Source organism: Chiloscyllium punctatum, chromosome 39 (assembly GCF_047496795.1).
Source record: "Chiloscyllium punctatum isolate Juve2018m chromosome 39, sChiPun1.3, whole genome shotgun sequence".
Lineage (NCBI taxonomy): Eukaryota > Metazoa > Chordata > Chondrichthyes > Orectolobiformes > Hemiscylliidae > Chiloscyllium > Chiloscyllium punctatum.
The window spans coordinates 28,985,213-29,499,675 of record NC_092777.1 but is presented as its reverse complement, the minus strand read 5'-3'; the positions used below and the strand labels follow the sequence as shown (position 1 = coordinate 29,499,675).

The window sequence follows — 514,463 nt, the reverse complement described above, 5'->3', positions numbered from 1 at the left end:
GATTCAGCACTACAACAGCAACTTAGAGTGATAGCTGCATATCCACTCAGCTCTCATCCTTGTTAGAAATATCTTTTTTCTAAATTGCAGTTTTAAAGATTTTCTATTTAACTGTAATGGAAAAATAAACCACATCATTAACAGAAGCTCACATTTCAGACAGCAGCTGGTTGTGTCTGGGGAACTACTAAAGACAAATTTGAAATTATTTTGTGTCCAGAGCTATCACCTTGATCTGCAGAACAAAATTGAACATCATTTATTATTGATGAAGTACAATGTTACGGCCTGCAGCCTTATTTTAAGCTTTTCAAATTACACTTTTCTCTTTAACTGTATGTGTTTTGGGAATCATAAAGCAATCAATATCAGTGAATGACAGTACCCCACCCCCAGACAAATGAAGAAGTTATCAACAAGATTTCAGTTTGCTGTAACTTTTACATTAACACAAATCAGAACAAACTTAAATTAATGTGTATTCACAGTTAAATGAAACATCAAATAAAAAAGTAAATTCACTTGAAGTACAACAAGGATACATCTTTAAAAACAACCAGCAGCCACATCAATCCCTGTACATATGATGCCACATGCAGCTGCCAAAGTTTTTTCACTTGTTTTCTAGTCTGTGGTATGTCTCACCTTCTCACTCAGTCAATGCACTTATTGAGCAGTTGCATTCCATTCAAGACTGAGGGTATGGTGAGCACCAATAGGTTTTTACATTCACAAATCCTTCCTTGCTCTGAACATGCAGCTTTCTGGAGTTCCTTTTCCACCAACCAACCAACCCAATTCACACCATGATGCTCTGATAGAGTTGTTCAGCACTTTCGCATGCTTAAGCTATTTGTAGGATTCAATTCCTTCCAGCTCATTCATATATTTCTTCTCAAGAGTTTCTGGAATCACATGTTTTCCTTAATGCCAGAATGGAAAACTGATCTTTTATAAAGAGGTTTGCTGGCTTTTCATCATGAAGCCTGAGTTCTTCTTTCTGCTTTCTCTTTGTGCTTGCTTCTGTGCATTGATCACCTACTGTCTCTAACTCTCTACTCCTGCATCTGTACCCACTCCTGCATCTATTCATTGATCACCTACTGTCTCTAACTCTCCTTTGTGTCCAAGTCAAATGAGAATCATGCTTGCGGCGTTTTAACTGAATTGACACTCTTTAAGCTACCAGTAAAATAAATACCAAATACTGTTAAATTAATATTATATACTGTTCAAAATAATATGTGGAAATTCTTTAAAAATGTAAGTTAAATAAATTTACCCATTTGGAACTAAATATAAAGAAAATGGAAATGAATGTTTTGACTAAATCAAGCCTTAATCTAAAGTTTAAAAATTTCCAGCAGTGAAGCACATTTCACCGTACCATAAAAGCAGAAGTAGGCCATTCAGCCCACCGAGTCTAACCCACTATTCAAGCAGATCATGACTGAACTGATAATCCTCAACTCCACTTTTGTGCCTTTTCCCTGTACTGATTCCCTTACTGATTAAAAATCTATCACAGCCTTGAGTATACTTAATGACCCAGCCTCAACAGCCCTCTGTGGTAAAACATTCACTACCCACTAAAAGAAGAAACTCCTCCTCATCTCTGTCTTAAGTGTGTGAGCCTTTACACTAAGATTACACCCTCTGGTTGTAAATTCTCCCACGAGGGGAAACAACCTTCCTCCATCTCACAAGTCAAATCCTCTAAGAATTTTATACATTTCAAAGAGGTGGTGTCTCAGTCTTCTAACTTTCAATAAGCAAGGGACTAAAGTATGTCTAATTAAAACCTGGGCCTGAGCATCAGAGTTCAATCTACTTTAAAGATTAACCCAGGCATCCTAGTCCACCAGAACACTACCACTGCACTGACAAGACAGCTAGCTTTTGCTGCTGTTATTGAGCGAAACTATTGCCAATTTCTGGAGTCTTCACTTGTGCATTTAAACACAGAAACCCCAAAGTTATATCCTGTTCCTCCTATGGCAGCACTGTTGCAGTCTTCACCAATCAAATTCTCATGATCATGGTATTAATTAAGGAAAATTTCCTGTTATAATTACACCAAAGAATGATTGCGAGTTTAAACCTTGGCTAGTCAGGAGTAACATAGTTTTCGTGGCACAGTAAGTTATAAATAAACAACTTACTTGGCCCTTCAAAATTAATTTATAAGTGTGGAGTGTCATTAATATTTTGTACCTTGTTAAGAAAAAACTTTTATATTATAGTTTTTCTCCCCTCTTCTTTTGACCAATCCCACATTTGCTATCAATAAAAATTCTTCAAATTCATTGGTTGAACAGCTTCCCTATCTGTCAGGCTCTCACTAATTCCACAGATTTGCTGTGGGGCACTGAATTCAACAGATCAACAGGAGACTGAAAATCTGCACTGACAAGTCTGAGGAAAATCTGTGGGTAGATACACATGATGTAATTAACATGAGCGGTTCCGTTTACAGCTCAAAGCAAAATGTTGAGCTACTAGGAAATGGCTAATTATAGGAGGAGAGTGGATCATTCTCCTCTTCCACTCTTCCTTATGTAAATCATGTTAAAACTACTAAGTGACTGAATCAGACTCCACTTAGAACAAAGATCTTCTGAAACACACAAAAACAGATCCATCTGCTCTCTTCAGTCAGCTTCGCACTATTCAGTATGGAGGGAGCTCAGTCCAGCGGCGCTCTGGCTCCCACTGTGGAGAGAAGCAGCTGCTGACTGGAAACAGAGGATAGTGAATAAGGAATGATGTTATGCTCTGAATGTCAGCTGATTCCTAAACAGCAAGGTTACAAGAAGGCACAATTGTCTCAAAGGCAAATACAAATAAAATCAATACATGATGGCATAAACTTAAGCATTTGGAACAAATTCATTTTAATAGTTTCTATAATTTTTACAAGTTGGTGCTTTGGTACTTTTCACAATGACGCATGATGTTGTGCTTAGCATAGTTGACTGGTTGCTCTTTTGAAAACTCACATCAATAAGAATGTTATTAAAGTCTTGGCCCTCTCTGCTCCAGTAATAATCTGATCCAGTTGTGAGCTAAGGGGCTGGATTTTACCAACTGGGAGCAAGTTATGACATCTGGGTCAAACATAGGCCACTCCAGTGCACAGTCACACGGCTATACTTAGCATTTTGGGTGTACCTACATTGGAAGGGTAGCAGTGATCCTGGAAGGCAGCTTACCACTGCTTCCTCATGAGTAAATCGAAATGGATGACAAACTCTGGCCTAACCATTGAGACCCACATCCCATGAAAGTATGTAGATTTTTATTCCAATCAGTTAAAAAGCATGTTCCTCTATAGACCATACTCAGCCTATGCTTGCAAAATCCCATATAGAATGTCTACTGTGAGTTGTTATTTTGTAATTGGGCAACACATTCAACAAGTCTGAGTGTACTAATAGCAATACTAGTTTAAGACAATCAGTCCAGCTTGTAACATATTCATTTATGTTTCCTAGACGGGACATACATTTAAGCACAACCACTTTTTCACTGCAAACAAAAGGAATATTTTCAAATCTTGTGCCTTTTATAAATTACTGAGAACTTGAGGAATCATTGGTTTCTCGTTGCTTTCTCCATAGCAACACCTCAGTCGATTTGTCAAATAATCAACACTACTTCCTCCTACAGTATTAATTTTAACTGATTGTTTGAAATTTACTAATCTAGCATTTGTTCTGATGAGAGGAAGTTGAAAAGCTTTGTCATTATCTTTACTTAGATTTTGAATTAGTCATAAAGTGAGACCTTATAAATGTCTGGTTCCACTTTCTATGACCCACCTCCAATGTGGAGAGTGTATCTTTATCTTGTAACAGTCATTATCCAATGAATGGCCAAAATCAGAATGGTTCAGCACAGAAAGAGATCATTCTGCCATTGTATTTGAGTTGTCTGTCTGAAGGAACAATTTACCAAGGGCTGCTCCCTAGTTGTCTTCCTGTAATCCTGAACATTCTTCTTTTTCAGATAATAAATTCTTTGACAAATATATAGAGGTCTGGGAAGGGATTTGCTTAAATTTGACCAGGCTTGGAAGGTCATTAAACTCTTGAGTCATAAATTTGCAATTCTAACATTAATTTATACAATTGATGTGAACAATGGGTTGGAAAGCCAGGAGCAGTGCAACAGGGAATCCCAACCCCTTCTCTCCCTTCTGTTTTTTTAAATCCCTGGCCCCTGGCCAGCATCCTTCTCCTGCAAGCTCCATAACATTCAGCTGAACAAGGGAAACTGTGTATGAATAGTTCAATTCAGAGATATATTCAGAGACAGAATAGTTCCACAACTCAGTGGTGCTTCATGAGGAGCTCCTGCATTATGATAAGAAGCCCTGTTCCCAATGGATGGCAGGACAAAAACAGCATAGCTAGAAATGGAGGGGGGAATCAACAGCCCCTTTGTGGTTGCACAATATTGGGTGCAGTGTAATCTTATGAGATGACTAGTCATAGAGACTTAGAGTCATAGAGGATAGCAGCTCAGAAAGGGTGCCTTCAAATTGTCAAGTCTATGTCTGTCAGCGAGAACCTAACTACACTAATCTCATTTCCTGGTAGCATTCACAATAACAAATTTGCAGTCCTGTATTAGAAAGTATAGGCACATTGGCTCAGTGGTTAGCACTGTTGCCTCACAGCACCAGGGGCCTACTTCGATGTTACCCTCAGGCGACTATCTGGGTGGAGTTTGCACATCCTCGATCAGTGCAGATAATCTCAGGCCAACCATTGGCTTTGAAAGAGTGGCACCAGCTGGTGAGAATGCCATAGGCACAGACTGGCAGGTAGTGGAGAAACTGACAGTTGTGACCACTCTTCAACAGAGTACTGAAGGAAGGCCAATCTCAGCCATGAGTTGTATTGACAGATAGCTCAGTGAGCTGGCCCTGAGACCCTGGGAACTCTGCCAAAGTAATCAAAGATCCCAGGTATACAGGGCAGAGCAGCTGGCCTTTGAAAGGGTGAGAAGTGGCTGGCTGGAGCCAATGGAGGATCTGTTCCATGTGCACAACTTTGATAGCTGATCCTTAGACTCTTTGACTGTGACACAAATGCACCATTATAATATACAAGGCCTCCAGAGGCTAATAATCTTCTAAATGATAGCTCTTGTCATCACATGACAGCAGTTATTGATGTTACATGGCTCAGTGGAGATGGTCCCACTCAGGCGTTAACTGCGATGTCTATGGTGCATCCCCAAATCACCCAGTATCTACCCACTAAGATGTTTGCATGGCTCAAAGTGCTCTGAAACCTGGGACTGACCTACAAGTCATGACAGCTTCCCAGGAACAATAAACACACCGTCAGCTAGTGGAACTCCTACCTGTTCACAACAAGTTCCTGGAAAGTTCCTGGAATAATAAACAGGAGAACATTAAGCTCCTTAAGTGTCCCTTCAACATGCTTGAGGATCCCTCAGCTTCAGATAATTAGACTTAGTCTCTCTGGACTTGAGTAAATGATCATTGTTTCATCAGAATGTGGAAGATTGTACAACAGGAATTAGGAGTGAGACTAGTTAGGCTGGAGACATGATGATGGATTCTGATCCCTGGTAGGAAATGCCCAGTAATATTGTTAGGTTGATCTCAGAGTCCAAAACTTGCTGCATTCAGCTTTCAATTATAGTTGGCCACTTGGGAAAGGCACTGTACCTCAGCAAGATTTAGAAGATGTGAAGAGAAAGCTGAAAATTAAAATATAATCATTAGAGATAAACAAATACTTGAAACATTTTGCAAAACAATCGGGTGAAATGGAACAACAGGGTTGAAGTGTTTTGTTACAGCATCAGTTGTAACTGAGGAGAGACGTGTAGACAACAAGAGCTAATCTTCCATCTCAGCAACTAGTCTGTCTCTGATGTACAATAATTTGTCAGCTCTCCTTGTGGTATAGTCCATTTTCACACTGCTTCTTGATGCTGTAATCACTTTGGGGATATGATAACACAGCAGCAGAAAAAACAACACTAAAATCGGTGGGAAAGTTAGTTGCAATGAAGAAAAGAAAGTTACATGTGGACTTGAATAGGTTAGGTGAATGAGCCAAAATTTGGCAGATGGACTTTGACCTGGATAAATGGGAGGTTATTCATTTTGGGGGGAAGGATAGAAGGGCAATTCATCATTTAAATGGAGAGAAACCTCTGGGTATTTCAGTGGAGAAGGATCTGGGTGCCCTCATGCATGAATTGCAGAAAAACTAGCATTCAGGTACTGAAGGTAAAGAAGTTCAATGGAATGTTGGCATTTATAGCTAAACGAATAGAACATGAAAGTAGGCAAGTATTGCTGTAACTGTATAAGGCATTAATGAGACCATAGCTGAAGAATTATGTTTACTGGGTCCACTTACATGAGGACGAATATAGTTGCATTGGAGGCAGTTCACAGGAGATTCACTAGATTGATTCCAGATATGAAGGGTTTATCTTATGATAAGGTATTGACAAGTTTAGGCCTGTACTCTCAACAATTTAGAAGAATGAGAGGAGATCTAATTGAGGTACATGGAAGATTAATAAAGTAGGTGTGAAACAGATGTTTTCACTTGTCGGGGAATCTAGAATGAGAGCTCATTCTTTTGGGCTACAAGGTGGCAAATTCAAAACACAGATGAGGACGAATTCCTTCTCTCAAAGGGATCTGTGGATTCACTAACGCAAAGTGCAATGAATTTTGGGCACTGTGTAAATTTATGGAGGAGGAAGAGTGTTTTAAATAGCCATGTGCTGAATGGTTATGGAGAGTGGGCAGGAGAATGGAATTGAGACCGAGATGAAATCAGCCATGATTGTACCGAATGTTGGAGCAGGCTCAAGGGACTGAATTACCCCCTCCTGCTCCTCATTTCTATGCTCTTATAAGGGCAGTTAACCAGAGTATGACATAGTACTGACAGTAAATAGCAACACCTTCCATTTATATAGCCTGTAGAATACCATCAGACAATAAAGAAAGTAACATTTTATCACTTTTTGTATTCATTTATGGGACGGGGTTTTGCTGGCTGGCCAGTGTTTATTGTCCATCCCAAGTTGCCCTTTAGAAGGTAGTGGTGAGCTGCCTTCTTGAATCTCTGCAACCCATCTGCTATAGATTGATCCAGAATGCCCTTAATTGCACTGTCCCTGAAAGGCCTAGATACAAACAAATACAAGAGCATTGTTGCAAGTTGTCCTCATCTTTAACCCTTTGAGGCCTGGTAAATCTGCACTGCACCTCCTTCAATGCCATTCTGTCATTTTTCAGATGGGCATCCAAAGTTGAACACCGTTCCCCAGATGAGATCAAACTGATACTCCAGCCTACTAAAGTGTAACATCCTCTCCACTGTATCGCAACCTGGTTGATTTAAAGACCATTCTTTACAATTACTGTCTGTATCTATTAGCTTTATTTCATGAAATGTACTTCTGCGGATGCAATCCTTTCCTTCTCACATTTCCTAGCCTCTGGCCTTAAGAAAATATTCCAAATAGCTTTTCTCAGATCTAAAATACTATTTTTACCAAAGAATTCAGCATCAGGCATAGAGCTCTTAATATCATACTTAAGCATGACCAGCTGTATTTTGTACAACCTCGGGGATGTCTATTGAATACCTAATCCTAACCCATTGTGGGATTAGGTTCTGTTCTGGCATGGAGGGTCATGCTATTGAATTTGATTTTGTGGCACCCATTTCATGCCGGAAAACTTGAGAAATATATACCTTAATAAATTTGTTAAATAAATAACTTGCTTTCATACATGTTCGTATCAGGAATCAGGAATGCTCCTATGAGGAATTCACATAAAAATACTGAAGTTGAACTTTTCCATATAAAGATATGAGCTGCTTCATGGCAATTAATTTCAGATTCATTTTGGTCAATGCTAGAAATAAACGTTGTCAGGTAAATGCTGTATGATAAAAATCAAAACTTGGGTAAACTCATGGTCAACTAACAGAACAGCTCCAAATAATCCTAGCACTAGGTATAAACATGATGAACTTCAGCTTTTAATTTATATTCAAATAGCATCAATATGGAAGAAACAACTGTTATGAAATATGATATTACATTTTAATGCAAAATTACATTTTCATTTGGAAATAATTAAAACAAAATCATCTTTAGTCAGCCATTAATGTTCTATTCTGTTCCACCTGCAGATGGCAAACATGTATCACAGTCTGGCAGCAGCTGTTTCTTATTAAATTTATTTCAGTAAATATAACAAATTATTTTATAAACCTGGAAGCAAAAGCGTAAGTCCTAAATGGTGCTCCCGGTTATAATGTTCATGCATGAATGGGCCTCCTTGTTATGCCTCGCATTTTGTGAGTTGGGTTACCAGAGTGGCTTCATGAGCTGGGGGCAGAAAGCAGACATCCAAGAGATTAAGATGCATTATAACTAACTGAGTTCTACTTCCAACGTGTGATGAAAATACTCTTCATATTTCATATTGCAGGTAAAGTCAAATTGATCCAGATACTCCAATGACCACCGGGACAGATTACACCAACAGTAATTATCTTTAAACTGCCCACTAAACTATTGAAAATTTTTCTGGCTAAGTTTCAGAGTTCAGGCCTATTTATCTCTCTACCCCAAGGCTCCCAGCTTCATTGCTGATGAAGGGCTTTTGCCCGAAATGTCGATTTTCCTGCTCCTCGGATGTTGCCTGACCTGCTGTGCTTTTCCAACACCACACTCTTGACTCTAATCTCCAGCATCTGCAGTCCTCACTCTCCCCTGTTCGAAATATGTCTATTAGAGGAAACCAGGGAGAAACACATTCAGTACAAGAGTAGCAACCCAGGCCAATACATGCACCTTTTCTATTACACTAAGTCCCCAGTATTTCAGGAATTAAAAATGCCTTAAGGCATCTTGATAGTCACTGGGGGAAAGCTGAGAGCAGGGTAGTGTGGGTAGGTGGGTATTAATGGAGTAGGGTACCAGGTGGGTGAAGTGAATAGGGTGCCAGTTGGATAGGGTGAATGGGGTGTAGGATGCCTCTCAGTGAGGGTGATTAATGTGTTAGGTAGGTGGTTGGGTTTTGGGCAAGTTATGCTGGTCAGTTCCAGCAGGGTTGGGCTGGGCTAGGGATGTCAGATCCATTAGGGCCGGGTCAGATCAGGCTACAGGTTGTGGGGCTGGGTCCAGCAATGTGGTGTTTGGGTCAGGGGTGTGGGCTGGTGGTGACACATCAGGGGTTATCAAGAAGTATTATTGGGAGAGGAGTCAATTGGGGGTGTCAGTTCAGTAATTACCTAGAGCAGTCTTTTAATCTTCTAACATTTCTTGAGTAACTATTCAGCTGAAATGAGTTGTTACTCCCAGAATTCTCTGACAATACTGGACTCCTTTGGCGATTCCAAACACGTGGAATTGTTCATCAGAAAATTCCTGGGCAATTCACATGCAGTTAATTGTGTTATGGATTCTGTCTAGTCCTGATCCAGTCAATGTTTCATCAGCATCATTAGCCATTGGAATATCTAGGTCAATTGTTTAGTCAATCAAATACATGGTCTCCATTTTGTAAATACTGCTACTATAATGAATGATGTCAGCTACCTACCTCCCTAGTTTGGGATACGATATGAGATCTGAATTTCTGAAGTCTTTGGGGTGTCGACTTTATTTTGTGCAATAATACTAAATTAGTAATAGTAAATTGACAACCAAATTTACATTTTTCCACTTATTAATTTCAATCAATGGCTAATTCAGTGCTAGACATGGGAAGATGATTGCATTGTGGTAATATCATTAAATTTATAATGATATTGCTTTGGTGTCATGGGTTCAAATCCCACTAAAGCAATTGTTGAAATTTGAATCAATGTATACACTTGGACTTGAAAGCTGTTTTCAGAAATGCTGATTGTGAAAAATGATCAATTGTTGTAAAAACTTATCTAGTTCATGAATGTCCTTTAGAGTTTTGCTAACCTTACCTGATCTGGCCTACATGTCACTTGAAAGCCACAGCAAAGTGGTTGATTCTTAACTGCCCTCTGAAATGGCATAGCAAGCCTTACTAGTGATGCCCACATCCCATGAAAGAATACTAGATAAAAATATTTTACAATGTCACTGTGCTAATACCGTGATTGCCACTACTGGCATTGCATTATAACTTCCACATCTGAGGTAGCTCACTGCCTTGTCTCAGGCCTACTAAATGATCAGTGGTTGAAGATACACCACTGTCAGATCTTTACAGAACAGAAATTGTTTTTGATAATAAGATGATTTATTCCATGATAGGAATAAGTACACATAAGTAATTAAAAGTCAGGGATAATTACTGAATACAGGTAGGGTATCCTTTACCCATACGTTTGAAAACAAAAATACCTTATTACCAAGCCTTTTTTTGAAAGGGGACTTGAACAGACCTATAAGCACACTGAAGTCAGACTGTTTGGAAACAAATGTCATGTGGCTCGAACAGAATCAAAAACAAAGTTTTTTTTTCCAAAGACCCGAACTCTATGTGCCTGTCCAAGCACACTCAGATTTCTTGGGGAAAAGAATTTCACATTTCGAACCATTTGGACCAAAAAGCATTTTTTTCAAAGGGCCTGAATGGACCTAAACAGACCCGAACAGGTCTCAGTGGTAGATGTAGCAACAAATGGAGACAAAGAATAATAAGTACAGAGAAAATAAAAAATGTTTACAGATATTAGGTTTTTGATAAAGATAATGTGAACCCATTCCCTAACAGACTAGGGTATGATTAGTTCGAGTGAAATAAATATTTTGCTTTAGGTTGTGAAATGAGGTTTTATATTAAATGACCTTAGGTGGTAGACACATTTGTCCAAAAACCAAAAATATCCTTCATCTGAAAAACAGATGGCCCTGAGGATTTCAGACAAAGAATTGTGAAGGCTAGTGGAGAACTCATTTCCTGCACCTTTATGCAGACTGTGTAGTGAGCACAATATAGCAAGAATATAAACTTCTTCAGACCCTTTACCATATAGAACAATCACAAAATGTCAAAATATGCTGTACCTAATTTGGACAAACTGCAAACATGAGAAACAATCTACAAAAAAGTTTTGTGTGAAACGCTTTGAAAGAGATGAATTCAAAGACATTAAAACAGCAAGGGAGGTGAATGCACACATGGAAGCAAATGCTGGAGAAAAAAGAAAGTACAGTAGCCAAATAACTTTTGCTTGTGTTTACCCCCAGGGTCAACGGTGCTGATGTATGTAAGTGTACCCTTGACCCAACAGAGGACAGACACCCGCCATGTACACTTGCATAGTTATAATTAATTTTTAGCAGTCATGTGTGCTCTTTTAGAGTTTATATGTAAGGTTTAAAATATGCATTTGGACTGTGCTACTTTCCACATGCCAGAAACATAGTTTAATGTTTATAGAATCAATTGGAAGTATATGTAACTATGAAGAGAAGATTCCACCACATTCGTTTTATTACCATTTCTGGTATTTAATAAAAGTGCAAAAGATGACTTGTGCAAAATCCAGGTTAAGATGCTTTATTTAAGCTCTTGGTCTGCCCAGTTTGATAGAATCGATGGTTTGTTTCCTGTACAAGTTGCACCTCACTCGAATCAAATCAGTTCAATAATGTTAGAGATGATATTAATTTACCAGGGAGAAAACCCAAAGTACAAACCTGGCGCTTCAATCAAGACAAAAGCAAAGTTTATTTTTCCAAATGCCAAAACTCAAGGCATCTACATGCCTGATGATATCAACAAGCAAAGTTTCAATTCTTATGTTTCAAAGGTAAGCTTCCCTTCAACTTTTATTTGAATTTCAGGATTATACCTATCAGAATTCTTCAAACATTTGCTTGAACAATAGATACATTTTGGGTTCAAATTTCTCATCTGGGGTTGTTGGAGGCTTCCTGCCTCCATTGTGCATGAGTAAATTCCCCTGTGAGACATCAAAAGGTGTGCAGAAAATAAATCACCCACAATCAAATACCAAGGAGAATTTTCAGCTAGTTTTGTGTGTGTTGGAGTTCCCGAATTGCCCATCAGATTTCAATGAACAGAAGTGTAACTTGGATCCATTGCGTAGCATCAACGTTGCAGAAATCTTTCCAGATCATGGGCAAACTCAGAACCAAAGTCCAAAGTCCAAAGTAAATAATCATTCAGAGCCAAACAGATACCTGCCTTTCATTTCCCACAAGCAAAACACTCAGTCTCAACTGGATTACCAGCAAGTGCACATGACAAAAGTACTTGAAAACACCACCTTTTACTAGTTTTGCATATTTCAGATACTACTGCAATGCCATATTGGGTTGTTCACTACCATCAAATCTCCTTTTAATTAGCCTGTTCAAATACGTTGTGATCCACCTCTAGAACAGGTGGGACTTGAACCTTGGCCAGGGTAGAGACACTGCTACTATATTTCAAAATCCTGCACCTTTCTGCATCTTGAATTTGGGGCCCATCCAATTATCAATGGCAAAGGATAAACCACTGGTCAGTCTAAACAGAACAGGCACTTGCATTACAAAACAAATTTAATTATTGCATGATAGTAATGGATACAATTTATATTTACTTGTTAGGCAGGATCACTAAAGAGGTAAAAACAATGACTGCAGATGCTGGAAACCAGAGTTTAGATTAGAGTGGTGCTGGAAAAGCACAGCAGTTCAGGCAGCATCTGAGGAGCAGTAAAATCGACGTTTCAGGCAAAAGCCCTTCATCAGCTGTATTCCTGCCTGAACTACTGTGCTTTTCCAGGATCACTAAAGAGTCTTGTGAGCTGTACTGAAACATCTGTTTCCTTCAAGTACTTGTGCAGAACATGACAATCTTCCTCCAAAGACTGTATGACACCATCAGATTATCATAGAATCCCTACAGTATGGAAACAGGACCTTCAGCCCAACAAGTCCACACCAACCCTTCGGAGAGTATCCCACCCAAACCCATTCCCTATATATATATTGACTAACACACCTACCCTACACATCCCTGAACACTATGTGCAATTCACCTAAACTGCACATCTTTGGATTGTGGGAGGAAACCGGAGCACCCAGAGGAAACCCACACAGACACGGGGAGAATGTGAAAACTCCACATAGATTGTCACCCAAGGCTGGAATCGAACTCGGGTCCCTGACGCTGTGAGACAGCAGTGCTAACTACTGAGCCATCATGCCAACCCAGCAGTGGAGCCCAACAATAGCTCCTTCAGAATCATTACCTCATACAGCATCCCTATTGTTAACATATCGTTGAATTGCTCAATGTTATGGATGGGTCTAAAGTTTGAAGCATATATTTGCCACATCTCTGGCAGCGATATCACAGGCTTTGCAACTGTTTGGGCACTGACTATCGCTGTGTCAGCAGCAGCCTAAATAAACTCAAAAACTTAAGTTAGAAAATGCTAAGGTAGGCAACAAATCAATGGTTACCAGTAACTCACAAAATCTGAAAATAGTATAATCAGACTAATGGGAGAAAAGTTTCCTTTCAGTGGCATGTTTAAAGATTTCATGTCTATTCATTCTGAAATTGGGGAACCAAAATGTTTTAGTTTTGCCCTGACTACATTAAAGTGGCTGGCATACAAATTGACTTAAGGCAGTAGGACGTACACTTCTGAAGGCGGTGTTATGGCATGTTGTTGTGACTGAGAACAGGAGCTTTATCCAATGTCTGGTCCTTGTTCTACTGTACTTCACTTTGCTCTTTACTTCAATTATTTTCAATTATTGTTCTCAATTATACACCTGAGAGCAATGGGCAAACCTGTCCTTGTCAAGAGGGCTGCTCTTCACTGTCCGTCAAGCTGCACAGGCTGCAAGCTTCAAAGTGGGGGTGACTTGAAAGTAAAAACTGTTGGAAATCAGTGGGTGTCCCAGAGGTGTTCCCTGAAACATTCCGCAAGTAGGCGGCCTGTCTCCCCAATGTAGAGGAGGCCACATCGGGTGCAGCGGATACAGTAAATGATGTGTGTGGAGGTACAAGTGAATTTGAGATGGATATAGAAGGATCCATTGGGGCCTTGGAGGGAGGTGAGGGGGGAGGTGTGGGTGCAAGTTTTTCACTTCTTGCGGTTGCAGGAGAAGGTGCCAGGAGTGGAGGTTGGGTTGGTGGGGGGTGTGGACCTGATGAGGGAGTCGCAGAGGGAGTGGTCTCTCCTGAATGCTGATAGGGGTGGAGAGGGAAATATATCCCTGGTCGTGGGGTCTGTCTGGAGGTGGTGGAAATGATGGAGGATGATATGATGTATCTGGAGGTTGGTGGGGTGGAAGGTGAGGACCAGTGGGGTTCTGTCCTGGTGGCGATTGGAAGGGCGGGGTTCAAGGGCGGAGTTCAAGGGCGGAGGTGCAGGAAATGGAGGAGATGCAGTGGAGAGCATCATCGACCACGTCGGAGGGGAAATTGCGGTCTTTGAAGAGGGAAGTCATTTGAGTTGCTTGGTAGTGGAATTGGTCCTCCTGGGAGCAGATGCGGCAGAGGCGGAGGAATTGGGAATATGGGATGGCGTTTTTACAGGGGGCAGGGTGGGAGGAGGTGTAATCTAGGTAGCTGTGGGAATCGTTCGGTTTGTAGTAAATGTCTGTGTTGAGTCGGTCGCCCGAGATAGAAATGGAGAGGTCTAGGAAGGGGAGGGAGGAGTCTGAGACAGTCCAGGTAAATTTGAGCTCGGGGTGGAAGGTGTTAGTAAAGTGGATGAACTGTTCAACTTCCTCGTGGGAGCGTGAGGTAGCGCCAAAACAATCATCGATGTAGCGGAGGAAAAGGTGGGAGGTGGTGCCAGTGTAGCTGCGGAAGATGGACTGTTCCACATATCCGATGAAGAGGCAGGCATAGCTGGGGCCCATGTGGGTGCCCATCTACTTCCTGGAGGACCAATTCCACTACAATAGACAATAGACAATAGGTGCAGGAGTAGGCCATTCTGCCCTTCAAGCCTGCACCACCATTCAATATGATCATGGCTGATCATCCTTAATCAGTATCCTGTTCCTGCCTTATCTCCATAACCCTTGATTCCACAATCCTTGAGAGCTCTATCCAACTCTTTCTTAAATGAATCCAGAGACTGGGCCTCCACTGCCCTCTGGGGCAGAGCATTCCACACAGTCACCACTCTCTGGGTGAAGATGTTTCTCCTCATCTCTGTCCTAAATGGTCTACCCCGTATTTTTAAGCTGTGTCCTCTGGTTCGGCACTCACCCATCAGCAGAACATGTTTCCTCCCTTCAGAGTGTCCAATCTTTTGATAATCTTATATGTCTCAATCAGATCCCCTCTCAGTCTTCTAAACTCAAGGGTATACAAGCCCAGTCGCTCCAGTCTTTCAGTGTAAGGTAATCCCGCCATTCCAGGAATTGACCTCGTGAACCTACGCTGCACTCCCTCAATAGCCAGAATGTCTTTCCTCAAATTTGGAGACCAGAACTGCCCACAATACTCCAGGTGTGGTCTCACCAGGGCCCTGTACAGCTGCAGAAGAACCTCTTTGCTTCTATAGTCAATCCCTCTTGTTATGAAGGCCAGCATGCTATTAGCCTTCTTCACTACCTGCTGTACATGCATGCTTACCTTCATTGACTGGTGTACAAGAACACCCAGATCTCTCTGTACTGCCCCTTTACCTAAATTGACTCCATTTAGGTAGTAATCTGCCTTCCTGTTCTTGCCACCAAAGTGGATAACCATACATTTATCCACATTAAACTGCATCTACCATGCATCTGACCACTCACCTAACTTGTCCAGGTCACCCTGTAATCTCCGACCATCCTCATCACATTTCACCCTGCCACCCAGCTTAGTATCATCAGCAAATTTGATAATGTTATTGCTAATACCATCTTCTATATCATTAACATACATTGTAAAAAGCTGCGGCCCCAGCACTGATCCCTGTGGTACCTCACTGGTCACTGCCTGCCATTCTGAAACGGAGCTGTTTATCACTACTCTTTGTTTTCTATCAGCCAACCAACTTTCAATCCAAGTTAGTACTTTGCCCCCAATACCATGCACCCTAACTTTGCTCACTAACCTCCTATGTGGGACTTTATCAAAAGCTTTCTAAAAGTCCAGGTACACTACATCTACTGGATCTCCCTCATCCATCTTCAGAGTTACATCCTCAAAAAATTCCAGAAGATTAGTCAAGCATGATTTCCCCTTCATAAATCCATGCTGCCTTTGACCTATCCTGTTACTACTATCCAGATGTGTCATAATTTCATCCTTTATAATAGACTCCAGCATCTTTCCCACCACTGAGGTCAGACTAACTGGTCTATAATTTCCTGCTTTCTCTCTCCCACCTTTCTTAAAAAGTGTTGCAACATTAGCCACCCTCCAATCCGCAGGAACTGATCCTGAATCTATCGAACTCTGGAAAATAATCATCAACGCATCCATAATTTCTCGAGCCACCTCCTTCAGTACCCTGGGATGTAGACCATCAGGCCCCAGGGACATATCAACCTTCAGACCTAACAGTCTCTCCAACACCAATTCCTGGCAAATATAAATTCCCTTCAGTTCAGGTCCTTCAGTGACTGTTACCTCAGAGAGATTGCTTGTGTCTTCCCGAGTGAACACAGATCTGAAGTACCAATTCAAGTCTTCTGCCATTTCTTTGTTGCCCATAATATATTCCCCTGTTTCTGTCTTCAAGGGCCCAATTTTAGTCTTAACCATTTTTTTGCCTTTCACATACCTAAAAAAACGTTTACTATCCTCCTTTATATTATTGGCCAGTTTACCTTCGGACCTAATTTTTTCTCTGTGTATTTCCTTCTTAGTAATCATCTTGTTGTTCTTTAAAAGCTTCCCAGTCCTCCGTTTTCCCACTTATCTTTGCTATGTTATACTGAACAACTCAAATGGCCTTCTTCTTCAAAAACCACAATTTCCCCTCCGACATGGTCGACGATGCTCTCCACCACATCTCCTCCACTTCCTGCATCTCCGCCCTTGAACCCCGCCCCTCCAATCGCCCCCAGGACAGAACCCCACTGGTCCTCACCTTCCACCCCACCAACTTCTGGATACATTGTATCATCCTCCGTCATTTCCGCCACCTCCAGACAGACCCCACCACCAGGGATATATTTCCCTCTCCATCCTATCAACATTCAGGAAAGACCACTCCCTTCACGACTCCCTTGTCCGGTCCACACCCCCCACCAACCCAACCTCCACTCCTGGCACCTTCCCCTGCAACCGCAAGAAGTGCAAAACTTGTGCCCCACCTCCCCCCTCACCTGCCTCCAAGGCCCCAATGGTTCCTTCAATATCCGTCGCAAGTTCACCTGCATCTCCACACGCATCATTTACTGTATCCGCTGCACCCGATGTGGTCTCCTCTGCATTGGGGAGACAGGCTGCCTTCTTGCGGAATGTTTCAGGGAACACCTCTGGGACACCTGCACCAACCAACCCAACCGCCTTGTGGCTGAACACTTTAACTCCCCCTCCCACTCCGCCAATGACGTGCAGGTCCTTGGCCTCCTCCATCGCTAAACCCTGGCCACACGACACCTGGACGAAAAGCACCTCATCTTCCGCCTAGGAACTCTCCAACCACACGGGATGAATGAAGATTTCTCCAGCTTCCTCATTTCCCCTCCCCTCACCTTATCTCAGTCCCAACCCTCAGATTCAGCACTGCCCTCTTGACCTGCAATCTTCTTCCCGACCTCTCCGCCCCCACCCCCTCTCTGGCCTATCACCCTCACCCTCACCCTCACCTCCTTCCACCTATTGTATTCCCAGCGCCCCTCCCCCAAATTCCCTCCCCCCTACCTTTTATCTCAGCCCGCTTGGCAAACCAGCCTCATTCCTGAAGAAGGGCTTATGCCCGAAACGTCGATTCTCCTGCTCCTCGGATGCTGCCTGGCCTGCTGTGTTTTTCCAGCAACACATTTTTCAACTCTGGTACTCCAGCATCTGCAGTCCTCACTTTCTCCTAGGAGATCACAGTGGGTCAGGCAGCATCCGTGGAGAGAGAGACAGCTAATGCTTCGAGTTTAGATGACTCTTCATCACTGCAAAGTGACTGACAGCTTCTGCTCCACAAATGATTGAGTCAAGTTGCTCAGTTACAAATGGGATACTTGGGACCATAGGATCAGGGACTGGCACTGTGCAACCACCTGTAGACTGCATTTGACTGTCAAAAACATAACTAGTCATTTTGTTGTTTCAACATGAAATGTCAAAATTTAATTTAACTTGATTTTAATTTAATGGAACTTAATTTACCACCAATATACCCTCATGTATAACTGAAACAAAAACCTCCAGGTGTCTTATTTAAAGAACAGAGTCCAATTAATGCAAGAGTAAAGTGAAAAAGAGGATAGGAACAATGTAGAAGCACATGAAAAGTCACAGGAAAACACCAACTAATCCATCTATCTCATTCCAGCAAGACAAAAGTGTGCAGGTTAGATGAATTGGCCATGCTAAATTGCCCATAGTGTTAGGTGAAGGGGTAAATGTGGGAGAATGGGTCTGGGTGGGTTGCTCTTCGGAGGGTCAGTGTGGACTTGTTGGGCCGAAGGGCCTGTTTCCATACTGTAAGTAATGTAATAACTTCCTGACTGTAACACCAAAAATAATGAATAACCACACTGAGCACTGACATATGTGCATGAATGAACACAAGATGACACACTTAGAAGTGCACAAAGAGATTAGATTTTTACCTGCAATATAGGTAAAGAAGAAATGATGGCTTGGCTGGAGCTGGGTGAAGACATCTTCGGTCAGTCAGTAATAACAGAAAAGATGGATTACACAGCAGATGATGCTCTTGTTGTAAGTTTTTACAGTAATTGAGTTAAAAAATTCATTTAATCTCTAGTTCTAATGACTTTGGTCATGTAAAGGATGAAGAGATGAGGGTGGTTAACGCAAGTGAAGTCATTTCAGAGAGACAAGGGGAACATGTTATGTCAATTGATATGGCTCGTATGGGGGGATTTTGAATTCACTAATATCATAAAGAAATCGCAGACATATGCTTAAGCTACAAATTATCTTATCAACAGTCCCCTTGGGGAGTGATGCAGCTGCATGTTCATTCTGTATGTTTCTTGCTGCAAGACAAAATGAAACGTATCTAGCTCTCTCAGATTGCAGAGTCCCAGTCGCTTTCTCAATGCAGCATGAGAGGTTGCAAATATCACTTGCTCCAACTAGGAAGGAACAAGATGTTTAAAGTTTTGTGGCCAAAGTCTGGAAGCACATTATTCTCAGTCTTTCCTGAGGTTGCAATTGCACTGCAACAGATTTCAGTGTGGACAGCCAAGTAAAGCAGAGACATCTAATACACTGACTGGGAATTTATGGGGCAATAACAGCCCCATTCCCAACCAGAAAGGTCAGGCAAACCTATCTGGGCTGATAATGGAAGTCCAATTGGGATTTTAGGATCCTCTGGACAACCTGTGCCTAAGAGCTGTCAATCAGTATAACTGCAGCTCCCCAGTCCCAATAGCACTACCAGAACAGGTGGCCACTGCAGGAACTGCAGGACGTTCTGTCTAGCTACAATGGATAATTCCTTGGAATTGAGCAGAGTTTGTGGCCATAGGCAGATCCCACCAAGAGAAAATCAGAGGAAATGAAATAGGTTAATGGGAGTCGTTTAGGGGAAGTTGAGTGGACTTTAATGCCGAGGTGGCTCTTTGTAAGGCACAGGATGTCACCGAGGGAGAACTGTCTCCCACCTTCCTCCTTGAGCCCAAAAGGAGGCTGCCAGAGGTATTTCTGGTGCCTAACAATCTCCTCAAATGATGGTACCTGGCTCTGAGAGTAACTTAATGGTCAGAATTGGCCTCAGTGCAGTTGGTCTATCTGCCTTTTTCACTATTGCTGTTAGAATGCAAGCACCAACTTTTGTTTCTTCCTAATTTTATTGGTCTCTGGAAGCCTGTAAAATATTTGCTCACTGCTGTTCAAGGTGGAGAATTGCTCTGAGTAGTCAATAGATTCAGTTGCATGCTAAGAGCCTAATCTACCTCTTCCTTCTTCCAAAAGCTCGACCTGCTCTATGTCATCTCTGCTCATTCTCCCTAACACATTGTGGTCCATGGGGGTTACAAGCTATTGCACTGGTGTCTAGGAGCAAGTGAAGTGTGCAGACTCCTCCTTCAAGTCAAGACAAAGTACGTTGACACAAACAGCACCATTCCTTGGTGATGTCACGAACTTTTAACAATTCTGGGAACTTACAGATTTTCCCTAATCACAGAAACATCCACATGAAGTTTTCAACACCTTACCAGAAAATTATTGAAGATTTAATAGATTAGGTGGATTATCCTTCCTACTGCTGAAGGCATGGTCAGTTGTGCATGTTTAAGAGAGGCCATTATCTGAAGCCTACTCTGCATATTTCTGATGGACATTCCCTGCACACGTACCATTGCCCTCAATAAAACGATGCCTGCATATTAAGCACCATATGTGTGTATGTGTATCACATATACCACTTTAGAAACACAATTGGACTGGTAGAGCTGTATGATCACATTTGAGTTTTATGAGCAGTGTTCATAATCCTTGGACAATACATATTTATATAAAAATTAAAGCCCTTGTAGGGACAATGTCTTACCCTCTATCACATTATGTCACACTATCACATGCTAAATGGGACAGACTTTGAACAGATATAGCAAATCAAGACTGGACATCCATGAGGCGCTGTAAGCCATCAACAACAGTAGAATTGTACTCCAGCACAATCTGTAATTTCATGGCCTGGCATACCTCCCAACCATTACTATCAAGCCAGGGGATCAATCCCACGCAATGGACAGTGGAGGAGGTCACGCCAGCAACAGCACCAGGGATACTTAAAAATGACATGTCAAACTGGTGAAGTCACCAAACAGGACTACTTGCATGCCAAACAGCATAAGCAGCAAGTGAAAGACAGAACTAAGTGATCCCACAACCAATGGATCAGATCTAACCTCTGCAGTCCTGCCACATCCAGCTCATGAATGGTGGTGGACAATTAAACAATTCACTGGAGAAAGAGGCTCTACAAATAGCTCCATAGTTAATAATGGAAAAGCCCAGCTTATCAGGGCAAAGATACAAGGCTGAAGCATTCGCAGCAATCTTCAGCCAGACATATCAAGTGGATGATCCATCTTTACCTCCTCCAAGTGGTCCCCAACATCATAGATTGCCAGTCTTCACCCAATTCAATTCATTCCATGTGATATCAATAAATGGTTGGAGGCACTGGATAACTGCAAAGGCTATGAACCCTGACAACATTCCAGTCATAGTACTGAAGACTTGTGCTCTAGAACTTGCCGCTCCCCTAGCCAAATCTCTTCCCACACAGTTACAACACTGGCATCTACCCAACGATGTGGAAAATTGCCCAGGTATAATGGGTACACAAAAAGCTGGACAAATTCAACCCAACCAATTACCATACATCAGTAATGTGATAGGTGTCATCATGAGTGCTATCAGGCAGCACCCGCTCAGCAATAACCTGTCTGGTGATGGCCAGTTTGGATTCCGCCAGGGCCATTCAGCTCCTGACCTCATTATAGCCTTGCTTCAAACATGGACAAAAGAACTGAATTCCAAAGACAAATGAGTGCCTTTGATATCAAGGCCACATTCAACTGAGTGTGGCATCAAAGAGCCCTAGCAAAGCTGGAATCTATGGGTATCGGGGGGAAACTCTATGTGTTCGAGTCATACCCACCACACAAGAAGATGGTTGTGGTTGTTGGAGGTCAGTCATCTCAGCTCCAGGACATCTCTGCAAGTGTTTCTCAGGGTGGTGTCCTAGACTCAACCATCTTAAACTGTTTCATCAATGACCTTCCCTCCATCATAGGGTCAGAGTTAGGAATGTTTGCTGATGATTGCACAATGTTCATCACCATTTGCAACTCCTCAGATACTGAAGCAGTCCATGTTCAAATGCAACAAGATTTGGACAATATCCAAGCTTGGACTGACACGTGGTAAGCTGGAAAAGTGCAGCAGGCCAGGCAGCATCCAAGGAACAGGAGAATCGACGTTTCGAGCATGAGCCATTCTTCAGGAATGAGGCCTCATTCCTGAAGAAGGGCTTATGCCCAGAACGTCGATTCTCCTGCTCCTTGGATGCTGCCTGGCCTGCTGCGCTTTTCCAGCAAGATATTTTTCAGCTCTGATCTCCAGCATCTGCAGTCCTCACTCTCTCCTGACATGTGGTAAGTAACACTCATGCCACACAAATGCCAGGCACTGACTATCTCCTATAGAAACAATCTAACTACATCCCTTTGACATTCAGTGGTGTTGCCATCATTGAATCCCCCACTGTCAGCATCCTTGGGATTACCATTGACCAGAAACTGAACTAGACTCACCACAAAAACACAGTGGCTACAAGAGCAGATTTGAGGGTAGGAATACTGTGAATACCTGACTCCCCAAAGCCTATCCATCTTCTACAAGGCATGAATCAGGAGTGTGATGGAATGCTCCCTACTTGTCTGTATGGGTGCAGCTCCAACAACACTCAAGAAGCTTGTCAATCATCTAGGACAAAGCAGCCCGCTTAACTGACACCACATCTGCAAACTCTATCCGGTTGCCATGGTTGGAGGATTTGAGCTATAGGGAGAGGCTGAACAGGTTGGGGCTGTTTTCCCTGGAGCGTCAGAGGCTGAGGGGTGACCTTATAGAGGTTTACAAAATTATGAGGGTCATGGATAGGATAAATAGGCAAAGTCTTTTCCCTGGGGTCAGGCAGTCCAGAACTAGAGGGCATAGGTTTAGGGTGAGAGGGGAAAGATATAAAAGAGACCTACGGGGCAACTTTTTCAGGTAGAGGGTGGTGCATGTATGGAATGAGCTGCCAGAGGAGCTGTGGTGGAGGCTGGTACAATTGCAACATTTAAGTGGCATTTGGATGGGTATATGAATAGGGAGGGTTTGGAGGGATATGGACCGGGTGCTGGCAGGTGGGACTAGATTGGGTTGGCACATCTAGTCGGCATGGACAGGTTGGACCGAAGGGTCTGTTTCCATGCTGTACATCTCTATGACTCTATGACTCTATGACGCTCAGTAGCAGTAGTCTGTGCTATCTACAAGTTGCACTGCAGAAACTTAACAAAGGTTCTTAGACAGCACCTTCCAAACCCATGACTTCAGCAGATACATAGGAATACCACCATCTGCAAGTTCTCCACCAAGCCACTCACCATCCTGACTTATAACACTGCTCCTTCATTGTTTCTGAGTCAAAAGTCTGGAATTCCCTCCCTAATGGCATCATGGGTCAATCTCCAGCATGTGGACTGCAGCGGTCCAAGAAGGCAGCTCATCACCACCTTTTCAAGGCCAATTCGGTATGGGCAATAAACGTTGAAAAGCTAGTGATGGCCACATTTCATGAATGAATAAATAAAGCAGGCATTGCCATGTTTTACTGTCATCATGAGGGAACAACTTCCAGGCATCTTTATGATGCATGCATTTTTTTTTATAGGGCAAGAATGGCAAATTCAAAAATATTGCCATAAATGGTCTTAAAGCAGAATTCAAAATTGGAAGTCAGGATTCTGGAGATTTTAAGCACATTGGATTGTCAGTTTGCATCTGTGATTTTATTTATAAAACGTTAGCTGCATTGCCATTATTCACAATAGGGCCTCGCAGAAAGATACAGTGGCTTCAAGATTGAAGTGGAGAAATTGCAAAGTCTAATTGAACAGCTATATTGACTGGGCACCCAAGTGAGGCCAGATGCCACTTCTGAAGTATTAGAGTCAAGTGCACCGATGAAAAAACTCAAAGTCAAGATTTTATTTAGGTGAACAAAACATTGAAAAAAATTTAAAATGGAGCATTGTGTTTTGAAATTTCCCTCATAGAGAGATGCCAGAAATGCAATGGCACCAGGTTGATCATCAATAAAACCTGGCAGCCCACATACTGCAGCTTCTTAAGTTTAACAAAGAAAGAACTGTTACAAAAACCTATGGTCTCATTTTGCAAGTAAGACATGTAGAAGACATCCTCAAAAACTGCAATGTAATGGGTGGGGAATTCCATGCATATCATGCCTCAAGGAAACACTTCAAAATAGAAATTACAAAATAGAGCTCCCATTGTGCTGTTTAAATCCTTAAAGGTGCAGGGAATGTTCAAAGTGGGCACATACTGAATGGGCTGGTGCTCGTTTTACAGCAATCTCCATTTCATTTCCTGAAACTAAGTGCTGGAGTTTGCTCCCAAAAAACAACATTTCAAATAAAATGCTATATTAATGTGTAGTCAGGATGGAATACAGTGGCACATTAAAACTGCAGAAACACGTCCTTTCACTACTTATATTCACCACCTGTGGCCCAGAGTTAACTTTGGCCTTTGTTAGTATCCCAGCTTGTTGTCCTTGATGATCCCTGTCCTTCAGTTAGGCACAATTACATTTCTCAGCTGTTATCCACAGTGGTGTTCCAATGGTATTTTACCTGCTGAAATGGTAGTACTTAAATCTTTATAACCTTGAGTAGGAATTTGAATTCAGACTTTAAAAAAAAATCATACTTCATAAATTTGGAGCCATTGTCTACTCCTGTAAGGCAAGCCTCAGTTACTTGTTGTTAAGCAGGTTGGTCCCACCTATTGAACAACATTTTTTGCAGCATCTGACCGCACATTCCAGTCACTATGTTACCACATTTTGTGTCGTGCATGGTTCCAGACAACTGCTTTTTGTACCAAACAAAATGTTTGTACCAAACAGGACTGCAGCCTCCATTCATGCTGCCAGGTGCTACTGTGTTAGCAGGTATCTGTGCAGTTGATCAAATGAAGTACTAATTGCTTGCTGTAATATTTCACACAATTATGTAGATTTCCTTTCAGTTGTATTATCAATACTTCTAAACAGTTTCTTTCAAAAGTTGTTCTCCATAAACTTGGAATCAGTTTCTACTTCCTTTATATTCCTTTACATGGTACAATCTGGTAATTTAGTCCAACAGGACTGATCCATCTTAACAGTTGTTAAGTCACACACCCATTCTTTCTGCTGACTTCTTGTACGTCCTATAAGTAAATCTTTCTACATTTAATGCCTCCATTATTTCCTGCAATACTTATAGCCTGTTACACATCTACATATTTCAGAATTATGAACTATGTCCTGTCCAGTAGCAACACGAATTGTTTTCATTTGACATGCCTGGTCGCTATGATTGACCATCTGCAGCACAGAAAGGGCAACAAGATCAGGAACTGGTTGTTTTTAGGTCTGATTTGATTTGATTTGATTAATTATTGTCACATGTACCTGGGTACAGTGAAACGTTCTGTTTTGCGTGCAGTACAGGCAGATCGTAACATACAAAAATCATAGAGTGATTGAACAGAGTGAAGAATACAAAGTTACACCTGCAAAGAGGGTGCACAAAAAGCAAGATCAACACCAGATTTGAAATTTGAGAGATCTGCTCAGATGTCTGATAACAACCTGTAAGAAGCTGTTCTTGAACCTGGCACATGTGATTAGGCCTTTGTATCTTCTGCCTGACGTAAGAGGTTGGAAGAGATTATAACCAGGGTGGGAGGGGCTTTGAAGACATTGGCTGCCTTTCCGAGTAAGCGAGAAGTGTAGATGGAGTCAATAGATGGGAAGTTGGCTTGAGCAATGGATTGGGCTGTGTTCACAACTCTCTGGGCAGAGCAGTTGCCACATCAATCTGCGATGAATCTAGATAGAATGTTTTCTATGGTGCATCTATAAAAGTTGTTGAGAGTCCTTATGGACATGCCGAATTTCCTTAGCCTCCTTCGGAAGAAGAGGCCTTGTTGTGCCTTCTTGACCATCACTTCAACGTGGATGTTCCAAGACAGAATTTTGGTGATTGTCACTCCGAGGAACTTGACACTCTTGACCATCTCCACCTCAGCTCCATTGAGGTAGATAGGGGTGTACACTCCTCCTTGCTTCCTGAAGTTGATGGTCAGCTCTTTAGATTGATTAGATTAGATTACTTACAGTGTGGAAACAGGCCCTTCGGCCCAACAAGTCCACACTGACCCGCCGAAGCGCAACCCACCCAGACCCATTCTCCTTCATTTACCCCTTCACCTAACACTACGGGCAATTTAGCGTGGCCAATTCACCTAACCTGCACATTTTTGGATTGTGGGAGGAAACCGGAGCACCCGGAGGAAACCCACACAGACACAGGGAGAATGTGCAAACTCCACACAGAGAGTTGCCTGAGGCGGGAATTTAGTTTTGCTGGCTTCAAGGGAGAGATTGTTATCTTTCCATTACCCCTTCAATCACTGTCTCTTTCCAGTATTCATCTCATCATTGTTTGATATTTGGCCTACAGCAGTGGTGTGGTCAACAAACCTGTAAATGAAGTTCAGATGAAATTTGGCTACGCAGTCATGACTGCACAAGGAGTACAGTAAGGGGCAGAGCATTTTTCTGGGTGCTGGTGTTAAGGATTGTTGTGGAGGAGGTGCTGTGTCCAACTTCCACTGATTGCGTTCTGTGGGTCAGCAAGTCAAAGATCCAGTAGCAGAGGGTGGAGCAGAGACCTTGGTCTCAGACATTGGAGATTAGTTTAATTGGGATTATAGTGCTGAAATTGGAGGTATAGTCAATACATGGAAGCCTGTCATAAATATCCTTATTATCCAGATGTTCCAAAGATGAGTGTATGGCCAGGGAGATGGCTGGTGGGCAAAATGCAAGGACTTGAGGCATGACTAACCTCTCAAAGCACTTCATAATTATGGAGGTCAGAGGCACTGGGTGGTAGTCATTGAGGCATGCTGCATGAGTTTTCTTTGACTCTGGAATGATGGTGGTCTTCTTGAAGTAAATGGGGACTTCAGATTGCAGCAAGGAGTGGGTAAAGATGTTAGTGAATATTCCTGCCAGCTGCTCCTGCCAGGATCTGAGTGCACAGCTAGGGTCTCCATCTGGGCCAGTCTCTCGGTGGTCTGACGTCTGCAGCAGTGACTGAGGGAAAAGGTGCATCTGAGGTTGTTGGGGCAGGTGCCACCATTTCACTGATCTTCTGTCTGAAGTGAGCAAAAATGCATTGACTGCATCAGGGAAGGATGTATTTTTGTCTGCTATTCTGTTCTGCTTTATTTTGTAGCCCATTGTGTCATATAGGCCTTGCCACAGATAGTGGGTGAGGTCTGGTGAACATTATCAAGATTACATATACTCCTTGAAATACAAACTAGGAAAAATGGAAGGCTGGATATTGCTGTGTTCCAGATAATATACCCAATGAGTTCTTTCTTTATAAGGTCAAAAGTGAAATTGATATTCATTTATTGGTTACACAAGGTCATGTAACTTTTTCAGAAGCTGGGCATGATACATTTGTGAGACAACTGGTACAATGTTCATTTGGTTTGAAGTCTGTGAAGTAGTAGTTAATAATCAACTTTGTTAGTTGTTAAAGTATAAAAGTTTGTCTATAATAAAAAGTGCTTTTTTTATTGGATTGTTGATGAAAACAGATGAGAATTTCTTTAGTCTTAGATAGCAATAAGTGTCAGGCAAATTAATCATCTTAGTGATTCAATTATTCATCTTGTATTTGAGATGGCTCGTGGAATTGTAAGCTTTAATTACTAACTAACACTTCCTATCAGGGTTGTGACAAATATTTAGGGAGTTTCAGTGTAATTTTTGAACATGGAGAACATAAAATTGGATGTGGAGTAAGTGCAATTGGTGATGGATAAAAAAAAACCAAGTTTCTTATATTAAAAATCAACACGGCATTGGAAGCAACTGAAACCATTCTGCAGATGAAGGATACAATCTGACTGATTTAACAAATCTTAAGCTAAAGTGACGGTAGTAGAATTGGCAAAGAAGTTAAAAATGGCATTTCCAGCAAAAGCAAAGAAAACAGAGATAATTAGCATATTGGCACAGTATTTAGCACAGGTTGAAATACAAGATGCACTAGGTACACCAAGTGATGAGTCACTTGATTTAATGAGAATTCAATTGCAGCCAAAACAGCTTGAACATGAGAAAGAACCAAAACAAGTTGAAAAGGGAATGGGACTTTCAATATTTAAAATATAGTCCAGTGAAGAGATAAAGAAATTTGTACAGGCCTTACCATCATTTGAGGAAAAGAATGAGTCATTCTTCATGCAAGCGGTTTGCAAGCGAGCAATGCTCACAGTGTTAAAGTTGGTCCTTGTCTCAGGGTGGCATGTTGGCTCAGCGGTTAGCACTGCTGCCTCACAGCACCAGGGACCCAGGTTTGATTCCAGCCTCGGGCAACTGTCTGTGTGGTGTTTGCACATTCTCCCTGTGTCTGCATGGGTTTCCTCCCACAATCCAAAATGTGCAGGTTAGCTGATTTGGCCATGCTAAATTGCCAATAGTGTGAGGTGCATTAGTCAGGGGTAAATATAGGGAATGGGTCTGGGTAGTCACTCTTTGGAGGGTTGGTGTGGACTTGTTGGGCGAAAGGGCCTGTTTCCATACTGTAGGGAATCTAATCTTGGCCCATTGGTACCACTGTCAATTCTTTAGTTAAGGGCCATGGATATCTCTCTGGAAAGACTGTACTAGTGCTGACTCTTGGATATAATTTTGCACAGGGACATTTTCTGCTCATTCACATTGTCCCATGAAATCTTTTGCATCTATTTTGAGAAAATCAAAGAAATTCCATTGATGTTCTTGCCAATATTTATCCTTCAATTAGAGTATCTCGTTATTGAGGCTGTTTTCACTGGAGCATTGAAGGCTGAGGGGTGACCTCACAGAGGTTTATTAACTCATGAGGGGCGTGGATAGGATATATAGACAAAGTCTTTTCCCTGGGGTGGGGGAGTCGAGAATTAGAGGGCATAGGTTTAGGGTGAAAGGGGAAAGATATAAAAGGGACCTCAGAGGCATGTTATTTTCATGCAGAGGGCGATACATGTATGGAATGAGCTGCCAGAGGAAGTGGTGGAGGCTGATACAATTTAAAAGGCATCTGGATGGGTATATGAATAGAAAGGGTTTAGAGGGATATGGGCCAATAGCTGGCAAATGAGATTAGATTTGGTTGGGATAACTGGTTGGCATGGAGGAGTTGGACCAAAGGGTCTGTTTCCATGATGAACATCTCTATGACTCAAATCATGTCGTGACAATAAATATAATGCTGAAGAAAAATTGGATATTGCCCATGCAGAGGAGCTTGACCGGGACAGCTCACAAGATTTATGCATCTCTGTCAGAAGAAGTTTTGGTTATGACACAGTAAAAAAGGTCATTCCAGGTGTGTATGTGTTAGTTCCTGAAGCATACAGTCATAGTGTCATAGGGAAACAGACCTTTCAGTTCAACTCATCCATGCTGACCAGATGTCCTAAACTAATCTACTCCCATTTGCCAGCAGTTGACCCATATCCTGCTGAAATTCTGAAAGATGGATACAGGTTAATGGAGTAAATACCATCCATGAAGCTCCCAGAGAAAGTATTTGCTTAGAAGAGTTCAAAACTCACCACCATTTGTAATGAGAACCCATGTTCAAGACAATTTCAACATCTCTTCATTGGACTAGATTTTAAATATTGAAAGTCCCATTTCCCTTTCAACTTATTTTAGTTCTTTCTTGTGTTCAAGCTGCCTTGGCTGCAATTAAATTCTCATTAAATCAAGTGACTCATCACTTGGTGGACCCAGTGCAGCTTGTATTTCTACCTGTGATAAATGCTGTGCCAATATGTCAATTATCTTTGTCTTTTTAATTTTTGCGGAAAATTCCACCTTCTTTGCCAATTCTACTGCTGTCGTCTTAGGTTAAGGCTTGTAAAATAAGTCAGGGTTACATTCTCCATCTGCAGAATGGTTTTTGTTGCTTCCAGTACCACCTTTTTTTGGAGTATGTTTGCTACTATGAGACAGGCAGCAGAAATGATTGACAATTACAAATTGGTCCATAAAACTAAACCTGTTTTTAAAGTAATCTTTATAAAACCCAACCAGATAGAAAGTTGGAGAATGAAAGGAAGGCAACTAGCCAGGGCAAAGAAGGGACAACTGGGAATGTTGTCACAAACTGGAGCAGAAGGTACTGTGGGTAGAAGTGAGAGTTGTTGGCATAAGTGTCCCAAAGTGGGACACCTTCGCTCAGCATGCTGCAAGTTGCATGGAAAGTCCTGGGGCATCTGGGTTCATAAGAGTGAGCCTGACAAAGGAACTCAGAAAGCAAACACATTGATCAAAGCATAGCTTTTACCACAACTAGGAGAATGTTTTAAGTTCCAAAGTGATTAAGATAGGTGAGAGATAGAAAGGGTTATTTTTGTCAAAAGGAAAGATAAACGTGTTTCTTCAAACATTACATCTAAGCCCATAACTATGTTAAAGAACACAGGAGATGTTGAAGCACTTTTGCTGGAGAAGAACATAGCTTTCTCCCACTGAGTGGACTGAAAGACCATGTTTTAGTAGACAGGATAAGTATAGAGTACAAGCTCATTCCTTTGTTCAGCGTGCACTTAGAATGTAACTTATTGTCTGGTGCAGTGGTAGTAGGAGTTGTTCAGAAATTACCCATGGATGAAGTTAACTTACTTCCAGGTGATTATTTAACTTGAGCAAAAGTTATAGTCTTGCCTATAATCACAGAAAGTCCAAGTGACTGTGCAGTGACAGGAAGAAACTTCAGGTATTTTTCCATTGTATTCAGTGACCAGAACAATGGTTGAATGAAATTCATCACCAGAATGTTCTTTAAAGATGAGGGTAATTTAAAAGATATGTTTAGTATGTCTTCATAAATTCAGGCTCAGAAAGCAGATTTTGAGCTACTAAGTTAATACAATTAGCGTACACTGAAATCAATTTTAAAGGAGTTCCAAAGTGTTATAGTTTAAAATGGAGGTCTGATGAGGAAATGGAAACATCCTCACAGACCTGCAGACAAAGGTGGATGGTTGAACATCAAATTGTGAGACCACCCAGATATTGGAAGGAGATATTGCGAGTAGTACATAAAATTCCTATGGTAGTGCAAGTAGACACACAGAAACGCAAGCATCGATAACAGTTATTTTACTTGGACATGACTTTGTGAAGATGTAGGATAGTTCTGTTAAAAAAAACATGCAAATCTGGTTGTGGGTAAATCTCAATATGTAATTAGACCAGCACCTTTAATACTCAGGCCAGCTTTTGAAGAACCATGAGGTAGAGTGTTAGAAGACTCTGCAGAACCATTACAGAAACCAAATACAGGACACCAGTATATCCTGATAGGTATGGATATGCCAACCCAATTAGTAGAAGCTATTCCTTTGAGAACATTTATAGCTAAAGGAATAGTGGAAAAATCATCTATTTTTTAAAACTCATTAGAGGCTATCAACAGAAATACATTTGGATCAAGGTTTCAAACTTTTGTTCAGTTTTTTCTAAGACATAAGTTATAAGATATTCCCCTGCACATCATCATAGGGAGCTTTCAGAGATACATAGATCGTCTCAAGACAATGATTCAGCCATATTGCCACAAACATCTGCAGGAATGGAAAAAAAACATTGGATTTTTGTTTGTTACTAGCTACCATGGATTTTTCAAATGAAACTGTTGTGTTTTGTCCACTGAAACTGATCTTCGTTGTAAGATATGAGGTCCATTAAAATTGAACCTAGAGAAGTTTCTAAGAGAGAAAAACAAATCTCCAATGTTGAAATACATGTCCATGGCTCGAGAGAGACTCACGGGAGCATGCAAAGTAGCATTGGAGAATTTAAAAGTCTTCACAGGCAAAGGTAAAACAATAGGTAGACAGACATAAACAGAAATTGCTGAAAAATCTCATCAGGTCTGGAGTCACCTGTGGAGAGAAATCAGACTTAATGTTTTGGGGCCGGTGACTCTTCTTCAGAACTGGACCCAAAATGTTAACTCTGATTTGTCTCCACACATACCATCAGACCTGCTGAGATTTCCCAGCAATTTCTGTTTTTATTTCTGATTTCCAGCATCTGCAGTTTTACTGGTGTTTTGTCTAGGTAAACAAACATGTTGCAACTAGAACATTTCAAACAGGAAATTAAATGTTAGTGTTATTACCTTTACAAGATGAACCTCTGATGAAAAAGGACCTTTACTCTCTCTCTACAGATGTTGTCAGAGTGGCTGAGTTTTCTCAGCAATTTCTGCTTTTGTTTCTGATTTGCAGCATCTGCAGTTTTTTGTTTTTTTTAATGAAACCTTCAGGTTATGTTATCCTGCTCAAAGTCTTAGCTTTATTCCAGCTGGACAGTAAGGATTGGAAGCACAGCATTGTTGGAGTTACCAAGCTGCTCAGTACAGATGGTAGGAATTTTAATTCTAAAGCAGGTCAATGTATTGCGGTTGGATGTTGTACTGTGATTTGAAACAGTTGTATGTTTTGAATAAGTAGATAGTACTTTAAGGAGAAACCTGCACTGCAGACATACCTCTCCTAATAAGCACACTGTGTGAGGTGGGTAAAATGAATGGAGAAAAAGATAAAGCAGAGTTAAGCGTTTGATTGGGGATAACAATAAAACTTCAGCAATATTAAAGGCACAGGTATATTTCATGTAATCTGTTGGACCTGTAGCACATTTTCAAACCAAGAAATAACAAATTAAATGAGCCATTTTATAACAATAAATCAAGAACCAAATTAAATATTTTTCTAATTATTACACCTATTTTCACAGTTTGAACAAATCTGTAATTGCAGTTGTCACACCATACTCCCAGCATCAACACTACCAACCTACCCCATCCCCAATCTACCTCTCCCATTCTTTGGAGCAGGCACACCTCCTATGAAGAATATCTGTCCTCTCCCTCCCAGTCACTGACCTAGATTAGGAGGCTAGCCCTGTTCCTACTGTTGAGGTTGTTGCCCACTTAGTCTTTGTGAACCGACTAAAACCAATCCCTTTCAGATTGTTTATGGCCAAGATTACTTGCCAGCCTTCTCTGCCAGCTGATAATTTCCCTTCATTTGCTCTTCTTTACACTCCCACTTTTCCATTCTATCTCATTTACCATCACTTTTCTCTTGGTTTCCTCCTTCTTTCTTTTGTCCTTCTGCACTTTCACTATGTTCCTCTCTCCCTTCCCTACCTCGGTTTGATCTGGTTCTGCTATGCCCTTCAATACTGCTAAAGATAAACTCAATGCTCTGAACAACTTCTAATTAACATTTGATATGTTATCTAATGTATTTCCCAACAAAAAATACATATTAATAATTTAATCTACAAATAGGAATAGATTTCAATATAATTGCTTTTGGTTAAAACTAAGAAGTTATTTACAACTGCATAGAAATTGTTTGCATTTTTTATGGATAGCTAAAGGAAAAGTATGCTGTTTAATAAAAAGTAGCTCTTTTAATTTTGGGGTTTCATAAAATGTGTAGCTTAAATTTGTGTTTTATTTATTTGTATTTTAGATTTATAGAGTCACAGAGTCATAGAGATGTACAACATGGAAATAGACCCTTCGGTCCAACCCATCCATGCTGACCAGATATCCCAACCCAATCTAGTCCCACCTGCCAGCACCCGGCCCATATCCCTCCAAACTCTTCCTATTCATATACCCATCCAAATGCCTTTTAAAATGTTGCAATTGTACCAGCCTCCACTGCTTACTAAGTTTTCCATGTATCAATGTAAATCCTGCTAAGAGGCAGACATTAAACATGGAGAACTCCTGAGTTCTGTCTAACTCTGGGCAGCAGGAAATGCAGTTCAACAAATCAGTTCTCCTGCGGGAGTAAACATTATTCTTCATAGCAGGTAGAAACCAGATTGTGACAGGGGCTAGACATAAAAAAGGAGTAGCCTACTTTAAAATCTGGGTCTCATGTAAAATGTGCATTGTTGAAAGACTGCAAAGAAACCTTTTACACTTAAATTCACTAAAAGAACTTACTTTGTTGATTTATTTATTTTTTAGGGCCACTACCGCTGAAAGCTGACTTTGACAATAATGCTTTGTAGCAAATATTAACACCTTTCTGAGGTGCTGAGGTCATACAGTCATAGAGGCATACAGCACAGAGACAGGCCCTTCTACCCAACTTATTCATGCTAATCAGGTTTCCTTCTGATCACCTGAATATAGGAAGGATTTTATTAAGCTAGAGAGGGTTCAGAAGAGTTTTACCAAGATCTTGCTGGATATTGAAAGTTTGAATTATAAAGAAAGGCTGGGTAGACTGGGACTTTTTTCACCGAAGCATAGGAGGTTGAGAGGTGACCTTATAGAGGCTTATGAAATCATGAGGGGTATAGGTAGGGTTATTGGGAGATGTCTTTTCCCTAAGATGGGGGATTTCAAGACCGAGCATATATTTTTAAGATGAGAGGAAAGAGATTTAAAAAAAGGCATGGGGGCAAATGTTTTTACACATAGGGTGGTTCACATGTGAAATGAACTTCCCAAGGAAGTGGTGGCTGAGGGCATAGTTCAATGATTAAAAGACGCTTAGATAAGTACATGAAGAGGAAAGGTTTGGAGTGATATGGGCCAGGAGCAAGCAGGTTTTTTTTTAGATTACTTACAGTGTGGAAACAGGCCCTTCGGCCCAACAAGTCCACACCGACCCGCCGAAGCGCAACCCACCCATACCCCTACATTTACCCCTTACCTAACACTATGGGCAATTTAGCATGGCCAATTCACCTGGCCTGCACATTTTTGGACTAGTTCAGTTTGGGATTATGTTTGGCATGGACAGGTTGGACTCAAGGGTCTATTTCCATGCTGTACGATGACTCTAACTTGCGTGCATTTGGCTGGTATCCCTTTAAACCTTTTCTATCCATATTCCTGCACAATTGTCTTTAAATGTTGCAATTGTATTCAATTTTACCACTTCCTCTGGCAGCTCATTCCATATATGCATCATCCTCTGCGTGAAAAAGGTGCCCCCTAAGGTCCCTTTTAAATCTTTCTTCTCTCAACTTAAATCTATACCCTCTAGTTTTGAACTCCGCTACCCTGGAGAAAAGACCTTGACTATTCACCTTATCCAAGCACCTCATGATTTTCTAAACCTCTATAAAATCACCTCTCAGCCTTCTACACCCCAAGCAAGAAAATTATAGACCTAAGAAGCATTTATAATCTTCTTCAGAAAGCTTCCTATGTTCTGCAATAAATTCCAAACATCAGAAGTACTGGGGACCCCACCCCTGAGTTATCCTTCAATTATATCTACTTGCTGGCAAGGATTACTAGATAGCAAACTGTGATTTGGATTTGTTATTTATTATCATCCTACTTAAGTCAGGGTTCCAGTTCAGGGCAGAATAGTTGCAAGTTTCAACAGGTGGTTGATTTATTTGTCAGTCATTCAGGAGGGATTAATGATTTCACTTTTCCCTCTTTCATTGCACATGATTTGTGACGGAATTATCAAGGGAATCGTTACAAGTAACAATGCGACTCAGAATGCTGCGATGCACGATTTGAAGAACCACAGTAATTCATTCGGGTTGTCCTGGAGGCTGTGGTGCCAGACAGCAATTGGACATACAGCAAACAGGATCATGGGCAGTCGGAGTGCTCACTGTTCTTGCATACACTAATTTTTGTGTTATTTCCAATAACCTGTGTGGATATTTTCCAGCCACTGAGGAAACATTTTCCAATTGAAGGAGAAGCAAGCACTGAGACCATGGCTCAGAATCAAAAAATACCATTTTGAATATGGGTCCATATCCTTTTCTGGATAACCATTTGTTGCTACTCAGAAGATTTTCCTGACATTGCACATCTACAAGATATCGGTGAAGTGAGGGCAATTTGTTGCTGGGACAATGTGTGAATATATTTAGGCTGAAGATCAAGAGTCGTGTCTGTTTCACAATTTCACTGGAAATTGGTGGAGTGTTATTTTTATCAAGTTTGTGAGTTTTCTCACGTGTCGTCATCCCATATAAACTGCATGCTTTGTCTCTATGATGCCCACTTGTCCTATTCTCTCCCTCGTTGTATGTGGAAACACTTGCCACAGTCAGGATTTCCTGGAATTCCTGGCAATGGCTTCAAATTGAGAAAGCTGCTGTCCATCTGTTGTCAGTGTGGAACTGACCTGCATGTTTCCTGTGAATTATCCCTAGATGGCACATAAGGGTGACCTAGTGCCCTGCTTTGCGAACAGGGACCTGCAGTTCCTAGAGAATGGAGTGGTGCACATGAGCACTGTCCTCTTTCCCCGGGCCCAGCAGAGGTGGCCACAAGACTGAACCCTGCCTGACCTTCATGGTTGCCACTCCCTCAGTGAGGTCTCAATGGTCCAGGGCAATGCCCTGCATGGGAAGGTCAGTGGATTTCTCCACACTGCTGCAGCAAGTGCCAATCTCTTCTCCTTAACACCTCACATTCACTCTATTTTTGCCACTGCTATCAACTCTACAAAAGCTCATGTTCTACCACTTTCACTATTGCATGCAACATCTCTCTCACTCGCTCATAACTACTCCCCATACCCCTAACCCAGTACGGTCTTTGCACTCTCCACGCACTCAATTAACACCCCCTCACCACCTTTCCCCAACCGCTCCATCACTATCAGCCATGCCACTCACTTTCATCTCACTCGACCTTTCCCTTTCTCTCATTCCAGGAAAAACTAGCTTATAATAGAGTCATAGAGATGTACAGCATGGAAACAGACCCTTTGGTCCAACCCGTCCATGCCGACCAGATATCCCAACCAATCTAGTCCCACCTGCCAGCACCCGGCCCATATCCCTCCAAACCCTTCCTATTCATATACCCATCCAAATACCTCTTAAATGTTGCAATTGTATCAGCCTCCACCACATCCTCTGGCAGCTCATTCCATACACGTACCACCCTCTGCATGAAAACGTTGTCCCTTAGGTCTCTTTTATATCTTTCCCCTCTCACCCTAAACCTATGCCCTCTAGTTCTGGACTCCCCCACCCCAGGGAAAAAGAATTTGTCTATTTATCCTGTCCATGCCCCTCATAATTTTGTAAACCTGTATAAGGCCACTCCTCAGCCTCCGATGATCCAGGGAAAACAGCCCCAGCCTGTTCAAGTTTCAGAACATCTTTCCGATAAGAAGGAGACCAGAATTGCACGCAATATTCCAACAGTGGCCTAACCAATGTCCTGTACAGCCGCAACATGACCTCCCAATTCCTGTACTCAATACTCTGACCAATAAAAGAAAGCATACCAAATGCCTTCTTCACTATCCTATCTACCTGCGACTCCACTTTCAAGGAGCTATGAACCTGCACTCCAAGGTCTCTTTGTTCAGCAACACTTCCTTGGACATTACCATTATGTGTATAAGTCCTGCTAAGATTTGCTTTCCCAAAATGCAGCACCTCACATTTATCTGAATTAAACTCCATCTGCCACTTCTCAGCCCATTGGTCCATCTGGTCCAGATCCTGTTGTAATCTGAGATAGCCCTCTTCTCTGTCCACTACCCCTCCAATTTTGGTGTCATCTCTTATGCTCACATCCAAATCATTTATGTAAATGACAAAAAGTAGAGGGCCCAGCACCGACCCTTGTGGCACTCCACTGGTCACAGGCCTCCAATCTGAAAAACAACCCTCCACCACCACCCTCTGTCTTCTATCTTTGAGTCAGTTCTGTATCCAAATGGCTAGTTCTCCCTGTATTCCATGAGATCTTACCTTGATAATCAGTCTCCCATGGGGAACCTTGTTGAATGCCTTACTGAAGTCCATATAGATCTCATCTACTGCTCTTCCCTCATCAATCTTCTTTGTTACATCTTCAAGTTTGTGAGACATGATTTCCCACACATAAAGCCATGTTGACTATCCCTAATCAGTCCTTGCCTTTCCAAATACATGTACATCCTGTCCTTCAGGATTCCCTCCAACAACTTACTTGGAAAGATGCAAGAGAGGCAATGGGACTTCTGACATTAGCCTCCTCAGCTCCTACAAGATGAAGACCCTTGCCCTATTTGCCAAGAGCCACGACTGTTCATGTGATGGTGCTGAATCTTCCAAATCCTGGCAACCAAGTAAGAATCATTGTGCAATCTTGTGTTACTCTCCCATTTCCACCACACCTTCTCTCTTCTGTCTTGATTGGCATCTATATGGTGCCTGCAGCCAGAAGGCTTGCCCTGTGAGACTTCCCTTCCTCCACCTTTGAGGAAGAGAGCATAGATACCACAGGGGCAGCACTGGCAAGTCTGCCCCCTGCCAGCTCAGATACCTTGATGGGAACATTGTCTAGATTAGAGTTGGAAGCACAAGCTGGTGAGTACTTCACTGTCACGTCTCCACAGCTGGCTGAGGAAGAAGCATCTGAGATGCCTGGCATTTGGAGGATTGCCAGACACCAGGTACTTGTTCATTTCCATACAGGCGAGGATGCCATGCCATTGGCCATTTGTAACTTCATTGAAATGTACAAGAATACCCAGAAGCAGGTTCATCAAGGGGCACTGTGCAGCTTGACCCAAAGTTTGTAGGACTGCACCCACGGTGCTGCGACTCTGCTGCATATGGCTTGCAATCATCTCATTGGATAGGTTGCTGGCTGCTGTTGAGATCCGGGCCCAGTACACTCAGAGTCTGCTGTACATACGCACAAACTTACACTCCATCACTCTTGCCATTGGTGCTCAGCACGAACAAGTAGGCAGCAGGGAGTTGAGGGACGTTGAGCTAATGTTTGGTGCCCTTCCTCAGAAGGAGACAGAGCATTGGCAGTAGGCACCCAGCAGGAGGAAGAGCCACATACAGTCCTCTCTCAGGACACACCTGAGGTGACTGGGCCTTCCATCTGCCCTCTTAGCCCTGTGGGTGTTCAAGCTGAGGAGGTTGCACTAACCTCTGGGCAGGACACACTCAGCATGTTTGGCCCCTTTAAACAAAACGCTCCCAAATTTACCCAACCCCAAGCCTTGAAGTCCAATGGAATCCACTGTAGGGCAGAAATCCTCTAACCCAGCTGGAGACTGCACTGACACTTAGTGAGAGGGAAAGACAGAAGACCATCTGAGGGTATGTCGGTGACACATGGGATACACCATTACAAAAGTTATATGTGTTGGTATATGCTTACTTTTTATCCACAGCTATGTGAGAGAATGTCCCTTTAGCTGCAGCTGCAACACTGGAAATACACAGCCCAGCCATCCTTAGCACTATGTGAGGTTCTATTGTCAAGGAGGAGATCCTGTACTATGTGAGGCTTTGTTATCTTGGCAGGTACTTGCCGTTTTGTCAATCTTTCCAGGCTCCAAATATTGCTTGTGCATCAGAGCCGTTACTGGCCTTGATTCCTGATGCTGCACATTGTGGTCAAAAGTTCTTGGGGAAAGGCTCTGGACTCCATACTGTAGGCCAATATCTAATGTTCATGTATAGCATGTCATGCTCCCAGGTGTCTTTTCCCTGTAATGTGTGGGTGTCTGAGTAATGGTGTTACCCTTTAAAGGGCCTCACATCACGCAAAAGTGGAGCCCTTCCCTTCTAGAAGGAAATGCTTCCTCTGCCTACTCTGGCTGTGATAGCAGCCATTTTCATCTCCATTGTGCACTTGTTATTTACAGCTTGATGGAAGGAGACAGCATTTGCTCCTCTAGCAGTGAATCTCAGACTCAGCCTTTTTCCCTTGATGAACTTCCAGATGTATACATTCCCTTACTGGTAGCCCTCTGAGTCAACCATGTCAGCTTTGAAATTCTCCGCGTTCCTATACAATGTATGTATCTAAATGTTGTTCTCCCGAGCTTACCTTTTGCACCCAAGGTATGTTTACTGAACATGACAGATGTGGTAGTGCACTGTCCCCTGATCAATGCTGCTGACTGTCAGTGTACCCGCCCCCCAATCCCGCTCCCCTCCCACCCCCCACCACTCCATTCTCCTGCATTACTCATTTCCCTTCAATACTCTGAAGTCTGCCCTCACTTACATATTGAATTTCCCCCACTTCATAATTCCTATTCCCTCTGCATGCTGTCTTTAATTCCCACAATCGAGATTCAGCAACATCCCCCCCCTTCCCAATCAAGATCCACCCCACCCACCCCCACCCCGGCTTCCCTCCCACAGCAAGGGCCCCTGAAAACATCTTCTTCACATTTGGTTGGTGGACCCCTGTATTGACCATGACCATCTCCCATGACTGACTTAGCCAGACAGCCTCAAACGATGAGTGAGCAGACACCGGACTGATTTCTGTACAGTCCACGATGGATTTCCTCTGATTCCCCAGATTGGATGCACAGGGCTGACCAGAGACACTCCCAAGATGGTACTGAAGTCCACAGTCTACTCGACCCTGGCTACCCCATGTGACTGATTGACTGAGTCCAATAAGTTATATGTGTTAATAAATGCTCACTTTTATCAGCAGATGTGTGAGAGAATGACTCTTTAGCTGGAACTACAACACTGAAAGTACACAGCCCAGATATCCTTTGCATATGTGAGGTGATATGCTTCCTTTGATATTGGAGGCTTCCTTTGACTCAGTATACTGGAACACTCTGACTGAAGAATATGTCCCTTGACTTGACCAATGACTAATCCCGTTCGGCTTTGAGACATGGCCGTTTGTTACAGCCCCATGCAGTGTGCCTGCTGCATATGCAGCTGCTACGTGGTGCAGGTATGACATTGATGTAGGATGGTGCTGTGTAACCATCCCTTGAATGGTCACTGTTAACAACCATGACAAATTGCTTACCTTTATGTCAGCACCAAAGGAAGTCAAAACAAAACTACTGTGAACCCTTAAGCTCTGGCTGAAGGGTCAAAGTGGGAAAAAACAAAGCAACACAGAGACGTTTTGAGCATTGAAGATGGCACAAAATGAGTGAGCAATAAGAAAGTGAGGAGCAGCAATGAGATACACCCTGGTCAAATCATATCAATGAATGGGTGCCTATCCCTGCATGCAAAATCATCTGTCAGCAGCATTCCAATGAAAGGTGCTAGTGTGGCCCCAAAGTGCAGCATCAAAGAGCAGAACCATGCTGTAAGCAGATTGGATATGTGCCCTGATGATGCAGTGAGGCAAATGGCATGTATTAGTGTCTGTGGGTGTGGTATGTGTGTAATTGTTACCCATGGCGGGTGCCTGAGATACTGGGGCTGGGTGGCCAATATGAAAGTCTAATGGAGCATTGAGCTGGAGTCTAAGTGTTGAGCTGGAGTCACACTGAGCTGATTTTCATGTCAGGAAGTGTCACTGTCTAGTTTCTATCAATATGTTGGAGATCGGGAAACTGCAAAATAATGGGGCGAGATTAGGTAATAAGGAGATGTTAACTGGTGTAAGTAGGCCTCTCGCCTCTCACGACAAGAATCAAGTCTTTGTTCAACAATTGGTTGGAAAATGGGACTTTTTGCTTTCGACTTCACGGAGCTGGCCATCATGTGATTTTCCATAACATTTTCACCAACGCCCATGTCATTCTGAGGCTGGGAAAATTCTGCTCACAGTTTTAAACAATGGATAATTGTGTGCTGGAATGGGGAAAGAGTATGATCCAATAAAGCTATCACTGGTTCAGATTTACGTTTTTGAAATTAAAACCTTATGGGGATTTTCTCGAATTAATTTTGATTGTCTTGGTGTTTCAGGAAGATACGTAAATGAGGAAGAACATTTAAAACATCTTTGAATAATTCTCATAACTCTCTGTTTCTATTTTTACCTTAACTGTTGTTGCTGTATTCATTTCCTCATAGCAAACTGGAAGGCATGTCATTAAGCCAAGAATGCAGGTGTAGAAGCATACATAAAACTTAATCAGTGCAGCGTTTTGGAAGAAAATGTTGAAGCAGTGACAGCAGGATAGAGGTGAGAAAAAAAACAACAGGGCCAATTTTAACTGTGTCTTTTCTGGTCTAAAGGAATGGTAATTTCCCCATTTACAGTTTAGAGCACACCTACACATTTACAATGGCAGTGTGGTCATTTCCATTTAGGAGACTGTCTTAAGGTGGGAATCAGGATGGTGGCTTCTTTTAGTTGGCCATCACTTGTAACATAAGAATTAGAATGCTATACCTGCGCTCCCATTGTCATTTTGAGTCACAAATGTATGGAGTATGATTCATACACCACTCCGCCCATCTTGACCAGGTGGTGAGTGGCCCAGCCATGTCTGCTGCTTCTTTGCTCACAAAGATAAACCTTGGGTCCACTGCTAGCCTACTCAATCTTTGATTACTGGGAGCATTCATCTCCCCCTCTCCACCTCCAAGATTCCAAACAACTCCCAATTTAGCGAGGGTTGATTTCCTATCCTGTGATGCTGCAGTGTGCAATCCTCTGTGTACCATTGCCTGCTCACTAATGGTGTGAGAATGAGGCCTGGTCCTTAAAGTCGCTCAGTCCTCAGTCCAACAAGAAGCAGACAATAGGCACACACCATCTGCTCCCAGCCCATTTTCCTCCTGTGATCAACATCTACACCATGATGTTCAAATCTGCTGTTATATGTTTGATGTTTTATCTCAGTGCAACATACACTAATCTCACCAAGATGGCAAAATACCTTGTGTATTTTTCCAAATACGTTTTGTATGTTTAATCCATGTGGCACAGATCAGACTTGATGGGCTGTATGCTCCTCTTCCATTAGATTAAAGGAAGACATACTCAGCACAAGGCTTGCTTTTTGCAGGACTCACAAAGTGTGAAGTAATTAGAAATAGGTTTCTTTCTGTTACACTGCTTAACTGCATTGTGTTAACCTTGGCTGCTCTGGTCTATTGAAATGATGGTGAGGACTAGGATACAGGGAAGTGGCTGATTTTCCTTCCTGCGAATCTGAAGAACTGACGATGGGCATGAGAAGGGTGCACCACTTGAGATGGCAATGGTGGAAGGTCCATTAACTGGTAGAAGAGTCAGGAATTCTCAAACTCCTTTGTCCTTTATCTGCTCAAAAAGAAACCAAGACTCATGAATGGCCTTCCTTTTAAATTTCTGAAATAGCTTCGGGGCATTTTAATGGAGAGCTCTTTTGCATTCCAGCTGAGATTTGTTCCTGTGATGTGATGAATCCCTTGTAGTTTAATTTAATTCTGATGCTTCCTAATCTGAAGGTATAAGGCAGAAGCAATCATTGAAATGCCCTGATGTGGTTCGCTTTTTGCTATGGTACATGATATGCATTTTACTTATCTTTTAGGGAGAGTGAAAACACACTGGGACTTAGGAACCGAGTGTACTGTGAGAGCAGTTCAAAACATGCCATGTCTAAATTACTTTGATTTTAAAAACAAGCAAAAGTCATGAAGTGAAAAGAAACCACTTCATCAACATTTTGTTGAAAATGCTGGTATAGGTGAACTGGTTTAGCTGCATTCTTTACATCTTGGAATATAGATATTCATTGGCACACATGAGCAACTTCCAAGACAACATTTTTCAAGGACAGAATATTATAAACAATTTTGAAATTCTGATTTAATGGCCCATAAAATGCCCAGGTCTTTTGATCTGAAAGGCAAACATTTCTGGTAATTTTCCAACAAGATGCATGATTTTGTTTCATATATTCCTCCACTTAAATAAAGAATTCACACTCACTGAAGCATTCCCTGAGATTGGAGGTGCTTGAAGTCATAATTTTATTTGTCTGGGGAGCACAAGCCAAAGATGAATTGGAAACCTGCTATTTTTCATTCTGGGAACTGAAAAACTAATTCCAAAGATAGAGTCACAAGAGTCATAGAATCATACAGCATGGAAACAGACCCTTCAGTCCAACCAGTCCATGCTGAACATAATCACAAACTAAACTAGTCCCACCTGCCTGATCCTGGCCCATATCTCTCCAAACCTTTCCTATTCATGTACTTACCTAACTGTCTTTTAAATATTATTATTGTACCCAGATGCTGCACCATTTCTGTTGTAAGATTCCACCACATGATAAGTCGCTGATCAGGCTGTGTCTTTCAAATAGTATTTCATTTATACAGTTAAATGACTAAACTCTAAAGATTCAGCTCATAATGTCAGTGCATAAAAGAGCAAGACAGGCATTAGGTCCAAAATTTGTAAGGAGTAAAGTGTGACAAAGGGGGAGTTCAACTACTGCTTTTGTAAGTCATTGAACCTATCCCAAGACCTGAAGGCTGGATTATATTTATCTCCAGGATGGACAGGCAGCTGATGCCCATAAATGTGTTACACAGACATTTGCCCCACACTGCAAATAGCAAGTGGCAGCACACTCTTCCAATTCAAATCTCCATTTACCAAATACTCCAATGGTAAAAGACTGTGTTTTTCTGCTAGTAAAGGTACAATAGTTTCCAAAACATCACAGATCTAATTTTTGTTCTTACATTCTAATATCAGCCCTGGCTCACTGCTGGCCTGTTTGTCTCAAGTGAGAAGTTGTGGGTTTATGTCCCATTCCAGCCCTGGCATTTCATTGCAACACAGAGAGAAAGCTGCACTTTTGGGCGCTCAGTTCTTCGGATGAGACATTAAACATAAGCTCTGTTTGCCTCATGTTCTACTTCTATGTTCTAAGAGATTCCATGCATTATTTCAATAACAGCAGGAAAGTTCTAGTTAATATTTATCCTTTAAACATCACTAAAACAAATTACTTGAACACTAACCTCATTCTGGTTTATGGTGGCTATGCTTCTTACATTGCAATAGCGACTGCACTTCAAAAGCAATTCATTGGCTATTGTGAAATTTGATATGTTCTGACGTTGTAAAAAGTGTTGTACAAATGCTGACTTTCTTTTCACTGTTAAAAATCACACAACAGCAGGTCATAGTCCAACAGGTTTAATTGGAAGCACACTAGCTTTCGGAGAGCCACTCCTTTATCAGAGCGACACTCCGAAAGCTAGTGTGTTCCAATTAAACCTATTGGCGTATAACCTGGTGTTGTGTGATTTTTAACTTTGTCCACCCCAGTCCAACACCAGCATCTCCAAATCATTTCTTTTCACTGTTTTTGGATCCTTCAGCCAGCTCATAGGCATGAGCTTAGTGGATGCAGATGAAGTCAGTGCTTTCTAGAGAAAAATAAGCACAATTAAGAGAAATGAATCTATAAATTAGCCTCCTGCAATGTTCATTTCTTTAATTTTCCATTTTATGTCATTGTTACTCATTCATCAAAATGCCTCAGAATTTTGACTGTACAAGGAGAGACTTTCCTAGCTCTGTATTTGGGCATAATGGATCAGTGTACCTATCTGTAAAGGAATCCACACAGTTTTCCTCTTTAGGCTTTAAGATATGTTAAACACACACGAGATGTTACACATATTCGCCTTTAATTCCAAACTTGACCCAGTGCACTCATGGTAATCTGCTTGATGTTCCTTAAAAAACAAATCATAGATAATGTAGTTAGATTAAAACACATTAAATGTTTATACAGTATATCTCACAAGTTATTTCCAAGCTTACATCTTATCCACTCAAGCTTAGCGGCCCAGCATTAGTAATTCTAACGTTCATTTTCACAGAACCATTCGATTTTCTACACTTTAAACATGCTGCATATTGAACTTTGTATCTTGATGGAAAACAATGCTGAAGCACTGTCAAAGTTACTGATTAACATAATTAGCTCTCTTTCTTAGGAATATGACTGTTAACTTAATTACAAGAGGTAAAAGACTTTAACTTGCCCGAATTGTTGCAGATAACTTCAAAGAGCCGACCTAGTCACTGGTCCATTGTAAACTTCCCAGGGGCAAAGGTTTGTCTGTCTCTCTCTGTGAGTATGATGTATATACAGCCATGATTATCATGTTAATACAGAAGTGGTCGGGGAATGCTCAAGCAGTCTCCAACTAGCTTCTTTGGCATTAGAGCCAAAGAGGTCATGGAAAAGTAATTGGTACTCTCAACCTTTTTGTTATAAGTTCAGTAGCACACATTATGAAATTGGTGCAGTTCAAATACTTCAATAGATGAACTGGAACGAAACAGCTTCGATTGGAAGACCAAATAGAGACAAATATTTCTAACATTTAATCCCTAAAATCAGCCAGTTGTGGCAAGTTCAACCTCAAAAAAATTTCAAAATGTTATAAAATATATATAGTGACACTGCAAAAATTAAAGTTTAGGGAATTTGCATTGAATAAACCCAAGACTCTGGCAGATATTGATCCTGAAAACTTCCTATGTGCTAATGTTGGCTGTTCAAAGTACTTTCAATTATTATGATGGACATAGGGCCATTGATTATTATTTTAAGACAGAACTGGTCTCCATCTTCAAGACAGGCAGCAACGCAAAGTGGATTAGTGGTGCTGGAAGAGCACAGCAGTTCAAGCAGCATCCAACGAGCAGCGAAATCGACGTTTCGGGCAAAAGCCCTTCATCAGGAATAAAGGCAGTGAGCCTGAAGCATGGAGAGATACGCTAGAGGAGGGTGGGGGTGGAGAGAGAGTAGCATAGAGTACAATGGGTGAGTGGGGGAGGAGATGAAGGTGATAGGTCAAGGAGGAGAGGGTGGAGTGGATAGGTGGAAAAGAAGATAGGCAGGTCGGACAAGTCAAGGAGACAGTAACTGAGCTGGAAGTTTGAAACTAGGATGAGGTGGGGGAAGGGGAAATGAGGAAGCTGTTGAAGTCCACATTGATGCCCTGGGGTTGAAGTGTTCCGAGGCGGAAGATGAGGCGTTCTTCCTCCAGGCATCTGGTGGTGAGGGAGCGGCGGTGAAGGAGGCCCAGGACCTCCATGTCCTTGGCAGAGTGGGAGGGGGAGTTGAAATGTTGGGCCACGGTGCGGTTTGGTTGATTGGTGCGGGTGTCTCGGAGATGTTCCCTAAAGCGCTCTGCTAGGAAGCGCCCAGTCTCCCCAATGTAGAGGAGACCACATCGGGAGCAACGGATACAATAAATGATATTGGTGGATGTGCAGATGAAACTTTGATGGATGTGGAAGGCTCCTTTAGGGCCTTGGATAGAGGTGAGGGAGGAGGTGTGGGCACAGGTTTTACAGTTCCTGCGGTGGCAGGGGAAAATGCCAGAATGGGAGGGTGGGTCGTAGGGGTGTGTGGACCTGACCAGGTAGTCACGGAGGGAACGGTCTTTGCGGAAGGCGGAAAGGGGTGGGGAGGGAAATATATCCCTGGTGGTGGGGTCTTTTTGGAGGTGGCGGAAATGTCGGTGGATGATTTGGTTGATGCGAAGGTTTGTAGGGTGGAAGGTGAGCACCAGGGGCGTTCTGTCCTTGTTACGGTTGGAGGGGTGGGGTCTGAGGGCGGAGGTGCGGGATGTGGACGAGATGCGTTGGAGGGCATCTTTAACCATGTGGGAAGGGAAATTGCGGCCTCTAAAGAAGGAGGCCATCTGGTGTGTCCTATGGTGGAACTGGTCCTCCTGGGAGCAGATACAGTGGAGGTGGAGAAATTGGGAATACGGGATGGCATTTTTGCAAGAGATAGGGTGGGAAGAGGTGTAATCCAGGTAGCTATGGGAGTCGGTGGGTTTGTAAAAAATGTCAGTGTCAAATCGGTCGTCACTAATGGAGATGGAGAGGTCCAGGAAGGGGAGCGAGGTGTCAGAGATAGTCCAGGTAAATTTAAGGTCAGGGTGGAATGTGTTGGTGAAGTTGATGAATTGCTCAACCTCCTCGCGGGAGCACGCGGTGGCGCCAATGCAGTCATCAATGTAGCGGAGGAAGAGGTGGGGAGTGGTGCCGGTGTAATTACGGAAGATCAACTGTTCTACATAGCCAACAAAGAGACAGGCATAGCTGGGGCCCATACGTGTGCCTATGGCTACGCCTTTGGTCTGGAGGAAGTGGGAGGATTCAAAGGAGAAATTGTTAAGGCTGAGGACCAGTTCGGCCAAACGAATGAGAGTGTCAGTGGAAGGGTACTGTTGGGGACGTCTGGAGAGGAAAAAACGGAGGGCTTGGAGGCCCTGGTCATGGCGAATGGAGGTGTAGAGGGATTGGATATCCATAGCCCAAGCAGAGGCCGATAGCCAAGTTCGGTGCCCATAGGGATGGCCTCAACTGGCACCTTGGGTTCATGTCACATTACAGGTGACCCAAATGCACTGCACACTCTCTCTCTCACACACACGCACTCCTACAAACCCATACACTCATGCAGACCCTCTCTCATACACAAGCTCTCTCTCATACACTCACACATACACACACCCACACTCATGTCCACACATGCATCCTGTCACAGACATAGACCCCTTTACACTCACACACACTCTCTCACAGACACTCATACACCTCCCCCCCACCCAACACACACCCACATGCACACACATAGATATAAAGTTTGTGGGGTGAATTTGTACTTGCAGAATTACATTTTATATTGCTTAAAAACTGCATGAATCCATGTAAAATTCTGTAAATCCCTTTTTAAGAAATAGCATCAGTCTGAACACTGGGACACAGACAGACTTTAACCTTACATCTTCAATGCATTATCTGAGCTGACATGGCACCTACTATTAAAGTTCACTTGTGAATGCAACTTTTGAAAAGTTCTGGGATTTAGGTATGAAAGAACTGAAACCAACATGTTCATTCTAAAAGTTGAGAGGCTGAACAAACAATCCAGGTCTTTTTCAATATATCATCTCAGTTCTATCACACTGTAAGCTTTGGCTATAAATTCTGTATTTACGAACTTATACACCTGATGAAGGAGCAGTGCTCCGAAAGCTCGTGCTTCCAAATAAATCTGTTGGACTATAACTTGGTGTTGTGTGATTTTTAACAGAGAAAAACCAATGAGTCTGATTTCAGTGGTGGGCAAATTGTTGGAGGACATTCTGACAGACATGGATTTATATGTATTCAGAAGGGCAAGGACTATTTAGGGATAGTCAGCATGGCTTTGTGCATGGGCTATCATGTCTCACTAACTTGACTGAGTTTTTTGAAGAGGTGCTAAAGATTGATGAAGGCAAAGATGTTGATGTTGTCTACATGGACTTCAGTAAAGTGTTCAACAGGGTTCCACATGGTAGACTGTTTCGTAAAGTTAGATCACCTCCAGGCCTCCGGGGAGAGCGAGCCATTTGGATACAAAATTGGCTTGAAGGTAGGGTGGTGGTAGAGCGTTGCTTTTCAAGACTGGAATCCTGTGACTAGTGGTGTGCTACAAGGATCAGTGCTGGGTCCACTGCTTTTCATCATTTACATAAATGATTTGAACGTGAATATAGAAGGCATGGTTATCCAGTTTGCAGATGCACCAAAATTGGTCATTTAGAGGACAGAGAAGAAGATTATCTCAGAGTACAATGGGACCTTGATCAGATGAAACAATAGGCCGAAGGGTGGCAGGTGGAGTTTAATTCACACAAATATGAGGTGTTGTATTTTGGTAAGGCAAACCAGGGCAGGACTTGTACAGTTAATGGTAAGGTCCTAGGGATTGTTGCCAAACAAAGAGAACTAGGAGTGCAGGGTGCACAGTTCCTTGAAACTGGAGTCACAGATAGATAGGGCAGTGAAGAAAGCATTTTGCATTCTTGCCTTCATTGGTCAGAAAATTGAGTATAGGTGTTGAAATGTCAAGTTGCAGCTTTACAGGACATCGGTGAGGCCACTTTTAGAATACTGCATATAATTCTGGTTGCCCTTCTGTAGGAAGGATGTTGCTAAACTTGAGAGGGTGTAGAAAAGATTTACAAGGATGTTGCCGGTTCTAGAGAGTTTGAGTTATAGGGAGAGGCTGAATGGGCTGGGGCTTTTTTTCCTGGAGTGTTGGATCTGAGGATTGATCTTATAGAAGTTAATAAAATTATGAGGGGCATGGATAAGGTGGCTAACCAAGGGTGGGGGAGTCCAAAACTAGAGGACATAGGTTTAAGGTGAGAGGGGAAAGATTTAAAAAGGACTTGAGGGGTAAATGTTTCATGCGGAGGGTAGTGCGTGTGTGGCTCAAGCTGCCAGAGGAAGTGGTGGAGACTGGGACAATTACAACACTTAAAAGGCATCTGGATGTGTACATGAATTGGAAGGGATTAGAGGTATATGGGCCAAATGCTGGCAAATGGGACTAGGGCAGACTGGGATGTCTGGTCAGTATGGGTGTGTTGGACTGAAGCGTCCATTTCTATGTTGTTGAATTCTATGGCTATGAAATGACAGAGAGAATTAAGAGGCCTGAACAGATTACAGGTACGTAATCCTATGCTGGGACCTCACTCCTGCTATTTTGCCTAAACTACAGACATTTGCTCACACAACCTCTTTCCAAGTTTATTTTCATTGCTTCAGAGGTGATTTTGACTATTTTTGGAGTACATTTCCTTTGATCTACATTTCTCAGCATTGCAGAGCAACAGCACCTGTCCAACCATCTGTTGCTCTGCAGGAGAGAGGAGAGGAGCACAGAACTCCAGCTTGCAGGAAATGATACTCTCAACACAGGGTCTATAGGCAGAGGATAAGATTCTGGAACAAGGAGCAAGCTGCAGAGCCTTGGGAAGCTCAGCATTCCATATCAGGTGGTCTTGGCAGTTTCTAAAAGAACACCTTCTGGTAAGAGGATTTGTGGGAGGGGTGGCTGGGTGGGGGGTGGGGTGGACAAACATTGCAAGTGCTATTCAAAGTCACCACAGCCCTTAATTTTTTCATCTCTGGGACCTGTGGCTGATACTTTCAGATTCTTCCAATCTGATGCTCATAAATGCATCTCACAGAAAACCAGAACTATGGTTGCTGGGCTGGGAATTATCTACACTTCTCAGCCAATCAGAAAGAGTGACATTCCACGAAGTAACCAATATGCCATAGACCAGCCTTGTCTCCTTGTCATCAGGAAGAAATTCCACTGACTTGATATTCAGCCCATTGGCAGACATGAAAAGATTGTCGCGTATATATGTGCAGGATTCCCTCCTATGTCAGTCAAGCCATTCTGAGATCTCATACTATGAAGTACTAGTGTAATTCTCTGAAGGAATAGGTAATGGTGTTGTTGGAGTCCAGATAATGACACGGAAGAAAGATACAAGAGAAACACCTGACCATCAGAGCTATGGTACAATCAGCAGTTGGGATTCTGAAGTTGAGCTTTAGTTCCAGAGCACACCTCATTATCCAGGATGACTATGGTTTCCCTCTATCTCCATGCACATATCTTCCTTGAAGTCTCCTTCTCTGCTACAACCCACCTAGAAGCCTCTTTCTCCCTCTACCCTCACCCACTTCACCTTCAAATGGCAGATGGAGCTCTCAGCCTTTTGACTAAATGGGGACTGTAAGCCGCCCAACCCCATGGTAAAGGCTTCATGTTACCATCTCACTGTTATCACTTACTTTCTTAACTGCTCACTGCCCCTCCATTCACACACTGCTTCTCTCTTGTTCATCCTACCATGGGATGCTGAATTATAGCCTCCTGCCCAATTAGGCTCACCTACCGCTCCCAAGTACAGCAAAAGATATGAAATCACTTTAATTGTTTTGAAAGGTAACTTCCGCCACTGATTCAAATAAATTCAAAAAACTTGCTTTGTTTTGTAAAGTGTTTGCACAGGCTCAGCTTAGTTTCATTCTCATTTTCTCTTTTCAGATGCTGTTGGACAATCAATGTCTGCTCTCAATCATTGAAACTGGAGGATACCATATTCCAACTGATGTGTAACATATGGCAACAATTTAAAATTGATGCAACTGAGTGCTTTACCTCTTTCAAAGGGCAACCAGCTGACCAGGCATTATAGAATCAAATACGTCAATGCGCCCATTTTGGATTTTGAGTATATATTCTCAGCATGCATTTTCACACTTGGGAGCAGCCAAGCAAGTTTTATTCATGCAGCTTCTTACACGAATGAGAAGGTTAGTAGGTAAAATGAACTTGATACAAATCAGAGGAAGATGACTGAAGTAAAATCAGTGGAACAATTGAACTCTGGCACGATAATGGAAAACTGACAAATAGTTTCAAAATATGCTAAAGCACAGGAATAAATATCAATCAAATGGAATGATTAAAACCTTGTAACAACTCCTTTTTTTAAAAAAAAGTATTTAAGACTATATACACGTACACAATTCTTCATCTGAAATTCTGAAATCCGAAAAACTCTGAAATCCGAAGTTATTTCGTGCAGTTATTTTCTGCATAGCAAGGTTGTTTGGCGTGCGAACAGATGATCCAACTCCACACCCACTCAAACCACATCACTCAGATTTGACACGGCGGTGTGGCCCAGCACTGACAGGCATCAATTGTGTCTCAGTGCTTGTACTAGTCACGCGTGGGTCTGATGTTCAGTAAGATTTTAAAAAAAATTCACTGTGCAAATGTCATTATTCTGAAATCTGAAAAATTCTGAAATCTGAAAAACAATTAGCCCCAAGATGTCTGATAAAGGATTGTGTACCTGTACCCCAAAACTGTGAGATGAAATTGACAGTGATGTGTGTTGCTTGAAGGAATTAAGGGAAGAAAATAACTCATATTGATGAATCTCTTTATTCGCATCCTCCTTGATTCATTCACCTGTGCATTTGTTAAGCAACAGTCTGCATCAAGGTTGGAGTCTATCAACAATAGACACCACACATACACACAAGTCATGAGTTTTTTTAAAGAAATAATTTAACAATCCTACATTTCCAAACATGTGCAAAATGGGAGGGGGACATTCTGTCTCTGATTGCCCAGCTTGTGATTTTTGTGAGTGTTCCCCATATATAGATGGAAATATTGCTCTTTGGCAGTTTTGATCTTCACAAATAAGCATCAATGATGATTTATTTTCACAATGACAGATAACAGTTGGAACTACAGATTTATTAATTAATTAAATACTCCCAATTTTAATCATTGTACCATACTATTGATAGTTATTAGGCACTTACATTGTGGAATCTCTCTGACTCTCCAACAATCTTCTTTCCTTAAGAAAGTTGAGGAAACTTCTCCTCTAAACTTATCTCTATGACCAACCCTTTAGCCGAATTTCCTGATATAACTTAATTTCAAATTCCAATTGATAATGTTTGTAAAGTGAAATAACTTGACAGAGGCTGGTATCCCGTAACCAATTCACCTTTTAATCATACTTGGAGAGTCCTTGACAGTGCTCCAGCTGTCTCAGAACCAGCTCTCAGAGTGATCAGGATGTCTGACAGTCCCGGTCTTTTTTTTTGGCTTACCCCAACTCAAAGATGACTGTCATGAGCATATTTCTTCAGAAGTGTCCTCCCATTGAAATAACTGCACAGAGGCTGGTATCCTGTCCCCAGGACCCCCTTTATTTACACGCAGATAGTGATCCAGCTCCCTCAGAGCCAGCTCTCAGAGTGAACAGAACCTCTGACCCTCCTGTTTATTTTTTTTCTTTTTTTTTTCTGAGGCACAGTCCCGGTCTTACCTGTCAACCAGGGCTCCCTGATTGGACCAGATTAACAGCCCAAACAGTGAACTCATATTCTATGAGGTCCACCTGGCTGACCTCGAAGCAATCATTACATCCCTCCCCTTCTGAGTCCGAGGACACAGGGCAGGTTCCTTTTATTGTAGCTCCTCCTGGGTGCTTTAGCACCGTGTTAGGGTCCTCCAACGCTGCCTCTGATATAGGTGGTGTGTAACACACAATAGCTTGTCTCTTGTATCTGCAGCACCTCAGAGGAAATTCATTCTCTTCTTCGGGTTGCAAAAGCATTGAGGCAGTGACATCTGCCGTATCTATTTCGGATTCCAAGGATCTTTAACAGTTCTGATTTGGATGCTGTGAAGCAATTTAACTGTTCTAAGCCGGGTATAGGTGGACTTTCCAGAATGTGCACTCTCCTAGATACTGGCCTCTGAGTTCTCTTAATCAATTTAGGTTTAGTAGGCCTCTTGCTGTCTCAAATCCGTATACTGGCGGCAACTACAATGGCTTGTTATCCCAGAAGAAATTTTTAACCGTTTAGCCGAGGCTTTGTTTTATTTTGGGGTCTTGCTGTGGGCTAGCCGAGAGTCCATCTGGTCAAGATATGTCCTGAGTGAGGTTATGCAATTGCCTTCACTCAAGATTTGGAGATGCCAGTATTGGACTGGGGTGTACAAAGTTAAAAATCACACATCACCGACAGATTTGTTTGGAAGCACTAGCTTTTAGAGCGCTGCTCCTTCTTCTGGTGGTTGTGGAGTATAAGATTATAAGACACAGAATTTATAACAAAAGTTTAGAAACTTGATATGTGTGTCTATATGTGTGGTCCTCTTGGAGATCCTCTCCACTCAGTTAGTGGTGACGATGGTAGCCATGATTGGGAGGTGCCAGTGTTGGACTGGGGTGTACAAAGTTAAAAACCACACACTTCACTCAAAGTGTTGTTCCCCAAGCTCAGTTGGACTGGCAAAGGTGTTCATTTCCATTGGAAAATACTGCATTTGTACCATTTGCCGCATTTTCCAATGATAAAGCCAGTTGTAGTGCCTGTTTGAAGTCCAATTGGGCTTCAGCTAGTAGGTGCTTTTGCATGGTTGCATTATTAGTGCCACATACCAAATGGTTTCTCAGCATTTCATTAAGGGTTATGCCAAAGTCACATGCCTCTGTCAGTTGTCTTAACCTAGTCAAAAATCCTGATACAGATTCCCCTGGTTTTCAAATTGCCAAGTAAAATTGCTAGCATCTCAGAATTAGAGAAGGCGTAGTGTTGTAATATTCCTTAACTAAATCTGTCAACTCTTGAATAGTTTTAGTATCTGGTGCTGCAGGGAAAGTCACGCTCTGAATAACCAAAAATGCTGCGGATCCACAGGCTGTCAAGAGAATGATTAAATTGCTTTGCTTTTCATCTGCCCCAATGTCATTAACCAGAAAAACTAATGTATCCTTTCCACATACTGGGACAAGTCTTCAAAGACAGAATCAAAAGGGTCAAGCTTCCCAAATAACGATATGATGCCAGAAGTGCTTACTCCAACTTAAGGACGACTGTTGTGAGCGAATTTCTTCAGGAGTGTACTTTTCTCTCATTCCCACTGAGATAACCTGATAGAGGCCAGTATCCTATCACTAACTTACCCTTTACTTACACATGGAGAGTCCTTGACATTGATACAGTTCCCTCAGAGGCAGCTTTCAGAATGTCTGATATTCCCGTTCTTATCTATCAGCCAACGCTCCCTGATTGGGTTACATTAACAGCACCAATCAGGGAACTCATATTTTATGAAGCCCACCTGGCTGACCTGATTACAAACACTACCTAAACTATTTTAGGATGTTTTGTGATGTTCAAAGTAATATGTGAATGCATGTTTTTGTTCAAAAATCATTACAGTGGTTTTGTGTAATTGGTTGCTATTTCAAGTACATTAACCAAGTTAAAGAACGTTTCATCAGCTAAGCTGACAGCTAAAGTGAATGGTGCAGTTGCAGCATCACTTTTAAAATTAAAAAAATCCTCTCCAAAGGCTCGGTTGACTTTTAAAGAAATGAGAGACAAATTCAAAATAATCTCAGGTCCATAACTAATGGGATACCAGCCTGGGTCGGGTTACATTCCGGTGACTGACAACATTTAAATAAGCCTTGTGTTAAAAATAAGCAAGCCATTTTTCCTGTTCAATTAATACACCCAATAGGTTTGATTTTATCGTGTGTTTCTCCTCAAAATGAAACAATGCTTCAATGGTTGTTTTGTTTATTTTCAATTATATATTAATGAAGTGGTTGTTTCTTCCTTAACAAAAACATAAATTAGATAAAACAATACAGGCTTGTCAGTATTGAAAGAAAATAAATCCTTTGACTGTATTAAGGACAAAAGGGTAACTAGGGAGAGAATAGGGCCACTCAAAGATCAGCAAGGCGGCCTTTGTGTGGAGCCACAGAAAATGGGGGAGATACTAAACGAGTATTTTGAATCAGTATTTACTGTGGAAAAGGATATGGAAGATATAGACTAAAGGGAAATAGATGGTGACACCTTGCAAAATGTCCATATTACAGAGGTGGAAGTGCTGGATGCCTTGGGACGCAAAAAGGTGGATAAATCTCCAGGACCTGATCAGGTGTACCCTAGAACTCTATGGGAAGCTAGGGAAGTGATTGCTGGGCCTCTTGCTGAGATATTTGTATCATTGATAGTCACAGGTGAGGTGCTGGAAGACTGGAGGTTGGCTAACGTGGTGCCACTGTTTAAGAAGGGTGGTAAGGACAGACCAGTGAGCCTGACGTTGGTGGTGGGCAAGTTGTGGGAGGGAATCCTGAGAGACAAGATGTACATGTATTTGGAAAGGCAAGGACTGATAAGGGATAGTCACCATGGCTTTGTGCGTGAGACATCATGTCTGACAAACTTAATTGAGTTTTTTGAAGAAGTAACAAAGAGGATTGATGAGGGCAGTGCAGTAGATGTAATCTATATGGACTTCAGTAATGCGTTTGACAAGGTTCCCCATGGGAGATTAATTAGTAAGGTTAGATCTCACAGAATATAGGGAGAACTAGCCTTTTGGATACAGAACTGGCTCAAAGGTAGAAGACAGAGGGTGGTGGTGGAGGGTTGTTTTTCAGACTGGAGGCCTGTGACCAGTGGAGTACCACAAGGATCAGTGCTGGTTCCTCTACTTTTTGTCATTTACATAAATGATTTGGATGCGAGCATTAGAGGTACAATTAGTAAGTTTGCAGATGACACCAAAATTGGAGGTGTAGTGGACAGCGAAGAGGGTTATCTCAGATTACAACAGGAGATGTGGCAGATGGAGTTTAATTCAGATAAATGCGAGATGCTGCATTTTGGGAAAGCAAATCTTAGCAGGACTTATACACTTAATGGTAAGGTCCTAGGGAGTGTTGCTGAACAAAGAGACCTTGGAGTGCAGGTTCATAGCTCCTTGAAAGTGGAGTCGCAGGTAGATAGGATAGTGAAGAAGGCGTTTGGTATGCTTTCTTTTATTGGTCAGAGTATTGAGTACAGAAGTTGGGAGGTCATGTTGTGGCTGTACAGGACATTGGTTAGGCCACTGTTGGAATATTGCGTGCAATTCTGGTCTCCTTCCCATCGGAAAGATGTGGTGAAACTTGAAAGGATTCAGAAAAGATTTACAAGGATGTTGCCAGGTTTGGAGGATTTGAGCTATAGGGAGAGGCTGAACAGGCTGGGGTTGTTTTCCCTGGAGCATCGGAGGCTGAGGGGTGACCTTGTAGAGGTTTACAAAATTATGAGGGGCATAGTTAGGGAAAATAGAGAAAATCTTTTCCCTGTGGTCGGGAGTCCAGAACTAGAGGGCATAAGTTTAGGGTGAGTGGGGAAAGATATAAAAGAGACCTAAGGGGCAATGTTTTCACACAGAAGGTGGTACATGTATGGAATGAGCTGCCAAAGGAAGTGGTGGAGGCTGGTACAATTGCAACATTTAAGAGGCATTTGGATGGTTATATGAATAGGAAGGGTTTGCAGGTATACGGGCCGGGTGCTGGCAGGTGGGACTAGATTAGGTTGGGATATCTGGTTGGCATGGACAGGTTGGACCGAAGGGTCTGTTTCCATGCTGTACATCTCTATGACTCTAGTAAGTTTTGTCAGCTAAATAAACCTTGTTAGCTGTGGATGGATTTGTGAAAGACTGAAAATACAATTGCCTTTATGTATTGTCAGTCTACTATATATGTCATAATAAGTAATGTGAGTCCAATAGAATTATTTCTCAATAATCTTAATAATTGGCAGGGTTTCTTATCACAGTCTAAAAATAAACTCCAGACTGTTCAGGAGAGATGTTAAGAAGCACTTATACACATAAAGGTTAGTAGAGCTTTGGAGTGCAGTTCCACAAATGGCAATTGATGCTGGATTGGTTGTTAATTTTAAATCTGAAATAGATTTTTTTTATTCAGCCAAGGTATTATGGGATAAACCTAAGACAGATATATGCAGTTATACCACAGATCAGCCGTTGAATAGTGGAACAGGCTAGAGGGGCTGAATGGCCTATTCCAATTTCTATGTTCCTTTCTTATGATTATCGAATTTAGAAAATCCAGTCAACAATGGACAAATGCAATTTATTTGAACAAAAACTGTTTGTCTCTATGCATCAAAATTGCTGGATAAAATTCTATGCCCCAGTGCACACAAAAAGTATTTTTCTCTGTCACAATGTAAATAAACATGGTAACCAGCTTGCACTTAGGAAGGGTTCACAAATAGCAATAATACAACAGCCATATACATGGACATTATGGTGGCATGGGATGGACTAACAAATGCTGACTTTGGGAAATCTTTCTTGATCTTGTCTGTGTCATAAAATTCTTATGTCCACTTACCTGATGAGTCAATTACAATGTTATTCAAACATCAGCATATTAAATAGTGCCAAATTGTCTTGATATTGTGCAGATGATTAAGTGCCTGACTCTCTATTTTGGGGGCCTGAATGCATGACACTTTGGCTCTGAGGCAAGGCAGCTACCACTGAGCCAAGGGCTGACATTCCATTACGCACATAGGCAAAAGGTTATTCATACTGTTGTGTATATTACATTGAATATCATACGTACAAGAGGTTTGCTTTGAATTATAATATTAGCTTTGTTTCCCCCCTCTCACCCTAAATGGGATTGATGAGAATGGGCTGCAGCTGGAATCAGAATGGGGCTTGGCCAGAAGAAGGATACAGGTACAATCTTTTAGTTTGTGCTGGACTTTTGGCAAAAAATGTTGTTCGAATTTGATGGTGTGCATATAAATTGCCCTGTAGAAAATAAAGACATTATGATGTGGTGAATGCAGCATTCATTTGTGGCCACAAAGGGAACACATTGTGTAAACTGGAGCACATATCCAGTGAAACCAAAAAAATTCACTCTCAGATGAACACTCAGTATGATCACATTGCAGAAATAAGCTCCTTCAATAGAAACTGAAGTGCAAATGCTTAGGATCTGCAAAAATGCAAAAACATTGAAAAATAATTCCAGATTATGAAATGCACAATTCTTACAAAGATTACACATAGCAAAATTTTGATGAGAGTGAACAAAGACAAATTTCTGTCAGTTCTTATTCTTGAAAGAGACAAACATCAATTTCTTAAAAAAGATTAGTTCCCCCACCCTTCAGTAATCTTTTCACCCCCAGAATCCATTAAAGGTGGGTGTTACATATGCAAATGGATGAAGTAGGGAGAGACAATAGAATTTTATCCATTATTTTATAATCCATTGAGACAATCAGTTTTGTTGAAATAATTAGCTCCTATCCAATGCTGACTGGATCTTCTAGATCGATAATCATGAGAAACTGCTTGAAATTTATTAACATTTTAGGTAATATCATGAACACTGATCATAACCCAGATCACCTACTGAATATTTAATTACAACATGAAACTTTTAAGGACTTACATAGAACAAAGATCAATACAGCACAGGAACAGGCCATTTACCCCATCATTTCTGTGCCGACCATAATGCCATTTTAAACTAATTTGATCTGCCTGCATATGGTTCATACCCCTCTATTCCCTGTCAATTCGTGCATCTGTCTAAATGCCTCTTACACTTTGCTAATGTATCTGCTTTTACCACCTCCCGCGGCAGGATGTTCTGGGCTCCTACCACCCTTTGTATAAAACAGTTTCCTTGAACATGTCCTTTAAACTTTCTCTCTCCCATCTTAAACTTAAGCCTCCTAGTATTTGACATTTCTAACTTGGAAAAAAGACTCCAGCTATATACCCTATCCATGCCTGTCATAATTTTATTTACTTCTAAGAGATGGCCTGTCAGCCTCTGGTGCTCTAATGAAAACAATCCAAGTTTGTTCACCCTCTCCTTTTAGCTAATAAATTCAATCCAGGCAACATCCTGGTAAACCTCTTTTGCAACCTCTCCAAAGCCTCCCTATATTGTGGCAACCAGACCTATACACAATACTCCAATTGTGTCCTAACAAATGTCTTATACAGCTGCAACATGATTTCCAACTTTTGTACTCAAAGCCTCAACCAATGAAGCTGAAAATGTGTTGCTGGAAAAGCGCAGCAGGTCAGACAGCATCCAAGGAGCAGGAGAATTGACATTTCGGGCATGAGCCCTTCTTCAGGAATGAGGAAAGTGTGATCAGCAGGCTAAGGTAAAAGGTAGGGAGTAGGCTTCCGCGGGGTCCACGGCTATCGGGAATAACACCGTTTCCAGCAACACATTTTCAGCTCTGATCTCCAGCATCTGCAGTCCTCACTTTCTCCTCAACCAATGAAGGCAAGCATGCTGTATGTCTTATTTACCACCTTATCCACTTCTGTTGCCACTTTCCTGGAGCTATGGACTTGCACCCCAAGATAACTCTGCATATCAATGCTCCTAAGGATCCTGCCATTTACTGTACACTTTTCTTTTGCATTTGACCTTCCAAAATGCATCACTCACACTTGGATTGATTAAACTCTTTTTTCCATTTCTCTACCCAACGTTCCAACCAATCAGTATCCTGTTGTGTCCTTCTTCACTACTTATTTTCACGTTGTCTGCAAACTTACTAAGCAGACCACCTACATTTTCATCCAAATCATTTATATATGTTACAAACAACAGAAGTCCCAGCACTGATTCTTGAGGAACATTACAGGTCACAGAGCTCCAGTCAGAAAAGCACCCTGTCGCAGCTACCCTGTTTTCTGTAACCAAGCCAATCTTGTAACCAACTTGCTAACTCACCATGGATTCCTACTGTGAGTGATCTTGTCAATTGCTTTAGTAAAACCCATGTAGAAAATATCCACTGCCCTACCCTTATCAATCATCTTCATCATTTCCTCAAAAAAACTCAATCAGGATTGTAAACCAAAATCTCCCCCACATAAAGCCAAACTAACTATCCCGATCAAGCTCATTCTTTTCCAAATGCAAGTAAATCCTGTCCCGAAGAATCTTTTTGAATAATTTCCCCAACACTGATGTAAGGTTCACTGGCCTAAACTTTTGTGGATTATCTGCCCTTCTTAAACATTGGCTATTTTCCAGTTTTCTAGGTCCTCCAACGTAGCTATAGAGAATGCAAAGATTTTTGCCAAGACCCCAGCAATCTCCTCCATTGCCTCCCTCAGTACCCAGGGATGATCCCATGAGGCCCTAGAGATTTATCTACCATAATATTTTTTCAAGACATCCAATACTTGCTCCTTCTTAATATTGACATGCCCAAAATATCAACATACCCCTCCCTAATCTTACCATCATTCATGACCTTCTCCTTGGTGAAAACATATGTGAAGTACTCATTAAGGACTTCATTTACTTCCTTTTGCTCTATGCATAAATTCCATCCTTTGCCCTTCAGTGGATATTTCCCTAGTTACTCTAATGCAGAAAAGTGTGGGGTGATTCACTTTGAAAGGAGTAACTAGGAGTAACTGCAGAGTACTAGGATAATGGTAAGATTCTTGGTAGTGTAGATGAGCAGAGAGGTCTCGGTGTCCATGTCCATAGATCCCTGAAAGTTGCCACCCAGGTTGATAAGGTTAAGAAGACATATGGTGTGTTAGCTTTTTATTGGTAGAGGGACTGAGTTTCAGAACTATGAGTTGGCTTGTGGTGCAACGGTAGTGCATCTGACTCCAGATCAGAAGGTTGGGTGTTCAAATCACATCAGGCTCACTGAAGCACAATTTCCTGCATTTCAAATCAAGAAAGGAGTTCATCTACTCCAGAATATCTGTTGAGCTGAGTCTTCTTTCTGGAAGCTATCGATCTCACATGAAGCTTTGCTTTCAGCTTTATTTGTGAACACTATGTCAGGGGTGCCCTTTGGTTGGGTAAATGCTCAGCTCCCCCAGTGTGAGAAGTAAAACCCAAACTGTTCGTTACGGGATTTAAACACATGGCCGTTTCATTCAGTTGGTGACAGCGTGGTGTGAATAACATTATGGGGCAGCACGGTGGCTCAGTGGTTAGCACTGCAGCCTCACAGTGTCAGGGACCTGGGTTTGATTCCTGCCTCGGGAAACTGTCTGTGTGGAGTTTGCACATTCTCCTTGTGTCTGATTTGGTTTTCTCTGGGTGCTCTGGTTTCCTCCCAAAGTCCAAGATGTGCAGGTTAGGTGAATTGGCCATGCTACATTGCCCATAGTGTTAGGTGCGTTAGTCAGGGGTAAATATAGGATAGGGGAATGGATCTGGATGGGTTACTCTTCGGAGGGTTGGTGTCCACTTGTTGGGCCAAATGGCCTGTTTCTGCACTATAGCAAATCTAATCTAATCTGGCACATTTACAGCACTTAAAGGCATCTGGCTGGGTGTTGAATAGGAAGGGTTCAGAGGGCTATAGGCCAAGTGCTGACAAATGGGATTAGATTGCTTTTGGGTATCTGGTTGGCACAGAAGAGATTGACCGAAGTGCCTGTTTCTGTGCTGTATATCTCTGGGTGGCACAGTGACTCAGTGATTAGCACTGTACCTCACAGTGCCAGGGACACGGGTTCGATTCCATTGTTGGGCGACTGTCTGTGTGGAGTTTGCACACTCTCCCTGTGTCTGCGTGGGTTTCCTCCGGGTGCTCTGGTTTCCTCCCACAGTCCAAAGATGTGCAGGTCAGGTGAATTGGCCATGCTAAATTGCCCATAGTGTTAGGTGCATTAGTCAGAGAGAAATGGGTCTGGGTTGATTACTCGTCGGAGGGTCAATGTGGACTTGTTGGAGTGAAGGGCCTGTTTCCACACTGTAGGGAATCTAATCTAATCATACTGCATCTCTACAAAACTCTAGTGTGGCCACATGTGGAGTATTGCATACAGTTCTGGTCATTGCATTATAAGAAGGATGTGGAAGCTTTGGAAAGGGTTCAAAGGAGATTTACTAGGATGTTGCCTGGAACGAAGGGAAGGTCTCATGAGAAAAGGCTGAGGGACTTGAGGCTCTTTTCGTTGAAGAGAAGAAGGTTGAGAGATGACTTAATTGAAACATATAAGATAATCAGAGGGTTAGATAGGGCAGACAGTGAGAGCCTTTTTCCTCGGATGGTGATGGCTAGCATGAGGGGACATAGCTTTAAATTGAGGGGTGATAGATTTAGGACAGATGTCAGAGGTAGTTTCTTTACTTAGCGAGTAGCAGGGGCATGGAACGCACTGCCTGCAACAGTAGTAGACTCGGCAATTTTAAGGGCATTTAAATGATCATTGGATAGATATATGGATGAAAACAGAATAGTGTAGGTTAGGTGGGCTTCAGATTGGTTTTACAAGTCAGTGCAACATCGAGGGCCCGAAGGTCTGTACTGTGCTGTAATGTTCTATGTTCTATGCTCCGAACATATTTATGGAATAGAACATAGAACATAGAACATAGAACAATACAGCACAGAACAGGCCCTTCGGCCCACGATGTTGTGCCGAACTTCTATCCTAGATTAAGCACCCATCCATGTACCTATCCAAATGCCGCTTAAAGGTCGCCAATGAATCTGACTCTACCACTCCCACGGGCAGCGCATTCCATGCCCCCACCACTCTCTGGGTGAAGAACCCACCCCTGACATCTCCCCTATACCTTCCACCCTTCACCTTAAATTTATGTCCCCTTGTAACACTCTGTTGTACCCGGGGAAAAAGTTTCTGACTGTCTACTCTATCTATTCCTCTGATCATCTTATAAACCTCTATCAAGTCACCCCTCATCCTTCGCCGTTCCAACGAGAAAAGGCCGAGAACTCTCAACCTATCCTCGTATGACCTACTCTCCATTCCAGGCAACATCCTGGTAAATCTTCTCTGCACCCTCTCCAAAGCTTCCACATCTTTCCTAAAGTGAGGCGACCAGAACTGCACACAGTACTCCAAATGTGGCCTAACCAAAGTCCTGTACAGCTGCAACATCACCTCACGACTCTTGAATTCAATCCCTCTGCTAATGAACGATAATACTCCATAGGCCTTCTTACAAACTCTATCCACCTGAGTGGCAACCTTCAAAGATCTATGTACATAGACCCCAAGATCCCTCTGTTCCTCCACCTGACCAAGAACCCTACCATTAACCCTGTATTCCGCATTCTTATTTGTTCTTCCAAAATGGACAACTTCACACTTGGCAGGGTTGAACTCCATCTGCCACTCCTCAGCCCAGCTCTGCATCATATCTAAGTCCCTCTGCAGCCGACAACAGCCCTCCTCACTGTCCACAACTCCACCTATCTTTGTATCATCTGCAAATCTGGAATGTTTTGGGATTCACTGTAATCCTATTTGCCAGGGATATTTCATGACCCATTTGATCCCTCCTAATTTCTTGTTTAAGTTCTTTTCTGCTTCCTTTATATTTCTCACGTGCCTTGTTTGATTTCAGTTTACTTTTTCTCTTTTTGACTAAACTTTCAACATCCCGAATCTTGCCACCTTCATCTTCCATCCTCAAAGGAATATGCTGGTCCTGAATTCTGATCAAGTTGTTTTTAAAAGACTCCCACACGTCAGATGTGAATTTGCCCTCAAACAGCAACCCCTAACTTAATTTTCTCCAGCCAAAAAAAACCCAAGAATGTGTATAGTGAGCAACATGACTCAGTGATGACTGAAAGACCTCTGTGGATTATTCTCAGCCTCAGTGGAGACCCTGGAATGTCACACCTGAAGAGTCTTGGGGAAGCTTCAAAGGAGAGGACTTCAACAAGGGGAATGCACTGATGCCAAAGGAGTTCCTGGGTAAACCCCCAGAATGATGCACCCTGTAGGGTGTTAAGGAGCCTTCAAAGAGCAAGACTTCAAAAGTAACCAAGCTGTCGAGATCTCAGAAATCTGGTGCAGGCCAGCAGCTTCCAGAAGCAGAAGGCATTCATTCTGCACTGACCTGACCACCCAGTATAGAGGGCATGTTATTCAAAAGACAGAAGTGCAAGACAGTCCTATAACCTCCTCTCAGCAGGAAAACATCTCCTGTGGATTAGATACCAGACTGGGGGCATGAGTTGAAAGACATGCTTATATTTTCAATCTTCCAGAAACACACGAAACAGGGAGTAAAAATCAAACTGCAACACCATGTATGTGTGTTTTAATGGTCTGACATGTTAGTGTTAGAGAACTAATGTGTTGTGAAGGTCAACCATTAAATATTTATGTGCTCTGAGTCAAAAGGAAAATATATCCTGAGTGCTGCAGGCCAGGCACCGTCAGAAGGAAACAGGGCAAAAGAATTTCAGGTAACCGGCGGCACGGTGGCACAGTGGTTAGCACTACTGCCTCACAGCGCCGGAGACCCGGGTTCAATTCCCGCCTCAGGCGACTGACTGTGTGGAGTTTGCACGTTCTCCCTGTGTCTGCGTGGGTTTCCTCCGGGTGCTCCGGTTTCCTCCCACAGTCCAAAGATGTGCAGGTTAGGTGAATTGGCCAAGCTAAATTGCCCATAGTGTTAGGTAAGGGGTAGATGTAGATGTAGGGGTATGGGTGGGTACGCTTCGGCGGGGCGGTGTGGACTTGTTGGGCCGAAGGGCCTGTTTCCACACTGTAAGTAATCTAATCTAATCTAACTCTGAAGAAGGGTTATTGGACCCAAAATGTTAACCCTGCTTTTTCTCCACAGTTGCTGCTGGACTTGTAACAACAAATAATTTTAGTGACATGGAACTACGTACAGGTACTACAATATGAGCCCAGAACTCAGAACCAGCCAAGAATATAAACACCAATCAGGATACAATTGTCTGTCTAAGGAGATACCACAGTTTGATACAATCTAAATCCTTATTTCTTTTAGTTTTAGTACAGCATTGTCATTAAGTCAATCTCAATGTAATCTGTTTTAGGCTGTGGTTACATATGAAACTAATTCTTTGACATTCCCAAGGATCTTCTGACTTTTGCTTCCAAACATTTAAAGTGGAACATATTTTCTGACAAAAGTCTATTTCCTTAAGCATAGCAATTTAAGAAAGACACCAGCTTTCCTCAATTGCATAAACTAAGAAAAAAAAACAAAATAAATATAACTAAATAGAATAGCCAGTTTATAATCAACTAAAATAAATGCAACAATCTCTGACTGCAATGGGGCAAACTAAACTTTAGGAATTCCTTACCTTCTATTTGCATTACATGTTCTTATTTTCTGAAATATTTAAAAATGCAAACACAATGAGGATCATGTTTTTTACATGTAGAATTATATTTATTTCCTACACACTTGCATGATTTACTGCAGAGAGTAGTAGTAACAATCTTGTTGATTTAAGTCAAATTTGGAAATGATCTCAAGATTCTGGGAATCAGGGAAGATACATCCATTATCCATACATTCATCTCTTAATTTTTTGGTTTTGATAAAAGGATTTATCCCTTTGACACTTCTTACTCCATCCCAAACTGTGTTTCCTCTTTTTCTTTTCTTTTTTTATTAATGGGATGCAGCCATTGCATGTGAAGCTAGCATTTACTGCCTATCCTTAATTGCCATGGAGAAGGTGGTGATGAGCTGCCTTCTTTAAGCTCTGCAGGCCTTGAGATGTAGGAGCACCCACAGTGCTGTTAGGGAGGGACTTTCAGCTTTTTGTCCCAATGAGAGTGAAGGAACAGTGATATAGTTCCAAGTCAGGATAGTGTGTGGCTTAGAGGGGAGCTGGCAGTTGGTGGTGCTCTCCTGCATCTCCAATTCCAAGTTATTTTTCTTTATCCTTTCTAATCACAGTTGAGAAGACATTACAAGGTCCATATGACAAGTTCAGAGTGGCGCACTGTCTAAATTTGCAAAGGATTTGGTTTCTGCTGGACACTCCAGAATGAGAGTGTCATTGAAAAAGAATCCTAGGGTTGAATCTTATGTTTGTTTTGGCTAAACTCAAGTTGGATCAAGATTTTTGGAGGCATTCTGCCATGAGACATGCAAGTTTTCTTGCCATCCCTTACAAATTCACTGCATTAATTACTAGCTCCACCCATATGGTGTTCCTCAGGTCCAATTCGAGCCCAATCTACTGGGCATCATTCCCAGAGTAACTCGCCACTCAGTGGAAATCTTGGCAATGTGCCAGGCTTCTTTGCAACTCTGTTGTGCACCTGGATAAATGTTGGCAGTCTGGAATTTACTCTCATTGGCAATATTCTGTCACAACAGCCACAAAGTCATGTTGCCCATGGCACACAGTGGACACGGGTGACAGTTCCACATGAGTACAAGTCCATTGTCTCATGCTTCTCACTGTTAGATGAGATTCCCTACAGTATGGAAACAGGCCATTTGGCGCAACAAGTCCACACCGACCCTGCGAAGACAACCCAGCCAGACCCCTTTCCCTCTAGCACTATGGGCAATTTAGCATGACCAATTCACCTGACCTGCACATCTTTGGATTGTGGGAAGAAACCAGAGCACCTGGAGGAAACCTACACAGACACAGGGAGAATGTGCAAGCTCCACACAGTCACCCGAGGCTGGAATTGAACCCGGGTCCCGGGCACTGTGAGGCATTAGTGCTAACCACTGAGCCACTGTGCTGCTCCAGAACCACCACAGCATACACTTCACCCATCTGTAACTACGTCCCATCTAAACACCCTCTACGTCAGTACTACCCTGTTCCCAATGCCCACTGTAGACTCATCGTTCTCATTGTCCAGTAAGGGAAGATCACACACCAGCAGGCATTTGGATAAATGAAAACACAAATATCAGCTTTTATTTATAGACAGCAAAAGTGAATGTAAACAAAACCAATAGAGGCTGAAGGAGCTGCAAGTGACCAGTTCTGAGATGAAGGCTGATCCAATCTGTAGGCGCCTGCCTGTACACACATAGGTGTAGACTTTCACTGCTAATTGCCAGTGTGACTGGAAATGCTGTGCTTCCTAAGCAGCTGATCAGTGCATTGGAGAAATGCCAGGATGGTTGTGAGGCATTGGCAAACGCCAGATGCCAATACCCATAGATGAGGGGTACATGTAGTTGGTGCCCATAGATCGTGTCCTGAAATGCAATTTGATCATGAGCAACATGGAGATTCTATGAAGCAAATGGTGAACTGAATCTGCCAAGTACCCATTCTGGTTTCCATGTCAAATTTTCCTGACATCTACCTTGCTCACCTTTGATGCTTGTCAAAAGTATAGATGGAGCAAGACCCTTGCAATATTGAAACAGATTCTTGACAGACTTATTGCAGAATCCTGCCAAAAAATCTCAACACAGCCCACATCACTCAGACCTCAATAAGATTCCATCTTGTGTCTTTTTTGCATAGCAAGTTGTGAAAGTGTAAGCTGATAATACCACATTGAAGAAAACCTGGCATCTGCGTGAACAGGGTATCTCGTTAGCTAACCAGATTGAAGGACTCTGATTTAGTATAAGAACAAAGAAGGAAGTGTAACTTAAAACTGGCGATTGCAAAGTCAAATCAGGTTCAGAAAGGGAAATAGAGAGAGATTGGATTAAGGGAGAAAAATGCAAAACGGAAAAGAACAAAAGCTAATTTTAAATGTGGCATTCATAAAATCTTCGGCAACAATTAAAATCTTTAGGAATGAGACTCCACACCTGTAACAGTTAATTTTCAACACTAGAGAAGTTGATTAACAATGATTTTTCACTTTTTACCTCATTAAACAAATTCTCATGTCTGAGGGAAAATGCTTAGCTTTCTGTGATCAGTTTGGTTTCTATCTACCATGTAAAAACAGCAGCTTCATGTCACTCACTGTGTTTCAGTCAGGAAGCAGGTGAGAAATGCTGGATGACTAGAGAAATTGAGGGTTTGGTTAAGAAAAAGAAGGAAGCATATGTCATGTATAGACAGGAGAAATCAAGTGAGTCCTTAGAAGATTATAAAGGCAGTAAGAGTATACTTAAGAGAGAAATCAGGAGGGCAAAAAGAGGACATGAGATAGCTTTGGCAAATAGGGTTAAGGAGAATCCAAAGAGTTTTTACAAATAAATTAAGGACAAAAGGGCAACTAGGGAGCAAATAGAGCCCCTCAAAGATCAGCAAGGCAGCCTTTGTGTGGAGCCGCAGGAGCTGGGGAAATACTAAACGTGTATTTTGCATCAGCGTTTCCTGTGGAGAAGGACATGGAAGGTATAGAATGTGGAGAAATAGATGATGACATCTTGAAAATGTCCATATTACAGAAGAGGAAGTGCTGGATGTCTTGAAAAGCATAAAGGTGGATAAATCCCCAGGACCTGCTCACGTGTACTCTAACGCTCTGTGGGAAGCTAGGGAAGTGATTGCAGAGCCCCTTGCTGAGATATTTGTATCATTGATAGTCACAGGTGAGATGCCAGAAGATTGGAAGTTGGCGAACATGGTACCATTATATAAGAAAGGTGGTAAAGACAAGCCAGGGAACTATAGATCAATGAGCCTGACATTGATCCATCTGTGGTGGACAAGTTGTTGGGAGGGAATTCTGAGGGACAGGATGTACATGTATTTGGAAAGGCAAGGACTGATTTGGAATAGTCAACATGACTTTGTGCGTGAGAAATCATGTCTCACAAACTTGATTGAGTTTTTTGAAGAAGTAACAAAGAAGATTGACAAGGGAAGAGCAATTGACATGATCTATATGGATTTCAGTAAGGCGTTCAACAAGGTTACCCATGGGAGACTGGTTAGCAAGGTTAGATCTCATAGAATACAGGGAGAATGAACTATTTGAATACAGAACTTGTTTGAAGGTAGAAGACAGGGGGTGGTGGTGGAGGGTTGTTTTTGAGATTGGAGGCCTGTGAGCAGTGGAGTACCAATAAGGATCTGTCCACCTCTTTTCGTCATTTATATAAATGATTTGGATATGAACATAGGAAGAATAGTTGGTAAGTTTGCAGATGACACCAAAATTGGAGATGTAGTGGACAGCGAAGAGAGTTACCTCAGATTACAAGGCCAGTGGGCTGAGAAGTGGCAGATGGAGTTTAATTTAGATAAATGCGAGGTGCTGCATTTTGGGAAAGCAAATGTTAGCAGGACTTATACACTTAATGGTATGGTTCTAGGTAGTGTTGCTGAACAAAGAGACCTTGGAATGCAGGTTCATAGTTCCTTAAAAGTAGAGTCGCAAGTAGATAGGATAGTGAAGAAGGCGTTTGGTGTGCTTTCCTTTATTGGTCAGAGTATTGAGTACTGGAGTTGGGAAGTCATGTTGTAGCTATACAGGACATTGGTTAGGCCACTTTTGGAATATTTTGTGCAATTCTGATCCCTATCGGAAGGATGTTGTGAAACTTGAAAGGTTTCAGAAAAGATTTACAAGGATGTTGCCAGGTTTGGAGGATTTGAACTATAGGGAGAGGTTGAAAAGGCTGGAGTTGTTATCCCTGGAGTGTTGGAGGCTGAGGGGTGACCTTATAGAGGTTTATAAAATCATGAGCGGCATGGATAAGATAAATAGACAAATTATCTTCCCTGGGGTGGTGGTGGTGGTGGTGGTGGTGGCGGTGGGGGGGGGGGGGGGGGGGGGGGGGGGGTCCATAACTAGAGGACATTGGTTTAGGGTGAGAGGGGAAAGATATAAAAGATACCTGAGGGGCAACTTTTTCACACAGAGGATGGTATGTGTATGGAATGAGCTGTGGTGGAGGCTAGTACGATTGCATTATTTAAGAGGCATCTGGATGGCTATATGAATTGGAAGGGTTTGGAGGGATATGGGCCAAGTGCTGGCAAATGGGACGAGATTAGGTTGGCATGAATGCGTTGGACCGAAGGGTCTGTTTCCATGTTTTACATCTCTATGACTTGATGATATCATTTTTGCAAAGCTATCAGCAGTGCAGCACAGTTGAAACAGCAACTTTTGCGCTTATCCCCACATCTGCTGCTTGGCTGAAGTTGCTGTATCCTTTGATACCACCATGCAGCCTTTAATTTTCTAAATCTGTGTAAACAATTTACATCACTTGGAGTAGATTTTATGTATATGCACTCTTAGTGCAGAGCTTGGAGCATGGTGGAGATTGCATTCAGAATTCTGGTTCAGAGATCATTGGGCTCTGACTGATGTTTTATAAATGTGAATTAGTTAAATGTATCATACAGTCTTTTTATTGATACAATGTTGGTAAATAGAGTATCTTGTACACAGATGTGATTTATAATCAGAATTTTATGGCAGTATTTAAGTTTAAACATTAATCTCAAGCCTTCATCATGTTAAATGAATTGCTTGGCTAAGCAGTTCTCCATAGATTGAATGAAGTGATTATGATTTCAAGCCATAAAAGACTCTTTTTAATTCAGAAAGTTTATCTACTTTTATTGTCCAATTGCAGTCACATTCTGAGAGAGAGAGAGACAGCAACTCACCTAATATAAAAATTATTCCTGTGCAGTAGGGTAGCTGCTCTTTTTGTGACGTCTCAGATTCCAAAAGAGATTTGAGACTTTTATTTTACACCTAACATTCCTGGTCCAATAAATGTACCGTAACAACTTAAAATATCAGTCAGCAACATAGCAGTAATTCAGTTAGACTCCTGTAAACTCACGGTTTAGTTTCTATGTCAGATGAACATTGTATATATTATAAAGATATTTCCAGTATCTGGCTATGCCAGTACTTGTTTTGCTTTGCAGTCTTTTCAGTACAGGACTCTGTAACAGAGGCCATTGAATCCTTTGAAAGAAGAGTAGATATAATTTTGAAACAGACGATGTTAATGGGCTATTAGAAAAAAATGCAGCGCAGTGAGAATAGTTTTGGATTGTGCTGGCAGAGTCAGCAGATTGATTTGACTAATGACCTCTGAATGTGTTGTAATTTTAAAAATATAATTCTAACAGCTAAACCTTGGATTAAATTTACTGAAACTGAGTCATTTGGAAGCATATCTTAACTATCAGAGCCAACCTTCAGTTGTCCATGTCTGGTGTATAAATGTGCAACCCGCTCGCAGTTGAAGATATTATGTAACTTTAGCAGAACAGCATTAGAGTACTCTTGAAGTGCTGCAGTTAGATTTGAATGGACACATTTTCACTACTACATGTTCTTGAGGTGGGAGATGCACCAGCAACAGAGTCTTCATTGCCCGTCCGTACTTGGGAGCTTTCAGAGTCAAACCTACAGTCCACTGCTAGAGTCTCGCCTAAACTAGATTAGGTCCCCTTTCTAAAGAGCATTGGAAAGCCGGCTAGCTTTGTACAATAACTTGGTGGGTTTTTTTGTGGTTACGTTGACTAGCGCCAAACCACATATCAGACGAGTTCAGTTTCACAATTTATATAGATGTTTTGCATCATGTAGTTGTGGTATTTGAATGCACATCCCTCAGGGCTGCTACGGCATAACAACTAGTGTACTATACCCTTTCATAATTTGGAATGAAATAAAATTGATATCTACAGCCCACTTTAGATTACTGACTAAAATTTTTTTCTGACAATGTAACACGAGAATTTCAACCAACTTTCAGTTCTGGGTGGTTTCGGATCTCAAAATGTTAGCCCACTTTTCAGAGTTTAGAACTTTTCCTTAATAAGGTATCAGTCCTGTTAGGCTAACTTTAAAATGATCAAACAAATCGACTGAAATTTCCCCAGCAGCCGGAGCGATGGTGCTGTCTGTGTGTTTAGTCATGAGGGCTCTATTTTCCCGCAGAGAACCTGGTGTGTAAAACGGTCAGCAAATCACTGCTGCTTTTCAGTTGTTGTAAAGACCGTGACAACTTTTAGGCTGTTCCCACAGACCCGAGATGGGAAGATTTCCTTCTGTCAGATAACCGACAGGGAGTGCCAAAGTTCGCTTCCCTCCCAACCATTGTGGACAAGAAACAAAACTAACATCGTCAAAGCCTCATTCCGCACCCGGCTGGGTTTGTGATTATTTTGAACTCCGTACTGAATGAGACACCGAGTCGGAATTTGAATCTCCTCTGCGCGGGTCACATCTGTGACTCCCTCCCCACGAGTTTGATCTGGGTTCGCCCTCGCTCGGTCCTGGTGGCACCTCAGGCTCCTCAGACAGAGTACGGTATGTGAACGATTTCTCGTGCACTTCCTGACAAGCCGCAGGTTAAACACCACCCCCTTCCCCCCCACCCCCGCTCTGGGAGAGAGAGAGAGAAAAAAAAGATGGGCTGGTTGCTGAACAAGTTCATCAAGACTGGAGCTCTGATCAGCTGCCAGCGAAGACACCAGCCAGCCCCTCGGCGACCTTGTTGTGGAATCCGGAGGGCAGGATGCGGCAGTGAATCAGGTGTTTCAGGAGGAGTGCAGTCCTGACCTGGAGCCCCCTCAACCAGCTGGACTTGGACTCTGTGTGTGGGGTGTGTGTGTTACACTGGAGTTGGAGGGAGGGGGGGGGGGTTGTCCCCCTTTATCCCCCCTCTGTCTCTCTCTCTCTCTGGGTAGGACCAGCCACTGTTAGTGGGTCTCCAGAGGGAGACTTCCCAACGACTGCAGGAGGAGGGGGTGGTCTGGGGAGTTTTTGTTCTATTGTTTTATTATTTTCTGTTCTCTGAAGCATGTCGGAGGAGGGCAGCTCCGAGTGCCCGGTGTGTTACGAGAAGGTTTCGCGCCAGAACCAGTCCCTCCGGACGCTGAGCTGCAACCACGTCTTCTGCCACGACTGCCTGGTCAAGACGGTCATCAACCAGGAGCGGCAGCCCCGGAAGGTGGTCTGCCCCGTCTGCCGGCACGTCACCTTCCTCAGCAAGAAGAGCTCCCGCTGGAGCGCCGGGGGCAAGGACGCCAAGCAGACCCTGGAGATCCCCCTGGCGCCCAGCGCCACCCGCGACCTCCGGCCGCTGGGGGCGCCGCCGCCGCCGCCTCCGCGGTCGCTGCTGCGCCGCTGGATGAGCAGTTGGCGCCGGACACTCGCCGCCGCCCGCCGCCCGGCCGCGGGCACCAGCCAGATTTTCGTGATCAGCGGCAGGGGCAGGCCCATGAGCGAGGAGGAGCTGAGGGCCCCCGCTGACGGACTGGTGTTGGAGCACCGGCGCTGCAGGCTCCGCTGGGTGTTGGTGCTGCTCTGCTTCATCATCATCGGCGCTGTGGTGGCCGCCATCCTGCCCTGGGTCACCTCCTTCAAATGACAGTCCCACCCCTGGGGTCGGGGGGAGCGGGGGAGGTCAAACCCCCCCCCCCCCCCCCCCCCACCACCACCACCAAGTCTGAACTCGAGGAGGGGTGACAAAAGCACTTTAAGTTGTACGAAAAAAAAAGTAGCGAAACAAAAACCCAGCCTCACTTCACAAAGGAGTTTATCTGGAGCTGTGCTCACCTGCTGCATCCTTTTGCTCAACTTTCCAGGAATGTACTTTGGCAACTCCTGAGAGGGACCAGCCGAATGGAGAAAATACCAATTGCACTTGTACAGAAATTCTTTTTTGCATTAAAATTATGATCAGTTGTCAACTTACTTCCTCAAGACAAATAACTAATGTTGTTGGCTATAAATATTTGGGAAAATTTTTTTGCAACATTGTTATAAATTGTTATACAGTAGGCCAGTGGCCTGGTGGATGAATTGTACTAAGTAGATTTATCAAATTGTTATTTAACACTGTTAAATTAATCAAAACTGCATTCCTACATACTGTGCGGGACTTGTTATTTCTCATATATCATAATGTGTGTACACAGAATACATCTTAAATGTTATAAGTGCAGTTTAGTTAGAGCAACTGGTAGGCTAGCCAATTGCATTCTCGTAGTTGACTCAGAAATCTAGGTTTAAGTAATATATCAGAACCTGAGCCCAGTCTAAGCACCTAATCTTGTGGTTTAACTGCAGGAATGCTACATACGCCAATGGTTGCTTTTTTTGGGTACAACCCAAGATTGTATCTACCTGCTCCAGTCATTCAGATTTGAGGTATTCTTGATATTTGAAGAGTTGGAAGTTGTAATACTTTCTTGGCTAACATTCCTCACTCGAACAAAAGCACTAAACATTCTCAATTTTGTCTTTCTGCTGTCTGTGGAACAAGATTGTTGCAGAGTGGATCCTCCAGTTAGCTGCACTGTTATCTTCACTACTTCAAAATAATTAACCATATGTGAGAATTTCTTGTAGTTTTGAGATGTCATGAGATATTTGATATATGAGTGCAATATTAACCATTGTAGGAAGCGGTAGGAAAATATTGCAGTAATGTATTTAATATTGTGACATCCATCAAAAGGGACATTTTGATCAAAAGGATGATCTCAAAGGTTCTTTAAAAAAATCATCTTGGCATGTGGATATTGCACAAGGACTGTAACTACTACGTATGCCTAGGTATTCTTGAGAAGATGTTTTTAAGCTGCATTCTGGTACTGGCGGATTTGGCACTCTGTGAAGATGCTCTGATGATACTATTCAGTAAGGAGTTCCAGGGTTTTTACACAATGACCATGAAGGAGCGGTAATATCCCTCAAAATGGTGTGTGATTTGGAGAGTAATTATTCGATTCTAGAGCAACTACTTGATTCTGGTGCCCTTTATCCTCGTCAGTGATTGAGGATGTGAGCCTGACAATGCTTAGCAAGTTGCAATAGTGTATCTGATACTGCTGCCACTATGCACCAGTGGTTGACAGCCTGGATATTTTAACTGGTAGGTGGGATGCTGATGTAATAGACTGTTTTATCCTGGATAGTAAAGAGCTTTTTGAATGTTGTTGCTGCTGCACCAATCCAGGTAAACGTTGCGGAGGGGAAGGCTATCCATCTTGCTTATGACTTGTATGGAGAGGTGTTAGAGAAACAGAGGTTGAGCCTGCTGCCATAGAAAACTCAGTCTCTGAGTTGCACCAAAAGACACTGTTCTGATATGGCTGATTTGTTTGATGTTGTGGACAGTGATGACCCCAGGATGGTCAGGGAAGCAGCAATGGTAGTACCTTTAAATGTCAAATGAAGGTGATTATACTCCCTTGTGAGAGATGGTTAATTGCCTGACATTATATGATAGGAATGTTACTTGTTGCTTATCAGCCTAAACCTGGATGTTGTCCAGTTTTTGCTGTATATGTACTTGGACAGCTTCATTATCTAAGCAGTTGTGAATGTAGCTGAACACCATGCAGTTATGAGTGTATTGCTTCAGTTCTGACCTTAGGATGGAAGAAGGTCATTGCTGAAGTAGCTAAAAATTGCCAGGCCTTTGACATTACACTAAGAAACTCCAATTGTGACTTCATTGACCTAGAACAACTGATTTTCAATAATCACAACCACTTTGCTTCATGCAAGATTTAATCTAACCCCCACCCCTATTTCTCACTGCCTTCAAGTTCAATTGGACTCCTGGGAATGATACTCAGATATTGCCTTCGAAACAAAGGTGGTAGCCCTCAGCTCACCTCTAAAATCGAGCTCTAAGTCTATGTTTGGGACAAAGGTTTGATGAGAAAATGAGCTGTGAGCTTCTGGCGGAAGCCATAATGAATATCACTGAGCTGGTTATTGTTGTACACAACACCGATGATGACTGGTTACATCACTTTGCTGATGAACGAGTGCAGACTGAAAGGTTATTAATCGGCTGGGTTGAATTTTACTTGTTTATTCAGGATATGACAATATGGACACCTTGTCAGATAGATATTAGTGTTATAGTTGTACTGGAGCAACGGGGCATGGCTAGATCTGGAACACAAATCTTTAGCGCTGTAACAGGAATGTTGTCATGCCAATAGTTTTTGTTGTATCCTATAAACTTGAACATTATCTGATATTACGTGGGGTGAGCAGGATTTGCTGAAGACTGGTATCTGTGTAGGGTACTACAAAAGGAGGCCAAGATGGATGATTTGTTTGGTATTTCTGCTTGAGAGGAAATTTGTGAGTGATATTACACTTGGCCATCATTTGCTGATGAGGAATTTCATAGAAAATCCCTGAACAACTAGTTGTTCAACTGTTTGCCACTATGTGTTTCATGGAGGCACTGATGTGCTGGCACTGATAGTAAACTATTTGTTTTTACTGAAATGTGATATAATCTTGCAATAATTTGATGACGTGAAAAGTGTTGATCCACCATTCAGGAGAGTGATGTCTTCAGGTTGTCGAGTGAATAACTGAAGAATACTGGTGAAAAAGTGAAGAGGTAAATGAGGGTAGGACTTAAATAGTTAATGGTAGGGCCTTGGGGAGTATAGTCGAACAGAGGGACCTAGGGGTGCAGGTTCATAGTTTCTTGAAAGTGGCGTTGCATGTAGACAAGGTGGTGAAGAAAGTGTTTGACGTGTTTGCTTTTATTGGTCAGAACATTGAGTATGGGAGTTGGGGCGTCGTATTACAGGTGTACAGGACATTGGTTTGGCCACTTCTAGAATACTGTGTACAATTCTGATCGTTCTGCGATACGATTGCTGTTGTTAAACTCAAAAGGATACAGAAAACAATTTACAAGAATGTTGCCATTCTTGAGGGTTTGACTTATAAGGAGAGGCTGGATGGGCTGGGACATTTTTCCCTAAAGCATCAGAGGCTGAGGCCCAATAGAGGTTTACAAAATTATGATGGGCATTGATAATGTGAATAGCCAAGGCCTTTTTCCAAGGGATGGGGAGTTGAAAACTAGAGGGCATAGGTTTAAGGTGAGAGGGGAAAGATTTAAAAGGGACCTATGAAGCAACTTTTTCACAGTGAGGGTGCATGGAATGAGCTGCCAGAGGAAGTGGGTACAATCACAATGTTTAGAAGACATTTGGATATGTACATGAATAGGAAAGGTTTGAAGGGATATGGGCCAAATGCAAGCAAAGGGACTAGTTAAGTTCAGCAAACCTGGTTGGCATGATAGTCTGTTTCTGTGCTGTATGAGACACCAAGGTTTATCAGGAATTTGTCTTCAATTTAAAACTGCATTACAATTTCTCTTTCCTATCAGATATACATCAGATATGCACAATCTTAACTCAATTCTCAGAAGTTCTCCAAGCACAGAACTGAATAATTCACTTAACTGGTAGATAATCTAGTCGTTTACTGACTTTGAATAATATCACAATGATGCAGTGGTTTCAATACTCAACACATGTCACAGGTGAAGAAGTATCTTATTAAGAAAAAGGATGTTTGCATTAGAAAAATTCCTGAGGAGGTGGCTTTCAAGGGTGTGTCCCACTGCAGGATATTCGAAAATATATCACTGCCTGTGACAGAAAATTACAACATTTTGAGCCTGACTGCTAACAAGCTGACCTCGAGCTCTCCAATAATCCTGTCGGAAACTTCTCTTGACATCAAACAACATTCTGACCATTCACTGAGAAGGCATAAGATTTACAAATATTTGTTTAGATTAGAGTCATAATCCAGGTTTCAGAGTAACTCTTGAGTACATAAAACTCACAGATGTTGTTATCTGTTGTTGCTCAAATTGTCCTATAAATAGAGCATACTCTGCAATAAGGAAACAGTTCTGGAATACATATGATGTTTGAGCTAATGTACAGAGGTCACCTATTCTGTATCTTAACGCACCTATGGACATTGATATTAAAGTGAAGGAGATTGGAAATAGGACAGGATCACTTGATCTAATAAATGCATTTCTCAATCCAACCTCTCCACAGTGCTCTCTCTCCTTTCTGTCTGAATTAACAGACTCTTTGGGGAGGAAAGTTTATGTTGCATAATTAAAGCATTGTAAAACAATTTCCACTTCACTAAAGCTCTGTATAGTGCAAGTTGGCAGTCAGAGTATCTGTGGAACTCAGCACTTAGATTGCTTATAGAAGACTACTATACTACTTGGGTTTGTTACTGCAAGACTTATAACAATAACACAGTGTCAGTCTTTTTAAATCAGTCAGAGAGTCTCTTGAACTGAGCACATTTTAGAGGCTTATGTTGAGTTGATTTAAATGTTTAGGACATGGGAGAATTGTACACTTGCTCTCCAAACACTAAAATTTTGATGACTAGGATAGAACTCTTGCAGGAGGGACAAATCCCTACTGATTGGAACTCCAATTGGAGATAAAAAAAATTAAATCAGAAACTGTCTGGAATGGAACAATATCAGGTGAGTTGCTATAGTATAAATGAACTGTTGAATTGATCATCTTAGCAATAGAATTTTTCAAAAATATAGAATTGCATGGAGAACTATAGAATAACACAGTCACATCATTGTTATAGTACCGAAAGAAACCACTTGGCCTGTTGTTTTTGCAAATAAGCAACACACCTGATGCCCAACCCATGCCTTCTCCCTGTAACTCTGCACATTCTTTTTTTAGATCATAATTCAAATCCCCTATGAATGCCTCAATCAAAACTACCTCCAAAACAGGCTCAGGCAGTGCATTCCAAACTTTAATGCCTTGCTGCATGAAAACGTTTGTTAATTTCATTTCCCACTTTTCTCTAAAATCTTTTGGAAGTAATTCTGATCAATGTTGTGGTTCTGTTCACTGAGCTGGGAATTTGTGTTGCAGACGTTTCGTCCCCTGTCTAGGTGACATCCTCAGTGCTTGGGAGCCTCCTGTGAAGCGCTTCTGTGATGTTTCCTCTGGCATTTATAGTGGTTTGTCTCTGCCGCTTCCGGTTGTCAGTTCCAGCTGTCCGTTGCAGTGGTTGGTATATTGGGTCCAGGTTGATGTGCTTATTGATTGAATCTGTGGATGAGTGCCATGCCTCTAGGAATTTCCTGGCTGTTCTCTGTTTGACTTGTCCCATAATAGTAGTGTTTTCTCAGTCGAACTCATGTTGCTTGTCATCTGCGTGTGTGGCTACTAAGGATAGCTGGTCGGGTCGTTTCGTGGATAGTTGATGTTCATGGATATGGATAGTTAGCTGTCTTCCTGTTTGTCCTATGTAGTGTCTTGTGCAGGTCTTGTATGGGATTTTGTACAAAAATGACATGACCAGCTACCCTTAGTAGCCACACATGCAGATGACAAGCAACGTGAGTTTGACTGGGACAACACTACTATTATAGGACAAGCACCTGAGCTACAAATCTTCTCACAAACTTTGAATTCTGATCAAGTTTTAGTAATTCTTTGACTTTTCTTTGTCCTTTTTGGGAGAGAATATTTAAGCAGTGACTGGCTGTGACATTATTAAGAAGAACTGAAAACTAGATTGGGAACCCATATGCTCTTTTAACATAGGAACATTGTTGGTCACCATCACCAATTACTGGAGGAAATGGAGCACTGCATGTACTTCTGAGTTCAATACTTCAGGAAGGATCAGTGTTCAGTGTTTTCTGAGCTAGTCAATCAGAATTACATTGGCCTTAGTGCTTCAGAGATAAGGAAAGGGATAAAACACTCAAGGTTCTGAAACCTGATGATTATCCTGTGATTTCAACATGATTACTTGAATGTGCAGACATCAGATGAGAGCAGGTTGAACCATGCTATGATCCATAGTAAATTATATTTACTTTTTAGACTCAGGCATGGAGGTCATTGGAAAACAATGATGTAATTATATATGACTCATTAAGAACAAAGGACAGCCTTTAGATGTCAGATGGGGACCAATAACAAGGATTCTTACAGCCCAAGGGGCAATAGACTTAAGATAATCAATTGATAATGGTACTGGTGTGAAAGGGTAGGCAATAGCCTTGTAGTATTGTTGCTAAACTATTAATCTAGGGACACAGACAATGCTCTGGGGACCTGGATAATAATCTGGAAATAAGAATCGAATGATGACTTTTTTTAGATTAGATTACTTACAGTGTGGAAACAGGCCCTTCGGCCCAACAAGTCCACACCGCCCCGCCGAAGCGCAACCCACCCATACCCCTACATCTACCCCTTACCTAACACTAGGGGCAATTTAGCATGGCCAATTCACCTGACCTGCACATCTTTGGACTGTGGGAGGAAACCGGAGCACCCGGAGGAAACCCACACAGACACGGGGAGAATGTGCAAACTCCACACAGTCAGTCGCCTGAGGCGGGAATTGAGCCCAGGTCTCTGGCGCTGTGCGGCAGCAGTGCTAACCACTGTGCCACCGTGCCGCCCACAAACCATTGCTGATTGTCTGGGAAATATTCATCTGGTTCATTAATGTCCTTCAGGGAGGGAAGCTGCTGTTCTATCTGCTCTAGCTTACATGGGACTCCAGATCAACGCAATGCCATTGACTCTTAACAGCCCTTCAGGCAATTAGGGATGGGCAATAAATGCTGGTCCAGCCAATGTGCGCATATGCATAAATAAAGCAAATGACAAAAAAAGGTTTTATCGAGAAATAACATACTTTTTGTCACATTTCTAAAATGTATTGTATGTTCAGGATACCTATTGAATTTGTCTAAGTTAACAATTCAGACTTTATCATTTCTAAAATGTAGAATTATACATTAATGGAAAATAGGGCCCAGATTCCTGATGAAGGGCTTATGTACAAAATGTCGATTCTCCTGCTCCTCAGATGCTGCCTGACCTGCTGTGCTTTTCCAGCACCACACTCTTGACCCAGAAGTGAGAGTGTAGAGAATGCTCAAATATTACAATAATCTCAATCTTGACCACAATCAATAACTAAAATACATTTAGCTCGTTTGGGTGGAGAATTCTAAAGTATCACCAACATTTGAGTGAAAACAATTCTCATCTTGTTCCTAAATGGGTAGCCCTTTATTCTGAAACAGGCTCCTGATTCTAGCCCTCCCATTTCTCCTGTGCCAGGCAGCAGAAACATTTTCCCAGCATCTATCCTGACAAGCCTTTAAAAAAAACATTTCAATTAGATCAGCTCTCATTTTCTAAACCTTAGGGAATATAAAACCCAGATTACTCAATCGCTTCATACAAGTAATCCCCTCTTCTCAGCAATCAGTCTTCTGAACCTTTGTTGCACTCTCTTTAAGACAAGTATATCCTTTCTTTGGTAAGAACACCAAAACCATACACAATACTCCAGGTATAGTATTACCGAGGCTCTATACATTTGCAGCAGGAATTCTTTACACTTATTTTTCAGTCTCTTTGTAATGAAACCTAACATACATAACATCTCTTTTCTTGATTGCTTGCTGTTGCTGCATGTTAACTGCCTGTGTTACATGCACAAGGACAACCAGATCATTCTGAGTGTTAATATTTCTTAGACTCTCCTCGTTATTATGCTCTTCTATTTTTCTGACCAAAGCAGAAAACCTAGCATTTTTACACATTTTTTTCCATCTGCCAACTTCTTGCCCATTCTTCTTCCCTGCCTCAATCCCTTTGCAGCCTCTTTGTACCTTCTTCACAATTACTTGATATTGCGAAAAATTTGGAAACATTACTTGTCACCTCATTATAGGAAGGATGTTGAAGCTTTAGAAAGGTTGCAGGGCCACATTTACCAGGATGCTGCCTGGACTGGAGGGCATGTCTTATGAAGAAAGGTTGAGAGAGCTAGGGCTTTTCTCATTGGAACGAAGAAGGGTGAGAGGTGACGACAGAGGTGTACAAGATGATGAGAGTCATAGATAGAGTGGTTAGCCAGAGACTTCTTTCCAGGGTGGAAATGGCTATTGTGAGGGGGCTTAATTTTAAGGTGACTGGAGGAAGGCTTGGGGAGATTTCAGAGGTAGGTTCTATTCACAGAGAGTGGTGAGTGTGTGCAATGCATTGCCAACAGTGGAGGTAGAGTCAGATACATTAGGGGCATTTAAGTGACTCTTGGATAGGCACATGGATGATAGAAAAATGAAGGGTATGTAGGTTAGTTTGATCTTAGGGCAAGATAAAAGGTCAGCACAACATCAGGGGCTGAAGGGCCTGTACTGTGGGAAAAAAAAGATTACACTCAGTCCTCTTATTTAAGTCATTGATATTGATTGTAAAGATCTGAGACTCAAACATTGACATATGCAGTACTGCACTATTTACAACTTGCCAATGTGAAAATGACTCATTTATTCCTACTCTTTGCTTCCCATCCATTAATCAATCCTCAATCCATAGTGTTTAGATGAAATGTGAAATTGAGCCCCATCTTCCTGTTCAGATCAATGTAAAATATCCCAAGAAATTGTTTTTTAAGAACAGGGCAGTTATCCCTAATAACCAAGCCAATATTTATCCCCTAAACAAAATCCCACAAATCATCTTTCCATAATCGTATTGCTGCTTATGCAAGTTTTCTGAGTGAAAAATAATATCTATGCTTCCTATATTCCAAAAGTGATTACACTTCAAAGGTACTTTGATCACTGTGAAGCACTTTGTGCTGGGGTGGTTATGAAAAGTGCTATAGAAATCAAGTCTACCTTTCCCTCAAAACAGCCCCATCCTTTTGTATGGTACCTTATTGAATGTTTTTGGAAATCTAAATACATTAGATCAACTGGTTTCCTCTTATCAGCTCTATTAGTTAAACCTTCATAAAACTAGCAGAATTGTTAAACACAATCTCCCTTTTGTAAATATGCTGGCTTTGTACAATTATTTTATGATTATTTAATTGTTCTGTACCAAATTCTGTAATAAGAGGGATGCAGTAACTGTGTATATTTCCCTTCTAGGTAATATTAAGTTATTAAATAGGTTCAAAGGTTGACCACAAACTTTAATTCCAGTACAAAGCATTTAGTCATCTAGATTGGTTCAACCAGCTGGATCTCTGTAACTTCAAGTACAGGTCAAATTATGATTTGTTTGATGTATTTAAGACGCAGGGACTCTGTTACTGTGATTAGTGGTGCTGGAAGAGCACAGCAGTTCAGGCAGCATCCAACGAGCAGCGAAATCGACGTTTCGGGCAAAAGCCCTTCATCAGGAATAAAGGCAGTGAGCCTGAAGCGTGGAGAGATACGCTAGAGGAGGGTGGGGGTGGGGAGAGAGTAGCATAGAGTACAATGGGTGAGTGGGGGAGGAGGTGAAGGTGATAGGTCAAGGAGGAGAGGGTGGAGTGGATAGGTGGAAAAGGAGATAGGCAGGTAGGACAAGTCTGGACAAGTCAAGGAGACAGTGCTGAGCTGGAAGTTTGAAACTAGGATGAGGTGGGGGAAGGGGAAATGAGGAAGCTGTTGAAGTCCACATTGATGCCCTGGGGTTGAAGTGTTCCGAGGCGGAAGATGAGGCGTTCTTCCTCCAGGCGTCTGGTGGTGAGGGAGCGGCGGTGAAGGAGGCCCAGGACCGCCATGTCCTCGGCAGAGTGGGAGGGGGAGTTGAAATGTTGGGCCACGGGGCGGTTTGGTTGATTGGTGCGGGTGTCTCGGAGATGTTCCCTAAAGCGCTCTGCTAGGAGGCGCCCAGTCTCCCCAATGTAGAGGAGACCACATCGGGAGCAATGGATACAATAAATAATATTAGTGGATGTGCAGGTGAAACTTTGATGGATGTGGAAGGCTCCTTTAGGGCCTTGGATAGAGGTGAGGGAGGAGGTGTGGGCACAGGTTTTACAGTTCCTGCGGTGGCAGGGGAAAGTGCCAGAATGGGAGGGTGGGTCGTAGGGGGGTGTGGACCTGACCAGGTAGTCAAGGAGACCGTTCCCTTGACCAATCAACCAAACTGTCCCGTGGCCCAACATTTCAACTCCCCCTCCCACTCTGCCGAGGACATGGAGGTCCTGGGCCTCCTTCACCACCGCTCCCTCACCACCAGACGCCTGGAGGAAGAACGCCTCATCTTCCGCCTCGGAACACTTCAACCCCAGGGCATCAATGTGGACTTCAACAGCTTCCTCATTTCCCCTTCCCCCACCTCATCCTAGTTTCAAACTTCCAGCTCAGCACTGTCTCCTTGACTTGTCCGGACTTGTCTGACCTGCCGATCTCCTTTTCCACCTATCCACTCCACCCTCCCCTCCTTGACCTATCACCTTCATCTCCTCCCCCACTCACCCATTGTGCTCTATGCTACTCTCTCCCCACCCCCACCATTCTCTAGCGTATCTCTCCACGCTTCAGGCTCACTGCCTTTATTCCTGATGAAGGGTTTTTGCCTGAAACGTCGATTTCGCTGCTCGTTGGATGCTGCCTGAACTGCTGTGCTCTTCCAGCACCACTAATCCAGTATTTGGTTTTCAGCATCTTCAGTCATTGTTTTTACTCTGTTACTGTGAGCCAATTGTTTCAATCTAATAGAATAGGTAGGACAAGGTGATCACTATTATATCTTAGGTTCTATCAGACAAAACCAGGTTAGATGTTAAGAATTTATTCTTTTCCCAGATTACAATGAACCTGAGGAGCTGATTTCCAGTATTCACATGGGATTTACTTTGTACAAGAAGTAGTTTGTAATGTGAGTTGGTGGTGTCCTGGACTAGGTCACCAAAGGGAAGATAGGAACAAAAGGTTTTATAAAGCACTTCTCCTGAGTACTAGATATCTCAAATCCCTTGATGGACAATGGATTATTGTAGTTTTTGCAGTATGCTCAGTATTGTAACTTTGGAAACAACACCACATTTGCACACAGCAAGTTTCCAGATACAGCAGTGTTAATGGCCAGGAAATTTGTTTTCATGATGCTGATTTTGGGAATAATATTGGCCAGTCCCCTCAGGAAAACTCCCTGTTGTTCTTTGAAAATAGTATTATGGGATCTTTTACCTCAACCTGGGCAAGTGGTTGGGGTGCTGGCACAGTTTAACATCTCATCTGAAAGACAGCATTGCTGGTAGGGCAGACTTTATTTTTTGTGACCAGCTGCAGAGAGGAATTTTGGAGATTTATTTTCACATTTATCAGGAGGTCTTATGGCTCATTGTAGGGTGGTAAGAGGATGTCTCTGATGTATGCATATGCTCAAGCTGAATACTGTCCTTACGTTTTTGGGTACTAGGTTTGTGAAAAGACAAACAAGTGATTAAAAAAATTGGAAACTAACAAAATAGCCTAAGGACGAGACAAAATTTCACAACAGAATACACAAACTAAATTGATGCTTTCTGAGTAAACCAACATTTACAATATTCCTGACTTTAGAGATTTTAATTAAATTGTTGCTTAATCAAGGCAATCTCCAGCAATTCCCATTGTAAAATAAAGGTTATTAAATTTCAATACAGATGGTGTAAGAATTCAACCAATTGGTTTTATGCATTGCAAGTTCCCTAATTTGGCCAAATATTGAAACAAATCCAACAATCTGTTGAATAAAAACATTGATTCATCAAACAAAATAGTACAAATGTGTTATGTATCCAATTACACTGATATATTTGTATTGATACACATCCTGGCAAATTGTTCATGGCATAACAAAATTTTAGAAATCACCAGAGATTGTTGAAAACTCAGTAGATATCTTAGGAGACATTAAATATCAAAATGTGAGTTTCTATTTCTGTAGGCATTTGTCAAGCTGCATCATTCATGAGATTTGTAAGTTTCTAATTATTATTTGTAAAGGTCAGATTGAATTACGTGTAGTCACTGAAAGCTAAAATTAGTAAAATATTACACAATAGGAATTATAGGAATGTCTTAAATGTCAAAGACACATTTTGAGTATCTAGAAGAAAGGGAATGTGTTAGAGAGGCCAAATAATAACCGGGGGACAGAAAGGAGCAATCCTATCATCCAGTTGAATTCAACAAATTGTCGGATTAATTTTTAACATTAAAGTGTGTAGAATAACCTTTGTAACTAAATACTTCATCCATTTTCATTTGACCTTCGAAAAGATAGTAGGCATAATAGACTTGGTGAACTCTCATTAAAGCTATAAGTTGCTTTGGCCTTTTGTTATTTTTGACCTTAACAGCACAGCTCAAAACAGGTGAGTAATGGTAGTGTGAGAGTAAGGCTGCAGGAAACATTCTTGACAGAATAACCAATATTCAGTAATGATTACACACTACAATATTTATCTATTTTGCAGGATATAATGGACAATCTTTCAGTCAGCTGGAGAGCAGGTGTAAAACTCTCATCGTAACCATCAGAAATTTGCAAGAGCCAGCTTCTCATTCATGTTTCACTGATCTGCAGGTTTGCAGTCTGTTGTATTTTGTGTAACGATATACTCACATTTCTGGAAACAAATGTCAGAAAGTTAATGAAATACGTTCCATAAAATTATCCAGCCACTAATTTTAATTGACATAGAAACCCATAGGCTGCTCCCGAACTCCTGATGTGCATTCCCCATGTATAAAGTTCAGTGCGGAGAAATCTTGAACACTTAAATGAACATCTTGTATTTCAACATGAAGCTCCAAGATGCAAAACAATTTACGTGATAAAACATTTTAAATCAAAAAAGTGAACTATTTTGTAACTTTTATACTTTGTTTTTGTTTCCTTCTCTGAGAAGGGTGCCTTGGGCATTGTGTGTCCTTATATTTTACAGTGCTTACAGTACCTTTTGCTACAAGTTTTCTGAATATTCTATCCAGTATTTTCAGAATGATTTATAATAGATGCAATATTGCATGTCGAATATAATATTTTGTGGTTGAATTTGTACAAGGTAACAAAGTTTTGAAGAATGAAATCTCATTAAACATGTGAAACATCAAAAAGAATAGATGAAGGTAAGATATTTCCCTTGGTGGTGGAGTTTAGAACCGGGGAAATGATTTCAAAGTAAGGGGAAAGCCACTTACGACTGAGATTAGATAAGACATTGACAGATTTTTAAATACCAGTGATATAAAGAGATAGCCATTGAAGTGGATATCAGCCATGAATGATGAAAGGTGAAGCAGGATCGATGGGCTTAATGGCTTACTTCTGCTTCTCTGTTCCTAAGGCACTTCAATGACTATTAGAAAATTGTATTTGTTTGCTCTGGCTGGATCATTAGAGAACCATTTGGAGAGCAAAACCCCCAAAATTTTAATCATAAAAATGGTGAAAGTGCTTGGCAAAGTTAGAAGTACCATCATATGGCCCTTAGGCTTTTGAAATATTGTCCATGCTCGAATGGATGCACCTTTTAAGTCCTTTTAGCTACATAATATCACCACAATGATGCCTTTCCCAAAGTGCAGGTGGGTCACTGATGGCAGCCATAATCTTAAACTGAAGCTGATACCAAATGTCTATTAACGACCATGATTGCATTATGATGGTTTGATATATGAAGCCCTTGAAAGCTGTGAATAAAGACTTTCAAATCTCAACTTTCAAGGCTTTCATCTCATCTAAATATCCAATGATTTTTGAATGAGATACAGTGGGGTAGATGTAAGGTTGTATGTGAGTTTGGCATGTGAAGCACAATGTAGTGTTTATCAAGTGCTTGATATCTGTGGATAATACTGGTAACCAGACAATGCTGTCTCCCCTATACTGGGAGGACCAAATATTGAAAAAGTGACCACTTTGTGGAAATCACTAATCTGGAAATTTTTATCTTGAGCTTTAATTTTTCATTGTTATGGAAACCATTAAAATTTTTAAATTGTGGAAAACCTCTACTCAGTCCACAAGCATGTCCTTAAGCTTCTCCTTTAATTCACCACCTTATTCGCATGCTCACGTTTCTGTCCGCGCCCAGATGCAATGCTTCAATGAAACCTAACGCAAACTTAAGGAACACCACCACATCTTCCAGTTAGGCATGATATACTTTTCTGGATTTCTGGATTTAATATCAAATTCTATAACTGCAGACCACGAGTTCTGTCCTCTGTTTCACTGTCTCCCTAGTTTGTATATTGTTCTCATGTTTTCAGACAGAGCTGACCTTTAACACACAAAAGAGAAACTGCCAGAGAAATTCAGAAGTTCTTCAGTTCTTAAGAGTCATAACAGACTCAAAACATTAATTCTGTTTCTCTCTCCACAGATGCTGCCAGACATACTGAATACCTCCAGTTTTCTCTGTGGTTCTTTCAGATTTCCAGCATCTGCAGTATTTTGCTTCTTTCCAGCAGCACAGTCACTTCAATAACTATCAAACCTACCATCCCTCTGTATTAGAGTGTAAAGCAATATAGGTGTTGCATATCCAATAGTTTTTATCTTAGCAGTGTTGGCCTTAGAATGAGCAACAGATGAGCCTGACATTAGAAAAATTGCTATTTTGTTTATTTCAGAAAGCTCATTATCATAACTGTTACATTATCCAGTTTAGCGATATTTCCAATTTTTAGATTTCTGGCAAACATCAGTCAATAATTTAATAAGACTCATCAAAGAAACAGGAAGTATCTGCCAAGACTGATTTCCGTGATATCAACAAAGATAAAATCCTTTCGTTGAAGCAGAAGCACCGAAGAGCGATTGTGACTATTTACAACAGCTTTGGATTGAAAGCAAGATCTTTCCAAATCTATAGTTTGCAAAGTATAGATCTTCCATTTTGTAAATGAACAAGGGGTGGGGGGGGGGGGGTTGCATATCTTTCATTTTGTAAAGGAAAGGTGGGGGGGGGGTTGCAATGTGTGACAAGCTTTAATGTTTACATTTTAATGTATAAGATAATCATGAAAAATTGAAGCTAGAAATATAAATTTCCAGATTAGTGATTTCCAATATATATTGCAATGCCTTTTTCCATATTTTATCTTCAGGCCTTTTGCACATTAAATACCGATATTCAGGCATATTTATTACAGATAAATCCAAGATAATTATCTCATCATTAAATTATCTTTTAATTTTAAACCTCCTTGAATGGTTGCTGCTGAACAAATGTTACCCTAAATGGTTTATTTTCTTGAACATGTCATAACCTGTACTAAAATATTTTGAAAGTACTGAACATTTTCAGTCAGGGACCGGATAACATTTATGGACTTTGATGTTGCTACTTAAGAATCAGTAATCTATTTGTAACTAAATTATAATCCTTAGTGTACCTCACATTCTATACAAGGAAATAGACCATGGCTCTTGTTTCTGTTTTTATCATTTCCTCCCTGAAATACATCCTGTGACAAAAAAAATGCAAGGAGAAAGTGAGGACTGCAGATGCTGGAGATCAGAGCTGAAAATGTGTTGCTGGAAAAGCGCAGCAGATCAGGCAGCATCCAAGGAGCAGGAGAATCAACGTGAAGGACTCATGCCCGAAACATCAATTCTCCTGCTCCTTGGATGATGCCTGATCTGCTGCGCTTTTCCAGCAATACATTTTCAACAAAAAAATGCAATCATGGAAAATAATGATTGGGAGCAAAATCTAGTCTTAATGTGAATTCTGAAAAGATGTTTAGTAAAAGAAATGTCACTGGTAAAAAGTCCAGAGAGTTAATGAAACTGGAAGATTAAATTAGCTTTCTTGTTCCTTTGCATGGTCAAAAGTATCTTTGTACACATGAATCCTTGATATAGGTATTCAGTACTTTTTTTCCTAAAATTTATTACTTTGATGTTCAAAAGCACAGAAAAACAGGTGGGATAAATTACACAGTTGCTAACAGTGAGGCAATTGGATTAATACAATTTAGTTACTTATCCTTCAGCCAATCAGTATTTCAGCACCTTCCCACAGTCTAACTTTCAGTAATGATAATCCTGATATGTGTATCAATGAAAATGCATATCTTCCCCTTTATTGTACTACAATCACCAGTATGCAATGTTTTGACATTTTTTTGACTTCTTTTTAAAATGTGTTCATTCATGGGATGTGGGCAAGATCACCATTTGTTGCCCATTCACACTTGACCTTGGCTTACGAGTCAGAGGGCTATTGAGAGATAATTAACCACATTGCTTTGAGTCTGGAGGCTCACATGAGCCAGACAAAGTAATAATTACAAATTTCCAGTGCTAAAATAAGGGCATAATAAAGTAGAGTTTTTATGTGAACAGCAGTCATTGATGGTTTAATGGTCACTAATGTGGAGACTAATTTCCATATGCTGTGGTGGGATTCCTAGGATTACTAGATCACTACACCACCTTCTCCCCTGTTCTGCCATCTGAATTCTAGTATTTTCAGGATGAATGAAGCATTATGAATAGCTTAATATGTGAATTGGATCTCCTCAAGATTTGTTTCTGGTAATGATAGGATGATCTTGGAGCAGCTTTATGTCAAAATTCATCATCTGTTCCATTGCCACAATCATTTGTCTATCCCCAAATGGAAATAACACCCATTTCCCAAATTCCTCAATGTGTACTGTGCAATGTGGTACTCGGCCATAGAAAATAAGATATTATTATGTGACGGCCAATATGCCCACATCAACAAAATAAGTAGCAAAACGATGGGACACATTTTGGGGGCGAACTGGAATGGAAAGTTCATACCCTTGTTTCACTGCTGACCACAACTCTTTGACATTATCTGAGGGATGAATGTTGGCCTGGATACTAGGAGAACTACCCTAATCTTCTCAAATTATGCCACTATGTGTCAATGTCTATGGTCACCAGTGACGGCAAACAGGGCTTTGATTTAATAATCAAACATGGACACCTGCAAGTACAGTGATCCCATTAATGAGCTGATAAGACCATAGAACACAGGACAGAAGAGTAGAAGAAGACAATTCGGCCCATTGAGTCTTCTCTGTTATTCATTGAGATTATGGTTGATCTGATAATCCTCAACTCCACTTTTCTGCCTTATCCCAATAATCATTGATTCTCTTACAGATTAAAAATTGGTCCATCTTAGCTTTGAAAACAGTAAATGATCCAACTTCAACAGCACTCTGCAGTAAATAATTCTGCAGTAGAAGTCCAACCTACTCAACTGCTCCTCAAAGAAAATTCCTCCATATCTGGAAACAGCCTAGTGTAGTGAACGTTCTCTAAATTGCCTACAGTGCCAGTATATCTTTCTTTAGATAAGTACCAAATTGTTCACAGTGGACAGTTCACAATAAGGAGAAAGTGAGGACTCCAGATGCTGAAGATCAGAGTTGAGAGTATGGTGCTGGAAAAGCACAGCAGGTCAGGCAGCATCCAAAAAGCAGGAGGATCGACATTTCTGGCAAAAAGCCTTTCACTCCTGATGAAGGGCTTTTGCCTGAAATGTTGATTCTCCTGCTCCTCGGATGTTGCCTGACCTGCTGTGCTTTTCCAGCACACACTCTCGACACAGTTCACAATAAGACCTCCCGAATTTTATACACCATTCCCTTATAAGTAAATAGCTATTCTTCATTTGCCTTCCTATTATCTGCTGAACTTCGATGCTATCTTTTTGTGATTCATGCACTGGGATCTCCAAATCCTTGGGTTTGAGCTTTTTGCAGTGCCCCCCCCATTTAAATAGCATTCAGCTCTCCTTCCTACCAAAGAGCATAACCTCACATTTTCCCATGTTATATTCCATTTCCCACTCAACTTGGCTATATCCCTCTACATACACACTTTGTATCATCCTCACTGCTATGTGGTTGAAATGCTGGGCTGGGGCAATGAAACCACAACATTTATTTGTAAGATGTTTGTGCAATCACAAGCTAAAGCTCATTCAGTTGAGCCACACTGGTTCTAACTTTAATTACTGCTGAAGCATTTAGCTGTGTTCTCTGTGTCACTAGGTCAAAATCCTGAAATTTCCCCCTACACCTGATAGCTTTGTGGATGCAGTTACACAAAATGGACTGCAGCAGTGCAAGAAGGTAACTCACCACCACCTTCTCAAGGGCAATGAGAACAAAGAAGAACAAAGAACAATACAGCACAAGAACAGGCCCCTCAGCCATCCAAGTCTGTGCCAACACATTTTGCCCTTCCGTACTAAAAGTTTCTTAACTTACAGGATCCATATCCCACTATTCCCTTCCTATTCATGTATTCGTCCAGGTGTATCTTGAATGCTGCTATTGTGTCTGCTTCTACCACCTCCTCTGGCAGCACTTTCCAGGCACTTACCACCCTTTGTTATAAAAAAAACCTTTCTCCACACCTTGAATCTGTGTGCTCTAGTAATTGACCACAAAACCCTGGAAAAAGCCTCATACTTCCCACTCTATCATGCCATTCATAAACTTATAAACATCTATCAGGTTGCCCCTCAACCTCTTGCGTTCCAGTGAAAACAAACCCAGTCTATCCAACCTTTCTTCATAGCTAAAACCCCTGTATCAGTCAACCCTCTTCAAAGTATCCACCTCCTTCTGGTAGTGTGCTGACCAGAACGATATGCAATATTCCAAGGGTGGCCAAACTAAAGTTCTACAATGCTGTGGCATAACTTGTCTATCCTTATACTCAATGCCCCTTCCAACGAAGGCAAGCATACCATAAACCTTTTTTACTGTTTTTTTCTGTAATGGGCAATAAATACTTTCACAGTCAATGATGCCTATATCCCATGATTGATACCAAATCCACAAACAGTCAGTCAGCCCAGCACTGATGCTCAGTAGCAGCAGTGTTTACTATCTACACGATGCACTGCAGAAATTTGCCAAAGATCTTTAGGCAGCACCTTCCAAACCCAGGACCACTTCCATCTAGATGTACAAGGGCACACTTGCAAGTTACTCTCCAAGCCACTCACAATCCTGATTTGGAATGATATCTCTGCCCCTGGGTAAGGGCATTGTGGGTCAATCACATGGACTGGTGCATGGACTCAAGAAGGCAGCTAGCCACCACTTTCATAAGGGCAGCTAGGGAAACCCATGCCCCACGAGTGAATAAAAACAAACCATGGGATTAATCCTCCTCACTAATCTGTGTCTGTTCCTGAAACGTGTATGCTGAGGGACTGTATGAAGAGAGCTCAGTTGTGATGTCCTTTAATCTAGCTATGCTCATGTGAGGGTAAACCCAGAGAACTGCTCCCCACCCCCAGCAGAGGGTACTAATGTGTGGGGGGTGGGGGGCATAATATGCATTAAAAATGCTGAAAACTGGATACTGAAACGTTGTGTGTGGTAACAGATGGGAGCAGTTTGTCTGCAGCCTCCTGTTAATAAACTCAGCTGGTTACGGACTAGCAGCTTGTTTGCCAGCAGCACAGTTGCCGGGTAACAGAGCCAAACACTGTCAATCATGGGGAAGAAGAGCCAGCGGCGGGTAGGAAGCCTCCGGCTTGAAATCGACGATGTGACCTCGGAAACTCGAATGTCTATGTTAATGCATAAACAAGTGCAGCAAAGAAGAGCGCGGAAGGTTTGTCAGCTTGCTTTTCACTCAACTTCAATAAACTAGGCTGCACCTATTGCGCTGTCTAGGCCGATCACGCCCATCCTTCTCTCACTAAATGCAAACTGTGCGCTAAAGACTGCGCCGAATCAGTTTCACCTCGAGAGTGCAGCAGCGAAAGGAACCCAGGTACAGGAAAGGAGGAGCCCAGGTCTCAATATCCTGCAAGATTCCTGACAGAGCACTCTTCCCCAATAGGGGTTTAGCCTCTCCAGGTGGGGAGGGGGAAGGGGGTTGGGGGGTAAGGGCAAAATGCCACCAACATGAGAAACCTGCAGGGAGATGTAACCCCGTGCAGCAGCAGGAGCAGCGACAACGCTGTCTATCCAAACCGTGACCTTCCAAGTGTGTACTGTCCTGAAGGAGGGGCCAGGTTCCCATCATCTCCGGACCGAAGCCAACACTTTGAGCTGTCAGAGGTAACTATCCCCTCTCCTCCTGAAACAGGCTGACTCCTGACCCAGCACCTGCCTGGACGTATCCAGAAATAAGGCGCGGCCCCAGTACAGTCCCCTCCTGTAAATATTCTCACTGCTTTCTTGCCCACTTTTTTAAAGAGCATCAATTTATTGATAAGTGTTAGACACTTTAACTCGTGCTTTATTTTCTGCACGGTTCAGGCAAAACAGACGAGGTAACATTGTTAGTTCCCAAACTCATTGAAGTGTACAGTCATAAGCATTAACACGTTAACAAAAGAAACCTCGGATACTTACAAAAGGCAAATGCCCTGTGTACAGGGGTCAGGTGGCTTGTAATGGGGCGGGGGCACGACTCACCGGGACAGAATCCTCACAAAGAGGGCACTTTCTCGGATTGCCTGTAGATTGGACTGTCAGTCAGAATGCAGGCAAAAGGCAACACTGAACAGAGGAGGGGGAGGGAGAGAAACTACAGTGAATCCGTCACCCGAGTAACCGACTGCTTCGTAAAAACTATCAACAGAAAATCCAGGATGCCAAAACATATAGAGACAAAAAGAGCTGTTAAGAAGTGAGTGAATGGAAAGGGATGGGAGGCAGAACCCAACCTCCTTGCTGCCTGGACACCAGCACGAAGCGTAAACGAAAGAAAGAGTTTTCTGTTACATTTCCCCAGCTCGGGGGTTGGATTTTTAAATTAAAGGCTGGCCGATTGCATCAACCCTGGGTTTATTGTTTTGTTGGTGGGTGGGGGCAGTTAGTATATCGGATTTGAGCGGGTTTGTATTCACCCAGAGAGAGGGAGAGACCCCTCACATCAAACGGAGATGTCTACCACAGGGGAAGTTGGTGGAAAAATGCAACGTTCAAAAGGCTTGTCAGGAAACGATAGGATCAGTATGTTCCATCGCGTGCTGGAGAGGAGAATGAATGCAAATCTTAAAGAGGAAACGGTCAGTTTCTTTTTGCACAGAAATGAGCGGCTGGTTTGAATGGTGACAGAATAACTAATTTACCATTTCTACCGCCCCTTTAGAAATCACTACTGCACAGACTATTCTTTCTGGCTAAAACCTCCCCCGAGCTGCTTAACAAAAGAGACCTGGGAGGTAAGAGTCACTTTATTGAAAGGAAGAAGAAGCAGATTGTAAGAAATGGTTGACACAGTGTTGGTTCGAGAGTAGATTGATGGAGGATGGATGACTCGAAGTAAATAGTGGGGATTTCAGTAACAAGCAGGGGAATGTGGTCTGAACGCTTTCCCATAAATATCTGACCTTAAAAAGGTTCGGAAAGATCGAGGATAGTATTTCACGGGTGTTTCTTTCCTAAATGCAAATGACTTACTATTCTGTATTTTCGTGTGTATTATAATCCTTTCCTCATAAAAGACAGCGGTGGCCTGTACAAACAATAAGATGATTAGAAGGCTAAAACAAATTAATCATCCAATCTGACATTAGTGTACAGCTGCAGAAATGTGTGAGTGAATTCCCACTGGCCATCAGGATTGTGACTGGATTACCCCCCAAATAGCTGCATTGTTCTCCAGAACGCGCCAAAATTTGGGGAATTCGAGCTCAGGAAATTCAACCAACATCATGCCTGTCACTGCTTCCCTCCGTCGCCACCTATTCTGAAGGATGGTGCGGGGAAGCCGGAGCTGCTGCTGTTGGGGCCTGAAGAGGAGTCACACAACTGAAAGAAAAACAGGAAATGCTGGAAAAAAGCAGCAGGTCCGACACCATCAGTAGAGAGAGAAAAACAGAGTTAACACTTGTTGCGGACAAGGTCAGACCCCGTCAAAACATTTCAAGAAAGTGGCCCAGACCTTAACTTTGCTTGTTGTTTAAGCAGGTGCAACATGGATATTCCAGGAGGGATGCAGCTGGGCAAACCACTTCGTTTTAAACAAAATAGGATTTATTTACAAGATTACTGAACGAAACACAAACAAAAGAGAACATAATACAAAATAACTTGACCTACCTGAAACCCCAACAGATTATACCAACATAATGATGCTGTTTCAAATACTTGCAACAATCCCCATAAATACCCCTTGGAACAAAAAGTAAAATCATTCACAGGGTCTTACAGGAGAGATGTTGGAGGGAAAGGAGGATCAGCTGGACCTGCTTCTGTGGGTACAGCAACTTTTACAGCAGTACTGCTTGTGAACCAAACCAAACCAGAGAAAAGCTGAGCTGGCAGAACAGGCCACTCCCCTTTCATTCTCCAAGTGTTTTTTTAAACTTAAAAGCCTTTTCCTGAGGCAGTATCTGTTAGCTATAATCAAATTGGCCTAAAATCCTCCAACCGCAGACTTTTCAGAATCTGTGTTTTTAAGACCTACTGAAAAAAAAACCCCAAGGACAACATAACTTTGTTAAAGGAGCAACATCGTCACAACTCCCCTCTTAAAAAAAGAACCATCAATATTGAAAGATGGCTTCATTTTAAAACCCCTTAATCTTATACTGTTAATACTCTAAACTGCACATATATGTTACATTGACTAAACATGCAGCTACATTTTTTTCAGCTACTACATTTTTCTACTGCCACTGAACACCTCCGCTTCTCACTCAAGTCTTGACGATGCATCAGCAATCATGTTTTCTCATCCTGCCACATGCACAATTTTCAAACCTAATGGCTGTAACAACAAGCTCCATCTAAACAGTCTGGCATTGTGGTCCTTAAATTTCTCCACAAATGTCAATGGGTTAGGGTCACTATATATGATTGTCTCAGATACGTTATTGGTAACATAAACATTGAAATGTTGCAATGCAAACATCAAGCTCCAAGTCTCCTTCTCAACTGTTTCTGCTGATGAATGTTCAATTTCCTGCAGAAATACCCAGTAGGTCTTTCTATCTTCTCATCATCTTCCTGCAAGAGCACAGCACCAACAGCCACTTCCACCGATAGCCACCTTGAATGGCTTTGCATAATTAATACTGGAGAAGTGGTTAACACAGTTTTCATGCTGTCAAATGCCTCCTGACTGTCCACTGTCCACTGAAACTTTTTGCCTTTCTTTAGCAATTCAGTACATGGGGTGGCCACACTGCTAAAACGTGGTACAATTTTTTGATAAAATCCACTCAATCCCAGGAACCGTAATATTGTGCTTTTTGTCAATGGTAAGGGAAACTCCCCAAATACCTTTGTTTTTTCATTCCATGGTGCCATTTGTCCATGTCCAATAGCATGGCCCAGGAAGCTGACTTGGGCTTTGGCAAATTCACTTTTAGCCAGGTTTATCACCAAGCCTGCCTTCCAAAGTCAATCGTACAGTTCTGATAATTCTTGCAAATGTTCCTTCTATGTATGGCTAAAAATCACCAGGTCATCTATATTTACAATACAATTAGATTAATCCTGCAATGACCTGATTGGTTAGTCTCTGAAATGTGGCTGGCACATTTTTCAAACCAAATGGCATGACTTTAAACAGATACAGTCCATTCGGCATTACAAATTGCCTTTGCGTTTTCTGACAAAAGTATCCTCTGAGCAAGTCAACTCAGAAATATAATTTGTTGTCACACCTTTTCAATACAGTCTTCCAAATGCAGAATCGGTCTTTGTAACTGCATTGACTTTGTGATAGTCCACACCTAATCCTTGGGTACCATCTGGTTTTGGCGCCATTACTATGGGTGAGCTCCAGTCACTCTAACTCACTTTGATTTTGTTGTCTTGGAGCATGCATTCAATATCCTTTTGAACATGTGCCAACTTTAGAGGATTATGCCAATAAGGATATTGCTTAATCGGAACAGGATCTCCTATATCTTTGTCATGCATAATTAGGTTAGTATTTCCCAGCTTAATTCCACATATTTCACCAGGTAATAGTAATAACTCTTTCAGGTCATTTCAATTTTCCTCTGAAAGATAACTCAGTAATTTTTCACAACTTCTTAATTGTCCAATTTAATTTGAGTGATGTCCAATCCAGAATCTCTGAACTTTGTTCTTCCCTCTGTGTTGAGACCAAACTTACAGTCTCCTTGGCTTTCCTTCCGTGTCAAAATATCTTTTGAGCATATTCACATGACACACTCTGAGAGATTTCTTTCTGTCTGGAGTTCTTATCAAATATTTCACCTCACTCAATTTCCTTTCGGCTTGATAAGGTCCACTAAACCTTGCTTTTAAAGGTTCACCTGTCACTGGAAGTAATACTAACACTTTGTCCCCGATAGCGAAATTGCGAGTTTTAGTTTCTTGTTTGCTTTCTGTTTCATTGTATGCTGTGATAATTTTAAATGCTGTCTAGCCAACTCCCCCATCCTATTTAGTCATTCCCTAAAATTTGATACGTAGTCCAAATATGTGGTCTCTGAATTTTGACTTACCAATTTCTCCTTAATCAAATTTAGTGGTCCTCTTGTTTCATGCCCCAAAACTAACTCAAATGGACTGAATTTGGTTGATTCATTTGGTGTATTCTCTGATCACAAGAAATACAAATGGAATTCCCTTATCCCAATCATCTGGATAGCCTTGACTATAAGCCCTCAACATGGTCTTTAATGTCTGATGCCACCTTTCTAGTGCTCCCTGCAATGCTGGATGATATGCAGTAGATTTGAATTATTTTATTCCTAAGCTGTCCGGAACTTCCTGGAATATTTTAGATGTAAAGGTTGACCCCTGATCTAATTGCTTCTCGGTGGGAGGCCAAATCTGATGAAAAATTTGAGTAATTCCTCTAGAATCATTTAATCTGAAATGATGGACCGGCCTCTGGAAATCTTGTGGACACATCCCCAAATACTGATCCCCACCTTTTGTTTGAGATAGGGGTCCTACACAATCAATTAAGACTCTTGTGAAAAGTTCCACAAATGCAGTAACAGGTATTAAAGGTGCAGGTTTTATTACTGCCTGCGGTTTTCTAATTACCTGACACGTATGACATGTCTGGCAAAATTCAACTCCATCCTTGTGCCAGGCCAGTAAAAGTGTTTTTGTATTTTAGCTTGTGTTTTTCTTACCCCTAAATGACCCCCTCCTGGTAGCTCATGCACCACTGGCAACATCTCCTTTCTCTAACCTACTGGCAATACAACTTGATGAACTTCTGCCCATTTCTCATCTGCCTGAATATGCAATGGTGTCCATTTCTTCATTAAGACATCATTTTTAAGATAATAACATTCAGGTATACATTTGGATTCTTTTGCTGTGCATGCCTTTAGATACAGTTGCTTTAAATTTTCATCTGTCTGCTGTAACTCAGTTAATTTATCCGAGCTAAAGACATCTGCTTTGTTATTTATCTGCTCCTGGTTTGTTTCAACCATCGGATCAAACAGGGTGTCTGTTAATTCCACTTCAGCTTTCTTATCTGCACAATTTGATCTCTCCTGTTTCAACTGGTGTCTTTGTGACCTCATTACCACACAGACCGGAAAAATCCCAGGATATGCTTCCTACAATAGTTAAGTTGCCTGAGTTTCCACTGGCTTATCAACCACAGTAGGCAGCACTCCTACCTGTGAACCAGCTATATCGTTAGCAAGGGCAAATTGTATTCTTGGAGCTGAGAGTGTGTCCAGTACTTCTACCATGACTTCTCCATTCTTCACTGGAGACTCTAACCTCATTTGACATTACTGAGCGTTTCTTGTCTCACTGTGAATTCCCATTACTAACACCTTTTCTGACAATAATCTTTCCGAGGTGCATATCTCCTCATCAATCACAGATCGAGACAATCATGTATCTCTCAAAATTGTAACCTTTTTACCTGCTGCTCCTGGCCTATGTGAGTCAACTTTACCTTTGCAGGTGTATGCTTTTGATTTGTAAATGTTTTTATTGAGAAAAAAGATTTTAAATTTTTTACAAAATTACAAAATCACTACAAAATAGTATAACAATCTTATAGTGTAACTACAATAAAAGTGAACAAACTGCCACTCTACTCCACAATCCACTGAGGAGAGAGAGAAAAAAAACTACAATTCAATAAATAACTAAGAAAAAACTAAATTAAACCAAATTAAACCAAGGTACATTAAATTACATTCAGTTAAGTTACTGCACTCAGTGCAATCACACCAAAGCTCCCACCACCGGGAGCATCAGTAGGCAAACCGGTATTTGTTCAGGTTTCTTCCTCCCAGGGTCCCCTGGACTGTCAGACATAGCCCTCATGACTACACAAAGGCCTTAACCAATATAGTTGATAAGTCTGCACCTATATAATTCAGAAAGGGCCACCATGTTCTGTAAAAGAGTTTCATTTTCTGGTGCACCAGGCTTGTAAGGAAGTCCTGGGGGATGTGCTCCATAACTAATCCACGCCACCCCGAGAGACCCGGGGAAGTCTCTGACACCCAGCTCATTAGAATGTTCTTCCTCGCACAGAATAAAAGAATATTAAATAGTTTCTTCCCATGCACATCCAAAGAAGGGAGATTTGGCAAACCCAAGAGGAGGGACACCGGATTCACCTTGACCTCAGTTCCTAAGACTCCTTCCAAAACACTCGCTATGGCACCCCAATACCTCTGAAGTTTGTGGCATGACCACAAGCAACGAGTAAGAATGCCAACATCTGTTTTACATTTGGGACACATTGGGGTTGCTCCTGTCTTAAATTCTGCAAGCCGCTCTGGTGCCAAATGAGCCCTTTGGAGTACCTTCAATTGTACAGCCTACGTACTGTTACAAATTGAATTCTTCCTTACATTCTCCCAAATATCTTCCCACACCTCTGATGAGATTTCCACCCTGAAGTCTTGAGTCCAGATTCTGCATAGCCGCTCAATGTCCTCCGTAACATTACCTCCTAACAAGTGATAGAGATACTGACCGGGAAAGCGCCCGTAGGCCGAAGCACTCTCCTCTCCATATCCAACTTACAGGGACTAACCATCAATGTCATCATTTTCTGTATAAAGTCCCTAACCTGGAAGTAATGAAAGAGGTCCTTCCTAGATAGCTCATATTTCTGACTCAGCTGCTCGAAAGACATCATGACCTCCCTGTCAAACAAATGTCGAAGAATGTCATCCACATAAACGGTGATCTTATTGCCTGCCTGACCCTATCTCCAGGGCAATTATGTTGGGATCCCTCCAGATGGCCTCCGCTAGTGGCTCAATCATCAATGTAAATAATAGAGGCGAGAGAGGGCACCCTTGTCAGCTGCCTCTGCTGATACTAAAATTATCCAACCTTATGCCATTAATGAAAACTGCTGCTATATAACACTGTCACTATATACACTGTCACCCACCTGGCAAAAAACCCTCCATGACCAAACCGTTCCAGGACATAAAAGAGGTACAGCCACTCCACCCAGTCAAATGCTTTCACTGCATCCAGGGAAACTACCAAGCCAGGAATTGACCCTTGCTGGCATACCCAAACCATTTTTAATACTCTTCCAATATTATTAGTAGACCTACGACCCTTAATGAAACCTGTCTGGTCCTCCTTTGCAATGAAAGGCAAAACCCTCTCCAACCTTAACACCAACATTTTCAACAGAATTTTAAAATCCACGTTCAGTAATGATATGGGTCTGTACAAAGTGCAATCCTCTGGGGCTTTCCCTTCCTTGAGAATAAGAGAAATATTTGCTTCTCTCAGAGAGGATGGGAGACAGTCCTGATTGTACGAGTAGTTGTACATATCCAACAGTGGCCTGGCCAGCATGTCTATATGCTCCCTATAAAACACTCTTTGAAATCCATCTGGGCCAGGTGCTTTACCACTCTGGAGTTGCCTCACTGTCTCCAGTATTTCTTGGATTGCCAAGAGGGCATTCGAAAAAGATGCCTGCTCTGAAGATACACCTGGAAGGTCCAGGTTCTTAAAAAAGGACTTCATCTTCGCCAGTCTGTCCTCACAGCCCTCCTACCGGTAATGCTCAGAGTTGAACTTCCTAAATGCTACATTAATCTTTGGGCATTGCACATAAGAGTACTAGCACTCTCTGATGGATGTGATAGATTGGGGGCATGTTTCTTTCTGCTGAGGTATGCTAGATACCTACCCAGTTTATCACCATACTCAAATAACCTCTGTTTTGCAGAAGATATTTCTCCCTTTGCTGTCTGGATGAGCGCAGTATTCAAAGTAGCCCTGAGGGCTGTAATCTGCTGCAACTTGGTTACAGACAGTCTGTCAATATAAGCTGTCTCAGCTACCTTCAGGTGAGTCTCAAGCAAACGTTGCTGTACTCCCCTCTGTCGCTTCTGGGTCGCTGGATAAGAAATAGTCAAACCCCGTGCATAGGCCTTGGCAGTTACCAGAGCACCGACGGTTTACTGGCCGTACCCCGAATTAATGTCTAAAAGATTTTAAATTCCCACAAAAAATGCTGTATAAACTTGCTATCCTTCAAGAAGAAAGGATCCATGCGCCAGTGCCACGAGCCTCTCCCGTTACCACCAGACTTGACCTCCATGTACGCCGCCACATGATTGGAAATGGCTATGTTCCCGATTCTGCAAGACAGCACTGAATTCAAAAAGGTCAATGGGACAAAAACCATGTGAATTCTAGTATCGCATTTATGTGGGTTAGAGAAAAAGGTGAAATCCCTACCATTGGAGTGAAGACATCTCCACACTTTCACCAACCCCAACTCTCTGTTCAGGTCCACCAACTGCCTGGATTGCGGGGAAATAACTGCTAGGCCCCTAGGCATCCTGTCCACTTCAGGGTCAATAAGTTGATTAAAGTCTCCCCCTATAATTGTATGATGCGCTCCAAGGGCCATCAACCTGGAAAGCGCATCTGTTAAAAATTAAAAATATGTGCCAGGGACAATATACATTCAAAATCCCATGCTGCTCTCCATATATTAAAGCTTTAAGAATCATGAACCGCTCATATTCATCCTTAATTTGGTCTAACAGTTGAAATGGGAGATTCTTCTGGATGAGTACAGCAACTCCTCTACTTTCCAAATTAAAGGATGAGAAAAACACATGAAACCTCTCTGTTGTAACTTCAAGTGCTCCTTATTGGTTAAATGTAAGGCTTGAAAATATGTTTTTTCCTTTAATTGGTGAATGACTCCCCTTAACATGCCAGGTGCATCATTTAAATGAATGGCTAGCCATAACCGTCTGAAACAGTCCGTGACCCTTTGGGAGGAAGAACCCCTCTCATAGCACTCTGAGTGAAAACAGTAAACAGTTCATATAAATTTTAAAATACAAATACCAAAACTACCAAATCAAAACTTCTAACAGCTATTTCTACAATGGACCAACATATAACACCTATGAAAGGAAACTTTCCCCCTTGCCCACAGGGGGCACTCATACTCCCCGCTAATCCCTCCATGGCTCCTTCTAGCACTCGCCATGCCCCTGCCCCAGACAACACAAAGAAAAAATTACACACATCTTATAACAAGAAAGTTAAAAGAGGGCACTCAACCCATCCCATCCATAATGTAACCCTAGGGGCTCCTGGTAGAACAGAAATATGTAGCACCAACTCCCCCCCCGCCCCCCCCCCCCACCTCTCCTAACCACAGCCACTCCCCCATCTCATACTATTAGAGAAAAACAAAAGGAAATGATAAGAAAAAAGAACAAAGGATAATGGGAGGGGAGAGAGAAGGGAGAAGAATGAGGAAAAGAAAAAAACACAGTTATAATCCCCACATGGATGAAGAAAAACCCTGACAACCAGGTAAACCAGGCAAATTAGACAAAAACAAAGTAAACATTATTGTCCATATTATTCGAGCCAGTCAGTCTATTTTAAAGCATCCAGGAAGTCCTTTGCCTTTTCTGGTTAAACACGGAATACTGGATATTCAACAAGGCATTTAATAAGGTTCCCTATGGTAGGCTCATTCAGAAGGTCAGGAGGAATGGGATACAGGGGAACTTAGCTGTCTGGACACAGAATTGGCTGGTCAACAGAAGACAGCGAGTGGTAGTAGAAGGAAAATATTCTGCCTGGAAGTCAGTGGTGAGTAGTGTTCCACAGGGCTCTGTCCTTGGGCCTCTACTGTTTGTAATTTTTATTAATGACTTGGATGAGGGGATTGAAGGATGGGTCAGCGAGTTTGCAGACGACACAAAGGTTGGAGGTGTCGTTGATAGTATTGTAGGCTGCAGCGGGACATTGACAGGATGCAGAGATGGGCTGAAAGGTGGCAGATGGAGTTCAACCTGGATAAATGCGAGGTGATGCATTTTGGAAGGTCGAATTTGAAAGCTGAGTACAGGATTAAGGATAGGATTCTTGGCAGTGTGGAGGAACAGAGGGATCTTGGTGTGCAGGTACATAGATCCTTAAGATGGCCACCCAAGTGGACAGGGTTGTTAAGAAAGCATATGGTGTTTTGGCTTTCATTAACAGGGGGATTGAGTTTAAGAGTTATGCGATCTTGTTGCAGCTCCATAAAATTTTGGTTAGACCACACTTGGAATACCGCATCCCGTTCTGGTCGCCCTATTATAGGAAAGATGTGGATGCTTTGGATACAGTTCAGAGGAGGTTTAACAGGATGCTGCCTGGACTGGAGGGCTTATCTTATGAAGAGAGGTTGACTGAGCTCGGACTTTTTTCATTGGAGAAAAGGAGGAGAAGAGGGGACCTGATTGAGGTATACAAGATAATGAGAGGCATAGATAGAGTCGATAGCCAGAGACTATTTCCCAGGGCAGAAATGGCTAACACAAGGGGTCATAGTTTTAAGCTGGTTGGAGGAAAGTATAGAGGGGATGTCAGAGGTGGGTTCTTTACACAGAGAGTTGTGAGAGTATGGAATGCGTTGCCAGCAGCAGTTGTGGAAGCAAGGTCATTGGGGACATTTAAGAGACTGCTGGACATGCATATGGTCACAGAAATCTGAGGGTGCATACATGAGGATCAGTGGTCGGCACAACATCGTGGGCCGAAGGGCCTGTTCTGTGCTGTACTGTTCTTTGTTCTATTCAAGTCCCTCAGCCGACTTTTTGCTTCATCAAAGGCCTTCCTCTTATGAATCACGACCGCAGAAAAGTCTTGGAAGAGCAGAATTTGAGATCCTTTGTATATCAGAGCCTGTAGATCCTTCCCCAGTGTTCTAGAGGCTTCCAGCATCATTTGCTTATCTCTGTAATGCTGGAATCACACTAGGACTGGGCGGGGACGCTGGTCCAATCCGGGTCTGCGCACTGCGACCCGGTGGGCCTGCTCGACCTGCCTCACCTTCCAGCTTCAAAAACCGCAGGAGCCATTGCTCCAAGAAGCTGATGAGCTGGCCTTCCTCCTCCCATTCTGGAGGCCCCACCAGGTGGATGTTCTTCTGACAGACTCGATTTTTGAGGTTGTCGACTTGTTCCTCCAAGGCCCATACCTGCTGTTCCAGGGCCAGGACCCGACCTGCTAAGGATTCCGCTGCGGTTTTGGAGGCCGAGGTCCATTGCTCCACCTCCATGACACGCTGCCTGAAACGCTGAATCTCCTGGTCATTCTTCTGCAGCATGACCGAGATCAGTTCCAGCCTGGTCTGTGTCTCTTCCATCGTGAAACGATCTTCTCTTGGAGTTTCACAAACTCCTAGACCAGGCTCTGTTCCACAGGTGAGTCTCCTGGGGTGATCGTGGAGGCTGACACTGCGGCCGTGGGCATGCCTATTGTTGCAGGGGGTACCCTGCTTGCTGCGATCCTCGCAGTCCCTTCCCTTTAGTTATTTTAAACTAACACTGAACAATTCCGGCAGTCAAAAAAAACTATTTCTACCACATTTGGTAATAAAGGGAGGGTGAGTGCACCACTTTGGGTTCTGGTGCAGAGCTCAGCAGGGTAGATCTACTGGGTCGCCGCCATCTTGAATCCTCCTGCAGGTATATGCTTTAAGAAGATCCAGCACTTCCTCCTTAACCAACCTCCAATCAACTTGTACATTCTGGGGCAGTTTTCTAGCCTCCATTGTGCTTTCTGTTACCACTCCAACAAAATTCACTGGCTTATCCTGTTTTCCTACATCCGGCTCCCAGTGCTTTTCCCACCCCACCAACACTATGATTTCATGTGGCTTATTTTATTGAAGTGAAAACACCAGAGCTTTTGAACTTCTCTTTCCCCTTCAAGAGTTTCCTTTTTACCCTGTAGTAAGTTATCCTTATGATCTTCACCGAGATCTACCTTTCTCTTTCCACGAAAGGATTTCTCCTCTCCCCAGTTTCTATCCTTCATGGACTGAATCTGATTTTGGAAGCCAAACTGATTTATGGACCAACTCATAATCATCAGCCATTTCAGCTGTTCATCTTACCATTTTAACTCTGCTCTTCCACATGAATTCTCACTACTTCAGAAAATGAATTTTTGAACTCCTGTCTCAGTGCCAATTTCTGAAGTTCAAACTCTCTCTTTCTTCCTTACCTCCTCTCCTTTTCTCTCTCTTCTCCTTTTTATTCTGCTAAAGCAATTTGTTCTTTTTCTTGTTCCTCTGCTTTTAATCTTAATTCCTTGTCTTTTGCATCTAACTCAAGCTGCCTTCACTTTCAATTGACTTTTGGCCATCTCCAAAAGATTCTGATGGCATTTCCAGTGAATGTAAATGCTGAGCTATTGCTGTCATTATCTCTCCTTTCCTCACTGAAGGAGGCAGCTCCAAATCCAGTTTGTCTGGTAATCCCAGAAGCTTGGCCTTAATTACCTTTTGTAAAACCCCACAAGTCACTTCTTTCACCTTCCAGAAAACTCTTGGTGACTGAAAGAGTCATCTCTATTCCAAAAACTGTTTAAACCAACCAACGTCAACTCCTGAAACAAAAGACACTAACACCTACCACTCGCTGCCTTTGAGTTCAGCAACCCTAATCTCAATTTGGAACTATCAAACAAATCCTGGATGAGCCCCCAGTCTGTTGTGGACCAGGCCAGACCCCTTCAATGCACTTCAAGAAAGTGGCCCAGACCCTAAATTTGCTAGTTGTTTTAAGCAGGTGCAACATTGATATTCCAGGAGGGATGCAGTTGGTAAAACCACTTAGTTTTAAACAAAATAGGATTTATTTAAAAGATTACGAAATAAAACACAAACAAAAGAGAACAGAATACAAAATAACAACCTATCCGAAAACCGAACAGATAATACCGAGTTAATGATGCTGTTCCGAAATACTTACAACAATCCCCATAAACACCCCTTAGCACAAAAGGTAAAATCATTCACAGGGTCTTATAGGAGAGATGTCGGAGGGAGAGGAGGATCAGCTGGACCTGCTTCTTTGGGTCCAGAAGCTTTAACAACACTACTGCTTTCGAATGAAACTAATCCAGAGAAAAGCTGAGCTGGGAGTGCAGGCCACTCCCCTTTCATTGTACAAGTGTTTTTTAAAAAACTTGAAAGCCTTTTTACCTGAGGCAGTATCTGTTAGCTAGAATCAAATAGCTAAATTCCTTCAACCCCAGACTTTTCAGAACCTGTGCTTTTAAGACCTCATGGAAAAAACCCAAGGACAGTGTAACTTTGTTCAAGGAGTAACATCATCACGCATTTCATAGCAGGTCTGATTTCTTCAGAATTGAACTGGCCAAGAGTCATACCAGATTCAAAATGTTTAAGTGGTTGCTCTTTCCACACATGGTACCAAGCCTGCTGAGTTTCTCCAGTATTTCTTTCATATTTCTAGCATTTACAGGAATTTCCTTTTATTTGAGTAATACAACTGCTTGGTTTAAAACCAGATTCACAAAACTGGCCACAATGCACATATTCTAAGAAAAGAGGTTACAATCCAGTAGTTCTAACCAAGATCAAACCATGTTTCAAATGGGAATTGACTGTGTATCTCCCCCCCTCAACACTCACCAAACAGATGGTGGCTCAGTGATTAGCATTGCTGCCTCACAGTGTCAGGGACCTGGGTTCGATTCCAGCCTCGGGTGACTGTCAATGTGGAGTTTGCACATTCTCCTGGTGTCTGCGTGGGTTTTCTCCGGGTGCTCTGGTTTCCTCCCACAATCCAAAGGTGTGCAGTTTAAGTGAATTGGCCATGCTATATTGTCCATTGTGTTCAGGGATGTGTAGGTAAGGTAAAATGTAGAGTAATTGGGCGTGGGTTACTCTTCAGAGGTTCAGTGTGAACTTGCTGGGCCAAATGGCCTGTTTGCACACTGTAGGGATTCCATGAAGTAGTGGCCTGGATTCTGTAGCCCTTGACAACGAACTGTGCTCATCACTGACCTCACAGAAGGCTGCATACAACAGATCAAACGATCTCTGTCGTATCGATTTTACTTTTCCTGATGTCCTCAAATTTGGCGACATTAGGAAAAGCTTGCAGCAGCTATGATATGCTCAAGTAAGTGATGCAGCAAATCACACTGATCTATTCTCACAGACAACAATACAGGAAGTAAATACACTGAACCTTTCACTTTTAGGAATATAATATGTTTTTTTTAAAGTCAGTCACGGGATGTGAGCGTTGCTGGCTGGTCAGCATTTATTGCTTGTTCCGAATTGTCCACACCGCATTTGGGAGTCAACCATTACTGTGAGTAAGGAGTCACATGCTGGTCCAGCCAAGTAGGTATACTTCCCTGAGGTACATTAGTAAAACAGATGATTGCAACAATTGACCATGATCACATGGTTATCATTAAACTAGATTTATATTCAGATTTTTATTACATTCAAGCTTTCTCATATATCATGTAATCCCATGTTCCCAGAACATGAACCTGCTGTTCTGGATTACTGATGCAAAGATCTTACCACTACACATTGCCTCTCCTCAGTTTGACAGTCCAAAGGATAAAATTAGTTTTTCATTACTGTAAAATTATCCAAAAGTATTTATCATATTTTTGAATAGGGCTTAACTTTGCAAATGGTTTTGTTTATGTGTGAGATTTGTAATGGACATGCGAAAGACAGTGATGTTACTGATGTTATTTCTCGGACATTGGTAGAAGAGATCAGAGTAGAAAGATGAGAAGGAGCATTTAAAGAGCAATGTCTTGTACATGACACTATCATGATGAATAGAGTAATCTGTAATAAATAAATATGAACAAATAGTGTTACAGTACTGAAAAGAATGAAAGAGCAATCTTCTAAGGCAAAGATGGATTAAGGATACTAAAGGCCAAATAGAGTGGTAACCAGTATGTGTGTTTGTGTGTGTGTATGTGTTTCTGTGTGTGTATGTGTGTGTGTGTGTGTGTGTATCTGTGTGTGTTTTCATACATCCACAGCCCAGAGATATCAAGAAGAAGTATTGAAGAATTCTAGGCATGGTGACAGCATTGGGATAGTTCAAGAACTAAGGATTAAGTCAGATCACAGTTTATGAGGTGCAGTGGAAAAACAGGAAGACTCTGAATACTGCAGCACGGAAAGTGTCAAGCACAATACAGTAAAAGTAGACAGACTGAAAAGAAACCCAGAAAATTTGAATACAAAGCAGGAAGATGCTGAAGGGCAAGAAGAAGCCTTGGAAGACTTTGAAGACAAATCAACTCATTGGGAAGACTCTGGAGATCAAAAACACAGTGAAGCAGAAATTATTGAGTAAAATAAGAAGGAAAGATTATAAGCACATACCCAGGTCAACTATTGTTGATCAGCATGACAGCTCTATTTGAGAGGTTAAGTTTGCCATTTCCAGAGCCATTCAAAAATACTAAGGGCCAACAACAAGCCAGAAGTGAAATCACATTTCCAGAACAAACAATTACATCAGACTTGCATGCAAAGGAACTAGGACATCAAGTCAAAATATTTTCATATGCTATCAGTCGTTTCACAGATGATGTTCTGTAAGTGTGAAAATTCCAGTGCATGTAATTAACATAGAAATCAGATTCCAGTCTAAAAGCTGACTTGATATATCATATTTTGATTTATTTTGATTTTAACAAAATGGTAGAAGCATGCAATATTGCAGATGTTGCTTTAACAATAAAATAGAAGTTTATTAACAAAATAAAGATATCATAGAATAGACCAAGCTACTATAACAAATTCAAAACGTCTTTTTTAAACACAGTGAAAATACGATTCCATTAATTTCTGAAAACGCCTGTATAAATTGAAAAAGAGAAACAAAAAGTTTTGTATAATTCCCAGAACACCTCTGTAAGTACTCAAAAACACACTTGGTATTGTACTCAAAAACACTGCTTATACAGTCCTCACAGCAGAATCTGTGTCCCTAACATCTCAGGTTGAAGTCACTGGTGACTTTAATGTATAGATTAGAACTGCAGATAGCTTCTTCCAGGAGCAATTATACAACAAAGCTTAAATATACTCAGCTTTAAGTAACCTTTTCAGGGTTTTATCCCAAAATTCTGATCTGGGGCTAACTAATTTTACCTGGCCAATGTTATGTCACTTTTTGTGGGAGCTTGTTGTGTACAATTTGCTTTATTTCCTACTTTACAATTTCTGAGATACTTTATTGGCTGTTAAGAAATTTAGAACATCCTGAGGTCATGAAAAGTGATGTATAAATGCAAGTCTTTTTTATCTTTTCCCCAAATGTATAGAATATTATTTTGGTGACCTGACCAATATTTCTCCATCATCCCTCAGCGACTAAAACATTCCGTATTTACTCAATTTATATTTGTGTGAATTTATTGAGCATCAACTGGTAGCTACATTTGGCTTCTTAACCACAATAATAATGCCTCAAAAAGTAACCAATTGATCAAAGTTTGGGAGAAGATTTGTAGCTTGGGTGCTTGTTGTTGTGGTTCTGTTCACTAAGCTGGGAATTTGTGTTGAGTTTGATTGGGACAATACTACTATTATAAGACAAGCCAAACAGAGAACAGCCAGGGAATTCCTAGAGGCTTGGCACTCATCCACAGATTCTATCAATAAGCACATCGACTTGGACCCAATATACCGACCACTGAAGCGGACAGCTGGAACTGACAACCGGAAGCAGCAGATACAAATCACTATAAATGCTGGAGGAAACATCACAGAAGCGCTTCACAGGAGGCTCCCAAGCACTGAGGATGTCACCTAGACAGGGGACGAAACATCTGCAACACAAATTCCCAGCTCAGCGAACAGAACCACAACAGTAACCAATTGATGTTAAAGCATTTTGGACTCTAGGGTCCAATCAGATGCCACATAAATGTGACATCTCTTTACTACTCTAATATCAATTGCAGCCAGTTTGATGTGAATGACATAGGATGAACCAAGCTACTATATTCAAAACGTCTTTTTTAAACACAGTGATAATAAGATTCCATTAATTTCATAGGATGGTATTGTTGTTATGCTACACAATACCACTGTGGGTCATGATTTCTTCCTCTTTGCTGCAATGTTCTAACTACTTCATCTGGCAATGAATTCTGTGCAAAATTTAATTTAAAAATATTATTATGTTGCTTGGATCTTGGTCTACATTCAGCTCAGAATGATGAGATGGACATGACCTCACTCTCTTATGATTTCAGGAATGCTCATTCTATCAAGCTTAATACAACCTAATCAGTAGGTGATGGCTGCAGAACCACAGAACAACGTTACCACCAAATTGGTGGTTAAAGCAATGTGAAAAATGGAAATGTCATTAAAGTGCTATGGAATACTGGCTTGAAGTCGAATTAAAGTTCTGTAAATGAAATAGCTACATCTGAATTTATTCACATTGAGGGTGGGATTGCATATTGCTGACAGCAACTGTAAAAAGAGGAAAATGTTGATGTTTTATCCACAAACATCAACCTTACATACCCTCAACAAAATTTACCAATAATGTTTTGAAATGGATTGTCCAATTCAAGTGCATTTTTGCCCATCATCCTTTCTAATGGCATAATATTGTTTGTAATGTGCCTTTTCATTTATTTTGTGAAGATTTTAAGAAGTATCATTACTCTAGCCTTGCCAGTTTAAAGCATATTCAATAAGATTAAACATTATTATAATAACTGTGAGTGGTTTTTTGTGTGTGTGCAGACATGTGTGTGCATGGGCGTGTGTGTATGTGCATGCCATTCTATCTAAAGATAGGGGAATGCTTATCTGCTCATCTCTGGTGTGTCTTACGTTTCACCACTATCTACTGTAATTACCATCAGATGAACATTAAACACAAAAAGTATGTGAGCTGTCAATATTTGTTTGATATGTTTTGATTTGTTTGAAATGACCACAAATATATGAGTAACATAATCTACTGTCCAAATTGGGAAGGCAAGACAAAAGAACCTGCACCAAAAAGAGAATGCAGGGATAGGGACATCAAAACAATCAATCCCGGTAAGTATCGTATCATTAAATTTGCTTCTTCCATCACAGCAAATCTGAAAATTTGAAATACCAACAGAAAATGTTGGAATGAATGCTCAGCACATCAGGCAACATCAGTGGAGGAAGGAACAATTAACATTTTGCCAGTAGAATCATAGAGATGTACAGCATGGAAACAGACCCTTCAGTCCAACCCGTCCATGCCGACCAGATATCTCAACCCAATTTAGTCCCACCTGCCAGCACCCAGCCCATATCCCTCCAAACCCTTCCTATTCATATATCCATCCCCCAAATGCCTCTTAAATGTTGCAATTGTACCAGCCTCCACCACTTCCTCTGGCAGCTCATTCCATACACGCACCACCCTGTGTGTGAAAAAGTTGCCCCTTAGGTCTCTTTTATATCTTTCCCCTCTCACCCTAAACCTATGCCCTCTAGTTCTGGACTCCCCCACCCCAGGGAAAAGACTTTGTCTATTTATCCTATTCATGCCCCTCATAATTTTGTAAACCTCTATATGGTCACCCCTCAGCCTCTGACGCTCCAGGGAAAACAGCCCCAGCCTGTTCATCCTCTCCATATAGCTTAAATCCTCCAACCCTGGCAACATCCAAGGTCTCTTTGTTCAGCAACACTCCCTGGGACCTTACCATTAAATGTATAAGTCCTGCTAAGATTTGCTTTCCCAAAGTGCAGCACCTCACATTTATCTGAATTAAACTCCATTTGCCATTTCCCAGCCCATTGGCCCATTTGGTCAAGATCCTGTTGTAATCTGAGGTAACCCTCTTCGCTGTCCACTACACCTCCAATTTTGGTTTCATCTGCAAACATACTAACTACCTCTTATGCTCGCACTGATCCTATACTTCTTCCATATATTAGTTGATGTGAAGCAAGCTACAGAAAAGACACGTTTCTGTCTAGGTCTATATTGTGCAACATTCATGTTTGTTAATGCATTTATGAATTATTTGTTCCATAACTATTAAAAATCTGTTAATATTTCCTTCATATCTTCATCACACTCTGCCACAGTGCTGTCTGGTGATATCATGTAACTCATATAAGTTGGAGCAGAGTGAGTCTTTTCAGTGCTGAAAAAACACGGAAATAGATTTAAGAAGTGCATAGGCCTGGAGCTCTGAGGAATAGCAGATGTGCTGTTGGATTGCCATGTCATTTGCACTTTTCTGCACCCAGGTGCTGCTCTGCATCTCTGACTAGGTCTTCTGAGCTGCGCTTCTACAGAAATGTGAAGCTTACAGTCCCCCAAAGAAATTCATTGCAGTACTGGAGCATCAGAGGAAGACACCTATGCCTCCTGTTTATAGCACAAGCTGGGTGAGGTGGTGGCTGGTTGGTTGTTGCATAGGGTGGCAGATGGGTGAGGTGTCAGATGTGTGTTTGGTGGGTGGTCAGGATAGTTGATTGGTAGGTGGCTGAATGAGTGGATAGATAAGTCCGGGTATCTGGGTAAGGAAATTAGTTACATAAGGTGTAATCAGGTCTGGTTGGTGTGAGCATGTCAGTGAGGTAGGGAGAGGTTGTTGACTTGGTTTGAGAGGGGGTTCATGTTGTGTAGTAGGGGAGATTGTTAAGGGTGGGTCAATGTGAGTGATTGGGAACTAGTTCTGTGAATAGCCAGATATTAGACAAGGTTTTAATCAGTCTAACATTTCATGGGTAACTACCCAGGTATGTCCTGCAGAACTGTCCAAAGTCTCCAATTATAATGAGACATTCACATCGTGTCAAGGGACAGAGTGATTGCCAGTCGGATGTTTGAATTTTCTGGGAAGTTCTCACAGAGGTTAATGCACTGGGACTTCCACAGAATCCTGATGTATATCATACGTCCAGTTTCCAACAGTCAGAAGACTGAAAGACAAATTTCCAAACACCGTGCCATTTCCTCTGAGTCAGTGTTTCCAAACATAACAAAAAAACGTCAAATTAACACTCACCAGAAGGACATGAAAAAGACATTCGAGGATCCTATAGTTTATACAGCACAATTGTTCCACATTTTGGTTTGTGCAATAGGCCATGAAGTTTGTGCTTATGATTCCTGTGCAATGTGTTTCTATAGTGTGCCTGACTCAGGAAAGAAATAGTCAGGCAAACAAAAAGGAGCCATTTAACATCTGTTGCTTTTGTGTTTGTTTCTTCTTTGCTGTGTGGAAACAACTGGTTATACTTTAGTTATAAGCTAATTTGTAAGTATGTAAGCATAGTGATCAATTTTACACTTTGCTTTCTTATGAAAGTGAGAAAGCCTGTCTAAAATTCAGAACCAGTGTCTAGGTTTAAGCATTTTGTATTTACATGTAACTTCCTGCACTTCTTTGCTCCTTGTATTGTGTTCTTATTGTGTTGCATTATAGTTTCTCAGCCTTTCTTCCAGCTTGGTCTTATTTTCTCCCCTCCCTCTTGCATCTTGTTACTTTAGTTGACTCAATTGTGTCCCATAATCAGTAGAGTGCCATTACCTTTCATCCAGTCTAAACTTATTGGAATAGTAATAATAATAGAAAAGGGTTATATTAACTACTTACTGATTTTCATAACTGAGAAGCACAGCAATCCCTTGCTGATTTGTTTGCGAACACATTTTGTAATGATCTACATGAAGGTATGTAGTTGTGTTAGTTGTAAGCTGTGACAGAATTGTTAAGCTAATGTGATTTGTTTTTCTTCCGAGCAGTCAAGGGTTTGCCAAGCACATTATTTTCCCGTGGAGGCTGGACCCCTATAAACAAACACTTTACATCACTTAGGCCCATATAAACGCTGTTCATGCAGGTCACCTACACCTTGGCACACAAGCAGCTTTACTTGTTAATCTTATGTGCAGTTAATGGGTTTATGACATTGGCGTATCTGGGGAAGTTCTTATGATCTGCTGAATTGAGTTTTACAAAGTTCAAGTCATAAAATCACTTCAGGCATTGAAGGAGGCCGTTTGGCCCACTAGGTTCATGCCAGGCCCTGCAGCAGCTCCCTGAAGAATGATCCAGTTGATCATATTCCCTGCTCGATCCCTGTAGCTCAACAAGTTTGTTTTCCTAAAATGCTCTAATATTTTCTTCTGCTACCAGCTAACAGGAAGAGATTTTGTCTTGTCAGCCTCGTCTGTAATAATTTTGTATTTATCAGTTGTGCCCGCAATCTCCATTGCTTTACGAGGATAAACTCCATCCTTTCCAAACTAATCTTGTAATGAAAATCTTCCACCTCTGAGAACATTCTGGCAAATCAGTGAATCCTGTCACATACCTTTCCTAAATTAGGCAAAATACTGTAGTTGGATCTAAACCAGACAATTATCCTGTTGCAGTCAATTTGTAGCAAAATCACTGTTTGCCATTCTCCAAGTTTGGTATCATGGGCCAGCTTTGAAACTGTCCTTCTAGCCACAGTTATTAAATTAAAGGATTTCCCTCAAAACGTTATTGTTCATTGTTTACAAAAAAAATCAATTCCTGTAACCAGGCACCTCCAATGAAAGAAAAACTTGTATGGGAATGATATGTGGAATTGATTGATTCCTTCCCAATACACATAAAGTTTATGGGGGTGCATTTACAGAGAACGTCACAAACAGTGATTTTTACAAGCAACACAGCAAAGCCATTAGGGAATTTGCTTACAGGCAAGAATTTTACTCGTGGTGGGCTGGGCAAGTTCAGTATGTAAAGAATGCCTGGTGCACACTTTTACTCCAGGAAGTGGATTGCTGGAGAAACTCTGCAGGTCTGGCAGCATCTGTGGAGATTAAACAGAGTTAATGTTTCAAGTCTGGTCTGAACGCCCTTCGGTTCTGACCATAATGGACTTGAAATGTTATTCACGGGGGATGCTGCCAAACCTGCTGAGCTTTCTCCAGCATTTTTTGCTTTTCTCTCAGATCTCAGGTATCTGCAGTATTTTGCTTTATTTTTGTTAGAAATGCAATTAAGTGAACAATCGATTCTCAGTCAGTGAAAAAGAGTACAGCAACTATCGTGTGAATGAGCAAGTTTGCAAAAGACAGACTTACGCATGTGTTTGACTGTATTGGAACATATTTGTTTGAATGGGATAGTGTCAGTGCCCTACAAAAAGCAGTCTCTAGCATTTTCTGGTTTACCTTCCCTCGAAAGGTACTCTTGAACATTTAAGGCAATGACACATTAAACTGGAGGTAAAGAGAAGAAGACCACAATTTAGATAATCCTGAAAAAAAGCAAAATGAAAGCACATTTTGTGCCATAGTCTTGTTCTTTCTTTTTTCAAAAGTGCTTCTTACCATTATTGCCTATGGCTGAATGATCTGACAGAAACCACTTGCAAGAACCCACTGTATTTGAATAGCTCCTTTAAAATCCTATGGTGTGTTAGTGGAACGTAATCAGATAAAACATACACCATGTCAAAGGAGGCATTAAGTGATAGATTTGGAAGTGCATTTTAAAGGAGGAAAACTAGAGGTTGTTTGGGAGGGACTTCCTGAGCGTAGGGTCAAGACAGTTGAAGCAAGGATCACCTACAATCACCCCAAATGAGGTTCGGGATGCATGAGCATCAGACATTGAGGAACTCAGAATTCTGAAAGGGTTGAAGATTACTGTAAATGGAGATTACAAGTATACGGCAAAACCATTAGGGGATTTGCTGAAAGGCAAGAATTTTAAAATCAAAGCAGGACAGCTTAGCTCAGGAATTTCCTCCCCATCTCGATCTATCTGGATTTAGTTAAAAATCGCACCACACCAGGTTATGGTCCAACAGGTTCATTTGAAAGCACAAGCTTTCACAGCACTGCTGCTTCATTAGAAAGCTTATATAAATTGCTCTGAATATTTGTGGCCAAGTGTCAAATTTTATTTAAGAATCATACCTTGGGGTGTTACACTGTTATAAAAAGGATCAGAAACATACGTTTTTATGCAGGTGATAATTTTTCAGATTGATTTGTTTTTCTTTTAGTCTTTAATGAATACTTTGCAACAGTATTTACTGTGGAAAATGATATGGAAGATATAGACTGTAGGGAAATAGATGGTGACATCTTGCAAAATGTCCAGATTACAGAGGAGGAAGTGCTGGATGTCTTGAAATGGTTAAAGGTGGATAAATCCCCAGGACCTGATCAGGTGTACCCGAGAACTCTGTGGGAAGCTAGAGAAGTGATTGCTGGGCCTCTTGCTGAGATATTTGTATCATCGATAGTCACAGGTGAGGTGCCGGAAGACTGGAGGTTGGCAAACGTGGTGCCAGTGCTTAAGAAGGGCGGTAAAGACAATCCAGGGAACTATAGACCGGTGAGCCTGACCTCAGTGGTGGGCAATTTGTTGGAGGGAATCCTGAGGGAGAGGATGTACATGTATTTGGAAAGGCAAGGACTGATTATGGATAAGGTAAAAACAATGACTGCAGATGCTGGAAACCAGATTCTGGATTAGTGGCGCTGGAAGAGCACAGCAGTTCAGGCAGCATCCAAGTAGCTTCGAAATCGACGTTCATCAGGAATAAAGGCAGTGAGCCTGAAGCGTGGAGAGATAAGCTAGAGGAAGGTGGGGGTGGGGAGAAAATAGCATAGAGTACAACGGGTGAGTGGGGGAGGAGGTGAAGGTGATAGGTCAAGGAGGAGAGGGAGGAGTGGATAGGTGGGAAAGATGATAGGCAGGTAGGACAAGTCCGGACAAGTCAAGGGGACAGTTACTGAGCTGGAAGTTTAGAACTAGGGTGAGGTGGGGGAAGGGGAAAAGAGGAAACTGTTGAAGTCCACATTGATGCCTTGGGGTTGAAGTGATTATGGATAGCCAACATGGCATTGTGCTTGGGAAATCATGTCTCACAAACTTGATTGAGTTTTTAGAAGAAGTAACAAAGAAGATTGATGAGGGCAGAGCAGTAGATGTGATCTATATGGACTTCAGTAAGGTGTTCGACAAAGTTCCCCATGGGAGACTGATTAGCAAGGTTAGATCTCATGGGATATAGGGAGAACTAGCCACTTGGATACAGAACTGGCTCAAAGGTAGAAGACAGAGGGTGGTGGTGGAGGGTTGTTTTTCAGACTGGAGGCCTGTGACCAGTGGAGTGCAACAACGATCGGTGCTGGGTCCTCTACGTTTTGTCATTTACATAAATGATTTGTATGCGAGCATAAGAGATACTGTTAGTAAGTTTGCATTTGACACCAAAATTGGAGGGGTAGTGGACAGCGAAGAGGGTTCCCTCAGATTACAACTGGATCTGGGCCAGCTGGGCCAATGGGCTGAGAAGTGGCAGATGGAGTTTAATTCAGATAAATGTGAGGTGCTGCATTTTGGGAAAGCAAATCTTAGCAGGACTTAGACACTTAATGGTAAGGTCCTAGGGAGTGTTGCTGAACAAAGAGACCTTGGGGTACAGGTTCATAGCTCCTTGAAAGTGGGGTCACAGGTAGATAGGATAGTGAAGAAAGTATTTGGTATGCTTTCCTTTATTGGTCAGAGTATTGAGTACAGAAGTTGGGAGGTCATGTTGCGGTTGTACAGGACATTGGTTAGGCCACTGTTGGAATATTGCATGCAATTCCGGTCTCCTTCCCATCAGAAAGATGTTGTGAAACTTGAAAGGGTTCAGAAAAGATTTACAAGGATGTGGCCAGGGTTGGAGGATTTGAGCTATAGGGAGAGGCTGAACAGGCTGGGGCTGTTTTCCCTGGAGCATCGGAGGCTGAGGGGTGACCTTATAGAGGTTTACAAAATTATGAGGGCCATGGACAGGACGGGGTGAGGGAGTCCAGAACTAGAGGGCATAGGTTTAGGGTGAGAGGGGAAAGCTATAAAAGAGACCTATGGGGCAACTTTTTCACGCAGAAGGTGGTACGTGTATGGAATGAGCTGCCAGAGGATGTGGTGGAGGCTTGTACAATTGCAATATTTAAGAGGCGTTTGGATGGGTATATGAATAGGAAGGGCTTGGAGGTGCTGGCAGGTGGGACTAGATTGGGTTGAGATATCTGGTCGGCTTCACAAGTTGGACTAAAGGGTCTGTTTCCATGCTGTACATCTCTATGACTCTATGACTCTAAATCTTACAATTTGTTAATAAATTATTTCTGGCAATGGGAAACCAAATGTTTTGTAAAACATCGCCATCCTCAGCTTTTTATAGAAAACAAACAAGTTTAATTGAAACAAATAGAAGCTGAACCAATACTTGAGTAATTATTTCCATGGAATGAGTATTTATATCAGAGCAGTTAGATAATGTGATATATTGGATTGTGTGTTTATTGGATAGGTGACTTTACAAGACTGTTACATCATCAATTGATATCTATAATTTACTTTCTGTGAGAGGAAATTAAAAACATAAAAAACATCATTGGTATTGGCTTGAAAATAAATAACTTCACGTTACATTATGTGTTCCACTGCAGGTTACTATGAAAACTTGTTCCAGAAACTCCAGCGCTCTCATCAAGGAGAAGGAATCACAGGTCTCCTATTGCTGTATTCTAGCCATATTATTCATGTGCTAGAGGTAAGATTAACAACCTCTGAGACTTAATAAAATGGGAAAATGAAAGAGCCTTCCAAATTGAAAGCTTGAGCAAGAATAAAGCGCAACAGTTTTTTGAAGAATGGTAGAGGGTAATTTAATGTGGAGAAACCTTTGGGATAAACAAAATGAAATAACATAAAGATGAAAGGAAGTGCTCTCACAACACTTAGCACTCCTTTCATTCATTTACAACAAAATGTCACTTCATATGTGTGGAGGACAGAACGGAGCATAGTCAAAGCTCTTGGTTAGCCATGTTATGATACCTGAAAAACATATTTGCTGTTTGAATCCAGATAAGCTTAATAACACTTTAAAAAATACAATATCTATGAATAAATTAAATTGATTGTATTGGTAACTGAAATTAATTCAAAACTCAGAATTCTAATAAAAAGCCAATACATTAATTTGTAAAAAAAATCTAAAGCTGGCATCATATGAAAATGGAAAAGCATAAATTGTTGATTGTTGATCATGTTAAAATTGGTACAAGGTTGGCATGTATTTGAAATTACAAAGTAAATTCACAGTGGAGTAGCAAGGAATATAAATGAGTAAAGGACAAAGTAAACAGATTAATGGGAATGTTTATGAATATGTTTCATGTCAATAGTAGATAACAAAGCGAAAATACATTGCTTTCCACAGTTCTAGGAAGTATTTGCTAGGTAGCAAAGCACACCATTCCAAAATTATAAAAACAGATATAAAAAGATAAAAGAAAAAACAGCATTGGATAGAAGCAGTCTGTGCCTGAAATAGAATAATACTTCCCTTCCAGCCTGAACCTAAACAAAAAATCAACTTGTGCCTTTCTCTAATTTTATTTTGTCTTAATGGAGCTCCTACACAGCTGCAAACCTTGTCATCAATTGCTGTCCTGGTCAGTTATTGGCCTCTTTGCCTGCTATGAATTCTAGCTTGCTCCAAAGATGTGTTCTTGACTCTGTTCAGATATTCTGTGGCCTGCATGTCTGATTTTTATGGAATTGTCCCACTCTGTCCTTTATCTGCTTTTCTGATTGCATAACCCGATATAGGAGTAATATAGCGCTTAATTACTTGGACCGGATAACCATGGAGGGTGGACCTATTAATGTAAAGGTGGATTGTGTTCATATTAGATAGGGTGAAATTTGGTTTGAAACATTAAACCACGGGCTGAATTTTATGCTTTTCAGGGAGGCAGACCAGAAACTGAGAGTTGCCCTCCTTCAAAACCCTGCTGTCTCTGTGCATCCAATCCAACGTCAGATGACTTATTACAGGCTATCCATGAGAAGGAGGCCAGTCATAGGTGCAAATGAAATTTCTTTTCAACCACAAAGCCTTCTGACCTTCCCGTCATTATCAGGGCCAATTTCTCTTGCCAGTTTTTAGATTCCTAATATTGTCACACAACTCAACAAATTGATAGGAGATTCAAAAAGTGGTGATGATTGTTTATTTTCATGCGTACACGATGAGTGTTATTCTTATCAGCATAAACCAACTCTGCAGGTTTACAGATCCTTCCCCGAACTTTAAACGTAATACCACAATGTTAAGTATTGTACTTCCCGTGGCACAATGTTTGGGGTTTGATGTAACATACTGTTTTCCCACTTGGATGTTTTCTGCATTTCACCCAAGGCTGACACTATCCTTGCTAATAGCGAGACTCTTGCATTCCTTTCTTACCTTTGTACATCTATTGTCCTCATTTGCTTTCACTATTATTGACAATTCCTGACTTAAGATTTTCACTGACTACAGCTGATTCAATCCTTCAACAAAATAGTCAGTTCTTGTGATTTTGAGTTAACATAAAAATTATATTGTGATTTTTTTTTGTTGCGGCTATATTCATAGTGTACAATGAATTATACCCTGGAGTATAATTCTGAGAAGTAATGCTGTAGACTGGGACAACATGCAGCTATGGGGTAATGTGCAGTCATGACTAAAACTGTAAAGGCCCCCTATTTTCAGAATCAGACCCTATTATTCATTGAAATTGCAAAAAAGATGAAAATGTTTTTTTTTAAGAAACTGGCACCTTAACTGGCAGGAATCTCCTGGCACTTTCAACCTTGGTCTCAGAGGCAGATCTTTTCTGCTGCCTTGGTGCTACCTTGGTCAAACTGGAGTGAAGGACACTTTTTGTGTCCACACCTGAAAAGTGCAGCAGGCAATGGAAAATTTTGAGCAATTCTTAACAAGAGTAATGGGTTATTAGGTAAAGATTTCAAAATATTGGATGGGAGTACTAACAGAGATTAGCAGGTTGTGGGTCAATCTGATATCATCATGTCATGATTTTCACGAGTGGGGGAGGTGCAACATATCTGATTCGGGAATGTAAATTCCAGCCCATTGCAAAGTGAAGCACGCTAAACATATGATCACAGTCACATAGTTCAATTTGTGTAATAATATGAAAAGTGCTCTCTCAAAACCCCCTCTATTCCATCAAAGAAACGTATTTCCCCCTCTCCGTGATGCAAGACCACATTTTTGACCCTGACTTGGCTTTTCCATTTCTAACATGAGCCAGCCACTTTGTACTGAGTGAGATGTAATCAATACTTGGTCAATCATTCTTTCGATTGTATTTTGTTATGCTTGGCTGACCAGTCATTGCACAACACAGCAAAAAGTGAGTTACAGTGGATAAATTACTTCATAAAGTTGTGCTTGGAAAGATATCATCATAGAAATGAGTCCAGAGTAGATGAATGCTTTTAAACAAAGTCTGCTTTAAGCTAACTCACGTTTGAAGGGTCAAAATGTTGGTGTCTATTAATGAACCCCACAACAATGTAGCTGAATGTATTTAATATATTGTACAGTGCAATTATTTTAACACTGTGACTGACTGTTTACACACAACAGAAGTTGTATGGGATGCTTGCTTTGGGTTATCCTGATAACAAAGGTTTTATGTGGTCAAACTATAAAAAATTCATTTCTACTTACCTATACATTTTGCCAAAATCAACTGGTATACATGTTTTTTAAATATTGGTCAGCATTTTCCCTACATCTCATTAGGATTGACTGCTCATTGTAAAGTCTCCTGATTTCTTTTACAGTTACCTGCCCTATAATTCAGTGTTATCATGAAATTTGACTATTCATATTTTTATCTCCTTATCCAAATTATTATGTATGTAGAGAATAAAAGAAGTCTTAGCCCAAATCCCTGGTACACCTCATCTTGCCAATCAGATAAGCATTCATTTGCTCTTAATTAGTGTGTTCTATGCTTTTATATATCTTTAATCCAGGACACTTTTAACATTTGTACACACTAAGTGTGAGTATAATATATTGCACTTTTAACATTTTTACATGCTAAGTATGTGATTAGATGCTGTTAATACTGAAATATTTAAGCTGGATAAATGGAATGGGGAACATGAAGATGTGGAAGATACTTAAAAGCTGAGTTAGGAACATCCATAAAGGATCAATGCAAACAGAACATCGAACACAGATGATGAAGAAATTCCATCACACATTGGTTAAGTACAAATTGGAGCATTGAGTGTTGTCCTAGAGTATGTGACAGGCAGAGGGGTATTGGAAACCTGGAAATGGTGTAACATATGCTAATAAGCATGTTACCAACAATGAAACAATGCAGTTGAAAAAGGCAAGGTCAGACAATCTGCTTTAGGTGCAATTCAGGCTACAAATTGCACTAACATTTCTGCTGGCTTTCAAAAGTAATTTTCCATGCCAAGTTTCTGCCTAAACATAATTCCATATTGGATACCCTGTTGTCAGAGTTGGAGGATTTTAGCTAGAGGGAGAGGCTGAATAGGTTGGGGCTATTTACCTTGCAGCATTGGAGGCTGAGGGGTGACCTTACAGAGGTTTATAAAATAATGAAGGGCATCGATAGGGTGAATAGCAAAGGTCCTTTCCCCAGGGACCTATGGGGCAACTTTTTCAGGCAGGGGATGATGTGTGTATGTTATGAGCTGCCAGAGGAGATGGTGAAATTACAACTTTTAATAGACATCTGGGTTGATACATGAATAGGAAAGGTTTAAGAGGGATATGGGCCAAATGCTGGCAAATGAAACTAGATTAACTTAGGGTGGATGCATTGGATGAGTTGGAAAGGGTCTGTTTGCATATTGTACAACTCCATGAATCTACATATCACCAAAACATAAAATCTGCGGTGGATCATTGAAATTGTTTAGCATTTTAGAAAATACTTTTAAAAAGCCAAGTGTTTTAACAACATTTTCATAGCTATGATTGGTAACGTGATGACACTGGTAATTATGAAAGATATAGCTGTACAGTATATGGGTTTCTCACAGGAAATTATGATTTTCAGCCAGTGTGGCCAGTCTCCAGCTGTGATTAGAGTCATAGAGTCATAGAGATGTACAGCATGGAAACAGACCCTTCGGTCCAACCTTTCCATGCCGACCAGATATCCCAACCCAATCTAGTCTCACCTGCCAGCACCCAGCCCATATCCCTCCAAACACTTCCTATTCATATAGCCATCCAAATGCCTCTTAAATGTTGCAATTGTACCAGCCTCCACCACTTCATCTGTCAGCTCAATCCATACACGTACCACCCTCTGCGTGAAAAAGTTGCCCCTTAGGTCTCTTTTATATCTTTCCCCTCTCACCCTAAACCTATGCCCTCTAGTTCTGGACTCCCCCACCCCAGGGAAAAGACTTTGTCTATTTATCCTATCCATGCCTCTCATAATTTTGTAAACCTCTATAAGGTCACCCCTCAGCCTCCGATGCTCCAGGGAAAACAGCCCCAGCCTGTTCATCCTCTCCCTATAGCTAAAATCCTCCAACCCTAGCAACATCCTTGTAAATTTTTTTCTGAGCCCTTTCAAGTTCCACAACATCTTTCCGATAGGAAGGAGACTAGAAGTGCACGCAATATCCCAACAGTGGCCTAACCAATGTTCTATACAGCCGCAACATGACCTCCCAACTCCTGTAGTCAATAATCTGACCAATAAAGGAAAGCATATCAAACACCTTCTTCATTATCCTATCTACCTGCGACTCCACTTTCAAGGAACTATGAACCTGCACTCCAAGGTCTCTTTGTTCAGCAACATTTCCTAGGACATTACCATTAAGTGTATAAGTTCTTCTAAGATTTGCTTTCCCAAAATGCAGCACCTTGCATTTATCTGAATTAAATTCCATCTGCCACTTCTCAGCCCATTGGCCCATCTGGTCCAGATCCTGTTGTAATCTGTCCACTTCGCTGTCCACTACCCCTCCAATTTTGGTGTCATCTGCAAACTTACTAACTGTACCTCTTATGCTCGCATCCAAATCATTTATGTAAATGACAAAAAGTAGAGGACCCAGCACCGATCCTTGTGGTACTCCACTGGTCACGGGCCTCCAGTCTGAAAAGCAACCCTCCATCACCACCCTCTGTCTTCTACCTTTGAGCAAGTACTGTATCCAAATGGCTAGTTGTCCCTATATCCCATGAGATCCAACCTTGCTTGTCAGTCTCCCATTGGGAACCTTGTCGAACGCCTTACTGAAGTCCATATAGATCACATCTACTGCTCTGCCCTCATCAATCCTCTGTTGCTTCTTCAAAAAATTCATTTGTTGTGTGTCAGAATGATGCCAAGTTACAGTTGCATTTATTCAACACCAACTGGTCTAGACATGAGCTGAGGTACTCATATTGGGTGAACTTCACTGTTTGCTGATGACAACCAGTTGAACCAGGTACCATTACCCCAGGAAAGCTAGCCTTTTTTTTCCCCAAAGCAGGTATAGGCATTCTTCATGTAATTTGGTTGACAAAGAAACATCTGCAGAACATGCCTTCATGAAAACAAAATCAGTGCGCTTGAAAACAATATCTATTTCATTGATCATTTTCTTTTACCCACAGTCTTCCAGTGATGTGTTATATTCAGTGATCGGGGATCTAAAAGATATGCAGCAACAAGAAGAAAGGTATAGCTACAATGGCAATAATCCAGATGTTTAATGTGTGAGGCATATCTCTCCTTCCTCTTCTCTCACCACCCTCCTGCCTGCTCTCCTTCCTCAGCACCTTCCAATGCAACATTTCCTGTTTCCATTCCATTAGAGTCTCAAACATGTTTTCCAGCTGATTCAGTAAAGTGTACTTGTGTTAGCCGAGTGTACTGTATTACCAACTAATCATTTCCAGATTGAAATACCAAGGTAGACGAGATGACTGTTACGCTGAGCACCTCTGTCGTCTCCACAGCTACAGTTCCAAGATACCTGTAACTTGCCATTTCAATTCCTCATACCGCACTCACGCTGAGCCCTATTTCTATAGTCTTACGCACTTTTCTAGATATCCTGAAAGCGAGCTTGAAGAACAACACCCTAAGTTTCTACTGAATACTTTGTAGCCTTTTGCCTTCTTTGCTATTGTTCTAATAGTAACTCACAGTTTCTCTTCAGCAGGAAGTGCTGGCATGATTGGGTGGTATGGGCTGTGTGTGCTAGCTAAGGGGGCAGGTAGAATGGATTCACATTAACTTTGTCAAGCAGCAGGTGGTTGAGATCTGAAATGCCAGAGAATGTAGTGGAAGCAAGTTCAATCGAGGCATTCCAGAAGGAATTTGATCATTATAGAGAAAGGAAGGATTCACACGATTCAAGGGAGAAAGCATCTACTCCTATTGTATTAACCATGTCCTCATTTACATAATTTTGAATCCTGAAAATTGCTTTGTTTTCTCTAATTTGTACCTCCTTTGGTCTAATGTTGATTAATATAGTTTCTGTCATTTCCTGTAATTTACTCAAGTAACTTGTTGGAGGGAATCCTGAGGGACAGGATATACATGTATTTGGAAAAGCAAGGACTGATTATGGATAGTCAACATGGCTTTGTGCGTGGGAAATCATGTCTCACAAACTTGATTGAGATTTTTGAAGACGTAACAAAGGGGACTGATGAGGGCAGAGCAGTAGACGTCATCTATATGGACTCCAGTAAGGCATTTGACAAGGTTCCCCATGGGAGACTGGTCAGCAAGGTTAGATCTCATGGAATACAGGGAGAACTAGCCATTTGGATACAGAACTGGCTCAAAGGTAGAAGACATAGGGTGCTGGTAGAGAATTGTTTTCCAGACTGGAGGCCTGTGACCAGTGGAGTGCCACAAGGATTGGTGCTGGATCTAATACTTTTTGTCATTTATATAAATGATTTGGATGTGAGCATAAGAGGTATACTTAGTAAGTTTGCAGATGACACCAAAAACAGCGAAGAAGGTTACCTCGGATTATAATGGGATCTTGGTCAGATGAGCCAATAGGTTGAGAAGTGGCAGATGAAATTTAATTTACATAAATGCGAGGTGCTGCATTTTGGGAAAGCAAATCTTAGCAGGACTTATACACTTAATGGTAAGGTCCTAGGGGGCATTGCTGAACAAAGAGACCTTGGAGTGCAGGTTCATAGCTCCTTGAAAGTGGAGTCGTAGGTAGATAGGATAGTGAAGGCAGCGTTTGGTATGCTTTTCTTTATTGGTCAGAGTATTGAGAACAGGAGTTGGGAGGTCATGTTGCGGCTATACAGGACATTGGTTAGGGCACTTTTGGAATATTGCGTGCAATTCTGGTTTCCTTCCTATTGGAAGGTTGTTATGAAACTTGAAAGGGTTGAGAGTGTGTTGCTGGAAAAGCACAGCAGGTCAGGCAGCATCTGAGGAGCAGGAAAATTGATGTTGTGGGAAAATTGTGGGACACCTACACCAACCAATCCCACCGCCCCATAGCTGAACATTTCAATCCCCCCCCCCCCCACTCTGCTGAGGACATGCAGGTCGTGGGCCTCCTCCATCGCCACTCTCTCACCACCTGACGACTGGAGGAAGAACGCCTCATTTTCCACCTTGGAACTCTTCAACCCCAGAGTATCAATGTGGACTTCACCAGTTTCCTCATTTCCCCTTCCCCCAATCTGACCCCAGTTCCAACCTTCCAGCTCAGCACTATCCTCATGGCCTGTCCCACCTGCCAATCTTCCTTTTCACCAATCTGCTCCACCCTGCCCCCGACCTATCACCTTTACCCCCACCTATTGCACTCTCAGCTACTTTCTCCCCAGCATCACCCCCCCCCCCCCCCCCTCACCTCTCCACCTCCGAGGCTCCCAGCCTCATTCCTGATTAAGGGTTCTGGCCCGAAATGACGATTTTCCTGCTCCTCGGATGCTGCCTGACCTGCTGTGCTTTTCCAGCACCACATTCTCAACTCTGATCTCCAGCATCTGCAGACCTCACTGTCTCCTCCCTGAAACTTGAAAGGGTTCGGAAAAGATTTACAAAGATGTTGCCAGAGTTGGAAGATTTGAGCTATAGAGAGAGGTGGAATAGTCTAGGGCTGTTTTCCCTGGAGCGTTGGAGGCTGGGGTGTGATCTTATAGAGGTTTATAAAATCATGAGGGGCATGGATAGGACAAATAAAGTCTCTTCCCTGGGGTGAGAGAGTCCAGAACTAGAGGACGTAGACTTAGTGTGAGAGGGGAAAGATATAAAAGAGAACTAAGGGGCAACTTTTTCACACAGATGGTGGTATGTGTATGGAATGAGCTGCCAGAGGAAGTGGTGGAGGCTTGTATGATCGCACCATTTAAACGGCATCTGGATGGGTACATGAATAGGAAGGGTTTGGAGGGATATGGGCCGGGTGCTGGCAGGGACTAGATTGGGTTGGGATATCTGGTCGGCATGGATGAGTTGGACCAAAGGATCTGTTTCTGTGCTGTACATCTCTGTGACGCTATGACTCCATTTTCATATTATTCTGTTTCTTTTCTGTGTCAATGTGAGATTTTGCCCTCCTTATTGTTACAGTGAAGGCAGCCAGTAGCAGGAGCACTGCAGCTAATCTTTGATACCGTCTCAGGTTTATTTAGATAGCTATCAACATTAGCAAACACTCCTACCTCAAACATGTCACCAGTTTCAATCAGTGGTTCTTTATACTGTTTTGAAAACAAACCACGTTATAAGGCGACAGCCCATTAAAGTGAGATTGTAACAAAAGGATGTGAAAAATGGAACTTAACAAATAGAAGTGTCACTGTAGGAAGTAAATTAGATTAGATTCCCTTCAGTGTGAAAACAGGCCCTTCAGCCCAACAAGTCCACACTGACCCTCTGAAGAGCCTCTGTTTCCTCCGGATGCTCCGGTTTCCTCCCACAGTCCAAAGATGTGCAGGTCAGGTGAATTGGCCATGCTAAATTGCCCATAGTGTTAGGTAAGGGGCAAATGTAGGGGAATGGGTGGGTTGCGCTTTGGCGGGGCGGTGTGGACTTGTTGGGCCGAAGAGCCTGTTTCCACACTGTAAGTAATCTAATCTAATCTAAAAAGCAACCCACCCAGACTCATCTCCCTCTGACTAATGCACCTAACACTATGGGCAATTTAGCATGGTCAATCCACATGACCTGCACATCTTTGGATTGTGGGAGGAAACCCATGCAGACACAGGGAGAATGTGCAAACTCCACACAGACAGTCACCCAAGGCTGGAATTGAACCTGGGTCCCTGGTGCTGTGAGGCTGCAGTGCTAACCACTGAGCCACTGTGCTGCCATCTAATGTAATCTATCCCCTGTGGTGTCCTCCAATTGTAGACAACTCAATGTGGGCCAGTAGACACTACTCATTCCCTCTCCAGGACCACCTAGGCACAGACACAGTCTCAGCTGGGAAGCAGACAGTAGGGTCTAATAACCTCCTCTATAAACCTGCTGCTTGGACCTGTGAATGGCCACCTAGTATCACCTTAAAGATATTGTTAATCACCTGGTCAGATGTGCATGAAACACTTCTGAAACAGGTGGGACTTGAACCAAAATCTCCTGGCTCAGAGGTAGGGTCACTGTCAATGTGCCACAAAAACACTATAATATCTCCTTGATGGTGTCTTCCCATCAACCTGTTCAGAGACATTATCGTGCACCTCTGGAGCAGGTGGAACGTGAACCCAGGACTCCTGGCCCAAAGGCTACCACTGCAAAAGAGCACAATAATATCTTCTCATACTCTTTTGAAAAAGAACATTTGAATTGAACTTCTTAAACCAAATTTTAAAAGGTAGCAGATCCTTACAGGGCAGTGTAACAGAAATCAAACCTTCAAACTAAAATGTGCGGACATAATGCTGTCACAGTACCCACTGGTTGCAGAAATCTTGAGAGTACCAGTGGGCACCACATGCTGCCTCACCAGGGACATCAGGTGGCTTGACTGAACCATAGGACAGAGGCTGGCAGTTGGATCTAAAGACAGCTATCTCCCACTGTCAAGTCCGGTCGATGGCCACCTAAGTATCATGATAAAAATCAACTACTTACAGCAAATTTAAACTGAATTTAAAGTGTGGTCTAATGGATTCTGGATTAGTGGTGCTGGAAGAGCACAGCAGTTCAGGCAGCATCCAACGAGCAGCGAAATCGACGTTTCGGGCAAAAGCCCTTCATCAGGAATAAAGGCAGTGAGCCTGAAGCATGGAGAGATAAGCTAGAGGAGGGTGGGGGTGGGGAGAGAGTAGCATAGAGTACAATGGGTGAGTGGGGGAGGAGGTGAAGGTGATAGGTCAAGGAGGAGAGGGTGGAGTGGATAGGTGGAAAAGGAGATAGGCAGGTCGGACAAGTCCGGACAAGTCAAGGAGACAGTGCTGAGCTGGAAGTTTGAAACTAGGGTGAGGTGGGGGAAGGGGAAATGAGGAAGCTGTTGAAGTCCACATTGATGCCCTGGGGTTGACGTGTTCCGAGGCGGAAGATGAGGCGTTCTTCCTCCAGGCGTCTGGTGGTGAGGGAGCGGCGGTGAAGGAGTCCCAGACCTCCATGTCCTCGGCAGAGTGGGAGGGGGAGTTGAAATGTTGGGCCACGGGGCGGTTTGGTTGATTGGTGCGGGTGTCTCGGAGATGTTCCCTAAAGCGTTCTGCTAGGAGGCGCCCAGTCTCCCCAATGTAGAGGAGACCGCATCGGGAGCAACGGATACAATAAATGATATTAGTGGATGTGCAGGTAAAACTTTGATGGATGTGGAAGGCTCCTTTAGGGCCTTGGATAGAGGTGAGGGAGGAGGTGTGGGCACAGCTTTTACAGTTCCTGCGGTGGCAGGGGAAAGTGCCAGAATGGGAGGGTGGGTCGTAGGGGGGTGTGGACCTGACCAGGTAGTCACGGAGTGAACGGTCTTTGCGGAAGGCGGAAAGGGGTGGGGAGGGAAATATATCCCTGGTGGTGGGGTCTTTTTGGAGGTGGTGGAAATGTCGGCGGATAATTTGGTTTATGCGAAGGTTTGTAGGATGGAAGGTGAGCACCAGGGACGTTCTGTCCTTGTTACGGTTGGAGGGGTGGGGTTTGAGGGCAGAGATGCGGGATGTGGACGAGATGCGTTGGAGGGCATCTCTAACCATGTGGGAAGGGAAATTGCGGTCTCTAAAGAAGGAGGCCATCTGGTGTGTTCTATGGTGGAACTGGTCTTCCTGGGAGCAGATACGGCGGAGGCGGAGAAATTGGGAATACGGGATGGCATTTTTGCAAGAGATAGAGTGGGAAGAGGTGTAATCCAGGTAGCTGTGGGAGTCGGTGGGTTTGTAAAAAATGTCAGTGTCAAGTCGGTCGTCACTAATGGAGATGGAGAGGTCCAGGAAGGGCAGGGAGATGTCAGAGATGGTCCAGGTAAATTTAAGGTCAGGGTGGAATGTGTTGGTGAAGTTGATGAATTGCTCAACCTCCTCGCGGGAGCACGAGGTGGCGCCAATGCAGTCATCAATGTAGCGGAGGAAGAGGTGGGGAGTGGTGCCGGTGTAATTACGGAAGATCAACTGTTCTACATAGCCAACAAAGAGACAGGCATAAGTGGGGCCCATACGTGTGCCCATGGCTACGCCTTTGGTCTGGAGGAAGTAGGAGGATTCAAAGGTGAAATTGTGAAGGGTGAGGACCAGTTTGGCCAAATGAATGAGAGTGTCAGTGGAAGGGTACTGTTGGGGACGTCTGGAGAGGAAAAAACGGAGGGCTTGGAGGCCCTGGTCATGGCGGATGGAGGTGTAGAGGGATTGGATATCCATGGTGAAGATGAGGCGTTGGGTGCCGGGAAAACGGAAGTCTTGGAGGAGGTGGAGGTCGTGGGTGGTGTCTCAAATGTATGTGGGGAGTTTCTGGACTAGGGGGGATAGGACAGTGTCGAGGTAGGTAGAGATGAGTTCAGTGGGGCAGGAGCATGCTGAGACAATGGGTCGACCAGGGTGGTCAGGCTTGTGGATCTTGGGAAGGAGGTAGAACCGGGCAGTGCGGGGTTCCCGGACTATGAGGTTTGAAGCTGTGGGTAGGAGATCTCCTGAGGTGATGAGGTTCTGTATGGTCTGGGAGATGATGGTTTGGTGATGGGGGGGTGGGGTCATGGTCGAGGGGGCAGTAGGAAGAGGTATCCTCGAGTTGGCGTTTGGCTTCAGCGGTGTAGAGGTCAGTGCGCCAGACTACCACTGCGCCCCCTTTATCCGCTGGCTTGATGGTTAGGTTGGGAGTAGAGCAGAGGGATTGGAGGACTGCGCGTTGTGAGGGTGAGAGGTTGGAGTGGGGGAGGGGGGTCGACAGGTTGAGGCGGTTAATGTCCCGGCGGCAGTTGGAAATGAAGAGGTCGAGGGCAGGTAATTGGCCAGCGCAGGGTGTTCAGGTGGATGCAGTGTGTTGGAGGTGGGCGAAGGGGTCCTCAGAAGGTGGGCGGGAGTCCTGATTGTGAAAGTTATCTCGGAGGTGGAGGCGACGGAAGAATTGTTCGACGTCACGTCGTGTATTAAATTCATTGATGCGTGGACGGAGGGGGATGAAGGTGAGTCCTTTGCTGAGGACTAATCGTTCGTCCTCAGTGAGTGGAAGGTCTGGGGGATGGTGAAAACTCGGCAGGGCTGGGAGCTGGGATCTGGTGTGGGTGTGGAGCTGGGAGTGGGGTCGGAGCCAGTACCTGGAGTGGGTGTGATGGTGGGGGGAATGGGGGTGGAGGCATGAGCAGGGGTAATGTTCCCTCGGGGTTCTGGGGGGTGGGGATAGTGACAGTGGGGTCTGTGGGGGGCATGTCAGCAGAATGCAGGTGAGTGGCATTGGTGGGGGCAGAAGTGGTGGTGACCACGGCAGTAGGGGTGGCGGGAGTCACTGAGCGTGTGGCATCAGCGATGATGTGAGGGCCGGAAGTGGCTGTGGGAGTGGCCATGATGGGGGCAGAAGTGACATCATCACTCAGCGTGGGGGTGGTAGCTGCATCAGCCGCATGGCTAATGGCGTTTCTGAGGCCAGGGGAAGCTTCTGGAATGTTTGAGGAGCGCTGGTTATGGAGGTGGGTGGAGAAAAGTTTGTTGTACTTACAGTTTTTGATGTTTGAGATGGAGTCCTCCATTTTTTCCTCTCCAGACGTCCCCAACAGTACCCTTCCACTGACACTCTCATTTGTTTGGCCGAACTGGTCCTCAGCCTTAACAATTTCTCCTTCAAATCCTCCCACTTCCTCCAGACCAAAGGCGTAGCCATGGGGACACGTATGGGCCCCACTTATGCCTGTCTCTTTGTTGGCTATGTAGAACAGTTGATCTTCCGTAATTACACCGGCACCACTCCCCACCTCTTCCTCCGCTACATTGATGACTGCATTGGCGCCACCTCGTGCTCCCGCGAGGATGTTGAGCAATTCATCAACTTCACCAACACATTCCACCCTGACCTTAAATTTACCTGGACCATCTCTGACACCTCCCTGCCCTTCCTGGACCTCTCCATCTCCATGAGTGACGACCGACTTGACACTGACATTTTTTACAAACCCACCGACTCCCACAGCTACCTGGATTACACCTCTTCCCACCCTATCTCTTGCAAAAATGCCATCCCCTATTCCCAATTTCTCCGCCACCGCCGTATCTGCTCCCAGGAGGACCAGTTCCACCATAGAACACACCAGATGGCCTCCTTCTTTAGAGACCGCAATTTCCCTTCCCACATGGTTAAAGATGCCCTCCAACGCATCTCGTCCACATCCCACACCTCTGCCCTCAAACCCCACCCCTCCAACCGTAACAAGGACAGAACGTCCCTGGTGCTCACCTTCCACCCTACAAACCTTCGCATAAACCAAATCATCCGCCGACATTTCCGCCACCTCCAAAAAGACCCCACCACCAGGGATATATTTCCCTCCCCACCCCTTTCCGCCTTCCGCAAAGACCGTTCCCTCTGTGACTACCTGGTCTGGTCCACACCCCCCTACGACCCACCCTCCCATTCTGGCACTTTCCCCTGCCACCGCAGGAACTGTAAAAGCTGTGCCCACACCTCCTCCCTCACCTCTATCCAAGGCCCTAAAGGAGCTTTCCACATCCAATAAAGTTTTACTTGCACATCTACTAATATCATTTATTGTATCCGTTGCTCCCGATGTGGTCTCCTCTACATTGGGGAGACTGGGCGCCTCCTAGCAGAACGCTTTAGGGAACATCTCCGAGACACCCGCACCAATCAACCAAACCGCCCCGTGGCCCAACATTTCAACTCCCCCTCCCACTCTGCCGAGGACATGGAGGTCTGGGCCTCCTTCACCGCCGCTCCCTCACCACCAGACACCTGGAGGAAGAACGCCTCATCTTCCACCTCGGAACACGTCAACCCCAGGGCATCAATGTGGACTTCAACAGCTTCCTCATTTCCCCTTCCCCCACCTCATCCTAGTTTCAAACTTCCTGTCTCCTTGACTTGTCCGGACTTGTCCGACCTGCCTATCTCCTTTTCCACCTATCCACTCCACCCTCTCCTCCCTGACCTATCACCTTCATCTCCTCCCCCACTCACCCATTGTACTCTATGCTACTCTCTCCCCACCCCCACCCTCCTCTAGCTTATCTCTCCATGCTTCAGGCTCACTGCCTTTATTCCTGATGAAGGGCTTTTGCCCGAAACGTCGATTTCGCTGCTCGTTGGATGCTGCCTGAACTGCTGTGCTCTTCCAGCACCACTAACCCAGTATTTGCTTTCCAGCATCTGCAGTCATTGTTTTTACCTAATGGATTCTGGCCCCTACGGAACGCGCGATGCAAGGCCTCAAGTGTACCAGTGGGCAATGTGTGCTCCCTCACCCAGGGGCATCCAGGTGCAGATGTAACCATGGAGAAGAGGCTGGATCAGTTGATGGCCATGTACTGGTAAACATCATCTGGTGAAACTCAGGAGCCCCGCTCTGACATAACCATCTCTACCACATTTTCTGGAAAGGACTTCAGGTGGGCTGAGAAGGTGCATGACTTGCTGGCCCTTGCTTTCTCTGAGCCTTCCTATTGGCCGGCTGAGTTTTTCATTTTAGCTTGGTTCCTCAGCTGGCCTTCCATACAGTCAACCTCAAACCTGTCACCACTGTCACCGCTGTCCTGCTGCTATTAACACCAGCTTCTCAACTTGCTCGCAGATGTCCTAGAAGCAGAAACACAGATATGCAGGGGGTCATTTTCCAGTGGCCAGGTCACTGTTCAGAATTGAGTCAGCAGCTATATTCAGAGATTGTTGATACAATCAGAATTCATGTGTGCAGATCTATTAATGTCTATGAAAAGAGAATAATCCCAAATTACGGGAATTTGGAATAATACGTACAATTGGAAAATATACCAGAGATGTATTTATGTCAATTAGACTTCATGGATGGATTTTTTTGCAGGGTGCATGTGGTCTGATTTTTAGGGCATGTGGGCATTTAAATCTCTTAAAGGTGACATTGGGTTGGGATGTTGACGTCATTCCACACTCTGCAAGGTTTCCAAGGGTGTGTCTGGAGCTGTGTGGGAACCCCTGTGCAGCTGGTGGATAAGGTTTTTAAAAAACACAAGCAGCTCATTAAACTCCATTTTAGTGACAAATTCTGGATTTAACAGCCAGAGCAATGTGTTTCCCAGGTGTTAGCAACTCCCTGGAGTCACTGAGGTAAGTGCACAGTAGGAATGGAACTGTCAGACCTCTGGGCATTGGATCAATGAAGGTGAAGAAGCTGCAGTCACAGGTAGGTGAGAAGCAGCTGCTGACTCCTTGGAAGTGGTTTTTAACCTTGTCCAACACTTTACTCACCTTCAGCTCCTGCCAGGTTTCATCACAGCATGGGGGCAACTGAAGCAGCTGCAGCTTCCACCCCAGAGGAGGGCATAGGAGAGAAGAAACAGCTCCAGCACCCAGTGGCAGTACAAACAACACCAGTAGCAGCATCAGCTTCCTGCTCCTCAGCCACACTCACAGGGCAACCAGTATCAAGAAGGTGCCATCATACAGACAACAGGTGGACAGTCTTGCCATGTCCAAGCACCAGTCCATCAGGATGCTCAGGTTTTCCGTGCTGGTCACTACCTGTAACTGCAGTCTCCTAGACATGACCTTTTTCCTGCTGAACCAGGTTGGTTTGCATTGCCAATGGGCACAAAGGGCACCTGACACTGGAGGAGTACCATCTCCCCCACCACACCATCTCCTCTCCTCTTGGTTGCATCCTCTCTCTCACTGAAAGTAGAGAAAGGAAAGCATTGCAAGTGAGTAATGATTATTTTGGATGGTTGGGAAAGTTACTATTTTTTGAGAGTGATTGTAAGGCACGGATGTAAAGGGCAAGTTCCTCGTCCAAACTCATTGACCATTATCTCTGGGGATTTCTTTGCAGATTCTTCCAATACCTTTATTTTGCCACACGCTTGTAAAACAGATTAGTTTGCCTCTTTGTTTCTTTTGCACACACACACTTCCATCTGAATGCAATAGTGGAGGGGGTGAATTCTCTGATGGTTTTCCTATTTCATTTGCTGTAGCTTAATGTGTGCTATTTTTCTGGAATTTTCACCACAATCAAGAAATGCCCTTGGAAATTTAACCCCTGAGTGTGAAAAATTGCTTGGGCTAATCTTTGTTCCTGAACTGAACGGTGTAGGGAACAGTATGGATAGAGAGCCGATCATGATGTTCAAAGGATGTTCATTGTGCATGAATCAATGCAAAGGTTTATGGGAGTTTTCCGTCAGTTGTAGTTTCCCACAGGTTTCAATAAATTTTACAGGTGCCCTCAGTTTGGATTCTAAGTGGAAGTGGGAAAAAAGAACACATTCAATTTGATTCCAGAAACAATGTAGAATTTTCCTGCTGCTCAGTTCAAAATAACCCAAGAGGAGCATGTAAAGTTCCAAATGTGGTTTGTTTAATGATAGTCCTGCTATCAGTGTTATCCATAAGGCAGTTATACTGTGCATGTAGCATACAAATGGAGCAGTTTATGAAGTAGCAGTTGGGAGGAATTTGCATATGAGCACACTTGACTGATTGCTGAAGAATTGGGCAAAAGTCAATCTCAAAGCAAATCTGACAGCATACATATATTCAGAAGGATATTTTTTAAGGAGATTAAAATATTAAGGAGGCACACAATTTGAGAACTCCTTAGGTGGCAGTTTATAATGTTTCTGTGCTGATTGTTATCATCTATTTAATCAAGTCAACACTGCTGCTTATTCCCAAGGATTGGTTCAAATTGCTCACTGTGACTGATAAGTAACTAAGATGATGCTGCCTTTATGCTGTTTGTTCAGGATTTCAGTAAAGGCATGGGTGGACAATGGGAATGGGAGAGGAAGAGGGACAACCTCTGTGCAAACCTAGAGGTGTTGAATTTTAAAATATTTGTCTAGTTCCAAATTGCTGAGCGATGGCTAAAATTCCAGGACTTCCTGTTGTACTTTGTTTCAGAGCTTTACTTTTGGAACCCAAAATTCTGTTGATATCTCATAACATTCCATGCAGACTCTTCCAGCAATGGGAATATAATGTCCTGAATATCACTGCAAAACGTCTGGATGATACTTTACAGGGGGAACCAATTGAAAAGGTCATCAGTGAATGCCTAACTCTACTTATTAAGCTGGGAATACACATGCAGAAAACATATAAGGTAGCTAGTAGTTTTCTTAACATAACTAATTTTTGTCTATTAAGATCCTGCTTCATTTAGCTCTCTTTTGATAACAATCTGTTTTCCTACCTCCTTTCTTTAATTTGCTGGAGTTTTGTAATATTCTCAGCCAAGAGGGACAGCATGTTATATGGTTTTGCTAATCCTGTACTTTTATCAGCTATCGTGAGGCTCAAGGAAGCATTCTTCCACCTGTGTACCATCACCTTTAGCTTCTAGACAGTATGCATACACAGTATTGCAAAGGTTCCATCTGGCATAGCATAGTAAAACTCTATTTATCATTTACCTATTCTGTTTCAGAAAATGAAATTAATTGACAAATTATACCATGCTACATTTTATTATACAATATAATAGTTAACACTATTCAAAGTTTGTTAGAAGATTTGTAGCTCGGGTGCTCGTTGTTGTGGTTCTGTTCACCGAGCTGTGAATTTGTGTTGCAGACGTTTCGTCCCCTGTCTAGGTGACACCTCAGTGCTTGGGAGCCTCATGTGAAGCCCTTCTGTGATCTTTCCTCCGGCATTTATAGCGGTGACACTATAGTGGTTAACACTATGTATTGATTTAGCAAAGGCAGTAAATAACCCTTATGCACTAGGTTAGTTTAACAGTGATACTTTTAATTCTAAGTCAGGAAGTTGTGAGTTTAATCTCCACTGTAGGCTGACAGCTCAGTGCGGGATTGGGGAAATGCTTCCTTGTGGAAGGTGCCATGTTTGGATGAGAGGCCAAAATCCTACTCCATGGTTAGGTAGGTAAAGGATTCATGATTTGAAGAGCAGGAAGATGTGCCTCCTCATGTCCAATCCAACATTTATCCCTCAACCAATCCGAGCAAGATCAAATTTACTGACCATTTGCCTCATTCTTGCTTGTAATATCTTGCTGCATGTAAATTGTTTGTCTACATATTAATGGCTACACTTAAAAATGCAAGCAATTTGCTACAAAGTTATTTGGTCATGAAAATGTGAATCATGTTATATAAATGCAAGCTTTGTTTTTAAATATACTGAATGATTAAGAAGACAACATACCTTCAGGATCAAAGTGGATTCTAAGCATCAGCATTTTTAAAAAGTCTTTATAAGACAAAATAGAAAATTAGGTTGCTCTGTTCCACTTGAAATGACGAAACACCAACTCCTTTGCAGGGAAAGATTCAATAGGACAAGCAGATGCAAACTTTGATGTAGAACAGCTAAGTCCAGAAAATTAAAAACATAAACCTGTGGAATCTTCATCCAGGTTTTGCATTCACACACTGACATGAAGTTGCTGTATAGGAAGTGGGAAACAATGGGCCACTGTTTCTAAATGGTCTAATAAAAACAGGTCTGTTTCGTTAACCAGTAGGAACACAGACATTAGGTTCATTCAAAATGTGGACTTTGACTAACAATAAACAAATCAGAAAGAGAAGGTTGCGCAACAGAATGAACAACTCAAACACAAACGTGGATTGTCCAACTAAACTAAACTCACTTGGTGGGTACCCACAGGAGAAAGCAAATTGTTGTTTATATATCTCATTAAATATTACTCATTGACTTGTAGAGATAATAACGTTGGTAAATGTAGAGCCAACATTGCACCCAATCCCTTTAATTTGTTGACTGCTGAGATTGATTAAAATTGTCTCATTGGATATGATATAAAAACAATTTTCCATCTGAAACTGTTGGTTTCCCACTTGGCAAATTAGATTAACTTTGGCTCCTATGCTTCCCAAATTAAAAACAACAGATAGATATATCATAAATCACGAGTAGAAGTATATTTTAGATAATTATCATGAACAACTTGAAATTCAAGAGAATATGTGAGATAGTTGACAAGGGAAATTCAGATGAATTCAGTTTTGAAAATATTGGCAAGTTTTGCCAAGCGTGTATTTATTAGATTAGATTACTTACAGTGTGGCAACAGGCCCTTCGGCCCAACAAGTCCACACCGACCCAGACCCATTCCCTTACATTTACCCCTTCACCCAACACTACGGGCAACTTAGCATGGCCAACTCACCTAAACTGCACATTTTCTTTTAGACTGTGGGAGGAAACCCATGCAGACATGGGGAGAACGTGCAAACTCCACACAGTCAGTCAGTCACCTGAGGTGGGAATTGAACCTGAGTCTCTGGTGCTGTGAGCCAGCAGTGCTAACCACTGTGCCACCATGCCACCCACTAATTGTCTCTATAATATCTCCAATTGTGATAATAGATGGATGTATCACACACAACTTCCCCTTTCCTCTTCATCTAAAATCTTCAGAGTTGCACAGGAACCTGTAGCTACAAACTCTTATGTATCTATTTCAACATTTTAATATAAAAGATGACACCAAGCCACAAAAAGAAATATTAGGTCAGATGACCAAACGTTTGGCCAAAGAGGTAAATCTTAAAGGAATGGCCTTAAAGGTGAAAATGATCTAGAGAGATAGAGAAGTTTAGGAAGGGAATTCCAGAACCTGGGGGCTGGGTAACTGAAGCCACAATGGACTGTGACATTTTTAAAAGACTCCTGATGAGCAAATCTCCAGGTCAAGGTATAAGTTATTTTCCTACCTCTGTAAAGACCTTCAGAAATATTCACATATTAAAAAATCCTGCATAAATTGGAGTCATTGTTGTCTAATGTAGATTATTAGCTGCAGACTCAATAATTGATTAACTGCTTATCATTGGAAACCCTATAGTATGGAAGCAGGCCATTCGGCCCATCAGGTCCACACCGACCCTCTGAAGAGCATCCCACCTAGATTCACATCGCTACCCTATCCCTGTAAGCTGCTTTTCCCATGCCTAACTCACCTAGGCTTGCATGTGCCTGGACACAATGGGTAACTTAGCATGGCCAATCCACCTAACCCACGCATTTTTGAATTGTGGGAGGAAACTGGAGCATCCGGAGTAGACCCACACAAACACAGGAAGAATGTGCAAACTCCACATAGGGTGGAATTGAACCTGTTCTGCCCACAATGGCTCACTAAATTAATTTCATTGACATTGTGCAACTAAGTGTACATTTACAAAGCTGGATAACATCATGTAAGGTCAAATTTATACGATTAAATAAATATTTAGATATTAAAAGTTGCAAGTTAATCAAGCACTGCACAATTGCTTGTTAAGGCTAAACAAGTCAACAGACAAACCAAATTTTAGTGGAATTGAACCTCATAGTTTGAGTAGATTTTTTCTGTTTGATAATAAACTGAACCAGTTTAATTCCGCATCATAATATGGGTGTATGGACATTGACATATAACTCTGTTCCTATTTTCCTAGGAATTTCCCAATAAGCCAATCAGTTATGTGCTGGACAATGTGCCCGAACTGATTGTCCCCCAAGAGCTGATTCAACGTCTCTTGAAATCAAATGAACTTTTAACTTCTCACCAATTCTTGGACATTTACAATGCTCCCTTAAGTGTGATTATAGATTCAGGTAAGTCATGCTGAAAAATTGTAAATTAGCAAAACGCTTTTGGAACTATTCATTCATCCAGTAAGAAAGGATTTTTATGTTATAATTTTTCACAGCATAACTTTTCAATTACACATGAAATGTTTTTCAATAGATTTGATTTCAATTAGATTTGAATAAAAGTGAATATATTTGGAGAAAGTGATCCAATGGCACTTTAGCGATACCTTTTAACCAGTGAAACAACTCGCTGTTCTAACGTACTAGTCATAAAACATTCTTGTGATTTTCCTGTTCTGACATCTTTCCAACTTATTTTTTTCCCTGGACCCTCTGTCATTCAGAATTCTACCAACTTGAAATTATCTGCTTCGCCCAGTTCACTCTGAAAATTCACCTTGACTTACCACTTTAAGAACTGAGTTACAGTGTCGATGCTGTTTGCACAAACTCAAGATAGCCCTTCTATAACAGAGGTGTTAGACTCTTCCAATACTTGCAACTTCCAGCTTCCAATTTGATGTCAAGACATCATTGTTATCGAAGTGCTATGCTGAGTGGTATAGTTCTGAACTCCACTGTGTTCTCTGTTCTTCCAGCCTCATTCAGTATATTTGTTCTTAGGCTTATCCTTGGGATCCTTCCAAAGCAGTGTACTTCAAAGTTGTTGATTTTCTTTTCTTGTATCCCAGTGTTCCCAGCTTCATATCTGTTATTCATTGCTGACCAGACATAACATTTGAGTACACAGACTCTTGTTCCAAGACTCAAACTTCAACTAACTTAATTTTGCAAAATTACTTTCAGTTTGCTAGAGTTGATTGACGTGGTCTGTCTTATTTCCATCGATTAATGTGATGGTCCATACTGGAAGTTCCTCTTTCTTTGTCATTACCATAATGCTTAATTGTAGCTGAGTGTAAACCCACATCTTCTACTTTATGACTGTATCGCCTATTTTTTAAGGATTTAGATTAGATTACTTACAGTGTGGAAACAGGCCCTTCGGCCCAACAAGTCCACACCAACCCTCCGAAGAACAACCCACCCACACCCATTCCCCTTCATTTACCCCTTCACCTAACACTATGGGCAATTTAGCATGGCCAATTCACCTAACCTGCACATTTTTGGACTGTGGGAGGAAACCGGAGCACCCGGAGGAAACCCACACAGACACAGGGAGAATGTGCAAACTCCACACAGACAGTCACCTGAAGCAGGAATTGAACCCAGGTCTCTGGTGCTGTGAGGCAGCAGTGCTAACCACCGAGCCATAATGCCGCCCACTGTAGATACACATCAAAACCTCTTGCAGTTATTTATCAGCATAATCAAAGCTATTGTCTTCAGTTCTTGTAGTATCTGTGAAGATCTGATCTGAAGTGTAATGTTTTCCTCACTGGCCTTCTTAGGCAAATACCGGGGAGGGGGGTGTGTGTCATGATTGGAGTCTTTTCACCAAAACCATTCCAGTCTGGTTTCTGCTTTTTCAAAGAAACTACTTTTGTATAGCTTTCCCCTCTGATGCCAACCAATTATCTTGCACTTTTTTAACCCAGAGGCTGGATATTTTAAATGTTGTCTTTGGCATTAATTCAGAGTGTCCTTATCTAGCCTAGCCTTGCATGTGACTCCAGACCCACAGCAATACGGTTGACTCTTAATTAGCCTCTGAGTAATTTAGAAGGGGTAATAAATGCTGGCCTATCAGTGAAGCCCACATCCTGTGAATGAATAATATGAATTAAAGTCTTCACACTTTCACCATCCAATAATAACAAGTGCCACGATTCGCTCCTTGTCTGCAGTTCCATCATACCTAGTAATCTACAGTATCATCATTCTTAGTTTTCTATCTACTGTTCATTACATCCTGGAGAAGTGACTTCTAGATGCTTACACTGATACTCAGGTTCCCTCCATGGCATCCTCACTCTAAGATCTTCCCTGTAACACTGTCCATCTCTGGCTTTGCATTCTCTTCCGACCATAGAGTCCTTAATACATTCTGTATCCCTCTTCTTTCCCATTCCCTGGACCTCCATTACCCAGAGGGAAAAACCAGTAAAGAAATCCGTAATACGTGCAAACAAATGTAGTGGTCATATTGGAGCACTGTTATCAGTTATGCAAAACAAGTCACACCAGTTTGCATCATTCATAAGTTTGATGGCTTTTCCCTTGAGCACCAATACTCTGAGATTCCCTCCTTCATCACTTTCACTTGCTCATTTCCCTCACTATTTTCATAAGCCTTGTAGGGACTAAGAGCTTCAACTGTGCTTCACTCCTTCTTCACCTCTTTTTCTACCTTTGCCACGCTTATTAGTTTTCTGATTGTTGCCCATCATCATATAAATATACCTGTGGTAAAAGTGTTTCGAAGTTGTACCTCTGTTATCCAGTGGCTCCAGGAGCAGGCCTTCAGTGGAACAGAGAATTTGTCAGACCACAGGAAGTCAACTTGTTCCAAGGCCTAACTCTCCCAGCCTGAGCTCAGCAGCTCTGGCCCCTAGACCCTATCCCAAGACCAGAGCATTTATTTAATAATCAATCTGTGAAAGGGGGGAACTATTCAGTTTTCATTAATCGGGAAAAAAAAACTTGTCCTGTATCGAGTATCGAATTCGACAGCTCAACCTGTACATTCACTGGCAGCGAATCCAAAATACTTACCATTGTACTGTTCTGTACTTTTGTTTTATTACATGCTTGCTTCTTTGTATTGGTTAAAGGACATGTTTTTGGAAGCACCAACATGACAACTGTTTAGAGTGTTCTCTGACAGAAGGTATGCTATGGCCATCCATCATTACCATACATACTGCCCATCCACACATTTAAAATGACTAGCGTTTTTGTATGCTTACTTCATTCAAACTATGATGCATTAATTTGCATGAGACATATTACATTATTAACTGCACGCTAGTCTTTACCTTATCTTAAATGCAGCATCAAGTAGATAGATCATTTCAGTGTGCTAACAAAGTGTCCACATTTATTTGTACTGACTGAGCTCTGTAAACCTCAGTAAGAGTATAAAACATTGCACTTGAAAGTTAAGTGTTGTGATATTTGTCTGCTAGAAATTCAAAAAACTCATGAAAGGGTTTGTTTTTGCTTTTATTGGAACAACTTAGTCTATTAGTGGGAATAATAGGCTTTTGCAAAAATACCGGTGAGAAAAATAACTAGAGTTAGCATTTTTGATTTATTCAGAGATTTACATCCAATCTAAATTAAGTATGTGTTGTGTGTATTGGTAGGGTTGCACTAGATTTTGACAAACACCCCATTCAGTTTTCCAAAAGCTGAAAACTGAGCTTAGCCACTCTGTCAAACATTTCAGTATTTCTGTGACAACAGTCTCACGATGGTGGAGTACTCCATAGTTTGGGAAGGAAAAAAAAACTGGGCAAAAGCCCCAACACTTGCAGCTGGTGTGCCTCCATCTGCAGAGAGACAACAGTATTGATGGCAGCCAAGGTATAATCAACAGCCCAGAATGTCCCAGCAGGAAGAGAACAGAGCAAATGGAGGGTGACTAGGAAACAGGGATAATAGTGATTTGCTTTAAAGGTTTAATAGAAGATTCACAGTTGCCTACTTACCAGGCAGCTGCCACAAGCCAGAGGCCCTCATTTAGCACATTACAATACAAGAACTCTAATGTTTAGCTATAATAATGTGAGGACTCATTGAATGCTAGTGATTACAGAGTAGGAGAGAGTAGTCTTTATTCAATGCCTTGGGGTTTCCTTTCAGAATTAGCTCTTTATAATGGCTGTTTTCTTACAGAGCTGAGACCTTATTGTGAGACACAGCTGACAACATTTACTGATTGCAATTATTTATTCCCTTTCATTTTCAGCTGCCCCATATTTTTTGAGAATTTATTTCTCTCTGTCAAAAAGGGCATTTTGCCACAATTTTCTGCAGCATCCAATCAAAACACTGCCTTGTATAAAATTAATTCTAATCTAATAGAGTTAATCCATTTGAGCAAAGAAACACATTTTGGCAGTGTTAGTATTTAAAGCCGGATTGGCATTCCATGGTGTGTGCATTTATATCAATATCAGCAAATTTGGGCTGGAGCCTTTTAAAATACACGATTATTATAAAAAGATTTGATAATTTAAATCATAAAACAATTGCACAAGAAATTATGTAGAAGGTTTTCTTTAAGATTCTTGATATAAGTAAGAGATATTATAGATCTCAGTATGAATGAAGTGAATGTTCTGCTGATTTAAAGTGCATTCCAGACACTGTTTGCTGTTTTGGAGCTGTTTCCTCAACTAAAGGCACACCATCTGCTGTCAACCTTCTTTCAATGTAACCTTATAAGTTGCAATCAACAGTGGCAGAGGCTAATTCACCTCCAGATTTCTCTTTCCTGCCAGGATGTGGCATACAGCCAGATGGCATTGGTTTTGTCTCTTTCGCTCCCCCTACCAAGTCTTGGAACGTGAGCAGTTGAGCACTACAATTATGTTTAGAAATGGGACAGAGCTGGGTGATGGTTAAATCTGTACAGCCTTGGCAACACTATCGCTTCCTTTCCAATTATCAACATGGTTACATTTCTAAGAGCCAGTGGGGGTGTTCTTTAAGGTAAAGCTGGAGGAACCTATTTGCACCTGTGGAGGGGTACACCAATCAGCTATAACACAACAATGTCTATAGCCCAGTCTGTCTCATTCTCCAAACTGAAGGGAATCCTTTAGAAGTGTTTGCTGTGTTAGTTTTTGGATAGCCACTATGTCTGGTGCTCTACATATCAGATTCACTCAGCATCCAGTAGGATGAGGCAGGGTAGAAATTTATTTCCAGAATTAGCTGTACCATACATAGGTATGTGATATATTTTGTTTGATTTCTAATGTAAATATTCTCTTTTTCAGAACTTGTATGGCCCAAGCCGGAACGTTTACTGCCAGAGAGCAGAAAATGAAAGTTAAACGTGTTTGGTTTGGATATATACTGCAGTTTCATCAGTGATGGATGTTGTGCAGTTTTGTTCAGAGAGTGCATGGTTTAGCAAGAACTGTTAATGTAAGAAACTAGAACGTGGATCACACTCCAAAACAATAAATGAATGCTGCTGTCAATCCATTTTACAATTATGAAATATATTTGTTTTATGTTCAATAGATCACCAAGACCTCAAAAGGTCCAAGAAGATACTCTGGGAATGAAGTCCTCTTATTACTATTTACGGTTTATTTGGAGTAACTGATTTAATTATCAAACTGATTGAGTCATTACTGTGAACAAGGTAATGTACATCTAGCTTTAAATCTAGTTCAGGCAGACGGAATGACTTCTGGCTGTGAAAGCTCACAATGAACTGTATCCGGGTGATCTCGGCCATTGTTTTCTGTAAACTCTGAGGTTTGTGAGTACTCAGCGCCCTAGGATGCTCACAAGTTGTCCCATTTAGGATGCTGCACAATTGCGCCCAGGCCAACACAATATATGGCCCGAATCTTGCAATCTGAGCTGGAACCCATAATTCTGATCTAGAACCAGGCAAAATATCACTCCCCTGTAACTTTGCAGGAGTTATCAGGTTTTGATTCAGAATCCATTGCAGTAGAAGCAGTTCAGCTAAACACACAGGCACAGCACTGGGGTGGTCTATTGTGGAAAGCATGCCTCCTTTCTTACAGTAGTAGATGTCATATTCCAATACGTAAAGTGCCTAAAGCTCCCAAAGCCACGTTGACACCCACTAAGAAAAGTTAAGTGGAGAAGTACCAGGTGGGTAGTCAGCATAGTCCTACTCTCGCATTAGAGAGAGACAACTGGTGGTGTTTTAACCTGAGGGTCACAATACCTCAAGCTTTGAGAAGGCGAGTCCATCATAGATACCCCCAGACAGTGTGGGAATTGAACCCACAATATTGACAACACTCAACACTGCAAACCAGCTGTCCAGGCAACTAAGCTGAGGTGACAGGAGTGGGTCAGTTTGGAGTCTATGTGTTGGGGTATCAGGCAGTTGGGTCAGTTTTGTCAGATGGGCTCAGTGTGAGTGATCCGAGGTTCCAATGGTAGGTCCGGACATCGTTTTATGTACTGAGGAGTTAGAGGTTGTTTTAATCCTCTAACCTTTCCTGCTTAACTATGATGTTCGATCCCTCCAAATTCTCTGACTCTAGATCAGAGCTGGTGACTTTCCAGAATGTCCCAGATTCCAAGTCGTTGCCCATTTGAAGTAGAAATTCCTGCAGAATGACCATGATTTGGGGTATGAGGGTCTCTGAAAGGTCTTTCGCCACGCATCTCCCAGGGGATGTCAATCTTGGACTCTCGAGAGACAGGGAGATCTGGGCCGTAAAAGGTCACGCCCATCCAAATGAACAGGCTGCAGGCTCAGTAAAAAATGTAGGGGGACTTTGATCTCAGCCCGTGTCTTAATAAATCTGAGTTTCCTGTGTGAAACTGACCGAAGCGTGCGTGAATTTGGAGATCCCACCTTGAAATAGCACACACACCTAGAAGTATGACTTGAAGGCACAACGTGAAAGTGAAATTGAAAGAGATGGTCACAGGTTTTATGTTCAAACTTTTCTCCCTGCCAGAGAAACCATGGCAGCACATTTCCAACAGAGTCCCTGCGCAAATGGTCATGCCATTTTCAGGGCAGAAAGCTGAATGGTGATGGAGTAGATTCAGCTGAGCTTTTTACATGGAGAATGGCTTTAGTGATCCTTTGCTGTGCTCCCTGGCTGACGGGGGAGGAGGAGTCAGGTGCTGTGTCAAAGGAAAGGTTTCAGGTGAACAAGGGCTCACCAGGACCTTTTGAAGGCACAGCAGCCACTGGAATGGGCTTCCCCTCCAACCCCTAGCTGCCCTCACCCGACTCCACCCTTACCCACACCCTCACCCAAACCAAGTCTCTTCCTCCTCCCTAGGCATCTTCTCATGGGATCTAGGGACAGCAATTTGGATGAAGAGGGCAGCCTCTACAACCAAGCCATAGAGTCATACAACACAGATACAAATTTTTCGGTCCAACCCATCCATGCCGACCAAGTTTTCCAAACTAAACTAGTCCCACTTGCGTGCATTTGGCCCATGACTAACTGAGGACGTGAGCAGCAGGTATATGTTCCCTCTGACTTGGAGACAGTGTGTTAAGAGAATCCAGAACCTCAGAAGGCCATGGCAGATGAGTGGCACAATGTCTGTTGGTGCTGACTTCCCAGCATTCTCCTGAACAGCACACCGCAGGACAATGTGCAGCTTCACTCTTTCCCAATTCCCTCCAAACTTCTCAGACCTCCAGCTGAACAGCCCACGTTCACACTCACACTTTCACACCTGAACCTCACAGTCATAAACATACTGTCCAACTTCACATTCCCACCTATCCCTAGTAACCTTTGACTCCTTTGTTAGTTAAGAATCTATCTCCTCTGCCTTGAAAGTATTCATTGACCCACCTCCAATGCTTTCTAGAGCTGGGATTTAACAATTATTACAGTGCAGAAGGAGGCTGTTCAGCCCATCGTGTCTGTACCAGTTCTGAAGACTCTCAATCCCTTGGAAGGAAATATCCTCCTTCTCTGACTGAAATGGCCGACCTGTTCTGTTTAAACTGTGTCCCTTAAGTCTAGTCTACCCCCACAAGGGGGATACACACTTTCACCATCTGTCTGTCAAACCGCCCCAGGACCTGAAATGGTTTAATAAGACCCCAGCTCATTTTAATAAACTCTAAAAGATACAGCCTGGGCCTGTCCATTCTTTCCTCATGAGGTAACCCCTCTGTGACATTATTGTGATGCTAATGACATGATTGAGCTCAGAGAGAACTCCTCCAATGGAAGACATGCAAAAATGATGATGTAACTTGGATGGAGTATAGGCACAAGCCATAAGGTCATAAAGTGAGGCAAGTGAGACTGGGGCTCACCCAAAACATGGCTTGTAAATCAAAATCACAGATGTTTGAATCTACACTGTACAAATTTTGAAGACATCTTTTAAAAAAAGCTGTATCAAATTGTGCATTTCACACCGTTACAACATCCCAATGAAGCTCAGTTATCCTTGTAGTGTCAGTGATTACAGAACCAGATCCATACACATCAAAGTCCTATAACCAGTAAAGTAACAAATAGTAGAATAATTTGTTTTAATGGTGTTGGCAGAGGGACAAATGTTGACCATCTTTGCTTCAACTAACACAAGGGGAGAGCTGAGGGATCAGTGTAAAAACAGAGAACGTAGGACAGTACATGACAGCCCTCAGGCCCACCATGTCTGTTCTAAACTAATCTGAACTGCCTGCACACTATCTGTAAACCTTTATTTCCTGTCTTTTCATGTGTCTGTCTAAATGCCTTTTGTATTATCACTGAGTTAATTCCAAGATATCACAAAGAGTGAGATTTGAGAAAGTGCAACAATTTACAGAAGTAATTAAAAGTAGACAAGCATTATGAAGATTGAATTGGTTCCTACCAAATAAATTAACACCACAACATTGAATTAATGAACTTTTGCACTGTCTGCAGAACAAACAATACCACCACCTTGTGGCTACTTTGGTTATAGCAGGCCAAACCAGTATACTCCACAGGATCACAAATTTGACAATGCAAAAGGAGGCCATTTGGCCCATTGTACTTGCACCTATCAATACGCAGTATCTTGCATTTAATTAACTCATCAGAGTTCTCCTTCATTTTAAAAAAAGGCCTGAGTCATTAATTGCTTAATTAGGAAGAAAGGGTAAAGTTACCAGTGTTCCTTACTCGTGAGAAAGAGCTGATTGGTGATTAGATTAGTTCCTGATGAAGGGCTTTTGCCCGAAATGTCGATTCTCCTGCTCCTCGGATGCTGTCTTGCCTGCTATGCTTTTCTAGCACCATACTCTCGATTCTGATCTCCAGCCCTCACTTTCTGCTGGTGATGAGTTAATCCTGAGGCTCACTGTGTGGTGAGGTGTTATAAGAGAAGATGGGATCTTTTCAGCAAGGACAGGAATTGAACCTGTGCTATTAGTGTCTTTGTGTTTTAGTTAAACCAGCTAACCAGCCCCTTTTAGAGCAGTAATGAAAGCAGTAACATTTGGACATGTGAGTGCTGCTGTAAACTGGACAGGAGATTCTGGGCTGGAATCTTGCTGTAGCTTCAGGCAATTTGCATTCACTGGCCTGAGGAGCCTTGAACCTGCTGCTGGCTGTGTAAGAGAGGCTCACTGGGAGAGGTGAGTATTGTTGAACCAGGCTGGATACCGTCAACTAAATGTGACCAAAGACAAATAGCTTTCATTTCAGGGAGTTTTACACTGGGTTTCTTTCCTTGAGTCTGAGCTCACGGCTTATCGCACATTTCTCATTTCTCTGCTGCTCATCCTGTGTGCCCCCACCCCTCTCCAATGCCACTCTCATGTGTTCACCACCAGTAAGGGTACTCACCATTCCCTGGCTCTCCCTATATTCATGCCACGGGCATCATACTTCAATTTCAGCTGTGCAGCTGGGCAATCAGTGCCAACCAGGAGCTGCCAATCACCCTGCATGGCCATGCAATTTTAAAAAGGACATGGCTCTGAAAGGGGAGCTGGTGTCTTACTTTGCCAAGAGGGACACGGAGGTTATCCTGGATGGAATGGTGCATGGGAGCGAAGTCCCCTTGCCCCAGGACCACCAGAACAGTCCAGAGCAACAGAAGTTACCAGGAGTGGTGAGTACCCCCACTGGTGGTGAACACATGAGAGTGGCATCGGAGAGGGGTGGGAGGGGGCACACAGGGCAAATGTCAGGGAAGTGAGAAATGTGCAATAAGCCACGAGCTCGAACGCAAGGAGAGAGACCCAGCGTAGAACTCTAGGCTGGTCATGGTCAGATGGGTGTCCCTGATCTGGAAGCTTAATGACCTCCTGCACTCTGCCATGGTCAGTGCCACCATCTTCTCTCTGATACCTTCATCCTCACTCTAACTCTGCCACTGCACCCACTGTCCACCAAGACTCATGCTCTGCCACACTCACTGTTGAATGCAGCGTCTTGCTTCAATTACTCTCACTGTCCCCATTGCCTTGACAACACCAGTCCGGCACTGCCTACTCGGGACATCCTGCCACCTTTCCCCCGTGTCGGGGAATTAATGGTATTAGCTGAGCCACCCCCTTCAGTCTCACTCAACTCTCGCTTTGTCTTATTGCAGGATAAAATAGGGCTAAAAAAGAGACGTGAGGTACTACCATTAATTTCCTCATCTCCTACAAGGAGAAACCTGTTGCCTTAGTGAGAGAAGACTGTGACTGCTCCTGTGGTGTTGCCGAGTTCTGCATCTCTTGGTAACCAAGTAAGATTCATTGTCAAGAGCTATGTAACTCTCATTCCTGCCCCTATGAATGCATCCTTAACATGCCCAAGCTGCTACCAGGACTTCCCAACTCATTTTCTCCTGCAGGTATTCACTGGCTTTCACCCACGTTGTGCCTGAAAGAGAGTGGACCCTCAGGACAATGTTCCCTCCTCCACATTGAGGAAGAAACCACAGAGCCATCAGAAAACAGAAAAGGACTGGCAAAGCAGTTTCCTGCACCCTCCATCAGCTCCGACACTGACAGGGGGGTCGGTGTGTTCGGTGGATTTGACTCTGGTGGGCACAGCAGTGGCACAGCTCTGCAGCCAGCTGAGGGTGAAATGGTCCAGGTCACTGGCACTTAGAGGATTGTTGGAGACGAGGCACCAGCCCAAACAAGAGCAAACCTCCATAATAGCAGCCATTCAGAACTTCATTCAAAATGCACAAACAGACAGAGGCAACAGGCAGCTTCATTGAAGGTACTCAGCTAAATGTGTCGAAGTTAGGAGGAAAGAACCAACATAATGTGTACCATCCTGGAGCTAGCATCTGTGGCAGGGTAGGCAGCTGCCATTGGGAGCCAGGTCCAGCACCCTCAGTATCTGCTGGGTATACCTGCACTCCCTCACTCTAGCCACTGGCTTACAGCATCAATGACAAGGCAAAAGGGGATGAGAGGGCTTGACTTCTCTTACTCCAAGCACCCCTTTCTCACAACTAAACAGGGTGGTGTCTACAGACATCCAGCCAAAGGAGGGACCGCGTACGCACACCGTCCAGAAGTTTACCTCAGCACTTCCATCTGCGCCCTGCCCTACCCACAATCCTCAACCCGATGGGAGGGGGGAGAGGGGATGGGTGTCGTGGGTGAATATAAATCTGGCTAGGACACTCTCAACGTGTCTCAGCCCTCTAGCCACAATGGCCCTGGGATGGCTCCCCCAAAACACTGAGGCCAACTGGCCCTGCTATTGGGCAGGTTTCCTCTGTCAGTGTGGACTCCACCTTTGTGGAGAAGAAAGTAAAGGATAAAGAAAACATCCATTTTCCCTCTGAAGGTTTTTGCCCTTCAGAGGGTAAATGGATGAAATATATAATCATCCTTTTAAATAGATGTTCAGTTTTTATCCACTGTGTGAGCTGCAGTGACAATAATGAAGCTCGAAAGGCTACCCATTCCTAATGTCGCACCATATTCTAGCTCTGTCTGAACGTTAGCTGTCGTTTCAACAGGAAGATGCATTGAAGTGGTGGGAAAGTTAAAAAGAATGGAAGTTTAACTGTTCTTATATTACTAGGTGTGTTAAAGATCAGGGTTTAGTTACAGGTAGGATTCATTAAGGGAGAATCCCTTCATGTGGCTGGCCTGAATTTCGAAGGATAGGCTCTTTAGTGTGTGGCATTACTCAGGTTCTGCAGAAACTGCCTTTTCCTGTCCGTCTGCCTGCACAATATCCATGTGATGGACTGTTCTTATTGAATGGAATTCAGTGGAGAGCAGGCAGATAGATCAATATTGTGCAACACTGCTATCATTCTCCTCTCTCCCTGAAACAATTACACTGAGGCATGTGATCATTTAAACCAATAATAACAGGCCTAACAATTTTATTTTGCAAACTTCGGCAGCATATCTGCACAAATCCGGAACAGACTTTAAAAAAAATCTTTTAATATGTGTAAATTATTCATAAATTGAGTAAAAAAGATTGCCTGAACAGGATGGTGTCAGAGTCAGGTTCTTGAGCAGAGCTCACCTGCTCCGATTGCTTTGCTTTTTTTTTCTCTCTTGTTTATCTTCTCTCTATACCTTTACTTACCACTTGTCCTGAGCTTGAATATCCCAGCGTGGACCTAAAGTGAGCCCAGTGCAGACTTCGAGTGGGCCCAGTGTGGAGAAGAGTGGGCCCAACACAGAGGAGAGTGGGCCCAGCATGGAGGAGAGTGAGCCCAGCGTGGAGGAGAGTGGGCCCAATGCACAAGAGAGTGGGCCCAGCACAGGGGAAAGTGGGCCCAGCGTGGAGGAGAGTGGGCCCATCACAGAGGAGAGTGGGACCAGTGTGGAGGAGAGTGGGCCTAGTTGAAGGAGAGTAGGCCCAGCGCAGACCTTGAGTGAGCCCTGACTTATTTTTCCAGGGTGAGCACAGGATCTGGCATCGGAATTGGCAGCTGCTACATTGGCGGAGACGAGCTTGGTGAGGTAAGCCCAGCAACGAAAGATGGCGCCTGAGGAACAGCGACTTGGTCATTGGTTGGGACCAGCACTGGAGGAAGGGCATCACAGAGGCATCAATGAGGTGAACCTGGTGGTGAGAGACAGACTCCAAATTTGGTTGGTCCAGTGCAGGTGGTGTCGAGGCAGTGGTAGAGAAGTATAAGCCCAGCAGCGAAAGATGGTGCCTGAGGATCGGCAACTTGAATGTTGGTTGGGTCCGGTGTAGTTGGCGGTGCAATGGTGGTGGAGGGATAGCAGCACAGGCATCATGGATGGTGATGGACCAGCTTAAGACTGATGGACTTTCTTTAAGCTATATCTTTCTTTTTGTTCTCCTTATTCTTAAATTATTCAAAACGGCACTCAATCATGGTGACAAATGAACATTTCACTACATTCTTACTGTAAAATACGTGACAAAAATCATTCATTCATAAAATAACTGTGCATGTTCAATACAAATTGTCGGTGCATTTACAGAACCATTCCAAAGGATTAAGAGTGTTACTCCTGTTTGAAGTGTAGGAAGCAGCACTGCAATCATTTCTGAGCCCAACCATTTCGCCTCCGTGCTCATGTGCCTCTACAGCAGCTTTCAAAGACAGTTTGTGGATGCTGGTCCAGCCAGAAGGTTTGTCTTTTACAAGCACGTGTCACTGGGCTGCACAGTTCACCCACTTACCCGACAAGAAGGTTTTGGCCCTAAATCTTTAAAATATAAGTGTTCCAGCAGTAATGGCAGTGAGGCTGGAGAACATCGAGCACAGCAGGTGGAGTAGTTGAACTTCTTTCTGAAGGAAAGGCTGTCTAATGAAGAGAAAGATCCGACGGAAGCATTTCCTTGACCAGATACAAACTACAGGACTTGCTCTTTCATGTTTAAACTTAATTTCACTTCATGCTTGTAATGGCCCTTATGCCAATTGAATAAAGGATCCTGGCTTCGTGATCTTTGTACCATCCCCTGTGTTTGAATCTCATGTTACACTGGGAAGCCCAGTCTTCAGTTACTAATTGCCTCCCAGGGAAGTTAAAATCAAATGGCTAGGTTGAGGGAATTGCTGCATCAATGAGGATGGTCCACACACCAGACTCTGACCCACAACAAAATGTTGGAGTGTGAAACTAGCCTGCAGTCGGAACTGAAATTTGCAGTGCTTCACGAGAGGTTTAGAGATGCCCCCCTGGAGTGCTTGGAGTGTTGGGCAAAGTGAGCTGGCATTTTGTGCACAGGAGAGGCACACAATAGTTGACTCTGCCACAAATCTCAGAATGGCTGCCTGCAAATGCAATGCTCCTTGGTTTCCTTGTTAGACTAGTGGAAAGTAAGTCTAGAGCTTGACTCATCCCTGAACAATTCAGCACGGGTAGATGAAGGTGGCATTTGGGATAATTGCCTCCATTAGCTGAGGCATAGAATATAGGAGCAAGGAAGTCTTGTTGCAACTTTATCAAACATTGGTTAGGCCACAATTAGAATACTATATGCAACTCTGGTTGGAAGGACACACTTGTACTGGACATTCACCAAATGTTGCCTGAGATGAAAAGTCTCTGTTACGAAGAGAGATTGGATATGCTGTGTTTGTTTTCCCCGGAGCAGAGGAGGCTGAGGGGGGTGGGATCCAATTGAGGCATTCAAAATGATGAGAGGCGTGGACAGAGTAGATCATGAGAATCTTTCCCCCATGGTAGATGAGCCTAAGACCAGGGGGCACAGGTTTAAGGTGAGGAGTAAGTGATATATTGAAGATCTGAGGAAAAACATTTTCACTCAGGTGGTTGTAGATATATGGAATGTGCTGCTTGGGAGAGTGTTGCAGGCAGGTCCTCTCGCAACATTTAAGAAGTATCTGTACGAGTACTCATGCTAGGGGATGGTATGCGATGGACCAAGTGCTGGCAAATGGGAAAGTGTAGTTTGATGTTTGTTGGTTTGCATAGACATGGTACCTGGTCAGGTCCACACCCCCCTACGACCCACCCTCCCATTCTGGCACTTTCCCCTGCCACCGCAGGAACTGTAAAACCTGTGCCCACACCTCCTCCCTCACCTCTATCCAAGGCCCTAAAGGAGCCTTCCACATCCATCAAAGTTTCACCTGCACATCCACCAATATCATTTATTGTATCCGTTGCTCCCGATGTGGTCTCCTCTACATTGGGGAGACTGGGCGCCTCCTAGCAGAGCGCTTTAGGGATCATCTCCGAGACACCTGCACCAATCAACCAAACTGCCCCGTGGCCCAACATTTCAACTCCCCCTCCCACTCTGCCGAGGACATGGAGGTCCTGGGCCTCCTTCACCGCCGCTCCCTCACCACCAGACGCCTGGAGGAAGAACGCCTCATCTTCCGCCTCGGAACACTTCAACCCCAGGGCATCAATGTGGACTTCAACAGCTTCCTCATTTCCCCTTCCCCCACCTCATCCTAGTTTCAAACTTCCAGCTCAGTTACTGTCTCCTTGACTTGTCCGACCTGCCTATCTTCTTTTCCACCTATCCACTCCACCCTCTCCTCCTTGACCTATCACCTTCATCTCCTCCCCCACTCACCCATTGTACTCTATGCTACTCTCTCCCCACCCCCACCCTCCTCTAGCTTATCTCTCCATACTTCAGGCTCACTGCCTTTATTCCTGAAGGGCTTTTGCCCGAAACGTCGATTTCGCTGCTCGTTGGATGCTGCCTGAACTGCTGTGCTCTTCCAGCACCACTAATCCAGTAAGTGGTAGGCTGAAAGGTCTTTTTCTGTGCTGTATGACTATCAGACAAAACTGCCTTGTCAACAGAGTTCCGCTAAAGAACAGGCCTCTGTATTGTAATTTTTTAAAATTCCCTTAGGATCAGTAAGGCAGCAGCTTGATTTCATTATTTCTTTTGCAAATGACAAGGACAAAGGCCATCTCATAATTCAGAAATACTAACACTTCGTTAAGAAGGAAGTATTAGTCATCAAACAATGTAATAGACACCCATCAACCTGAAAGATCACTACTGTGTTGATTTTTTTATGTGGCATTCTTCCTTATCTTATTGACTTTAACAGATTTGTAACATCTACAAAGACGGAATATACATAGTACCATTATAGTTTACACAGCAATATGACATCTGTCTCTGCTTCCATCTAGGATTATGCTAGGCAGAACCCCCACCAATGTTCAGACCTACAAAGGGGTTCACAATGATTAATCTCTGCAAACTCCCCACCCTAGGACCAAATGGAGTCATATTTATTTCTTTTTATGTATATTTAGGAAAGCCTGTATCCATTATCATCATCCATACCACAGAACCACACATCTCTGTAATGACTGGAATGTTTAATATTTTGTCAAAATGTGTACATTTTTTTTTGTTGTTGATATGAAACTGCAACATCTTTCCAGGACACATCAAGTCTGCTCTACATTTCGTAATATTTCCGTTTTTATTATTTTCTGTTCAGTTTTCTCCAGGTTTTAGATGAGAGACCACAGATGAGGGAGTCAGCACAACTTTATTTCTCAGACATTGCCACTAAACCCTCTATTTCAACAAGTGTTTATTTTAAAGCACTATACTTATATATATTTTCAAGTGAAACATAATGCATGAAACAAGTGTTTATATAACAGATATATTATGTTCTCTCATAGCTCTACACTGTATGATCATTTAAAATAAATCACTGCATGGAGCAATGTTTTAGGTCCTGTACATTACAAAGGTAATAGCCACATAATCAGTCACCAGTCTAGCCCCTCTCCCTTAAATACACAGTATATTTTTAATACAACATTTACATAGACATTAATTAAATTCTATTCATACAAGGTATTCTGGCATGATAACAAGTAAAGTTTTACTGCCACAACAGTCCATTGTAATAGTCACCATCCATGTACAGACTTTTTTTTGTTTAAAAAGTACAATACTGACAGCTTTCTTCCTCTTTTCAGGCTGAAGTTACTCTCAGAATGATTGGCAAATGCCATGTGTTATACAAATTTAAACTATACCACAGCATTAAGCACATTTCTGCTTTGAACTGTATAAACAGACAAATACCAGGGTGTACAATGGGACGTAGAATTATATTTTCAATGATGATTCATATCACAATGATAAGAAATAAAGTCTCACTTTTATTCTGTGTGAACAGCTACTTTTGGAAGTGGATTTTGATTACGATTCTGTAATACTCAAAGTGGACAAAATCTTTGACTGGCTGTTGTTATACGTACGCATTGAAAAGGTTTTTCCCTCACTCAACAGTGCCTGTTGACTTAGTCCTGAGTGTAGCTTCTTCACTTGTTGGACAATGAAGATTTCTTTTGATAATTTTTGTATTGTACATTAATCTATGGTTTGAGGCCCGCCTTTCTGTCTGCGCTAAGGACGGGCTCATTGCATTATACAACAGAAAGGGGTTTCTTCTGAAGATGGAAGATTTCTAAACGCAAGATTCTGACCTTCTATTTGTGGTAAGCCATTCTCTCCAAAGAATCAGAAGTTTCGCCAAATCTAGAAACTCAAACTACCATCTCATAAAAGACAATTCCTTTCTATGTAGGAGACATACATGTTTATTTCTATGTGGGTATGAAAGCATTCTTTTGTATGGTGCTATTGGGTTATCACACACTATGAAAATATATAAATCAAATTAAATGGCAGGTTCAAAGGCCAAGTTTTTTTATTGAAAAAGTCATTTCAGTAAGGCTAAATAAAAAGTAAATTTGATCACAGACAACAGAACAGTGTTTTTAAGGGCTGACTGACCATAATCAAACCGAAGCAAATTTTTTTATCTTAAAGAATTCCATTCCCATAGTTAATGGAAGCAGTTTTTCTTGCAATTACATGTGAAGTGATGCCCACCGATCTACCATCCTGTTGATGTAATATATGTACAGCTTGAGTCACACAAATGGAGTGTTCTTATGTCATAGGACAGTACTTTCTGACTCCTCATCAGAATCTGCTCTTATTCCAGAGTCTGCCACAGAGTTTGTGCAAATTTGGTCTGAAGATTCTGTGTAGAGTGCATCATGAAGCTCTACTGACTGTATAAACGAGGGATCTGGATTGTCAATATCTGCAAGCAGTCAAAATAGGTCATTGATTAGCAATAATACAAATTAATCCAATGAAAGACATACATATATAGATACTTCAAAATAAGTCATTCCATTAAACATTCTTGTTAGTGCCATTAGCTTCTGACAAATAATAGGGATGTCACAATATGGTCATCTGACAAGATCAGAAGGGATGCTGGATTGTTTAAATATTTTGTCCCTATCTCTAGATCCTGCCAATTTCATCCCTTGTTGCTCCAAGTCTGAGAATACTTCACACAGAGTAATGTTATTTTGTTCCTCTCTGTCTGTCCATTTACTGTGCAATGTCTCAGCTATGTACAGTTCCATTGTGTGTACAGCTTTGATGTTAAGTTAGTCTGTGACCTGTGCAGTGATCTGAAAGCAATCACAATTAAATCATGCCATCTAACAACAGACTGACACTCACTGGTTCTTGCTCACTCCCATTAAAATCTGTTAATAGGTCCTTTGAACAGATCTAGTGAAAAGTAGAAATTCTTGCTATAGTTTTCACTTGTGATCTTAAATTGTTTCCAAAAATGCTAGATATGTCGAATCATAATATTTTCAATACTAAAGGAGGTATGCAGCACATTGGGCTGCCAACTTGTGTGAGTTATCCAATAACCCTGTAAACATTTCCTTTATAACTTATTATTATATTATGTTTTGAATAATAGTATTTCGTATAGTACATCAACCCACATGTAACGTTATTTTGTCACATCTCATCTCTGACACTATTGTTAATTACCTTAAGTCTGTGTCCTATAATTACCAACTAATTGGCCAGTAGAAGCAGTTTCTCCTTGAACTACCAAAATCTTTCATGACTGAACAGCTCAATGACATTTCTGCTTATTGTTCTCTATTCTAAGGTTATCACCCTCAGCTTCTCCTGTGCTCTCTCTTCATGGCTTTGAAATCCTTATAAACATGTTGTGGCCAGAAAAGGACACAATGCTCTAGCTTGGGGCTAAGCAGTGATTTATGGAGGTTTCACAAGTTTCCTTGTTTTGCCATATAATTCCCTTATTTCTGAATATATGGATCTGTATTCTTAGTGAACAGGGGAACTAAAGACATTGAGACCTGGAAGTGTCAAACTGATTGCTCAGTAACTGAAAGCAAGTAACAGGTTGACATTCAGAGTTGATCTTTTCTCCAAATTAAGAAATTCTGATCATGTATCACATTTGAAATAGTCAACCATCTCTCAGAATCTGATCAACCTTCTGTACACCTCTGCCTCTTTCTGGATTTATTTCAGATTTTTAGCTTTTGCATATTTTCTTGCCAATTCTGCATACTTCCATATACTGCTCCTCTACATGAGCAACATCCCACATTTCACTGCATGACCTGGTTTATCTGGTCTTGTGAAATTCCTTCCAGATCTCCTGTGCAATGCCCCACTCTGCAAACAGAGAAAGGGACTGGGCAATGACCCATTGTTCTCTTTTCTGTACTCATTGCTTTGCTGTAAATTTCTAGAAATATTTTACTTGTTTCAAAAGTTGTAGTCAAACACACAATAAAAATTACAAACACTCTCATTAGCAATGAACTAAAATAAAAGCTAAATTTATTACATAAATTGTGGTATTGGATTTTAAAAGATCTGTGGTATAATTTGTATTTTGCACATTGCCAGCCAAACCACAACTGTAGTCATTGGCACCATCTTAAATTAGTGAAAGACTCATCATCTCTGTATCTTTGATGTGCAATAATATTGCATCAGTGAAAAGATGAAAATATATAGAGTGAAATTGGCAGCTCAGGGGCTTAGTGGTTAGTACCGCTGCCTCACAGCGTCAGGGAACTGGGTTTGATTCCAGCCTCAGGTGACTGTCTGTGTGGTTCGTACATTCTCCCGGTGTCTGTGTGGATTTCCTTCCAGAGTCCAAAGATGTGCAGATCAGGTGAATTGGCCATGCTAAATTCCCCATAGTGTTAGGTGCATTAGTCAGGGGGGAAATGGGTCTGGGTGGGTTACTCTTCAGAATATTGGTGTGGACTTGTTGGGCCAAATGCCTGTTTCCACAATGTAGGGAATCTAATCTAAATATCATGTTGTGATGTCTTATAAAATGATCAAATATGCACAATATAATACAAGATTTATTTCATGTACTTATTAAATGAATTATTTCAACACAGATGTGTGTGCGCCAAATTGGAAGCTTATCTTTAAACTACATCCATGGGAGTGTATCTAATGATGTAATTGAGATGGTAGAGAGACTCGATCAAAGCTCCCTGCAAGCAGTCTCCAATGTCAGTGTAGGTCAAGGTTTCCATCCTGTGCTCAGTTGCTTGCTTCTCGCCACTCACTTAGTTTAAGAGCTGACAAGTTTACAAACATAAAACTCTGACCACAGTATCTAACTCTGACCTTAAACAAAAGACAAAATGTTTAGTCAGACATTTCCTTCTTATAACGCATTTCCTTCTTGTGTTAACATTAAACACTTTTACATCTTATGTTTCAATTAAAATAGAATCATATGAAGGTTTAAATTCTTCTGTGGATAAGCCGTCAGTTCTGGCAATCTTGAAATTCAGTGCGTTGATTCAGAATGTGGAAAATGCACAATGTAACAGTAGCTAGCTAGATAGTGTGGGATTATATCCTCACACTGTAATATCATGACATCCCTTAGAAATGATAGTAATGAAATGAAACAGGGCAAAATATTTCATACAAATAAAGCAAGTTACATTTAATTGCTAAAGCCATGGGATCAAAAGATTCATTCAAGTACATTACATGGTTGTAAGGGGCAGAAAATAAGAACACTTAAAAAAGAGCAAGAATCACTCATTAAACATTTGTGAATTCTGTGACAACATCAAGCCATGCAACTCTGCTTCATTCTCATGCAAAGGCCAATTCAGATGAGTTAGTGATGACATACAAATAGCAACTGGAGGAGTTGCAAAGTTAGCTGAAGTGCCAGAGGGGAGGTTGTTGCTCTGCCTTACCCTAAATTCCCCCTCACACTTAGCCAATACAGACTCATTCTGGTCAAACAGCTGCAAGAATGAAACATAGGCACCCAAAAAGGGAAAAAAGAACATAATAGAAAAATTGTTCAGAATTTCAGAAACGATAATCAGAGAGATTCCACTAAAAAGTAAATTTATATCAATCACACAAAATTGAAATGTAACACACGCGAGAAATTAACTGTCCATTTAGGTAAGAAACATATAAACTACAGTCAAATTAAAATGGAATAATGAAATGTAATAACTTGAAAAACATACTATACATGTACAAGCTTGTATGAAATGCTAACTATTAAAGATTCATATTTCTCAAATCATCTTTTGATTTTAAAGATCATATGCAAATATTTCTGATTAATTTGATGTTCTCAACTGAAAGAGCTGGCTCTTGGTGGTTATGATCATAAGGGCTTTCTGGTGTCATACCCAAATGACTACTCTTGTATAAGAAAAGGCAGTTAATGCTGGTAGCCTCCAAAGCCATGGAGATTTATTCAGTTATTGCCTGGAATTAAGGCCAGCAGCAATTTTAGAGAGAAACATGTCCTGCATGTTTAGTAATATTTTTGTGATGCATTTAACATAGTGATGACAGTATCGTCATCGATTTCAAATCATTGTAACACTATGCTGTCTGCTTCCCCTGCACTTCTCCAATTCCATTGCCTTCTCATTCACAATGACATCCATATTATGACACTTGAAGATGATGGAACTTAAAATTAATGCTTATTTGTGTTTAAAGTCTAATAGCAACACTCCTACAAACTCCAAAGAGTATGCTAAAGCATTTTATACTAACATAAAGTCACATAGTGTGAAAGCAACTATTTTGATATCAGGCATAAATTGGTCTTACTTTAGTTTGAACCTTCACTCTCTCGGCCTATTATTATGGTTTAACTATGTCAAGAATCCCAGTTCATACATCACCTTTATCTACCACATCACATGACACATTCTGTGGTTCACTCTGAAGTCTATATTAAATCAGATTAAGCCAAAAATGACACAACACTAGGTTATAGTCCAAAAGGTTTAATTGGAAGCACTAGCTTTCAAGGTGCTGCTCCTTCATCAGGTGGTTGTGTTGGACTATAACCTGGTGTTGTGTGATTTTTAACTTTGTACACTCCAGTCCAACACTGGCACCTCCAAATCATTAAATCAGACTGGTAGTACATGCAGACTCATTTAATCATCAGGGACCATAAGACACTGGAGCAAAAGTAGGCCATTTATTCTGTCAACAAAAACCATTAACTTATGCCAATGGATTATTAAAATAGCAATTTATTTTGCAACCACATGTTTGAACAGCCTAGATGTTATACTAAAATCTAACAGCTCCTTCAGTTTTTTGGAGGAAGTGGTTAAAGGAAATTGTAAATATCTAGAGAAGCTTTACAATAGATTATTAACAAACTCACTACAGAACACTATGTTTCTTCTCAATAACACAATGGAGGGAGAAAATTGGATTATGGACACTTATTAATATGGCTCAGCTTCTTGAATTTAATAAAAGTCAACGTGCCAATAACAAAAATACAGCCACTTTGAACTGGGCAATTCTGATGAAGGGTTATCGACATGAAACATTATTTCTCTCTTCAGAAGATGCCTGACTTTCTGCGTATATCCAGCATTTTTGCTCTTATTTGAAAAGCAAGATGTTTATTGACATGAAAAGCTACAACTTTCTGGCTAATAGAATTTGATTTTTTAAAAATTATTTTATTCTTTGATAACTCAGTTTGGATTGATCAGTTAAGGGGTGCGAAAATTGCTGAACCACAGAAGTGGGAAACATCAGCTTGTCCTGAGAATTACTAATCAGCTGGGAACATTATTTGGCAGCTGGTGAAGAGCAGGTTGAATTCACTGCATAAAACAGACTGGGCAGCACTGGTCAGTCAGAAAGCATTGCTGGTCAGTCAAGGTGCTGTATTGGTCAGACAGATACCACTGCTAGCAAGTGAGACAGCATTGCTGGTCAGAGGCCTGTACAGACCCATCAGAGAATTGCACTGACCCATCAGAGAGCTGCACTGATCAGTCAGGATGCTGCACTGGTCAGTCAGAGAGCAACTAACTGGTGGCCTAACCTGTTGATGTTGAAATAGTGTATGTAAACAGGTAAGATAATTCATTTTAAAATACATTAATTGGACAAGAGGTAGAACAATTTGAGACAAGTTCTTGTTGCAAAACTGTTTAAAACAAATTCAATTAATGAAAATAATAGTGTAAAATGCATCTTATCTCAAAAGCCTCAAGGCCATTTTGTATCCTCTACTGTCTCTTTGTTTTGGTACAATGATCAAAAGTAACTATAAACTGGGTATAAGAGAGAAATAAATGAAGCAAGATGAAATAATCTAAAATGATTAGGACCTTTGCATATGATCTTGGATGTTATACTGAACTTAATCTTTAAAATTTAGTTGATTATGATAATACATAACACTTCAACAGAAATAAAATACCACAAGATCAGTGAATGAGTGTTTGGTTAAAAGGATGATTATTAGAAGCTTTACCAATACCTTTGTGCATCTATATCAATTGATGAGACTGAACTCAGTGAACAAGCAGATTTTCAAACTAGCTAAATTCATTTTTCAGATTTCATATTTTGTAGAATACTTGTCTAGTTGTGGGAGATGACTCAACATTTTATATTTGGCATGCATTTTTCTAACAGTGAAATGGATAGAAATCTACTAAGTCCAGACCGAAACAAACTTTTTGCACTGCTCTCATTTTGACATAGCAAGTGTAACCAACTAGTTGTAATAATTAGTAAAACTCATTAAATTATTTAGCTTTTAAGTGACCATCAGGAGGTAACAGATCTTGCAAAACACTAGAATTCCTTCCCTTTCCAGCAGGAAGAAAAAGGTTTACTTTATCTATAAATATTGATTCTAGTATGTCCATTATCTTCCAATCTCAATAAACTGCTAAATCAGATCCTGATTTAGAAAGTGCTTTAAATCTGTATCGGACTGTGCACCTCCTCCAAAATACAGTTCACATCTTTTGGACACTGAAAGTAAAGGACCTCATGTAAACATTGTGTTAAAGTGTTACTTCTGGTATTTTTTTTCAAATCTTTTAGCCTTTCATAATTTATTCCAACTGAATTTCAAAGAATGATAATCGAGAAGCTATATATCATCATATTCCTGCAGTGCTGAGGGTTGTGTCTTTGCGATGAGTTGGGCTGGTCTCATTGACTGTTTAGCCACATTGACTGTTTAGTCCCAAGAGCTGAGTATTGTTAAGTACTTCATTCTGTATTGTATGTCTTTCATTCAGCATTCCAATTTATCTGAAAAGCACCTTTACTGGTGATTAGCAAAGGTTATTTTCAGTCGGGAGAAGAAGCATTCTTCCCGAAAATCAACGAACAGTGAAATGTGGACGAGCTGCTTAATCTTCCAGCTGAATTTTCACCGGTTTCAGAATATTTTAGATCAATTGTTTCTCAAAAGCGGAACACCAGAAGTTGAAAAGGGTTCGTTGCTAGGATTTCAGATATCAGCAATGTATCAGCCAATTAAAGAAAGACTCTGCCTAGCAACACATCCTGAAGGCCTTATACCTTTGCACAAGGTTTCTCCTTCGCTGGAAAAATTTCCTGAAATTAACAGTGTTCATTATTGCACATTTACATTATTTACTTAGTCATTGATAAACCGTAACTATTACACAGCAGTACAGCAGTGAATTTACTAGATAGAGGTTGTCTTAAGAGGCTGCATTTAATGTGAGTAAGGTGATCTCTATAATTGTCCATGGAGATAATGTTACTCTTTCTAATGGTGGGATGAAGAGAAACTGGGATTGCTTTTGGAAGTGGTCATATTTACGAAGTGTTTTCATTGTCTCACATAAATCACTGTGTTGGATGTTGGGTCATTGGTTTTTACATATTTCAGCTACTGAGGAGTGGACAGTAACGAGAACACTGGGGCTAATGAATAAATCTGTGCATGCGCAGCTATTCCTGTTAACTACCCTCCAAACAGGATAGTTTCCCAATCATCTTGGGCATGAATTGGAATTGTTGACTACTATTCAAAGTAGTTATTAACAGAGCAAAGAACACATTTGGAAATAAAAGTAAGTGTGGGAAATTCACTATGTGGATGTGCAATCGAAAATGTTGCATGTCTCAAGGACAATATTATTTCCTGCCATGAACATTGCTTTCTTTGAAATAAATATTTTAAGATTTCATGGCAAAATGACCATGGTTCAAATCATGTATTTGAATTCTTGTTTCATTTTTTTTACAACAAAATAGATGTCAGCAGCAAAAACTGGTAGGGATATGCTCTCAGGAAATTGGTTTAATCTGTTTAAAGTTGAACATATTTAAATTCATATTTTCTTCCAAGTTCTCTCATGAAAAAAAAAAGGAATTTTCTCCAGTGGGGAGTCACACAGCATGGAAACAGACCTTTCAGTCCAACCAGTCCATGCTGAACATAAGCCCAAACTAAACTAGTTCCACCTGCCCACTCCTGGCCCATATCCCTCCTTTTCATGTTTTTTAAATGTTGTAATTGTACCCACATCCACCACTTCCTCAGGACATTCATTACACATGGGAACTGTCCTTTGTGTAAAAAAATTGTCCCTCATGTTTTTTTAAATCTCTTTCCTCCCACCTTAAAAATGCATTCCCAGTCTTGAAATCCCCCATCCTAGAGAAAAAGACAACTACCATTAACTCCTTCTATATCCCTCATTATTTTATAAACTACTATCATGTTGCTCTCAACTCATATGCTCCAGTGAAGGAAATCCCAGCCTTTCTTTATAACACAAACTTTCCATACCCGGAAACATCCTGGTAAATCTCTTCGAACCCTTTCCAGTTTAATCATCCATCCTTCAACACAGTATTCCAGAAGAGGTCTCACCAATGTCTTGTACAACCTCAACATAATTTCCCAACTAGACATTGCCGACAACTGTCAGTAATGCTCCAGGCAGTCAGTACAGATTCCAGTGGAGGAACAGAGTCATCTTCTCAAATTAAACTATCTTGCACCTTTTGTTCAATATATGGTTTAGATATGGTATGTTGTTGTTGCGTTGCCATAGTCTTACCAGACCACAGGAGCTGTTCTCTTATTAGAGAGAAGTGACTGGTGATCACTTCACCTGAGAACCACCAGACCTCAGCCGAGGGAAGAGGTTGAGGAGAGTCCCTCATGGTAACTTCAAACCGGTAATGGGAAATGAACCCACACTGTTGGTATCACACTGCTCTGCAAACCAACGATCCAGCCAACTGAGCAAAGCTGATTCCCAGAAATGGTATGTATATTTGGCTATCATGAGAGGCTTTGCCTGGCAATCCATCTGAGAATACAGACTGATGGACATTACTATCAGGGACTTCACCACACATTTAACTATCAGCTATGTTAGTGTCATGGTTATGTTACAGACAAATAACTCTGACAAACTGCATTCAACACACTAGAAAAATTTAAGAAATATAAATCCAATTTAAAACAATATGGAGAGAAACAAAAACTCAATATGACTATGACTATAATTGCCATAGCAATCTCCAATGCCCTTTCGGGAATGAACCCTTACATAGTTGGATACCTTTGTAACTCCAACAGCATACTGATGTGGTTGGCTCTTTAGTGCCCTCACAAGTGGCTTCGCAAGTAAAATGTGTCAGTCCAAAAAGGTGATTGAATGTCAACTTCTCAAGTGGGGAGTAATAAATGCCTATAGTGCCCACACTTTTAGAATGAATTAAAGAAAGATATTATTGCTTTCATTTTGAAATAATATAAATGTTTTAAGATTTTGAATCATTAGAACTTTTTTAAAAAAACATATAAAACAAGAATTCAAATTCATTTCACTGATCTTATTATTCCAAACTGAATAATTTAAAAATACTTAAATCCATTAATTTACAATGCAATGTAACATGTTAGCATGATTCGGTGTCCTCTGCAAAGACTGGTAAATTAAGGTAAACTCATACCTGTAGACATGCTTTCTCCAGCTGACAGGTTGTCTAAAATTGTATGGTCCAAAGGCTGTGGGCTAGACCCTGTTGTAGGAGGCTGTGGAGGTGGAAGGGTGGGTCTTTGTCTAGGTTTGAGTGTGGGTCGAGATTTAGTTAAAGTGCTTGTTTGGGATGGAGGTGAAGACAGGGATGGAGCAGCTGGGGGTGTTTGGCTTGATGGTAAGGTATAGGCTTGAGGATAGTTTGCAGCATATGGTGATGGAGTGCTTGGGGGAGTAGGAGATAGGCTTGCAGGGGAAGGCTGGCCTGCTGCCTGGTCAAAGGGGATTTTAGGTGCTATGGGGGCCACCTTCTTTGCAGCTGTAAAGGAAAGAAACAAAATTTTTAGCTTGCGTGTGTATGTTTTTAAATGCACATTTGGTACAACAAAATATCATTTAAAAAAAAACAGCCGATTAGAAAATTTCGGAAGATCAAAACAATATATTTTAATGCAAAAGCACTCCCTTTCAACAATGCAGCAGTGCAGTCCAGAGGCCAGTCTGAGCACTGTACCATAGAGGAGACACCTTGTGCACCACAGCACATTGGAGAAGAAAAAGGAAGGCTGACAAGTGGGAGAAACGGAGCAGTGTATCCAGGAAGGGATGTGTTCGGAATGGAGACAAGAAGAGGTTCAGCTATGGCGGGTACCTGTTGAAACCATTAGTACATGCAACTGAACTATCTCATACAGAAGCAAAGTATCATAGATGCTGGAATAATCAGAAACCAAAAGCTGGAAGTACTCAGCGTGTCAGGCAGCATCTGGAGAAAACACCATTTCAGGTCGGAGACCTGCCTTCAGGTTCTGAAATACTGGCTGTTTCTTTCTCTCTCTCTCTCTCTCTCTGTCTACCTGCTGAGCATTGCTATTGGCTTTTTTGCTCTTATTTCAACTATTTAATAAGTGCCCATCAGCACTCTGAAGACTTCACCTCAAATACCAAATCAGAAATACAGGACAGACTCACTCTGGTCCATTGCATGTTTGGCGGTTGGAAGCAATGTAATTCCTTGTCAGGAGAGTGATGGGGGAGACCCACACCTTTCTGCTTCCTACAGAAAGTACTGTGGAACTTCACTAGATTGATGCCAGGGATTCCTGATGAAGGGCTTATGCCGAAATGCCAACTCTTCTGCTCCTTGAAGCTGCCTGACCAGCTGTGCTTTTCCAGCACCACACCTTTTGAGTCTGATCTCCAGCATCTGCAGTCCTCACTTTCTCCTGATACCAGGGATGGGAAGACTGTCCTGTGAGGAAAGACTGGACCTCCATTCACCAGAGTTTAGAAAGATGAGAGGGATCTGATTGAAACGTATAACATTCGAACAGGGTTGGATAAACTAGATACAGGGAGGCAGCTTTCTCAAGTTGAGGAGTTCAGAACCGGGGGGGGCCACAGTCTCAGGATACACGGTAGACCATTCAGTACTGAGACGAGTAAACACTTCTTTGCTCTAAGGGGAGTGAACCTGTGGAAGTCTCTACCACAGAATGCTGTGGAGGCCAAGTCACTGAATATATTCATGAAAGAGACAGATACATTTTTAGATTTTAAAGACATCAAGGATATGGGGAGAAAGTGGGGAAATAGCATTGAGATAGAGCTTCTGCCATGGTCATATTGAATGGTGGAGCAGCAGGGTTGAATCGCCTAATTCTGCTTCTAGTTTCGATGTTTCACCATGTTTGTGGGGCAGGAAGGTCTGTGTACAGCCCTGATGCCAACTGAGCATTTAATGCCCATTTAAGAGATTTAGCCTGTCACTGCTGGCATTCACACTACTGCGGGTATGAGGTCTACTATCTTGTGAGAGCAACAAGCAGACTCAGACCTGTTTGCTTACAGGTTCACAGAACTGGTGGGATGGGGGAGAGATCCTTCATTTAGCTGAAATGGGAAGGAGAAGGTGGTACAAAAAAAAATTCTGCCCTCCTTACCTATCTCCCATTCCTTCCTCTGACCCCACCCTGCCAACATTGGTCACCTCCACCTGAACCTCTTCCCCATTGGAGGCTTTGATCGAGTGTAATACTGAAATCAGCCACTTCCTCATAATGCTGCTGAGTACAGAAGAGTTTCCAGCCTTTAGCTAATAGAACCTTCTCAGCACCATGTCCTGCCCTGGCCCCATCCCTGGGCTCTTGATGCTACTGGCTTGTTAAGTACTTGAGTTGGACAAGATGTTGCAAAAAGAGGTGACACAGAGGCAGTTTTGCTGGAGACTGAGACCTCCATCAGATTCACACAGTGTATTGTTAGACTTGCCATGGGAACCAATGACGTGGTCTAGGTTGTCAGGCAAATCCACGAAACATGCCAAGAATGACAGCAGGTCATCAACCTGACTGAATTAGTAAATCATGGGACTCTGTGGATTGAGCTGCAGAGATATGGATGTTGCAGGAACTGCATCTTAATCCTGCAATAGCTATAGGATGACGAGAAAACTGAAACAGATGTCTTCAAAATCTTAACCGGGGTTAAGCGAGGCTGCATGACAATCTTCTTATTTAACTCAGAGATCCAGGTAATCTGGTGTCAGTATTAAATACCATCTGGATGTAGAACATGGTGCCAGAACCTAAACTGGCCACTACAGACTTACAAGACCCACAGGGTGCTGATGACTCCAGAGAGATGGCCTATTCTATAACAGAGTTGGAAGCCATTCTCGAGATCTTCAACTCTGCAAACAAAAAACTTGACTGATCCTTCAATGTTGCTAAAGCAAACCCTACACATAAACCTACAACTTCAAAACATGTTGAAGGAGAGACTCTAGAAAATGTAGAACACTTCCAGAACTTGGTCACCTCCTCTCTCAAAAGGCCATTGATAAGGAAGTCTAAAACCAGATTAGCTCAGCCTTCTACAAACTACGGTGCTAAGTGTTTTCCAACAATGACCTCCACAAGTCAACAAACAGCCATAAGTACAGAGCAGGAGGTATCAACACACTCTGATGCTGCACTGTCCATCAGGGGCACGTGAGAATGCTGGTGAAATTTCATTAGCAACACCCCTGCCATGTCTCCCAGTGTCAATGGGAGGACCATTTATGTCCTTCCTCAAGCCACCTCCACCAGTACTCAGGCAAAGCCCCTGCTAACGCAGCTACAGTGTACTGTACACTGTGTCCTGCTGGTCAGAAAATGTCTCCCCTGCCACGGCCTGATTTCTCAGCTCTCAAATGGCCAGCATTCCAGGGGAGAATAAAGAAAATGATTCAAGGACACACTGAAGATCTCTCTGAAGTGCTGAGGCATTAACATTAGTGACTGTGAGGAACTTGCAAAGATTAAAAATGGCAAGAATGTACCCTTTAAACCACATCATGCTCTCACACAACATTTTAGCATAAGATCGAGCAGCAGCAGAGAAGTTAAAATCCTTCACTCTGGATCCAAGTAAATTGTGGACATCCTGCTCCATGAACTGAAAGATTAATGGGTCAAGAACTGGGCTGTTAAGTTCCATAATGACCCATGGCAGAGACCTGCCAACCTGCTAAGATGTCATCTATGAATTAAGGAACAGTCATTGTATGGTCAACCTTCTGTAATTTTGGGCCAGTTTCTCTTTCTCTATATATAAACAGCTGAACATTTTCAGCATATTCTGCTTTTAATTCTATTGTTTAAAAGGTGCTCCCCAGTGTTCAGAAGAATCAAGCATAAAAGGTCAAACCAGTACCTCAGAAAATCATCTCCTGATAATGGCAATCATTCTGATGATCAGAAAACCTGCCTAAAATATTGGCTTTAAATGCCAAGTCCTGTACTGTAATGGATATCAGCATGGCTGAGACTCGTTGTGTCACTCAGGTTGTATTGATTTAGTGTGCTGTCTCAGCTTCCTTTGAACTTCAAAGTTCCAACTTACGCACAGTAAAAATGGGCCTGTCAAATACAGAATGACGAAACTGTACAATCCATGTGTCCAGACCACTTCACTTATCCTTACACTTTTAAATCTGTTTCCCAGTCAATCTGCAAGAGTCGTACTGCTGTTCATAGGGAAGTTTCAACATACACTATAATCCTGTTCCCTTATGTTGTTTCTCTATTATATTATGAGGGGACACAAAATGAACTACAGTCAGTTCACTGTCTGGCTGCAGTGGTGTTAGGATGTCCACTTTTCAATTATGCTGGGATATCAGGAAGTTTGGTCACATTGCACTGAATGTTGGGTGTGTGTTTGTCTTCAATTTGCAGCGTCAAACCTTACAAGGATTCAATCTGTGAATGTGTAGGAGAACGCTGTCAACTGTGCATGGAGTCAGGCTCTCAATATCAATTTCCTGCCATCTGTGTCGCGAACATCCAACAAGGCACACTGTTCAACAAGTACTGTTTAAGAAAAAAACAAGTGCCCACCTTTCCTCAGTGTATGGGGGCTTTGCTCACTTGGCAGTTGACTGATGGCAATGCTTTGCTGGAGGCTGCTTGAGGAAGTCACATGGTCGGAAACAGGTCTCCCTTTTTGTCCAATCACAGGTGAAAGTTCTTTGCCTTTCATAGCACTGAAGAGAAAAGAAGAGGATTACTTGCATCCGCATATTCCTTCAACGTACAAAGCTTAATACACAACAGTGTTATGATCTTACAAAACCTTTTCTATCAAACATGGTAAGCTAACTTAATAATAAAAAATACATGTCACACATTTACATAAGCCCTACAAGCACTTTTTTTTAAACTTAATCCTCTACAAGTTACAACATTATCTCAATAGAAGACCTAACAGTTTTCACATAAATGTTAATAACTCATTCAGAAAAACTCATAGCATTGAGGCAGGAATTCTAAATATTTACCTAGTCAGCCTGGTTCCTTTGTCTCTGGCACAGGCACAGCTGACCCATGGGGGAGAGGCTGACACAGGAGGGTTAAAGGGGGTACCACAAGGGTCGTGCTTGGTTAGGAGCAGAGGGGTTTTGATGTAGACAGGTGAGATATTAGTTTCAGATACATGCGAGTCAGTGAGGGGGCTTTGCTTAGAAAGGTGCAGGGAACACGGCTTGGGGTTGGAGTTGATGTCAAGCTGCTGTGGGGAGGGGGGCTGAGTGACAAAGGTTGGGTTGTACCCTGACCACTTTTGAGGGGAGGAAGCTTGAGGGAGACCCTCGGGCCTAGCAGATGGCTGAGCCTGAAGGTGGAAATGGTGGGCATGCTGGTAACAAGAAGAAGGGGAAGGTCTTTTACTCTCTGGGGAAGGGTAAGAGTAACTGGAATCCGACCAATTGGAAGACAACTCGTCTGTGCTGTAAACGTTAAAAAGAGCAACAACATTTGTTTGGGGAGGTACAAAAGAAAACAGGAAGGAGGGGAGAAATCAACAGAGATAAAAAATACAAGGTTTAGTAACTCAGACACAGCATGACAACACACAACAGACATTCGCTGTAAAGCAACAAAGCAGTGGTAATAAGGTGGCTGGGTGACGATACAACACACAGTAGACATGAAGAATTGAGCAGTGCCATGCTGAACTTGAAATCTAGGCAAAACATTGTGTCTCTACACATTAAAAGCTAAAATACAAAACGCACATGCATTCACTGCACTTCAAAGTATCAGTGACATCTCAATGGCTTCTGAAACTGTTCTAATTTACTGCATGTCTTTTGTCATTCTGCAGGGTGTCAACAGCTCAGGTCTGTATAAGAAATTAGAGAAATAAGTGTTGTTTTAAGAGGTTTACTGGAACAAATTAACTCTGGATTCTCAGGTGCATTCGGGCAAGGTTTGACCTGCTTGTGACTGTCATGAATATTAAATAGTTTTTTTTGATGCTCAATAGTTACCCACCAACTTCTCAGGGAATCAGGATAGTTCAAAATGAGGGAAGGAAACCTTGGTTTTGCGTGGTATTGAAAAACATGTAATACTAATTTAGTAGCATGTTTTAAATCTCTGGAGGGGCTTTTGTGGAACAGTAGCAATATCCTAACTTTTGAGCAAGGAGTCTCGGCTTCAAGTCATACCTGCCCCAGAGTGTAATAACTTCTCTGACCAAATTGATTGCAAGGTATCTGAGCATCACTGGACTCTCTTGTAGCATATTGGTAGTGCCCCTATCTTCAGCCAGAATGCTTGGGCTGAACAGTTTTTTTTAAATAAAGAATAAGCCTCTCTGGGTTAAGTAAAACTTGACAGAGATATCTAATGACCAACTTTGCCCAATTTACACTATTGTTCAAAGTCAAAATTACAAGCCTCTATGGAATTGCCAGCATCAACAATACACCAAGAACAATCTTATAAATGCTGCATTAGCAGATCTTTTTCTGCATCTTTTTAAATTTACATCTAAAGTAGAATGTCATCTTTGATCAGTAAATACAAAGTGCTGATACAGGATTTATATAACTCATTATTTTGGCAAATATTTTTGACTTGTAATTTGTAAGATTTTTTTTAGAATTATTGGCAATGTGATTGGGGACAAATGTAGTAGTAAAAGTGAACTGCAGTCAGGTAACTGGATTCTTCGATTCTGAAAACAATTAAGCAAGGAACCTGTTATTCAGCCTCTTTCTCTGGCACTATTATCAGTGAGGACAAGACAGGTTTCTTTATCTCAATCATGCCTGAATCAGTTATGGAACAGGACTTCAGACATAGTTGATGAAGGAATTTTGTTCTTTGTAAAATTAATTTACATTCAAATTAAGTAGAAGTCTCATACATGAAATGCAATGTGGATAATAAATACAATGGGATGAAATGAACTGGGTCAGCATTGGAGTTCAAGCTGCTACAGTATATAGTGAAATGACCACCTTCCCATTCTGAGAAATTAATGTTTCCAATATCTGATGAAAAATAAAGATTTTCTTCAAAGTTTATCAGTTTGTGAAAGGAGAAATTATTAGTTTTGGACTAAATCAATTGCTGAATAATAAGACACATTGAAACAATAACAATATCAGGGATATACCATGTAAATAAAATAAATGGACCGATTTGACAAAATCCATGCAGAAAATTAGAAGTTAATTGAATTTTTTTTTCTAAAGAAAAATGTTATTGAAGGAAGGTAATTTAATTTGACTGCTCATGAACACTTAACTTCAGATTGTTAGTATTTACTATTTAATTAAACAGAGGTACAGGATAAAAGTCTTCCAAAATTAGTGATATTTAAGTCAATAACAATGAATATAAATGAATAGCTAACCAGCTTAGTTTCACACTAATAAGGGTTTGAATTTGGAGTGATTTAATTTAAAGTCTTGTGGATTTTTCTGATCATTTATGTTTTGATTTAATTTGTTGGGTGAGTTAATCCACTTGAAAACTTTGGTTAAAAAATACCCGATTTGAAAAGAATCATAATTGTTTCAAATAAATGGCTCATGTGTGTGACTGCTCAAATAAACTTCTGAATGAAATAAAGCAACTTTGTGCCTTTCTCCTTAATGATTTGACAAGTGCTTTCCTGTAAGTCCAGTAATTATCCAAATGCATCACTTACTTTATTTTGAAATGCAGTACAGTATACTAGCTCATTGTAAACAACACTAAAGTAACAAACACTGGTTTCCGTATGGAGTCATTATACCCCAGGTATTCAATCTTGAAAGCAACTATCTATTAGCTGAATTATCTGATTGTCATTTTAAAAACATGCCAACATGTTTAAAGATTGACCTCTAGTGGTAACTAAATTAAATCACACAAAAAAATGCACAGAGCATCTATACCATTATTTTGTATCCGTGTCTTAATTAGATTGAAGTTAATTATCATTAGCCCAAGGGTATAATGGACTAAATGGCGACTGCTTGTTATTTGGCAGAAGAACTGGAATGCCTGCACATCCCCCACCCCAACAGATGTGGTTTCTACTGTACAATGACAGTCGGCATATTAGGAACCTAAGAACAGGAATAAGCACTTCATTATTTTTTGCCTGTTCTCATCATGGCTGATTTGTATTTTGTTGTCCAGTCCCTAGCCTCTGTCCCACATTATTTAATATTCTTAAAGTCTAGACATTTCCAAGTTTTGTAATGTTTAATTAATCCAGCTCAAAAACATTTAAGAAAGAAAGGTTCAGATTTCCACTATCTTTTTTTATGAAGAAATGCTTTCTACTTTTACCCCTGAACAGTATATTTTTAATTTTAAGCTTATTTCCCCTTGTTCTGGACTTCTCAAACAGAGAAATAATTTCTTCTTATCCACCCTACCAAATACCTTAAATGTTGCAAACATAATAATTCCATCGCCCCTTAATCTTCTATTTATATGGGAAAATAGATCTATTCTGAAAAACCTGATTATATAATTTAACCCTTTTATTCTCAGATCCATTCAGTGACTCTGCATTGCAGTTCCTCCGAGGTCTGTATGCTCTTGCTGAGGCAGTGACAAAAACTGAAAACAGCAGGATGGCACGATAGCTTAGTGGTTGGTACTCCAGCTCCAGAGTTCTGGGTTCAATTCTAAACTCTGAGGACTATCTGTATGGAGTTTGCACATTCTCCCTGTGTCTGTGTGGGTTTTGTCTGGGTGCTTTGGCTTCCTTCCATAGTCCAAAAGATTAGGTGGATTGTCCATAGTGTGCAGGCTAGGTGAATTAGCCACTGGAAATTCAAGGTTATTGGGGGGTCTGGGTGGGACATTTTTTGGAGAGTTGGTATGGGCTGAATGGCCTGCTTCCAAGTTGTAGGGGATCTATGATTCAAAGGTCCAATCCCAGCCCTTTGTAATCCTGCTCCCATAAAATGAAAGTCAACACTTCATTCACCTCTTTAATTACTTTTCTACCTGTCCACTGGTTTATAGCAGCTCCTGTCAATCTCTCTGCTCCTCCACAGTTTTAATTTCTCACCAGTTAGAACATTCTCTGATTTTTCCCAGCTTTGCAGTGGTTGAACTCACAGTTCCTCACCATCGGCTAGAATCTTGCTCCACTATTTATCAGTGTCACTTTACAACATGCAGCTCCCATCTACAGTATACTGTTCTGTAACATCTAACCTTAATGCCAGCATTGGATAGACAACCCTCTAATTACCCTTGTCAAACATTACATCACTACAGGGTTTTCTTTGTGGTCCTCAAAGCTGTGCAATATTTTCATACCACTGCCCTAGAGCTGTCACCATTTGTCTGATGGTATTTTTTAACGTGCTGCCCAAACAAACACATTATGCACAACTTCGTAATGCACAACTTTAGGTGCAGTAGGGTCGGTCACTTCTCATACCAAAACGCATTGACTAATTTGTGTTTTGTACTGATGTGCACCAATTCCTGATTCAGCTCGCTCCATGTGCCAGAAGCTCAGGTAACAGTCAAACAGAACGACAGGAGTGCGAGGAGAGGAAAGGAAAGCTCCAGAAGCTTGCTGACACAGACACAGCAGCTGCGACACACTCTTACCTTGCACGTTCAGCCCCGGGTGGTGGGCCACTAGGAGGAGGAGTGGGGGAGGGAGAAGAGGAATTTTCTACAGACTGCTCAGGGATTGGCGACTGACCCGAAGCGGCAGGTTCGGCGGGCGGAGGAGGGGGCTGCGTGCCGGGTGGGGTGGAGGATGTTTTTCGGACTCCGGAGGAGCCTCTGCGGGCCACCCAGGATGTGTCCATCACCCTCACACCCATGCTACAGGAACACAGAGACACCATCAACACTTCAAAGAAAAGCATGCTCAGCTTTAACAAAAAAAGTAGCTTCAGAGGTATAGAGACAGAAGTGAATTTTTTACAAAATACATTTAATTACAGTTACGAAAAGGACAGATTGAACAGTAATTATTGGTACTCCTGAGTTACAGTATAATTACCCAGGTTAAAAAATGTCAGATTAATAAAATTTTTGGAACACATTACTTGTGAATACTAAACCTAAAGCCTGACCATCAGAATTTTTGTTGCGTTTTAATGTGGCTTCTATACTTTTACGAATCATACTGATATTTTGCTAAACTGCTATATTGGTTTACAAGTTGTGCACCTTTTGTGGATAGTTTTTTAATTCCTGGAAATACTAGGCTGGTACCTGCACATTAGAATGACGTAGTGGAATTGGAACAACAAATGAACTGTGGACATTAGATGAGTGACGCACACAGCACACTATTAACCACTGACCTCATGAAGTTTCATTAAGTTTGTTTGAACAGCAGAATAGTATAATCAGATAATCAGAAGCTTGAAATAAGATGGTTTGCTGAAAAGGAACTTTATTGAATTTTTAAAATAACTAACATAAGATAATCTTTCAATGCCCCTCCCCCACCCTACGTCTCTTTGCCAGAATTCTGTTGAGAAAAAAAGAGGACACTCTTTTCTAATAGGCCTGGAACATCATTTTACACATAATTCTATTCCTAATGTTTTGATAAGCATCTCATTAAGCATATAAAGTGCAACTGCTCTGCCTTTTTGAAATCTCTGATGTATTGAATTTTTTTGTAGTAGATTCTCAGTTCAGCAGATTAAGTTGCCACTCCATTCTTTAAACAAAATTATTTCAAATGCAGATGAGAAAGTAAATAAAAAGCTATAGTTATTCTGACATCCAGGGTCAATAAAGCATTTATTGTTGTCAAGGAATTTTCAAGTCAAACAGATTATAGTGTAATGATTGTTTAGTGAACTGTGAAGCGTACAAAATGCATGTGTTGTTAAATGACCAGGCTTATTTTCTCCTGGATTTAAAAGGATTACATCTGTGGCATCTGTTGTGCAATGATTTAAGTCAAAGTGCATATGTGGCACACCCACTGTCACACAGAAATCTTATAATGGTCCAGACATACATATCCATACATTGTACACACATTCAAGCCAACGTACATACATGCATATATATATAAGCACACACATAAACACACACATTGGTAATAATATCTACTTAAATAGAGCATTTTTTTTGTCTGTGAGAAATAAGGGTGTACTGTTACATTTTAAATTTCTCGTTGTCTAGTGGTCTGTGTTAAGATAGAATTTAGGTCCAATAGGATTTCAGTATAAGTGATTTTAAAAGTGTTCCTTAACATAAAAATATGTTAGATAAGGAAGTATCTCTAAGCGCATAAGTAATATGTCAAAATTTGCAGATGACATGAAACTGCATGGATGAGCTCTGAGGAGGACGCAGCGATGTTGCAGTGTGATTTGGACAGGCTGGCTGAGTGGGCAAATGTATGGCAGATGCAGTATAATGTGAGTAAATGGGAGGTGTTCAACTTTGCTAACAAAAATAGGAAGGCAGATTATTATTTGAATGGCTGTACATTGAGAAAGGGGAATGTTTAATGAGAGCTTGGTGACCTTGTGCATCAGTTGCTGAAAGTAAGCGTGCAGGTGCAGCAGGCAGTAAAGACAAACTGTACATTGGCCTTCATAGCGAGAGGATTCGGGTACAGGAACAAGAAAGTCTTGCTGCAATTGGAGAGACACACCTGGAATATTTGTGAGGAAGGATGCTCTTGCTAGAGAGGGAGTGCAGCGAAGGTTCACCAGATTGATCCCTGGGATGGCAGGACTGACGTATGAGGAGAGATTGAGTCAGTTGGGATAGTATTCCCTGTAGTTTAGAAGAATGAGGGGGAATCTCTTAGAAACATAGCAAATTTTAAGGGGACAAGACAGGTTAGATGAGGGAAGGTTTTCCCGATGGTGGGAGAATCCAGAACCAGGGATCATACTTTATGGATTGGGGTAAACCTTTTAGGACTGAGATGAGGAAACATTTCTTTACTCAGAGAGTTGTGAGCATGAGGAATTCACTGCCACAGAAAGTGGTTGAGATCAAACATTATTTGTTTAAAAAAGTGGTAGATATAGTTTTTGAAGCTAAAGGGATATAGCGAGGTGGGGGCAATTAGGTTATTGAGCTCGAAGATCGCCATGATCATATTGAATGATAGAGCAATTCCACTCAAGGGGTCAAATGACCTACTCCTGCTCCTGTCTTTGATGTTTCTAAGAAAGTTCAGCATAGACGTATCTCACATGAATCTAATGACAATTTCATGATTTTTATCCAAGAGGGTTTACTTACCACTATTAAAATAAAATGTTAGCTTTGAACCCAATGTTTATGGAAATCTCACTCTCTGGCATCCAGCGTTTAGAATAACAAATGATCAGTTACAAGAACTAATTGTCACAGTGGCTCAGTGGTTAGCTTTACTGACTCACAATGTCAGGCGATTGTCTGTGTGAAGTTTGCACATTCTCCCTGTGTCTGTGTGGGTTTCCTCCGGGTACTCTGGTTTCCTCCCACAATCCAAAGGTGTGCAGGTTAAGTGAATTGGCCACGCTAAATTGCCCATAGTGTTCAGGCATGTGTGGGTTAGGGGCATTAATCAGGGGTAACTGTAGAGTAATAGGGTGGGAGAATGGGTCTGGGTGGGTTACTCTTTGAAGAGTCAGTGTGGACTTGTTGGGCCGAATGGCCTGTTTCCACACTCTAGGGATTCTATGAACAACTCACGAAACAGCTAAAGTAATAATATGCAAATGCAGTAATTCTAATTCTAGAGCTATAAATTGAAATGCTATAATCTTGACTGTCACCAGCTGAAATGTTGTGCTATTTCTACCCACGCATGTGGGCTTTGTTTACAGAGAAGCTACATTTTGCATTGAGTGATGAATATTTTCTAATTTAAAGTTAAAACTAACCACACTTTTCAGTGCCACCCATGATACAAAGTACTGTAGACGTTAGATATCTGAACTAAAAACACAAAACACTGGAAATCTTCACCAGGCCAGGCAGCATCCATGGAGAGGAAAGCAGCATTAATGTTTCAGGTCGACAATCTGCACTAACTCTGAGGAAGAGTCAGTGACTTACATTTCTCACTGCACAATGCTACCAGAGCTGCTCAGCATTTGCAACACTTCCCATTTCTATTGGATCAAAAATAATCACTTTTTATTGCCCTCCAAAAAGTAAACCAGATTGCTCATCAGCTTTTCATTCCCTTTCAGCAAGAAACCCAACAGCAGCTGTCTGACATTTGGTTTTGGTACAACATTAAACATGAATTTTAAAAGAGTTACGGTATGGAGAAAACAAGTTTAACTTTGCAGAGCTGGGAGGAGATTGAAGCCCAGGAGTTAGATCCACTGAATTTGTGGTAGTGAAGTCACTCTTGAGGTGGAGTCTGGTCACTTGCAACAATTTCTTTACAGGGGAACATGAGGGGATTTAGGACGCCTGCTTAAAGACAACTTTCATCAACCTTATTTGCGCTCCAGCAGTCCCGAGAACCAGTCAGGAGGAAGAAGAGTGAAGATTAAGGAAGCCACATTTAATGATGTCAAGACTTAAATAGATATTTACAAGGCAGGCATGAAATGAGAGGAATGTGGCCTGTTCTGCTACAATGATAGCTGTCGGGCTGAACAAGTTTCCTGTCAATTGGGATGTTCAATGTATCAGATTGGCAGCTTTGGCCGCTGACCATCCAGACTGATGGAGTATTTGGCCAATGAGCTGGGGCCTCCTCTAGAAGCACTGTCTGCTCCCTCCTTTCCTGGGCCTTGATTTCTGTACTTTTAAAATAGAGCTGTTAAATAATCACAGCTGTCTGCAATATGTTGCTCAATGAAAGTTTTTGTTCAAATACTGAATGCTGACAATGTCATTATCAAAACAGTTACTTTGAAGCTGCACATTGAAATGTTCATGGGTTCATGATTATATCAGAAATTAACTCAACTACCTAATATGGTTGGGCATATTGCGCTGTAAGTGTTACTGGTCTTGAAGAGAGTTCATTTTTTAGGGCTACATGTGCTGTGCTTTATGATATTACAATTATTAGAGTCATAGAGTCATAGAGATGTACAGCATGGAAACAAACCCTTTGGTCCAACCCATCCATGCCGACCAGATATCCCAACCCAGTCTAATCCCACCTGCCAGCGCCCGGCCCATATCCCTCCAAACCCTTCCTAATCATGTACCCATCCAAATGCCTCTTAAATGTTGCAAGTGTAACCAGCCTCCAACACTTCCTCTGGCAGCTCATTCCATACACGTACCACCCTCTGTGTGGAAAAAGTTGCCCCATGGGTCTCTTTTATATCTTTCCCCTCTCACCCTAAACCTATGCCCTCTAGTTCTGGACTCCCCAACCTCAGGGAAAAGACTTTGTCTGTTTACCCTATCCATGCCCCTCATAATTTTGTAAACCTCTATGAGGTCACCCCTCAGCCTCCAATGCTCCAGAGAAAACAGCCCCAGCTTATTCAGCCTCTCCCTATAGCTCAAATCCTCCAACCCTGGCAACATCCTTGTAAATCTTTTCTGAACTCTTTCATCTTTCGCAACATCTTTCCGATAGGAAGGAAACCAGAATTGCATGCAATATTCCAACAGTGGTCTAACCAATGTCCTGTACAGCCGCAACATGACCTCCCAACTCCTGTACTCAATACTCTGACCAATAAAGGAAAACACACCAAACGCCTTCTTCACTCTCCTATCTACTTGCGACTCCACTTTCAAGGAGCTATAAACCTGCACTTCAAGGTCTTTTTGTTCAGCAACACTCCCTAGGACCTTACCATTAAGTGTATAAGTCCTGCTAAGATTTGCTTTCCCAAAATGCAGCACCTTGCATTTATCTGAATTAAACTCCATCTGTCACTTCTCAGCCCATTAGAATATGGGCCTCACTGGCTAGGTTAGCATTTATTGCTGAGAGCAGTCAAGAGTCAACCACATTGCTATGGATCTGGAGTCACATGTTTGCCAGACCAGGCAGGAATGGCAGTCTCCTTCCCTAAAGGACATCAGTGAGATGTCAATCGAAATGGATTTATGGTCATCATTATATTCTTAATTCTAGATTTTTATTAAATTCAGTTTCCTCCATCAGCCACAAGAGGATTCAAACCTGGGTTCCCAGAACATTACCTGGGTGTCTGGATTAACAGTCCAGTGGTAATACCACTAGGTCATCAGCTTCAATCTGCTGTGGCCCTTCAAGCTGCACACACACAAATCAGTTAAATTTGCTGCAATGGTTGCTTCATAATTTATAATGTATTTTACTGTTTTAAATGGGCGAATCCACGGAGCTTATCAATGCCTGAGTGACTGATTTTAAACCATATCAAATGGTGGCAGTGGTGAAAAGTTAGTGGTGTTTACATGTCATGATCAACAAACCAGAATTTGACCATGTAAGAATTGAGGCCAGGAGGCAGTTTCATGGTAAACATTGATGGAATCATACTGTCTGACGTGTTTACAAAATGCAAATTAGCAATCCTCAGAAAATTGTTGACTATTCATTCGTGGCTAATATTGACATGGAATAAATGCCAATATACCGCTCCTGTGAATTCCAAAAGACATGTTCCTCCAGACATGGAGAGCCACGACGGAACCTACGACTGCAAAGGTTTCAGCATATAAAGGGTTCACCAATTCCATAGGCAGGATTGATGGTGCTGGTGTACAAGTACAATCAATCCACCTGGGCATCTCAAATGTTGTCTGGATAGAGTCAAACTCCAATGTTTGTTTGTTTCCCTGACATGTTACTATACAGAACCAAACTGTGTTTGTGACTAATGTGTATTTATAAAGATCATTTTTATGAATAAAGTGTTTTTTGAAATTGAAAAATATCTCAAATGTTGTCTATCTTGGACACTGATGGACCAGCAATTGCAAATATAGTAGTATACCATGAACTTGCACCAGTCACATTCCATGGAATAAGTAAAGTACCAGAGACACAACAGAAACAGCAACAGGCTGTTTAAGAAACAGTTACAGGACTGCATATGAAAGACTGGGTGGGGCAAAAGAATCATCTCTCTGTTGAGCAGAGAAAATTGAAAGTCAAGAATCAAAGGCTGAATTCTTAGCTCAGGATAAATCCAAACTTGAGAATACCATCTCACATGCAGTCTTTAGATAATATCTCAGTTTATATTACAGAGATGAATGAAAAGATGAAAGAGAAAGAAAGGGAGCAATATGAACTACAGGCTCTGTATCATCAGATCAATGAAATGATTGGAGGCTTACAGCAAGATCTTGAACAACTCACATGCAAAACAGCACAGGCTTAGCGAGAGCAGTCACAGAAATATTGGCTTGAGCTCAAAGGACTGCTTGAGAAAATGATAGATCTGCAAAAACTGGTGGAAGGCCAAAATGAACGAGGAGCTGCAAATCACTAATGAGACAATTCTTTCAGAGGTAAATGCTGTCAATGATGCTCTGGCGCAAGAACTCAAGGATGTAAAAAAGAAACAAAGGTCCATTGAAGCAGCATGAGGAAGAAGCCTGTGCTTTAAAGAAAATTTAAAAAACCTTACAAATTTGGAGAGGCTGAGGAGTTGTTCAGCAGGATTTGAAGGAGAAACTATACTGGACTAACACAGGGCAAAAACTTTGTTAGAATGATAAGAATCCAAAATGTAAAACTAGAAGCTTAAACATGAGTTGGGAGTCTTAAGGAACTTAGTAAATGCCAAGAAAATATGAACTATCAAAACAACTCCAGGAATGAGATCAATTAGTGACTAATCTGGAACAAAACTTGGCTGCAGTACATCAGAATAAGCAAATTGTGGGACAGCAACTGCAATCCATAAAATAAAAAAAATGACAGCACTAACAGGAATAAGAAGCAACATCAGCAATGACTGTACAAATGAACAGTGCCTTTGGACACAGTCACCATTGTGAGATTTGGACATACAGGTTGTTCTGCTATAATGTGCGTTTTGTTAACGTGAATTCACTGTAACACAATTGATAAATGAGGGACACTCTAAAGCGTGAACTTTGAAAGCATGTATTAGTTATAATGTGATTCTGGCCCCATTTGTTTGAATAGTGCTGCCGATACATGATTTTATTATAACTCAGGATTGCATGAGAACGGAACTATCGTGTTATAGCAGAACCAACTCTATCAGCAAATTATTGGTATGCTATGGAGACTCATTTATTATGATAAATGTTTAGCCTTCTTTTGAAAAGGAAGGATTTCTTGCATATGTATCTTGCCTTTACAGAGTTCACCTTTAAGGAGGCCAAATGCTGTGTGTATAAAATGATGAGACTCTGCTGGACAGTTACTCTGCTGTGAGTCTACAAGCTAATACATAGATATCAGCTGATATCTGGTACGATGTGTTTTAATAAACTAACCCACAGAGACCTTGCCTATCCCTCAGAAACATGCCATAAATGCTGTTCTTTTATCCACTTCTCACATTCATGGATTATTATATTTTTCTTTTTGCAGAAATAATAAGAGTAATTAGCAAGTACTTGGACACTGCAGACTTATACATGAGATGGGTATTCCAGGCTGTCACAGAGGAATGTAATCCAAAGGATTAAAATTGCTGAGGCAATTGCCTGGTTTTGTTGTATAACATCTATATACCTAATAAACTGAACTGAGACATACAACTTACAGACTCTACTTACAACTGGAATAGTTGCTAACTTCAAAAATATTACATTATCTAACAGCAGCTACGCTGTAAACAAATATAGCTTTGGCTTTGCAGTTTTCAACCAATTATGGGTGGGGGAAGGGTTTGAAGGGGGCCAGCTTTCATTCTATTTGGCTACTGACTTCACTGTGAACGTGTTTTCTCCATAAATTCTGTTCTAATTTGCCCATATTTTGCATCACACCTGGGCTGTACAATTAAACCACAGATAACATAACGAACGGCTTTATCCTGGTTTTGGCAACCCACCTAAAGGACTGACTCATGCCAAGTGTCCAGTCTGGCAGTTTTCAAAGGTGGCAGGCAAGGAAAAGTGTGTGTGTGTGTATATGTACCCAGCTAAGGGTGGAAGTCTCATCCTAAATCAATTAACTGCCTAAGGGCACTCCATCTCCCTGATTAATGCATCTGCCAATCTCCTACTGAAGTGCTGGGATATAAACTCCTAATATATTGTTAATTTTATATTTTGGTATATTTTATGTAAATTATCTGTAGCTCATTTCTGTGTGCAAAAAATAGTAGGAAACCCATTCCCACTTTGTCAGAGGTGTGTTTATTTCCTGTCTACATTCCAGATTTTTTTGAATGCTGTGGGAGTAAATTGGATAAACAAATCCCTTGGATATTACAGTTCAGGGCCTGAATGTAATGTGATTGAGATTTTGTAAATTTCCATTGGTTTTTGCCCAGGTTCCACTGCAGTTCATTGACCTAACTCTAAACATCAGGGAATTTTAACTGTAACTTGACTTACGCCCAAATCCAATATTTTTTCTGCTCTAGAACATCCGTTATGCTACTTCAGGCTGTAGTTCACACTTATTGAAGCCCATCCACAAACAATGGCCACTTCGCCAGTCAAAACTGTGAGAATCTGCCTCTTGTATTGGTTTAGAAAAGCTCTCACATTCTTAGATGCACAGGCACTTGTAAGCATCTTGTAAAAGGTTTTTCATATCAATTATATTAATTTGTTCAGTAAAAAAAAACTAACATATATCAATGAAACTATTAAATACTGAAGAATAAATCTTTCTCAATTCATTTTCATGAACCTTAAATCTTAACCCACAGTTAACTCTTGTTAAAAATGCTCATTTTAGGTGTTGTATTCTTTCTCAGCTGTTTGAATAAATACCAGTTTACCAAAGTTAAATATATCAAGGAATACATCATCATAGAATGAAATAAAACAGCTGAGTTACAAAAAAACATAAGAAACAGGGGCAGGAGGCCATTCAGCTCTTTCAGCCTACGACATCTACTGGATTGTGGCTGATTTCTCAATGCCATTTTCCTGCAGTATTCCTGATATCTTCAATATCTAGATGTCTATTAATCTCTGTCTTGAATATACTCAATGATTGACCCTCTACAGCCTTGTGGGCAGACAGATCCAAAGATTCACCACCCTCTGAGTTAATAATTACTCCTCATCTAAGTCCTAAATGTTCTACCTCTTATTCTGAGACTGTGTAGAGCTCTAGGCTCAACCTGCCAGGAAATACTCTTCCAGTAACTGCCCTGTCAAACCCAGTGAGAATATTGTATGCTTCAATGAGAACATCGCTCTTTCTTCTAAACGCAAGAGAATATAGACTCAGTCTATTCAAGTTCTCCTAATAAGAAAATTCCTCCATCCAAGAATTCATTGAGTTTACCGTTGCTGTACCTCTTCTGTGTTCATTAGATAAGAGGCCAAACTACACACAATACTCAAGGTTCAGACTCACCAAGGCTCTTCACAGAGGTTACAGCAAGGTTGTAATAAACTGCCCAATTGTCCTATTTGATTATCCAAATTAATTTTAACAAATTTGAGCAACAATCTATTGCAACAATTTCAAACACATTACAAGTTCATTGTGCCCAAAGCAAAAAATTCAACCCCCACAACATGAAATTCTTCTCAAAGTTCTTAATTGAGAAGGCGAGACACATCACAACTGAACTCATTGTTCTTCTTTACCAGGCAACAATAAGCCCAGTATTGCATTTGTAGCTTTAATTTTTGAAAAGATCTTCTGAGAAATGGTTCTCACAAAGACAGGTATAAATCACCAAAAATCAAAGATAATTTCAGTGGAAATTGGAAAACTAAAACATCAACCTAAAGTATTATGTTGTAGCTCCTCATCTTAATGGAATATGTGGCACAAGAGATTCAGGGGCACTTTTAGCAGTTTAAATACAAGTAAAGCAAACGAGAGGATCAGGGAGGAGTGTGTGCAAATTGGAAAACAATAAATAACCTGAGATCAAATAAAGTGCGGATTTTATAGTCATAGAGATGTTCAGCATGGAAACAGAACCTTCTAACCCGTCCGTGCCGACCAGATATCCCAACCCAATCTAGTCCCACCTGCCAGCACCCGGCCATATCCCTCCAAACCCTTCCTATTCATATACCCATTCAGATGCCTCTTTAATGTTGCAATTGTACCAGCCTCCACCACTTCCTCTAGCATCTCATTCCATACACGTACCACCCTATGTGAAAATGTTGCCCCTTAGATCTCTTTTATATTTTTCCCTTCTCACCCTAAACCTATGCCCTCTATTTCTGGACTCTCTGATCCCAAGGAAAAGACTTTGCCTATTTATCCTATCCATGCCCCTCATAATTTTGTAAACCTCTATAAGGTCACCCCTCAGCCTCCGATGCTCCAGGGAAAAAATCCTCCAACCCTAGCAACATACTTGTAAATCTTTTCTGAACCCTTTCAAGTTTCACAACATCTTTCCAATCGGAAGGAGACCAGAATTACACGCAAATATTTCAATATTTTGATAGATAAAAGTTCAGAACCTTTTCAGAGTATTAAGGGGATCAGCATCTGCCTCTCCCCTTAAATACAGCAACTCAGAATCATGTTGAATTGTCTTGTAATCAGCAAATTGTTTGGTTTCTAATTCTCCCCTCTCATTCAAGATAACAGGTACAATTCACCACTGTTGGCACAAATCTATCAGAGCAGCCATTGCCAAATGCATATGTATATTTCTATATATTTGATGAGAATTTGCTATCTTGATTAGGCCAAAAAGATCTCTGTTCTCTTATATCTTTGCATTCAATAAATGACTTGCAAGGTGAAAACATGGAGAGTTCAAACCAATGTCAATGTCACAATAGAACTACAATAAAACCAATCAGTATGTGATAAGTTAGTCAGGGCAGTTCGGCTTCCTGTAGCTGACCAGTGTCCCGAACTGAAGGCGGAGGTCGGATCAGCTTGTGTTCCTGCTCCTGATCCATATCCAGTATTCCTGACTGAAAGTCTATGAGCAAGTGCTGGAACAGGATAGGATCTAACTTCATGTCAGCCTCACCAGTGTGTCGATATTCATGATGTAGGTTTATGTATGGAGAGTACAGATTGGGGATAAGTGACTGACAAAGCTAGGCGACTGTGTAGCTATACATTAACAAGAAATATACAAATTCATGGAAGGAGAGGAAAGGGGAAAAGAAACAGACAGGAAACACAAATAGGGCTGTGAGCTGTGAATTTATATAACCTGTTCCACATTAAGTCAGGGACTGTCTACAGGATAATTATACTATTTCCAAGTGCATTGAACCATGCCACAAAGTCAATTTTATGATCAGAGCTTAAGCAACTTATTTCAATTTTAACATGGGGTTATTTCTGCCTACCCAACCATACTAACATAGAAACATCGAAGACAGGAACAGGAGGAGGCCATTTGACCCTTGAGCCTACTCTATCATTCAATATGATCATGGCTGATCAATACCTTAATCCCACCCTCCCACTATATCCCTTTAGCCATAGGAGCTACATCCTTCTTGAAAACATAATATTTTGGCTTCAACCAATATCTGTGGTAATTGATCCCACAGGCTTTGGTGAAGAAATTTCTTAGTCCTAAAAGGTTTACTCCTTATCCTTAAACTATGACCCTTGGTTCTGGACTCCCCCACCATTGGGAACATCTTTTCTGCTTCTAACCTGTCCAGCCCTGTTAGAATTTTATAGGTTTTTATGAGATCCCTCCTAATTCTTCTAAACTCCAATAACTACAATCCAACTGACTTAACTTCTCCTCAAAGGTCAGACCTACCATCCCAGGAATCAATTTGGTGAATCTTTGCTGCACTCCCTCTATAGCACGAACACCCTTCCTCAGATAAGGAGACCAAAACTGCACACATTCTGGGTGTGGCCTCACCAATGCCCTGTATAATTGCTGCAAGACATTCTTGTCTCTGTACTGAAATCTCGTTATTAAGGCCAACATACAGTTTTCCTCCTTTATTGCCTGCTGTACCTGTGTGCTTGCTTTCAGCGACTGGTGCACAAGGCACCCAGGTCTCATTAAACATTCCCCACTCTCAATTTACAGCCATTCAAATAACATACCTTCCTGTTTTTGCTGTGGATATGTGGATAACCTCACATTTATCCACATTGTACTGCATCTGCCATGCATATTTAATGCAGCATGCATCTTCATTGCTCCAAATCATAAACAACAACTATAACTCACTAACGGTTGAGCTCAGATAACAACTACAGGAGAGATTTGCATGATTGTGGGAAATAGCAGAGGAGTATGACTAACTGAAGAGATTGGTATAACTGCAATTGCAGGCGCCATGGGACAAGTGCACCCAAACATCCCTGAATCCTCTGCTGTATTTTATACAGATGTAATGTACTTTACAACACTCCCAGAATGACTGCAGAACTCTATTTCTATTTCTCGGTGGGGCTGCTTTCCAACTTGGTGAGGTGCCAAGTCATGTTCCTTCTAAGCTGTGTGAAGGTTCTGCATACAGTCATCGGTGTCAGTTCCAGAAGTGGCTTCAGAGGCCTGCGCAAGTTTGAGGAAGAAAGTTTGAGGGAATGCTGGTTCCAAGAGACCTTCCCATTGTCTGTGCTGGAGGGAACATGTTGCTGTGATTTTTGGATGTATTATGATGATATATAAGCTTCCCATTACTCAGACTCAGACAATTAGCTCCCTCAAAACAACATACAATCTCAGTGTAGTTTTCAACATGTGATTTCACATATCCCTTTATTTAAGCTCCAATCACATTCAAGTCACCCATTGTTTCCTGAGGCAGGAGGTGAGCAGTGACTGGCATCAAGGCTAACAAGTACTGCCAGTCTTAATTTGCCAATCAGGTGATGTCACAGAACAGCCCTGAACAACTCAGCACAACAGATTCTCCTCACTGGGAAATACAGGATCTAATCACTGGAGAGAATTTGTAATGGAATGACAGACAGGTTAGAAGCAGGTTAAAAACTCTCCAACTCACTAACATTTAAATTCTGTGTTCATCCACATTACAGATACGCCAAACAAACACCCTCAAAGCTGCCTACCCTTAAGACATGATTGTGAGTCTGAAATCCTTGGTCAAACCATTTTCCAACCACTTACTTCAGTAAATTGCACTCCTAGTTTTGGAATATTTACCAGCTTATTCCAAGCTTTTCAATATGATATCAAATCTTAAAATATATCTACAAACATCTCAAATTGGCACGTATAAAAGGGTGCCTATTTTCACATGTGAATTATGGTAATTCCTATATTTTGTATTTATTACTTGTGTGATGCTCCCTATCTCAGTGTCCTCCTCTCATGTTATTATCAACAACCAGTCACACAGATGTATCGAATACAGTACCTTTGGATTTTCCTAAGGCTGCATTAGCAGAAACAAAACAATACTATTTAGAACATAACATAAAGGATTAAGTGAATCAAACAGCAGTTTTTGCAAAGGTAGCCGATTCCTGTTAAGTAAAACAAGTGAGTTTGACAATGAAAATATTGATGCAGCAGGAACTTTTAACAGAAGTTCACACTGAAGTGCCTGTAACACTTGTACCAAGTAGTGAGAGTCACAAAACACATACTTAGATCAAGGCTACTTGCTGTACAGTAAACTTCCATTCCTGGTTCCTGATGGCTAGACAATTAACGAGGAGAAGTTTATAATAGCATGTTATGCAGCAACCAGAGGGATGATGTCATGCTGCAGCAGTCAGTGTTCTGACAGGGAGTGCCATGGGCTCAAACAGCCTGGGTCAGGAGCAAAGTGGCACAAACGTGCCGGCAAGCTGACTTTTCCACTATCTTATTGAGAAGCACAGGGAAGGATCTTGAAAGCAATTTATAAAAGGGACATCACAAATAGGGAAAAGGACTTGAATTCATTATGTATGACTTTATTACTTTCTCAGAATGGGCCAATTACCTACTATAGCTGTGCAGTCACTGTTGTGGTGCACAGCAAGATTCCATAGGCAGTGGCTAATCTACTTCTGGTGGCCATTGAAGGAAGAAGTGCTGAGGGAGGATACTGGGAAAATTCCCTAACTTTTGAATGTCATAAGATCAAGCAGAGATTCAGTTTAGTGTCATCTGTCAAAGATCGCTCTCCCAGTACTACAATGAAGTGTCACTCTAGGTTATGTATGTAAGCCCTGGAGTGGGACTTTAACCCAGGACTGACTCAGATGCAAACAACTGAGGTGACGTGACATTCAAAGTTACAAGTAAGATAAAATTATGGTGCACAGAATATTGTCAGTTTTTCTTTCATCACCCACAGTCCATCAATAACTAAAGACATTTTAAAACTGAAAAATACACCAACAATGCAAATTCAAAAACATCTTTAGCATTTTTACCACTTGTTACATGCTCAGTTGGAGTAAATATACTAAGACACATATCGAACAAAAGCTATTATTCCTTTAGATACATTTAATAAGCTTCATGGCAACCTCCAAAGTCTAACCAGAGATATCTAAATATGCAAGGATGACAAATTCACTATGTACAAACAGCAAAACTCAAACTATGGCACATAATTCACTGGAATGAAAAGATTTACAAAATACTAAAAGCTCATTTTACACTGATCATTTTAACGTGCTGTACTTTGGTGGAAAGTCAAAAAATTGCTTACCGCAGTAGCCATGTTGGACAAGATGCAGAACGTGATCTCATGTAATTTGGGCTGTAAACATGGTAAAATGTGTAGTCTGGGCAAGAGTACTCAACTGACATGAATTTACAGCTAAAAGTATTCAGTTAACATGAATGGGAACAAAAATGTGACAGCAAGAATGAGGTAGCAACACAACTGCAGCATTCCCAGGTGGGCAAAAGGTAAAAGAAAAATGAAGAAAATTAAGGAGAAGCTGGTATGAAATGCCTGAACAATACACACCACAACACAATAAGGAGCATCACGGATTTTCCCACATTAGCACACAGAAGCCTTAGTGTATGTACGCAGTACAAGTTATAAAATGTGGATAACTGGTACAGTAAACACTTACAACAAAATACTGAGGCAAGAAAGTGAGAATATACAAAGCACACCATTTTCTTTCACCAGTTGTGCTTTTCCCTTCTCCCCTTGGAAAGTACAGTTCTAATGGGAAATGGTTCCTCTGGGATCAGACAACCTCTAGCAATTGCCCAGTGTTCATAACTCATATGTGATCCTTCGTAGGCTATTCAGGTGAGGAGACCCAGCAGAAACAAACCCAATTAGGTCCCATAGTAAGGGACTACACACACACACACACACACACACACACACACACTTAGATATGCACACGTACAGGACTACGAACCTTTGAATAATTCCCCTGTCACCCCCACACACAAAGCTAGGAGCACTGGCACTATCTGAGTGCCCCCTATTGTTGCCCCGGTGGAGACCAGGAATTAACCCTGGCAAATTTCCTGGTGTATCTGGCTCAGTGACTTACTGATTAAAGCCACCGAGCCAACCGGAGAACCATTTTACATCCACGCCGCAGGCATAAGATACAGACACCCACAATGCTACTTAATGGCAGGACATGTGTCAATATTCAACATTCATAAGAATTGTTGATGAGCTAATCCCAAGTGAACCAAACTGGACTGATGTAGCATAAAATGGAACATCAAAGTTTTACTTCGAGAAACTGGTTAATTTATAACCTCCCCATTCTCCTTGGGCAGACCCATGGCCTAAATTTTCAATAGCTTGTTCAGTTCCATTCACTGCAAGGTTCACTCAAGCCCATTCTAAATACTTTGTAAATACATTTTTCCACAGTAATAAGCATCAGCAAATTGTCTTTTGAATGTACTGAAACTTGGTGACACTCTGATGGAGGATTACATCCTTATGAAGGCTTTGCACTGCAGTTGAAATGCCATAAAAAATTATGGACCAAAGAAACACAGTAATTGATCCATTTACAAACTATCCAAAAGCTTAGATCTTTATTCATTGAAGGTTATATAGCCGGATGGGAATAATTCCATATAACTGGCCAACAGACGAAACATGCATGGCTGGTGGTGAGATAGAACCTTTTACCTATTAATGCTATGAGTGATAACACAGGAATATCATTCTTCCTGCTCACTCAAAAGGTAAAATTATTTCATACATACCATCACCACATCCTATTACCACAAATAACCTCTCCCATCAAGTATCCAGGAAATACACAATTGAATCCACACATACCTCATCACACGTGTTTCTAACTGGTTTGAAATACACACACTCAGATTGGTGCAGATGCCTGAGATAGTAAAACCTACACTGTTGAATCTGCAACAATGCAAAAACTATGTGACACTGATACTTTTAGCAGAGGCTAAAGTGATACTTACATTGACATTCGAGCCATTCAAGCAGAGAATTTAAAGTTTTATATATAAAGTTTTTAAATACAAGTCCTCTTGAATATTGTGCTGAGAATGTAGATAAAAGTAAATTACATTCATGCAAATTTTAATTATTTTCCAACAAATTAAAATAAGAAGTCACTATCCCTGAAATATATTTACATTAATCTCAATTCAAAATATTGTTATAATGTAGATTTGTACACCGTCCCCATGTATATCGTTTCACTCCAGTTTCTCTCTTCTTTAGCATGCGGTTTTATTCATTTGAAACAAAATTGCTCTGTACAGAGTACTGATGAAAGCAGGACAATAACTAGTACCTACCCATCCTTTTTGTAAAACTCCAGCATCATGTTGTCAGTTGCAACGCTGAGTGGTCGCCTGCCTTGGTCGTGCTGCTTGCGGTCAGAATGATCGATGTCTGGAGATGGCATGGAGTTATAGTTTGCATTATGGTTGGTGTGGACTGGGCTGCCATAACTTCCAGTGACATTAAATTCAATATCTGTTTTTAAAAGAAATATAGCTCACAGTCCATTACTGCAGTAATCCAATATCTACAAATTTTCTTCCACTCCAAGTCACAGCATCTTTTATTATCTCCCATTTACATCATTGTCCCCATTTCCTCAAATAGACTTGCCTCTCTGGTTTCTGCAAAAAAGTAGTGATGTTCCCTTGTCAAACATACTTTCACCATGTACAGTGTTCCTTTCCCCGAATCCCCACTTTGCTGAAAGCAAGACACTCTCAAAACCGTGGAGTTTATTACCTCTTGATCTCCCTTCTCACAATGTTCTTACAAGCTTTATACAATCTAATCACTGGTCCTTGCTTTACATCATCACTTTAAAAAATAAATCTTGTTTGTGTAATTCTTGGGATGTTGGCAGTGCTGGCAAAGATGCAGTTTTATTTGTTATTACTTGTTAATTTCTGTGGTCTTGTTCGAGTTGGAACAATCTAATATAACCAATCATTTACAACAACATTAGTTTACTTGGTCCCCAGAATTTTCCAAAAATAGCAGTTATTCTAGAAATGGAAGGCAGGGAGAAACACGGGAAAAATACAATCACAAGGGGAAGTAGTACTGAGCAAATCATTGGAACTGTGTGCTAATAGTTTCCTGCTTTCATAAATACATCCAAGGGTCTTAAAAGAAGTGGCTAGTGGGACACTTTATGTATTGATTTTAATTTTCCAAGATTTGGAAAAGTTCCATTAGATTGATAAATAGTGAATGTAACTCCTTTATTCAAAATGTGTGGGATATAGAAATTAGGAAACTACAGGTTAGTTAGTTCAAGACAAGATGATAGAAGCTATTATTAAAGACATTATAGCAGGGCACTTGGAAGGTTCAAGGTAATTAGGAAAAGTCAGCATGGTTTGTGAAAGGTAAATCATGTTTAACCAATTTATGACATTTATTTGAGTACGTAATATGTGCTCTGGATAATGGGGAATCAGTGGTTGTCCTGTACTTAGATTTACAGAAGGCATTTGAGAAGGTGCCATGTTAACGGTTATTCTGAAAAGTAAGAACTCACAGTTTAGGAGGTAGCATATGAGCATAAGTAGAAGATTGACTAGCTAACAGACAGAAGGCACAAATGCACTTTTTTGGGTTGATAAGATACAATGAGTGGTGTGCCACAGGAGTAGTGCCTGGCTTAGGACCTTTTATAACTTTTATAAATGGCTCGGAGAGACTGATGGTGATTGCTAACTTTTGTTTTGAAAGATAGGTAGGAAAGTACTTTGGGAAGAGGACATAAGGAACCTCCCGTAGGATATAACTAGGTAAACTGAGTGGGCATAGATCTGGAAAATGTAAATCTGGAATATATAAAAATATGAAGTTGTTCAATTTGGGTGTATTAGGAATGAGATGTAAATGGTGAGAGATTGTACAGTTCTGAAATACTGAGGGATACATACAAAGTATGAGCAGTGTAGACCTGTGGCTCCTTAAGTCTGCTCCGCATTCAATACGATCATGTCTGATCTGCTTATGCTTTAAATCCCACATTTACATCTACCCCAAAGAACATTGATTCCCTTGGCTAACAAGAGTCTAACCGCCTCTGACTTAAAAATATTCAATGACCCCATCTTTGCTACTTGGAGCTGGACATCCTAGTTCATAAATTGCAAAACTTAATGTGCAGGTACAACAAGTGATTTGGAAAGCTAATAGAATGTTACTTGACATTGCAAATGGAAATGAATTCAAAAGTGGGGAGGTCATACTTCAGTAATATGGGCAATAGTAAAACCATACCAGGAGTATGGTGTACAGTATTGGTCTCCTTACTTAAGGAAGGATGTAAATGTACTGGAGGCAGTTCAGAGAAGGTTTATTAGATTAATACCTGGGATGAATGTCTTGTCTTATGAAGAAGGGTTGGAGAGGCTAGACTTGTATCTGCTAGAGTTTAGAAGAGTACGAAGTGGCTTGGTGGAAACCAAGATGGTCCTGGGTGGTTGTATCAGGCTGGATATGGTGAGGATATTTCCTTTTGTGGAAGAATCTCGAACTAAAAGTCCTACTAGACACTCGGGCTGCTCTCTCATTAGAGAGAGAGAGAGAGAGAGCGAGTATAACCTGAGGTGAAGGGTGAGATTGAGAAGAGCAATCCTTTGTGGTAGCCTAAACAGACATTGAACCCACATTGTTGGTATCATTCTGCTTTACAAACCAGCCAACCAGCCAACTAAACTAACCAAACCCCTTAGCTAGAACAATGGGGTCATTATTAAAACAAAAAGGGTTGCCCTATTCAGACAGAAATGAGAATTTTTTTCTTATTCAAGGTCATGAGTCTTTGGAACTCTCTTCCTCTCTCCCTCATCCCTCTTAGATCATCTCAACACCTTCTATGCTCCCTTTGAGCAGAATTTTGGCTGAGAGATAACACCTATTCCGACAAGTCCTGACAAACCTATCCCAACAGTCACTGCATCAGAGGTCAGATCAGCTTTCCTTCGTGTGAATCCAAGGAAAGCTATGGGACCAGATGGAGTACCAGGCCATGCACTCAGAGCATGCGCAGATCAACTGGCAGAGGTCTTTTCGGACATCTTCAACCTCTCCCTGTAGCAGGCCACTGTCGCTGCCTGTTTCAAGAGGGCCAACATCATCCCTAGGCCTAAGAAGGCTCATGCAGCATGTCTCAATGAGTGATCCTAACTTCGGTGGTCATGAAGTGCTTTGAAAGGCTGGTCATGTCATTAATCAACCCGCTAATCTTGACCCACTCCAATTTGCCTATTGGACCAACAGATCCACGTCAGATGCCATATCACTTACCCTTCACTCTTCCCTAGAACATCTTGACACTAACAAAAGCTACATAAGAATCCTACTCATTGACGACAGTTCACCTTCAACACTATTATCCTTTTAAGACTGATTACTAAACTTAGTGATCTCGGACTAAGCCCCACTCTCTGCAATGGGATCCTCAGTTTCCTGACCCACAGGCCACAATCAGTGAAGATTGGGGACAATATTTCATCTTCCTAACACTCAACACTGGAGCTCCCCCCAGGGATGCATACTCAGCCTCCTACTATACACACTGTATGCCCGTGACTGCATCACCAAATACCAGACTAATGCCATTTACAAGTTTGCTGATGGCACCACCATAGTCAGTCGAATCTCAGATGGTGACAAAACAGACTACAGACAGGAGATAGAAGACCTGGAAAAATGGTGCACTGAGAACAACCTAGCTCTCAATGCCAGCAAAGCCAAGGAACCCATTATTGACTTTCGGCGGGATGTTACTCATGCCCCCCTACACATTGACAGCACAGAGGTGGAATGAATGGACAGTGTCAAACTCCTGGGAGAGGTCATCCACAACAAGCTTTCTTGGACTCTTCATGTGGAACAAAGGTCGAACAATGTCTCTTCTTCCTCAGGCAGCTGAGGAAATTTGGCATGACGGCAAATACCCTTGAGAGCATTCTGTCTGGATGTATCACTACCTGGTATGGCAACTGTACCATTCAAGATCGGAGACGGTTACAGAGAGTGGTGAACTTGGCCCAGACAATCGCAAAGGCTAACCTCCCATTTATAGAATCCATCTACAGAATCCATCTACCAGGCTCTCTGTCAACGAAAGGAAGCCAGCATTCTCAAAGATCCATCCCACCCTGCCAATGTTTTTCTACAACCTCTACCATCGGGGAGAAGGTACAAAAACCTGAACACACAAACCAGCCAGTTTCGAAACAGTTTCTACCCTACTGAATGGGCTCACAAACTCTTAACATTCGCCTGTAACTGTGTTTTAGTTTTTGCTCTGTTTATCTATTATTTTCTTACCTATTCTACTGAACAATGTGATCTGCCTGTATTGCTCGCAAGACAAAGCTTTTCACTGTGCCTCGGTACACGTGACAATAAATTCAATTCAAATTCAAATTCCTCAAAAGGCGGTGGAAGCAGAATCTTTGACTATATTTAAGGCAAAGATAGATAGATTATTGTTAAGCATGGGGCATTAAAGGTTATCTGGAAAGGCAGCAATGTGGTGAGCAGATTAGCCAAGATAATACTAAATGGTAGAACAGCAGGCTTGCATGGCTGTGTAACAGTCCTCCGCTCCTAATTTATGTGTTTATGTGAGAGCGCCCTGCATCATGCACTGAACACCATCATTTTTTCTATCTCCAGCACGATTTCCTTCAGGTAATGAGCTACCAACTTTAACTACTTGTCTGTCAATCAGAGCAATGGGAAGTAACAGCAAAGTGCTGTCCTGTCACTTGGCAGAGAACAGAAAGTGATTGTTTGAGAAAGGAATGAGGTACTGCATTGACAGTAGCAAATCTTAGTGCCATTCGTGTCACTAACTGTGTGCAGTGCACATTTCAAAGTCACTCACTAATATTCAAACAAGAAAATAAATGTGGGCAGTTAGCACTGAACCCAACATAGTCAAAACTAACAGCTTGATGTAAACAGTTTATTATGCTTTTGCTGAATTTCAAAATTCCCCGGAGGGATTGTCATTATTGGGAATAGAATGTTTACATTCAGCGTGCAGTGTCATTATACTTAGAAGTAGCATAATATGAAGATTACAGCAATATCCCGAACATTAGGGTGTGCAAAGATTAGCATACAAACATGAGTGCCTCCATATACATTTTTTCTGGGCACTATTTAAACTGGGGTGTTTAACAGCATAGGGAATATAACCCAAACACCCAGCTACTGACTTTAGCTATCTGTTTCAATCACTGATCAAAAGGCTCTTGCTGCATCTTCCACTGCTCAAACAACATCAAGGCCTGGATTTGTCATATCTCACAACTACACTTTGTTACAAATTAAGCCACCTTGTTACGTTTTACTGAAACCTAGTGCCTCTGGCCTTGCCTCTTCTACAGACTAAAGCTAGAAGTACAGAAGCTGGAAGTCTGGGCTCCTTACTATTGAATGGAGATTAAATGCATGACAGAATGCCACATGGATTCACTAAGATTCACTGCTTGGAATGAGGAAATACTAATATACAGAAAGATATGGAAAATTGGCGCTTCTTCCCATGACAGTAATGCAGGTTACAGACCTTTCAAATAGAAGCATGGAAAATCATGAAATATGGGGAGGGCAAATAGAAGTAAACAACTTCCAGCAGTTACAAAATGTAGAAAACAAGGTAAAATGTAAGGGATGCTGAACAGAGGGCAGGAACACATCCCCACCTTGATGGCTGCAAGTCTGCAGAAATGACCTGAAGGTTTTTGGTCAGGCATATTTAATGTGATTGAGGTTGAGATTGGATTGGATCAGTGGATAAAAGAGAAGTGTTGAGATATTTGGGAACCAGTAGATAAACATGATTATAATGAGTTCCTTGTATGGAGGGACTGGTGGGGCCTAGAGGCCTGCTTCCATGTGGGAAAGTCTACTATTGCTCAAAAAGTCTCTTATTGTTCCAAGTGTTTTTCACACAAGTAGAGTTTCAATTGTTTGACCAAACGTTATTGGCCTGAAAATGAGGGTCAGATACTTAAGAAGTGAGATAGAGTGCTCTGGCCCCAGGTCTGTCAATGAGAGGGTGCATCCTTTCACTGACCTTACTAGGTCTCTTAACTAGCTCAGGTATGTCCTTCCCTCTGGGGACAGGTCGCTGTTTCACCTCCCACCTGGAAAATAACCTCAGAAGTGGCATTACTACAAAAAAACAACAAGGTGACCAGTTGTCGGGAATTCTAATCTCACCTTAGTTGCTTAATAACTCTCCCCACAGTTACTACTGATCATCACCAGAATCTGCAAAGTTTTGCTTTTATAATAGAATGTAACTTCAAGGCTACATTTGTGGGCGGCACAGTGGCACAGTGGTTAGCACTGCTGCTTCACAGCGCCAGAGACCCGGGTTCAATTCCCGCCTCAGGCGACTGACTGTGTGGAGTTTGCACGTTCTCCCCGTGTCTGTGTGGGTTTCCTCCGGGTGCTCCGGTTTCCTCCCACAATCCAAAAAAGAAAATGTGCAGGTCAGGTAAATTGGCCACGCTAAATTGCCCGTACTGTTAGGTAAAGGTTAGATGTAGGGGTATGGGTGGGTTGCGCTTCGGCAGGTGCGGTGTGGACTTGTTGGGCCGAAGGGCCTGTTTCCACACTGTAAGTAATCTAATCTAATCTAACACACTCTAACATGAAATCAACAATCACCATCTTGTGCACCAGTAGAAAATTATTAGTTATTGCCATGAAGTCCTTGTCATTGAGACCTCTCGAGCCGAGAAACCTCAGCTTGATCAAGTCTCTGATTATTTCATAAGCGCTATTGAGGGAGAGCAGACTTCCAACACCTCAATAAGTGCTAGATTTGAATAATGTTTTAATGTTAAGTTGGGGCTAGAGAGTGTAGCCATTTTGGGAAGACACAGGTTAGGCACTGATTTCCATTTTCAGTCTCATATGTCAGTGTGACGTGCCCTCAGACAGGAGCCAAAAAGCAAGTTTTAATTGCTTTTTGAGGAGCCAGGAGGGGCACACCTATTACTCTGTTCTGAGTTACTGCCATACTGGGCTCCCTCCTGTCCTAAGGAACAGGCCTCGTTCCCCACCATCAACGCCAACCAACCCTCCATGGGAAATTAGAGGGAGCAGGGCTGGTCAAAAGCTGCACAAAAGGGAAAGCTACCTTAAAGGGTTTACAAGACCATTTCAGTATTTACCTCCTGGGAAGAACCAATCAGCATGTTGAATTATGGGTTCAATGATCCCTACAATCTGTATTGAGACTGTTGTCATCATTTCAGTCATAGACCTATGGATAAAAAGGGAGTGAACAGGTTAACTTTATTTTAGCAAACAAATTACCCATAAAATGTTTGCACTTTGCAAGAAACCATTTTATAATTCCTCAGTGGTAAGTAGGGTTATACAAAAGCAGATTATAGGTTCAGTCAATCTGTAATTTAACTGATTCCTGTCACATGGTAATCACAGTACAGGCTTGGTAGTACAAATCTTGAATATTACTGAAAAGAAAAACATGTTACTGAAACTTCTCACCCTGCAGTCTTCAGGACAAATAAAAAGGGCCAAATTTCAAACAATCACAACAATTTATACTATAGGAGAAAAGCGTGCAAATTTATTGGCATGTTAACTCTGAATTTCCAAAGCTTTGTCATGGAAGGAGCAACAGGATCACATGCTTCTAAAACTCCTGGGTGACTCCAAAGTGTCACAGGCTCAAATATATTCATTTCGTTTGCAGAGAACAGTTCATTACGTATGCAAGTATATCCATTCCTTTCAGCAAACAGAAATGAGCCACATTACAAGCTTGACTGATTATCTTCAACTGGTTGTTAGCATTGTTATTGGCACCCTCAGGATTATTCAGCAAGTGCTGCCCAATTATGGAATCCAATCTAACACTAGACATTTTGATTTGGGTTTTATAAGTATAGTTATTTGAGGACTGTTTTTACCTCTTATGAACAAACAAAGCAACATTCTATTTAATTTGAGCAGCCAAGGGCCTATGCCTGAAACCTTGACTGTCCTGCTCCTTGCATGCTGCCTGACCTGCTGTGCTTTTTCAGCACCACACTTTTCAACTCTGACTCTCTAGCATCTGCCCTCCTCACTTTTTCTCAACTTTCACAATGTACAACCTAGCCTGGCATTGCACCAACGGTCTTTTTGTCTGACAGCATCCTGTTAGTGGAAAATACCAAATACTAACACAACCACCACTTAATAGCAGCACGAGACAGCTCACTTAACCTGTCGTTTAAATGTTTGCGGTGGCTTGCTTTTCCAGGTTAAGTCACAGTAGACTGAACAAGTTTCAGGCCCTAAAGTGGCCCTTATCGCCTGTAATATAAGTTGTGTGATTGCTTGAAATTTGACATTCTTGCATTTGACCTCAGGTGGAAAACTTAGTAACATGTTTCTCTTTTCAGTAATCAGAGGAAGTGTGTTGATTTTGTGTACCAGGCTACAAGAACCATAAACTATTTCCAAATTATAAGATACTCCAAGGATCTACATGGACCTAAATGTCTTTTTGTTGGACCAATTTAAAGTCATAAGTTTTCCAAAATTGGGCTAACAGAGTTTCACAGTAATTTACAATATAACATAATAAACCCTTACCCTTCATTGACTGTCCAGAGCAAGTTGGGTCCAAGAACAATTGCCATGTTACCAGGTGTCATTTTGTTAGCATCTTGATATTCTGTCAGCTTGGCTAGAAATTTTATTAAGTATCTGTAGATTGAAGATACATTGTATTATGTAAATCACGACATTCTATAAAATGCTGGAGATTCTGACTATTGTTTCAATAACTGGCAATTGTCTACTCATCTTAACATTAAAGCACCTTGCTTTTAGAGAGATTAATCAGACAAAAATACACTGTGAGCCAAAAATGTGGATTGTAGAAGGGGAGACCAAAAGATGACGAGGACAGTGGGTTTTAAGCAGAGTCATAAAGGGGAAACAAGAAGTGGCAAAGCAAAGAGGATTCTTTAGGGATTTCACTGTTTGGGTCACTTGTGGCTGAAAGCATGACTGCTAATGGTTGAGCTTAAAAAGAAGGCACACTCACAAAACCCAAAAGTTGGAGGTCAGGAAAGTGTGTAGGGTAGGAAGGATTGGGTTGGGCAGAGCTGGAGGGGGTTACTGAGACAGAGGGACCTGAGGCCACGAAAGAATTTGAACCCAAAGGGTTGACTTTTCACACCTGAGTCAGGAGTATAGAGACAGACATTTTCAGCTCCACAAACCTGGATCAAAAAATAAGACACTGAGAGGTTGGATTTTCATTTGGGGTGGGGAAGCAAATGTTCGTGGCTGTCTGCTGCCTGGGAAACTGTTTGCAGATAGTGACAGGAATTATTGTATAATAGGGAAGGCACATTGTTGAAAAGGTCAGTCTTGATATTCTGGGACTTTATTCATGTTGTAAAGAAGGCAGTAAATCCAAAACCAACACTCAAATCTCCTTCCATGCCCACACACACATTCTCAATGCACCATCCATGCCGACTTATGCCATGTCATGCTCCCACCCTCACTCCATGGCATCTCATACTCTTCATGTCAACTGATGCTTCTGTACTCACACCACACCCTTCATGCCAACTTAGTTCCAATGCATACCAACCCATTCTACACAATTCACTCTCATAGTTCTTCATACTTCTATGCCAACAGTGACTCTGCACTCATCCCAATAGCCCTTTATTGTCACTATGCCAACTTAGTGCCAGATAATGCCAAACCATGCTCTTATTCCCACTCTTTCCATTTATGTCCTAAATGCCAACGTATCTAGCATCAACCATGGACGTACAACAGGGACAATGTTGTAATGAAATAGAATGATATTCTAAGCATCTATTAGACCTTATCATATTGAGAAAACATTCTAATGGAAAAGTAAGTAATAAATGCTGGCCAATCAGTGATGATTACATTCCATGATTGAATTAAAAAAATACTCTTCAATCCATTTAAATAGATCAATTACTTAATTACTTATTAAAAAATTGTATTAATTGACTCACACTAAAGACAGCTAATCTCTTTACAATAACTTACAACAGTCAATTAAACTGTGATCTAGAAGATCACTCACTATGATGATGATTGATTATGGATCTAGTCAAGCTGAACTAATCCTTGTGTCAATAAAACAGTGAAAGAACAAGCTTTACATTTTTGCCTTCAGGCTAGATGTTAATTTCAAATGATTAAAGGATCTGCTGATTTAAATTATTTTACAATGTGACAGTTACACAGAACTTCTCCATTTTTAATATACATTCACATCAGCTTCTAATACATATAACACTTCCCCAAAGAACTCTGATAGGTTCAAACCTTCTCTTCAAATGTTTAATGTCATGTTTTATACATCTCAATAACCAAAATTACTTCTGGTAGAAAGCAATTTACTTTTGAATTGGCGAGGGAATTGCATATTCATTAGGAATTCTCCTGTAACTGGAACTCTTTGAAAGTATTCATTTCAATCCAAGAATTCTGAAGGTTTCACTCGGCCTTCTGATGCCCTTTCGCCTCCATTGCTGGACCTGACAGCAGCCCTCCCCAATGAGATCCAAACCCTCACCTCTTCCCTCCATCTGCCAACACGGGACGCAATCCAATCCTACCCCTCTGCTGGAAATGACAGTTTGTGGATTGATAGCCCCCCTTTCTTGCCAGTCACAACACCCACCTCCTCTCCCTCTCTACTTGATAACTCTGACCTACCTCAACCTGCCCTGAACACACCATCATTTATCTGGCACTCTTTATAGCTTGCATTCTGGCACCCCATCCACCTGGCACACTAACCTCACACCTATCTAACACACTTACCCTTGCGCAGGAACTGTCAAAGTGAGTCTCTGTGCTGCTGAACTTTTTAATTACAGAACTTCTGCTATGAAGACATTTGATTTGACTTGATTTATTATTGTCACATGTATCTAAGTATAGTGGAATGTTTTGCTTTGTGTGCAGTACAGATAGATCCTACCGTACAAAATGCATTAGGGTAATAGAACAGAGCAAAGAATACAATATTAGTAAGTGCAATCAACATCTGTCCCCTCCCTCCTCTTCCCCAACTACCCCGACTATCTCGCTCTCAAGGGACAGTTAGATTTAAGGTATGTTCTGCATTTCTGAAGGAGCCATGAACAGAATGTCTTACAGTGTCCTGAACAGGGGTCTCTTTCTTAACTCGAGAGTGTGGTGCTGGAAAAGCACAGAAGGTCAGGCAGCATCCAAGGAGCAGGAGAATCAACATTTCAGGCATAAGCCCTTCATTAGGACAGCAAAAATTCCTGATGAAGGGCTTATGCCCGATACTTTGATTCTCCTACGCCTTGGATGCTGCCTGACCTGCTGCGCTTTTCCAGCATCACACCCTCGACTCTGATCTCCAGCATCGGCAGTCCTCACTTTCTCCTAGGCTCTTTCTTAACACAAGAAACTAGGAGCAGAACGGCAATCTGACTGAGATTGCTACTCCTCAGACAATCCAGCCTATTGCGTCACAGGAGAATTTAACTAATTAAAATTTGAGATGTGAAGGTCAAGTAAAAAAAATTAACCTTTTACCAAACGTGAAGTGTTAAAATAAAAATGTAGAACTGACTGCAGATTCAGATCAAGAATTCCACTGCATACTTCTCTGATGCCCACAGTTTTTCTCAATGGTATAATGAAAACATCAATAAATACCATGTTTTTTGACAGGCTCCACAGTAGATTTCGTAGGCTCATTCTATAGACTGTTTTGGTAATCCATACAACCAGTGTAATTATTCCTTTTGCAGCACCAGTGCTAATGATAAAATAAGTAGAACGCGACTGTTTAATTACATACAATTACACAATCGAGGCTGGTATTTAGTTACCTGAAATTGTTGTAATTTGCTTTTGGTAGTTTCTCACATGCATTCCATAAAGCTTGGAGCCGCTTCTCTTGCTCTTGAATGCTGGTCATTTTAAATACAGAATGTTACTTATGCATTTTGCAAATAATTTACTCATTATTCTGATTCGCAATTCATAAATGAGAATTTCTTAAATGCATGTCAAAAGAACTTGATTTTCTGGAAATGAAAATTTGACCATTTCAAATAATATTTGCATCTGCTAGTCTTCACCTGCCTGTGACTAAAATTAGACTGTCATGTAATTTCAGCTATTGTTTTCTTCCAAGCTCAGTTTTGATTTCCATTGCTCTGGAGCTCATTTCTATTGATTTTTATAGCCTCACTGTGCTTTTGCTTTTCCTTCTATTCTCTCTTCTTCATATCCTGCTTGATTGCTTGAGCAAGCAACGACCCAGACTTTTTGCCTAGATCATGCTTCAACTAACCATTGGAAAGTGAATCAAATTAAGCCATAGAGACAAATGCAGTATGTGATTTTCTGCTAGTCCTTGTATAACTATGTAATTGATTTCTATCAGATAGAGAAATAGAGCTGGAATTACAGACCAAAAGCCAGTGAAAGCTATAACTAGCTTGATTGGCCAGTGGGCCAGTTTCCCTTTCTGCAGCAACTCCCCTCACCCCCCAAGCTCTTTTAGCCAAGGCAATATTGGAGACCTGCAGAGCTTCTGTCCTGTATTAGGCAAGTCAGCTTATCAAAATCAGGAAGCACGTAATTGAGGCCAATTAAAGGGGGCCGACTGGAAAATTGCTGATTCTGCAGTTGGCGGGGCCAGTTTAAACACTTGGAGGTGGCAAACTGAGAACTCATAGCCCTGCACAGGTCAAGATGCCATCTCTACCGATGTGGTTACAGGAGTATCCATTGACTATCCTGTAGAGGGGCCCCCAGCACAGAAACGAAATGCCAGCAAGATTCACTCTCTAACTAAAAGACATTGGAACGACTGAAGCATCCTTTTGCTTACTTACCTTCCTTTGCAGCCTGCTGCTTCATTTCAAGCTGAAAGGCCTCTGATTGGCTCTTCAGATTCTGGACTTTGCCCACTATCCTTACTTGGATGGAAAATCTGTCTCCAGGCCATTTTAGGGCCTCGCCATTAAAACAACCTTGACCTCTGTTTCCCACTCGCAGAGGGCAAGTCTAACTCCAAAACCTGCTATTTGTCAGGATGAGCAAACAACTTACTCCTATCTCTGTAAAGGGAACGATGTGGGGAAATTGCAGGGTAACCAAGTTGCTTACTTTTCTTCATGTGGGAAAGTCTCTACTTTCTGTGTGGGAGCTTCATGTCACAATATGAATGCTACAAGGAAGTTATGTGAAAAATATGGACATGAACCTGGATAGTAAGGTATGAAATGAGAAAGGGCCAATCAAACAGCCTGTGTCTTTCAAGCACAATGTAAAACTATCTTTTCATGGACTCAACGCTATCGTTTAATTTCACAAAATAAATTCCCGCATAATTTATTCAACAATCCTACTGTATAACTCTGTCTTACTGCCCTCTTCTATCCTAAACACCCAAACACCTTCATCTCCTGTCAAGTATTTGATATTTCAGATTGTACTTTTCTATATAACCTTCAATCAAATTCCCAACTGGATATTTATTCAATTTCTTTTTGAATAAGTAAATTAAATACTTCAATTGATTTCCCATTACTAGGTTTCTAAGGAAATAACAATTTTTGATTATTACATTACCTGACACAACACATCAGGGTAAAATATACTATACCATTGCTTGTTTTACGTAATTATCAGTGTGAATTCTTGTTTTCTTTTTTGTCTAGCTCAATGTAATCCAGGATTATAATAAAAGGGATGAACTTTAAATCATAGATGGAGACAGCATGCAATTGAAAGAACTCATTATTAAGTACTTACTTTGATGCTTGTATCCATTCATCATACAATTCAAACGTCATCAAGGGTTCTGGTAACTCTCGAAGATACGATTTAAGAGCCCCTTATAAAGGAAGGCAATGCATTTTCATCTTGTTAATGCAGTAAAAGGATTACTGTAAATACTGTCATAATATCCTGAACCAAATCTTCAAAGATTGACTGGATTACAGATTTCTGGTATATCTTTTTAAATAGAGCTTTCAAAGTTAAAAGAAATATTCTGGGCTATAAAACCCAAGCAAGCTTTTAAAAATAGCCACTTGCAAAATTTTCAGTATTTTCTGAAGAAGTGGAATACAGAGTAACCAATATGAAATGATTTTAAAAAAGGATTTTAAATTTTCCAATACTGATTTCAGGAGTTAAAAGTTCCAAAGGCTCTATGATAGTGACTGAGAAAAGGTGAGTGTATAAGGTAAGTGAGGGGTATGTTGGCTGATGGATGAAGTGAGGAAGCTCTCACATAGGTAAAGTGGAACAAGGATCAGGAGGGTAGATTCCCAGTTAGGAATTGAGCCAGGTGGGTGAGGGGTATAGGGTGTAGGTAAGCAGATGAGTGGCGAATGTATGTGAGGGTTTGGGTCTGGTTGGGCTGGATTGTTGTGTGGAGAGCGGAGGAGAATATCAGAAGAGTGTCAGTGGGATTGGGCAGGGCTGAGGATGGCACGTCAGGGGTGGTGGGGATGACTGCTTGATGTTGAAGGGTGAGTGGTGAGTTTGAAATTCAGTTTAATAGGAGGGAGAGTAGGCTTTTAATGCTGCAATTTCCCTGAGTCGGAACCATCCAAATTCTCAATGGACTTTCTCGGAGGGCTCCAGGCACATGGGAACTGCTCATCAGAAAAATCAATGTCCTGGGCCACAGCTGTGTCAGCGATTCCATACAGTCCTGATCCAGTCTACGTTGTTCCTACAACCCCCTGGTCATCACAATATCTGGGCCAATTAGCTTACCCACTGAGGTCCTTTTCCAGGAATTCTGATGGGAGCAAAACTTAGTTGGAATTTGGCGTAACACTAGATCTGGCCCCAAACCCTACACCCACTTAGAACCTTGCTGTCTGGCTCTAAGGCTGCTGAGCTTTAACTCTGAGCTCCAGGTACCAACTTAAGGAAATTCACCACTGCCCTCATTGCTTTCTCAGGTTCATTTCCAGGTAAATTAACAAATTCACATTTTTGCACACCCAAGCAAACTGCCCATAAATTGCCTTGGCTTTCCCAGCACACAATATCAAAACTCACAGACTGTAATGGAAGAGTGATGCTATCATAGATTACTGACTCAAGCCAATCACTGACAGGGAGTGCTCCACTTCAGGGCTTGATAGAGAATAAAAATTCTCTCAGACTTCAGACAGCTAAGGTTTACACATAAAATAGTGTAGATGCTAGAAATCTACTAAAAACAGAAAACGCTGGAAATACTCATCAAGTTTGGCAGCATCTGTGAAGAAAAACATGCATTAACAGCCTCTATTTTCAATACTAAGGCATTTAGCAGGAGCTGGCAATTGAAAATTGAGACTTTGCATATTCACCAAAATGATCAGAAATGTAGTGTTTTGTAGAAATATGACAGAAGCCTATTATACCAGTGTGCATGTTACATTTTAAAAACTCATATTGTAAATTGGTAAACTGAGACATTTAGAAGAACTGCATACAACTTGTATCTCCAGAATTTAATGAGATAAAAAAATGAATTTTTAAATGAATATACCCCAAATTTAGATTACACTTTCTTGAAAAGATCGGTTTAATTCTCTTCTACACTTATATTCTACTACTGCACAGGCCCAACCACAATCTGAAGCAACACAGATCAGGTGAAACCTTGTATGAGGTTAAAATTGATCAGATTAAACATAACTCAAACGTAATCAAGATCAAAACTATCGGCTGCTGTCGTGGAAGATCCAATACCTATTTAAATGCAGTCAGTGTAATAAAGAATATGAATCAATTAAGGGTATCTTACGATTACACCTTTCAAAACCACAGCAGTTCATGCTGTGCATCGTACCTGCCACAGCATGAGGGTCAACAGAATATTCTTGCACGTCCAGCACACCACAGTCAAGAGAAGCTTTCAGCTTTTTAAGTTTGGAGGCAGAAGCAGCTACTCTGAAGAGGCCCTGGGGAACAAACTCTGATCAACGACATCGGCAAAGAATAACATCTAACCATCTCAATAAGGGACACAAAGGGTCACTTTCATTTTCAATGATCAAAAATGTTGCCGATAGCAATGATTTTCTTGTCAAGTTAGATTGCTTGAGAAGTATGTTGACCACGAGCCATAATATTTTGCTCAAACCCTGCAGCATAAGCACAGTTGGAGACTAATATCGGGGACGTGAATGCTCAGCTAAACATGCAATATACACAGATAGCCATTATATATTTGATATTACGCAAATAAGACAAAGGTTATATCTGGTGTGCAGGAAGAATAATTTTACTGATTCGAGTATATAAAAGAATACTTAAACTGCAACTTGTGTCACATTCACTCGTGTATTCTGTGTCTGCAAGTAATAAGTCTGCAATGTAACAGTATTATTTTAGAATAGACTTGACATTGCGCAGAGAACCAATGTGATTCAATTTGAAAGCCAAGTACTTGATTCATGAGTGCTATTCTCACATCATGAACTGATCACAAACTCCTCATATGTGAAATTCAGGGACCCGATTTTACACTCTCCCAGTTTAAAGAAGTATTTTCCTCAATTCCGGACAGTTCCGCTGCTGGCAAAGGATTCTACTGGAAGAAGAAGCAAAAGGTTACCTTCTGCAGTTCTCTGTCTACCCTTTTCTTCAGTACTGATATGCCAGTGGTTTGAAATAAGGATGTGGAAAAATTTACACAAAACCAATTATTTTTTCTTCTATTATGTTGAAAATGCTCTTGTCCTGAAAGCAATGGCAAAACTGTCAGCTTTCATAGTCACTGCTCCATTGAAACTGATAGTAACCTCTCGATTCTGCACATGTGCAGAGTAACAGGGAAATGCTAAAGTTGCTGGCAATTATACTAAACTTCTCCAGAGGATGTGCTGTTGGGAGAACCATCAAAGTGCAATTAATGGGAACTTATCACTCTTACACTTTTAATCTCATTGTAAAAACCCCTGAAAAAGTTCATCCTTGTTAAACAAAATATATACAATACACCAATTTCATTCTTATCATAACACTTTGAGCTGAAAAGCTAATCATATATTTGTGGAATGTCAAAATTTCCCTATTATGAGAAAATAATTCCACACATTTTTCACATTCTTTGAACATTTATCACTATTTTAGCTTCTACCTTAAATAAATCATAACCATTTCCTTCAGTACTGGAAAGAATAAGAGGTGCTTTAAATTCACAGTTAGTTCCTTCGAATCCCTACAGTATTGGAACAGGACATTCCACACCAACCCTCTGAACAGCATCACACACAGATCCATCCCCCTACCCAATAAGTCCTAAGGCTAACTCATCTAACCCACACATCCCTGGACACTATGGGGCAATTTAGCATGGCCAATCTACCTATGCATACCTTTAGACTATGGGAGGGCACAGGGACAATGTACAAACTCCACACAAATAGTTGGCTAAAGGTGGAATTGAACCAGGGTCCCTGGCACTATGAGGCAGCACGGTTAACCACTGAGCCACCGTGCCATTAATTATTGTAAATACTGCAACGTACTCAGTGCCCCCACTACTACACCATTTCACACAGTGACAGATTTACACCAATGTCAAAAAAGTTGTAATGCAGGTCCCAGAGATAGCTAAGCCTTTGTGCACAGCATTCCTTAAGATCAGCAATGAGTACCGTCACTTCACCGCAAAATCCATCTCAAGTTGGCTGAGGTCCCAAATGACCAGCAGTGATTACAATCAGGTCAAAGAGCAGTTTTCTTATGACAGGAAAAATTTAGTTCTGCTGACACTCAATTTTTATTTTCAAATGCATCTGTTAATCCTTTGATGTGGGTCAGTAGAATATATTGTTAGCATTGTTCCACAAATACTCTCCGAAACAAAATCAACCTATAGCAGATACAGCAGAAGCGGATGTTAGTGAACTGATAGATTAAAGAAAGAGAAAGGTTACCTCTTCCTGCATGCCACACTCCAGCAGCATCGTCACACAGGCCTCAATAGGAAACGCAATTTCCCTTCCACTTATCGTGAGGTGTTCTCCCAGTGGCTTACCAAAAGAAGGTTTTTCTATCCAAGCCTCTTTAGCAGGAAGCAAAAATGAAAGTATTTCCAGCCATTATGAAATGCTCAGCACGATGCACCCTAATGAGCTGCTGTAAATGGATGAGCTATCTATCTAATGTGACATCTCTCAGAGATGTTACATTAACCCTTGGAACTCTGAGCCACCACATTTTCATTCAACAGAAAACAAAAACAAGTAAACTTTTACATAGCAATGTTTATTTTGGATCAGAGCAGGGTTTTTTGTCTTTTCAAGAACAGTCATGCTTATTAACTGATAGAGTCTGCAGTACAATCCTCTTGAAAGAAGATGAGTGATGAGATATTTCCAAATTGCTTTAAAATGGATGAATAATTACAAATTATGAAAGCAATGAATTTTTGTTTTTTTAATACTTCTGTTTCCATGTCTATTTTTTAAGAATTTGTTTCGTTCCCTTTATTTTTTTTCTTGAAGGCCTTAGCTCCACCCTAGTTAGGTATGAATTATGTTGCAAAGTAGATTATTAATTAGAGTCATTGAGTCACACAGATGTACAGCACAGAAACAAGCCCTTCAGTCGAACTCATTCATGATGACCAGATATCCCAACCTAATCTAATCCCACTTGCCAGCACTCGACTCATATCCCTCCAAACCCTTCCGATTCATATACCCATCCAGATGCCATGTAAGTGTTGCAATTGTACCAGCCTCCACCACTTCCTCTGGCAACGCATTCCATACACACAGCATCCTCTGTGTGAAAAGTTGCCGCTTAGGTCTCTTTTGTATCTTTCCTCTCTCACCCTAAACCTGTGCCCTCCAGTTCTGGACTCCCCCACCGCAGGAAAAAGACTATGTCTATTTACCCTATCCATACCTCTCGTGATTTTAAATACCTTTATAAGGTCACCCATCAGCCTCCGACACTCCAGGGAAAACAGCCCCAGCCTATTCAACCTCTCCCTATACCTCAATTCTTTCATGATTAAGTTGCAATCACCATGTAATTGTCAATCGCTGTATATCTCTTTAGGATTGGACTGAGCTCTGCATTTTTGGCCCCGACTTCCTAGCTGGGCCTCTTTAGAAACACAGAGTGTAACTATTTCCAGATTCCTTCTTCATAAAGGACGATTGTCAGGGGAATCCAAGATATGCCCCTTTTATATTGGGTGCTAGCTGCCTTATTCTGGTAAGTAGATTCATTCACTAACTCACTGAAAAATTATGGAACATTCAAGCAATTTTTCCATGTGTCAGTGTTATGATCCATGCTGATGGATCCGAGAATGAAGCCTGACTTGATAGACCATATGTTTAATTTTTGGAGTTGTTTAACATGGTGGTTAGTCACTGAAGCATATCCTCGTGAGGCTGCAGATTTTTTTTGTAGAATCTCAACAGTGAGGAAGCAGGTCGTTTGGCCTATCGGGTGACCCCACCAAAGATTATCTTGCCCACACCTACCTATCTCTGCATTTCCCATGGCTAACCCACATAGACTGTGCATTTCTGGACATTATGGGCAATTTAGCATGGCCAATCCATCTAACCTGCACATCGTTGGAGTAAGGGAAGAAACTGGAGCATCCAGAGGAAACCCACGCAGAGACAGGGAGAAAGTACAAACTCCACACAAACAGTTGCCTAAGGGTGGAAATTAACTCAGGTCCCCGGTGCTGTGAGGTAGCAGTGCTAACCACTGAACCACCCTGTGCTGGAATAAACATTCGTTTAGATTAGATTACTTACAGTGTGGAAACAGGCCCTTTGGCCCAACAAGTCCACACCGACCCTCTGAAGAGCAACCCACCCAGACCCATTCCCCTACATTTACCCCTTCTACTAATTACCCAAGAGAAAATAATCAACTGACACAAATTTAGAAGAGGGTTTAGAAAAATCTCAGCACAAAATGCAAAACAACTTTCTAACCTGTTCACAATATATCGCCCTTACAAAGACTCACGTCCAGAGAAATTATACTCCAACCTCAAACTGACACTTGCCAGGTACTTCTCCATGGTCTTGGCAGACATTTTTGTAATTCCTCTGGAGTCTTTGGAATTGTGGATTCCTCTGGAATCTTTCACAATTCTCAGGCCTAAACTTCCTCAGTTATGACTACTTTAAGACTATTCGACAAACTCTCTTGCCATTGAAACTTCAGAGACCAGAAAACCCTTCTGCTGAGATCTCCCACTCTAATCCAGATTGGCAGACCTTTTGGAAGGTTTTAAATGAAAAGTGACCCCAACTAGAATGTTAAACTTCCTGAGCAATTCCTATACAGTCACTGCACAAGGACTTTTGAGGGGTCCAGATGTTATCATTGGGAGCATGGTCAGTATCTGACTGTCCAGAGAGCAGAAAGAGTTTTGCGAAGCCATCATCTGAGTTTATGAACAGCAGACTTCTTTGTACTAGTATGGTCAACATGTTTACAGCAGCCCTAATCTCAGCTAATATTTTTAATTGTTCAAATAAAATGTCTAAAATTAGATCATAGATCAGTCATGATTTCACTGAATGGTGGAATAGGTTTGAGGGGCTAAATGGGCCATTTCTGTTCCTAAGGCTCTCTGTTATGCTGAAACTGGGAAGGGCACTTTTATTAAGACTGACTCAATGGGAACATTGGAACATGAATGGACTGGCAAAGCTCACGAGATAATTAAAATATCAGTGTCAAGATTAGGTCAGGCAGCATCTGAGGAGCAGGAAAATCAATGTTTCGGGTAAAAACCTTCATCATTCCTCTTGTCTTTGGTGGTGTATTTTAGCATTTAATATAGACCTTGTTTACATTGTAGCATAGCGCATCAACATGAATAAAACTTTCTGATTAAGTTCACGTATGTTTAAGAAATATGACCAATTTGTGTATTTTCTACTCCATATTTTAAAAAGAACTAAAAGCTTTCGCTAAGCTTTTACTATAAGAACATGAGAACTTTAATTATCTTACAGAAACAGATCAAAATATTCTTACCTTGTTGTGCTTTAATTTGAGGCAATATGTTCTGTAAAAGTACTAATGACTTCCTGTGATATTCTGCTTGCACTTCTATTAACTGGTGAAGAAAAAAAATGATTTAAAATCAATAAAAGAACAGAAGGTAATGAAATATCCCCTAATTTAAGTTCATTACACAATGCAATAATTGACAAACTAAAGTAGACAGAAAGGAATTTGTTCAGAAATGTCAACCAATTGAAAAGACAGACTGTGCTTCTCCTGCCTTTGAAGGTGCCTTCGAATGGAGATGCCCTCTACTCCTGCAACCTCAGCAGGGGCCAGCTGCATTGACAGTGTTGCCAAGGTTACCACACTGTTTGCCCTCAGAATGGGGCTGGGAGCTCTGAGAGGAGGGCCGCTGTCCGCTATTGGATAGCAGTCCTGCCAGCTGTGTCCTAATAGGCCACCATGAGTAAAGTGATCTCTGGTGTCCTGATGTCCACCCACTCAAGACTCACTCCCAGTCCTGGCAGCATGGTGTCCTACCTTCCAGTCAAATACAGTGTAACAAGGTCAGCCAGTGGCCTACATAGAATATGAGTTCCCTGATGAAGGCTGTTAACCTGGTCCAATCGGGTGGCCTGGCTGACAGATATAAACAGGAATGTCAAACATCCTGTTCGCTTTGAGAGCTGGCTCTGAGGAAGCTGGATCAGGGTCAAGGATTTTCCAAATGTAAATAAAGGGTGACTTAGTGATGGGCTACTGGCCTGTGTGGAGTTATTTCATGCAGTTTTTAATGTCACTACTGCACACCAGGATGCCATTCGGCCTATTAGGTCCATGTCCGCTCTGTACTGACCTATCCAGTCAGTCTCAGGTCACCATTCTATCCTGCAACCCTGCAAATTTCTTTCTCCAAATTTCCTTTGGAGACCCTTCAATGTCTAGGCTTTCCCAACCCCTATCACCATATTACCTTCCCCCTCCCCCATCACCCTACACGTTCCGTCTCCTCCATCACCGTATCACCTTCCCCCTCCCCCATCACCCTACACTTTCCGTCTCCTCCATCACCGTATCACCTTCCGCCTTCCCATCACCATATCAGCTTCCCCCTCACACATCCCCATATCACCTTCGCCACCCCCATCCCCATATTAACTTCCACTTCCCCCATCACCATATCAGCTTCCCCCACCCCCAGCTTCCTATCACCTTCCCCCAAACCCATCACCATATCACCTTCCACCTCTCCCATTCCCATATTACCTTCCGCCTCCCCCATCATCATATCAGCTTCCCCCACCCCCATATCACCTTTCCCCACCCCCATCACCATATCAGCTTCCCCCACCCCCATATCACCTTTCCCCACCCCCATCACCATATCAGCTTCCCCCACCCCCATATCACCTTTCCCCACCCCCATCACCATATCAGCTTCCCCCACCCCCATATCACCTTTCCCCACCCCATCACTGTATCAGCTTCCCCACCCCATCACCATATCACTTTCCACCTCCCCCATTCCCATATTACCTTCCACCTCCCCCATCACCATATCACCTTTCCCCACCCCATCAACATCTCAGCCTCCACTTCCCCCAACATCATATCAGCTTTCCCCATACCATCCCCATATCAGCTTCCCCCACCCCATCACCATAGCAGCTTTCCCCACCCCCATCACCATATCACCTTTCCCCACCCCCATCACCATATCAGCTTCCCCCACCCCATCACTATAACAGCTTCCCCCACCCCCCGTCAACATATCACCTTCTGTCTTCCCCACCACCATATCAGCTTACCCCACCCCTTTCACCATATCACCTTTCCCCACCCCCATCACCATATCATCTTTCCCCACCCCATCACTATAACAGCTTCCCCCACCCCCCGTCAACATATCACCTTCTGTCTTCCCCACCACCATATCAGCTTACCCCACCCCTTTCACCATATCAGCCTCCGCCTCCCCATTACCATATCACCTTTCCGCTCCCCATCACCATATCACTTTCCCCCCATCACCATATCAGCCTCCGCCGCCCCCAAGATCATATCAGCTCCCCCGCCCCCATCTCCATATCGGCTTCCTCCACCCCCATCACAATACCACCTTTCCCCACCCCACCACCATATAACCTTACGCCTCCCCTATCACCATCTCACCTTCCCCCACCTCACCACTGTCCCAGTTCCTCCACCCCCATCACCATCTCACCTTCCCCCACTCTAACCACTGTTCCAGCTTCCCACACCCATACCACCCTCATCTACCCTCATCACTGTATCAGCTTCCCCCAACCTCATCACTGTCTGACCTGCCCACCTTCATCAATGTATCAGCTTCCTTTAGCCTCACCATTATCTCATCTTCTCCCACCCTCATCACCCTCTCTACTTCCTCCAGCCTCATCACCATCCCCACATCCCCCTCTCTCAAAGGCAGCAAGTTCCGGGCCATTACAACTCACTGCACAATAGACTCTTCCTCCCATCTCCTCCACATCTCTTGTCCAGAATTTTAAATCTGTGTCCCCCGGCCCTTGTAAAATTCACTAAAGGGAACTTGTTTATCTTATCTCAACACAGTCTTGAACATGACAATCAAATCTCCCTTCAACTTGCTTTGTGAAAGAGGAAAAACTCTCTCATTCTAAAATAATTACATATTAATTTGTGTGTTATACCATGTGGACTTAGATGAACATGGTATAACACACATTAATATGTAAAGCCCACTGTTTCAAACTGATGAAGCAATGGGAAACATGAATAAATACTTCTTCTGAATTATAGTCTACACTCCCAAAGCTTCAGTGTATGCACTTAACAGAATTACAGATATGTTCAGGGCATCTTCCTAAACCAAAATTGTTTGTCGTCTACACGGACAGATAGCTTGAACGGGGCACCTCCAGTTCCCGGCATGAACAGAAGGGTACCAAATTTTCCCTTGTCTGATATGTCCAGTGTGAATGTTAGGAACCAAACGGGGTAGCTCTGGACATATAGTGCTTGTCTGAATATGCAAAGGCCTTTAAAGATGATGCAAGGTTGGTCCATTCTGCTGATTTGTTCTGGGTGTGGGTGAATGGGAGAGTATAGCTAGAATTGGAAGAGAATTGAAATAAAAGTGGGTTCAGTTTGTATTTTGTTTTCGGTGTCTCAGGGTGACGTATCAGCTGAAGAAAAGCATCAGGTGAATGTGCAAGAATTAGCCTTAATCTCGAGATAGTCAAATATCCTCATAAGGCTTTATTGTTTGCAGGGATATTGTTGGGGTGAAAGAAATAGTGAAAGTGAATCCTTTTAATGATGTTTGCAATTAATACTTTCCACGTTTTGTCTAGTGTAATATAATTCATGTTATTTCCTTGTCTAATAATCCTTTGTGTTAAAAATACACCTGATGACTCTTGTGAATGTTTTCAGTGACTGATCTCTATCTGTTTAAAAATAGACAAAGCTAGGTTCTATCATACCAGGTTTTAGCCCGGGATTTGATTTATCCAGTATTAACATGCGCTGGGATTATAACACTACTTATGTGGCCTTTACTCAATTAATAGAAAATACTGACAATGGATTAAAAGCACAAATTTGTCAGAGGTTCACTAAGTCCAGGTGTAATTACATTTACTTCCTTGCAGGAGGAAGGTTGATGTTTAAATCAACATTGTGGGTTAATCAGTATTTCCTGTCTATCAACAGGCATGGAGAAATTTGTGGGAATAGTATTATGCTAGTTTCTTATTGAATCATAAACAGAAATTATTTGTTAATAGGAAATTTTACTGGTGTGTCGTCATCTCTGAAAGATTTACAGGAAATTAGGTGGACTTACTCAAAATTAAAATTTCTTAATGACTATTCCAGAAGCTAGAAAGCGGTCAGAAAATGAGAGGAAATGTGACAGAATAACCATCCAAGTGCTGACAGATATTTATCAAGCTGTGCTGATAACAGGTCCTGCCTGCAAATGTAGATGTTCTCTACACCTTCACAGTAACAGAAAGCAGGCTTAAATAAAACCACAAGCTTTTCTTGGGCTACTAAATTAGTTCTACGTATTCTACATAACAATGACCATGATATATTGGCCTTCTGCTCCTGATTATAAGGCAGCTACGTTATCAAGAGCAAACAACCATGTCAAGCTATAAATGTTTCAACAATCAATTGAACCGCGAGTTAAGATTGCAGACTAAATTCAAACTACTTAATACTGTGTCAGAATACTTAATGCCATAAATCCAAACTCTACATATTTCACAGAGTAGTTATATTTAGTCATGCGTCTATTTTACTTCTATTGCCTGGTTGATGGAAGGGCAAAAATGTTTGTTTTGCTGATATTCAGTGGTGACAACAACATGAGATTAATGACCGCAATTAAATCACTACAAATTGTTTTGTAGAAAAGTAAATTGCCAGGGATTAATATAACAACACGTAAAGATTTTAATGCAAACACTAACGAGCATGCAAGATAGTAGGTAACACCTTTGAAGCCATTAAGAAACAAATGCTGTGATTGTAGCTTTCTCTAAATAGAACATAGAATCGTAGGCCTCAACAGCATACTCTTCACACTGCAACCACAGCACCCATCCCACTGGCACAGACCTGGCGGGGAGGATGCTAAAGTTCACAAGAAAGCACCTAAAACAACGCCATGTTCCTTCTGTACAATGTGTGGTGGAGGAGGTTCCCTTTTGGTCAATATACCTGTACTGGCCAGGCTACAAGCTGGAGTTATACTATTAGTTCTCTCTCACTACAAAGCTGGGAATGCTGCTGGTCTTTGACTAGAGAGGATCAGTGGTATAACTGAAGCTTGTAGCCTGACCACTGCAGGTATGTTGAGCAAATGGGAGCTTCCTGCACCACACATTCTACAGGTAGAACATGGCATTGATTTAGGGGCTTTCTTGTGAACTTTAGCATCTTTCCCTCCACGTTTGTGCCAGTGGAGTGGGGTTCTCTAAATAGGTAAGAAAAGATAAGTTGTCGTCTTCCTGTTCTTTTGAACTTGTGATAAAATTTTATCTTCCTGTACCTAAATAGGAACTAGCTAATCTGTAACAACTTTTTATGTGCTTTTACATGAGTACCAAAGACACACAAAGGGCTTTCTCACAAACAGAAGACCATCTGGAACACATAGACACAGGTACGATATTTGGCTTATTCGGGCAGGTGCCTGATCTCCTGAGGAATACGAACATGCAGTGCAGCCCAATGTATTTCTGCTGCTAGCCTAGAAGTAATCATTCACTGGACATTATTTACACCTCACTGAACCAAATAATCTTCAAGTGAAACTGACATTATTCACACAGAATAAAATGAATAAAAATAAAACATTTAAATTTGTAACAACAGTTTCTCAAGTACCCAGTGTTCTGTTTGAAGGGGTAATTAGATCCGAAGGTGATCAGAGGATGTTATAATCAAATGCAGCATTTCAGTCAATTCACTGAGGAGACTGATTTTGATCAGTTTTATGTTTTAACATCATTTTTGGTTATTTTTATTGCAATAATCCTTATATTTCTATTGTACTCACTGTCTGAAAATAATTTGCATAGTCTATTTCTTTGGCCACAAAACTGTACATGTCCGCTGCCAGTTGATCCTGCATTTGACAGAAAAATGGAAATATGTTAGTGAATTACACACAATTAAGATATTCTAGATTAGATTTGGCTTGTTTTTGGAATGATAGTGAATTATTCTGAGTCAATTTTGAGAACGTGTGAGTGAGATGTAGTCACCCCTTTTTTAATATGCTTTTATATGCCATCCAAGGTATTGCATACTGTACTATGATATCAGAGGGCATTTTTCCATATAAATGATCTTCTATTTTAGATAGTAATCAAATGTAAATGATCTACAGGAATATTCCTAATTGCTTGCTCATTCTCTGAAAGTGGTTTAGTTTCCAGAATGTAACATCACTAGGCAACAGAAAAGAGGAAAGCTGGCTATATTATTATGAAAACAATCAATTTTGCACCTATTAGTGAATTGGAAATGGTGCAGCTGGAGTTCAACTCTGGTACATAACTCTAACTAAAAGAAATTAAAAATAAATTACAGTTTAAGTATTGATCCCTCTTTTATTTCTGTCACCACAGGTGACCAGCCAATTTCAACCATTATCAAAGATTTTCCATCAAAAGTGATCAATCTGTTGGTACTTGTATAGTTAGTTTAATCTTGGTGCATTTGGAAATGCTGAAGATTAACTAAAGGGACATTTCAATAAAGCGTGTGCATCTTTATATCTTATACAGCTACCTTTGAAATATTAATCTAAAGGCTGGTTTGGTGTTCTCACATGTATTCTTTGAGATTTTGGGCTTTTTGAAGAAATTACAATTTGCAAACTGGAAAGCTTTTGCAAATACTAGTGCTATGTGCTTTTGGAGTACAGTGAGCAGTGGATTTGTATTGTGCTTTGGAATACGGACGGGTAATTCTAAAAACCTCTATAATTTACTTGGTACTTAATGATGCAAAAATGGGTTTCATATAAGCCTTACTAACATTTAAATTCTCATAATCACAATGTTCCTCATAATGCAATAAGTTCTCAGTAATAAAAATAACATACTGCAGATGCTGGAAATCTGAGATTAACAGAGAGAGTGCTACAGAAGCTCAGCAGGATTGGCAGCATCCGTGGAACGAGAAACAGAGTTAATGTTTTGAGTCTGATACAACTCTTCAGGTCTGAAGAAAAGTCATAATGTTACTCAAAACATTTTTCTCAAGGCATTTTCTCTGATGAAGTTCTCAGCAATGTTTGAAATCTGAATACTGATCAGGATGTTTTACATTAAAGCTCTTCTTTAGCCTTGCTGTCAAATGTTTATGATTTTATCTATTAATTGAATTTATTGATACAGGATAAACCAGTTAAGCTCAAAGTCTAGTTACAGTGGGTTCTTGACCAAATGTGGCTAACAGACACAAAACAGTACAGGAGCCAAACTAGACATAACACAGTACACACGAGAACCTTCAACACTTCTAACTTCAGCTGTTACTCCTTTATAGCTTGCAGGTGGTTCTTGACCACACATAAATGAGGAACTTGTATTAAACTGCCAGTATCTGCCTGCAAGTTAAATAAATCTTATGATATTATTAGTGGTTTACTTTGTGGAATATTACCTTGAGAACTTTTCTTTAACAAATCGACTTTTAATGAACAGGTATTGGTAGTGTCTCTTCAAGGGACATTTTCAGCCACTGAGTGGTCAAACAATTTTTAATTTAATAGAATGATAGAAATGACACAATAGAGGAGGATATCCAGCTAATTTGATACTCTTGAACTACAATTAAGCAGAACCCAAATTACTGAACTTTGTCATATTTGTTGTTTTAGTAACAACTGACTGATTACAATAGTATAATGCAGAGACAGAGATCAGAATATGCAGAGGTAATACAACTGACCAACATAGATTTGAGATTTTAAAAATTCTCTTTTTCCTGCAATGCTGTTGGGGTAAAAGCTGTGTCAAATTCATATTTCAACATCACAGCAAGAATATTTCAGCATTTACGTATACTTTTCAAAGTGAAAAGAACTCCTCTTGCTTCCGTCCGTTGTAATATCGGGCATTCATGAAAATTTACCTTTTATTGAAACAACAGATGGTTTAACAAAAAGACCACAGCATTTATTTTCGTGCACCATTCTGTTTGAATCTGGAGCATACTGGCATCATTACCTGAACACCTCTTGACATTGTTAAAATTTGGACATTGTCTTTAAAGTGCACATGATATTATTAGAGTCTTATAGACACAATCATTCCACAGTCAAACCCTCTTCCTGTCAACTGATCCCATTCAAGCACTGACTAATTTAACATATCATTTTTTGAGCATATGAATCAGGGCTAAAACAAAAAAAGAACTTAATGGAAAAACAGAAAATAGAAGCCAGCATTGAACAGTAAAACTAACATGGCAGACAATACCATATTAGTCTGAATAATATTGTGAATAAGCACTAATTTGTAACATTTGAAAAATTTAAGTAATACCTGCACTCACTCGTGCTACAATTTATGATGTCAATCTATGCCTTCTGTTCTGTCAAAGCCTCTGGACTACACTCCTCGATTTAATTTGATCCAGATAGTTATGAAAACAGCTAAACACATTAGCCAGATAGTACAATACTGAGCTTTAAAAAGGTAGTAATCTTTTTCATTGTTTTTTAAAATTTGATCATCACCCAATGATTCTTGCTGGAAAGCAGACACATGTAGTCAGGTGATACACAGTGTGCACTGCATTATGATGGTTTGCATTGTTGAACTGCCTAATGTTCCCTATCCAGGCGATTGCAAAGCAGCCAAATGGGTGGGGTTCCACAGCACTGCCTATATTTGTGAAGTATGAATGTAGAACTTGTATAACTTGCTGAGGATTGTTGCACTGTGGCTCACACACTGCACATGGTTAGCAGGACATGATTGTACAATACTCCAGTTTTAGCCTGTACCCTGCAGATCTCCACTCGATTCGCTGCTTCCTCCATTTCTTCCCTGAGTGCATCAGCCTTGGCGCCAGACGACTGCAGATTGCTCGACAACCCTGATGACTTTGAAGATTGCTGCCACCTAGATTGGAGAAGAGAAGAAGCTGTCAGCAGAAATGTTTCCAATGGGCAAAACAAATGGAAGATATCCTGAAAAGATCTTTTGCTTCAGTTATATCAAAGTGAGGAAAACTATGAAAACAGACCTGCTAATGTAGTCAACTCAGCCACATTGGGGAGATCTAAACAATCCTTCGATAAGCACATGGATCATGATAGGATAGTGTAGGGGGATGAGCTGAGAATAGTTCACAGGTCGGCGCAACATTGAAGGCCGAATGGCCTGTTCCGCGCTGTATTGTTCTATGTTCTATGTTCTATATTCTATGTTCTATATTGGTTATTTTGCATCAGTTTCTTACTGATCTCATATACCAAATATGCACTGATATTTTTCACTGTATACATGCTATCTGTCCAAACACAATGTAATTTGTTATTGACAGCCAGTGCAGCTTTGGTAGTTAATGTATGACAATACCCATTATTAATGGATTGAAATGTTAGGTTTATTGTGTGATGACCCAGTTTACCGGTCAATATATATGTCCATCTAATAGAATACATCTATCAGCCTTTAAAATAGTCTTGAACTATTCTCAAACAGACAATGAATCACATGTACCTTTACAGAATGTTTTCTTACTATACATTTTTGCCATTAATACTTTCCAGCCAATTTATTATCGAGTTATCTTCCTTGGTAACCATAAAGGCATAATCTGTACAAACCAGTTTCTTTATTCAGGTTCTTTGGGATGCTTCCTATTGTTAGGAAGCTGGATGACACTTACAGTGATGCAGTGATAAGTGATTGATATTCCTTGTCCCAATTGGTACACAGAGTGCAGAGGTCAGAAGCCTCCTCATCACACTGCTCCTGAGTTTGAGAATCAAATCCCATCATGCAATGGCCTTGGAAATGTTCATATGAATATGGTTCTCCACTCATTGGTGCCAAATGTAAAATCTCTCAACTTTGTGTCACCAGGCAGCAGATGTTCATGCAATTTATGACACAGTGTTTAACGTGAGGAAAGTTTAAACTCAGAGATGAGAGGATATTATCCTTTCAAGTGATTGTACCATTCCATCTTCAGCTTTTTTTTTAACTGGGTTAAAAACAAATCAGCATTCTAAACAATGTCCTGAGCCAGAGTCTCAAGGTATTTCAGTCACATTTTACATGTTTAAAGCTGATTCATTTGACTCTGGGATAACACCAAATGGTGTATTGTGACTTGATGCTAACAGTGTGGATAAACAAGCAATAATGACTGACACACTCTTCATATGAAACACAGCATTCCACACACTGTAACATCACAGACTTTTCAGAATAATCACATGCAATAGCAACAAATAAAGTGAATGGTCAAGTAATACATTGAGTATATTTTGTACAGCCCACAAGAGTTGGAATGGAATGCAACTCTCAATCCTTTCCAATGGAAATCATAAGTAGCCAAAGTGAAAATGTAACTATATATAATTTTCATCTGAATGTTAAAAAAAACCTTCTAACTGTTGTCAATAATTAACTGTAGATTCCAATAGAGTCATACAGCATAGAATCAGGCCCTTTGGCCCACCATGTCTATGCCAACCAAACTACACAATTCAATTTAGCCGTACTTGGTCCATAGTCCCTATGTCACCAGGTACTTTAAATGCTCATCCAGATGCTTCCTCAATGTTGCAAGAGTACTATCCTACACCATCCTCTCAGATAGCATCTTCATTATTTCTACCACCATCTAGGTGAGAAAATCTTTTTCAAATCTCCTCTAAACCACTTGCCTCCTCACCTTAAACTAATGCCCTCTGGTCTTTGACAGGTCTGCCATGAGGATTCTCATGATCTACTCCATCTATACCTTTCATACTTTTGGTATATCTCAATCAGATACTTACCTCAGCTTCCCCTGCTCCAAGGAAAACAAACCCAGTCTATCCAGTCTCTCCTCATAACTGAAACTTTTCATATGAGGCAACATTTTGATGAATCTCCTCTGCATCATCTTCAATGCAATCACATCCTTCTAATTGTGTGGTGACTAGAACTGAATACAGTACTCTATCTGAGGCCTAACCAATGTTTTATAAAGTTGTTTCATAAAGTGACCATGGCATTGATGAGTTAAGGATGGGGGTAGAGACGAAAGAAAAGAGACAATGTTCATGTTCTAAGATTGTTAAATTCAATGTTGAGATCTGAAAGGTGTAAGGTACCTAGGTGAAGGATGTGGTGTTGTTCCTCAGCTTGTGTGGAGCCTGATTGGAGCACTGCAGCAGGTGTGAGACAGAAATATTGGCATGGGAACACAGTGGTGTGTTGAAGAGGCAAGCAACTGGAAGCTCCCAACTAGCTGTTACCTCTCCAAAACCCTAATGGGTTTGCTCCAAAACTACTGCATTAGCTGCAAAGTGCTTTGAAGCATATGGTGATGGTGAATTGTGCCTTATAAATGCAAGTTTATTTTCACCAGTGTTTGAATTTGTCTGTAAACCTTGAACTTTGTATTTAATCAATTGCTTCCTAAAAATCATTATTTCACATTCACACATCTACTGAAGGGAAAGTAAATTTAATTATTTTATTATCACTTAAGTGCATTAATTTTACTTTCATGCCTCCAAGTAATGCAAACATCATTTCAATGAATTAACTAGGCTCCATCTCGCTTGCCATTTTAATGGTAGCTAGGTTCAGTAGGCGCATACTTGTCTTTGGATCAAAAGATTGTCAGATCAACCCACACTCTAACGGAAGATGGCATTTCAATGTAGGTTTGAGCAATTACAATTATGTGAGGTGTCAGCTGTCAGAGGAAAGTGTGGACTTATCTGCTTATTCAATTGCATGCTAAAGAAGAACTGGAGCTTCTCCCAAATCCTAGGCAATGTCTTCACTCAAACCCACCTTCACAAAAAGGTTATCTGCATATTTATTTCACTGCTCTTAGCATAAGCTCGCTCTGCAAAATGGCTGTTATGTTTGTTGATATAGCAACCTTGGCTGTACCTTAACCAAATTAATTGAATGTAAATGCTTTGTAACATCCCAAAGGGCATAATTTGGCATTTATATGAATGCAAACTCTCCTCTGATGGTCAGATTGTGTTTTCATTAACTCTGAAATCCAGTGGAACTAGATCTACACTATACATCTGAGCACCATTCAACATTCCTTAAATAATGGGCTACTTAAAGATAATAAATATCCTCCAATGTTCTGGTTTGAAGTGTTGCTACTTGAACCTCCAACTGATGTCCTTATTTCATCTCTTTTCATATGACAAGATCCAGCTGGATCTTATTAAGTTCCTTTTATGAACATATACCTTGGAATCATCACCAAATTTGATCATATTGCAAAATGTTTTCTGATAGTCAAAGCATTGCATATTTAACATTACTTTAGAGCTTTGCATTTGCAAATCAATTTTCAGCCCAGTTAAGACTTTATAGGATGTCCTTTTCTATATTCTCTGCTTTTTATTTCTATGTGGTATTATTTCACATATATATTCACAGAATTCCTTTGGTACGTTAGTAAATCATGTTATTTAATTTATTGTTTTGTTAAGCTGTACAAATTATTCAGGTTGAAGAAAGAAATTACCCACAAAACCTATTGGATTGTGGCAAATATCCAATAGGCTCACTGATCTTTATGGCAAGTTTGAGTCTCAGTGGCGTCGGAAATCGAGTGCACCTGCCAGCTGTACAACTCGAACTAAAAGGACAACAACACATGAAGCCTTTCTAGCATTCTTCTTCTGCTTGAGTTCTCAACCCAAAGACAAGTCTGCGGTGTAATCTCCACCGCAAGTAGTGCAAGGAGGCAAGTCCTAAATCTTCTCTAGCCAGAGCAGGAACTGTTAGCACCATTCTATTGACATTGGCCATTCAACCAACTGAGCCAACCACTCCCCACTGAGGCCAGGTTGCTGTGGTACCATATACTTTATATACATGTTGTAAATTGGATCTGTGGATAGGACTAGAAAGACTCCAATTTTCTTTCCATCATACTGTTGACCAAGAATTTCTCCTGCTCATACTTACTGCCATTGGCATGAGCAGAAGGATTTACAAGTTGATATGTAACCTGTCTGTTGCATTTGGAACTTACTTTCCTTGGTCGTCAAGACCTGGGTTGGGATTTGAACCTGCAGCTGCTGGCTCACATGTTACCACTGCAACTCCACTTTCTAACATTAATTGTACCCAGACACCAAAATGACATTGTAAATGAGATTCAACAATAAAAAGCTTCTTCCTGTGCCATTTAGACTTGTGAATTTACAGTAATCAATATAGGTTATGTCAGGAAAAGTGGAACCGATTTCTTAATGATTCTGATTATGTTGCTAGCACACAAATGACTTAATTGACTGAATCAATTCCACTTACTCGAGAGGGATTTGAATTATATTCTCTGGACTGGTCCGATAGCATAAACACAAGTATTAAGCTTTCCGAGATCACAATAAACTTATTAAGATGCACCAAAACAATTCAAAAAGCTGATTATACATTAAAACATACATCATCCAGAGTAAATCTTCACTTCATGAAGTCCTACATTTTATGAGACACTCACTTCCACAGCTACATTTCAACATGTCACAGCACAGGGCTAAGGGCAGGATGAATCCAACTCAATTTCTGAAGTAATATTAGAAGAGGTGAAGATACTCATGGTGTCCAGAATGGGGAGCTCGGTTAAGTCTGAGTTTAACACCAGGAATGGCCTAAAGAGAAGTACGATTCTAATAATCAAAAGTTCTCACTCTCCACAAGGCCCAGCTTCTGGTGTGTTGTATAAGGCATTAGGACAATGGTAACACACAATCCTCAAAAGAATTTCCATTCTTATTAGCATTTCAATTTTTTTCAGATTTTGAAGTAGCCTTATGAGCACAAAATTGGATTATTGTTAAAGTTCAAATATGAACTTTTGGCCAGGTGTCTGTCCTCTTTCTAAATAGTCTACAGGTTGTTTCTATTAGAAAAATGAAAAAAACATTTGGTGGAAAAATTCTTAAGATTTCATTAAATCCAGTGATAATCATACTGTGATAATGAGTGAAGCTCAAGTCTTCATTTCTGCAATTCAGGGAAAGCCTACAACATTTGCTATTAATTGGACATGTTTGTTAATGTAACTGTTTCTAATCTGGATTGCAAATGGAGTGAAATCATCTTATTTATAAACTTTGTCTTCTGCATGCTGTGCAAAATCTGATTGAAGTTATCAGTTTATCAAAGATTTTGCTGAACATGGGGTGAGTTTACAACATACACATTAATTCCAACTGTGTCCTCTCACCCAGAGTGATCACATACCTACCAACATTTCAATTGTCATGTTCAAGCGAAATGTTTGGATTAACAACTGTACTTGGGAAATTGCCCAAACCATCAACAATTGTTTTTGTTGGAACCACTTAACCAATACTGATTTTAGCTCAGCAAACCTAACCGTGCCAGGTTGAATGAACTAAAACTGCATGGCCCAACAGCACTGCCAAGTAAAACTTAACCGTGTGTCAAGTATTTAATCAGACATAGGTTTGCATTTTTTGTAACATGTAGCTTTGCACACAAATTGTATTGAGATGATTAAAAGTTGATCCAATCGGTTTGAAACACCACTTTTAGGAAAATGTAACATACTGTTCAAATGCCACAGACAACCCAAGAATCCAAATAAAATGTTAGTATGAGGCTGGTAGAAATGTCAGCAATTTGGGGGAGTCCTTTGGGGAAGTTTTTGCCATTTAACTGTCACTCACTCTTTGCAGCTTACTGAAACTGATGCAAATATAAGTACAGCGGGACATACCTGCAGACTGTGAACTTCCAAACCCTAACACAGCTCAGGTCTCCCTCAACCCTTGGCCAAAAATTCAGCCAATTCAGAGTTCTGAGAGGAAAGTATGAGTTTGAGGTCAACATTAACATTACAGGCACTTGAGAAAGAGCTGCTGTTGTTCTTTACTTTTCTTTCTCTTTGGCAAGAAAACAGATTGAAAATAAATTGAATTGAAAACTTATTTACATAAATGCTATGGGATCCTTTAAGTCCGACCAAGACCAATAGGCCAATTTGACGGGGCTGCTATATCAGAACACTTTGGGCTAACACTTACTTCTTTTACCCATTTGTCAGGTCATGAAGTTACTCGAAATATAAACATTGGTGGGTTTGTTGACTAATCAGAAGTGTCTTTAGTTTCATGTGAACATTCAGTGCAACTATACATGGGTGTGTGGAATGCAGTATGATGGGCATAACCAAAGAAAACCATTACTCTTACCAAGCCAAAACTCTCCTAAAATATCAGACAACAAGCCATATTCAATTAACCAAATCTTTTTGGTCAGGAAAAGGATGATTTTTTTGTTTCCAGCTAGAATAAAATTAAACACTTCAAATATCAAATTATGGCTCTCATCAATTATGCCCACCAGCATCTTGTGTCAAATCAACTGACTGTAACTCCCCCAGTGTGAATACAAATACCATTCACTGTCTACTGTAATGACATCTGGAGTTATGTTAATGCTGTCATCTCTGCCTTGACAATCGGTTGAAATATCAGCACTCAAAACAAGGAAAAAAAAGATTTTAGAACACAAGCTTCCTTCCGATTTACACTGGCATTGACCTACCCTGCTGTTCTTTGGATGCTTAAGTACTATGCACAAAATCACTTACTTTTATGTAAGTGGGTTATTCTTCAGATAGCAGGTCAGAAAGCATTCAGAGCCATCATCTCGATTAAAAAAAACTCGCTCCAGAGAGCTGTAAGCACTTATCTGCTATTTATATGACACAGGCTGATCACAATATTCTGATTCCAATATTAAGTTTACATGTTTCACTATTTGAGGGTTTTTATTAAATAAATTTACTTATAAGGAAAACATGTGCCTGAACACTGTCTAGAATAAAAGATGACTCAGATGTTCAGGTTCACTGGTGCCTTCTTGCCTGGACTTCCTGCTGAGATCCCCATCGGCTGCTCCATCCCACCCCCACCACCATCCATCAAGAAGGATGTGAAGGCACTGGAGGTAGTGAAGAAACAATGCACAGACTGGGGAGATTGGGCCTGTTTTCCTTGGAGTAGAAAAGGCTGAGAGGAGATTTATCAGGTGTATGCAGAGGGAGGTTTGTATACAGAACAAGCTGCCAGAGGGGAACGGGCTGTCAGAGGGCATGGTGGAGGCTGGTATAATTACAACATTTAAAAGACATGGGTACATGAATAGGAAAGGTTAAGAGCGATACGGGCTAAATGCTGGGAAATGGGACTAGAATAATTTAGGATCTCTGGTCAGCATGGGCATGGACTGACTGGTCTGTTTCTGTGCTGTACAGCTCTATGACTGCATGAGGTATGCTAAACCATGTGGGCTCTGGACAGAGTAGATTAGGACAAACAGATCTCATTAGTGGAAGGGTTGAGCGTGAGGGAATAAATTTAAAGCAATTGGCCAAAGAAGCAAAAGTGACTTGAGGTAAATCTTTTTTTACAAAGCGAGTAAGTAAAGTTCTGGAATGTTCTGCCTGAGAATGTGGTGGGGGCAGGTTCAATTGAGGCGTTCAAAACGAATTAGACTGCAACCTGAACAGAAACAATTTGCATTGTGAGAGGCACGAAGGCAGGAGAATACCCCACAAAGTAAATTGTTCACTTGGAGATCCAGTGACCACACAATGGGCGGAAATTGTCTTCTTCTATACCATACAAATGTGGTGGTTCCATGAAATGGCAGAGCAGGATAAAGAGGAGTAGGCATTGGATAGCCTGTAACTTCCCCCTGCCTATTTCCTTTACTTTTTTTCCCCAGGGCTGAGGCTCACTATGGTCAATGACTCTTAAAGGACTGGCAAATGTTTCCTCTGTGGAAGAACAGAGTCATGAATGGTCCACTACATTCTAACTCGGGCCCAGCACTGACATGCTAAAAGCCTTGATCTAACAAATTCACCCTGAACCTTAGTGCAATCTGTGGCATACTTCTGCCCCTTCAGGTCTCCTTGTTACCCCTACTGGTGCAGCAATGTTTGCTGTTCCCACTGGTAGACTTCCATTTGCTAGTGAGAAACCAGCTGCACAAAATCAATGGAGCCTTAATCAAGGAAATAGTTAGGTTTATATGGAAGTTCCTGCCCTGCTCTTAGGAGGAGAATTGGAGGCCCTTATCAAATAAACATAATGTCACCCAAACCTAATAACTTCGAGAGAGTCATTGACAGTCATGCAGCACGAAATCAGACCCTTTAGTCTATGTCGACCATAATCCCAAACTCAACTCATCCGATCTGCCTGCTCCTGGCCCGTATCCTTCCAAACTTTTTGTATTCATATACTTATTCAAATGTTTTTCAAATGTTGCGATTGTACCTGCATCTACCACTTCCTCTGGAAGTTCATTCCACACATGAACCACCCTCTGTGTAAAATATTTGCCTTTCATGTCTTTTTCAAATCTCTCTCCTCTCACCTTAAAAATGTGCCCCTAGTCGTCATAAAAAGGATCAATCAGTAGTGAATACAGCAAAGAACCAGATAGAAAATTAATTTAAGAGATAAAATTCCTTTTGCACACAGTTCTCATTTCAAGAAATGTGATGTATTAGAAATAAACATGAACCATATTGTTTCTTGCAAAATAAGAAGGATAAAACTGTCATTTGTATATTGGAGTTTTAAATTTACATTACACCACCTACGTCTATTTGCTTGTCTGGCTACCTGTATTGAAAGTGTTCCAATTGATGAACATTTTCTCTACATGTTACCCTCACCTTCTGTCTCATGTGTTTTGTGTAAACATTTCAGCTTGTCAGTATTTCTCAAGGTGAACAATGTGCCAACAGCTGACTACACTTCAGGATGTTTGAAGTCCTCTTTACACTAGATGGCAGTGTTATATATTCCAACCACACCCTGTGGCTTTGGCACCCCACAGAACCACAGGCCAGCTCACACAGTTCAGGGAACACCAATTCCACCTTTTAAAACAAATGGAATGGCTTTAGATTTCCCACAGCATTCCTGCGTGCAGCCTCAACACTGACTCAGCTCGGTTTTGCACATCCATTTAGTCTTCATGGTTTTGCTGTGTTGGTGCTGGCCATCATTATTCACTTGTATTAGGCTGACTGACTCTGTGTGCTTCTGGCTCTCGATCTGCTTTCACAGAATACCTGCCAACACCTTTCTCACTATTTGTATCTACTGACCGAGGCAGCAAGCACTTGCTCTCTCATATTTTTTTCGATGATCCATTATTTTGCCTGCAGACGTTTTTTCAAAGTAGCCTTGTTCTGTTACTTTGATTTTCATCTGGTGCTCTTTCTTTCATTTTTAATGATCTAATTCTCCTCGGTTTATTTCCAGGCTTGTTCTGTCTAATGGCCTATTTCTGCTGTATGCTTTTTTTTTGATTGACCTCTCTTTAATTTTTAATGGATCTTGCTCTCCTCTATTTTTCTGGCTCTCCCTCTTTTAAAAAGGATGAGATCTAATATTGATGTCTGTGCTTTTTTCCTTTGATCTCTGACGGCCGCAACTGCCTCTTACCTTTTGCTTATTTCTTCCCAGCATTGTTAATAAAAGGCTGTCATGTATCGTACACTTCAGACAAAATCAAATGGGATATCTTCAAACTTGCATTGAAGATCTGCCAGATTGGGTCAAAAACCTATCCCACAGATGACTTTTACAAGGAAATCAGGTTTGGCATAAAAATATTAACATGAAGGAGGAAACATTTGTTTGCGTGTTCCACAGATATATTTTCTATTCCAGTGGATGGGTGGTGTGGGTGGGGGTGGGGGGGAAGGTGGGATGGAAACATTTGGGAATAGGCCACATGGTTCAGGCAACCTTTTTCAAAAATATCACAGAATCTCTACAGTGTGGAAAGAGGCCATTCAGCCCATTGAGATGCACCTACCCACTAAACAGCATCCCACCCAGACCCCGTAGTCCCACATTAACAATGTAATCCAGCTAGTTTCCACATCCCTGGACAGTATGGGCAATTTAGCATGGTTAATCCACCTAACCTGCACATTAATGAACTGTGGGAAGAAACCGGAGGACTCGGAGGAAACCCATGCGGATACGGGGAGAATGTGCAAACTCCACACTGTCACCCTAGGATGGAATCGAACCCGGCTCCCTACCACTGTGAAGCAACAGTGCTGACCATGAGGAAAAGTAATGATGAAGGAGAGTGGGACTAATTTTTAAAGAGTCTCAATGACTTGATGGGCAGAATAGCCTTTGTACTGTTGCATAATTCTCAGAATTAACCTCTTGTTGATGGAATAATGATGAGACTATTTGTTTGGAATTAAAAATGTGTTCTGATTTATTCTCTCAACTTCAGTATGTCCTATATTAGTTTATGTATCTAATCAATTCAATACATGTATACCTAAAGTGATTCAAAAGTTCTACTTCAAAGTAGATGCATCATCCTTACTACTTCAAGTTGTAAATTTGACTTCATCATTTTCAGAAGGGCTTGAGGCCAGCTGCAGCAACTTTATAAAAGAAAACTGAAATAAACCAACGCACACAATAAACTTACCGTTCAAAACCACACTCAGATGTTCCATATGGATTTCATTACACAAGAAAATATCTCTGATTTTCACTTTCCACGGATAGTAACATCACTTATCATGTGTTTTATTAAAACCATCGCTTGATTTAAATACCATCCACTGCTTCACTGAAGAATGGGCTCCATTATGAATAGCTGACTGTTGACTGTGCACTGCAATATTACAGTCTCTGCAGCAGCATTGCAAACATGCTGATCTGCGTTGTAAAGATGAAAGCAGCACAGCTGCTTGCCTTTATAAATATAAGTGACTGAGATCTTAGTTCCATGATGAGAACGCTACAAGTGCATTACAGAAAACCAAAGCCAGTCAGTTACCTTACCACATCTAGTGTCGTTTTTGGTTTCTTTTGAATGTGGCGTACATAACATTGAATTTATTAGGTACTTAAGTTGATACCAGAGAAAACTATAAAAACAAATTACACCAACATATCTCTTTAATTATGAGCAACTGGTCAAATGAGCACTCCACCATCAAAAGTTTTCTTTGTGGACTCTTGAAATAGTACAGCACAAATGGGGTAATTCAAAGACATGTTTAAGTATTTGCCCAATTTTATTTAAAAGTCATGACTGATCCTGTATCCACCACCCTCTCAGGCAGTGTACCCCAAATCTGAACCACTTGTAAAAAGAAACATTTCCTCATGTTGCCTTTGGTTGTTTTGCCTTAAATGCCTTAAATGTGTCCTCTGGTTAATGAATCATCAACTATAAGGAAGGATTTTGTATAACTGCACAATGATGAGAGACCGTTCATTTCTTGGGCCAGAATATAAAGAACAACTTAGAATGACTACAAGGTTAATCAGGTGGAAGACATTACAGTGAGAGGGCACTAGCTAGGAATATAGCTAGAGAAAGGATAGTTGGAGTTTTGTCGGGTATTCTAAGACAAAAAGAATCAGTAAAATAAGGGTTGGTCGTTTAGAATGGGGAGTTAATGGCAGGCAATGAGGAAACAGTGGATGAAAATTAACAAATATTTTATTCTGTCTTCATTATAGAGGATAAAACAAGCGTTCCAGTGATAAGAAAGGAGGCAGACACAAAACAGAATATTTTATGCCAGTTGGACTGCAGTGGGTCAAAAAGGTAGCACACCACACACATCTCAAGGGCTACAGGGATCGACAATATGTGCTGGCCCAGTCCGTGAAACTCATGTCCCAAGAATGAGTTACAAAAGAGTTAGCATGAAGTCTGTTGTGCGAAAGGTGTTAGAATTAATTACCAACAGGTCACAGCTGGGCACTTAGGAAATCTCAAGGCAAAAAGAAAGAGTCAGCGTGGGTTGTTAAATGGAAATCATGTTTAATTAAATTATTAGACTTCTATGAAGATGGAACATGCCCTGTAGATACAGGGGAGCCTGTACACATACTGTACTTCCAGAAGGCACTTGATAATGTGCCACAACAAAGGTTATTGCAGAAAATGAAAGCTCATGGTGTCAAGGTTATATTAGGATGGATTGAAGATTTGTTAGCTGAGAAGATTAGTTAGAGAGTGTGCATAAATGGGTCTTTGATTTTCAGGATGTGACTAATAGGGTCCCACAGAGGGATGTACTGGGCTCTCAATTTTTTACAATTTACATCAACAACTTAGATGAGGGGAACAAAGACATGGCATTTAAATTTGCCAAAAGACCATAGATAGTTGTGACGATAACATGAGGCAATCGAAGATAGATATAGTGAGATATAAAAGTAGTCAAAAATCTGACAGATGAAGTATAATGTGGAAAATGTGAAGATGTTCATCTTGACAGGAATAATGAAAAATCAGGGAACAACCTAAACAGACAATGACTGCAGATTTCCAAAGTGCAGAGAGAGTGCATGAGTCACAAAACGTTAGTGTGCAGGTAAAACAGGAAATCGAGAAGCGAATGAGATGCTATCCCTTAGGAAGTGAAGGAAGTGAACATTAACATTAAAAGTAATTTTAAAAATTAAAAGTAACAATGTTATGCTTCAGTTATACAGGGTAATGGTATGATCACATTGCAAATACTGTGTGTAGTTTTGGTCTCCTTATTTAAGGATGTAAATACAATGCAGATTGTTAAGAGGAAGTTTACAGGATTGAAACCTGGAATGAGTGGACTGTCTTATGAGGGAAAGTTTGACAGACAAGATTTGTTTGCTCAGGAGTTTAAAAGAGGGAGGGTGACTTGACTGAAATGTATAAGATCCTGAAAGGGTGGAAGCGAAAAATAAGGTTTGTTCTTGTGAATGAGTCTAGAACTCAGGGATACAGTTTTCAAATCAGGGTACACACTTTTAGAACTGAGATGAGAAGAATTTTCTTTCTCTCAGGGAGTTGTGTGGCTTTTGAACTCCATGCCTTAGAAGGTGGAGGAGGTAGGGTCACTGAATAAGTTTAAAGCAGGGCAGAGAATTCTTATTCGCAAAAGACTCAAAGGTTACCGGGGGAAATAGTAATGTGGAATTCGAAACACCAACTGATCAGCCTTGATCTCATTAAATAGTGGAGCAGCCTGAGGGGCTGAATGTACTCCTACTGTCCCTATTTTGTATGTTCCTATATTCTTAGTCGAAACCTCCTCATGCTTTTAAGCATCTGTATCAATTTCCTATTCATTTTCTCTCCTTTAAAAGGATCAACTCCAGCTTTTTCAGTCTATCCACCCAAGGGTAATTTCCCATTCATGAAACAGTGTTTTTGTTTTTTAAAAGTTATTCATTTTTTAGTGGAATGTAGGTATTGTTAGCTGGCCAGCATTTATTGAGGTAAATACAGTGACTGCAGATGCTGGAAACCAGATTCTGGATTAGTGGTGCTGGAAGAGCACAGCAGTTCAGGCAGCATCCAAGGAGCTTCAAAATCGACGTTTCGGGCAAAAGCCCTTCATCAGGAATAAAGGCAGTGAGCCTGAAGCGTGGAGAGATAAGCTAGAGGAGGGTGGGGTTGGGGAGAAAGTAGCATAGAGTACAATGGGTGAGTGGGGGAGGGGATGAAGGTGATAGGTCAGGGAGGAGAGGGTGGAGTGGATAGGTGGAAAAGGAGATAGGCAGGTCGGACAAGTCCGGACAAAGTCATGGGGTCAGTGCTGAGCTGGAAGTTTGGAACTAGGGTGAGGTGGGGGAAGGGGAAATGAGGAAACTGTTGAAGTCCACATTGATGCCCTGGGGTTGAAGTGTTCTGAGGCGGGAACACTTCAGGCCAGCATTTATTGCCTGTCCCTAGTTGCTCTTGAGAAGGTGGTAGTGAGCTGCCTTCTTGAACCGTTGTAGTCCACCAGCTGTTGTGGGTTGACCCACAATGCCAAGGAGGGAATTCAGGATTTTGACCCAGTAACAGTGAAGGAATGGTGATATATTTCCAAGTCAGGATAGTGAGTGGCCTGGAAGGGAACTTGAAGGTAGCGATGTTCCCATATATCTGCCGACCTTGTCCTTTGAGATGGAAGTGGTTATGGGTTTGGAATGTGCTGTATTTGGTGAATTTTTGCAGTGCTTGTAGATAGTACATACTGCTGTTACTCAGTGTCAGTGATGGAGGAAGTGGATGCTTGTGGATGTGGTGCCAATCAAGCGGGCTGCTTTGTTCAGGATGGTGTCAAGCTTGTTGAGTGTTGTTGGAGGTGAACCTATCCAGCCAAGTGGGGGATATTCCAACACACTCCTGACTTGTGCCTTGTTGATGGTGAACAGGCGTTTTGCAGTCAGGAGGTGAGTTACTCACTGCCGTATTCCCAGCCCCTGACCTGCTCTTGTAGTCACTGCATTTATGTGGTGAGTCCAGTTAAGTTTCTGATTAAAGATAACTCCCAACAAGTTGATAGTGGGGGATTCAGTGATGGTAACACTACTGAGTGTCAAGGGGCAGTGGTTAAATTACCTCTTGTTGGTGATGGACAAAGCCTGGTATTTGTGTGGCACGAATGTTACTTGCCGGTTATCAGCCCAAGCCTGGATATTATCCAGATCTTGTTGCATTTGGACATGGACTGCTTCAATGTCTGAGGAGATGTGAATGTTGCTGAATATTGTGCAATCATCAGTGAACATCCCACTTCCTGATCTTATGATGGTGGATAAGTCATTGCTGAAGCAGCCGAAGATGGTTAGGCCTAGGACACTACCCTGAGGAACACCTGCAGCAATATCCTCGAGCCTGAGATGTCTGATCTCCAACAAACAAGACCATTTTGCTGTGTGTCAGGTATGACTCTATCCACCAAAGAGTTTGCCCTCTGATTCCCATTGATTCCAGTTTTGCCAGGGCTCTTTGAGACCACACTCAGTCGAATGCAGCCTTGATGTCAAGGGCTGTCACTCTCACCTCGCCTCTAGAATTCAGCTGTTTTGTCCGTGTTTGAACCAATGCTGTAATGAAGTCAGGAGCTGAGTGGCCCTGGTGGAATCTAAATATTTTAGTAAACTTCTTTGCTGCCTCCAAGGTATCACATCCCTCCTAAGGTATGACAATCAACATCTTCACCGTCAGCTTCCCCTTGAATCAAGAATGGCGTCAACTCAGGGTTGTACATTTCAAGCGCGTGTCTTTCCATGACTGAACAGACTGATTCTCGACCCACAGATCTCTGGCTACATGGAGCAGGATATCCCATGAGGTACTGGGCTCTGGAGTGAAATATTGCCTTTTTTCCCTTTTCTTTTGCTAATCATCATTAAGGTGTTTGGACTGAAAACGTGCTGCAGCTTGATGGACAAGTCAGTGCCATTTTGAGCAAATAGTTTAGAGTCCCATTTCCATCATTAACTGCACTTTATAGAATCCCTACAGTGTGAAACAGGCCCTTTGGCCCAACAAGTCCACGCTGACCGTCCAAAGAGTATCCCACCCAGACCCATTCCCCTATCCTACTACTCTACATTTCCCCTTGCTAATGCACATAGCCTACACATCCCTGAACACTATGGGCAATTTCGCCTGGTCAATTCACTTAATCTGCACATCTTTGAACTGTGGGAGGAAACCAGAGCACCCGGAGGAAACCCGTACAGACACAGGGAGAATATGCAAACTCCACACAGTCAGCTGCCCAAGGCTGGAATTGAAACTGGGTCCCTGGCGCTGTGAGACAGCAGTGCTAATCACTGAGTCACCATGCTGCTTATCCTGCCATCTTCAAAGATTTATGGGCACACAGCACAGGGTCTGATAATTCTTCCGTTCCCTTTAAAATTGGATCATTTAGTGAAGGGCTTCCCAACCTATGGATCATAGACCCACGTGAGATTCTGGGGTCGTAATCTCCAAGGCAGCAATGATTGGCATGTGGCTCGGACTGAAATACTAACAGCTGCTAGGTCCTTTTAAATCCTTTTTTAAAAAAATTTATGTGCGTGGCCTAATGAACCTATGCCTGATTTGATGCCTAAAAAAAGGGGGCTTTGAAAAGGTAAATGGTCAAGACAAAGGTAAAGACAAACCATTTGAAAAGGTAAAGACAAACCATTTTATAAAGTGTGCAGTTGAGAGGATTTATGCAGAGCTGCTGCCTGTGAGTAATTTAGATTTCAAATAAGCAGCTGCAGAATTCTAATTGCTGTGGCAAGCACAGATCAGACTTCTGGATTGTAACCAAGCATTACAAAAAAACATACTGCAAAACTGTAAAATAGGATAACTATAATCTCTCATTCCGAAAGTAAATAGATCTGATTGTACTGCATGTAAAACCAAGTCTTCTCCTCCAAATTAAGTGAGGACCATCACCTATTACCCCTGAAGACTTAAATCTCTAATAGCTCCCACATATCCCCCACCATCCCAAAAGAAGCAGAGACATACGAGTAAAAACAGACAGACATTTTCAAACAAGGTCCAGCATACAACGACACACAGTGATAATTCCATATCTGATTGAGACAAGGGCATGGCCCTTGAGTTTTGGAATAAATTCAAGGTGCATTGGAACACCAACAGCCTTCGTCATTGAGGTTAATTGTTATTGTGTGGAACTCCTCCTTCAGCATTTTGTAAATTGGAGCATTCCCAATTTGGAAAGGCCATTTCAAATGCTTCGTCATTCCGTAATTGGGGTGAGGAGATGGAGGCCTGAACATTTTGAGTGCACCCTGGCTAATATCCCTGATGCAGGTCTTGATTCAGAACGCTGCAAAAACAAATGCAAACTAATTGATTTCAAATGCCAGAAATCTCACTTTCGATGATATCACTCGTGACTCAGGGTCAGCTGGGTCTATACTTTTGGCACCAAATGTACACCAAATTCCTGCAATATCCGGGAAATTCATGTGTGTGGGGCTTATAAACTGGGCAAGTTATAAGTGAGCAGGGGCTTTCTGGCAACAGAATCTTAACAATACTGCAAATGGATTGAGAATGGGGGAGAGAAGGTTGAATGTAAAATTGGCTTGAAGCAATTGTGTGCATCATCTCTTAGGGAAGAAAAGGCACAATATTGCCCTTATGATGGAGAAATGCTGAAATATTTCAGAACATTTGGGGTTATTATGGAAAATAGGAGAAAGTGAGGACTGCAGATGCTGGAGATCAGAGTCGAGAGTGTGGTGCTGGAAAAGCACACCGGGTCAGGTAGCTTCCGAGGGGCAGGAGAGTTGACGTTTCGGGCATAAACCCTTCATCAGGAATTTCATCATGAAGGGTTTATGCCTGAAACATTGACTCTTCTGCTCCTCAGATGCTGCCTGACCTGCTATGCTTTTCCAGCACCACACTCTTGACTTATTATGGAACATCCCTTAGAACCTCCTCTATTATTCGGAGAACACATTGTGGACCAACTGAACATGATGCTTATCCAATAATTCAATATAGTTATAGCAACAGACATGCTTAATATTTTCTTGTGTGTATTTCCATTGTCAGTTTGAGTAAGTATATCATTATCAATGTCATTAGATGATAACAGATCTCAGTTGTGAATGTCAAGATTTATTCCCCACGGACCAGTTAGTCTACAGCCCCCATCCTCCTGCACCCATTCCCCAGCTATCAGCTCCAGACTGTAGTTCTGGGATCCTGCCTTACTGTTTGGTCGCAGCAGGTCTGCCAACCCTGAGCTTTATCATGGTTGTGTCCAGATGCCAGATTTCATGAAAACTGTAGATGCATGAAGAGTTTTGGCTACAACATAAATATAGATTGAAGCTCCGATAACAGTGCTACTAAAAGTGATTCCCTTTTCAAAACTAATAGATTGAAGCTAATTGTAGTATGAGCTGTGCTGAGATTTGTGGCAGAATCATGTAAGAAGTCCACTGAGTCCAATCCCAACAGCAGAACAAATTACACTATCTTTTATGGTTCTCATGAGTAGTTTAGCCAGTTTCCAGTTGAACAAGTTGCCAAATAAGAGGGACTATTGCTTGTTAAAAACCTTGTTGATGGAGCGACATGTCTCATTAATATTTAGCCCTCTCTTATCAACGAGGGAGATATTGAGAATTTTTGGCACGGACACCAGAGTGGGTACCTGACAAATTCAGCATGCTGTTTGCTCCAAAGGATCTCCATATGGGCACTGGGCTCCAACATCTTAGGGCAGGCTCCATGAGCACTGTCCACATGCACTCCACAACCACAGACATTGGCTTCCAATACATGCCGCCCTCTAAGGATCCTCATGGCGCATCTCCAATACACTTATAGGACACCTCTGCACTTCAGTGCTGCACTGTCACTGTAATGCTGCAGTAAGGACACTGTGTGCTCAGGGACACACACCTAGCTCACAGACTGACCAGACTGCATCTCCTGGCTCTTCACTCACGGTCATAGCATGCACTCACTCTGAGCCGAGCCGGACACTCACAGCATTCCTGTCTTAAATTGCATTTTTGTGCTTTGCCCTTTCAGCCAGAGATACCAGGCTTGTATTTCCAACTTGCCTTGCCGCTGAGGGAGATGAAAGTGGGTGCCACAGCTGTTATTTTTGGTGTAGGTGAGGAGGTGTCCTGAACAAATGAGAAGGCAGTGCAAAGGGCAAGGATGTTAAGTGGCCAGGGTAGGGATGGGTAAGAGCAAATGAGGGAAGATGTTTCCTGGAATAGTAAGAAGGATTGAGCTCAGCGTGAGTTGGGTGTGGTAGTAGAGCAGAATGAGTGTTAGGTATTGGAGGGAAGATGGTGGCGCTAATGACAGCAGACTGGAGAAGGCCATTAAACTTCTTTCTATGGTACAGTCCATTTCTCCAAATGGCTGAGATTACTTTAACCTAGGTGGAACCTCAGAACAGGCTGGCATTGTTTGGTGTCATGGTCTCCACTAGTAGTCTTGAGACAAGAGGAAATCCTGCCTGGGCACCAAAGTATCTGGCAGGACTTCCAGGTCTCTGTGCACAGATTTGTCATGTCTGAGGTAAATGTCAAGAACCATGCAGGGCAGCTCCAGACTGAGAGCTAGTCCGGGTGTGCAACAGGAATTTAAAGATGGCATGGATGCAAGGGACACTGGTGAATTGTGGGATACTGGCTGAGTGGTGACTTGTTCTCAGAATAGCATGATCCAAGAAGGGGTCGGAATTGGTCATAAGGGACACCATGGGGTCAGGTAGGTAGTTAATGCACAGTTTTAGTAACACATGATAAGACAACTCACTATGCCTCATGGCACCAATCCCCCAAAACACTCATTGCAACTTGGACTTAGTCAGTAAAAAAAAATAAGATTCAGCCTTTTGTCTTTCCACCATGTCTGACTTGTTGGTAGCTGTGATTTCTAAAGAAAATTACAACTGGAATATTTGCAACAGTAGCAATATTGGCCTTTTCTCCAAGTTTAAGTGATTTTATTCTTGCATGGAATGGTGTGGCTGTTGTTGACAAGGCCAAGTTTTGTTGCTCATCTCCAAACTCCCTTAAACTGAGTGACTTGCTGGGCCATTTCAGAGGGTTGTTAAGAGCCAATCACATTGCTGTGGGTTTGGAGTCACATGTAGGTCAGACCAGGTACGGACAGCAGATTTTCTTCCCTAAAAGGATATTAATGAACAAGATGCGTTTTTATACTGCCTGACAATGGTCAATGTAGTCACCACCACCGATGTATCAGGTTTATTAAATGAATTTAAATTCCAACAATTACTATGGGGAGGTTTAAACTGACGACTCTGGAACATTAGCTTCATCCTCTAAATTATGAGCTGTGTGTCATTTCCACCAGACAACCACCTCTCATTTATTAGAAATGATTGTATTTCATTGCCATTTTCAAGCCTCCTGCTTCATTATTATGATCTGGGCCTAACTACCCCAGCTTTAGCGTCCTTGCTCATTCCAGCCACCCACTTTCTGGCAGTCTGACAGAGTCCCCCTGTCCCAGCCTTAGATATCCGAGGCTATTACCGTCATTTGCATTCTGCACACTCACTGTTTTTCGCTTCGTGCACTCACTACCTTGTGGCCTGGAGCAGGACAAAGGATCTCACCACTTGATTGGTTTTTCACCTCCAACCCTCCTCTTGTCACGACACTCTCTCATTCAACCCCATCCAGAAGAGGAATCCATGTGTAAGACTCTGCATTGAAATGCAGTGATGAAGGGCTTTTGCCCGAAACATTGATTTTCCTGCTCCTCGGATGCTGCCTGACCTACTGTGCTTTTCCAGCACCACTCCAATCTAGAGACTGAGATGCAGTGGCCTTGTTCAGGTAAACACAGCAAAATGACACTCACACCTTGATGTCTGCTATGATAGGATCAAGGTCTCGAGATATGCCTGGAGATAGTGAGTTTTAGGTTCCACATATAGAAAGAAAGGGACAATGTGAGAGAAACAGGAGTGGGAAAGTGGAACAAGAAAAGACATGATGGAAGGAGCAAAGTAAAAAGAGAAGCAGGTGAAAAATTAGGAAAATTATTGATGGGATTAGAAGTACTGGAAGAGAGCTTATAGACAATGGGAGAGTCTGAACAATAATCAGAGACAATCAGATACACAGGAAAAATATATGAACATATGATGATGATTGAAAGGAATAAGATCCTTTGTCCATCCACCCCCACAACATAAACTCTGATGTTTTATACATTTCCCACCACACTCTCCTGATAATAGAGGTGACAAACTAAATAGAAACTCCAGCCAACAGCAGGAAATGGACATTTGGAAAATTCCTTTTCAGGTGATTATAACTTGCCCAGAAGATTCCTCTAGTTACGATAATTTGCTGCAGTTTCCAGATTTTCAAAGAGCTGATCTCTGGCCAGAAACAGACCCTGCTCTAGTTTGAAGGAATTTAGAGAATCAGAAATTATAGGCTCCCTATTCCCTGGCAGCAGAATCTCTTCTAGCATCTAACCTGGTTCCATTACTGTGACTGAGAGCCCTGGGCCTTCCTAATCCATACAGTTTACACATGAGGGAATGTCGAGAGGAACCAATTTGTAATATAACAGGGCTCAATACATACAGACAGACATGGAAGGAGAAACACAAAGAATGGGAATGCAGGGAGAGAGAGTTTGATTTATTCCCAAATGTTATGTGTTACTGACAAGGCCAGTATTTATGGACGACTCCCAAATACCCTTGAGAATACAACAGTGAGTTGTCTTCTTCAGTTGCTAGATTACTTCACAGGGCAGTGACATTAATGTGGGTTATATATGGATTAGTGGTGCTGGAAGAGCACAGCAGTTCAGGCAGCATCCGAGGAGCAGCAAAATTGATGTTTCGGGCAAAAGCCCTTCATCAGGAATATGATGTGGGTTTGCAACTATTGCTCAAAATATGCAAACTCAACAAATTTCTTTCCCTGAAAGACATTACCAGTTTGGGTTTTACAACAACCTGTTGCGTTGTCACCATTATCGATACTAATGGTTTATTCCAGATTTACTTGATTAACTCATTTCAACCTGAACATCTGCTGTGGTGCAATTGTGAACTCACAACTCTGCTTGATACTGCAGGCTTCTGTAATATTACTAACCGTGCTATCATTCCCATTTTATATTTTTTATTATTCAAATTAAGATTCCCATCATATTAGACCATAAGACCATAAGACATAGGAGTGGAAGTAAGGCCATTCGGCCCATCGAGTCCACTCCGCCATTCAATCATGGCTGATGCGCATTTCAGCTCCACTTGCCAGCGTTCTCCCCGTAGCCCTTAATTCCTCTAGACAACAAGAACCTATCAATCTCGGTGGAAGTCAAGCAACTCTCTAGCTAAATCCTTTATATCGGAATTGTTTTAAGGCTCCATTGAATAATGACATGGGGAAAAAGAAAGTAAAGTAGTTTAGCTCTCATAAATTCAACTTTCAAACAGAAAGATAAAGTAAAAATCCTGATTACCGTGTTCGAGCTGAATCCATGTCCAATACAAGTTTTGCTAAATGTTTTCTCTGTTTTTGAATATTAGGAATGTCCACCTAAAGGAGAAAAACAGTGCAATTCATCCTTTTTATTTGATTGAAAATAATAACTTACTTTTGATAGCATATTTTGAATTTTTCAAACTAAGATTCCCATCAGTGGAACACAAGGAAACTCAACAATTAAAACATTGAGATAAGAAATCTGTATTTAGAAGCTTTGGACACCTCTCTCAAATCTCATCTAAAAATTTCCTATTCTAAAGGAGAGCAGTCCAGATTACAGAATGATTGAGTCAGTGAACTAAATTCCGGCAGATGGAGTGCAATTTGGAAAAATGCAAAGTTGTCCACTTTAGCTAGAAGAACAAAAAAATCATAATATCACTTAAATGGAGAATAATTGTGGAAATCCAAGATGCAGAGAAATTAAGTGTTCTGGTGTCTGAGTGACAAAAGGTTAGTATGCAGGTACAACATGTAATCAAATAGGCTAATGGAATGCTATCCTTTATTATGAGATGAACTGAACATCAAAGTAAGGTTGTTATTTCAATTTTACAGGATAGCAGTGGGACTGCATCTTGAATTGTGTGCAATTTTTGTCTCCTTATTTCAGGAAGGATGTGAAGGCATTGGAGGTGGTTTGCAGGGGGTTTATTCGATTGAGAGCTGGAATGTATGGATTGTCTTGTGATGAAAGATTGAACAGACTGGGCATGTTTCCATTGGAGTTTAGAAGAATGAATGGTGACATTACAGAAGTGTATAAGACTCTGAATGGTCTTGACAAAGTGGATGTGGAAAGGATATTTCCTCCTGTGGGTGACTCCAGCAAGTAGGAGGCATTGTTTTAAAATTAAGGTCGCTCTTTTAGGATGGAAATGGGCGTGATATCTTTTCCTTTCAGAGGGTTTTGTTTCAGTACTTTCTGCCTCAGATGGCAGGGGTTATTGAATATTTTTAAGACAGAGGTGAATACATTCATGTTTGGCAAGGGAATTAAAGTTATTGGGGATGAATGGGAATGTGGAATATGAAACATAAATGGATCAGCTGTGATCTTATTGAATGACAGAGCAGGTTCGAGTGGCTGTATTGCCCACTTCTGTTCCTATTTCATACGTTTGTATACAGCTTGTCCAAGTAATTGAAATCCCTCAGTACTTGGGACCATCCTTGAGAATCTGCTCTGTGTCATCTCCAAAGCAATGTTTCCTACAGTATTTTCCAGTGTGGCCTCATTTCAATACATGAAAGTGAATGGAGACCTGACTCCAATAAATGCATTTTAGAGAACCATTGACAAAACAAAAATCTGTGTTTTGAAAGTTCTTTGTCAAATTGTTCTAATTTAATTTCCTTTTGTAGGTTTGTGTCAAGCTATCAGAATTCTATGATAATTGAAATTCAGTGAAAGTCCTTTCCTCTTGTTGACTGTACTGCACATTATCCTCTATAATGATGGCAGCCATTCACCTTAGCTTGCCAGCATGAGAAGCTCCTCAGCTGACATCTCACTTGGTGTGAATGCTGGACTGGTAGCTTCTTTATTTTTGGGGTCCAGCCCACACATGAATCCTCTCCAGCCAGCCATAAATCTGTTGTTCTCCTCAACCACAGCTCATTGAGCAAGTGAGACAGGAGCTGGACAAGGCAGGACTTGCTGCCACTAGGACCTCACTGCAGGGCACAGTCTTGGAGGAAGGGAAGCTTGTGATCTCACTTATACTTCAAGGACACTGCAAGGGGAACTCATGACCCAGCGTTTGGGAAGCACTCTTCTAAAACCCGCACACCTTCCCTAATGTATGGTGCCGAGGATAACCTGGCTATAACCTCCTTTATGGGAAGGAATTTTGTGTACAGAAAAGTGGTTGATGGAACATGATCATGTTGATTACACATCAGAAAATGTTGTGGTTCCTTTCATGTGGTTGCAGTCTGTCATCTCGGCTTTATTGACTACCTCTGGGTGATTTTCTTCTTGGAGTTTTTGATCTCAACTAAACTTACATAAAATGCTTTTAGTTTTCTTTGGAACCACAGAGAATCACTAATCTAGGGTCGAGCACTGAAGAATCCAATGTCACCAGCTGCAATAAAAAAGTACCTTTCTGCAGCCAACTGACATTTCAAAATGCAAGGGCATATAATGAATACTGGAAATAATCAGCACTAAAAATAATTCTGGCCACAGGCATTAAATTGTGATAAAATCATCGAAGGCAACATGTGCACAAGAACAGTATGATAGAAAGTAATCACAACACAATTAGATAAAACAGAGTATGAAAGGAAAACATAGAAAAGGCAAAGGACAGAACTAACTAAATATGTGTTTCTTCTGAGTAAGAAGTGAGGACTATTTTTAAGCATCACCCGGTCATAGTTCCAGGACCTATAAATGGATACGTAAATGTGATAAGTACTCAAGGAGTGGCATATTGAGCACAGATTCCCCAGGAACTGAGGGAGGAAGGGGGGCAATTAGATTGAGGCAACTGTTTGAGGGTAAATCCACACTGGAAATCAGGGAGCCTTAAAAAGCTAGTTGATCAGAGTTCAGGACCAGCATGTACCTGTAGGATGAAAAGTAAAGGTGGCAAGATTTGGGAAATCTTGAATGACAAGGGATATTGCAAGTTTAATCAAAAAGAATAAGGAAGCATATGGAAGCTTTAGGAAATTGAAATCAGACAAAATCTTTGATGAATATAAAGAAAGTCGGAAAAAGTACTTAAACGAAGAATTAGGAGGGCTTAAAGGGCCCTTAAACGTCCTAGGCAAGTAGGATTAAGGAGAATCCAAGGCATTGAACAGGAAGACAAGGAGCAGAAGGGTAGCTAGGGAAAGGATAGATCCACTCAAGGATAAAGGAGGGAATTCATGCATGGAGCCAGAGGAAGTGGGTGAAATCCTTCATAAGTACTTTGCATCAGTATTCACCAGGGGAAAGGACATGGATGGTATGGATGACGATATGGATTATATGGATGATGGTAAGATTGGGGAGAAGTATGTTGATATTCTAAGGCATGTTAATATTAAAAAGGGGATAATGTTGGGTGTCTTGAAAACATTAAGGTAGGTAAGTCCCCAGCACCTGATGAGGTTTTCCCAAGATACTGAGGGAGGAGAGGGAAGAGATTGCTAGAGTCTTGACAGAGACCTTTGTATACCCTTTAGCTACAGGCGAGGTCCCAGATGACCAGAGAATAGCCTAAGTAAATTCTATCTCAATCTGTCTTTGATCTTCAAGAATGTGATCTGACCTATTATCTTCTTCAACTGTTATTTTTATTTCAGATGCTTTGTTTTTATTATATAGGAAGAGCTCCTGGCTATCCAGGGAAATCTCAACACAATTCTTACCTCAGCTAACACAAACAGTGGCTCTATCACATCTCGTTCTATCTGTAGCTCGAAGAGGATAAGTTCCTGGGCTAGCCTGTCTTCTGTGTCACCGCACATCTTCAGCATCTTCCTGTAAAGAAGCAGGACATGAGCCACATTATATTGAACTCTTTCTGCAGAAGCTATCATTATAAATGAACCGTAATATTCCTTTTGAGGTTTAATTTTCATTTTCGAAAAGGCAACAGCAATCCCAATTACATAATTTGGAATTTGCAGAAACAACATAAATATTTTCGAAGCAAAATGTGTAAGTTTCCATTTCTGTACAAAGTCAGCTACAGTCACTGGGAGATCTTTGGTTCGATTTTTTTTGGAAACCTGGCATAAACAAAGTCTCAACCTCATCAAAAAGGTTGTTTCTTGACAATATGTTGCCATTTGGCATGTTGTGTAACTTTTAAACTTGCCTGTGAAGCACTCACCCTGTACATTACCTGGAAGGTAGATTTTAGATTATTTGTTGGCCATGTATTTAAAGGAATAAAATCATTGCACAAGATTGTAACTATTTTATCTGCATTACATTTCCCAAATTACTCTAATGTATCAATACATTAAGCTGAGATATCCTAACTATATAATTTCTTTGTAACAAATAAGTGAAACACTTCTGTTCTGATAGTCATAACAGAGCCCATAGTCTATCGATTAGTTTTCACAATTCTGTGGTACTCAGTATTTCTCTCAGTCCAATTGCTGTTCCTTCCTTTACAACCAGAGCAATTCAGAGCTTCCTGTCCATCAAAATCAGATTTAGTTGCCCATTTCTCTCATTTGTTATCCACGGCTCTTTGCCATGTGCACGTTGACTGTCATGCATTCCCATGTAACTCCACCTCAGAATGTGGTTTTATGTGTCTGAAATTTATTGAAACACCATAAGAAATAGGATTATGAGTAGGCCATTTGGCCCCTCAAGTCTGCTCTGTCATTCCAGAGCATCATGGCTAATCCAAATTCCTCACATCCATTTTCCTGTCCTTTCCCCATAATCCTCAAGGATTTATCTATCTCACCTTAAATGTACACAAGGACTCTGCCCCCGTAGCTCTTGGCAGCAAAGAACTCCAAAGACTCACAATCCTCTGAGAGAAGAAGTTCCTTCTCATCTCTGTCTTAAATTGATGCCCCTTTATTCTGAGACTACACCCTCTGGTCCTAGACTCTCCCATGAGGGGAAACATCATCTCAGCATTTACCCTGTCAGGCCCCTTAGGAATCCTATAGGTTTCAATGAGATCACCTCTCAACCTTCTAAATTCCAGTTAGTAGGATGCCAATTTGTTTAATCTTTGCTCATAAGACAATCCCTCCCTACCTCATGAACCTTCTGTGAACTACCTCCAATGACATGATATCTTTCCTTAAATAAAGGCACAAAACTACATGCAGTACTCTAGATTGAACAGCTGCAGTAAGACTTCCCTACACTTCTACTCCAACTCCCTTGAGATAAAGGCCAGCATTCCATTTGCTTTCCTGATTACTTGCTGCATCTGTGTTTTAGCTTTCTGTGTTTTGTGTACAAGTCCCCCCAAGTCCTTTAGTGTTGCAGTTTTCTGCAACTTTTTTTTCATTCAAATAACACTTTGTTCTTTTTCTCTCTCTTTTAAAATGAACAACATTACATTTTGAAGAAAGTGATATTTTGCAACTGTTATTTGCACTCCAATGTTACAAAGTGCTGCTCATGGAGAGTGGGATGCTGTATTATTCCACATGGCAAAGTCTACATTGAATATAATTAAATATCAGCCTAACTTTTCAAGGTTTTACTGCATACTGCAAATGGGACAGCATCACTCAATTGTGACAGTGTGGCAACCCAGAAGGCACAGCCCTTAATGCTTTGGGGACAAGGGTTCAAATCTTACCATTATATAGAGCTGGAATATAGAGCTAGTCTCAGTGATCATGACCATGACAACCATCATTAATTTTTCTAAAAACTTATCTGGATCATGAATGTCCTTTAAGGAAGGAAACCCTCATCTGCTCTTGTCTCCATGTGACTCCAGATCAACAGCAATGTGGTTGACTCTTAACTGCCCTCTGAAATGGCTTAGCAAACTACTCAGTTCGAGGGTAATTAGAGCTGACCAATATGTGCTAGACTTGCACATGAAAATAAGAAAGCACTTCTTTTAGGCACTAGCAGAAAATTCTTCAGCAAGCTAATTCCAGGATGATAAAGTTATAGGCTTCTTCATGCATACTTGGGGTTAAATGTTTGGGAGCCCCTGGAACTTTCCATATGATGAAAACAGGCCCTTACCACAAGGCTGAAAGCAATAGGGGCTAGGACCATTTCTTCTTGGCTTGGCATCATTCTGCACATATAGTATAAATATTAACAATGGGGTATTCAGCCACTCCAAGCTGCAGTTAACAGTCTGTCCAAAATTATCAATATATATCATGCTGGGTGAGTCCTGCTGAAAGCTGCCCTGCAAACTGTGCAACTGGTTTGGTTTTTAATTATTAAGCTTAATTTTTAGACATCTCAACCCAAAATGTATTTTGGCACTTTAAGATATTTTAGCAATTTAATACTGACCTGGATCTTATGTTTAAATGATAGTAGATCACCTGAGACAGGTAGTTGTGCAGTGAGGCTGACAATCACGGTCACCAGGTTTATTTTGTGTGCTGCAAATGCTGATGGGACATTTGGGAGGAGATTCAGGTTTGGCTTGGTCAATTCTAATTTGTTTTTAGGCACAAAATGGAGTTTTCAAAATACAATGATACCACTTTCCCTCAGCTTGCAACTTACTAGGTTAAATAGATCTCTGTATCCACCAACTTGTTAAACCCAGGCTGACAAAACACAGTAGTGTAAAATTCAAAGACAAGGGATCTCACAGCACTGTTTTCTGAAAGCTACATCACAGCAGTTCCAATGTAATAGGTTGTGATGTTTCTTCTGGTATCCGAGGAAAGAGCGGCTAACCTCCTTAGAAAAACAATGTGATTGCAGTTTTACTAATCACCCAACACAACACCACTAACTGAACAAAATACTATACCTCATACAATATATCAAGTTGGTTTTCAAAATCTTACTGATGATAATTTACTTTGCCACTGACTGAAATTTGGAAAATCAAGGCTAAGATATAAATATATCTAATTGTAAAACATTAAGGGTGAATTTGTATATTTATTTTAATGTAACTGAAACTGCCAAGAAGTATTTAATAAATTTGTATGTGCAAACAAATCAAAAGTCTTCATGGATAATTCATTCAGTTACATGTAGGGAGTATCTCCAGGCCCCCACACTAGCAGAGAAAGATAGCACTGCTGATGCAATCACTGTGTGCCTGGAGTTAGAAGGGGCAGTTGACTTGGTTCACATTCACTGAGTGTTGTCACTGATGCTCAAGAATCCCTTTCCATCCTCAGCTCTGTGTTTTCAATGCTCACCTTTCCTCCCGGCTTCATTCAGCCCCAAGATCTCTCACTTGCCACTTCACTCGGCATCCCGATGGCCTGTGCAATGGTGGTCACTCTGCTCCTGACCCCTCACTGCCTCCCTCCCACTCACACTGAGCGAGATGGAGACAGTGAGGCATCAGGTGTGGTGAGGATTAGTGCTTGGAGTGGGGCAATGAGCAAATCGCAATCCGAAGACTTGAATTAATTTTAAACATTCAGGAAACGCCTTCTGTTTTGTTTCTATTCTTTATTGCTGGCACCTGGCTGCTGCGTTGCTAGTAGTGACAACACAGGTACTGTGACTGGATGGGCAGTGAGTGTGTCCCATCCAGTTGTGGTGACAACAAACACAATCAGATCTGATTAGAATCAAAGAACATAAGGAACAGGAGCAGGAGTAGGCCACTCAGCCCTTGATATTGTGCCACCAATCAATAAGATTATGGCCTTAGCTCCACTTTTCTTCCTGTCCCTCATAACCCTTGCTGCCAAAGATCTGCCCAACACAATTAAGTATATTCAAAGATCTAGCTTCCACTGGGAGTCAGTGAAAAAAAATTCTTTGTCATCACCATCTTTGTTGAAACAACGTCCCGAATTCTAGATTCTCCTCCTGAGGTGGAACTATCTCTCAGCAGTAATATATGTTCTGTGATATACTGCACAACTTTGGACAGGTGTCACCTTTGCCATACACTGTGCACTATTCATAAAATAACTTCAAAACTTAAATTAGTTCATGTCATAGAGATGTACAGCATGGAAACAGACACTTTGGTCCAACTTGTCAACCAGATATCCTAAATTAATCTAGTCCCATTTGCCAGTATTTGGCCCATATCCCCCTCAACCCATCCAGATGCCTTTTAAATGTTGTAATTGTACCATTCTCCTCCATTTCCTCTGGCAGCTCATTCCACCAAGCACTACTCTCTGTGGGAAAAAGTTGCCCCTTTAGGTCCCCTTTTACATCTTTCCCATCTCACTTTAACCTGTGCTTTTTAGTTCTGGACCCTCTCACCCAAGGGAAAAGACCTTGGCTATTTACCCTATCCATGCCCCTCAAGATTTTATTTTGAAGCAATTTGGCAAGACAGTATTTCCAGTAATGAGGAACAGAGTTTTATTCTTTCATGAGTTGTGGGTATCACTGACAAGGGCAGCATTAGCTACCCATTCCAAATTGCCCCTCAAAAGGTGATGGTGAGATAAAGATTGATACAGAAATGTCCCATTTTCCTTCATTAGAATATAATTATCACCTACAATTTGTTGTATATCAGGTTGTGATAGAGTCTCATACAGATCTGTGTGGGGACAAGCCAAACAGAGAGATGCATGAGAATTCCTAGAAGCATGGCATTCCAACCAGAACTCTGTCAACAAACACAGTGACTTGGATCCCATTTTCCACCCCCGAGAGAAAAACACAGGAAATGACATCATCGTGGGAAATGACGTCACCAACCCAAGGAAACCCAAACATATAAATAGGAAGTGGGCTACACCACCAGTGCTTCATCCAGAGGTTCAGTGAAGATGTTACCTAGTATGGTGATGAAACATCTAAAATCGAACCTTCCAACACAGCCAGCAAACCTACATCCAGATAGTTAGGACTGTTTGCTGTGAAAGAGGCATTGGGGGTTTGAAGACATATGTATACACAGATTGAGTGAGTCAGCAAAAATCTAGCACATGGACTGTGCTGTGGAAAAACATAAAGTTGTTCACTTTCATAGAATCCCTATAGGGTGGCAACAGGACATTTGGCCCAACAAGTCCACAGCGACTCTCCAAAGAATAACTCACCCTGACCCATCCCCCTACCCTACATTTACCCCTGACCAATGCACCTAACTTGCACATCCCTGAACACTATAGGCAATTTAGCATGGCCAGTTCACCCAACCTGTATATCTTTGGATTGTGGAAGGAAGCCAGAAGCACCTGAAGGAAACCCACGCAGACACAGTGATAATGTGCAAACTCCACACAGACACTTGCCCAAGGCTGGAATCGAACCCGGGTCCCTGGTGCTGTGAGGCAACAGTGCTAACCACTGAGCCACCGTAGTAGGAAGAATGAAAAAGCAGAGCATTACTGAAATAGCGAATGCCAGTTTCTAGTACATGAATCTCAAAATTTTAGTGTGCATGTACAGTTTATAGTCATAAGCCTAATCAGACATTATTCTTTATTATGAGAGGAATTAAATACTAAAGTAAGGTTTTGATGCTTCATTTACGCAGGGCATTAGTGAGACTGCAACTCAAATATTGTGTGCAGTTTTGGTACTCCTTCTTTAAGCAAGGATGTAAATGCATTGGAGGTGATTGAGAGGAGTTTCACTTGACTGATATGTGGAGTGAGTAGGTTGTCTTGTAAGGATCGGGTAAACAGACTGGATTTGTTTCCACTTCAGTTCAGAAGAGTGAGGGACAATTTTACTGAAGTGTAAAGGTTCCTGAATGACCTTGACAAGTTTGAAGGGTAAAGGATGTTTCTTCTTGCAGCTGAGTGTAGTACTTGCTGCATGAAAAATATTTTTCTCTCATTACATTTCCTTTTTTTTGGCAAAATGGCTCACATCTATGCCTTCTCAGTCTTAATCCTTTTATGAGGGAACAACTTCTCAGTTCAACCCATTATGAGTTTGAAAATCTCTATCAATTGTCCTCTTAATCTTTTGCACTTGAGGTAAACACTAACAATTTCTCTAATTTATCTTGATAGTTTAAATTTCTCCTTCTTGCAATTACTGTTGTTAACTTCCATTAAACCCTCTCCAATGTGTTCACATCCTTCTTGATGTGTGGTACCCAGAACAGTACACAATATTCCAGCTGAGGTCTTACTAATGCCTTATATAAGTTCAACATATCACCCTTATTCCTTTACTCAATGTCCCTGTTAATAAAGCCAAGGATACTTTATCCATTAATTTTTCATTATCTGTCCTTTATTGACAAATGCACATATACCTGGGTCTCACTGCTTCTGCACACCTTTTAGGGTCGCACCCTTTATCTTATACTATATCACTAAGTTCTATCTGCCAAAATGTATCACCTCACACTTCGTTGCATTCATCTCCATCTGCCAATTGTCCACCCACTCAATCAAATTGAAAATGGTCTTTTGTTGTTTTTCATTGTCCTTCTCCAATTTACATGCTTCCAAATTGTGTATCATATCACACATAAATTTAAAAGTTGACCCTGCACTCCAAGATCTAGATCATTAATATAAAGCAGGAACAGAAAAAGGCCTAAAATTGGAGTTTGTACTAAACTCAAATAGGCTGCTGTCAGCTTCCAGCAAAAGGCAAGTTCATTTTATATAAAAATATGCATGAATGGAGAGCTGAATATTACAGGAACTACTGTTCTAGATCAGAGGTTGTTTCCAGCCAATAGGACCCTTGTCTACTTTGCCTCTTTCTCTCCTGACTACAAACACCCTTCATTCCTGAAGAAGGGCTTATGCCCTAAACGTCGATTCTCCTGGTCCTTGGATGCTGCCTGACCTGCTGCACTTTTCCAGCAACACATTTTCAGCTCTGATCTCCAGCATCTGGCAGTCCTCACTTTCTCCTACAAACACCCTTACTCTTAGGATGCTCCCTTCCCCTGCGACTGTCTTCCTACTCATGGATGCATACACCTCTTCTGATTCCTTCAATTTCTGGACTCTCCAGTTTTCCTAATCTATCAAGTCCTGAATTCATTCCGCCCTCTTTGGATCACATCCCTTTCATCACAGTCAAATAAAGTCTGCATCGCCCCCTTGATTGGATCCATATCGACTGTGTCACTGGAATTTCTCTTTCTTTAAGAAGCTACTTGAGGATAGTGCTTGAAGTTCAAATCCTCTATGCTACTACAGGTTTCCCAACTAGTGGCTGTAATGATTGTAACAAGGTCAGCCAGATGGATCTTATAGAGTATGAGTTTCTGATTGGGGCTGTTAATCTGGCTGACAGGTATAAACAGGAGTGTCAGAGTCTCTGTTCACTCTGAGAGCTGCATCAGTGTGGAGGAGTGTCCACATGTAAAGAAAGGGTGATTTGGTGATGGGACACCAGTCTCTGTGGAGTTATTTCACTGCCCACAGCTCATTATTGCAATGCTTGTGAATTGTAGGTTAGGTGTTTTTTAAGATATTGAAAGGCCTTCCCTTATTCCTTTTAAAACATTAGATATGCACATGGGCTTTTGTTTAAAGTTTCATCAGAAATCTTTGACAGTGCAATACTCAGTCACCAATCTGTAAAAGTATGTAACGAAAGCTGGGCATTTCTTCAAACAGATTGTTGAATTTTCTTTCATTTCATTTTTGTAAATTATCTTATACATTGTTAATAATTTTGGCATGTTTATTGTAAGGGTGTTACATTAAATACATGATTGATTTTGTTTTGTTCTTTAATTGTAGATGTATAACAGAGGCAATTAATATGGAAAGCTCTGCATAACACTGATTACAAAAATAGAAATTGCTGGAAAAGCTCAGCAGCTCTATGAAGAGAAATCAGAGTTTCAATCCACTGACCCTTCCTCAGAATTCAGAACTACATGAAATTAGCTGTCTAATATGTGTAAATTTTGTTAGACGCCAAATGGGGCAGCACGGTGGTTCAGTGGTTAGCACTGCTGCCTCACAGCACCAGGGATCCAGGTTTGATTCCAGCCTGAGCAACTGTCTATGTGGAGTTTGCACATTCTCCCAGTGTCTGCATGGGTTTTCCTCCAGGTGCTCCAGTTTCCTCCTACAGTCCAAAGATATGCAGGTTAGGTGAATTGGCCAAGCTAAATTGCCCATAGTGTAAGGTGCATTGGTCAGAGGGAAATAGATCTGGGTGGGTTACTCTTCGGAGGGTCGGTGTGGACCTGTTGGGCCGAAGGGCCTGTTTCTACACTGTAGGGAATCTAAATAAAGAACCTGACTATATTTATGTTTAGTCAATAGGTGGGCAATTTGATAGATACAGATGTGTACATAATTTAATAATTCACTGAATGCACTCATAACTGTCTGTGATAGTTTAAGGTGGCAGGTACTATCCTTTCTTTTGTTCAACCATATCGTGAGGTTAGGATATATCAAGGGAAAATAAAACTAAATCGAGATAATTTATTTGCTGACACCCAATGAATCAGTGTCGCCCTTCAGTAGGGGAACAGGCAAATCAAATATCAAGCAATATTGGAAAGTTGAAAGCAACAATATACTTTAATATGGAAAAATGCAGAGTAATTAGACTAAACAAGGAAAATAATGCACGGGAATCTAAATTAAACAACCTTGGCTGCATGTCACATGGAGCAAGCTGAGAATATTCATGAAAGGTGCACTGAGTTCAACAACACATTGAATGACAGTAGTGCAACAAAACTAACCAAAGAGGTACACCGCATATCGAAAGATAAAAGAAAGTAATTTTAAAATTTTACAGCCATTCAGTAATCCATTTTCTTTTGCATATGCGGTCAAGTGATAATTCAACTGGGTTGGAATATCTGGTCGGCGTGGACGGGTTGGATCAAAGGGTCTGTTTCCATGCTGTACATCTCTATGACTCGATGACTCTATGCCTGGTGTTTCCAATGGTCACTGAATCATTTCTGCAGGATGCCAAACATTGCGGATATGGAAGGGATTTCTTGGGAAATTGAAAGATTTGTGGGGGTAATTCCCCTGGAATCCTCCAAAGTCACCATTTAAATTGCAGAATTTGGAGGGCTATGCTGAAGTTGTAAATAATTACTCAGGAAAAGAGTTAGACATTATCCATTCAACTATTCAACTGAGCCCACACTTGCTACACTGTCCCCCCACCTCAAATATACCTCCCCCAGAGACCTTATACCTCCTCAACCCTGCCCCGATAGCCCCTCTCATCCTAGAACCTGAGGTCCCCAGCCTCTGCATGTGACACCCCCTCACCCTAGGGACTCCATACCACCAACCACTGTATCTGGCACCCCCCACCACTGGCCCAGTAACATCCTGTCATCACTCAGAACCTCACAACTCACACACCCCTCCTGAACCCAACACCAAGCTGCTGAAGCTGACATTAACCGTCAACAACTAGTACTTAAGGCTAGCTCACTCCAGCAGCACCATCAGAAACTTACATCAGCTAACCACTCCGACCAACACAAAACACTACCCTTACCTGGCACCCTACCCACATGGCAAGATACCCCCTACACTGGGCACCATACCACTCTGGCATTATACTTATTTGGCACTAACCCACCTGGCAGCCTACCCCCAACCCACCAGACACTTTACCCACCAAGAGCCCTGCATAACATGCAAACTATCTCTCCTAACTTGGCACATTACTGCTCTGGCCCTAGTCCTACCCGTTTGGCACCTTGCCAACCTAGTACCCGACCTGGCCTCTGGCCCTCTCTGCACTTCTGTACTTACCTTTTGACAGCAGCTCTCCAACTAGCTATCTGTCATGCTGAACCATTAAATTTAACAATATGGCAACTGATGGTTGTGAGAAAGAGGGCGTGGTTTGCTGACTATTCCATGCTGTGGGGGAGCTGTCAGAATGGAGGTACAACTCCGTGTTCCTGATGTTGTCCTGATCATAATCTGTGTCAGAAGTGCAGAATTGTTTCATAAAAATGAAAGAGCAAAGTGGTAATCCTCGGAAAATCTGGCCTTTTGATTAAGTGCATCTCGAACTATTAAGAATCCAGTGAAGACTAAAAACCTTTCTCTCAATGGTCTTGCATTTTCCTTGATGCATATTAGATTCAACATAGATGCTTTCACATTTGTATTGTCATCTTGAAGCAGCACCAAGCACTCACATTTTGCGAAGTTTATAACATAATTAACTTTGGCCAGTCTAATCAAACAGAGCTGTCCCACAAAGATGGGAGGGTTTCTTCCCCAGAGATAGCAGCAAGACATGGGCAGCCTGAGCTAAGGGTCACAGTGCAGATCAGCACCTATGGTTCTCACAAATGGATTCATATCCTGTGCAGGAAGAAGATGAAAAGTCTCGGTGGCACCACCTCCTTACTCTAAGCTGCCAATCATGGGTATCGCTCAGGCTAAATGTCCTACTGCACTGGCATACCATAGGAGGCAAGCCTCTGCATCACATAGATGGTGGAAACTGAAAGACGGACAGTCATCTCATGCTGTCAGTGCTGAAATACTTCCTGGGCACTGTGTCTCCCAATCACATACTGGGTAAAGCCTCAGGACCTGGTATGGTGATGCATGCTCATATAACGCACATAAATCCATTCCCATCATATTCAATCCTCTGCTTCTCAGATAGGATCATATCATGCTCTCCCAGCTATTACTGTATCATCAGAAAACTGGGTTACGTTACACTCTAGCCCCTCTTCCAAGTCCTTCATAGACACAGTAAAAATATTGAGAGCATGGCAATCCACTAGTTACAGCTTTCCAACCTGCAAAAGCCTCCTTAATTCCAAATATCTATCTCCTGTGTATTAGCTGAATCCATCCTAATACATTACCCGCAATAAAGTGCAATAACCAGTGATGTGGCACTGTATTGAAGGCCTCTTGGAAATTTCCTTACATGCATCCATCATTTCCCAATCTATACTTTGCTGGAAAAGCGCAGCAGGTCAGGCAGCATCCAAGGAACAGGAGAATCGACGTTTCTCATTCTTGAAGAAGGGCTGATGCCCGAAACGTCGATTCTCCTGCTCCTTGGATGCTGCCTGACCTACTGCGCTTTTCCAGCAACACATTTTCAGCTCTGATCTCCAGCATCTGCAGTCCTCACTTTCTCCCCAATCTATACTTTGTCTGACACTGAGACCTGTCCCCATCTTTCACTTATGACTTGTCTCTTTTACTTATTTCCACCCAAACTGTTTCCCCATCACAATCTATTTCCCCTATATTAATATTCACTCCCACAATGATGTCTTCCTTTATTAACAAAGCTAGTCTACCTCTTTTTCCTTTTGGCCCATTCTTCTAGCACCTTGAGTACCCTTGAATATTGAGCTCCCCCCTTGGTCAACCTACAACTGTGTCTCTCTATAAAATCAATTATATCACATTTACGTATTTCTATTTTGCCATCAACTCATCTATCATGATAGAAATGCCACATGCATTCAGGAAAGAGCTTTAACCGTTGATATTTGGCCATTTTTACTTAACTCGGGTTCAAATTTTACTGCACTCTTCTATGTATATTTTCCACCTATTGTCACATTTAAATAATCATTTACCTCTTCACTAACATGCATCTCTGCTCTCTGGTATTTTTTATTGACATTTTTTAGAACTTGTTACTTTTAGAACTTTTGAATGAATCCTCCCTCCCATGAATTTGTTTAAAGTCTTACCTACAAACCTAGTTATTTGGTTTGTCAGGACACTGGTTTCAGCATGGTTCAAATAAAGCCAGTTCCAATAGCACAGCTCTAGCTTTCTCTAGTATTGATACCAGTGACCCATGAATCAGAACCACAACGGGTGGATCCTTCACCTCTCACTTCACGTTATTCTCCATCTCAGAACTGAGGTCCTAAAACTTGGTATCAGGTAGGTAACACAGCCTTCAAGACTTACTTGCCTTTGCTGCAGAGAACAATATGTACCCCTAACAATTTTATTCCTGATTACTGCTACATTTCTCTTTTCTCCCTCTTTCTTGAATGGCATTCTGGACCACAGTGCTCTGATCATCCCTGCCATATGTGGCCTTATACATAGAAGGTGCGAGATAACAAGAGTCCAGAGAAAGTATATTCCTGTCAGGGTGAAAGGGAAGGCTGGTAGTATAGGGAATGCTGGATGACTAAAGAAATTGACAGTTTGGTTAAGAAAAAGAAGGAAGCATATGTCAGGTATAGACAGAATATATCAAGTGAATCCTTAGAAGAGTATAAAGGAAGTAGGAGTATACTTAAGAGGGAAATCAGGAGGGCAAAAAGGGGATATGAGATAGCTTTGGCAAATAGAATTAAAGAGAATCCAAAGGGTTTTTACAAATACAAAAGGGTAACTAGGGAGAGAATAGGGCCCCTCGAAGATCAGCAAGGTGGCCTTTATGTGGAGCCACAGAAAATGGGGGAGATACTAAACAAATATTTTGCAACAGTACTTACTGTGGAAAAGGATATGGAAGATATAGACTGGAGGGAAATAGATGGTGACATCTTGCAAAATGTCCAGATTACAGAGGAGGAAGTGCTGGATGTCTTGAAATGGTTAAAGGTGGATAAATCCCCAGGACCTGATCAGGTGTACCCGAGAACTCTGTGGGAAGCTAGAGAAGTGATTGCTGGGCCTCTTGCGGAGATATTTGTATCATCGATAGTCAGAGGTGAGGTGCCGGAAGACTGGAGGTTGGTAAATGTGGTGCCACTATTTAAGAACAGCGGTAAAGACAAACCAGGGAACTATAGTCCGGTGAGCCTGACCTCAGTGGTGGGCAAGTTGTTGGAGGGAATCCTGAGGAACAGGATGTACATGTATTTGGAAAGGCAAGGACTGATTCGGGATAGTCAATATGGCTTTGTGCGTGGGAAATCATGTCTCACAAACTTGATTGAGTTTTTTGAAGAAGTAACAAAGAAGATTGATGAGGGCAGAGCAGTAGATGTGATCTATATGGACTTCAGTAAGGCATTCGACAAGGTTCCCCATGGGAGACTGATTAGCAAGGTTAGATCTCATGGAATACAGGGAGAACTAGCCATTTGGATACAAAGCTGGCTCAAAGGTAGAAGACAGAGTGTGGTGGTGGAGGGTTGTTTTTCAGACTGGAGGCCTGTGACCAGTGGAGTGCCACAAGGATCGGTGCTGGGTCCTCTACTTTTTGTCATTTATATAAATGATTTGGATATGAGCGTAAGAGGTACAGTTAGTAAGTTTGCAGATGACACCAAAATTGGAGATGTAGTGGACAGCGAAGAGGGTTACTTCAGATTACAACAAGATCTGGACCAGATGGGCTAATGGGCTGAGAAGTGGCAGATGGAGTTTAATTCAGATAAATGCGAGGTGCTGCATTTTGGGAAAGCAAATCTTAGCAGGACGTATACACTTAATGGTAAGGTCCTAGGGAGTGTTGCTGAACAAAGAGACCTTGGAGTGTAGGTTCATAGCTCCTTGAAAATGGAGTCGCAGGTAGGTAGGATAGTGAAGAAGGCATTTGGTATGCTTTCCTTTATTGGTCAGAGTATTGAGTACAGGAGTTAGGAGGTCATGTTGCGGCTGTACAGGACATTGGTTAGTCCACTATTGGAATATTGCATGCAATTCTAGTCTCCTTCCTATCGGAAATATGTTGTGAAACTTGAAAGGGTTCAGAAAGGATTTACAAGGATGTTGCCAGGATTGGAGGATTTGAGCTATAGGGAGAGGCTGAACAGGCTGAGGCTGTTTTCCCTGGAGTGTCGGAGGCTGAGGGGTGACCTTATAGAGGTTTACAAAATTATGAGGGGCATGGATATGATAAATAGACAAAGTCTTTTCCCTGGGGTCGGGGAGTCCAGAACTAGAGGGCATAGGTTTAGGGTGAGAGGGGAAAGATATATAAAAGACCTAACGGGCAACATTTTCACGTTGAGCTGCCAAAGGATGTGGTGGAGGCTGGTACAATTGCAACATTTAAGAGGCATTTGGATGGATATATGAATAGGAAGCATTTGGAGGGAAATAGGCCGGGTGCTAGCAGGTAGGACTCGATTAGGTTGGGATATCTGGTCGGCATGGACAGGTTGGACCCAAGGGTCTGGTTCCATGCTGTTCATCTCTATGACTCTAACCCCATACCAATTGGATAAAGGCACTGGTTGCGACTCCTCCAAAGTTAAATTCTTGATCTCCATGTCTGCCTCACATGGAGTCACAAAATCCTCTCCCAGACTTTCCAATTCTGAAGAAGGGTCAGTGAATCCTAAACATTGATTTTGCTTTTTCTCCTCAGATACTGCCAGATCTTGTGAATTTCCCCAGCAACTTCACTTTTCATTTCTTAATTCCAATTAGTTGCAGTTAATTATACGTCTATGCTAATGCAAGCATTATCTTGGCATAATCGTCAAAGTAAGACAAGTCCAGGAAAAATGCAGACAGCAGCAACTCTCAGATCACAGTGCCTTATTTAACCTCACAGAGGGCTCTTAATCTATCGACCAGGATAGATTATGGCGGACCCTCCTTATCTGCACACAGATATTCATCAGTCTCCTCTACCTGCTACATGATCCAATGCAAGCTATGGATCTCACCAATGATCCACTACTGGTTCATTACAACTGCAAATTGGGGTCAAGCAAGGCTGCATCACTGCATCAATGCACTTCTCCATCTAACTCACCACCATACTCCACTCCATAAAGTTCTCTGAAGCTTCACTACAGAATGAAAGTTGCGCTGTATGACCTATGTTGCCTCCAGAACCAGAATCAAGACCATTCCAACTTCTGTCTTCGACCTGCATTGTGCAGCCAAGGCTTGCCTGTGTGCACAATCAGAGACTGAGCTACAAACCATTACTCCAAACCTTCACAGAGGCCCATGAGACAATAGGCCTTAGGCTAAACATCCAGAAGACAAAGGTTTCCCATTCCTAACCTACTCAACACTGTCCCAACTATCAAAATCAACACCAAATCACTGAACAATGTGGACTGGAGGATGGTGTGTTGCCTCTCTGGTGCCAGGGTCAAGTATGTTTATGAGCGGGCAAGGGATTAGGACATTTTCAAAAGGGAAGGCGAGGAACCAGAGGTGGTGGTCCATACTGGTACTAACAACATAGGCAGAAAGAGAAACAATGTCCTGTAAAGGAAGTTCGGTGAGTTAGGTAGGAAGTTGAAAAGCAGTACCTCTAGGATTGTAATACTAGGATTACTCCCTCTGCCACATGGCAGTAAGGCTAGAAATAGGAAGATAGTACAGTTAAATATCTGGCTAAAGAGTTGGTGTAGGAGAGAGGGCTTCAGGGAGATGGATATTGGAATCAGCGCAGGTGGGACCTATACGAGGTGGGTTGCGCTTAAGCTGGAGGAGCACCAATATCCTGGCAGGGAGATTTGCGAGTGCCACTTGGGGAAGTTTAGATTAGTAAGGCAGGGGGGTGGGACCCAAAGCAGGATGTCAAAAATGAGATCTGTGACAACATTAGGCAGGAACTGGAGAATGTAGATCGGGGGCAGATTTTTGAGGGTAAATCTACATCTATCATGTGGGAATCTTTTAAAAGCCAGTCGGTTGGTTAAAGGTCAGGACAAGCATGTTCCTGTGAGAATGAAGGATAAGGATGGCAGGATTCAGAAACTTTGGATGTCAAGAGAAATTGGGAGCTTAGTCAGCAAGAAATAGGAAGCATAAATAAGGAGGAATATAAAGAAAGCAGGACAGAACTTTAAACAAGAAGTTGGGAGGGCTAAAGAGGCTCTGAAATTACCCTGACAAACAGATTAAGAAAATCCCAAGGCTTTTTATAGGTATATAAGGAGCAAGAGGGTAGCAATGGAAAGGGTAGGTCCATTCAAGGACATGGGAATATATTTATGGTTGAAGTCTGTGATGATGATGCTCCTGTCAATATAAAAAAGATATTGAGTGTTCTGAAAAGCATTAATTTAGACAGGGCCTGATGGGATCTAGCTCAGAATGTTGAGGGAGGCAATGGAGGAAATTTCTGGGGCCTTGTACAAAATCATTGTGTCCTCTTTATTCACAGCTGAGGTCCCAGAGGTCTGGAGATTATGCAAGGTTGTTACTCTGTTTAAGAAGGGCAATAGGGATAATCTGAGAAATTATAGGCAGGAGTGCCTTTTGTCAGTGATAGGGAAATTATTGGACAAGATGCTTAGGAACAGGATTTACTCACATTTTGTAAAATATGGACCTATTAGTGACAGGCAGCATGGCTTTATGCCAGGAAGGTCATGTCCAATAAAGTTAATAAAGTTTTTTTTGAGGAAGTGACAAAGCTGATTGATGAGGGCAGAGTGGTCGATGTTGTCTATATGGATTTTAGAATGGCCTTAGATAAGTTCTGCCATGGCAGGCTGAAGGTGAAGTCACATGGAATCTGTGGTGAGCTGGTCAGATTCACACAGGACTGGCTTGGCTTCAGAAGACAGAGATTGGCAGTGGAAGGGTGTTTTTCTGACTGGAGACCTGGGGCCAGTGGTATTCCACAGGGTTCAGTGCTGTTTGTAATATATTAAAATGATTTTGATGAGAATGTAGATGGCCTGATTAGTAAGTCTATGGATGACACAAAGACTTGGGGAGCTGTGGACAGTGAGGAGGATTGCCTGAGATACAGCAGGACATTGATATGCTGGAGACTTGGGTGGAGAAATGGCAGATGGAATTTAGTCTGGACAAATGCAAGGTACTGCATTTTGGAAGGCCTTGTACAGGACATAAGTGTACATTAAATGGTAGAACACTTAGCAGCATTAAAATACAGAGGGATTTAGATGTGCAGGTGCACAACTCCCTGAAATTGCCAACACAAATGGATAAGGTGATCAAAAAGGTAAATGTTTGCTTGCCTTCATTGTTGGGGGGAGATAGTATAAAAATTGGAAAGTCATGTTGCAGCTATATAGAACTTTAGTTCAGCCAAATTTAGAATATTGCATATAATTCTGGTCATCACACTATCAGAAGGATGTGGAGGCTTTGGAGAAGGTACAGAAAAGATTACCCAGGATGGTTTGGAAGGGATTAGCTATGAGGAGGGATGTGATGAACTCAGTTTTAATTCACTTGAACAGTGGAGCTGAGGAGTGGTCTGATAGGTGTCTACACAATTAGGAGAGGCATGGACAGAATGGATGATTGCAATCTTTTTTCCAGGGTAGAGATGACAATTACATGGGGACATAATTCTAAGGTAAAAGGTGGAAAATTTAAAGTAGATGTCAGAGACTTTTTTTTAATGCAGAGGTTGGTAAGTGGGTGGAACGTGCTCCAGAGGAGATGCTAGAAACAGACATAATAGCAACGTTTAAAAGGTGAGTTGATTAATACATAAACAGGCAAGGAATAGAGGGATACAGACTGCATAGGAGGTTTTTATTTTAGAAAGGTGTCATGTGTCAGCACAGGCTTGGTGGGCTGAAGGGCTTGCTCTTGTACAATATTGTTCTTTATTCTTAACTAGGGGTCACTGTTTCAAAGGTTGGGGTCAGTCTTCTAGAACCGAGATGAGGAGAATTTATTTCTCTGAAAGGGTTGTGCAACTTCAGAAATCTCTACCTCAGAAGGTGATGAAGATCGGGTTTGTGAATATTTTCAAAGTAGAGACAGACAGATTCTTTTTAGGCAAGTGAATCAAGGTTACCCAGATTAGATGGGAACATGAAATTCAAACACAGAGAGACAAGATGTGCTCTTATTGAATGACTGAGTGGGTTTGAGGAGCGAATGGTCAACTTCTCCTTTTTGTACGTTCATTCTTATTAACTGATGTATGCAATAGGATTAAGCACATGAAACCTGTGATGCATTATATCGAAGCTATCACACCAAAGAAAGAACTGTATAGCCTTACCCGAGCAAAGTATCTTCACCCAGGATGGCAGAGCCTTCCACTAAACACTGGGCTAACGTTGTTAACGGTAGCTTTTTCTGTGGAGAAGACCAACATCATTTACAGTGAGATCTTAGACATGACATCTATTAAACACCCAAGCAACATGTTCAACAAGCTGACTGATTCCCCATGCTTTTCTCATACGGAGATTTCACATGGAAAGGACATAATTCTACCAGTTTTCCAGCTGAAACAACAGATGAAACAGGTTCAGTGAAACATTGGTGGTTCTATTAGAGGAAAAAAATGTTCACTGGCTTGCTATTGTACTGAAATGCTGAACATATTCTTCAACCAGATACTTATAATCTTGCCAAAAATACATACAAGAAAAATACCTTGTCCTGAATGAATGGGCTACAAATTGCTTATTAAATATGATCATTTATTGCAAACAGTCAAATATTGACTTTAAATGACAATGAAAAATATTGCTAGAAAATGGATACTGAAAAGGTTACCAACAGTCCAATGTAAATGTAGAGAACGCAGCAACTCATTGTTTCAAGCAATACCCTTCTTCAAAACATCTTTGAAGATGTCTTAGACATTTGCTCATTGTTCAATCAACACTCAATGGTTAATTTTAAATTTTGATGATAGTGTAGTGACCCTCAAGTTAAACCCACCACCAGTCATTTCTCTCTATGGGAGGGCCCTATAGTCCTCTGGGATGATGGTGACTTTACATAAAGCAAGGCTGTCTAATATACAGCTTACAGAGCACAGTGTGGACTGCAAAGATATGTATCTGGCTCACTAATCAGCAAGGGAATCCCTTTATAAAAATGGAAGGCACCTTTAAAGTTTGAATATCTCCAAGACTTTGTAATTTCCCCACCATCTTTTCCCGATGTCGAAATTTAAAAATGGCGATTGAGTACAGGGATTAGGACCAGGTTAGGGACTAGGAGAGTGATCAGGAACTGAGGGTGGAAATGTCTGGAAAATTGCCACCACCATGAAGGAGTATGGGTGAAAAAGAGAGAAAGGAGATGAGAGAGAAAGTGGGAGAAAGAGAAAGAAGGGGGAAGAAGAGAGACAGAGAGAGAAATGGATGAGCGAGAACAGGCAAGAAGATCAAGGGAGTCATCATAAACCCCAACTCATATGATCAATAAGTAGAATCAAAGAACCCCTACTGTGTCAAAGCAGGCCATTCCGCCCATAAAGTCTATTCCGACCCACTGAAGAGCATCCCATCCAATCCCTGTAACCTGACATTTCCCATAGCTAATCCACCTAGCCTGCACATCCCTGGACACTATGGGCAATTTAGCACAGCCAATCCAGTTAACCTGCATATTTTGGACTGTGGGAGGAAACCAGAACACCCAGAGGAAACCCACACAGACATGGGGAGCATGTGCAAACTCCACACAGACAATCACCTGAGGGTTGAATTGAACCCACATCCATAGTGCTGTGGGGCAGCAGTGCTAACCACTGAGCCACCTTGCCATCCCCCAGTCCACCACTTCCCCTTTCCCAGCACCGTCCACACTCTACCCGCATTGACCCCAATAGAAAACAATCATCAGGCATGTGTTTGTTACACAATATTCACAATTTTCCCTCCTGTTGCCTTCCATAGAAAAGAAAATCAGTGGAGGTTTACAATGGACTGCTCATCCACTGTTCCCAAAAGCTATCCCAACTGGGTTACACCAACACAACTCTTAAAATACTGAAGAAACCTGGGACTATAAACGTTAACTCTCCACAGGTGCTGCGAGACCAGCAATTCCTGATTTCATTTCTCAAAAGGGGACAGACTTCACCTAGAATCTTTTTTCCTTTGGGAATTGGAAACTTGCACAAATGATGTGACAGCATGCAGTATTTCAGACATTCCATTTCAGATGTCGAAATAAATGAAAGAAGTTTTGCTAAAGTCAATACACATTAAACCAATGCCCCTTTGATACATTTCCACTCGATTTCTCGAATGATGCTTCAGACTGACTATAATCAGTGAACAGTAATTGAAGATAACGTACGGATCGTTTGTCGGCGTCCACACCTTGTTGTCCTTGGAGACATGCTGTTAGTTTTTTGTGGGTGCTGTGGGAGACTTGTTTTACCAGCTCCAGTCGTTTCTCTACCTGTTTGGTGCAACAATATTATTATATTGGGGTTACTGTAAATATACTTTAAATTAACTTTGATATACTATTCTTCAAAGTAAAATCATGGCATATTCTTAAAAGGTAAATAAGATTTAATCTTTGATGTGGTTGATTATAAATCCAAAGAACATTAGATTGAAAAAATGTTATTATTGGAGGGTTTTACAGTTTAAAGTTGGCAGTATTTTGTAACAATAGATCCAAACAGATTCCCTGTAGTTAAGAGTGAAGGTCATTACTTGTGGCTGTAATGTGATTAGATTACTTACAGCGTGGAAACAGGCCCTTCAGCCCAACAAGTCCACACCAACCCTCCAAAGAGCAACCCACCCAGACCCATTCCCCTACAGCTAACACTATGGGCAATTTAGCATGGCCAATTCACCTGACCTGCACATTTTTGGACTGTAGGAGGAAACCGGAGCACCCGGAGGAAACCCACGCAGACACGGGGAGAATGTGCAACCTCCACACAGACAGTTGCCTGAGGCGGGAATTGAACCCGGGTTTCTGACATTGTGAGGCAGCAATGCTAACCATTGTGCCACCATGCCGCAAATCCAGCAGTAGGTCGCTCAAGAAACAGTTAACCCTTTCTGATTATAATGATGAAATAAATTAAAACAGCTTAACAAAATTGATGCACCTCCAGACATTATTCTTCATTGAATGAACAGCTCTTCAATTTTAACTGTCTTTCAGTTATGTTTTAATTGATATTTATTTATACAGTAAGTTGGTACATCAGATTTAAGTGTCCCTCCTAACTTTCCACTTGGAGTTAATAGCAGCTAGATTTCATGTGCAGTTAACTTGGCACCTTTGTCTCGTTAAAGTTCCAGTATCTGCCATAATGTCAGCAAACAAGCTCAGAATGCATTGGACACTGTTGGTTTTGCTGTGACAATACTAAGCTCAAGTTTTCACACATGCTTAAAATTAGGTTGGACATAAAATTTCCTAAGTGCTACGAAGCAGCATAACGGATTCTAATCAATTGGTAATTGAAACAGGGCATTCCCCAGAATTACAAAGGAGAGTGAGGCTCACTGGACTAATGCATTTTCTTAATTTTTAATTGGCTTCAGTTGACTGCTTTGATGTGTCTTAATGCATAAGGTCTGTGATCAGAAAGCTATGTAATTGACTGAATATGTATAGATACACCAGCATAAAGTGAACATAGGGGTTTTTGTGGTAATAATCCCACCTTTGGTTAAGAAGGTCTGGATTCAAGTATCATCTGCTCCTGAGTTGTACCACAATAGGTGATCAAAAATATCAAAAGAGACCATGGACGTATCTCACTGTCCTTTAAGATTCCACAAACTGGTCTACTTCATTCATTCCCAAACATGTTAAATGGTTATCTGAGTTTGGGAACTCCAGGTTGATGCTGGGTACAGTAAATAAACAGACTAGAAGGTACATTTCAAATCTTTACATTGCTTTACCACATTGGGATATGCAGCTTGTTAACTCCGGCCTGTTAAATGTTCAGAACAGTAGGACATCAGGAAATCTGGTTGAATGAAGATTTCTGTAAAACCAATTAAGGAAGGAACTGACATTGAACGTCACATTTATGTCCTTCATTTTATTAGTAATGCCTTAACTATGTGGTTTTCCAGAGACTCCAAAGCAGTTTAGTAGATGGAGGATGAGAAATGCATGCAAACTATTAAACTGGAAAATAATAGAAATTGGATCATAGATGTCATCTGAAATATTTCAGGTTCAGTACTTGTGTTATACCCAATAATAACAAATTGATTGAAGAGAATGTCAATGAACAAATTCTGCAATGGTTTGTCTGATTACATGCAACATTTTTTGGCACCTAATTGTTGACATGGCAAGAAATCTTAGAGGTAGGGAGATGTCACTTATTTAGTATGGAGTGCTATTCTCTCCCCTTAAGGAATGCCTTACCTATGCAGACAGCTTCAATGCAGGCAAGTGATAGTCAAGGTTTAGTGGATCCCATCTATGCTCAGAATATGTCTTGAGTTAAATAAGATAAAGCTGCAAGTGAACTGCCTATTGTCTATTGAGTAGAACTACACTACACATTGGGTTGCTCGATTACAGAAATACCTAGGGTTGAGGAGGAAGAAATTTAACTCGAGTGTTAGCTGTTGCTGTCACTGTGATTGAACCAGAGTCACCAGTCAGTCATCAATAAATGGTCCTGGAGTATTGCTGCTCTACTTGGCTCTCACATCTGACAGTCTGCTGCAGATCTCACAAATTGTTATTGTAAGACATACATTTGTTGTTGTGAATAACAGGGTTATTTGTTATTCTTTTTCAAGTCTGAAGATGAAATCCATTAGAAATCAAGATAAAACTCAAGAGAAAGTAAATAGCAGACTAAGATCAGAGTGTTCCAAGTGAAGACTTGAGAAGGGATATTGTGGGAGGGGGATTTGAAGCCTAATGAGTGCAAATTAGTTTTTGAGATGAAATTTCAGCTTCATAGTGAAAGAGAATGATCCAAACTTTGACACTCTTGCACTGTGTTGTAGTATTTGGCTCCAGTAGTTATCTTTTTTCAAAACTACATACATAAAATGTGAAATTCATTAAGAAATAAATTTTGTAAGTTCAGGAATAAACAGAACAAGAAAAGAATTATACCTCCTTCAACAATGTGGAGAAGAAATTATTACCTGAAGCAGATCTTCAGTTAACACTTCTGTCTTTTCAGCTCTAGAACAGAGAACGAATAGTGTCAAACTACATTCTGGTCCCCAGAACAAGCATTAAAGCAATTAAAACATTAAAAAAACCTTGGCACAACTCAAACCACTTTGTAAACATAGTGGTGAAATGACATTCACATTGTATCGACATGAAACATCAGTAACATGCACCTACCATGACAGTTCTATCTGATAATAACTGCACTGATTGTGAAAATAAAAATAGAGTTTCCTGATCAGAATAAATCTTGTAACCCCAAAGAACCAGTTTCACTATTAAAATTACCTTGAAAAGCTAAGCATTTACAGTGGATTTTGTTTAACACTAATGATGCTTTATTTTGAGATGCCATTTATACCTTCTTCAAAACAAAACTGCTTGAGTGGTGCTGATGAAGCATTCATAGTCACGAAAGATTACAAATTTGACATTGTAATGCATATGAACTACTACGTATACTGGATGCTGAATCATTCTAGGTTGATGGCTGTATTCCCAATTAAAATTCAGCTTTCTCACCAAAGTGTCAATATTTCTTTTAAGCCAGTAGTCCCTGATAATGCCATCTGTGTCTAAAGCTTTAATGAAAAGCATCAGTAAAAATAAAAAGGAGCTCAGTGTTCATTTTAATTATTTAGGATGGTTTTTCATTTCACTGATTCTGATGGTTGAGGTCTATTTTAAGACACGTCATAAGATTTAAATCATTCTATTCATTGACATTCTATTGTTCTATTGAACCAAATATGTCACAGCCATAACACTACATTTAATTTTCATCATACTTTATGATCACAAACTAACAAACACAAAATTGCAATATTTCCGAAAAGGAAGCCGTCGGACTTTGTTGAATAGACCCTCCTACATTCCACATTCTTTTTGAATAATTTATTTTAGAAAACACTGATTTAAACGTATTTTGACCATTATGTTTTATGCACAATTTTACAATGCACTGCAAAACAAGGTTAGCATCAGTGTGCTGAACACAAAATAGCTACCTTTGCCAATTCTATAACATCTGCTCAGGGTATTGCCCTTGAATGAACTGACCTGTGGCAATGCAGCATTATTAACTCTACCTACTGAGGTATGTTGTAATGCGAATGCACACAGTCCCATACATGGAACAAGATTTTGATGTTTACATCAATTAAGTCAAATTACAAAATTTCCAGACTATTTATCTACATCCTGTATCCGTGAGCTACATAATATGACAAACAGATTCTCAGGACTTTGCAGTTTCCGAAAAGCGAAGAGGTTCAACACCTCAGTTTTTTCTTCATCATCTTGTAGATGCTTCCTAAATAATGAATAAATTCAAGGAACCGGATGAGATACTGGATCTTTGAAAGGTCAGCCGACAGAAACTCATCACTTGGCCAGCTGAGACGAGAATATGGCACATTGCTGCTGTCACCACTGAATAACTGCATCTTGAAACCAGACATTATCTCCTGGAGCGACTTATAGGTTCAGATTGAAGAACTACTTAAAACATAAGCTCTCTTCCCCCGGATTTTGGAGACTGCTCCTTAGGCAGAACAGAAAGAAAACGGACTCAGCTCGTCTGCAGAGTGACCAGGTCGCTGAGTCAGCAACTTGCTGCAGTCTTTCTCAACGTGCAAAGCCTGATTGAATCACAGTTCCATCCCATAATACCCTGTAATATGCAGAACATCTTTTGGTCAAATGCCATTCGATAGTTGTGCCAAGAAAGAGAAACTGGATCGACTATATATACATGAACACTGAAATGACTGCACAAAACAGTATTAGTCCATGGCTAAATCTCTTCATGATTTCCCTCACAGCATGCATGTGTGGAATACTGGCAAATATTTTGCATATACTTATCAACAAACCTGTCTGTGTGGTGACAAAATATCATCATAAAAGTGGCAAAGCAATAATCACCTATAAGTGTAGCAGTTAACCTTCAAAGTGTGCTATATCTATAGTTACCCTCAGACTCCCAATCATAGGAAAGCATTCTGTCCTCTGCCGATCCTTTCAGCATGACACGTGATATAAGTTCTTCACTGCATCATCCCCTTGCTAACCAGTTAGCATCATTTTAACCAGGTTTCAGACATTTTAGCAGCAGATTCTGTAAAATTACTCAGTCCCTCAGAAAAGAGCTAAAAATCATTCTCTGTGTGCTGAAGGCTCCTGTTGGATTAACTATTGAAGTAACAGCTGTCTCTTGTAAAATAAGGATACTGGGAACATGTTAAATGAAAGGTATTATATTTTCTAAAGATCACATCACTCTACAAGGACCAAGTTAAAATTACTGTCACCTTTCCTTTAAGCCCTCCCTTACATGGTCTCATCTCACCACTCTTTGATGTTTTTGTCCTGCAGCCTTACAATTGCCCAAATGATCTATTCTGCTGGTTTAGACCTCTAGTACCCAACGAGTTGACATTCTGGCAGCCACTTGGTCCCAACCTTTTGATTTCTCCAAAAGATCCAGCTCCCTGCCTCTCGATCAAGATATTCTTTAAACTTTGCCCAAGTCTTTTGTCACTTATTCTGCTTTCCCTGCATTGATTTGACATTTATTTCCCATTTAACCTTGTGAAGCAGGGATATTGTTCTACATTAGTGGCAGTATAATGATCTAAATTATCAGCATTACAAACTATCTCAACAATATATAAGTATATCAAAAAATAAGCTCATGCATAAAATATACAAGAAGGCTGAATGTTTTTAGTTTCATAGTCCTACACAACCAGGTATTTGTGACTTTTTTTTTCAATCAAGATGGGACTAAAATGCAAACAACTTCCTGTTAAAAATGAATGTTTATCATGATCTTATACACTTCAATGTGTTCTCACTCAAATCTAACACATTGACTTGTAGGGCTCTGAATATTTGCCCCTGAGTATGGGAATAGGAAGGTCAGGATTAGAGGAATGTGTGGCTAAAAGGATGGTGTAGGAGAGAAGGATTCAACTTTTTGCATCATTGGGACATCTTCTGGAGTAGGTGGGATCTATACATTTTAGACCAGTTGTACCTGAACTGGGGTAGGTCGAACATCTTTCCTAGGAGGTTTGTTTGTGCTGTTGGGGAGGTTTTAAACTGATCTGGCAGTGGGATAGGGGTGCAGAGTAGATGAAAAATAAGAGCTAGGTCCAATCAGATATAGAAGGAATACTGGGATAGTCCAGTAGGTGGAGAAGACATGGGCAGGATAAGGCACTTGGGATGGTCTATTTTAATGCAAGGAGTTTGACTGGTAAGGCAGATGAACTTAAATCATTGATCAGCAAATGGGAATATGATATATTGCAATCACTGAGACATGGTTAAAGGAAGGACAGGGCTGGCAGCTCAACATTCCATGGTATAGAATGAGAGAGGGCTTTGGAAACCATCACTGAAGTAATGACAAAGGATGTCCCAGAAGGGCTGTCAAATGAGACCATCTGGATAGAGCTTAGAAATAAAAAAGGGTGAGTACTTTGCTGTGATTATACAACAGGCCTCCCAACAGTCAGAGGGAGATAGAACAGCAGATATGCACGCAAATCGCAAAGATGTAAGGGGAATAGGGTTATAGTTGTATGCAATTTCAACTTTGCTAACATTAACTAGGGTTGCCTTAAATATTAAAAATGCATCCAGGAGTGATTTTTGTGTCAGTATGTAGATGGTCCGACTAGAGATAGGGCAGTGCCAGACCTAATCCTAGGGAATGAAGTGAGTCAAGTGGTTGAAGATTCAGTGGGTGAACATTTAGGGATAGTGACTATAATTCTAAAGTTTCAAAGTCATTTTATAAAGAGATAAAGATCGTGCAGAAGTTAAGTGTCTAAACTGGGAGAGGGACCATTTCAATATCATTAGACAGGAACTGACAAACACACTTGGACATGCTACATGCAGGTAAGACTACATTTGGAAAGTGGGAGTCTTTCAAAGTTAATGTAGTGAGAGTTCAGGGCTAGCATTTTCCTCTCAGAGTGAAGGGCAAGGGCAGGAAGTCCAGGAAATATTGGGATAGAGAATTTGATAAAGGAAAAGAAGGAAGCATAGACAGGTTTGGCACATTAAAAACAGGGAGGCCCTTCAAAAGTATAGACAGTGCAGGACATTACTTTAAGGAAATGAGAAGGGCAAACAGGGCCATGAAGTATCTTTGGCAGAAAGATCGAGAACCCTTCCCTCCATCCCTCCACCCCTAAGGCCATTATTGATTATATTCAGGGTAAGAAGATTATCAGGGAAATAGTGGGGCCTATTAGAAACTAAAAGGGCAATTAATGTGTGGAGCCACCAGAGAATATGGGAAAGGTCTTAAATGAATACTTCGCATCTGTATTCACAGAGAAGAAAGATGTTCTGGTTGGGGATTTCAGTTGGGGATGGTGAGGTTCTAAAAAATGTTAAGATTAATAAGAAGGAAATATTAGATATTTCAGCAGGCAGACAGGTGCATAAATCCCAAGAGCCTGATGAGATGTATCCCAGGCTGCTATGGGAGGAAAGGGAGGAGATTGCTGGGGCCCTGACAGAAAAAGGACATTGTACAGGATGGTGGTGGGCCTCTTCTGGTGTACTGCGGCCAGTTCTGGTCTCCCTGTTATAGGAAGGATATTATTAAGATAGAGAGGGTTCAGAAATAGAGGGTTTGAATTATAAGGAGAGGCTGGATAGGCTGGGACCTTTTTCACTGGAACGTTGGATGTTGAGAGGTGACCTTATAAAGGTTCATAAAATCATGAGGGGTATAGATAATGGCAGGCATCTTTTCCCTAATGTTGGGGATTTCAAGACTAGAGGCATATATTTAAGGTGAGAGAAGAAAAACTTTAAAAAGAACATGAGGGACAATTTTTTTTTACACAGAGAATGGTTTGCAGAGGAAGTGGTGGATGCAGGTACAGTTACCATGTTTGAAAGGCATTTGGATAAGTACATGAATAAGAAATGTTTGGAGAGATATATACCCAAGAGCAGGCAGGTGGTACTAGTTTAGTTTGAGATTATGGCTGGCATGGACTGGTTAGACAGAAGGGTCTGTTTCTGTGTTGTATGACTCTACTATGACTCTATATATTTAATATTTCACTGGCCACAGATGAAGTGTCAGACGACTGGAGGATAGCTAATGTGGTTCCTTTGTTCAGGAAGGGTGGCAAGGATAGGCCAGGTAATTACCACTATTCTTCTTCTAAGACGTGAAAACAAAGGGTGAGGATGATACAAAGAGTATTCAGAGGGAGAGAGACAGGTGAAACAGCTAAGGAGCAAGTCTGAAGATTAACTATAATTTGGGAAAATGTGAGATTATGCACTTTGGCAGGAAGAATAAAGGACCTGAATATTATTTAAATAGAGAATGATAGCAGAAAGCTGCTACACAGAGGGTTCAAGAAGTCCTTGTACAAAAAAATCACAAAACACTATTACCCAAGTTCAGCAAACAATAGGGAAGGTAAATGAAATGCTGCCCTTTATTTCAAAGGGAACACAGTATACCAATTGAGACATTTTGCTAAAACAAAAAACAAATTTTGGGGAGACATAGTGGCTCAGTGGTTAACACTGCTGCCTCACAGCACCAGGGTCCCAGGTTTGATTCCGGTCTCGGATGACTGTCTGTGTGGAGTATGCACATTCTCCCCGTGTCTCTGTGGGTTTCCTCCGAGTGCTCTAGTTTCCTCCCACAGTCCAAAGATGTGCAGGTCAGGTGAATTGGCCATGCTAAATTGCCCGTAGTGTTAGGTGCATTGGTTAGAGTGAAATGGGTCTGGGTGGGTTACTCTTCGGAGGGTTGGTGTGGACTGGTTGGGCCGAAAGGCCGGTTTCCACACTGTAGGAAATCTAATCCAATCTAATAACAAGAATGAATGACTAGTTAGATCATAACTAATGTACTACAGACAGAGCTGAGGAGGAAGTTCCTCTCTCAGAGGTTAGTGAATTTGTGGAATTCTTTACCATAGAGTGCTGTTAAAGTTGGGTCATTAAGCACATTGTAGGCTGCGATAGACAGATTTTTAATCAGGATGGGAATGAAGGATTATAGTAAGAAGGCAGGATCGTGCAGCTGAGGATGATCAGATAAGGCATGATTTCAATGAATGGCAGAGCAAATGCATTGGGCCAAATGGCCTCCTTCTGCTCCCACATTGTTTGGATTTATGGACCATGAAGAATGCCCACTTGCTCACCCACCTGTTTCCTGAGCTGAATCCCAAAACAGTCTGGATTGCATTTTGCATTGCAGCACATAAACATGGAAACATGTTTGACTGCATTGACAACATTGCAGGCCTGTCTAAACAGAAGAAGGTTATGAGTTAACTACCAATATTTTTCATTGCCTCTTACAAAATCTGGACATTGTAAGTGTTTGCAAGTTGAGTAAAGGCACATTTTCTGCTCTACAATGTTTTCCTTTGGCATTTGTTTGACATCGACTGTGATTGTAGCCAAGTCAGGTTACAAAGCTATCTCGAAGCCCTGTTTACAACAAATTTGTGGGTGGATCCCTTGGGATCCATCTCATCAGGATTTTACTATATCAAGGTTTATGTTCCTTGAGGATGACTTGTTATCCAATCCCTCCCTGGAATATTGTTCAGAGGTTTATCCCTAAGAGAGGACAGCTGATCTCTAAACAATGAATGCCTCTGAGTCTTCTCTCCGTTCATCTGTGTTTCTTTCCTGTTTTGTATTAACTGTATAAACCCTTTGGAGCTTATGTTCTTTAACAGCTATTCAGAGCAAAGGGAAGCACTGTGGAATGGAATCCTGTAAAGAATTTAGCTTCTGCAGAATTCAAAGTGGTATATCAGACAGGTGTATGTGTATTGCTAACTTCCATCTTGCGATATCAGATGATATTGTGACAATACAACAGACTGAAGGGGATGTTGCAAAAGGAGGATAAAGAAGATTTTAAATAGGGTAGAAACTTATCTGTCTTCAGTGTATGGTATCATAGCAATTACATGTGGCAGAGAACGTAATAAGTGATTTTCTTTATATTAATTTTAATTTTTACATAAGGTTAAACAGTGATGATATACTAAAGAAGCAAATGTATTTACAACAATTTATGGTGCTTAACTTAAAATATGAATTCTCTTAACAGGTTAGTTCAAGTGAGGGAAGCTGGAGGGAAATATTTCACTGCAAAGAATGTACACATTTCACGCAGTTAGGTAAAAAGAGCACCCTGAGATAGTTAAGGCCTATCAAGAATTTGACGAAAATATTGCTTTTGCTTTAGATCAGTAACATTTTTCCCAATGAATGGTGTTTCTCAGAAACATTCAATTTTGTGATGCCAATAAGTTAATGCCTAATTTTTCATGTCATTTTGAATGGGTGTTATTAAACGGAATAGAGAATACAAAATTCTTAATGAGGAATTGGGTGTGGGGTGGATTGGTATTTCCTCTACCTATTACAGTGGAACCTTGATTATCCAGCATTCGATTATCCGAATTTCGGATTACCGGCAAGATTGCAAGGTCCGATGCTTGGCTAGACTGTGTTATTCAGCATTCGATTATCCAAACATTCAATTATCTGAAAAAATAATCCCCGCCCGTGTCATTCGTACAAACAAGATTCCTCTGTACATGCTCATGACATTGCAAGATGGTGGGAAGACCTCCAGTGATAAGTCTAATAATGTTGCAGATGGAAACTACTGGAATAATTGCAGAAATTCCTGTAAAGACCAAATATGAAAAATCTCACTATGTTCACTATGAAGACTTAGCAGCCAGAGGGAATCATGTTATTTATTTTCATTTCCAAATTTTATTTCGGCTGCTGCATATATTCAAACAACAAAAGAGGAATATATGAATAGAAAGTGTTTCGAGGGATATGGGCCAGGTGCTGGCAGGTGGGACTAGATTAGGTTGGGATATCAGGTCGGCATGGATGAATTGGACTGAAGGGTCTGTTTACATGCTGTACACCTCTATGACTCTATGATTTCACAGGATATTCCCAGCATATGTTAATAATCCTGCAAATTCAGTAATTGTTTAGGCACAATTTCAATGCATTAAACGTCTGTTTCTAATGTACTACTACAGACTAGAGTAGCATCAACCTGTCATGTCACTGCATACATTATTTAATGTGAGTCATAATACAAATACTGCCATGGACTTTAGAGTGTAATGAGAAGTCCAAATCCATGTTTTCAATATTAAATCGCCATTTTGGGATTAACACATGCTCGACTCATATTCATTTACTTTCTTTACAAACACAATTAATGTCAATGTATTTACAGGAAGAATCTTCTTTTCAGTAAAATCTTAGAGGTGCCTGTCTCAAAGCCTATGATGGAAAATATTAAGTGTGCTTTCGAGTAGGCCTACTTTAGTCCATTAAAATCTCTTCAGAATACCAGCTCAGTATTCCACTAAATGTACAGTTTTTCTAAATTTAACTGGAACAAATTATGTACTGAAGGAAGTCTCCGTTTTGATGGACAATTTTGCAACTTGCCCCAGGTTCAAACTGTAGAACATCAGATGACTTGATCACCTCTGAGTGAAACAAGCTGAGAACCTGAAATGCTCACTAACACAGCACTATTTGACAATGAATATCAATGGTCAGCTTCAATCAAAGCTCTGAGAGATACGATTTCAAGTCTTGATGACATTAACAGATCCCGACAACCATGCTCCATAACGCTGTACAAAAATCACTGTCACTTTCCAAATAAATACCTTGATTATTAATTGGACTGGAGTTGGGTGTTCTGAAAAATCAATGCTGGAATAAACTAAGACAAAATTTGCAGAAAAGTATTTACTTTGTCCATATATCATTCATACTGAGTGATATTTTATCAATTTTATTCCATGTGCAGTTACTGGAATGAATGCATTTCCTCACAAATTGTCCATCAAAACGGAGACTTCGTTAATAAATTCTGTATTCTTATAAATCATCAAGATGCTGGCCTGTCAAGTGACTTTCAATCTGCCAAAGTCTTTCTCTACAACACACCAACTTCAAACTGCTCATTGGTTCACCATACACTTATTTCTCCATTTGTTACACTGCTCTAAAAAGAGATTTTTTTTATTTGAAGTTATTATGGACTGGAGGAGACCCCCTCAAAACATTTTAAGAAAGCAGCCTGGACCCTCACATTGCTCGTTGTCTTAAGCAGGTGGATGTTGATATTCCAGGAGGGATGTAGCTGGCCCAACCACTTAGTTTTAAACGAAATAGAATTTACTTGCAAGATTACCGAATGAAACACAAACAAAAGAGAACAGAATATAGAATAACAACCCATTTGAAAACCCAAATCAATGATGCTGTTCCAAATTTGTGCAACAATCCCCATAAACACCCCTTGGCAAAAAAAAGATAAAATCAAACTCAGGGTCTTACAGGAGAGAGAGAGAAAGAGAGAGAGAGATAACAGAGCGATTCAGCATGGAACACCTTCCTCCATGGAGCTATTTCTTGGACCAGCAGGCTCAAAACTGCCTGCTTTCAGTGAACAGCCAGATTGCTAAAGCTAAACCAAACCAGAGACAAGCTGAACTGGGAGAACTGGCTGCTCCCCTTTCATTGTACAAGTGTTTTTTTTAAACTTGAAAGCCTTTTTTCCTGAGGCAGCATATGTTAGCTATAATCAAATTGATCCTAAATTCCTTCAAACCTAGACTTTTCAGAATCGCTGCTTTTACGAACTCTCTGAAGAAAAAGGCCAAGGACAGTATAACCTTGTTAAAGAAGCAGCATCATCACAAAATCGTTTGCCCAGCATTTATTGCCCATCTCACATTGCCCATGAGAAGGTGGTGGAGAATTGCCTCTTGAACTGGTGCAGCCCATTTGATGTTTGAATACCCAGATACTGTTGAGGATTTCTAGGCATTTGACCCAGTGATGCTGAAGGAATGGCAATATGACTCTGCCCAAGTCAGGGTGGTGAGTGGATTGGATGAGAGATTGCAGGTGGTGGTATTCCAAGGTATCTCCTGCCATTGTCCTTTAACTTAGAAGTGGCCATGGGTTTGGAAGGCACTATCTAAGGAGCCTTGATGAATTTCTGTAGTGCATCTTGTAGACAGTACACATTGCCGCTACTGTGCATAGATAGGGGAAAGAGTGAATGTTTGTGGATGTGGTGCCAATTAATCTTTGTTCGGGATGGTGTTAAGCATTTTAAGTATTTATGGAGTAGCACTCATTGAGGCAAGTGGGAATATTCCATCACACTCATGACTTGTGCCTTGGACTTTGGAATGTCAGGAGCTGAGTTACTTGCTGGAAAAATCCTAGCCTCCACCTGCTCTTCAAGCCACAGTACTTACCTGACTAGCCCAATTTAATTTCTCGAGAATGGTAACACTCAGGGTGTTGATAGTGGGGGATTCAGTGATGCTAATACTCTAATACCATTGAAAGTCGAGCAGAAGATATAGTTGCATTATTGGGGTGGCATGGTGCCTCATGGTTAGCACTGCTGCCTCACAGCACCAGGGACCCGGGTTCAATTCCCCCATTGGGTGACTGTCTGTATGGAGTTTGCACATTCACCCCGTGTCTGCGTGTGTTTTCTCTGGATGCTCCAGTTTCCTCCCACGATCCAAAGATGTGCTGGTCAGGTGAATTGGCCATGCTAAATTGCTCATTGTATTATGTGCATTAGTCAGGAGTACGTATAGAGTAGGGGAATGGGTCTGGGTGGGTTATTCTCTGGACGGTCAGTGTAGACTTGTTGGGCCGAAGAGCCTGTTTCCATACAGTAGGGAAATAATCTAATTACATATTAATGTAGAATAAGACTATTAGAATGCAAATTATTCAGTTACTAATATATTGAACTCAAATTTTAAATCAACGTATAACATGCAGTTAATGAACATTTTCACATACTGCCATGCTTGATAACAAATGAGAATCTGGCAATACTTTCAATACCATAAATTTCATTCTCCAAGATTTCTAAGCACTAGCGGAGGCCTTGGCTAAACATTGGCAACTATACTTCAAAACAGAAAATCATAGACAACACAGCTCATGAAGAAGCTATTTGGTCCATCATATCAGAGCTAGCTCTTGATCGATTAATTAGTTCTAATAATCGGCAGCAATGCAGAGCTTTGGAAAACTTCTACTGTAAGGACAGAGGCAGAAATTGTATAATTTGCTGAAACAGGGCTGTTTCCTTCAACCCCCTGAAAAGGTTAAATATTCATCTCCAGTGAATTATGGTAACCCCAAATACATACAAATCTTAAGGACTACATATGTTCGGATACTCAATTGTCATTAATTTGTGGAAGTTTCAAACTGTTCCAGGGTGAAATTGTCTCTTTTTCTTCTTGTAAATGGATGGTGGGGTAGCAAGCAATCTACAAATACAACAGCGATAAAAAAAAGCAAGGAAGTTTTCTTGAAAAGTTCTTTGTAAATTATATAATGCTTATTCTACTTTTAATACAGCAAATCCATGTGCAAAATGCTCATTTGCAAAAATAAGTATGTTAGGTTTCAAGACAGGATCTTATGGTCTTAGAAGAATTCATCTCTGCAAATCCTATTCAGATTTCAAACAGTACTTTTTCCATGGAGTATAATTTACTTTCCTCTGAGTATAGACCTTTCCCAGTGCCTGTGCTATACTGTGAGAACCTAAACAAAGAAACACAAAACTCCCTTTTCCCCCAGGTACAACAGAGTGTTACAAGGGGACATAAATTTAAGGTGAAGGGTGGAAGGTATAGGGGAGATGTCAGGGGTGGGTTCTTTACCCAGAGAGTGGTGGGGGCATGGAATGCGCTGCCCGTGGGAGTGGTAGAGTCAGAATCATTGGTGACCTTTAAGCGGCATTTGGATGGGTACATGGATGGGTGCTTAATCTAGGATAGAAGTTCGGCACAACATCGTGGGCCGAAGGGCCTGTTCTGTGCTGTATTGTTCTATGTTCTATTTCTATTGTTCTAAAACACTATGGACCCATAAGGTAGACAAATCATTAGCATGAGCAACAAGTTATTTTTAAATGGTATCTCATGTTACATTTTTCTCCTCAATGTACACATACCAAACATACACAAGGATTGGTGAGACAGCAATGTGAGTTTTTGAGGATAAAACTACGTAGGGAGGTACAGGGAGAGCACTACATACACATCTTACTCCCAGTCCTGCTACTTATAGGTTGACAACTAGTAATGGGATTAGAACATCACATCCAGCCAAGCTGGCACTGATTGATGTTAGTTTAAGATAGACTCCCTTGAAATACATGTACGTCATATCGCAACACCTCCCTTTTGTAATTAAAAGCTTGCCCTTAAAGAATTAAACTTGTTGCAGGAAAACAAAACAAAATAATTCTGTGATGGATCATTTTGCAATAAGTTTATCAGTCACTGAAATATATCTGTTATTTGCTTATCCATCCGGACTGAGTCATGGTGACCTTTGCTGTTGTACTACTCTAGTATATTTTCGGAATTCGGGTTCGGGATATTTTGTTTGACCTGCAGTTTGAACTGTGTTCTAGTTGCACTAGAACTGCTTGGTATTTCTGGTTATACCTTCTTCTAATTTATTATCAGTTTTATCTCACTCTCACACTGACATGCTATTTGGTGCTTGTACTCAATAGGATCTTTGTTCTGGGTATATGCTGATGAGATTTCTGCAGGATTTCAGATACCATCATTTGTGTGCTCTATTCAGGCTTTATCAAATGCTCAGGTTGGGTAACAAATTACCCATACACCAGGCAACTTCCACCTTCCTCTATTTTTTGAGTGATACATCACATACTCCTGAGAGTATCAAAGAGTGAATGATAGACTATTTGCCTGCTGCATAGTAACACAGAATGGGTTTCACAGTGCAAAGAAATGTGCACATTCAGAAAGGCATACACATTCATTCAAATAGCATTAACTGATGTTCTACATCACAGAATGAGCTGGTCTGCTCTCAGTGTAAGCACAGGGCTTCCAATAGTATCCCTTGTCATCTGTAGTCCTCATCATTGTCCTGACACTTATGATAGAGACCAGGGACAGAGCTTTGCGTGGACTGCCATGATTGTAGGGTCCACATCATGAAACATCCAGGGTGACCAGGTTGAGTTTTAAGAGCAACACACAAGTAGAATGGATTCGCTGAGTCATTGTACATGATGAATTTGCCAGTGGTTGTTTGAACCATCACTTGCTATGTCTGTGAAAACAAACATTTCAGTGTGGGAAGTGGAAGTAATTTACACATGCACTAGTACCCAATCTTTGCATCTAGATTATGTTTACCCTTCATCTACAGGCATATATTCTGTACAATGGCAAAGGACACTTGATATTCTGATGCTAATACATTATTCGATGTTCACACGCTGAACATCTGCTCCATTTTTTGTGCCAATGTACTGGTCATCCCATAATTTGACTGGACATTTCACAGATGTTGTCTTAGCACTGTTTGGTATGTGCTCTTTGTTAGTTGGTGTATCAATCTAGCCTCTGCTAGATTGGTACAACAGAGGTCTGATGCCTGTAATCTCTGAGCTCTTCATCATCTAAAGCAATTTCAATTTTAACGATGTTTATCTGAGTTGGACATATTGAAGTTCAGAAAGCACAGTATGATGTGTTATTTGAACAAGGCAAATTAAGATAGGAGATCCATACCTATTCCATGAGTGTGGGAAATTTAATGGTCTTTCTTTGTAGGATTTTAAATGTTTTTTGGAGCTTCTGCTAGCCAAACAGTGTTCCTTCCAGTGTTAATTTAACTCTCAGTTGCAGTCCCTTTAGTGGCCACTGCTGCAGCTGGCCATAGCTATTACTTGGCTGCAATGGCGGTGCTGTTGAGCTCTGTCTGAATTTTCTGAGGGCGAAGTCTTCAGGGAATCTGAATGACTTGGCCAATGGCGAGATTTGTGGCAGAATCTCAAGTGAAGTCAAGCAAGGTCTATCTCAACATCGAGAACAACCCACTTCATCTTGTATGCATTGGCTAAGCGTGAGGCAAAGTTGTCACTAGGCAGCAGCTAGTTGCCAATTAAAGGGGATTACAGCTTGCTAAACACTGTATTAATGTCATAACTTGCCTCAATTATATTCAATTTCCTACCCTACCAAACCCACAAGACAACTTAGATGTCGGGAAATCTTGACATGGGGATCAGAGTGTAGACCTGGAGACATCAGCTCACTGCTGACTGTGAGGAATCTTGATGTTGCTCAGCAACAAACTGCATCTCAGGGCACCATCCCTGGGCAGCAGCCACATGCAGCACTCATCCATGGACACTGGCATCTGACAATTGCCAACCCCTCATGACCATGACAGCACCTCTCCAAGCAATCTGCAGAACACTTAGGAAGCACAGGCTGCATTGTAAAGGGCACAACAGCAACTAGCACAGAAAGGCTGTTGCAGCAAAACTTTGTATGCTCTCACAGGTGCCCATGGTTATGGACATGGCCAGACTGCATCTCAGGGCTGCTTGCTTGTTCTCTTAGCACCTAGCTGCATGCTTACAACTTGTCCAGCTTGTTGGGGGGTTGCAGCTGACTGTATGACATTGATATCTCCAGCATGTACCATCTGCTTGTGTGGCAAACACTTTGCATGTTTAATCAACCAAATGGCCATGTCTGAAAGGGGCTTGAGTCTTGTCCTTACTCCAGTTAAGGAGGGGGAAGGGGTTGCTATCAGTCACAGTGCCCCTGCAGCATCTGTCACAGGCACACAGTCCACACACAGCCCAGAAGCTTGGCAACAGTCAGTTGTCTACTCAGGTCATTCACTGCCAGGGGGTGTCCCTTTGTTTGGGAGGTGGGTAACCATCAATCCTGTTCAGTCCTCACAGGCAGTAAGGGAAATCTGTTTGGAAGCTTCAAACATAGTCAGATGTCTGGCCCATCATGTCTAGGGTCACCTCATCAAAGTCAGTCAGAGGTCTCGGGGGAGTACAGTCATGGGGGGGATTGTGGAGGAGGATGCAAGGGTTCCTGGAGGATCATTGCCTTGTGGACTTGGAGACAAATAAGAGCAATATGAAGCAGCAGGGAGACAGGAGGAACCACTGGTGTATTGGGGATAGAGAGGAATAGAATTGGGTAGTCCATGAAATGGCTAAGATTTTGGCACTGACCTCCAGCTGGCTTTCACAGGGGGAGTATGGAGGACCAGGGTGTGTATCGTTCAGAAGTAGTGTTGAGGTACAACGGGCAGGGAGGAGAGTTTGAGGCAAAATTCAAACTGATGAGTCACCATATGGGTGGTGGAAATAAGCTGCCAGGGTCACGTGAGACAATAGGGGTCATGGAGGATTGTGATTGTTACCTGGTACCCGGGCGGAGCTGACAGAGTTCACCATGAGCAGTATTCCCTGGCAACACTTGTCATTCTCCAGATGTGAATTTCAGTGGCTGGGACATGCCCAGAATGGGCACAGTCCGATGAACAAAAGTATGGGACCTACGTCTACCGAGCATTAGGACAGCGAAGGGACAAATACATGAGGCATTCATTTGCAAGCTGAAGCTAAATTTAATTTGCAGTAACTCCATCCATTTGCAATGCACACAGAGTGAAGGTGATGAGGGGTCAAGTGCTGCTTAATAGCGATTTGCAAATTGAATACTAGCATCTCAATGATGCAAAAGTTAGCAGTAATGACAAACAGAGATGAATGCTGGTCATAGGCAATAGATTACTTAGCAATTTCTGTGGGTGCAGTGGGTGCTGGAGACCAGTGCTTCATCATCTGTTATGTCACTGAGTAAATGGAATTAGGAAGGGGGTTGGAGCCCAACAGACAATCCCTCTATGTTTGAATGTGTGAGCCCTCAGTGGGAGTGACACCTTCACCAAGTTGGTGCACATAGTGAAGCTGAAGCGCTAGGAGAGATGGAGTCATGGTCCTTGTTATCAGGGTGCTGCATGTCTGACTGTATCTTGGTTATGCTCAGCCCTCACCTGCAGGTATGCCACCACTGACTATTCTGAGATCCTCTTTCACTCCTGATGTTCCTCATGCAGGTAATTTCCAGTGAGTGGAAGGGGTCCTGCCTCGCGGGAGATGCTAGTCACTGTGGCTGTCTTCCTGACAAGACGAAGGTAGATACAGGAAGACCAGTGCCAAGGGAAAGCCCAGGAGCAGGAGCAGGCTGGCACCGATGAAGCAGATGTAGAGGTCACAGCTGCAAGGCCCCTAAGGGACATCAGGGTTTTACGCTCTGACTCCATTTCCTCAGGATGTGTGAGGCACAGCATTATTGCAACTCTGTATGTCCCAGGACACTGTGAGAGAACCGTGCCAGCTACTGAACCTGAAGGCTTGGGGAGGGGTGGGGGGGCACCCACTCTCAGTGGCATCTGCTTTGAACTTCAAATAAGCTGGCAAGGACCGATGTGCGATCTGTGTGGGATCTCTCAGTTGTGCACTCAGAAGTGGATCAGGACAGTGACCGATGACATCTGGGCGAGATTACAATGGCTTATTTCATTTCCCCGGGACAAGGTCAGGGCTATAGCCCAAGCAGTGGGAATTGGAAATATAGCAGCATTACTCCCTGGACAGGGCGCCATCGACTGCACCTACTCGGCACTTCGAGGGTTATATCACAATGCTGCAGAATTCATCAATACGAAAGGATTTCATTCCAGCAATGTGATCTGTGGTCATCGATACCACTTCTAGAGGTGTGGGCCACAAAAATGGGGTTGCATATGAGGGACAAAGTTTAAAAATCACACAACACTAGGTTAGATAGAATCCCTACAGCATTGTTACAAGCCCTTCAGCCCAACAGGCCCACACTGGTCCTCCGAAGAGTAAACGACCTGGATGCATTCTCCTACTACTCAACATTTCCACAGACTAATGCCCCGAACCTACACATCCCTAAACACTATGGGACAATTCTACCCACCTCCATAACCAGCGTTCCTCAAAATTCCAGAAGATTCCCCTGGCCTCGGAAACTACACAGACGCCATTCGCCATGCGGCTGATGCAGCTGCCACCCCCACGCTGATTGATGATGTCACTTCCTCCCCCATTATGGCCACGCCCATAACCACTTCCGCCCCTCACAATTCCTCATGCATCACACATGACATCACTTCCGCCCCTCACATCATAGCTGATGCCACACGCTCAGTGACTTCCACCACCCCTACTGCCGTGGTCACCACCACTTCCGCCCCCACCAGCGCCACTCACCTGCATTCTGCTGACATGCCCCCCACAGACCCCATGTCACTATCCCCACCCCCCAGAACCCCGAGGGGAACACTACCCCTGCTCATGACTCCACCCCCATTCCCCCCACCACCACACCCACTCCAGTTACAGGTTCCACCCCCACTCCCAGCTCCACACCCACACCAGATCCCAGCTCCCAGCTCCCAGCCCTGCCGAGTTTTCACCATCCCTCCAGACCTTCCCCTCACTGAGGACGAACGATCAGTCCTCAGCAAAGGACTCACCTTCATCCCCCTCCGTCCACGCATCAATGAATTTAATACACGCCGTGACATCGAACAATTCTTCCATCACCTCCGCCTCTGAGATAACCTTCACAATCAGGATTCCCGCCCACCTTCCCAGGACCCCTTTGCCCACCTCCACCTGGACACCCCGCGCTGGCCTATTACCTGCCCTCGACCTCTTCATTTCCAACTGCCGCCGGGACATTAACCGCCTCAACCTGTCTACGTCCCTCCCCCACTCCAACCTCTCACCCTCACAACGCGCAGCCCTCCAATCCCTCTACTCCAATCCCAACCTCACCATCAAGCCAGCGGATAAAGGGGGCGCAGTGGTAGTCTGGCGCACTGACCTCTACACCACTGAAGCCAAACACCAACTCGAGGACACCTCTTCCTACTGCCCCCTCGACCATGACCCCAACCCCCATCACCAAACCATCATCTCCCAGACCATACAGAACCTCATCATCTTAGGAGATCTCCCACCCACAGCTTCCAACCTCATGGTCCGGGAACCCTGCACTGCCCGGTTCTACCTCCTTCCCAAGATCCACAAGCCTGACCACCCTGGCCGACCCATTGTCTCAGCATGCTCCTGCCCCACTGAACTCATCTCTACCTACCTCGACACTGTCCTATCCCCCCTAGTCCAGGAACTCTCCAAGTACGTTCGAGACACCACCCACGCCCTCCACCTCCTCCAAGACTTCCGTTTCCCCGACCCCCAATGCCTCATCTTCACCATGGATATCCAATCCCTCTACACCTCCATGACCAGGGCCTCCAAGTCCTCTGTTTTTCCCTCTCCCGACGTCCCCAACAGTACCCTTCCACCGACACTCTCATTCATTTGGCTGAACTGGTCCTCACCCTTAACAATTTCTCCTTTGAATCCTCCCACTTTCTCCAGACCAAAGGGGTAGCCATGGGCACACGTATGGGCCCCAGCTATGCCTGTCTCTTTGTTGGCTACGTAGAACAGTCCATCTTCCGTCATTACACTGGCACCTCTCCCCACCTCTCCCTCCGCTACATTGATGACTGCATTGGCACCACCTTGTGCTCCCGCAAGGAGGTTGAACAATTCATCAACTTCACCAACACATTCCACTCTGACTTTAAATTTACCTGGGAGAAAGTGAGGACTGCAGATGCTGGAGATCAGAGCTTAAAAATGTGTTGCTGGAAAAGCGCCGCAGGTCAGGCAGCATCCAAGGAGCAGGAGAATCGACGTTTCGGGCATAAGCCCTTCTTCAGGAATGCCCGAAACGTCAATTCTCCTTCTCCTTGGATGCTGCAGGACCTGCTGCGCTTTTCCAGCAACACATTTTTAAGCTTAAATTTACCTGGACCATCTTTGACACCTCCCTCCCCTTCCTGGACCTCTCCATCTCCATTAATGACGACCGACTTGACACTGACATAATTTACAAACTGACCGACTCCCACAGCTACCTGGATTACACCTCTTCCCATCCTGCCTCTTGCAAAAATGCCATCCCATATTCCCAATTCCTTCGCCTCCGCCGTATCTGCTCCCAGGAGGATCAGTTCCACCACAGAACACACCAGATGGCCTCCTTCTTTAGAGACCGCAATTTCCCTTCCCACGTGGTTAAAGATGCCCTCCAACGCATCTCGTCCACATCCCGCACCTCCGCCCTCAGACCCCATCCCTCCAACCGTAACAAGGACAGAACGCCCCTGGTGCTCACCTTCCACCCTACCAACCTTCGCATAAACCAAATCATCTGCCGACATTTCCGCCACCTCCAAAATGACCCCACCACCAGGGATATATTTCCCTCCCCATCCCTTTCCGCCTTCCGCAAAGACCGTTCCCTCCATGACTACTTGGTCAGGTCCACGCCCCCCAACAACCCACCCTCCCATCCTGGCACCTTCCCCTGCCACCACAGGAACTGTAAAACCTGCGCCCTACATCTTACCTCACCTCTATCCAAGGCCCTAAAGGAGCCTTCCACATTCATCAAAGTTTTACCTGCACATCCACTAATATCATTTATTGTGTCCATTGCTCCCGACGCGGTCGCCTCTACATTGGGGAGACTGGGCACCTCCTAGCAGAGCGCTTTAGGGAACATGTCCAGGACACCCGCACCATTCAACCACACCGCCCCATGGTCCAACATTTCAACTCCCCCTCTCACTCTGCCAAGGACATGGAGGTCCTGGGCCTCCTTCACCGCCGCTCCCTCACCAACAGACGCCTGGAGGAAGAACACCTCATCTTCCACCTTGGAACCCTTCAACCCCAGGGCATCAATGTGGACTTCAACAGTTTCCTCATTTCCCCTTCCTCCACCTCACCCCAGTTCCAAACTTCCAGCTCAGCACTGTCTCCTTGACTTGTCTGGACTTGTCCTACCTGCCTATCTTCTTTTCCACCTATCCACTCCACCCTCCTCCCTGACCTATCACCTTCATCCCCTCCCCCACTCACCCATTGTACTCTATGCTACTTTCTCCCCACCCCCACCCTCCTCTAGCGTATCTCTCCATGCTTCAGGCTCACTGCCTTTATTCCTGATGAAGGGCTTTTGCCCGAAACGTCGATTTCACTGCTCCTTGGATGCTGCCTGAACTGCTGTGCTCTTCCAGCACCACTAATCCAGAATCTGGTTTCCAGCATCTGCAGTCATTGTTTATACAATTTTGCATGGCCAATTCACCTAACCTGCACATCTTTGGGTTGTGGAAGGAAACTGGAGCATCCGGAGGAAACACACGCAGACATGCGGAGAATATGCAAACTCCACACAGACAGTTGCCCGAGGTTGGAATTGAACCTGGTTCCCTGGCGCTGTGAGGCAGCAGTGCTAACCACTGAGCCACCGTGCCTTCCCCAGTTTATCCTCCACAACCACCTGATGAAGGAGCAGCGCTCTGAAAGCTAGTGCTTCTAAATAAACCTGTTGGAATATAACCTGGTGTTGTGTGATTTTTAACTTTGTCTACCCAGTCCAACACAAGCATCTCCAAGTCATATGAGGGACAATTAGTGATGCCAGCTAAGTGCCATGAGCAACATGATTTTTGTGGCTGCTGATCAATTATGTTGCTGGTGATAGGCAAAACTGGAGTGCCAAAGCTTGCCCAGTGCACTCTGGTCTTACAGTTGTAACCGACACTGGTCTTCCAGTGGATATCTGGTGAGTGGCATTATTCTGCAAACATCAAAAAATTTCATTAACACTCACAGTGCGAACCCTCCAAAAAACTCAACTCAACTTGTACTTAGACAAAAAAAATTGAAGATTGAACTTCTAGGTTTAGCTCTGATATCAAACCACAAAGCAATCATTTGAACAGAAAATAGCTGCAGCCTTCAACAAGCAAAAGCAAAGTGTGAAATTTTTTTTAACAAATTTCTTCTTGCTGTCAGGTGCTGTTACTGGATAAATTCTTCAGTTTGCAGTATCTAGCTTTAGCAGAAATGAATTCTCTCTGTGAATTTCTAGTAGTGAAACCCACTGCAGTTTACTGTTTAATTTCTGTCCTACTTAAGGTCTATAGCAGTTAGGCTTTTACTAATTAAAAAGTTCTCCCAGTTCGAACTATCTACAATGACCTGATGCCAGCTGTCTGGAGTGTAATTGCAATCCTAGAACTGATGTATTGTGTGGAATTCCTACAGAGCTGGGGAATAGTTTACACATGATAAAGCTTGCTGCATTTTCACACCAATCATTTCCTTCTACTGCATGTGAAGTATTCAGCTGTGTATTCTGCTCAGACAAATTGTCAAAAATGCTGCTTCCACCCTGCTAATATGTTGATGAGGTATTTAAAATCAGAAATCTTCAGCAAGTATGAACTTCCACCATGTTATGTTCTTCGATATAAGCGTACCAAACCGACATAAAGATAGAGTTAAGTGAAAAGTGATTATACATACACCTTACTCCTAGTCCTGCTACTGATCACAGGATTAATACATCGCATTCTACAATAATAGAAACCCTACAGAGTGGAAGCAGGCCATTTAGCCTATTGAGTCTACACCGACCGTCCAAACAGCATCCCATCCCCCCATCCACCTTGTCTGCACATTCGTGGATACTATGGGCAATTTAGCATGGCCAATCCATCTCCCACAATCCATGGAGTGAAGGAAAGAACCAGAACAGCCACAGGAAACACACACAGACACAAGGAGAATGTGCAAATTTCACATTGACTATCGCCGAAGGGTGGAATCGAATCTGGCTCCCTGACGCTTTCAGGCAGCAAAGCTAACCACTGAGTCACCATGCCAACCATTGAGCCATGGCCCCACTGAACCACCATACCACCATGTCTCCCGTTGAGATAGTAATGACTGACTGTAGTTTAAGACGCACTGTCTTAAAGTTATATGCACATTTCACAGACATCTCAAACACAAAACAAAATTGCAAAATCCCCCATAAACCTTCAATCCATTACTAATTAGATGTCTGTCTTTCTCTTCCTTAGATTTTCTGAATGTCCCAGCATCCACTGCACTCTTGGTAGTGAATGTCACAGATTTATGACCCTTTGAGGGAAATAATTTCTCCTCATCTCTATTTTAAATTTGCTACCACTTACCCTAAAACATTGATCTCTCCGGATTGTCTCAACAAGAGAAAACATTCTCTCTATGTCTACTATGTTAATCTAATTTAGCATCTTATATATCACAATTAGATCTCCACTCATTCTTCTAAACTTGAGAGAGTGTAGGCTAAACTGCCGAATTTCTCTTCATAAGCCAAATCCCTCACCTCTGGAATCAATCTAGTTTAGTCCAGGCAAGTATAATGTATGATTTTCACAGCTAAGGCTTCATTATGTTAATTAGATGACTGTAACTGTTTGCTCAGCGGTATTGAGTACTTAAGAATCAAACAGCATGGAAGGAGGTCATTAATTCAATCATGCTCATGTCTTTGAGTTAGTCCCATTCTTTCTGCAGCCCACAATAACATTTTACTTTGCAACGAAATACCTAATTCACTTTTTAACTTGACTATGGAATAAATTTCAACCACTTTGTTTTCAAACAAGTTCATTATTTTTCCCATTGCTGAGTTCCTTGGTCTCGCATGCGCCCAGGCCATGTGCACTTGCAGTTAACGCAGCTTTTTGTTTCTATACAAAATAGGTCAAACTGCATTCCAAGCTGTGACTTACCTGGAAGGCCATCAATTTCCCTGATGAATTGCAAACATACCAATTCAGAAGAATGTTGGTTAACACCCAGAAGCTGGTTGGCAGAATAGAAAGAAGCAACAGCATAAAGCCAGCAAACCAAAGGCTGATTAATTGAGTCACACCTTAAAGGGAGAGTGAGAGCAACACTGAATGATCCTGTTTTTCAATTCTGGCAATGATGAACTCATTTATCTTTATTATACGCTAACATTATTCCCTTTAAAATTAAGGGATGTTTTCGTTGACACATATGTGTTTCAAAATTGTTTTCTAATCCCTAGTATTTTTCCTAAGTGATCACAGCTGTGGACTCTTGGCTTCACAGAAATAAATGAACTTACAACGTTCCCTCATTAGACTGTTCTTATTGGCACCCAAACGCCAAAGCATGAAGAAATATTTCCAGAGGCAAGATTCTCTCATGTGCATCACGCCACACAAGGGACCTAACATTAACCCATTCACGGTAGCAGTAACTGTCAACATAAAACGGCAGCAAATTAGATGATGCTCTTAATTTATTCTACAACTGTAGCTAGTAATTTCACAGCCTGCACGATGTGCGAAAATCCCAAATGCAGTCTCACACTTGTCAGTTTAGCAGGCAACATGATGTTCTGGAGCTTAAGGAAAGATACGAAAGCCTCCAGCATTACGCACATATCTCATGTTAGAGGACCAATCCAATCTGTGCAAAGTGTTTAACATTGACGCACAGAAGGATAATAGGGTTTCGATGATCACAACAATATTCTAATCAAACTTCCATTAATATTTCAAAATCTGCCTAAATGCAAGAAACCTTTTATTGACATCTTCCCCAAACTGTCACTACTTTGTAACCATACCTTCAGGAGGATTTACCCCACACAGCCATATGAAGTTGAAAATACAATATCATTCATATTGATGATTTGGAGATGCTGGTGTTGGACTGGGGTGTACAAAGTTACAAATCACACGACACTAGGTTATATGACTACAAACAATGGCATGATTGCTGTCAAATAAGAATTTACAAATCACACAACACCAGGTTATAGTCCAACAGGTTTAATTGGAAGCACCAGCTTTTGGAGCGCCACTCCTTCATCAGGTGGTTGTGGAGGACAAAGTTGTAAGACACAGAATTTATAGCAAAATGCTGTGTCTTACAATTGTGTCCTCCACAACCACCTATGAAGGAGTGGCGCTCCAAACGCTAGTGCTTCCAATTAAACCTGTTGGACTATAACCTGGTGTTGTGTGATTTGTAAATTCATATTTGATGGCAATCATGCCATTGTTTATAGTCATATGATCAATGGGAGTGATATAGTTTCAGAAGCACTTTTACTTCTGTAGAAGTCCTTGTGTATGCAGCACAGTGGAATGATGGATCTTGGTAATTGAATTACAAACAACCATTATTTTTAAATGGTTTGAAATATAATTAATTTATGTAAAAAAGTAAACACAATTACATATGTCAAGCAAAGGGATCAATGAATTAGTTCTGATTATAATTTTTGTTCAACCAAGGTTGGAGCATGTGATTTTGAAAATATCTTTCAGCCAGGATTTAATGAGAAGTGTGGTGTATAGTAAAGAAATAAAGACCAAAAAATTAGAAATACTCAGCGGGTTTAGTCACATCTGAGGACAGAAAAAAAGGAGTTAACATTGCTTTGGATCAAGGATCTTTGGCAACGTTCCAAACTCAGAAGTTAGCAGAACAAGGGTAAGAAAACCAATCGAAATACCACCACCTCCAACTTCCACTCCAAATCACACAGATTGATCATGTCTTACCTTTTTTTTTATTCATTGGTGAGGGTGCTGCTGGCTAGACCAGCATTTATTGCCCATCCCTAATTACTCAGAGGCAATTAAGCATCAGTTAAGAGCCAACCACATTGCTGTGGGTCTGGAGTCACATGTAGGCCAGACCAGGTAAGGTTGGCAGTTTCCTTCCCAAAAGAGAATAGCAAACCAGATGGGTTTTCCCTGACGATTGGCAATGGTTTCATGGTTATTATCAGACTCCTAATTCCAGATTTTTATCTAATTCAAATTCCACCATTTGCTGGATCCCAGAATAGAACAGGGTCTTTGGAAAATACCTCTGGACTATCACCTCCCCATTCCTTCACCGCTAATGGAGTAAAATCCAGGCACTCACTGCCTGACACCATGGTGGGAATACCTTCACTGTTTAATATGCAGCATTTCAAAAAATAGGCCTTTCTCACCTTTCCGAGACCAATTAGGAAGGGGCAATATTTTCTAAGGCATCATTACCTGAATTTGTGCTCTGCCTATAATAGAGCTGCATGTCCATTTTGCCAGGCATCAAGCAACGACTGGGTATTGTAACACTATCATCTGTCCTTGGAATCTGTTTTACTTGTCCAAGCTCAGTTTCCTCTGCTTCATTATATACACCTTTGTTTTCGATCCCTTAGAACAGTTTGGCAAAGTCTGACAAATGTCAGAGTGAATTGCATAAGCTTTAAATTTGCCCTTAAATATAGTAAGCTTTAAAGATGCCCTTGCCTTTTAATTTTGATCAGCTGACCAGATTTCCTATATCTGCCATTAGACTATTCCTCTGTACAGCACCAAGGTTGTGTTAGCAGCTGTACATAATTATTTCAAAAGGCCAGTCCACTGCAAATTGTGGCCAGTTAATTCACTGTGCTACTGGATAGCTCTGTGTTAGTAGTTAAGTTGCATGAGTAATAGGAAGTCTGCCTTTCAGTGTTCGTCAGCTGTTTGACTACTCAAGTATGAGGCATCACAACCAAAGCAATTTCTTTCTAACCGCACCCATGGTTCCCAGGGAGGTAACTAGACTGAAATATTCTGTGATGGAAAGAAGTGATATAGTATGTTTACACATACAGCAATGCAAAGATTTCATTTAAAATCTTGTCTAACTCACCCAGTGACTAAGTAAGCAATGGCATTATTGGGAGCAACATCTAGCCATGGAAACCGAGTCCCAAGATACTTCATTCAGCCAAGTTTGCAGTGACGTCAATTATCTAGCATCAGTGCCTAAGTTTGGGAGTGGGAAAATAACAAGATTTTCCACTTCTGATTGTAATCCATAGACTAGTGAATGTTGCTCAGGGATGAGTTTAGTCATGATTCTGCCCAATATCCAAGTTTTACCAACTTTTACTTTCTAGTAGTCCTTGGATGAAATACTAGACATCTGATATTGCTGTAGAACACACATTGAGGAAAAAGTTGAAGAACAATGGAGGAAAATAATCAAACAGACCATCAAAAAGGCATATACTTTATTAAAATGTTAAAGAGCAATCCTAGAAGAAAAACAAAACAACGATGATGCTAATGTTGCTAATGCTGTGCTCATTGAGTGTGCATAAGGACAGGCTCCCATTCTGTTTAAGAGCAGCTGATAATAATTTGTGAAAAAGTATTGCTGAAAATAAGATTTTTCTTTCAAAACTCTTCATCTTGAACTCATCAGGACAATACACAAGAAATATCAAGCTTTGCAGCAATACTCAAATTCTATACTACCAAATAACAACTGGGAAAGCTGAGGGTACATTCACAAAAATTAAATTCCCCGAGTGAGAGCTGGTCTGTGGAAGGGCACAGCAGTCTGCAATTATGTTATACTGGGCATTGTGAATTAACCGAACAAAGATCCACGGGTCCCCATTCCTTCTTTTGCTGGATTAATAGAGGGCACCCTAAAATGTGATTCATTTAAAGTCTCCAGCCCCAAATCTGGATGTCATTAAACAGACTCAACCCAAGAAATGACACTAAGTGACCAGATACTTTTATTAAACAATAATTGGGACTGATTTCATTTTTTAACATTCTTTTCTGCTGCAATAGCAACTTACTGCGCAATCCTTACACAGCCCCGGGAACCGAAAGGAGGCCTGATAACATTTTCTTCTGGATGATAAAAGGCCAAATCCTGACATTTATCATCTATATCTTTGCACCACACAGTGGCAAGCAAGTTGTGAAACATGTCAATAGTCTCATGTGAAGCAGTTGAGAACAATCTGAGTGTTAGAACACATGGGAAGCAACATGGCACAGACTCTGCACAGTTCCCTGTGTTTCCCGTCGAATAACTGTGCTCAGAATTGCTGTGATTTGATCATTCTACAGCTGCAGTGGAAGCTGTCCTGTTTCAAAGGCTGCATGCCATGATCTGAGTAAAATTTATATTTCCAGCTCCATTAAAAAAGGAAAAATACCACCATAGAAATGGTCATAGTATATGGCACTAGTTGTTACAAGCTGCAACAACATGCAATATCTAATTTCATAAGCCACCCCCCAACCTGACATTAAACTTCATTTGCTATTCACCCTACTTCTCATCATCACCGTTATTTGTACCTTCCTTATCTTCAACAGGTTATTTAAAGATATAACTTGCACTAATATTCCCACTCTCAATAATGGGAGCTCCCAGAACATCAGGACTAAAGACAAGGTTGAAGCATTTGCAGCTATCTTCTGCCAAAAGTGCCATGTGGATGATCCTTCTTGGCCTCCTTCGAGGTTCCAAGCATCTCAGATGTCAGTCACCAACAATTCAATTCACTCCATATGATGTCAAGAAACAGCTGAAAGCAATGGTTACTTCAAAGGCTGTGGATCCTGACGACATTCTGGCAATATCACTGAAGACTTGTGCTCCAAAACTAGCTGTCCCCAAGCCAAGCTGCTCCAGTACTGGCATCTACTCAACAACTTGGAAATTTAACCAGGTATGTCCTATACAATAATAAGCAGGACAAATCCAACCTGACCAATTACCAACAACAAAAACATAAGTTCCTGAAAAAGCTCAGCAGGTCTGGCAGCATCTGTTCAGAGAAATCAGAGTTAATGTTTCCGATCCAGTGACCCTTCCTCAGGTGGGAGGAGTTCTGAGAAAGGGTCACTGGACCTGAAACATTAAGTCTGATTTCTCTTCACAGATGCTACCAGATCTGCTGAGCTTTTCCAGCAATGTCTGTTTTTGTTTCTGATTCGCAGCACCTGCAGTTCTTTTGGATTTTACTGACCAATTACCACCCCACCAATCTACTCTCAATGAAATGAGTCATTGACTATGCTATCAAGAGGCACTTGCAGAGGTATAACCTGCTCACTGACACTCAGTTTGGATTCTACCAGTGTCACTCAGCCCCTGACCTCATTACGGCCTTGGTTCAAACATGGACAAAAGAATTGAATTCCTGATATGAGGTGAGAGTGACTGTCCTCAACATCAAAGCTGCATTTGACGGAATATGGCATAAAGGAGTCTGAACAAAAATAGAGTCAAGGGATTCTGGGGTAAATAATCTGCTGGTTGGAGTCGTACCTGACACATAGGAAAATGATTGTGATTGTAAGAGATCAATCACTTCAGTATTGAAAATATCTGCAGAAGTTCCTCAGGGTAGTGTCTGAGGCCCAATTATCTTCAGCTGCTTCATAAATGACGTTCTCCCATCATAAGGTCAGAAGTGGGAGTTGTTAGCTGTTGATTACACACTGTTGAGCACCATTCTTAACACTTCAAATACTGAAGCGGTCTGTGTCTATATCAGCAACTCCAGAACAATGTTCAGGCTTGGCCTGATAAGTGGCAAGTAACATTTATGACACACAAATGTCAGGTAATGACCATCTCCAAAAACAGAGCATACCACCATATACCCTTGATGTTCAATGGCACTATCATAGCTGAGTTCCCTACTTCAACATCCTGGCAGATACCACTGACCAGAAGCAAAACTTGACTAACGATATAAATACTGTGGTGACAAGAGCAGATCAGTGGTTTGGAATTCTGCAACAAGCCTGTTTCCATGCTGTACATCTCTATGACTCTATGACCACTGAGTTCTTGTTACCCCATTGCCTTTTCAAATCAGGCCACTTTAGATTTGGTACTGGATAATGAACCTGGCCAGATGTTAGATTTGGAGGCTGGTGAGCACTTTGGTAATAGTGACCACAATTCAGTTATGTTTACTTTAATGGTGGAAAGGGATAGGTAGAGAGGCAAAAGTTATAGTGGGGGAGAAGCGATTATGATGCGATTAGGCAAGATTTAGGATGCATAGGATGGGGAAGGAAACTGTAGAGGATGGGCACAATTGAGATGTGGAGCTTATTCAAGGACCAACTACTTTGGGTCCATGAATAGTATGTACTAATCAGGCAGGGAAGAAACAGTCGAGCCTGGGAGCCATGATTTACTCAGGAAGTTGAATCTCTTGTCAAAAGGATGAAGAAGGCTTATGTTAGGGTGAGATGTAATGGCTCAGTTAGGGTGCTTGAGAGTTACAAGTTAGCCAGGAAAGACCTAAAGAGAGAGCTAAGAAGAGTCAAGAGGGGACATGAGACGTCATTGGTGGATAGGATTAAGGAAAACCCTAAGGCTTTCTGTAGTATATCAGGAATAAAAGAATAACTAGAGTAAGATTAGGGCCAATCAAGCATAGTAGTGGGAAGTTATGTGTAGAGTCAGAGGACATATGGGGAAGCACTTAATGAGTACTTTTCATCAGTATTCGCACTAGAAAAAGACAACGTGATTGAGGAGAATACTGAGATACAGGCTACTTGACCTTGAGATGCTTCGCATGGATTGTCCAAATCCTTCAAGTACACTGAAACTCAAGATGACTGCCACCAAGTCAACTATGATGTTACTCTCAGCTTTCACATCTTGGTTTTCCAATTCTTGTTTCCTCAGTTGGTCAAAAGCTGAGCCGGCACTTTGGAGGCAATGGTGTATTCTGGAGAACTTGTATCACTGTGTTATTCACTGTTCCTTCCAGAAAGTTCAAGGTAAGGACTTACAGGAAGGATTTGGGTTGACTTCAGTGGAGGTGATGGGGTGGATCTGGGACCTGGCTGCCTCCTGTGGTGAAGATGGAGGTATTAAGGGTTCGCTCAGTCTTCCAGCAAAGAACAGAAGAAGCAGAGGCTGGCCTTCTTTGGGATCAAGATCACACCTGGGGTATTGGAGGTAGGGGTTTCCACCTGAATGGAACCAAAGGACGACCAGCTGATCAGCAGCCACAGTTTCTAATGAACAACAGCACCACTGCAAGATAGTGGCTGTTGCCGGTATGACACCCACTCAAGGCCGAGGTTTGTCATTGTGCCAGGCAGTGAGTGATTGCAGGAGCAGAGTTATAAAGGAGATCAGTTGAGGTTTGGCAGCTCTGAAGCACAGTAGTTCTCAGTGGGCATATCCACTCCCGATGCAACGTCGCTTAATCAGACACCAAGTGCCTTTGAATGAAGGACCCCCATCTGGGAATCTGCAAGCAATTCCGCAAGGGTCTGATGGTTACACTTCCCACATGGAGAGCAGCCCCACCCCTCCTGATGGAGACTGGAAGGTGAAGAAAGTTTAATACTCAGACCACCAAAAGTACCATGGGGAAAGAGCATTATAATTCCACCCACTGTTTATTTTTCCTGTAAATGATGAAATTGTAAAAGATCAAAAAGAGAAACCTATGGCCTAATTTTTGTGAATTCAGCGCGTCAGTGAATCTAAGCACAACATCTAAGCACAACTCAGGCCTCTAAGTATAGCACACGAGTGACATGCTTATCAAAAACAGGCTACAATTGTTACACTGAAATAATCATTTCAGCCAAGAGCCCAACCATATAATTATCCTCCATAAAAGTGACTGTGGCTCCTTCCTGAAATTTGATTATTCTGTAGGAAACTAGACATTTCTATTCTGAGAAGCTATACAAGCAATCGCTCCCCAAACTGAGCTGCTTTCTGCAGTATTTTGGTTAAATGGTTTCCTCTTTCACAATCACCAAAAACAACAAAGGTGCCTTGAATTCTCAAAGCAAATCATAGTCCCTCTCAGGTGTTGTGAAAGAGCCTAAAGGTTCATTACCAAATGAAGAACATCACTTCAGATAATGAAGATCTTGTTAATGCACAGCTGAAACACCCAGCACTTCTTCCCTTCCTGCCATGGGATGTTGGTACTTTAGCCATGAGTTAAACACCATCTAGATACTTTCAATCAACCTCATAGAGTCTTAGAGATGTACAGCACGAAAACAGACTCTTTGATCCAATTTGTCCATGCCAACCAGATATCCCAACCCAGTCTAGCCCCACCTGCCAGCACTCAGCCCATATTCCCTCCAAACCCTTCCTATTCATATACCCATCCAGATGCCTTTTAAATGTTGCATCTGTACTAGCCTCCACCAACTTGCCTGGCAGCTCATCCCATACACGTACCACCCTCTGCTTAAAAAAGTTGCCCCTTAGGTCACTTTTATATATTCCTACTGCCTTTATACTCTTATAAGGATTCACTCGATCTACCCTGTCTTCCTTCCTTCATGCGCTTCCTTCTTTTTCTTAACCAAAACCTCAATTTCTTTTATCATCTGATATTCCTTATACCTACCAGCCTTCCCTTTCTCCCTATCAGGAATATACTTTCTCTGGACTCTCATTATCTCATTTCTGAAGGCTGCCCATTTTCCAGCCGTCCCTTTACCTGCGAACATCTGCCCCCAATCAGCTTTCGAAAGTTCTTGCCTAATACTGTCAAAATTGGCCTTCCTCCAATTTAGAACTTCAACTTTTAGATCTGGTCTATCCTTTTCCATCACTATTTTAAAACTGATAGAATTATGGTCGCTGACCCCAAAATGCTCCCCCACTGACACCTCAGTCACCTGTCCTGCCTTATTTCCCAAGAGTAGGTCAAGTTTTGCACCTTCTCTAGTAGTTACATCCACATACTGAATCAGAAAATTTCCTTGTATACACTTAACAAATTCCTTTCCATCTAAACCCTTATACTATGGCAGTCCCAGTCTATGTTTGGAAAGGTAAAATCCCCTACCATAACCACCCTATTATTCTTACAGATAACTGAGATCTCCTGACAAATTTATTTCTCAATTTCCCTCTGACTATTAGGGGATCTATAATATAATCCCAATAAGGTGATCATCCCTTTCTTATTTCTCAGTTCCACCGAAATAACTTCCCTGGATATATTTAGATTAGATTAGATTACTTACAGTGTGGAAACAGGCCCTTCGGCCCAACAAGTCCACACCGACCCGCTGAAGCACAACCCACCCAGACTCATTCCCCTACATTTCTGGGAAATCCTCCCTCAATACACCTGTCATGCTAGCCCTTATCAAAAACACCAATTCCCCTCCTCTCTTGCCTCCCTTTCTATCCTTCCTGTAGCATTTGTATCCTGGAACATTAAGCTGCCAATCCTGTCCATCCCTGAGCCAGTTTTCTGCAATTGCTATGATATCCCAGTCCCATGTTCCTAACTATGCCCTGAGTTCATGTGCCTTCCCTGTTAGGCCCCTTGCATTGAAATAAATGCAGCTTAATTTATTAGTCCTACCTTGTCCCTGCCTGCCCTGACTGTTTGAATTGCCTTTGTTCTCAACTGTACCAGTCTCAGATTGAAATCTTTCCTCAGTATCTCCCTGGGTCCCACCACCCCCTCCTCACTGCTCCCCTCCCTCCTCAGCCCATCCCCACCCCCCAACTTAGTAGTTCACATCCTCCCAAGCAGCTCTAGCAAATTTCCCTGCCAGTATATTAGTCCCCTTCCAATTTAGGTGCAATCCGTCCTTCTTGTACAGGTCACTTCCACCCCAAAACAGCTTCCAATGATCCAAAAATGTGAATCCTTCTCCCATACACCAGCTCCTCAGCCATGTATTCATCTGATCTACCCTCCTATTCCTGCCCTCACTAGCTCGCAGCACTGGGAGTAATCCAGATATTACTACTCTCAAGGATGTCCTTTTTAAATTCCTACCAAACTCCCTGTAATCTTCCTGCAGAAACTCAACCTTTTCCCTTCCTATGTCATTGGTTCCAATGTGGACAATAACCTCTTGCTGGCCCCTCTCCCCGTAAGAACATTCTGCACCCTCTCTGAGACACCCTTGATCCTAGCACCAGGGAGGCAACACACCATTCTGATTTTTCGCTACTGGCCACAGAAACGTCTGTCTGTACCTCAGACTAGAGAGTCTCCAAAGACAATCGATCTCTTGGAACCTGATGTGCCCCTCATTACATTAGAGCCAGTATCAATACCAGAAATTTGGCTGCTCGTACTACGTTCCCCTGAGAATCCATGACCCCCTACAATTTCCAATACAGCATACTTGTTTGAAATGGGGATAGCCACAGAAGACTCCTGCACTAATTGCCTACCTCTCTTACCTTTCCTGGAATTAACCCATCTATGTGACTGTATCTGAGACTTTCCTCCCTTCCTATAACTGCCAGCCATCACATCCCCTTGCTGTTAAAAAATCCTTATTGCCTCTAAGTGCCTCTCCAGCCAATCCATTCGATCTGATAGGATTTGCAACCAATGGTATTTATTGCAGATATAATCCTCAGTAATCCGTAAACTGTCCCTAAACTGCCACATCTGACAAGAAGAGCAGATCACTCTACTAAAGGCCATTTTTGCTTCTTTCAATCTGCAGACCCAGAAAATAAGTAACCCGCCCTCGACCTCTTCACTTCCAACTGCTGCCGGGACATTAACCGCCTCAACCTGTCTACCCCCCTCCCCCACTCCAACTTCTCACCCTCACAACACGCAGCCCTCCAATCCCTCTGCTCCGATCCCGACCTTACCATCAAACTAACAGATAAAGGGGGCGCAGTGAGAGTCTGGCGCACTGACCTCTACACCGCTAAAGCCAGATGCCAACTCGAGGATACCTCTTCCTACCGCCCCCGTGACCATGACCTCACCCCCCATCACCAAACCATCATCTCCCAGACCATACAGAACACCATCCCCTCAGGAGATCTCAGGAGAGCTTCCAACCTCATAGTTCGGGAACCCCGCACCGCCTGATTCTACCTCCTTCCCAAGATCCACAAGCCTGACCACCCTGACCGACCCATTGTCTCAGCATGCTCATGCCCCACTGAACTCATTTCTACCTACCTCAACACTGTCCTCTCCCCCCTAGTCCAGGAACTCCCCACACATGCTTGAGATACCACTCACGCCCTCCACCTCCTCCAAGACTTCCGTTTCCCCGGCCCCCAACGCCTCATCTTCACCACGGATATCCAGTCCGTCTACACTTCCATCCGCCATGACCAGGGCCTCCAAGCCATCCGTTTCTTCCTCTCCAGACGTCCCCAACAGTACCCTTCCACTGACACTGTCATTCGTTTGGCCGAACTGGTCCTCAGCCTTAACAATTTCTCCTTTGAATCCTCCCACTTCCTCCAGACCAAAGGGGTAGCCATGGGCACACGTATGGGCCCCAGCTATGCCTGTCTCTTTGTTGGCTATGTAGAACAGTCCATCTTCCGTCATTACACCGGCACCACTCCCCACCTCTTCCTCTGCTACATTGATGACTGCATTGGCTCCACCTCGTGCTCCCATGAGGAGGTTGAGCAATTCATCAACTTCATCAACACGTTCCACCCTGACCTTAAATTTACCTGGACCATCTCTGACACCTCCCTCCCCTTCCTGGACCTCTCCATCTCCATTAATGACGACCGACTTGACACTGACATTTTTTACAAACCCACCGACTCCCACAGCTACCTGGATTACACCTCTTCCCATCCTACTTCCTGCAAAAATGCCTTCCTGTATTCCCAATTCCTCCGCCTCCACCGTATCTGCTCCCAGGAGGACCAGTTCCACCACAGAACACACCAGGTGGCCTCCTTCTTTAGAGACCACAATTTCCCTTCCCACATGGTTAAAGATGCCCTCCAACACATCTCGTCCACATCCTGCACCTCCGCCCACAGATCCCACCTCTCCAACCGTAACAAGGACAGAACGACCCTAGTGCTCACCTTCCACCCTATCAACCTTCGCATAAACCAAATCATCCACTGACATTTCTGCCACCTCCAAACGGGCCCCACCACCAGGGATATATTTCCCTCCCCACCCCATTCCCCCTTCCGCAAAGACCTTTCCCTCCGTGACTACCTGGTCAGGTCCACGCCCCCCCCAACAACCCACCCTCCCCTGCCACCACAGGAATTGCAAAACCTGTGCCCACACCTCCTCCCTCACCTCCATCCAAGGCCCTAAAGGAGCCTTCCACATCCATCAAAGTTTTACCTGCACATTCACCAATATCATTTATTGTATCCGTTGCTCCAGATGCAGTCCCCTCTACATTGGGGAGACTGGACGCCTCCTAGCAGAGCGCTTTAGGGAACACCTCTGGGACACCTGCACCAATCAACCACACCGCCCTGTGGCCCAACCTTTCAACTCCCCCTCCCACTCTGCCGAGGACATGGAGGTCCTGGGCCTCCTTCACCGCTGCTCCCTCACCACCAGATGCATGGAGGGAGAATGCCTCATCTTCTGCCTCGGAACCCTTCAACCCCAGGGCATCAATGTGGACTTCAACAGTTTCCTCATTTCCCCTTCCCCCACCTCACCCCAGTTCCAAACTTCAGCACTATCCCCATGACTTATCCTACCTGCCTATTTTCTTTTCCACCTATCCACTCCACCCTCTCCTCCCTGACCTATCACCTTCATCCCCTCCCCCACTCACCTATTGTACTCTATGCTACTTTCTCCCCACCCCACCCTCCTCTCATTTATCTTTCCACCCTTCAGGCACTCTGCCTGTATTCCTGATGAAGGGCTTTTGCCCAAAATGTCGATTTTACTGCTCCTTGGATGCTGCCTGAACTGCTGTGCTTTTCCAGCACCACTAATCCAGACCCAGAAATTTGCACTAACTTATTCCTCCACAAAACACTGCTACAGGTTAAATTTATACTTATGGCTTACATTTTAAGTTTAATCAAGAGACATAGCTCAATAAAACATATAATCAAGAAAGAACTCACTCTACTCACTACTGCAGACTTATTTTAAGGCCACGCTTAAAACATCCCCTTATCTGTCTCTGTGCTGTGACCTCTCCCAACAGGTTCCTCCAAGATCAGTTGTGAATTTCATTGTTTGTTAATTTTCCTAGACACACTCTGATGTCCACTGATACATGAATTCAACAGCAAAGGCAGTAACTGGTAACTCTGTCAGTTAGCAATGTGGGTTTCTCTCTCTCTCTCCTGCAATGACCTCACCATGTGCTTGCTTTGTCTATTCTTCTCCCTTTGAAAACTTCTGTTGTTTTGACATTTTTTCTCCAAAGTTCCAAAACAATGCAACAACATATAAACCATTAATTGCTGCTCCTGGAATTCGAGGAAATCACCTCCAACACCTACAATACCTCAAAAAAGGAGCAGCTGTTACAGCCAGAAACTTTTCCATGAGCCTGACGTCGGTGGTGGGCAAGTTGTTGGAGGGAATCCTAATGGCACAGGTTTAGGGTGAGAGGGGAAAGATATAAAAGAGACCTAAGGGGCAACTTTTTCACGCAGAGGGTGGTACATGTCTGGAATGAGCTGCCAGAGGAAGTGGTGGAGGCTGGTACAATTACAACATTTATAAAGGCATCTGGATGGATATATGAATAGGAAGGGTTTGGAGGGATATGGGCCGGGTGCTGGCGGGTGGGACTAGATTGGGTTGGGATATCTGGTCGTCATGGCCGAATTGGACCGAGGGGTCTGTTTCCGTGCTGTACATCTCTATGACTATATCTTTCCCCTCTCAACCTAAACCTATGCCCTCTAGTTCTGGACACACCCACCCCAGGGAAGAGACTTTGTCTACTTATGCTATCCACGCCCCTCGTGATTTTATAAACCTCTATAAGGTCACCTCTCAGCCTCCGAAGCTCCAGGGAAAACAGCCCCAGCCTGTTCAGCCTCTCCCTATAGCTCAAATCCTCCAACCCTGGCAACATCCTTGTAAATCTTTTCTGAACCTGTTCAGACATATTATGATGCACTTCTGGAGTAGGTAGGATATGAACTAAACATTTTCTATTCCATGTATCGACCATTTCATTCTACACTGGTGATGTTAGTATTTGAAAATTCTCAAACACCATAGGTTTAGATTTATTTACTTTTCCGTCTCACCTGTGGCGAACACATCTGCATAAAATTTGACTGATGATTTCAAGGCTGCCATTAATACATTCAAAATGGACTGCTCACATACATTATAGGAACAGAAAGTGCAGGAAAAGCTCAAAAGGTCAGATATATCTTTTGTCGAGAAAGAAACAGAGTTAATGACCAAAATTTAATGTGGGCCAAAGCCGGCTCATCCATCAGTTGAATTGCCATGATGTTTTTCTCCAGGAGGCCCAATGCTTTTCCGAGGAACACTGTCAAACCTTCCATCAGGTTAAACTCCCAACAGGGCAGAAATCTCTCCCGAGCAACTAATTAAGAAGCCTGGTGGCTTTTATTGCAAGGGGAATGGAGTCCAAAATGCAGGGAAGCCTTGCAACTCTACAGGGCATTGGTGAGACCAGACCCAGAGTATAGTATGCAATTCTGATCTCCTTATTTAAAGATAAAGTCATGGTAGTAGTCATGGGCGATTTCAACTTCCCAAATATTGATTGGAAGCTCTTTAGATCAAGTAGATTAGATGGGGCGGTGTTTGTGCAGTGTGTCCAGGAAGCTTTTCTAACTCAGTATGTAGATTGCCCGACCAGAGGGGAGGCCATATTGGATTTAGTACTTGGTAAAGAACCGGGACAAGTGATGGGCTTGTTAGTGGGTGAACATTTTGGTGATGGTGACCACAATTCTGTGACTTTCACCTTGGTTATGGAGAAAGATAGGTGCATGCAACAGGGTAGGTTTTACAATTGGGGGAAGGGTAAATACGATGCTGCAAGACAGGATCTGAGGAGCATAAGTTGGGAGCATAGGCTGTCAGGGAAGGATGTTGTGGAAATGTGGAACTTTTTGAAGTAACAGATACGACGTGTCCTTGATATGTATGTACCTGTCAGGCAGGAATGAGATGGTCGTGTGAGGGAACCTTGGTTGACGAGGGAGGTTGAAGGTCTACCAAAGAGGAAGAAGGAGGCTTACATAAGGTTGAGGAAACAAGGTTCAGACAGAGCAGTGGAGGGATACAGGATAGCCAGAAGGGAGCTGAAGAAAGGGATTAGGAGAGCTAAGAGAGGGCATGAAAAATCTTTGGCGGGTAGGATCAAGGATAACCCCAAAGCATTTTATGCGTATGTGAGAAACATGCGAATGACGAGAACGAGGGTAAGTCCGATCAAGGACAGTAGTGGGAGACTGTGTATTGAGTCGGAAGAGATAGGAGAGGTCTTGAATGAGTATTTTTCTTCAATATTTACAAATAAGAGGGACCGTATTGTTGAAGAGGAGAGTGTGAAATGGACTGGTAAGCTAGAAGAGATACTTGTTAGGAAGGAAGATGTGTTGGGCATTTTGAAAAACTTGAGGATAGACAAGCCCCCCGGGCCTGACGGGATATATCCTAGGATTATGTGGGAAGCAAGAGAGGAAATTGCAGTACTGTTGGCAATGATCTTTTCGTCTTCACTGTCAACGGGGGTGGTACCAGGGGACTGGAGAGTGGCGAATGTTGTGCCCCTATTCAAAAAAGGGAATAGGGATAACCCCGGGAATTACAGGCCAGTTAGTCTTACTTTGGTGGTAAGCAAAGTAATGGAAAGGGTACTGAGGGATAGGATTTATGAGTATCTGGAAAGACACTGTTTGATTAGGGACAGCCAGCACGGATTTGTGAGGGGTAGGTCTTGCCTTACAAGTCTTATTGAATTCTTTGAGGAGGTGACCAAGCATGTGGATGAGGGTAGAGCAGTGGAAGTAGTGTACATGGATTTTAGTAAGGCATTTGATAAGGTTCCCCATGGTAGGCTTATGCGGAAAGTCAGGAGACATGGGATAGAGGGAAATTTGGCCAGTTGGATAGAAAACTGGCTAACCGGTCAAAGTCAGAGAGTGGTGGTAGATGGTAAATATTCAGCCTGGAGCCCAGTTACAAGTGGAGTTCCGCAGGGATCAGTTCTGGGTCCTCTGCTGTTTGTAATTTTTATTAATGACTTGGAAGAGGGAGTCGAAGGGTGGGTCAGTAAATTTGCAGATGATACGAAGATAGGTGGAGTTGTGGATAGTGAGGGCTGTTGTCAGCTTGCAAAGGGACTTAGATATGATGCAGAGCTGGGCTGAGGAGTGGCAGATGGAGTTCAACCCTGTCAAGTGTGAGGTTGTCCATTTTGGAAGGACAAATAAGAATGCGGAATACAGGGTTAACGGTAGGGTTCTTAGTAAGGTGGAGGAGCAGAGGGATCTTGAGGTCTATGTTCATATATCTTTGAAAGTTGCCACTCAGGTGGATAGAGCTTGTAAGAAGGCCTATAGTGTATTAGCGTTCATTAGCAGAGGGATTGAATTCAAGAGTCGTGATGTGATGTTGCAGCTGTACAGGACCTTGGTAAGGCCACATTTGGAGTACTGTGTGCAGTTCTGGTCACCTCATTTTAGGAAAGATGTGGAAGCTTTGGAGAGGGTGCAGAGAAGATTTACCAGGATGTTGCCTGGAATGGAGAATAGGTCGTACGAGGATAGGTTGAGAGTGCTTGGTCTTTTCTCATTGGAACGGCGAAGGATGAGGGGTGACTTGATAGAGGTTTATAAGATGATCAGAGGAATAGATAGAGTAGACAGTCAGAAACTTTTTCCCCGGGTACAACAGAGTGTTACAAGGGGACATAAATTAAGGTGAAGGGTGGAAGGTATAGGGTGGGGATGTCAGGGGTAGGTTCTTTACCCAGAGAGTGGTGGGGGCATGGAATGCGCTGCCTGTGGGAGTGGCAGAGTCAGAATCATTGGTGACCTTTAAGCGGCAATTGGATAGGTACATGGATGGGTGCTTAAGCTAGGACAAATGTTCGGCACAACATCGTGGGCCAAAGGGCCTGTTCTGTGCTGTATTGTTCTATGTTCTATGTTGTATGAAGTAATTTGATTTGGAGTAGTTGAGAAAAAGTTTATGAGGTTGATTCCTGATATGAAAGTTAAAAGGAAAGGTTGAGCACTCTGGGTTCATTCTCATTGGAGTTTAAAAGAATGAGAGGTGATGTCATTGAAAGATTTAAAATTCTGGGTGGCTTGATAGTTTGCAGTATCAGGACGTTTCCCGTTGTTGAAAATCTCAAACTGAGGACACTGTTTCCAAATCAAATGTTTCCCAATTAAGATGGAGATGAAGATGCATTTCTCTATGAGAGCATCATTATTTGAATTCTCTCTAATGCAGAAGAGTAGAGGCTGGATTATTGAATACATTCAAGGCTGAGTCCAGGAGGACAGGCAGGAAAGTGGAGTTAAGGGCACATCCGATCAGCCAGGACCTTACTGGACCAAACGGTCTACAGCTGCTCCTGTTCCTTATTTTCGAATCGGAGCTGCTAGCCAAACAAAGGCTGGGCGCTCTCCAGTACCAGCAGCACCACGCACTTCAGTCCCACGCTCTTGATCTTCAGGCACCCGGTATGGAGGAGGGAGGACAGGTCCGAGGACCTCCTCGTGGGTCTGCTCCTGGGCCTGGCCAAACTGGCCATCAACAGGTCCAGGCAGTGGGCCGTGGAGGGGGTCGTTATGGCAGACTGCCTGCCCCTCTTCCGGGGTTACGTTAGAGCCCGGGTGTCCTTGGAGAAGGAGCATGCGGTGTCCACCAACACCCTGGAGTTGTTCAGGGAGAGGTGGGCGCCGCAGGGAGTGGAGTGTATTATTTCTCCCTCCAACTCTATTTTGATTTAGTCCCTACCCTCCCCTTCACTGTTTTGATCACACAGCATTGCCCTTTGATGTGAAGGGCAGTGCTTGTCACTGGCCACTCGGGTGTTTTCCTATCTTCCTGGTGGTGGAAATCGAATAAAGATTCGTGCACCTTGTGTTTCTCAAAAAAAATACAAAACAAAATAAAAGAAAAAAAACCAGCAGCACCACCAGGTGCTGTGGCCACTGCCGGTATTACAGTGGCTAAGGTGGGTGTGGGGAAAGGAGGGCTGACAGCAATGGCAGGGGGTAGGCACAGGTTTCCTGTCCAGACTAGATTGAAGGAGGATGGGAGGAAATCCTCACAGGAAGCATCCATTCATCTGATCACGTGATTACGTCTCCTCCTTCTATGGGGAGGGGATAACATTAAATTCTACCAAACGCTTCAGGTCAGTGAATTTCAAAAGAAATTTGTGATAGAAAGATCACAGATGTAAAATTTAACTCTCTTTCTCTTCACAGATATTGCCTGGCCTGCTGAATACTTTGAATTTTTCCCTGTTTTAAAATCAGATTTCCAGCATCCACAATATTTTCACTTTGCTAGAATGTATACCAATTTGTCAGCTGACGTGTGGGGCATTCACAACAGAAAACTCTGTACAATACTGAATATTGGAGAGCAGGTATTGGAGTTCAATTCAAGCTTAATAATTTTGATTAGAAAAATATCATTTTCCCACATAGCAGCAATTATACTTCAGAAATTGTTAATCAGTTGTGAGGTAGTGAAGAGACATTGTGAGGACATAAAGGGACAGAAATTTAAGTTCATACTTTGCCTTGAAACATTATTTAACCTGCACTTGAACAACAGCTTCATAACAACATTCCAGACAGTCCTCCCTTTGCATCCAGTATCTCACAACTTCAGCCTTTCCTAAATCAAACTCCTGAGCACAGCCAAAGGTACGATGATGATGAAGGAAGGAAGGAAAGAACAAATAGGGTCACCATGGACAGAGATTGCTAAGTAGATCATGCTACAATAAATGCATATGTAATGAAGAAGCAAGTGAAGCTTTGTGTGACCATTAATCTACAGGGCAAGTCAAAAGAGGCAGAGAAAACAAAATGTGGAGCAGAAAAGCCGTCAAAATGTCTTTGTATGGTGAAACACAGACAGTAAAAGAAATACACTTATCCTAATATTTCTTACACTGCACTGTGGTTGCATTACAATAAGAGGTTCTCATCTTAAACAAGTAGCAGTTCACTGCATGCTAACAACTAAGTACAAGTTATATTCAGGTGATAGACACTGTCAGTGAAACTATGTGAAAATCATTGATGTTGAGTTAATCATTCAAGATCCAAACTGTTCTTGCTCAAGTGCTTGTGATAATTGGGTGACAGGAAATGCACTCTTCAGTATCAACCCTTTCAGCTGCTTGCATCCTTATACAACAATGTTAACCTCCAAATCCATCAAATTAATATCAGGCAGGAAGAGCAAAAGAGATCCTTGTGATGTAAATGATGATGAAAGTTCTAATATCACTGTCTGCAACACGCACATGCATGCTACTGTTAGCAACGTGGAATCCCTGAGTGCGAGTTTAACACAACAGGTTCAGAGCTTGCACTGAAAAGTGCAAAATTGTAAGCTGCACTTGCTGAGCTGGAAAGGAAATCAATGGCATGAAGTAAATTATAGTATTATGATCTCTCTTCTGTCTGAAGTATCAGTAAAATGTCATTTAGGCCAAGTTCATAATGTAACAATGGTGGGAAATAAAACTTATCACAGTCGCTCCATCATCAGCAGTTACCTCAGCAACAGCACTGTGTTCCCATGAGCAAACCTGTACAAGACATGAAGAGGTCACTGATTGTATTTCCATCTTCTGAGGCAGATTACACTAGCAGTCACTTGTACAGAAACAAAGTGCTAATAGCAACTCCTTTTTTAAACCAGCTGCTTTTAAGGAACTAATTTTTTTTATATGCTAGAAGTATTTTCTCTCTATTCACTGCTGAAACAGAATTGGGGACAGGGCAGCAATAGTGAAAGTAATCCTTCCATTTTATAGAATTCTCTCTGAGGTGGGAGGCAGTTCACACACTTGAATCCTCCTCATTTTACAGTCCTCATTAACCGTCATTGAACAAAATGTAAGTTAAACATAACATTACTGCTCAAAGTAATTCCATCTTCTAGGTCACAGTAGAAATTTTGTGGCAAGTGCAGGAATGGGCCAGTGAAAATTTATTTCCCAAAATTATCTAAATATTCCTATGAAATGCCTACAGTGCATAAAGAGGCCATTTGGTCCATCATGTCTGCATCAACCCTCTGAAGAGCATCCCACCCACCCACCATAACCCTATATTTCCCATAGCTAATCCACCTAACCTGCATGTCTTTGGACTATGGGAGGGAAACCAGATGAAATCCATGTAAACACAGGGAGGATGTGCAAATTCCAGTCCACACAGTCACCCAAGGTTGGAGTTGAACCTGGAGTTGCTCTGAGTCAGCAGTGCTGAGTACTGAGCCACTGTGCCACCTTGTGTCTGACAGCTATTCTTCAGCTACTTGTCTCAGAGTGAGAAGGTTCTGGGTTTGAATTCCACTTCGGAGCATAAAATATAGATTGATGAGGAACTGCTGCACTGTTGGAGGTTTCACCTTTTGACTGAAACATTTATCCAAGGTCCATTTCGGCCCCTCAGACAGATACAAAAATTCTGGTGGTATTCTCTCAAGGAAGAACAAGGAACCACTTCCTGATGACACATCAAATACTTACCTCTTAACCATCATCATTAAATCAGAATATTTGCCCAAAATCACAATGCTGCTTGTGGTATCTTGCTGTGTTCAAATTGGTGACTGCATTCCTAGAGTATAAGAGTGGCTAGACTTCCAAAGTACTACAATAGGTGTGTCTTGGAGTCATGGAAAGCTTTGAATATATGTGCCTTTTTTTGTTTAAAAGTGTTAATTGAATTGCCATCAAAAACCCATTTTGATTGCCCACATTTTACCAATGGTATGTTTTAGGCCTATAGAAGGCACTATGATTGGCAGCTCAAACAGTGAATGTTCCTTATGATTAAGCTATGGTGGTAGCTTATCACGATGCTATATTTCCAAATTAAATGCTGGAAGGTAGGTTTCCTCTGGCCGATTACCAATCTAACACTGTGGTCAGATGCATTTCACTCCAATTTCTGACTATGAAACACACTCCAAAGTCATTGGGCACCCTGTATTAATGTTCCCAATGCTCATCCCACCAAGAATCTTTTTAAAGATTCATACACGTTCTGAGCCTTGTGTTCCCATGGAAACAGCAGAGCGAGTCAGCTCCAGTGCCACACTCTCAGCTTGTCTGTGGCAGCATGTGACAAAGTGTGGCATGTTGTTCAAAACAAGCCAATGCTACTCCACCTTTGACTGTCATAGAGACACTGAGGCCCCTCCTCCTCTGAGCGACAATACCTTCTCACCGAGTCCCTGAATCCTCCAATAATCCAAACACTTACAGGTTTATTGTCCCTCTGCTCCTCTTCCCCTTCCTCCATCACAATGAGTTCCTCTCTCTTCCCCACTGCATTTTGAGGTTTGCTCTCATCTCCCTCTCCAACTCTTTTCCATCCCCTTTTCCCTCTTCTTTCCCATTTTCTTCCCAGAAAAATGTAAACTTGCTCTTTAAATAAATTGTCCTTTTGGGATGCTGCTGCTCATGGTGACTAGAAAAAGACTTAACTTCAGTTTGGTGCATTCACACAGGAATATATGTGGCTTAGAATTCATCTGTGCCTTTGACTGAATTTTCACAATAGAAAGACTCAGCCAACGTTGTTACAGCAATAAAAACAAAGGAAGTTAATCCTCTATATACTGATGCTTCATTTATGGGTTACAGTAACATAATAGTGCCACACAAGGGTTACACTTGTGCCACAGTGTTGTGCCTGAAGTTTCTCTCACTGCATATTCATATACATCATGGGCAGCATCTATTCTGCACATTAGCTCCTTTTACAGCATTGTTTAAATTTAGGTGGGGAAGGAAAGAAACAAATAATTGCATTTATACAGCACCTTTCACAACCTCAAGATATCCAAAATGTTTTACAGCTAATTAAAGACTTTTGAACTGCAACCCAGTGAGGTCAAATGAGGAAAATATGATCCTCATTATTTGTTTATTTTGATATTGCTTAAGAGTTAAAGTATTGGCCACGACATCAGGGAGTTCTCCCCTACTCTCTTTCACAACAGAACATTACAGTCATATTTCACCAAATGTCGATCTAGTTAATGTTTTGCCAATTCAATAGGATATCCCTTTTGTGAGATTGACTATAATATTACTGCTGACCCTCACAACAAGCAGATCACTGTCCCACTTCCAGTCTCCATAATGCTCATCTTCTACCTCACTCACTGCCCATTCTGCTCTCCACCTTAAGTCCCCTTGTGATCTTGGTGCTCTCACTGGTTCTGCTGTTCTCCAGCTTGGAGGTAGTGAGGACTGCAGATACTGGAAGGTCAGAGGCGACAATGTGTGGAGCTGGAAAAAGCAAAGTGGGTCAAGGAGCATCAGAGGAGCAGGGCTTTCAGGTCTCACCCTTCTGTTCCTGTCCTGCTCACACTCACCTCCAAATACTGCCACGCTCACACTCACCTCTCTGCTCCTGCCCTTGCTCACACTCACCTATCTGCTCCTGCGCCGCTCACACTCACCTCTCTGCTCCTGCCCTTGCTCACACTCACCTCTCTGCTCCTGCCCCACTCACACTCACCTCTCTGCTCCTGCCCCGCACACACTCACCTCTCTGCTCCTGCCCCGCTCACACTCACCTCTCTGCTCCTGCCCTGCTCACATCTCTGCTCCTGCCCTTGCTCACACTCACCTCTCTGCTCCTGCGCCGCTCACACTCACCTCTCTGCTCCTGCCCTCCTCACACTCACCTCTCTGCTCCTGCCCTGCTCACACTCACCTCTCTGCTCCTACCCTTGCTCACACTCACCTCTCTGCTGCTGCCCCACTCACACTCACCTCTCTGCTGCTGCCCTGCTCACACTCACCTCTCTGCTCCTGCCCCGCTCACACTCACCTCTCTGCTCCTGCCCTGCTCACACTCACCTCTCTGCTCCTGCCCCGCTCACACTCACCTCTCTGCTCCTGCCCTCCTCACACTCACCTCTCTGCTCCTGCCCCGCTCACACTCACCTCTCTGCTCCTGCCCCGCTCACACTCACCTCTCTACTCCTGCCCCACTCACACTCACCTCTCTACTCCTGCCCCACTCACACTCACCTCTCTGCTCCTGCCCCACTCACACTCACCTCTCTACTCCTGCCCTGCTCACACTCACCTCTCTGCTCCTACCCTTGCTCACACTCACCTCTCTGCTCCTGCCCTGCTCACACTCACCTCTCTACTTCTGCCCCGCTCACACGCACCCCTCTGCTCCTGCCCCACTCACACTCACCCCTCTGCTCCTGCCCTGCTCACACTCACCTCTCTGCTCCTACCCTTGCTCACACTCACCTCTCTGCTGCTGCCCCACTCACACTCACCTCTCTGCTGCTGCCCTGCTCACACTCACCTCTCTGCTCCTGCCCCGCTCACACTCACCTCTCTGCTCCTGCCCTGCTCACACTCACCTCTCTGCTCCTGCCCCGCTCACACTCACCTCTCTGCTCCTGCCCTCCTCACACTCACCTCTCTGCTCCTGCCCCGCTCACACTCACCTCTCTGCTCCTGCCCCGCTCACACTCACCTCTCTACTCCTGCCCCACTCATACTCACCTCTCTACTCCTGCCCCACTCACACTCACCTCTCTGCTCCTGCCCCACTCACACTCACCTCTCTACTCCTGCCCTGCTCACACTCACCTCTCTGCTCCTACCCTTGCTCACACTCACCTCTCTGCTCCTGCCCTGCTCACACTCACCTCTCTACTTCTGCCCCGCTCACACGCACCCCTCTGCTCCTGCCCCACTCACACTCACCCCTCTGCTCCTGCCCTGCTCACACTCACCTCTCTGCTCCTACCCTTGCTCACACTCACCTCTCTGCTCCTACCCCGCTCACACTCACCTCTCTGCTCCTACCCCGCTCACACTCACCTCTCTGCTCCTGCCTTGCTCACACTCACCTCTCTACTCCTGCCCTTGCTCACACTCACCCCTCTGCTCCTGCCCTGCTCACACTCACCTCTTGCTCCTGCCCCGCTCACACTCACCTCTGCTCCTGTCTTGCTCACACTCACCCTTCTGCTCCTGCCCTGCTCACATTCACCTCTCTGCTCCTGCCCTGCTCACACTCACCTCTCTGCTCCTGCCTTGCTCACACTCACCCCTCTGCTCCTGTCCTGCTCACACTCACCCCTCTGCTCCTGTCCTGCTCACATTCACATCTCTACTCCTGCCCTGCTCACACTCACCTCTCTGCTCCTACCCTTGCTCACACTCACCTCTCTGCTCCTGCCCTGCTCACACTCACCTCTCTACTTCTGCCCCGCTCACACGCACCCCTCTGCTCCTGCCCCACTCACACTCACCCCTCTGCTCCTGCCCTGCTCACACTCACCTCTCTGCTCCTACCCCGCTCACACTCACCTCTCTGCTCCTACCCCGCTCACACTCACCTCTCTGCTCCTACCCCGCTCACATTCACCTCTCTGCTCCTGCCTTGCTCACACTCACCTCTCTGCTTCTGCCCCGCTCACACTCACCTCTCTGCTCCTGCCTTGCTCACACTCACCCTTCTGCTCCTGCCCTGCTCACATTCACCTCTCTGCTCCTGCCCTGCTCACACTCACCTCTCTGCTCCTGCCTTGCTCACACTCACCCCTCTGCTCCTGTCCTGCTCACACTCACCCCTCTGCTCCTGTCCTGCTCACATTCACCTCTCTGCTCCTGCCCTGCTCACATTCACCTCTCTGCTCCTGCCCTGCTCACACCCACCTCTCTGCTTCTGCCCCGCTCACACTCACCTCTCTGCTCCTGCCTTGCTCACACTCACCTCTCTGCTCCTGCCCTGCTCACACTCACCTCTCTGCTCCAGCCCTGCTCACACTCACCTCTCTACTTCTGCCCCACTCACACTCACCCCTCTGCTCCTGCCCTGCTCACACTCACCTCTCTGCTCCTACCCCGCTCACACTCACCTCTCTGCTCCTACCCTGCTCACACTCACCTCTCTGCTCCTGCCTTGCTCACACTCACCTCTCTACTCCTGCCCTTGCTCACACTCACCCCTCTGCTCCTGCCCTGCTCACATTCACCTCTCTACTCCTGCCCTGCTCACACTCACCTCTCTGCTCCTGCCCTGCTCACACTCACCTCTCTGCTCCTGCCCTGCTCACACTCACCTCTCTGCTCCTGCCTTGCTCACATTCACCTCTCTGCTCCTGCCCTGCTCACACTCACCCCTCTGCTCCTGCCCTGCTCACACTCACCTCTCTGCTCCTGCCTTGCTCACACTCACCCCTCTGCTCCTGCCCTGCTCACACTCACCTCTTGCTCCTGCCCCGCTCACACTCACCTCTCTGCTCCTGCCCCGCTCTCACTCACCTCTCTGCTCCTGTCCTGCTCACACTCACCTCTCTGCTCCTGTCCTGCTCACACTCACCTCTCTGCTCCTGCCCCGCTCACACTCACCTCTCTGCTCCTGTCCTGCTCACACTCACCTCTCTGCTCCTGCCCTGCTCACATTCACCTCTCTGCTCCTGCCCTGCTCACACCAACCTCTCTGCTTCTGCCCCGCTCACACTCACCTCTCTGCTCCTGCCTTGCTCACACTCACCTCTCTGCTCCTGCCCTGCTCACACTCACCTCTCTGCTCCTGCCCCGCTCACACTCACCTCTCTACTCCTGCCCCACTCACACTCGGCCCTCTGCGCCTGCCCTGCTCACACTCACCTCTCTGCTCCTGCCCCACTCACACTCACCTCTCGCTCCTGCCCTTGCTCACACTCACCTCTCTGCTCCTACCCCGCTCACACTCACCTCTCTACTTCTGCCCCACTCACACTCACCCCTCTGCTCCTGCCCTGCTCACACTCACCTCTCTACTCCTACCCCGCTCACACTCACCTCTCTGTTCCTGCCCTGCTCACACTCACCTCTCTGCTCCTGCCCTGCTCACACTCACCTCTTGCTCCTGCCCCGCTCACACTCACCTCTCTGCTCCTGTCCCACTCACACTCACCTCTCGCTCCTGCCCCGCTCACACTCACCTCTCTGCTCCTACCCCGCTCACACTCACCTCTCTGCTCCTGCCTTGCTCACACTCACCTCTCTACTCCTGCCCTTGCTCACACTCACCCCTCTGCTCCTGCCCCGCTCACACTCACCTCTCTGCTCCTGCCCCGCTCACACTCACCTCTCTGCTCCTGCCCCGCTCACACTCACCTCTGCTCCTGCCCTGCTCACATTCACCTCTCTGCTCCTGCCCTGCTCACACCCACCTCTCTGCTTCTGCCCCGCTCACACTCACCTCTCTGCTCCTGCCTTGCTCACACTCACCTCTCTGCTCCTGCCCTGCTCACACTCACCTCTCTGCTCCTGCCCCGCTCACACTCACCTCTCTACTCCTGCCCCACTCACACTCGGCCCTCTGCGCCTGCCCTGCTCACACTCCCCTCTCTGCTCCTACCCCGCTCACACTCACCTCTCTGCTCCTGCCCCGCTCTCACTCACCTCTCTACTCCTGCCCCACTCACACTCACCCCTCTGCTCCTGCCCCAGTCACACTCACCTATCGCTCCTGCCCTTGCTCACTCTCACCTCTCTGCTCCTACCCCGCTCACACTCACCTCTCTACTTCTGCCCCACTCACACGCACCCCTCTGCTTCTGCCCCACTCACACTCACCCCTCTGCTCCTGCCCTGCTCACACTCACCTCTCTACTCCTACCCCGCTCACACTCACCTCTCTGTTCCTGCCCTGCTCACACTCACCTCTCTACTCCTGCCCCACTCACTCACCTCTCTGCTCCTGCCTTGCTCACACTCAGCTCTCTGCTCCTGCCCCGCTCACACTCACCTCTCTGCTCCTGCCTTGCTCACACTCACCTCTCTGCTCCTGCCATGCTCACACTCACCTCTCTGCTCCTGCCATGCTCACACTTACCTCTCTGCTCCTGCCCTGCTCACACTCATCCCTTCACTCCCGCCCTGCTCCAACTCTCCTTCTGTCAGAGTCACTGTTTTACACTTGCCCCATTCCAGCCTTGCTCCACCCCTCTGCCCTCCCCAGCTTCCTGTTCTGTTTACTGCCTCACTCCTAATACCCTATGGAGCACTGATTTGCAGTTTTCACATCAGCTAACATAGATTTGGGAGAAAGTCACTGCCGATTGGAGATGTGGGAATTTTCTGGGGACTGGGGGAGGTGGAAGACTCAGGGGTTGCAGCAGAAGAAACAGATTGGGAATAAGGGGTGTGAGGGCAGATTCACTGGTGAAGGGGTGGGGCAGAGGGAAATACTGGGGATTGCAGGAGAAGGAGACACTCACTGAGCATCAGAAGGTCGGAACAGGCTGAGGATAGGAAGGGAGAGAGATTGGGAAATCTCATTTTCACTTTCATAGTCATGGAAATAATCTGTTTCATTTAACATGGTCGTGTTCAAAGTTCCACTCTTAAAGAACACAGTTCAGGAGTTTGATGAAGGATAAGTGCAGTGAATGAAGTATCGGCCTAGATTTTGTGATCCAGCATGGGACTTGAACCTGAAAGCTTCTGACTGGAAGGTGAGGGTGCTGAAGCACAACTTGCACACAGTTCAAAGAAAATTAGCATTTTAATGAAAAGTTTCCAGCAATCCCACTTCCTGGCTGCATCAATTTTATCTGCTTCGGAGGATGAGTGACATAATAAATGGTCGTTCACTCTGCATCTTCCTTCATTAAGCACAAAAACAAATAATCAGATGTCTATCGATTTAGGCAGGGAATTAGTTTTATTCAGAAAGCTGTAAAACAGGAAGGAATATGCTGGTTCTCTATGACCTTCAAAATCTTTTTAGGTAGAAACACAAACATTTGTTTAAAAAAGAAACCCTGACTTCAATGGCTGACAGAGGCTTGAAAATTAACATTGCCCCATAAACATAACTTCATTTATTTTCTGAAACATTCATTAAAATAATAGAATGTATTTGTTGTTATAAGGTAATGGCTCTCAAAGAGTTAATGTTTTAAAATGGTTGATCCACTTTTCTCAAAAATTAGTTTTCTTCAGGACTAAATGGAATTTAAATCCGCATTGCTGCTCACCATGTTGTGTTGGCCTTTGGTACCAACCGCCGCCACCTTCTGGTTGGGAACATTCACTGTCACCAAACCTCCTTTTTACTTGTTGCTTGAAAGGTCTTGCCATGTTGATATTTTAATCAAGCTGTTCAGAGACATTATTACACAGTCCTGGAGCAGTTAAGACATGAACCCAGGCCTCCTGGCTCAGAAGTATGGACACCACCACTATACAACAAGAACCTTCAAACTTCCTTTTCATGCTGAGTTTAAGGACCTGGTTACTATTAGTGGTAGTGAATGGACCACTACGAAAACTTTATAAAAAGAGATGCCACCTTATATAACAATTTACAGTTCATACAGTACAATTACAGTACAATTAACATTAACTAGTTAAGTACAATTATAATTTTAGGAACCATTGAGACTATGTTCTCAATTAACTGCACCGCCTTTCAAAGATTGCGTGACATGTCATATTGGGTAAAGCTACTTCAAGATTAACTCTTTCAGAATCCTTTCAAGTAACAATATAAAGACTAAGTTTGATATACAAGAGTTTAAAATAATATTGCGATTAAGACCATTAACAATGCATTCCTTCCTCTGTTACTTGCTTGTCCTATGTGGATGAAAGAACTGAAAACAAGTGGGTTTTTTAACTCACCGTGTACCCGATGGGCACTTCACCCATTTGGGAGTATTTTTCAAGGCCGACAAATAGTGTTGCTAATCACTAATACCTAGGAAAAGTGACTGTTCCAAAACAAAAATGAATGTTAACAACACTGTATCATAATAATTCTGAGGTGACTTATCCTGCACTGATTTACAAGAGCCTTTGCTGACTCACTAATTGATCTGAATGAAAGACTGAAAGTGCTGGAGAAACTCAGCAGGTCTGGCAGCATCTATGGAGAGAGTAAAACAGAGTTAACATTTCAAGTCCGGTATGATGCTGCTTTCGAACTGAATGCTAGGAACAGAAGGTTAGCAACTCCAGCAAAAACATGGTGAGAAGTGGAATTTGATAGGATGGGGGGGTAGGGGGGGGTCGAAGGGAAGGAAAGGGTAGGAAAGATCCTGAGAGACCTTGGTACCTGTGAGTCTTTGGAGTTTTCTTAACAGTTGAAAGGACATCAGATGAGATGATGAACAAAGTGGAATTGGGGACCTGGAAAGCTTTGATATAGTATGAGTCAGTGCTGATGGAGAGAGGCAGTGAGACCATGACATGAAGTGTGGATCTCGGGATGTGATGCGAACAGCAGTCTGAGGGACAATGTATGTCCTGGAAATAGCTGTAATCCTGAGTGGATTTGAAACAGGAAGGATGGAACATCAACTGGAATCCACATGAGGTAATAGGAACTGGAGATTGTTACTGAGGCAAGAGAGGTGGCTAGAAAAGGAGGTTTTAGTAAACATCGTATCATACAGCAGGAAGGAAGTGGAAAGCAATGAAAGTGAGCAAGCTGAAAGGAGAAATGGAAATCCCAATTGGTAATTTTAGAGTGGCATGGTGGCTCAGTGGTTAGTGTTGCCTCACAGTACCAGGGACCCTGGTTCAGTTCCAGCCTTGCGTAACTGTGTGGAGTTTGCATGTTCTCCCTGTGTCTGTGTGGGTTTCTGCCAAGTGCTCTGGTTTCCTCCCACAGTCTTAAGATGGGTAGGTTGGGTGAATTGGCCATGCCCAATTGCCCATAGTGTCCAGAGATTTGCAGGCTAGCTGGATTAGCCATGGTAAATGGGGATTACAGTGAAGTGGGGGCAGCGGGGGTTGTTGGATGCAGACTCATTGGGCTGAATGATCTGTATCTGCACTGAAGGGCTTCTATGATTGTAGAGAAGAACAGAACATCTTTAAGGTACACATTCTTGAACAGAATTGGCAATGAGCTAAACAGTAAAAGAAAAGGAGTGTAGACTCTTGTGGAACATTGATAACACCCTCTGGGCTGGAAGATCTGGGTTTGAGTTATCTGAAAAGTTAAAGGATTTTTAAAAAAATGTCAGGGCAGCACAGTGGCTCAGTGTTTAGCAGTGCTGCCTCACATCACCAGGGACCCAGGTTCAATTCCCTAACGGGACTGTCTGTATGGAGTTTGAACATTCTCCCTGTGTCTGCATGGGTTTCCTCACAGTCCAAAGATACACAGGTTAGGTGGATTGGTTATGGTAAATTGCCCATAGCGTCCAGAGATGTGACAGATAGGTGGAATAGCCATGAGAAATGCAGGGTTACATAGTAGGGAGTTGGTCTGAGTGGAGTTGCTCTTTGGAGGGTTGATGTGGACCTGTTGGGCCAAATGGCCTGCTTCCACACTGTAGGGATCCTTTGAAGTCCCACCTGCACCATATACATGTCATAACATCTCTAAAGGATGAGGAACATTTCTAAAGGAAAAAGCAGAATACTGCCGATTTGGGAGACCTGAACTAGACAGTGCTAGAGAAACACAGCAGGTCTGGCAGAAACAGAGTAAATATTTTGAATCCAATATGATTCTTTATTGGTCCATATTATTTGTGTAATACATATACATATGCACAGATAAAGGCAGGTGCTAATTATGTCCATGAAATGTCTTTGTATTGTGTTCATATTTAAACATTATAAATTGTTTCAGTTTACGATTACACCTTGTACACATAATGATGCTCTCACTATCACTGGCTCGTGTTAAACTGTGACAAAGTTTTGTAAACTAGTGTATTACTTGAGCTTTGAACATTATTTAAAATTAGATTCAATACAGCCCCATTTATTCTTTTCCCTTCACATAGTTTCAAAACATAAATGAATGTTTCACATCAATAATTTAAACTTGTAATATATATTAAAGAAAACACTTTGCCTGGAGACATACTCAAATTTTCAAACACTTTGGGTCACATGAGACTGACTGAAGCACATGTTGGACATGACTCTCAGATGCTGCTATTGGAATTGACTTGAGAGAAGGAATGAAGAAGAGTGAAACTCAGCACATAACCTATTTCAATTGAACAATCTTGTGATGATTTACAGGAGCAACAGATGACAAAATGGAACAAGACTTCTTGAAAGAATAGAATTAGTAACTTTGGTCTTTTAACAATTTTACATTAACACATTAGCTAGATTGTAAATTCAACCACAGGATACCTCAAAGTCCTTTGCCACCAATGATGTTAATTCTGATGTTTAGTCACTTTTAATACTACAAGGAACACGATAAACAATTTACAAACAGCAAGGTGCCAGAAGACCAAGATGATAATGACGAGATAATCTGATTAATTAATGTTGGTTGAGGGATAAATCTGACCTGCATTGGAAATGTTTCCAGTAAAGCATGTCACATTAAAAATAATACAAAGATATGATGAATAAACTGAAGACATAGTTCAACGTTGGCTAATTGAAGGTGCATTAAAGGGGGTTACTACAATATGGGACATTTCCTTACTTACAGCTCTCTACAGACACCTGGTCGATAAGCTATTGGTTCAGTTAACTTTCCATTCTTGTGTCGGAAAATTTCTTAAGCACCAGAAATAGTTACAGTTTTTTTCTATTTTATTTTAATCCTTCAGTGAAAGGAAAATGACTCTGGTTTGTCTGCCAGAAACCCATTATTGTCACAATAATTTTAATGTAACGCAACTTTTCAAACCCATTTGTTGAATTACTTCACTCTAACCTCATTTGTTCAGCAGCTTTTAACTACTGAAGCATGTACTTTTTAAATGAACAAATGTTTTGTTGATTGAACAACAGCCAAGTGTTAGTAATAGATAAACAAATCCTTTCACTGCAGAGCTGAGAATAAGATGGAAATACCAGTGTAGACTGCAGTAAGCATACTAGTAATTAGGACCAACATTATTCACAATACACAATTTACTCTAGAAATAAAACAAAGATCAGTTTTATGTTCTGGATTGCAGCAGTTTTTGTGAGATCTCATGCAAAGCTATTATATATTGGACACATTCTTCTGTTTCCTGTGGTTTTTGGCACACACGCACTGACTGAGATCTGAAGGAACAATTTTCTCATTCCTACCAACAAAAGGTCTAAGCCTAAACGACCAATTAGTGAGTCTTAAAAAAACATCTTTTTTTTGTCAGCCTATTTAATGTTCACCACTCCTTGTAACATTCTTTTTGCTAAAATATGAATCAATGTATAAACACAATATTCTTTACTTTATTTACAAGCTTTCCCCTGAATCATTTAACATACTTGTAGCAAAATGGCAGTTTCAATGAACACATCAACACCATCCATGAACTGAAATGTTGATTTTTTTAAGTACAGTTGTCTATGAGGTTGTGCCACAGGAACTCATTTCCTTTCCTTCACCTTTTTTTTGAACTGGAGAATAATAAGCTACCCACCATGATGCACAAAGTTAGGTAGGAATGTGAGGGGAATGCAAAGAGACTGCAAGGGACATAGACAGATTGAGTGAGTTGGTAAGAATACGGCAAATGGAAGATAATGCAGTGAAATTCAAACTTATCCACTTTGGTAGGAAAAATAGAAAGGCAAAATATTACTAAACAGAGAGAGACAGGGACATGTTGATTTTCATAGGGACTTGGTTCTTGGAAGCAAATCTTCAAACCAACATGCAAGTACAGAAAGGAATTAGAAAACAAATAATACAATAGGTTTCCTTGCAAGGAGATTGGAATATAAGATCATATGGCATTTTAAAAATTCATTTGCGCAATGTGGGTGTCACAGGCTGGCCAGTATTTATTGCCTGTCCCTAGTTCTCCTTGAGAAGGTGTAGTGAGCTGCCATCTTGTACAGCTGTGGTCCACCCGCTGTGAGTTGGCCCACAATGCCATTAGGGAGGGGATTCCAGGATTTTAACCCCGCAACAGTGAAGGAACGGTGATATATTTCCAAGTCAGGACGGTGAGCAGCTTGGAAGGGAACTTGAAGGTGGTGATGTTTCCATATATCTGCTGACCTTGTCCTTCGAGATGGAAGTGGTTAGAACATAGAACATAGAAGAATACAGCGCAGTACAGGCCCTTCGGCCCTCGATGTTGCGCCGATCAAAGCCCACCTAACCTACACTAACCCACTATCCTCCATATACCTATCCAATGCCCGCTTAAATACCCATAAAGAGGGAGAGTCCACTACTGCTACTGGCAGGGCATTCCATGAACTTACGACTCGCTGAGTGAAGAACCTACCGCTAACATCAGTCCTATATCTACCCCCCCTTAATTTAAAGCTATGCCCCCTTGTAATAGCTGACTCCATACGTGGAAAAAGGTTCTCACTGTCAACCCTATCTAACCCTCTAATCATCTTGTACACCTCTATCAAGTCACCCCTAAACCTTCTTTTCTCCAATGAAAACAACCCCAAGTGCCTCAGCCTACCATACCAGGCAACATCCTGGTAAACTTCCTCTGCACCCGTTCCAGTGCCTCCACATCCTTCCTATAGTATGGCGACCAAAACTGCACACAATATTCCAGATGCGGCCGCACCAGAGTCTTATACAACTGCAGCATGACCTCAGGACTCCGGAACTCAATTCCTCTACCAATAAAAGCCAGTACGCCATATGCCTTCTTCACTGCACTATTTACCTGGGTGGCAACTTTCAGAGATCTGTGTACATGGACACCAAGATCCCTCTGCTCTTCCACACTACCAAGTATCCGACCATTAGCCCAGTACCCCATCTTTTTATTACTCTTACCAAAGTGAATCACCTCACACTTAGCTACATTGAACTCCATTTGCCACCTTTCTGCCCAGCTCTGCAGCTTCTCTATATCCCGCTGTAACCTGCCACATCCTTCCTCACTGTCTACAACTCCTCCGACTTTCGTATCATCCGCAAACTTGCTCACCCAACCTTCTAACCCTTCCTCCAGGTCATTTATAAAAATGACAAACAGCAATGGTCCCAAAACAGATCCTTGCGGAACACCGCTAGTGACGGCACTCCAAGATGAACCTTTGCCATCAACTACTACCCTCTGTCTTCTTCCAGCCAGCCAATTCCTAATCCAAACCTCCAACTCACCCTCAATGCCATATCTCTGTATTTTCTGCAGTAGCCTACCATGGGGGACCTTATCAAACGCCTTACTAAAATCCATATATACCACATCTACCGCTTTCCCCTCATCTACCTCCTTAGTCACCTTCTCAAAGAATTCAATAAGGTTTGTGAGGCACGACCTGCCCTTCACAAAACCATGCTGACTATCCTTGATCACATTATTCTTATCCAGATGTGCATAAATCCTATCCCTTACAATTCTCTCTAAGACTTTGCCCACAACAGAAGTGAGACTCACTGGCCTATAGTTACTAGGATTATCCCTACTCCCCTTCTTGAACAAGGGAACCACGTTTGCTAGGCTCCAGTCCTCTGGCACTACTCCTGTAGACAAAGAGGACACAAAAATCAAGGCCAATGGCTCTGCAATCTCCTCCCTTGCTTCCCAGAGAATCCTAGGATAAATGCCATCAGGCCCAGGGGACTTATCTATTTTCACCCTTGCCAGAATTTCCAACACCTCTTCTCTACATATCTCAAAGCTATCCATTCTACTTATTCGTGCCTCAGTATTCATATCGACAACAATGTCCTGTTCCTGAGTGAATACTGACGAAAAGTATTCATTCAGTGCCTCCCCAATCTCTTCAGCCTCCACACGCAACTTCCCATTACTATCCTTGATTGGACCTATTCCTACCCTAGTCATTCTTTTATTCCTAACATACCTATAGAAAGCCTTAGGGTTTTCCCTAATCCTACCAACTAAGGACCTTTCATGTCCCCTCCTTGCTGCTCTTAGCTCTCTCTTCAGGTCCTTCCAGGCTACCTTATAACTCTCAATCGCCCCTATTGAACCTTCACGCCTCATCTTTACAAAGGCCGCCCTCTTCCACTTAACAAGGGATTCCAATTCCTTATTAAACCACGGCTCCATCACACGACCCTTTCCTCCCTGCCTGATAGGTACGTACTTATCAAGGACACTCAATAGTTGCTCCTTGAACAAGTTCCATATATCAATTACGCTCTTGCCTTGGAATCTACTTTTCCAATCCACACATCCTAAGTCATGCCTCAACGCATCATAATTTCCCTGCCCCCAGCTATAACTCTTGCCCTGTAGTACACACTTATCCCTCTCCATCACTAGAGTAAAAATCACCGAATTGTGGTCACTGTCCCCAAAGTGCTCACCTACCTCTAGTTCTAATACCTGGCCTGGTTCGTTACCCAGAACCAAATCCAGTATGGCCTCACCTCTTGTTGGCTTATCTACATATTGTGTCAGGAAACTCTCCTGCACACATTGCACAAACACTGACCCATCTAACGAACTTGAGCTATAGCTTTCCCAATCAATATCAGGAAAGTTAAAGTCTCCCATAACAATCACCCTATTACTGTCACTCTTCTCCTGAATCATCTTCGCAATCCTTTCTTCAACGATTCTAGGACTATTAGGAGGCCTGTAAAAGACTCCTAACAGGGTGACCTCACCTCTCCTATTCCTAACCTCAACCCAAACTACCTCAGATGGCAAATCTTCGTCCATCTTCCTTTCCACCGCTGTAATACTATCTTTGACAAGCAAAGCCACACCCCCCCCCCTTTTACCCCCACCTCTGACCCTACTAAAACATTTAAACCCTGGAACCTGCAACAGCCAATCCTGTCCCTGATCTAGCCATGTCTCCGTAATGGCCACAACATCGAAGTCCCAGGTACCAACCCACGCTGCAAGTTCACCTACCTTATTTCGTATACTTCTGGCATTAAAGTACACACACTTCAAGCCACTCTTCTGTTTACAGGCACCCTCCTTTAAGATTGATGCCATATTCCTAACCTCCCTACACTCCAGGTCCTGCACCCTAAAGCTACAGTCTGGGTTCCCATGCCCCTGCAGAGTTAGTTTAAACCCCCCCAAGAGCACTAGCAAACCTCCCCCCAAGGATACTGGTGCCCCTCAGGTTCAGGTGCAGACCATCCTGTTTATAGAGGTCCCACCTTCCCCAGAAAGAACCCCAGTTATCCAAGTACCGAAATCCCTCCCTCCTGCACCATCCCTGTAGCCACGCATTTAACTGTTCTCTCTCCCTATTCCTCGACTCTCTATCACGTGGCACGGGTAACAAACCAGAGACAACAATTCTGTTCATTCTAACTCTGAGCTTCCAACCTAGCTCCCTAAAAGCCTGTCTAACATCCTCAGCACTCCTCCTACCTATGTCATTGGTGCCAATATGGACCACGACTTCAGGCTGCTCCCCCTCCCCCTTAAGGACCCGGAAAACACGATCAGAGATATCACGTACCCTTGCACCTGGGAGGCAACATACCAAACGTGAGTCTCTCTCGTTCCCTATCTGTGTGCGTTTGTTGTGGGTTTGGGTTAAGGTGATATCTGTTGTGGGTTTGGAAGGTGCTGTCTGAGGATCTTTGGTGAATTTCTACAGTGTATCTTGTAGATAGTACATAGTGCTGCTACTGAGCATTGCTGGCAGAGGCAGTGGATGCTTATGGATGGAGTGCCAATCAAGCGGCTGCTTTGTTCTAGATGGTGTCAAGCTTCTTGAGTGTTGTTGGGGCTGCACTCATCCAGGTAAGTGGGGAGTATTCAATCACACTCTTGACTTGTGCCTTGTTACTTGTCACCAGCCACTTGTCAGCCCAGGCCTGGATACTGTCCAGATCTTGTTGCATTTCAACATGGACTGCTTCAATGTCTGAGGAGTTGCGAATGGTGCTGAACATTGTGCAACCATTGACGAACTTCCCCACTTCTGACCAATTGTAAAGATTATACCTGGAGGATGGTCAGCAGAATCTTACATGGGTGTGTGTAATGTGAGCCATGGTGGGATTTGTGGAGAGTTGGATGACAAGTCTGGTGAGGTCTATCTCAATATTGGGAGCATCTCACTGCGACTTTTATGCTATCCCTGAACAACGAGCCTAGTTTCTCACGAGGCAGCAGTAAGTTGCCTATTAAGGGTGATTGTATCTTGTTCAACATGTTATTAGTGGCCCAACTCGTCACATTAATATTCAGCATCTTAACTTATCAAGCGTGCCAAACAAGCTAGATGCTGAGATTTGTGACATTGAGCAGGGACCTGGAGACTTCATCTTACAGCTGAATGTTAAGAGCCCCCATGTTGATTTGCACCAAACAACATCTCCAAGCATGATCCAAAGGCACCAGCCACACCTACTGTTCATTCATGGACAATGGTATCTGGCATTTGCCGATTCCTCAGGAAGATCATGACCTCTCCAATCCACTAGCAGGCTTCTTAGGAAGCACAGACTTACATTGCTGCATGCAACAGCAACTAGCATTGAAAGGCTGCAGCAAAGACACTTTGTTCACAGGGACTGGCACCAAGTTCATGGATTGGACCAGGCTGCGTCTCAGGGCTGCTCACTTGCTCTCTAAGGACTTGCTCACACTACCCATGCCTTGTCACGTCAGGCCTGTTACTGCACTAGCACTTCAGCAGAACCAAAGGCTATCAGTACTGCTGCATTGATGAGCTCTTTTCAACAGACTCACACAGACAAGCTGCTCGCCAGTAGGGCCTTGTCCAACAGGGGTTGGTGGGGGAAGCATCTCAATGAACAGTGGACTGAAACGTCAACCTGAAACAGACAGCATGTGTCAGCTAGCTGTGCAGCAAATACTCTGTGTGTTCATTCAACCAAGTGCAACCAAGTGGCTATGTCTCAAAGCTTGTTGGGGCTAGTCTTCAATCCAGTCAAGGAAGTGCTGTCAGTCAGTGGGTCCTGGTACTGTCAGTCACAGGCACTCCACACAGCATTCAGAGATTGGTCACAGTCAATTATCTGCTTGGGATGCTCCCCTTCAGTGAAGCGGTCTGACAGCAGTCTGGGGAGTGGGCACTAGTCAGTCAGGGAGCTGCACAGACAGTGGTCAGAGGTACAGTCAGTCAGGGAGTTGCACACAGACAGTGGTCAGAGGTACAGTGAGTCAGGGAGTTGCACACAGACAGTGGTCAGAGGTACAGTCAGTCAGGGAGCTACACAGACAGTGGTCAGAGTACAGTCAGTCAGGGAGCTACACAGACAGTGGTCAGAGGTACAGTCAGTCAGGGAGCTGCACACAGACAGTGGTCAGAAGTACAGTCAGTCAGGGAGCTGCACAGACAGTGGTCAGAGTACAGTCAGTCAGGGAGCTGCACAGACAGTGGTCAGAGGTACAGTCAGTCAGGGAGCTACACAGACAGTGGTCAGAGTACAGTCAGTCAGGGAGCTGCACAGACAGTGGTCAGAGGTACAGTCAGTCAGGGAGCTGCACAGACAGTGGTCAGAGGTACAGTCAGTCAGGGAGCTACACAGACAGTGGTCAGAGTACAGTCAGTCAGGGAGCTACACAGACAGTGTTCAGAGGTACAGTCAGTCAGGGAGCTACACAGACAGTGGTCAGAGTACAGTCAGTCAGGGAGCTACACAGACAGTGGTCAGAGGTACAGTCAGTCAGGGAGCTGCACAGACAGTGGTCAGAGGTACAGTCAGTCAGGGAGCTACACAGACAGTGGTCAGAGGTACAGTCAGTCAGGGAGCTGCACAGACAGTGTTCAGAGGTACAGTCAGTCAGGGAGCTACACAGACAGTGGTCAGAGTACAGTCAGTCAGGGAGCTACACAGACAATGGTCAGAGGTACAGTCAGGGAGCTGCACAGACAGTGGTCAGAGGTACAGTCAGGGAGCTGCACAGACAGTGGTCAGAGTACAGTCAGTCAGGGAGCTGCACAGACAGTGGTCAGAGGTACAGTCAGTCAGCAGTCAGGGAGCTGCACAGACAGTGGTCAGAGGTACAGTCAGTCAGGGAGCTACACAGACAGTGGTCAGAGTACAGTCAGTCGAGGAGCTGCACACAGACAGTGGTCAGAGTACAGTCAGGGAGCTGCACAGACAGTGGTCAGAGGTACAGTCAGTCATGGAACTGCACAGACAGTGGTCAGAGTACAGTCAGTCAGAGAGCTGCTCCTCGAAGTTGGTCAGAGCTCTGGAGCAAACATGGTCCTGGCAGTCTGTCCATTGATCGTTAAGGAGGGTGCAAGTGTGCACAGAGGGATCGCAGCCAAAAGGAGTGTAAGGGTCAACACAGGGAGGGGAGGCAGAGACATTTATGGAGGTGGGAACATGATGGGGAAACCTCAAGATACAGGGGGGTGGGGGAGTGTGTGGAGCAGCATCGGAGAATGTGATAGGTTATGGGAGGGGGAGGTTATTGGCAATGACCACCATAGTGGCCAACACTTGGACAGCATAAAACATCAGGATGGGTCACATTAGGTGTATTTTTGAGGGTCAGGCACAGACAGGATAGTTGTTAGCAAAGTTCAATGTGGTGGAAGTCCATAAGGGATGATGGGTGGAAATGGAATGTCAGGGTACAACAAAATGAAAAGATGGAGGCCTTGGGCTATGGGGCATGGACAGGGTACCTGGAGACCAGGCAGAGCCTGGTGCTGACCGTGTCCACCATGATTTGCATTCCCTGCAATCACGTTCCATTCTCTAGATGTGAAATGTTACTAGAAAATGGCTAGGACATATCCAGAATGGATGGGATCACTGTCACAGTGATCACACAGATCCACAGTCTGCTTTCTGTTCGGACATTGAAGAGGCTAGTACATGAAGAATGTGCTTCTAAGCACCAGCTCAATTTCACCAGCAATCATTCCTTCACAAATTCAGAATGCATACAGAGTGGAGGTGATTAGATGTCAAATACTAGTCAAAGGTGGATTGCATCATACCATTGGTGCTTGCAATTCTGACATTATTTGGAGACGCTGGTGTTGGACTGGGGTGTATAAGTTAAAAATCACACAACACCAGGTTACAGTCCAACAAGTTTATTTGGAAGCACTAGCTTTCGGAGCGCTGCTCCTTCATCAGGTGTGATCAATCACCTAATGAAGGAGCAGTGCTCTGAAAGCTAGTGCTTCCAAATAAATCTGTTGGAGTATAACCTGGTGCTGTGTGATTTTTAACTCTGACATTGTCATCGCAGAAAGTGAATGCTGGTCAACAGCATCCCATCCCTTGTGGAACGTCCAGGGGCGCTGGTGGGCCAGGGAACTGCCTCATGTCATTTCGATGTGGCAATGGACAGTACTGACTGCAATGACAGGTTCCATGGTTAATGTGGGTCTGGGATAAGGAGGAGGTTAGAGTGCAGCGGGCATTCCTTTTTTAATGTATTATTTTTGTCATTCAGATGGTGTGGCACCTTCACCATGGTGTACACAGGCTGTGAACAGGGCTGGGCTGGAGCAGACGATTGTGCTGCTGAAGATCAGGTTTTGTAACATGGTGCGGTCTGGTGGGCCCCTCAGCATAGCCAGAGAGATTGTGCTGCACCATCCTGTTGAGTGCTGAGCTCTGTACAGCTGGAGCAGGCAACAATGTGATGTGATAGACGCTGAGGAACCAGGAAATGGGAGCACTCCGCCAAGGAGAAGGCTGAGGACATTGAGCAGGAAGAAACTCTCCTCGTGGGTGAGAGAGCTTGGCTGTATCAAGCTGTCCAAGGTAGGCAGGACCTGAGTGAGACCAGTCTCCAGCAGCTGTGAGCTGGGTGCAGAGGGTCATTGTGGACTGTCAAGGACGAGAGGCCAGCATTTGGTTCACATTGTGGGTGTAAACTGCAGCCTGGATTCTGTCGCTTTGTGTTCCCTTTCGCTGGCTGACAGTAAAAGCTCATCTCTGGAATTGTTCGATTTCCTGCCTGTGTGTGATATTCCCTTACTAAACAATGACAAGCTGTGCATCTTCAATGGGCGCTGGGGCAAGAGTTGCAACAACCTCAAGAGGGTTTAGATGGGATGTCTGTAAGGACAGGTGAACATTCTAGTCTGCCGGCTAAACAGTGTCTAGGGTGAGAGAATGGGGCTTCGTATATGATTGAATGTCAGCATATGTACCATGATCACTATGGTTTTGTGACTGCTGTACCCTTACCTTGCTGTTTCACGGTATCACTGATTGTACAGCTGCTTTTTAAAGGTGGTGTGGGAGCAAGGGATGCTGACTCTTTAGCAGATATCCATTGAATGGAAAGTTGTTCAGGGAACAATGCGTGTTAAGATAGGGATAGAATCGGGTGAGATGGATGCCATAATGGTGGGGTAGATAATTAATGAGGCATGTTTGGAAATATTCACTGACAGTTCCTCCAAAAAAAAATGCAACCTGCACTTGGCCAAAAAAGTGTAAGATTTAATCCTGTGTGTGTAAATGGGTCTGAAAGATTTAACATGTGATCGACTGCAATAGACACTATCCTCTGCAATAATGTGATACAGACTTGGTTAGAGTAAAGAAGGAGCTTGTGGGAGTTAGACCTGGTGCAGGTATGATCCTAACAGTTACTGTAGTAACACAGGTCATATTCATGAAGTACTGCAATAAGCTTGTTTACTTAATGAGACTCTCTAGTTAAACCAAAACGGTAGATATCATGAGATCAATTTAATCTCGCAGGAATGCACACATATTTAATAGAATTTTGGTCTCTTCATCTAAGGAAGGATATACCTGCCATAGAGAGAATGTAGGAGAAGGTGAGGACTGATGAAAGGCTTATGCCTGAAAGGTTGACTCTCCTGCTACTCAGATGCTGTCTGACCTGCTGTGCTTTTCCAGCACCACATTTTTCGATAGAGAGAATAAGGTAGCCCTTCATCTGTCCTCACTTTCTTCTACATTCTCTCTACGGCAAGTATATCTTTCCTTATATGAAGAGACAAAAATTGTACTAAATGTGTGTGGATTTCTTCCAGATCAAATTGATCTCATGATATCTACCATTCTGGTTTAACTAGAGAGTCTCATTAAATAAACAAGTTTATTGCAGTACTGTACTAATTTAAAAGTTGCATGAATAAGACCTAGGTTACGACAGTAACTATTAGGATCATAGGTTCACAATACTGATTTCTAGGATGACAAAATTGATAAAACAGTATGATGTGTGATGGAGTTCTTTGGGGCAAAGACTTATGAATGTTCTTAGATTTCAATGTTTTTACTATCTTGTGAGAAATAAATAACTTTGGCCAAAGTACTTTGCAACGTTTATAAGAGACTTAAATTAGTCAATGTTTCCAACTCACTTCAATTCTGGTTTACTTTCTGGACAAGTTCAAGATATTAGCAAAATTAGTATAGTACAGCCAAAACAAAAAGGGGCCATAACTTAAGAGCTCGGGGAGAATCTGTGCATCCACTTCCCATGATTGGCAAGCAAAGTGAAAACTAATGATGGGGAAGTTCCCGGATACAATACTTCATGATGGAGGTGGTGCCAAATGAAAGAAGGCACATCAGGCACGAAGGACTGACTGTCCCCATCTGTTATTATGGCACTAACCATAGAAATAGATTTTGACACAATTTCTTGGCGAAGACTGCTCACATTTTCCCTGAAAGATTTCTAAATCCACAGAGACTATAGTAATTTACATACATACAAGTTAGAACCAGTTAAAGTACTATATGCAGTTTTTGGTAGCCCTATGCAGAAAGGACTTTAAATTCATTGACATTGCACAGCACAGATTCATCCGGAAGATATCAAGAATGAAAAATTATCGCTAGGACACAAAGATCTGTTCACCACCCTTTAAACCATTCAAATCTAAATATGCCAATTGTTTAAATACAGCTGAAAAAGAATCAACCATTTTGCCAATCGTTTTGCTAAATGTTTGTGGAAGTAGCATTTTAAAACTGTTTAACATTTATTTGGAAGTAAAATAATAATGCATTTGTTTCAATATTTAACTACTAGTGACAAACTACTTACACTCCAGTTGTAGGTTGTAATGCCAGCTCCTCTACATAACGACTGTGAAGAGCTCAATGACAATAGCAGGGGAGCTGACATTTAGCAAGAAATTAACCAGACTCTATATTCAATGGTCTTCCTTCCTGCAGCATAATGGGTAAATAGCTCAACCAGATAAGTTATGTATGTTTCATGTCTCACTTAATTTCCTGATTTTGGATGTCGTCTGTTTTGCATCTCTCTCATTTATGGAAATAAATAGCTCCATCGTAAGTGCAAATAGGTTTACATTTCAAAAAAATGTAATTCTATTTCTAGGCCTTCAACAGTCTGCCTCTTTCTCCTTCAATAATCACTTAAAACAGTTACACAGCAGATTACTGTTACTAAAATATGATGTGTAGAAAATAAATATCTAATGGTCCAAAGTTGTGCAGGTTAAGTGGATTGCCCCATAGTGTCCAGGGATGTGCAGACTAGGTTGATTAACAATGGGAAATGCAGGATTATGGGGATAGGGTGCGTAGCTGGATCTTGGGGGGGGGGCGATGTGTTTTGGAGGATCAGTGCAGATTCAATGGTCCGAATGGCCTCTTTCTTCACCGGAGAGATTCTATTATTAGATTACATTCCCTACAGTGTGGAAACAGGCCCGTCGGCCCAACCAGTCCACACCGATCCTCTGAAGAGTAACCCACTCAGACCCATTCCCCTCTGACTAATGCACCTAACACTATGGACAATTTAGCATGGCCAATTCACCTGGCCTGTGGGAAGAAACCAGAGCACGCGGAGGAAACCCACACAGACACAGGGAGAATGTGCAAACTCCACACAGTCACCCAAGGCTGGACTCGAACCTGGGACCCTGGTGCTGTGAGGCAGCAGTGCTAATCACTGAGCCACCATGCCATCAGTGAAGACATGGATTTGGCCAGGAATAAAACCCAGGCCTCCCGTGTGGCAGGTGAGAATTCTACCACTGAACCACCAATGCAATATGCACACATCATTCTATGAATGAAGGACATCATGGGATGATGAAAACTCTGACATGATTAACGTCACTTAAAACTTGTTCCTGTTTGCTTGATTGTGCAATCACTTTATTAAACAATTTTATCTTAGCTTTGTTAACACTTGAAATGCAATATGAACTCAAGAATGATATTGGAGAAACCTTTACTATTAGTGAAAAAAGGCATGAATGTTAATTTAAGACTCGATTTTATTTGTTAAAACAAGCTTGAGCTGTTCGCGAATGTAAAATATTAAAGATACGCTGCCAATCTCTTAATTTTGTAAAGTCCCATGACATTTATCCAGTTGGGATTGATGCACAAGAAGTTGATGCCTAGATTGGTGAATGGCAATAATTGTACCCGCCTTCTGCAAAGCAAAACTACAGATCATTTTGAGAGGAACTTTCAATAGAAAGATCACAAGTGGTTTTCTGAATTCAAAGGCTGCACACACAAGTCAAATTTAAAAAGAATAAATCGGAACCGTTTAAAACTTTTTAAAGTAGTAATGCTGCACATACATAGCAGGTGCTTCCATAAATGTAAAGAGGAAGGACAGGTTCATGCATTGAGTTCAGAAGTTGCATCTTTACAAAATGTGTGTTGTGTTTATTTCAACATCTCCTGCTAAGTTTTTGCATAGACAGTTGAGGCCAGTATTGATGTAAATCCAAAAACAAATCCTGAAAACATTGCACACCACTAGCATGTGAAATAGATATCAGACAGCCTGAACTGGTATCAGAACAGTAATCTAACATTCTGGATTTAAAATAGTATCTAAATCCTGAAATTAGATTATAATCTTGTTATCGTGCCCAGAGATCCAGTATTTTGTATTTAATTTCCTAGGATGAGAGCTGAACCAACACTCAAGTTCAAACTGAGCAGACTTTTACTGATTGGTTAAATACCCAACTGCACAACTGGCTAGACATTAAACAAAAGCAGTCAGCATTTTCCAGTTCCCGATATACTAGGGGAAGAATACCAGGTACAAGTTCAGACAGAACATATATACCACAAAAACAGACAAACACGAATATATCCTTGTATAAGCCTTCTCACTATGCTTGGATTGATCGTGCCAAGAATAAGCAGCTGCAGTAACCTCATCATCCATATATATAAGATTGATCCATGGAAGATCGATTTAACCTAAAATAACAGGGTAGCAACCCCTAAAGGTGTACTGAGGTATTGCAAGTTAATGCTTAATAATTTAGTGAAGGTGGAGATACTAAAGCAATTCAGTTCTGTACAATAGTATATGAAGGAAAACAAAGAAATATCAGAGTTTGACTCTAAACAATAAACAAACCAAGGCATCTCTTACTTGTATAAGTTTATATTTAGAGTTGAAAAATGTGGTGCTGGTAAACACAGCAGGCCAGGCAGCATCTGAGGAACAGGAGAATCGATGTTTCGGGCATAAGCCCTTCTTCAGGAATGGGAACTCACTGAGATCCTTGTAGAGGGAGGAGGAAAGCTTCTTCAAGGTAGGCATCCTTGTAAGACGATCCGCAGTAAGGTTAAGATCAATTAGGAGAAAGTGAGGACTGCAGATGCTATTTAGATTATATTTACACATAATTGAGACACCGAACCTATGGCGATACTGCATAATGACAGTATCTGGAATGTTTTTGTTAATTACATATCAATGAAGCTTGCAGTGACTAGGTTTGGTTACACATACTTAGTTTGTATTATGTGACTCTGCTCCATGCGTTGCTTTGCACTAGACTCATCATCATGCTAAGTTTTCTTTGCTGTCATAGTTCATAGAAATGCTCTTTCAATAGAATTTGTTTGCTTTGCTGTTTGTTCGGGAAAGACTCTAAATCCTGCTGGTCGTCCTGCCTCAAACCCAACCCATGATTCAATGCTCACAGTGGCTCTTTTGAATTAACTATCTGTTATTAGTTATGATTGTCCTGACACAGTTCGGTTCTTACACTTTTTTGGCATGGCAAGTTGCTGAAAGAGCAAGCTAACAATGGAACTGAAGTAAAGCAACTGTGTACCTTCCAAACGAATCAAAATTGAAAGAAGGAGATGAAGGAGTGAGCCAGAAGGTGTGATTGAGAGCACTGAAATTCAGCATCAAATCAGGCCCAGAAAAAGAGAAAAAGGCCAAAAGAAAAAAAGCGTAGAAAGGCAAAGTTGAAAATAAATTAAATATTTACATTTAATTTAATTAAAATTAAATTTAATGAAAACTTTACACATTTAGAAAGGGAACCGCACTTACAATAGTTAATTTTCATTGTCAGGGTGGCTGAATGACAGTAATTAACATGTATTAGGTCATAGAAAGGGCACTAAAGACTTGAGTCAACTTCTGCTGATGTGTTTAGTCAATATCTACTGTGTAAATGAAGCTACGTCACGCCAGTGAATGCATTTGAACTGGTGAGGCAGACAATAAGACGCTGTTTTTGTAAATTAATTGGCAGGATCGCACATCTTGGACAGGAAATTTTGGATTTCAGCTTTTAATTGTACATGCCCCTTGCCAGAGGGTGCCACAGCTTCTGTTTGTAAATAACATTAACCTTCATCAGTATTTTGACAACAAGGTATAGTCCACTTACTTTACAGCATTACATTGTCTGACATCATTCGGGGTGGAGCATTCCGAAATAACAACTTTGTTGCTTGCAAACAGTAAAAGTAAAGCCAGACAAGCAGCTAAAAAATTAAAAAGCTAAGATTTAATTCAAAATCTGTGAAGATTTTCAAGTTCTGACAGACAGTGCATCTTGACAAGTGTTAAGCTGTTTTTAATATCAAGACACGGTCTTTTTACAGGAACAATTTTTGATGTACTCAAAATGTGTTGCACAAACTGAGTTCTTGCTAGTATCGAACTGTCAAAATGATCTCATAGGACGTCGTGCATTGGGTTTAAAATAACCTCAGCATTTCTTTGATTGAGTTAACAGCAGATATGTCCTGTCTATGGAGCTATATTAGAACATATCCATTCACAAGAACTTATACATTGTCAGTGAGTCCCCATGGTTATGCTGCACACACTGCACATTCTATCTGTGCTGCATAAAATGAAACATTTATGATGCCACAAATGAACAGCTATGATAAATAATATTTATGGGACTGAACATTCATCTGCCTCAGTTTTAGGGTGGATCCAAGTGTCACAATTTGTGACAGGTATGGGGTAGTTCTGTTGGAGCTGGGAAGAACACAAATGTTCCTACCTCATTTCCACTATCCTCGTGTGAAACCAAGGGGTTTCTCACTGTTGAGCTATCAGTTGCCTATGTGTTCAGCAGGGAGTCATACAACATTGCATTCAAAGCCCATTTGCTTATATCAAAGGCAGCCTGTCCCTCTGAAAGGGAAACTGAATAATGAGGCTAGTTTTTAAAATATGGAAAATGGAGCACCAAGGCAAAGTGAAGATATTGAGAATGATAGATCCTGCTTTCTGCCTGTTCCCAACTCACTATTCACCCTCAGGATGGCACGATGGCTCAGTGGTTAGCATTGTTGCCTTACAGCACAAGGGACCTACGTTTGATTCCACCCTCAAGCTACTGTTTATGTAGAGTTTGCACATTCTTCACATGTCTGCTGCATTGGTTTCCTCCCACAATCCAAAGATGTGTGGGTTAGGCGGATTGACCGTGCTAAATTGCCCATAAAGCCTGGGGATATGTAAATTAGGTGGATTAGCCTTAAGAAATGCAGGGTTACAGAGGTGGAGGAGTGGCTGGATGTGGGTGGGATGCTCTTTAGAGGGTAGGTATGGACTCAGTGGGCTGAATGGCCTGCTTCCACACCTTAGGAATTCTATGATTTTGCTACCTAATAGGATGAGCAAGCTGCTGATAGTCTGACCATGGACCATCCCATGTTCAAGTTGATGACACCCTCCATAGTGGTGTGAGACAATATCATTGCTCCAAGTGATATAGATTTCAAACAGATCTGGCAGCTCAAAACTGGGTATGCAAGAAGTACTATGGGCCATCAACAGCAGCAGAATTGCATTCAACTACACTCCGTTATCTTATGGCCTTGTATATCACCCACTCCACCATTAACTTTCAGCAGCTCCAGGCATAAAAATGATGTGTCAACCTGAAAGAGCTACAAAACAAGACTACCTGCATACCAAATGACAGAAGCAGCATGTGATAGACAGAGCTAAGCAATCCAACATCCAATGGATTGGAACTGAGCTCTGCAGTCTTCCCAGAACTGGAATCGATAGCAATCAGGGAAAGCTCCTTTTTGTGAGACAGTTTGTGCTTTCTCTCTCTAGCTAAAAGGAAGCTGGTTGAGGTTGTTGGACGTCAATCACGTCAGACCCAGGACATTTCTGCAGGTGTTTCTTAGGGTAATGTCCTAGGCCCAACCATGTTCAGCTACTTCATCAGTGACCTTCCCTCCACCATAAGGTCAGAAGTGGGGATATCTTCTGACAATTGCAAAATATCTAGAACCATTCATGATTCTTCAGATACTAAAGTAGCCTGGTCATTATGCAGCAACATGGATGTGATCTACATGGACTTCAGTAAGGCATTCAACAAGGTTCTCCATGGGACACTGGTTAGCAAGGATAGATCACATGGAATACAAAGAGAACTAGCCATTTGGATACAGAATCGGCTGAAAGTAGAAGACTTTCTACTTCAAGTAGAAGTAGAGGATAGCGGTGGAGGGTTACTTTTCAGACTGGAGGCCTGTGACCAGCGGTGTGCCACAAGGATCAGTGCTGGGTCCACTGCTTTTTGTCATTTATATAAATGAGTTGGATGTGAACATTGGAGGTGTAGTTAATAAGTTTGCAGATGACACCAAAATTGGAGGTGTAATAGACAGAGAAGAAGTACCTCAGAATACAATGGGATCTTGATCAGATGGGCCCATGGGCCAAGGAATGGCAAATGAAGTTTAAATAAGGTAAATGTGAGGTTCTGCATTTTAGAAAAGCAAATGTGGGCAAGACTTATACACTTTATGGTGAGGTCCTGGGGAATTTGCTGAACAAAGAGACCTTGGAGTGCAAGTTCATAGCTCCTTGAAAGTAGAGTCACAGGTAGATAGGATAGTGAAGAAGGCTTTTAGTATGCTTTCCTTTATTGGTCATGTGCATTGAGTATAGGAATTGGGAGGTCATGTTGCTGCTGTACAGGACATTGGTTTGGCCACTTTTAGAATATTGTGTACAGTTCTGTTCTCCTTCATATCAGAAGGATGTTGTGAAACTTGAAAGGGTTCAGAAAGGATTTATAAGGATGTTACCAGTTTTGGAGGGTTTTAGCTATAGGGAGAGGCTGGGGCTATTTTCCCTGGAGCACTGAAGGCTGAGGGGTGACCTTATAGAAGTTCATAAAATCATGATGGGCATGGATAGGATAAATAAGCAAGGTCTTTTTCCTGGGCTGGAGGAGTCCAAAATTAGAGGGCATAGGTTTAGGGTGAGAGGGGAAAGATATAAAAGGGACTTAAGGAGGAACTTTTTCATGCAGAGGGTGGTCCGTGTATGAAATGAGCTGCCAGAGGATGTGGTGGAAGCTGGTACAATTACAACATTTAAAAGGCATCTGGATGGGTATATGAATAGGAAGGGTTGAGAAGGATATGGGCCAAATGCTGGCAAATTGAACTAAACTAGTTTAGGATATCTGGTAAGCATGGATAAGTTGGATCGAATGCGTCTGTTTCCGTGCTGTACATCTCTCCAACTCTATGGCCCAAACAATCTCCAGGCTTGGGCTAATAAGTAACAAATTACATTCATGCCACATAAGTGCCAGGCAATGACCATCTCCAGCAAGAGACCTACTCCCGTTCTCCATTCTCACCTTGGAATTCAATGGTAACGTTTATCTTGGAAGGTCATAGGGGCTGGCACAGGTGACAGTGACAGGGACAGTTTTAGGGGCTGGAGGAGCTTAGAGAGATAGGGAGGATTGTAGGGGCTAGAGGAGATGACAGAGATAGGGAAGGTATTGGGGACTAGAGGTGATGACAGGGAAAGGGACAGTTGTACGGGGTGGAGATGACAGAGATAGAGAGGGTTGTAGGTGCTAGAGGAGGAGACAGAGATAGGGAGGATTGTAGGGGCTAGAAGAGGTAAGAGATATAGAGAGGGCTGTAGGGGCTAGAGGAGGTGACAGAGATCAGGGCAGTTCTAGAGATTGGAGGAAGTTAGAGATATAGGGATGGTTGTCGGGGTTGATGGTGGTTACAGAGCTAAGGAGGGAAAGTGGAGGCTGAGAATATCAAAATTGAGGTGTTAATAATGTGGATGACAGTATTGTGGATCACAGTGGGTGATGTGTGAATGCAACACACAGTGGGTTAGGACAGGGCAGCTGCTGAGCTGGAATTGTGCTGAGGTTTGCAGAAGATAGGAGACTGGCTGGGTGCCCATTGAGAAGGTCAGGCCTGGGGAAGACAGAACGGGTGAGAGTTTCAACAGCAAATGAGCAGAGACAGTGGATGGAAGTTAGGAGATGTTAAGGAGGTGGAAATGGGGGGTCTCAGTGATGACAAGGATATGAAATTGGAAGCACTTCTTGGGGTCATCTACAACACTGAGGTTGTGGGCAGACTGGATCAGTGTCAGATAGTGTCACAGAAGAGGGATTGAGTTGGTCAATAGTGACATGATTCCCAATATTTAACAGAGGAAACAAGAGCAAGGAGGTTATGATGAAACTGTATAAGACATTAGTTAGACCACAGCTGTGTTATTCCCTGCGAACCAAAGGAAGAATGGAATTTCTCTAGAAAAGGTGCAGATGAGATTCACCAGGCTGTTAACTGGGCTGGAGCAATTCAGCTATGAAGAGAAACTGGGATTGGTTACCTTAGAGCAGAGAAACCGAATTGAGGTATACAAAATTATGAGGGGCATAGATAGGGTAGATGGGGTGAAACCTTTCCCCTGAGTAGTGGAATCAGTAATGCGAGGTCACAAATTTAAGTTAAAGGGCAAAAGGTTAAGGAATATTTGTGTGTTGAGTATTTGGAACTCTGCCTGAAACATCACAATATTTAAGAAGTGTTTAAATGATTACTTTAAGCACCACATCTTACAAGGTTATGGGCCAAGTGCTGAATAAAGGGACCAGAGTAGATAGATGCTTGATGACTGATGTGAACATGATGGACCAAATGCTGTAAAGCTCTCTGATTCTCTTATCACTAAAGCCTCCAGCCTCAACATCTCAGGGGTTATCATTAACTGGAAACTGAGCTGCTCCAGCCATACAAATACTAAAGCTACAACAGCAGGTCAGAGGCTAGGAATACTGCAGCAGGAGACTCACCTCTGGATTCCCCTAAGACCACCCACCATCCACAAGGCACATGTTAGGTATGTTAGGTGTGTGATGGAATACTCCCTACTTGTCAGGATGAACGCAGCTCCAACAATCATTCAAGGGAAAGCAGCCTGCTCAATTGCCACACCATCTAATATCTTCAACATTGACACATTGCACCACGAAGAGACAATGACAGCAAGATGCATTGCTGCAATCTGCCAAGCCTCCTTCACAAGCAGCTCCCAAACTCGTGACCTCTATCTCCTAGAATGACAAAGGGCAGCAGAAACGCGGAACATCATCACCCGCCAGTTCCCCACCACGTCACTCAACATTCTGATGTGGAAATATATCAATGTTGCCTCATTGTTCTTGGATCAAAATCCTGGAGCTTACTTCCTAATAGCACAGTGGATCTCCCTCTACATCACTTTGACAACATTGGCTTACAAAGGCAGCTCGCCACCATCTTCTCTCGGGCAGTTAGGGATGGCCTAGCCAGCGATGTCAACATCATGTGAGTAAAACAAAAACTTTTCTCGTGGTATTCAGCAGCTGGACTATGAATCACAGCCACCTCATCAGGCACCTATTTGAGTGATTCTGGTCGGAGACTGAGCAGCTGTTTCAGATTTCAATTTATCCTAGACTGTGATTTTTTTGCTGACCCATTACAGGTGCAAGTCTGTATAAAGTTAGAGTGTGACATGGATTTTATTGGCAACTCTGTCATTCCCAATTGTGACATGACTCTTATGTTTGTTAATTACCAATAAAATTATGAATGCAAGATTTGCTTTTATTAATGATGTTTGAGGTACTTTTTTTAGCAAGTAAAAATTACAGCAGCATCAAGTTTACTTGAGTAAAAGGTGCAAATGGATGACATTCTACATTTCCAGAGTAACATCTTCATTTTCTTTTTTAAAACATTCCCATTTACATCACTAACATTTGAGAAATAAGATTCTGGTGCTAGCTGTCACAAGGCAGCAAATGGTCAATAAAAGGGCTGCCGCAGAGCTGGTTCTGGAGAGTATCGATGTTAGGTCAATACAAACGTCACTAGATTATTATGGAAAAATATCAATTAAGATTTCAGAACAGATCTACAAACATTAGCGTTTTACTGATGCAAGGCTGATTAGGACAAGGAATAAAAGTGCCAAAGAACACACTGCAGTATTTTTTCCTGTTGGGCACATGTAATTAATAGCAAATGATTGAAGACGGTTAGGTTAAATGATATGCCGCCAACAACACATTAAACATTGCAGCAAGTAGTCTGATGTTCCCCAGACAGTATCAGCTTCAGAAATGCAAAATACTGCAATTTAAATTCCAACATCCAGCATACAGGCATTGTCAATGAAACAAAAGCTAGTTGGATCTATATTCATTACCTGTATTCATTTTTAAAAACTGATCACTGAAGAATCTGAGCAATGTGAAAAGTGTCATTCTAAGAACAAAACTAAAAAGTTTTTTTTTATTATTCATATATAAGATGAGTTTAGGTCAGCATTTATTGCCCATCCCTAGTTGTCTTTGAAGTGAGTGGCTTGCTAGGCCATTTCAGAGGACGGTTAAGAATCAATCACATTGTTGTGGCTCTGGAATCATGTGTAGGTCAATCTTCTTCCCTAAAGAACAGTTTTGAATAAAGTGGGCCTTTGGAACAATCAACAGTGGTTGTCATTACACTAGCTTTTAAATCCAGATTTTTACTGAATTCAAACTTCACTATTTGTCTTGGGTGGGATTTAAACCTGGCTTTTTGATTACCAGTCCACTGACATTTTCCAAACTAATATGTAAGATTCAAATCCACCGTTCAGAAGGAAAGGAACAACCTAACTCTTTGTAAAATAAAAACTCTGATTTAAAGCAACTTAAGGTTCGAATATTGACACAGCATTTAACATGGACACTCTGAAATTATCACAATTGCTTAAGGTTCCAGTATGTGTTTTCCTCACACCTTAATGTGCTCCACCCCTATTACAACAAAAAACTTAATGATATATTCCTATGTCATAGACAATTAACAAAAGGTTGGGTATATTACAGAGACAGGAGCAAAATACTGTGGATGCTGAAATTTGAAATAAATATAAAAATATTGGAACTACTCAGCAGGTCAACTAGCATCTGAGGAGAGAGCAAAACAGTTAACATTTCAGATCTGTAACTTTCAGCAGAACAGTAGCCTTGCAAGTTCACGGATCCTGAAACGTTAAGTGTCTGCAGTCAGATGTTTGCATATTTCCAGCATTTTCAGTTTTTATTTCATCAGGGAGGAATACCTATTGCCACTGTCACCATGGCAATAATTGATAGGGGAGTGTATGTGACAGTTTAGTGTCTGACAGCACAGTGTGGGTGTAAGACAGTATAGTTTATTTCTGCGAATGTATAAAATGATTAAAGAAAAATTCATGGTGAGAGAATATTTAATTCATTTTTGTAGCCTCGGTTTTCTTGTCCTCCTTGAAGGTTGTACCTTTTGCTCAGGTCCAGTTTCATGAGTGGTGTTGACAATCCTGCTAACTTCAGGAACATTGTTGAACTTCATGTGTGAACTTTGTCTGCAAGAGTTGACAATCTAATCCATGTTAGGGGTACTGTAATTAAGCCTGATCCTGTCCTCATAGGCACACTTTAAGACACTGGTCACCATGTATGGATTGGGAAATTCACCTGATTTGCTGTTATCAAAATTTATGAACACAGAGCCCCATTACTGTCTTTTGTAAATCTAACAAATCAATGGATTAAATGTTGAGACCTCCCTGAATTATACAGCACAGTATGACTCTCTATAGCATGTTTAGCCATTGTGTTTACTTAATGGGAAATAGTGGAGCAGTGGTACTATCGTCAGACTAGATTCAGCCTAATACCTCAGGTACATGGGTTTACATTTAATAAGGCTACTCAGTGGAATTTAAATTCAATTAATTATTTTACAAAAATCTGGAGTTGAAAGGTAATCTCAGTTAAGTCAACAAAGGAACTAACTCTGATAGTATTTAAAACCCATCTGGTTCACATGCGTCCTTTTAGGGAAGGGAGTCTGCTGTCCTTAGCCAGTCAGTCCTACACGTGACTCCACAGCCACAGAAATGTGACTGCCTCTGAATTCATGCCTAAATGGGCAAGACACTCAGTCCAAGGGCAGTTAGGGGTAAGACGTCTTGCCCCTTCTTGTGAGAGAATAAATTAAAAATCATCTCAAGATCAAAGTAAGAGTTAGTTTGTCACGTACCATTTTCGAAGGAAACAATCTGTCTGGATCTAGAATCCTATAAAATATCAAGCGCTGGTTTCTCATTACAAAGCAAATTCCTGTTATTTTATTAAGACCGTTGTTTATACAATGGCCATATAATCAGTTATGGAATAATTCCAATTTCCCAATTTGTAATGACTGTAAAATTGAAGTGTTTGATGTTCCACCTTTTTGGAAATGCAACTTTAAACAGAATTTGTACAGGGATATAAAAAGGAAATTATAAGATTATAAGCTAAAAGGTTTACGTAAAATAGTAAAATGGATATTATTTCATTTTTATTATCCGTAGAAACCGCGTGATAGCTTTGTGCTTTATACAGGAAATTACAAGCTACATTTCTAAAGATATGAGTAGCTGATGAGGGTTTAACTAAAAACAGAGAACTTCAACAATAACTGCTCTTTGTTACAGATCTTAGTTATATGCTTTTAATAATAAATTGTGTTTGTTGATTGCACCGAACTCTGGTATTATTTACCAAGAGCGAACTAATTTAATGCAAAAATATATATCTACAACAGCAAGAATCTCAAATTGGCAGGCAAGCACTGAGCTGTTTTATAAGAGGCACTTTTAAAATAAGGAATGTAACAGTTTATGTAACGAGTGTGACAAAAAAAAGGCTTCATTGAACAGTTAAACTCTGCAGATAACTTCACAGAAAATATATGGGAGTCACTAAGGACATACTTTAAGTAAAAAGGTATGGTAAAATGCACCAGGAAATTCAAGGAAATTTTGACTAAAAAAACCCTTCTCATCTCTTCGCTATTCTTTTAATTCATGTCATAAAAACACAGCCAACGTTCCAGCAACCTAATTTCATGCCTCTTTCAGTATGTGTTCTCAATCAGTTGTTTGGGGGTTGCCATGTGATCATCTTGGACGGGCTCTTTATCCTGAAGGAAGTGTCTTATTTGCTGTGTGCTATCTTATTTCTGACAGAAATCTGGATGCATCCAACTGTGAACCAAAAGCATGCGGTGCCACTCTTTAGAGCAAACTAGCCAGCACGATGGCTCAGTGGTTAGCACTGCTGCTTCACAGCGCCAGGGATCCAGGTTTGATTCCCACATCGGGTGACTGTCAGTGTGGAGTTTGCACTTTCTCCCCATCCTGCAAGGGTTTGCTCCGGTTTGCTCCCACAGTCCAAAGATGTGCTGGCCAGGTGAATTGGCCATGCTAAATTGCCCAAAGCGTTAGGTGCATTAATCAGGGGTAAATATAAGGTAGGGGAATGGGTCTGGGTGGGTTACTCTTCAGAGGGTCAGTGTGGACTTGTTGGGCCAAAGGGCCTGTTTCCAATCTAATCAACCTGGCCATTTGACACTAAATACAAAGGGACTGCAAGAAACAAGTGCTGGGTCTAGTTGACTTCTTACAAAATCATAAACAAAAGACAATGCTGGAAGCACTTAGTAGATCCACAAGGTATTTATTGCCTGGCACTAACTCATTGTGAAGGAAATCTGTTTGTACGCTGCACAGACCGAAATGAAGTGTTGCAGTATTTTCTAAATTTGTGTCAGAGTTGCAGCATCCGCAATTATTTATTTTTGTTAATTCTCTCAGAAATCATTCTTTTACAAGTTAAAAGATCACTGTTGCAGGAAAAGTAATGGAATTAGATGGTAACTTTATCTAATTGAATAAAAACACAAGAAAGCAGCCATTGGATTCAAAGAGCTTGTGCAATCTCTTGTGAACAACACCGATTCTTCACCATATATTTCTATTTTCCCATCTGTATTCCACCTGATAAAGAAGCAGCATTTTGAAAGCCAGCGCTTCCAAATAAACCTGTTGAACTATAACCTAGTGTTGTATGATTTTTAACCTTATAATATTAAAAGAATGCCTTCACTATTACCCTTGGGGGATATCAGAACTGAAACTGATCTAGCTTTCAAATCTCACCTCCCCCCCCGCCACCCCAGTTCTGTGTTATAGACCAGATCCTATTCCTGGACAACCTATCCACATTTGTTCCAAAGGATGCTGAATTCAACTGCAGTCTCCTGGCTTTGCCTCCACCCCCAACTTAATCCAGATACTGCCGAACTGACCGAGCCTGGGACTTACAGAATCTGAATAGATCATTCATTAAACTGAATCTGAGCAATCAGTGTTTTCCTGAAATTTGAATAAGTCAAACTAAAGGGGTGTTATTCCAAACTATTAAACTAACAACTTAGATTGGCTGAGAATATACAGTCCAGTATTTAAACAGCTATCCTATTAAGTGCTATCTCAAAATGCATGAAAATGTAACTCTGATTGGCTGATTATTGTCAACAAGAAAGTCTGTCTAGTCACTGTCAGTTGTCATAACAGATTAATTTTTAACATTTATGGCCTCCTCATTATTGAACTATTTTTGAATAATGTATATTAGACAGATAAAAGAGATTCTGGGCAAGATTTTCACTTTGCACACATGACTTGCTTATTTGCATAAATTGACCCTCTCTCTTTCTCTCTTTGCTGTTTTATGCTATATATCTGATCCAATCGTTTCTCAACTAACAATGAACTAAATGAACTTAATTCTTGAGGGTTCTCTGTTGCATTCTCAATAGCAACTCAGGGAGCCTGAACCTAGCTTTGTTCAAAGTACGTGCTAACTTCAGAATATTTGTCTGGGCAGTAGTTCATCAGTCATGAATTTCTCTTGTCGATTCTCTAAATGAAATAAAGACTCACATTGAGATTGTGCCATCTCAAAGAGGTTTACAACCAAAGGAGTAGCTTGAACTGTTGTAGTCTAGGACACGGCAAACAATGTTGTCAAGGTCTCACAAAGAACACCCCAGCTCAAAACATTTCAGGCAGATATTTCAGAAATGAAATTAGGGAACATTTCTCCACAGTCAGGGTTTTAGAAATTTGAATTTCTCTTCCACAAATGATCATTCATGATAAGTCATGTTTTAATTTTAAAACTGAGATTGATGGACTTTGGTTAAGGAATTATTAAGGGATTGGGGAAACATGGAATTAGGTGACAGATTAGCCATACCCTTACTGAACAGTGCAACAGACCTATGGGCCTGCTCCTCTTCCTTTGTCCTTGTTCAAAGCAATGTCAAGGGATCTTTCTCATTCACCAGAGAGGGAAGACAAGACTTTGGTTTGTCCAAAAGATGACCAATGTTGCTCCCTTGCTATTGTAATGATGTCATTGTAATACAGGTCTACAGCATGCTGAAAGGCCCTTTGGCCCATCAAGTTTGTGCCAGTCAAAAACAACCACCTAACATTTCTAATCCCATTGTCCAGCACTTGGCCATAGCCTTGGCAGTGCAAGTGACATCAAAATACTTCTTGAATATTCTGAGGGTTTCTGAATCTACCACCCTTACAGGTAGTGAGTTGCAGATTCCTACCACTCATTGACTGAAAAATGTCTTCTAAGCCTCCTGCCCCTTACCCTGAATCTATACCCCAACTCATTGATCCCTCCACCATGTGGCAGCTTCAATGATGTGCTCAGTTTCTGGAACAGGACATGAGTCCACAGCAGTGGTGCTATTACTGACCATAGCAGCTACACCAGTGTTGTCTCTGTTTTCTTTATCTCAGATCTTTGATTATTCTCAACCAAGATGACAGGAGGGTGACTTTCTAATTTGCCTATACAAAAATTCTATATAATACTGTTGTAAGACAGCCTACAGCTTGCAAACTCATCCCTGGAGCATTCACACACACCTTGTGGATCTACAGCGTCGCTGGGGGGAGAGTGAAAAACAGCTCACCCATCTTACTGTTAACAAACTAGAAAATGACATGGAGTAAAGAATACAGAAATAATTTAAAAACAAATACTGCTAAAATCCTGGCATGGGCGGCAGGGTTGCACAGTGGTTAGCACTGCTGCCTCACAGCGCCAGAGACCCGGATTCAATTCCCGCCTCAGGCAACTGTCTATGTGGAGTTTGCACATTCTCCCTGTGGGTTTCCTCCGGATGCCCCGGTTTCCTCCCACAGTCCAAAAATGTGCAGGTTAGGTGAATTGGCCATGTTAAATTGCCTGTAGTGTTAGGTGAAGGGGTATATGTAGGGGAATAGGTGTGGGTGAGTTGCTCTTCGGAGGGTCGGTGTGGACTTATTGAGCCGAAGGACCTGGTTCCAGCCTGTAAGTAATCTAATCTAATCTAAATACCGCAATCTCAGCCAGCACATTGTTCCTGGCATGGAAATAGTCTTCCAGTCCCATGGATGTTATATGACAAGGTGTTGAATACAATGTGTGTAGAATTTGGAAAATAATCAGCAAGTATTTAGAAAATGGATAAACATTTCAGGTTGCCATTGCCGACCTACTTTCCAGAACACAGATGTTGCAACCTGATGCAGTTTGTTCTAATTAACATCTGTCACATTCAAGTCAATTTTAAAAATAAAAATGTGTATCTCAAGCAGCAACGGAAGAACAGGGCCTGACATATTCTTACAAAACTATAATTTCCAAAATTCTGTGAATCATCTTTCAGCAAAAGGACACTTGCTAGCTGTTTCTATCACCATTTTTTTGGTGTGAAATCAGATTTCATGGGACATGTAAATGTTGCTGGACTCTTCATGAATAGCAACAAGTTATGATATCCAGTTTTAACTTCAAATCCATGTTGTCTAGGTTAAGGTCAATCATTGTCTTTATTGAAAATAATCTAATGAGTTGCCAAGATCACTACAGACATTCCCATTGCATGCTGGAGCTGCAAATACTAAATAGGAAAGCATGATAAAAGTGATCAAAGCTACATCTAATATGTATGTGAATTGAATGATTAAAATTCAGTCTTTATTCATAAAGAAAGCAATAATGTCATGTTTTCCACTCAGTTTTGTACACAAATCCAGTGATTGATGAACAGTGGTCCCAGCAATCAAACATGTGTCTTACTTTCATTCTCAAAAAAACAATATAAAATCATTTTGCTCAAGTACTGAATAGGTTTTGTGTAATTCATTCCCTGTGGTTTGGTTAACTGATTTTATTCTGCAACATCAAACCCAAAGTTGGACAGAACAGTCTGTTTCTCTGTTGTAGACTCAATGTACTGAAATTTAGTTGCTTCTCAGATGTTCAGCATAGGTTTTGAGCAAATACTGATTAGAAGATAGAGTATTAACATGCTCACCATCATGTTTCTTTTCCACAGGCAAAATTAATAATTCACTTGCTAGTTGGCACTGAACTTTCCCTCGTGCAAAATCTTGCATTCCTTTCGCAAATCCAGATGTTAGACATTGGACTTTCTTGACTCTGAATATTTATCACTATTGTCATTATATATAACTCTCCTGATGCCCTCTGGCAATAGTAGAACATGGAGTAGCCACCCACAATAAGCCATTTGTTTCCAAGAGAACAGGCTAGATATCAAAGTTAACCACCAGGCACAATTTCAGCAGATGGGTTTGGGAAGGGAAGAACAAAAGAAAGTTCGCCAACTTCCTAATTAGGTGCCAAAATTCGTAACCTGGCTGACATTTTAAATAAATAATTAAGGGACTATTAACCTTGTTGAAAGCTCTGCTGATAGCTAACAGCACTCATTAATCAGATTGGCTGGCAGCTGTTGAGGGCGGGACTTCCACCCACTGAGGGCCAAAGTCTCATTTCCAACACTTTAATGTCCCCTACAGCATCTTATTGTTAGGGTGGGTGGAGAAGGGGTGTGGGGGTGTGGGGAGGTGGGGAGGTGGGGAGGTGGGGAGGTGGGGAGGAGTGATGAATATTTCTTCAACTGTCGGTTTCTAGCCAGCTTTTGCATTGGGACAGTGGGGCAAGCAGTACACCACCCCAAAAAATCCTGTTTGGTTTATCAACAGTCTTTCTGAAGAAGTTTTTCACGCAGAGGGTGGTACGTGTATGGAATGAGCTGCCAGAGGATGTGGTGGAGGCTGGTACAATTGCAACATTTAAGAGGCATTTGGATGGGTATATGAATAGGAAGGGTTTGGAGGGATATGGGCCGGGTGCTGGCAGGTGGGACTAGATTGGGTTGGGATATCTGGTTGGCATGGATGGGTTGGACCGAAGGGTCTGTTTCCATGCTGTACATCTCTATGATTCTATGACTCTAAGTAGTGGGTGTGGGCACAGTTACGGCATTTAAAAGACACTTTGATACGTACATGAACAGAAAAGGTTTGGAGAATATGGGTCAGGAACAGGCAGGTGGGACTAATTCAGTTTGGGATTAAGTTTGACATGGACTGGTTGGATTAAAGAGTCTGTTTCTGTCCTGCATGACTCTACAACTTTATGTCAATACCACAATGGGACAAGCTGCCTAGAGAAATAATGCCTCATCACTTGAAATTGTCAAGACCTATCTTTAGGTTATTTCCATTTAATAGTTTTCATTATCAGGACTACCAACTGACCAAGTCTTGTTTGGTTATTAGGACAGTCTGTATGAATATTGGTGGAGTATTGAAATGACTCTGTTATGCTGACACAACTAAAGCAGCAGCAGAAGGTAGAAACTGTGGTATTAATAACAAAAAAATTTGCATTCACATGAAATTCCTCCCACCTCTATCTCATCCCATTTACAGTCAAACTCTTGGCACTTTTGATAAGATGGTGTACAGACACATCAGTCAGAAAATATTTGCATCTAATGTTACAGGGCACAGTTACAATTAAAGAAAAGAAGATCAACAGCAGGAGGTTGATCTCAAATAGTTTTTGCTTCTTACAAATATAGATTGAACATTTTTGGGAAAAAAATATTAATCAAAACCACATTTTTGGCAGTACTTTCCTTGGGAAGATTGTGAGTAGAGAATTACTTCTTGACAGCTTACTTAATATTCAGGTTCAAGTTGTTCCCTTTATGTGTGAGTGTTAAAATAGCACTTATAGGTCGCACATTATTTGCAAGACATTCAAAAATTATCATTTATTAACATTTGCTTTTTGGAAAAGTAAAAATAGGAATCCAGTTTTGAAAGAAAAACTTCTTACAGAAGACTGAGGGCTGGTTCAGTGGATGGGATTCATTCGACATATGTCTGTGATTCACCTGCTCAAACTAACCTAGTATTCTGCATCCTTCACCTTCATCAGCATTAAAACCGCACTCAAAAGAAAGACACATGGAAACTATTACATCTCACAACCAGCAGAAAAGTTCAAATCCATTTTGCTGATACACATACACAGACTCTTCAAAAGGAAAACTGAGAAGAAAACTTCATTAGTCACGATCATGCATAGTAAATGGATGCAAAGGGAAATGCTGAAGGCAGGGATTACCATGATGACCACTTAGCTATGCTGCCTGATAAATGTAGCAAAGAGCCAGTTGAAAATGTAGCAAGGATAATTATTTTGAGACAAAGGAAGGAAACAAAGAAAGAAAAGAACGATGATGATAACTACACATATTGACACAGCACTGAAAAGCAATCCAAAGTGCTTTACAATGAAAGTTGTAAAATGACAAGGAAAAATGAAAAGAAATTCGGACATTTGATAATCTCCTGGATAGATAATTGAGTCATTTGCAGTACCAGGCTTAATTTAAGGTTAATCATGCTTTGATCTTGAAGCATTCTAGACATGAAAAGATATTGAAATCATACAAACATGTGAATCAGAAGCAAGAAGAGGCTGTTCTGCCCCTTAAGTCTGCTCTGCCATTTGAGAAGATTATGGTTGATCTGATTATTGTCTCACTCCACATACCCATCTGCAATGTACACTTTCTGACTCTCTTGTCAATAAATAATTTATTTCATCCTTAATTTTGCAAAATCAATCAATATTTTAATCATCCGTTATTTTTTCTTTCCCTCTCTCAACAGTGAAGATTAAACCTTTTAATAAATGAACGAGAAAGGAGGTTGCTAAGCCACTGATGAAGATCTTTGCTTCCTCACTCTCCATGGGAGTCGTACCGGAGGATTGGAGGGAGGCGAATGTTGTTCCTCTTCTCAAGAAGGGGAATAGGGAAATCCCTGGCAATTACAGACCAGTGAGTCTTATGTCTGTGGTCAGCAAGGGTTTGGAAAGAATTCTGAGGGATAGGATTTATGACTATTTGCAAAAGCATAGTATGATTATAGGCAGTCAGCATGGCTTTGCCAGCGGCAGGTCTGGCCTCAAATTTTATTGAGTTCTTTGAGGAGGTGACAAGACAAGTCAATGAAGGTTGAGCAGTGGATGTTGTGTAAATGGACTTCAGCAAGGCATTTGATAAGGTTCCCCATGGTAAGCTCATTCATAAAGTCAGGAGGTATGGGATACAGGGAGATTTAGCTATCTGGATTCAGAATTGGTTGGCCAACAGAAGGCAGAGAGTGGTTGTAGATGGAAAGTATTCTGCCCGGAGGTCAGTGGTGAGTGGTGTCCCGGAGGGCTCTGTTCTTGGGCGTCTGCTCTTTATAGTTTTAATAAATGACTTGGATGAGGAGGTTGAGGGGTGGATTAGTAAATTTGCCTATGACACAAAGGTATCGAGGGCTACTGCAGGCTGCAGCACGATATAGACAGGATGCAGAGCTGCGCTGAGAAATGGCAGATGGAGTTCAACCTGGATAAGTGCGAAGTGATGCATTTTGGAAAGTCACACTTGAATGCTGAATATAGGATTAAAGACAGGATTCTTGGCAGTGTGGCAGAACAGAGGGATCTTGGTGTTCAAATGCATAGATCCCTCAAAGTTGCCACCCAAGTGGTTTTTGGCTTTCATTAACAGGGGGATCAAGTTTAAGAGCTGTGAGGTTTTGCTACAGCTCTACAAGACCCTGGTGAGACCACACTTGGAATATTGTGTCCAGTTCTGGTTGCCCTACAATTGGAAAGATACAGAGGCTTTGGAGAGGGTGCAAAGAAGGTTTGTCAGGATGCTGCCTGGACTGGAGGGCTTGTCTTACAAAGAGAGGTTGACTAAGCTCGGACTTTTCTCTCTGGAGAGAAGGAGGAAGAGAGGTGACCTGATCAAGGTATACAAGGTAATGACAGGCATGGATAGAGTCAATAGCCAGAGACTTTTCCCCAGGGCGGGATTGACTGGCACGCAGGGTCATAGTTTTAAGGTGTTCGGAAGAAGTTATAAAGGAGACATCAGAGGTAGGTTCTTTACGCAGAGAGTTGTGAATAAATGGAATGCATTGCCAGAGGTGGCGGCGGAAGCAGAGTCATTAGGGACATTTAAGTGACTGCTGGACATACACATGGACAGCAGTGAATTGAGGAGTGTGTAGGCTAGGTTATTTTATTTTAGATTAGGAATAATCCTCGGCACAACATCGTGGAAGGGGCTGTTCTGTGCTGTACTTTTCTATGTTCTTTGTTCTAAATACAGACTTAATGGTATGGCCACGTTAGCTGTATTATTTTACAGCTGAAATGTTTTTCACATAACTTGAAGACGTGTGTTTTGAGATATACCCATTGCTATTACCACCTCGGATTCATTGACTTTGGCTAGTTGCTGCTCTAACTTCAAACATCGACTATCCTGAAGGACAGACTACAAAAGCAGCTGAAAGCCACTGGCTCATCAGTATCAAAGCTTAAACTTGTCTGTTTAATTGATGAGCAGACTGCTGCTATGCTTTAAGTCTAATATCAAAGAAATATGCTTGTTGGGTCCAGTATTAGGTCAGCGTGTGATAAAATATGAAGAGAAGAAGGTGAAAATTACAAGGAAATTACTTAACTAATTAAGGTTCAATGGTTCAGAATGAAGTATTGAGTAATTAGAATTATGCACTGATGTAACTGAAGTATTAATGTGCACACTATTGGACATTGTGAAAGTAGCCTGGTGTGCATTGGGTCCACAGAGTTTATGGAGGTGCCAGGGTCTCGGAGAGCTGGTGAGACACTCTTGTTGCTCAATGAAGGCCTGGTGTCAGGTAAATTAGTGGGCCTTACCTGGATCAAAAATCCCTGGGGGTAGATACCCTGCCTCCCCAGAGAGCTGCTGGCTAATCAGAGACTGGTGGGTTGTAAGTTCATCAGTGTTATGGTGAGATAGTGGCTTTTGATAAAGGTCCTGGATCAACCATTAAGTCATATAGCATTTTGGCACATTTTGCAGGTGGGACATTGATGTAGGACCGTGCTGGACAGGTACATGTCCACCCCTTCAGACTGATCATTGCTGACAAGCTGCCTGGTTTCCTGTATGCATTAAAAAACAATGCAAGATGGAAGTATGGTGAGCCTGAATGGGAGGGGAAAGCACATAAAGACAAGACAGAGATGCTGTAGCACCCAAGTAAATACAAGGTGAATGCATACTAAGAAAGCAAGCTAAGAATCCAGAGATGCACTCTTTTTTGATCCATGGCAGTGGCCTTACAATGCATGGTGTCAGCGTTCATCACAATGCAGCACTGAAGTGGAGAACTGCATTCTAAGTGAATGAGAGATGTGTCATGAGGTTATGGGGAGGCTGCTGTGTGTCCAACCTCCATGGTCAAAAGATGCAGGTGGTCACTACCACTGGAATGTACCCTGTAATGTTAGGAACTGCTATCCAAGATGGTGGCCTTGAGGAGCATGCAGTGAGCTGGAACTGTCAGCTATATGCTCAGATTTCCATGTACGGAATCTTTGATATCTAGTTTCCTTCTGCTACTTCTGAGAATAGCAAACAGCATACAAATGAGGTGAGATTAGGACATAATAGAATATTAATGTATGCAAAAACATCTAGTCACTCACTTGTCAGATTCTTGTCTCACCATTCAAGTCTTGGCTTCTTTTTCTCGATATCGAGAATCTCATTCTTCTGGTCTCACCATGGTCCATATCATTTGGGTTCCCGAAAAGCTTTTTAAGTTTAGTCTCATTTTACTTGTCAAATCAGATGAAATGTTTTACTTGGTTTTACTTGGGTTTATTGCTCATACATTTTCAGCCCCTTTTCTAAGTGAGATGGTCAAATATTTAGTTGTTACACTTTGGCCTTTTAAGAACTTTTCCCCACATGTATTTGTGTAATATTCAAATTTGGTGAGGTGTTTTGGTCCTGCTAGCTTTAGGGAGGGAGTTGGAGGGTGGTGCTCATTGTGACCAGTAACCCCGGCCATGTGGAAAATTGCTGAATTTAAAGACAGCATCTCATTTGCATTTGCCAACTCTGGAGCCTAACTGGTAGCCAGCCAAGTTTAGAAAAGGACTAGCTGCCAGTTTACCATGTCTGTGGGAGAGGATGGACTGCGTAGGGCAAACAGGGAAAACAGGGATTTTGGGCTATGGAGGAGATAGGGACATCCAAGAGTGGGGAAGGGTTAATGCAAGACCTGTCCCTTTAGCTCCTCTCTTCTCACCATCCACGTTCTTGTGCATTCTTTACACAATGTACTTGTATCTTTATCAACTTACCAGCCTGTATTCACTGTTCACAACCTGGTCTCTATATCACTGAGGGGCTGAATAGCCTACTTACATTGCTGTTTGCTCTTCTCCTGAACTGTACACCACTGTAAGGTTGACAGCTGTGACCTAAATTTCCTGTTGCTTGTCATTTCTATTCTCTACCTTGCTCTGTCTCTGGCCTCTCTGTCCTTGACCTGCTATTAGTGTTCCAATGAAACTCAACACAAGCTCAAGGAAAGCTTTCTCATATTTCAACTAAGCACTCTACAGACAGCTGAATTTAGCACTGAGTGCAACAATTGCAAATCACAGGTCTTAGTCTTCCAAGGTCAAGTGCAGTAAATCAGGACTTAATTCAGTGTTGTTGCAGTGTACCCATGTGCACTACAGTTAGGAAGCTTAAACTTTGGCTGATTTGTGCTGCCTGTGAAAATACCTCTTTCGCTGATCAGATATCAGGGACTTAGTTACATATTCAGACTACCCCAGACATTGGCTGGGAAGTCTCACTCACTGCTACAACCCATAACCCCACCTCACTCTTCTCACTGAGTCTACATATATGACCCAACTGTTCATTCATTTCCTTTCTCTCACTCACTTGCTCACTTGTTTTGGGATCTTTAAACATTTACTTGAATAAAGCAGTTGCTGTTGTGAAAAGGGGTTTGTCCTCTACATGGATGGTCTCTCATGGATTCCAGCACGGAAGGATTTCTGCTGGAAACTTGGCCTTACAAAAAGTGAGTCAGTGAGTTGCGAGTTTTCTGTCACGTTAGAGCTCTTGATGGAGATGGAAGATCTGGGCTGTAACTTCTACATCCACCTTGTTCTACATTTTTTTTGCTGGTTCAGTCTTGTCTCATTTCTTTCTTTCTCCCCTCCTATCTCATTCAGACACTGCTAACCAATCACTTACAACTTATATGAACACTTCTTTTATTTCTTTACTCATCCCATTTCTTCCCCCTTTGGCTTTGTACCATGAAACCCTTTGTTATTAAATTTTTTAAAAAATTATTTATTTAGGCTGGGGCTGTTTCCCCAGGAGCGTCGGAGGCTGAAGGGTGACCTTATAGAGGTTTACAAAATTATGAGGGGCATGGATAGGATAGACAAAGTCTCTTCCCTGGGGTCGGGGAGTCCAGAACTAGAGGGCATAGGTTTAGGATGAGAGGGGAAAGATATAAAAAATATAAGGGGCAACTTTTTCACGCAGAGGGTGGTACATGTATGGAATGAGCTGCCAGAGGATGTAGTGGAGGCTAGTACAATTGCAACATTTAAGAGGCATTTGGATGGGTATATGAATAGGAAGGGTTTGGAGGGATATGGGCCGGGTGCTGGCAGGTGAGACTAGATTCTGTTGGGATATCTGGTTGGCATGGACGGGTTGGACCGAAGGGTCTGTTTCCATGCTGTACATCTTTATGACTCTATGACTCTCCCACCCTTCACCTTCCCTTGCCTTCCTTTTCATTCTTTCCCTATCCCCACACTACATAGAGTTCAATAGATTCGGGATCAGTTTCTGCGGATTGGAGGGTGGCTAATGTTGTACCACTTTTTAAGAAAGGTGGGAGAGAGAAAGCAGGAAATTATAGACCAGTTAGTCTGACCTCAGTGGTGGGAAAGATGCTGGAGTCTATTATAAAGGATAAAATTACGACACATCTGGATAGTAGTAACAGGATAGGTCAGAGTCAGCATGGATTTATGAAGGGGAAGTCATGCTTGACTAATCTTCTGGAATTTTTTGAGGATGTAACTCTGAAGATGGACAAGGGAGATCCAGTAGATGTAGTGTACCTGGACTTTCAGAAAGCTTTTGATAAAGTCCCACATAGGAGGTTAGTGGGCAAAATTAGGGTGCATGGTATTGGGGGCAAAGTACTAACTTGGATTGAAAGTTGGTTGGCTGACAGGAAACAAAGAGTAGAGATAAATGGCTCCATTTCAGAATGGCAGGCAGTGACCAGTGAGGTACCACAGGGATCAGTGCTGGGGCCGCAGCTTTTTACAATATATATTAATGATATAGAAGACGGTATTAGCAATAACATTAGCAAATTTGCTGATGATATTAAGCTAGGTGGCAGAGTGAAATGTGAGGAGGATGTTAGGAGATTACAGGGTGACCTGGACAGGTTAGGTGAGTGGTCAGATGCATGGCAGATGCAGTTTAATGTGGATAAATGTATGGTTACCCACTTTGGTGGCAAGAACAGGAAGGTAGATTACTACCTAAATGGAATCAATTTAGGTAAAGGGGCAGTACAAAGAGATCTGGGTGTTCTTGTACACCAGTCAATGAAGGTAAGCATGCAGGTACAGCAGGTAGGGAAGAAGGCTAATAGCATACTGGCCTTCATAACAAGAGGGATTGAGTATAGAAGCAAAGAGGTTCTTCTGCAGCTGTACAGGGCCCTGGAGTATTGGGTGCAGTTCTGGTCTCCAAATTTGAGGAAAGACATTCTGGCTATTGAGGGAGTGCAGCGTAGATTCACGAGGTCAATTCCTGGAATGGCGGGACTACCTTACACTGAAAGACTGGAGTGACTGGGCTTGTATACCCTTGAGTTTAGAAGACTGAGAGGGGATCTGATTGAAGCATATAAGATTATTAAAGGATTGGACACTCTGGAGGCAGGAAACATGTTACCGCTGATGGATGAGTGCCGAACCAGAGGACACAGCTTAAAAATACGGGGTAGACCATTTAGGACAGAGATGAGGAGAAACATCTTCACTCAGAGAGTGGTGGCTGTGTGGAATGCTCTGCCCCAGAGGGCAGTGGAGGCCCAGTATCTTGATTCATTTAAGAAAGTGTTGGATAGAGCTCTTAAGGATAGTGCAATCAAGGGTTATGGAGATAAGGCAGGAACAGGATATTGATTAAGGATGATCAGCCATGGTCATATTGAATGGTGGTGCAGGCTTGAAGGGCAGAATGGCCTACTCCTGTTTCTACTGTCTATTGTCTATTTCCACTGGCTCAAAACCAGCTAGATTTCTATCCTCCTTCAGATTTAACAACCAATCATATATCTGAAAATTTAGTATGGTTTCTCTTTCCACATATTATGTCTAACCTGCTGAGTATTTTCAGCAGTTTACATTTTAATATCTAATATTTGTTGGCAAAGTTTATCAGTTGGCTCTTCATGGTTTTAAAAAAGACAGGTACACCTTGTTATCAGCAGAAAAAAACAATTCTGACCCCCTTAAAATCATTATATTCCACATATCAATTCAAGGTGAGCATTCTCAGCAATTCTGAGAGGGATTGTTCCATGTGTGCATGTAACGTGGATTTCTTCAGCAGCCCTTGACTAGGCCACAGTGCGATATTCCATTAGAAAACCTTGATCTTACACATTGTGGTTACTTTTAATTCCACATGCTTGAAATGTTTCCAGGAAAGCATGTGTTGTGATCAAACTTGTATGGCAGTATTAATTCTTCAATACTTTCCACCTGTACTTGAAACAAGGTTGTAACAATGTGCTGCACAATGCTAGTAATTACTCTGATTGCAGAATTTAGCACTTTGCATCTTTTCAACTCGAGTGGCTCGGGATAGTTCGCAAAACAAAAGATGTAGCCTTAAGTGAGTCACAAAAAATCAAAGGGACAATAAAACTCAGAAAGGGCAGAGAAACTAATGCTCAATGTACTTTTTCTTAAACATCAGATATTCTCAGTGTTCTACAGCATGATTTTAAATGGAAGTAAACTCTGCATTTTGGGAGGAAAAATAATTATGCATAGTCCATTAAAAAGGCAAATATTACCAACTGATACGAGAATGAAAGTTGCTCTGTTCTTGTCGTACTACTTTCATAGTTGGAGGAGTAATTACACATAGTATTCATGACCTTTGTCAGCTAGACATAAAGAAAATCCACAAAGACTAAATCAACACAGCTTTTCTACATGAAACTGCATGTGCAAACTAAGCAAAACTTTACATTGCAGTCCAATGTCATCATAATGAGTTGGACATGGTTTTGTTCAGATTGTCTAATATACACCAAACCCAAGGTAACAGTCAGTTTTTGGAGATAAAGTAATGTTGAAGTTAATAGTTTTTGCTATTATTCAGACATTCTGTGCAGCAACTCCATGCAGTTAAATGCCAACATCAAAACGTTATCTGAGATATGCAGTTAGGTTCACACAGATGGCATTTGGCTGCTCCCTCATCATTGACATACGATGGGCATTGTTAGATTTGCATGGTGGATATAAAGTAGTGATTGTGAATATTTGGAGTTAATTATAAACCTAATTTGCCCTTTTCACTTAGATCCTAAATATCCTGCTCCCACTTCATCTCATTGTCAGCGACCTAGTAAGCAAGAATATCATAAATTGAAACTCCAAGGCTAGTCTAACCCCTGCTATACCAAAAATTGGCCTAATATGTAAATCTACCTTACAAGCTCTTGCACCTTATCTCTAGCAAACAATAAGATCCAGAGGAGAGAACTCACCACCACAGAATGGATGAAGCAAATCACATTGATGCATGTAAAGGGAAGCTAGATGAGCTTATGAGGGAGAAGGAATGAGAAGGTTACCATGGCTGATTTAAAGTAGGAGAGATGAGAGGAGTCTTGAGTGCAACATAAATGCCAACATGGACAGGTTGGGTCAAACAGCCTGTTTCTGTGCTGTATACATGAAGCAATCCTCTGTGAATATTCCACAGAACTTTCACAGGCTTTCCAAAGGAGCATGTTACAAAGTTTTCACTTGAATAATTGCTGATAAGTCCATCTCGCTGCACCACACCCTTTTTCTCAGGAACTGACAACCAGGATGGCAGCAATTTAGTATGTTTGGGTGCATGCACTATCTCATGTGCCCATTTGTTCTATTATTAAGTATATTCAAGGCTGAGATAGATTTTTAATCAGTAAGTAAGTCAAGTAGTATGGAGAAAAAGCAGGAAAGTGAAATTGAGGATTATCAGATTAGACATGATCTCACTGAATGGCGAAGCAGGCTTGATGGGCTGAATGGTCTACTGGGTCTTATGGTCTTACTGAAGAATGCTATGCTGCTGCACAGGTAGCATCATTGCATGCCCTGGTGAAGACAATGCCAATTATGCTTGCTTGGTGTGCAATTCTCCAATATTGGCACAGCCCATTCCAGGTCCCAGTCAATCAACACCATCCAATCCTGGTTACAGTTTTACACAGATTGTTGAAGTGGAACATTAAACAAGGAACATTGATGAAACTGTCAAGCACATTCATGAATAATATGGATTCAAGGACAGTGTACAAACATATCCAACTTTAAGTCTCCTGCAGCAATGTCCATTGACATTGCAGACTACTGGGTTGAATATATATCCCTTGAACGCATGCTTCAGGATCTTTTTCACTGAATGTGCTAATTATATGTTCTTATCAAAGGACCACACACACAGCATCCAATTTTTCTCACTGGAGCTGAATCACGAGTAATCAGAATGAGATCACTGCACGGGCTTGTGCATGTTAAATATAAGACACAGCACCTGTCCTCAAACTGATCTTAAAATAAAATGTCTGTTCTGTGAATGTGACTTTTATAGAAGAGGAAATGTGATTGGCATCTTAAACAGCCATGAATGAGTGGTTAAAATGCTGACAGGGATTAATATGGCACAAAAAATAAATATAGACAGCGACAAACCAAAGATCATGGTCTGAACCCATCTAATTCCTTCAACATTTAATGGAAATCTGTTCATAAAGAATTTGTAATTTTGTCACAAAAAACACAAAAGAGAAATTCCTAATTCAGGAACAGAAATACTTTCTACCTGTGCTATTTCCTTCGTTAGTGAAAAAGCATTTGCAAGAACCATGAAGGCTATACAATGAGGATATTAAGATGTGGAGGATACATAAATATCTTTCAACACTGCTGCACATTCTACTTGTATCTTAAATCGTCCTTGCTCCTCACACACTTGAACTATCACAGAGGGCTTTCAGCACTCATCTGGTCCGCTGCGGATTTGGAACACTGGAATTCTCAAAAATTATTTCTCAACTCTCCTGTATCAATCAATGAAAAATGGCTGAAGGCAAATAGTTCAGTATTACCCAGATGGAGCTAACTGGATGTGATAAATTAAAATCAGAATTTATTTGGAGTAACTTAGAACTCAAGATAAAAGAAAAGAAAGCCTTGAGAATTGATAATTTTTGTGATTTTAACTACCGCAAAGTTCACGGTTAACAGAAAGCTGGGGCTGGTAGTTGGCAATAATACAATAGCTGTTGAGGCATTTAATCTCCTGCAGCAAGATATGGTTAGTGGGCAGGAACACAAAGTAATTTAAACAAACATTTTAACACCTCAAATTAAAAGCCTCCTTTTCACTTTGATGAATTGTGTAAGCAGTTCACAAAACTTACAGCTCAAAAATATTGTCTATTGGAGTGTTCTTCAGGCTTTAATAAGGGGAATACTAGGGTTATAAAGCCTAGCAATTTGGAGAATTGCATCTTAACTCCACTGTCGTGATCCAATGTATGTTCCTTATTAGATATTCAGAAAATCATGAGATTCAATCAGAACTAGTTTCACAACTGATGATTGCATTTGATAAAAACCATAACAAGCATAATATTTTGTTTCCTTAACTTAATGAACACTGCACCTGATAACATCAATGTCAGATTGAAATCTCTAAGGATAAGAATCAAAGTGTTCATGCTCACTTTGCTGATATAATAACTTAAATGACATTCATTATTACAATACATTTTAGTAATAGGTAGTTTCTCATCAACCTAGTCAGAAGCGTTTTTCCAACAAAGGTGGGACTTAAACTTGGGTCTTCTGGCTCAGAGGTGAGGACACTGCCACTATGCCAGAACAGTCCTACAGTTTAGTATTACAGAATTTGAGACAACAAGATACAGTGATTCACATTAAACCATCTCTTTACTTGCTTTCAAAGATGGATGGATAATTTTAAATGTGCACAGGAGTGAGATGGAAGCCATCTCTTCAGCCGACTTACAGGCAAATTGCTTAGACATCTTTTAGGGATTGCTGCCAACTGATTGATTGCAGGGATTATCGTTCTTGTGTTGTTGAGGTAATGATTACTTGAAGGCAGTTCCAAAATAAAGTGTATAAATATCATCATCCAATCAGTTATTACATTGACAAAGGCAAATTCTTCATTGACCAAAGCAAATTCTTCAGGACACTGTGGTAAGAGATGAGAATGCACTGTCAGGATGACTTCACCGTAACCAGTTGACTAAAAGCTTCGCTATATCAATGACGAAACCGATTAAGATTTTGATGTAAAGCTTTTTTTAACATTTCACCAGACTTTACATTGCAATGTTAAAATAAAGTTGTCATAGTCTATAGGGCTGCTCTCACCATTTGAGAGAGATGACTGGTGGTGGAGAGATTGAAGAAGAGAGATCTTCATTGCAGCTATGGTACTGCACTTGCAATCCACAGTTTTCCTTTCAAATCTCAGAAAAATGGAAAGCAGAATTCAGTGAACCTGATGATTTGTTGTAACCTAAAAATGGAAACTATTGCACTGTCATTAAAAATTTACCTGGCCCAGTGATGTCTTCCAGGGAAGAGACCTGTCATCCCTTTATTGCTAATTGAGGCTGATACGCTACAAGGTGGTTAACTCATTTGGCTGGACAGCCGGTTTGCAATGCACCGACAGCATGGGTTCAATTTCCACACCAGCTGAGGTTACCATGAAGGATTCTCCTTCTCAACCTCTTCCCTTGCCAGAGGCATGGTGACCCTCAGGTTAAACCACCCCTAGTTATCTCTCTAATGAGACAGTGGGACTATTTACTATGGGTGGAGATTAAACTAGGTGACCCATGAACTGGAAACCCAATACTTTTACCATTCAATATAATCATGGTTGATCTGATCACTCCACATTCTTGCCTATCATGCTAACCTGTAATGCCTGTGAATGGCCATTTGCCCACCCAAGCACCAATGGAGGCCCTTAATTTGGAAATGAATGCCCAAAGGTCTCATCCAACCACCACTGTTATTTTACCAGCAGTAGATAGCAGGGGGGGGGAGGGCAGTCATCACATGGAGACCTTTAAAGCAAACACTGTCGGGTTGCTTAGGGTTTCCCAGGGTGGTGCCTGATTGAGGGAATGTTAATCAGGAAGGGGAACCTCCAATTGCTGCATCCTCCTGCATCCTCCATCACAAGGCCATCCCAGACCCATGTCGAACTCTCAACTCACCTTTGGATTGGATCCTTTGTTTATCGTGTGTTTCTGAATTGCCACCACTGCTCCCCTAGTGGCACCACCTACATTGGATAGCTGTTGGTCTCTTAATTTGAAAATCATTTTATTTAAACTCAGTATAATCCTGGCCAGACACTCTCACAGGGGCAGAAGCCTCCGAACCCCCACCTTCCCCACCACCACTATCCCATGGTTCTTGAATCCGGGCAGGGTCTGCTGCTGTCATATAATAAGGTGATTAGGGGTGGAGCTCGTGTTTGATCTCCATCCAATGGGTCATCTAATTCAAAATTCACCCAGGGTATCAGCCTCAGTTAGCATCTAAGCGATGACAAGTCTCTTTACTGGATGACATTAGTGAGCCAGGTAAAGCTTTAATGACAGCTTCAAATTGTATTTTACAACAAATCATCTGATTCATTGAATTCTGTTTCCGATTTCTCTATATTGAAATTTGAAAGGAAAGCTGTGGTTTCTAAGTGCAGTACCATTGCTACCAAGAAGGTTCCTTCCTCTCAAGTTCCCCACCACCAGTCATCTCTCTCTAATGGGACTATGGCATACTTTCCATAGCAACTATAAGTCAATGCATCTCTGCAGTATGTTAAAAATTAACAGACCCTTCTCTTTGGTTTCAACGACACTGGTTTCAAGAATGCAGTCAGAGTGCAAATTGCTGAAATGGTGTTGTGAGAACAAATCATACATCACCTGTGGGTTGGGAGCAGGGTTCCTATCGTAGGGGATGTGGAAATGTGACTTTCAGATCTACAGAATTGAGAGAAGATTAAACTAGCAGCTTGTGAAGTGAGAGGAAATCTGAATGAGAAAATAAGGATATAAAATAAATGCAATTATCATAACTACCTCTGCAATCCAGCAGTGAGTAACAATAAATTCTCTTATGATGGTGGGTGATGCCACAATTTGACAGGTGTTAAGCCAGATAACAACAGCCAAATGTGTCTAGTGCCTCAGGAAACACACAACCATTTTGTTGCTTTTGAAATACTTGCTTTACTTTTCATTGCCAGTCTTTGTATTTTTTTTCAGAGACTACATGCCAAGTCTGTCAATGACCTGCTATAAAATGTGCATTGAATTTCAAACCTCATTCAATATTTTTTGTCCTCAGTTCCATGCACACATTTCTCTTTATTTGTTCAGGAGGATGAAGTTTAACAAACACAGCATATCCTCATTACACATTTTCTAGCATTTTTGCTTTACTGATATTATTCTATAAGAGCTTTTTCATCTTAATTTGAATAGCATTTTATTTAAACCAAGTATAATCCTGACACAATGATATTTTCATGGGACTTTATTTCAGAAATTGTGGACACTCAACAGAGTGATTCACAGTGGCTTATGTAAGTGATCTTTAATATGAACAAACCAATCCCACACTGGAATAGCTCATATGTAATCTGGAATCCCTGAAACAGTTAATAGGGTAACCCCTCTTGGGCAGCACTATTCTAAATGACACCATTAAGAACTGAATATCCACGCTAGAAAGTGATACACAAGTCAAACCATCACTTAGAAATATATAAATTACAAGGAAAAAGAATGGCACATGAAAACCTAAATAACTAAATAAAGTAATTGCACTTTACACTGAAAATAGTAGAAATGGAGGAACAAAAAAACTTAACATAAATATTTAATAATTAAACATTTGTGTACAAAGGAGAGTTACTTGGACTTAAGCAGCTTTTTGTAAATTGCTAGGTAAACAGCATTAGCTACTGTCTTTATCTTTTGGTATCATTAAAATGTTAACTCATGTTAATTGTAAATATATCACTCCTTACACTTTGGGATCAAAGAGGTAAGTTTTAATGAGGGTATTAAAGAAGCACAGAGAGGTGGAGAGGTTTAGCAAGAAAGTTTCAGAGCTTAGGACCTATGTCGCTCGAGTCACGGTTAATGACAGTTAATGGTGAAGTGAGTGCTGTTGCCTAAGATATTTAAAAATGTAAATTCCTTTGTAAGTTGTAGGATTGTGGTAAGGGAAATGATATTGAGGGGCAAGGCCATGGAGAGATTTAAATGCAAGAATGAGAATTTGAGAGTCAAGGCTTTTGTGCATCTGGAGCCAATATCAGCCAGCGAGTACAGGGATGATAGCTGAGTGTGGTGGAAACAGGCTGCAGGCTCTGGGTGAGCTTCAAATATCAAATACAGATTACGGTGTAACTACTGAAGGTAACAGATGTTGTTAGAATTGCAACATACATGGAGAAATAGCTCTCAAGTTCTGAAAGATATAGAACTTTAGAAGTAGAAGATTCTGATGAAGGGTCACTGGATCCGAACCATTAACTCTGCTTTCTCTCCACAGATGCTGCCAGACCTGCTGAGCTTCTCCAGCAATTTCTGGTTTTGTTTTAGAACTTTCACTGAATTATTGTAGGCCATGAAAAACATTGCAAATACATTGCACTGCAAAAAGGTTGGGGTGTTGCATTCTAGCTCTTGCAGATAATAGTGAGTTTTTCACACTTTTCCAGTGTCAGATTTATTTAATAACTTTTCCAGCAATGTTTGATAGCACCGGATCCCATTCTGCTGAACAAGCTTTCCATTATGAATGGGACACATCTGATATTCAATTTTCCTCTTGTCAGTCATCAGAAATGTTACCAGTATCAGAATAGTGTAACCATGCTTGGTAGGCAGGAGAATCGATGTTTTGGGCATAAACCCTTCATCAGGAAGGGCTTATGCCTGAAATGTTGATTCTCCTGCTCCTCAAATCCTGACCTGCTGTGCTTTTCCAGCACCACACTCCCGACTCTGATTTCCAGCGTCTGCAGTCCTCATTTTCTCCAACACTGCATGATGCTAAAGTCTCCCGAAATTATTGTTGAGCCTATAATTATTGTTGAGCGCACAGTGTTAACAATTAAGCTGATATGAAGAAGACTTTTCAAAAAATTCTTATTTCATAAGATGTGAGTATTATTGCCAAGGTCAGCATTTAATGCTAATCCCCAAATTGCCCTGGAGAAAATGTGGATGCTGTCTGCCTGAAATGTTGCAGTCCATATAATGACCGTGCTTCTATTGTGCATTGGATAGATCTTTCAGTTTTTAACCATGCTGCAATAACACAACAATGTTTGATTCATTGAGGATGGTATGTGGCTTTGAGGAGAACATGAAGCTGATGGGATTTGACAATGGTAATACCACTGAATATCAATTGGACGTATTTTATTCTCTCCCATTGGAGGTAGCTCTTATCAGGTATGAATGTAGCATGAATAATACTTTCTAATTATCAGTCCAAACACAGATATTATCCAGGTCCTGCTGCATGCATGCAGAGACTGTTCAAATATCTGAGGAGTTGCAAATGGCATTGTAAACCATGCAACCATGAACATTCTCATTTCTAACCTTATAGAGGAAAGGTAATTGATGAAACCATTTAAAATGTTTGGACCCAGATCATTACCTTGAGGAACTCCTGTAACAGTGTCATTTGCTATTACTGAACTTGAGTATTGGTTCACAAGTAGACTCTGATTGGTAGAGATGTTGCCATGACAATTGCACCAGTTAATGATGACTGAAATGTATTTGCCTGGCTTTGTTTAAAATGTAAATTTTAATGCAGACAGGCTGATACCACAACCCCTTCATCTCATTCAGTAAAAATGCTGCTTTCTCTTTACTTTGGTATTTCTTGTAAATTGACCCGCTGAGTATGAGACAAAAAGCTTAAGAAAATGTGTCTTTTTTAGGAATACCTCAAAAGCCATGGGAACGAAATGATTGATCACCAACAATCATAATAATTCTCCTTTGTGCTGAGTCAAATCCCAACCTTGTGGACAGTTTTCCCCAGATTCCAATTGACTTCAGACTTGCTGGGGTTTCTTGATGCTATGTTCAGTTAAATACTGCCTTCATGGAAAAGGTAATCCCAGTTTATCTCTGATATTCAGTTCCTTTCTCCATATTTAGACCAAGGGTGTAATGTGGTCAGGGGCTGAGTAGCCCTGGCACAAATGAACCTGAAAATTGTTGAGCAAGTATCCTCAATAGCACTGGGTATGATAATACACCTTCCATTAGAGTGAGTGTAGGCCTGCAATTGGCTTAATTAGGTTTGCCCTGTTTCTTGTGGACAGGTTACACCTAGGCAACTTTCCATCTTATCAAGGAGGTGCCAGAGTTGTAGTTATCTTAGAACAGCTTGGCTGTTCTGGTGCTTAAATCTTCAACTATTGCCAGGATATTGTCAGGGCCCAAAATCTCTGCAGGAACTAGTGCATCAGCATTCCTTTATATCACATGCCATGACTTGATTGACTGAAAACCTTTTGAAATTAATTCGCAGAATGTGGGTGTCACTGGCAAGGCCAGCACTATGGCCTAGCCTTATTTACCCTTTCGAAACTGGTGGTGAGCTGCCTCTTTGAACAGAACTGAGTATTTAATTTGGCTACTTCAGTGGTCACTAACAGTGAATCATACTGCTGTATGATTGCCGTGGTGGGAACTGAACTTATGGCTCTTGAGGGTGTGTAAAAGCAAACCTGTCAGTACAGTCATACTCTACTGAGTCAGAGGTCTCTGGATTACTAATCAGGAATAGCTGCCAAACCAGCATGCTGAATATGTTACCACCTGTGTCATACCAGGCTCTGCTTTATTGTTGTCTTTTGTGTTCATGCCTGGGCTCTACTACATCATTGAGCTCAATGCACTATTCTTATCCTATTGTTTAACTGTCCACCGCCATTCACAACTGAATGTGACTCTCTGTACAGCATTATTCACATCCTTTATTTGTGGGATCGATTAATTTTGGAGAATAACCTCGTGTATCAGCTACTTAACCAGCTTGTAGTACCATGTTGCAGATTCACCAGGTTGAACACTATTTTCAGGTAGGCTTGGTGTTGCTCCTAACATGCTTGCTTATACTCCTCACTGAAGTAGGGTTGGTCATCTGGCTTTCTGGCAATAGCAGGAATCAGTTAGCTCAGTTGGCTGGTCAGCTGGCTTACAATGAAGCGTGATGCCAACAGTATGGGTTCAATTGCTGCATCAGCTGAGATTAGCAAAAGAACTCTCCTTTTCAACCTCTCCTCTTGCTTCAGGTGTAGTGACCTACAGGTTAAGCCACCACCAGTTGTCTCCCTCCCTCTCATGAGACAGCAGCGTTATGGTCTTGTAGAACTATGGTGACTTTGCCTAATTAATGGCAGACTGATAGATCTGTTGTAACATGAGGCTATACAATTCTACTGTTGCTTTTAGTCCACAGTACTTCGTGGATGTCTAGTTTTGTGGTGAAAGATCCATTCTGAATCAATTCATTTAATGGTGATATTGCTACACAATAGAACGGTCAGTGCCTTAGAGACGATAGGACTTGGTCTCGTCAAGCAGGCATTCCTATCAATACTGTCATGGGTAGATACATCAACGACAAATAGAATGCATTTATTAATGTCCTTCAGGACCTGGTCAGCTCGGTCAGTGGTGGTGATAGTAAGCCCCTTGTGATAACTGATTTTGAAATGCCCCATCTGGGCACCCAATGCAACATTCTGGCTGGAATATTGATCAATTAACTGAGGAAGGTGGGAGGTGCAAGTAGATGACAAACAACAAGATGATTCCTTGTCCATGTTTGACCTGATGTCCTGAGACTTCATGGATTCTGAAGAGATAGGACTTACCGAGCCATTCCCTACAGACAGCATTGTACTGCCATATCTGGTGGCTGTCCTTTTGATGGGATGGAATACAGCCAGGGACCATTATGATGAGACATTGACTGATAGCCCTGATGCTGCATGACTGCTCATCTAATTTTGATGCTGCTCCCCAAATGTTAATGAGAAATAATTCACAAGTGCTGCGCATGTGTTTAGAGCTCAAACCCAGGAAAGCAGTGCAGCTGAACTGTTGTTCAGATATCTTTAACTGAAGGAAAAAGAAGCTCACCTTTGTGACAATCCAACATTTAAACTACCTTGCACTTCTGCCCAAATCCGATATCTTGGTCAATGGTGAGTAGTCTGTCTGGTTTCATTCTTATTCTAATTTTTGGAATTGTTCAGTCCACTCTCAATGACTGTAATTACCCTAACTATTGAGAAGCATTAAAAAAACCTACAAACTCAAGTTTATCTGCATACTACAAAGAGGGGGAATAACTGAGGTGATCAACATATCTTGTAACCTATTCAAGAACCACTTGTGGAATGCTGAGCAAAATATTTCCCACTTAGGAATTCAAATGTGACTCTACAAACTTCTTTATTGCATCAATAGCATCTGTTATTTTCCCTGTTCGGACTAACAAGACTAATTCCATTAACTCAGTGCAGCATGATTCTGCTGACAGATCTGCTTTACACACCCTTTGGTTGCTGATGTAGTTCCTTTCCATTTCTACACACAAGAAGTGAGTCAATTTCCTACAATTGTATCCTTATTTTCTAATGTGGAAATTGTCAGAGGAACAAACCTGGCTGCACTGGAGCACAGTAACCTCAGGTTCCTGCAGAAACAATCGGTCCCTGCAAACCTTTGGAAATGTGTCTGCCAGATTCTGGAAGACGAGGAAGGAGGAGACCAACTTATAAACAGTCTTAAATCGAGAACTACCTGGAGAGTGTTAAAGGGTCAATTTCAAAATGCTGAATAACGTGGGAGACATTTTGCTGAAAGAATCAATAATCTATGACCGTGGCCTATAAACATCACATTTTATAAACAACATGGAGATTGGCTAGCCACATTTAGTCAGGAAGAGTCACTCTATGTCTGATGAGTCACCACAAATTGCTGACTACATTATGCCACACTGGTCTCTGAAATCAAAATCTCGGAGCTGTGGTATTGTTTTGTTTCCTCCATAATTTCCCACTAAAATCTACTGCAGAAAGTTAAGTCTGGTAATTAACAGTTTTGAATACTCGTTTAATTATTTGATCATTGTTAATGACTACATTGAGTAGGCCACTTGTTCCTTCAAGCCTGCTCCACCATTCAATATGATCATGCTTTTGCCATTCCCTTTGGTCCCTTTAACTGTAAGAGCTGCATAGAACATAGAACATAGAACATAGAACATAGAACATAGAAGAATACAGCACAGTACAGGCCCTTTGGCCCTCGATGTTGCGCCGATCAAAGCCCACCTAACCTACACTAACCCACTATCCTCCATATACCTATCCAATGCCCGCTTAAATACCCATAAAGAGGGAGAGTCCACTACTGCTACTGGCAGGGCATTCCATGAACTTATGACTCGCTGAGTGAAGAACCTACCCCTAACATCAGTCCTATATCTACCCCCCCTTAATTTAAAGCTATGCCCCCTTGTCATAGCTGACTCCATACGTGGAAAAAGGTTCTCACTGTCAACCCTATCTAACCTCCTAATCATCTTGTACACCTCTATCAAATCACCCCTAAACCTTCTTTTCTCCAATGAAAACAACCCCAAGTGCCTCAGCCTTTCCTCATAGGATCTTCCTACCATACCAGGCAACATCCTGGTAAACTTCCTCTGCACCCGTTCCAGTGCCTCCACATCCTTCCTATAGTATGGCGACCAAAACTGCACACAATATTCCAGATGCGGCCGCACCAGAGTCTTATACAACTGCAGCGTGACCTCAGGACTCCTGAACTCAATTCCTCTACCAATAAAAGCCAGTACGCATATGCCTTCTTCACTGCACTATTTACCTGGGTGGCAACTTTCAGAGATCTGTGTACATGGACACCAAGATCCCTCTGCTCTTCCACACTACCAAATAGTCTACCATTAGCCCAGTAATCCATCTTTTTATTACTCTTACCAAAGTGAATCACTTCACACTTAGCTACATTGAATTCCATTTGCCACCTTTCTGCCCAGCTCTGCAGCTTCTCTATATCCCGCTGTAACCTGCCATATCCTTCCTCACTGTCAACAACTCCACCGACTTTCGTATCATCCGCAAACTTGCTCACCCAACCTTCTAACCCTTCCTCCAGGTCATTTATAAAAATGACAAACAGCAATGGTCCCAAAACAGATCCTTGCGGAACACCGCTAGTGACGGCACTCCAAGATGAACCTTTGCCATCAACTACTACCCTCTGTCTTCTTCCAGAGAGCCAATTCCTAATCCAAACCTCCAACTCACCCTCAATGCCATATCTCTGTATTTTCTGCAGTAGCCTACCATGGGGGACCTTATCAAACGCCTTACTAAAATCCATATATACCACATCTACCGCTTTCCCCTCATCTACCTCCTTAGTCACCTTCTCAAAGAATTCAATAAGGTTTGTGAGGCACGACCTGCCCTTCACAAAACCATGCTGACTATCCTTGATCACATTATTCCTATCCAAATGTTCATAAATCCTATCCCTTACAATTCTCTCTAAGACTTTGCCCACAACAGAAGTGAGACTCACTGGCCTATAGTTACTAGGATTATCCCTACTCCCCTTCTTGAACAAGGGAACCACGTTTGCTAGCCTCCAGTCCTCTGGCACTACTCCTGTCGACAAAGAGGACACAAAAATCAAGGCCAATGGCTCTGCAATCTCCTCCCTTGCTTCCCAGAGAATCCTAGGATAAATGCCATCAGGCCCAGGGGACTTATCTATTTTCACCCTTGCCAGAATTTCCAACACCTCTTCTCTACATATCTCAAAGCCATCCATTCTACTTATTCGTGCCCCAGTATTCATATCGACAACAATGTCCTGTTCCTGAGTGAATACTGACGAAAAGTATTCATTCAGCGCCTCCCCAATCTCTTCAGCCTCCACACGCAACTTCCCATTACTATCCTTGATTGGACCTATTCCTTCCCTAGTCATTCTTTTATTCCTAACATACCTATAGAAAGCCTTAGGGTTTTCCCTAATCCTACCCACTAAGGACCTTTCATGTCCCCTCCTTGCTGCTCTTAGCTCTCTCTTCAGGTCCTTCCGGGCTACCTTATAACTCTCAATCGCCCCTATTGAACCTTCACGCCTCATCTTTACATCTATTCCCTTCTTGAAAATATTTAATGCTTTGGCCTCAACCACTTTCTGGAGCAGAAAATTTCACAGGTTCACCACTCTCAAGTTAAAAAAAAGTTTCCTCATCTCAGTCTTAAATGGTCGAACCTATATCCGTAGACTGCGAGCCCTGGTTCAGAACTCCCCCACCATCAGGAACATCCTTCCTACCTTCACCCTGTCTAATCCTTTTAGAATTTTATGCCTTCAATGAGATTCTCCCCTCATTCTTCTAAATCCCAGTGAATATAATCCAAACTGACCAATCTCTCTTGACACACCATAATAAAGGGAGGTGACAGTCCAGTGGGTGTTATCACTTGACTATTCACCCAGGACCTAAGTAATATTTAGGGAGGCCGGCTTTGAATCTCACCATGGCACAGGGTGGAATTTGAATCTATTAATATCTGGAATTAAGAATCTAACAATGATTGTGAATTTATTGTCAAATATTAGAAAAAAAAACATCTGGTTCACTAATGTCCCTTAGGAAAGGAAACTGTTGTCCCTATCTTGTCTGGCCTACATGTAACTCCAAACCCACAACAATGTGGTTGACTCTTAGCTGCCCTTTGGGCAATTAGGGAAAGGCAATAAAAGCTGATGAAAAGTGATGCTCACATCCCATGAAAAGATAAATTCCTGCCTTCTCAGGAATCAGTGTAATAAGTGTCTACACTCACTCCATAGCCAGAACATCCTTACTTTGACAACGAGACAAAAACTACTCACAATACTCCAGGTAATATCACTTTACTGATGGATCCAACTGGAAAGCCATAGGTTTGAAGAGTTATTCCTTCAGGTTGTAAATTCTTCAAGGAAATTTTAAAATGTCAAATATTAAATTTTAACATTTTTCTCACTTCTTCTGTCTGTTTTCCCACTCCCTTAATTCAACCTTTCCATCCTTTCAATCATCCTCCTTCTTTTGTTTACTTCTGAAGCTCATTGGTCAAGAAGATACACTGTTTGTTCCATCATTCATCAAAGTCTCTGAAATTCTCCTGTCATCACTAAGCCATTACCAGCTGGTATTTACAGCATCATTGAGAGCAAACTATAAATAAACAAACTTAAAGTAATGTGTCGCTTGGGATGCAAAATCTAGACCATTATACTTGAAATAATTATGAATTGAATGTTACAATATTGTTGATTATTATATTGCCAGAAGCACAAACAATTATAATGTAACAAATAAGATACTCAATTGATTTCTGGTCTTCAATAAAATGTTTTAGCTAAATCAAGCTTCAGTACAGGGATCTCCTCTTCTACACCAGTACAACAGCTCTATTGTCTATACCAGAATCACTGTGGCTTCTCTGCGAGATTTCCAAATGGGATTGAATTATTAAAAGACCAATTTTCTATCCCATGAAAAAATCCCAGATAACAAAAAGTAATGCTTGGGTTACATTTGTAATTAGGGTAAGTGTTTAAAACAAAATTGTACAGTTGCTCAAAATGTAAGGAAGCGATCAGCAGTGACAGAAAAACAGTCATTTCTTACTCTCACTATATCAGATGTTGGGAGAAGATACCACTTATCTTGCGTAAGATTCCACCAAACAAAGAACACTGTGGAGGTGAATTATGTAGTTCCCTTATTGCAGGACTTCCCACTATGGCCTGCCCATCACCAAACTGCCCAGTTGTCTCCCTGGGGATGGTGCCAGGGTTGGCAAATTAATAGCTTCATACATGCCCTCTCTGGCCCTGCTGCTATTTTCCATGTGGCAAGGCAAGGTCCATTTCAAGGGGATTGAAGTATCAGGTTTGGGATCAAAATATAGTAGTTACATGCCAGGATCTGGAGAGACAGGGGTTCATGGCATATTGTCAGGTGATCAGTTCTGAGTCAAGAATTCAGTCTAATAGTTACTCAAGAATTAGTGGATACAGCTCAGAATAGAAGTAGATCATTCAGCCCAATGAACTTGCTCTGCCATTCAATAAGACCATGGCTGATCTATTTCTAATTCTACCACACCTCCCTCACGATATCCTCTGATTCCTTTGTTTAACTCGAATATATCTAACTCTGCCTTTAAAATATGCAATGACCCTGCCACAATTTTCTTCTGAGACAGAGAGTTCCAAGGTTGCACAACTCCCTAAGTGACAAAAATTCTCCCTTTAGATATGTTTACTCTGATAACTTTTCCTGGACAACTTAAGTTTAAGTGAGTCAGAGCCCTGTGAATTTTATGGGATACATTAGAGGATTTCAAATGCTACAGAAATTGCCAATCAGAATTTTCAGTTTCCCGGACAATTCCCTCGAAGTCAGGTACATTGAGATTTTCACATAGTCCTGCCACACAACTCCAGACTACACTGTTGCAACAACTCTCTTCCTAGTGGAATATCTGGGCTGATATTACTTGTTTTACATTCTATGTAAATTGCATCTACGTAATTACATGAGACCGTATCACATTGGAGCAGAAGTAGACCATTCAGCTTATTGAGTCTCTTCCACCATTCAATCAAATCATAGAACATATAGAACATTACAGCACCGTACAGGCCCTTTGGCCCTCGATGTTGCGCCGACCTGTCATACCAATCTGAAGCCCATCTAACCTACACTATTCCATGTACATCCATATGCTTGTCCAATGACGACTTAAATGTACTTAAAGTTGGCAAATCTACTACTGTTGCAGGCAAAGTATTCCACACCCTTACTACTTTCTGAGTAAAGAAACTACCTCTGACATCTATACTATATCTATCACCCCTCAATTTAAATCTATGCCCTCTTGTGGTCGCTGTCACCATACTTGGAAAAAGGCTGTCCCTGTCCACCCTATCTAACCCTCTGATTATCTTATACGTCTCTATTAAGTCACCTCTCAACTTTCTTCTCTCTAACGAAAACAGCCTCAAGTCCCTCAGCTTTTCCTCGTAAGACCTTCCCTCCATACCAGGCAACATCATCGTAAATCTCCTGTGCACCCTTTCCAAAGCTTCCACACCTTTCTTATAATGCGGTGACCAGAACTGTACACTATACTCCAAGTGCAGCCACACCAGAGTTTTGTACAACTACAGCATAACCTCATGGTTCCGGAACTCGATCCCTCTATTAATAAAAGTTAAAAAACTGTCTGCCTTCTTAACAACCCTGTCAACCTGGGTAGTAACTTTCAAGGATCTGTGTACATGAACACCGAGCTCTCTCTGATCATCTACACAACCAAGATTCTTACCATTAGCCCAGTACTTTGCATTCCGGTTACTCCGACCAAAGTGAATCACCTCACACTTGTCCACATTAAACTCCATTTGCCACCTCTCCGCCCAGCTCTGCATCTTATCTATATCTCTCTGTAACCTACAACATCCTTCGTCATTATCCACAACTCCACCGACCTTAGTATCGTCTGCAAATTTACTAACCCACCCTTCTACGCTGTCATCCAGGTCGTTTATAAAAATGATGAACAGCAGTGGACCCAACACCAACCCTTGCAGAACACCACTGGTAACTGGACTCCAGGATGAACATTTCCCATCAACCACCACCCTCTGTCTTCTTTCAGCAAGACAATTACTGATCCACACTGCTATATCTCCCACAATCTCATTCCTCCGCATTTTGTACAATAGCCTACTGTGGGGAACTTTATCAAATGCCTTGCTGAAATCCATATACACCACATCAACTGGTTTACTCTCATCTACCTGTTTGGTCACCTTCTCAAAGAACTCAATAAGGTTTGTGAGGCACGACCTACCCTTCACAAAACTGTGCTGACTATCCCTAATCAAATTATTCTTTTCTAGATGATTATAAATCCTATCTCTTGTAACTTTTTCCAACACTTTACCAACAACTGAAGTAAGGCTCACTGGTCTACAATTACCAGGGTTGTCTCTACTTCCCTTCTTGAACAGAGGAACCACATTTGCTATCCTCCAGTCTTCTGGCACTATTCCTGTAGACAATGACGATTTAAAGATCAATGCCAAAGGCTCGGCAATCTCCTCCCTGGCTTCCCAGAGGATCCTAGGATACATCCCATCAGGCCCAGGGAACTTATCTATTTTCACACTCTGCAGGATTTCTAATACCTCTTCCTTGTGAACCTCAATCCCACCTAGTCTAGTAGCCTGTATCTCAGTATTCTCCTTGACAACATTGTCATTTTCTAGAGTGAGTACTGTTGAAAAATATTCATTTAGTGCTTCCCCTATTCCTCTGACTCCACACACAACTTCCCACTACTATCGTTGATTGGCCCTAATCTTACTCTCGTCATTCTTTTATTCCTTAAATACAGGTTGAAAGCCTTAGGGTTTACCCTGATCCTATCTACCAAAAACTTTTCTTGTCTTCTCCTGGCTCTTCTGAGCTCTCTCTTTCGGTCTTTCCTGGCTACCTTGTAACCCTCAAGCGTCCTAACTGAGCCTTCACATTTCATCCTAACATCAGCCTTCTTCTTCCTCTTGACCAGAGATTCCACTTCCTTTGTAAACCATGGCTCCCGCACTCTACAGCTTCCTCCCTGCCTGACGGGTACATACTTACCTCGGACACACAGGAGCTTTTCCTTGAATAAGCTCCACATTTCCTATGTGTCCATCCCCTGCAGTTTCCTTCCCCATCCTTTGCTTACTAAATCTTGCCTAATCGCATTGTAATTGCCTTTCCCCCAGCTGTAACTCTTGCCCAGTGGTATACACCTATCCCTTTCTATCACTAAAGTAAACATAACAGAATTGTGATCGCTATCACCAAAGTGCTCACCTACTTTCAAGTCTAACACCTGGCCGCTTTTCCAGCAACACATTTTTCAGCTCTGATCTCCTGCATCTGCATTTCTCACTTTCTCCTAACACCTGGCCAGGCTCATTACCCAGTACCAAATCTAATGTGGCTTTGTCCCTTGTCGGCCTGTCTACATACTGTGTCAGGAAGCCTTCCTGCACACACTGGACAAAAACTGACCCATCTATAGTACTCATACTAAAGTGTTCCCAGTCAATATTTGGAAAGTTGAAGTCCCCCATGACAACTACCCTGTCTCTCTCATTCCTATCGAGAATCATCTTTGCTATCCTTTCCTCTACATCTCTGGAACTATTCAGAGGCCTATAGAAAACTCCCAACAGGGTGACCTCTCCTTTCCTGTTTCTAACCTCAGCCCATACTACCTCAGTTGACGAGTCCCCAAACATCCTTTCTGCAACTGTAATACTGTCCTTGACCAACAATGCCACACCTCCCCCTCTTTTACCATCTTCTCTGTTCTTACTGAAACATCTAAATCCTGGAACCTGCAACAACCATTCCTGTCCCTGCTCTATCCATGTCTCCGAAATGGCCACAACATCAAAGTCCCAGGTACCAACCCATGCTGCAAGTTCACCCACCTTATTCCGGATGCTCCTGGCATTGAAGTAGACATACTTCAAACCATCTTCTTGCTTGCCGGTGCCATCTTGCATCCCTGAAACTTGATTTCGGACCTCCCTACTATCAACCTTTTCTGTACTCAAACTACAATTTTGGTTCCGATCCCCCTGCTGGATTAGTTTAAACCCCTCCAATAGCTTGAGCAAAATTTCGCCCCAGGATATTGGTACCCCTCTGGTTCAGATGAAGACCATCCTGCTTGCAGAGATTCCACCTACCTCAGAAAGAGCCCCAATTATCCAAGACTCCAAAACCCTCCCTCCTGCACCATCCCTGTAGCCACCTGTTCAACTCCTCTCTCTCCCTATTCCTCGCCTCACTAGCACTTGGCACAGGCAACAAACCAGAGACAACAATTCTGTCCATCCTAGCTCTAAGCTTCCATCCTAGCTCCCTGGATTTCTGCATTAAATCCCCATCTCTCTTCCTACATTTGTCGTTGGTGCCTATGTGGACCACAACTTGGGACTGCTCCCCCTCCCCCTTAAGGATCCCAAAAACACGATCAGGGACCTCACAAACCCTGGCACCTGGGAGGCAACACACCAACCGTGAGTCTCTCTCCTCCCCACAGAACCTCCTATCTGTCCCCTTAACTATGGAGTCCCCAATGACTACTGCTCAGCTCCTCTTCCCCCTTCCCTTCTGAGCAGCAGGGATAGACTCTGTGCCAGAGCCCTGTGCCCCACTGCTTTCCCCTGGTAAGTTGTTCCCCCCAACAGTATCCAAAATGGTACACTTATTGTTGAGGGGAATGGCCACAGGGGATCCCAGTACTGCCTGCCGGTTCTCTTTCCGTTCCCTGACTGTAACCCATTTGCCTTTTTCGTGTACCTGAGGAGTGACTACCTCCCTGTAACTCCTCTCAATAACTCCCTCTGCCTCCCGAATGATCCGAAGTTCATCCAGCTCCAGCTCTAGTTCCCTAACGTGGTTTTCGAGGAGCTGGAGTAGGTGCGCTTCCTGCAGATGTAGTCAGCAGGGACACTAGTGGTGACCCTTACCTCCCACATTCTGCAGGAGGAACATTCAACTGCCCTAACCTCCATTCCCAATATTCTAAATTCCCAAAGAGACTGTTGAAAAATAAGGAATAAAAAATAAACTCGTTACCTTACCAATCTGGCTCACAGACCTTTTTATTTTGGTTAGAGGAGGAGGATGGGTGGGAGACACTACCCGAGTAGTGTTTAGGGTAATGCAACCACACAAATATATGACTTTCCCGAAGTCCTTCGCTCCTCCCTCGCACCTCTTGGCAAATCATGGCTAATCTTATAACTTTCACTTCCACTTTCTCACCTTTTCCTTATAACCCTTGGTATCTTTACTAATTAAATCTCTGTCTATCTCAGCCTTGAAAATACTTAATGATCCAGCTTCTATAACATCCTGTGGTGCAGAATTGCACAGATTCACTATCCTCTGAAGAGAAGAAATTCCTCCTCACCTCTATCTTAAATGCACAACCCCTTACTCTGAGATTATATCCTCTGATCTTAAACTCTCCCACTAAGGTAACAACTATTCCGATCTACCCAGTCAAGTCCCCTCAGAATCTTACATGTTGCAATAAAGTCATCTCTGATTCCTCTAAACTCCAGTGGGTACAGGTCCAATCTACTCAATCTTTCCTCATAAGATAATTGCTTGATACCCAGGGTCATCCTAGTGAACAATGCTTGTATTGTATATTGTTCCATACACAAGGACACCAAAACAGTTCAGAGTACTCCAGATGTTTTCTAACCGTGACTTGTACAGTTCTGCAAAGCCTTGTCTATTACCTGCTGAAACTGGATTTTTTGGCCTTTTATAGTTTTTACATGAGTACTCACAAATTCTCCTGTGCTTAGCCTTCTGCAATCTTTATCCATTTAAATAATATTCAGCTCCTCTATTCTTCCTGCCAAAGTGAATAACCTCACATTATATTCTATTCTGCCAAGATTTTCCCCACACGCTTAATCTGTTCTTATCCCTCTGTACAGTCTTTGTACCATCTTCATCATTTGCTTTTCCGAATATTTTTGTGATATTCACAAACTTGTTAATAGTACATACTTTCCTCATCTAAATCATTAACATATATTGTAAATAATTGTGCATTTAAGATGGAGGTGAGGAGGAACTTCTTCTCTTCAGAGGATAATTAATCTGTGCAATTCTACACCACAGAATGTTATCGAAGCTGGATCATTAAGTATTTACAGTAGATGCATTGTACATAGAATGTACATCATTAATTACAGATTTCCCCTATTATCCCAACTCTGTTTTCTATTAGTTAGCCAATCTTCAATTCTTTCTAATATACTACCTCCAACAATGTAGGCTCTTATAAATTGCCTTAATGGGGTATACCTTATCCAATGGCTTCTGGAAAACCACTGCCTGCACCAATGTTAGAATCAATCAAAATAAAACCTGTGATTCCCTACACAATTCTGACTCTCACTGAACGGATGTTGCATAGAACTTTTTTTTATTCCCTTGACTTAAGAATGGCGTCAATTTATGAAGTTGGAAACTACACAGAATAACCTAGCTGGACTACTGCAGTATTAGATTATTTGTAAAACATGATACAACGATTATAAGAGATAAATTTAAGAAGTTAACTTTACAATACCACAGATACTAGAATCCTTATCAATGTTACTGTTTTGCTTAGCGATGCAAGTTTCCGATCATCACTGTGATATAACATCCCCTATAGCAACCAAGAAACTCCTAGGAAAGTGGAGATTGATGTCATAATGCCTCTGTTGTTAATTGAGAGTTCTATCTGTCTTCTCTGACTTAGAGGCAGGTCATCAGCAGAACTCCAGGGAAATCAAGGGATCTGTACTTACAGTCAGCCTAGTGGGTTTAAAATAAATTCTAGTTGATAATCAATATTTCAAATACCAGCTAAAAAAACGTAAAATCACCATAGTCCCAGTCACTCATTTGAGACAGAGACAGGTGAGTTTAACCTGAGGGCAACCATACCTCAGGCTAGGGTGTGGTTGAGAACGTGGGCCCTTTAGGTAACGAGCTGGTATAAGAATTAAACCTATATTGTTGGTGTCACTCTGGTCAGGAAACCAGCTGTCCAGCCAACTGAGCTAACCAGCCACATAACTGTATCTAACAATCATCATGTTTTACATGTTATGCAGGAACATAGGAAAAGGAAGGGATCATTCAGCCTCTCTGGCCTATTCCACCATTCAATGAGAACATAGGTGATCTCTCCAACCTAACTCCATCAACCTAACTCTGTCCCAAATCGCTTAATACCACTGGATACCAAGTATGTATCAATTTCAGATTTAATAATAACTATTGATCTAGTATCAATTACCATTTGTGGAAGTTAGTTCCAAACTTCTACCATCCTTTGTGTGCATAAGTATTTTCTAATTTCAGATCCCTGAAAGTCTGGATCTATTTATTTACTCGATACTTTGAAACCAAGATTTCAATCCCCATCTAATAGCAATAGTTTCTCTATATCTATTTTACTTGTTCACTTTAATATCTCAAAAACGCTCAGCAATCAACTCTTTCCTTCCTAATTTCAGGTAGGATGTTGCTAGGGAATCTTTCTTTGTGACTTAATTTTGGAGCCCAGGTTCTGGTAAACCTCTGCAGTGCTATAATGGTATTGTGATCAAGTCACTTATAATCCAAATGTGTGGACTGAAGCTCTCTACATGCCTGTGTTCAAGTCCTACCATGACAAAGGTAGAATTTAAACTGATTGAATCAGTAAGTCTAAACCCCATCATTAGTCATGATGATCATGAAATTATGATACCACACATATCAGCAATGAAGATTATCTGTAGCAATGGTAATGTTTTTGTCATAGTTCAGGTCTCACCTGCCCTGCAGGTTTCTCATAACCTGTCTGAACAGGTTGACTAAAAATACTTATACAGCAACCTGCCCAAAGGTGTACTCCCTCCATGATAACTCAAGCATAATCAGGAATTATTTTATACCAATAACTTTTGAATGTATCCTCCATAGCAGGCAATACCGCACTTAGAGAAAAGTGGCAACTTTGACCCATTCTACATTCTCAATAATGCCAAGCTATGATAGTGTGGCAATGGTATGCAGGATATTCCCTCCTTAGAACAAATAATTTTGAGAAGAGTTTGGATACATAATTCCATGGACACACAACAAAATATCCTGGAGCACTGTGTCAAAAAAGCAGAACTAATAATATACATAGAACATCCAACTTTGATATTCATTGCAGGTTGAAATAAACCATCTGACATATTTACTGAGGCGACCTTAATCTAACCTGCAATTCTTGATTCCTCACTGAAGTAAAGAAATATCAAACATTTATGAAATTAATTCTTAATTTTCAGCAATATTGAACAGTTCTTTTGATGGAGAGAGGGAGGAGTGGTAATGGGACTAAACACATTTCAGAAAATGTCTCCAGTCATGCTGGTATAACCATCAGTAGGGAATTAACTGAAGCTCATGAAGAAGCTTTCTCAAGGCAGCTTTCTCAAGGAGAGGGAGACAGAGAGAAACCAGTAATTACTCCAATCACCAGCGCACAACAACTTGTAGGGGCAAAGTAAGAGGCAGGCCTTTACGAACAACCACAGCCAATACAGAGATTGAATACCCCATGCTGGCATCATTCTGCAACATACTCTAGCCATATTTGATTTTCCACTCAATTACAATATGTGGGATGTTAAAATGGAAATTGCCGACTGCTTTCCTCCAAATAATCTCGCTACTTCCACATGATTGACCCCATGAGAAATGCCAAATGGCATTCTAAGGTGTATGGTAAGGTGCCACGCAAATATAGATCTTTTGTTTTTATTTTGTTACTTTACACTGGCCAGGCTCAAGCTGATTTTGATATATACCGTGTTACGTTTTAGTCCTGTCTGGCACTTGTGTTCCTGCTGTTACCATGTGATTTTTTTTCTCCTGGGCTTCAAAAGAGCTATTGTTTCTATCTGCCATCAATTACTACAATTGAACCCCACTCCTGTGATAGGCTTGTCACTCATGGTCATTTCTACAATCTCTGTGGGAAGTTAGCTCAACTGTAATGCTTTACTTGTAAAAGGTACAGTCATATTTACAATACTTGGATCAAATGGCGGAAAACTAGTTCAAATTGCTGATGTGTTCCCACCCAATAAGCTTCTTTGTGTATTCAGTTCTGTGCAATAACAATACTATTAATCATCAATGAATAACCTCAGACATTGTAATGTTCAACATGATTGCGAGATAACCTAGGTCTTGAAACAAAATCAGTAGCTAGTATGTTGCCTCCAGATGGATTCCTTATCAATAAGAGAGATGAACCATGAATTCATAACTTCAGTTCTGCAGCAAACCTGTCATTACAAGGATAATAATTTCTCTCTGTTGTCATTCACAACAAGGCCCTTTATGCTGCCATCTCAATTTAAATTCTGCATCTGACACAGCCAACAGGAAAAAGTGCAAACTAACTGACAAACTATTTAAATTGGGAAGATCAGCTTGACCATCAGGTTAGACAGTTGCTGAACTATTTTTACATTGGCATTTGGTTCGTCAGAGACGACCTCAATGGAAAGAAATATCGAGAGATTTGTAAAACATGCTGCTGATTTACCATCCTTTGATTTGCACTGCTGTATAATGTTAAAATTACTCCCAATGATTCTCTACTAAGCAGGGTAGAGGACAGGTCTAGTATTTTCCAACTGTGAAACAAAAGTCAGCATCTCCCCACTGGCTTCTGCTGCTGGACTCTACACCGTCATTTTAATTAGTCACCTCATAGGGCACATCAGTGAAAAGGACAACTGTGTGATTAATGTATTTGGGCTCTTAGTTTGAAAGCAGTGCAAATGACAGCAATATAAGGAAAAAGGATCTGCAACATAGTTGTTCAACATCATTTACTCAATCAACTTACTGATTCATCCAAATATTTGGGAATAAACCATGCCAGTTAACCTGGGAAAGGCAATGACATGTTATGGTTGTTTAGTACAAAACATTGTTTGGTATCTATGTAAGAAAATTCGACACCAGTGTGTGATTCAATCTGTCTTCCTGCAAACCTCGCCAATTCTAACTGAAAAATACCCAAACACTGCACAGTTTCATTGTTCTGTAGGGAACATTTATTTTCCAGTACAATTATTGTCAGCATTTCTGATCCAAATTTCAAACAATAATTCGTGATCACTTACAATTGAAGTAAAAGTTGCCCATAACTAGCTTATTTGTGACTGGAATTTCAGAGTTTTATTTAATTACACTCGACCATGTGTTAAAGTAAAAATCAAATGACAGCTCCCAGGTCTTTGGTTAAAACCTCAGTTCAAATCTTTGAAATGTGCAACACACCAGAAAATACTGATAAGAAAATCTCACCTAAAGTCTTAACCTTCTCAGCAGCTAGCTGACTTGCTAGGCATAAGATGTTTTTTTTATGTTCCTAATTTGAGACGTCAAGTAGGGAGTGCTTCTTGTTTCTTTTTGTACTTTTACATGAATTGTTTGTTAAATACACCATTGTTTGCTGAGCACTGGACTATATCACATACTGTAGTGGTCTACGGATACCTGATGCACATAAAGCTCCTCGAATGCTGCCTGACCTGCTGTGCTTTTCCAGTGCTACACCTTTCAAAATAGGCAAAGGTATTCTCCGTTAGAATCATAGAGATGTGCAGCATGGAAACAGACCCTTCGGTCCAATTTGTCCATGCTGACCAGCTATCCCAACCCAATCTTCTCCCACCTGCCAGCACCCGGCCCATATCCATCTAAACCCTTCCTATTCATATACACATCCAAATGCCTCTTAAATGTTGCATTGTACCAGCCTCCACCACTTCCTCTGGCAGCTCATTCCATACATGTACGACCCTCTGAATGAAAAAGTTGCCCCTCAGGTCTCTTTTATATCTTTTCCCTCTCACCCAAAACCATTGCCCTCTAGTTCTGGACTCTCTGACCACAGGAAAAGACTTTGTCTAATTATCCTATCCATGCCCCTCGTGATTTTAGAAACCTCTATAAGGTCACCCCTCAGCCTCCGATGCTCCAGGGAAAACAGCCCCAGCCTGTTCAGCCTCTCCCTATAGCTCAAACCCTCCAACCCTGGCAACATCCTTGTATATCTTTTCTGAACCCTTTCAAGTTTCACAACACCTTTCCGATAGGAAGGAGACCAGAATTGCATGCAATATTCCAACAGTGGCCTAACCAATGTCCTGTACAGCCACAACACAACCTCCCAACTCCTGTATTCAATACTCTGAACAATAAATGAAAGCATACCAAACGCCTGCTTCACTATCCTGTTGACCTGCGACTCCACTTTCAAGGAGCTATGAACCTGCACTCCAAGGTCTCTTTGTTCAGCAATACTCCCTAGGACCTTACCATTAAGTGTATACGTCCTGCTTAGATTTGCTTTCCCAAAATGCAGCACCTCACAAAGCTCTTCCCTTCCTGCCCAGCAGTGAATCTAGTTAATGGGTTTCTAAAAGACTTGAGTGTGCATCCATTTTCCATTTCAACCCTGGTATTATCACCAAGCAGGACTAGTTGTAGGTTATGTGTTCCTCTGCAGTACTCCATTTTACCTTGAGTTAAAATGTAGTTTGAAATAGAACTATCTTACAAACCTCTGTACACATAGTATGTCTATGATAGTTTGACTAGAGAAAGGTTTCCCATCTATCAAAGTACATATTGCAAACATATGTTAATTGGTAAGTTATCGGCTTCAAATTGGTTGTACATCATGCTGCTTGTGCCATGCAGTCACAATGTTTTGATTTACATTTTCACAGGAATGACTGATGCACAGGAAAGTGAAGCTAATTCTCTATGTCCACACAAACATTCCTGTTTCCAGAAAACATATCAGTTTAAGTTCAGCTTGAGTAATTTGCAATAGCTAATTTCCCTCTTCGTTATCTTTTTATTGCACTCATTCCCATATTTTCCTCCTGTTGGCCCAATCCTCAGGCTGTCAATTAAATGATGGTGAAGTGTTTTATATTGGGTGGAAAAATAATAGCTTCCTACATACAAAGTTTTTCCACAGCATCAGAATAACACTTCTGATGAATTGTTCAGAGAAAAAAAATTGTCCATCTGCAGGAACTTAATTTGAGGAAGTAAACTCATACAGTACCAATATTTTACATTACACAAATCCTCTGACTCACAAATGAGCATTATTGTACAATCAGACGTTCCTAGCTTCAGGTTGCTGATTTCAAGCAGAATAAAACTGAAAACTTTCTCCTGCCAATATAAAACTTCAATTTCTCTGAACATTTCCTGAGATACTCTGTAAGTTAAACATGATCTCTATCCTTTATACCTACATACTGCCTCGGAGAGTTAGTATATATCCTCACCCCTGGAAAACAAATTTTAAATGGACTGTTTGAATAAACTACACTTGAAGTTCATTACAGATTAAAATCTTGAATGAAAATGTAAAATACAGTTGGGAAGATTCACACCACATGCCAGATTAAAGCAATGGAAGCAAGTCAACCACACATGGGGAGCCTGTGAGGTAAATGAAAATTTTACAAAGTATTGGCATTTCATTAAACGCTAGGGGTAATGGGTCAAATTGTTAGGTTTCCATTGGAACTAATGTGATGACTGGAATAAACTGGGCATAGACAAATACAGGATTGGGTCTTAATGATCCAAATGTTCTCAAGAAATGGCATGCCTGTAATCCATAGCATGAGACAGAGGTACTGCGTTTTTTTTAGATATGACTTTTCTAGTACTTCCAGAATCAGTCAAAAGGCCATCAAAGGCTATTAATATATCATCAATTGTAGCTGTAAAAATTCTGTTGACTTCACTCTGGGACTGTGATTAAGAATCTTAACTCATTGTTTGCTATGAGAAATACAGCAAATAATTGGGTCTTTCCCATTGTTTGGTCTTTGCGTGCTGGATGAAGGCAAATCACAACAAACAAAGTGTGCAGAACTCAAAAAGGTCCTTTGAATTTGTGCCAAATCAAAGCAGAACATCCTTTGGGTTGCCCAGTGGAAACTGTAACTTGTCCAAAGGAAGTAACAAAATGCAGTCCGCCCACCTATTTTGTTCAACTTTCCAATTTATCAAGAGCTATTTTACAACTGAACAACAAGTGCATCAGCATCATTTTTACAGAAAAGGAAAAGCACCTTGACTTTAATATGAATTTTATAAGATGCTGTCACAGGCAGGAGATAAGTAATCTGAGCTTTTAATTTTTCTCATCTTTTGTCAATTAGCAGAAGCATCTTAATCATTTAATTTATTTTTGGACATGCTATGGAATTTTCCCAAGCCCTCTGTTTGTGGGGTCCACTCTTAAAGCGACATACATCAAGCTCTCTTTAGGGTTATTAATGCACTCATAGCCAGGGGGTGATTATTGTCTCCCTCTCTCACTTTCTCTCTCATACACACACACGCACACATGCACAAAAAAGATAAAAGTTTAAAATTATGAATAACATAACATTAGTACAGATAATAATTCATATAACTTTTACTGTATAGAAATTTAGCAAAGCTCCTTATCCACAGGCACTCAGATTCAGGCAGGTTCTACTAGGCAAGGAGAATTTGCAGAATTCCCTTTAAAATTATTCAGTACACCCCAGGTCAAACTACTTTTCATTGTACAAGTTATTTAGTGGACCCTTAGTGCCTTTTCAGACGTAATGCGTTCTGACAGATCTCTTTGATAACCAGATGCCTCTGTGGAGAAATACCATCTACTGTTCTTTACTGTCTGTTGACTGCAATATCCACATAACAATAATTGCGTGTAAACCCCTAGTGGGATTGTATCTGAGGTCTGTCCTGATAATTGCTGGTAGGAATATTCCAGAATTGTAGTCAACTTGCACCATGTGATTGGCAATGGCCACATTTTAAAGTAAAAAGTGTGGTGCCAGAAATGTGAAAATACATGAAGGTGGGTGGGGTTTAGTGGTGGTGGTGATGGAGAAAATGGAGCGGATAGGTGGGCACAATGTCCATCTTCCTTCCCACCTGTCTGGTCCACCCTCCACTCTGAGCTATCTATATCACCCACCACCTTCATTTACTTATCACATTCCCAGCTACCTTCCCCACAGCACCACCACCCTCCCATTTATCCCTCAGCTTCCCCCATCACCACCCCATTCCTGAACAAGGGCTTATGCTCAAAATGTCGACTCTCCTGCTCCTCGGATGCTGCCTGACTGGCTGTGCTTTTCCAGCAGCACACTTATTAACTCTGATCTCCAGCATCTGCAGTCCTCACTTTCTCTTAACGGCCATGTTTTATCCGAGCAAATTCCATCTGTAAAATTACACGAGGAAGTACAGCTTTCTTTCAAACCAATTTATGACCTCTCTCATGTTTTGTGGAACTGGCAATGCTATTCGTGTTAGATCTTTAGTTTTTTCAATGCGTATTAGGCAAATTGTTGAAACTAATGAAAATAATATCTCTCAGGTGATGCTATTAAATTTTAAGTGGAGTTTGAGGCCTCCTGCCAGACAGCTCTGGTGAGCTAACATCTGAAAATGTTAGAGAATAATAATATTGACCTGTTCCAGTGTGGTGGTGCCAACTTTTATTGGATATACCACAGGAATGGATGGACAGTTTTGCCTGTTAGTCCCAATGGAAATGCAAATAGAAATAGTATAATATATGAAGGAACCTGAATGGAATTTTAGGACACTGGTGCATAGAAGTCCAGCCTAATGCAAACTGGTATCAGCCGGTTTTCCAGTCCAAAAGCAGTCCAGAGGTTTCACTGCAAGTTTAGAGGCATGGATGCGTAGGGTGTTCCTCAAGCATTATGGAACCAGCTTTTATCTCTCCCACTCTAGGTCCCAAGATTGCACTCATCGCCACCTCTCACCTCCACTGGCAGCTAATTCTTGTAGCCTTGGCATCTGCCAAGTCACCCAATATTTCTTGGTGACCTATGTGCACCTGGTGTACTGTCAGTATTGGATTAGTGGTGCTGGAAGAGCACAGCAGTTCAGGCAGCATCCAACGAGCAGTGAAATCGACGTTTCGGGCAAAAGCCCTTCATCAGGAATAAAGGCAGTGAGCCTGAAGCATGGAGAGATAAGCTAGAGGAGGGTGGGGGTGGGGAGAGAGTAGCATAGAGTACAATGGGTGAGTGGGGGAGGAGATGAAGGTGATAGGTCAAGGAGGAGAGGGTGGAGTGGATAGGTGGAAAAGAAGATAGGCAGGTCGGACAAGTCAAGGAGACAGTAACTGAGCTGGAAGTTTGAAACTAGGATGAGGTGGGGGAAGGGGAAATGAGGAAGCTGTTGAAGTCCACACTGATGCCCTGGGGTTGAAGTGTTCCGAGGCGGAAGATGAGGCGTTCTTCCTCCAGGCGTCTGGTGGTGAGGGAGCGGTGGTGAAGGAGGCCCAGGACCTCCATGTCCTCGGCAGAGTGGGAGGGGGGGTTGAAATGTTGGGGTCTGGAGTCTGTGTGGGATGAGTTGGTTACGGAGGCATGCACTGAGGAAGCAAATGTGGCTGTGGTACCGAGTTTGTTTCACGACATGGTTGAAGAGCTTCAGAGCAGAGGAAATGACCTGGGAGTTGCAGTGGGAGAGGGACTCCCTGAGATTCTTGTAGAGAGAGGAGGAAAACTTCTTCAAGGCAGGATTGTCAAGCATTGGGGCAGTGCACTTCAGGAGCTGGCTGCTGAGTCATTAAAACCTAATCCTGCATGTTCTATATAAATCCTCATCAGATTATACGGTCCAATGTTTTGAATTTAGACGCAGAAAGAAAGCATCTGCTATGGTTAAAAGTGTTTAGTAATTGACTAACTGGAATTGTCTGTGTGTGACCACAGCATGTATCTTGAGATGCAGTGAGCACATTAATGCATGAGCTAAAATTCATTTCAGCAACTGTGTGACATCAATGTACCATTGGTTCAGGCAATAATAGAAATACAATTCATCACAAGCAAATTTGCAAATACTTTAATTCAATTGTCTTGCTCAATGTAAAATTTGCTGATTCAAATACTGTTGCAGGAATAATATTTCAAAAGCATCATCACTGGTAGTGTTCAAACCTGCTTTAGGCTCCCCAATACCAAACCCTGATTCACAACTGAGAGGTCAGGCAGCCATCCAAACTCTGAAGATACTGCCTAGTTAACAGCAGTCACCCAATCTAATCTAGGCCCATTTGTCAGCATTTGGCCCATATCCCTCTCAACCCTTCCTATTCATGCCTCTATATGCCTCTATATGACTCTATTCCCTGGCATGCATTATTCTTCCCAGACTTACATGAGGTTGAGCAGCTGAGCCTGGAAAGCATCTCATCTCATTTTAGAATTTTATCTGGGATCCCAGGCACAGTCACAAGCAGACCAATGTAAAAGGAACAACATCTGATACTGTATACAAAGGGAGATGGGAATCCCAAATAACAGTCATTTGAACATTCCACAGATCTGCCAGACCTGCTGAATTCCTCCAATATAAAAGTCCATTACAAAAGATTAAAGCAGACCACTTGGAAAACAGTGACAGGATTGGACAGAGTCAGCATAGATTTACAAAAGAGAAATCATGCCTGAAAAATCTATTGGAATTTTTCAAGGGTTTAACTAGTACAGTTGATCAGGGGATTCATTTAGTTGGACTGTCAGGAGACATTGATAAGGTGTCACATAAGAGATTAGTAAAACTAAAATGCATGGGATGGGGAGGGGGAGAGTGAACTGATATTGATATGGCTTGCAGACAGGAAACAATTATTGGAACAAACAGGTCATTTTATAAGTGGCAACCAGTGACCAGAAATCAGTGCTTGGACCCCAGCTATTCACTTTATATATTAGTGACTTAGATGAGTAAACTAAATGCAATATCTCCAAATTTGCAGATGACACAAAGCCGGGTGGGAGAGTGAACCGTGAGGAGGATTCAGATATGTTTCAGTGTGATTTGGACAAGATGAGTCACTGGCAAAGCATGGCAGATGAAGTTTAATCCTAGATAGAGGGTGACCTGATTTATAAATGTTTGATTTGTGAACGCTCGTACTTACAAATGTGATCCCAATACAGGGGTGTAATTTTAAACATGTGACACACAAATGTTTTACAAACAGCTATTTTATATTATCCTGTGTTGTATCCTAACTGTGTACAAATTGACTTGCAAATGGGACTCAAGAATGGAACCTATTTGTAACCCAGGGACTGCCTGCAAATGTGAGGTTATTCAATTTGATAGCCTGGCTAACAACTGCCAGCCATCATCTAACTGCTGTAATGCCTCTACCAATCAGAATCTATTTGCCAAACAATTGACACTCTCTTCCCACACTATATGACGTGTCGTTCCCTTTTACAGTGGTGTTCTATAAATTGTCCTGATGAATGAAAGACAAAAGCTTTGACAAAATGCATCTTTTTATAGCAATATTCAAATTCTGTGCTATGAAGGTACTCAGTGTATAACTACTGGATATATTTTGCTTAACTCTATAATCTCCATGAAATTGTCTTTCCAGTGGTTGATGACCTACAGTCAAAACAAAGTCATGAATTTGCACCTTTTTTGTTCCTCTCTCCAGTACTGCAATATTCACATTAATCATTGCTGCCATACCTCCCCCTTTACAGTGATTCCTATCTTTCCTGAGCACATTGTGTTTCAGGAACTTTATTCCTGAATCCTGCACAGTATGGTGATGACTTAGACCTCATCACTTTCTCCACTGTGCTTCTTCCTTTGAAATACAGAAGGATAAGAGGTAAGAGAAAAAAATAATATTGACACCTGAGTGTTTTTTCTACATAGGTCAATTAGCTGCAACAAAATGTGTCCAAATAGCACCAACATTAATTTTACAACTCAAGTTTTTTGGATGTGATTTTAACCGCGAGAGGCATACTTAACCACATGCACTGAACTGTTGCTACATACTTAAAATATTGCTTTTGCGCATACAGAAATTCCCTAGCAATATTTTACCAAGGCTATCAGTCATCAGTGCGGCTATCAGTGCAGTATAATTCATTACAATGTGGGCTGTGCACTCTGCCTCTGGGCTTTACCAAACCCAGAATACAGGGGCAAAGAGATTAGTATTGTGCACAACAGGATTAATCTCCACTTCCCCAGTAAAATCTTAAAACAAATCATTTTACTGTGGGACATTTTACTTGGCTGTTATGCAGTAGCTGTGGGTCATGCAGTTTTGTCTTAAGCCATATGGTATCTCAAATAATGTTACAGCATCACTGGTATAATACATAGTCAGCAGAATGATTACATACATACAGATGCTAATGCAGTTTGCAGGGGATTAAACTACACATACATCATCCATTCTCTTTGAGCCCTGTGTTGATTCCATTGTGCTCTCCCAAGACTAAATTAACTTTACCTGCATAATTGTTACATTTTCACCAGATTGAAGTGACTACAAACAGTGTTTACAACACAAAAATAAGTTGGTTTGTGATGCTATGCCTTGCCAAGAGCAAAAAAAGACCATATGCATTAAAAAGTAGGGTCATGCAGGAAAGACACTGACACATTTCCATTGCTGCAGTTAGTGCTGCTTACTTATTCAAATGACACAAGCTTTATGTGAGGTGTATCCTAATAGGATTACACTATAAATGCCTGCATGGTAGATGTAAAATGGGCTATAGAAATAGCATTGTTACAGGCCACAATGACTTCTTTTCAGACAGTTGATGAATTCCTGCCATTACTTTTCCATGTATAAAAAGTGAAGTTGACATAGATTGGGATTTGACTGTAAATGTATCACATTGTAACTGCAAAAGCCAAACACTGCGGATGCTCAACGTCTGAAGTAAAAACAAAAAAAATTACTGGAAATACTCAACAAATCAGACAGCATTAGTGGAGGGAAACAGAGTTAAAGTTTCAGGTTGCGATGACCTTTCATCAGAAAGTTCAGTCCAGTGAAGTGGAGAGGAAGATGAAAGCACAGCCAATTAAATAAAAACATTCAGGAAGTATAGTTATGTTATCTAGCTGATTGGAACTTTCTTTCTAGAAAAGAGCAGGCTTAAGGCTAATTTGATTGAAGTGTAATAGATTTCTAAAGAAATTGACTGAATAGACATGATTGTCCCGTTGGTGAGGAGACCAAAGCTATGGGGTGTCACTATAAGACACTCACTAATAAAACCAGCAGAGAATTCAGGAGGGGCTCGTTAACTCTGGAAATAGTGAGAATTTGGCACTTGATACCACAAGTAATTGAGTTGAATGGCATTAATGCATTTAAAGAGCAAATAACACATGAAGAAGGGAAAGCTATGTTGATAGGGTTGGTCAAAAAGAAACAGGAGATAGCAGAAGCAGTTCCTGTGAAGATGAGTGAACATGGTTAGTAATGACCTGTCTTTTGATTTATTCCCCTTCTCTGCCCCACTCTTCCAACAATGGCCGATAGCTACAATCTGTGCCTTTATAGTATCAAAATGGAGACTTAGATGTCATCCTCTGCGACATGAATAAATAGGATGATTAATAGAGAAAAAATAAGCCTCACAATGTTAACACCCTCACAAGTTTGGTGACCACAACAGCTGCACCTCCGAGCATTTGAAGTATTTTAGATCAAAGCTGGCTGCACGACACTAATTCTCCCACTGAGACATAGCGATATAAGGCTATGAAACACCTAAACTCCTAGACTGAAGTAATTTCTTTAAAAACAAATCCCATGATTATAATATAAACCATGCTTTGCTAATGAATTGGAAAGGAGAAGTTATGTCTCGTTATTATAGCACCTGGCATTAATTGGAAACTTTCCCTTCAATCTAATTCTTCCGAAACAAAACCCAAAGAATGGCTGATGCTGGAAATCAGAAACAAAAACAGAAATTACTGGAAAAGCCAAGCAGGTCTGGCAGCATCTGTGGACAGAAAGCAGCATTAACATTTTGGGTCCAGTGACCTTTCTTCAGAACAGCAAGTTTGGCAGTGCTGAAGGAGTGTCACTGGACCTTTCTCTCCACAGATGCTGCTAGATAGAGTCATACAGTCATAGAGCTGTACAGCATGGGAATAGACCCTTCGGTCCAACTCATCCATGCTGCCAGTTATCCTAAATTAATCTAGTCCCATTTGCCAGCATTTGGCCCAAAACCCTTTATATTCTTTCTATTCATATACTCATCTAGATGCCTTTTAAATGTTGTAACTGTTTACCACTTCCTCAGGCAAATCATTCCTTACATGCACCAACCTCTGTTTGAAAAAGCTTCCCCTTAGGTCCCTGTTAAAGTTTTCTCCTCTCACTTAAACCTAAGCCCTCTAGTTTTGGACACTCTACCCCAGGGAAAATACCTTAGCTATTCACTTTTCCCATTCCCCTCATGATCTTATAAAGCTCTACGAGGTCACCTCTTAGCCTTCGACGCTCTGTGGAAAACAGCCCCAGCCTATTCAGCCTCTTCCTATAGCTCAAACCCTTCAACCCTGGCAACATCCTTGTAAATCTTTTCTGCACCATTTCAAGTTTCACAACATCCTTCCAATAGCATGAACTGAGGCAGTATTCCAGAAGTGGCCTCACCAATGTCCTCTATAGCCGTAACATGGCCTCCCATCTTCCAATAATAGCAAACATATCAAATGCCTTCTCACTATCCTATCTGCAAAGGTTTCCCAGCAATTTCAGTTTTTGTATCTGATTCTTGCTTTAGTTTTCCCCCTGGACTGCCTTGACTAAGTTTATTCAGGAAGCAACATATCACTAATTTCAACTGGAACCACAGCAGATAATTTAGCGTGATGGACACTCCATCAAAGTGCACAAGAGCAGTGCCTCCCTAACTAGCTTGGCATATAACCCCACTTTAGCACTCGAAAATCAACATGATCCCAAACACTAAACAAACACAGCAATAAAGCAGCAATGTCACATTCAGGATATTAAAGTTTGAATACTGTAGATCATCATGATACGTCGCATCACACATATGGATAAAAATGGGTATTTATTGTACTTCGTAAAAATATTACTTTACGTACTCATTAAATTTCTTTCACGTTCCTCATATTTCTCAGAGTCAGAAGAATAGCCTCTCCCTTTGCCCATCTACGCAGAGCAGTCACACAGCCCTTGCCAGCTAATTTAAAGATGCAGTGGTTCTGACAACCTGTGCCCATACCCATGGCCAGCAAGTGTGTGGCTCATTCACCAACGCCATGCCCCTATTGTGCCTGCCAGCTGCTGGGTATGAAGAATTTCATTTTTCACCTTGTATGTTTTCCATTAACTCTTACAATTATTTTGTTCACACTTTGTTTTGACAGCTGATGTTAGGAGGAAAGCTATGTAATTGATTCTGTCTCCTTTTGCCAGAACATGTAATAATTAGCAGGGTTGCACCCACATCACACTCACTGCAAACTTCATCATTACCCCCATACTCACCACTTGCATCCCTCAGAGAAACTTTACAGAGCAATTATTTGTTAATGCACTTGTTACCCCTTAGTCTTCTCCAGGTATGGGTCAAGTAACAGGAAGTCCGGAGTTAAGAACTTCCTGCACATCAACTATATAAATGGTTTTGAGTAGAAGAAGAAGAATTTTGGAATTAAGCCACTAGTATAAGTACTGGAACAGACAAAAAGATTCGATGGGAGAATGTTCAAGTTAGGGAAGATATGTGTCAAACCTGTTGTTCATAACTACTCCCTATTGATTTGGCAAGACAAACAGAGAGAGGAGCAGGACAAGGTCAGTAACTCTTGCTACTTGGGTCTCGGTGTGGGCTGCAACCTCAGAGGAGAGGGAACTCTTGATCCTATTGTTGTGTTTGCAACAGTGCATGAGTAAGATGCCCAAAGGCAAATTCCTTATACCCTCATTGTAACTTTGAATTTCCAAAATGTACAGATAGATATATTTCGGGTTTGTATAAGCGCAGAAATAAAACAAAATTTCACATTTAGCAAATCAATTCTGATTAGTTTCATGCAGATCACTGTTGGTACAGTGTATTTATTGTGTACTTCTTTTGCTTCTTAAACATTACTTCCAGAATTATATTTGAATCAAAGAACCTAACAAAACTCATCTGGGGAAATCACTATGCATTACTGTCAATGTTTAAAAGGCATATTAAATTTTACAGTGAATTTAGAAATATGAAATATATTTTATAAATTTTATTCATTGTCAAGAGATTATAGAAATGAATTGATTTATAAAAAAGCACAAAAGAAAGTAATAAGCCAACAAATTGAAGAAAACCTGTAGTAGTATCTGAAAATGGGTAACCTAATTGTGAAGTGAATATAGCTTTGCACCATTGCATACCACATGCCGTTCCCCTGACAGAAGTCATTTCCTGTTGTTGAATTCCATAGATGGATTTATGGGAACTTTATTTCTATGCTATGATTAGCTAGGTAGGGAGCCAGCTAGAGTGTAATGCAGAATAACACCAACAGCATTCGTTCTGCAGAAGTAGATTTGTGACTTGCTTCCTTGCCCTGTCCCTGAGACTGGAAAGTGATGGCAGATCACCATTGACAAAACCTGTCAAGAGAATGGGTCAGAATGAAGAGCCAGCAGATGACGAGTCTTCAGGCAGAGCACACATGAATAAATGAATGAATGAATGAATGAATGACTTACCTAAGTGTGCGGCAGCCTTCAGTTCTGTATATACATGATAATATGACAGCATTGCATATACTTTTGTGGGTGAACGGCCAGTGTCCCTGACTGTTTCATAAGAATTAGGGAGAAACCATCTTTTATATTTCCACCTCTGACCCTGATCATTGGTTTAAAATTAAGATACTGGATTGAGTCTGAGGCTCAAGATTCTTCAACAAGGATGCTATTTTGGAACCATGCCAATGCAGTAAACTTGAACAGTGCCAATCCGGTGCCTCACCCCCACTTACCACATAGTGACAGGTGCACAGGCTCACAGTTGTATTCCTAACTGCTTTGAGAGTGAATGTTGGAGACTGGACAAGTAGCATGTTGCAAATAGGGGATGTTACATTATACACATTTTCACTGTTTTTGATTGAATACTTTTCTATTCCCAAATCGGAGCAAACATACTTAACTTGCATATTGCTGTACTATTTATTTGTATTTACAGAGGACCACCGTTTTTTATTCAGTTGTGGGATATGAGCACCACTGGCAACGCCAACATTTATTGTCTGTCCAACATGCCCTTGAGAAGGTGGTGATGAGTCACCTTCTTTAACTGCTGAAATCCATTCAGTATTAGGAAGGGAGTTATTCTAGCAACAATGATATAGTCAGGGCAGTCTGTGGTTTGGATGGGATGTTTCAGGTAGTGATGTTCCCATGCATTTGCTGCCCTTGTCCTTGCTGGTGGTACAGGTTGCAGGTTTGGAAGGTACTGCACAAATAGTCTTGGTGAGATGCTGCAGTACATCTTGTAAATGGTACACACTGCTGCCATTGTGTGTCAGTGGTGAAGGCAGTCAAAGTTTAAGCTAGTGGATGAGGTATCAGGCAAGTGATCTGCTTTGTCCTGGATGGTGTTGAGATTCTAAAGTGTTGTTGGAACTGCACTCATCCAGGCAAGTAGAGGGTTTTCTATGACACTCTTGACTTCTGCATTGTAGATGGTAGATGGGATCTGGGGAGTTAGAAGGTGACGTATTCATTGCAAAATCCCAAAGTTTAACCTACTGTTGTAGACACAGTACTTATGTGGCTTAGCTAGTTCAAGCTCTGTTCAATGGTTACCTCTATGCTATGTTGCTAGTGGGGGGTTCAACAATGGTAGGATCAATGAATGTCAATGGAGAAATTGTTAGGTTCTCTCCTGGTAAAGATAGTCAGTGCCCAGCACTTGTGGTTACTGGCCATTTATTATCTCAAGCCTGAACATTATCCTGGATTTGCTGAACATAGAGACAGACTGCTTCAGTTTTTGAGGAGACACAAATGGCACTGATCATAGAAATAGAACGTTTAAGTGCAGTACAGGCCCTTCGGCCCTCGATGTTGCATTGACCTGTGAAATTAATCTGATGCCCATCTAACCTATGCCATTATAGAACATTGAACATCATTGTGAAATCACCAGGGAACAGATCCAATTCCAACCAAGGCAAGTCATTGATGAAATTGGTTCAGCCTAGGACATACCCTGATGAAGTCCTGAAGTGATCTCCTGGAACAGAGCTAAATGATCTTCAACAAATACAGCCATTGTCTTTTGTGTCAGGTATGACAGAGAGTTTTCTGTGTGATCTCCATTTATTGCAGTTTTGCTCGGGCTCCTTGATGCTGCATTCAGTCAAATGTGGTCGTGATGTCAAGGGCAGTCACTCTCACCTTGTCTCTGGAATTCAGCTCTTTTCTTCATGTTTAAACCAAGGCTGCTAACCATATGGTGCTCAAACTGACATCATGTGGTGTGATTATGCTTTTGCAATTTCATGGTGCAATCTGATGCAATTTCTATATAATTGTTTCAAATATTTTAAATGATGGCATGCCTTTAGTTCCTTTAACATAATGTATATACAAACTTGTCACAATGATAATCAGAAAAATGGACATCAAACCAAAGAAGACTGAAGAAATGGTTTAATGTGGCACTGACAGGAAATGAACGCTGTTGGGAATTGGAAGGTTTTAGAAGGCAATTCTAGAGCATGTGGTTTAAGCCACCAATGGTAGGACAAAGAGGTGCAGATAATGCATAAGATACCAAAGTCAGATGATCAGCATTTGTGGGAGGAAGGTAGGTTGCCAGACTGAAGGTACAATGTGGTTGTGATAGGATTTGTACATGAGGATGAGAATTTTGAATTGATAGACTGGCACTAGGTGTAAAGACAGGATATAGGGCAGAGACTGTTAGAACAAAGAAAATTTACAACCCAGGAACAGACCCTTCAGCCCTCCAAGCCTGAGCCAATCCAAATGTATTGTCTAAACCTGTCGGTCAATTCCTAAGCATCTGTATCCCTCTGCTCCCCACCTACTCATGCATATGTTCAGATGCATCCTAAATGAATCTACCATGCCTGCCTCTACCAGCTCTGCTGGCAACGGGGTTCCAAACGCCCACCACCCTCTGGGTGAAGTACTTGCAGCGTGTATCCCCCTTAAACTCTTCACCTCTCATGTTGAAAGCATGACCTCTCATTATTCAATCTTTCACCCTGGGAAAGAGCTTGTCTCTATCCACCCTGTCTATACCCTTCATGATTTTGTAAACCTCAATCAGGTCCCCCCTCAATCTCCTTTATTCTAATGAAAATAAACCTAACCTACTCAACCTCTCTTCATAGCTAACACCTTCCATACCAGGCAACATCCTCGTAAACCTTCTCTGCACCCTCTCCAAAGCGTCCACATTCTTTCAGTAATATGGCGACCAGAACTGTACACAGTATTCTAAATGCGGCCGAACCAATGTCTTGTACAATTTTAACATGACTTGCCAGCTCTTATTCTCAATATCACATCCAATGAAGGCAAGTGTACTATATGCCTTCTTGACCACTCTATCTACCAGTGCAGCAACTTTCAGGGTACACTGGACCTGCACTCCAAGATCTCTCTGCCCATCAACTTTTCCCAAGGCGCTTCCATTCATTGTATAATTCGCTCTAGAATTAGACTTGTCTAAATGCATCACCTCACATTTGTCTGGATTGAAATCCATCTGCCACTTTTTCGCCTAACTCTCCAGTTTATCTATATCCTCCTGTATTCTCTGACAGTCCCTTATGCTTTCTGCTACTCCACCAATCTTCGTGTCATCTGCACACTTGCTTACCATACCAACAGTGCCTTCTTCCAGATCATTTATGTATATTACAAACGACAGTGACCCCAACACTGACCCCTGTGGAACACCGCTGGTCACCTTTCTCCATTTCGAGAAACTCCCTTCAACTACTACTCTCTGCCTCCTGTTGCTCAACCAGTTCTTTATCCATCTAGCTAGAACACCCTGCATACCATGTGACTTCATTTTGTCCATTAGTCTACCATGGGGAACCTTATCAAACGCCTTACCAAAGACCATGTATATGACATCAACAGCCCTTCCTTCATCTATCAACTTGGTCACTTCCTCGAAGAACTCTATTAAGTTGGTAAGGCACGATCTCTTCCACACAAAACCATGTTGCCTATCATTGATAAGCCCATTCTTTTCTAAATATAAATAGATCCTATCCCTCAGTACCCTCTCAAGCAACTTTCCCACCACCGTCTGAGGTGAATTAACAGAGAACAGAGAATGGAGGTCACCTGGGAGAATATATGAATAGTTCAAAAGAAGCTGGGAGAGAGTTGTATGAGATTTCAGCAATCTGTTAAACTCCTTTTCACTAAATTCAACAGAAATACTCAGGTGAGGGAGCAGGGTGCTGCTAAAGGAGCACATAAACTCCATTTTAGTGGAGGTATCTTCAATAGCTCATAAAGGAAGATCTATTTTTCAGAATGCTAATTTTAATGAAATTTTAATGATGTACTAGAACAAGTTCAAACTTTACATTCAGCATTAAAAAGATCACAGAATTAACTAACTCCATCTCCATCTATAGAGACAGTATTTTTATATCTTAGTAGTCAGCTCAGAAAAAAAAACATGTCATAGCTGTCTTTTTGTTGATGTTTCATTCCTCTTTCCTAAGGATGAAAGCTGTTGATGAATTTGAACTGATAACAGTACTAGGAGAGAGTTATACTTCAGATTCGGATTTGTATGGTCAATATCACCTTCAAATCAGCTGCATTCCAGTTGTGCAGAACAAAGGTCTCCTTCTATTACACCTCCAACCTGTATTTCTCAGTACTAAACTGGCTCAAACATTGACTCAGACCTTCCAGTAGGAAGATAGTCATTACTGAAGTGTAGACTGAAATTGTGCATTGGGTCTACACTGAAGTCCCTGAAGCATCTGTCTCCTTAGGAATCAGCTGGGATGTTAAAATAGCCAAAAGTTAGAGTTGAAGACTTCGGGTATTGAGACTGACCTACCTACCCTGAACTAACTCAAACATTCAATGATTTACCTGATACCTAGCCCCTCACCCACCTGCCACCCTACTCCCACTCCCACCTACCTTCTCTCAGCATCTGTGAAGTGGTTTCAGGACCTATATATCTTGGAATATTGCAGTTGAAGTTAGAAGAAAGGGGCATAGTTCCAGCACCAAGCCACTTAGTCTATGACTGCAAGGGTTCCTGACCTAGATAGACTGCTGCAGCTGAGAAGGCTCTTGGTGTGGATGTGTAGACAATGTTTTCAAAAATACGTGAGTTTTTTTTGTCTGATCAGGATCAGAATTAGGGTTTCCAGCTCCAATCAGAACATCTGGGTCATGCTTTACAAGCTGTGAAAATGTTCACGTTAACCTGTTTTTGCTAATAACTGGGTCAAGTTGTTCGAATCCAATACATTTTCTCTCTGTAAATCTTCACCATGTTGAAATCAAACATGATTTCCTACTCTTATCCATTTTCCTCCGGACAAGTCTAAAGGCTTTTAAAATTGAACTTTTTGCTAAAATCCAAATACTTTGTCAATTTTCTTCTTTGCAACTTTAGTAAAATCCTCAGCCCTTCACATAGGTTTCTCAGTGATAAACCCATCACACAGGAACACAACAGCAAAGAGAAACAAAACCAGGCCCCCTCTGAATTCATAATCTTTAAGCCAAAGAATCTGATTTAAGCCCACCAAAATGCAATGTTCCCCAAGCCTTTTTTTTGTTCAGGAACAAATTTGCATTTAGCTGATATCTTTTGATGATCTTAACGTGTCCCACAGCAATTCAAAGCCAAAACAATTTTCAAAGTGTGGTCGCTATTGTGATGCCAGGTTCTACAAGTGAGTAATATGGCCAGATAATTTGTTTTTGGTGAAATTAATTGAGGAGTGAGTTTTGGAGTGAGGAGGACTCTCCTGCTTTTCTTTAAACACTGTCTTGCATTCCCCTAAATAGGCAAAGACACTACTTTTATTCCACACTTCAAGATAACACACAAGAAACCTATGTGAACAGTAACATCATTACAGAATAATGACAAGATATCACCCACATACCAGGAAAATCATAGTTTGAGCTAACCATTTAGTCATTTAGTAGATTATGCTTCTTTTTCCTAAAGGTTTAGCAATATTCATATGAATTAATTATATTAAATTTAGATTATTGAAAATGATGCTCAATTTAATCTCACAATTTTCCACTTTCAATGCCTTGAATCCCAGAGACTTTTACTGAAGCATCTGATTGCAAAGGGTCATGAGAGCAGTACCACTTGACAGCAGCATAATCATTTTATATCTGTGCAGATGAAGTTAATTATGTCTAACAGAGTCACACTGTACTGCATGAGCAGTCACTTGTTAAATCAAGCCAGAAGGGACCCCTGGCTTGAGTACTGTGCCTACCATTACCCTTTCACTTAGCAATACAATATTTCTGCTGGACTGATCTGTCGCTGTTATCATCAGCCAGCCCAAATGGCAGTACCAGGGAGCAAATCTCCATTAATTTCTCCACAGACTTGCACTATGTAAGTTCCTTGCCCAGATTTATTATTTATTATCTTGTTAACCTGTGTCCCAACCTTGCATATAGCTTCCTATATTCAGATGCTACAACCTCTACAGTGAGACTAAGACCATAACAGGGTTTAATGTAAAATATAGGGCAGAATAGATATGAGTGTCAGGTTTCTAACATGATAAAGAGATCAAATAAAAACAGAAAGAACTGTGGATGCAGTTTGTGACAAAGAGATCCATTGGTAAATTATCAATGTGTGTTAGGGGATGATCAGTTGGCCTGTCAGTTTTCCAGAGATTTTAAATTTGGAGAACAAATATTTCATAATAATATCTCAGTTGCTTAAGTTATTGCTCTGACCATTCCAGTCAATGCCATTAGCAAACATTCTATATAGAACAAAATCTGAGTAAGAACTGTACTCTCCTTCCATTATACAAGATGATACATAGTTCACAACAGTAAGCTGCAGCTTGTGGTGAGATGCTCAGATGGAAGCACACTCCCCATTGACTCAAACAGCTTCAGTTAAAGTTCCACTCCAGGGCTTGAGCACCAGAACTGAAGACTGACACTCCAGTGCCGAACATTGTCAGGGCTGCTATCTGTCAGAGGAGAGGTTAAACCGAGGTCCTATCTCACTACTTGGGTAGGTGTAAAAAGTCCTGTGGCACTATTTCATGGAACAGCTGGGGTGTTATTCCAGGTGAACATTTATCCCTTCATGAACATCCTTACAGCGGATTTCTGGGCATCAGCACAGCGCAGTTTGTAGGAGTATGCTGTGCGCAACTTGACTGTTATAGTTCCTCTTCCACAACAACAGTGACTACAGTCACTTCAGATGCACTTCACTGCCTTTTTGGGTGTAAAGTACTTTGACATGGCCCGTGGGCATGAAAATCACCAAATAATGAGAGTCTTTCATTTAACTCACATCAACAGAGAAAATACTAACTCACGCTTATATAGTAGAACATCTCAAAGTGTTTCACAGCCAATCAAGTACTTTAAAAGTATATCATGGCTATCATCAGATTGTAACTCACTTTATAAAGAAGCTGATAGTTCTTTTGGTTCAGTTACTAAAGATAGTAGCCAAACTTGCTAAGACTTTCAAATATTCCTTCAGACTTGAGCAGCCACGTTTCTGTGTCAGGAATGACTGAAGCTGTATATAATTTGACAAAGAGACTATGTGGACTGTGACTTACTGTGGAGCGGCAAAATGTTCCAAAGGATCCAATTTAATTTGTTTGCTTGAGGAAGGCCCATGGACAAGTCAGTATAATTTATTCACACTTTATAAGGCTCTGGAACAGCTGCTACCCAGCCCTGACTATCTGCCACAGGGGCCAGCTTTATAATTTCGGAAGAGCTTAAGGATGTAAAATGCAGCTGCAGTGCTTGAATTACCAGATCGAATCTTCAGTGAATAACCCAATGATAGGGTAAATAGAATGCAGGAAATATAGAGAGGCGAAAATGATTAGAAGGACGATAAAAAGGTATTAAGAGAGAAGCCTATGAAACATGATAGGATTAGGGAAAGGGTTTTTACCAAGCACATAAAAAGTAATGGAATAGTTTGGTTGGAACTATATTTCTGTTTCCCAACCCCCTCACTTCGCAGCAATGACTACTTGCTGGGATGTGATTCCATCAGTAACAGGCACCTCAAATGCTCACACAACTACCTGGGATTCCTAGGGTCTGTTGTTGTTCAGCTCCTCATGAGATGAACTCACTAAGCTATCAGAATAGTCTATGGCCTAGATTTTTACCAAATCAGGATGGCTCCATTGACTTTTAAAAATAATGGGCAGAACCCCCGAAATTCCTGTTTCCAGCAATTTACGCTTGCATGGACTACGGACCTGGGTAGCCAGTCCACACACCGCAATCCCACGTTTGCCAGGTCAACTGTAGGTGTGGACTGTTCAAACCCTGCCACAGTTTGGTGGAGTGAAGCACATTCAGGAAATCGATACAGTTTGCTCAAAAGAATTGTGAACCATAGGACAAAGTCACTCACCAATAAAAACTTCCTTCAATATTTTCAATTGATATACACTAACACTTTTCCCATCTCAACAAGCTGTCAATCAGTATCAATAACAATTCGCCCCAGGTTACACCTTTTAATCTGGTGTTAATAAATTCAAAAACCACATTAAAGAAAGAATAAAAGCTTGCCAAAGGCTCATTGCACATAATGGATACCAGAGGAATGGATTTGCAGATGCATGGATACATGGAACAATAGAGGACATAGAGCGTATGAGGGGTGGGAAGGGACAGGGAAGGTATGAGATAGCATGGAGAGAGCGTGAGGTGTGAGATGTCATGAGTGACATGAGAGGCCATGGTGGTAAGAAGGGGCATGTGAGAGCATGGTGGAGCATGACAGGTGGTTAAGTGGGCACTGACGGAGTGTGTGGGGAAAGAGTTTTAGGGCCTGAAAGCCTTGATTATAATTTGGCCAGTGTCCCAGTAAACAGAGGCAGGCATTCTATCCTGCTGGCCTCACCATCTGCCAAACTCCGATGCTGTCTAGGGCCTGCCTCCATCTGCCCATTGCTTCCCCAGATGAAAATATGGCAGGCAGTTGTCTCCTTAACAGAGAGGGGGTTTGCAGAGCTGTGCACTTCCTCAACTCCTGCCTCCCATCTCCTCCACAAAAATCTAGCCTCGACATTTAAATTTTGAAGACAGCAAGGATTTAAAAAGAAAAATTGTGTGTTTCCATGCACCATAGAACATAGAACATTACAGCGCAGTACAGGCCCTTCGGCCCTCAATGTTGCACCGACCATTGGAACCAATCTGAAGCCTGTCTATCCTACACGATTCCATTTTCATCCAAATGTTTATCCAATGACCATTTAAATGCCCTTAAAGTTGGCGAGTCTACTACATGCAGGCAGGGCATTCCACACCCCTACTACTCTCCGAGTTAAGAAACTACCTCTGACATCTGTCCTTCTTTCTCTCTATCTCTTTTTTTCTCTCTCTCTCCCTTCTCTCTCTCTTTCCTCCTTCTCTCTTTATCTTCTAGCTCCATTTTCCTGAATTGTAATTTAAGTTTTTCTACCTCTAATGCACTTGTCTGTTTCTCTGACGCACCTAATTTTCTGAGTAATTCCCATACAATTTCAGCTTTACTTTTGTCCTTGGTTAAACCCAAATCTGAGTTCTTTGCTAATTCTAAAAGTATGGCCTTTTTCTTTCCTTGTAAATTTTCTTGGCAAATTTGAGAATCATCTTCAAATCCCAAAATCTCTTTAGCATTTTTAAGACCCATTTCAGAATTTGAATTGATGACATTACGCTAGGCTTGATTTCTCTTTAATCGAGATCCTTAGTTGATAAAGTAAGGTTCACTGTGCAAGCCAACCTCAAGGTTGTAAAGAGAACCTTGTAAAGGGTCCTTCATCCTTGAAACATCCTGCTGCTGGCTACTTCTGTGCCTAAGTGGCATTTACTGACAGGCCTTTGCAGAGAAGGTAATGCTGAGTCTCTTGCTGACTGTCTAGCCAGCAGGCAAGGTCCCTGAAACCCTGATTAAACCGAGCCCCGAGTATTGGTAATCCAAGACATGTTCCAATTCTGGAATCTTGTACATCACTAATTTCCACCAATATAGTGGCTGCATCTTCAGCTTCTCAGGTCCTAAGTTCTGGAATTCTTTCCCTAATTTCAATCTTTTCTTCACAGATGCTCCTTAAAATGTATGTCTTTTGTTAAGTCTTTAGGGAAGTCATTTAAATACCTCACTAGGTGTCTTGGTATCTAGGTGTCTTTCGTCTGTTGACACTCTTTTAAAGCACCTTGGGATATGTTATTATGTTAAAGGTGCTATACAACTGCAAATGTTGTTATTTTGAGAGTTCGAGGAGATTTACCAGAAATAACATGAGGGATAGATATATGAAGAGTCAAAACAAACTTTGATTGTTCTCCTTACAACAACAGGTTAAGGGAGACTCAGAGGTGTTTAAATCCTTTCAGTATAGGTTGAATGGGCCAAACGGCCTTCTTGTTAAGATTCTACATTTGTTTTCTTTATCCTGATTATAACCTGAAGGCTATATTTGATCTGAACTTTGTCTTTGCACGGCCTCAGGATTTCGACTAGTTAAAACTAAATATAGACTGAAAGCTCTTCCACAAAAAAGCATTGGTGATAAAAATGTAGAATATTTCAAGATTTCTTAGAGCAGAATCCTGGGAAATACTCCAGATCAGATTACCAAAAACAGCAGGGACAAAAATGCAATACAACTGAATTGAAACTTTAAGTAGGTCGCAGCTGTCCTATTTGCTTAAAAGTTAAACTAGGTGAACAATAGTAGATCCCTAAAATAAATATTATTATACAGAGCTACAATCAAAATCCTTTAGGAACTGACAATCTGAGTCTAATTACATGATTCCCTACAGCGTTTTTCATATCATTTTCTAGGTCACACAGCAAACATCGATTTAAAGCACAGAAAATGCAATTTATAAGCTTTGCTCAAAACTAATAGATTGTTACAATATACACCTACATAACACTTAACTACAATATCACAGTACAGTCTGTATAAAACACACATTTGGTTTCACTTGCAAGAGACTTTTCACATGACTCTCAATGAGGTTGCCATATGAGGTGTGGGGGGGGGGGGGGGGGGGGAGAAGTGTTTAAAATGTGCAAGAGGCTTAAAGATAGTGCTTATAAAGAGACTGATCCCATAAGAACCAGAACTCTCTGATTATATTACCACTTTGTTTGGCCCGGAAACAGAGACTGGAATTTATGCCTTTCCTGAAGCTGATAGCAGTCTAGCAGGTAGGCTGGGGGATGTAAAACTGTTGGAATGAGGGGGTGCTGTGCCCATCAGAGACCCATAACCACAGGCAATTAATTCTGCATCACAACTACTCTGTACACAGATAATGGACACCATCAAGGTATACTCCTATTCCTGAATTTAGTTAGTAAAGGGCTGTATACTGTAAAGCATGGGTGTGTGTTACTGAACATGTGGAAAGTATTTTTGGATAAAATCCAAAAAGAAGCAATTCAAAATTGATAACATTTTAATGAGTCAGGGTATACATAACCGCAGAAGACACACATATGAGTAAGTCAGTGAAATGGTCATTAACTCTGCCTGACAGATGTATTAATTTAATAAACCAGGAGTAAATTATTAATCAAATGAATTGATGCATTGACACAACCCAGTACAACCCATCTACTCTAATGTTCTCAGTGTTCCTGAAAGATGAACTGCCCTCACTGTCTCATCAATGGCATTTTCACGGACTTAAAAATAGCAAATGCATAACTTAAAATACAGAATTTCTTTGTACCACAGAATGCAGCAGGTGCCCTTTAAGGTGAATGAATGTTTTGGGCTGCGTTGTTACAAATGATTGCCACAATCTATACCGTGGCCTTGTCTACAATAGTACAATGTGAATTGATTTTCAGTGTCATCTGCCATCCCCTGAATATGACATACACTGAAAGTGAGGCCTATAAAGTCATTCATATATTCTCCTCGCATCTTCTCAATTATAGAACCTGCTTATTTTGATACTTATTTTTGATGTATTTTTGGAAAGACTTTCACAAAGAATTACAATGACCTACAGAGAAAATGGATGAGGGAGCAAAGCACAAAAGACAAGACAAGGCGGAGTGCAGTGAATATTCAGATAGGCTCAGATTTTGCACTCTCTGACAACAAGAAAAGAACCCGGAGATGCAGCCCAGTCCATTCCATGACCTGGGTGTGTGTTCCTGAGCGCACAGTATCCTTGCTGAAGCATTATAGTGATAGTTGCCAGTGCAGCCTAAGATACAGCACTGAAGTGCAGAAGTGTCTTGTCAATGGATTGGAGATGTGCCATGAGGGTCCTTCAAGGCCTTGGGACAAGTCAAATGCTAAAGTCCATGGATGTGGCTACTTCTGGCCAGTGCCCATGCAGTGAACCCTGTGATGTTGACGCGCCATGGCCAATATGGAGTTCCTTTGGATAAAGTGGTGATCTGAAGTCACCAGGTACCCACCCTCTGTTCCAAGTGGAGATTTCTCAGCATCTAGCTATTCTTGTGCATTTGGTAAAAGTGGAATATTAATGAAGTGAGTTGCAACATTAATAAAGCATTTCATAAGCTATAATCCATTTCAAATAGTAATTCACCATTTCCTAGTGAGAAGCTCACCCTGCCATTTAGCAGTTACATTAAAGATGTGGCAAGATGATCTCAATATTGAGATAAGCCTTGCTGGACTTCTGATGTGATTCTACCACAAATTGCACCCACACTCAGTTCCAACATTACCATGATTAGAATATGAACCATCCCATTATTCATCATCCTTCATTTGCTTGTGGTTTTTATCATTAGCAGCACCTAACTTCAACTCTTTGTACACTCGTGCTCAGACTCACTGTGGAAAACTAGGTCAGAATGGTCAGAAAAGTAGTCTTAAAAATAATGGAAAGATCGGTTCTTCACTTGATTGCACTATTTCTCTGGAGAAAGTGAGGACTGCAGATGCTGAAGGTCAGAGTCAAAAAGTGTGGCGCTGGAAAAGCACAGCTGGTCAGGCAGCATCTAAGGAACAGGAGGGTCGACGTTTTGAGCATAAGTTCTTCATCAGGAATGCGCTCGAAACGTCAACTCTCCCGCTCCTCAGATGCTGCCTGACTGGCTGTGCTTTTCCAGCGCCGCACTTTTTGATTCTGCACTGTTTCTTTGAAGATATAGTTGAACATTGTCTGTAATTTAATAATTGTCTGTCTCAGATCAGCAAACTTGATTCAAACCTGGTAGCTAATTGTTCACAGTGCTTGGTTACAATTATCCCGATTCACACCCATGCGTAACCTCCATCACACTGTGAGAACCATTTCAATGTTTTAACAATTGCCTATCACATATCACTGCATTTCACTGTAGAATGTGCTCCTACATGTACATAAAATGCAATAAGCTACCCTTTGAAAGCCAATGTTCACTTCATTCCATCGCTGAGAGAAGAATCTTCTGTCATCTCACTCACTCAGCTTTCTCACATTGAATACTTCTCCCAAACATCGAGGTAATGAGCAGCAGTGACTGACATTCTTTTCCGAGAAAGCAATTTGCTGAGTTACTGACCAGTAGAACAAGTCAACCTATAGTCCAGTGAAATTTTCAACCCAATATACCACTGTAGTAACAACAAAGATCCCCTTGTGATGATGTTCACACATCCTCATTCACTGGGTTCGATTCCCAACTCTCTGTGCGAAGTTTGCACGTTCTCCTCATGTCTGCGTGGGTTTCCTCTGGGTGCTCCAGTTTCCTCCCACAATCCAAAGATGTGCAGATCAGGTGAATTGGCCATGCTAACTTGCCCATAGCGTTAGGTGCATTAGTCAAGGGTAAATATAGGGTAGGGAAATAGGTTTGGGTGGGTTTCTCTTTGGAGGGGTGGTGTGGACCTGTTGGGCCGAAGGGCCTGTTTCCACACTGTAGAGAATCTAATCTAATCTAATCATTAAAGTTTTATAAGCTACTCTGTAGTTTCTATTGATGTGCTGCCAATGGTATCAAAGGGATTTGGGTTTCCCTTTGTTACTGTTACTCTTATTGTAATGCTCAATGGATGTCCAATGCCAGACCTGTTCATCAGGTGGCCCACAGGCTAGAACATGGCCCAACAAGGGCACCTGTCCAACCCCAGCCCATGTTCCTAATATGAGGAAGTACATGTGAAAGGTTCTGTAAACACACTCTGTCTATCAAAAACAAACATGGAAGAGAAACAGCCTCAGGTTGGAAGGGCAGTGAGCGACACAACCACACCTACCATCGTCCAGCCTGAGCAAGTTTGTGGATAGGAGAAAGGGAGGAAGGGGTAAGACTGCAAAGGTCAGGTCACCCGATGGGTGGGTGAGACAGTGAGACTGGGAGTTAGCAAGTGGCTCGGGAGAGGAAGTGGTGAGCAGGTTGGGAATCAATGAGTGGGTTAGAAAACATGTGGGAGAGTGGGTGGATGTGGCAGAGTAAATGTGTAGGAACGAAAGACTGTGTGTGGGAGGGAGGGAATGTGTGTGAGAGGGAGTGTGTGTATGCGTGTGTGGCAGGGAGTATCTGTATGTGAGAGGGGGGGCATGTGTGGAGAGGAGTGAGTGAGTGTGGGAAGGAGGGAGAGAATGTGTGAGAGGGAGGGAGAGTGGGAGGGGGGACTGTGTGTAGGAGGGACTGAGAGTATGTGGGGGAGTGTGTGTGTGAGGGAGGGAGAGTGTGTATGTGCGGGTGAGAATGTATGTGTGTGCGTGTAGGAGGAAGTTTGTGTGGGGGAGGTGGCAGAGTGTGTGTGAAGGAGGGTGTATGGGGAGGAGTGTGCAGGAGGTAGTATGCAGGTGGAAGGGGAGTGTTTGGGTGGGAGCAGAGTACTTGGGTGGAAGGGAGTTTGTGAGGCGGGGGAGTGTGCGGGAGGGAGGGTGTGAAGCAGGGGGACTGTGTATGAGAGAGAGGAGGAGAGTGCGGGAGGGAGTATGTGTGTGTGAGGGAGGGAGAATGTGTGGGGTGAGGGAGTGTGTGAGGTTGGGAGAGTATGTGGGAGGGATGGAGTGTGTGCGTGTTAGGAAAGGGGTGTGTGCGTGAGGCTGGGATAGTGTGCAGGGGTGGGCGTGTGTGTTTGAGGGAGGGAGAGTGCGTGGTTTAGATGGAGTTGTACTCATTCTGAAGTTGTCCAAATCTTCAAGAATATTAATTGTGTTGGGAGAATGATGTGTCATAGTATCCTGATTGTCCAAAACCCAAATCTCTCCAGTGTTCCAGGAAGAATTCAAATTGAATCCAGGTCAATTTGATGTTGTTGGGTTCAGTCTGAACTCCTACAGGACCTGACAGTCAACCACAAAACTCTGATAAGGTACAATGGAAGAAATATAAGGCATGTCTGAATTGGGAGTGAGTATACATGTTGGCCCTCCAGCCTGCTCCATTGTTTAATAAGACCATGGCTGATCTAATTATGGCCTCAACTCCAATTTCCTGACTGACCACCGCCACCCCATCACCCCCCACAACTGCCATAGCCCTTGACTCCCTTATATCAAAAATGTAACTCAGCCTCGAATCAATTCAATGACCAGCCTCTGACGCTTTCTGGGGAAGAGAATTTCACAGGTCCATTGTGCGCTAAAAGGAAGACCCTGTGTTATTAAACTGGGTCCTGGACCTTCAGTCTCCATCAAAAGAGGAAACAGCCATTTGGTAATCAGCTTATCCCAGTTCCCTCAGGATTTTATACATCTTAATAAGACCACCTCTCATTCCTAAAAACTCCAAGGTATGTAGGCTCAAACTGTTTAAGCAGTCTTCATAATCTCATAAATATCCAACAGCTTTATGGCCTGTTTAAAAACAAAGCTCCAACAAATTGTGCAAATTTTGGGTTGGGTGTTCAGATCCTCTTAAATGATTCCATCATTTTCAATAATTGAGTGCACATCACACACAGCCACCAATTTTAAATTATCTCATCATATATTTCTCATGTTAATAATAGTCTAATAGTTGATTGTTCATCAGGAATCAATTAATTCGGTGGTTAATTTAGTGCAAACAGTAAATATGCATTATAAGTTATGCAGACTTTACAGCAAGAAACTGATTGCAAGCCCTTAGCAGGCTAACTATCAGGCAGTCGTAACATTGTTTACAAACAGCACTTAGAGTCCTAGGATCTTGAGCAGCAATTTAAAGTTGGAAAGCTAATCTGTGAAGTTTTATGTGGTTTATGATGTCTACACTTTTAAAGGCACACGAGAGATAGATCATAGTTGTAAAAAAAAGTCTTGTAATAAGGCTTAAGGCTTCATGCTCTCAGTCAAACAATCCCTTTTCAGAACTCATACAGCAGAATAAAATAATAAGCATTGTTGCAAGCTCTTAGAATATTAACTGCATTATAAAGCTCCAGTGAAGTATAAAATGCACATTTTTCCTGTCAGACCAACAGCTGATGTGATTGAAATAAAGGCTGAGCCTAAAGGAAAGAGTGAATGATCATCAGAATTTGTCCTGCATTGCTGTATTCAGTCATCAGGATTGTCGCAACATGCTGAAAAAAATCAAGCAAGTCTTAAAACTTGTGAGAATGAACTAGAATAAAATTAATTGAGGGAAGAAGCGAGTGCGATCAGGACTGGCAGTGATGTGCTGTTGAGGTGCAATGTGCTTGGGCAGCAGGGTATAGAACTATGAGACCATAAGAAATAGGAGCAGAAGTAGACCATTCAGCCCATCAAGTCTGTTCAGCCATTGAATAAGATCATGGCTGATCTGATAATCTGCAAATTCTTTCTGCAGGCTTCAGGACCCAGTGTTTGGGCCAAGTGGGTACGAAGGCATAAAGTGGGTACTGAGCTGGCCTTTGCAGGGTGGGGGTCTAGCTGAATAATCTTCCAAGGTGCAGCTTCCTAATTGGTCACTTCCATGCTGGCAGTCATTATGGAATGCGGCAGGCCCAATGACAGGATTGGAAGTCTCTGTGGCCTCATTGGAAACATTGGCCCCTGATGACATTGAAAGAAAAGTAACTTCAGTATTGCTGAAAAAAGACACTGTATGCCAACTCGCTAACCAATCAACACACTCTTCTCCTGCAGTATTAAAATACAGTTCTTCTTCACATTGTTATTTCTTGCAAATTGTCCTGATAATTGTGAAACAATGAGCTTTGAGAAAAGGTGGCTTTTTTTCAGTAACACTGAAGTACTGTACTACCAAATGTCTAAATGAAAGACTTGCATTTAGAAAACACCTTTCATGACCACTAGTCATGTCAAAGCATTTTACAATAAATGGAAACCTTCCTGAATTGTAATCACTGTTCTCATGTTGAAAGGCAAATCAGAGAACATGAAGGTGCCTCACCAGGTATACACCCTCAGAGAAGTAAACTTCACAGAAAATTTGAGACAATCAAAAGCTTGATGGCCCACTATTTTATTAAAGCTGAGTGATATCTGAAAGGAAAGTTCTTGTGGAGAACTCCAGTCTTCCTCAGTCTCCAGCATGTGGATCTGTGGCTCCACAAGCCAGGCTATGGATTTACAAAGACTCTTAGTGACTGACAAGCACATATCTGGCTGCATCCGGCAATATCCGGTTTGCTCCTTGATGAGATGATGAGATCACAGTGGAATATGTCAGCACACCAATATTAGCTCTTGACCTGAAAAGTATAGAACTGTAAAGAAAAGAACCAAATCACACATTGTAAATGTGTTCCTTGTAAATCAGAGAGCCTGGATACAGACGTGTGCATGAGTTTGATGCATAGTATTATTGCTCTTTGCTAAGTCCTAAAGTATCATTCCACCAGCTTTGTAGATTTTACAGTGCCTGACAGATTACCCAGGCAAGAACACTGTTACCATGGTAGCAGGTCTTCCAGGGAGATGTGTCTTTGGTCAAGACCAATGGAGTCTCAGGATAAGTAGGCAGTTGCAACATTATTTTAAACTAAATATTCAGCTAATTATTTATTGGGAAATGTTCCGGACAGCGGTTAAAACAGAAACATCTCTCTCCAGAGTCTGAGACAAAAACAGAAAAAACCCAACAGGCTTGGCAGCATTCATGAAGAACATAGAACATAGAACAATACAGCACAGAACAGGCCCTTCGGCCCACGATGTTGTGCCGAACTTCTAACCTAGATTAAGCACCCATCCATGTACCTATCCAAATGCCGCTTAAAGGTCGCCAATGATTCTGACTCTACCACTCCCACGGGCAGCGCATTCCATGCCCCCACCACTCTCTGGGTAAAGAACCCACCCCTGACATCTCCCCTATACCTTCCACCCTTCATCTTAAATTTATGTCCCCTTGTAACACTCTGTTGTACCCGGGGAAAAAGTTTCTGACTGTCTACTCTATCTATTCCTCTGATCATCTTATAAACCTCTATCAAGTCACCCCTCATCCTTCGCCGTTCCAACGAGAAAAGGCCGAGAACTCTCAACCTATCCTCGTACGACCTACTCTCCATTCCAGGCAACATCCTGGTAAATCTTCTCTGCACCCTCTCCAAAGCTTCCACATCTTTCCTAAAGTGAGGCGATCAGAACTGCATACAGTACTCCAACTGTGGCCTAACCAAAGTCCTGTACAGCTGCAACATCACTTCACGACTAGTGACCCTTCTTCACAAGGAATTGAACACCTCTGTCCTGAAGAAGGGTTACTGGACATGAAATGTTAACTTTCCTTTCTCTCCACAGGTGCTTACAGTTTCTGTTTAAGATTGCCAGCATCTATAATTCTTTGTTCTATTTTATTTTCTCCAGAGTCTATTGTTATGAGATCTCTTACATCACTAATGAAGTTGACTGACTGTTTACATAGTGAGTATCCCCCCTTGACACTACAGCAGGAAATGTAATAACTGCAGCAGGGCCTCCCTAGGCTCCTCCCCTTGCCGAAACATCCGTCACAGCCCACTCCTTCCGTGAGCTGAATCTGGAAAGAAGCCTGCCTCCCTACCAGCTCTTGGGGTCTACAATGTCCTGCAGGACCTTACTCCAGTATTCCTCAGATGTCTGGCCGAGCAATTAGGCTGAGTAGTGGGTGGGGAACAGGGGGTGATGTAAGAAATTCCAAAGAATGCAGGGACACCAAGAGAGCTGGATTTCCCATCAGCTATTGGCACCCCTCCCCTTACTCCCACCACAGCTTCTGCCAGATCAATAAGATAAAATTCCCACTCTGTTCAGAGTTTATCTTCAGTTTTAGCAGTGCATCAAAACTTGTAATGGACTCTAGGTTAGCCTTAACTCCCGATGCAAGCTTTTACTGAACTAAGCATATTATATCATGCAAGGTAACAGTAAACAAACCAGCAGTTTCAATATTCAGCACAAGCATCAGGATTCCTTTAACCAGCTGATCCTACAGTTCACTTCTGCTGAAATACCACACCCCTGTGGGTAACTGTTTACCATTGTACTCAAACCTATTGATTTCAATAGATGTTGTTACTTCAGATGGTCATACGAATATGACTTTAAATAAGTCTCACCTGTGCAAACATTGCTTCACAAAATAAGTAGGCAATTGTTTCTTTGACTACAGATTGCACATTTCCTTCATGTCAGTTTTCATGAACAGCAACTGTTCTTTCCACTCCATTACTCAAACTAAAAGAATTGTGCCTGAGCAAGCGAAATGAACCACCTATAATTCTATGAGGGTATGAAGTACCTGATTTTCCAAATCTTTGAATCAAATCGAAACTCATTTTGTATATGTGTAAATCAGAACCTTCTCTATGGATTTTGTAAACAACGATTTTTCATTGTTTACACAATCATGTTCTTCCTGTTGGACAGCTGAACTCTGTCTCTTTAAAAGCCCTATGGTCAATTCTGGAATAAGTTTCCACAAACTTCATGATTATTCAGACTATTCCACTCTCCTGCTCTGTCAAAGGTTGGTGGCTGGGTCAGCATGGGTTTCAATGTACTTTCAATGCAGCAGATCAGCATCAATATCCCCATATACATGGTGCTAAAATTATTGAGCATTTCATAATGATTGAGATATTTGGGGTATTTTAATCTTTTAACCAGTCAAGATTGACAGACCGGGCTTCCAGTCAGATGAGGGAAGCTGGCAAAGTGAACACAAAATCAAACAGGTTCAAAACCTGACCAGTGGAAGGGGGAATACCCTGTCTGAGGGATGAGAAACTTTGGCATTCAGGCGGGAGATTGAAAGGGTCCAGAATGGAATTATGAGGGGCACAAACAAGATGGATGGCAGATGCCTTTTCCCTAGGGTGGGGGATTTCAAGACTATGGGGCATATCTTTTAAGATGAGAAGAGGAACATTTAAAAAAGACATGAGGAGCAACATTTTTACGCAGAGAGTAGTTTGTATGTGGAATGAACTTCCAGAGGAAATGGTAGATGCAGGCACAGATATAACATTTCAAATACATTTGGATAAGTACATGAATAAGAAATCTTTGAAGGGATATGGGCCAAGTGCAGGCAGGTGGAACTAGTTTAGTTTGAGACTATGGTTGGCATGGACTGGTTGGACTGAAGACTCTGTTTCCATGCTGTGCGAATCTATGACTTGATAATAAATGCAAGGATTAGGGCTCAATTAACAGGGGAGAGAGATATTGGGTAAGGCGATAAATCTGACTTCCACAGGTTAGTGAAAGGGACTTACCTCTTGGATCTAACAATGCTCACTTTTTACCTGCCAGGTTTTCTGACGCTGTAGAGTCTCAGTGATGTACAGGTAAATTGGAAATGAAGGGACAGCATGGGTTGGGACTGGGATTCAGATTTTTAACCCCACTCAAACCTGTTCATTTTTAGGGTTGCAATCCCCTTGTTATGTTCAAAACATTTAACCTAGACCTTATGGCACATGGCACAATAAACCAAGCTCAACAGTGCTATGTGGGTGCTCTTCCAACTCTAAAAAGGGGCAGAATTTTCCCTGGCCATGAATAGCATGGGCATTAGCGAGTCAGTTGGGAAAATAGTGTGAGGTCTGAAAAAACGAGCTTCTGAACGTTGAGAGGGAAAATGTGCTCACTGTGCCATCTGTGTTCCCTGAGCACTGTTTGTTTTCAGTTCCCCTCTCACGATGTCAATTTATAATGGCCGCTCCCGACTGCCAGCACTTGGCCGGCCTATGCTTCAAAAATGGCACCGGCACCAGGTATTCCAGAATGCCTGGCAGTGGGAAGTACCTCTGTGTTGCGAGAGGGCAGGCAGGATGCCATTCGGACATCGTGCGTGATTAATGAGACAAATTCCGAAGAATAAAGTGAGGAATCTCACTCAGGCACACAGAGAGAAACTCTCCACAAAATGCACCAAATTGACACTTTCTTGTAAAGTTCAGTGCACGGTACTTGGGTAAGGTGGATACACTTATGGAATAAACAATGATGGACGCCGCACTGATGCAAGCTTTGGAATGCTGAGTATCAGCCACAAGAAAGCAGAGCTAGCAAACTGTGACATAAATCAGTACACGATGTAAATTTAATGCCAATGGTACCACTTTTTGAGCTCGATGCTCAAGCCAACATTCACTCATATGCTCACAGAGCTGACCCGAATATTCAGCAACAGAAGGGTGTTATACCCCCTTACCTGTGCAAGTGTTAGTTGGAGATCAGTTTTACAGGTTGGTTTCTTGTTGGTTTCTTCCAGTTGTTATTCCAAATCTTTGGTGATTTCTCCATTTGCTTCAAGTTTCAAAAGTTTACAAGCAGCGGGTCGGCAGGCAGTAAAATACATTTTTTTCCCCCGATTTCTAGGCTTCTGCACAAAGTTTGCTGCCAAACATGTGTGGGTTAGTCAGCTATCACCATGTAATAAAGTATGACCTGAAGAATAAAAAGAGGTTATACAGAGGAGGACAAGTTGCTGGAAGGAAGAGGGATAGTTCATTCTATTCTGAATTGTTTTTCTATTCTGATTATCAGTGATGGAAGAAAGTGTGCTACATCAATGCTTCAGTAAGCTCACTCTCAGCAAAGTCTGCTGTCTACTGCAACCACAACTGCAGGTTCACAGCTGGGCCAGGGTCACATTAACTGTGGCCATGAACCCCTCACCATCTGGTTTCTTTTAATCTGGGGTTGGAGGTACTTGAAACATCTCACAGTTTACTATCCATCATTGGGTAAGGAAAATGTCACAGAAATGTTCTATTTAAAGATGGCTGACTACATTATATCCTTGTTTGGCAGGGATAAGAGGGCCAAGCAAGCACAAGGCTTCAATAGATATAGGTTTTCCAGTAGTGGAATATTTCACTGACTGTGTACACACTGTTTTGCCAAATATTACACTGGAAAGGGATTACATTCTCACTAGATCTAACTGCAGTGTGACAACAGACAGTGAACCATGTCAAGTCAATGCCAAGTATTGGTTGGACAGACTACAGTACACTCGCTTTGAGGATGATGTCCCTCCTTCACATTGAGGTTACCCTCCATGGTGTTGTGTGGCACTACCCATCATGCTGAATGGAATAAAGTTTGAGCAGACGTAGCCACTCAAAATTAGACATCGCTTATGCAAGGTGGGCCATCATCAGCAGAATTATATTCAATTACAATCTGTAAACTAATGGCTCAGCCTATCCTCGTTCCACCATTACCACCAAGCCATCATCCATGAAGATTATAAGAGGCCATGTCAGGATTAACACCAGAACTAATTAAAAATGAGATATTAGCCTTGTGAAGCTGTAACACAAGATTACTATGTGATTGGTGTAAGTACTGTGTGATTGGTAGTGTTAAGAAACTCCATAATTTTTGGATAAAATCTAAGATCGGAAGTATTGCCACGTCCAGTCATGAATGATGCTGTACAATTCATCAACTCATGAAGGAAGGAGGGCTCCACAAATCACTTCAATGATATGGGAACACAGTACATCAGTGCAAAAGATAAGGTTGAAAACTTTGCAGGCATTATTTTTTGTAATTAGAGTTCACTGCTACCAAAGTGCTGATGTCAAGCCACGAAAAAGTTGTGTCTATCACACAAATGATTAACGTGCTATGTGAACTTCAGTTCTGGTGTGATGCTACACGTATACATGCTGTATATAGGCTCCCAAAGACTGGTGAATCACGTGAAACAGCATTTGTCTTTGGCTGTTCACAATCAGCAAGGTACTGACTTTCACCAACTAGCCCATGATTGCAAAATCTGCAACACAGTACCCAACATTAGATATGATTCTGTAACTTGTTAACATTTGCTGGATAATCTTGAATGAACAAAATATTACATTGATAACCGAGTTAGTATCATCAGCCAGGCTCGCAGTGTGGTGCATGTGCACATACTGCTTGCAACATGTGTTAAAGGACCTGGTTCTTTGCAGACAGGCAGAACTTGTACACATGCTGCATTTATTTCAACTCAACAAAATAAATAACACTGTTGGCTTTTTTCTCAGGGTAGTGCCTTGACCTATCAGAATCAATCTGCCTAGTATAAAGATAAAGCAAGGAATGGCAGTTTACTGTCAATCATCATTAACTGGTGCATTCTCCATGGCAATGTTTCCAGCAATCAAAATCTACTTGCCAACCAATTTCCACTCTCCTCTCAGTATAAACTTTGGGTTTCCCTTTGAATTTGTAAACTGTCCTGCGGTCTGACAAGTGCAAAGTGAAAAGCACTGACAAAATGTGTCCTTTTTTCAATAATGCTCAAGTTCTATATGACCTTCCCTTACAGCAGATTTTGCAAATATCACAGAAGTACCACACAATATGACACCTCCTTGTGTCAAGCACAAGCATGACAATGAGAAGGCCAAGGACATGTTCACATCCACCAGGTACCAGTTCCTCTGGTTTCCTGGCCTTATGTAAAATTTGCTCATTTGCCTGAATGCCTATGGGCAAGCTTCACAATCTTCACCTCACCCTTGTTTTCACCTTGCGCAGCCTTACTGCTCCTCAATTTTCCAAGTTACAGGCTTAAAAAAACAATGTGACGTGGTAAAATTTCCTATTGATATTAAACTGAAAGGAGCAAGAGGATTGGAGTCGGACAGTGTGGTGCTGGAAAAGCACAGCCAACCAGGCAGCATCTGAGGAGCAGAAGAATCGATGTTTCGGGCAAAAGCCCTTCATCAGGAAGGGCCAAACTATTCAGAATGTACAGAGTGAGCTGGATAAATCAATAATTTTGCTGGATCAATGTGAAAAATGAAATTTAAATGAAGGTTAACTACAGTATGTAAAATGGAGAGAAAAGTAGCATACATTCCTATAAATAGTGCTAAGGCTGAAATTCAGAAACACATACAAGTCAATATGGCCAAGCAATGCAAAACAACAAATCAGCAAGTCCTCAGAACACTGAACAATAAAGTAAGAATAGGTGAATAAATCTGAAGTCACAATCAAAGTACAATCCTTGGGTGAAATCATGTCTTAACTGTTCGGTCTAATTTCTGGTTACAAACAAATGAGACAGTGAAGCAGCAAATGGAAGGCAGAAGAAGTAAAGCTGATGTGTGATGGTTTGACTTATGAGTAAAGATTAAAGAAACTCAAGATTTTAGAGTGTAAAATGAACATGAGAGTTACCTCAGGAGATATTGAAGATAATAAACATTCAGAATTGGCAAATCCAAGATCATACTTTAAATTAAACTGTTGGAGTTGGACAAAGAAAAGTTCTTAACTAGTAAAAGATATTTAGGACTGATGTTAGGAATTTCTTTTTCACACAGTGAACAATCAACACCGGTAGAACAGTCAAAGCAATAAATCCCAAAGCATTTAAGAAACAATTAGATTCCAAAACGGAAGGTTATAAAGGGTTTAGGTGGATAAACGAGATATTATAAGTTTAAATTGTCATTTCCTTCTTGGAATAGAAGATCATCAATTGTCACAGAAAGCCAATTTCAAAATGGCAGTTACATGAGAATATACCTTTTCAAAGTAAATCCCTCTCCAAATTAGAGTACTTTACACTTATAGTTATAGAGTCATACTTGGATCATAAACAGTCAAAAGTTTTCTTTGATTTTAAAACTCACCTCCCCCTCAGCACAGATATGAATTAGCTGGAGAAGAGGTTGACAGGTATTGATAATTTTGAGTACAGTGAGCAAGATCCATTCTCTGTACAGGCTTTATTTTCCAAGTGTCTTTCTCCCCTCTTTCAGTCGCTGACTCGAAGTTGATATCATAGGTTGAAACCTGCCATCTTCCGATTTGGAAACTTGGTCAGGCAGTATAATGTCAACATTATCTGAGAAAAATCTTAGAATACAGCCTAAAGGAAGCACAATGTTTTTGCTGGTCATTAATCATATCAATATGGTTCATTAAACATCATGCACAATTTTTTCGTTCATTCAAAGTCCATAGGGCAGATCTTCAAAAGACAATTTATTTACTGATTCTACTCTTCAGCAAGTTTTGATATGCTTCAGGAAACACAGCTACTGATTTGTCTCCAATATTTGTAATATTCACCAAACAATCAGGATCTAATATTTATAACATTGTTAGACTTGCGCACATCTTTTGTTTGAAGGAATGATTTCCAGAAATGCCTTTGAAACCAACTGATAAACTGGAAATCATTGTACAGTCCTTTTATTTGTTCTATCAGTCATACTATTAGTACCTGAAAAACTCTGCATGTTAACTGCAATAAGACATGGATATTGTTTCATTGCACACTGAAAAATCCATAAAGCAAGTGGAAGACTGAAGGATGACATGCAAGGAAGATCTGGAGTTGGATACTGCCTCATGAAATCAAAACACTGGAAGTTGGTTATTGCATGTGTAGTCTTATGAGAGAATCAAATCTTCACAGAGTCCCTGGGGAGTGACACTCAATTAAAAGGCAGAGGCCATTTTTAAGGTCACTCTTTCCAAACAAATATCAAAATTGTACCTCATTTAAAAATTGCCATGGAACCGAGTTCAAAATCATTCCTAAAGATGTTTAAAGCATATTTCTTTGAAAAAACAGTCACTTTATTTAACCTTTTCATGTGGTAATTGAATATGATTCAATTCCCCAGTATACAATTACAGTCCCTGCTATTGTATGGCTTTGGTTTTGCTTCATTTGCCACTGGGTAAAAAAAATCATAATCCGATTACGACCCAAGCACTAGAAATCTTAATCAAGATAAGCTTTTCAAAATCAAATTTCACACTTTAGCATTCCATTTAAGCGATTTCACTGAATGATATACTGTTCACTTTAAATACTGTGATATAGAACCTTGATTACTTCATTATCCCTTTAACTTTCAATCAGCTCCTCTGTTTGCTGGACAGAAACTTACATCTCTTTGAGATCAATGTAACACAATGACACAATGTGTTGTTTGTACGTTTGATAGCCTGAACCCATTATAACATCAATATGTCCTTAATGCAGCTCCTGGATCTTCAACTGATATTTGAGATTATACAGTCTTTAGTCATATATCTTTAGTCATTATATCAGTTTTTACCTATTCATGGCAGTGTTGGCCTGGATTAAACAAACAATGAGCCTATGTGATTGATGCCTTTCCAAATATAGAACAGGCTGAATGACAGGCCAAATTACAGATCACACACTCAGTCACTTGACTTTATCTCAAAACAGACAATATGGTACACGCATATTACTAAGTGATAGAAAATTCCATTTTATTGCTGGCTAAGGCCTTGCACATTTACCCTTTGTTTTGAAAGAAAGCAAATTTTAAACCAGCAGGGACCTGCAAAACATCTGCCACCAAATCAAACCCTTATCGCTATCGCAACAGCACTTGTTTAATACAACATTTCTCATTCTTTCTCTGACAGAATAAGCAGAACCAAAACTTTTCACTCTGAAAGCGAGCCATGTGTGAAAACAAGCTTAGGAGTATAAATTTAAATCTTATCAAGGCTCGGTCTTTGTGAATTGTTTATAGTCATTGAATACAAAGGCCTAATTGGAAACTGTTCTCCAACAAGTTCAAAAGACAGGTTTACATTGGATAAATGGGCTTCACACTTAAGGAGTAGTCACTGTAATTCTTTGTCATCTCCATGTTTTAAGTTCAGTGTACATCATTAAAGAAACTGGCTTCCTAACTGTAAACTATGTTCCATGACAATGTCCTCACTTATCATTCATGTTTTACAATAACATTGTAATTGCTACTTCTGTCAGTCCAAGTTTGAACAGTGGCAAGTCTACTGGAGCTTGAATGTGAGAAATTCTGGGGTTCATAGAGCATCATTGTGTTCTTTGCCTATAGCATTGTAATTATCTGGATTTGTTGTTTTAGAGGTGTTATTTTCAGTTTCAGAAATTAAAGTGGTAAATGCAAGATACTTTGAAACATTTGATTGAGAAACTAATGAACTAACCTGAAATAATTCCAATTTAAACAGATTTAGGTTAATTACAGTTCAAAAAGTAGTCTGAGCTTAGTTAATGAGCCAGTGTTAGAAGGCAGAAAATTTAAACAAAGGGTGAGAAATCTCTGGTAGGAATAGGAGATCCAAGTTATTCAATAAGAATTATAAATTGTTCAGGTGGGTCTCAGAAACAAGAGAATTTTTGAAGGTGAAAGACAATTAACTTAATTTTCTGGTTGGAGCATCTAACACTTTGTTTTGATTTATGTTTATGGGTTCACTCAGAAAAACAGGCAGATGCAGCTGTATTCACCCATACTTTGAAGCCCATTGAGTACCAGGGGAGCAAATGGGTTACATGTTCGCCAAGCCGATACCTTAAACAGAGAAGTATTGACTTTTTCGTTCACTGCATGGAATACAGGTGGATACTCTGTTTGGAGGCAGAACTCATGTAAGAAAAAGAGGCAGGAACATTTGCCTCATTTGGAGCTAGTGGAAGAAATTTACAGTTATTCTTACATTGAAAACAAGGAAAATTAGGGACAGAGTTCTGGCAGGAGCTGTGGAGTAAGGGAAACTAAGATAGAGGGCTATAAGAAAAAAAAGGAACTTTCTGGTTTGAATGTCACTCAGCAAGAACGAATGTGAGACCCACATTTAAGATGGGAAGGTCACAGTTTTGAAATTTTGAAGAAAAATTGGAGCATTGTCAAGCCAAAGGAATTAGAGCGAATCCTATGATATCCCATACCTTAAAGAATAGTTGGAATGTTGAGGAGAAATAATAATGAATCCTAGTGAGCTGTGGCATATCAACATAATCTGTACAGATTTTTAATTTCCAACAGCTAGGTAATTGAGGTACTAGTTACTTTTCCAGCTATCTCCTTCTGCTAAATAATACACCTCAATTTCTCTAATTAAGAGATTTAATTCTTTACAGCTGCTTTATTAAATCAGACAGTATTAACTGGCAGTTTAAGTTATTAAAACAAGTACAGCTCAGGGTCAGATATCCACTATCGAAAATAATTAAGCATAGCCCATAATCTTACAGTCTCCAACAGCCAACTGACTTGTGAACTGACTTTGAAATTAGTTTAATGAAAGGAATCAATCAAGTCTCAAAAATCAGGATAATTATGTGACCTTACTGTATAATTAATTGCGATATTTGTATGTAACAAAAATCTACAACATTTTGTTATTGCAACCTGATGTTATTACCAGTAATGAATTGATTTATTTGCTCAATCCAGAAATGTTACTAGATTTTGAACACAGGCATGCTGAGAGGAGGTGCTCTACACAACGTTAACAATTCCATTGGAGGGGATTCTCAGATTGTGTTGACACTCAGATAGTGATAAATGGTAGATTCTTCCAAATTGCATGACTTGATGAACTGTGATCAGGTTTTGTATTGCACATTTATAAAATAGACCAGCCTGTGTTCCAGCATGACATCTTCTGCATCAATCACCACAGCCATTTATATGTGGACTATAAAAAAGCTTTTCCATGTTTGCTTTCTGAGAATATTGGCTGCTATATTTTCTTGTGTTGGTGGTTAAAATTGTACCTCTGTGCTGATTACATTGACAGAATTTGTCCTGAGAATAGTCTTTGCATTCTGCTCTTTTGCACTGCTTTTTAAAAGTATATAATTTAATCCTCAAGTCAAAGTCATGACTATGAATTGGTAGTTGAACACCTTTCACAATAGAGCATCATTACCATTGTGGGGACCCTCACTAATTTTCTTTCCTTTTGATGGAACAGTGATTTGTGGATACAGTTGGTTGACCTTTGGACAGCATTATGTTTTTAAAAAGACAGCAAACACAGATGTTTGCTTTCAGTGACTGCAACTTAATTAACAAGCACGATTCCGCACCAAGTGTTACCATGCCCAAGGCTGGCAGCTGTTTGGATATGTGTTGGTCAATCAAGGAAAGGCTTCATGTTATCTAGCCAGAGAATATTGATTTTGAAACAAAGAATCAACTTGTTCTGACTGATTTTGGCAAGTACAGAGTGGTTTTGGAAGCTTTCTGGACTGGTTATTTATTTCACACTCGTTAGTTTTATATCCAATTAAAGAAATGTTGAATGTTCTGAAAAATTAATCTGTAAGAATTTAGTAAAAACTTCTGGAAGTTGATGGAAACTGTTTGCATTCACCAGCGACTGCAAGATTAGATATACAGTTATGTGCCCACTGAACAACTCATTGTCCAAGGATTCCACGAAGGCTTGGTATTCATCATTTGAAGCTGTTTAACTGAACTGGAAAATTATAATTCCTTTATTTCCTTTTGTCTGTCAGTCTGACTGTATTTGTGTGCATGGGGTTCTGATCAAAGAAGGTTACTTTAATTCATAGATATTAATTAAATTAGCTTGTTGTTTAGCTTTGTCCTGCTTAAGTTAGAGTATTAATAATAAACTGTCAGTTTTTGTTTCAGTTATAAATTTTATCTGTTATTGCATCTGCAGTCCGCACTTTCTCCTCTGTTATTCATACAGTCTGGTAGGGTATAAATGAGCAATTTTGAGTCATTGAATATTTTAATTTCACTGTGTTGCAAATTCAATTATAGTATAGCTGATATGTTGAGGCTTCCTATCCATGGTCATAACACCATACATGTGTGGAAAAATGGCAATTCATGAGAGTGACAAATTCAGACTAGCATTGTTAGATCATATACCATGCACGTCACATCATTTAAAATAAATTACTTATATAAGAGCAGTGATGAACCATTTAATTTTCCACAGGGAGTGGTGCATGGCCTCCAATCAATGACTCCCTTCAGCAGTGCTTTTCAGATCTACAATTCAGGATCTGAGGAAGTCCTAACCCAAACCTATGCCCTACCCAACTCAATGACCCAGTTAGTGAGAGCTCAGTGTGCTTGGCCACCATAGTGCTATAGTAATAATCTAACTTTAACAAGAATGCACAGGGATTACTGGTAGCTATTTTAATGATGAAAGTGACTTGTTATTCACTGGCAGAACATTGAAAATAAAACACTGGAGTGCCTCACATTTTTGATTGAGGCACACAAAAGAACTGTCAGCAAGACAAATACAAAATATTAGTTAAATGTATAATGGAAAACCAGTGACAAACCGACATGCTATGAATCCAGAATGCCCACCCTGTATTTGCTCTCTGTTTACAGCAGCAATAACACACAGGAAATACCAATTTTTTTTAAAGCAAAATTGGCTCTAAAAAGCAAACTTGCTTCCTGTAAATATTACCCATTAAGCTAGAGTGCACAGCACATTTATTAGATTGAATGCATTTCGATTTGATACAGTTTTGTGAATATTAGGGTAGTTGGTATTCATCTTCAATATCATTTACAGCTTTCAATTCATTATCATAAAATACTAATTGAAGATCCAAATAACAATTAATATCTCACTTATCTAAACCCTAAGTTTATAAACTTGCCAAAATATATTTATATAAAATGTTACATGTGGATATTATTTAACCCTCTTACTTCCTGTGTCATGATTTGCTCTTACAACAACAATTTGGATTTCTATTAAATCTCTGCTTTAATGCAAGTCTCCAGACATTTCACAGGAACATTATAAAACAAAGATTTGACACTGAGCCACATAAAGAGACATTAGGGGCAGATGACGAAAAGCCTTGTCAAAGAGGTAGGTTTGAAGAAAAGAGATGGAGAAGTTTAGAGAGGAGACTCCAAAGCTTAGGGCCTAGGCAGCTGGAATCAATACTGTGAATGAAAGAGCAATTCAAATTAGTGATGCTTGAAAGGCCAGATTTAGAGGAGCAAAACTATCTGAAAAGATTGCGGGGCTGGAGGAAATCGCAGAGATAGGGAGATGCAGCAGCCACGTACCTCATAACAACACTATGCAAGAATTAACATTACAGTTCCTGAACTTAAAATGCACCAAAATCTTTTAAACTTGAAATAGCTCTACAGAGGCTGGTATTCTGTCACCAAGTCATACTTTTATTTACATATTGTGAGTCCTTGACACTGATCCAACTCCCTCAGAGCCAGTTCCCAGAATGTCAGAATGTCAGGATGTCTGATCTGTCTTATCTGTCAGCCAAGGCTCCCTCTGGGGCTGTTAATCTGATCCAATCAGAGAGCTCGTATTCTGTGAGGTCCCACCTGGCTGACCTCATTACAATCACTACATACTTAACATTGCTTAATTTACAGGCTCTCCAACAGCAGTTGGTGATGTATTGTCTCTAATTCCATGTATATCTGCAGTTCTAATAACTCTGTCCGCCATCTCTCTCACCTTCCCTATTTAGAATCATACAGTTGTACAGCACAGAAACAGACCCTCCAGTCCAACTCATCCATGCTAAGCACATATCCAAAATTCATTTAGTCCCATTTGGAGAATTTGGCCATATCCCTCTCAACCCTTCCTATTCATATACCCATCCAGATGCCTTTTAAATGTTGTTATTATACCAACCTTCACCACTTCCTCTGGCAGCTCATTCCATACATGCACCACCCTCTGCATGAAAAAGTTGCTCCTTAAGTCTCTTTCATATCTTTCCCTTCTCAACCTAAACCTATACCCTCTGGTTTTGAACTCTCCTATCCTGGGTAAAGCATTTTGGCTATTCAGCTTATTCATGTCCTTCATAATTTTATAAACCTCTGGATCTTCCCTCAGCCTCTGACACTCCAAGAAAAATAGCCCCATCTTATTCAGCCTCTCCTTTAGCTCAAACCCTCCAACCCTGGCAACATCTTTATTCCTCTTTACTGCAGCCTTTCAAGTTTAACAGTATCTTTCCTATAGCAGGGAGACCAGAATTGAATACAGTATTCTAAAAGTGGCCTTACCAATGTTCTGTACAGCCATAACAGGACATGCCAACTCCTATACTCAATGAACTGACCAATAAAGGCAAGCATACTGAACGCCGTCTTCACTATTCTGTCAACCTTTGATCTACCTTCAAGGAACTATGAACCTGCACCCAACGGTCTCTTTATTCACCAACACTCCAAAAAGACTCTACCATTAAATGTATAAGACCTGCCCTGACTTGCCTTACCAAAATGCAACACCTTACATTTATCTAAATTAAATTCTATCTACCACTCCTCTGCCCATTGGCCAAAATAATCATGGTCCCGTTATATTCTGAGATAACCTTCTTCACTATCCACTACATCACCAGTTTTGGTGACATCTGTAAACTTACTAATCATACCTCTTACATTCACATCCAAATGATTTATATAAAAATGACAAAAAGCAGCGGACACAGCACTGATCCTTGAGGCACGCCATGAGTCACAGCCTCCCAAACTGAAAAACAACCCTCTACCAGCAACCTCTATCACCTACCTTCTAGCCAATTTTGTATCCAAGTGGCTAGCTCTCCCTTGATTCCATGTGATCTAACCTTACTAACCAGTCTATCATACCAAACCTTGCTGAATGCCTTGCTGAAGTTCATACAGAAAATGTCCACTGCTCTGCCTTCATCAATTTTCTTTGTCACTTCTTCAAAAAATCCTAAGTTAGTGAGATACAACTTCCGACACACAAAGCCATGTTGGCTATCCCTAACCATTCCTTGCCTTTCCAAGTACATTCCTGAAGGGTTTATGCCCGAAATGTTAACTCTCCTGTTTCTTGGATGCTGCCTGATTGGCTGTGCTTTTCCAACGCCACACTCTTCAAAGTGTAAATCCAAGCCTCAGAATCCCCTCCAGCAACTTGCCCACTTCTGACATCAGGCTCACTGATCTATTGTTCCCTGGCTTTTCCTTACCAACTTTCTTAAATAATGGCACCAGATTAGCCACACCCAAGTCTTCTGGCACCTCACCGAAGACTATCGATGATACAAATATCTCAGTAAGGCACTTGGCTATCACTTCCCTAGATTCTCACAAAGCTTTAGGGTACACCTGATCAGGTCCCAGGGATTTATCCACCTTTGTATATTGTAAGATGTATATCCTTCAATTATGGTCCCCAAAACCACTCTGCTACCCAAGCCCCACCACTGCCTCTCAGAACTCCAGTCCTGGCTGTTGTCCTGAGCAGGTCACCCATCCTATATCTTCCTTCTGAGCCTTGCCATTCTGTCTTAACCCTCTTTACTGCCTTTGCCTTAATCCAGTCCCTATGATCAGACTAGCAGCCTGACCACTCTGATTTTAACCACGCTATGATGCTATGTGTGGCTTTCTTTGTACCCTTGCCATCAAAATTTCAAATCCCCTCTCTCTCTCCATCCACCCCCATTTCATCCAGTCCTAGCACCAAGTTTTACATTGCATTTTGGGAAAGTAAGCCTCAAAAAAATCAGAAGACAGTTTCCCGATTTTTATTGTTCTGCCTCCTTTTGCCTTCCTACTCTCATTTCCGATCACAATGTTATCCATGCCTCCCAACTCACACAGTGCCACTCACTCTCTTCCTGGATGATCTCGTTCACTTTCACCCCATGTCACTGCCCCACTCATAATCTGAGGTGGAGGCGGTCTTCAATATTTTATTCATGTTACCCACACCTTCCCATATAAACTGAAAAGGAGAAGTGATAGGGAATTAAAATAACTTTGTTACAAATAAAGAGTGAGTGAAAAACAAGCATCAAGCAAAACAGTAAAGCGGAACCAAAGCAGGAGAAACACAAAGAGAAACAATGTCATGTTTCAGAACTTTGCGATCGAAACATTTTTTAATGAGAAAAAGTGTTACTGTTTACAATGTCCTCTTTGAAAGCATGATGTATTTGTGCAAATACAATAAGCTACTGAAATGAAATGTGCTACAATTACTCCAAGACCAACTTGGTATTGTTTCCTATATGCTGAAGTAATTTGTTAATTCCTTCTCTGCAACTAGTAAACATCTCACATTCATTATGTTGGGAAGCCTTAAATAAATCAAATGAATAATGAATCACAAATAGCTTTGTCTTACTAATAGTTTCTTGGTCAAACTGTTGAAAGAATGAAATTCATGTGGAAACGGTGTGAACCCCCAGGTTGGATTACAAGAGAATACTATTGTTCTGGTCAGCTCCTGGTCTATGTTATTGCACATCAGATATTAGCAAAATTCTCAGATCACTTATGGGAGTGACTAGCCTACTTGCACCCAAGTGATTATCTAAGACAAGTTCATAAAATTGTAACATATGGCAATGAATTAGCAAAGATAGGTTACAGCGAAACAATTTACATTGACTTTATATAAGCTATGTTGTAGGATATCTGCTAGGTTTAACTGTGAAATTATCTGGCACATTATATCACTCAAAACAGAAATAGGCTAGAAAACCCTCAATGTACACTGTTTAGCATACATGCTTATATAACCCTTGACAGCATAACTAGGAGAATGCAGCTATTATGATTTAGCAATGTAGCTTGACTGACTTGGGTACATTACTATCACTATATACTGTAAGCATTGCAACTCATGCAGTGTAATACAGTGCAGACTGGACTTTGTCTTAACTGCTGAACACCTAATACACAGGAAATATGAATCTAACACTTGAGTGCCTGCCAGTATTTTTTATACTGCATTGGCTGCTATGAACAAACACGGTGAGCAACCCTATACACATCTTTATTAGAAGAACTGGATAAGCTAATATACTTGTACAAGTGTAGCACTGAATTTTCTTATGGTAAGCTCTCCAGTTCCACATTACCCTGTTCTACATCAATGCTTGACTTTCATTAGGTACACTTAATATTTGTTGTTATACATCAGATTATTCAGACAGGCACATAGAGACTGGAGACCAGTACAGCATAGGAGGTCTTGTGATGCAGTGGTAGCATCTGTACTGTAGGACAGAAGGTTATATGTTCCATATGAAGGACCTGTTGGCCATTGAAGTTCTGTGTGTAATGTGGCCAAACAAGTTGATTATCAGTTTGTAAGTCCTTCCAATATGGTGATGTCAGGAGGTAAAGGCACAAGAGTCTCCTGGTAAGCTATGCTATAATAACAAGCTACTGCAGCACTTGGCCCACAAACATGGGAGAATCTAATGGACGTCCAAGGCCCAATCCTTGGAACACAGGACAGGAAAAAAAAAACAAAGAGAGCTAACCAAGTGAAACCTTTCTTCTTGCATTTATCTACTAAGTCTTGCGAATCTATGTCAGTGGAAGCATATGATACTTACTATCTCAACCAGCCTTCAGGTGAGGTTCCTCAAATTATTCGAGTTCCAGCTGGGATACTGCAATCTGTTACAAAGCCAGGTGTGCTAGGATGAATGGCTTCCCTTCTTTATTTACCTCCCAGATTCACAACCAGATTCATTTATAAAGAATCCCTTCACTTGTGGACATTTTCCTCTCAGGCCAGATGTATATATGATTTAAAAAGAGCTAATTTATCCCAGGCTTTCATGAGTTAATGAAAGAGTAAGTTTATTAGTTTTTAGAAGTGGGAAGAAATAATAATGCTATGTACAAGAGTAGAAATGAGAGGCGAGAGCAAAAATTTACAAATTAAAAACAATATAGAAAACAGTCTCCAGGTTCTGTGGACAGTGGACAAGACTTTGTTGTGGAGATTACATTAGGTGATAGTGGTTGCACTGGTATTGATGGATGACCAGTCAATTTTGACATTCTTGATTTTGCAGATTAGCTGAAAATGTTTTGATCTGTTTCCTTTCAATGGTGGCTGGCATCCAGCTCTTAGAGTGAAATACAGCATTTCTTTTTTAACCTGCACTGCAGTGTGAAATAATTCCACAAATGCCAGTATCCTGTCAGCAAGTCACCCTTTATTTACATCTGCAGAGTCCTGGACACTGAGCCAGCTCTCAGCGTGAACAAAACTTCTGACACTCCTGTTTTCATCTGTCAGCCTGGGCTCTCTGATTGGACTAGATTAACAGCCCCAATCAGGGAACTCATATTCTATGTGGTCCAGCTAGCTGACCTTGTTAAGTAAGGATGTTTAATGGCTATGCTCAAGCTGTGGCCTTCACATCACATTAGATTACACACTAGCTTATCAAGCCAAAGGTTAGTTATTTTTAAATTGCTATTTTGTATATTCCTGGATGGATAAAATGTAAACATGTCTTTTGACTCATGTCCATTGTCTGGAATATAACCCAGAGGAGAGGTTTTCCTGATGAGAGGACTGTTTGTACCTCCGCCCTTTGACATCTTGCTCTTGGAAGTTTCCTGAGCACCCTACACAGTGTGGTACCCCAGACATTTAAACAGGAATCTTTTGGCAATCAGTCCATTCCATGCTTAGATGTTACTTTATCAATCAAGCTTGATTTGCTATCTTTATTTTTAAGAAGCTCTTGTCCAGAGGTACAATATGTCCATGAGTAACTTGGGTTCTGATCCATCATCAGGACAGTATCAAATTTTCCTTTTTATGTGTAAAATTAAACTGATCGTATTCCTAGCGCCGAATTATTTAGTGAGGAATTTTCTTCTTTACAAAATAGTACCTTCACTAGTCTATTAGCATACGTACTGCAGAAATTCCCTACAAATTTAGGTAATCCATTCACATTTCTTCAGAGCTTCCTGCTGTCTTTGTAGAATAAAGGAATGCCACAATTTATTCCAGCATGATGAATCATTTGTAAAAGCTCTCACAATTTTGCCATGTCAAGTTTCTAAACATAATTGCCAATGAGAACTTATTGGTACCTTAAGCACCTGGAAACGAAACATAAACGATTCAAGTTGTCATAAATCAATAGCAGAAGGCCTTATCATTGCATAGTCATGGTTAGAACTACTTACTATTTTATTTTAACCTGCATAATATAATTCAATTTAAAAATTTGGTCATCTTGCTTGCTGATAATAATTGCAGATTACAGCTTTGATGATAAATTCGTACTAACCCTATCGTGATTTCTTAATCAATGGCATGTCAAACCAGCTTTTGTACAGGCCATGGGTTAGGTCAAAACTAGCAAAAGAAGCTTGCATTATCCCAGAAAGATTGTTTTATATAAAAATAATAGCTTGAAAGATAGATTTATAGCTTGTGAAACTTCCTACAAATTATGATGAGACTATTACCTTGTCCTCACTTTAAGATCATTCATGTGACTCATTTCCAAACATCCATTATTAACTTCCTGCTCAGGGCTTGCTGTCATCTGGCATTTAAGCAAGCACAGAAGATATGGCAGAATCCTAAACTGGGTAGCTACAGCCGAATGAAGAGTTTTTTTTAATCAAATGTATTCCCATGGTTAGGCAGTGCTGGCTTTGGCAAGACGGCTGCTAGCCAGGGGCTGTTGTGCATTCGCAAAGGCAAAGTGACTGGATGAGAAAGAATGCATCAGAGGCTACAGTCCAGTCTGATTAGTGTCTTTTTTTTATTCGAGATTGCATACTTTAAGTCAGGACTGACAGAGCTAGGGCAGTAATTGTGAGGCTCCCAGTTTTTCAATCCTGCAGGGAAATCTTTCATTGTCTGTAAAATACGCCATTGTTTTGCTGTGTTGTATTGCGAAGGAAGGTGAACAATTTTATTTCGCCAATAAATAATTCAGTCTTAGCATTGCGCAAACATGAAGAAACAGCTGTCTTACATCAGTAAATTTGAAACTTCAAACCTCTTCAAATAAGCCTTATGATTGGGGGAGGGGGAGGGGGAGGGGGAGGGGGAAGAGCTGGTGATAGTGGGGGCAAGGTGGGTGAGGTTGGGGGTGGGGAAGAAAGTCTATGGTGGTGGAAGTGGGTGCAAGAGTGGTGGTGGGTGTTGGTGGGGGTGAAGGTGAGGATGGATGTGGTGGTGGGAGCAGCACACTGGCTCAGTAGTTCGTGCTGCTGCCTCATAGCGCCAGGGACCCAGTTCCAGCCTTGGAATGATTGTCCCCATGGAGTTTGTACATTCTCCCCATATCAGCATGGGTTTCCATTTGGTGCTCTGGCTTCCTCCCACAGTTCAAACCTGTGCAGGTTAGATGGATTGACCAGGCTAAATTGCCCATAGTGTCCAGGGATATGCAGGCTAGGTGGGTTAGCCTTGGAAAATGCAGGGCGACAGGAACAGAGGAGGGGGGCTTGGTTCTGGTTGGACAGTTCTTTGGAGGATTGGTGTGGACTCAATGGGCTGAATGGCTTCCTTCCACACTGTAGAGATTCTATGGGACTGGGAAGAACTACAATTCTACTTTGTTTAGATTTGCTACAGAGCATTGACTGGGTGGTATCAGAGAGTGAGTGAATATCGTGAGGGACCCTTGCTGCTCTCACAGTTCAAGCAACCAATTCGGGAAGATTACAGGCAGCAGCATGACAATGCTTTTAGTTCGCCAATAAATAATTCAGTCTTAGCATTCCCTGACTATTTTCATCACAAGGTGAGTAACAGTAAAACAGATAAATGCATATAAACTAGGACAAATATAAATGGGAGTAGGAGGAAAGATTACATAAAACACTGAATTTATACATGGTTAAATTTGGTGGAGGTTTAACAATTTCTCAAATTGATCAATGCGAACAAACAGAATTTATAACTTTTCTTAATCAAATGCTAGTGTACCAAAATTCACAATGCCTTCAATTTCTATATGTTTCCGGCGGCTGTTCCTGCAGTCTGCAAGTGTGAAATAAAGTGTTAGTATTCAATACCCACATGACTGAGTCTGGTACCAACTGTACTTATCATTCCCTACACACTAAGTTCACAGGTTAAGAAAAATAAATTACACTCAGACAATGAGTCAATGTTAATGTGAACTGCTGCAGTTCACCTCAGAACAAGCTCAAAGAGCAGCATTAACTGGAATCAGAAAGCAGGTTTGGAGAGAGGGCTTGCAGAAAAAGTTACTCAAAGGGTTTTTTTTAAACTGCCATTCTTCGGATTCTTGGTAATCTTTTCACCATTTGTTTGGCTCTGAATCTTGCTGTTTAAAGTGTTTTCAGTCCATATGGTGATGGGATCCTTAGCATGTAAGGAGGCCAGGTCAGGAAATCATGATCCTGCAACTTCTAGCCTCTTCAAAACAATTGATGGGGAAGGGGGATTATGATCTTGTATGCACACAGATGTGAAACAAGCAAAGGACTGCATTTTCCTCTCAAAATTTGAGGCTAGTACCTCTCTCCATTACTTAGATAGTTCAGTAACTTCAAACAAGGGACAGATGCGCAGTTCAACTCAAATGCCCAAAGGGTATTGGCAGCATTGTGCCAATCCCCTGTTACCTGCATAAAGACAGTATCTTGCCATCTGCCTCTCTCATTGAAATGTGAGGAATAATCTGAGCTTACTGTGCTGACACTGTAGATACAAATGAAACTCACCACAGAAAGTTAATTGTCACCCATTCCAATTTGTGTACACTTTTGACAATATCAATTCCTCAGAACATTCAATGAATTCCTCTTTATCCCTTGAACACAAACATTAAGAGAAAACACGGAGGAGCCTGATGATGACTGGAGCTTCTGGTCTTCCCCCTACCCATACACACACAATAATGTAACCTCTTAAAGAGAAGTTAACAAATTGAGAAAAGCCCAGGTTCATTACAAAACAAAACACAGATGCATTTATACCATTTCTCTCTTTACAATCAATGAAATCACTTTAAAATGCATTAATTATTGGAATATAGGAGATGCAACAGCCAACATGTGCACAGCAATTTCCCTCACACAGCAATACAATAGTAATACTGAAAACAAAAAAAGGTTGGTGATCACAGCAGGTCAGGCAGCATCCATGGACAGAAAGCAAGCTAACGTTTGAGTCTGGATGACTCTTCATCAGAGTCAGGACGCTGCCTGACTTGCTGCGATCTCTAGCGTTTTTTGTTTTTAGTATAGATTCCAGCATCTGCAGTAATTTGCACCGACAATACAATAGTGATTTTGCCTGTCAACTTGCTGTGAAGGGAATTGTAAATACTTTGCAGATCTCTGACTCATGTGACAAACTGGTAATTAATATTAATGTCCTTGATAATTGTCTGATTTCCATAAGGGTTGAATGTTGGCCAGGAAAAAAAGGGGAATTTCTCTCAACCTTGCTCAAAATGTTTTTTTTGTTGTAAAGCAGAAGGCAACTGAGGCCTTGGTTTAAGGTACATTATGAAAGATAGGCCCTCACAAAATGCAGCATTCCCTCAGCACAGCATGGAAATGTCAGTATTGATGTTGTGCTCAAGTCCTGAAGTGAAACTTGAATTGATACCTTGTGACTCAGAGACAACAATGTCACAGCTGACACAATAGGGAACAATACTCTGGAATGTTAGTTTAAGGGTTATCAATCTCCACTGCATTAGTAACCTTGCCACCAAAGTTGTAACATCAACAATACATTTACAATAATATACAAAGGAATTTCCTTCAAAATTGTACGTACAACAGCAGAATAATGAAACTAAATATAATAGCATTGTTGTTGGTAAATCAGAATAGGTCCATTACTTCCAAATGATGCTACTAACGAGTTGTCTAAAAGCTAATCCACTTTCTCAGTGCGGTACATGATACCATCGATTGATATAAAATGCAGCTCCACCCAAGAACAGAATATTCATGCATCAAATTCTTGACCTGGCCCAAACAATACGTAACTGAAATTAGCTAACCAGTTAATCCAGCTGAGAGGTGGCAATAAATTCAGCACTTCAATATGTGAAGTAATGCCCCACCTTGCATATTTGGAACACACCCAGCAACTATCAAACATAACAAATTGGTTAATTCGCCTTTTCCTAAAGTAAGGTTCAGGATTCTCTCTTGTACCATGCCACTGAACATTCCTGAGCAAGACAATCTTTCCAATTTTTCATTAAAATCTTTGCATTTTGAATCACCGAACTTGAAAATTAACAGAAACTGAGTTTCTTCCTATGAACATTAAATGATAAGTTTATTTTGAACAAAGTTTTCACAAGGATTTGCACATATGTTGGAAGTATCTTCTCTCCCTCACCTCAATCTCATGTACTATTTTGAAATTATAACCTATTTTGTCACTAGCTTGCGAAGTGAAAAGATCCTTCATGAATTCCCCAAAACATGAAGTAGCAACCCTATCCTTCAATCAAGCAAGATAACTCTTGATAAAACAGCAACTGCTATCAGGAGAGATAATTACTTCTAATCAACACTGTGTTTTTAAGTGTGAAGAGACCAATTCAGACTAATTCAGATTCATGCAGACTTCTAATTCAGTGCTCACTCAAATGCTTCCCATTAAATTTATGATGATTAACAGTGAGGGCATCTTCATTTCAGTAAAACAGCACATTAAACATTGAACAATGAAAACTGAGGGTATTCATGTTAGGTATCACTATTGCTGCACAGCAATACATTAAATCAGGGATTACAAATTGGCACAGTAATTAGATTAGATTACATTACAGTGTGGAAACAAGCCCTTCGGCCCAACAAGTCCACACCGACCCGCCGAAGCGCCACCCATCCATACCCCTACATCTACCCCTTACCTAACACTACGGGCAATTTAGCATGGCCAATTCACCTGACCTGCACATCTTCGGACTGTGGGAGGAAACCGGAGCAAACCCACACAGACACGGGGAGAATGTGCAAACTTCACACAGTCAGTCGCCTGAGGCAGGAATTGAACCCAGGTCTCCAGCGCTCTGAGGCAGCAGTGCTAACCACTGTGCCACCGTGCCACCCACAATTGATCACTATTGGGCAGGATCTTATCGATCCATGAACAAGGAATCTGCAAGAATCACATGAGAAGTTTAGTGACGTTGTTGTAGATGTTGAAAGCAAGTAGCGGCATACTCTATCTCTACTACTGCACCACCACAAGACCCATGCTCTACCATTTTCAACTAAATTCTGGATGCTGGGGTGGGATTCTCGTCAGGCAGTGGTGAGATGCACATTAATGGGAATTATTGCATATCAGCCTCATTAACCCCAATTCTCACCTCATTAAAATGCAGCTTTGTATCCTGCTGTCTGCCATAATGAAATAAGTTACCAAGATTTCCAACATGAAAGTCAGAGCAGGTACCAGCTCGCCTCTTCCTCCTCCGGACCACCATCTTGAACACCAGGAAGCAACAACTTGAAGCACAGTCCAGCACAGCGGTCCCACTCATCCCCCATCCTCAGCCATTGCTTTCTGACACTGCCGGTCTCTCAGGGTCTTCATGACACTTTCCAGATCCACTTGCAAGATGCTTATGCACTTTAAAGTTGTACCTTGGGGTATACCAGTAATTGGCATTGTAATGCTGCTGCAAGGACACTCTGTGCACAGGGTCAGGCAGGATTGGACCAGGCTGCATCTCAGGGTACTCACCTCCCAAGGGCCTCCCTGAGTGTTCACAGCATCGCTACTTTGCCTTGTCTTTTCATGCTTTGCCTGATCCCTGCCAGAGATAACAGCCTTGCTATCAGTGTCTGCACTAAACCAGAATCCCTGGCATGGTTGTGAACAGTCCTCAGTAAATTCAAGTGAGACAGCCTTCTGTTGGGGGTCCCAAAATAGTAAATCAAAGGCAGCCTCCATATCAGTCCAGAGCCTTGGCCACATTCAGTTGGCCAATTGGGGCAATCAGGGTCAGAATCCTGTCCTCATAGAGGGTGAGGATCCAACTAGCAGGCAGCGCACCATTTGTTTTGGCTCTTTCTGCCCTAGTGTGGGTTGCTTTCAGCACAATGAAGGGAAGGGAGAATGGCACCATTGTTGGTGCTGGTGGGGGAAATTTGATGAAGTGACCTGAGTGAATGAAGAGGCAAAATGCAGAGGCCATTGCAGGGTTAGGAGGGTAGAGGAGGTTTGAGGTATGTAAGAATGAGTGAGGGAAGATATTACATGTATTAGTGAAAGTGTTTGAGCATGGGTCTTGATAGCAGGTGGTGCAGTAGCAGAGATAGAGTATGAGATATTTCAGAGAAGATGGTGGCATTTACCCTGGTTGAGCAACCAAGCTAGTTGACTTTCTTCCTATATTTCTTGGCATTCTGCCAGATAGCTGAGAACATAATGATCCAGATGGCTAAGAGGGTCTGATGTTGTGGCTTCCTCTGCTGGTCCGAGGGTTAAAGGATGTCCCTGCTCTGAATAAACCACCCAACACCAGATGTGGCTCTATGAAATGGGGTGAAATTTTCCCCTTATCTGCCACATCCAGTGCAACTGTCACAACCTGAATGAACAACTCAGGACTGTTTGTTCTTGTCTGGGTTCACAGTGGAAAATTAATCAGTAATTTATTCTGGAATATCCCTTCAGTGATTAATTCTCCCAGATACGGTGCGTGGAAGAAACAGGTTAGCTTCAGGCGACAGGAGTACCATTGGGGTAGGGGAATTAATGAGGTGAGTTTGGGATGATAGGATGAGAGACCTTCCTAAGCCTCATGGAAAGAAACCTTCCATGAAACTCAATGAAATTGACACTTAGCCGACAAAACATAGGATTCAGTCAGTGTGCATGTTTCAAGACTTCTTAGCAAATAGTCAGAAAGGTGTAGATTTGGAACGGAGGTAATGGAGCCCAAAGTTTTAAGGATTTGAACTTTTTGAGATGTTTCATAGGAACACTCCATTTCTGAGAAGAGCACTGACAAATTGATGAAGCCATATAAATGATACAATTTACAAATTGGTGACTGACAGAATTACCTCATAGTTTATGAGATAAGAGCATCATTGGCAAATCTGGCCTTTCTAATTTTCCTGTAGAAGTGAATTGCCTTTTGAAGTGCTACAGTATGTGTTATGCACAGACACCCAGAAGACTATTCAGGAAGGAGTGTCAGGATTCTGACATTGAAGCAATGGCAATGTACTTCCAAATCAGAATGGTATAAGAAACTTGCAGATAATGTTCCCATGCATCTTCTGCTTTTGTCTTTCGAAATGTTAGATGCCATGGATTTGGAAAGTGCTGTTGCAGTAGGCTTGGTGAGTTACTGCACTGCTACCATTGTGCGTTGGTGGTGGAGGGAGTGACCATTGAAGGTGGTTAATGGGATGCAGATCTAGCAGGCTACTTTTTCTCAAATGGTGTCAAGCTTCTTGAGTGCTATTGGAGCTGATAACACTCAGAGAACTGGAGAGTATTTCATCATGTTCCTGACTCCTGGTTTGTAGATGGTGAACAGGCTTTGAGGAGTTACAAGATGAGTTACTTGCTGCAACATTTTCAGCCTCTGACCTGTTCTTGTAGCCACAGTGTTTATATAGCTGGTCCAGTTCAGTTTTTGATCAATGTACCCCTAGCATATTAATGGTGCAGCATTTATTAATGGCTACGCCATGGGGAAATGGATCAACCAGGTCTGAATGTTGTCCAGGTCTGCGGCATCTGGACCTCATCTGTTTTATTATCTGAGGAGTTGTAAATGGTACTGAACATCATGTAGGCATCAGCAAATGTGTCCATTTCTGATACAATGTTGGACAGAACGCCACTGTGAGCAACTTGAAGATGGTTGAGCCTAGAACATTACTCTGAGGAATGCCAATGCTCCAAGACTGAGTTGATTGACCTTCAGCAATCATATTCCTTTGTGCTAGTTACACAGAAAGAATTAACATTAATCTACTTTAGAAAATTATCTTGAAGAAAAACTGCTAAACTCCCAAACCTTGGAACACTCTCCTCAACCTCTCTGCTTCCCTTACTTCCATTAGGATGTGCCTCAAAGTTACTCCTTTTAGCCATGCTCTCCATTCTGATAACTTTTTCCATAGTTCAATGACAAATTTTGCTTTGTCACATTCCTGTTAAGTGTCCTGGGACATTTTATCACATTAAAGGCTCCGCGTTCTTGTAATTATCCTCACCTTCATAGATGAAGCTTCATAACTGTCTTTTCATTTGACATGTGCTGAGTGACCTACAGCAGACTTCCAGCATTTTTTGTTTTAATTTCTGGCTACTTGGCATTCTGAAGAATGAAGAGGACTTTATGAATATAACAGTCTGATATATTGACCAAACAATGTATGAAATTGTGGCCCAATGGCAATACATCCAATCCAGTAATAAAGTCCTGTGGGCAACTGAATCACAGAATTAGTCAATAATTACTCAGATTAAAATTGATAAGCCTTTGGTGATCCACAAATTTAAGAATGAAAATAATTGGCTCAGATAGTCATTGTAATTTTGTTTTGCATTCAGAAGCTATTTCTAAGCAGTTTGATGAAATTTTAGTCAACACACACAGTGATTGTTTATTCATCTTCAATATGCAAATACTTCAGATAACCTAGTTCAAACAGCACAAGGGATATTCAACAAAGTCAGCATTTTCTTTCTTGAAACAAAGGTGGTTTGGATCCTTAAAATGTCTGTTTTGGCATTTTTAACAAAAGCTGGAAGAATGCAGTGTTTAGCCCCTGGACAGCTGTGAACTATTCCTTTTCACCATTTCAGCCCACATGACCCAATGAGAGTTGATTTTATATATATATATATCTGATTATTTCACATTCACCAGCCGCGAAATTCAGTGGCACTGTGCCTGACACCAATATGGCAGGTGGGGTGCACACGCACATTCATTACATCGCAACAGGCTGAATATAGCAAGTTCAGAGGAGTTCTAAAATAAGGGAATAAGAAGGTCAAAGTTAGAGCATAAGAATAGGCTAACATAAAAGGAAACCCAAAAGTGTTTACTGACGTGGTAAATACGAAAGAAGTACTCAATGGAAGGATGAGCTGATGAGGGACTAAATATAGAGTCAGGGGTTAGCGGGGTAGGTGGGAATGTGGACATGTGAACAGAGAAAGTTGGAGCAGAAGTAGACCCTGGCAGCCTGGTCCAAGGTCACCACCCAGGTCAGTGCCATCTCCAGGGTGTGAAAGAATGACTAGCAATGCAGTAAGGTCAATGACCTTGTCTGCTCTGCCAGGCTAACTGTCACACCCTTCTCTCTGTCATCTCTTTCAGTGCCACCACACAAATCTCCCCACTGTGGTTCCTAGCCCACTGCTCTCACTGTCACTTGCAACACATGCCCTCACCCATTCTTTTCTCTCAGCCTTTCCCCCCCTCATACCCTTTACACCCACTGTGCTCCTTCCTCTGTCCTTCAGAACAGCTTGCCATCTTTCCCACATATGTAATAAGACTAACGACATGCTATCCTCTGCCATCTTATTCACTTTCTCGTCACAGGTAAGACAGCCATATAGTAATCAATCACTTTGCTGTGGATGTGGAGTCACATGTAGGTCAGACCAGGTAAGGATAACACATTTCATTCCCTGAAAGACATTAGGGAACCAGATGGATTTTTACAACAATGGATGATAGTTTCCTGGTCACCATTACTCAGGCTAGCTTTCAATTCCAAATGTATTCAATTCAAATTTCATTACAGTGGGATTTGAATCCATGTTCCTAAACATTAGCCTCTGGATTGTTAGTGAAGGTACTGTTCCTTCACTACTTCACCCTAATATTTACACAAATCTTTGAATCTTGATAAAGTTGTTGTAAAAAAAAGTCTCAATGGTTTTCGAAATAGAATTACAGAGTATAAAAACAAGCAAGTTATGTTAGACCTTGTTGAAATGGTTAGATCTCAGTTATCAAATTGTGTTCAATTCTTGGTATCACACTTTTCTGAACGATGGCAAGTCTTAAAGGAGTGTGCTGAAGCGATTTACTAGAATGATGTTCCTGATAAAGGAATTCAGTGATGTTGAGTGACTGGATCAGCTGTGGTTGCTTTACGTAGGAGAGAAGATTAAGATTAGATTTGATTTTGTATTCAAAAATCATGTCTGGCTAAGTAACAGAAAGTGTTTCTAGTGTGTAGGAGGTCAATAACCGGAGAATTAGATTTCAGTGATTGGCTAAAGGACTAGAGGCAAGTCGAGGAGTTTTCTTCACACTTATCTGCCCAACAATGTGCAAAATTGCCCAGGTATGCCCAGCAGACATAAAACAGGACAAATTCAATCTGACCAATTACCGTCCCATCAGTCTACTTTTGATCTTCAGAAAAGTAACGAAAGGCACCATCAGAAATCTACTGAGTGGCTCCTACTCACGAAGAACCTGCTTGCTGAAGCTTATTTTGAGTCCTGCCAAAACTGCTTGGCTTCAAAACTCATAACAGTCCAAACATGAACAAAAGAGCTATATTTCAGAAATCGATGTGGGTGACTGACCTTGACATCAAACAGAATTTGACCAATTGCAGCGTCATGGAGCTCTAGTAAAACTGAAGTCAATGGGAATCGGACAGAAAATTGTCTCCTGACTGAATCTATACCCAGCTTAAAGGAGCATTGCTTTAGCTGCTCAAGGTCAACTACCTCAGGCCCTGGACATCACTGCAGGAGTTCCTCAGAGCAGTATCCAAAGGCCAAATATCATCAACTGCTTCATCAATAACCATCCTTCTGTGGTCTGAGATTAGTGATGTTTGATGAGGATTATAGTATTCAGATACTTTCACACCTCCTCAGGTAATGAAACCCTTCATGCAACAAATCTCAACAGGACCTAACTGGCAGTAACATTCTTGCCACATTGTTATGATTTCAGATGATGCAATTAGTAGACAAATCAGATTCCAAACTGAAACCTGGCTTGATCGATCACACTTTTTTCTTTTGCTTTTAATAAGGTGGCGTTTCACTGAAACACAAACACACAATGCTGCAGATTTGGGTTTAACAATAAAACAAATGTTTATTATGCAAAATAAATGAAGGCAAAATAGAATGAACCAATACTTACACATAATACAAATTAAAGACTTTGGAACACATGCTAAAATATATACCCATTAGTCTCATACAACATTCCTTTACATTATTTACACCAGAGAAAATATTCTCCTCTTTCACACCTTTGAGGCTGAATTTAACAATGGCTTGAATTCCTAATCTTGAGAACCTGATAGTCCCTGGAGCCTTCAAACAGCTGAGATTAGACTTTCTCGGCTTCAGTACCCTCTCAGGATTTTAACCAAAAACTTCTGATCTCGAACTTTTTAATCTAAATTAATTTAAATTGGTTGTGGTAACTTCTTTCTTAACAGTCCTAAAACTACATCACTTTCTCGAGAGCAATAACCTTACACATCCAGTTCTAGCCAAGACTTCTGCAAATTGAACCCAAAAGGATTTTTCCAAGATAGGAGTTCCATCAAGCCGAAAAACAGAATTCAGGAATCTTCTATCTGAAAGCCTAACGCACTACACTGGTTAATTTGTTCTCTTGTAGATTTTTCCTTTACTTTCCAGGAAGTCTCTTTCTAATACTATGTTTTAAAATAAATCACTATGGCTGCACAGGTACATACAATTTAATCATTAAAGTCCTTCAGATGCATAGAAAACCCAAGTTTTACTTGTTCAAAGATACAAAATAACATTAAAATATAGATATGAATATGTATCATATACAAGCCACAAGTCAGCAGTGTGACCCTCCTGCTGCTTGAATGCACAGCAACATCAAGCCCCAAAAAGCTTGACTTCATGCAGGACTAAGTGGCCTATTTGTTAGGCACTCTGCCCGCCATATTAACCATTCGCTCCCTCCATCAGTGGGGCATCATGGCTACAATGTTTACCATCTACAAAACGCACTGCAGCGACTTGCCAAGGCAGTATTGTCAGAATCGCCCAAATGCCCAAATTTTACCACCATCTCTAAGCTCGTCGTCAAGTTAAACAATCCTAACTTGAAAATAAAACACCCATTCTTCATTATCGTTCAATCAAAATCCAGGAACTCCCTCTCTAACTCCATTATGTGAGTACTTTCACCAACTTGCAGCAGCTCAAACAGACACCTCACCATCACCTTCTCAAGGGCAATGAGAGATGGATAATAAATTCCGACCCTGCCACTGATGCCAGTGCTCCATAAATCAATTTATAATAATACAGTGCGCTGTTGTGATCCATTAAAGACACTCTGAAAAGGTGGAGGAAGCATTTTTAAAGGGAAATAAATAAAAAGCTTGAAGGAGATATTTGAAGAGGTTGGAGGCAGACTGGGCAGGATGTGATTGGTGCTGTGGGTCTAGTTGGGTAGTTTGACCAAACAGCTGCTACAGTCATGATGGGCTGAATGTCCTTTTCAAGATTAGAGTGGCGCTGGAAAAGCACAGCAGGTCAGGCAGCATCCGAGGAGCAGGAAAATCAACATTTTGGGCAGGAGCCCTTCATCAGGAATGAGCTGGGAGCCTCCGGGGTGGAGAGCTAAATGGGAGAGGGGGTGGGGGGTGTGGGGGCTGGGGAGAAGGTAACTAAGAGGGCAATTTGTGGATGGAGGTGGGGATGAAGGTGATAGGTCAGAGAGGAGGGTGGAGCAGATAGGTGGGAAGGAAGATTGGCAGGTGGGACAGGTCATGAGGGTGGTGCTGAGCTGGCAGGTTGGAGCTGGGGTAAGGTGGGAGGAGGGAAAATGAGGAAACTGGTGAAATCCACATTGATGCCCTGGGGTTGAAGTGTTCAGAGGTGGAAAATGAGGCGTTCTTCCTCCAGGCGTTGGGCGGTGAGCGAGTGGTGGTGGGGGAGGTCCAGGACCTGCATGTCCTCGGCAGAGTGGGAACAGGAGTTGAAATGTTCGGTCATGGGGCAGTGTGGTTGATTGCTGCGGGTGTCCCGGACATGTTCCCTAAAGTGCTCTGCGAGAAGGCGTTCAATGTAAAGGAGTCCACATCGGGAGCAACGGATACAATAAATGACATTTGTGGAAGTGCAGGTGAAACCTTGATGGATGTGGAAGGCTCCTTTGGGGCCTTGGCTGGAATTGAGGGTGGAGGGTGGGCGCAGGTTTTGCAATTCCTGCGGTGGAAGGGGAAGGTGCCAGGAAGGTTGTTGGGGGGGTGCGTGGACCTGACCAGATAGTCACAGAGGGAACGGTCTTTGTGGAAAGAGGATAGGGGTGGGGAGGGAAATATATCCCTAATGGTGGGGTCCGTTTGTAGATAGCGGAAATGTCGGCAGATGATGCAGTGTATGTGGAGGTTGGTGAGGTGGAAGGTGAAGACCAGGGAGGTTCTGTTATTGTTGCGGTCGGACTGGTGGTGTTTGAGGGTGGAGGTGCGAGACGTGAATGAGATGCATTTGAGGGTATCTTCAACCACGTGGGAGGGGAAATTACGATCTTTAAAGAAGGAGGCCATCTGGTGTGTTCTTTGGTGGAACTGGCCCCCCTGGGATCTGCTCCCAGGAGGACCAGTTCCAGCACAGAACACACCAGATGGTCTCCTTCTTTAAAGATCGTAATTTCCCCTCCCACGTGGTTGAAGATACCCTCCAACACATCTCATCCATGTCCTGTGCCTCCGCCTTCAAACCCCACCCCTCCAACCGCAACAAGGACAGAACCCCACTGGTCTTCACCTTCCACCCCATCAACTTCCACATAAACCGCATCATCTGCCAACATTTCCACCAACTCCAAACGAACCCCATCACCAGGGATATATTTTACTCCCCACCCCTGCACGCTTATTGCAAAGACCATGCACCTCCCAACAACCCACATTCCCCTCCTGGCACCTTCTTCTGCCATTGCAGGAATTGCAAAACCTGCGCCCACCCTCACCTCCATCCAAGGCCCCAAAGGTGCCTTCCACATCCATCAAAGTTTTACCTGCACATCCACAAATGACTCTTCCACCGCCACGCATTCACTGCCCAACGCATGGAGGAAGAACGCCTCATCTTCCGCCTCGGAACACTTCAACCCCAGGACATCAATGTGGACTTCCCCAGTTTCCTCATTTCCCCTCCCCCACCTCACCCCAGCTCCAAATTGCCAGCTCAGCATCATCCTCATGACCTGTCCTACCTGCCAGTCTTCCTTCCCACCTATCCGCTCCACATTCGTCTCTGACCTGTCACCTTCATCCCCACCTCCATCCACCTACTGCACTGTTAGCTACCTTCAACCCAGCCCCACCCCCTTCCCATTTATCTCTCCACCCAGAGGCTCCCATTTTCATTCTTGATGAAGGGCTTTTGCCTGAAACGTCAATTCTCCTGCTCCTTGGATGCTGCCTGACCCGCTGTGCTTTTCCAGCACCACTCTAACCTTGACTCTGATCTCCAGCATCTGCAGTCCTCACTTTCACCCTGAATGTCCTTTTCCTGCATTTGTAATTACATTAACTGCAAAGCATGAAGGTCACTCAGCCCACTAGATCTATGTACATTATGAATCAAGAGTGTGGTGCTGGAAAAGCACAGCAAGTCAGGTAGCATCCGAGGAGCAGGAGAATTGACGTTTCAGGCAAAAGCCCTTCATCTAGGCTTTTGCCCAAAACGTCAATTCTCCTGCTCCTTGGACAATGCTTGACTTGCTGTGCTTTTCCAGCACCACACTCTCAACTCTAACCTCCAGCATTTGCAGTCCTCACTTGCGTTTATGCACATTATGAGCCTCCTGTTGCCTTCTTCCCTAAACCTATTAGCACAACTGGAAACTGGAAAAGGCAGAAAAAGAGTAGTCAAAATTCTGTTCCGAAAACATTCATTAGGTCCTTTGCAAAGACTAACGGGGAGCCAAATATCTGTTTGAGATACCTCCTGTAAGACTGGGCCACACTGAAGGCAATCCTCTCTTCTCCCTGGCTGCTATCCCCTTGCTTCTATTTTACAACTTTACTGGCATCTCAGTTCCGAATCTTTGATAATTGCTTCCTCATCAAGAGCAAGAGAAACTGCAGATAACACAATGGCCCTAAAATGCAGTCCTGATTGATGACAAACTGCCTGCAGATGAGCAGCACACCAATCTTATACAAGTGATGCCTAAAGCCCAATATTGGGCGGGATTGGGCCTAACCTTTCCAGTACAGATGTGGTTCTCTGTGCCCCACCTGCACTGATAGGACATCACAAAGCAACTTTAAGGCCACAGTTCTTAAATTATATCTTACAACAGACATCATTGTGTGTTTCATTGTTTTTTAATGAGCCTGCAAGCTCCATCAGCCATATTGGGCACTGGGCACTGTGCCATCAAAGTTCTAATGCAAAATAACATGACCTTTCAAATCAATTTTCCTCAGGCCATGTGCACCAAAGTGATTAAAGATAATAAACAACAGCTGTCCACAGTCTAGGGTCTTCCAAAGAAACCTTCATCTTGAAATCTTTTCTTCTCTTTCTCTTTTTGACCATGACTTCACTGCCAGCCCAAAGAGAAAACAAGTAAAAACAGCTTTACTCACAAATCATTACCCAGCAGTGCCCAAGAATCAGCTGTTCAGAAAGCATTCCAACATGTCTGACTCTCCTTCCTTTCCTCCTCCCCAGCTTTTCCTCTCCTGGAAGAATACATTGAAAGAACAGGGAAGCAGAGAAGCCATTCACCCCACTACAGCTCACCCTACTCTAGTATATTAGCATATTTGCCTCTATTGCCTACATTCCAAACATATCACTTTCAATCCAGAAATTAGAATTAATATTGTGCAAATTTATGTTCTGCAAATTTCCATTTCTCTCATCTGTTGCTAATTCTTTGGCAATGAAGCTTACCATCTAAAATTTGATGCACTCTGACCTTATTCTCCACCCTCCCATCATGGTGTTTTTCAGACTGTAATGTTCACAAGGACTGTTCACCTGTCAGCAAAGCTATATTCTATGGGCACACCAGGATAATGAAGCTCATGCACAAGATAGTGTTGGCAAAACACTGGACCAACAAACCAATGCCACCTTAATCATCTAACAGTTAGACAACTTACATTTTTGTGTGCTTTGTAATTAACACTGTTTAGGAAGCAACATGCTCAAATATTCAGATTGAAGGTGCAAACTCTTAAAAGAAAATTAAGTATCAATCAAATTAGCCAATAGCTTAATGTTGATTTGGTGATAAAAGTGAAGCAATACTAAGTTCTGAAAATGACATAATATCCTGGAATTCCCCTGGTAATATATATATTGTATTTTAATATGAAGTGGTGTATTGCTACTGTAAGAACCAGTTGTGCAGGATATCATTGAAAATAAGAAAAATTGCCAAAGCTTTACTTTTAACTTGCACTCATCAGGATCGATGCAAGAAAGCCAAATCTCAAACAATCACAGTGATTCACACCACAAGGGAAAAGGATGACAATTGGGTGGCAAGTAGACTTTGATAGATGGAGGTGTTACCATGGAGAAAGCAACATGCGACCAGAGACTGCCAAGCTCCTGTCTCATTAAAAAAATGCAGCATATTCAGGGATTGAGCTGGGTGGATGTCACTGACACAAAGGCAAGATGGCCACCATTTCTGCCATGTATTTTTTTACAATTTTCAAATATTCATGGAGGTCCAGCATTGGCAGGATGGTCAAATGATCTTCTTCTGTGATCTCATGATTCTGTTCCTTTTGTTTGCAGAGGAAGGGGCTCTGCATTTGAATGCATGGCACTTGTAGTAAGCATTACAGTAACATTCAATCGATTTGGAAACCAATCAGCATTTCTTTCTTTTGTAACATAAATTGCTGTGATCATTTGAAATTGGCATTCTTGTGTTTATCCTGATGACTGCCAAGATGAAAGGTTGTGGCACTCTGCCTCTCTTGAGCAATGCTCAACAATTGTAAGAAATGCTTAATAAATACTCTCCGGGTGGCAGTGTTAACATGCTGTGCCAAAGAACAACAGATTGAAACCTCCACATAGATGGAAAAATATCATCAGGTAGGCAGTCCCTACACACTGGTCTGTGGCCAGTTCAGTGCAATGGTCAAAGAAAACTAGAGGAGACAGAAGGTGACATCAGAGGAATAATGCATTCACACATTGTTCAAATGTAAGGACCAAAAGGATTGAATGGATTGAGTACTTTACACTGAGAGATACTTTTGCTGTTGTCTAAAATGTAAAAGAAAAGATTTATACATCAGAAACGATCGAGGTGAGGTTTGAGGTGGGCCATACCACCTGAGGAATGGGCACTTCCATCAGTCAGAAACTTCTGGGTTAAGGGATAAAAATTTAAAGTATAGAGAATGCACAAGTTACCAAAGTGAGAAGAGTCAATATACTAAACATGAAGTAATCATTAATTAAACTTGAGGACATTTGGTAAGAAGCTATAGTGTGGCTGTCTGAAACACAGAGGTTAGTCTGAGAGTAATAACAATTATATATAGTAAGTTATCACATCACTGAAGTATCTTTAAGAGTTGTTGAATTGCTTTTGAAGCAGAATTTCTGTTTAACAGAGTTAGCAATTAAAATATATGGTGCACAAGTGTTATTTTCATGTAATAGGAACTCAAGTGTTAAATAGTTTTGAAAAGAAAAAATGGCAAAGTGCATAATTACTCATTTTCTATTCAAATCCTGCAAATCTTGGTTGCTGTACAACCTTTTGCATTATGTTCCCATTCAAGTTAAAGATACTACTAACTTTTCATAGCCTGCATAAGATCAATACTTCTTCTTAAACCAAAGCTTGCTGTTGGGAACACAAAATTATAGCAAAATACATCTTGGGCAGTGTTTTCTCAAAATAAACTCTGATTTAGTTTCTCATTTACTAGGACTATATACCTAGTCCAAGAAAAACCTCTCCTGAAGTCCTGCATATCAAGTACTCCAAAGAAAACATATTACTGTAATAAAACAAAGAGCTGTGGATGCAGGAAATCTGAAACAAAAACACAATATTCGAGAGAAACTCAGCAGGTCTGGCAGCACCTGGAGAAAGATAAACAGAGACAACATTTCAAGTCTAATGACCCTTTTTCAGAGCGGTCTGACGAAGGGTCATTGGAAACATTAACACTTTTTCTCTCCCCACAGATACTGCCAGGCCATTTGTGTTCCTCCAGCACTTCCTGTTTATCTTCATTGCTATGGCCGTATCAGTAAGATTGACTGCAGACCTACAGGAGTTCCCAACTCTATCAAATTCACAAACTGGTGAAAAGAATGTGGGATTTAAACTTTGACCTAATGTTAGCTCCATCAGGCAATATGTGATGACAAGGTACTTGTCTTTCTACAAAATATTCACAAATTATCTTCCTCCTCGACCATCCTGAATCTTCATTGCTTCAGCATTCTCCCTTACTGACCCTCTCCATTTCCAGAACCATATTTCATAGCTTTCCAGTCTTTTAATGTCTGCTTTCCTATGTTCATATTTCAGCCCCATACAACAAGACACTAAAACACATTTTGATTGTTTTCATTAAGATCTCCAATCATTCTTATGCAGAGCAAACATTTATCTTTACAGACAGCATCCTTTGCATGGATAATCTAGATATGACTTCTTTATGGTCATAAAGTTGTACAGCAAGGAAAAAGACCCTTTGGTCCAACTCGTCTATGCCGACCAAATATCCTAAATAAATTTAGTCCCAGTTGCCAGTACTTGGCCTATATCCCTCCAGACCCTTCCTATACATATACCTATCCAGATGCGTTTTAAACATTGCACGTGTAACAGCCTCCACCAGTTTCTCTGACAGCTCATTCCATACACACACCATCCACTGCATGAAAACATTGCTCCTTAAATCCCTTTTAAATCTTTCTCCTCACCTTAAACCTATGCCCTTTACTTTTTGATTCCACTACCATCCTGAAACAAATCTTGCACATGTGCCCTTTCCATGCCCCTCATGATTTTATAAACCTTGAGAAGGACACCCTATAGCTCAAACCCTCCAACCCTGGCAACACCCTTGTAAATCCTTTTTGAATGCTTTCAAGTTTCACAACATCCTTATTACTTAAATTGTGATAGCTATTGACCATTGTAACCTCTACTTGCCCACTATTATTTCTTCTGACCTTTAAAATGTTTGTCTTTTTTAAAAATAATTTTTAATCTGTAAGCTTTTCCCAGTTTATTTATTCTGTCCAATGGTATCTGTGGATCTTCTGCTGTGCTAACTCATAGAGCTAACTAATATTTCATCAGCAAATTGCACTACCTTCACCAGTTGATCACTCACTTTACACCTTTCTCTTCTTCATCTAACACTTGTTTTATCATGGTGTCAACTCTGATGCTAAAGGGTATCACCTTGTCTCACCCAGTGCTCAATTTCATCGGATTTGATTTCAGTTGTCCTGATATTTGGTTCCGTCAGAAAAGATGACAAACAAGGTGAAATGTGAACAGTGCTGCAGTCTAATTCTGACGATACATGTCACATGTAGATATAACAATGTTATAGTTCCTAGCCACTGATTATGCGAGTCATAGAGTCATAGAGATGTACAGCATGGAAACAGACCCTTCAGTCCAACTCGTCTATGCCGACCAGATATCCCAACCCAATCTAGATCCACCCCCCAGCACTTGGCCCATATCACTCTACACCCTTCCTATTCATATACCCATCCAGATGCCCTTTAAATATTGCAATTGTACCAGCCTCCACCACTTCCTCTGGCAGCTCATTTCATACACGTACCACCCTCTGAGTGAAAAAGTTGCCCCTTAGGTTTATATCTTTCCCCTCTCACCCTAAATCTTTGCCCTCTAGTTCTGGACTGCCCCAACCCAGGGAAAAGACTCTGTCTATTTATCCTATCCTATCCCTCATAATTTTGTAAACCTCTATAAGGTCACCCCTCAGTCTCTGATGCTCCAGGGAAAACAGCCCCAGCCTATTCAGCCTCTCCCTATAGCTCAAATTGTCCAACCCTGGCAACATCCTTGTAAACCTTTTTTGAACACTTTCAAGTTTCACACCATCTTTCCAATAGGAAGGAGACCAGAATTGCACACAATATTCCAGCAGTGGCTTAACCAATGTCATGTACAGCCGCAACATGACCTCCCAACCCCTGTACTCAATACTCTGACCAATAAAGGAAAGCATACCAAACGCCTTCTTCACTCTCCTATCCACCTGCGACTCCACTTTCAAGGAGCTATGAACCTGTACTCCAAGGTCTCTTTGTTCAGCAACACTCACTAGGACCTTACCATTAAGTGTATAAGTCCTGCTAAGATTTGCTTTCCCAAAATGCAGCACCTCACATTTATCTAAATTAAACTCGATCCACCACTTCTCAGCCCATTGGCCCATCTGATCAAGATCCTGTTGTAATCTGACATAACCTTCTTCGCCTCCAATTTTGGTGTCATCTGCAAACTTATTAACTGTACCTCTTACGGTCCCATGCAAATCATTTATGTAAATGATGAAAACCGGTGGACCCAGCACCGATCCTTGTGGCACTCCACTGGTCACAGGCCTCCAGTCTGAAATACAACCCTCCATCACCACCCTCTGTCTTCTACCTTTGAGCCAGTTCTATATCTAAATGGCGAGTTCTCCCTGTATTCCATGAGATCTAACCTTACTCACTAGTCTCCCATGGGGAACCTTGTCAAATGCCTTACTGAAGTCCATATAGATCACATCTACTGCTCTGCCCTCATCAATCCTCTTTGTTACTTCTTCAAAAAACTCAATCAAGTTTCTGAGACATGATTTCCCACGCATAAAGCCATGTTGACAATCCCTAATCAGTCCTTGCCTTTCCAAATATATGTACATCCTGTCCCTCAGGATTCCCTCCAACAACTTGCCCACCACCAATGTCAGGCTCACCGGTCTATAGTTCCCTGGATTGTCCTTACCGTCCTTCTTAAACAGTGGCACCATGTTAGCCAATCTCCAGACCTCACCTGTGACTATTGATGATACAAATATCTCAGCAAGAGGCACAGCAATCACTTCCATAGCTTCCCACAGAGTTCTAGAGTACACCTGATCAGGGCCTGGGGATTTATCCACTTTTATGCATTTCAAGACACCCAGCACTTTCTCCTCTGTAATATAGACATTTTTCAATATGTCACTGTCAATTTCCCTACATTCTATATCTTCCATGTCCTTTTCCACAGTAAATACTGATGCAAAATACTCATTTAGTATCTGCCCCATCTGCCCCATGCAGCTCCACACAAAGGCCACCTTGCTGATCTTTGAGAGGCTCTTTTCTCTCCTAGGTTATCCTTTTGTCCTTAATGTATTTGTAAAAACCTTTTGGATTCTCCTTAGCTCTATTTGCCATTTAGTCATCCAGCATTCCCTATACCTACCAGCCTTTCCTTTCACCCTAACGGGAATATACTTTCCCTGGACTCTCATTATCTCATTTCTGAAGGCTTCCCAATTTCCAGCTGCCCCTTTACCTCTGAACATCTGTGCTCAATCAGCTTTTGAAAGTTCTTGCCCAATACCGCCTTCCTCCAATTTAGAACTTTAACTTTTATATCTGGTCTATCCTTTCAAAGTAAGCCATTACATCAGCTGAGGTGACTTGAGCAGTATTGTTTCTAGTTGAAGGGATAACTTAAACTGAACTCTGTAAAGGTGATCATATTTGACAATGTCAGCAAAACACACAGCTTTAGACACCTTTGACAGCCTTCTCTTTTTCTATTTTATTGGGACTATTCCCGATTTCCTCATTAACTCAACCTCTTCAGAATAAAATAATTTAATAGCTTGCAGAAAAGCTGCTATTGATTTTTAAAAATGGACATATATCTGGCTAATGCATATCATGCAATTTTAGGGCAGAGAAGATTGAGTAGATATAGAAAAGGCCATTAAATTCAAGCCAAAGTATTGGTTATTTTAAAATGGTTCAACTCTCTCACCATAAAATAACCAGCAAGGCCCTGAAACTCCTTGGGACTTTTTACTAGTCTCTTGGTATAATGCCACTGCCTCCCAGTGGAACCACATTGACTACAAAATGAGTGACAAGTCGGGGATGGAGGGGCAGAGGGGATTTGTAAGGTCTCCTTAAGGTGAAACATGGGGCAGAGTGACAGTAGATGATGCCAAAAGAGATTCGCCATAACAAGTTCCATGCCAGCATCTGTGTATCCCACCAAGAAGGATGACATCTGAAATGTGGTCTGCACTTTGGAGGAAGAAATTTCAAAAACAGCTTTAGTTGGCTAACTTATTCAGGGGTCATCTAATAGTGGCAGGGTTAAGGAGTGAGAATGTCAATGTCATTAGGGTCAGGACAGGCAGGTGCCAAAGTAACATTTTCACAATATTTAGAGTTGAGATTACTAACCATGGAATTCCATGATCATAGTATTTTACATGCATTTTAACAATTTTTTAAGGAGCATTTCCAGTTTGTAGCCAGACAGAATATTGTGGTTTCAAGCTTTCTTGTGCAAAATTGAATCAGGGTATTGTCCTTTAAAATCAAGGCTGTAGCTGCCTATTTTCTATGAAATGTTTCTGGATGTCTAAAAGACTTCAAATTAAGAACAAAGAGTTTTTCAGTTGTCCTGGCCTGATACTTGTCTCTTAACCAAAAGCATCAGAAGCAGATTAATATGTCATTCATCTCATTGTTGTCTGTGAAACTTTGGGGTAATGACAATAGCTGTTTGGTTTGTCTGGATAAAAATGGCACAGTACAATTACTTCTGTCAGAAATTTGTGATGCAGCAGTAGAAAAGTCCTTCCCTTCTTAAAAATGACAAGAATAAACTCTGTAAACGTAGTTGGAAAGTAACATTACAGCATTTCACAATGCAACTTTCTACACTAGATATATACATCTCTGTTTCCGCTTGTTATTTTGTGATCCTATGTGAAGCAGGTGCAGAACAGCCATTCAACAAATTAGATTTATTTTTGACCTCTACCCCAGTTGTTCAGCAAATGTATCCAGTTCGCAGCTGAGCCATATCATCCAAGGAAGTCTCTGGATTTAGGCTGCCTTCCCAATCTGTTCTACGTCAGTTTGGAGTAATGATTGGGTTACCACAATAGCGAAAGGAAAGGCTGCTGCTACTTTTGGCTACACTGCTCTTGGATTAGGGACAGGAGCTCCAGCCAGCGATCTTAATTCCGAATGGTGTCCAGCCATTTCTGCTGCAATTATGCATGTTGATAGGTTCTTGACACTCACTCGGAAGAGGAAATACGAGAAGTGAAAGATTCAAAATGATTGAAAATGACAAATTTCTAAAGTTCTTAAAAAAAATAAGCTTTTCAATATGATTAAAATATTAAACACCTACTCAGAAACACACATACACTAACATTTACTGTTAAATCACATAACAGCAGTGGAATTACTTCAGATATATAGTTTCCACTGTGTTCAGCCGGGGAGTCTGTGAGAATGTGATTTGCCTGCTGTATGTAAAGACCATTATAATCTGCTAGCGTTGATAAAACTTAAGGGTAAAGAAGTAAGGATTCAAAGCAGCTTTGATATAACCACATATGGTTGGGCAGCAGAAAGACAGGAGCAGTGATCTGATTTGTGGATTCATTTTTATCAAACATGCAGTGGAGTTATAACTCAATTCCATGAATAGGTCCTGTGGTGCAGACAAAGCTTTAGAAATGTTTCAGGGACACTACATCCACATTTCAAACTGGAATGAAATGGAAGGCTAGGCAAAGGAAAGCCTGAGAAATACAAATCTAAGTAAACCCAACTGCTTCTGCCTCAAATAAACACAGCTCTTAAATACTATCACAAGCAATGCTGAAATAGTTCTAACATTTTCTTAATAAGAGTCTCTAGGGGACAATGAGAATATAACTAGTAATATAATTAAAAATGAAATTATTATCAATACAATCTTTCACAATCTCCAACACACGAGCAAATATCATTATCAACATTTGTTTCCCTTCTTGGAACAAGAGGAATTCTGGCCAAACAGATTACGGCACACAAAGCAGGAGGAGTAACAATCCATTTTATAATTATAATTGGAACAAGCTAGTGCTGACTGAACAAAAGTAAAGGCACTGTAAATGTGCTTTCATTTCAGGGAAAGCACCGCAAATTATACTGGGTGCCAGATAGACTGTGTCTCACTATAACATGGATATTCCCAATTGGCCCTATAGTGGCAGAGGCTCTCTCCATCTACAATGCACCTTCACCAGAGTACCAGAGGACTGAGTTTGCCATCACCAATACTTCTTATTTCCTAGTGCTTAGGAGGAACATAATATATAGCTGATACAACTGATGAAATTAGGTGTGGTTTCTTGCAGTTTTAATCTTGCCTGAGCGGCACAGAAAGGATTTTGCTTTGAACCCAGGATGAATGTATAAGATGTTCTTGTTACAAAGATATTTCAATTGTACATGTGATCTTCCCTATCTGACATTCAGGCCTGGAACTGATCACGCACAATTTGCTATTTCTTTCACGGTTGCTTAAGATGGACTCATTGTGGCATAATACCCAGCATGCCCATGTTAATGTGACCCTTCTGAATCATAGTAGGGTCTTGGACACTTATAAAAAAACTGTGGATGCTGGAAATCAGAAAGAAAAACAGAAATTGCTGGAAAACCTCAGCAGGTCTGGTAGCATCTGTGGAGAGAAGTCAGAGTTAACCTTTTGGGCCCAGTGACTCTTCTTCAGAACTTTTGTTTCCTATAAACCAAAGCATGTCTGAATATTTGTGGATATGATGCCAATCAACTGGGCTTCCTTGTGCTGGATGGTGTCAAGCTTCTTGGATGCTGTTGGATTTGCACTCATTCAGACAATGGGGCATTTTCCAGCACAATCCTGACTTGTGCCTCGTGATTGATGGAAGGGCTTTAGGGAGTCGATAAGTGAATTGCTCATTGCAGGATTCCTAGCCTATGACTTCCTCCTGAAGCCATCATATTGCTGGTTCTATTCAGTTTCTAGTTGATGGTAAGCCCAGGACGGTAATGATTTCAGCAGTGCTAATGTCATGGAATATCAAAGGATGATAGTTATGTTGTCAGATTCTTTTTCCTAGAGTGGGGGAGTCCAAAACTAGAGGGCATAGGTTTAAGGTGAGTGGGGAAAGATTTAAAAAGGATCTGAGGGGGAACCTTTTCACACAGAGAATGGTGCGCGTATGGAACGAATTGCCAGATGAAGGAGTGGAGGTGGATATAATTACAACATTTAAAAGGCATCTGGATGAATATATGAATAGGAAGTTTTTAAAAGTCTATCAGCAAATGTTGGCATAAGGGAGTGGGTCTGATTGAGAAGTCTGGTTAGCATGGATGAGTTGGACTGAAGGGTCTGTTTCCACGCTGTATGACTCTATGATCCTAAATCAAATACTGTCTGATCAAGAGCCACCTGCAGGATGTACTGCAGAAATTCACCAAGACTGCTTATACAACACCTTCAAACCCACAACCACTATTATCAAGAAGGATAGCAGATATACAGGAACGCTGTGGTGCCGTGTCAAAATCCTGGAATTTTGTTGCTCATCACATTGTGGCTCTACCTGCATCACATGGACTGCAATTGTTCAAGAAAGTAACTCTCCACTCGTCTCTCAAGGGCAACTAGGAATGGGCAATAAATGCTGGCTCTGCCAGTGACACTAGCATCCCATGAATGAATGAATAAAGTTCATTCTGTAATGAATTGTTCCTCCAAGGAGAAACCTTGCTTGTTGCTGTAGTTTTCTAACCTTAACATGAATCCTATTTGCATAAAATCTATAACAGATAAATGAGCAATTCAATCTAACAGATCAGTACTGACATTTGTATTCCACATGAGCTCCTACAACTTTACTCCATCACTCTCATTTAAACATTGGACTTCCCCTTAAAAATGTCAACACCAATGTCTAAATCTGAAGATCATCCAAATAAGATAGGAAGTATTTTCTAATACTGTAAGTACTTTAGATATTAAAATACTGCTTGAATTTCTTTAATAAAAGATATTTAGTTAAGGAGAGACACATTTCTAAATAATCAAATCAGAAATAATCTAGTCCTGGATTTGAATAAGCCTAAAAGGTAAGCAAATCAGCAACCAAGATTTTGTACTTGTAAGGATGGCATGACTGTCAGTGTTGAGTGTCAATACAAATGTGAAACTGACAGCAACTTTTAGCATCCACACAGGACAGTTAACTGCAGAAATCTAGAAATTTCTGTTGATGATACTCTGTTCCTCCAACAGGTGCACTTTTGTGCACTCTCGATAATCATCCTTCAAAATCATTTGAACACGTGAACTTTCTCTTCTAAGCTGTAATATCAGTGTTCCAAAATAGCTGCGCTTTGTTGAATGAAGTACAACAAAGTTTTGAACAGTACACCCAAGTCCTAGCTACTTCTGAGCAATCTCTTTGGTCTTGAAAAGCTTATTTTATGTTTATGAAAATTTAAATGACTACATTGTGAGAACAAATCCAACAGATATCCATTTAATTTAAAAAATCACATTTTCTCAAAGTTGGTTTACAATACTCTACCATATATATCATATGGATGCCATTGTCTTTATTTCACCATCTGTGAAATTGATATGAAGGATAATTCATGTATTTCACTTCTTGGCAAGCTGTCTGTGTGAATTCTTCAATGTGATCAGCCTATTTGATAACATCATTGTTGCTGGAATCTAGGAATTGGCCTTGACTCCATGCCAGAATTAATCCAATGCCTGGAATGAGGAAATGCATGCCACAGGGATTACTGGGCCTTTTGTGGGGAGCTTTCTTTGAGGTCAGCAGTGAGCATGGTCATTTTGAGGCCAGCAGCACAATCTGAGCATCAGTTCACATTCATGTTGAACATTCTAGGGGATATTTCATGGTGGGGAACTAGCATTGAATGCTTTCAGGTGCAAGGACAAATGACTAATCTCCAAGTCTGCCTCATTCCCAAACGCATCAATATCAGGCTGAGAGCAGCAACAGAAGCCTTACAACATATACCCAAAAAGGAAGTTATTGTTATCCTAGCCTGATTCTTAGAATTCCTTAGTTCATCCTGAATGAGGAATCGATTACAGCTAGGATGGTATATACAGTGCCAAAAGAACATTTACAGCACGTAATATATTGCCTGTTACCATTGATTTCAGAGGATTTAAAACATATTAAGCTAGCTTCAAATTGTAAAAACAAATGTAATTTACATTTTAGGTAAATTTTATGATGGATCTGGAAAAGTAGGGAGTCACGTGAAATGTCAGGTAAATTGTAATTGTCACCTCGAGTGCTGACATAGCTAAAGTATTTAAATCCTGTCATTCGTTTGCCATGAGTTCAGAGGAAATCGTGTGCGTTGAGGAGCAGTACAGTTCTACCAACTCATTTAGAACATTGAATGCTACATTTTTTAGCAGACACGTCCGTGTCAGGTCATTGGAGCCCTTTCCTTATTTAAGATAGTTGCTTCCCTTCCTTCAAACACTTGCGATTCGACACAATCAACTAGATTTTCATCTTGCGTCTGACGTTCGCACCTCTGCGCCAGAGAGCTCCACAGCCGCGGTTTCTCCTGATGCAGGGGTTTACAGCGCGAACGGTACCACCTCCGGGCTGTTGGTTTGTAAAGGCAGGAACATGGAAACAATTTCAACCCTCTACAAATGGACGGGGTGGGAGGATACATGTGCAAAGCAAGTCACGCGGACATTAGCGAATGCTCAAAGCTTTTTTTTCCACTTTTTTTTTGCAAAAGCATCACTTTACCGCAGGATCCTCTGAAATGTAAACATGTTTTTAATGCCACCTTGTGGAGTGTATTGTGCAGCGAAAAGGTCTGGATCACTACTTGCAGAAGTCAAACAAATCACTACCTTAAAGGAAGCCTCAGCTAAAGACTGTCCTTTCGCTCTGTGCTTGCAATCCGCAAGGTGCATTTGATATCAACCACTCCCCCCCCCCCCAGCTAGGAGGCCAAGTCTCAATACCGCAATCCTACCAGACACGTCAGATTCTCTCTTCAAACCCTGACACTCTTCGTGACCTCAAATATTTAAGATCTCATTCATTCTTAGCTTGAATAGGCATTATATTCTCAATCAATATCGACCGACGCAGCACTGGCTATGTCTGTGGGATGGGAATAGAATCTCTTTCCCCCACACATCGCCCCCACCCCCTCCCTCACATGTTTCTTAAATTGTGGCGGATGGTTGACAATTTCTGAGGACCGAAATGAAATGTGCCCCGGCCCTCCACCGTCAAACTCGGTTTTAACGAAGCGGCCGCGGCTGGAACCCAAGCTTCTGCGGACAGACTGAACCAGGCGAAGCAGCGAACTGACAAGACACACACTCACAGTCACAGGGATACAGTCACAAACATACCCCACATAAAGTCTCTCTCATACAGTCGCGCACAAACGCAGGGACACATAGTCCTCATACATACTGGTTCACAGTCACACACACCACATACAATCACACAGGGACATAGTCACACGCACCCCCCCCCCCCCCCAACACACACACACACAAAAGGGACACACAATCACGCACACACACAGGGTCACAGTCTTACAGATAGGGAGACGCAGACACATACAGGGACTGTCACACATAAAATAACAACCAGCTCTGCATTCCTGAGCTAAACTCTTCGCAGTCGCTGCTGTCGTTCCGCCGGGGCACATTCTCCGGGATGCAGGCGTTATAAATGCTATTATTATGATTGTTGTTGTTATTGATGTGAAACAACAGACATGGGTCATAGATTTGCAATGCTGCGCCTACCTCCCCACCGTCTGGTTGGCGAGCTGCCGCATCCGATTGAACTGCTTCTTCATCATTGACTGGGGAGCGAGCTGCTGCAATGAAAGAACATTTCACTGATAAAACCCACGCAAGCTCTGATCGCCAGCTCAATATTTCTTCTCCGCGTATCTTCTCCTTCTCGCTCACTCTAGGTGCTGACTGGCATTTTATCGCTCCCTCTGGTTACTGGGTGCCAGCAGCAGCTCCGTCTTACCCCCCCTCCCCCCCCCCCCACTCGGCAAACCAGGGAGCGCTTGGACCATATTCTGTCCTCGGAGGCAGCACAGCCGCCTCTGTTCCTACTGCGCATGCGCTCGCAAGCCCGCTGCCTCATGGGATCTGAAGTCCCAGGGTCGACACTGTGTCCAACGATTGCGAGAGAAGGAACTACAGTTCCCAGGTATCCATGCTCGCCCGTACCTACACACATAGAAGCCGCGGAGCGCCGTATTTTACCGGTGGAGAACCGCAGTCTGCTGACAACAATTGTGCTTGCATTGATCAGCAATGCAACACTTTTGAGGGGATGCTTTCCACACAGCTAGCTTGGAACACCAGGCTCCCATTTCAAACATCAAATTGTCATATCCTGGGTACATTTTCAGTTTTTCTTTCCAATGTGCAACATTAAGGGTTACTTGTCCCATGATGTAAAAAATTGTAAATATCTGAAAATATTCCCAGTGGTCAGATAGCAACAATGGACAGAGAAACAATTAAAAGTTGGAGATACAACAGAAACAGGGAACTAGGGCAGAAGAGACAAGAATAAACATTTTTTGATAGAGTCATTGATACAGTGTGGCCACAGACCCTTGGGTCCAACCAGGCGAAAGTGGATACTGCAGATGCTGGAGATTACAGCCAAGATTAGAGTGGTGCTGGAAAAGCACAGCAGGTCAGGTAGCATCCAAGGAGTAGGAAAATCGATGTTTTGGGTAAAAGCCCTTCATCAGGATTTTCAAAAGCCCCTAATCAGGCTTTTGCCTGAATTGTCGATTTTTCTGCTCCTTGATGCTGCCTGACTTGCTGTGCTTTTCCAGCACCACTCATATCTTGACCCTTGAGTCCAATCAGTCTGTGTCGACAAACTAAACTAGTCGCACCTGCCTGCATTTTGCCCACATCCCTCCAAACATTTCCTATTCATGAACTTATACAAACGTCTTTTAAACATTGTAGCTGTACCTGCATCCATCACTTTCTCTTGCAGTTCATTCCACACACTAACTGTACTCTCTATGCAAAAAATGTTGCCCCTCATGTTCTCTTAAACCTTTCTTCTCTCACCTTAAAAATATGTCCACCCCCCCCCCCCCCCCCCAGTTTTGAACTCACCCAACTTAGAGAAAAGACCCTGATCATTCACCTTATCTATGCCCCTCATGATTTTTATAAGGTCACCCCTCAACCTCCTATGCTCAATCTCAGTCTTTCCAATCTATTTTTATATCTCAAACTCTCCATTCCCAGCAACATCCTGGAAAATCTTTTCTGAACCCTCTCCAGTTTAATAATATTCTTCCTGTAACATGGTGACCAGAACTGCACACAGTACTCCAGAAGAGGCCTCACCAATGTCCTGCACAACCTTAAAATGATGTTTCAACTCCTATATTCAAAGGTCTGAGCAATGAAGGCAAACATGCAAAACGCTTTCTTAACTACCCATCTGCTTGTGATGCAAATTTCAAAGAATTATGTACCTGAATGCCTGGGTCACTCTGTTCTACAACACACCCAGAACCCCACCATCAATTGAATGAGTCCTGCCCTTGTTTGTTGTACCAAAATGCAATACCTCACTTTTATCCAAATTGAACTCCATCTGCCACTTCTCAGCCCATTGACCCATTAATCAAGATCTCTTTGTAATCTCAGATAATCCACTTCACTGTCCACTATGTCACCAATTTTGATGTCATCCGCAAACTTACTAACCATACTTCCTATATTCTCATCCAGATCATTTATATATATGACAAATAAAAGTGGACCCAGCACCAATTCCATTGGCACACTGCTGGTCACAGGTCTCCAGTTCAAAAAACAACCATCCATCACCACCCTATGTCTCCTACCTTAAAGCCGATTTACATAGGATAGAAGGCAGGACTGATTACAAGAATTGATGGAGCTAGGTAAAATGGAGTGGTAATGGCTGAAGAGAAGAAACAAAAAGGTTCAATAATATCTCATTTGTTTACTTTAGTCTGGAGTCGACACGCTGTTCAACTGAAACGAATGTTGAAACCTTCTGAGACATGGAAGATGAAAATTAATATAAGTAAGTGATGCACTTTGCAAAAACAGCATGGAAAAGCAGTACAATCCAAATGGTACCAAATCAAAAATCTGCAGGTGGTGAAAATTTGAAATAAAATCTAAGTTTTCTTGAGTGGTTAATAGAGCAAAAGGTTGAATGTGACAGGGCAGTTAAAAAAGGATTTCTTAGTTTTGCAAGTAGCAACACTGAGTATAAAAACAAGAAAGCAGATTAGGTGAGTACAATGAGAGATGCTAAATAAGATCCTGAGTGGTCTCTTCACTTTCATGCCTTATACTAGAAGCCCTAATCCCTACCTTGAATGGATTCAATGAATGAGCATCAACAGCTATTTGTGGTAGATAATTCAAAACTCTTCAACTCCTTGATTTACTTAATTTCAGTTCCAAATGGTCAAACCGTTATGAAGGTTTTTACAGGTTTCAGCTAACTTGAACTTGAATTTGGTCATAATAGGCCAATGATTAATGGTTTTGGCGAAAGAACTAAAAGGGGAAATTCAGGAGAAATTCTATTTAAGAAGGCAATATGTCCCTATTAGTGCGAAGGGCAAGGCTGGTGCACCTATGGAATGCTGGTCAAGAAAAAGAAGAAGGCATATGGCAGGTATAGACAGCAGGGATCGACTGAATCCCTTGAGGAGTATTAAAGGCAGTATGTGCATACTCAAGAAGGAAATCAGGAGGGCTAAAAGGGGACATAAGATAACTTTGGCAAATAGGCTTAAGGAGAATCCAAAGAGATTCAAAAATACATTAAGGGCAAAGGAGTAACTAGAGAGACAATAGCCCCTTAAAGATCAACAAGAAAGATCTCTTGTGGACACGCAGGAGATGGGTGAAATACTAAACAAGTGTTTCACATCAGCATTTACTGTGAAGATGGACATGGAAGCTAGAGAACTTGGAGAAACAAATAGTGATATCATGAAAAATGTCCATATTACAAAGAAGGAGGTGCTGGAGGTCTTAAAAGCTTAAGGTGGATAAAACCCCAGGTTATCCCAGAACTTTGTGGGAAACTAGGGAAGTGATTGTTGGGCCCTTTGCTGAGATATTTGCATCATCGATAGTCACAGGTGAGGTGTCAAAAGACTGGTGGGTGGCTAATGTGGTGCCATTATTTAAGAAAGTTTGCAAGGAAAGGCCAGGGAACTATAGACCAGTGAGCCTGACGTCACTGGTGGGTAAATTATTGGAGGGGATTCTGAGGGACTATAAATGCCAGAGGAAACATCACAGAAGCGCTTCACAGGAGGCTCCCAAGCACTGAGGATGTCACCTAGACAGGGGACGAAACGTTTGCAACACAAATTCCCAGTTTGGCGAACAGAAACACAACAGCGAGCACCCGAGCTACAAATCTTCTCCCGAATCTGAGGGGCAGGATTACATGTAATTGGAAAGGCAAACACAGATTAGGGATAGTCAACATGGATTTGTATGTGGGAAATCATGTCTCACTAACTTGATTGAGTTATTTGAAGAAGTGACAAAGAAGATTGTTAGAGGCAGAACAGTGAGCATTTTCTCTGTGGACTTCAGCAAGGTGTTCAACAAAGTCCACATGGTAGACTGGTTTGTAAGGTTCAATCATATGGGATCCAGGGAGAACTAGCCATTTGGATACAAAATTAGCTTGAAGGTAGGAGACAGAAGGTGATGGTGGAAGGTTGTATTTCAGACATGAGGCCTGTGACCAACAGTTTATCACAAGGATCAATGCTGAGTCTACTTCTTCTTGTCATTTATATAAATGATTTGGATATGATTATAGGAGAAATGATTAGTTAGTTTGCAGATGACACCAAAATTGGTAGTGTAGTGTACAGTGAAGAAGATTATCTCAGAGTACAAGTGGACCTTGATCAGATGGGCTGATGGGCGAGGAGTGGTAGATGGAGTTTAATTTAGATAAATGCGAGGTGTTGCATTTTGGAAAGGCAAATCAGGGCAGGATTTATACACTTAATCGAGTTCTGGGAAGTGTTGCTGAACAAAGAGGCCTTGGAGTGTAGGTTCATAATTCCTTGAAGATAAAGTCATAGTTGGACAGGATTGTGAAGAAGGCATTTGGAACATTTGCCTTATTGGTCTTTGTGTTGAATAGAGGAGTTGGGATGTCATGTTGCAGCTGCGCAGGACATTGATTGTGCCACTATTGGAATACTGTATGAATTCTAGTTTCCCTGCTACAGGATCAATGTTGTGAAACTTGAAAGAATTCAAAAAAGTTTTATAAGGATGTTGCAAGGGTTGGAGAGTTTGAGCTATAGGGAGAGGGTGAATAGGCTGGGGCTATTTACTCTGGAGGGTTGAAGGTTGAGGGCTAACCTTATAGAGGTTTATAAAATCATGAGGGACATGGATAGAGTGAATAACCAAGGTCTTTTTCCCAAGCTAGGGGAGACAAAAATGAGAGATCATAGGTTTAAGGTGAGAGGGTAAGGTTATAAAAGAGACCTAAGGGGCAACTTTTTCACACAGAGGATGGTGCACATGTGGAATGAACTCTAGATGGGCACATGAATAGGATGGGTTTAGAGGCATATGGGTCAAATGTTGGCAAATGGGACTCGATTAATTTAGGATGTATGGTCAGCATTGATGAGTTGGACTGAAGGGTCTGTTTCTGTGCTGTACAATTCTATGACTGTATGACTCTTATTAAAAATAATAGAACTGTTGAGCTAGCACCACTATTATGCTAGCTCTACGATTATTCACTAAAGCAAATTTTCCTTTTGAAAATGACTATTAAACAAAGCTTAAAATAATCTGAAATCCTAAAGGATTTGTTTCCTTACAGAATACTCATAATAATGTTTCCTAAGCCAAAGACATGGCAAAGCAAAATTCCTGAAGATTACACAACAATGTTGGGTTGTGCCAATAAAAAGTAAGTATATAAAGAAACAGATTTAGCTTCATCCACTGGAATATGTTTGTCTGCCCCTTTAGAGTTCAAACTAAAACCTTAGAATGCATCAATCAAAACAACAATGAGATGAATAGTGTCATTATTTTGGGGTGGATGCTAACATGATCTGCTCCACTGTTAACTTCAAGAAAGTAGCATTTTGCCGAACCAGTTCTGCCTAAATGAATATTGTAAAGTTGCTGCATTTTACCAAAAGATAGAAGCTAAATCAGCAGCATATTATTTAAGACTAGAAAATACCCGTGTGAGCATCCTTTTATCATAGTGTTAAGTGTTAATTACTGCCAATCAACTCAACTGGTATTGAAGACTAACTCTCATTTATCTAGTGAGATTTTTATTAGTTGATAAAGTCAAACATTTTTTTAAACTTTTCAGCTCAGATTTTATGAGCTGTCAGGTAGGTAACAGAGACAGTGGGGCGAAAAACTCAAGTAGAAAGGAAGGGTTTGGTATGTCTCTCACCTACCTGACACTGTTGGCATTTTACTCTTGGTGAAGAAGGTGGTTGTGGATGGTTTCCCCATCTAATGGACAATTGTGGCCCTTCAGTAGAAAAGTAAGGGCCATTGAAAGACCTATTCCTGCCACCACCGGCAGTTTGGTGTATGGGTCCACCCCCAACTGGTGAGGTATATTCTCACCAAACAGCATGTCGTCCCTTCACTGGGTCCTGACTGAATTACCACAGTAACACTGACTCCGCATACCCATGTTCCAGGCTGACATCCGTAATGCTGCTGTGGGCCAGGGGTAGACCAAAGAATGGCCACAACTCCCAGTGGCTCTCCTCATAAAATCCAGACAGGGATCCCATAACAGGCTGAGATGGGCTGACCAGCTTTTCTTTCTATCTCTTGTCTGTCTCTCTCTCTCTTCGTCTATTCTTTGTTTCTTTGTCTTTTTTTACTGCATTGGAAGTGAAGTTGAATGCACTCCTTTAATTGACCTTCTTGGTCTTTCTTCTGTTGATTTCTCGATCTTCAAATGTCACGGGCTCAGAAGCAACCTGCTGAGTGCACCGTCAGGTCCCTGTTCCTCTCACTGCATGTTATCTGCTCATACATTCAACAACTTAATGGACAAAATGTTCCCCGCATACACAGTGCTGACATCACCATGTGCAAAATTCAAGCCGACTGAAGTTTCTAGGCCCAAGCTCAGTATAATCTCTCAAAACATCTATTCAATATCTGCAATTTCAGATTGAAATAAGACCTGAACATCAGAATTATACCAGCCTCTTCACCATTAGGGAGCAGAAGCAGCAACTGCATTCAAATGGTTATTGCACTCTCTGCACCAATTCCACCTTCTCCCTCCACCATTGTTTTAGGTTTGCCCAGTAAGGACCTTTGGTATCTTATTCAAGGGTCTGATTTCATGTGCACTCAATCACAAAGACTGCTTTTTCTTATCTCATTGTTCACTTTCACCTCAGCTTTGAGCTGTCCAAATGTGAAACTATTCACTCCTTGTTCATCTCTTGATTCAATTATTCCAATGAGAGAAAGTGAGGACTGCAGATGCTAGAGAATCAGGGTTAAAAAGAGTGGTGCTGGAATAGCACAGCAGGTCAGGCAGCATCCGAGGAGCAAGACAGTTAATGTTTCGGGCATTAGCCCTTCATAGGGAATGTGGGGGGTTGAGAAGGGAGCTGAGAGGTAAATAGGATGTGGGGGTGAGGCTGGAGGGAAAGTAGCTGGGAAAGCAATAGGTGGATGTAGGTGAGGGGTGATAGTGATAGCTCATCGGGGAAGGCGGAGTGGATAGGTGGGAAGGGAGACAGACAGGTAGGACAGTTCAAGAGGATGATGCTGGGTTGGAGGGTTGGATTTGGGATGAGGTGGGGGAAGGGGCGATTTAGAAGCTAGTGAAGTCAACGATGATACCATGTAGTTGTAGGGTCCCAAGGCGGAAGATGAGGCGTTCTTCCTCCAGGCATCAGGTGAGTTGGATTTGATGGTGGAGTAGACCCAGGACTTGGCAGAGTGGGAGGGGGTGTTGAGGTGGTCAGCCACAAAGCAAGGGGTTTTTGTGTGCGTGTCTCCCAGAGATATTCCCTGAAACTCTCCACGAGTTGGCGTGCCGTCTCCCAACATAGAGTAGACCACATCAAGAGCAATGGACACAATAGATGAGGTGTTTGGAGGTGCAGGAAAATCTCTGCTGGATGTGAAAGGATCCCTTGGGGCCTTGGACGGAGGTGAGGGGGAGGCGTGGCTGCAGGTTTTACACCTTGTGTGGCAGGAAGGGAAAGCACTGGGAGTGAACAGTGAATTGGTTGGGTGGGGGGGTGGGGGGGGGGGGGGGTGGACCTAACAAAGGAGTCGCAGAGGGAATGGTCTCTGTGGAATGCTGATCGGGGTGGGGAGGGAAATACGTCTCTGGTAGTGTGGTCTCATTGTTAGTGTGGAAATAGCAGAAGATTATGCATTGTATTAGTGTGATGGAAGGTGAGGACCAGGGAGGAGGGTTCTATCCTTGTTGCAACTGGAGAGGTGGTGTGCAAGGGCGGAGGTGAGGGAAGTGGAGGAGATGTGCTGGAGGGCATTGTTGGTCAAGTGGGAGGAGAAATTGTGGTCTTGGAAATAGGAGGTCATCTGGAATGTCCTGGAATTGTTCCTCCTGGGAGCAGATACAGTGGAGGTGGAGGAATTGGGAGGAAGGGATTGTGTTTTTACAGGAGGGGGGAAGTGAGAGGAGGTATATTCCAGGCAGCTGTGGGAGTTGTTGGGTTTGTAATAGATGTCAGTGTTGAGTTGGCTGCCGGAGATGGAGATGGAGATGGAGATGTCCAGGAAAGGGAGGAAGGTGTCCAAGATGATCCAAGTGAGCTTAAGGTCAGAGTGGAAGGTATTAGTGAAGTTGATAAACTGTTCCACCTCCTTGTGGGACCACAAGGTGGTGCCAATACAGTCATCAATGTAGCGGAAGAAGAGGTGGCAGTTGGTGCCAGTCTAACTGCGGAAGGTGGACCGTTCCATTTCTCCTACTAAGAGGCAAGCATAGCTGAGGCCCATGTAGAGCATTTCAGGGAACATCTCTGGAACACATGCACCCAAAAACCCCACCACACTGTAGCCGACCACTTCAAGTTCCCCTGCATCCCTCCACTCCACCAAGGACATGCAAGTCCTGGGCCTCCTCCACCCCCAAATCCAAGCCACCCAATGACTGGAGGAAGAATGGCTCATCTTGCTCCTTGGGACCCTTCAAACACATGGCATCAACATTGACTTCGTTAGTTTGCAAATCACCCCTTTGCCCACCTCATCCCAGGTCCAACCCTTCAACTCGGCACTGCCATTTTAACCTGTCCTACCTATCCATCTTTCTTCCCACCTATCCACTCCAACCTCCCCACCATCCTATCACAATCGCCACACACCTGTATCCACTTATTGCCTTCCCAGCTACCTTCTCCCACCTCCACCCTCCTATTTATCTCTCAACCTCTTTCCTCTCCCACATACTTGATGAAGGGCTTATGCCCAAAACATTGACTCTCCTGCTCCTTGGATGCTGCCTGGCCTGCTATGCTTTTCCAGCACTGCACTTTTTGACTCAATTATTCTGTTGCCCTCCAGATCAGCCAAACTCTATCTTATCAACGTTGACTTCACTAGCTTCTAAATCTCATGTGCTTTAACTCATCCAAAACCCTGCTACTCCCATCCTATCCCAAACCCTGCTTTATTTCACTATCCTATAAGAGCTAGGCAAGTCATCGTAGTCCCAGAAGGCTGTTCTCTCATGTGTGAGAGACAGAACTGGTGATAAGGGCCACACACCCAGGACAGGGGCAAGGTTGAGAAGGTGGGACTTGTATGAATACCTCAACCAAAGCAGGAATTGAAACCACCACACTATTGGCAACACTCTGTGTTGCAAACCAGCCATCCCATCAACTGAGCTAAGCAATCTCCTGTTAGAACTAACCTGTATTTGGTTCCTAGTCTTTCAATAATTCAAATGTCAAATTCTAGCTTTTAGTCTGTTTGTGGTCCCTTTGCTCCAACCTCTATGTACTCCCACAGTATTATGTATACTCCTGCAAATTTCGATTCCTCTGAGAGGGTTGTTGCAAGTAATGCTGTGTACAGACTTCCAGAAGGTGTTCCTCACAGTTCCATACAACAGAATTGTTCGAAAAGTTCTACATTATGGAATAAAAAGAACAGTAGGAACATGGCTATAAAATGGATTGATTTAAAGGAACCAGAGAGTAATGATCACAAGTAGTTTGAGGTAGAGTTCTCCAGGGGTCATTACTGGGTCCCTTGCTTTTCCTGATATATATAACGATCCAGATCTTGGTGTGTTGACAATAATTTCAAAGGTTGCAGAAGACTTGAAACTTAGAAGTATTTTAAACTGTGAGGGGGCAGTACAGAAGTTCAAAAGGACATTGATGAGTTGATGGAGTAGACAGACAATTAGTAGAGGAAGTTCAATGCAGAGGAGTATGAGGTGATGCATGTTAGTTGGAAGAGCATGGACAGACAACATAAAATGAGGGTACAATTCTGAACGGGGTGCAGGAGCAGAGTGACCTGGGTGTATATATACGCAGATCATTGAAGATGGCAGAGCACTTGCGGAAAGCAGTTAATAAAGCATATAGTATCCTGGTCTTTATTATTAGGGGTACTGAGTATAAGAGCAAGGAGGTTATACTGAACAGGGACAAGACAATGGTTAAACCTCAGCGAAAGCAGTTCTGATTGCCGCACTGTAGGAAGAATGTGACCGCATTGCAAAGAGTGCAGAAGAGATTTACAGGAATGGTTCCAGGGATGAGAAAACTAAGTTATAAGGATTGATCAAGACTATTCCCTTGGAGAGAAAAAGGCTAAGAGGAGATCAAATAGAAGTTTTAAAAATCATGAGAGGGTTGGATAGAGTGGATAAAGAGAAACTGCTCCCTCATGTACAAGGGTGAAAGACTAAAGGGCACAAACTTGTAGTGATTTGCAAATAAAAATTTATGATGTGAGAATGAAGTGTTTTTGGGTAGTTTGGGTTTGAAACGCACTGCCTAACAGTGTGGCGGAGGCAAATTTAATTGAGGCATCCAAGAGACAGATCAAAGTGCATAAACAGATCAAAGTGCAAGAAAATGCGTAAAGGGCAGGAAATGGCGTTAAGTCATTGGAGGGCCCCAACCACATGGAATCAATGTGGATTTCTCCAGTTTCCTCATTTCCCCTCCTCCCACCTTATCCCAGTTCCAAACTACCAACCCAGCACCTCCCTTATGACCTGTCCATCTCCCTTCCCACCTATCTGCTCCACCTTCCTCTCCCAGCTATCATCATTCCCCCTCACTCTCAGCTACAATTCCTGCAGCCCTGCCCCACACCCATTTATATCACCACCCCCTTGGTTCACAGCCTCATTCCTGATGAGGTGCTTTTGCCTGAAATGTTGATTCTCCTGTTCCTCAGATGCTGCCGAACCAACTGTGCTTTTCCAGCACCACATTCCTTCTGCACAATAACATTTCTGTGATTCTGTGATCTTGTCATACAATCTCCTGTAAGCTGCACTTTTAGCAGCCATTTAGGAATTATGTCCACCGAGAGCCCTCTATCTCCTGATCTTTACATCCATTTCTTGAACCAAACCTTTGGTGACCTTCCTAATACTTTCTTCTTTGTGCCACTGTTATCTGATTGCACCTCGATGAATCATATTGGGATGCTTCTTGATGTTAAAGGCACTCTTATCAATGCAAACTGTAGTCTGATAGTCATCAGTCCTGGGAGAGACTTTGAATTGTCAGAGATCTTTAGCTTTTTTGAGAGCCACTGAACCATACACACTAATTTTGCAAAGGACCAACAGCAGCCAAGCTGTCAATTTAAATTTAGCAGTGAGCATGGGAGAGCTTGAATTGAATGCGACTGATGTTAAACATTATGGGTATAATGTTTTAAAAAAACAGCAAACACATAAAACCAAGGAAATATTTTTTAAACTGACATGATTTTCATACACAATGAATTAAACATGATAAACTGGTTGATCAACCACTAAACCACTAAACTAAAATGAGCCTTAATTTTAAAGATGAAAGATTGATGTTTACTGCTGTTGCAATACACAAAGCATTTTGTGATTAAAATATTTGACACTGGTCCGCCTTTCAGCTGTTTCGAATAGATGAGCTGCACTTATTCAGAAAGGTTTCTAACTGAAGAACATGGAAGTGTTAGAATTACCTGTATCAAAAGCAGATCAAATTTTATGTCCAGGATCATGCATAAAGACTGGATGTGTCATCCAATTATACATTTTATCTCTACAAACATGTAATGCAGAATCTATTGGTACTTCAGAAGTGAATAGACAATAGACAATTGACAATAGACAATAGATGCAGGAGTAGGCCATTCTGCCCTTCGAGCCTGCACCGCCATTCAATATGATCATGGCTGATCATTCCTAATCAGTATCCTGTTCCAGCCTTATCTCCATACCCCTTGACTCCACTATCTTTAAGAGCTCTATCCAATTCTTTCTTAAAAGAATCCAGAGACTGGGCCTCCACTGCCCTCTGGGGCAGAGCATTCCACACAGCCACCACTCTCTGGGTGAAGTAGTTTCTCCTCATCTCTGTCCTAAATGGTCTACCCCGTATTTTTAAGTTGTGTCCTCTGGTTCGGCATTCCCCCATCAACGGAAATATGTTCCCTCCTGCCAGAGTGTCCAGTCCTTTCATAAGCCTATACGTTTCAATCAGATCCCCTCTCAGTCTTCTAAACTCAAGGGTATACAAGCCCAGTCGCTTCAGTCTTTCCGTGTAAGGCAATCCTGCCATTCCAGGAATTGACCTCGTGAACCTACGCTGCACTCCCTCAATAGCCAGAATGTCTTTCCTCAAATTTGGAGACCAGAACTGTACACAGTACTCCAGGTGTGGTCTCACCAGGGCCCTGTACAGCTGCAGAAGCACCTCTTTGCTTCTATACTCAATCCCTCTTGTTATGAAGGCCAGCATGCTATTTGCCTTCTTCACGACCTGCTGTACCTGCATGCTTGCCTTCATTGACTGGTGGACAAGAACACCCAGATCTCTCTGAACAGCCCCTTTACCTAATTTGATACCATTGAGGTAGTAATCTGCCTTCCTGTTCTTGCCACCAAAGTGGATAACCAGACATTTATCCACATTAAACTGCATCTGCCATGCATCTGCCCACTCACCTAACTTGTCCAGGTCACCCTGTAATCCCCTAACATCCTCATCACATTTCACCCTACCACCTCGCTTTGTGTCATCAGCAAATTTGCTAATGTTATTGCTGATACCATCTTCTATATCATTTACATATATTGTAAAAAGCTGCGGTCCCAGCACGGATCCCTGCGGTACCCCACTGGTCACTGCCTGCCATTTTGAAATGGAGCCGTTAATCACTACCCTTTGTTTCCTATTAGCCAACCAATTCTCTATCCAATCTAGTACTTTGCCCCCAATCCCGTGCGCCCTAATTTTACTCACTAACCTCTTGTGTGGGACTTTATCAAAAGCTTTCTGAAAGTCCAGGTACACTACATCCACTGGATCTCCCTCGTCCATCTTCCGAGTTACATCCTCAAAAAATTCAAGAAGATTAGTCAAGCATGATTTCCCCTTCATAAATCCATGCTGACTCTGTCCTATCCTGTTACTATTATCCAGATGTGCCGTAATTTCATCCTTTATAATAGACTCCAGCATCTTTCCCACCACTGAGGTCAGACTAACTGGTCTATAATTTCCTGCTTTCTCCCGCCCACCCTTCTTAAAAAGTGGCACAACATTAGCCGCCCTCCAATCCTCAGGAACCAACCCCGATTCTATTGAACTCTGGAAAATAATCACCAGCGCATCCACGATTTCCCGAGCCACCTCCTTCAGTACCCTGGGATGCAGGCCATCAGGTCCCGGAGACTTATCAACCTTCAGACCTAACAGTCTCTCCAACACCAAATCCTGGCAAATAGAAATTCCCTTAAGTTCAGGTCCTTCAGCCACTGTTACCTCGGGGAGATTGCTTGTGTCTTCCCCAGTGAACACAGATCTGAAGTACCCATTTAATTCCTCTGCCATTTCTTCGTTCCCAGTAATATATTCCCCTGCTTCTGTCTTCAAGGGCCCAATTTTTGTCCTAACCATTTTTTTGCCTTGGACATACCTAAAAAAGCTTGTACTATCCTCCTTTATATTCTTGGCCAGTTTACCTTCGTACCTCATTTTTTCTCTGCGTATTTCCTTCTTACTAATCCTCTGTTGTTCTTTAAAAGCTTCCCAGTCCTCCGTTTTCCCGCTTATCTTCGCTAAGTTATACTTTTTCTCTTTTAACCTTATATGTTTCTTTACTTCCCTTGTCAACCACGGCCGCCCATGTCTCCTCCTGGGATCTTTCTTCCTTTTAGGAATGAACTGATCCTGCATCTTCTGCATTATACACAGAAATATCCGCCATTGTTCCTCCACGGTCTTCCCTGTTAAGGTATTAAACCATTGAACTTTGGCCAGTTGCTCCCTCATAGCTCCATATTTCCCTTTATTCAACTGAAATATTGTCACTTCAGATTGTACCCACTCCCTCTCAAATTGCAGATTGAAGCTTATTGTATTATGGTCATTACTTCCCAATGGCTCCTTCACTTCGAGGTCACTGACTAATTCTGGTTCGTTACACAATACCAGATCCAGAATCGCCTTATCCCTGGTCGGCTCCAGCACCAGCTGCTCTAAAAATCCATCTCTGAGGCACTCCACAAAGTCTCTTTCTTGAGGCCCGATACCATCCTGATTAACCCAGTCTACCTGCATGTTAAAATCCCCCATAACAACTGTAGTAACATCTTTGCGACAAGCCAATTTCAGCTCCTGATTCAACTTACCTCCAACATCCAGACTACTGTTTGGGGGCCTGTAGATGACTCCCATGAGGGTCTTTTTACCCTTAGTGTTTCGAAGCTCTATCCACAATGATATCAGATTTTGAAAGTGGCAATTGTGGAAACAACCATTTAAATAAAACAGTTCTTAAATTAGTCAATATTCATTATGAAATAATAATCTCAGTTTGTAAGAGAAAGGAACTTTTTTTGCAAAAAATGGAGCATTGGATGCGAAAAACAATTGTTTGATCCAATTAGTTATGTTAGGAAAAATATGTTTTCCCCAGGATGATGGTACCAATATCTCAAAAGTAATCTTCCCCCTTTCTTTCCTGAAGGCAGCAATTCATTCTGAGATATGGTTTCGTGAATGGCAATAATCCTTTGGTGCCTTGTTGAAGTGATCTTTGTGACAGGTCAAGGATCAAAGATTACTAAAGTGAGGGATAGCAAATGTTTTAATAAGCTGAAACATTTGTATCTTTGTATATCACAGGGCCATAGATTTCTGATCAGGCCTTTCGAGCATTTTGGGATGACAGATAAATAAAAGTCTTAAATAAGACCTATTTTTTTCTGCTGAGAGTCAAGTTCACAAGCCTGATGGCAAAATTCTGAAATCTTTCATGAGGATTGTGGCTTCTACACACTTCAAATTCTGTCATTCAGTCCAATGTAACTTATTGTACTATTTGGCAATCTCATTTTAAATTGCACAGTGCTAAGTGTGTCACTGTACCTTGGGAAAGAATAAAATTGTGCACCTTAGTCCGATTTCAGTTATTGTTCAACCAAAGTTTAATATTTTAAATTCAGAAGTCAAGCAAGAGAAAGATTAATAGGAAATAGCTATCATAAATCTCTTAACCCCTGTTGTTGATTTGCTTCTACTGGCTGTACCATTGCATATAACTTCACTGATTTATGTGCTCAGCACAGAGCACAATTACAAATCTCTCTTTATAGAATTGTCAATTCCCATCAATTCCAAGGACTGGCATTACACCAGTGATTACAAACAATGGGAAGCAATCTTTATCATATCATTTTCAAATCTAAGGCATAATCACCAGTATTCGATTGCTTTGTTGGAATCTTGAATTTTTCAGTAGCTCATGTAAGCATTGGCTATTTAACTTCAGGCTGATTTTGGTTTAGTTGGTAATTAAGTTCAATCACAGTTTGCAATCTGTTGTTTTGTTTAAGATGTGATTTGAGGCAATCTCATTTATGGTGACATATACTGTGATTTGTTTCTGTTAAAAACATTGAATTTATATGCCAATAAAATGTAAATTGAGAGTTGTATCTATCCTTTGGATCACCATACGTTTAGACAGCAAGTATGGTCAGGTAAAGCCAGCAACAATCAAAGATTAAAATTTGCTTCCAAAAATTGAAAAACATAAGCAAGTAAGAAAAATAAGACTAATCTTTTCATTCTGGCAGAAAAAGCGAATTATTTTTCTAAAAATGTTAATTTATTGGGGGCATATGTGTTCCCAGCTTAGTAAGTATCATAACTTAAAGGTAGGCCACATTATGGTTCATCAATCTCCTTCTTAATGCATAACTTGAAGATAGGGAGTTCACCCCTTTCTTTGGGCAGTCCCTTGAGATTGAGAATGACTTGCTTCTGCTGTGGTTGGATGGGTTGTAAGGTGATTTACAAATGCAATGCACGATCTACCTACTGTACTACATGTGGGCAAGCATGTGTTTGAAGAATTGGTTAAGTGTGTGGTTTGGAGGGTTTTCCACTTCCTTTCAATACCTTGTCTTCACTTCTGCTTGCGCCTGACAAAATCTCTGGAAATGTTTGATACCTTCCCAAGTGAACCTTGTCCATTTTGGTCAGGATCCCCCATGAGTTGGTGGGTGTGTTTGACTCTTCAGGGAGGCCATCTCTAAAACATTTCCCCGTCCTTCTGGGAGGTCTCCTGCCATGGTGAAATCCTGAGCAGGGCACACAATTGACATGTCCTGTCCAGTGGAACTGGTTTTGAATAATCAGTGCCTTGATACCAGGAAAGCTGGCTTGGTGGAAGACATTGATATTAGATTACCTGTTCTATACTGGCTTTGAAGTATATCAAATAAGAAATGCTGGTGGCTCATCTCCAATACTTCATGTTGCCTATTGTATGGTGCCCAAGCCCCTGAAACAGGATCCCCTGCTGCCTGTTAAGCTTAGTCTCAGTTTTGAGATCCTAATCCTCAAATACTCTCTTCTTCAGCCAAGCAGTTTTATCCAACTAATGATCTACAAAACAATTAGTAACACTAAGGCTATTGAACAGATAACTGTTAACAAATAATAGAAGGAAAATGGAGTTTGGAAGTTTTTGATCTTATCAAGATTTGACATCTTAATGTGAAATGCCTTCTCATTAAATGATCATAATGTTAATTGGAAAGAAAAAGGGAAAGGAAATTTATATGGGGGTTCCCTGAAGAGCATATGAACTCATTTTGATGTGCTACTCACAGAAATGTGAGTTAAACTGCATTGAAATGCCTATTATTGACATTAATGGATGAAGTTCCAGCATGTTTCTAAATCTGCTGTGTTTACAGATAAACTAACCTATTTGTTTTGAATAAAATACATCCACTAAAACACCACAAAGGAATACAGTGGCAAATAAAATTGTTCACCCAAAAATATTGTGATGAATAATTTCCCCTAAAGTTCTGTAATTTATACTAATTTGGTGCCTAACCAAGTCAGTATTGGGCCAAATTTTAAGTCATTGAAAACCCTTTCACTTTCAAGGAGCTAAATTTTGTTTCAAAAAAATCATTTTAGCTTAGAATGAAATTCTGCTCAGACCCAGGATGTAGTCCAATACAATCCGAATGGCACTCAAATTAAATCTTTGCTTTTTTTTGTCACATGTGATTAGGAGGGGTAAGTGATTATTTTGAATATTCATCTGTAACTTAAATATTTTTGTGCCCAGTTCAGTAATTATCAGGAAGGATGCATTCGGAAGATTATTTGGTGTGTTTTAAGAAAATAGCTCATGACTCATAGCAAAGATGTATTCCATTGAGGAAAAAAGATTCTAGGAAGGAGTAAGCCAACTGTTGTTAATTTGAAAGTTAGTGACAGCATTAGATTGTGAGAAAAGAAAACATCAAATATAGCAAAGGTTAGTAGCAAGTCAGAGGATAATAAACAATAATGAGGGAGAAAATAATGTTTGAGGGCAATATCAAGCAAGATCTTATTTAAATTTATCAAAATAAAGGTAGAAACTAAAATGAAAATAGGTTCCTGAGAGAATGAGCCTGGGGAAATAATAATGGGGAACCAGGAAATGGCAGAGGAGTTGAACAAATCTTTTCTATCAGTCTTCAATTGGAAGATATTAATAGCTTTCCAGAATCACCAATTAATCAAGGGACAAAAGGAGGAGAGGAAATAAATGCAAGGCCATGCCTGGAGAAAAGAGCCAGGGAAACTAACGTGGTTAAAGATGAATAACTCCTTTAGATCTGATGGGATGCATCCTATGATATCAAAGGAAGTAGCTACAGAGGTAGTAAGTGTACTGGTAGTAATCTTCCAGTCTGGAAAAGTCTCAAAGGATCGGAAAACTGCCAATGCAACACCTTATTTAAAAAGGGAGGGAGACAACAACCAGTTAGCCTAATATCTATTATTGAGAAAATGTTAGGGTCTATTATAAAGGATGCAATAGCAGAGCATTTAGAAATACAGAATATGATCAAGCAAAGTCAACATGGGATCATAAAGGGAAAATGATGCTGGATAAATTTGCTACATTTTTTGAGACAGTAGTAAACAGCATAGATAAAGGAGAAACACTGGATATAAAATATTTAGATTTTTAGAAGGCTTTTGACAAAGTATCACACATAAAGCTACTTAATAATTTAAGGGTCCATGGTGTTGGAGGTACTATATTAGAATGGATGATCAGCTAACTACGAGAAGTCAGGGACTTGGGATAAGGGTAGCATTTTCAGATGACAACCTGTTTTCACATGACAAAAGTGTGCCACAGGGATCAGTGCTGGGGCCACATTATATGCAATATATATTAATGACCTGGATGAGGAAAGTGAATGTATTACAGTTAAGTTGGTGGGTGACACAAAAGTAAATCACAAAGAAAATGGTGAGGATGACACAAATAATCTGCAGAAAGATATAGATAGGTTTATATGGATGGGAATATAACGTGGGAAGATGAGAGGTAATGACAGGAAAAATAGAGGAGCTGAATATAATTTAAATACAGATAGACCGCCGATAGCTACAGAATAGAGGGATTTGGGTGGCCTTGTCAATTAATCACAAGAAGCTATCATTCAAGTTCAGCAGGTGATAGGGAAGGCAAATGGAATGTTAACCTTCATTTAAAAGGAAATGACATATAAAAGCAGGAAAGTTTTGTTAAAATTATACAAAGCACTAGTTAAGACCACAGCTTGGATACTGTGAACAGTTTCGGGCCCCTTATCTAAAGAAAGATATATTGACATTGGAGACAGTCAAGAGAATGTTCACTAGGCTGATACCATGTATAGATCGACTGCCTTATGAGGAGAGGTTGAGTGGGTTGGAATTGTACTTGCTGAAATTTAAAAGATTAAGAGGTGACCTTAAGAAACATAAAAGATTCTGAGGGAACTTGACAGGCAAGATTTGGAAAGTTTGTTTTGCCTTGTGGGAGAGTGTACGATCAAGATAAAGGGTCGCTCATTTAAGACAGAGATGATTCTCTCAGTGGGTAGTGAATCTGTGGAACTCTTTACTGCAGAGAGCTGCAGAGTCTGTGTCATAAGGTGTATTCAAGGCTGCAACAGACAGACTTTTAATCTGAAAGGGAAGCAAGGCTTATTGGGAAATTGCAGAAAAATGGAGTTGGAAATTACCAGATCGACTATAATCTCAGCAAATTGTGCGGCTGAATGTCACACATCTGCTCCCTCATCTTGTGATCTTTATGATGTTTCCTAATATATTTACTGAGAATTCAATTTGCAAAAGTCTACCTTACTGTGTTTTCGGTAAAATATGCCAGCTGTGCCTATATGCCAGCTGCTATTTGCAGTGTTGCTGGGATACTGTTGCAATATGAAAGTCTGGTCTGAGTGACAGTTCTAATGACAGTACACTAGCTCTGCCAGCTGGTACCTATCACATCATACATGCCATTAACAATAGGAAACAATCAAGCTGTGACTTCGGCTGCAAGAGAAAGGAAAAGAAAACAATTCAAGAAGAAAGGAAGCTACATACATTTTAACTTCTACATGACAATAGATTTCTACAACTGTGAAAGTTATCAGTAAAAGTATTAGATACATGAGTCAACTGTGTCCGACGGTATTCAAATGTGCACTGAAGCAAAGTCTTTAACTCAACATCTTTTCATAGCAGATTGTCTGATTAGGCAAAAGCAGATACTCAGCGATTAGACAATATTCGTTTTGGAGCCATCTCCAATGTAAAGTTTACACAGGCACAGACAACATTTTCTGCACCTGAGAGATAACATTTTCCATTTAACAAGTAATAATGCCATTGATAGCTACATATTTACAATAGTTTGTAATTTAAAAAATAAACATGCAAACTGAAAATATGTAGCAGGTGATATTAGGCTCCCAGCACACATTCCTTTGGTACTTGACCTCCAGGCTTTGAAATTAATGTCCAGAATGGACATGTGCATTTCCAAAAGGAAGCGTATTGTCTCCATCTTCCAAACAAGGATTGTACATACGTGCATAGTGACTGTCAGCAGCATACAGAATAAGTTATTGTATTTGTCCTCCATTTTAAGGACAGTATTTAACCAAGCAATTTTCCACATTGTCATCGCTATACTGGAATGACTTGGATAAGGTCGGGGCTAACTCTTCAGTACTACAGCTGGGATACAGTTGGTGCCTACAGCCTTTGCAATGTTCAGTGCACTCAGTAATTTCTTGATATCACGTAGGGTGAGTCAAATTCCCTCAGACCTGGCATCTATAATACTGGGGACCTGAGGAGGAGATCAAGATGGATCATCAATTCTATCTCTGGATCATAATTATTGTGAATGCTTCAACCTTGTCTTGTGAAGTAAGGTGCTAGACTCCTTCATTATTGAGGATGGGGATATTTGTACAGACTCTACCTCCAGTTAGTTGCTTATTTGTCCACCACCATTCAAAACTGGATGTGGTAGGACTGCAGGGTTTTGAGCTAATCTATTAGTCATGGTTGTTTTCCCACAATTTCACAACGGTAATTTTTGTTGATTGTTTAGTGGCCATCGTTTGCTTTATTGTTTATGTGTAGTCACTATGTGTTGGGTAAAACCTGGTTCTTAGTTATTCAAAAGATCATTCTTCCACAACAGCTTTGTTGTCTGCATCTGAATAAAAGCAAGCCATAATAATTGCAAAAGAAGGAGAAAAAGGTCAGATTACAATCTAATATCCACAGGGTTATTTATCTGTTTCAGAACCATTACAACACAATGACATGAAATTCCTCTGATGCTGAAGCAGTCTGGATCCAAATGCTCTGAAACATAGATAAAATTGAGGCTTGTGCTGATAAAGAGAGAAGTAATATTTGTGCCTTGCAAATGCCAAGTAATGATAATTTCCAGCAAGACAGAATCCAGCTATCGCCCCTGACATTCAATGGCATGACCAATGCTGAATCCTCTACTGTGGGTTACCATTGGTCATTATCTGAACTGTATAATCTATTTAAATACTGTAGCTACAAGGGCAAGTTAGTGGCTACGAATCCTTCAGTGAGTAACTCACCTCTTGACTCACCTAGGCCTGTCCACTATATATAAGGCACAAGTCAGGAGTATGATAGAATTCTGTCAATTTCTCTGGTTGGGTGCATCTCCAACAGTACTAAAGAAGCTGGAAACCAACCAGAACAAACTAGCCTGTTTAACTAGAACTCTATTCACCAATTTAAATATTCACTTTCTCTATGAATGATGCACCGTAGAATTAGTGTGTGCCAGCTATAAGGTGTACTTGAGCAAATCACCAAGAGTCCATTGGTAGTAGTGTCTTAACTCTAGCCCTCTACCACCTGAAGTGTCAAGGGCTGCAGAATCAATGTGACCACTAACTACCAGTTCCCTCCAAGTCTCTATCACCATTTTGACTTGGTAATATTTTGCCATTCCTTCACTGTCTCTGGGTAAAAAACTTGGAACTCCCTCCCTAACTGGACTGTGGGTGTCCCTGTACCAAGAGGAATGCAATGGCTCACGTCAGCAGCTCATTACCACCTTCTCAAAGGGAATTAAGAATAGGCAACAAATGCTAGTCCTGGGTAGGGTCAGCCACATTCCATGAACAAACAAAAAATAATATGGACCAAAAAAATAAAGTTATTCTCTATGTATTCCATGTGTAACAAATGTAAGAGAACTTGGCATAAGAATTAATGGAAATGATTTCATAAAATTACATAAAGCAAAATGTCAGCCTTTGAACATGCTAGAACCTTACACAGTTATTATATTTTATTACTTTCCACACAACAATTCAAAATGAAAACCCTCATCATAGTTCTTGCAAATGTTCATTTATTCTCGAACATTTAGTACTTTCGTAACAGGACTACACTAATTATATTGTTGTCATCTGTAATTAAAGTTTGCATCCAGAAATAAATCCTTGTCATGTGTAAAATTTCCTATCTGACTATCTGTCTGGTCAGAGAAATGTTTCTTTTACTGAACATATTGATGTTGCACAGTGGAAATTACTGAAGGAAATGGTGGGAGATTTTCTTGGATGTCGATTTACCCCAATCACCTTTTTGTAATTGGGGTAATTAGTTCCAATTATCTTTCCATTGTCAGCCACACATATCCTGTTATGTTATTCATTATTTTCTTCATCAACAATTTTTCTTTCTCACAGCTTTGAGCACATCCTATAACAGAACAAACCATGTACAAATCAACACCTGTACAAGGAAAGACAAAAGCATTGTTGCTTGCATACTGTAATTACTTAACAATGCTGATTAATTGCACTCAACACTTGTTTCTGATTTCATGGCTGTAACAGTGTAACACACAAGACTCACCATCTGTTCTTCATGTCAGGCCAATGAGGGTCAATCCCATCATGAAAGGTAACTGACAATTCTTTTCCATTGGCAGCTGCTAAGACACAGTCTGGCAGTACTCAGTATAATACCCGTTGGCTGATGAATACAGCTCTCCTGCAGTTCATGAAAAGAGTCAAGATTTTGTTGAGAGGAGCTGAAGTTATTTTTACATGTCATTATTGTGAATTTATAAACATGGAACAACAGTAGGCCATTTGGCCCTTTAAGCCTGTCCCACCATTCAATTAGATCTTAGCTAATTTAATTCTGACCTCAAATCTACAAGCCTGCATATTCCTGATAATCTTTTATTCCCTTGGTAATCAAGTGTCTACCTACCTCTGCCTTAAAAGTATTTAAGATCCACATCCACTGCATTTTGAGGAAGGGAATTCTAAAGACTCACAACTCCATTTTCTTTCTCATCTTTGGGCAACACCTTCTGTTTGAAATCTGACGCCTAGTTCTAGATTGCCCCACAAGAGGAAACATCCTTTCTACATCCAACAGGTCAAGTTGAGATATTGTGTTTCAATTGAGTCACCTCTGACCTTTCTAAACTCTAGAGGATACAGCCTGTCTAGCCTTTCCTCATAATATAATCTACTCATTCTAGGTATTTATTTATGGGTATTTTACGTTCACAATGTGAAATATGCAATGGTATTTGAAGCTTTAGACTCATCTTCAGGGCAAAAAAAAAATTGAACTGTCTCACAAAATGATAAGTTTGCCTATTTTCTCCTTCACTTCTCTCAAAGAAGCAACTGTTGTGCAGTTCCATAGTTATGGTCATATTTGCTCATTCTTCCTGTCACCTTGGTTATTAGCATTGGGACTATCAGCTCAATTCTTACAGGGCAGCCAAGAGTTTGCAGCTGCCATCTCCTCCTTCACTACCTTAATAATGCAAATGCTCATGTCTGTTTCCTGAGAGCCAGCCTTTAGTCTGTCACTAGTGGCTGTCACTTGTGGAGCACCATTTTGCATCAAGTATGGCTGATTGGAGGAATCTCACATTCTTACTGACTGCTGGAAGTATATTGGAAGGATTCACAGGCCAATAATCAGCCTACTTGGTCAAGTTAGGAATGCATCTTCTGTGACCAAGAAATGCTGGCGTGGGAATTGAACCCAGAGCTGATGTCCGCGAGGCCCACTTTATCACAGAGCCTCCCTTTGCAGCAAACACGATAATTGATAACAATTAGCAAGAGGAATCCTGGTCAGTTTATTGCTGCCACAATTTCCATCTTTCCTCTCCTCAATTAATATTTGTTAATCTCTGTCATAACAGAAAAGTATTTTTTAAAATATAATCCACTGTACTTTGTTAACACGATCTACCCTAAGTAAAAGCTATGATATTAATCTGAGCTGAACAGGCCACCATGCAAATAAAATCTTTAAAATAAACAGCATTCCAGGAAATGCCCACACAAATTTTGAGTGACTTGCAATATGCTTTCTCTAAATATAACAGTTATATGATCAAATCTTGATGCTAAATCAACACAAAACTGGAGGAAGATTTGTAGTTTAGATTACATTACAGTGTGGAAACAGGCCCTTCGGCCCAACAAGTCCACACCAACCCACTGAAGCGCAACCCACCCGTACCCCTACATTTACCCCTTACCTGACACTCCAGGCAATTTAGCATGGCTAATTCACTTTACCTGCACATCTTTGGACTGTGGGAGGAAGCCGGAGCACCCAGAGGAAACCCACACAGACACGGGGAAAACATGCAAACTCCACACAGTCAGTCGCCTGAGGCAGGAATTGTACCCAGGTCTCTGGTGCTGTGAGGCAACAGTGCTAACCACTGTGCCACCGTGCCGCCCACAACAGTACGCCATTTCACTCTTTAAGCTTGTCCTTTAAGAAAATGCACAGGACTATTATGTTGTTGGTACAAAACCAATCTGTTGTCCATCATGGGCACTTATCAATTAAATCAATCAAACCTGAAATTTGATTATACAATTGCAGCAGCTGAGAAGTAATGGTTTTGTATGGCTGGGTTTTTTTCTGCGTTGGTTCACAGCTGCTTTGTGGATTTCAGCAAGTATTTATACCTGGGCTCAACTAAGTGGATCCTCCCAATAGATGCAGATCTATTTTTCCTCCAACTGCTGTCCTTTCAAATGACTCCTGAATGTGTATTAGTACCAAATGGTTAACAAACTCCATTTACTTACCCAGTGGCCAGTTTTTAAATGTCAGCACTATTGAAATGCTTCACAAAATTAAAACTTTCTTTGTTTCAACATAGCTATTAGAAATCAATTAATTTGCACGGGTTTAAATTAACAGTTCTCTCCCATAACTTTCCATCTTTCACCTAATGTGGAATATACGAATCAAATGTAACATCCATTATGACCATATAAGAACTTCTAAGATAGTGGCAAAAGTAGGTTAGTGGACTCATTGTTGGCTCCAGCATTCAGTATGATCATAGCCGGCCTTCGCTCTCAGTCCGCTTCCCTTAATCCCCTAGGTATTCATCAAATTCTGTGTACTATGTTGAAGTAGACAAAAACATTTCAGCTCAACGGTTAGGTAAGAATTCATATTCAGATCTTACTCATCAGCACAATACATGGGGATAGTGGATGAATTTGCCTCCAAAGCACCCGAGAGAATCACTCAGGGGGCAGAGGAAAGAAGTCCCTTCCCCCCAAAGCACTAAATGGGAGGAAATGGTGGGGAGCTGGTCCTCCAATCACAGGCTGGTTAGCTCCTGTGCTTGCTGCTGATTGGTTCACTTGTGAAGTAGATGAGAAGCAACCTGTGACTGGAGGAACAGTGAGTGGGTACGTTAGTGCCAGAAGTGAGGCAGTTGCCAGGGGAGGATGGTGCAGGATGGGGGAGGGGGCATGAGGCACTCCTAGGAATGGAAGGGGCTGAGAGTCGAGGTCAGGGGTCTGCAGCCATTTTTTTCGATACTGGAAAGATGAGTTGGAGCCAGGAGCCAAGGCTGTCTTCTACTCTATGGGGATCAAATGTTACAGGAAGAAGGCAGGAGAATTGTACTGAGAAGCCATAATCGAATGTTGGAGCAGATTCAATGAGCTATATAGCCTAATTCTTCTCCTATCTCTGGTGGTCTTATGATCTTACTCACCAGGTTCATGGGCTGTGAGAAAGTGTGGACTTCAGATGCTGGAAAGTCAGAGTTGAAAAGTGTAGCGTTGGAAAAAGCACAGCCGGTCAGTAAGCATCCAAGGAGCAGGAGGGTTGACGTTTCAGGCATAAGTCCTTCATCGGGAATGTGGAGGGGGAAGGGGCTGAGAGTTAAATGTGGAAGGGGGTGAGTGGGGTGGGGCAGGGGGAAATGTAGGTGGGATGAAGGTAGATGGATGCATGTAGGAGAAAGTGAGGACTGCAATTGCTGGAGGTCAGATTCCTGGTTAAGTGCTTAATGCTCGAAACATCGATTCTCCTGCTCCTCAGATGCTGACTGAACTTCTGTGCTTTTCCAGCATCACACTCTTCAGATGCAGGTAGGAGGTGATTATGATAATTCAGTGGGGATAGTGGAGTGGATAGGTGGGAAGGAAGATGGACAGGTAGGACAGGTCAAGAAGACGTGGCTGTGTGCTAATGGACTAGTGGATGATGGGGAGAAGAAGAACACTATAAGGAAGATGCAGAAGATGGATCCCAAAAAAGTGGCAATGGATTGACTTTCAGTGGCACAACCTCTTCCAGATGGCGTGTACTTCCATTGGGCACTGAATGTCTGTGGGGGAGGACATTGTGCTACAAGGCTATGGGCCAGAACTCAATGTGATTTGCTGAGCGGCTTAAGGAAGGCATAACAGATTGTGGGAGTCTTTTATTTCATCAACCTGCTCAGACATGTTAGCAAATGGTATTTGAGAGTGGCCCTTCTGGCTCAGACATAGGGACACCACCACTGCACCATAAGAGCCCTCATCTGTTTCCCATCTAATGTTGGACTGTTTTCCTCCCCCTGGGAATCAGATATGGGGATCCCTCCCTGAAATCCTCTAATCTACCTGCCGTCTTGACCAGTTCGGACTGAAAGATCACTATGGTCGAAAGAGGGACAGTAGGCGTAAAGAGCAGAGTCCATTGCCCTACAACCTCCCAGAGAGATTTGCCCTGTGTTCTCTTGTTCTGAGCTCCAACAGCTTCCTGAATATCCCGCTTTTGTTAACAGACAGAGAGTGCCTCCTTGTGACACTGCTGAAGTGTCAGTGTAGTTTTCGGCCCAATGTGATGCTTCAGTTAGAGCTGGTGTACTTGGTCACTGGCTTTGACCCCTTGGACACAGCATGCTTGACCAGTTCCCCGGGGCAGCAGCAGGTGAATGATGGTCTAGATTTCCCGGGAGCTGATGGTGTTACATTTGTTGTGTATGGTCAAGCGACAAGCCTCTCCCGTGATGCACTTGAAAATGTCATTGAAGAATGGGTTCACGATGCTCATGGCCTTGGTGGAGATGCCATTGTTGGGGTAAACCTGTTTCATCACTTCATGGATGTGAATGAATGAATGAATGAATAGTTTATCGCCATATATATCTTGGGAGATACAATGAAAAGCGTTCTGTCCCCACAATCCAGTGCAATTTCGAATATAAACAGAGAAAATAAAGTACTTAAATAGAGTTCACCTTCATTGGCCAGGCTCCCAAATATAGCTCCAAGATTTCTGCAATGTCCACGTTCTAGACTTACTTCCGTTAGGAATCCCCACTTCTTCATCACTGCAGATGATGCCTTACCACCAATTCCAGGAATTCATGCATCGGGCCTACAAAGCTTGGAGTCCCTGCTCTGGTCACCACTGACACTGTCTCAGCCTCCCTGTGACATCAGGAAGACAAAAAAAAGAAGAAAGGACAAAAAGGTGAAAAGAAGAAAGGATAAAAACAGGATGTGGCCTACCTTGAGCAGATAGGCCTACCATGCCAGGGCCGTTATCCTGAAGTAACTTTCTTTTCCCCGTGCAGCACTTTATTCACACCCTCTTCACTGCTTTCTTAACTCCATTCTTGGCAACTTGTCCTTTGTATTTCTCGACGATAGGACAGTCAACTCCAGGTTACTTGACTGGGCTGAATCATAATGAACTCGTCCAACATTCTTCATTACTGACTATAGTCACTAAAGGTATTGTCACTGAGCTGCTCCCGCTGACGCTAAGTGCTAATGTCAGGGTTCCAAAACCCACCATAAAATTTACAATACATTTATTAACTCTTTTCTTTCCACAGGTGCTGCCAAATCTTTATTAGCTGTTGAATTCTGCAAAGAACGTGGCTGAATGAGAAATTAATCTTATATTACACCATATTTCTCAGTTCTCTGCCCAAAGTCAGGTTGGAGCCATTGCACCATGGCCCCCTGTCACTTGGAGGGCAGAGAGGCAGCTGCCACTGCTATCTGAGCCTGAAGAGGGCCTGGACCCTGTCAGGTTAACACCGACCAGATCAGAGGCAGACAAGTTATTTACCTCACCATAAAACCTTCCCTTATTCTACCAGTTAACCTTACAGATGAGCTTTTTAGATGTTTCATCAGAAAATAATGTTGGCCAGGATCATCTGAAGTCCTCCAATCATTGTTGGTAGGCTCTCTACACAAACTTGCCCTTGGTCTGATATCAGTCTGGATTTCTTGATGGACCTTCCAGACTGGTTTTCCTTGAAGTGTGCAGAGCAATGCCCCTTACAGAATTCTGTTGCACAGAGTAAAGCTGTTCCCCTCTCTCCACCTTACCTCAGATTCTATGGTTCAAAGATCCAGTGAGTGGAGTGTATGTGTGATTAGTCAAATACATGAATGGACAGGCTGGTTAAATGGGTAGATGGGTAGGCTGGGTGCCAGGTGGATTAGGTGTGGTAGGTGGGTCATGTGATTTCGCTATGAGCAGGGTATTTCACCCAATGCCAATGTTATCACACATAACAAGAATCTGGGCGTGGGTATTGTGGTATTGGAGATTCCAACTGAGGTTGATTGTAGCTGGCTTTCAGACACTAACATTAGATTACAGTTGAGCAGGACACTTGCAGCAACATGTCACGCTTCAAGTGATTCTAGGATAAGATGGAGACTGAGACCTTTGTATCATCAGGTCACAGGTTCTGATGCAGTGATGATATCATGAGCATGTCTCTTCAAGGTGTCTCTTATTGATGTAATGAGTGTGAGACAGAACAGAGCAGTTTAGTTGCTGTCAGGTCAGGTTAAGAGGGCAGGTAGGGGTTGTGTGGCTGGGAGGATGTTTGGGGCAAGTGGCCGGGGTGTAGTCAGGGGTCAGGATGTTATTCAGCAGAATTGGGATATAATAAGGAAATGAGGGAGCATTCTGGGAGTTAGAGAGATGCCCAGACATCAGGGAACCAGTCAGGGAGTCAGAGTGAATGCGCTGGGATTGTCAGGGTGTTGAGCAACAGTTAGCGCATCACAGGAGATAATCAGAAATTCTGAAGGGGTATTCAGTGGATCAGGGAGTAATTAGAGCATCTGGGGATTAGTGAGGGGTCAGGGATTAGACAGAGGTTGGTGGTAATGAGGTGGTCAGAGGTCAGGGAGTGTACGTGTGGAGTGAGATTTGTAATCTCAAGTCAAGGAAGAGAAGTTGGGAGACTGAGAAATGATTGGAGAGGATCAGTGTGAGTGATTGTGGTAGTTGGCTTTATTGGTTACACAGATATTGTGTCTATCATGTCTTTGGTAAGTATTCAGGTAAGCCCATGGACCTGCCCAAAGACCCCAACTCTAAATCAGAATCGGAGAATTTCATGGAGGGTCCCAGAGAGCAGAAGAACAGTAATGATGTTAGAACACTGGTCACCATATCGGGATGTGTGTGAAGTCCTCTGACATGAATCTTCAGTCATGCATCAGATATCTAATGGTCCTGAGAGTGGAAAATTTGGTCCATTGTTCATTTTCTAAATAGAAATATTCCATCTCCAAAATGCTAAGCACACCAATACTTATATCATGAAATCCTAGTCATGATCTGTCTGGCAACACTTGTCTGACAGACTTAGAAAATACAAATATACAGAATACCAGACGACAACATTAACTATATTTCTCTCTTCACAGATGCCTGCAGACCTGCTAGGTTTCTCCATCATTCTCTGTACTTGTTTTAAATTTCCAACATCTGTAGTATTTAGGTTTTATATAGGTTTAGAGACTATGTCTTCAAACAAGTGAGTTAGGTTAAAGTTCAAACTGGGCCATAATTTGCTATAGAAGTGAATCAAACAATGGTTGCCATTGATTAGAGTTTAACCTTGGCTGATTAATCTTGACAAACATTCATGCTGAAAGTTGCTGGAATTATGAGGTGAAAAATCAATTTTGAAGGAAACCATTGAACTAGGAAGCTAATGAAAAGGACAGGTTATTGTGCATCTTATTAACAAACCAGATTAAAGGATTGAGGAGAAAATCTAAGTCAAATTGGGTGTTTGTCTCCAGCAGGATATTTGTATCTGCTGAGGTAATACTTTTGTTATCTCCTGTAACACAAGATTTGGATGTGGTACTGAAAGATTAACCAATTTTATTGCAGCTCCAGGTAAATATTACAGTCACAGGCACTTGAGTGTCTGGACTAATACTAATCTTGTTTTTGTTACAAAGAGTAACATACTTCCATCAGCGTCCCATGCTTCATGTGGTCCCTGTTAAGATGGAGTCTGAATCCTTTATATCCTCAGGTCATATGCTATGGTACAGTGATGATATCATGGACATGTTTTTTAAAGGTTTACCGCACTAGCTGTGAGACATAACTCATCGGTAGGTGAACTTAACAATAAATTTAGTATGGAAAGAGAAATATAGTGAAATAAAAGTTACATAAAGTGAAAGAAAAGGGAGCTAAAGACAAGTAAATATAAGGTGAAAGTGGGTACTGCTGACACTGGAGTTTAGGGCTTTTGCCCAAAATGTCGATTTTCCTGCTCCTCGGATGCTGCCTGATCTGCTATGCTTTTCCAGCACCACCCTAACCTTGACAAGTAGACATAAGTAGATTTCACATTTTTAAAGTACCAACAAGTCTGATAGATTAAGACTGCACACTTGTAATAATTATTTTATGGTGTCAAGAGATTCACCAAATGTAATTAATAATTACTGCATTGTTAAAAGAATCTCTGACAGATAACGTCAGCTTAATTAAATATGCATGGTCCTTAAATAGCTACAAAACAGGCTCCTTTCGTCACTTCAGACCAATTCTAACTACCTGCAGTGAATTTAGTTTGAATCTACCAAGCACGTACAACAATGTCACTCTGATGAGACAGATGGCTAGATGGCATTTTCGTAAAGCTCACAGTGGAGTGCCACTCCTCGGGTAGTAAGGTTTGGATCTGTGTGTTTAATCTTGCATCTCTCCTTGTCTGACGTTGCTGTGGTATTTGCACATAAATAACAGAGACCATCATTAGCCTTGCCATTATTTTGACAACAAGTGATGCCCCATAATGTTCACAAAGCCAGATTTGTGTATTTAGGTGAGCAGGCAGTCAGGCAACAAAAAAAAATACAAAAGAAAAGAGAAAATAGAAAATTTAGATTCCATATTATTTTGTGGGGAAGAATTTAGCAGAATTAATCTGTTTAAATCAACCAAAATTATCTAACAAACTGTTCATTATGTTTCTGTTATTATTCAATGTATATAAATTTAGTGAAGTGATTCTACTCATAGCCACTGCTCTGTGCAGTCACTTGGTTCTGGATCAAAACTACTTAGTGACTTACATCAACATTCATTTCAAAACAATATTTACACAGTATGCCTTTAGAGAAACTGAACAACTATACTTGCCAAACCTGAATATGAAGTAAAAGTCACAAGAATGTTCCATTGGACAATGCATTTATAAATCTAGATAAAGAGAGTCAACTTCCATAATCATAAATTACTCAGATCAAGTATGAGATGAGAGGTATTTAAGACAGAGATGAGGAGGATTTTTTTTCTCTCACAGATTAGTGAATCTGTGGAATTCCACACCACTGAGGATTGCTGAGGCTGAAATAGGCAGATTTTTAATCAGTAGGGAAATCAAGGCTGTGGAGAAAAGGCAGAAAAGTGGAGTTGAGGAGCTATGATCTCATTAAATGTTGGAGCAAACTCAATGGGCTGAATGGCCTACTTCTGTTCCTATGTCTACTGGTCTTATAGTACCTAAGACAGACTCCAACATGTTGAGAGGGTGGTGCTGGAAAAGCACAGCAGGTCAGGCAGCATCCGAGGAGCAGGAGAATCAATGGTTTCGGGCATAAACGCTTCATCAGGAATGAGGCTTGTGGGCTGGGGGGTTGAGAGATCAATGGGAGGGGGTGGGGCGGGGAGAAGGGAGCTGGGAATGCGATAGGTAGATGAAAGTGGAGGAGAAGGTAATAAATTGGAGAGAAGGGTGGAGCAGATAGATGGGAAAGGTGATGGACAGGTCAAGAGGTTGGAGGTTTGGGACTAGGATAAGGTGGGGGAAGGGGAAATGAGGAAACTGGTGAAATCCACATTAATCCCATGTGTTGCAGGGTCCCATAGCGGAAGATGTAGCGTTCTTCCTTCAGGCATTGGGTGGTTAGGGTTTGGCGATGGAGGAGGCCCAGGACATGCATGTCCTTGACGGAATGGGAAGGGGAGTTTAAGTGTTCAGCCACGGGGCAGTAGGGTTGGTTGGTGCAGGTGTCCCAGAGATGTTCTCTGAAATGATCTGCAAGTTAGAAGAGACCACATGGGGTGTAGATGACATTGGTAGAGGTAGAGGTAAATGTCTATCAGATGTAAAAGGATCCTTTGGGGCCTTGGATGGAGATGAGGGGGCAGGTGCGGGAGCACGTTTGCTCTTGCTGCGGTGGCAGGGGAAGGTGCTGGGAGTGGGGTGAGGGCAGGTGGGGGGGCATGGATCTGACAAGGGACTCATGGAGGGAATGGTCTCTCCAGAACACTGATAGGGTTGGGAGGGAAAAATATCCCTTGTGGTGGAGTCTGTTCATAGGTGGCGGAAGCGGCAGAGCATGATGCGATGTATACAGAGGTTGGTGGGGTGGAAGGAAAGGACCAGGGGGGTTTTCCTTGTTGCTACATCCAACATGTAACAAGATCGGGAGTATTGTTGCATATTTCTTCCAGCATCCTAGAGAAACAAAGACAGTACCTCGGAATCACTGCATTAAGAACAAAGTCATTGCTCAATCAATTCTGATGCCCTAACTTATGATCTCTGAGGGAGGTTGACATTTTTGAAAATATTAAAGTAATCTAACAAAAGTGTCTTCCATTTCTTTACTTGTTAATGCTCACACCAGTTTGCCAAGTAGGTTTGGCATTCACAAACGCGTCTCCTGGTGTTCATTCTGACTCATTGTTAACATGTAAAGTAGGTACAATGATACACTGATCCTTAAGGTCAAATCTCTTTGCTAATCTTATTTTAGTATAGATCTAGCTTTGATATGAAAACATTTCTACAATGCTAATGCCCTTTGGTAAAGTTCCTGTTTCTCTATAAAAGTTAATAAAGTAGATAACATTAGAAAACTGGAAATGCTCAGAAGGAAGATCAAACAAAATAAAGCAACTGGCAGTAGAAAGATTATGTGGTAGAATCTAAAATAGTAGGATATCAGTCAAATATTTGTTGCAGAATTAATCCTGATTATAAGTATTTTGTAATTAGTTCAATTCAAATGAAAAAGGCTTTCAATGCTTTGTTATTTATTAAAAACGTCTTGCTATTATATTGTTTGATTGCAAATGACATTTAATTTTCAATGCAAATTATGTATTACGTATTACTTCAATCTAACATTTTTAAAACAGATTAATTTCATGCAACAAACCACTAAAAGTATGGTTCAGTTGCAATACCTTGCAGTCATGTTCCACTGATAAACATGATTTGCATGACAATGGTAATATCAGTGCCCCTGTCTCTAAAATCAAGCAAACAATTTCTGTTAGAATGACAGGGAATCCCAATGTTGCCTTAAGTTAAAGGAGACATTTTAAAACATAATTGTCCTAGAAAGTCAGTTTTCCTAACAGTAAGCATTATTTGTGCTGGTGATTTGTTATTATTGGAAGAGCATTCCAGACTTTCTCAAGATTCAAATTATATATTCAGGGTAATTTTAATTAGTTAATTCTGAGGTTTCAAAATGTATGTACTCTTTAGGAACTTTAGGGTGATAAAGTCTTTTCTTTGACTATGTTGAAACTAATTTCCTCAGCTACAGTATTTGCTGTTTTTAATCTTTCATTTGTTGACACCCAACATGGGTTTAAAGTATTTCAATTTATTAATTATTCAGCATCAGTTCACAATTTCAGAGCATTTACTTCTAACAACCAGCAGAGCAGGGAGGATATAGAGTAACCCAGCACTGCAACAAATCTGTCCCATTTTCAACAGGCAGATGAGGTTAAAATTGCTTCTTCCTTTAACTCATACCTATTGTTCATGGCTGAATTCTTTCAATTGATAAGTGGCTGAGGTGGTGCACATTGTAAAGGGAAGTTAGTTTATGTTTGGTCTATTTGCTGTTTGGATGATACATTCCTGATCACTGTGCGGCAGAGGAGCTTAGAGCAAATATTGCCTTAACATCACATGTTTTTTCTTTACCCCCACACTACCACCTAACTGCGGTAGTGCTTGTTTTTCCCCAGCACCCATGTTGTGTGTGTGCAGGTATGAGACACAATGAAAGAAACAAGGTGTACAAATTTTTATTCAATTTCCATCACCAGGGAGAAAGGAAACACCTAAGTGGCCAGTGACAAGCAGTACCCTCCACATCAAAGGGCAATGCAGTGTGATCAAACAGTGAAGGGGAGGGCAGGGATTAAGGGCTTTGCCCATAACGTCGATTTTCTTGCTCCTCGGATGCTGTCTGAACTGCTGTTCTTTTCCAGCACCACTCTAATCCAGGGATTAAATCAAAATAGAGTTGGAGGGGGACATAATACACTCCACTTCCTGCGGTGCACACTTCTCACTGAACAACTCCAGGGTGTTGGTGGACACCGCGTGCTCTTTCTGTAGAGACACCCGGGCTCTAACATAACCGCAGAAGAGGGGCAGGCAATCGGCCCTAATGCCCCTCTCCATGGCCCGCTGCCTGGACCTGTTTATGGCCATTTTGGCCAGGCCCAGGAGTAGACCCACGAGGAGGTCTTCAGACCTGCCCTCCCTCCTCCGTACCAGGTGTCCGAAGATCAGGAGTGTGGGATTGAAGTTTAACCAAAAACAGAGAAGGAGGTTTTTGAGGAAATCAAAAAGGGAGTGCAAGTGCCCACACCCCACTTATACATGGTCCATGGACTCCACGACACCACAGAACAAGCAATTGGGCTGGGAGTCTGTGAACCACCGCAATCTGCGATCGCAGTGGAACCGCCGGGTGCAGCATTCTCCACCCCAGATCCCCGAGAGAAAGGGGGAGGACCCCTGCATGGGGAGCCCTCCACTGGGGATCCTCACTGCCCGGTGATAGACGGGCAAGCCAAGGCCTGTCTTGGCGGTGGATGAGGGAGAAGAGGTGGACGGTGTGCAGCAGCAGTCAATACACGGCCCACAGTTTTATGTTTTTAAAAGGGACAAAAATAAAATTCCGGAGGCAACTCAGGTTGTGGGGCACAGGTTCCCAGGGGATGTAGAGGACCTTGGGGCCAATGTGAAATTCTGTTCAGGCAGGGATGAGCACAGATGGGATTCCACTGCACACCTGAGCATCCTCCAACTGGTGCACTATGTCGGGTCCGAAACATCACATTTTAAATGTGTACTTTCTCTGATTTAAGACCATTAACTGGATGCTTCAGCAGTGGAAAAATAGACAATATTTGAATTGTAATAATTAGTGTTCCATTGTCGTGAATCGAGATGATTGATTTATATTAATTGACAACATTTAAAATACTTAGATTTCTTACGTCAAAGTCTAAAATATTTTCACACTCCTTCCTATCATTGGAGCTATTTTCTCAAAGGGTCCATGTTAAAATATTAACATCACTTAAATTTTTAATTATTTTGAATATCGTCGTCGATGTCTAAGATAAAAAACATTTCCCACATGCTAATATACAGGTATTGCATCTGGAATGTTATGTTCCTGCTCACTGGTATGCGTATCAGCTGAGTTTGAAGTAAAAGGGCAGCTGTGATCAATTTGGACATAGACCAACTGCAATCAAATCCACACCATTTGGCAAACCCATTCTACAAAGAATTCGTCAGTGGCATCATCACTATCAACTACTGTTTGAAATTGTACACTGAATGATATGTGTCCAACCATTAGATTTGGAGGTGCAAAGATTAAAATTGTCTTCCACTTGCGCCACTGCAAATATGCTTCTGTTTTGGATTTTGCAATACACACCCTTTTTTGCAACATGACGGATTGAATATTGAAATGTCTCATGGTCAGTCTACCTCTAAGAGACATGCTCTAGGTGTCACCAATGTATCATAGCATGTGGCATGAGGTATGCCATTCTACGAACAACACACCCCTCCTTTGTAAACTGATTGCTTGATCTCAGTCTAAACTCTTATGCACCAAGGAATTAAATGCTCGTGTATAATAGTTAGTTGTAATAAATATCTACTGGCTGCTTCAATATCACGATAATCACACCCTGTTTCTTATACTAAAGGAAGTAACAGGCTTTGCTGCATTAGGTAAGCATCCTGTTCGAGGCAAAACGCACACTATCTGGGCATCTCCTTTGCAGCACATTACAAACTGATAGAAATTGCTAGTAGGAAGTGGGGGGGGGTGGGGGGGGGGAGGGGGTGGAGGGAAGGGATGGGGATAAATTATGCATTGAGGGAACTGTTTGGCAAATGGAGCAATCACAATGCAGGACATGGATTTCAAACTTTACCTGCTGACCTTGACTGCAGTTGTGAGGTTATTGGACATTTTGTGGCACTGAATCAGGCAATATTCCCTCTTAGCTTCATAGCCACTGTCAACCTAACATTTACTAGGTCATCCTTTTAAGGTATTCTACTTGCAAAGTTACACATACAGAAGTAGTACTGCCCACTCAAATGAATTGCTGCATAGTATCCAGGGATGTGCAGCCTTAGCTGGGTTAGCCAAGGTACAGGTTTACGGAGGCTAAGGCTGTGTGGAATGGTCTGTGGAGCGTTGGTACCGAATCAGTGAGCTTCTTAACGCACAGCAGGAATTCTATGAATAGGTTCCACACGACAAAAAAAGAAAGCATTAGAAGCTCCTGGCATTAACTGCTGCCACAGCTGTCTGCCTTCTGAGAGTTTGTCTGAAGGGCTTGGTGGCCTATTGATGGCAGATGACATCTCGACTTCTCTGCATCTTGTTGATTAAGACGCCCAGTGCAGGGTTGAAAAATCTTGGAGCCCTCTGTTTATTTTAATGCTGTATATAATATAATGAAGATGTTTGACCATGACATTCAAATTATTTGTCTGGTCACTAACATTTTACACAGTTCAGCAACATTACATCATTGGTGTGAGACACCCAGTTCAGCCGTGGGTGTGTCCACTTCTAGGAATATTGCTGCTCAACTCTCCTACTGATATTCCTACTGAATAAGATAGAACAACTTGTTTAAAATGTATCACAAGGCATTGGATACAATATTGATATTAATAAACTTTAGGTTAGATTTGTGATGCCATCTAAACTTCTTTACCAAATTACACACATTAAAGATAGTGCACTTTATCTGGGGACTATGCAGTGAGTGAGAACAGTAGGCGTATTCCGTACTCTTACTCCTTCAGCCAGTTCGAACATCTGTTCCCACCAGAATGCACCTCCCCTTTAAATTATGCAGGCTCCCCTTGAGTGCTCCAAATGCAAAGTGCTACAGATTCTGGAAATTTGGGACAAAAGCAGAAAGTGCTAGAAGCACTCAACAGGACTAGCAAGATCTGGAGCGACAAACAGACTTAACATTTCAAGTCAATATTCTTGTGTCAGCTGTCTGAGGTTTACCTGTGCTCAGGTGCAATCGCTCAATGAAATGTTAATGTTGGTTGCATGTGGCAAACATTCAAATCAGGAGGCAGCATGAGGTCTGCATGCTGTATGACTGAGAAACAACAGGCCCAGGTTAATCTTGCAATGCATTTCTGTGCCTGTTCCTATGCCTTATTGAAATTCGAGGCCTGAATGTCAGCATTTGCAGGTGGCTTTACCTGCTTCTCCTCTGTCAGGTTTTACTTGTTCTAGGAATTCTGTAATAGTTATTCGACTCACATCCAGCTCCTGACCCTAAAGCAATGAAAGATGAATTACTTTATGAATAATGACATTATTTACAGAAGCAGATGCACAAAACACTCACTATGAATTAGAGGAATGTAACATCTGCCATGTTACATGTACTCACTCCAAAAAGCATGAATGAAAGGCAGGAGAAACAATTGAAGTTAAGAAAGATGGGGTGTGGAAGATTAGTTAATAAATCTAACCTGAACAGTGACTACAACAAAAAGCGATAAGTCAAAGCATGAAGACGATGCTCAAATCATGAATGAAAGTGCAAGTTTATTAAGCACAACCAAAATAATATGTGACTTAAGTAAAATGTAAATAGAATTGACCAACCGTGGGAAACTCAGAAAGAGGTTAAAAAGTAATACTGAACATCTGAAGGCAAATGTCAGAGAAAGTACGTCACTGAGTTACAGGCCCAGAAAAAAAAAACAAATCAAAGACTACCAAGATAACAGTGAGGCTGTTACACATCACTGATCCGATGGTATTTCATATTTGTACTCTATTAAAAGGATTTGCAGAGAGGATTTGGGTAAAACAGTAAGTGTGATTCTGGGAAAAAACAATGAAGATAGACCTGGGATAAAACAGCGCATGTGGACCTGGGATAAAACAGTGTGTGTGGACCTGGAGTAAAATAGTGAGGGTGGACCTGCGATAAAATAGCAAGAGTGGACTGGAATTAAAAACAGTGAATGTGAAAGTGAACCTGGGAAAAAACAGTGAACATATAAACTGGTTAAAAACTGCCATATTTTTCATATTCTTGTACAACACAGAATTTAGATAAGTCTGTAATATATTGAATGGCTTAGGATGTGGAATTGTTGAATACATGCATGTGATTAGGCTCATGAGTCATGAAAGATTAGTAAATTAAGGAGAAAGGTCTTTTCGCAGAGAGTGGTAAAAATGTAGAATGGGGTTTGTTAGGGGCCTGACTGATGTGGGTTTTGGTGAGATTTGTGGCAGAATCAGATGAAATATCCAGCGAAACCCATTTCAATGTTGGCAGCATCTCACTGCATATTTTATACATTTGTCAAGTGGGGAGGTAAGTTTCTGGCTAGGCAGAGGTGAGTTGCCAGTTCAGGGAGATTATAATTTGTTAAACTCCTTATTAATGTTGTATTAATAATGTTTAGCTTCCTATCAAATGCGTGAAGCAAGTTAGACATTGAGAAATCTCAAAATGAAGTCAATGCTCACTGCTGGATGTAAACGGCCTCTATGTTGGTCAGCATCAAACAGCACCTCAGAGCATAATCTATGGCATATGTTGCTCTCCAATACTTGTCAGACTCTCCCGACCAGCATGGCATTTCTCCAGTCTACTTGCACGCCATTTAGGGAGCACAGACTTGCTTTACAGAGCATGTTAGTAAACAGCATTGAAAGGCTCAAGTAGGGGCACATTGTGTGCAGGGACAGGCACTCCACTCATGGATTGAAAGGAACAAGAACATGAAGCATGTAGTTGCAAACTGCAACAACAGATCATTTGTAGTCACTTCTTTGCCCTCATCCAATGCCAACAGGGTCAATGTGTCTAAGGTTCAAATGTTGGTCAAAGGCTGATTGCGCTATGGTATTACTAATTGCAAATCAAATATTGTTAATCTCAGAGATGCAGAGGTTAGCAACAATGACTTAAAAAAAGAGATGGATGCAGGCAAAAGCATCCCATCACTTGTGGAAAGTCCAAGGGTGTTGATGGGCCACGGGATCATTGCTGCCTCATGTCATGTAGATATGACAATGGACAGTACTGACTGCAATGACAGGTTCCATGGTTAATGTGGGTCTGGGATAAGGAGGAGGTTAGAGTGCAGCGGGCATTCCTTTTTTAATGTATTATTTTTGTCATTCAGATGGTGTGGCTGTGAACAGGGCTGGGCTGGAGTAGACGATTGTGCTGCTGAAGATCAGGTTTTGTAACATGGTGTGGCCTGATAGGGCCCTTGGTATAGCCAGAGAGAGTGTGCTGCTCCATCCTGATGTGTGCTGAGCTCTGTACAGCTGGAGTGTATAACAGTGATATGGTAGATGCTGGGGAGCCATGGAAAGGGAGCTGTTGTGATGAGAATGCAGAGCACATTGAGCTGGAGAAAGCTGTCCTTGTTGATGACAGAGCTGAGTTATGTCAGGTCTCCAGGGCAGACAAGACCTAAGAGGCACCCGGCTCCATATCTGTGAGCTGAGTACAGAAGGTCATTGTGGACTGTACACTAATTGTTGGTCATGATGACAACATTTCATTTACATTATGAGGCAAACTGCAGCCTTTTTTTTCATTTATATGCACATTTGGTGGTTGTCAATAAAAACTGATATTTAGAGTTGTCCAATTGTTTGCCTGTGTTCCCATACTGACAAGACAATGGTGTCCTTGGGCACTGGGGACAGTGTAACAGTAATCACAAGATGGGATCTAGCTAAGGACATGCTGTATAACTCAATGACAGGTAAAGGAGTATAGTGTGTAAGGCAGATGAACTTAGGGCTTGGATTGGTGCCTGGGAGTATGACATTATACTGCCATCACAGAGACTTGGTTGAAGGAAGGGCATGGTGATTGGCAACTGAATGTTCCAGGATATAGATGTTTCAGACAGGACAGGGAGGGAAGTAAAAGAGGGGGTGGAGTTGCATTGTTGGTCAGGGACGGTATCACAGCTGAGCTAAAGGAGGACACTATGGTCCTCTGGGGTATTGAGGCATTATGGGTGGAGCTGAGAAATAAGAAGGATGCAGTTACATTGTTGGGCCTGTATTACAGACCTCCCAACAGCGAGCGTGAGGTAGAAGAACAAATAGGTAAACAGATTATGAATAGATGTAGAGGCAATGTGGTAGTGGTGATGGGAGATTTTAATTTTCCCAACATTGACTGGGATACACTTAGCGTCAGAGGTCTGGATGGAGTCGAATTTGTACGAAGCGTCCAGGAGAGTTTTCTAGAGCAGTATGTTAATAGTCCAACGGGGGAAGGGGCCATATTGGAGCTGGTACTGGGGAACGAGCCAGGACAAGTGGTAGAAGTTGTGATGGGGGATCTCTTTGGGAACAGTGACCACAATTCTGTAAGTTTTACAATACTCATAGATAAAGAAGAGCGTGGTCCTAAGGGAAGAGTGCTAAACTGGGCCAAGGTCAATTATATCAAAATTAGGAAGGAGCTGGGAAATGTGGCTTGGTCACAGCTATTTGAAGGGAAGTCCACATTTGTGATGTGGGAGGCCTTCACAGATCGGTTAAAGATAGTGCAGGATAGGCATGTCCCATGAAAGGCAAAGGATGGGAAGGGCAAGATTTGTGAACCGTGGATGACAGGAGAAATTGTACGACTAGCCAAGAGGAAAAAGGGAAGCGTACATAAGGTCTAGGCAGATAAGAACAGAAGGAGCCCTGGAGGAATATCGGAAGAGTAGGACAAGTCTTAACCAAGGAATCAAGCGGGCTAAAAGGAGTCATGAAATAGCTTTAGCGAGCAGAATTAAGGAAAACCCAAAGCATTTTATTCTTATATAAGAAGCAAGTGGGTAACTAGAGAAAGGATTGGTCCACTAAAAGATAATGAAGGAAGGCTGTGTGCCGAACCTGAGAGAATGGGTGAGATTCTGAATGATTACTTTGCATCAGTGTTCACTGAGGAGAGGGACATGATGAACCTTGAGATTAGAGGTAGAAGTTTGATTAGTCTGGATCACGTTGGCATAAGTAGGGAAGATATGTTGGATATGCTAGAGGTTATTAAGTTGGACAAATCTCCAGGACTGGATGGGATCTATTTTAGGTTGCTGAGGGAGGTGAGAGAGGAATAGCTAGGGCCCTGACAGATAGCTTTGTGGCATCCTTAAACACAGGTTGCTCCTGTACAAGAAGGGTAGTAGGGATATTCTGGGTAACTACAGACCAGTGAGCCTGACGTCGGTGGTGGGGAAGTTGCTGGAGAGGGTACTGAGAGATAGGATCTATTTATATTTGGAAAGGAATGAGCTTATTGGTGGTGGGCAACATGGTTTTGTGCGGGGGAGATCGTTCCTTACCAACTTGATAGAGTTCTTCGAGGAAGTGACCAAGTTGTTAGATGAAGGAAGGGCTGTTGATGTCATATACATGGACTTTAGTAAGGCATCTGATAAGGTTCCCCATGGTAGACTAATGGAGAAAATGAAGTCATGTGGTGTGCAGGATGTTCTAGCTCGGAGGATAAAGAACTGGTTGAGCAACAGGAGACAGAGAGTAGTAGTTGAAGGGAGTTTCAACCAGTGGTTGAAACACCAGAGACCAGTGGTGTTCCACAGGGATCAGTGTTGGGGCCACTGTTGTTTGTAATATACATAAATGATCTAGAAGAAGGCACTGTTGGTATGATCAGCAAGTTTGCAGATGACGCAAAGATTGGTGGAGTGGCAGAAAGCATAAGGAACTGTCAGAGAATACAGGAGGATATAGATAGACTGGAGATTTGGGCGGAAAAGTGGCAGATGGCTTTCAAAATCCAAACAAATGTGAGGTGATGCATTTAGGCAAGTCTAATTCTAGAGCGAAATATACAATGAATGGAAGAGCCTTGGGAAAAGTTGATGGGCAGAGAGATCTGGGAGTGCAGGTCCATTGTACCCTGAAGGTTGCTGCACAGGTGGATAGAGTGGTCACAAAGGCATATAGTACACTTGCCTTCATCGGACGGGGTATTGAGTATAAGAGTTGGCAAGTCATGTTGAAATTGTACAAAACATTGGTTCGGCCGCATTTAGAATACTGTGTACAGTTCTGGTCACCATATTACTAAAAGGATGTGGACGCTTTGGAGAGGGTGTAGAGAAGGTTTACGAGGATGTTGCCTGGAATGGAAGGTGCTAGCTATGAAGAGAGGTTGAGTAGGTTAGGTTTATTTTCACTAGAAAAAAGGAGATTGAGGGGGGACCTGATTGAGGTTTACAAAATTATGAAGGGTATAGACAGGGTGGATAGAGACAAGCTTTTTCCTGGGGTGAAGGATTCAATAGCGAGACGTCACGCTTTCAAGGTGAGAGGTGAAAAGTTTAAGGGGGATACACGCTGTAAGTACTTCACACAGAGGATGGTGGGCGTTTGGAACCCATTGCCAGCAGAGGTGGTAGAGGCAGGCACGGTAGATTCATTTAAAATCATCTGGACAAATGCATGAGTCGGTGGGGAGCAGAGGGATACAGATGCTTAGGAATTGACCGACAGGTTTAGACATTACATTTGGATCGGCTCAGGCTTGGAGGGCCGATGGGCCTGTTCCTGTGCTGTAAATTTTCTTTGTTCTTTGTTATTCTTTGTAAAGTGTGTGGTCGGGTGGTTAAACATCGACCAAGGTGAGAGAATGATGTACTATGCACAAAGAAGTATCTGCCATACTAACTGTGTGCAATAAGTACTGTGCTCTATGTCTGCTGTGCCATGATGTTTCTGGTAATGGCCAAGAGCTATCTGACTGAACTTTAAAAATAGTGCAGATGCAAGGAATGCTGATCTTTTGGGGGATATCTGGTGCCATCATAGGGGAAGGATAAATAGTTAATAAGACACACTTGGTAAGATATGGCAAGAAATCTCATGATGAGAATCCCTCCAAAAAACTCACCCTTAGCCAATAAAAGCATAAGATTCAGCCTGGTGAGATTGCTGCTACAAGAGACGGTCACGGGAAATAGCATCGATGCTCAGGTGGAGCTATATACACAGAAGGGAAATGTCATAGAAGGTTATGCAGAGTGAATTGAAACCAGATATTAGAGATAATCTGTCCACACAGAGTGATAAATGTTGGGAATAACCTATTCAGCAGACTAATAGAAGTTGGGAGCCTCCAGAATACAGTTTGATTAAAATCCTGGAACTCCCTTTCTAACAGCTGTATGTGTGTGTACCAATCCCCATTGATTGCAATGGTTCAAGAAGGCAGCTCAACACCATCTTCTCCAGGTAATTAAGGGTGGGGAATCAATGCTGTCCTTATCACAGTTTAAAAATGTGTTGCTGGAAAAGCGCAGCAGGTCAGGCAGCATCAAAGGAGAAGGAGAATCGACGTTTCGGGCATAAGCCCTTCTTTCCTGAAGAAAGGCTTATGCCCGAAACGTCGATTCTCCTTCTCCTTTGATGCTGCCTGACCTGCTGTGCTTTTCCAGCAACACATTTTTAAGCTCTGATCCCCAGCATCTGCAGTCCTCACTTTGTCCTAACCACAGTCAGCATTGAATATTTGACGAATAAGCTTCAATAAACCTTTTCTCACCTTTGGAGCTTTGTCTCCTTTGTCTCCAAATCGGATTTTCAACTGGTCCTCCATTAATTCTGTTAAATCTCCCTTGTTTATCAGTGATAAAAATGTCACCTACATTATTCCTGGGTGTAAATTCTACACATTTCACTTAAAGGGATTGCAGTTGGTCTAACCAAACTGAACCTTTTGTCTCTTGTGTCACTATGGTTATGATGCTAGCAGTAGCCCTGAATTAGACAGAGATGCTGAAAGGTAAATGAGGCATGTTTTTCTGACAAATTGCGGATCCGACTGAAGCAGTATTTTTCCCTCTGCCTTCACAGAGCCATAGTATGAAATCAAAACGAGCTGGAAATGCTGTTTAGACCTGGCAGAATCTGTGCAGAGAGGAAATGTCAATGATTGGAATTTCATGCATCCCCTGCTAATGGGTTTGATTAAATGCTGTGTTTGTTCCTGTCCCTAACCTGTTTCCATTTTAATAAGGGCAATGGAAGAGTTGGGCCTGACCTTACACCTCTCGATGCCTTTAACAGGTTAATTATTGAGCACCTTATTGCTTTGCCCCACCCTCACCACCACTTTACCGAGAATAAAATGAAAATACAGTGGATGCTGGAAATCTGAAACAAATGCAAACTATGCTGGAGAAGCTCAGAAGGTTGTGGAGAGAAAGTAGAGTTAGTTTCAAGTCTGATATGATGAATTAGTTTAAAACGAAAGTCATATCAAGACTTGAAAGGTTAACTCTATTTCTCTCTATGATTTTACCTTGGGCTGGAGGAGGCCCAAGCTAAGTGGCAGCACAGAAGCAGGCTGGTGTCAAGTAAGTGTCAATTTTGGGCATCATATGTGCCCATCAGAGACAAACCACCCTGCAAAGTCATTTTAACTCTAACTGTTCCAGGTCTCTAACGTCTTGTCCCTCAATGCCCTAAACTGCACTTACAGAGATCTTCCAGTCAGATCTTTCCAATAACTCAGACTTAACCTCCAACTCAGCCTCTATCAGCTCCTCCTCTTTGGGACTGCCTATACTTCCAGCAGTGACCACTCAGAATTATTGTCCTCAACAAAGACTGCATACTCAAACTACTGGATCTGTGCCTCGCAACACACTTCACATTCAACAACCAAATATATGAACAAATCAACGGCACTCCCATGGGCTCACCCATCTCTGGACTCATAGCAGAAGCAGTAATGCAAAGGTTAGAACAAACAGTCTTACTGCAAATTCAACCCAAACTCTGGGTCAGATATGTGGATGATACCTTTGTAATAATTAAAATCACAGAAATAGAGAACACACACCGGATCATCAACACCACACTCACAGGAATCTGATTCACTAGAGAGGAAGAAAAGGACAACCAACTCCCATTCCTAGACGTGATGGTACAGAGAACACCGAACGGAGAACTCACCACAAAGGTTTACAGGAAAGCCACATACGCAGGCCAAGTCCTAAACTACGAAAGTAACCACCCCAACACACACAAAAGAAGTTGCATCAAGACACTGTTCAAAAGGGCCACAACACACTGCAGCACACCAGAACTGCAAAAAGAGGAAGAAGAACACCTCCACAATGTATTCGCCAAAAACAGATATCTCCGCAATTTCATCAACAGATGCCTAAGGGAAAGACAAGGGAACTAGGACATGCCACAACTCAAAGGACTAGCCACACTACCATACATCAAAACATTTCTGAACTGACAGCCAGACTACTGCGACCACTAGGACTCATAACAGCACACAGACCAACAGCCACTCTCAGACAACAACTCACCAGGACGAAGGGCCCGATACCCAACATGAGCAAAACCAACGTAGTGTACAAAATCCCATGCAAGGACTGCACAAAACACTACATAGGACAAACAGGAAGACAGCTAACGGTCCGCATCCATGAACACTAACTAGCCACGAAACGACACGACCAGCTATCGTTCGTAGCCACACACGCAGATGACAAGCAACATGAGTTCGACTGGGACAACACTACTATTATAGGACAAGCCAAACAGAGAACAGCCAGGGAATTCCTAGAGGCATGGCATTCATCCACAGATTCAATCAATAAGCACATCGACCTGGACCCAATATATCGGCCACTGCAGCGGACAGCTGGAACTGACAATCGGAAGAGGCAGGTACAAATCACTATAAATGCCGGAGGAAACATCACAGAAGTGCTTCACAGGAGGGTCCCAAGTACTGAGGATGTCACTTAGACAGGGGACGAAACATCTGCAACGCAAATTCCCAGCTCGGCGAACAGAACCACAATATTATTATCCTCTCTCTGGCAACACAGAGGTGCAGGCTATCTGATTGGCCAGCAGCTCTCAAAGGAAGGACCTCTTCCTCAGACTGAGGGGTGTAAATGTCTTGCCCTTAGCCAGTCCTGCCCCAGCAAATGCTAAATGGCTGTAAGACAGTCTGAATTGGCAGGAATGTGCACCCTGCAGGGCTGCTAACCCCACCATCCTGCCCAATGTTTCAGGCCAATTGCCTTACTGCAGAATTTCCAATATTTGTTTATATTTCTGACAGGAAGTCAGAAAGGTCACCCCTGTTGCCCTGTTCCTGAAGAAGGGCTCATGTCTGAAACGTCAATTCTCCTGCTCCTTGGATGCTGCCTGACCTGCTGTGCTTTTCCAGCAATACGTTTTCAGCGCTTATATTTCTGACACCCAGCAATCATTTGATAAAAGCCAAATACAATGGAGCCTGGAGAATGGAAATTAAATGGAGAAAGTGCTGGAGAAACTCAG

At 41.7% G+C, this 514,463-nt stretch overlaps 3 protein-coding genes across 19 annotated transcripts; 2 read left to right on the top strand and 1 right to left on the bottom strand.

The window, feature by feature from the left end:
- Positions 1-72,714: 72,714 nt before the first annotated feature.
- On the top strand, positions 72,715-74,562 carry LOC140463905 (RING finger protein 222). The gene is made up of 2 exons (XM_072558367.1): positions 72,715-73,000; positions 73,493-74,562. Exon 2 carries the CDS (start codon positions 73,494-73,496, stop codon positions 74,061-74,063), a length of 570 nt encoding a protein of 189 aa, XP_072414468.1. The 5' UTR covers positions 72,715-73,000; position 73,493; the 3' UTR covers positions 74,064-74,562.
- Positions 74,563-94,343: 19,781 nt separating this feature from the next.
- On the top strand, positions 94,344-146,692 carry tex47 (testis expressed 47). 4 transcript variants are annotated; one of them, XM_072558364.1, is made up of 8 exons: positions 94,344-94,370; positions 94,897-95,326; positions 95,410-95,482; positions 120,026-120,129; positions 126,055-126,119; positions 137,921-138,122; positions 141,448-141,607; positions 146,500-146,692. In XM_072558364.1, exons 2-8 carry the CDS (start codon positions 95,201-95,203, stop codon positions 146,547-146,549), a joined length of 780 nt encoding a protein of 259 aa, XP_072414465.1. In that variant the 5' UTR covers positions 94,344-94,370; positions 94,897-95,200; the 3' UTR covers positions 146,550-146,692. The 4 variants fall into 4 exon arrangements, with proteins under 4 accessions (XP_072414465.1, XP_072414467.1, XP_072414464.1 ...); XM_072558365.1 differs by lacking the exon at positions 94,344-94,370 and adding an exon at positions 144,325-144,380 and having other exon boundaries at positions 94,780-95,326; XM_072558366.1 differs by lacking the exon at positions 94,344-94,370 and having other exon boundaries at positions 94,776-95,326; positions 137,975-138,122.
- Positions 146,693-157,454: 10,762 nt separating this feature from the next.
- arhgap44a (Rho GTPase activating protein 44a) lies at positions 157,455-468,081 on the bottom strand. 14 transcript variants are annotated; one of them, XM_072558352.1, is made up of 24 exons: positions 467,834-468,081; positions 272,432-272,471; positions 269,631-269,735; positions 267,589-267,665; positions 249,543-249,654; positions 246,148-246,224; positions 224,097-224,214; positions 221,133-221,201; positions 215,585-215,666; positions 212,494-212,621; positions 210,399-210,510; positions 208,352-208,433; positions 206,416-206,496; positions 203,135-203,248; positions 201,700-201,791; positions 194,809-194,989; positions 192,749-192,799; positions 191,459-191,476; positions 177,710-177,931; positions 173,131-173,577; positions 172,691-172,836; positions 168,280-168,624; positions 162,222-162,272; positions 159,077-159,226 (listed from the first exon to the last, which is right to left on the bottom strand). In XM_072558352.1, the coding sequence occupies exons 1-23, from the start codon at positions 467,887-467,889 to the stop codon at positions 162,265-162,267; spliced, it is 2,763 nt and encodes a 920-aa protein (XP_072414453.1). In that variant the 5' UTR covers positions 467,890-468,081; the 3' UTR covers positions 159,077-159,226; positions 162,222-162,264. The 14 variants fall into 14 exon arrangements, with proteins under 14 accessions (XP_072414449.1, XP_072414455.1, XP_072414450.1 ...); XM_072558348.1 differs by lacking the exon at positions 162,222-162,272 and having other exon boundaries at positions 157,455-159,226; XM_072558356.1 differs by lacking the exon at positions 168,280-168,624.
- Between the last annotated feature and the right edge of the window lie 46,382 nt (positions 468,082-514,463).

Coding starts and splice junctions, on each gene's coding strand:
- tex47 (XM_072558364.1), top strand. CDS start 95,201: ATGTCTACCACAGGGGAAGTTGGTGGAAAAATGCAACGTTCAAAAGGC. Junction 95,327..95,409: donor CAAATCTTAAAGAGGAAACG/GTCAGTTTCTTT, acceptor CCGCCCCTTTAG/AAATCACTACTGCACAGACT. Junction 120,130..126,054: donor ATATTATTCATGTGCTAGAG/GTAAGATTAACA, acceptor TTTTACCCACAG/TCTTCCAGTGATGTGTTATA.
- LOC140463905 (XM_072558367.1), top strand. CDS start 73,494: ATGTCGGAGGAGGGCAGCTCCGAGTGCCCGGTGTGTTACGAGAAGGTT.
- arhgap44a (XM_072558348.1), bottom strand. CDS start 467,889: ATGATGAAGAAGCAGTTCAATCGGATGCGGCAGCTCGCCAACCAGACG. Junction 203,249..206,415: donor GCAAATTACAACAATTTCAG/GTAACTAAATAC, acceptor TTCAATCTACAG/ATACTTAATAAAATTTCTAG. Junction 159,227..168,279: donor TGGAGAAAGCATGTCTACAG/GTATGAGTTTAC, acceptor GACTGCTTGCAG/ATATTGACAATCCAGATCCC.